The 529,227-nt window shown below is 37.3% G+C and overlaps 1 protein-coding gene across 1 annotated transcript; it reads right to left on the bottom strand.

Moving 5' to 3' along the window:
• Nucleotides 1–77,297: 77,297 nt before the first annotated feature.
• On the bottom strand, nucleotides 77,298–417,268 carry TLL1 (tolloid like 1). Its single transcript, XM_019978057.2, has 21 exons — nucleotides 416,190–417,268; nucleotides 245,385–245,495; nucleotides 240,879–240,959; nucleotides 239,223–239,375; nucleotides 238,589–238,706; nucleotides 224,962–225,140; nucleotides 217,902–218,007; nucleotides 212,731–212,855; nucleotides 201,368–201,483; nucleotides 156,446–156,548; nucleotides 152,581–152,697; nucleotides 151,242–151,387; nucleotides 139,752–139,947; nucleotides 137,753–137,878; nucleotides 135,631–135,791; nucleotides 132,385–132,565; nucleotides 124,581–124,706; nucleotides 121,619–121,746; nucleotides 97,479–97,692; nucleotides 83,032–83,282; nucleotides 77,298–81,875 (listed from the first exon to the last, which is right to left on the bottom strand). The coding sequence occupies exons 1-21, from the start codon at nucleotides 416,356–416,358 to the stop codon at nucleotides 81,741–81,743; spliced, it is 3,042 nt and encodes a 1,013-aa protein (XP_019833616.2). The 5' UTR covers nucleotides 416,359–417,268; the 3' UTR covers nucleotides 77,298–81,740.
• Nucleotides 417,269–529,227: the final 111,959 nt, after the last annotated feature.

Here is a 529,227-nt window from a genome sequence, read left to right as displayed (position 1 = left end):
ACCTCCTGACCATCTGAATATCTCTTTGGAGAAATATCTATTTATGTTTTCTGTTCTCTTATTGATTGTGTTGTTTGTTTTGATGCTTTAAGTATCATGAGCTGTTTGTAAATTTTGGAGACTAATCCCTTGTTGGTGATATCATCTGCAAATATTTTCTCCCAATCAGTGTGTTGTCTTTTCATTTTGTTTGTTTCCTTTGCTGTGCAAAAGCTTTTATGTTTAAGTAGGTCCCATTTGTCTTTGTTTTTATTTCCATTATTCTGCAACATGTATCAAAAAAAATATTGCTGCAATTTATGTCAGAGAGTGTTCTGTTTTCCTCTAGGAGTTTTATAATGTGCAGTCTCACATTTAGATCTTTAATCCTTTTTGAGTCTTTTTAAAAATATGGTATTAAATAATTATCTAATTTAATTTTTTTTCATACTAATATATATTCCTTTATTAAATTTTCTTAAATTACTAAAACATTTTAAAATGTCTTTTGTATCCTCTGCTGATGGTATGCTATAATTTATTTAGCGGGTTTCCCTGTGATGGACATTTAGGTTGTTTACATTTGTTTGCTCCTGAGAAATGTGTACAAGGCTTGTGGGGCAGACCTGCATAACAGAGATGGGGGTGCTCACCCAGTACCCCGGCAGTCCTAATCCAGAGACAGTTTGTCATGTTCACAGCACAGTTATATTCCCAGGGGCTCCAGAGAACTCATAAATGACTGAAATTGTCTTCTTTGATCACCCATCCCACTGCCAAGGGCAGAACATCCGGACCACTCTCTTAGCTTGCTGTTCTTATTGTTTAGTCACTAGGTCATGTCTGACTCTTTTGTGACCTCATGGACTCTAGCCCGCCAGGCTCCTCTGTCCATGGGATTTCCCAGGCAAGAATACTGGAATGAGTTGCCATTTTTATTTCCTTCTCCAGGGGATTTTCCTAACCCAGGGATTGAAATCACATCTCCTGCTTTGCAAGTGGATTTTTTACCGCTGAGCCACCCTCTTAGCTCAGTTCAATCCAGTTGCTCAGTCATGTCCTACTCTTTGAAACCCCATGGACTGCAGCACACCAGGCTTCCCTGTCCACCACCAAATAGCTGTACAGATTTCCCAACACCATTTGTTGAAGAGACTGTCTTTCCAACATTGAATAATCTTGCCTTCTTTACCTTAGATTAATTGACCATAGGACTGTAGGTTTATTTCTGGGGTTTCTATCGTGTTCTATATCTTTATTTTTGTACCAGTATCATACCATTTAAATGACTATAGCATTGCAATATAGTCTGAGGTTAGGAAGCCTAATTCCCCCAGCTAGTTTTTTTTTTTTTTTTTCCCCCCTAAAGTTTGCTTTGGCTAGTCAGGATATTTTGTGTCTCTATACACATTTTAAGATTTTTTTGTTGTTGTTCCTCTGTGAAAAATACCATTGGTAATTTGATAGGGATTGCATTGAATCTGTAGATTGCTTTGAGTAGTGTAGTAGTCATTTTGACAATATTGATTCTTCCAATCCACAAAGTGATATATCTTTTCATCTCTTTATGTCTTCCTCAATTTCTTTCATCAGCATCTTATATTTTTCAGAGTACAGGTCTTTTGCCTCCTTAGGTAAGATTATTCCTAGGTATTTTATTCTTTTTGATGTGACAGTAAATGGAATTTACTTAAATTCTCTTAAATTTTTCTTCCTGATCATTCATTGTTAGTGTATAGAAATGCAGCAGATTTCTGTGTATTAATTTTTTAACCTGCAACTTTACCAAATAAATTGATGAGTTCTAGTAGTTTTCTCATTGCATCTTTAGGATCTTATATGTACAGTATCATGTCATCTGCAAATAGTGACAGTTTAAATTCTTTTCCAATTTGGATTCCATTTATTTCTTTTCTTCTCTGATGACTATAGCTAGGACTTCTAAAATTATGCTGAATAAAAGTTGTGAGAGTGGACATCTATGGCTTGTTCCTGATCTTAGAGCAAATACTTTCAGCATTTCACCATTGAGTATGATGTTAGCTTTACTTTTGTTATATAGGGCTTTATTATATTGAAGTATGTTCCTTATATGCCCAGTTTCTGGAGCGTTTTAATCATAAAAGGGTGCTGGATTTTGTTAAAAAAGCTTTTTCTGCTTATATTGAGATGATCATATGGTTTTTATTCTTCAATTTCTTGATGTGGTGTATCACATTATTTGATTTGTGGATATTGAAAAATCCCTGAATCCCTGAGATGAGTCCCACTTGATCATGGTGTATGATCTTTTTAATGTATTGAATTTGGATTGCTAGTATTTTGTTGAGAATTTTTGCATCTATGTTCCTCAGTGATATTGGCCAGTACTTGTCTTCTTCTTCTTTTTTGTTTTTGTGGTATCTTTGTCTGGTTTTAGCATCTGAGTGATGGTGGCTTCATTTAATGAGTTTGAAAGTTTTCATTCCTCTGAAATTTTTTGGAACGTTTCCAAAAGGAAAGGTCTTCTCCAAATAGTTGGTAAAATTTACCTGTGAAGCCATCAGGTCTGGGACTTTTGCTTGTTGTTAAACCCAGTTTCAATTTCAGTGCTTGTGTTTCATCTGTTCATATTTTCTATTTCTCCCTGGTTCAGCCTTTGGAGATTGTACCTTTCTAAGAATTATCCATTTCTTCTATGCTGTTTATTGACATACATTTGCTCATAGTAGTCTCCTGATCCTTTGTATTTCTGTGGAGTCAGTTGTAACTTCTTTTTCATTTCTAATTTTATTGATTTCAGTCCTTTCTCTTTCTTCTATTGATGAGTCTGGCTAAAGGTTTATCAATTTTGTTTATCTTTTCAGAGATCCAACTTTTAATTTCTTTGATCTTTTCAGTTGTTTTCTTTGTATCTATTTCATTTATTTCTGCTCTTTCTGAATTCTTTCCTTCTACTAACTTTAGGTCTTGTTTTTCCTTCTTTTCTAGCTATTTTTAATGTAAGATTAGGTTGTCTACTTGAGATTTGAGTGACTGAACTGACTTTGTCTCTTATAATAGTCTTTATTTTGAAGTCTACTTTGTCTGATATGGGTATTTCTACTCCAGCTTTCTTTTGATTTCCATTGACGTGTAATACCTTCTTCCGTATTCTTACTTTCAGTCTGTAAGTGTTCCTAGGTCTGAGATGGATGTCTTGTAAACAATGTATATTTGGGTCTTATTTTTGTATCCGCCCAGCCAGTCTATGTCTTTTGATTTGTGCACTTAATCCGTTTACATTTAAGGTAATTATTGATGTGCATGATCCTATTACTGTTTTCTTAATTGGTTTGTTTTGTAGGTCGTTTCCTTCTCTTGTATTTCCTGCCTAGAGAAGTTTCTTTAGCATTGGATGTAAAACCAATTTGGTGGTGATGAATTCTCTTAACTTTTGCTTGTCTATAAAGCTTTTGATTTCTCCATCAGATCTGAATGATAGTCTTGCTAAATAGAGTATTCTTGATTGTAGGTTATTCTTTCTCATCACTTTAGTGCCATTCCATTCTTTGGGCTTCCCTGGTGGCTCAGCTGGTAAAGAGTCTACCTGCACTGCAGGAGACCTGGGTTTGATCCTTGGGTTGGGAAGATCCCCTAGAGAAGGGAACAACTACCTATTCCAGTATTCTGGCCTGGAGAATTCCATGGACTTTATAGTCCATGGGGTCACAAAGTCAGACACAACTGAATAACTTTCACTGGGCTTCCCTGATGACTCAGCTGGTAAAGAATCTGCCTGTAATACCGTTGATCTGGGTTCAATCCCTGGGTTGGGAAATCCCCTGGAGAAGGGAAAGGATACCCACTCCAGTATTCTGGCTTGGAGAATTCCATGGACCATGTAGTCCATTGGATCACAAAGAGTTGGACATGACTGAGTGACTTTTACTTCACTTCCCTTCTGGATTGTAGAGTTTCTGTTGAGAAATCAGCTGATAACCTTATAGGAGTTGTCTTGTATGTTGTCATTTTTTCCTTGTTGCTTTTAATATTTTATCTTTGTTTTTAGTTTTTGTCAGTTTGTTTACTATGTGTGCTCTTCCTTGAATTTAGCCTACCTGGGACTTTCTGTGCTTCCTGGATTTGGTAAACTGTTTCTTTACTTTATGTGATGGACATTTTCAGCTATTATCTCTTTAAATATTTTCTTGGATCCTTTCTCTCTCTCTTCTCCTTCTGAGACCCTTATAATGAGAATGTTTGTGCATTTAATGGTGTCCTAGATGTTTCTTAGGCTGTCTTCATTTCTTTTCATTCTTTTTTCTATTGTTTTGCAGCAGTGATTTTCACCATGTTTTCTACCAGGTCACTTATCCATTCCTTTGCCTCAGTTATTTTGCTGTTGATCCCTTCTAGTGTATTGTTCATCTCTGTTTATTTGTTATTTAGTTCTTCTAGGTCTTTGGTAAACATTTCTTACATTGTCTCCATTCTTTTTCCAAGATCTTGGATCATCTTCACTATCATTATACTGATTTACATCTGGAGATTTGCCTATCTCTACTGCATTTAGTTGCTTTTTTCTGGGGTTTTATTTTGTTCCTTTAGGCTATAACTCTGCTTTTTCATTTTGATTAACATCTGTAATTGTGGTTTTTGTTCTGGAGACTATGGAGTTGTACTTCTGGCTTCTCTTGTCCACCCTCCAGTGGATGAGACTGAGGCTTGTGCAAGTTTACTGATAAGAGGGACTGTTGGTGGGGAAAACTGGCTCTTTCTCATGTGGGCAGGCCACACACAGTAAAATTTTAATCCAGTTGTCTACTGTGAGTTGCTTGGCCTGTGCAGGCTTGGAGTCTCTATAGGCTGTATGGTAGGGCTAATGGTGACCTCCAAGAAGACTCACACCAAGGGGTACCTCCCTAGACTGCTACCACCTGTGCCCCCATCCATGTAACAGGCCACTGCTGACCCATACCTCCATAGGGGACCCTACCACACAAGCAGGTAGGTCTGATTCAGTCCCCTGTGGAGTCACTGCTCCTTTCCCCTGGGTCTTGGTGCACACAACATTTTGTTTGTGCCTTCTAAAAATGGAGTTTCTGTTTCCCCTAGTCCTGTGGAAATCCTGTAATCAAATCCCACTAACCTTCAAAGTCAGATTCCCTGGAGATTCCTAGTCTCTTTGCTGGACCTCCATGCTGGGAAGCTGACATGGGGCTCAGTACCTTCACACCAGTGGGAGAACTTCTTGGCATTACTGTTCTCCAGCTTGTGGGTCACCCACTCAGCGCGTATGGGATTTGATTTTAGCATGATTACACCCCTCCTACTATCTCACTGTGGCTTTTCCTTTGTCTTTAGATGTGGAGTATCTTTTTTTGGTGGGTTCCAGCATCCTCCTGTTGATGGTCATTCAACAACTAGTTGTGATTTTGGTGCTCTTGCAGGAGGAGATGCGCAATGTCCTAGTACACGACCTTGAACCAATCTTCTGATGTTTTCAAAAATTTTTAAGTGAATGTCTGCATCGGAGAGTTTCATTTACCACTTACTGTTAACTTCCTGACCCATATAAGTTATTAACCAACAAATATGATTTCATCATAGTACCTATATCCACAATGAGAGGACCATGTCCACATTTTCCTTATATATGAAATACTAATTTGCTTATGTTGAAATATATTCATTCAAAAACACTCATTTTTTTCATCTATTTGGTTAATATAGTTTGTACTTAGATTTGGTTTAAAAAATAAAATTCAAAAAAATTAAAGAGCCTTTAAGGAAAGAGAGTATCTTTTTTACAAACCCACTAGATTTATATTTTCAACTTAATTCAAAATAATTAATGCAGGATATCAAGTCTATGCCATACATAGCTACAATAAACAAGACAGTTAACCTGAACTAGCTAAGTTCTTCATAAGCCCTAATGCACAGTGGATTTCACTATTATCTTAAGCAGCAGAATATTATGTACTTTATTAATACTTTCAGGTAACCAGTATAATAATATGTTAATAACAGCATTATATAAACCTGAATTAATATTGGGTTGGCCAAAAGAACCCAAATGAACTTTTTAGCCAATGAACTGATAGTATGATGTTGTTTAATGTACAGTTTGCAATAAATAACTTTTGAATGAATGAAATCAAGAATAAACAAAAAGCATTTTAAGTTGAAAAATAATTGTTGAAACACTCCTAAAAGAGCTTATAGATACTCAAAATGAAACACTCCAACACGCAAAATTTCAGTAGCTTATTTAACATTTTCTCTATATTTTATTTTTCTAATATGCATTTGATCACAGCAAACTTCTTTAGAGTTCAGTACTCTTTCCATTTCTGAACTTTGCCTTTGTTCATTCAATAAGTAAATAAGTATACCTATAACATTCTGTGTCAAATTTGGTGAGTTCCAAGGTAAAGCAGACTAAGTTCCTGTTTGGGGATCATATACAATAGAGAGAGCTAGGAGACTGGGTAAACAAATAATGACTATACATTGTGAGAATTTCTCTATCAGAGTACATAGTAAGAAACTCTCAAGAGAGAAAAATTCATCCTGGAGGTCCTAAAAAATTATTCAGAGAAAGTGAATTTGAGTTGATTAATGAGTTTAGGAGATAAGGAAGGATCAGTAGTCTATTTTAAGCAGAGGAAATGGTCTATGAATATGGAGGCTCACACTGTGCTGTTTGCTGAGCAAGGAAGGGAGTAAGAAGGCCATTTCCAGATCAAGAAGCAACTGAGAAGTGATTCTTCTACAAAAGATCCTTGCTTCACCTGAGTAGGCAAATTATTATATTCTGTGACTGGCAGCATGAGTTAGAGACAAAGGATCTTGTACTCAAAGATCCTTGCACTCATTGCTGGTTGAAAACACAAAGCACCCATCTAACATTTTGAGAGGTGTACTACAAAAGCAATTCCGTATGGGTGTCAATTGATAAAGATTATACTTACATTAAACACTGAATGCCCATGTTGGCAGAGAATAGGAAAAAGCACCCAGATTCAAGTGCATTTGCCAATCAATACTTGTGGCTTATAGAAGGCTTATAGAAACAAGAGGCTTATAGAAGGGAAATATTAGAATCTTGGGAAAGACAACCATGACCAGCTACATTAGATAAAGTGTTTATCAGTTTCTTATGAGTCATGGAAAACTGGCCATTGTTAGTCAAATATTCCAGTATATATTCTTTTGAGCTGTTATGTAGAAATACATGAGGTATTATGCAGCAAGAGAAATATGATTCCTCATCATTCCAGCTCAGAACTTGTCATTCTGAACATATTAATTTTGTTATTAGGATAATGTCCTTAATTAAATACCCCCTACAGATATTGTTCTAGACAAAGATAAATGATCTGAGTGAATATCATTTTTACTACTTGTATGTTACTAACTGTCCTATACTTTACTTGTATCACTTCATTTATTCCTTATAAAGCTGGGTGAAATTGGTGCTTTTTATATCTACATTTTATAGATGAAAATGGAAGACACGAAAACCATTTTTCCCCAAGATATTATGGCTAATAATTGATAGGAGAAGGATTTGGATTTAGGCAGGATAACCTAGAGCCAGTGCTCTTAACAATGTTCTTGTTGGCGGGGAGGAATGTCCCTCCAAAATCAATGTCCTAATCACCAGAGCATGTCAAAAGGGACTCTGCAGAATGATTTAGTTAAAAATTTTAATGTGAAGAGATTATCCTGGATTATCTGGGTGGGCTCAACATAATTACAAGGGTCTTTATAAAGAGAATCAGGCAAAGTAAGAGTCAGAGAGAGGATGTAATGACAATGGAAGTGGAGATTGGAGTGATTTGGGGCCAGCCATCAGAAAATGTGGGCAGCCTCTTAGAAGCTGGAAAAGACTAGGAGACAGATTCTCCACTAAATTCTTCAAAGGATTTAACCCTTTTTCTCATTTTAGATTTCTGCCCTCATAAGTATAAAGCAATAAATGTGTGTTGTAAGTCACTGTTTGTAGTAATTTGCTATGACAGCAATAGGAAATTAATACAAGAATTGTGCCAAATTTTCATATTAATGATATTTTCAGTCAACTTCCTGCTACTCAGAATGGGAAAAACTGGGCAATATTTATCTATTTCTATGTTAATATGTCTTATTTCTTTTTCTGCTCCACATTACAAGGAAGCAGGGCCAATCATGGTCTATCCAGGAGCTAAAAGCTAGTGTTAGTCTGGTACATGGCTCCCTAGGACACTGACTAGGGAGTTAGTACGATGCCTTAAACTAATTGAAATTAATATTTTGCTGGAAAAAAAAACTAGAAAATATTTGAAAGATGACTTGAAGGTTAAAGAAACTGGAAAGAAACTAAAAGAAAGATATTGTTATTGAACTTAGGTTTGGCTGCTTGCCCCTTGAAAGCCAATACTGGCAAGTTGGAAAGGAAAGCTTGCATTGTGCAGGAAGTCAGCAATCTGGGGAGAAGGTGGATGCATATGCAAAAGCCAACTCCCAGCTGCCAATCAGGGAGCAAGAGCTTTTCAAGGGGTGTCTCAGTAGTGTGTAGGTGGAAGGAGGGCACTACATGCAGAACAGCAGTCAGCTCTTACAGTCCTCTTGGAATTGGTAATGCAGTGGTCTGATCAGCGTCTTCTTGATTATTTTAGGTATAGTTTATCTTCAGCTCCAGGGTCAGTTTGTTCCCATCTCCTTGAGTCTTCTTAAAATGGTGCAAAATGGAGCATCTTATGTCACGGGCACTGTCTGGGCCCTATGCAGAGGATGTAGGGTGGGACACAGGCTGTCAGAGGGTTTTGCTCAGTTACAGTGTCACCCACAAAGCTCAGGAGAGCTGTGACATGGCCATGGAATTGCAGTGAAGCTAGAAAGGAATGGATAGATTTTAAAGTATTTTAAATAATATGACTAGAAATTTAGTGAAAAATGTGTGCTCGGGAAGTAACAGGGTAAAAGGAGACAATATGATGTTAGGTTTGGACTTGCTGTGTTTGAGGAGCCTGAAATATATGGCAGTGGGTGAGAGGCTGGGAAAATAAGGAGTGGAAATGGAAGGGAGTAGGGAACTTCAACCTGGGTGTGAGCAGGGGCTACGGGAAGCCCAAGAAGGGAAGTGACTGCCAGAGACATTGAGGGAAACCAAAGGAGAACGTCCACAAATAAGGGAGTGCCAATGCTTCTGAATCGTCACACAGAGGCAGCAATTGAGAGTTTGATTTTGTCCCTTAGGAGGCCCCTGGGATTTGCACAGTACCCAGGTGAGGACAGTTACAGTAGAAAAGTCAGAGATGTGTTAGAGGTGCTGGTACCTGCAGGAATCCGTTGTGCACATCCTGTTCCAACCCTGCATCCAGCAGCATCAAGCTAGTGGCTTGAAATCAGTCATGGTGGAGTATCCAAGTACCACAGTGTTACAAATCGGGATATTTATTCTCCCTTCCCCCAGATTAAACACTTACCTGCATTCAAATGGGTGAGAAAGAAGGCGAAGCATAATTACATTACATCTAGCAGTTAATGGGAGGTGAGAAAAAGTGGGATGGAGAGACACAGGTATTGTTTCCAGAAGTTAGTGGGGCAAGGATTCTTTCTTATGGTATGGTATGTGTGTATGTATGTATATATGGCATATATGGTATATAAGGTATGAGAACATCTCGAGACACAGGTAGGTTTGAAAACTATTTTTGTCTGTGAAATGTCCCAGACAAGACTGATTTGCTACACAGACTTCATTATATAATTACAGGTTTCATAAATTTTCACTACTAATAAAACTTCGTACATAAAAACTCATATTATTCCTCAGGAGTTGACCTAATGTTCTCTCTTTCCTACTGTAGTGGCAGGTGGGGCATAATGTATTTCTGCTCTTTCTTCCACGTGTAGCTCCCCCTTTTGTTTGTCTTTTTGAAATTACTTGGTGCCTTCCTGCTTTGTCTTTTTAGCACAAATCTGATTTGAGGATAGAGAAGAAACATCACTGATTTACATGGTTTTACATAAGAACTTTATGAATTTCTGGGGAAAGGCATCACAGAGTGGGAAGTCTCCTTATAACAGATCATCCCTTTCAGAATTTTCAAGGAAAGACAGGCCAGAGCCTGGTGATAAGTGATGAAAACAAAACAAAATCTTCAACACCAGGCACAGAAGCTAATTCGGTTTAGCATTGTACTGCAATTATTCCTTCTTTTTCTCTTAGGAAAGTTTTTTTTTTTTTTTCTCCCTGAAGGGGAAAGAAATCCTATGGATGCATTAGTAACCAAATTCCAGAAGATGGCAGCAAAGAATTTAAACAGAATATAGAAGGAACATAATCACTAATATTTTGGGGATATTGTAGTTTGCTTTGAGTGTTAAAAATTACACTGGGCTTCCCAGGTGGTGCTAGTGGTAAAGAACCTGCCTGCCAAAGCAGAAGACATAAGAGACACGGGTTCAATCCCTGGGTTGGGAAGATACCCTGGCTAGGGATTGGCAACCCACACCAGTACTTTTGCCTGGAGAATCCCATGGAGAGAGGAACCTGGCGGGCGATGCTCCATGGGGTCACACAGATTCAGACAGAACTAAAGCGATTTAGCAGGCATGCAAACTATTTTAAAATAATTTATAAAGATTTAATGATCAACTTTTTCTGTATCAGATCAGATCAGTCGCTCAGTCGTGTCCGACTCTTTGCGACCCCATGAATCGCAGCGTGCCAGGCCTCCCTGTCCATCACCAACTCCTGGAGTTGACTGAGACTCAACGTCCATCGAGTCAGTGATGCCATCCAGCCATCTCATCCTCTGTCGTCCCCTTCTCCTCTTGCCCTGAATCCCTTCCAGCATCAGAGTTTTTTCCAATGAGTCCACTCTTCTCATGAGGAGGCCAAAGTATTGGAATTCTAGCTTTAGCATCATTCCTTCCAAAGAAATCCCAGGGCTGATATCCTTCAGAATGGACTGGTTGGATCTCCTTGCAATCCCAGGCACTCTCAAGAGTCTTCTCCAACACCACAGTTCAAAAGCATCAATTCTTTGTCACTCAGCCTTCTTCACAGTCCAACTCTCACATCCATACATGACCACAGGAAAAACCATAGCCTTGACTAGACAAACCTTTGTTGACAAAGTAATGTCTCTGCTTTTGAATATGCTATCTAGGTTAGTCATAACTTTCCTTCCAAGGAGTAAGCGTCTTAATTTCATGGCTGCAGTTACCATCTGTAGTGATTTTGGAGCCCAGAAAAATAAAGTCTGACACTGTTTCCCCTGTTTCCCCATCTATTTCCCATGAAGTGGTGGGACCAGATGCCATGATGTTCGTTTTCTGAATGTTGAGCTTTAAGCCAACTTTTTCACTCTCCACTTTCACTTTCATCAAGAGGCTTTTTAGTTCCTCTTCACTTTCTGCCATAAGGGTGGTGTCTTCTCCATATATGAGGTTATTGATATTTCTCCTGGCAATCTTGATTCCAGCTTATGTTTCCTCCAGTACAGCATTTCTCATGATGTACTCTGCATAGAAGTTAAATAAACAGGGTGACAATATACAGCCTTGACGAACTCCTTTTCCTATTTGGAACCAGTCTGTTGTTCCATGTCCAGTTCTAACTGTTGCTTCCTGACCTGCATACAAATTTCTCAAGAGGCAGATCAGGTGGTTTGGTATTCCCATCTCTTTCAGAATTTTCCACAGTTTATTGTGATCCACATAGTCAAAGGCTTTGGCATAGTCAATAAAGCAGAAATAGATGTTTTTCTGGAACTCTCTTGCTTTTTCTATGATCCAGCGGATGTTGGCAATTTAATCTCTGCTTCCTCTGCCTTTTCTAAAACCAGCTTGAACATCTGGAAGTTCACGGTTCACCTATTGCTGAAGCCTGGCTTGGAGAATTTTGAGCATTACTTTACTAGCATGTGAGATGAGTGCAATTGTGTGGTAGTTTGAGCATTCTTTGGCATTGGCTTTCTTTGGGATTGGAATGAAAACTGACCTTTTCCAGTCCTGTGGCCACTGCTGAGTTTTCCAAATTTGCTGGCATATTGAGTGCAGCACTTTCACAGCATCATCTTTCAGGATTTGAAATAGCTCAACTGTAATTCCATCACCTCCACTAGCTTTGTTCGTAGAGATGCTTTCTAAGGCCCACTTGACGTCACATTCCAGGATGTCTGGCTCTAGGTCAGTGATCACACCATTGTGATTATCTGGGCTGTGAAGATATTTTTTGTACAGTTCTTCTGTGTATTCTTGCCACCTCCTCTTAATATCTTCTGCTTCTGTTAGGTCCATACCATTTCTGTCCTTGATCGAGCTCATCTTTGCATGAAATGTTCCTTTGGTATCTCTGATTTTCTTGAAGAGATCTCTAGTCTTTCCCATTCTGTTGTTTTCCTCTATTTCTTTGCACTGATCGCTGAAGAAGGCTTTCTTATCTCTTCTTTCTATTCTTTGGAACTCTGCATTCAGATGTTTATATCTTTCCTTTTCTCCTTTGCTTTTCAATTCTCTTCTTTTCACAGCTATTTGTAAGGCCTCCCCTGACAGCCATTTTGCTTTTTTGCATTTCTTTTCTATGGAATGGTCTTGATCCCTGTCTCCTGTACAATGTCACAAACCTCATTCCATAGTTCATCAGGCATTCTATCTATCAGATCTAGTCCCTTAAATCTATTTCTCACTTCCACTGTATAATCATAAGGGATTTGATTTAGGTCATACCTGAATGGTCTAGTGGTTTTCCCTACTTTCTTTAATTTTAGTCTGAATTTGGCAATAAGGAGTTCATGGTCTGAGCCACAGTCAGCTCCTGGTCTTGTTTTTGTTGACTGTATAGAGCTCCATCTTTGGCTGCAAAGAATATAATCAATATGATTTTAGTGTTGACCATCTGGTGATGTCCATGTATAGAGTCTTCTCTTGTGTTGTTGGAAGAGGGTGTTTGTTATGACCAGTGCATTTTCTTGGCAAAACTCTATCAGTCTTTGCCCTGCTTCATTCTGTATTCCAAGGCCAAATTTGCCTGTTACTCCAGGTGTTTCTTGACTTCCTACTTTTGCATTCCAGTCCCCTATAATGAAAAGGACATCTTTTTTGGGTGTTAGTTCTAAAAGGTCTTGTAGGTCTTCATAGAACCATTCAACTTCAGCTTCTTCAGCGTTACTGGTTGGGGCATAGGCTTGGATTACTGTGATATTGAATGGTTTGCCTTGGAAACGAACAGAGATCATTCTGTGGTTTTTGAGATTGCATCCAAGTACTGCATTTCGGACTCTTTAGTTGACTATGATGGCCCTTCCATTTCTTCTGAGGGATTCCTGCCTGCAGTAGTAGATATAATGGTCATCTGAGTTAAATCCACCCATTCCAGTCCACTTCAGTTAAAGAAATGTGATTAATATGATAAGAAAACAGTTTTTAATAAATATTTTTAAAAGACTTCATGTAAGATGTTCATCAGCCAGTCCATTCCCTACTCCTACAAACTCAGCCATAATCATTGTTAATAGTTAGTACTCTTTTCTATACTATTTTTTCTATGTACATAAAAATGTTTATATTGTATGTGTTCTTCTATTACCTGGTCTCTTTATTTGACTGTCATTTCATGTTAATAAAAAGCTGAATTGTGCATTATTCTATGATTATAGAAATGGATTATAGAGTGTCAGTGACAAATAGATTCAAGAGACTAGATCTGATAGACAGAATGCCTGAAGAACTAGGGACGGAAGTTCATGACATTGTACAGGAGGCAGTGATCAAGACCCACCCAAGAAAAACAAATGCAAAGAGGCAAAATGTTTGTCTGAGGAGGCCTTACAAGTAGCTGAGAAAAGAAGAGAAGTGAAAGGAAAAGGGGAAAAGGAAAGGTATACCCATATGAATGCAGAGTTCCAAAGAAGAGCAAGAAGAGATAAGAAAGCCTTCCTCAGTGATCAATGCAAAGAAATAGAGGAAAACAATAGAATGGGAAAGACTAGAGATCTCTTCAATTAGAGGGACCAAGGGAACATTTAGTGCAAAGATGGGCACAATAAAGGACAGAAATGGTATGGACCTACAAGAAGAGGTGGAAAAACTACACAGAATAACTATACAAAAAAGATCTTCATGACCCAGGTAATCATGATGGTGTGATCACTCACCTAGAGCCAGACATTCTGGAATGTGATGTCAAGTGGGCTTAGGAAGCAACACTACTAACAAAGCTGGTGGAGTTGATGGAATTCTAGCTGAGCTATTTCAAATCCTAAAAGATGATGCTGTGAAAGTGCTGCATTCAATATGCCAGCAAATTTGGAAAACTCAGCAGTGGCCACAGGACTGGAAAAAGTCAGTTTACATTTGAATCCCAAAGAAAAGCAATGTGAAAGAATGCTCAGACTACCCCACAATTGCACTTATCTCATATGCTAGCAAAATAATGCTCAACATTCTCCAAATCAGGCTTCAACAGTACGTGAACTATGAAATTCCAGATGTTCAAGCTGGATTTAGGAAAGGCAGAGGAAGCAGAGATCAAATTGCCAACATCGATTGGATCATAGAAAAAGGAAGAGAGTTCCAGAAAAAAAACATCTATTTCTGGTTTATTGACTATGCCAAACCCTTTGACTGTGTAGGTCACAGCAAACTGCAGAAATTCTTCAAGAGATGGGAATACCAGACAACCTTACCTGTCTCCTGAGAAATCTGTATGCAGGTCAAGAAGCAACAGTTAAAACCAGACATGGAACAATGGACTTGTTCCAAATGGGGAAAAGAGTACGTCAAGATTACATATTGACACTCTACTTGTTTATCTTATGCAGAGTATATCATGCGGAATACCAGATTGGATGAAGCACAAACTGGACTCAAGATTGCCAGGAGAAATATCAATAACCACAGATACGCAGATGACACCACCTTTATGGCAGAAAGCAAAGAAGAACTAAAGAGGCTCTAGATGGAAGTGAAAAAGGAGAGCAAAAATTTGGCTTAAAACTCGACATTCAGAAATCTAAGATCATGGCATCCAGTCCCATCACTTAATGGTGAATAGATGGGGAAACAATGGTAACAGTGAGAGACTTTATTTTTTGGGGCTCCAAAATCACTTCAGATGGTGACTGCAGCCATGAAATTAAAAGGTGCTTGCTCCTTGGGAGGAAAGCTATTCCAACCTAGACAGCATATTAAAAATTGGAGACATTACTTTGCCGATAAGTGTTCATCTAGTCAAAGCTGTGGTTTTCCAGAAGTCATGTATGGAGGCGAGAGTTGCAGTATAAAGAAAGCTGAGCACCAAAAAAATTGATGCTTTTGAACTGTGATGTTGGGGAAGATCCTTGAGAGTCCCTTGGACTGCAAGGAGATCAAACCAGGCAATCCTAAAGGAAATCAGTCCTGAATACTCATTGGAAGGACTGATGCTGAAGCTGAAACTCCAATACTTTGGCCACCTGATGTGAGGAACTGACTCATTTGAAAAGACCCTGATGCTGGGAAAGATTGAAGGCAGGAGAAGGGGATGATAGAGGATGAGATGGTTAGACAGCATCACCGACTGGACGGATGTGAGTTTGAGCAAGCTCTGGGAATTGGTGATGGACAGGGAAGCCTGGCATGCTTCAGTCCATGGGGCTGCAAAGAGTGGGACATGAATGAGTGACGGAACTGAACTGAACTGAAACAGTAACTAACCCATATGTACATTAATTGTCTTGCTACTTATTCCCAAAATCTTTTTCAAGAGATTTACAACATACATTCCAATGTAATACATTATAAGATTTTTTAAGTTGTAATGATTATTATATTTTGTATTGGGGTATAGATGATTAAAATGTGATAATTTCAGTGACTTGGCCATGCATATATAAGTATCCTTTCTCCCTCAAACTTTCCTCCCATCCAGGCTGCCACATAGCATTTTTGAGCAGAGTTCCATGTGCTATGCAGTAGGTATTTGTTGGTTACTCATTTCCAATATAATAGAAATATAACAAATATCCCAGACTCCCTAACTATTCTTTCCTCTCAGCAATCATAAGATTATTTTCTCTGTCCATAGTCTCTTTCTGTTTTTTAAGGAAGTTCATTTGTATCATTTCTTTTTAGAGTCCACATGTAAGAATGTCATATGATATTTCCCCTTCTCTGTCTGACTTACTTCACTCAGTATGACGTTCTCTAGGCCCATCCATGTTGCTACAAATGGCATTAGTTCATTCTTTTTTAATGGCTGAGTAATATTCCATTGTGTATATATGTACAACATCTTCTTTATCCATTCCTCTGTTGATGGACATTTAGGTTGCTTCCATGTCTTGGTTATTGTAAATAGTGCTGCAATAAAAATTGTGATGCAAATACATAAGATTTTTAATTGAAATTTATTCATTAGACATCCTTATTGCACCCTTTTAATATGCCCTTTGCTTTGTTAAAATTTTCTTCTTATTTTATTCTATGTAACACTATTTTGTGTCTCCTTTAAATAAAATTGAATGTATGGCCACAGAATTTTAAAAAAACAGATAGCAAATAAAGGCATAAACATAAAATATTTTCTTCAGCCTTTTAAAGGAATATTAAGGGCTAAAGGAAGGAATTATTAAAATATAACTGGAAAATATTTTACTGTGGGTAAAAACAAAATTTTTCAAATTTTCTTAATTCTGTAACTATTATTCCTAGCATTAGGAAGATTCTATTTAGTACAGTTCTCTTAAGGAACCTCATTTTGCCACAAGAACTAATAATAGCATAAATCAAAGCTCTTTATTTTTAAAACAGACAATGACGAATGCTAAAACATGGCTAAATATTTTATGTAACTTCAAACGTACTGCATTTGGCCAATTATGGATTTAATTTTAGGCATTTTATATACATGTACTATAGCCAAACTTAGAGTAAACATTGATGAAACCTCGTATTGTGCCAGCTTCTTAACCTTTAGATGAACTTTTTTCATTCTCTGAGTAAATATATAAGATGATGCTTTTATTCCTTGGCCTGGATCCAGATTTCAACTTTCTGTTTTATAACAGCATGTTCATGCAACCCGTAGCCACTGATTTCTTGTCCTATTATGGAGAAAGAATAACGAATCTGCCTGGAAAAAATCTGACAGTCTTCTTTTTCTGAAACTTATATCTTTTTTCCTACTTCAATTAAAGCTCCCCAAATATTTCCTTTAAAAAGGCAATACTGTACCTATTAGACAAGACAGATTTCCTCTGTTAGCTGCCAGTGAATCTGTTTTGCTTCTGTTTTTATTATTTTGTTTTTATTTTATTAATAATAATTAATAACAATAATAATAATTTTATTATTATGTTTTTAAATTTTGGTGTGTTCTCTCTGGGGTTGGTTGTGGGGTGAAAATTAGTGTTGTCTGTAAATTTATATATAGTACAGACTATTTTGAGAGGGCTTTTATTGCAAAATCCAAATTTTTGGAAAGCTTAGGCTCACATTTTTGAAAAATGCTTATTCACTGTTTTAGATGAAGTGAGACAGTAGTGTAATGAGAGGTGACTTTGCACCTGCCTTACAAAAATCAGGTTGAGTTTATATTTAAGTGAGTTTTAGACTATTTCTTTGGACAAAGCAATTCAGGAACTTTATATCTCAGTTAGAAGTCCACTATATAGTTGACACTATGCCACACTTGTGACAAGACAGTTGGAATCCAAGAACACCATAGAAATTACAACATGAATCCTTACATGAATCTATTTGACAGTCTTATGGGAAAACACCTGCTTGAATACTTCCAATATACATGGACTAAATATATCAGTACACAGTGCATAATTCCGGAGAAGGCAATGGCAATCCACTCCAGTACTCTTGCCTGGAAAATCCCATGGATGGAGGAGCCTGGTAGGCTGCAGTCCATGAGGTCTCTAAGAGTCGGATACGGCTGAGCGATTTCACTTTCACTTTTCACTTTCTTGCATTGGACAAAGAAATGGCAACCCATTCCAGTGTTCTTGCCTGGAGAATCCCAGGGATGGGGGAGCCCGGTGGGCTGCCGTCTATGGGGTCACACAGAGTCAGACACGACTGAAGCGACTTAGAAGCAGCAGCAGCAGCAGTGCATAGTTCCTTGTTGGGCAGCTTTAATTATCACAATTTTTTTCTTCATATTAATTCAAATAGATTTCTTCACTTTGTGTACCTTGATCCTAGTTCTATTCTGAAGAGTTTTAGAAAATAATTCTAATATTCCTTTTACTGAATAAAACATAACTCTCAACTTTTAGGTTGTGAAAAATTTGTAAGTCCACAGGAGCACTAACTGGTGAGTGAGAGATGAGAGATGTGGAAGTTCCCATAAGTTGTCCAATTGGATTTCTTCTTCATCAGAAAACACTTACTGCAGCATTCTTGGAGTGAAAAGAAACAGCCTCTATGTAATTTATCAACCTTATTTTTTTCAAATGTCATAATTTTTATATTAAAATATAAATATTAAGTGATAAAATTTTTCTAACCATATTTACCTGCATATCAAAAGATGCTATCTTTTTTTAATGCAAATCAAAACCACTATGAGGTACCATTTCACACCAGTCAGAATGGCTGTGATCCAAAAATCTACAAATAATAAATGCTGGAGAGGGTGTGGAGAAAAGGGAACCCTCTTACACTGTTGGTGGGAATGCAAACTAGTACAGCCACTATGGAGAACAGTGTGGAGATTCCTTAAAAAACTGGAAATAGAACTGCCTTATGATCCAGCAATCCCACTGCTGGGCATACACACTGAGGAAACCAGAAGGGAAAGAGACACGTGTACCCCAATGTTCATCACAGCACTGTTTATAATAGCCAGGACATGGAAGCAACCTAGATGTCCATCAGCAGATGAATGGATAAGAAAGCTGTGGTATATATACACAATGGAGTATTACTCAGCCATTAAAAAGAATACATTTGAATCAGTTCTAATGAGGTGGATGAAACTGGAGCCTATTATACAGAGTGAAGTAAGCCAGAAAGAAAAACACCAATACAGTATACTAACGCATATATGTGGAATTTAGAAAGATGGTAACAATAACCTGGTGTACAAGACAGCAAATGGGACACTGATGTATAGAACAGTCTTATGGACTCTGCGGGAGAGTGAGAGGGTGGAAAGATTTGGGAGAATGGCATCGAAACATGTAAAATATCATGTAAGAAACGAGTTGCCAATCCAGGTTCGATGCATGATACTGGATGCTTGGGGCTAGTGCACTGGGACGACCCAGAGGGATGGTATGGGGAGGGAGGAGGGAGGGTTCAGGATGGGGAACACATGTATACCTGTGGCGGATTCATCTTGATATTTGGCAAAACTAATACAATTATGTAAAGTTTAAAAATAAAATAAAATTAAAAAAAAAGATAATCCATACTCAGACAAAATTTCTTTGACTTACACTTATGACTACTGGGCGTTTAACTCTAGAAAAAGTATTGCTATTGCCAACTAAAAGTCTATATTGATAAACTGCATATATTTTCAAATTACAATGAAATATTTGTATGGAGAGTAATATACATGCAGTTAGTTCACTTTTAAGATTAGTCTATAATAGTTACCAAAACTGTCCTAAGAAATGTGACTTAATGACGATTCAAATGGAGTAAAAGATTAGTCTCTTAAGTATAACATTTATTTTACCACTCATGAGAGAACACAAGCATTCCATGACTATAGAGGGAGTCCCACATTTCTTGGTGTGCTCTCAGAGTCCAGTACATTTTAGACAGGAAAAATTGACTGTGGAGGAGCTAACTGCTGTGTTCAACATGTAAAGTTGGAGGAGCTGTAGCCCAATGAGGTGTTGACTGGAAAAAAAACACAATCTAAAAGTTGAGAGTTATGTTTTACTCAGCAGATATTCAAACCTGGGAGGCAGACTTCAAGTCCCAGAGATAACATTTCAAATAACCCTGAAAAAATTCTCTGAGGAGGCAAGGGGCATAGCCAGGGTATATAGGAGTTTTGCAATAAGAGCAGGTATCTGAAATTCAAAAGATAAATCTTTAAATAAATATTTAATTAAAGAAAACCAGATAGCTCAAGTTAAGGAATTTAGAGCTTTTCTATGTATGGGAAGATGTGAGACTTGAGGCTTGCTGAAATTATTCTTTGGGTATATATCTCAGGTATCTGGGGTCAGCCTCCTGTGCTTTCTCATTCTGAATTTCCTCAGGGTGTACCCCTGGGGATGGCTGCAGTCTGGCTGCAGCTAGATGACTGGTATTCTTCCTTACTGAGTTCCCTCAGGGCTCACAGTTGAGGGAGGGAATAGGAAAGGTTACAGTTATTGATAACTGTGACATCCTTTAGTTATTGACATGGAAGACAATATTTTATTTCTCAATCCCTCCTCTTTGACCAAAATTTGATCAATATTTGGGAGACATTTCATGACTAATTTTTGTTCCATGGTGCTGGGAGACTCATCCAAGCTCTGGCCAATGTTCTTGTTGCTGTGCCACTCCAGGTGCTAATTTCTGGATTAGGCACTGTTGATAATTAAAGATTCTCTGTATCCTTTGTATCACTAGTAATACGTGTTTACATATTTTATTATTATCCAAGAAATATTTCCCTTGTTATTGCTCCCCATACCTAGAATCACACTATTATGATTGTTCTATAAGCATAATAAATGTGATCTATTTCCTCGAGATGCTTAGCCATCGATTTTGCTGAAGGCTCTGTTGCTCATTGGATACTATAACAGACAATAATCTCATAAATAGGCAGCATATAAGTAATACAATTAGTAACATTGACAAAGTCATAGGGCAGCAGGGAGACCCAAGCATAAGTAATTTGGAAACAAAGGAAAATAAAAACAATGATAAGTATAACAAGCTGTAATCAAGTTGCAATAAACCATCAATTCCACAAGAGAGTTGGAGAAACCAAATTCAGGATCAAATATAGCGAAAAAGAAAAATGTTTCATCTTTGTTTACAAAGGTATACTTTATCAACTTGTTGTATTCCATAACATAAGAGGAAAGGTTTTCTCTGGAAAGAAAAGATTAAAGCTAGTATATTTATCAAAAAATCATAAAGTTTCATCAGTTCATTCAGTCCCATGTATTATTCCTGTTGATCTGGATGAAGTCATCGGGTTTTCCATTAGACTTTTGTTATTTATTCCCAACTACAGTGGTTTTATCTAAAGACTTTCAGAAACTTAGATATTTGTTTTACAAAGTACTTTTTGTATGTTTTCTTGAAGATCTTTATTTTGTAAATGCATCAATGTAAAATAATGATTGTCTTTAAAGGACAAAATAAATAATATGATTAAAATTTTACATATAATGCAATTGGCAAGAGACTTGGATATTTCCATAACATATAACATTTTAGATAATAACTAGAATTATGACTGATAACATTATTTCAGGGTATATCAGATGTTAAGAATTTCATGTAAATTTTGGGATATCTCTATTAATGAAATTTATCCATACACTATAACCTGAGGTTCATGTCCAATCATGTGAAAATTTTTCTCAAGTAATTTAACATACCAGATAAACATAATTAGATTAATATTCTTCTCTGAGATATCTCAGGATTCCTTTGAAGTACCCCAGAGTCAGCTGGAGGCTAAAAGAACTTTAGATTTTGATAATGGGGAATTTTGTTTAAAATATCAAAAAGGTTTTTAAAAACAGGTCACTGTGAAACAATACTTTTTCATTTAACCAAAATCACAAAACATTTTAAAAATACAGATCACAGAAACTCACACAATCTGTTATCAAAAAGAAGCACTCTAAAAAACTTCATTTTCTTAGTAAAGAAATCAAATTCCAGTCTGTACTAGCTTACTTTTAACAATAAAATTTACTTACTTAATTAACTTAAGTCAAAATTTGCTTAATATTAACCATACTTAAAACTTGTTTTCTTCTCAAGGTTCCTTTCCACAACCTTTTGTCATTTTCTGTATCCATAATAATTTTAATTCCTTATTTTTCATTCCAAAAATAACCAGCTCTAAGACATACTTTCTTTTTTCTCAATAAAATGTAATTTATTCCTCATATCTTTACTGAAAACATGCAATCTAATTTCCTACTATATACATAAATAGTTCTTTACTATTTCTATTGGCTTTAATAACATGTTGAAATTAGAATTCTCAACTCTTAAAAACCTTAATTTCTAATGAAAACAAAGAAGTAAGCAATGATGAACTGCCTTTTAATTAGCATTCTGTAGGTCAATGAACATAAATACCTGTGATAATTTCTAAAAAAACATTTGTTTTCTTGTAGAGAACATCTCAGAGTGACACCAAACATATTTATTAAATACCTTTAATATTTAATAAAGGTTTAGTAATTCATGTTTCAGTAATGTCTCAGTATCTTGTTTTAATGGGGATGATCCAGCTATTCAATAAATTTCTATCACTCAAATTATCACAACTCTAGAATTTTAAGTTACCAAATATCTGGAGATATAAGTATTAGAAGACACCTCTAAGATAATCAGTTTTAAAGCATTTACCCAAAAGCTCTTATCTCATTTACATTTAATTTAAAATTTCATCATGTCAAATTATTTCCTTGCTGACAAATTTGTACTGGATACAATAAGGTCATATTTGACTTCTATTAAACCTAGGTATGATAGAAGTATGACACATAATGCTGATGACTCTAAAGACATGTCTTTGTTAATTAGATCAAACTTAAATGTTAATGTCAGAAAGCAACTTAATATTGAATATTTTTCAGTTCACATAAAACTGAAAGTCATTTTGGCCAATGTCTTTTATATTTAATTTGTAAGAGCTTACTTTTAAATTGAGCTCTTGGAGAGACCTTCAAGATAGCAGAGGGGTAAGATGTGGAGATCAACTTCTTACTCACAAATCTATCAAAACTCTATCTACACACAAGGAACAACTCTTATAGAACATCTATTGAATGCTGGCAGAAAATGTTAGTGTTCCAAAAAAGATTTCCAAAAAGGCATTCTGCTTTCCGCATAATGGGATAGGGAAAAGGAAATAATACTAAAAAAAAAAAAAATAGAGAGAGAGAGAAAGGAATTGGAATTGGGATGGGACCTTCATCTCAGGAGGGAGCTGTGAAGGAGGGAAAGTTTCCACACATTAGGAAACCCCTCACTGTGGAGACGGGGGGACCTTTGGAGCCTCAGAGGAGAGCACAATAAGAGGTGTGTGAAGAGCAAAATGGAGAGAAATCTACACACAGATCTGTGCCAACTAGTACCCCTAAGTTCGAGATGCTTGTCTGCATGCCTGCCACAGAGGATGAGGACTGGTTGCTGAGCCTGAGGCTTTGGTGGTTACCCAGAGAGAGGATGGGAGTTGGCTCTGTGAGGACAGCCTGAGGAAGCTAGCACAACACAGCTAAGGGAGTCCAGGACAAAGCCTGGGCTTGCCAGAGAGGCAATAGATCATTGTATGTGGGCAGTAGATCATACCCACTCTTGGGTATGCAAAGAAAGGCTGGGACAGACAAGGAGCATCTAACTCTGCATTCACACAGGTCAGGGCACATCTGTCTGAGCTCCAGAGGTAATGTGAGCAGTGGCTGCTGTATCTAATCTCAGACATGGGTGGGACAGCTGCTCCCACTTCTACCAAACTTTGAGTGGCAGTAGGTCACTGCTCGTACCTTCCTGGAAACTTGTGCAGCCTGGCGCTGCTGAGGGTCTTGCAATCCTGGGTCAGTTTCCTGGGAGACACTTATCCTGCTTCAGTCTGTAGTAAATTTGTGCTAACCTCTGCCACTTCAGGCACTCCCCATACAGCCCATTTGCAGCTGCCCTATTCCTCCCTCTTTCTGGCATGAGTGAGCAAGTGAACCCTAATCAGCTCTGCCTTTGCCCCCTCTTGTCTGAGCAGGTAACAGACACTGGAGGGTCACATACAAACAGAGGTGGGGCTAGAACCAAAGCTGAGTTCCAGAGGCTACATAACTAAAGAAGATTCTCTTGTGCAGCTGGTGGAGAGTGGAATGAATTGCCACTGTTGGCTCGGTAACCCTGCATCTGTGGAATATATGAATAGACAACAAGTGTTCCCACATTTGAAGCTGTGGACTTTGGGAGAAACTATGGATTTTTGAAGCACGTACAAGCTGAAGTAAGGCCAAATCAGAGTCTGCTGAGCTAGACCTACAGCGTCCATTGGAGTTTCAGGGACCTTCCTATACATATTGAAGGACTTCCTGGGTAGGGAGATTGGCTGGAGATACCCTGACCGTGGGGGTCAGGATACTGACAGTTGAGGCCACAGAAAAATAATATTTTTACTACTACTTGCTCATTTATTTTTTCTTTTCTTTTTTGCTCTGTTCTATTTCTATTGCTGTTCCTTTTTTATAGTCTTTTATTTTTATTTACATTTAAATGCTTTTAATTCCCAATGTATTTTTTTTTCTATTTTTACTGAACTTTTTTGTTATTTTTTATTTTTCCATGCTTTTGCCTTTTCCTTTGTTTTGCCTGTTTTTATTTTATTTTAAACTGTATTCTGTGTTCTCCTATTTTATACTTTACTTCTTTGTTACTTTGTAGTTTTCCCCTTTGTTTTCATCTCTATTATTTTTCCTTTTAATCATATCATTATGTTTGCTTTATGTTTTCTTTGCCTCTTTTAGTTTGCTTTCTGTATTTGAATCTCTCTTGATTTTGTGTTTTTCTAGTTTAGTTTTTAGTGTTTGTTTTCATTTATGGGATTTTTCATTGATTTGATTTCTCTCTTTTTGGTTTTCTCTCTCTCTCTCTCTCTTTCTTTTTTTTTTTGGCTTCTTTCCTTCTTGTGAGTCTGATGGAGTCAGTTTCTTTGTGTTTTTTTTTTTTCTGTTTAGTTTTGCTTTTACTATTTGTTTGGGTTTTGTCTGTTTTCTTTTTTTCCTATTCTCTTCTGTGCCTTATGGCTGGCAGAATATTGGTTCTCCAACCAGAAGTTACCACTGGAGAACCCCCAACTACATGGAATATTAATTAGTGAGACCTCTCCAAAAGGCCTTGATCTCAGCACTAAGACCTGGCTTCACTCAAAGGCCAGCAAGCCCCAGTGCTGGAGGCCTCAAAACAAAAACCAAACAAAACAGGATCACAACCCTACCCATTAGCATATAGGCTACCTAAAGATATACTAAGCTCACAGAAACCCCAAAACACATCACAAGGTACAGCACTACCCATCAGAGGGAGAAGATCTAGCTCTATGCACAAGAACATAGGCACCAGTACCTCTAATCAGGAAACCTACACAAGGCACTGGTCCTACCCCATACTCTGTGTGAAGACATCACAAGTAAGATAGAAACAATGAGCCTGCAGTCTGCAGAAAGGGGACACCAAGTACAGTAAGTTAAACAAAATTAGAAGACAGAGAAATATTCAGCATGTGAATGAGAAAGGTAAAAACCCTTAAAACCAAACAAATAAAGAGGAAATAGTCTATCTGAAAAAGAATTCAGAGTAATGATAGTAAACATGATACAAAATCTTGGAAATAGAAAGGAGGCACAGATAAATAGAATGAAGGCACAGATCAAGAAGCTACAAAGACATAGAAGAACTAAAGAACAAACAATCAATGAATAACAGTACAATAACTAAAATAAAAATACACTAGAAGGAATCAATAGCAGAATAACTGAGGCAGAGAAACAGATGAATGAGCTGGAAGAGAATGGTGGAAATAACTGAAGCAGAGCAGAATAAAAAAAAAAAAAGAATAAAAAGATGTGAAGACAGTTTAAGAGACCTCTGAAGTGACGTGAAAGTCACTCAGTCATGTCTGACTCTTTCCAACCCCATGAACTATACAGTCCATGGAATTCTCCAGAATGCTGTTCCCTTCTTCAGGGGATATTCCCAACCCAGGGATCAAACCCAGGTCTCCTGCACTGCAGGCAGATTCTTTACCAGCTGAGCCATCAGGGAACCCCAAGAATACTGGAGTGGGTAGCCTATCCCTTCTCCAAGGGATCTTCCTAACCCAAGAATCAAACCAGGGTCTCCTGCATGTTAGGCATATTCTTTACCAGCTGAGCTACCAGGGGAACCCTCAGAGATGTCTTAGATAACATTAAGCACATGAACATTCAAATTATAGAGATTACAGAAGAAGAGAAAAAAAAAACAAAACACGTAAGAAAATAGTTGAAGAGATTATAGTGAAGAAACGTCACTAACATGGGAAAGGAAGTAGTCACTCAAGTCCAGAACCACACAGATTAAACCAGGAGAAACACAACAAAACACATATTAATCAAACTAACAAAAATTGAACACAGAGAAAAAATACTAGCAACATCAAGGGAAAAGCAACAAAAAAAATCTATAAGGGAATCTTTATGAGGTTAATAGCTGATCTTTAATCAGAAGCTCTGCAGTTATGCATGAGGAGTGTCAGGATATACTTAAAGTGATGAAATGAAGAAATCTACAACCAAGATTACTATCCAGCAAGGATCTGATTCACGTCCGATGGAGAAGTCAAAAGCTTTGCAGATAAGCTAGAGTTAAGAGAATTTAGCACGACCAAACCAACTTTACAAAAAACTGCTGAAGGAACTTCTCTAGGCAGGAAACACAAGGTAAAGAAAAGACCTACAAAAACAAACCCAAAACAATAAATGTCAATTGCTGTTGTTCAGTCACCCAGTCATGTCAGACTCTTTGCGAGTCCATGGACTGCAGCATGACAGGCTTCCTTGTCCATCACCATCTCCCAGAGATTGCTCAAACTCATACCATCCAACCATCTTGTCCTCTGTCATCCCCTTCTCCTCCTGCCTTCAATCTTTCCCATATCAGGGCCTTTTCTAATGAGCTGTCTCTTTGCATCAGGTGGCCAAAATATTGGAGCTTCAGCATTAGTCCATCCAATGAATATTCAGGGTTGACCTCTCCTTTAGGATTGATTGGTTTGATCCCCTTACAGTACAAGGGACTCTTAAGAGTCTTCTTCAATGCCACAGGTCAAAAGCATCATTTCTTTGGTGTTTAGAGTTCTTTATGGTCCAACTTTCACATCCATAACATGACTACTGGAAAAACCATTACTTTGACTATATGGACCTTTGTCAGCAAAGTAATGTCTCTGCTTTTGATTATGCTGTTTAGGTTTTTCATAGTTTTTCTTCCAAGGAGCAAGTGTCTTTTAATTTCATGGCTGCAGTTACCATCTGCAGTGATTTTGGAGCCCAAGAAAATAAAGTCTGTCACTGTTTCCATTGTTTCTCCATCTATTTGCCATGAAGTGATGGGACTGGATGCCATGAATATTGTTCTTTGAATGTTGAGTTTTAAGCCAGATTTTTTACTCTCCTCTTTCACATTCATCAAGAGGCTGTTTAGTTTCTCTTCACTTTCTACCATAAGGGTGGTATCATCTGCATATCTGAGGTTATTGATATTTCTCCTGGCAATCTTGATTCCAGCTTTTGCTTCATCCACAGTACTGAAAATAGGATCATACATATCAGTAATTACTTTAAATGTAAATTAATTAAATGCTCCAACCAAAAGACACATACTGTCTGAATGGATACAAAAACAAGACCTATATATTTACTGTCTACAAGAGACCCACCTCAGACCTAGGGACACATTCAGACTGAAAGTGAGGGGATGCAAGGAGATATTCCATGCAAATGGAAATCAAAAGAAAGCTGGAATATTGATACTCAGATAAAATGGACTTTAATTTTTAAAATCATTTTATTTATTTATTTTATTCTTGGCTGTGCTGGGTCTTCATTGCTCCATAGACTTTACTCCAGTTGCAGTGGTGAGTGGTGGCTAGTCTTCATTGCAGTGTGCAGCCTTCTCATTGCAGTGACTTTTATTGTTGTGAAGCATGGACTTTAGAGTGTACAGGCTTCAGTAGTTGCAGGTTCTTTTCTGTAGAGTACAGGCTCAATAGTTGTGGAGAATGGACTTAGTTTTTCTGCAGCATGTGGGATATCCCTAGACCAGGGATTGAACCCTTGTCTCCTGCAAGGAGATCCAACCAGTCCATCCTAAGGGAGATCAGTCCTGAGTGTTCATTAGAAGGACTGATATTGAACCTGAAGTTCCTATACTTTGGCCACCTGATGTGAAGAGCTGACTCATTTGAAAAGACCCAGATGTTGGGAACGATTGAAGGCAGGAGGAGAAGGGGACGACAGAGGATGAAATGGTTGGGTGGCATCACCTACTCAATGGACATGAGTTTGGGTAAACTCTGGAAGTCTGTGATGGACAGAGAGGCCTGGCATGCTGCGGTCCATGGGGTCTCAAAGAATCAGACAGGACTGCGTGACTGAACTGAACTTGAGAAGATAAGGGGAAAAAAAAAAAACCTGACAAACCATTAACCACATTCATCATGAAAAAATATAATAAAATTAATAAAATAATGAAAAGGGAGAGGTTACAATAGACAACATAGAAATACATAGGATCATAATAGACTACTATGAACAATTATACTAATATGAGTATATGAGATAGTATGACAATAAAATAGACAACTTGGAATAAATGGACAAATTCTTAGAAAAGTATCTATCTGAGTCTGAACTAGGAAGAAATACAAAATATGAGCAGGCCAATCACAAGCCTTGAAATAAAAACTGTCATCAAAATTCTTCCAAGAAACAAAATCCCAGGGCCACATTCTTTCACAAGTGAATTCTATCAAATGATTAGAGAAGAGCTCACACATGTCTGCTCATACTGTTCAAAAAATTACAGAGGGAAGAACATTCCCACTGAGGGAATGTTTTTCTGAGGCCACCATTACCCTGACACCAAAACCAGACAAAGATATCACAAAAAAAGAAAATCCCAGGCCAGTATCACTAATGATCATAAATGCAAAAATCCTCAACTAAATACTAGCAAACAGAATAAAACAGCAAATTGAAAGGATCACCATTATAAGTGGGATTTATCCCAGGGATGCAAGGATCCTTCAATATACACAAATCAATTAATGTGATACATGACATTAACAATTTGAAAGATAAAAAAACCCATATGATAATCTAGATAGACATAGAAACAGTTTTCAAAAATCTTCAACACCCATTTAGGATTAAAAAACAAACAAACAAACAAAAAACCTTTCCAGAGAAAATTCTTAGTGGTGAAAAACTGAAAGTATTCTTGTCTAAGATCAGGAAGAAGATGAAGGCACCCACTCTTATCACTATTATTCAATATAATTTGTAAGCACTAGCCATGGCAATCAGAGAAGAAAAATAAATGAAAGGAATCCAGATTGAAAAGAATTAAAACACTCACTGTTTGCAGATGACATAAACTATACATCATAAAGATGTCACTAGAAAATTACTAAAGCTTATCAATGACTTTAGTAAATTTGTAGGATACAAAATTAATACACAGAAATCCCTTGGATTCTTATACACTAACATAAAAAATCAGAAACAAAAATTAAGGAAGCAATCTAATTCACCATTGCAGAAAAAAGAATAAAATACCTAGGAATAAGGCTACCTAAAGAGATGAAAGATCTGTATGCAGAAAACTATAATACATTGATGAAAGAAATCAAACATAACACAAACAGATGAACAGATATACCATATTCTTGAATTGGGAGAATCAGTATTGTGATAAAGACTATAATACCCAAAACAATCAACAGATTCAGTGCAATTCATATCAAATTACAAATATATTTTTAGCAGAACTAGAAAAAATAATATCACAATTTTTATGGAAATGCAAAGACCCCAAAAGCCCAATGCAATCTTGAGAAGGAAAAATGGATTGGAGGAATCAAGCTTCCTGATTTCAGACTATACTACAAAGCTACAGTCATCAAGACAGTATGTTATTGGCACAAAAGCAAAAATATAGGCCAATGGAACAAGATAGAAAGCCTCACAGATAAACCCAAGCACCTATGGGTTTTGACAAAAGAGGCAAGAGTGGAAAAAGACAGCCTCTTTACACAGAAACGGGACAGATACATGTAAAAAAATTAAATTAGGGCACTTCCCAACACCATACATAAAAATGAGCTCAAAGCGGATTAAAGAGTTAAATGTAAGACCAGAAACTATAAAAATCTTAGAGAAAAACATAGAGAAAAAATGCCTTGACATAAATTGCAGCAAGATTCTTTTTGACCCACCTCGTAGAGTAATGGAAATAAAAATAGAAGGAAACAAATGATACCTAATTAAACTTGAAAGCTTTTGTAGAGCAAAATAAACAGTAGACAAGATTAAAAGACAACTCTCAGAATGGGAGATAATTGCAAACAAAGCAACTGACAAAGGATTAATCTCCATAATATATAAGCCACTCATACAACTCAAAATCAGGAAAACAAATAGCCCAATAAAAAATGGGCAGAAAACCTAAACAGACATTTCTAAAAAGAAGACATACAGATGGCCAATAAACACATGAAAGATGCTTCACATCACTAATTACTAGTGAAATGCATACTGAAACTACAGGGAAGTATCACCTCAAACCAGTCAGAATAACCATCATGAAAGAAACCCTACAAATAATAAATGCTGGAGAGGATGTGGAGAAAGGGGAACCCTGGTACACTGTTGGTGGGAATGTGAACTGATATAGCCACTGTAGAGAACAGCAAGGAGACTCCTTAAGAAACCAGGAATAAAACTACAACATGAATCAGCAATCCCACTACTGTGCACATACCCTGAGAAAACCATAATCCAAAAGACACATGTACTCCAGTGTCCATAGCAGTTCTGTTTACAATAGCCAAGACATAGAAGGAACCTAGATGTCTACTGACAGATAAATGTATAAAGAAGTTGTGGTATACATATATAATAGAATATTACTCAACTGTATAGAAGAATGAATCTGCCAATTAAATTTAGATGGATGAACCTAGAACCTGTTATACAAATTAAAATATGTCAGAAAGACAAAAACAAATATTGTATATTAACACATATATATGGACTCTAGAAAAACGGTATTGATGATCCTGTTTGCAGGACAGGGATAGAGATTACAGATGTAGGAAATGGACTTGTGAACACAATGGAGGAAGTAAAGGGTGGAACAAGTTGAAAGAGCAATGACATATATATATATACTACCATATGTAATAGAAGCTGCTATATAACAGCTCAGTCTGGTACTCTGTGAGAACCTAGACAGGTGGCATGGTGGTGGGTGGGAGGCAGGCTCAAGAAGGAGGGGATATATATAGACTTATGTCTGATTTGCATTTTTGTATGGCATTTTGTATGACAGAAAACACCACAACATTATAAAGCAATTATCCTCCAATTAAAAATAATAAATAAATAAATTGAGTTGTTTATAAATTCAATTTAGATTAGTACTTTCCATAGAGATATCTCACACACACACACACACACACACACACACACACACACACACACACATATTTAATGTGTACACAGGCAAAACTAGAGATCTCATGGCTTCTCTTAAAAAAAAAGAAAAACATAAGTGACTTCATTGGTTTCCCAGTGGCTAAGACTCTGAGCTCCCAATGCAGGGGGCTTAGGTTTGATCCCTGGTCAAGGGAGCTAGATCCCACATGCCACAACTAAGATGTCACATGCCACAACTGAGAGTTTTCATGCTGCTACTAATGATCCTTCATGGCATATCTAAAGATCTCTCATGCCTCAGGTAAGACCTGTCACAGTCAAATAAATATAAAAAAACCTAGTTATGAATCAGGTATTTCAATATAAACTTACTAGTTTATGAAGAACAGTTGGAATACATTAAAGTTGCTTGCTCAGATGACTAATGTTTTACTATTAGTAACCCAATTCGTTTCTTTTATTAGGTTCAACTAATATTTCCTGAAGGGCAGATTCATATGCCTTGTCTTATAATACCATGAGGGGAAGCATTCCTTAGTGAAACAGGCCTACCCGGCAATATAATTAAATTGTTACTGGGTCCAAGCTCTCTCTGCTTGCCACATGAGAGGACAATAATTCCTAGGGAGAAGGTGTCAAGGCAAGGAATATGACTTATTCAGAAAGCTGCTGACTGAGAAGACAGCAGACTAATGCCTCAAAATAACCATCTTGTGGTCTGGATGCCAGTTTCTTTTATGGATCAGAGATGGGGGAGGTTAGGAAACAAAGTAAAAACTCCATTTAATCTTGCAACTAACTCCTAGAATGGCAGGGAAATGTGTTTATTTCTTCCTTCTTGCCATCTACAGGTGGACAGGGTTCTGAATAAAGGCATTTCAGCTTAACAGCAGGGAGAGGGGCAGGATTCTCTGAGGCAAACCATCATGTATGATTATAATAACAAAAGTGGCCAAAGAAACAGATCTAGCGTGGAAAAGTCAACGTTAACTCTTTGTTATCAAAAGAGATATCTTTTATAAAGCCCAACTGAAATATCATTTTTTACACTTTCATCTCAATTCTTTCAACATTTACCCTCAGCTTTATTAGAATCAATAAACTTTGATCTTACAGGAGGGGTTCTAGAAGCTTTTCTTTCTTTTTATTCCCTTTCCATTTTACCTATTTTTACATAAAAGGCTCTGGGATCCCCAGAGGGGATTTGAGCCAAGGGATTCAGAAATTTTGGCCGAAGTGTTGCCCCCAGTTTTGACCAGATATCACAATATAAGTATTTTTAGTTCTTTAAATACATATATTTTTTTAAAGTGGAATAAATGGAGTGGACTATTTTTGACTTTAATAATGAAGACCATCATGGGGTCCCTTGTGGCCAATTTAACATTAGGTAGTATAATATCAAAACCTTGTGTTTTAATTACCTAAATGTCTATTTTATTTATTTCATTTTGTATAACCATCTAAAGATTTCTTTATTAATTTGAGATAAGTTCTTTTAAATTTTCTACCTTGTTGTAAAAAGTATCTAGACTTTTCTCACAGGTTTTTTTCCCTATTAATATTAGTTATTCTAATGTTTTTCTGAGAGAAGCAGAGGCCACAAATAAGGCTTCCCAAACACGTTTTTCTTTGATTTAAACTAAGGAAGTTCTTAGATTTTTGTTGTTGTTGTTCAGGTGCTAAGTCATGTCTGACTCAGATTGACCACTAGGTGTATTTCTTTTTTCCACATTTAATTTAATTTTTGTTTTTTATAGGTACCAATAAAACAGCTATTTGTAATAATAATACTCAAGAAATTGTCCAATTTATTTATTTCTTCAATTTCAGTTCAGTCCCTCAGTCGTGTCTGATTCTTCACGATCCCATGGACAGCAGCATGCCAGGCCTCTCTGTCCATCACCAACTCCTGGAGTTTACTCAAACTCATGTCCATTGAGTCAGTGATGCCATCCAACCATCTTATCCTCTGTCATCCCCTTCTCCTCCTGCCCTCAATCTTTCCCAGCATCAGGGTCTTTTTCGATGAGTCAGCCCTTTGCATCAGGTGGCCAAGGTATTGGAGTTTCAGCTTCAACATCAGTCCTTCCAATGAATATTCAGGACTGATCTCCTTTACGATTGACTGGTTTGATCTCCTTGCAGCCCAAAGTACTCTCAAGAGTCTTCTCCAACACCACAGTTCAAAAGCATAAATTCTTCGGTGCTCAGCTTTCTTTATAGTCCGACTCTCACATCTATACATGACTACTGGAAAAACCATAGCCTTGACTAGACGGACCATTGTTGGCAAAGTAATGTCTCTACTTTTTAATACCCTGTCTAGGTCATGACTTCTCTTCCAAGGAGTAAGCATCTTTTAATTTCATGGCTGCAGTCACCATCTGCAATGATTTTGGAGCCCCCTGAAAATAAAGTCTGCTACTGTTTCCACTGTTTCTCCATCTATTTGCCATGAAGTGATGGGACCAGATGCCATGATCTTATTTTTCTGAATGTTGAGCTTTAAGCCATTTTTTTCACTCTCTTCTTTCACTGTTATCAAGATAGCCTCTCGATGACAGTGTTCTTCTTCACTTTCTGCCATAAGGGTGGTGTCATCTGCATATCTGAGGTTATTGATATTTCCCCTGGCAATCTTGATTCCAGATTGTGCTTCAATTTACAAGATACATCATTTGGCCATTAATGAAATATATTAATAATGAATCAAATCAGAAAGATGCAAGGGGATTCCCCATAAGAGAATGGGAGGGGATGACACCTAAATAAGATCCAGGGAATTTACTCTCAAAAATAGCATGGTAGAGATCAAGTTTTTAAAACACACACACACTCTCAGAATACCTTAAAATGAACATGTAGACCATACATCTCAAAGGCATAGGAAGACAAAAGCAAGTTCCCCCCAAAAATGCTTTACTTAATGTCAGAATTCTGAAAAGATATGTTTATCAAGCCAGCTTTTGAGACTTAACTACCTGTGTAATAAAAGAATCGCCTCATTTCTAGGGTGAGATTTCTTTTAATTCCCAATTAAATCAGTATTTTAAGTTTTGTACATATATAAAACTGGCTGGGTTATTAGTTGGAGGCTGATAGTCTGTCATTCCTTTTTTCTTTTGTTCTGAAAGCTTTATTTTCCAATTTGAGTTTAGTTTGTTGAAATAAAAATTGCTAGTGATGATTTTGTGGTGGGTCAATGTATTTTTTGAGACTGTAATTCATCAAGGTTTTGCTCCAAAGTTGTTTTAGTTCCATATTACATGTCTTTGTTTTTTCAGGTTGCATATAAGGCTCACACTGCAGAATAGCCAGTTCTCATTTACATCCCCAGTTGAGCAAGTTTTAAAGTAAAATGAGTGGGTTTCCCTATAGGGACAGCTGCATGGTAGAGGTCTTTGACTGTAAGTTTCTCCGCTGCCTGAGAAAGTTGTTGAGAGCCAGGAGGAGAGAATTCAATCAGCTCCACTAGCTTTGTTCATAGTGATGCTTCCTAAGGCCCACTTGACTTCACACTCCAAGAGGTCTGCCTCTAGGTGAGTGACCCCACCATCCTGGTTATCTGAGTCATTAAGATCTTTTTTGTACAGTTATTCTGTGTATTCTTGCCACCTCTTCTTAATATCTTCTTCTATTAGGTCCATACAATTTCTGTCCTTTACTGTGCCCATCTTTGCATCAAATGTTTCCTTGGTATCTCTAATTTTCTCAAAGAGATCTCTAGTCTTTCCCATTCTATTGTTTTCCTCTATTTCTTTGCACTGATCATTGAGGAAGGATTTTTTCTTTTTTTAATTTTTTTTTACTTTACAATATTGTATTGGTTCTGCCACACATCAACATGAATCCGCCACGGGTGTATGTGTGTTCCCCATCCTGAACCCCCCCTCCCACCTCCTCCCTCCCCATACCATCCCTCCGAGTCATTCCAGTGCACCAGCCCTAAGCATCCTTTCTTATCTCTCCTTGCTATTCTTTGGAATTCTGCATTCAGATGGGTATATCTTTCTTTTTCTCCTTTGCTTTTTGCTTCTCTTCTTTTCTCAGCTATCTGTAAAGCCTCCTTAGACAAACATTTTGCCTTTTTGAATTTGTTTTTCTTGGAGATGGTCTTGATCACCGCTTCCTGTCAATGTCATGATCCTCTGTCCATAGTTCTTCAGGTACTCTGTTTATCAAATCTAATCCCTTGAATCTATTTGACACTCCTGCTGTATAATCATAAGGGATTTGACTTAGGTCATACCTGAATAGTCTATGGATTTCCCTAGTTTCTTCAACTTAAGTCTGAATTTTGCAATAAGGAGTTTTGATCCTAGCCACAGTCAGCTACTGGTCTTGTTCTTGCTGACTGTATAGAGCTTCTCCATCTTCAACTACAAACAATATGGTCAAACTGATTTCGGTATTGACCATCTGGTGATATCCATGTGTAGAGCCTTTTCTTATGTTGTTGGAAGTGGGTGTTTGCTATGACCAGAGTCTTCTCTTGAAAATTCTGTTAACTTTTGCCCTTCTTCATTTTGTACTCCAAAGCCAAGTTTCCTGTTACTCCAGATATCTCTTATGTCCTACTTTTGCATTTCAATCCCATATGATCAAAAAGGCATACTTTTGGGTAGACATCTTTTTTGATTCTAGTTATTTCAAATCCTAAAAGATGATGCTGTTAAAGTGCTGCACTCAATATGCCAGCAAATTTGGAAAACTCAGCAGTGGCCACAGGACTGGAAAAGGTCAGTTTTCATTCCAGTCCCAAACATTCTTTGGGAATGTTCAAAGAATGTTCAAACTACTGCACACTTGCACTCATCTCACACGCTAGCAAAGTAATGCTCAAAATTCTCCAAGCTAGGCTTCAACAGCACATGAACTGTGGACTTCCAAAAGTTCAAGCATGATTTATAAAAGGCAGAGGAACTAGAGATCAAATTGCCAACATCTGTTGGATCAACAAAAAAGCTTTCTTTGTTGATCTACTTCTGCTTTATTGACTACATGAAAGCCTTTGACTGTGTGGGTCACAACAAACAGTGGAAAATTCTTAAAGAGATGGGAATACCAGACCACCTGACTTGCCTTTGAGAAATCTGTACACAGGTCAGGAAGCAACAGTTAGAACTGGACATGGAACAATAGAATGGTTCCAAATTGGGGAAGGAATACTTCAAGCCTGTATATTGTCACCCTGCTTATTTAACTTATATGTGGAGTACGTAATGAGAAATGTTGGGCTGGATGAAGCACAAGCTGGAATCAAGATTGCCAGAAGAAATATCAATAACCTCAGATATGCAGATGATACCACCCTTATGGCAGAATGTGAAGAGGAACTAAAGAGCCTCTTGATGAAAGTGAAAGAGAGAGTGAAAAAATCGGTTTAAAACTCAACATTCCAAAAACAAAGATCATGGCATCCGGTCCCATCACTTCATGGCAAATAGATAGGGAAACAATGGAAACAGTGACAGATTTTATTTTCTTGGGCTCCAAAATCACTGCAGATGGTGACTGCAGCCATGAAATTAAAAGACACTTGCTCCTCGGAAATAAAGCTATGACCAAGCTAGACAGCATAATCAAAACCAGAGACATTACTTTCCCAATAAAGGTCCGTCTAGTCAAAGCTATGGTTTTTCCAGTAGTCATGTATGGATGTGAGATTGGGACTATAAAGAAAGCTGAGTACTGAAGAATTGATGCTTTTGAACAGTGGTGTTGGAGAAGACTCTTGTTGAGAATCCCCTGGACTACAAGGAGATCAAACCAGGCAATCCTAAAGGAAATCAGTCCTGAATATTTATTGGAAATACTGATGCTGAAGCTGAAAGTCCAATACTTTGGCCACCTGATGCAAAGAAATGACTCATTGGAAAAGACCCTGACGCTGGGAAAGATTGCAGGCAGGAGGAGAAGGGGATGACAGAGGATGAGATGGTTGGATGGCATCACTGACTGGATGGACATGAGTTTGAGCAGGCTCTGGGAGCTGGTGATAGGGAAGCCTGGCGTGCTGCTGTCCATGGGGTGACACAGAGACGGACTGAAGCGACTCAGCATGCTTGCATGCATTGGAGAAGGAAATGGCAACCCACTCCAGAATTCTTGCCTGGAGAATCCAAGGGATGGAGGAGCCTGGTGGGCTTGCTGTCTATGGGGTCTCACAGAGTCGGACACAACTGAAGTGACTTAGCAGCAGCAGCAGCAGCCTGGTTGAGACCCTGAGCCATGAAACATGAAATCCTAAGCTAAAAAAATAAGAGTCAAAGATAAACTTAGATTCGTAACTTTATCTATATAAGTAAGTCCAATGCAGATGAGACTGAATTGTAAAGTCAATGTACTTAGAGGCACTCTTAAAGAGATGAAATCAGGATGTCCCTTTAGTTTTATATAGGATATTATATGAATTTCACTGGGAAGCTGACTCAGACTCTTTTTTTTTACCATGTCCTGTAAACTATACAAAGATAGTACACTAAGCAGTGCTTTAGTAGCCTAGACACTGGTAAAGAATAGGAGCTACCAGAAAGATAAACCTAATGTAAACTGGCTACTAGGAGTTGTCACAACTGACAATAGAAAAGCTTCTGAGAGCTCCTTCATGATTCAGTAGTTGTTGGCAGTGAGATAAAAGCAACAGCTAATATTTGAAACAGTTGTGAAAAAATATTCTTCCAACTAGAAGCTCTCAAAGATGTTAGATATCAGGGTCAATTGAATCAATATTACCCAGTAATGAATGGAGACATGATACCATGGAGAGAGTTTGAATTTTTTTTCTAAATTCCTGTTATTCTGGAGAAATAATATTTCCTCCAAGAAATGTGATGGATTTCAAAGCTTTTAACTCTGGATATGGTGTTAATTCAATTACAGAGATCTTGATTTTGAATTCATCTATATACCCTAATAACAACAGAGTCTAGGAAAATAAAGTCACTTGAAAATAAAGAGTTCCATTGCAGAAGCCTGCAAATTGTCATGGAGTCTCTCCATGTCAGTGTGAGATGGACTTTGGAAGGTAATACTGTTTCCTCAGTTTTTAAAACAGATGTCAACACTGCCACCTGTGCGTTTATAATTTAAATGACACGGATTCATCTATAATCAATGAGGGATGAGAGCTGCATTTCAGGCACTTGTCAAAGGATTCCACTGTGAATGGACTGTAGGGCAACACTTGCTGAAGGTTTACTTGAGATAGCTGATATAGGACAGACATAGTCTGAGAGCATACTGAATCTTTATTCCTCAAGTTTCTCCAAATTCCTTTTCTGTGTTGAACAAAAAGCTAGGGTTTATTAGGGAAATGATGCTGACCACATTATCTTAATTCCCTGTAGAAAGAGATTTAGTGGGCTAAGATTTCAATGTTATATTCATCATCTTGCTTAGATTCATAGTTGAAAGAATTTCATTATGAAAAAGAATTACTTTCCATTTTACTTTTACTTTTTTTCAAGGGTTGAATTAAAGATAATGATAATTTTAATTAAAACATTCACAAACCATTTTTCTTAGGACTCAAGAAAAATAGAATATTTGTTTCTGTAGATCAGATTCTACAGTGTTGCATGCAAAGGCATGCTCAGGAAACTGATAGACTTGGTTCAAATTCCAGCTCTTCCACTTTCTGGTTGTGTGGTTAAATAAAATTACCTCTAAATTAAATCAGAATAATCATAGTACTGGTTTCATAGAATAAGAAGGGCTAAATAAGTTAATATATGTAAAGAGCTTAAGTGATTGGCATATATTGAGCTATGACAAAAGAAATGAGAAGACATGGAAAGCACTTGCACTAGGTTGGTAGCAATAGAAAGGAAGAGAAATAGGGAGATTTAGGAGATAATACTGACAAGGTTTTGTACTGAACTGGACATGAAATGAAAAGTAGAAGGATTTCTAAATATTATACCTCTGTTTAAGGGTTGATACAACTAGAGGAGAAATTATATCATTCATGAAAACAGAGACCATCGCATTTTGACTTCAGTTTAGACCTGATAGTTCAAAATTTGAACATTGACTGTATAAAGTAAGAACACTGTATCAATATTAAATATTCTGAATGATATAATTTGTTATAATTATAGGAGAATGCTTTTGTTAATGGAGATAAAAGTAGTATATAGGAATAAAGCATTATGATGTTTGCAAAGTACTCTTGATTTACATGTACACATACATGTATAAACACACAAAGAAAGAGAACACTAAGAGAAATTCAACTAAATACATTGGATCATATGTTAACATGATTTCTCCTCAGTATACATATTTAATATTTAATGGTGATATGCATATATATTTATTTTTTATCATATTTTAAAAATCATTTTTGTTGAGCTATATTTAATTTACAATATTATATATGCTTCAGGTGTAAAACATAGTAATTCACAATTTTTAAGGATTATACTCCATGTATAGATTTTATTAAATATTGGTGATTTTCCCTGAGCTGTATGATATATCCTTGCAGCTTATTTATTTTATACACAAAAATTCATACTTCATAATTCCCTATCTCTATCTTGCCCCTCCCCTGTCCCATCTCCCTAAATCACTGACTTGTTCTCTATATCTGAACCTGTTGGTCCGTTATCCTTTCCAGCCACCACTTAAACTAGCTTCTCAATAGTAGCTCATTGTTAAAATGAGGAAACAAAGGTGATAGAAGTAGGTGATAATGAGTGAATGGACTAACTAAAGAATATCATTTGAGCATTTAAAGAATCACTTCACTGAGTTCAGTATTACACCCATTAGTTCATGTACACTTCAAACTAAGTGGCTCATTTTTTTGACTGAAGTGTAGTTTACTTACAATATTTGTCAGTTTCAAGTATGATTCAGTTAGATTATTTCAGACTGTAATGCTAGTATGTGATCTATTATATTTCAGATTATAACCCTAGTATATGATCTATCCTACTGAACATTTCAAGTGCACTTGGAATATGTATTCTGCTGCTTTTGAATGGAATGTTCTGAGGATATCTTTTAAGTTTGATAGGTCTTTTAGGTCATTTAAGACTTCTATTGTTTTATTGATTTTCTGTCTGGAACATCTGTCCATTCACATAACAGGAGTGTTAAAATCCCATATAATTAACATTTTGCTGTTAATTTCTCCCTTTATGTATGTTAGAGCTTATCTATTTTGTTGTTGTTCAGTTGCTCATTTGTGTCTGATTCTTTGTAACTCCATGGATTGTACTACACCAGGCTTCCCTTTCCTTTACCATCTCCTGGAACTTGCTCAAACTCATGTCCATTGAGCTGGTGATGCCATCCAACCATCTTGTGCTCTGTTGTTCCCTTCTCCTCCTACCCCCAATCCCTCCCAGCATCAGGATCTTTTACAATGACTCAGTTCTTCGCATTAGGTGGCCAAAGTATTGGAGTTTCAGCTTCAGCATCAGTTCTTCCAATGAATATTCAGGACTGATTTCCTTTAGGATTGATTGGTTTTATCTCCTTGCAGTCCAAGGGACTCTCAAAAATATTCTCCAGCACCATAATTAGAAAGCATCAATTCTTTGGTTCTCAGCATTTTTTGGGGTCCAACTCTCACATCCATGCATGACTCCTGGAAAAACCATAGTGTTGACTATATGGACTTTTGTTGGCAAAGTGATGTCTCTGCTTTTTAATATGCTGTCTAGGTTTCAATTCAGTTCATTCGCTCAGTCGTGTCTGATTCTTTGCGACCCCATGAATCGCAACACGCCATGCCTCCCTGTCCATCACCAACTCCCAGAGTCCACCCAAACCCATGTCCATTGAGTTGGTGATGCCATCCAACCATCTCATCCTCTGTTGTCCCCTTCTCTTCCTGCCCTCAATCTTTTCCAGCATCAGGGTTTTTTCAAATGAGTCAGCCCTTCGCATCAGGTGGCTAAAGTATTGGAGTTTTAACCTCAACATCAGTCCTTCCAATGAACACCCAGGACTGATCTCCTTTAGGATGGACTGTTTGGATCTCCTTGCAGTCCAAGGGACTCTCAAGAGTCTTCTCCAGCACCACAGTTCAAAAGCATCAGTTCTTTGGCATTCAGCCTTCTTTATAGTCCAACTCTCACATCCATACATGACCACTGGAAAAACCATAGCCTTGACTAGATGGACCTTTGTTGCCAAAGTAATGCCTCTGCTTTTTAATATGCTGTCTAGGTTGGTCATAACTTTCCTTCCAAGGAGTAAGCTTATCATAGCTTTACTTCCAAGGAGCAAATGTCTTTTAATTTCATGGCTGCAGTCACCATCTGCAGTGATTTTGAAGCCCAACCAAATAAAATTTGTCACAGTTTTCACTGTTTCCCCACTGTTTTGCCATGAAGTGATGGGACTGGATGCCATGATCTTCTTTTTTTGAATGTTGAGTTTTAAGCCAGCTTGTTCACTCTCCTCTTTCACTTTCATCAAGAAGCTCTTTAGTTCCTCTTTGCTTTCTGCTGATAGGGTGGTGTCATCTGCATAACTGAGGTTATTGATATTTCTCTTAGCAGTCTTGATTCCTGCTTGTGATTCATCCAGCCTGGCATTTCATTGTGCATGATGCATGGTGTAGCCTGCATATAAGTTAAACAGGGTGACAATATACAGTCTTGACATACTCCTTTCCCAATTTTGAACCAGATCATTGTTCCATGTCTGGTTTTAACGGTGACTTCTTGACCTGCACCCATGTTTCACAGGAGGAACATAAGGTGGTCTGGTATTCCCATCTCTTTAAGAATTTTTCCACAGTTAGGTGTGATCCACACAGTCAAAGGCTTTAGTGTAGTCAATGAAGCAGAAGTAGATGTTTTTCTGGAATTCTCTTGCTTTTTCTATGATCCAAAGGATGTCAGCAATTTGATCTCTGGTTCCTCTGCCTTTTCTAAATCCAGCTTGTACATCTGGAAGTTCATGGTTCACATACTGTTGAAGCCTAGCTTGGAGGATTTTGAGCATTACTTTGCTATCATGTGAAGTGAGTGCAATTGTGAAGTAGTTTGAACATTATTTGGCATTGTTCTTGGGACTGAAATGAAAACTTTCCTGTGGCCACTACTGAGTTTTCCAAATTTGCTGGCATATTGATTGCAGCACTTTATCAGCATCATCATTTAGGATTTGAAATAGCCCAGCTGGAATTCCATCACCTCCACTAGCTCTGTTTGTAGTGATGCTTCCTAAAGCCCACTTGATTTCACACTCCAAGATGACTGGCTGTAGGTGACAGATCACACCATTGTGGTTATCTGAGTCATTAAGATCTTTTTTGGATAGTTCATTTGTATAATCTTGCCACCTCTTATTAATATCTTCTGCTTCTGTTAGTTCATACCATTTCTGTCCTTTATTGTGCCCATCTTTACATAAAATGCTCCCTTGGTTTGTCTAATTTTGTTGAAGACTTCTCTAGTCTTTCCCATTCTATTGTTTTCCTCTATTTCTTTGCAGTATTCACTTAGGAAGGCTTTCTTATCTCTCCTTGTTATTCGTTGGAACTCTGCATTCAGATGATTGTGTATTTCCTTTTCTCCTTAGGTGCTCCTAATTGGCTGCATGAACATCAATGAGTTGTAGTGTTTTCTTGTATTCATTCTTTAATCACTATATAGGGGCCTTCTTTGGGCTTCCCTGGTGGCTCAGTCAGTAAAGAATCTGCTTGCAATGCAGGAGACCTGGCTTGAATCCCTGTGTTGTGAAGATCCCCTGGAGGAGGGCATGGCAACACACTCCAGTATTCTTGCCTGGAGAATCCCCATGGACAGAGGATCCTGGTGGGCTACAGTCCATGGGGTCATAAAAGTCGGACAAGACTGAGCTAGTAAGTAGAGTACAGCACAGGGTCCTTCTTCATCTTTCTTTACAGCCTTTATTGTCTCTTTTGCCTAATAAAAGTATTGCTACTATTGTTTTATTGTTTCTATTTACATTAAATATGCTTTAATCTCCTCTCACTTTCAATATGTGAGCATCTTTCACCATAAAGTTTTATTTTGCAGACAAAATACTGTAAGTTCTTGTTTTTCTACCCAATCTGCAAGTCTGTGTCTTTTTGTTGACACACTTACTCCATTGACATTTAAAATAATTAATGATAGATATGTACATGTTTCCATTTCGAACCTGTTTTCCATTTGACTATGTAGTATTTGTTCATTTCATCTTTTTTGTTGATTTTACTTTTGTAGTTCGATGGTTTTCCTTTGTATTATGCTTGAATTCCTTTATTTTTGTTTTCATGTACCTATTGTATGTCTTTGATTTATGATTACCCTGAGTTTCAAGTATGTTTACCCATAACTATATCTATTTGCATTGGGTTGATAGCCACATAAGTTCAAATATGTTCTAAAAGATCTACATTTCCCTCCTCCCCAATATTCTGTGTTTTGATATCCTATTGTACATCTTCATGTATATCTTTTTAACTGTTAATTGTAGTTATAATCACTTTTTACAAATTTTTGTGTTTATTCATCTATATACTTGGCTTATTCAAGTTCATCTATATACTTGGCTTATTCAAGTTCATCTATATGCTTAGCTTATTTACTCAATCCTTTTATATGCTTGCCTTTCCTATTGTGTTTTTCTCTTGCCTATAGATTCCTTGTTTGTTTGTTTTTTAATTTAGAGAATATCTTTCAATATTTAATTTTTTTGCTTGTCGGAGAAATTCTTTATCTCTCTCTCTATTGTAAATAATAATTTTACTGAGTAGAACATACTAGATTGCAGGTTTTGTTTCTCTAGAACTTCATATATATTGTGCTTCTTTCTAGACTTCACACTTTCTGCAGAGAAATCAACTGATAGCCTTATGGGGTTTCCACTGTAGCTTTTTTTTTTTTTTTTTTCTCTTGCAGCCTTTAGAATTTGTTCTTTAACTTTTGCTATTCTAATTATATCCTGCTGTGGGTGTGTTTGGTTCATCTTGTTTGGAAGCCTCTGTGCTTCCTATACTGAATATATGTTTCCTTTCTTAGGTTTGAGTTTTCAGTCATGATTTCTTCATATGTGTTTTTAATCCCCCCCCATCTATTGACATCAATATCAATAATCTCAGATACACAGATGACACCACCCTTATGGCAGTAAGCAAAGATCTAAAGAGCCTCTTGGTGAAAGTGAAAGAGGAGAGTGAAAGAGTTGGCTTTACTTTGAATGGAAATACAAAATCCTCGAATAGCCAAAGCAATCTTGAGAAAGAACAATGGAACTGGAGGAATCAACCTGCCTGACTTCAGACTATACTACAAAGCTACAGTCATCAAGACAGTATGGTACTGGCACAAAGACAGAAATACAGATCAATGGAACAAAATAGAAAACCCAGAGATAAATTTGTGCACCTATGGACATGTTATCTTTGACAAAGGAGGCAAGAATATACAGTGGAGAAAAGACAATCTCTTTAACAAGTGGTTCTGGGAAAACTCGTCAACCACTTATAAAAGAATGAAACTAGAACACTTTCTAACACCATACACAAAGATAAACTCAAAATGGATTTAAGATCTAAGTGTAAGACCAGAAACTATAAAACTCCTAAAGGAAAACATAGGCAATACACTCTTTGACATAAATCACAGCAGGATCCTCTACGACCCACCTCCCAGAGTAACAGAAATAAAAGCAAAAATAAACAAATGGGACCTAATTAAACTTAAAAGCTTTTGCACAACAAAGGAAACTATAAGCAAGGTGAAAAGACAACCTTCAGAATGGGAGAAAATAATAGCAAATGAAGCAACTGACAAAGAGTTAATCTCAAGAATATGCAAACAGCTCCTGCAGCTCAATTCCAGAAAAATAAACAACCCAATCAAAAAATGGGCCAAAGAACTAAACAGACATTTTTCCAAAGAAGACATACAGATGTCCAGTAAACACATGAAAAAATGCTCAACATCACTCGTTAATAGAGAAATGCAAATCAAAACCACAATGAGCTACCATCTCATGCCAGGCAGAATGGCTGCTATCAAAAAGTCTACAAACAATAAATGCTGGAGAGAGTGCAGAGAAAAGGGAACCCTCTTACACTGTCAGTGGGACTGCAAACTAGTACAGCCACTATGGAGAACAGTGTGGAGATTCCTTAAAAAACTGGAAATAGAACTGCCATATGGCCCAGCAATCTTACTGCTGGACATACACAGTGAGGAAAACAGAATTGAAAGAGACACATGTATCCCAATGTTCACTGCAGCATTGTTTATAATAGCCAGGACATGGAAGCAACCTAGATGTCCATCAGCAGACGAATGGATAAGAAAGTTGTGGTACATATATACAATGGGATATTACTCAGCTATTAAAAATAATGTATTTGAATCAGTTCTAATGAGATGGATGAAACTGGAGCCTATTATACAGAGTGAAGTAAGTCAGAAAGAAAAACACCAATACTGTATATTAATGCATATACAAGGAATTTAAAAAGACAGTACTGGCAGTCCTACATGCAGGACAGCAAAGGAGACACAGATGTAAAGAACAGACTTTTGAACTCAGTGGGAAATGGCGACGGTGGGATGATTTGAGATAATAGCATTGAAACATGTACATTATCATATGTGAAATAGATAACCAGTCCAGGTTTGATGCACAAGACAGGGTGCTCAAGGCTGGCGCACTGGGATGACCCTGAGGGATGGGATGGGGAAGGAGGTGGGAGGGGGGCGGTTCAGGATGTGGAAACATGTACACCCATGGCTGATTAATGTGAATGTATGGCAAAAACCACCACAATATTGTAAAGTAATTAGCCTTCAGTTAAAATAAATTAATTCATTTTTTTTTTAAAAGCTCAACATTCAAAAAACTAAAATCATGGCATCTAGTCCCATCACTTTGTGGCAAATAGATGGGGAAACAAGGGAAATAGTGTGAGACTTTCTTTTCTTGGGCTCCAGAATCACTGCAGACGGTGACTGCAGCCATGAAATTAAGACACTTGCTCCTTGGAAGAAAAGTTATGATCAGCCTAGACAGCATATTAAAAAGCAGAGACATTACTTTGCCAACATAGATCCATCTAGTCAAAGCTATGGTTTTTCCAGTTGAGAGAGTTGGAATATAAACAAAGCTGAGCACTGAAAAATTTATGTTTTTGAACTGTGTTGTTGGAAAAGACTCTTGAGAGTCCCTTGGACTGCAAGGAGATCAAACAAGTCCATCCTATAGGAAGTCAGTCCTGAAAATTCATTGGAAGGACTGATGCTAAAGCTAACCTCCATTACTTTGACCACCTGATGCAAAGAACTGACTCATTGGAAAAGACCCTGATGCTGGGAAAGATTGAAGGCAGGAGGAGAAGAGGATGACAGAGGATGAGATGGTTGGATGGTATCAAAGACTGACTCAATGGATATGAGTTTGAGCAAGTTCTGGGAGTTGGTGATGTACAGGGCAGCCTGGCATGCTGCAGTCCATGGGGTTGTAGAGTCAGACCCGACTGAGCAACTGAACAGAACTGAACTCTCTCTCTTCTTCTTTCACCCCTATTATGCATAGGTTTATTATTATACCATTTATACCATCCCACAGATCTTGTATGTTGCTTTCACCTTTAAAAAATCTGTCTTTCTTCCTGTTGTTCTGATTGGTGATTTCCATTATTCTAATTTCCAGATCATTTCTTTGTCCTGCATTATTTGGTCAGTTATTCACTACTGTTTGGTTGATTTTTATCATGGCAATTGAATTAACTCTAAATGATTCCTCTATAGTTTTTAGTTACATGTTACAGCTATACATACTTGTACTAAGAATTTTTATTAATCCCTTTAGCATTTTTATTATCTCCTAGTAAACTGGAAGTCTGTTTCATTATTAGTTCTTTCAGGGAATTTTTCTCTTGTTCTCCTAATTGAGAGTATTTCCTCTACCATTTCCTTTTACTTTACTTTCTCTCTCTATGAATTTAGGAGAAAGAGAAACAGCTATCTATTGTGGTCCTGAAGGGATGTTTTGATGTGGGATTGTCCCTGTGTTCACTGTATGAGTCCAGTGTTTTTGGTGAGAGGGCTCTTTTCGGTATGAACGCCAGCCATTTTTTTCCTCAGAGTGTGCTGGCCATTATCCCCTTGGTAGACAGTGTGATTGGTATTCTGTCCAGAACCTGCACTGGATGTTGAGTGAGCAGGGCTTCCTCTTTATTCTTTGGTTGTCACAGCTTTGTTTGAGGTGGGGCCTGTTCTCCAGTTTTTCAGCAGAAGCCTTGAGTCATGTTGATAAAGCTTCATTGACCTTGAGGCTTACTGAAGTATGTAAAACCTGTGCAGCCACAGCAAACCTATATATTACCATGCAGGAGTTTGCAGTTTTGCCCAGAAATAGCCCAATTTATGTCTTTGTCTTTGTTACGTTCATCCCAGTTTTAGTTCTAGGCTAGTGCCAGGGATGGGGCTTTGTAGCTGCAGAAATTGAGGTGGTTGTGCTGCCACTTGGGACCAGGGCTTCCTCTGTTCCTGGCCTCTCCAGGACCTGATTGCCCAGATTCAGCTCCAAGCTTCAGTGAAGGATGGGCAGAATGGAGCACTTCCACTAGGAAGAGAATCACTGTGTATTTCTCCTTAGGGACTGTCAACCCAAGATTTGCATTTCTGTGGTTCCACCTAATATGTGTCCCAAAAAATTCTACTGTGATCTTTATCAACCTGCCCTGTGAGTGTAACTATGAGCTCCAATGTCAGATTTATGCCCTGTCATGCACATGCTGACAATTGACTCTGATAATGAACCTATACACATGGTGTATGTGCCAACAGTGGCTCTAAGATTCAGCCCATACAACACTCTGAGTCTTCTGAGGTGTCTCCATGCAGCTAGCCTGAGTTATTTCCTGAGATTCAGCACCTGGCCGCTGTGTGTACCAGCAGCCTTACCCAACAAGCATTTTGCACTGGTAAATTGTGGTGAGGTGCCAGCTGTCAGAGCTGGCCTCTCTCTATCCTATTTTCTAAGAAGCCGGCTCACACACTCCCTGTGAGCAGAGCCCAGGCCCATCCAGTTCTTCTGTCTGCCCCATCAGACCTCCCACAAGGTGCGGGGGCTCCCCCAGCCAAGGGCCTGCTCCTGTGCATATTCTCTCCTTCACAGATTCCTCCTAGGGGCGCTGGATCCATCGTGATGCCTCCTTTGTTGTTGTACTTGGTTATGTGGAGATTTTCCTGCAGCTTTGGTTATGTAAAAGATCTTTCGCCAGTTTTCAGTTGGTTTTCTGTGAGAATTGTTTCACATAGAGATGTATTTTTGATGTAGTTGTAGAGAGAGGTGAGCTCCACATCCTCCTACTCTGCCATCTTGTTCCTCTTCCCTGCATTTCTTAATGCAAAATGACTCAGAATTGAAAAGCTTGTCATAAATGAGTCATTTTTGGAAACATACTATTTATACCATTAGTGTTTTTGAATAATGTTTACCATGATAAAAACAGCAAATTAAAAATAAGAAGGTAATTTAATATTTGCTCTTTACAACAAAAATAAAATATGACATGAAAAATAGGTAAAGAATGCAATCCCATGAATCAAGGACATAAGATGTTGTGGTAAAGAGGATCTAAGTTTTCTTCCAATTATTTATGCCTGTGTGGTCCCTTCCTCCATAAGCTGGACCTAGTGAATAACTTTTAATAATGAAATATAGCAAAAGTGATGGAATTTCACTAATGGGATTAGATTTTTAAAAAGTCTATAGTTTATGTCTTCATTGTGTTCTTTACACTCTTTCTTGCTCTAAAAGAAGTCAGCCCACATGTTATCCAGATACTTGCGGCTAAAGCTGAGAGAGGGAGAAGCCTGGCCAACCCCAGTGAGTAACTGAATCCTGCCAACAGCCACATGAAAGTGGCTTCTTCCCCATCAAGCTTTCAGATGAAGCCACAGGTCCAGTTGACACCTTGATTGAAGTCTTGTGAGAGACTTTGAGGCACAGGCACCCAAGATAACCTCAGCTGATTTCTGATCAACTATGAAATAACAAATATTTGTTGTTTAAGCCATCTCATTTTATGTTACCTTGTTAGACAGCAATAGACAACTAATACAGATAACAGCTGCAAATAGACTAGATGTGTTAGTAGATGTTCATAATCTATTCCCATATTTTTCATAAATTACTAAATGACCAGGGCTATAAAGTTTAAAGCTATATATACTAAGGATCCATACATACTTGGGTTTTGAAGGTAATTACTTTGCTATTTAGAAACAGTTGAGTGAACTTTAAAGAGAAATTAGGTGGAAGCTATCTTTCTGCTACTGTTTTGAACTTAGCAACTTGATGATGGCTGTTTGATGAGTCTCTGCAGTCTAGTCTCCAGTTTCGGAGGGGTCCCAAGTTGTACTAGTGGCTGTTGATACTGCACCAGCAAAGGCCAAGTTCTCTTACACTCAAAAGTTCAACAGGTGGGTTCCTACCCTCTGTATTGCAGAACAGACAGCAGTTCCCTTGGGAAGTCAGTTTTGTGATATTCAGAGAGAGAATACTGGCAGCCCAGATAGGAGCCCATACTTGCATTTCTCATAATTACACAATTACTTCTTTTTCTGTTTAAAATCTCCAACACAGTTTTCCCTTCCTGCACTAAACCCAGACTCATGCTTGACTGTATACTTATTGCTGTTGTTGTACAGTTGCTCAGTCATGTCCGACTCTTTGTGACACCATGGACTGCAGCACGCCAGGCTTCCCTGTCCTTCACCATCTCCCAGAACTTGCTCAAACTCATGTCCATTGAGTTAGTGATGCCATCCAACTATTTTATCCTCTGTCATCCCCTTCTCCTTCTGCCTTCCATCTTTCCCAGCATCAGAGTCTTTTCCAGTGAGTTGGCTCTTCACATCAGGTTGTCAAAGTATTGGATCTTCAGCTTTGGCATCAGTCTTTCCAATAAATAATCAGGGTTCATTTCCTCTAGGATTCACTGGCTTGATTTCCTTATGTTCCAAGGAAACCCCAAGAGTCTTTTCCAACAACACAGTTGAAATGTATGAATTCTTTGATCCTCAGCCTCCTTTATGGTCCAACTCTCACATCCATACATGACTACTGGAAAAACCATAGCTTTGACTAGAAAATTCCTTGTTGGCAAAGTCAAGTCTCTCTTTTTTAATGTGTTGTCTAGGTTGGTCATAGCTTTCCTTCCAAGGAACAAACGTCTTTTAATTTTGTGGCTGCGATCAACCATCTGTGGTGATTTTGGAGCCCAAGCAAATAAAGTTTGTCACTGTTTCCATTTTTTCCCCATCTATTTGCCATGAAGTGATGGGACAAGATGCCATGAATTTCATTTTTTGAATGTTGAGTTTTAAGCCAGCTTTTTCACTCTCTTCTATCACCTTCATCAAGAGGCTCATTGGCTCAAAAGGCTTCTTCACTTTCTGCCATTAGGGTGGTATCATCTGCATACCTGGGGTTATTGATACTTCTCCTGGCAATTTTGATTCCAGCTTGTGCTTCATCCACCCTGGCATTTTGCATGATGTACTCTGTTAAATAAGCAGGGTGACAATATACGGCCTTAACACACTCCTGTCCCAATTTGGAACCAGTCCATTGTTCCATGTCTGGTTCTAACTGTTGCTTCTTGACCTGCAAACAGGTTTCTTAAGAGGTACGTGACATTATATGGTATTCCCATCTCTTTAAGAATTTTCCACAGTTTGTGGTGATCCACAGAGTCAAAGGCTTTAGTGTAGTCATGAAACAGGGTAGACAGTTTTCTGGAAGTCTCTTGTTTTTTCTATGAGCAATGGATATTAGCAATTTGATCCCTAATTCCTCTGCCTTTTCTAAATCCAGCTTGTATATCTGGACATTCTTGGTTCACATACAGTTGAAGCCTAGCTTGGATGATTTTGAGCTTTACTTTGCTAGCATGTGAAGTAAGTACAATTGTGAATTAGTTTGAACATTCTTTGGCATTATCCTGCTTTGGGATTGGAATGAAAACTCACATTTTCCTATCCTGTGGCCACTGCTGAGTTTTCCAAATTTGCTGGCATATTGAGTGCAGCACGTTCACAGCATCACATTTGAGGATTTGAAACAGCTCAGTTGGAATTCCATCACCTCCACTAGCTTTGTTTTGTAGTGATTCCTGAAGCACACTTGATTTCACATTTCAGGTGTCTGGCTCTAGGTGAGTGATCCCACTATTGTGTTTACTTGGGTCATTAAGATCTTTTTTTGTATAGTTCTTCAGTGTATTCTTGCCACCTCTTCTTAATGTCTTCTGCTTTTGTTAGGTCCATACTGTTTCTGCCCTTTATTGTACCCATCTTTGCATGAAATATTCCCTTGGTATCTCTAATTTCCTTGTATAGATCTCTAATCCTTCACATTCTATGCTTTTCTCTATTTCTTTGCAGTTTTCACTTAGGGAGGCTTTCTCATCTCTCCTTGCTATTCTTTGGAACTTCACATTCAGAAGAATATACCTTTCTTTTTCTCCTTTGCCTTTCCCTTCTCCTCCTTTCTCAGCTATATGTAAGACCGCCTCACACAACCATTTTGCCTTTGAATTTCTTTTTCTTGGGGATGGTTTTGATCTCCACCTCCCATAAAATGTTACATACTTCCATTCTTAAGACACTCTCTCAAATGCAAATCAAAACCACAATGAGATACCATTTCACGCCAGTCAGAATGGCTGCAATCGAAAAGTCTACAAGCAATAAATGCTGGAGAGGGTGTGGAGAAAAGGGAACCCTCCTACACTGTTGGTGGGAATGCAAACTAGTACAGCCACTATGGAGAACAGTGTGGAGATTCCTTAAAAAACTGGAAATAGAACTGCCTTATGACCCAGCAATCCCACTGCTGGGCATACACACTGAGGAAACCAGAATTGAAAGAGACACATGTACCCCAATGCTCATCACACCACTGTTTATAATAGCCAGGACATGGAAGCAACCTAGATGTCCATCAGCAGATGAATGGATAAGAAAACTGTGGTACATATACACAATGGAGCCATTAAAAAGAATGCATTTGAATCAGTTCTAATGAGATGGATGAAACTGGAGGCTATTATACAGAGTGAAGTAAGCCAGAAAGAAAAACACCAATACAGTATACTAATGCATATATATGGAATTTAGAAAGATGGTAACTATAACCCTGTGTGCAAGACAGCAAAAGAGACACAGATGTATAAAACAGTCTTCTGGACTCTGGGAGAGGGAGTGGGTGGGATGATTTGGGAGAATGGCATTGAAACATGTATAATATTATATAAGAAATGAATTGCCAGTCCAGGTTTGATGCAGGATACAGGATGCTTGGGGCTATTGCGCTGGGATGACCCAGAGGGAAGGTATGGGGACGGAGGTGGGAGGGGGGGTTCACGATGTGGAACCCGTGTACATCCGTGGTGGATTCATGTTGATGTATGGCAAAACCAATACAATATTGTAAAGTAATTAGCCTCCAACTAAAATAAATAAATTTAAATTAAAAAAAAAAAAAAAAAGACATTCTCTCTGTCAGATCTAATCCCTTGAATCTATTTGTTACTTCCATTGTATAATCACAAGGGATTTGATATAGGTCATACATGAATGGTCTAATGGTTTTCCCTACTTTCTTCAATTTCAGTCTGAATTTGGCAATAAGGAGTTCATGATCTGAGCCACAGTCAGCTCCCAGTCTTGTTTTTGCTGACTGTATAGAGCTTCTCCATCTTTGGCTGCAAAGCATATAATCAATCTGATTTCAGTATTAACTATCAGGTGATGTCCATGTTTAGAATCTTCTCTTTTTTTGTTGGTAGAGAGTGTTTGCTATGACCAGTGGGTTCTCTTGGCAAAATACTTTTAACTTTGTCCTGTTGCATTTTGTTCTCCAAGGCCAAACTTGTCTGTTACTGCAGGTATCTCTTGACTTCCCACTTTTGCATTCCTGTTTCCTATAATGTAAAGGACATCTTTTGTTGATGTTAGTTCTAGAAGGTCTTGTAAGTCCTCATAGAACCATTCAACTTCAGCTTCTTCAGCATTAGAGGTTGGGGCATAGGCTTGGATTACTGAGATATTGAATGGTTTGCCTTGTAAAGGAACAGAGATCATTCTGTCATTTTTGAAATTGCACCCAAGTATTGCATTTTGTGCACTTTTGTTGACTATGATGGCTATTCCTTTTCTTCTAAGGAATTCTAGCCCACAGTAGCAGAGATAATGGTCATTTAAATTAAATTCACTCATTCCAGTTCATTTTAGTTCACTGATTCCTAAAATGTCAATGTTCACTCTTGCCATCTCCTGTTTGACCACTTCCAGTTTGCCTTGATTCATGGACCTAACATTCTAGGTTCTTATGCAATATTGTTCTTTACAGCACTGGACTTTACTTTCACCACCAGACACATCCACTACTGGGCATTGTTTCCACTTTGGGTCAGCCTCTTCATTCCTTCCAGAGCTATTGTTTCACTCTTCTCCAGTAGCACATCGGGCACCTACTGACCTGGGGAGTTCATCTTACAGTGTCACATCCTTTTGCCTTTTCACATTATTCATGGGGTTCTCAAGGAAAGACTTCCCTGGTGTCTCAGATTGTAAAGCGTCTGCCTACAATGTGGGAAACCTGGCTTCAATCCCTGGGTCAGGAAGATCTCCTGGAGAAGGAAATGGCAACTCATTCCAGTATTCTTGCCTGGAAAATCCCATGGATGGAGGAGCCTGGTAGGCTACAGTCCATGGGGTTGCAGAGAGTTGGACACAACTGAGCGACTTCACTTCAAGGAAGAATGCTGAAGTGGTTTGCCATTCCCTTGTCCGTTGGACCATATTTTGTCAGAACTCTCCACCATGGCCCATCCATCTTGGGTGGCCCTACATGGCATGGCTCATGGTTTCATTGAGTTAAACAAGACTGTGATCCGTGTGATCAGTTTGGTTAGTTTTTTGTGATTGTGGTTTTCATTTTGTCTGCCCTCTGATGGATGAGGATAAGAGGCTTGTGGAAACCTCCTGATGAGAGGAATGGAGGGGCTAGCTGTCGGGGAAGTTGCTCTGGTGGGCAGGGCCATGCTCAGTAAATCTTTAATCCAATTTTCTGCTGATGGGTGGGGCTGTGTTCCTTATTGGTAGGGATAATGGTGGTAATGGTGACATCCTTCACAAGGACATATGCCAGCTTGCTGCCGCTCCCAGGACTTGTAAAAAACAGGTAATATATCAATTGTGGCTTTTATCCAAACTATATTTTATTTTATAATATACTTATGCATGGCTACCTCTCTGTGAAACCTTAATAGAGAGTTCATTTATTAATTTAATAAGACTTGGTCTCAAAAATTGTATTGATTGCCACCTTTTATTATGAAGATATTTTTTTTCTAGTCATAGTTCTCTACCTCCATATACTGTTTCAATTCTTAGTCTTCTCTCTTCATTTTGAGCTCCCCACCCCTGCATTGCATTCAGTGCAATTCAGTACAAATAGACAAATACAATTCATAGATTTTTATAACTATGTCTATATATTTGTATATATATTTGTATTGAGTTGAATTGTATTATATTTGTATTGAATTATATTGAATTTGTTTAGAACAAAGTAGTTTCAGGTTTGCTGAAGGTTAAGTTTGAATAGAAATGGGGAGTGCATTTTTAGAATTCTTTGTCCGAGTTCTGTGAAAACAGTCTTTGACACTGTCTTAGGGATTATATCAAATCTATATGTTGTCATGGGGAGCATGATCATTTTAACAATATTAATTATTTCAATCAGTGAGCACAATATATACCTCAACTTGTTTAGGTCATCTTCAATTTTTCAGTTTGGCACAGTTTTCCAAGTACAAGTCATTTATCTTCTTGATTAGTCATTCCTAGGTATTTTATTCTTTTTCATGCTAATGTAAATAACATTATTTTCTTAATTTCTCTTTTGATAGTTTGTTGTCAGTATATATAGATTTCTATATGTTAATTTTGTAACCTACAACTTCACTGAATTCATGAGTTTTAATACTTTTTATTGAAGCCACTTTAAGATTATATATATATATATATATATATATATATATATATAAAATGCCATTTCTAAAAAGTGATGGTTTAACTTCTTTCTTTTACATTTGGATTGCTTTACTTTCTTTCTTTTTGTGTCTCATTGCTGTGGCTAGGACTTTCAATACTATACTGAACTAAACTATTTAGAGCGGGCATCCTTGTCTTGTTTCTGATATTAGAGAAAACGCTTTCAGAGTCCCACGATTGAATAGGAATTAAGCTGTGGTTTTGTCACATATGGCCCTTATTATATTGAGGTATGTTCTCTCTGGGCTTACCAGATGGCGCCAGTGGTAAAGAACCCACCTGCCAATGCAGGAGTAATAAGAAACACAGGCTTGATCCCTGGGTTGGGAAGATCCCCTGGAGATCATGGCAACCCAGTCCAGTAGTCTAGCCTGGAGAATCCCAGGGACAGAGGAGACTGGCAGGCTACAGTCTATAGGGTCATAAAGAGTTGCACACGACTGAAGTGACTTAGCATGCATGCACACACGTGTTCTCTCTATGCCCTCATTTGGGAGAGTTTTTATTATTAATAGATATTGAGTTTTTCTAAAGCCTTTTCTACATCTTTTGAGTAGATCATACAGTTTTCATTCTTCATTTTGTTAATGTGGTGTACCACATTGCCTGGTCTGTGGATATTGAACCATTCTTGCAGTCCTGGTAGGAATCCCACTTAATTATAGTGTCCAATCTGTATTAATACCTTATTCAGTTTGGACGTTGATATTTGTTCAGGATTTTTGCATCTATGTACTTCAAGGATATGGACTCATACTTTTCTTTTCTTATGTTTTTGTCTGGTTTTGATACCAGTTCAGTGTTGGTCTTGTAGAATTAGTTTAGTAAAAATCTTTACTGTTAGATATTTTGGACTAGTTTGAAAAGGATATGTTACCTCTCCTGTAAATAATGTTCAAATTCATCTATAAAGGTGTATAATCCTGGACTTCTGTTTATTGGGAGATTTTAAAATTACTGGTTCAATTTCATTACTTATAATTGTTCTAATCATATTTTCTAGTTCTTCCTGATTCAGTCTTGATGGATGATAAGTTTCTAGTAATTTATCAATTTCTTCTAGCTTGTCTGTTTTTTTTTTGGCATATAATTGTATTGCTCTTATGATAATTTGTGTGTTTGTGTTGGTTGTAACTTAATATCTTTAATTTTTTTTTTAATTTTCTGATTTTATTTGGTCCCTCTCTCTTTCTTCCTTGATGGGTCTGGCTAAAGGTTTATCTTTTTTTTTTTTTTTTTAACTTTTCAGAAAACCAGCTTTTATTTTCATTGATCTTTACTATTTTTCATCTCCATTTCATTTATTTCTTCTGTGATTTTTATGATTTATTTCCTCTACCAATTTTGCATTTTGTTTGCTCTCTTTCTAGTTCCTTTTGGGGAAGATTAGATTGTGCATATTTGAGATATAGACTTTGGTTTCTAATGTTGCCATTTGTATCCGTTTCTGTGTAATTTTATTTCCCTTTTGATTTCTCTATTGATCTATTGGTTATTTAGTAGCATATTGTTTAGCCTTCAGTGTTTCACCTTTTTTCTTTCAGCTTTTCTCTAGTAGTTTATTTCTAGTCAAGTATTGTATTTGGGAAAGAATTTTGTTAAGATTTCAATCTACTTCAAATTATTGAGACGTATTTTGTGGGCTAGCCTATGATTTATTCTAGATAATGTTCCATGTGAACTTCAAAAGAATGTATATTCTGATTTTAGTAAAGTTGTTCTTTGTATATTTAATAATTCTATCTGATCTAACGTGTCATTTTAAGATCAATATTTCTTTATTTTCTGTCTAATTATCTGTTCATTAATGTAAGTGAACTTTTAAAATTTCCTATTATTGCTACTGCCAATTTTGCTCTGTATATCTGTTAATATTTGTATTACTTATTTAGGTGTTCCTATGTTGGGTACTTTGCCAACAAAGGTCCATCTAGTCCAGGCTATGGTTTTTCCTGTGGTCATGTATGGATGTGAGAGTTGGACTGTGAAGAAGGCTGAGCGCCAAAGAATTGATGCTTTTGAACTGTGGTGTTGGAGAAGACTCTTGAGAGTGCCTTGGACTGCAAGGAGATCCAACCAGTCCATTCTGAAGGAGATCAGCCCTGGGATTTCTTTGGAAGGAATGATGCTAAAGATGAAACTCCAGTCCTTTGGCCACCTCATGCAAAGAGTTGACTCATTGGAAAAGACTCTGATGCTGGGAGGGATTGGGGACAGGAGGAGAAGGGGACGACAGAGGATGAGATGGCTGGGTGGCATCACTGACTCGATGGCCGTGAGTCTCAGTCAACTCCAGGAGTTGGTGATGGACAGGGAGGCCTGGTGTGCTGCGATTAATGGGGTCACAAAGAGTCGGACACAACTGAGCGACTGATCTGATCTGATGTTTGGTGTATATACATTTACAGTTGCTATGTCTTCTGGTTAAATTGAACCCTGATTTTTAGGGGATACCTTTCTTTGTCTTTTGTTATAGTCTTTAGTTTTTATTTATTTTTTATTGGAGGGTAATTATTTTACAATATTGTGTCACGATACACCAACATAAATTAGCCTTAGGTATACATATGCCCCATTCTTCTTGAACCTCCCTGCCAGCTCCCACCCTTTGAGCTTGACACAAAGCGCTGGATTTGAGCTCCCTGAATCACACAGCAAATTTCCACTGGCTATCAGATTTTCATACAGTAATGTATATATTACAGTGCTACTCTCTCAATTTGTCCCACGCTCTTCACCCCTGATTCGTGAGTCTGTTCTCTATGTCTGCATCTCCATTGCTGTCCTGCAGATAGGTTCATCAGTACCATCTTTCTAGATTCCATATATATGCATTAACATACAATATTTGTTTTTCCTTGTATGACTAACTTTACTCTGTATAGTAGGCTCTAGGTTCATCCACCTTGTAAGAATAGACTCAAATGCAATCCTATTTATGGCTGAGTAATACACTATTTTGTATATATACCACAGCTGCTTCATCCATTCATCTGTTGATAGACATCTAGGTTGCTTCCATATCCAAGCTATTGTAAATAATGCTGACGGGAACATTAAGGTACATGTGTCTTTTTCAGTTATGTTTTCCTCAGGGTATATGCAATAGTGTGGTTGCTTGGTCTTGTGGTAATTTTAGTCCTAGTTTTTAAAGGAATCTTCGTGCTGTCTTCCATAGTGGCTGTATCAATTTGCATTCCCACCAGCAGTGCAAGAGAGTTCCATTTGCTCAACACCCTCTCTATCAGTTATTGTTTACATATTTCTTAATGATGGCCATTGTGACTGGTATGTGACTCTTTGTAGTTTGATTTGCATTTCTCTATAATGAGTGATGCTGAGCATCTTTTCAAGTGTTTTTTAGCCATCTGTATTATCTTCTTTGGAGAAATGTCTATGACTTCTGCCCACTTTTACTGGGTTGTTTGTTTTTCTGGTACTGAGCTACATGAGCTACTTGTAAATTTTGGAGATTAATCCTCTGTCTTTTGTTTTGTTTGCTATTATTTTCTCTCATTCTGAGGGTTGTCTTCTCATCTTGTTTATAGTTTCCTTCACAGTGCAAAAGTTTTTAAGTTTTATTACAGAGGTATTCTTTCTGCCCCCTTCTGATGCCTATGTCAGAAGCTTTCTCTATCTCCTTTATACTTTAATAAAACTTTATTACACAAAGGCTCTGAGCGATCAAGCCTCGTCTCTGGCCCCGGATTGAATTCTTCTCCTCCGGGGGCCAAGAATCCCGGTGTCTTCGCGTGATTCAACAACAACCTTTCATCTTGGGGGCTCGTCCGGGATCCTTCAGGACAAGATGGGATCTAACAATTCCAGCCTCACTCCTTTGAACTGTATCCTGAAAAACTGGGATAGATTTGATCCCCAGGGCTTAAAGAAGACACACCTGGTCTTCCTATGTGATACTGCACGGCCATGTTATCCATTGGAGGATACTGGTGAACGGTGGCCAGTTGGAGGGTCTCTTAAGTATAATACTGTTCTACAATTAGACCGGTTCTGTAAGGAACAAGGGAAATGGGTAGAAGTAGCATGTGTTGCCCTTTTTCTCTCTGTGAAATATGCCAGACCTATGTCCTAAGGGTATAGATTTGGGTGTGAAACCTTCAGCTCCCTCCTGTCCTCTTACTTTGCCCCTGTACCTGGACTCCAAACTGGGATTCAAACTGCCCACACGGAGATCCAAACAACGCCTGTCTCAGTACGACCTCAGAACTACTCTGGTTTCAGTAGAAACTCAGACCATCGAAGTAAGAGATGAGATGGAGGACAGGAGACAAAGAGAAGAGGAAAAACAGGTTTCTCCAATCTGTCCCTGGGATCATATGTGCAGAGCAGCCAGAGAGACTGAGGAACAGCCACACAAGCTGTTGCCTCTTTATGAAACACCCATCGGGAGAAATAATCAGTCTGTGAGAGTTAATAAGCCTTTCTCTTATCAAGAAATACAAAGAATCAAGGAGGATCTGGGAGACCACTTGGAAGGATATGATGTATATCTTGGGACAAACGCTGACTCCTGAGTCAAAGACTCGAGTTTTGGGAAAAGCGGTTGCTTATGGAGATGAATGGCTTGGTAATGAATCAGTAGGGAAGAGGGAGAATGAGATAGCGGCCCTCCCCACTGACTGGGACTACAACACAGCTAAAGGAAGATGGGATCAGAGTCATTTTGTAGATGTATTCTTGAAGGACTTAGGCAGGCCTTTAAACTATGTCAAATTGGCAGACATAGAACAGGAGGAAAAGGAAGCTCCTGGTAAATTCCTAGATACACTGAGAGAAGCCCTTCGCAGATTCACTGAGATTGATCCCGAAAGTGAAGAGGGAAAAGTGATTTTAAAGGATAGATTTCTCACTCAGTCGGCTCCAGATATCCACCGTAAGCTATTAAAACAGGCATATGGACCAAATCAGTCTTTAGATACTCTGTTACAACTGGCTCAGACAGTCTATTATGGTAGGGAATATGAGGAAAAGAAAGAAAAGCAAAAAAAGACAAAGGAAAAGGCGGAAGCCTTCGCCACGGCTATGAAAAACGTTCTTAAACAGCCTGAGAAAAATGCCCAGAGGGGCCCAGGTGAAAAGGGATGGGCTTGCTATTACTGTGGAAAGGAGGGGCACCTCAAGCGGGATTGCCCTCAGGCATCTAAGCCGCCCCCGGCTCCATGTCCAGTCTGCAAAGGACCACACTGGAAGAGAGACTGCCCCCAGAGGCGTAGGTCTCCGGGGTCGGACTCTCAAGACAATCAGGACTGAAGGTGCCCAGGGGTCCCCACACAAGCTCCCATCCTAATTACACCTGAGGAACCCCGGGTATTAATAATTGAGGGGGGCCAATCCGTCGATTTCCTTTTAGATACTGGGGCAACTTATTCTGTGCTTACTGAAGCCCCTGGCCCACTTTCTTCCCGATCCGCTTCAGTAATGGGACTGTCTGGATGAGCCAAAAGGTATTATTTCAGTTATTCTTTATCTTGCAACTAGGATTCTGTGCTGTTTTCACACAAGTTTCTGATTGTGCCAGAATCTCCCTCACCCCTTTTGGGAAGGGATATACTGAGCAAGGTCCATGCCTCTGTTTTCATGAATATGGAGCCCTTCCTTTCTCTCCCTTTGGTTGAACAAAATGTAAATCCTAGAGTATGGGCTGATGGGAAATCTGTGGGTCGAGCACAAAATGCTATTCCTGTAGTTGTTAAGCTCAAAGACCCACACGTATTTCCACATAAGAAGCAGTATCCACTGAAACCTGAAGTTAAGGAAGGGTTAAAACCCATCATCGAAAATTTAAAGGAGCAGGGACTATTAATTCCCTGTAACAGTCCTTGCAACACTCCTATTTTGGGTATAAAGAAATCGAATGGTAAATGGAGACTAGTTCAAGATTTACAAATAATAAATGAGGCTGTAGTTCCTTTACACCCCGTGGTGCCTAATCCTTATACTCTATTGTCTGAAATTCCTGAATGGGCCAAATATTTCTCAGTAATTGATTTAAAGGATGCCTTCTATTCAGTGCCTTTGGCAGAAGAAAGTCAATTTCTATTTGCCTTTGAAGACCCTACGCAGCCAGCTTCTCAGTTAACCTGGACAGTTTTACCCCAGGGATTTTGTGACAGTCCTCACTTATTCGGACAAAGTTTGTCACGGGATCTACAAAACTTTAATAGCTCTGAAGCAGTGGTGTTACAATATGTAGATGATATTTTGCTCTGTGCTGAGACAGAGGAAGCTTGTTCATGAGCCTCAGAAGATTTCTTAAACTTTCTGGCAGACTGTGGTTACAAGGCATCAAGAGAAAAGGCTCACCTTTGTCAACAATAGGTTACATATCTGGGCCTAATCATATCAGAAGGGACTAGGGCCATAGGCCCTGAGAGAATTAAACCTATACTAAATCATCCCCTACCTATGACTTTAAGACAATTGAGAAGATTTTTGGGAATCACAGGTTACTGTCACATTTGGATTCCGCTTTACAGGGAACTTGCCTGGCCTTTATATAAACTTATAGCTGAAACTCAGCAGGCCCAAACAAACTGGTTTGGTCTCCAGAAACTCAAAAGGCTTTTAAGGTTCTTCAGACTGCTCTCCTGCAAGCTCCAGCTCTGAGCTTGCCCACTGGGTCAGAATTTAATTTGTTTGTCACTGAAAGAAAAGGTGTGGCATTGGGAGTTTTGACACAACCCCGAGGGCCTCACCAGCAACCTATTGTTTATCTAAGCAGAGAATTAGATGTAGTTTCACGTGGGTGGCCCCACTGCCTAAGAGTAATTGGGGCAGCAGCTTTATTAGCACCTGAAGCTTTAAAAATAATTAATGGACGAAACCTTACTGTACTGACTTCTCATGATGTGAGTGGAATCTTAAATTCTAAGGTTATTATTTGGATGACAGACAGTAGGCTTCTTAAGTATCAGTCATTGTTGTTAGAAGGGCCAGTAACTAAGCTTAAAGTTTGTGGAAATCTAAATCCTGCCACTTTCCTTCCTGAGAAGGAAAATGAAACACCTGATCACGATTGTTCTCAATTCCTAACTTTAAACTATGCAGCTCAGGAGGATCTAAAGGATACCCCACTAGACAATCCTGAATGGAAATATTTACAGATGGCAGTTCTTTTGTTCAGGATGGAAAGCATAAAGCAGGTTATGCCGTGGTGACTGCTGAACAGGTTTTGGAAGCAAAATCTCTCCCCCAAGGAACCAGTGCTCAGTTAGCGGAGCTTGTGGCTCTGACCCGAGCTCTAGAGTTAAGCAAAGGGCAGCGGATGGGCCTGATAACCTATGTGAGCTTACTTCTGCTGACTCCAAATATCCTGAGTCTGCCGTTGGATCCTCAAGACAATGTCTTCCTGTCCTGGGCTCACTCCTATGCTGCATTCCACAATTGGTCTAACTGCTGGGTCTGTGGAGCACTCCCCTCTTCATCAGTGGAAGGCTTCCCATGGTGGACATCCCCACTTCAAGGAAAAGACTTTCTCCAAGTCTGTGAATACCTTTGACAACAATCACATGTGATGCCTCTTCTTCATCTGATGACATCTACCAACCCTAAAATGGACTGGTGCAACACTTTGTACTCTAACTATGGACATAATGTGACTTTTAATTTTGATTATACATTGTCTCAGTTCAATGACTATTTTGCTACATATAAGGTAAATAGGTCTAGATCTAATGGTTTTTTACCTGACGTTTATCAAATATGGGATGAGGTTACATGGCTAACTCCTGAAAAAGGACGTTTAATATCTACTGCCTCTATATGCTGGGAACAAACAGGGCCATCCCCAAAAGTTAGCCAACAACTTAATTACAATAATTCTTATTGTTTTGTTCTTGCTGTTTGCTCCCTGCATCTGTAACTGTATAACTGGATTTGTTTCTAGCCACATGAAAGCTTTTAAGTTACAAATGGTTGCTCAAACTCCTGCTACTGCTGTAGCTTCCTCCAGCTACTATTTGGGGCCCTGGATCAGATATCCTCAATATGAGGATTAGGAGAATATGTTGCCTCACCAATTTAGGGGACAATGTCCCTTGTCAGCTCGGAAGTAGTTATGGAATGAGAACAATGCCCCTTTTCCCTAGGCAACATAATTCTCCTAAAAGAAAAGGGGGGAATGAGAGAGTCAGTTCCTAGGCAGGTTGATAGGGAGTTTAGGGGTCCCCAAGGAGAGAGGGGTCTGGAATTCTCAAGGAGGAAGAAAGGACAAACTTTTTTCTTTCTCCACATTACTTAGGATTATATAACAATAATGTATCCTGCCTAAGGACAGTCTTTGGATTCAACCTTCTGTTATCTTAAAATGTAAATTATGGGAGTAGACCTGGTCTTTACAAGGATGTATCTTGCCTGAGGACAGTGTTATCTTAAAATGTAAACTATGGGAGTAGGTCTGATGAGGTCTTTACAACCTCCAGATATTCTTTGGATTATATAACTTCATTGTTAACACTAGTAAGCGGATATTCTTTCTGCCCCCTTCTGATGCCTATGTCAGAAGCTTTCTCTATCTCCTTTATACTTTAATAAAACTTTATTACACACACACAAAGAAGGTTTAATTACATCCCATTTGTTTATTTTTGTTTTTATTTCCATTATTCTAGGCAATGGGTCATAGAGTATCTTGCTGTGGTTTATGGCAAAAAGTATTCTGTGTTTTCCTCTAAGAGTTTTATAATTTATGGTCTTACATTTGGGTCTTCAATCCACTTGAGTTTATATTTGTGTATGGTATTAGGCCTTACAAATAACCGAGAAAAGAAGAAAAGTGAAAGGCAAAGAAAAAAAGAAAAGATATACACATCTGAATGCAGAGTTCCAGTGAACAGCAAGGAGAGATTAGAAAGTCTTCCTAAGTGATCAATGCACAGAAATAGAGGAAAACAATAGAATGGGAATGAGTAGAGATCTGTTCAAGAAAATTGAAGATACCAAGGGAACATATCATGCAAAGAATGGCACAACAAAGGGCAGAAACTGTATGGACCTAACCGAAGCAGAATATATTAAGAAAAGGTGGCAAGAATACACAGAAAAATTATGGAAAAAAAATTTAATGACCCAGTTAACAATGATAGTGTGATCACTCACCTAGAGGAAGGCATCTTGGAATGTGAAGTCAAGTAGGCCTTAAGAAGAATCACTATGAACAAAGCTGGTGGAGGTGATGGAACTCCAGCTAAGCTATTTCAAATCCTAAAAGATGATGCTGTTAAAGTGCTGCACTCAATATGCCAGCAAATTTGGAAAATTCAGCAATGGCTACAAGACTGGAAAAGGTCAGTTTTCATTCCAATCCCAAAGGAAAGCAGTGTCAAAGAATGTTCAAACTATTGCACATGTGCACTCATCTCACATGCTAACAAAGTAATGCTCAAAATCCACTAAGCTAGGCTTCAGTAGTATGTGAACCGAGAACGTCCAGATGTTCAGGCTGAATTTAGTAAAGGCAGAGGAACAAGAGATCAAATTGCCAACATCCGTTGGATCATAAAAAAAGCAAGAGAATTCCAGAGAAATATCTACTTTGTTTCACTAAAGCCTTTGACTGTGTGGATCACAACTAATTGTGGGAAATTCTTAAAGAGATGGGAATACCAAACCATCTTACCTGCCTCCTGCAAAATCTGTATGCAGGTCAAGAAGGCAACAGTTAAAATTGGACATGGAATTCTCTGTGTCTACTGGGATGATCATATGGTTTTTATCTCTCAATTTTTGATATGGTGTATCACATTGATTGATCTGCATATGTTGAAGAATCTCTGCATCCCTGTGATACAGTCTACTTGATCATGATGTATGATTCTTTTAATGTTGGATTCTGTTTGCTAGAATTTTGTTGAGGATTTTTGGATCTATGGTCATCAGTGATATTGATCTGCCATTTCTTTTCTTTTCTGGCATTTTTGTCTAGTTTTTGTATCAGGGTGATGGTGGTTTGGTAGAAGGAGTTTGGGAGTTTTTCTTCCTTTGCAGTTTTTGGAAGAGTTTGAGCAGGATAGATGTTAATTTTTCTCTAAACTTTTGTTAGAATTTGCCTGTGTAACCATCTGTCCATGGGGGTTTTGGTTGTTAGAAAATTTTGATTTCTGTGCTTATGATTGGTCTGTTCGTATTTTCTATTTCTTCATCATTCTGTTTTGGAAAGTTATACTTTTCTAAGAATTTGTCAATTTCTTCCAGGTTGTCCATTTTATTTTCATATAATTGCTGATGCTGTGCTGATGTGCTCAGTCATGGCTGACTCTTTGCAATCCCATGGACTGTAGCTCATGAGATTCCTCTGTCCATGGAATTTTCCAGGCAAGAATACTGGAGAGGGTTGTCATTTCCTTCTCCAGGACAGTTGCTGATAGTACTTTCTTATGATCATTTGTATTTCTGTATTATCTGTTGTAACTTCTCCTTTTTCATTTCTAATTTTATTGATTAGGATCTTCTCCCCAAATTTTATTTTTCTTTCTTTCTTTTTTTTTAAAATGAATCTGGCTAGTGCTTTCTCAATGGTTTATCTTCTCAAAGCACCAGCTTAGTTTTATTGATATTTGCTACTGCAACAGACTGGTTCCAAATAGGAAAAGGAGTACATCAAGGCTGTGTATTGTCACCCTGCTTATTTAACTTATATGCAGAGTACATCATGAGAAACGCTGAGCTAGAAGAAGCACAAGCTGGAATCAAGATTGCTGGGAGAAATATCAATAACCTCAGATATGACGATGACACTACCCTTATGTCAGAAAGTGAAGAGGAACTAAAAAGCCTCTTGATGAAAGTGAAAGAGGAGCGTAAAAAAGTTGGCTTAAAGCTCAACATTCAGAAAACTAAGATCATGGTATCTGGTCCCATCACTTCATGGAAAATAGATGGGGAAACAGTGGAAACAGTGTCAGACTTTATTTTGGGGGTCTCCAAAATCACTGCAGATGGTGATTGCAGCCGTAAAATTAAAAGATGCTTACTCCTTGGAAGGAAAGTTATGACCAACCTAGATAACATATTCAAAAGCAGAGACATTACTTTGCCAACAAAGGTTCGTCTAGTCAAGGCTATGGTTTTTCCAGTAGTCATGTATGGATGTGAGAGTTGGACTGTGAAGAAAGCTGAGCACTGAAGAATTGATGCTTTTGAACTGTGGTGTTGGAGAAGACTCTTGAGAGTCCCTTGGACTGCAAGGAGATCCAACAAGTCCATTCTAAAGAAGATCGGTCCTGGGTGTTCTTCGGAAGGAATGATGCTAAAGCTGAAACTCCAGTACTCGGGCCACCTCATGTGAAGAGTTGACTCACTGGAAAAGACTCTGATGCTTGGAGGAATTGGGGGCAGGCGGAGAAGGGGACGACAGAGGATGAGATGACTGGATGGCATCACGGACTCGATGGGTGTGAGTTTGAGTGAACACCAGGACTTGGTGATGGACAGGAAGGCCTGGCGTGCTGCAATTCATGGGGTCACAAAGAGTTGGACACGACTGAGCGACTGTATAGAACTGAACCGATTGTCTCTTTAATTTTTTTTTCCCATTTATTTCTGCTCTTGTATTTATGATTTCTTTCCTTCTACTAACTTTGTGGTATTTTTTGTCCTATTTTTCTAGTTGTTTAAGGTGTAAGGTTTGGTTTTTTATTTGATGTTTCTCTTGTTTTTTTGCAATAGACTTGTATTGCTATAAACTTACTTCCTGGCATTGCTTTTATTGATCCCATAGGTTTTTAGTTGTTGTGTTTTCATTGTCATTTGTTTCTAGGTATATTTTGATTTCTTTTTTTTCCCCTTCTTCAGTGATCTATTGTTTATTCAGAAATGTATTGTTTATAGCTTCCATGTGTTAGTGTTTTTTGTAGTTTTTTTTCCCCCTGTGAAAGTGAAATTCACTCAGTCGTGTCTGGCTCTTTGTTACCCCATGGACTATGGTCCATGGAATTCCCAAGGCCAGAATACTACAGTGGGTAGCCTTTCCCTCTTCTAGGAGAACTTCCCAACCCAGGGATCAAACCCTGGTCTCTCGCATTGCAAGCGGATTCTTCACCAGCTGAACCACCAGAGAAGCCCAAGTTAGCATCTCATCTTATAGCATTGTGGTCAGAAAGGATGCTGGAAATGATTTCAATTAAAAAAAAAAAAAGTTTCAAGACTTGATTTGTGAGCCAGTATGCGATCTGTCTCAGAGAGTATTCCATGTGCACATGAGAAAAATTGAAATCTGCTCTTTTTCATGGAATGCCCGGTAGATATCAATTATGTCCAAATGGTCCAATGTATCATTTAAAGTTTGTGCTTCCTTAGTAATTTTCTGTCTGGATTATCTGTCTTTTGGCATGATTGAAGAATTAAAGTCCCCCACTATTATTGGGTTACTATCAATTTTCACTTTTGCCTTATGTATTGAGGTGCTCCTATGCTGTGTGCATATGTATTATAATTGTTATAGCTTCTTCTTGGATTGATCCTTGATCATTTTGTAGTGTCCTTCCTTGTCCCTTGTAATGCTATTTATTTTAAAGTCTATTTTATCTGAGTATTGCTACTCCCACTTTCTTTTGATTTCTGATTCCTCAGAATATCTTTTTCAAGCCCCTCACTTTCAGTCTGTACGTGTCCCAAAGTCTGAGGTGAGTGTCTTATAGACAGCATATATAGGTTTTGCATTTGTATCCATTCAGCCAATCTGTGTCTTTTGGTGGCAGCATTTATTCCATTCATGTTGAAGGTAATTATTGATATGTATGATCCTATTACCATTTACTTATTGTTTTGGGTTTGTTTTTGTAGGCCTCTTCTTTCTCTTTTGTTTCCTGTCTAGAGAAATTCCTTTAGTATTTGTTGTGAAACAGTTTGGTGATGCTAAATTCTCTTAATTTTTGCTTGTTCATAAATCTTTTGACTTATGGACAAATCTGAGTCCATATTGAGTCTTAAAATCTGAATGAAATCCTTGGTGGACAGAATAGTCTTGGTTGAAATTTGTTTTTGTTTTTGTTTTTTTTTTCCTTTCATCACTTTAATTATACCCTACCCCTCCTTTCTGGCCTGCAGAATTTCTATTGAAAGGACAGCTGTTTGCCTTATGGAGATCCCCTTGTATGTTATTTATTGCTTTTGCCTTTCTGCTTTTAATATTTGTTCTTTGTGTTTAATTTTCATTAGTTTAATTAATATGTGTCTTGGCATGTTTCTCCTTGGGTTTATCTTGTATGGGACTCTCTGGGCTTCCTTGACTTGGGTGACTATTTCCTTTCCCACTTTACAGAAGTTTTTGACTATAATCTCAAATATTTTCTCAAACTCTTTCTTTTTTCTTCTTCTTCTGGGATCCCTATATTTCTCAAGATGGTATGCTCAGTATTGTCCCAGAAGCCTCTGGGACTGTCCTCATTTCTTTTTATTCTTTTTTCTTTATTCTGCTCTGCTTCAATCATTTCAATCAGTCTATCTTCCAGATCACTTATCCATTCCTCTGTCTCAGATAGTCTGCTGTTGGTTCCCTTTAGTGTCTTTGTAATCTCAGTTATTGTGCTGTTCATTGCTGATTGTCTATTATTTAATTCTTCTAGGTTTTTTCAAACATGTCTTGAGTCTTCTAGATCTGTGCTTTCAGTTTCTTTATCTGTTGGTCCATTTTATTTCCTAAGTTTTGCTTCACTATTACTATAATTAATTCTGAATTCTTTTTCATGTGGACTGCTTATTTTCTCTTCATTTGTTTGTTCTTATGGGTTTACACCATGTTTCTTCATCTGCTGTATTCATCTGTTGCATGTTTCTTTGTCTTTTCATTTTGTTTAATTTACTGTGTTTGGGGTCTCTTTTCTGCAGGCTGAAGGTTTGTAGTCCCTCTTAATTGTGGAGTCTGCCCCCCTCCATGGGTGGGGTTGGACCAGTGCTTTGTGAAGTTTTTCTGTTTGGGAAGATTTGTGTTTGAGATCTGATGGGTAGTGCAATGTTCAGTAGTGTGTTTTAGGGTGTCTATGGACTTTTTATTACTTTGAGTAGTAATAAAAACTTTTTATTACTTTTTATTACTTTTTGCTAAAGGCAGGGCTGTGTTTCTGTTTTGCTAAAAGTTTGGCATGAGGATTCCAGCACTGGAGCTTTCTGGACTTTGGGTGGGGCTTGGTCCTACTGTTGAGTTGGAGACCTTTCAGTGAGCTCTTGTCAATTGATGTTCCACATGATCACGAGTTCTCTGGTGGTCCAAAGTCTTGTACTTGTGTCTCCCACCTCAAGGGTTCAGGCCTGACTCTGTACTGTAGCACCAGGATTTCACAGGTCTCCCAGCACAGAAGATAAAACCCCAAGACTAAAGATGAAAGCAACAGTCAGTAGCCAAGAACACCCAAATAATCCCATACACTTACAAAGAGAGAGGAAGAGAGAAAAAAGACAAAAATAACAGTGAAAACAGGAGTCAAAAAATAAGAGATCAAAACAATAAATGAACCCATAGTAAAATGAATACTAAAAACAAGATCAGCAAAAATACAAAATCAAAAACATGGGGAGAATGCTATATAATTAAATAGTACTGTAAAAATAGGGAAAATAATAAAACGAGTTAATTTAAAAAGAAGATGTTCTAAAAATTGAAAAAGTAGGTTATAAAATAAAATTAAAGAAATAGTGAAGAACATGAGAACAACATAAAAAAGAAAAGACAGTTTTAAAAAAGATTTTTTAAAAAAAGGAGAAAAATGTATATAAAGTCATAGTTCAATCTCTGCCTCTCTAAGAGGCCCTCTAATACTGGACTGTTCTCTGGACCTGCTGTGGGGACAGCTCAGACTCTCATCTAGCCCTAGTCCTGTATGTACTTGCCTCCGGTATCCACGGTTGCCAGAGCTAGGGATTTTACTTTTGTGTGAATATTCTGTCCTTTTATGCATTTCATGGACACAGAGTCTACCTAGTTGGTCATGTGGATTTAATCTGCAGTTTATACAGATGGTGGAAGAGTTTTAGATCCTATTCTTTAACCACTCTGTCCTATAATTCAATTGTGTTTTATTTACACCTCTGCATGTGGGTCATCCACAGGAATTTACTCCTGAGTCTCCCCAGAGGACTTGAGACTGCCCCATTGAGGAGCAGGTGTGGAGGCAGCACAGATGCTTGGATTAACAGGTCATTAGCAGAGTCAGGTGGAGAAGGCCATGGCACCCCACTCCGGTACTCTTGTCTGGAAAATCCCATGGACAGAGGAACCTGGTAGGCTGCAGTCCATGGAGTCGCGAAGAGTCGGACACGACTGAGCGACTTCACTTTCACTTTTCACTTTCCTGCATTGGAGAAGGAAATGGCAACCCACTCCAGTGTTCTTGCCTGGAGAATCCCAGGCACAGGGGAGTCCAGTGGGCTGCCATCTATGGGGTCGCACAGAGTCAGACATGACTGAAGTGACTTAGCAGCAGCAGCAGCAGAGCCAGGTGTGCAGGGAAGCTGACAGCCATAGGCAGAGGGGATATGGTTCCATTAGAGTTTTCCCTAGCCTCTGTCCATTCTGCCCTAGTGAGGAATGAGCATGAAGGTGGTGCAACTGCTTGGATCACAGGGAACCTAGTGTTGCCAGGTACACAGGGGAGCCAGTGACCACAGACACAGGAGATAAGATGCTATATGAGCCTTTTTCTAGCTTCTGGCAGCAGTGTTCAAAAGGCTTCCCTGGCTGGTCCTTCTTTGTTGCTTGGTGCGGCAGGCACTCAAAGGGACCATCCTGGCTGGGGTCCTTCTCTATTGTTCATCACAGCAGGCACTCAAAGGGCCACCCTCTCTGGGGTCTTTCTCTATTTATCAGCTGCCAGTGCCAATGTGTGGAGAGAGAGAGAGGCTACAGTGATGGCTCCACCCTGTGCCTGACTCAGCAGTATTGCCTTGCCTCCATGGCTGTCCAATTTCCTCCAAGGGCATTCCCTGCAGTAATCTCCTCCCTCACATCCTGTTGGGCCATCTTCCTGCAGTCAAAAGCCATCCTTGTCCTGGGTTTTCTCTCCAGTCCCTATGCCCCAGCTTCCAGCCACTGTGTGTACTGGGGGACCTGCATCCCTGTCTGCAGTACGTAGGGCTGCAATACAGATTGTCTATGTGGTTCTCACTCTATTCAGACCATCACAGATCAGCTGCTTCACTTCCTAGTCCTTTCAAATGCCTCCCGTCTGTCCCAAACTATTGCTCTGATGTGGGGAATCTTACCCCCGCTTCAGTTCCTCCATTCCCCAGAGGCAGATCCAGTCCATACATTTTCCTACTCTTTTTCTCTTCCTTCCTTCATCCTACTTAGTTTTGCTTGAGTTTATATATTCCTTTCCAGTGGTCAGGGACTCTTGCCATCTCTCAGCTGGTGCTCTGTGAGATACTAGTCTTTGTTTTAAAGTCTATTTTGTCTAATATAGATATTGCCACCAAGTTTACTTTCAGTTCCATTTACATGGAATACCTGTTTTCATCTCTTCATTTTCAGTCAATCCAAAGTGAGTCTCTTGTAGGCAGCATATATGTGGATATTTTTTAAAAATTCATTAAGTCACTCTGTGATTTTTTGATTGGAGCATTTAGTCTATTTACATTTAAAGTAATTATTTGTAGTTATGTACTTAGTGTCATCTTGCTAATTGTTTTCAGGCTTGTTTTTCTTTTTTTAGTTTTTATTCCTTTCTGCTCTATTCCCTTGTGATTTGATGACTATCTGTACTTAGCATTGCCTTTGGATTCTTTCTTCTTTTATTCATGTGTATGTGTTATCCATTATAATTTGGATGTGGTCACCATAAGGTCATATATAACCCTATATGTGCTGTGAGCTGTGCTAAGTCACTTCAGCCGAATCCAACTTTTTGTGACCCTATGGACTGTAGCTAGGCTCCTCTGGAATCCATGAGTAATAACACTGGAGTGATTGCATATCCTCCTCCAGGCAATCCTCCTGATCCAGGGGTTGAACCCACATTTCTTATGTCTCCTGCACTGGCCAGTGGGTTCTTTACCACTAGCCCAACTGGGAAGCCCTGTAGTCCGATATATGGTTACATATATGATTATTTTAATATATTAGTTTGATACTTACTATGATAGTTTGATGTGATAATCTGTGTGATCTGGTGGTAGGGTGAAGCTTGGTGAGTAGGGCTGGGTTCATGACCTTAATAAAAGCAAAGGAGGATTCCCAAATTGTGCTTTCAGTGTCAATGTTTTACCATTAGAATGAGCTCACACATCTGTTTCAGTTTTCAGGTTCCCAGGAGAGTTCCATTTGCCTCCTAACCCTGTGGGAAACTTTCCAAGATCAGGAAATTGGTTTAACCAAGGCTTCTTTCAAACTTCTGCTTCTGCACTGGGTCTCATACCATGTGAGATTTTGTGTGTGCCCTTTATGATTGGAGCTCTATTTCCTACAGCCATCTGGCTCTCCTGAACATAAACTCCATTGATTTTCATAAACAGATAATCTGGGGGCCCATGTTTCTGGCATAGGACCCGCCAGGCAGGGTGATTTGATGTGAGTCTTAGAGTTTTGCTCTAAATGTAAGTAAAAAGATAGTGGAAAAAAATAAGGAAAAGAAAAGGATACTTATGTTAATACTTATCTCAAAATCCAAACCATGCTGTTTGGAAAAATGTTCTCAAAACGGTAAAATGCACATGTATTTTTGGTTTTTTGGCTGTACCACAGGGGCATGTGGGATGTAAGCTCTCCAACAAGGAATCAAACCCATGCCCCTGCAGTGAAAGCGTGAAGTCCTAATCACTGGACTGCCAGGGAATTCTGCACATGGATATTTTATATTGCAATTATGCCTTTCTGTTATTTACCTTTAATTAATATTAATATTTATCTCTGCAACTAGAATTTAACTTGCAAGAAAAAAAAAGATGGTGAGTTATTCCTTTTAAAATCTCATTAAAGTCTTAATATTTGACATTGTGCTAGTATTATAGGTGCTAAACAAATATTTGTTTAATAAATAAATGTCTATGAATCAAGGCAAATTGGAAGTGGTCAAACAGCAGATGTCAAGAGTGAACATCGACATTTTAGGAATTGGCAAACTAAAATGGACTGGAATGGGTGAATTTAATTTAGATGTATCTACTACTGTGTGTAAGAACCCCTTAGAAGAAATGGAGTAGCCATCATAATCAAGAAAAGAGTCCAAACTGGAATACTTTGATGCAATCTCAAAAATGACAGAATGATCTGTGTTAATATCCAAGGCAAACCGTTCAATATCACAGTAATCCAAATCTATGCCCCAAGAAGTAATACTGAAGAAGCTGAAGTTGAATGGGTCTATGAAGACCTATAAGGCATTCTAGAACTAACACCCAAAAAAGATGTCCTTTTCATTATAGGGGACTGGAATGCAAAAGTAGGAACTCAAGAAACACCTGGAGTAACAGGCAAATTTGGCCTTGGAGTACAAAACTAAGCAGGTCAAAGGCTAACAGAGTTTTGCCAAGAGAATCCATAGCAAATACCCTCTTCCAACAACACAAGAGAAGACTCTACACGTGGACATCACCAGATGCTCAACACCGAAATCAGATTGATTATATTCTTTGCAGCTGAAGATGGAGAAGCTCTATACAGTCAGTAAAAACAAGACCAGGAGCTGACTGTGGCTCAGATCATGAAATCCTTATTGACAAATTCAGACTGAAATTGAAGAAAGTAGGAAAAACCACTAGACCATTCTGGTATGACCTAAATAAAATTCCTTACAATTATACAGTAGAAGTGACAAATAGATTCAAGGGATTAGATCTGATAGAGTGCCTGAAGAGCTATGGACAGAGGTTCATGACATTGTACAGGAGGCAGTGATCAAGATCATCCCAAAGAAAAAGAAATGCAAAAAGGCAAAATGGTTGTCTGAGGAGGCTTTACAAATAGCTGAGAAAAGAAGAGAAGTGAAAGGCAAAGGAGAAAAGGAAAGATATAACCATTTGAGTGCAGAGTTCCAAAGAATAGCAGGAGAGATAAGAAGGCCTTCCTCGTTTCATATATGATATAATACATGTTTCAATGCCATTCTCCCAATACAGTATTGTAAAGTAATTAACCTCCAATTAAAATAAATAAATTTATATTAAAAAAAGAAAGCCTTCCTCAATGATCAATGCAAAGAAACAGAAGAAAACAATAGAATGGGAAAGAGTAAAGATCTCTTCAAGAAAATTAGAGATATCAAGGGAACATTTCATGCAAAGATGGGCACTATAAAGGACAGACATGGTATGGAACTAAGAGAAGCAGAAGATATTAAGAAGAGGTGGCAAGAATACACAGAAGAACTATACAAAAAACATCTTCATGACCCAGATAACCATGATGGTGTGATCACTTACCTAGAGCCGGACATCCTGGAATCCAAAGTTAAGATGTCTTATCAAGCATCACTACAAACAAAGCTAGTGAAAGTGATGGAATTCCAGTTAAGCTATTTCAAATCCTAAAAGATAATGCTGTTAAAGTTCTGCACTCAATATGCCAGCAAGTTTGGAAAACTCAGCAGTGGCCACAGGACTGGAATGGGTCAAGTTTCATTCCAATCCCAAAGAAAGGCAATGCCAAAGAATGTTTTACCACTGCACAATTTCACTCATCTCACATGCTAGCAAGCAATGCTCAAAATTCTTCAAGACAGGTTTCAATAATATGTGAACTTCCAGATGTTCAAGCTGAATTTAGACAAGGCAGAGGAACCAGAGATCAAACTGCCAACATCTACTGGATCATAAATAAAGCAAGAGAGTTCCAGAAAAACACCTACTTCTTCTTTACTGATTATGGCAAAGCCTTTGACTATGTGGATCACAACAAACTGCAGAAAATTCTTCAAGAGATGGGAATACCAGACCACCTTACCTGCCTCCTGATAAATCTGTATTCAGGTTAAGAAGCAACAATTAGAACTGGGCAGGATATAATAGACTGGTCCCAAATCGGGAAAGGAGTATATCAAGACTGTATATTGTCACTCTGCTTATTTAACTTATATGCAGAATACATCATGAGAAATGTTGGACTGGATGAAGCACAAGCCAGAATCAAGATTGCTGGGTGAAATATCAACGACCTCAGATATGCAGATGACACCACTCTTATGGCAGAAAGTGAAGAAGCGCTAAAGAACCTCTTTTTTTTTTATATTATACATGTCTCAATGCCATTCTCCCAAATCATCCCACCCTCTCCCTCTCCCTCTCCCACAGACTCCAAAAGACTGTTCTATACATCAGTGTCTCTTTTGCTGTCTCGTATACAGGGTTATTGTTACCATCTTTCTAAATTCCATATATATGCATTAGTATACTGTATTGGTGTTTTTCCTTCTGGCTTACTTCACTCTGTATAATAGGCTCCAGTTTCATCCACCTCATAGAACTGATTCAAATGTATTCTTTTTAATGGCTGAGTAATACTCCATTGTGTATATGTACCACAGCTTTCTTATCCATTCATCTGCTGATGGACATCTAGGTTGCTTCCATGTCCTGGCTATTATAAACAGTGCTGCGATGAACATTGGGGTACACGTGTCTCTTTCAGTTCTGGTTTCCTCAGTGTGTATGCCCAGCAGTGGGATTGCTAGATCATAAGGCAGTTCTATTTCCAGTTTTTTAAGGAATCTCCACACTGTTCTCCATAGTGGCTGTACTCGTTTGCATTCCCACTAACAGTGTAAGAGGAAGAACCTCTTGATGAAAGTGAAAGTGGAGAGTGAAAAAGTTGCCATAAAACTCAACACTCAGAAAACTAAGATGATGGCATCTGTTCCCATCATTTCATGGCAAACAGATGGGGAAACAATGGAAACAGTGACAGACTTTATTTTCTTGGTCTCCAAAATCAATGCAGATGTTGATTCCAGCCATGAAATTAAGAGATGCTTGCTTCTTGGAAGAAAAGTTATGACCAACTTTGCACATTAAAAAGCAGAGACATTTTCGGCTATGATTTGGGAGAATGGCATTGAAACATGTATAATATATATGAAACAAGTCGCCAGCTCAGGTTCGATGCACGATACTGGATGCTTGGGGCTGGTGCACTGGGACAGCCCAGAGGGATGGTACGGGGAGGGAGGAGGGAGGAGGGTTCAGGATGGGGAACACGTGCATACCTGTGGTCGATTCATGTTGATATATGGCAAAACCTATACAATATTGTAAAGTTAAAAATAAAATAAAATAAAAAGCAGAGACATTATTTTTCCAGCAAAGGTCCATCTAGTCAAAGCTATGGTTTTTTCAGTAGTCATGTATGGATGTGAGAGTTGGACTACAATGAAATCTGAGCACTGAATAATTGATGCTTTTGAACTGTGGTGTTGGAGAGGATTCTTGAAAGTCCTCGGACTGCAAGGAGATCCAACCAGTCCATCCTAAAGTTAATCAGTCCTGAATATTCATTGGAAGGACTGATGCTGAAGCTGAAACTCCAATACTTTGGCCACCTGATGCGAAGAACTGACTGATTGGTAAAGACCCTGATGCTGGGAAAAAGTGAAGGCAGGAGGAGAGGGGGACGACAGAGGATGAGTTGATTGGATGGCATTACTGACTGGATATACATGAGTTTTGAGTAAGCTCTGGAGTTGGTAATGGCCAGGGAAGCCTGGCCTGTTGCAGTCCATGGGATCATAAAGTGTCAGACATTACCGAACGACTGTATTGAACTGAAATAAATATCTATGTCTTTTGGTATACAAATCACAAAAAAATATTAGGAGACTCTTTATTCCCATGAAATTCAAGCACAACTAATAGGCATGGAGTGGTATAAAAGTGATTTTAACAAATTTGTTATATTCCTTTGAGAAATCTTTCTGTAATTTAATTTTTAATTATACCCCTCTAAGTAATGTCCACTAAATATTGTTTTAGGATAGATTGACTTATTGAAGCCTCATTATCTATAATCCTTTCACTCTATTTGTCCTTTTCAGGTGTTCTCATGTTTAAATAATTTTAATGGCACTCCTTTAAGTAGATCCCTCCTGCCACTCCAGTAAAAGCAAGAGAAGACCCAGCTGCCATTTCCTTCTAGCTACATATCTCATGATGCATATTTAGTGCTTGCTTCTGTTTTCATAGCCTTTAACCAAAGTATATTTCTACCTACACGTCTTCCAAAGTTAGAAGTTGAGATTTATTGCATTGACTTTTTATTCAAAATATTGGATAAGAGGGGGATTATATATATGAGACAGGGTCAGGGTCTTAAACAGTGTTTGGAATCACCATGTATTGACCTCTGCACCAGGTAGATGTCATGGTATTGACTAGAATATATGGTAAGCCTGAATTCAGTTTGAGTACACTTGCAGGGAGTGAAAAGAACGTAGGTTCAAAGCTGGACAATTTAAAAAGTACATGTCAAAACAAAGTTTGGAGACTAATAATATTTTACCATGTATAGCAGCCAGGCTTTTCATTTCCTAAGCTAATGACAAAATTTGTCAATTTTATAACAATAAAAATAAAAGACTAAGAAGAAAATATTTATAACCATTCACTATGCACCGATGTAAAAATGCATTCATAAAACACCTTTTCTTTCTCTATGATAAGCTCATGCTACCTATTTTTTCTTATCAAACAAAAAGCATCACTGCAGTTCAAGTTACAGATCTTTACATGGTAATTTATTTTTCCTGTTTTCTTCCTCCCATGGTAGATTTAATAAATGGCATTATATGTTTTCCTGTATCCAAAATATTCTTGCTAAATAAAAGTATAGTTAAATAAAATTTCCAAACATTTTGATAATTGTTTTAATTGAAAGTTCTTTCTAATTTGCACATGGCTGTAGTTTACCATTTTAAACAAACTGACAATTCAATGCTTCTTTTTAAAAAATTTACCCTTGTGAAGAATAATAAATGCTTTCAGATATTTTCTACATATGAGAATAAAATTTCATTATTTGAGGCTTATTATCAAAAATAGAAAAAATAATAATCAAATGAAAGACTAACATATTTAAAACATAATTGAACAGAATTTGAATCTGATATTGTGGTATACTGAAACTAATCCAAGGTAGCAAAAATTCAGTCAGTACAAGCAGAGGACATCTAGGGATTTTGGAAATAGAGCTGCTGTTTCTCATATATTTCTTTAAAAATATTGTTTGTGCAGTTATGTTAAGTCATGATCTTCTAAATAACTAGAGTAATATTCAAAATTGACTTTTAAAAATAATTTAATAAAATCATATTAAGTGGGAGCAGTTTTTTTATATGTAGAGTCAGTGAGGATTGTATAGGAGTTAGAACTTCAGCAAATAGACAGTATTAATACAACAAAGACTAATGTAGAAGTTGATGCAAAGGTTGAAAATAAATTTACAAAAGCTAATAAAATGCCTAGAACAGTAACTAACCATTATTACCACAATAACAATGAAGCTGTTTGTGTTTGAATTTAACAATACACCTAAGCCAAAGTTGAATTAATATAAAAATAATATGCAGTGAGCAGATATCATACATAAGGTACAATTTAAAAAATTAATGTTCCCATTGAAGACCTAAGTTATGACAACCTCTTTGAATGTGCCTTCTAAATACTTTACTTCCCAGTTGTGTGAGGGAAGCTCATTGAGGCCTTATAAGATATCAACCAGAAGAATATTCACAGTATTTCTTAAAAACACTACATTTTCCCTATCATATCAGGTAAAATAATTTAATGTACTTATTTTAACAAAACGCCCATAGTTACTAACTCCAAACTATATAGTAGCTTTTTTTGTTTCTTAAATTTCTAGCATTAACTGTGGTTCTTAAAGATATCTACAGTTGATATTTTAATTGTCATGCTATTACTGAAAGTAACCAAGTTTATTCTGAAAGTTCTACTGTAATTCACCTCTAAAACTGACTTTATGTGGAAAGTTTCAGTATAAAAATATATCTACTATATATATATATATGTCAAGATTGATTCTACTACATTTTTAGAATAAGCACAGAGTTTTATATCAGACAATTTGAGTTTTAACATCTAACTTTACACTGTAACCCTGGGAACATTATATTCTTTCTTTATCAGACAATTTGAGTTTTAACATCTAACTTTACACTGTAACCCTGGGAACATTATATTCTTTCTTTGAGCCTCAGTTCCTAAACCATAAAATGAGACCATCACCACAGTTCTCAAAGGGTGGCATGAAGTTAAAAGAGCTCGTGTATGTGCTTACTACTGGGCTGGGCACAGCATAGTATACCAGGTTTAAATGTTTCTTCTTTTCTCCTCTCTTTCCTATTCCTAATACTTTGGCTCACTGGAGATTGGTGAAAAAAATATAGAAGAAGTTACTGGAATAAATCAGCTCCACTAAAAAGCTCCTTATATTGCAGGCAATATTTATACATTTCCAAAGTAATGTTCCATGAGATCAAAAGATTGTTTTTAAAAATGTATTTACATAATACAGTTCATACACAAGAAAAGATTTTCAAGGCAACAATGGAAAAAAAACAAGCTAAATCTATGTGTATAGTTTAATTTTGTAAAATGAAGAAAGATTTTTAATTTTATTAAATATTGAATGTTCATGGACAGACAACAGAACCAAAGCTACTTCATACAGCAATCTATATCAACATAAAAAAATATCAAAATAGAGTTTCTCTGAAGGAAGGAGCCTTTTTTAAAATGGGATTGATAATAATGAGAAATTCCAATTATTTGTCCATGAAACAGCTTATTAAAGTTGCTACTTCAAACAGGATTCTAGCAGAACTTGGCATGTAAATTTAAACTTATCAGCCACCCACTACTTTTCACCTTCTTGTAGCTTCACTCATTCAGACAATCTCACATATACATACATTAATATTTTAAAAAATCCTGGCTTCAAAGCAGAAAATTAATTTTCTACAATAAAAGTAGGTCACCATATTTATAGGTAAAGATCTCAGTCACAGAAATTAATTTTCCTCATAGAGATGCTAACTAACATATACTACTATACTCAACTTTTCAAAAAAGGTGTGTCTCTTAGGAGGATCTGCTCAATCATTCACAATAATTCTAAGGCATTATAAGCAGTTGTTCCACAGGACAAGAGCTACCCTTGCAATGACATACTTTTGATACATTTAGCAAGTCTTTAGTCTTCAAGTGCTACCAGCCAGACAGAGACATTTGTAGTCTACAGGTGGTTGGCTCAAAGGTCAAAAACTTTGTTTAAAAAAAATGTTTATGGAATAGCACCATAGAAAGTCTTTCAGAAACATGTCTTTTTTTTTTTTTTTTCAACATACATTTTAAAAACCTGAATTCTAGGAAGAAAAAGAAAAATTTCAGTTCTAACAAGGCTTACCCACTTCATTTCATTAAAAAAAGAAATTAACCTTGACAACATCAACATTAACAGCTACAACAGATCAACAACAAAAGGGAGAATAGCAGCAGTAGAACTTGAGCATGAGCCATCTAGGCAGTCACTTTAAAATGATCCGGTTCACACCTGTTGGGAATTATCTCACCAAGTTCATAAGACATCATGAGGTCTCTTAAATTTGGTGTGAAAAGGCAGCATTTCTCACTGAAAGAATTAAGTTTACCGATAAACTGGGCATTTTCCAGCACTTAAATAAAATTATGTCTAGAATTAACTAAATGATAGACAATACTGACATTTCAAACTTGTCAAAGGTCAGGAAAATGAAATGGTTTCAAGATCGTTTATGTTTCAAAGAGGTAAATTTAGCCTGCAAGTGAAAATAATGAAGCTGAAATATTCCAGTTTCCAAACACTGGTCATACCCATATTTAAAGTATAAACCACCCTTAAAAGACTTCCACTTCACAAAAACTTATATGGATCTGGTTTACATTGTCTTTAAGATGCACAGTCAAAGCAATTATCCTAAGATTCAAGGAGAGAGTTTTCCAGTTTATAACCTGTAAGATCATTTTATTTCTCCCATATATTGAGAAATTGTCAAAAAGAACATTCTGCAGGGTCACAGACCCTGAAAGGAACTATTTGAAGTGTGAAGCATCTGTGTTGTGCTGTGAACAAATTGTGAAGTCTTCTTTGAATCATGATGCTCTTTCACCAACTTTATTTCTATTTATACTGTCAAGAATGGAGTTCAAATATCCTGGTAATGCTCATCAGGATTAGCTGGAAACTTCTCTTGTAGTGCAGAGATAATTCTGGTCTTGCAGTTTTCTTTTGCTCAAACTCATATGAAACGTTTGTGCTAAAATCTTCATTTAAAAAAGAAGTACATCTTCTCTGCATTACACACATTCCTTTATGTTCTGATGGAGGTTTTGGTTATTTTTTGGTATGTGTGGAATCTGGATATCTGATGCTTTTGTATCTTATATGAAATCCTTTCTTGCTGATTGTGTCATCAGTGTGAAAATGAATTAAAACTGTATCACCAATTGAATAGATTTCTTCTGGTGGCTGAAGACAAAGACAAACAAAGACACACAAACAAAAAACAATAAAATGAATTATTTTTTCTTCAATGTCATTCATATTTGGAAATTTGGTATAAAATTGAATCCTCCTAACAACCTTGAAAAGTAAATGAGTGACTTTATTTTACAGGTGAGAAAGCTTGAGTTTCAGAGAACAGATGATGTGCTCAAGATCACAAAGTTGATCAGTGATATAGCTGAGCTTTGAACATAATTAATTCTGCTTCCAAGTTCTGGAACTTGGTGTTTTCCCCCAAAATTTTAAACCAAGTCCCTTTGATTTACAAATAATTAAAGTGAAGCTCAGAGAGAAAAAAGAGACATTAAAATTATTTCAGAAGCTGCTCTAAGGCAGAGCCACTTCCTGAATCCAAATTGTCCATTCCTTCTTGTTTTAGTAATCTAAGTACTGAGAAGCACTTTCGTTTCATTTCAGTAGTAATTTGGACAGGAGTTCAATATTATTCAAATTCAGTATTATTTAAGTAACAGTTATTGGTAGACATTTGAAAAATTGAACTAAAGCTTTAGAACAAAATATGTATTCAGAAGAACATTTGATATTAATGTGCTGAATCCTGGGGGAAAGCATTGAGAAAACCTTAAGCTTTCCTTTTTCTTATTTATCATGTTGATGCCCTCTAACCTATTTTTGGTACTGTGTCCTGTGCACACTGCAGTGGAGCAACATTCAATAGGCTAAACCTCCACGCTGGTGGCAGATCCTGCCACCTATCAGATATATGTTGAGGGGGGATCTCAATTTGAATTGTGCATATTCTTTTTCTTCTATGCTTTAATTTAAAAGTTTGCAAAACTGTCATGGTGTGTGTTAAGGTATATTGCTTTTAGATAATTAAATATTTTGTGCAAAATTAAAAGCATGAATTAAAAAAGTTAGAATGTGGACAGTAACAAGAATTATAGTTACTGAATTCATCTGTCTTGTTCGATGTTATTGAGCAATTCACTAGCAATAGAGAAGGGAAGAGACATGTTGTAACTTATCAAGCCATTAATAATATAATGTCACATTTTTTTGTAAAAGCATTGCTGACTTACACATCTTACATATATTGATTCACCAATTTATAGGTATTTTTATCATGTCTATGGTACCCTGTTGGTACTGTATTTACCCCTGATCCACAGAATCGACCAAGCCCCACTGCTGTTGAATCAAGACCATCAAAGAGCTCAACGTAGTCATAGCCACAGTCAGCTTCTTCTTCCACTTCAAAAATCTGGAAGGATAATTCGAGTCGAGAGCCCCGTTCTGACACTAAGAGCCATTCACAATCAACTTGTCCTGGGTAGTTGTTATCACCAAACTGAGCATGTGAGTACAGATCTCTGGGTTTTGATTCCACTTTCAGTCTGCCACCACACTCTGCCCAAGGAATAAAAATGAGATAAGTGAGCTCAATGAGCTTTAACAACTCCAATTTCTCTTTTAGTGTAGTATAACCACTCTCTAACTTCTGTATTCATTACCATGGTCAGTTATGCTTCCCATATTTGAAGATTCCAATGATGTAGTGGATACTGATAGGCCCTAGGTTTGGTAGGCTGGGTTTGGTATTTCAGCTTCACACTTACTAGTTCAGTGACTTTGGATAAGTGACATCGCTTCTCTGATACATAAGGTAAAGTGCAGATGACAACAATAGTACCAATCTTAGCAGGCTTTAAGGATTTAATTAGCACATGAAAATCGCTTAAAACAGTACCTGCCATATAGTAACCAGTCAGTCCTAAAGGAAATCAACCCTGAATGCTGAAGTTGAAACTCCAGTGCTTTGGCCACGTAATGTGAAGAGCCGTCTCATTGGAAAAGACTCTGATGTTGGACAAGACTGAAGGCAGGAGAAAAAGTGGGCAGCAGAGGATGAGATGGTTGGATGGCATCACCAACTCAATGGACATTTCTTGTTGTTCATTCTCTCGTCATGTCTGACTTTGCAAACCCATGGATTGCAACATGCCAGTCTTCCCTGTCCTTCACTACCTTCTGGAGTTTGCTTAAACTCACATCCATCAAATCAATGATGCCATCCAATCATCTCATCCACTGTCACCCCTCTCTCCTCCTACCTTCAGTCTTTCCCAGCATCAGGGTCTTTTCCAATGAGTCGGGTCTTCCCATCAGATGGCCAAAGTATTGGAGCTTCAGTTTTAGCATCAGTAGTTCCAATGAATATTCAGGGTTGACTTCCTTCAGGATTTACTGGTTTGATCTCCTTGCTGCCAAGGGACTCTCAAGAGTCTTCTCTAGCACCACAATTCAAAAACATTAATTTCTCACTGCTCAGACTTCTTTATGGTCCAACTCTGACATCTGTACATGACTACTGGAAAAACCATAACTTTGACTACACAAAACTTTGTTAGCAAAGTGATGTCTGTTTATTAATACACTGTCTAGGTTGGTCATAGCTTTTCTTCCAAGGAGCAAGCATCTTTTAATTTCATCCCTGCTGTCACCATCTGCAGTTATCTTAGAGTCCAAGAAAATAAAACCTGTCACTTTCCATTTTTTTCCCCATCTATGTGCATGAAATGATGGAATTGGATGCCATGATCTTAGTTTTATGAATGCTGGATTTTCAAGCCAGCTTTTTCACTCTCCTCTTTTACCTTCATCAAGAAGCTTTTTAGTTCCCCTTTGCTTTCTGCCATAAGGGTGGTGTCATCTGCATATCTGAGGTTATTGATATTTCTCCTGGCAATCTTGATTCCAGCTTGTGCTTCATCCAGTCTGGCATTTTGCATGATGTACTCTGCATATAAGTTAAATAAGCAGGGTGACAATATACAGTTTTGACTGATTTCCAAATTTGAACCAAACTGTTGTTCCATGTCTGGTTCCAACTGCTGCTTCTCAACCTGCATACAGGTTTTTCAGGAGGAAGGTAAGGTGGTCTGATATTCCCATCTCTTTAAGAACTTTCCACAGTTTGTTGTGATTCATGCAAAGACTTTATCATAATCAATGAAGCAGATGTTTTTCTGGAATTCCCTTTCTTTTTCTATGATCCAATGGATGTCAGCAATTTGACCTCTGTTCCTCTGCCTTTTCTAAATCCAGTTTATACATCTGGAATTTCTTGGTTCACGTACTGTTAAAGCCTAGCTTGGAGGATTTTGAGTGTTACTTTGCTAGCATGTAAAGTGAGTGCAATTGTGAGGTAGTTTGAACATTTCTTTGGCATGGCCCTTCTTTGGGATTGAAATGAAAACTGACCTTTTCTTGTCCTGAGCCCATTGCTGAGTTTCCCAAATTTGCTGACATACTGAGTGCAGCACTTTTACAGCATCATCTTTTAGGATTTGAAATAGCCTAGATGGAATTCCATCACCTCCACTAGTTTTGTTTGTAGTAATGCTTCCTAAAGGCCACTTAACTTTACACTCTAGGATTTCTGGCTCTAGGTGAGTGATCACGCCATAATGGCTGTCCAGGTCATGAAGACCTTTTTTCTATAGTTCTTCTGTGTATTCTTGCCACCTCTTCTTAATATCTTCTGCTTCTGTTGGGATCATATTGTTTCTGTTCTTTATTGAGCCTATCTTTGCATGAAATGTTCCCTTGGGATCTCTAATTTTCTTCAAGTAGTCTCTAGTCATTCCCATTCTATTATTTTCCTCTATTTCTTTGCATTGTTCACTTAAGAAGGCTTTCTTATCTGTCCTTGTTATTCTTTGGAACTCTGCATTCACATACATGGGTGTATCTTTCAATGGATGTGAGTTAGGGCAAACTCTGGGAGATAGTGAAAGACAAGGAAGCCTGGTGTGCTGCAGTCCATGGGGTCACAGAGTCAGACACGATTGAGTGACTGAAAAACAACTTATAGTAGCTCTCAATGAATATTTGTTATTGTTATACATTATACTGTTTTCACTCTTAAATAACTGTTTTCAAGGACAAGAAGGTCAGTGTTCAAGTTAAATCTTAATATTTTAAGAACCCAGAAGCCAAAGTAATAAGAAATAACTGAAAAAATGAACAATATAAAAATCCTGTATGTGTATATGTGCCGTATAGAATTCTTTACATAGAATATACAGACCAGTATTACTTTACTTAGGTTGAATTACTTATCTAACTTGATTTGGAATAACATACACCCCTCATAAATTGTAGTTTATCTTGTAGTTCTAGAACATTATGAATCATATTTTTTGTGTTTAACAAACAAAAAATGCTCTTTCATAGCTTTTTCAGAGAGATATTAATAAACATATGATTTACCAGTTATTACTTCTGTCATTAGAGGTAAATATAACAAATATAATATATACCTGCATAAAATTTACAGTTAATGTATTTTAGAGAATAAAAGTTTTCAAAAATTACTCTTTGTAGCCTGGGCCCCCAAATTTTACAATGACTAGAGAGGAAATGAATGTTCAAACTACTGTAAACTTGTGCTCATGTCATATACCAGCAAGGTTATGCTCAAAATTCTTAAGTTAGGTTTCAGGAGTACATGAACTGAGACTTTTCAGATGTACAAGTGGGTTTAGAAAACACATAGAGGAACCAGAGATCAAATTGTCAACCTTCTTTGGATCATGGAGAAAGCAAGGGAGTTCCAGAAAAACATCTACTTCTGCTTAATTGACTACACTAAAGCCTTTGGATGTGTGGATCACAACAAACTGTGGTAAATTCTTAAAGAAATGGGAGTAACAGACCACCTTACCTGTCTCCTGAGAAACCTGTATGCAGATCAAGAAGCAACAGTTGGAATCAGACATGGAACAATAGACTGGTTCAAAATTAGGAAAGGAATACGTCAAGGCTGTATATTATCACCCTGCTTATTTAATTTATAGGCAGAGTACATCATGTGAAATCCTGGGCTGGATGAGTCACAAGCTGGTATCAAGACTTCTGGCAGAAACAGCAACAATTTCAGCTATGCAGATGAAACAACTCTTACGGCAGAAAGCAAAGGAGAACTAAAGAGCCTCTTGATGAAAGTGAAAGAGGAGAGTGGAAAAAGTTGGCTTAAAACTCAACATTCAGAAAACTAAGATCATGGCATCTGGTCCCATTACTTCATGGCAAATAGATGGGGAAACAATGGAAACAGAGACTTTATTTTTTCGAGCTCCAAAATCACTGCAGATGGTGACTGCAGCCATGAAATGAAAAGATGCTTGCACCTTGGAAGAAAAGCTATGACCAAAGTAGATAGCGTATTAAAAAGCAGAGACATTACTTTGCTGACAAAGGTCCATCTAGTCAAAGCTATGGTTTTTCCAGTAGTCCTGTATGGATGGGAGAGTTGGAATATAAAGAAAATTGAGCACTGAAGAATTGATGCTTTTGAACTGTGGTGTTGGAGAAGACTCTTGAGAGTCCCTTGTACAGCAAGGAGATCCAGCCAGTCTATCCTAAAGAAAATCAGTCCTGATTATTCATTGGAAGGACTTATGCTGAAGCTGAAACTCCAATATTTGGCCACCTGATGTGAAGAACTGACTCATTGGAAAAAACCCTGATGCTGGGAAAGTTTGAAGGTGGGAGGAAAAGGGGACGATGGAGGATGAGATGGTTGGATGGCATCACTGACTCGATGGAAATGGGTTTGAGTAAACTCCGGGAGTTTGTGATGGCTAGGGAACCCTGGCCTGCTGCAGTCCATGAGGTCGCAAAGAGTTGTACACAACTGAATGACTGAACTGAACTGAAAGGGTACTAAAGAATCTCTTAATGAGAGTGAAAGAGGAAAGTGAAAAGCTGGCTTGAAAATCAACATTCAAAAAACTAAGATCATGGCATGTGGTCCCATCACTTCATGGCAAATAGATGGGGGAAAAAATGGAAACAGTGACAGATTTTATTTTCTTGGACTCCAAAATAACTGCAGATGGTGACTGCAGCCATGAAATGAAAAGACACTTGCTCCTTGGAAGAAAAGCTATGGCCAAGCTAGACAGCATATTAAAAAGCAGAGACATTACTTTGCCAACAAAGGTCCTTATAGTCAAACCTATGGTTTTCCAGTAGTCATGTACAGATGTGAGAATTGAACCATAAAGAAGGCCAAAGGATTGATGTTTTCAAACTGTGGTGTTGGAGAAGACTCTTGAGTGTCCCTTGGACAGCAAGGAGATCAAACCAATCTATCTAATTGAAATCAGCCCATATATTCATTGGAAGTGATGATGCTGAAGCTGAAGCTACAGTACTTTGGCCACATGATGTGAAAAGCTGACTCATTGGAAAAGACCATGATGCTGGAAAAGAATGCAGGCAAAAAAAGACGAGGGTGGCAGAGGATGAGATAGTTAGATAACATCACTCACTCAGTGAACATCAGTTTGAGCAAACTCCAGGAGATGGTGGAGAACAGAAGAGCCTAGCATGCTGCAGCCCATGGGTTCACAGAGTCAGACATGACTTAGTGACTGAACAACAACAGAGAGTAGATAAAAGTAGAGGATGCCTACAGTCTCCTCCAACCAACATATAAGCATGACTGGGCCTAGGGAGAAAAAGGAAATGATATGAAAAGTGCCATGAGAAATTAGAGTTTCATTCTGCCCTTATTTGCAATGACTGAGAGGTTACTGGGAAGCAGAAATTTCATTATGAAACCAGGGAAGTCCCCAGAAAAGTGGGATGAGTCGGGAGAGAACAGGAACAAAAATACAATGTGGAAAGATTTGGACAGATAAACCAATGGTTATTGAAACACAATTTTAACCCTGATGTGGTCTTCTGTGACCAGACAGTCCTTGGCAGCACCATGTGAGGGTGAATTAGGATAGCTAAAACTCTTACTTAGATTTTTTCAGATTGGTATATGGTTTACCCACATTGTGGCTTGGTGATTTTAACTAACAAAATATTTCTGAATCCCCCAAGATGGAACCCTATTCAGATGTGTCTGAATACAAGTAGGCTCAGCCAAAACTCTGGGCATTGCTACATACAACTGCACATTCAGAGACCTTGGTGTGACTATAGATGCAAAAAAATTCCAACTAGTGTTTCAGTCATGAGAATGCCTTCCGCATCATGTTAAATGATAACAACTATGTATAAAAGAATGAAATTAGAACACTTCCTAACACCATACACAAAAATAAATTCAAAATGGGTTAAAGACCTAAATGTAAGACCAGAAATTATAAAACTCTTAGAGGAAAATATAGGCAGAATACTCTTTGACATAAATCACAGCAAGATCCTCTATGACCATATCTTACAGTAATGGAAGCAAAAACAAAAATAAATAAATGAAATTCAATTAACCTTAAAAGCTTTTGCACAGTGAAGGAATCTATAAACAAGGCGAAAAGACCACCCTCAGAATGGGAGAAAAAACAGCAAACAAAACAACTGACAGGGAATTAATCTCCAAAGTTTATAAGCAGCTCATTCAGCTCAATACCAGAAAAACAAACAACCCAGTCAAAAGTGAGCAGAAGACCTAAACAGATATTTCTCCAAAGAAGACATACAGATGGCTAAAAACACATGAAAAGATGCTCAACATGGCTCATTATTAGAGAAATACAAATCAAAATTGCCATGAGGTATCATCTCACACTGGTCAGAATGACAATCATGAAAATATCTATAAACAATAAATGCTGGAGAAGGTGTGCAGAAAAGGGAACCTTCTTGCACTGCTGGTGGGAATGCAAACTGATCTATAACCACTATGGAGAATATTGTAGAAATTTCTTTAACAAACTAGGAATCAAACTACCACATGATCCAACAATCCCACTACTGGGCATATATACTCAGAGGAAACCATAATTGAAAAAGACACATGTACCCTACTGTTCATTGCAGCACTATTTACAATAGCTAGGACATGGAACAACCTAGATGTCCACTGGCAGATGAATGGATAAAGAAGCTGTGGTACTATTAATACACAATGAAATATTACTTAGCCATAATAAGGAACACATTTGACTCAGTTCTAATAATGCGGATGAACCTAGGGCTTACTATAGAGAGTGAAGTCATAAAGAGAAAAACAAATATTGTATGCTAACGCATATATATAGAATCTAGAAAGATAGTACTGATGAAACTGTCTGCAGGGCAGCAATGGAGATGCAGACATAGAAAACTGACTGGTGGACACAGTGGAGGAAGGGGAGTTTAGGACGAATTGAGAGAAACATTGAAATATATACATTACTATATATAAAATTAGATAGCCAGTGGAACTTTGCTGTATGATGCAGAGAGTCCTAAACTGGTACACTGTGACAACCTAGAGGGTAGGATGGGGTGGGAGATGGGGGGAAGTTCGAGAGGGAGGGGACTTAGTATACATACCTATGGCTGATTCATATTGATATATGGCAGAAACCAACACAACATTGTAAAGTAATTATACTCCAATTAAAAATAATTAAATTTAAATAAAAATAAATAAATAAATGTCCCTTTGTCTTCCAGTTTGTAGGACGAGTGTCTTGCACAATCTATTGATATAGGTCCCATGTGTGCTTATAATCACTCTCTCTGGAAAGCTGAAAATCTTATCAGTCTTGGAAACTATCTCTTAAGTCCCACAGACTGGAAACTAAGCATCCTTCCTTTTCCACAATGGTGGGTCTCTTATCCCTAACTCCAAGAATTATTGTCCTCTCCCTGTGACAGAACTCTACAGCCAAATGGCCTGGATACAAATCTGAATTCCACTAGTCATCAGCTGTGGGATTTTGTTCCCCAGTTCATTTCTAAAGTAGGGATCATACACAGTACTCAAGTGATAGGATCTAGATGAAGAGCTATAGGCAGCCGCTACTGCTAAGTCACTTCAGTCGTGTCCGACTCTGTGCGACCCCATAGACTGCAGCCCACCAGGCTTCCCCATCCCTGGGATTCTCCAGGCAAGAACACTGGAGTGGGTTGCCATTTCCTTCTCCAATGCATGAAAGTGAAAAGTGAAAGTGAAGTCGCTCAGTCGTGTCTGACCCTCAGCGACCCCATGGACTGCGGCCTTCCAGGCTCCTCCATCCATGGAATTTTCCAGGCAAGAGTACTGGAGTAGGGTGCCATTGCCTTCTCTGGAGCTGTAGGCTAATACATGTGAAATTATTGAAATATATATGAAATTATTGAAAGATACCTGGCACGCAGGAAAAGCCACCTAAGAATACACTACCATCATTTTATTATTTTCCAGCGAGAACATCTAAATGGCATCATCTGTACTTCTAGGGATCCACTCAGGTATGAAAAGAAAAACCAGAAAAATTAAAAAACAATTTAAAGCACCATTAATCTGTTTTCAGAAAGGAAGAATTATCTTTTTGAAGGCCAGTAAAATATTTTGTGACAATATTTCTGAACTCATTATATAAATGTATAAATCAATGTAATTCCATTTACAAATACTTAATAAATTTGCTTTATTCTCAAAGTTTGATATAATTGAGTGATTTGCTTTGTTTACAATTGTCAGTACTTGCATTACTTTTATTCCACAGTGCAGGAAGAGGTGAACTGTGGGAGAGGTGCTGGCTTCTGTATGCCTACTTTGGAGAAACAAGGTGGCAAAACAAACCAGGATCCAGAGGAAACAATTCTCTGAGGGACCTAGTTCAGAACAGAAGTCAAGAAGGAAATGAAGTATTTGAACAAAATGGGGAAAAGAGACTTAACAAAGCCCTTGTGAATCTGAAATGTGAGGCTTCATTATTTGATTTTACTGAAAACGTCTAGAAAATGACAATACTCAAATGACTTAAACTACAATTAAGACTGACTTGAATTGTTTCAGAAAAGGTGACCATCATTTTAATTTGGAAAGACATTTGTTTATTTCCTGGTAAAGTTCCTATGAGGGCCTGTAATCTGACCAATAAATGCTTTTAGTAGGCATGGAACTATAATTTAATTTAGTTTTATCAACATAATTTCAAAGGTGCTGAATAGTATATTATTTGATTTTTAAATGTCATTGACAATTATGATGATGCTTTACGCTGCAGAAAAATGTCCTGCCAGACATGCAGTGTTTTAAAATATTTTCTTCCACACTTTTCCTCTTTTCCTGTATTATAGCCTTATCTTCTGAGAGAATACACAGGATACTTTTTTTAATTAAAAATTTTTTTTCTTCAATAGTTTATTTAATAATACCATTTCTTTTACCTGATTAAAATAAATTTGGACTTAGAATTCGAACCCACCTTCAGAGGAAAATGGCACCTTTTTCAATAAAGTCCATTTCCCACGGATTTGGAATGTATTACTTGTAAAAAGAAAAAAAAAAGGAAAACCATAAAGCAACATTAATATTTATATTCACCTAATTTCAAAATTCATAGTGTTAGAAACTTTCCTTGTGGATATAATTAAAATTGTATATAGAAATATAAATTTGTTCAAGCAAATTAAAATGTATACTTCAGGGCCCATTAATAATAATTACATGCATTCTAGAAAGCAGTAAATAATGAATAAATGCCTTATACATTTAGCAAATTTGACACATGTAGTATTGGACTTCACCCCACTCCAGTACTCTTCTTGCCTGGAAAATCCCATGCATGGAGGAGCCTGGTGGGCTGCAGTCTGTGGGGTCGCTAGGAGTCGGACATGACTGAGCACTTCACTTTCACTTTTCACTTTCATGCATTGGAGAAGGAAATGGCTACCCACTCCAGTGTTCTTGCCTGGAGAATTCCAGGGACGGGGGAGCCTGGTGGGTTGCCGTCTCTGGGGTCGCACAGAGTCGGACACGTCTGAAGCGACTTAGCAGCAGCAGCAGTATTAGACTTCACTGTCTTAACAAAAACCCACCGCAAATCTCAAATTTAACTTCTCAGTCTATAGCTGTCAAAAGGTAGATATTGCTTCTATTTTCTCATTGTCATTATTCATGTTGTTTAGTTGCTAAATTGTGTCCAACTCTTTGCCACCCCATGGACTATAGTACACCAGGTTCCTCTGTCCATGGGATTCTCCAGGCAAGAATACTGGAGTGGGTTGCCATTTCCTTCTCCAGGGTATATTTCTGACCCAGGGATCAAACTTGCATCTCCTGCATTGGCAGGCAGATTCTTTATGCTGATCCACCAGGGAAGCCCCTATTTTCTCATGAAGTGAAGTGAAAGTCGCTCAGTCGTGTCTGACTCTTTCAACCCTGGACTACATGGTCCATGGAATTCTCCAGGCCAGAATACTGGAGTGGGTAGTCTTTCCCTTCTCCAGGAGATCTTCCCAACCCAGGGATCAAACCCAGGTCTCCTACATTGCAGGCAGATTCTTTACCAGCTGAGCCACAAGGGAAGCCCCAAAATACTGGAGTGCAAAGCCTATTCCTTCTCTGGTGGATCTTCCCAACCCAGGAATCGAACCGGGGTCTCTTATTATTTTCTCATAAGTTCTCATAAAATTCCCATTTGTTTTGCTATGAATTATTAATACTCTACAGTGTCTATTTAAAGTACCAAATAAATATCTGATGAAAGACTGTGGAATAAATAAACTTGTTAAAGAGAAGGCTTTCAAAGAAATAAATAATAAGCAGTACATAATATTTCAGTATGTATAACTACTTGAGAGTACCAGTAAAAAATAAATCTACCCCAAAAATTCAAAGATAACTAGTTAAGTGAGAGTAACAATTTACACATGAAGAAGAGAAAGAAACAGATAATGCCAAAAATTTTGACAAGAGCACAAGTAAGTAGAAGTTGGGAGAGGATTCTAGTTCCAGCTGTTATTTTTTTGTGCTACTTTGGTAGTCATTAAGTTTTAGCCTCAGAAGCCTCATTTCTGAGATGACAGGACTGAATCAAACAATATCCAAGGCATGTTTTGCCTACAAAGTAATAGTGAGGCTGCTTACATGGGTATTTGAATGGATATGGAATGAACAGTAAAGTAAAATGAAACTAGTCTGTTGGTTACTTTGGACAGAGGACTTGTATAAGGAAGCATTCAATCTCTATATATTGTTTCAATTAACAGTTATCCAGTTTTGTATTGGTTTTCTTCCTAGTCCCAAATGGTTATGTTTAGAGAAAATATACCATAGTAGAAAGTACATGAGCTTTGGACACAATCAGAATTAGGATGAAATCCCAGGTTTGAATTTTAGAAATTGTTGCACATTAATGTCTCAGATTTTAAATTTCTTTATCTGAAGATAAAGATAATTCCTACATCATATAGCTCTTTTGAGAGCTCAATGTATGTAGTTGTTAAGTGTATGTATGTGCCTGAAATATCAAGTGCATGCTACATATACCGTTGGATTTCAATATATGATCTCTGTGATGATGTAATTAGAGCTTACCAATGAATTCTTAATGGTAATACATACACAGAAATAGCGTCTATAGCAGAAGCCATGTAAATTAAGGAGTCGTGGAGTTTTATAGTTGCAAGAAAACTTGAAGTTTAAGGTAAAGGCAAAGATAAAAAGAGAAACTATAAAAGTAAGTGACTGATGCTAAAGCTGAAACTCCAATACTTTGGCCACCCCATGCGAAGAGTTGACTCATTGGAAAAGACTCTGATGCTGGGAGGGATTGGGGGCAGGAGGAGAAGGGGACGACAGAGGATGAGATGGCTGGATGGCATCACTGACTCGATGGACAAGAGTTTTGGTGAACCCCGGGAGTTGGTGATGGACAGGGAGGCCTGGCGTGATGCAATTCATGGGGTCGCAAAGAGTTGGACACGACTGAGCGACTAAACTGAACTGAAGAGGAATTTATAGGTGAGTAAACTGAAGGTACTATATCAGCTGTTTCAAGAGTTTTGAAGCATATTTTTACATTCCATTCTTAGAAACTGTGACAGCCAGGATTATTTTAAAAATTATGCCATTAACACTATGATGTCAGAAAAATATTGATCAAGTAATGAGATTTCAATTTTTCTATTCCTTCAACATGTGATAAGTTATCAGGAAAGTATTTAAAGAATAAATGTCAAAGGCATAAAAAGTTCATTAATATGGAATATTTTTAATCCATGAAAGATTTTTCTCAAACCAGAATATTTATATTAATGATGAGAAATAATGACATTGTATTATTTTTGAGTCCAGTCATTACTAGCACGAATCAGATAAAATCCACTTTCTCACAAATAGACTTCAATATAAATCTGCTCATAGCAGAATATACTAGAGTGGAAAATAAAATTGAACAATAGAATAAAGTTATTATTTCTAAAATAGAATAAAAGTGAAAGAAAACAATAATCAAGAGAGCATGACAAACATTACTGCACGAAATTTTTTTTATGGATTAATTTGTAGACTGTTTTTTTTTACACCAAGAGGTAGCGCTCCTGGTAAAGAACCTGCCTGCCAAAGCAGTAGATGTCAGAGACTGGGGTTCAATCCCTGGGTTGAGAAGATCCCGTGGAGGAGGGCACGGAAACCCACTTCAGTATTCTTGCCTGGAGAATCCCCTGGCTACGGTGCTGCTGCTGCTAAGTCGCTTCAGTCGTGTCCGACTCTGTGCGACCCCATAGACGGCAGCCCACCAGGTTCCACCGTCCCTGGGATCCTCCAAGCAAGAACACTGGAGTGGGTTGCCATTTCCTTCTCCAATGCATGAAAGTGAAAAGTGAAAGTGAAGTCGCTCAGTCATGTCTGACTCTTAGCGACCCCATGGACTGTAGCCCACCAGGCTCCTCCATCCATGGGATTTTCCAGGCAAGAGTACTGGAGTGGAGTGCTGTGGCAAAGCGCTGGACACGACAGAAGCGGCAGATCTCTCCTGGGGTCTCAGCAGTGAACGCACTGAGCCTGGCACCAGGTGTCGCTATAAGCTGAGCGACTTCAGTGAGTGTATATTTCAACTGAAGGATTTTAAAGGACACTCACTGCACTTTATGTAATATATTGTTAAATTTGCTCCAAATTAAAAGTTATTTTACATTTTTGCCTAAAATTTTTCATATTTGTCTAAATTATATTTTATTTCTTAAAAACTTCCATTATAGTTGTAACCTGTAAGGGTCAAATTAGAGATTAGGGTTAGGAAAAAGATGTATTGCATACCAAATAAAAGGGGAAAAGGTAGGCTCTATAAACAGAGAGTTGAATTCAAAATTTGAATCACAAAAATATATTAATGTGAAAGTTAGCTAATAGGTAAAGCAAAAACTTTTAGTCACTCAGGATTTTAGCAATAACAAAATTTTTGAATTTCTAGCTATAGATTTCTATCTGTTAAATATAACATATAAATTGAATTTCTAAAGTTAGCATAGAATATACCATATAAATATTCAAGGTAGTTCTTCTTATCATACCACAATGATAAAAATATTAATATGAAAGTTAGCTAATCATGTAGGATTTTAGCAAAAACAAAAATTTTCAATTTCAAGCTACAGATTCTATCTATTAAATACATAAATCAAATTGCCAAAATTAACATGGAATACACCTTATAAATATTAAGAGATAGTTTTCTTGATCTTTGGGGCTTCCCTGACAGCTCAGTTTTTGATTATGAATCAGATCAAATTACTGTGTTTCTTTTAATTAGTGCAACAGCTACAAAGATCCAGTTTCAGTTTCAGTTCAGTAGCTCAGTTGTGTACGACTCTTTGCAATATCACGGACTGCAGCACTCCAGGCTTCCCTGTCCTTCACCAACTCCTGGAGCTTGCTCAAACTCATGTCCATTGAGTCAGTGATTCAGTCCAACCTTCTCATCCTCTGTCGTCCCCTTCTCCTCCTGCCTTCAATCTTTCCTAGCATCAGGGTCTTTTCCATTGAATCAGTTCTTCCCGTAAGGTGGCCACAGTATTGGAGCGTCTGCTTCAGCATCAGTCCTTCCAATAAATATTCAGAACTGATTTCCTTTAGGATTGACTGGTTTGATCTCCTTGGAGACCAGGGGACTCTCAAGAGTCTTCTCCAGCACCACAGTTCAAAAGCATCAATTCTTCAGTGCTCAGCTTTCTTTACAATCCAACTCTCACAACCATACATGACTACTAGAAAAACCATAGCTTTGACTAGATGGACCTTTGTTGGCAAAATAATGTCTCTGCTTTTTAATATGCTATATAGGTTGGTCATAGCTCTTCTTCCAAGGTGCAAGCATCTTTTCATTTCATGGCTGCAGTCACCATCTGCAGTGATTTTGGAGCCCAAGAAGATAAAGTCTGTCACTGTTTCCATTGTTTCCCCATCTATTTGCCATGAAGTAATGGGACCAGATGCCATGATCTTAGTTTTCTGAATATTGAGCTACAAAGATAGGACTTCCCTTTTGGCTCAGCAGTAAAGAAGCTGTCTTCCAAGGCAGGAGATGCGGGTTCCATCCCTGGGGTGAGAATATCCCCTGGAGAAGAAAATGGCAACCCACTCCAGTATTCTTGCCTGGAAAATCCCATGGACAGAGGAGACCATGGGGTCACAAAGAGTAGGGCACAACTTAGTGACTAAACAACAACTACAAAGATGTTTAGGTAGGTTGCTACATGGTTCTCAAATATCTCATACAATGTTTCAGTGGGATTTCTTTTAATCCTGTTAGAAATACCCTGCCTTCACTAGAAGAGAAACTTGGTACTTACTCAGAAAAGAGAAGCATCACCTAATTTACTCACCTGTAGAATGTGCGGCTTGAAAACCTTTTCTTTGAACAGATGCATCAGAGACAAACCGAACAAACATGTTATTTCCAGTAGCCACAAGGGGCTCTGGTATCTTGTTCCCACACAGTCGTCCAAGAACTGGTGATTTTTCTGTTTCTCCATCAAATACTTCCAAGTGATCATAAGCACATTCTTGATGCTGCTCAATCTCAAATTCAGTAAAGGCCTATTAAGAAAGAAAAAAAAGAAAATTTATAAAGCCACATATCACTCAAAATGGGTTCTTTTCTTCGCAGCAGAAAGAGAAAGACAAATATTGTATATTAATGCATATACAAGGAATTTAAAAAGACAGTACTGATAATCCTACATGCAGGACAGCAAAGGAGACACAGATGTAAAGAACAGACTTTTGAACTAAGTGGGAAATGGCGAGGGTGGGATGATTTGAGAGAATAGCATTGAAACATGCATATTACCATATGTAAAATAGATGACCAGTGTAACTTTCGTGCATGAAGCAGGGCACCCAAAGCTGGTGCTCTGGGACAACCTAGAGGGATAGGGTAGGGAGGGAGGTGGGAAGGGGCCTCAGGATGGGGGGGACACATATATACCTGTGACCAATTCATGTTGATGTATGGCAAAAACTAACAAAGTATTGAAAAGTAATTATCTTCCAATTAAAATTAATTAATTAATTGAAAAAATATGTTCAGGGTTTGCAAATGATTTAATCCATCTAGCACATTACTGAAAAGGGGTGTGAAATCAGTAGAATATTAAGTCTAGGAAGACATAATGAGGAAAACAATGCAATAATATCACGTGAAATTCTATTTGACTATTGCAACTAATTCTACTATTGCAATTAAGTCTACTCCAGAAATTAGACAGATTATAATAGCAAAATGATATTTTATTCTGAATTTATTCTTAATGTATTAGAAAATTTTATTTTATTTTATTTTTTATTTTTTTTAAGTTATATTTAAAATGTGATTCCTTCTGGTGTTGATGATCATAAACTGTTGAACATCATCATACCATTGAGCATTTAAAATAAAAAGAAAATCTCATAATTTTAAAAGTAAGTATTTTCACAAAAATTAAATACAGTAAACCTTAATAGAATACATAAAGGGGTTTTTCAGCATATCTTTATTTAGATTTTACAACCCATATTATTAGAAAATAACAATATGTCTTCAAGATAGATTATTTTTAATTAACTTTTCAGAGACTTACTACACTTATTTTAATATTTGGAGTGTTACAAATTTTAGTATGCTTTTTTATGTGTAAATGTTACAAATTCTTAAAAGTTTATTAAATATTTATATTAAATTCAACAACAAAGAGTTTAATTGAGATGGGCTAAAAATAATAATTGTCCAAACTATTAATAATTCTAGGAATTCTAGGTTATTTGTGACTGCCAATTAAAGCTTTTTCATTTCCTCTTCATGTGTTCAAGAAATAAACCATTAGTCCTACCTAAGTGCAAAGAGCAAACCTAAAAAATAATTTGGAGAAAATATGAAATGAGCTTGAAAATGTATTAATTTTGCTACAATCCCTACAGCATAAAATTTTGCACATAAATGTTTTATATGAATATTTTAAAATGCAATATTGTGAAGGGATCATAATTCTCGATTGAAAACACAATTTTATATTTTTCAAAGAAAAAAGTGACTTAAACTTGGGTCTCCCTCAGTGATGACCACATTTATCTATTCTGTTCCACACTACCACTTGATCTCACTTCTATCTTTAGAAGAGTAAGGTAAGAAATGAAGGAAGCAATTTATATAATTAGGGAGTAGGAGAAAAGAGTGAAGAGACAAAAGAAAAGGAAGATAGCTGATCTTTTATGTCTCATCCAACTGTGCCCTACTTAAAAATATAAATTAAAAAGTTATAACCAATAAGTGTTAGTGAATCTCTATTTGTTATTATGAGTAAAAGGAATAATCATTTCATTCATCCAATAACACCAGATAGTACACAAAGGATTAAATACAGCATAGAGAATCTCACTGGAAACAAACAATGCAGAAAAATATAGTGAACAAGAAGACTTTAGCCATTTATTTAATTTGAAGCACAACATTCAAAGTGTGCACCACTGAAGGATTTGTCACATATTAATCTCTGTAATCTAGTTGCAGAGAATGAAACAGAGTAGAAACACAGTGCTTGGAAAATAGAAAACCCTGAATGGACTGTTGGCTGGATGTCTGGATAAATCTGTTCAATCATCTATCTAACTACCTAAACCATGTTTATGGGCAATCCAATGAGTGGAAACACCAAGGATATGGCAAACCAAAACTTTTGGTTTTCTGCCTCTCATAAGAGGGTAGTCAGTCAGTTTCTATTATCTTTGTGTATATATAAATAGTCTCAATATCAGTTTGTAACTCTTAATAAAACAATAAGAGAAAATCAGCTTAACTTCATCCAGAGGGTTGTTTATTTATTTTTTTAGCTAAATATGAAACCAAACTTCTAAATACTAAGAAAAATATTGTATGAAGAGAAATAACATCTGAAAACTGTTGCATGTTGAATAATTGTCTCTTTGGAATGGACTTTAGAAGCATTCATCTATAAATATAAAGAGCAGAGAAACCCACTGTGTAGAAGAGAAAACTTTAAGAATGATGGAAGTAATGACATTCTAAAGCTTATCCTATAAGTAAAAGTTAACAATAGGATCAGAATCTACAGATCACACGAGTTTAATCCATTGATTGGTCCATTGAACATGAAGTGAATGAGATAACTAATGGGCTACTTCAATCTCTAATGAAATGCAGGATGTCTGGAGTAAATCATAACATCTGTTTTACAGAACAGAGCAATACCACAGAAGGTGGCATTGAGCTAGTGGGCTAGGGACTACGCTGACACTTGATCTGGAACCAACTGACTCCAGGTTTTTATCAAATTACTAACAGAATCAGACTGATTTTGTAAGAGTCACATCAAGCAGTTTGTGTAGCTGATACATTTTCAGTAATGCAAATAACTCTCATTCATTAAAGTATTGATTAATTTTCCCCTTGGAATTAATAGCAGCTTGTAAGGTCAGTTGCAAAGATTGGGTGGTCCTTTTGTAGAAGCCAGCTTAACCCAAATGCTCTACCACACACAAGCAAAATGTGACTAATTCACATGCTGAGATCTCATAAATCTGCCCTGTAATATGTTAGAGACATACATGTAGAGACATCTCCATATATAGTGAAAAAGTGAAAGTGAAAGTAAGTCGCTCAGTCGTGTCTGACTCTTTGCAACCCTGTGGACTGTAGCCCACCAGGCTTCTCTGTCCATGGGATTCTCCAGGCAAGAATACTGGAGTGGGTTGCCATTTTCTTCTCCAGGGTATCTTCCTGACCCAGGGATTGAACCCAGGTCTCCCGCATTGCAGGCAGATGCTTTAACCTCTGAGCCACCTGTACATGCCATATATAGTGACTACCTTAATATGAAATATTTCTAGGCCATAGAATGGTATTATAAGAGTCCAAGGAAAAATGGAAAATCTTTAAAAACTGACTTTAGAGTTCCCAAAGGTAAAGTAAGATACAGAATTTATTGTTTTATTCTATCACACATTCTGAGGCATGGATCTCTATGTCTAAATGATGCAGAATGTGAACATTTCCAGTCACCAGGAATCAATCCCATGGAAGTGTGCCTCCCGAAGTCTCTCAAAAAATCTCCCGAAGATTCTCAAAAAAAAAAATTCCCCCAAAGTCTTCAAATTTACAATGAAGACAGGATAGAAAATTTGATGTGTGGAGCTATAAGGAACTCTGATTGCTGCTGAAACACTGCCCTCATTTTGGGGGAATTTTAAATACCTTTCTTAAGCATCTGCACTCAGACTTTACAAGACAGTTTGGTATTCAAACATTTAAACCTTATTCACTCCATTATTATACTTCTATGGTTTTAAGGTTAATGATCCATGTTTTAGAGAGATCAAAATGAGTGAATGACAGTACATTCTAGTAAGAAATTCTAAATCATTTAAAGAGAATCATTCAAAAGAAACAAAATTAACCTTTCATTTTAAGCTCTGGAAAGAATAACTGTGCTTTTTTGGAACATTCAAGCAAGCCTAATCTACCTTCCTAGCTTCCAGCCAAGCTTCATATACAGCCCTTTCACATGCACATTATTTTGCCAACAAATGTCCGTATAATCAAAACTATGGTTTTTTCCAATAGTCCTGTATAAATGTGAGAGTTGGACCATAAAGAAGGCTAAGCATGGGAGAACTGGTGCTTTTGAATTGTGGTGTTGGAGAAGACTCTTGAGAGTCCCTTGGACTGCAAGGAGAACAAACCAGGCAATCCTAAAGGAAATCAATCCTGAATATTCATTAGAAGGACTGATGCTGAAGCTCCCATACTTTAGCCACCTGATACAAAGCTAACTCATTAGAAAAGACCCTGATGCTGGGAAAGATTGAAGGCAGGAGGAGAAGGGGATGACTGAGGATGAGATGGTTGGATGCCATCACCAACTCAATGGACATGAGTTTGGGTAAACTCTAGGAGTTAGTGATGGACAGGGAGGCCTGGTGTGCTGCAGTCCATGGGGTCACAAAGAGTTGGAATAAATGAGTGATTGAACAACAACAACAACAAACAGGTACTTTTGCCTGAAAAAGTATTCTTGTCTGAAAAATCTCTTGGACAGAGGAGCCTGGCGGGCTTCAGTCCATGGGGTAGCAAGAGTTGGACACAACCTAGAGACTAAACTACCACCAGAGGTACTTTTACTGAAAATAAAAGCACTAGCTAAAAGATAAGGCCATTCAAAGTCTCTACATACACTCAGAGAGGACAGGATAATAAAATAATAGTGCTTAATGTGGAAATAAAATTTAGCCAGGGTGACTACAAACTTAGAGAATTAAAGAGACTGATACAATGTGAGCAGCTGTGAGATGAGATTCAGACCTCCCTGGTTCTATCCATCCTTTGCGTTTTCCTGCCTTTGATGAGACCTATCATTTGGTTTTCCTCAAGATATTGGAAGGATTAAAGGCCACTGGAAAACAATGGCACAACTGAATTAAAACTCCGGTCTTCTGACAACAGTGATCAAATACACTTATAACAGATTTATGGTGGAGAATGATATATCACTGCGAGTGTTTTGTTTTCCAAATATCCCACATATGAAGCTGTAAACTACAACTATATAACTTAGCAAAGCTAGGATACAATACATAAAATTAAAATGGTATATTAGCCTATTGCTATGTGATCCTATGCCTAGATCTTTTTTCAGCTGTTTAAAAAATTTTTTTAAATGTAGAGTAATTTGGAATATGAAAAGTACCAAAAATTTAATGATCAGTAGAGAGACACTTTCAGAACAAAGACATGGTAAAGCCAGGAATGATAGAACACTATCCCTTTATTCATTCAGAACTTTATCCCTTTTTTAATAGGGAGACTTTTTCCAAGTATCTTTCAGCCAAGGTTTCTTTTACATTTTTTTTAATATAAATGTATTTATTTTAACTTTAAAACTATTATGATGCAGTTAGCATTTAATGATTAACACACACACACAAATACAAACTCCAAAAACAAGGCAAATATATTCGTTTCCTCCAGCAAATTTGCTCCAAGAAATTATGGCACACTTAGGGGCTCAATGCAATACACTTTTATTGTTCTAGAACTGTGGAAGTCAGTAGTCTAAAGTGGGTGAGGAAGCACTGTGCTGCTTCTAGGGGTCCTTGGTGTGAATCTGTTTCCTTTGATTTTCCTCAGCATCTAAAGGCTTCCCTCATTTCTTGGCTCATGTTTGCTTCCTCCATGTTCAGATCCAACAGTATAACACTTGACTCCCTCTTGTAAGGACCCTTAAGATTACTTCAAGCCCATCTAGATATTCTAGGATAATCTTTTCATTTGAAGACCCTTGATTTAACCACAGTGCCTTTTGGCATATAAGATAATGTATGCAAAGGTTCTGAGAATTAGGAGATGGTGATCTTTGGAGGATGGGGAACATCATTCTGCCTACCATAGAAAGTAAAGCCAAATTCTTTCACCCTCTGTGATTTTCAGGGGAAATGAGGACAAAAACTTATAATTTCATTTCAAACTTTTTTATATGTGAATTTCTTAACTCAGGTCAGCAAACTAAGTCCCACAGAAGAACTCTGACTTGAAGCCTGATTTTTTATAATTAAACTTTTACTGGGACACAACTATGTCCATTAACATGTTGACTGGCTCCACCCATCAGCACACAGGGTACTTAAAGACTTCCTGAACCCACAGCCACCTCTGCACACAGCCCTGCCCAGCAGAGGGCCAGGGCCCAGCTCTACCTATCAGAGAGCATAGATGCCAGAAACTCACAATCCTATAACCTGTGGTCCTAATCTGTCACAGTAGGTCAAACCCTGCCCTGGGATCAGCTGGACCCCAGCCCACTAGCAGGCCAGTGCAAACTCCGGGACATCCCAAGAGCCTGTATCCACCTGTTTCAGGAACTGCCCCTTATCCTCCTACCAGTGACCTGATATCAACTCTGGGATTCCTGGATCCTGGAACCAGAGTCCAGGGTCTGACTCTGCCTGCCAGTAATCCTGCACTAACACCAGGACCAGGTTTCACCCACCAGTGGGTGGGCCTCAGCCCCAAAGTCTTATGGACTCTAACTCTTTCCATCAGTGAGCCGGCACTAGCCTTGGGACACCCTGGATTCTGCAGCTGGCCACCTCATGACCAGGCCCCTGTGTGGAACAGCCAGCAGCCTCCATACAAGGCAGGCCCAAGCAATCAACCAGACCCGGGGTCAACCAAGCCTAACAGGCCACCCGCATGTTCAGCCTGCCACAATTAGAAGACTTACACAGTCCTAATAGGGAGATACCCCAGAGCATACAGTTTGGGTGATGAGAAGGGAGTGCACTGCTGGGACACATAGGACACCTCCTGCAAATGGTCACTTCTCCAAGAACAGGAAACATAACCAAACTATTAGATACATAAAAATAAAGACAGCAACTTAGACAAAATGAAGCAACAGATGAACATATTCCAGATGAAGGAACAAGATAAAAATCCCAGAAGAACTAAATGAAGTGGAGCTAGGCAATCTACCTGAGAAAAGGTTCAAGGTACAGATTGTAAAGATGATCAAAGAATTTGGGAGGAGAACGATGCACAAAAAAAGTTAGAAGTTTTTAATAAGTTAGAAAATAATAAATGATAGTCAGACAGAGATGAAAAATATAGCTGAAATGAAAACCCACTAGAAAGAATCAAGTGTAGACTAAACAACAGAGAAGCAGAACAGAAAGCTGGAAGAAAGAGTAGTAGAAATCACTGGTAATGAACAGAGAAAAAAAAAAAAAAAGAATGAAAAGCAATGAGTACAGTTGAAGAAACCTCTGGGACAACATCAAATGCACTAATATTAGCATTACCATCTCAGAAGGAGAAGACAAAGAGAAAGGGGCTGATAATATATTTGAAGATATAATAGCTGAAAACTTTCCTAACATGGAAAAGGAAATAGTCCAGAGAGTCCAGGAAGTATGGAAAGTCACATATAGGATTAACCCAAAGAGGAATGCACCAAAACACACTGTAATTAAAATGACAAAAAGAAAAACAGAAAATATAAAAAGCAGCATGGAAAGGCAACAAATAACATACACAGGCCATGAAATTAAAAGATACTTGCTCCTTGGAAGGAAAGCTATGACAAACCTAAACAGCATATTAAAAAAAAGAGACATTACTTTGCTGACAAAGGTCTGTATAGTCAAACTATGGTTTTTCCAGTAGTCATGTACAGATGCGAGAGTTGGACCATAAAGAAGGCTGAGTGCTGAAAAATTGATGCTTTTGAATTGTGGTGCTGGAGAAAACTCTTGAGAGTTCCTTGGACTGCAAGGAGATCCAATGAGTCCATCCTAAAGGAAATCAGTCCTGAATATTCATTGGAAGGACTGATGCTGAAGTTGAAGCTCCATACTTTGGCCACCTGATGCAAAGAGCTGACTCGATGGAAAAGACCTTGATGCTGGGAAAGACTGAAGGCAAAAGGATAAGAGGACAGCAGAGGATGAGATGGTTAGATAGCATCACCAACTCAACAGACATGAATTTGAGCAAACTCTGGGAGATAGTGGAGGACAGAAGAGCCTGCTTGCTACAGTCCATGGACTTGCAAAGAATTGAACATGACTTATCAACTGAATGACAACAAACATAGAAGAGAACTCTCATAAGACTATCAGCTGATTTTTCAGCAGAAACTCTACAGGCCAGAAGGGAGTGGCATGATTTATTTAAAGTGATGAAAGAGAAGAAAAATCTATAGCCAAGAATACTCTACCCAGAAAAGTTTTTTTCCAACTTAATAGATAAATTGAAAGCTTTACAGAAAAGCAAAATTAAAAGAATTCAGCACCACCAAACCAGTTTTACAAAAAGTGTTAAAGGAAACAGTCTAGGTGAAAAAGACAAGGCCAATGCCATTGGCGGATTCATGTTGATATATGGCAAAACCAAAACAATATTGTAAAGTTAAAAAATAAAATAAAAAAAAAAAGACAAGGCCATAACTAGAAACAATAAAATTACAAAATGAAAAAATTTGATTAGAAGATAGAATGGTAGAAATAAATGAATCAGAGAGGATAAAAGAAAAATGAATTAAAAGAAATGAGGACAATCTCAGAGACCTCTAGGACAATATTAAACGCTACAACATTCGAATCATAGGGGTTCCAGAAGAAGAAGACAAAAAGAAAGACCATGAGAAAATACTTGAGGAGATAATAGTGGAAAACTTCCCTAAAATGGGGAAGGAAATAATCACCCAAGTCCAAGAAACCCAGAGAGTCCCAAACAGGATAAACCCAAGGAGAAACACCCCAAGACACATATTAATCAAATTAACAAAGATCAAACACAAAGAACAAATATTAAAAGCAGCAAGGGAAAAACAACAAATAACACATAAGGGAATTCCCATAAGGATAACAGCTGATCTTTCAATAGAAACTCTTCAAGCCAGGAGGGAATGGCAAGACATACTTAAAATGATGAAAGAAAATAACCTACAGCCCAGATTATTGTACCCAGCAAGGATCTCATTCAAGTATGAAGGAGAAATCAAAAGCTTTTCAGACAAGCAAAAGCTGAGAGAATTTTGCACCACCAAACCAGCTCTCCAACAAATACTAAAGGATATTCTCTAGACAGGAAACACAAAAACAGTGTATAAACTCGAACCCAAAACAATAAAGTAAATGGCAACGGGATCATACTTATCAGTAATTACCTTAAACGTAAATGGGTTGAATGCCCCAACCAAAAGACAAAGACTGGCTGAATGGATACAAAAACAAGACCCCTACATATGTTGTCTACAAGAGACCCACCTCAAAACAGGGGACACATACAGACTGAAAGTGAAGGGCTGGAAAAAGATTTTCCATGCAAATAGGGACCAAAAGAAAGCAGGAGTAGCAATACTCATATCAGATAAAATAGACTTTAAAACAAAGGCTGTGAAAAGAGACAAAGAAGGTCACTACATAATGATCAAAGGATCAATCCAAGAAAAAGATATAACAATTATAAATATATATGCACCCAACATGGGAGCACCACAGTACGTAAGACAAATGCTAACAAGTATGAAAGGAGAAATTAACAATAACACAATAATAGTGGAGACTTTAATACCCCACTCACACCTATGGATAGATCAACTAAACAGAAAATTAACAAGGAAACACAAACTTTAAATGATACAATAGACCAGTTAGACCTAATTGATATCTATAGGACATTTCATCCCAAAACAATGAATTTCACCTTTTTCTCAAGCGCACATGGAACCTTCTCCAGGATAGATCACATCCTGGGCCATAAAGCTAGCCTTGGTAAATTCAAAAAAAATAGAAATCATTCCAAGCATTTTTTCGGACCACAATGCAGTAAGATTAGATCTCAATTACAGGAGAAAAACGATTAAAAATTCCAAAATATGGAGGCTGAACAACACGCTGCTGAATAACCAACAAACCACAGAAGAAATCAAAATTTGCATAGAAACGAATGAAAATGAAAACACAACAACCCAAAACCTGTGGGACACCGTAAAAGCAGTCCTAAGGGGAAAGTTCATAGCAATACAGGCACACCTCAAGAAACAAGAAAAAAGTCAAATAAATAACCTAACTCTACACCTAAAGCAACTAGAAAAGGAAGAAATGAAGAACCCCAGGGTTAGTAGAAGGAAAGAAATCTTAAAAATTAGAGCAGAAATAAATGCAAAAGAAACAAAAGAGACCATAGCAAAAATCAACAAAACCAAAAGCTGGTTCTTTGAAAGGATAAATAAAATTGACAAACCATTAGCCAGACTCATCAAGAAACAAAGGGAGAAAAATCAAATCAATAAAATTAGAAATGAAAATGGAGAGATCACAACAGACAACACAGAAATACAAAGGATCATAAGAGACTACTATCAACAATTATATGCCAATAAAATGGACAACGTGGAAGAAATGGACAAATTCTTAGAAAAGTACAACTTTCCAAAACTGGACCAGGAAGAAATAGAAAATCTTAACAGACCCATCACAAGCACGGAAATTGAAACTGTAATCAAAAATCTTCCAGCAAACAAAAGCCCCCGTCCAGATGGCTTCACAGCTGAATTCTACCAAAAATTTAGAGAAGAGCTAACACCTATCCTGCTCAAACTCTTCCAAAAAGTTGCAGAGGAAGGTAAACTTCCAAACTCATTCTATGAGGCCACCATCACCCTAATACCAAAACCTGACAAAGATCCCACAAAAAAAGAAAACTACAGGCCAATATCACTGATGAACATAGATGCAAAAATCCTTAACAAAATTCTAGCAATCAGAATCCAACAACACATTAAAAAGATCATACACCATGATCAAGTGGGCTTTATCCCAGGGATGCAAGGATTCTTCAATATCCACAAATCAATCAATGTAATACACCACATTAACAAATTGAAAAATAAAAACCATATGATTATCTCAATAGATGCAGAGAAAGCCTTTGACAAAATTCAACATCCATTTATGATAAAAACTCTCCAGAAAGCAGGAATAGAAGGAACATACCTCAACATAATAAAAGCTATATATGACAAACCCACAGCTAACATTATCCTCAATGGTGAAAAATTGAAAGCATTTCCTCTAAAGTCAGGCACAAGACAAGGGTGCCCACTTTCACCATTACTATTCAACATAGTTTTGGAAGTTTTGGCCACAGCAATCAGAGCAGAAAAAGAAATAAAAGGAATCCAAATTGGAAAAGAAGAAGTAAAACTCTCACTATTTGCAGATGACATGATCCTCTACATAGAAAACCCTAAAGACTCCACCAGAAAATTACTAGAAATAATCAATGACTATAGTAAAGTTGCAGGATATAAAATCAACACACAGAAATCCCTTACATTCCTATACACTAATAATGAGAAAACAGAAAGAGAAATTAAGGAAACAATTCCATTCACCATTGCAACGGAAAGAATAAAATACTTAGGAATATATCTACCTAAAGAAACTAAAGACCTATATATAGAAAACTATAAAACACTGGTGAAAGAAATCAAAGAGGACACTAATAGATGGAGAAATATACCATGTTCATGGATTGGAAGAATCAATATAGTAAAAATGAGTATACTACCCAAAGCAATTTATAAATTCAATGCAATCCCTATCAAGCTACCAACAGCTACAAATAATTTCACAAATTGTATGGAATTTCACAATTTCACAAATAAGCTACAAATAATTTCACAATTTGTATGGAAATACAAAAAACCTCGAATAGCCAAAGCGATCTTGAGAAAGAAGAATGGAACTGGAGGAATCAACCTACCTGACTTCAGGCTCTACTACAAAGCCACAGTTATCAAGACAGTATGGTACTGGCACAAAGACAGAAATATTGATCAATGGAATAAAATAGAAAGCCCAGAGATAAATCCACGCACATATGGACACCTTATCTTTGACAAAGGAGGCAAGAATATACAATGGATTAAAGACAATCTCTTTAACAAGTGGTACTGGGAAATCTGGTCAACCACTTGTAAAAGAATGAAACTAGACCACTTTCTAACACCATACACAAAAATAAACTCAAAATGGATTAAAGATCTAAACGTAAGACCAGAAACTATAAAACTCCTAGAGGAGAACATAGGCAAAGCACTCCCTGACATACATCACAGCAGGATCCTCTATGACCCACCTCCCAGAATATTGGAAATAAAATCAAAAATAAACAAATGGGACCTAATTAACCTTAAAAGCTTCTGCACATCAAAGGAAACTATTAGCAAGGTGAAAAGACAGCCTTCAGAATGGGAGAAAATAATAGCAAATGAAGCAACGGACAAACAACTAATCTCAAAAATATACAAGCAACTCCTACAGCTCAACTCCAGAAAAATAAACGACCCAATCAAAAAATGGGCCAAAGAACTAAATAGACATTTCTCCAAAGAAGACATACAGATAGCTAACAAACACATGAAAAGATGCTCAACATCACTCATTATCAGAGAAATGCAAATCAAAACCACTATGAGGTACCATTTCACACCAGTCAGAATGGCTGCAATCCAAAAGTCTACAAATAATAAATGCTGGAGAGGGTGTGGAGAAAAGGGAACCCTCTTACACTGTTGGTGGGAATGCAAACTAGTACAGCCACTATGGAGAACAGTGTGGAGATTCCTTAAAATACTGGAAATAGAACTGCCTTATGATCTAGCAATCCCACTGCTGGGCATACACACCAAGGAAACCAGAAGGGAAAGAGACACGTGTACCCCAGTGTTCATTGCAGCACTGTTTATAATAGCCAGGACATGGAAGCAACCTAGATGTCCATCAGCAGATGAATGGATAAGAAAGCTTTGGTACATATACACAATGGAGTATTACTCAGCCATTAAAAAGAATACATTTGAATCAGTTCTAATGAGGTGGATGAAACTGGAGCCTATTATACAGAGTGAAGTAAGCCAGAAGGAAAAACATAAATACAGTATACTAACGCATATATATGGAATTTAGAAAGATGGTAACAATAACCCTGTGTACGAGACAGCAAAAGAGACAGTGATGTATAGAACAGTCTTATGGACTCTGAGGGAGAGGGAGAGGGTGGGAAGATTTGGGAGAATGACATTGAAACATGTAAAATATCATGTAAGAAACGAGTTGCCAGTCCAGGTTCGATGCACGATACTGGATGCTTGGGGCTAGTGCACTGGGATGACCCAGAGGGATGGTATGGGGAGGGAGGAGGGAGGAGGGTTCAGGATGGGGAACACATGTATACCTGTGATGGATTCATTTTGATATTTGGTAAAACTAATACAATTATGTAAAATTTAAAAATAAAATAAAATTTTTAAAAAAATGAAAAAAAATAAAAAAAAAAAAAGAAAAAATTTGTCAGTAACACAATAATAGTAACACCTTACTTACATCAATGGACAGATGATCCAGATGAAAAATCTGTCTGGAAACATTGCCCTTAAATGGCCCATTAGACCAGATCCATCTGAAAGCATTTTTAAGTGCACATGGAATATTCCCCAGGATAGGTCACATGCTGGCTACAAAACAGGTCTTAGTAAATTTAAGAAAATTGAAATCACATCAAGCATCTTTTCGGACCGCAATACTTTGAGACTAGAAATCAACTACAAAGAAAAAAACTACAAAAAAACACAAACACATGTAGACTAAACAATATGTGACTAAACAATTAGTGGATCTCTAAGTACTGAATTTCAAACTGATAAGGGTACACACACACTTGAATATGGTTGAATTTTTAATAAAAATTTAAAAATTAAATTATTGTCATATTATTGTATCATATATCATTGTTTATTGGCACTTAATAAAGTACTATGCCAAATACTTTGTGTACAAGTTCCTGTCTATATACACAAAATCTGAGTAAGCAGCAGCTTCAATTTTCAGATGAAGAAATTAAGGTTTTAAAATGGTAAATATCTTCCAAGATAACACAACTCATGAGTAGAAGTGCTAGGATCTAGACACAAGTCTTTGGCAACCAAACTATATGTTTCTAATCCCTCCATATTTCCCTGATGTATACATTTGCTTAATAATTTATTTAATCACTGTAAATTTGTTAGGATTTTATTCTACTAAATGTTCCTAATCATAATAAGAAACATTATTTTATATTTAAATTATTACATAAGTGTACATAGCAATTATGGATCTCTTTCTTCTCTGATGTAAGATGTTATAAGGAAGAATAAGATTTTTTTGTAGAGACAGAATGGCTGTGCTTGAAGGTAATTAGGCTGTCTGAGGAGGCCTTACAAATAGCTGTGAAAATGAGGGAAGCTAAAAGCAAAGGTATGACCTAAATCAAATCCCTTATGATTATACAGTGGAAGTGAGAAATAGATTTCGGGCCTAGATCTGATAGATAGAGTGCCTGATGAACTATGGAATGAGGTTCGTGACATTGTACAGGAGACAGGGATCAAGACCGTCCCCATGGAAAAGAAATGCAAAAAAGCAAAATGGCTGTCTGGGGAGGCCTTACAAATAGTTGTGAAAAAAAGAGAAGCAAAAAGCAAGGGAGAGAAGGAAAGATATAGGCATCTGAATGCAGAGTTTCAAAGAATAGCAAGAAGAGATAAGAAAGCCTTCTTCAGCGATCAATGCAAAGAAATAGAGGAAAACAACAGAATGGGAAAGACTAGAGATCTCTTCAAGAAAATTAGAGATACCAAGGGGACGTTTCATGCAAAGATGAGCTCGATAAAGGACAGAAATGGTATGGACCTAACAGAAGCAGAAGATATTCAGAAGAGAATACACAGAAGAACTGTACAAAAAAGATCTTCACAACCCAGATAATCACGATGGTGTGATCACTCATCTAGAGCCAGACATCCTGGAATGTGAAGCCAAGTGGGCCTTAGGAAGCATCACTACAAAGAAAGCTAGTGGAGGTGATGGAATTCCAGTTGAGCTATTTCAAATGCTGAAAGATGATGCTGTGAAAGTGCTGCACTCAATATGGCAGCAAATTTGGAAAACTCAGCAGTGGCCACAGGACTGGAAAAGGTCAGTTTTCATTCCAATCCCAAAGAAAGGCAATGCCAAAGAATGCTCAAACTACCACACAATTGCACTCATCTCACACGCTAGTAAAGTAATGCTCAAAATTCTCCAAGCCAGGCTTCAGCAATATGTGAACTGTGAACTTCCACATGTTCAAGCTGGTTTTAGAAAAGGCAGAGGAACCAGAGATCAAATTGCTAACATCCGCTGGATCATGGAAAAAGCAAGAAAGTTCCAGAAAAACATCTATTTCTGCTTTATTGACTATGCCTAAGCCTTTGACTGTGTGGATCACAATAAACTGTGGAAAATTCTGAAAGAGATGGGAATACCACACCTCCTGACCTGCCTCTTGATAAATCTGTATGCAGGTCAGGAAGTAACAGTTAAAACTGCACATGGAACAACAGACTGGTTCCAAATAGGAAAAGGAGTATGTCAAGGCTGTATATTATCACCCTGCTTTTTTAACTTATATGCAGAGTACATCATGAGAAACGCTGGACTGGAAGAAGCACAAGCTGGAATCAAGATTGTCAGGAGAAATATCAATAACCTCAGATATGCAGATGACACCACCCTTATGGCAGAAAGTGAAGAGGAACTAAAAAGCCTTTTGATGAAAGTGAAAGTGGAGAGTGAAAAAGTTGGCTTAAAGCTCAACATTCAGATAACGAAGATCATGGCATCCAGTCCCACCACTTCATGGGAAATAGATGGGGAAACAGTGGAAACAGTGTCAGACTTTATTTTTCTGGGCTCCAAAGTCACTGCAGATGGTGACTGCAGCCATGAAATTAAAAGACGCTTTCTCCTTGGAAGGAAAGTTATGACCAACCTAGATAGCATATTCAAAAGCAGAGACATTACTTTGCCAACAAAAGTTTGTCTAGTCAAGGCTACGGTTTTTCCAGTGGTCATGTATGTAAGTGAGAGTTGGACTATAAAGAAAGCTGAGTGCTGAAGAATTGATGCTTTTGAACTGTGGTTTTGCAGAAGACTCTTGAGAGTCCCTTGGCATGCAAGGAGATCCAACCAGTCCATCCCAAAGGCGATCAGTCCTGGGTGTTCATTGGAAGGACTGTGTTGAAGCTGAAACTCCAATACTTTGGCCACCTGATGTGTAGAGCTGACTCATTGGAAAAGATCCTGATGCTGGGAAAGATTGAGGGCAGGAGGTGAAGGGGACAACAGAGGATGAGATGGTTGGATGGAGTCAATGGACATGGGTTTGGGTGGATTTCGGGAGTTGGTGATGGACAGGGAGGCCTGGCGTGCTGCGGTTCATGGCGTCACAAGGAGTCGGACATAACTGAGTGACTGAATTGAACTGAACCATCTTTATAAACTTTCCAAGTTATCTAAAATGCCTGGGACTGCTTCCTTATTGATGTGTCATTTATGACATCAACTTCAGGTAAAATACAAGATACCACTACAAAACTATTGGGAACTATACACACAGTCTTAGACCAGATACATTTTTAGGAGGTACAAATGTGCCTGGTCAAGCTACATTTTACTATTTGGAGAGCACTTTCAAGGAATGGAAAACCTAAGAATAGTCATATTTTTATTTGTAGAATTTCATATGAGAGAGGGACTATTTTAGAATTTTTTTAAATGACACTCTTAGGCTCTTTGGATCCCAGTTATCTAGTTTACTGCATTTAAATGAAGATAATATTCCAGGGTCTTATAAGAGAAAGTATGTGCAAGAATACAAGAAATCCTCAAGAACTGATATAATCACTCATACACACAATTCTACTTAATTTTCATATTCTGCTTTATAACAGAAAAATCATTATTATTATTTTTTAATATAAATTTATTTATTTTAATTGGAGATAAATTCTTTACAGTATTGTATTGGTTTTGCCACACATCAACATGAATCCGCCACAGGTGTACAAATGTTCCCCATCCTGAACCCCCCCTCCCTCTTCCCTCCCCATAAAGACAAAATTTAATGAATATGTCCATGGGATTTCCCAGGCAAGAACACTGGAGTGGGTTGACATTTCCTTCTCCAAGAAAGAAGACTAAACCTCTCAAAATTGTTTCAGCCATGAAATTAAAAGACACTTACTCCTTGGAAGGAAAGTTATGATCAACCTAGATAGCATATTCAAAAGCAGAGACATTACTTTGCCAACAAATGTTCGTCTAGTCAAGGCTATGGTTTTTCCTGTAGTCATGTATGGATGTGAGAGTTGGACTGTGAAGAAGGCTGAGCGCCAAAGAATTGATGCTTTTGAACTGTGGTGTTGGAGAAGACTCTTGAGAGTCCCTTGGACTGCAAGGAGATCCAACCAGTCCATTTTTTTTTTCTTTTTTTTCCTTTCTTTTTTTTAAAATTTTATTTTATTTTTAAACTTTACAATATTGTATTGGTTTTGCCAAATATCAAAATGAATCCACCACAGGTATACATGTGTTCCCCATCCTGAACCCTCCTCCCTCCTCCCTCCCCATACCATCCCTCTGGGTCGTCCCAGTGCACCAGCCCCAAGCATCCAGTATCGTGCATCGAACCTGGACTGGCAACTCGTTCCATATATATTATACGTATTTCAATGCCATTCTCCCAAATCATCCCACCCTCTCCCTCTCCCACAGAGTCCAAAAGACTGTTCTATACATTCTGAAGGAGATCAGCCCTGGGATTTCTTTGGAAGGAATGATGCTAAAGCTGAAACTCCAGTACTTTGGCCACCTCATGCGAAGAGTTGACTCATTGGAAAAGACTCTGATGCTTCGAGGGATTGGGGGCAAGAGGAGAAGGGGAAGACAGAGGATGAGATGGCTGGATGGCATCACTGACTCAATGGACATGAGTCTGAGTGAACTTTGGGAGTTGGTGATGGACAGGGAGGCCTGGCATGCTGGGATTCATGGGGTCACAAAGAGTCAGACACGACTGAGCGACTGATCTGATCTGATCTGATCTGATGGAATTGTTTTCAGGGAAAACTTCCTTTTCTTTGCTTTTATATAATAAAATACGTATAAATGATTTCTTATTTTTCCATGCAGCCTAACATAAGAGGAATAACTGTGAGTTGTAAAGAAAGCTCCATGGCACACATGGGGCTACCACAGCTCTCTTTGTTGTTGTTGTTTTTTGCCTGGTCTATAAAGACACTGGAGAAGGCAATGGCACCCCACTCCAGTACTCTTGCCTGGAAAATCCCGTGGACGGAGGAGCCTGGTAGGCTGCAGTCCATGGGGTCGCTAAGAGTCGGGCACGACTGAATGACTTCACTTTCACTTTTCACTTTCCTGCATTGGAGAAGGAAATGGCAACCCACTCCAGTGTTCTTGCCTGGAGAACCCCAGGGATGGGGGAGCCTGGTGGGCTGCCATCTATGGGGTCACAGTGACTTAACAGCAGCAGCAGCATAAAGAGACTAATTTGGAACTGAATATCTATCGGCAGCTCTTGAAATAATAGGATTAAGATATTTTAGAATTTTCCAAGTTTCACTGGAATCTATTTTCCAGATTTAGTTTGGGTTCAAGTTCCTCCATTAAAATGAAGGATCTTAAAGAAATTAAGCAAAATGTATTTATTTTAAACTTGTATTTTATTGATCAAATCTCCTATATAATAAATGTCAAAGCATATAGATAGGTGGTTGGTGGTTTGAATCTTATAACCAGGGTTAGCCAAATGTACATTGGCTGATATCTGCAAGAGATAGTGATTTCAGTTATAAAGTAGATAAGATTTGTTAAAAATTATATTATAAACAAGGAGACAATAATAGCAAACATAAGGAACAATAATGCCAAAATGGCAAGAGTTAGATGGTACAGCTGGAGAAGGCAATGGCAACCCACTCCAGTTCTCTCACCTTGAAAAATCCCATGGAGAGAGGAGCCTGGGAGGCTGCAGTCCATGGGGACACGACTGAGCGACATCCCTTTCACTTTTCCTTTCATGCACTGGAGAAGGCAATGCAACCCTCTCCAGTATTCTTGCCTGGAAAATCCCATGGACAGAAGAGCCTGGTAGGCTGCAGTCCATGGGGTTGCTAAGCGTCGGACATGACTGAGCGACTTCACTCTCACTTTTCACTTTCATGCATTGGAGAAGGAAATGGCAACCCACTCCAGTGTTCTTGCCTGGAGAATCCCAGGGACAGGGGGCCTGGTAGGCTACCATCTATGGGGTCGCACAGAGTCGGACACGACTGAAGCGACTTAGCAGCAGCAGCAGAAGGTATAGCATTAAAATAACACTTGTTGGTAGCAAATCTGTTACATACTTTCTGCTGATACTGATTGTTGAAGTGATACTGTGGGTCAGATTTTATATGAACATGATTAATGATGTAAGGGAGTAGAATCAATATTATGCTCTGATTCAGAAATCTCAGAATGGCAAAAATGTGTTTTAGCAAATCTTTCAGGTAACTCTGATGCATGTTAATGTTGACAAAATCTGGCTTAGACTGCAACTACTTCTACAAAATCACAAAGTCAAATACTTAAAAAGAGATAAGTAGTTGCATTAAAGCTCTTATTTTCCTTCTAAAAATTATCTTCTTAGCATACTAGCAGGTGTAATCATTGTTGACCAGACTGTTTCCTGATCTTCATGTGGAATATTTGCCTGTAATTTGTGAAGAAGCAGACTGTCCTAGAGTTGAAAGGGATGCTCAATAAGCTGACAGGTATATAATTATGTACAAATAAAGTTATTGACATATTTTCAAGTTGATGTATATTAGAAGTTCTATTTCTTCTTGGATATATCATAGAATGCTGGGACTAGTGTTATTCTACCCTACCTGTGCAAAGAGCCAACTCATTAGAAAAGACCCTGATTTGGGGAAAGATTGAAGAGGAGAAGGGGATGACAGAGGATGAGATGGTTGGATGGCATCACTAACTCAATGGACATGGGTTTGAACAAGCTCTTAGAGACAGTGAAGGACAGGGTAGCCTGGTGTGCTGCAGTCCATGGGGTTGCAAACAGTCAGACATGACTGAACAACAACCTTACAAAAAAACCTATGTAAACAAAATCACAACTTTGCTGAACATATCAAAGAGCCAAAGTCACTAGCAATCCACTCACTCGCAGGCCCTGTCAAGCAAAGATGAGACACATACATCTGCTCACCAGTGACAGAAGACAGTTAGGGTGCCATATAATTAAGTTAGATGCATTTAGCTACAATTGTGATGTACTGTCAAGGTCAGGTGTGGAGTCAGATACAGCATCCTAAGATCTATAGACACAGGAGTTTTTACACACGTGCAGGCTCTTCCCCATGGACCTCAATCTCCTGCTCATGAGAAAGATGTGGGAAGAGCAGGAGATAGACAAGTACCTTCCTTCCTATTGTAGGCTTGGATGGGAAAGTGGTCACTTCTGGGAGAAAAGCATGAAGTTCTATTGCAACCCTTCTGTGGAAAATGAAATAAGCTTCTGGGGGAGGAGTAGAAACCTGTCACCACCAGGGCAAACATGTAGACTCCCTGTAGCAAGGTGAAAAACAAATGAACAAATAAAACTGGGAAAGTCTTGGACCCAGGAGCCTACTCCAATAATACCAGAGACCTTCTAACACATGGGAGAGGTAAAAAACAAAGAAAAAGACTCTCCCATGGAAGATCAGCCAGAGATACGAGATGCCGTTTGGCTGTCAGGAAGAGAAGAGGCAAGATCACTGGGAAAGGATATTTCTAACACCTAAAAACAGATCCTGTCTGAGGTGGAGAACCCCTTTCTCTCACCACCAGAGTACCAAGTACCAAGAAGCATGAAACTGCAGTCTTTCACTGGTTGACTGAAAAAAGTCTGAAGAGGTATACAGTTGTGGTAGACATGAATGAGGAAGCTAAAGCTAAAGCTAAAGATGAAATATTGAGAAAATGCATCTGAAATTTCAGCCTCCAAGCTAAAACAAAGGAATTAAAAGCCAATGGTCCACCGAAGGCAATCATAGGATAAAGACAATCCAAACTCAGCTGATTACTGACTATATTCACTCAGCAATATCCCTTCCCATGTACACATATTCACTAACAGCCTAACACAGCCTGAGCTGTGTCCATTTCCAGATGTAAAGTCTCTACTGTTAAATATATAATACATACTTGGTTGCTCAGTCATGTCTGACTCTTTGTGACCCCGTGGACAGTAGCCTGCCAGGCTTCTCTGTCCATGGTATTTCCAGACAAGAATACTGGAGTGGGTTGCCATTTTCCTCCTCATGGGATCTTTCCAACCCAGGAAGGGAAACCACGTCTCCTGTGTTTCCTGCTTTGCAGGTTGATTCTTACCTGCTGAACCATCAGGGAAGCCCCTTAAACACACATTATCTGATGATTAATAAAAAATTACATGACACACAAAAAGCCAAGGAAAAAAACACAGTGTTAAGAGAGAATATAATCATCAGAACAGACTCAAACATGACTGCTATGTTTAATCTATCAAATGAGAAATTTCAGGAGAGAAAGTATTAAAAATTGAATTGTGCCTCCTTGCCAAGTTTGTACACTGAAGCCCTAATCCCAATGAGGTCATAAGGGTGAGGCCTAATCCCACAGAGGTAATGTTCTTATAAGAAGATGAACAGACACAAGAGCCCACTTTCTTTCTCTGTCTCTCTTTTTCTTTCTCCACACACACACACACACACACACACACACACACAGGAAATGCTATGTGAGGGTGATGAAGCAACCATCTACAAGTGAAGAACAGAGGCCCCAGCAGACACCAATCCTCACAGCACTTTGATATCGAAGGCCTAGCCTCCAGATCTGTGAGAAAATACTTTTTGTTGTTTTAGACATTCAGTTTGTGATATTTTGTTATGGCAACCTAAGCAGACCAACACACATTGCAATTCTACTAATGAATCAAATGGAAATGCTAGAAATAAAAAAAGATAGATAAAGTTCACCTTTGACAAACTCATCAATAGACTGAAGACAGTTGAATAACAATCACTGAAATTTAAGATTGGTCTCTAGAAATTACTCAAATTCGAAAAGGGTGGCAAAAAATAACAGAATTCAAGAGTTATGGGATAATATGAAACAATATCACATATGTGTAAATGAGTTGCAGAAGAAGAGATAATAATGCAGGAGAATTGTGAAATAATGGGCAAGAGTTTTCAAAAATTCATGACAGATATCACAATGCTGATGCAAGAAATTTAGACTTCTCAGAAGGGCAATTACTACACAGACAGACAACACTCCTAGATACATTATATTCAAAGTGCTGATAAAAAAAATTGTGAAAAAATTAGAGAAAAAAACCATAGAAATAAAATAAAGATTTACCACAGACATTAAAACCCATCATGAATGGTAAATAAAAGAGTCGGGAATCTAACATGCAGGTGGCGCTAGTGGTGAAGCATGGCCGGGAAGATCCATGGGAGGAAGAGATGCCCACCCACTGCAGCGTTCCTGCCTGAGGAGCCCCATGGACAGAGGAGCCTGGCGGGCTGTGGTCCATGGGGTCACAGGGAGTCGGGTATGACTGAGTGACTGAGCATACATATTTAACATGCCATCTTAGAACTTTATACCCAAAGAAAATATCTTCAAAAAATGAAAATGTATAGACATACTCTATATAAAATATAAAAGAAATTCTTCAGGGAAAATAAATATGATATGAATCAAAACTTGGATCTACATATACACACACAAAAATCTTCAGGAAAATCCATTTTCCCAACTCCCTTAGCTACTGCACTGATGAATGCAGCTTCTGTATCTCAGTCCATAGGCATCAGAGAGTGTTCCTCTCAACCAGGGCTTTGAACAGGACTGGAAAGCAATCAAGTTCCTACAGTGCTGTTATTTTAGCACCTAGGATCATTCCAAAGAATGGTTGAAATTAATTGATATCTCTGTCTAGGAAGTCGTTTATTGAGGTTTTACAAGTATGGTGATTGGAAAGAACTCCATAGTAGGAATATGAATGTCTCAATGACAGTCTCTAATAATATTATTCTTAGGCTGAATGTGAATAAGATACCTTTACTGGAAAAACAAAAACAAAAAAAACCAATCCTCACTGAAGAAAAGGATTCAAACAGAACTTTAAAATTAAGTTTATGGCTGGATTGGCCCAATAAGCTACTATGGACTTGTAGCCTCATTCCTAACACAATTTCTTTGTCTTTGTTATGGTTCTTGTTAGACTGTCCTAAGCCTTGCTACTTGGCATTCTTTCCTGCTTTTGACAATAGCATAGTGCAGAAAATTGTCAAAATTTCTATATTCTATGATTCTGTTTCTTTAAATTGTACTCTTCAAGTATTCTGTAGTCTATTATGAAATATAAAATGTACTATTAGATGACCAGGACAGAAAGCAAGACTCAAAGAATACAAGAGAGAGGATGAACATTATATTCATTTTTGAATTTGGAAGAAGTCTAATGATATCAGTACTCATCTAAACAGGACAGCTACATTATGCAAAAATAACACTCCAGAAAGCACAAGACAAAATTAGTTTTCTATTAAAAAGCACATATGCTTTGCATGTAGACATAGAATTGACGCTATAGAATTTACTATGGTAAGTTGAAGTGAATACTTATAGTTTTCTTCTTGAATTTTTTTGTTTACATCTCCATTTCAAAACATTATTTTCAATAACATATTAGGAAGTAAAACTTATTGTTTTGCAGTAACTTTGGCAATGCCTTTTAAAATTTCCCATCCAGGATAAGAAGACTGTATGAGAACTACACAGCTACCATTACTATCACTTTAATTAGGGAATCAGGAATTTAATCAACGTTAGTAGGAAAACATAAGAAAGTCTTTTCCATCTGTCTACTAATTCAATTCAATTAAATAAACATTCATTTTATTATTTTATTTCCACATACTAGCTGTGCATGTGCAAGACATTAGCAAGCAGCTTAACAGAAAAAGAGAATAACGTGCTCACTTACTAATTTGACCCGATGACCAGGAGTGGCACTGATTTCCCATGTGCATTCTTTTCTGCTTGGGTACTTGTCTGGCCAGTTGGGACTAGTGATGAAGCCACTTGGACTGTGAATCTTCTGTTCACACTCAGCTGTGCCAATAACGATAGTATCAATTAGTGTGTAAATCTAGCCCAGGATTGGGCCATCAAGGAGGCAGCTTACTTGCACACTATCTTGCTGAAAAATTTTCCTGAATAACTAATCATCACTCTACCACTTATCATATTCATCTGCTTTGGCAAACATTTTGCCGCACATAATCGTAATTAGACAGTGACTGTTTTTGAGTTCACATGAAATTAAGTATTTATAATGAATTAGATAAATGCAATGAGAAAATGAATTATTTTTAACTGCTGGATTTATAAGCTCAAAATTTAACAGAGTAATGTTATTGATAATCAAAGGTATCAACTCTTGGTATGTACAAAACATTTAATGTAATGTCACAACAAAAATCAATGGACTATGTCATTTTCAATTATTTTTCCTATTAACATAAACATCATTTATAGTTAACTAGGATCACTAAGCCACTTTATGAATCATATCTTTATATTTTTTCTCTCCCTTTGTTAAAGTATATGCTTGAATATCTAAATCATAATTTTAGCTGCTAGAGTAAATTCTTTGTAATTTCATCAAAGTAAAATGAAGCCCTGAGGGGAAAACAGCTACTAGCTTCAGAACTAATTTAGAAAACATGTCATTCAATTAATATGAAATTTCTTTTAGATATTACACAGTTTAAATAACTTCATCTTGGGGGAGGGCATCCAATATTGCTAATGCATGCGTGCACTGTTGCTTCAGCTTTGTATGACTCTTGTGGCCCTATGGATTATAGCCTGCCAAGGCTCCTCTGTCCATGGGATTCTTCAGGCAAGAATGCTAGAGTAGGTTGCCATTTCCTTTTCCAGGGCAGCTTCCTGACTCAGAGACTGAAACTGCATCTCCTGCAGCTCTGGCATTGCGGGAGGATTCTTTACTGCTGAGCCACTGGGGAAGACACAATATTTCTAATATCAAACTTCAAAACATGTAATACTGTGTCCTCAAACTGTGTTCTAACTACATAATTTATGAAGCATTATGCTGTGTATCCTGTGTAGACTGGAAATTATTTGTTGTATATTATGTCACCCATTCTAAAATATAATTAATTCTCTGAAAATTTCTAAGAAATCTCAGGGGAAACACTTTACTATATGAACAAAACACTTGTTAAATAGTAGTGCTGCACAATAAGGGTAAAATGACTGGCACTACTGTGCTGTTGGTGCCTGCCTTCTTTCTAAACCCTTGCTTTAACTGTGCCAGCTTTCCACAGGGAATTGGATTTGTAACCAAGAAATGCAAAAAAAAAAAAAAAAAAAGATTGAAGTTTAGCTCGTTTTAAACAGCATAGGTTCATACAGCAAAACTTAAAAGTCTGAGTGCTGTCTTGATAAGGGTTTTCTAAGTTCCATTATCCCTGTCCTTGCCTTGCTCATATGAAATGTGGAATCTTCCAGATCCGGCAAATAGCCTATAAGACAAAGCCAAGAGGCTTGCTGCTGAAGTGTATAAGGTACAGAGTATCATAGCAGCAGTGAAACAAAATCCAGCCGCTTTACTGACAGAAAAGAGGAGTGTCATTAGAGGTGCCTGGATATACTTCTACATAAAAGAAGTTTTCTAGAAAGTCCTTTCTTGAAAATATTTATTATAAAGAGAAACTTTGGATATCTAAATTTATTTGCTACCTGTGAGTCACTACATGCACACTCTGTAAACACTTTTTTTCCCCTAAATCATCTTCCATATCTCAAAATAACTGGGCCTATTCCCCAGCCTATTGATTTACTAGAATACCAAGTTTCACACATCAGAATCTCATTGGTTTATACATGAAAGTAAAAAGAGAAAAAAAAATCTTGCATATAATTCTGTGCAACGTCATTAATTTAGTGAAATAGAGGGGAAAAATATGATGTGACCATATTTGAATGAAACTAATGGAATGAGGGTCAATTCAGGGTATTCTGTAGGATTCAAATGTGCATACAAAGAATTACTATGTAATTGTGATTCTAGTCAGGCACCTACCACTCTACCTGTACTAATGACTTGTACTAATACACTTGTCTTAGTAATAAATCCAAGTTAAATAGAAAGCTTTATTTTCTTTTTAAACAAAATAGAAACAAGGAAGAAATAAAGGAAGAAAGAAATAAGATCTGAGTAACTATATCTTTTCCCCATGTAGCTCACACTGGCTGAGGAGATGAAGATAAATGTCTTTATAAAACCTTGGAATATAGTGAGAACGTAGGACCAAAAGCTGATAGGCTAATACTGCGCTACTAAGATGCTGTGTGTGTGTGTGTGTGTGTGTGTGTGTGCGCGCGTTTGTGTGTGTGTGTGTTGGGGAGTGGGGTGGGAAACCATGACTTAAAACTCTAAATGGCACAGTATTTTCAAATGTCTTTTTTATGGTAGGCATTTGAGTTTGAGATGCCTGGTATTTAAAATGACAGCATTCATGCATCACATATATAAGATATGTTGGGGAGGGAAATTAAACCAAATGCAAAGCATTTAGCAGCGGTTTAAATATGGAGACGGGTATGAGGCCTGTTATATGAAGACTGGCGGATAATGCAGTGCTTTCCTGGCTGCCAGATGGCATCATGGCAGCTCTTGCATCTGTTATACAGTTGTTCTAATGCCACCTATGCATGATGTGCAGAACCTTGAGGTAATACAAAGTTTCCAATAGTGTGATTTGGATCTTTGAACACTGGGTGTATTTTTATTTTTGACATTTGAACAGTTAACAATTTCTACTCACTGATATGATTAACTGTACCTGGAAGCAGTGCTTTACCCAAACTGCATGAAGTTCTAGATATCATCAGAAAAAATGACCTTTCTTTCATACCTTCCTTGCAATCATGCTTATTTTCGTGCAGCACAAATCCATTTCGGCACTGACACAGGTAGCTTCCCATTGTGTTGACACACTCATGTTGACACCCGCCATTATCCTTAGAACACTCATCTTTGTCTAGCAAAGAGATAACCACATAGATTAATAAGTAACTTTAAAAATGAAGGATATCAAAGGAGAGTCATTTAGTTGTAGTTAATATTGGCAAAGGGTAAGCTAAGTCACAGCTTTCCCTGTTCCCAAAATAAAGCCAAACAAAAAAATTATAGTGACTTAATTCTACCTAGTCCTTGTTTAGCTTGGAGCCTTGTGCCATGAATTGAATTTCCGAGATCACTTACACAAGGATGACAACATGTAGTCCTCTTTCATTCCTCTATTGGAGAAGTTTTGAGTAGGGCAGAGGAAATAAACGAATCTTTTTCCAAATAATCCTAAAAATTTATTGTCAACTTTTAAAATCAATTAAAAATTGTGAATAATTTGATTAAATGCAAATAAGGGCATATAAATGGAGTGAAATCCTTCACTATGGCATGTAGACAGAGGCTAAACAAGGTTCCAAGATTTGTGTGCATTCATTTTTAAAAATCACTTGTTATAACTACTGTAGCTGATTTTTTCCATTAACTTTGCAGTTATGCTTAGCATTAATAAATCTGGATATTTTATAAGATTCCAAGACAGAAAAAGGCATCATTAGATTATCCTGAAGGAAAAACAATTAATATGTTTTAAATTAATCTACTCAAGCAAACCAGTTAATTAATAAGTAATTCCATAAAAGAGCTTTTAGTGTGCTAGAAGTAAAGGTTGCTGCTAAGTCGCTTCAGTTGTGTCCAACTCTGTGCGACCCCAGAGACAGCAGCCCACTAGGCTCCTCGGTCCCTGGGATTCTCCAGGCAAGAACACTGGAGTGGGTTGCCATTTCCTTCTCCAATGCATGAAAGTGAAAAGTGAAAGTGAAGTCGCTCAGTCGTGCCCGACTCTTAGTGACCCCATGGACTGCAGCCTACCAGGCTCCTCCGTCCATGGGATTCTCCAGGCAAGAGCACTGGAGTGGGGTGCCGTTGCCTTCTCCGTGAAGTAAAGGTTAGGATACGAAATATGAGCTCTATGAAATAACCAACAAATTCACTACAGGGAAAAAATCCCAACTCTATTAGCAGGCAGTCAATTCAGTGAGAGGCATCAGCCACCACATTACATTGCTTAGCAGTCATTCCATGAATGGCTTGTCCATTAAAGTCAAAACTGGCCTCTGCTCCTGACACATAGATATGATAATTCTTCACTCAGACCTTCCCCACTCCCATAGTACAGCGAACAAAAAGCCACATGACAGTCACATCAGAGATTAGGCTGAATTCAAAAGTTACACCATCAATTGATTTTTTCTAGGGAGAGTTTGTGAGCTCATGGTGGCACACAAATAGCAAATACTATTTTTGCTTGTTTTATTTTATTTTATTTTTTTTTTGCTTGTCTTAATCAAATCAGTATTCCCCCTATGGATATGGGTGTAGGAAAGCCATTTTATCCAAGAATCTGATACTAATATTTGTGAATACATTTATTTTTTCCCATTTTGGTGACTGATAACATGATATACCACATGCATGCTTCTGGGATATATTCATGCATTGGCAATATAGAATATACATATAGACAGTCTTGAAATTTTTAATAACATATCAGGATCAATATAGCTGCAGTTTAAGTGTTCTTTACTTGTCCTTAAGACTTCCATAACACTTTTAATACTTAATATTGAAGCTAAGCAAATAAGAAAAAAAAATAAAATAAAATTTATCTCTAAAAGAGCATCAAATATTAAATAAAGTGTATAAGAAATCAGAAATTAATAGAAAGTAGCCTTGCAAGATTAATTTTCAAGAAGTCCATAATTTGGAAGTACTTTTACCTTAACTGTGAAAACTACAGATGATGTTTATAAATGGCCCATGTGGAAAGGATGAGTGGAGAACTAGACTCCCTGCTCGCATGCTGTCACTACCCGTATTTCCTAGTTCAGACAATCAGGAGATGATTTATGTTTCTTATTTTAATATGCCTGTCCAGGGGCTGTTTACCTAAGATGGTTTGGAAAAATACTTCTTTATGAGTTGATGTCAAATACACTGCATCACTGTAAATGGGAAGAGCCAATTAAAAATTTTCTGGTGCTAGAATTACTCTGAAATAGATACATATTTCTTATAAAATATTTATCCAATGATTGTTTGGTAATCTTAAAATCTGATATAGTGAACTATGGCTGTATTCTAGGTCAACCAGATTTTTGAGAGTTAGTTGGATATCTAACAATTGTATTTTACATTTAAGAAATTAGTTTACATTTGCAATTGCCTGGTAAACAGGTTACTCAGTGAGAAACCTATCAGAGCAGGGACCACCTGAGTCATCCCTTCATTTGGATCTGTTAGACGCCATGCATGAGAGACAAAAAATGTTAAAAAAGAACACGGGTTAATATGCTAAATTTTTCAACCCATAGTCATTTTACAATGAAAATAATTCCAAAACATAGAATATTTCTAACATTTAAAGTTCCTTGTAGTATAAATATCATGTTGCTACATGATATTTCTAAGGAGAGTTATTTTCTTTAGATTTGATAGAACATAATCTGATTTGTAGTAATGGTAAGTACAGGGAAATAAAGTTGAAAGTGAAATAATTCATATTGGAATAATAGTTTTTGTAGCCAGATTTTCATATTTCTGTTGTGCTGGAAAAATAATAATAATTTAAAAATAATTTTTAGAGGAGGAATAAGAAAATGAGGAACAAGAGGGAGAATATTTTATATATCATACTGTCTAAGTATCCTATTATTTTTCAGTGTCCCAATTAATTAATGTTTCCTTCTTCCCTACATCAAACATTGCTTAATATAATCAATGTCACATGAAATTAAAAGTTACCAAATATATTGCTAGAATATATGTGTAAGCTAATCTAAACTAAGCTAAAATTCAAACCTGGGCAAAAAAGCAGCATATAAAAGTCATCATGCCCAACAAAGCAGTGTACAAAACTGCCCACACATGCCAAATAGTCAATATGAAAAGAGAAAATTTCAGTAAACATTGGAATACTTGAAGTTATCCAGACTTCCTACATCACACAAAGAAAGCTATTTATTTAACTTAATGTCATTAAAGATGAGTTACACAAACATATTCTGAATTTTTTATAAAAATCATCAAATTTGAGGGAAAAACATTAGCAAATATAATTCTGTTTTCATTTTCTTTCCTTTTAATCTTCTTAGGACACAAACTACAAATATTTTGAACAATGAAAATCCCAAGGAAGAGAGAAGGAAGGAGGATATGGAGTTTTAAAAATTTCTCAGACTGTCTGCGGAATGAGTTCAATAATTGATAATTCTGTCAATGACTCATTTGAAATTTTCTAGCATTTTCATACTGTCAGCATGGGATTTTAAGAACTGTTTTTATTAAAGAGAAATAAATGTTTTATTGAGTAGAAATCAAAACATTTAATTTTTAGGTGGAAATTAGCCTCCTTCTTTGGAATGGACATATCTGATTTCCATTCCTTCATGTTAGATAAAGGAAACGTCCATTATTAGGGAAAAAGGAGGTGGCATTTCCCCATCAGAGGCCTGCAGAGTATCTCTGAGACTATCAGAGACCATCAGTCTATGAATAATACATACTGGATGGAACTGAAGTGGCAACCTATATCAAGTTCTTGCAAGATTCAAAAATAAAAACTTTCTCTTTGCAGAACACTTCCATGTCTGTAGGAAAAAGAAGTAAAGGGTCCACACACCAGATCAGAACAATATATGAGCAGATACACTTACAATAAATGCTCAGATATAAAACAAATATTGTCCACACTCATGCATACACACATACACAATACCTCTCATGCGTGTGTGCATGCATACAGACACACAGTTTTCAACACAAAACTGTTGAAAAAATAATCACCTTCAAATGAGCTCTGATAAGCTCTATTGAGAGCAACAATTCAGACAATTTCCTCTTTCTAAAATATGCAAGTATTTAAATATCATTAATCATGAAACTTGGAACTAGATTCAGAATCATAGAAGAGCTTTAATTGTGTTACTACTTGAAATTAATCACACTAATATTTAAAGTTTTGTTAGGATAATATCAGGTTGAATTTATTCTAAAAATATCTATGATCTTCCCATGAGAAAACAAAAAAAAAGTTGTGTAGGAGAAACAGTGTAAAGAAATATCTATAAACACTGAAAGGTGGATAAGATGAGAATCAGGGCAGTTGAAATCACTTGAATATAGAGGAAGAAAAATCACACAAATCATTTTATCTGACTTCTCTATTTGTAACAGACATAAAGGAACTCAGAGTCAAGAAATCCAGGCTTTAATGAGCTTATCCTTTAAGCCATCATTGCATCTTTTTACCACTACAGGGTTGCCTAAAGAAGGTGGAAGGTCTATGTGCAGCTCTCATTGCCTGAAGTTATTTGTTATATTATTTCCAAATAACAAACACTGTGATTAAAGTAAAACTCAAGCTTCCCAAATGTAATTTTTACATGCACAAAATCCTACTAACATTTCCTTTAAGTTTAACCTATTTAATGAAAAATAATTTTGTTCTTAGAATACAGTTAATTTTGCTTAATCCCTTAAAGTAAGTAAACTATATCAAGTACACCTATGCAGATTTGCATAATTGTATTCAAATACAATATCATATAAAATTAAGTTAGGCTTTACTTCATATAAAGTAATTATTGTTATTTAGAAACAAACCTCATTCATTCATGGAAAATAATGGTAATATATTGTTGAACCAATGATAATATATTGTTGAATCAGCTATCTTCTAGAAAATGTCTATATTATTAGACATTTTGTCTATTATATTCCAAAATACATAAAAATTTAATAGATATGTAATTCAATATCATTTTCAAATAACCTTAGTTTTATAGTCATAATTTCCTTATTTACTTGTACTATTTCATTATATAGCTTTATAACACACCCTTAATATCAGAAGTAAATAACACTAATTTTTGTAGAGGAGCTTATGGATATTTTGCTGTATAAAACAATAACTTCTAGATTTTCAAACTATAGCATGACTATTTTAAGACATTAAGAATTTATGCAATGATTTCTTACTTTGCTGAACATGAAAGTGACAGAAATCTGTATTATTTTGCTAATAAACTCTTAGAGTCATTCTTCTAATTCCATTTCTTAAAGTGCTTATTGAAAATCAAAGTTATGTGTAAACATTAGTAAAATCTCAATATGATTATTTCATTAGATATTAATAATTGTATTTTAAAAATAATGCTATAGTTTAATTTCATTTTATTCATTAAAAATCTAAGTATATATCCTTGTGTTTTTTCTCTCTTGATGCATCACTTAGTTGCAATAAAGCTAGAACATATTTTTAAATAGTTTTCCTTTCTATATAATATGAATTCACTTATAATAAATACTGTTTCTTTTTAAATTGAATTTCTTGATAAATTTCTGGGGAAAGTAATGTGGAAAAATAGCTAAACACTTCTCATTATGTTTTCATAAATCATAACCACTTCTGAACTTTTTAGAGAACTGGTTATAAATAGAACTACTTAAGATTATGTCTCCATAAAAAATTTCTGGATTAACATACACAATGCAGCAAATATTTATTCAATTGTCTATAAAATGTTACAAACTAACTATAAAAATAAAAATTAGAAAATTTAACTCAATAAAAAACACATACTAATAGTATTAATTTGTATTAATACTTATAAACTAATCAATAGATGGATTTAAAGTTTCACAAGTTTCAGAATAATGTTTTTAAGAGGAATAATTTTGAAATTGGGAAATTTAGGGAATTTCACTGATGTTTACTTATTTTCTTAAAATGTAGGGGCTTTTAATCAAATTTCACCTCTTTAAGAGGGAATTTTTAATGTGAATTGGTTCAGTGTAAGTCAGTCATGTCCAACTCTTTGAGACCCCATGTACTGTAACCCACCAGGTTCCTCTGTCCATGGGATTTTCCAGGCAAGAATACTGGAGTAGGTTGCCATTTCCTCCTCCAGATCATTAACCTTATCCACTTCCAAAGTCTCTGTATGAAAATATTGCCAAAATAATTTTGTGTTGTTTTTACTAGGCTTTGATATATCTGATTAGAATGTATACAAAATCTAAGTCAGCAAACTTGGAAAACTCAGCAGTGGCCACAGGACTGGAAAAGGTCAGTTTTCATTCCAATCCCCAAGAATGTTCAAACTACCGCACAATTGCACTCATCTCACACGCTAGTAAAGTAATGCTCAAAATTCTTCAAGCCAGGCTTCAGCAATGCGTTAACCGTGAACTTCTTGATGTTCAAGCTGGTTTTAGAAAAGGAAGAGGAACCAGAGATCAAATTACCAACATTCACTGGATCATGGAAAAAGGAAGAGAATTCCAGAAAAACATATTTCTGCTTTATTGACTATGCCATAGCCTTTGACTATGTGGATCACAATAAACAGTGGAAAATTCTGAAAGAGATGGGAATATCAGACCACCTGACCTGCCTCTTGAGAAACCTATATGCAGGTCAGGAAGCAACAGTTAGAACTGGACATGGAACAACAGACTGGTTCCAAATAGGAAAAGGAGTATGTCAAGGCTTATTGTCACCCTGCTTATTTAACTTATATGCAGAGTACATCATGAGAAATCCTGGGCTGGAGGAAGCACAAGCTGGAATCAAGATTGCCGGGAGAAATATCAATAACCTCAGATATGCAGATGACACCACCCTTATGGCAGAAAGTGAAGAAGAACTGAAGAGCCTCTTCATGAAAGTGAAAGAAGAGAGTGAAAAAGTTGGCTTAAAGCTCAACATTCAGAAAACTAAGATCATGGCATCCGGTCCCATCATTTCATGGCAAACAGATGGGGAAACAGTGGCTAACTGTATTTTTGGGGGGCTCCAAAATCACTGCAGATGGTGACTGAAGCCATGAAATTAAAAGACGCTTACTCCTTGGAAGGAAAGTTATGACCAACCTAGACAGCATATTAAAAAGCAGAGACATTACTTTGTCAACAAAGGTCCGTCTAGTCAAGGCTATAGTTTTTCCAGTGGTCATGTATGGATGTGAGAGTTGGACTATAAAGAAAGCTGAGCACTGAAAAATTAATGCTTTTGAACTGTGGTGTTGGATAAGACTCTTGAGAGTCCCTTGGCCTGGAAGGAGATCCAACCAGTCCATCCTAAAGGCGATCAGTCCTGGGTGTTCATTGGAGGGACTGATGTTGAAGATGAAACTCCAATACTTTGGCCACCTGATGCAAAGAGCTGACTCATTGGAAAAGACCCTGATGCTGGGAAAGATTGAGGGCAGGAGGAGAAGGGGATGACAGAGGATGAGATGGTTGGATGGCATCACTGACTCAATGTACATGGGCTTGGGTGGACTCTGGGAGTTGGTGATGGATGGGGAGGCATGGCGGGCTATGGTTCATGGGGTCGCAAAGAGTGGGACATGACTGAGCAACTGGAATGAACTGAAGATCTAAGTATTTGACAATTGCATTTCATAGGGCCATTATTATTAATATCCTAACTTTAAGTAAAAAATTATTAAACTAGGATAAATGTTCATGGGTTCAGTGTACCTCCAAGCTCATTTGTAGAAAACTATGAAGAATGGATAGCATACAATTTAAGCCAATCCACCTTGAAAGTCTGTAATACACATGCAACATGAGAATACTGATACCTGAGAAGAAATGTGCTTTGAAGCCCTTCTTGGATACAGTATTGTCAGATTTGAATTCTATTCTCATATTGTTGAAATGGGATGTGATCACTTCAGGCACTTCAGCACCACAATATTTGCCATGCAATTTAGACTCAGAAGAGAGACCACTCCAAATCTCCACATAATCATACTTGCATACCTAGAAATAAACAGGTTACTGTAATCACCAAATCTGAAAGCATCAGATAATTGACAGCTGTTTTTTAAAAATTTATTATGTTTTTCCCTTTTCACTCCTGTGGGTCAAACTGGATTAATAGGTCCAAATATACAGACTTCAAGAAAGCTGAGATAGGTGACGAGTATTTGTTTAACAATGCGTATGATTTGACCTCTCCACATAATGTGTGCCTTGTAATATGTCAACCTAAATTACTGGTTTTTTGTGATATTAATTAGGTAATGAATAAGCAAAATGTTGCTAGGAAAAGTGAAATAAATTTTCTATCTATTTTGCTACCACTGCAACTTTTATTTAGAGAGGGCTCTGACACAAAAATAGAATAATGTTACTGAGGTTAAAGCTGTTTCCTATTGGTTTTCCTTTTAGATATCAATATAATGAATGAAACAATGAAGTGATAACATAACCCAGTATTCTATAAGTCAAGATTTTGCTCATGCCTTTATTTTAAATAGCCAATAATTTAAACTATGAAAATGCACAGAATTTTTTAACAACATTCCACAAAGTAACCTCATCATAAATTTGAGATTTCCAGGATATGTTAGAGTCTGTAAAGCCTCCTTCCATGAATAAAGACTGCTACCATGAGAAAAATGTCTTCAACCACAATGCACCATTTATTTTAAAACCATCTACCTATCTTCCTTCTAAACATAAACTTCTATCCTTTGGAACTTTTACCAACTAGTGAATCAAAACGCCATTTCTGCCATAATTAACAGCTTTAGGGAAACTCAGAAAGTAGAAGCCACTCAATACTAAGCTCACATGACATTGCAGAACTGGTAGGAAGAGTCCCATTTTCAAAACAGTGCTGCTCATGTGAAAGCTTTTCTAAGATTACTGTAAAAATACTTTTTTTAATTTTAATATTTCTCTAAATTTCAGATAATTATTAAAGAAAAATGATGTTTCATGTGGATAAAGTATGTGAGAAAAATAAATTGCAGTAGTTTTTCCATCATAAAACTTATACATGTTATGAAGAAGACCTCAAAAGGTCCCTAGAGGTCTAAAATTGTACAATTCTCTGAAACATCAGTTCATTGCATTTCAGACTTTAATTTCCTTAAGGGAAACACAAAAGTCTGCACTTCTTTTCACCTCAAAGCCAGCTATTGTTTGTTTAGTTGTGAAGTCATGTCCAACTCTTTTTGTGACACCATGGACTATAGCCACTCCAAGCCCCTCTGTCCCTGAGATTTCTCAGGCAAGAGTACTGGAGTGGGTTGCCATTTCCTTCTTCAGGGAATCTTCTAACTCAGGGATCAGACAGGTTTCTCCTTCATTGTCGGGTGGAGTCTTTACTGCTGAGCCTCTTGGGAAGTCCCATCTCAAAGCCATTAATAACAGACTAAAAATGCACACAAATGCCTTCACTACTATAAATAAAATTTTTTTTAAATGATTAAAAAAGTAGGAAAAGTGGGAGGGGTAAAGAAGAAGCAAAGATACATATATAATACAAAATTATAGCATAAAACCCACAATTATTACCAATAATATTACCCAGGAGTACAGATACATTGGGCTTCCCTGGTGGCTCAGTTGGTAAGGAGTCTGCCTGCAATGTGGGAGACCCAGGTTCAATCCCTGGGTAGGGAGGATCCCCTGGAGAAGGAAATGACAATGCATTTCAGTATTCTTGCCTGGGAAATCCCAAGGACAGAGGAGCCTTATGGCCTATAGTCCATGGAGTCACAAAGAGTCGGACACACCTGAACCACTAAAGCACCACAGATACATTATATTTCTGTTCTCCACTTATTTGCAATCATTCAACAAATATACATCAAAGACAAAAATACATTTTATGAGTGAATTTATCGTACTTTTTAATCTTAATTCATTATAAATTGGGCTTCCCTGGTAGCTCAGCTGCAATTCAGGAGATCCTGGTTCAATTCCTGGGTTGGGAAGATCCCCTGGAGAAGGGATAGGCTATCCACTCCAGTATTCTTGGGCTTCCCTGGTGGCTCAACTGGTAAAGAATCTGCCTGTGATGTGGGAGACCTGAGTTTGATCCCTGGATTACAAATATCCCCTGGAGAAAGGAAACAGCTATCCACTCCAGTATTTCGACATGGAGAATTCCATGGACTGTATAGTTCATGCAGTGGCAAAGAGTGGGCACAACTGAGCAACTTTCACTTTTACTTTTTCATTTTAAAATAAACAAAGAAAAAAAGTTTCTGGGATACAAGATGTGAAAGTTAGAAAGAGAAAAGGAAGCAAAGTACAAAAGCTCAAACAAACAAAAAAAAACTTTTGTTACATTTTCTCCGGACTTAAAACAATATTGACCAGTCATACAAGACACAGTTCTAAAAGTTGTCATTTCTAGGGTCGACATTCTGTTTGAATTTGGTGCTTGTGTACTAGCACATAGGAATTTTCAAATAAATGATTTCACTTGTTTAAAAGTGATCACCTAACAGAAAACTGGACTTTTACTATGGTAAACTATAAAGGTAAAGAAAGGAAAGATAGTGTCAACCAGATTCATCTTTTATTGAGGTTAAAAATTAATCTTTGTGAATCATAAGCATATTCATAATGCAAAACTAGTTATATAATGAAAATATACCCATTTCCACTAGTGAAATATACCAGGTTCTTCCAAAAAGGAATTTTTGCTACGATTCAACAAGTGAATTTTGGTTTGTTTTTCTAGAAAAGTCTATGTGACATGACCCTAATGTTTTAATAGTACTTCAGAAAATGAGGAAAATGCTGGGGAGTCATTTTCAATCTCCTAGAGACAGTCTAAATCATCCAGTGCCAGCAGGAATTATAAGCAGTTGCAGAAATGAGAAATAGAGCAAAGGAAAACTAGAGTATCTATACTATCATACTTGTTTCTTGTCTTCTTCTCTCCCTCTTTCCTGCCTCCCTGCTTCCCTCCCTCCCTCCTTCCATTCCTTCTTTCTTTCCTTTTGCCTTTCTTTTTTAGCTTTCCAGATCACCACTGGGGATTCCTAAAACGGTTTATAAAAACATATTTATTATTCACTTACTTCATTGCCTTCCAATTCAAAAAACTCAAACTTCACAGAAATTCTGTACTGTGTTGGTGCAACCACTTGCCATATACAGTGTTTGTTGGGAGGGTACTCCTTGGGCCATCCTGGAGTGGTTATGGTGCCATTCAGCTTCGTAAGAAGTCCGCCACAAGCCGCTGGAAAGAAAGAAAAAGGAAAGTTTCCCCTAATAAATCTCTCCCCTTCTTAGCACCTTTCCACTAATAATTAAATATCTCAGCGTTAAATTTCAACCATCTTCTGAATTTTTCAAAATCTAGAAAATTGTAGTCTTTAGTACAACAATTTGAATCATCTAATCCCATTTGTAAGTGTTATTTTGCAGGTTTGGAGCCAAGAAAGTGATTGCTGAACTACAAGAAAGTGATGGCTGAACTACAACATTTTAGGTCCTTTTAAAGTTGTCTGAGCAATATAAAAAAAACTGGGTGTCAGTTTTCTTATCTTTTTTTTTTTTAAATATAAGTTTATTTATTTTAATTGGAGGTTAATTACTTTACAATATTGTATTGGTTTTGCCATACATCAACATGAATCCACCACAGGTATACATGTGTTCCCCATCCTGAACCCCCCTCCCTCCTCCCTCCCCGTACCATCCCTCTGGATATTCTCAGATATAATATCTATACCATATGATTGCTGTAAGAATTCATAAAAATATGTATAAAGAACAATACAGCCTATTGTAGTAAGACCAAAATCAATTGCTTATTTCTCCAAACTCTTTCATTTTTTTTTTCCAAGACAAGAAACTCTTAGGAAGAATTAGTTGAGCTAGAAGGCAAGGTAAACTATAGTAAATAGAGCATATTTGTTACTCCCAAAACTCCATTTAAACTGGTTTTCTTTCCCTTTTGGGTGATCTATTTAAAAGAGGTACTACAAGGAGATCAAGCCAGTCAATTATAAAGGAAATCAACCCTGAATTTTGGCCATCTGATGCGAAGAGCTGACTCATTGGAAAAGCCCCTGATGATGTGAAAAACTGAAGGCAAGAGGAGAAGAGGGTGACAGAAGATGAGGTGGTTGGATGGCATCACCGACTCAATGGACATGAGTTTGAGCAAACTCCAGGAGATAGTGAAGGACAGGGAAGCCTGGTGTGTTGCAGTCCATGGGGTTGCAAGGAGTCCGACATGACTGAGCAACTGAACAACAACAACAGCTATTTATGTTACCTCTAATTCTTATTGATAGTGAGATTAGGAAAATTAGAGTATTTAAAAACAAGTTAAGTGAAAGGAAGGACTTCCTTCATAGGTCCGTCGGTGAAGAATCTGCCTGCAATGCAGGAGACCCAGTTTCGATTCCTGGGTTGGGAAGATCCTCTGGAGAAGGAAATGGCAACCCACTCCAGTGTTCTCGCTTGGAGAATCCCGTGGACAGAGGAGCCTGGCGGCTACAGTCCATGGGATCGCAAGAGTCAGACACAACACAGTGACTAAACCACCACCATCAGTGAAAGGAGTGTATTATACACAGTTCCTAATTAATTCCTAAGGAGTCAAGAGTTAGCTAAAGTAATTGGTCTCTTTACTTGCCTTTGTGTATGTATGCATATATATGTGTATCTGTGTATGCAAGTCAACTAATATGATACTGGATGCTTGGGGCTAGTGCACTGGGATGACCCAGAGGGGTGGTATGGGGAGGGAGGAGGGAGAAGGGTTCAGGATGGGGAACACATGTATACCTGTGGCGGATTCATTTTGATATTTGGCAAAACCAATACAATTTTGTAAAGTTTAAAAAAAAAAAAAATAAAGATGTGGACCTAACCTAGAAAAAAAAAAGATTATCATATTTATACATATATTTTTAAAGCTACCTGTACTTTCAGGTTTACCATATTTGGCATATTTCTAAAGTGTAAAAATATTTATGTTAGGAGTCACATAGAAATAGCTACATAACTTTCTTTTTATCTTGTATGCAATATCCTCTGTTTTAAAGATACTATATTTTCTTTGTAACTGTGTCTATTTTATTCTTGCTTAAGAGGGAGGCAGAAAGAGAGAAAGAGAATGAGATTGCATGAGAGAAAGGCATGGGTAGGGTTTCAGGCAGGGAACACCATGTGCAAATCCAGCCCCACCTTCGCAGGTCCTTCTGTCGGGTCCCAGTTCATAGCCAGGCTCACAGGCGCACTGGTAGCTGCCCAGCGTGTTCAGACAGTGCTGCTCACAGCCGCCACGGTCAGGCTTGGCACACTCATCTTCCTCTATAAAAGTGGCAACAATTAGAGACCAGCTATTTTGTTTTTATATACTAATGTGCAAAATTTTTTGAAAATGTGACGTTTAATAGTTTTTTTTTTTATAAGAAAATCTCTCATTGTGGTTTATTTATTTATTTATTTTTCCTAGGGAGATGAAGTAATTTTTTATTTTTTTTATTTTTATTTTTTAAATTTTATTTTATTTTTAAACTTTAATAGTTTTGAATGAAACTGAAACAATTGATTTCTTCAACAAAATAACAGGAAACACTTGCAAGCCTTTGATGGATGACATATAAGAATCCATGTCACTGCAACCTAAAAATTGTGTGAGAATCAGAAGGACTGAGCCAACTGATGATCACCTTATCTCAGACACAGCATGTGTTTTTTTCTGAATTTAAAGTTAAAGGAGATTACTACGACGTAGAGATTTTTCAGAATTAAATAGAAAACTTACTGAAAGAACATGAATTCATCTGTTCATTTCATAGTATAGTTTGCTAGGTAGCCTGAAAAATGCTTTTAGGAAATAGCATTATTAATAAATAAATTATGGTGGCAAACAATTAAAAAGGAAAAAAAACTAAGAAAATTTCTAGACCTCTTTAAATTAAAACATTCAGTATTTTTTATATAGCAATGTTGATTCAGAAAATACATAATTCCATATTTTATAAACATTAATTATTTAAATTGTATGTGGTAACATAAAAAATATACAAAATAGACATGTGAAACATATATATTATTCTAAAAAAAACACATGTGACAAGGTACTTCATAATCTCACTCTTTAGGAATAACCTACTCTGAATTAAGAAAACAGTAAAAAATATTCTCTGGAGAAACTGTGTATCACCCAACACTAAGCATTTTGATAACCAAATACAAACATCACATGAGAGACTCTTATAGTATGTTTCTTCTACTATAAAATATAACATGTGGGGAAGATTTAAAGTATGTAAATGAATATTTTAATTAATACTTTGGATACATATACCCTAAGTGCCAAGGTTCTCTGCTTTTCAATTCAAATGGTGAATAATACCCAGGGGAAATCAATTTGCTCTTCAAATAAGAAAAATGTCTAGATATTCTTCACACTTTGACATACACAACTGAATTCATCACTTATTCTTTAAAAGGTATCACAGAGGAAATTTATTTTCTCTATTAAAAGAATTTTATTCTACAATAACACAGTTAACCTAAATGTCTTTGAATTTTCAAGAAGCAAATCTGATACTATTATTTACACTGAAACAGCTTTCTTTTTATCCTACAGATATACATCATGCAAAGGACATGAAAATAAAATAAAATGTGATTATACAATTCAAAATTAAAGATAATTAGTAATAATTCTTTGTCAAAAAGACATTTTAAGGGATCAGAATATCCTACTAAGGAGGCCATACATTATTTGTAATGTGGTAGAATGCTACTCGCTAAGGGATGGCATAAAAGTGCTGTCACCTGGAAATAAATTGATGAAATATATGTTAGTAATCCCCTTCTGGTTATAAACTTTTTGTTGATTATATTGCAAATATTTCCTCTTATCTGAATATCCCTTTCTGGATTTTGCTATTTTGACTGTTTCCTAAAAAACAGACGATAGAAAATCCTAATGGATTTCCTGTCCTGTGCTACAAATCTCCAGATTCTAGTTTTCTTTATTTTTTTAACCAGTAAACTTTTCCATCAAAAACCATAAAAATATTGATATATTTATGAAGACTGCATACTTCACCCTTCAGTATTACATTACTCTATTTCTTCCCTGCCTCAAAGCTAAATACATTTACTACATAATACTATATTTATTGTTGACAAAGTGAAGCTTACATTTTAAATGATTCTAAGTTACCTTTAAAAAAATTGGCAGCAAACCCTGCCTTGTTCACGGTTCCATCAGAAACAAACTTCATCCACAAGGTATTGGAGGTAGATCTGATATCTTCAGGTTTATCATAACCGCAAAAACGTCCTATCAAAGGACTACTTTCATTGGTTCCATCTCGAACTTCTAGGTAGTCATAGGCACAATTGTCATGTCTTTCAATCTGTAATAATAAAAATATGTGATCTATCTCATTAACAGACAAAACAATTTCTATAAGAAGAGCATTATGTATTCTCAGTGCCATGGTACTAACATGGCCATATAACAAATTATTTACACAAAAGAGAGCATTTCTGATGAATTGTGCATGGTAATATCATACTGTCCATGAATAAACGGTGTATTAATCTGGTAAAGACAGAGAAAATATCTATGAAAAAGTGCATCCACATGCATTAGGATCATAGAAGCTACTGCCTTTTAAAATGGAATAAAAACACAAGTAGTAATTCTTTGGAAAACAGAATTTTTAAAATTCCAGTTTTAAAATTATCATTAGAAATCTGGGCTAGATATCCTATAAGCAATGCATAATTTGTTCTGAAACATAACCAATAATTATAATAATTGCTCATAGCTGATCAACAAAAGCATTATTTTATCAATATGTTGCATAGTTTCAGGTTATACATATCTTTCTGAAGAAAAATCTGATAATATGAGACTACAATTCTTCTTAGTCTATGAATCCTTTATCCACAGTTAGCATAGCTGTGAGTGAGATGACTCCACTATGGAACTAGCACTAGCTGCCCTCTCAGAGTCACAGGGGTTGCTAAATGAGCCCTTTTACCCCGAATCTTTCCTTGCAACCTGTGCATCCTGGTTGAGCTTAATCTCTTTCCTAAACAACTAAATGCAAATATTAGCTCAGACTATTGGCCTATAAGGGGCTCCCCAGGTGGCTCAGTATTAACGAATCTGCCTGCCAAAGCAGGAGATGCAGGTTCAGTTAATAGGTAGGGAGGATCCCCAGGAGAAGGAAATGGCAACCCACTCCAGTATTCTCGCCCGGGACAACCATGGACAGAGGAGCCTGGTGGACTACAGACCATGGGGTCACAAAGAGTCAGACACAACTTAGTGACTAAACAGCAGCACCTCCAGCAGCAGCAGCATTGGCCTTTATAAAGGAGTGACGTTTGTTTTAGCCCTAAAATACTAAACAAATCTGCAAATTGTTTTATAAATTATAAGACAATTTTAAATAAATTCTTGCTTCTATATTTTATACAGAGTGAAGTACGCCAGAAAGAAAAACACCAATACTAACACATATATATGGAATTTAGAAAGATGGTAACGATAACCTTGTATATGAGACAGCAAAAAAGACACAGATGTATAGAACAGTCTTTTGGACTCTGTGGGAGAGGGAGGGGGGATGATTTGGGAGAATGGCATTGAAACATGTATAATATCATACAAGAAATGAATTGCCAGTCCAGGTTTGATGCAGGATACAGGATGCTTGGGGCTGGTGCACTGGGATGACCTAGAGGGATGGTATGGGGAGGGAGGTGGGAGGGGGGTTCAGGATTGGGAACACGTGTACACCCATGGTGGATTCATGTTGATGTATGGCAAAAGCAATACAATATTGTAAAGTAATTAGCCTCTAATTAAAATAAATACATTAAAAATATATATATATATAAATCCCCCCCCCAAAAAATGACTAACCCTAAAATCTTAGTAGAGTCAACTACTTATTAAATATTTGAAGCTGGAAAGCATAGTCATCTACAGTTAATAAACCATGAAAAGTATCACATCTTTTCAACCATCATTCAACATACATTTCACTAATTTATGGAATTCTCCTATCACAAAACAAATGTCAGGGAACATGTTCATTCCATGAACTACAATCTGTATGCATGAAACTGGTGGCAGAGTTGGTTGAAGAAGTCATTTCCTGATTTGTCAGTACATTAGCAATGATAGTCTTCACATTAGGCAGCATGAAGACAAACAGAATATATTTTGAAGCAGATTTGGTTAGAACTAAGTACTGCATTTGCTGCTGTCCTTTTCCCAATCACAAATCAGGGTCATTCATTTCTTCATTGAATGTTCACTGCCTGGTTCTACGCTGGGCACTCTTCTCACTCAGTATGCATAGTGTGCTTAGTATACTTCTCACTGCTCAGCATGCATCATTTGTCAAAGTAATAGAGACTTGCAGTCCTGGAAATTATCCTGGCATGTAGAGAGCAAAGGAACAATAAACAAGGTAAATCATAATCATAAAATATTAGAAAGTAATATATTCTATAGAAAAACACAAAGTGAAAGAAGACAGGAAGCATGAAAATTGGGGGTGGGGTGAGTGAAAGTTGTGATTTTAAATTATACTATCAGTAGGAGTTCACTAGGATTCATAATTCCGGATTTTTCCATAAAAATGTACTCTCTTTGTATGTGGAATTATGGGAAAGAATTGGAAAGTATTTAACGTTAAAAATGTCTCACTTTTAAAGCATACTTCTGCGACAGTAGCTATTAAATAGGAAGGTGAGGGAGAGCTAGGAGTTGCACGAGGAGTGAATTCGTCACCAGGGGTGACAAGGCTATCTGACCAGGTAGAACATATCTTCTCTCAGTCTTTAACACACTCTCTTCAAAATCAGAATTCTCTATAAATATGAGGACATTTCCAGATGGCCAAAGGCTATTCTTTGGCTAAGGGGACATATAAAATAATATCTGAAACTTTCAAGGTATACAGCTTGATAGAAGAATAAGTGAAACTGAGCAGTAACAAAACTGTAGGGAAAATAACCAAAGTCTCAGCAAGCCAGCCTATCTTTACCTGCTTGAGCAACACAGAATGAACTGCTTGCAACTCATGAATCATGTTGGAAGTGGAGGAAAAGGTTATATCAGAAGAGGAAAGGGAGTGAGAACACACAGTGAGGAAAGAAGCTGCCTGCCAGAGAAGGTCAATTAATAGAAAAAAATCACATTGTTTCATATTAGAAGTCATACCAGAAGTAAAAAAAAAAAAAAAAAAAAAAGAAGGTTAATTTAAAAGGCTTTGGGCTTTTAAATACAGTATGAAGAAAATGAGATAGACAATATTGAAAACAAATTACACTTCATCAATGATTACAAAGAAACAGGATAATGCATATTTCCCTGTATATAACACTCACTTTGTTCCTTTAACAGTTACACAAAAGTTCTCTTTAAATTTACAGCATATTCACTAGTTATACTTAGCAAAAATTTTAAATATTTTATATGATGTGAAGTGAAGTTGCTCAGTTCTGTCTCTTTGCGATCCCATGGATTTTAGCCTATCAGGCTCCTCCATCCACGGAATTTTCCAGGCAAGAGTACTGGAGTGGGTTGCCACTTCTCCAGGGGATCTTCCCAACCCTGGTCTCCTACATTGCAGGCAGACTCTTTACCATCTGAGCCACCAGAAAAGTCCATTTTTATATGATACACAAAGTGTAAATATCTCATGGGTAAAATGTATAAAAGTGATCAATTTTAAGATTGATTCTACCAGTACTTATTTATGAATTACATGTTACTTACATATCAAGTATCATGCAGTTGGTATCTTGGGTTAAACAATAGAAATATAAAACTATAGTCTCACATAGCCAATGCCACAGTTGTTGACCCAGATAGCTCACCTGTGACCTCCATGATTCCTGTTTACATATTTTTCTAGGTTAATTACATAAATCCTAATGCAATATCAGCACAATAAATCTGCTCTATTGGTGTTAATTACAATTAATATCTCTTTAGCTATATCTGCATAGCAGTAATGATGGTGAGCACAAATGAGAGTTTGAGTTATTTCATTTATGTTATTTGTGTGACAGTTTTAGAGAATGATGGTGGTAGTTTAGTCACTAAATTGTGTCCTGACTCTTGTGACCCTGTGTACTGCAGCCCTCCAGGCTCCTTTGTCCATGGGGTTCTCCAGGCAAGAATACTGGAGCGGGTTGCCATTTCCTTCTCCAGTATACAGCATAGATAGAAATAGATATGTTCAAAGCTAAAAAGTGGATAAATTCCTTGATGTTACGTTACATTAGGGATAATGGGGAAAAGAACAGAAAAGTCAATAATTCATAAAGACAAAAAAAGAAAAAGTTTCTTCTTGCTTTGAAGCATGGACATAGTTCACAGATCTGGAACCTGAATGCAATGTTACGTACAATTACACATGTAGCAAATGTGATGATGATACGGACCTATTACAGACTTTAAGGTAATCAGAGCACAAACCGTATAGGAGGGTGGCAAGTTTATCTTAAAGTAAACAGACCTAATATGTATATATATAAAAAACAATAAAAGTGATATTAAGCTCTGAATATTTTTTTAGGAAACTGACATATAAATGGTACTGGAAGTAGATCCAATACACAAAGAAGGAAAAACAAGTACAAAGCTTAGGCAGAAGAGATGGATATTACATTTCATTATTAAGTGCAGGGTCCATATCTTGACTGGTATGTTAGAGAAGAAGCATTGAAAAGCTAAGTCCTTTTATTCAGCAAGATCTGAAATCAATTAAACATAATTTAAAGTAGCCAGCCTCTCATTCTAACACTGCCAGCCAGTACAGAGCTCTGTGGTCAGTGATGCAGGGAGCACTAAGACTGAAGGAATGCTAACCCTGGAGCAAGATATCAGGCCCGGGCTTCAGGGCCATTCACACACTGTGCTTTCATTTTATAATCAAATTTCCAAATAAATTTGACATTCCAAAAACATCTACTGCAATATCTAGTTATTTGTAAAAACCTCTGACATGTCCAAATTTCCTAGGGAATAGTTTTAGTGAAAGCTTTCCCATACTGCTTGAAAAATTTAAAATAAAATTACCATATGATTCATCAGTTCCACTTTCAGGTATACATTTGGAAAACTGAAAGCAGGGTCTTGGAGAGATATTTGTGCATCCATGTTAATAGCAGCATTATCCATAATAGCCAAGGGGTGAACACAGTCCAAACATCCATCAGAGGATGAATGGAAAAGCAAACTGTGGACTATACATACAATGGGATATTAGCCTTAAAAAGAAAGGGAATCCTTTCATGTGCTATGGCATAGATGAACCTTGAGGATATTACAGTTAGTGAAATTTAAAAAGTCACACGAAATTCAAATAGTGTATGATTTCACTTACACGAGGTACCTAGAGTAGTCAAATTCACAGAGACATAAAGCAACAGTGATTGCCCTGGTCTGGGGGGAGCATGAATGGGGAATTGTTGCTTGCTGGGTAAACAGCTGCAGTTTTGCAGCATGAACAGAGTTCTAGAGGTTGATTACACAATGCGAATGTACTTAACACTACTGTGCGTACATATGTTATATCTATTTTACCGTGATAAGTCTTCAGTGAGTGGTAGGACATAATTTCAAAATATAATTAATACTATAACTACATAAATGATTAAACTTTTATAGTTAGTATAACTCAAAATTCTATACACTTGGAACAATTTTAAGTCATTAATGTTGCTTTAGGGGAAGATGTTAAAGAAAAGTATGACTAACAAAAACAATCAAGATTAGCATGTGTTATTAAAAATAAATTAATTTTAATAATGTGAAAAATAAAGTAAAGTCGTGATAAAGCTATAACAAAAGGAATTTTAAATAAAAAGGAAAAAATGTTTAATAGGATGGTTATTTTAAAATGTACTGTCATGTTTAATATTTTATTAATTAATATTATTTTTATTAGTACATCTCCAGGGTATCTTCCTGACCAACACTGAAGGATTGAACCTGGGTCCCCTGCATTGCAGGCAGATTCTTTACCACCTGAACCATCAGAGAATCCCTTATTATTACTATTTGTACTATTAAGTACTATTAGTACTTAATGAATATTGCCAACTAAAAATTGTCACTTGCTATTGGCACTTGCCATCTACCTCTACAAGGATTAAATCATATGCTTCTGCAGCTTCTTATTTTCAATACTCTCTGAAAGGAGTTCAGGGTGGAGAGTAGAAACAAGTTACTCTGTACTTGAGGTGGGGGTAGGATGGTGGAGAACTAGCAAAGACAGGTCTTCAAATAGATGTTTTCAGGAACTGATTTTACAAGCCCAATTCTGGTATCTCCCCATATCTAGAAAAGCACTAAAATCCTTCATGGTGATGACTATTGCTCCTGACTAGCAAAAGCTTCATGAGACTAGTAGAAACCTTTTGGAAAATTGTGTGCTTGATTGCATGCATTCTCCCTTCACCAAAATAACATCTATGCTGACCTTTCCCCCTTGCCTCTTTGGAGCAGTCTCTCTCAGAGTCTGCAGTCCTAATTTTGCCCCCAATAAAACTAACTCACAACTCTCACACTGTGCATATTTTAAGTAGACAATTTTGACACTAGAGTGGAGAAAAAACAAACATGATTAAATATGTGGAAATCAAAACCATAAGGTGTGGTTAGGTTTAATTTCATATGATTCAGGTTTTTCAATGCTGCCATTTGAGTTTTTTTCTTCATGACACAATATTTTTTAACTCACTCATAAATTTAGTAAAGAGTCATTGAAAATCTATAATGGCCAGATAATAAATATACACTTGATAGTATATAAACAGTGATAAACAAACAGACATGTCCCTGACTGATTGGCATTTATTGATTAAATAATACAAATGTACAAATGACAATAGCTATGAAGGGAAAGAATTTAATGCTATGAGAGAATATATATGCTTCATTTTGCTAGCAAGACAAAATGGGTGCGTGAGTGGCAGGCCATGGAATTGCACTGTTAATCTCAGTGCTACTAATTGAGATTTGTGTGACCTTGGGCAGGTTTATTTAATCTAATCTTTCAGAATAGACTGATAGCCTAAAGTATTCAATAAAATTATGGAGAGGTACTTAATTCTCTTTTATAGTTATTAACCAAAACAATGGTTAGGGAAGGCTAGTATCTACTCCAGTATTCTGGCCTGGAGAATGCCAGGGACTGCCTAGGCCATAGGGTTGCAAAGAGTCAGACATGACTAAAAGACTTTCACTTTCACCAATACATTAATGTATTATTAGCCAAATATCCAAAGAAATAGTGCAGGGCAAGCATAAAAATGTTAACTAATTAAGATCTCCTTGTCTTGGCTTCCTAGTTCACTCACAAAGATGAACCTACTTAATTTAAACTAATATAAAATATTTAAAGAATTAAAGGATTACTTTTAACTGAGTAATTTATAAAATACAGTTAACCCTTGCACAGTGTAGGAGTTAGGGGTGTCAGCCTAGTGCAGTTGAAAAACTGGAACGGCAATCTCTGCCTCAAAAATAAAGGAACTAATAAATGACACATTGAAGGGAAAGAGGCTGAAGCAGTTTGGAGATATTAGCCATTTATACCCTAGTTTTTTGACTTTATATATTGTGATCTCTAATCAAACACAAATTGCATATAAGTCGATAACTGTAGTTCAGACCTGTGTTGTTCAAGGTCAACTGTGCCACAAAAAACAAAAAACAAAAAACTTTTGTATGTGGTTTAGAAAGTTGCTAGTAAAGATGAGGAAAACTATTCCACACTATGGTTTTCAGAAGCAAGGTATAACCAAATCAGAATGTATAGAAAAACTGACAAGTGCCTCAAGTGTCATCCCACATAAATAAATGTATGTAGGGATTTTAATTAAACATAAGTAAGCTCTGGATTTGTTTCATTCACTTTCTGCTTTAGTGACATTTCTTTGAAGTTGTATTTATAGCCTCCCCAACTTTTTCTCTTATGTATTTCTGCATATTGAAAGTGCTCAAGTGAAACAGTAGTACCGAGCCTGCTTTACCAACACTACTGTTGAAAAGAAGACATGTTCTTCAAAATGATTTTAGACACTATTTACATTCATGTACAAATTCATTTCAGTACTGGTCTTAGGATCAATGTATTAGTAACTACTAGAGAAGAAAATTGTCCCAAAAGGTATGATTATAGATATATTAGGACTCTTATTACCACCCATATAGCGTCCTTTCCTGCTCAAACATACCTGAAATTCATTAACAAAAGCACTTGTTCAGATTTCTTTTGTATTACAATTAAAATCTAAGTAGCATTAGTAAAGGTGAATATTCATGACATAGATTCACAGAAAGGCATAAATAATAAACAGCGAGAAAGTTCTTTATAGTAGATTTCAGTAGAACTAGCTTATCTTAAGGGCCCTTTTATCTGAAAGGGGAGAGAGTAACACAGGGAATTAAAAAGTTATAAAAATAGAAAGTGTTTGAAAAACATCAAAGACTGATATCAGTAAATAAAAATGGTTTTGTCAGAAAAAGACATGAAACACTGAGAAACAGTAAAGACCATTTTTAAATTATACATTTTCAATATAAAATGTATAAACGGTATATTGAAAATATAATATGTAAACAAAATAAATTGATTTAAACAGATAACTGACTAACTGATACAAACCATCTAATGACCATTAGACCAAATTAAAAACATATACAGCCAATTCTCAGTATTCACCATAGTTGAGTTCAACTAATTCACTAAAAACACCGAGTTAGCGAATATTGATTTGTAGCTCCTGGGGAAATACAGGGTTATGTTCTTGAGAGGTTCTGGTCACAAAATTTTTGTAAACAAATCAACATTTAGCCTTGCTTTATGTGTGTTTCTGTTCAAAGTTACCTTCGCAGATATTCCAATTCATTAACCCTGAACTCAGGACCAGCAGTGCTATAACACGTGCCTTAAAATCTAACACAAAGATTTTCTCCATGAGGCATATGGACAGTAGTGTTTGATGAAACTTTAAGCAGAGTAGTGCTTGATATAACTCATGGTGTGAGAGCATCATCCTGGCTGTTGTGTGGGTGTCAGGATATGTAAGGCAAAAGTAGAGATGTGAAGAACTCACCAAGTTACGAAGCAAGCGGCTGTGATCAGAGCAGTGGTGGCAAGAAAGTAAATGTAAAGTGATCATATGTATAGGATATCTTGAATACAAAGCAAATGGAATATGTTGATGAACTGGCCTTGGGGTTTAAGAGAAAGAGTGGAATTAGAAATATTCCTTGAGGAAATAGTGACATGGGGAGTCCTCAGTGGCTCAGTGGTAAAGTATCTACCTGCAATCAAGGAAATGTGGGGTCAATCCCTGGGTGAGAAAGATCCCCTGGAGAAGGAAACGGCAATCCACTCCAGTATTCTTGTCTAGGAAGTCCCAGGGACAGAGGAGTCCATGGGGTTGCAAAAGAGTTAAACATGACTTGGTGACTAAATGACAATAGCAAAAGAGTGACATGCAGAAACATTAAATACTGAAATAGGAAGATGATTGGGTTAGTGTGAGTAAGACTAAACAATCAAAGACGGTGTTAGTGTTAGTCAAAGATAAGAGACCTACTAGACAATCAAATATGTCCAGTGTATAAATAAAGGAGGAAAAACATAAGGAAATAAAGCAAAATGAAGAAAGGACAGGGAACTGGAGATAATAAATAAAATATACTATCAATTGAACTATTATATGACATGACCTTACTTCAGTTTCAAAGCGTAGTAACAACTTATTCATCCACTTAATCAAGAAGTGTATATTAAATGACTACCATGTGTCAAGCATGGTTCTAAGTGCCTGAGGTATAAATATTTCCTATTTGTCCTTACATTATCCTATTCTTGAAGAATGCAACTCTTACTATATTGGTATATCGAAACAAAAGAAGAAACAAAACCAAAAAACTGCAAACCAGCTAAGCCAGCAATTTCTGCATCTCAGTTTTAGATGCCTCAAATGAATGCATTTGCTAACATCACTTCTGTAATAGAATTTTATAAAACACTGGAGTATTGTTGGAAGACAGTTCTTCTCAATGTTTTCAATAGCTCAAAATACATGTAATGTGGTCATTAGATAATTTTTCAGCGAACCAGTTGTTTTGGTCTAAAACGTGGGTGAATCCTAAAAAATTTTAGTACTCTTTACAATAAAATGGCTATTTCAATAATGTCTTCAATCCAATAAAAATTTAAAATTTAAATGTGAATCAAATAATCTCAGAACCAAGGCTTCCAAAAATGCAAAGTGGTCAGGGGCATAAACATCTTGATCATAGGAGAAAAGAGAATTTTTTTCATGATTAAAAAGAAATGAAAATTAAAGGTACAAGCAAAGGGGTAGAGAAGAACCAAAAAATATATTACAGAGATTACAGGTGAGGGAACAACATTTCTGGGCTTTCAAGTGACTCCTATATTCCCCTGGGGTTCCTGCTTTGGGGACTGAGACACCTCACATCACCAATTCAGTGGCAAGTACATCTTGACAGTAAGTGGGGTTCTCGGGAGACTTCTGATCACTCGGACAGTAAGTAGTACCTTTGCTGCAGCTAAGTCGCTTCAGTTGTGTCCGACTCTGTGTGACCCCATAGACGGCAGCCCACCAGGCTCCCCCATCCCTGGGATTCTCCAGGCAAGAACACTGGAGTGCGTTGCCATTTCCTTCTCCAATTCATGAAAGTGAAAAGTGAAAGTGAAGTTGCTCAGTCCTATCTGACTTTCAGTGACCCCATGGACTGCAGCCTACCAGGCTCCTCCATCCATGGGATTTTCCAGGCAAGAGTACTGGAGTGGGGTGCCATTGCCTTCTCCAGTAGTACCTCTAATCAGTAAGAAATAATCTCCGATAATGGCATCTTGATCTCTTCCTGGACCTACTGCCAACACCTCATCACTCCTACCTACTCTGCTTTGGGCTCTCAATTTCTAGCCTGATTCTATAATTTAAGCATACTCAGGAGTTCCGAACAAATTCTCATGTCTCTTGGCTTCTCACCTCTTACTCAGTTCTCCCCATCACACAAAAATGACTCATTAGCTAGCATAGTAGTTTGGATGCGGATTTTGCTCCAGGATTCTGATTGGCCTTTGGTTTATTCTGTCCTCATCTAATAATGCAATTTTGGTGCTGGTTTCTTCCTCAATAAATATTTTTGATGCAGTAAAAATCTCCTAAGAATATTTAAATCCCTGTTTTTGATATAATCAATTTTCTGCATAATAATAAAAAAGGTGTAAAATGGATTTTCCCCCTAAAGACAACAAAAAAAGATGAGCTACCTTTAGCCTCCTTCCTAGTTTAGAGGAGAAATAAGAGTTTTTTTTTTTTTTTTTTAATGGACTCTTCAAGCATTCTTGTGAAACAAGCCTGGCCATTTTTCAAAAGAAAGTATTGTCAGTACTTCAAACATTTTAATTCAAAAGCACAGATAATGTAAGCTCACTTTAATCTTCTTGAAAATGTCTGCAATGAGAGGAACAAAGGAAAAAAAAAAGCTCTCTTGCTCTTGATGTTGCATTTTATAGGCAATCTTTCTCTTCTTCACCGATTCCATAGTTCTTGCTTCCTTAAATGCACTGTCATTTATGGAGGATGTGCCCCACAAAGGCTGCCTGAAGGACTTTACCTCAAAGGCCTGAAAGATCAGGCCGACGTAGCAGTCTTCTGACACTGCTATTTTCCACACACATTCCTTCATTGGCCTGTAGTCATCAGGATAATTAGGAGACTGAATCTGTCCTTCATTTTTATGTATCTCACCTCCACAGATAGCTGAGAAAAGCAAAAAAATAAATAAATAAACCTAGACATGCCATTTCATTTCCATTTTCTTCTAAGATAGCATTTTAGTTCAGTGCCTATAGCTGAACATATAAAGACCAGGTTATGAAAATCAAGGTTGGCTGGTCACCAATACTTTTATCAACCAAGTATTTCATTGATTAAAAACAAAACAAAACAAAACTAGCCACTTAGCTATAAATATTAGATAACAGTCAGCAAAGGAAAATAAGATTTTTTAACCACTGTTAATTCACACCTTTACAAAAACAAGCCTCTCTGTTAGACTTTAAAAACTTTTTGAGATTTCAAAATTTATTCTATGTGAGTTTGCTCTGTGATTCCCTGAATGGCTTCTTTAGGTTTTTTGACCTCAGTCAGTGGAAGAGCTCATCAGGAGAGAAGCCCCACAGCACTCCCTGGGCCCCTGCTGTGAGCAGGCCTCTTGCGCAACATCTGTGGCTCCACCCAAGCCAAACCCTTCATGACCACACAGCTAATCTCTGAAACAAATGCTCCTGTTCTCTTAAAAGTCTAAGAGAAGCACAGACTGTCTCTCTTGTAAACTGCCTAAATTTCTGTGCTGTCAGAGGCAGGAGCAAAAAGGGTCATCTCCACCCATGGTCTGACAAGAAGAAGCACAATGCCGGTTTACTCTTTTAGAGACCTTATAGAACAAAGCATCTGGTAAATTCTTCTTGAGTTCTGACTCTCTCGTTTAGACAAAGCAATCTCCAGAACTGTGCACAATTATTTTCTATGCAGTTTCCTTTAACAGGACATTTCTGCAGTATAGGCATAAAATACACACAAACTCAGTACAAAGAGAAGTGGAAATTTCTTCATAATATTTTATATTATTATGAAAAAACAATCAAAGTTTAAGAATCCTGTGCCATTTGATGTTATTGTTGTTTTCCACACATCTCTAATGAGTTATTTTTTCCCCACACATCCCTGATGAGAACATTTATATATTACCACATTACTGGTACCAGAAAACAGGTTATTTTTGCATTTAAACTTAATGAGTAGTTTTATTAAAATCATCCCATGGACATCATGATGCAGTTTAGAAAGTTTCATAATTAAAATAAAATTACAATACTATTCAAATGAAATTGAAAGTACATTTCTGTTAAGAGGTCTAAGGAAAAGCCATCTCTAAGCACAAAGTTACTTGCCTTCATAGACTGCTGCAAAGCCCTTTCCCACCCAATTGCTGCTGCTGCGAAACTCAATCCACATTCTGCTTTCGGTAGAGGTAAGAACTTCAGGCAATTTGTCTCCACAGAATCTACCTAAAAGAAATAAAAGAATAAAGACAGACTTCTAAGTATGACTTTATTTTCTAACTGGTTTTCATACTACCTACAAATTACATACATAAAACCAGATTTGGTTCCTATCACCATGCCTAGTAACTAGAGCCATAGCTATGAATCCTTAATATTTACTTAATAAAGGTGTATAAGTAAAACTATTTCTTCTTATTTATTTATAGAATATCGGAACGTATCGCCCTTAGATTAAATGATTGATACCACTACCACTATCTGTGGAATTAGGAAACAGGTAGCTCAGAACATCTATTTGTACATGATACATGAGGGTAGGGAATATTATTCCACAGAGAAGAGAAAAGACCTCAAGTGATCCTGAAAAAATACTTTAACTGTCAGTCTGGTCATTAGTTGGGAAGTGACAGCTCAAGTGTAGTTCTTTGTTTAGCCAAGTTCAGTGGCCATTTGTCACAGAAACCTCCAGGCTGCCTAAGGATCTTAATTACTACATACATTCCATCCCATCTATAAAGCTATAACACGTAGTGTAGTACGCAGAATGGCAAACAGTATTAGAAGACTTGAGTATGAGTTCTGATATTTTTCTGATTGTGTACCCAAAGGCAAGTATAATACTGAATGAATATAATAATATCTGTCATTCCTTCTTCCCTCCCTCAACCCTCTACAAATATTCATTGCTTACTGTATGTTTGCTATTGTGCTCAAAGGTTTCATATTAATGGTAAAAAGGTAAATATGATAATACACATGAAATAATTCTACAAATAATAATATATTGTCATTCATTTTTGTGTATCCTTGTTAATGATTTCATATATAGTTTTAGTATATGAAAAAAGTCAAAACACATTTATACTAACAGCTAGCAGGCAAAAAAGAAAAAAAAAATGTCTTCCTAAATGGTATTAGGGGCATGTATTAAAAACTTAGGGCCATGTAAAAGAGAGTAATGTCTCTTATACTGCAATGTGTAGGAAAGGGAGGGGGAGAAGGATAAATTAGGAGTATGAGATTAACAGATGTGGATGCATGCTAAATTGCTTCAGTTGTGTCCGACTCCTTGTGACCTTATGGACTGTAGCCTGCCAGGCTCCTCTGACCATGGAAATTCTCCAGGCGAGAATACTGGAGTGGGTTGCCATGCCCTCCTCCAGAGTATCTGTCCCATCCAGGGATCGAACCTGTGTCTCCTGCATTGAAGGCAGATTCTTTTCCACTGAGCCACTGGGGAAGCCCATGAGGCTAACAGATACACACTATTATAACATAAAATAGATAAACAACAAAGATTTACTGTATAGCACAGGGAACTATATTCAATATTTTGCAACAACCCATAATGGAACATAATCTGTAAAAATAATATATGTGTGTGTAGACAGATAGATAGCCAGATATGGGCTTCGCAGCTGGTGCTAGTGGTAAAGAATCTGCCTACCAATGCAGGAGATGTAAGAGATGCAGCTTCGAACCCTTGTTTGGGAAGATCCCCTGGAATAGGAAATGGCAACCTGCTCCAGAAAATGCCAGTGACAGAGGAGCCTGACAAGCTACAGTCCATGGGGGCTCAAAGAGTTGAACACAACTGAATGAGTTAGCATACATATATGTATATGGGCTTCCCTGGTGGCTCAGTGGTAAAGAGTCTGCCTCCAATACAGGAATTGGAGGAGATGCGGGTTTGATCCCTGGGTTGGGAAGATCCGCTGGAGGAGGAAATGGCAACTCACTCCAGTATCCTTGCCACTGGAGAAACCAATGGACAGAGGAGCCTGGTGGGCTGCAGTCCATGGGGTCACAAAGAGTCAGTCAAGCAACTTAGTGTGTGTGTATATATACATATGAATCACTTTGCTATACACCTGAAACTAATACAATACTGCAAATCAACTGTACTTCAATTTTATTTCAATTCTGAATAAAAGGAAACTGGAAGACAGAAACCTGACTAAAAGAAAAAACTGTAATTCATATGAATTGCCAGGGTGTCTGTTAAAATGCCAGAGAAGGCAATGGCACCCCACTCCAGTACTTCTGCCTGGAAAATCCCATGGACAGAGGAGCCTGGTAGGCTGCAGTCCATGGGGTCGTTGAGGGTCAGACACGACTGAGCGACTTCACTTTCACTTTTTACTTTCATGCATTGGAGAAGGAAATGGCAACCCACTCCAGTGTTCTTGCCTGGAGAATCCCAGGGACGAAGGAGCCTGGTGGGCTGCCGTCTATGGGGTCACACAGAGTCGGACACAACTGAAGTGACTTAGCAGCAGCAGCTGTTAAAATGCAGTCTGTTTCAGAAGGTGTGGAGTGGAACCTGCATTTCTACATTTCTAACACCCAAGTACTCTGGTCTGCCAGTGTGGTGGCTACACTCTGAGGAGTGAGGTGTCAGAGGAAATAGTGGGGAAGGCTTTCCATATGAACACTGTGGTCAGACTGAACCAGTGTATTAGGCTATTATACCCTGCAGTATGTAATGCTGATGTTGCTGTAAAAAAGTGTTCTCGGTATTTCAGCTTTAGATTTGATTTTTAAATATGAATTTAATGAAATGTTTTATTAGGCTCACACGTACATATCAATATATTATAAACAGCTTCATCTAGGCTAAGAAACTGGGGTTTCCCAGGTGGCCGTGTGGTAAAGAATCCACTGTTGCCCGTGCAGGTGACATGAGTTTGATCCCTGGATGGGGACGGTCTCTTGCAGAAGGAAATGGCAACCCGCTCCAGTATTCTTGCCCTGGAAATCCCATGGACAGAGGAGCCTGGCAGTGGGATCACAGAGTCAGAGAGGACTTTTTAACTAAAGAACAACAACTACTACAAGGCTAAGAAGCTAAATGTTCAAGACAAGGTTTTCCTCAACCTGTCATCGAATTAGTTCAAATCTTTATGTTTGCTTATTTTTAAGCATTTCTACAGATGTATTGGATCTACTAAGGCTGCTATCACTTTTAATACAAATATGTTAATTCAGCAGGTTTTAGATGTTAAGAAGAAAAGATCTGTAGGCACTCAAAAACAACTGAGCAAAGCTACTTCTAAAAATAGAAGAGAAAGTTACAATTTCAAAAAAAAAAAAAAAAATCAATAGAGTAGATACTCACATGCTCACAGCAGCTCTCACCTTTAGCTGAAACAGAGGGCAACAGAAAGTGCCTCATGTAAGTTAATGTGTGGTCTGTGGTTAAAGGTTGGTAGGATACTTTGATGTGCACCAAATTTGAGCTACAATTTATGACACAAACTACATACACACCTTCTAAGCCACAAAAACCTGAGAGGCAAAACTGTGATGTCTACAGTAAGAACCAACATTTTTGGTGCAGAAAGCCAGCAGTTGAATGTGTACCTAACACCTCATGCTCTACTGCCTTAGCAAAGAAAGAAAAACAAAACATATACACATATACACACAAACACACAATTTATCTGGTTTACCCATTAAAACTCTGATTTTAAAATTAAAAATATAGAATATGTGATGAGTATCCACTATAAGCTATTCTAAATCATCATGTTCAGATCCAAGCACCATCTCATAGTTGAAGCTGGTTTAAATTAATCTGTTGTCTATGTGTAAGTATTTTTGCTATGATTGAAAAAAGTATAATAAAAATTAAAATATTGGTCTCATGTACCTTAAACCCTAAGATGACTCTTGAAAGAACTGTCTCTGGATAAGACAGACTATATATATAGACACATAAAAAGCAAAATAAGAAAAAAAAATCTCTTACCAAGGAGAGGTGACTTCCTCCAGTACCCATCTCTTACTTCAATATAATCATACCAGCACAAACTACTTTTGTATAGGTCCATTGTAGTAAAATTTAAAACAATCTGCAAAATGGAAAAAAAGAATACACAAATTAAAAAGGATTATAATTTCATATGGCTAGGAACCCAGATTTACTGTGCAAACAGGCTAATAGCAAATTCTTTTTTTTCTTCCTATATTAGTATCCAATATTTTTTATTTAATAAAACCTAAAAAAAAATCCATTTTCCCAACTTAATGTCTAACAATTTAGAAGCCCAATGCCAATAAATAAACTATACATTTCAGCAATTAAACCAAACTTCTATAAAGTTAATTGAACAATTGTGAGATGAGAAATCTTTATTTAAACATTTTATTCTGAATTTTCTTAGATAAACATGACAACTATGAAAAGTTCTGATTTTGTTATGACTGTGTTTTAATAATTTATTTCAGACATCTATAATTATGTTAAAATAACCACCATGAGCCATATTCCAGGCATATAATATCATTGTGTACTTGAAATGTTTTAAATACAGCTTTAGAATTAAAATTTCTCCATATAACTATAATCAAAGACAGATGTCACTATGCTTCTCTAAATTCAAGAACATATATTCAAAGACCTTTTAAGTTAGAAGATCTTGTACATGACCTTTTATTTTGTACTTTGCTTTGAAATGCTACTTTTCAAGATAATTCAAGGATAACTTAAGGAAAGACAGTTTTCTTACTGCTTTATAAAAAGACTTTACTTTTCAGATAATTAACATTTTTTCAGTTGATTACACCAAAAAGTAGAGGAAAAATGACATAAGAAATGTATATACCTAATGAGGTAAAATTCACTTGAACAACACTTTTTACATTGAAAAACTCATTCTAACTCTATTCTGCTAATAATATCTAAGATGCTTAGGGTGTATAGTGAATGCATTTTTTACGCTAGAAATCAAAATGGACTTTGGCTAAAAGTAAAAAATTATGAATGTTTGAAATACTTCTAATATAAAAATATAGTTTGTAACTGCATAACCAGAATGTTTTTGTGACAATACAAAATCTGAATATAGGAAGACTCTTAAGCATATGAAAAAAATAATGAGTCTTGAATTCCTATTTGCAAAAGTACTACAATTTTTGTGTCAGAAAGCATATACTTCTTTCTTGGCACACTATTTAACAGAAAGGTAAGTACAAACTGTTTCAAGCAATCCTCAACTAATTTACTTCTTCCTATAATGAAGATGGAAACAGTGAGAGACTTTATTTTCTTGGCATCCAAAATCACTGCAGATGGTGATTGCAGCCATGAAATTGAAAGACATTTGCTCCTTGGAAGAAAAGGTATGACAAACCCTGACAGCATATTAAAAAACAGACATTAACTAGCTGTCAAAGGTCCGTCTAGTCAAAGCTATGGTTTTTCTAGTAGTCATGTATGAATGTGAGAGTTGGACCATAAAGAAAGCTGAGAGCCAAAGAAATGATGCTTTTGAACTGTGGTGTTGGAGAAGACTCTTGGGAGTCCCTTGGACTGCAAGGAGATCAAACCAGTCAGTCCTGAATATTCATTGGAAGGACTCACTCATTAAAAAAGACCCTGATCCTGGGATTTGATTAAGGTCATACTTGAATGGTGTAGTGGTTTCCCATACTTTCTTCAATTTAAGTCTGAATTTTGCAATAAGGAGTTCATAATCTGAGCCAGAGTCATCTCCTGGTCTTGTAATTAAATTGAAGAAAGCAGGGAAAACCTTACTACTTACATGAGGAGGCCTTATAAATAGCTGAGAAAAAAGAAGCTAAAGGCAAAGGAGAAAAGGAAAGATATACCCATTTGAATGCAGAATTCCAAAGAAGAGCAAGGAGAGATAAGAAAGCCTTCCTCACTGATCAATTGAAAGAAATGGAGGAAAACAATAGAATGGGAAAGACTAGAGATCTCTTCAAGATAATTAGAGATACCAAAGAAATGTTTCTTTACAAGATGGGCACAACAAAGGACAGAAAAGGTATGGACCTAAAGCAGAAGATATTAAGAAAAGGTGGCAAGAATACACAGAAGAACTGTACAAAAAAGATCTTCATGACCCAGATAATCATGATGGTGTGATCACTCACCTAGAGCCAGACATCCTAAAATGCAAAGTCAAGTGGGCCTCATGAAACATCACTACTAACAAAGCTAGTGGAGGTGATGGAATTCCAGTTGAGCTTTCAAAATCCTAAAAGATGATGCTGTGAAAGTGCTGCACTCAATATGCCAGTAAATTTGGAAAACCCAGCAGTGGTCACAGGACTGGAAAAGGTCAGTTTTCATTTCAATCCCAAAGAAAGGCAATGCCAAAAATGTTCAAACTACCACACAATTTCACACATATCACATGCTAGCCAAGTAATGCTCAATATTTTCCAAGCCAGGCTTCAACAGTATGTGAACCATGAACTTCCAGATGTTCAAGATGGATTTAGAAAAGGCAGAGGAACCAGAAATCAAATTGCTAACATCTGCTGGATCATCGAAAAAGCAAGAGAGTTCCAGAAAAACATCTACTTCTGCTTTATCGACTACACCAAAGCCTTTGACTGTGTGGATCACAAATTGTGGAGAATTCTTAAAGTGATGGGAATGCCAGACCACCTTACCTACCTCCTGAGAAATGTGTATTCAGGCTAAGAAGCAACAATTAGAACTGGACGTGAAACAACAGACTGGTTCCAAATTGGGAAGGGGTATGTCAAGGCTGTAAATTGTCACCCTGTTTATTTAACTTCTATGCAGAGTACATCATGTGAAATGCTGGGCTGGATGAATCACAACCTAGAATCAAGATTGCCAGGAGAAATATCAATAACCTCAGATATGCAGATGACACCACCCTTATGGCAGAAAGCGAAGAAGCACTAAAGAGCCTCTTGATGAAAGTGAAAGATGAGAGAGAGAAAGTAGGTTGAAAACTCAACATTCAGAAAACTAAAATCATGGCATCTAGTCCTATCACTTCATGGCAAATAGAAGAGGAAACAATGGAAACAGTGACATACGTTATTTTCTGGGGCTCCAAAATCACTGCAGATGGTGACTGCAGCCATGAAGTGAAAAGCCCTTGGATCTATGACTAACCTAGACAGCATATTGAAAAGCTGAGACATTTTGCTGACAAAGGTCTGTCTAGTCAAAGCTATGGTTTTTCCCGTACTTATGTATGGATGTGATAGTTGGACTATAAATAAAGCTGAGTGCCAAATAATTGATGCTTTTGAACTGTGGTGTTAGATGAGACTCTTGAAAGTCCCTTGGACTGCAAGGAGATCATACCAGTCAATCCTAAAGGAAACCAATCCTGAATATTCATTGGAAAGACTGATGCTGAAGCTGAAATTCCCAGTTTGGCCACCTGATGCGAAGAACTGTCTCTTTGGAAAAGACTTTAATGCTGGGAAAGACTGAAGGCAGTAGGGGGAGGTGACAATAGAGGATAAGATTGGATGGCATCACCGACTTGATGGACATGAGTTTGAGCAAGCTCCGGGAGTTGGTGATAGACAGGGAGGCCTGGCGTGCTGCTGACTGAACTGAACTGACTGAACTGATGCTTGGAAAGATTGAAGGCAGGAGGTGAAGGGGACAACAGAGGATTAGAAGGTTGGATGGCATCACCGACTCGATGGACATGATTTTGAGCAAGCTCTTGGAGTTGGTGATGGACAGGAAAGCCTTTTGTGCTGCAGTCCATGGGGTCACAAAGAGTCGGACATGACTGCACAACTGAACTGAACTGAGAATGAAGAAACAACATAAACATAAATATTTTTATGGTATTTTATATCTTTGGAGAAGGAAACATAACCCACTACAGTATTGTTGCCTGGAAAATCTCATGGACAGAGGAGCCTAGCAGGCTACAGTCCATGGAGTTGCAAGAGTCGGAGATGAATTAGCAACTAAAGAGACAGAGATTTTATATCTTAGCACCCCAATGATTATTGATGAAATTGTATGTCACAGTTGGTTTTAATTGCCAAATAAATAATCATTTCACAGTGGTAGAAAGTAAGAATTTGTCTAACTATAATGAAAATCGATTGCACCTTACAGTGGTATTAACATTTTACCATTAAATTCAACATTTATCAGTTTTTTTGAACATGTACTTTCTTGATTCCAAGTAGCGAAATCTATCAAGGGTGTGAAAATAGAGACATGATGTTGTTTAAATATAATAGAGTAGGCATGGCATAATTTGGTGTGTTTTAATAAAACTTTTCATTTATTTATTTCTATTTTAGTTATAGTTTTTCCTTTTCCTTTGTTTTTTTCTCTGATGTTATTATTCTAAATATTCTAAAAGAATATTTACAAGAATTTCCTAAATATCAAAGGACAAAAGACTTTTTTTCACTCTCTTTTTCAATAATTCTCAATACTTGATTACTAAAATGCATATTTTCCTGAAATATGTTTGTAATATGTTTGCTCTCCCAACTCTGAATACTAATTCAACATTAGGTTATTCTTAGGATTTAACTGGAAAATAATTCATGGTTTTCCCCCTTAACTTTGTATTTAAGTTTGTTACAAATGTGGAATAATACCACTTTCTGATACGAAGTTTCATTCTCCATTTGTATTCTCCCTATAACAATGAGCAGGTTTCAACTATAATTGATGAGAACTTATTCATTATAGTAGAGATGGAAAACTAGAATACAGATACAAATGGTAGATCTCAAGGTTCTTTTGTGGCTTCCCTCTGGGATATAAAGGAGAGTTTTATAATGGCATGCAAAGAGTTTCAACTTCCTCCTTGGTGAGGAAAAATTCAGCTAAATTGGAGAGATGTGTATGATCAGAATTTACTCAAAATTGAAACAATGTGGTTGGATTGCTTACGATAGTTAATTTTTGAAGCCTGCAACACACACACACACACTGTTGGAAGGGGGGCTAACTCTAAACAGAACAGTTTCCTATCTTGTTTTTAGTCTTCTATTTTAAACTCCAAGTACTGTGAAGGAACAAAACTGGCCTACTTAAATGTAAAGCACAGAGTCCTTTAGAAGCAGAAAATGTAATAATGACAAGTTTTCTAAAGTCAAATCTTAGGGTTCTGATGCAGAAGTAAAACACTGGCCTTTGACTATGGTTACTAGCAGAAGCTATACTTGAATTACAAATCAAAAACACTTGAAAAATATTTGAGTGTTTTAAATTGTGCTATTTTATATAAATATGTTGCATCTTTTTTCAAACAATGATGAAATAAAAACTACCTAGCACAATTACATATATGTTTTATATGTATCTAGTTACCATTTATAATTTATAATTAATCATAGTTCCCTTGGAACGTGGGATTGAGGGAAATACAGGGGACAATTCTAAGATTTCCTGTGATCTATTTGGAGTCTTAGTTGGTATTCTACAAAGTTAAATGGATTCAACTGCTGTGGAGTTTGCTTATTAAGACTTTGTTTTACAGTCTTAGAGAGTGAACTGTCTTGAAGAAAGGCAGATCAACAGTCAAGGGACCAGATGTCTGGAAGTCTCTAGAGAAAGATATAATCAGTGAACTGTTGTCAGCACAATTAAGATATTATTGACTACCTAAACAAATTCCATAAGCAGCATAAAAAGACCAATCAAAAAAAGATTTATACTTTATAGTGCTGAGGATGCTCCCCATTTTCAGCACTATAGAAATCTTGTCAATTAGACTATTATTAAATAGTTCTTTATAAAGAAACATTAGAATCAAAGCAGTAAAATAAAATTGATTTCTGGGCTCCATCCAAAAACAGCTTGGACAAGTCTAATAAACTCTCTAGGGGAGATAACTGTTTTCTACTCAGATATGAGACTAGGGGCAAAAGCAGTAAACTATACCCATGGGCCAAATCCAGCTTGCAGCCAGTTTTTGTAAAAAAAATTTTGTTGTACACATTGTTTATGACTGCTTTTATATAATAGTAGAATTAAGTATTTCAACAAACTGTATAGCTGACAAAGCAAAAATATCATTTTTTACTGTATGTACTCTCTAAAAGATTAACCAAATTCTGAAATAATTAATAATTAAGGTTTTGTTCAGAGCTGAACTATATCATACTAAAGGGAAAATTTACATTTATTTTTATACTAGAAGTTGTTTGCAACTGGGATTCATAAAGCTGAGGTTCAAATTCTAGGTTCTCATTTTGCTAGTTTACTTAAGCTTTCTGAGTTTGAATGAATTCTTGTTATAAAATGGAGATCATCATATAAGACTGATCTCAGCAGAATTAAATCAGAAAAATTTAATTAAATAATGTGTAGAAAAACACTAAGGTAATCTAAATACGTTGTTAAGATTCTCACAGATTATTATTTTCATGGCACATATTTGAACATCTCTCACAATATAACTCCTAAACAGTTCAGTTCAGTTGGTTCAATTGCTCAGTCGTGTCCAACTCTCTGTAGTCGCCATGGACTGTAGCATGCCAGGCCTCCCTGTCTATCACCAACTCCTGGAGTTTAACCAAACACTTACTAAATAAATAAAAGTATTAGGAAACAGTTAGGAAATAAATAAAAACATTAATCTAATTTACCTAATTCAATTATGCTGGAAGACATAAAAACATTAATTTTAAAGTTTTGCAGGAAACTCTACATCTTAAAGTAAGGGATTCTTAATCTAAAATCTAAAGAAGAATAGATAGGAGAATTTGAGGCCTTGGTTTAAGCCCCTGTTTTACAACAAACTAGTTGTATAACTCAGGCAGATGCTAATTCCATCAGGGATTCATTATATGACAGGTGAAAACCAGGAACTGGATTAGGCTATGAAAATAATTTTTTGCTTAAATGTATATGATAATATATATACATTTTGACATTATGATTTGTCATCACCAGCTGTTCATCAGAACATTTATTATACTTGCCTTTCCTTAATCCCCACTCCACCCCTGTACCTAATCAGTTGCCAATTTCTATAGATACTCTGCAATGCATTTGAAAATATTCTCCTACTTCTTTATCACTGTCAGTGCTCTCCATGCTTCTGTGAGTTAATCAATAGCTTCATAAGATATGTTTTGTTTTTCAGCTGTGCTCTTTTGCAATTTATCCTGTACTCTATTACCATTTTAATCCAGGTAAAGTTGAGTTCCCATCATGGTACTGGTGTTGGTGTTTGCATCCAGCCTTACAAATTTTTAAGCCTGGGCTCAAAGTTCTAGGTCATAATCTACTTTTGCTACCTCACTTTCACTATCTCAGAATCTTCATTCCACTCACCCCTGACTCTTGCTATTGGGTCCTGCCAAAGTACCCTGATTTGAGTATTCCTTTATTCAAGGTATACTTAATTCTACTTGGGATTCTGCTTCCCACTTTCCTATTTCTGGAAACTCTTCAAATCTCTCAAACTCTGAATTAAATAATATCCTCTCTTCAGTTGTGTCTGGATCTTCCAACAAGTTTTATCCCTGCAAATCCATGACAAGTTGAGTCTTGCTTTCCTTGGTTAGATTTTAGTTTGCCTATTAAGTTACTAGGCCTTTTTCTTGCTCTATGTTTATAAGATTCTTGATGGCAAAGATTTCTTTCACAAGCCAGAAGATGCATTTATTTTAATAAGATCAAAGATTTTTTCTATACCTAATAATTGCTAAATTTAAGCATTAGCCTTTGGCAATATAAATTTTATATTGTAAATTGACCATATATGTGTAAATCATTAGATTCTGTAAAGAGAGAGTTCTGCAAAATGAGAAGTCAAATGATAGTTTTTAAATAGGCTATACAGGGAAAGAAAAAAAAATTAACTCTAGTTAAGACAAAAGCAATATGCCCTTGTTGAAATGTCAATTGGTTCTAAGGGATGAAAGAATTGATGCTGTGTGTTTCTGTCAGCTCAATATAACTATGTTCCCAGAGGCACATTCTGGGCTACCTCTAGTATTTCCTGTACAGCATCAAGGACAGCCTGGGATTGGATAGGAACTTCTCAGGGGCTATCCAGGTGGCACTAGTAGTAAAGAATCTGCCTGCCAATACAGGAGATGTGGTTAGGTCCCTGGGTCAGAAAGATTCCCTGGAGTAGGAAATGGCAACCCACTCCAGTATTCTTGCCTGGGAAATTCCATGGACAGAGGAGCCTGGTAGGCTATAGTCCATGGGGTCATAAAAGAGTCAGACATGACTGAGTATACACACATGCACATCTTATCTCAGGAGGCTCAGCCCTAGCAAGACATATATGTACATCAACAATCTTATTAGTTTTTACTATGGAAAATAAACATAAAACTTAACATTTTAACTCATTTAAGTATACAGTTCTGTGGCATTAAGTACATTATTCACATTTTTGTGTAACAAAATTCTTATATAAAAATATTTCCCCTGCATATAATAATATATATTTATTGCAGAAATGAAAGGAAGAAGAAATAAAAACCTATCTATAAAACCAACAGGGAGAAATAAGCATTGTGTCAGTATATACTCATCTATAATTTTGTCTCTAATATATATAATTAAAAATAACATATTTTTAAACTGTATACTGAAAACTATAAGACACTGATGAACTAAATTAAAGATGACACAAACAGATGGAGAGATATTCCATATTCATGGGTTGGAAGTATCAGTACTGTGAAAATGCTACCAAATGCAACCTACAGATTCAAAGCAATCCCTATCAAATTATCAATGGCATTTTTCACAGAACTAGAACAAATAATTTCACAATTCATATAGAAATGCAAAAGACCCTGAATAGTCAAAGCAATCTTGAGAAAGAAGAATTTAGCTGGAGGAATCAACTTTCTTGACTTCAGACAATACAACAAAGCTACAGTCATCAAGACAGTAACAGTTCAATTCAGTTTAGTCGTTCAGTCGTGTCCAGCTCTTTGCAACCCCATGAATTGCAGCACGACAGGCCTCCCTGTCCATCACCAACTCCTGGAGTTCACTCAAACTCACGTCCATCAAGTCGGTGATGCCGTCCAGCCATCTCATCCTCTGTCATCCCCTTTCCTCCTGCCCACAATCCCTCCCAGCATCAGAGTCTTTTCCAATGAGTCAACTCTTCACATGAGGTGGCCAAAGTATTGGAGTTTCAGCATCATTCCTTCCAAAGAACACCCAGGGCTGATCTCCTTCAGAATGGACTGGTTGGATCTCCTTGCAGTCCAAGGGACTCTCAAGAGTCTTCTCCAACACCAGAGTTGAAAAGCATCAATTTTCGGAGCTTAGCTTTCTTCACAGTCCAACTCTCACATCAATACATGACTACTGGAAAAACCATAGCCTTGACTAGACGGACCTTTGTTGGCAAAGTAATGTTCGCTTTTCAATATGCTATTAGGTTGGTCATAACTTTCCTTCCAAAGAGTAAGCATCTTTTAATTTCATGGCTGCAGTCACCATCTGCAGGGATTTTGGAGCCCAGAAAAATAAAGTCTGACACTGTTTCCACTGTTTCCCCATCTATTTCCCATGAAATAGATGGGGACCAGGTGCCATGATCTTCGTTTTCTGAATGTTGAGCTTTAAGCCAACTTTTTCACTCTCCACTTTCACTTTCATCAAGAGACTTTTTAGTTCCGCTTCACTTTCTGCCAAAAGAGTGGTGTCATCTGCATATCTGAGGTGATTGATATTTCTCCCGGCAATCTTGATTCCAGCTTGTGCTTCTTCCAGCCCAGCATTTCTCATGATGTACTCTGCATATAATGTAAATAAGCAGGGTGACAATATACAGCCTTGATGTACTCCTTTTCCTATTTGGAGCCAGTCTGTTGTTCCATGTTCACTTCTAACTGTTGCTTCCTGACCTGCATATAGGTTTCTCAAGAGGCAGGTCAGGTGGTCTGGTATTCCCATCTCTTGAAGACTTTTCCACAGTTTACTGTGATCCACATAGTTAAAGTCTTTGGCATAGTCAATAAAGCAGAAATAGATGTTTTTTTGGAACTCTTCCTTTTTTGATGATCCAGCGGATGTTGGCAATTTGATCTCTGGTTCCTCTGCCTTTTCTAAAACCAGCTTGAACATCTGGAATTTCACAGTTCACATATTGCTGAAGCCTGACTTGGAGAATTTTGAGCATTACTTTACTAGCATGTGAGATGAGTGCAATTGTGTGGTAGTTTGAGCATTCTTTGGCATTGCCTTTCTTTGGGATTGTAATGAAAACTGACCTTGTCGGGTCCTGTGGCCACTGCTGAGTTTTCCAAATTTTCTGGCATATTGCGTGCAGCACTTTCACAGCATCATCTTTCAGGATTTGAAAGCTCATCTGGAATTCCATCACTAGCTTTGTTCATAGTGATGCTTTCTAAGGCTCACTTGACTTCACATTCCAGGATGTCTGGTTCTAGGTGCATGAACACACCGTTGTGATTATCTTGGTCGTGAAGATCTTTTTTGTACAGTTCTTCTGTGTATTCCTGCCACCTCTTCTTAACATCTGCTTCTGTCCTTTATCAAGCCCATCTTTGCATGAAATGTTCCCTTGGTATCTCTAATTTTCTTGAAGAGATCTCTAGTCTTTCCCATTCTGTTGTTTTCCTCTATTTCTTTGTATTGATCGCTCAGGAAGGCTTTCTTATCTCCTCTTGCTATTCTTTGGAACTCTGCACTCACATGCTTATACCTTTCCTTTTCTCTTTTGCTTTTCACTTCTCTTCTTTTCACAGCTATTTGTAAGGCCTCCCCAGACAGCCATTTTGCTTTTTTGAATTTCTTTTCCATGGGGATGGTCTTGATCCTGGTCCCCTGTACAATGTCACAAACCTCTGTCCATACTTCATCAGGCACTCTCTATCAGATCTAGTCCCTTAAATATATTTCTCACTTCCACTGTATAATCATAAGGGATTTGATTTAGGTCATACCTGAATGCTCTAGTGGTTTTCCCTACTTCAATTTCAGTCTGAATTTGGCAATAAGGAGTTCATGATTTGAGCCACAGTCAGCTCCCAGTCTTGTTTTTGCTGACTGTATAGAGCTTATCCATCTTTGGCTACAAAGAATATAATCAATCTGATTTCGGTGTTGATCATCTGGTGGTGTCCATATGTAGTCTTCTTTTGTCTTGTTGGAAGAGGGTGTTTGCTATGAGCAGTGCGTTCTCTTGGCAAAATTCTATTAGCCTTTGCCCTGTTTCATTCCATACTCAAAGGCCAAATTTGCCTGGTACTCCAGGTGTTTCTTGACTTCCAACTTTTTCATTCCAGTACCCTATAATTAAAAGGACATCTTTTTTGGGTGTTAGTTCTAAAAGGTCTTGTAGATCTTCATAGAACCATTCAGCTTCTTCAGCATTACTGGTTGGGGCATAGACTTGGACTACTGTGGTATTGAATGGTTTGCCTTGGAAATGAATAGAGATCATTCTGTCGTTTTTGAGATTGCATCCAAGAACTGCTTTCGGACTTTTTTGTTGACCATGTTGGCTACTCCATTTCTTCTATGGGATTCCTGCCCACAGTAGTAGATAAAATGGTCATCTGAGTTAAATTCATCCATTCCAGTCCATTTAGCTCACTGATTCCTAGAATGTCGACCTTCACTCTTGCCATCTCCTGTTTGACCACTTCCAATTTGCCTTGATTCATGGACCTAGCATTCAAGGTTCGTATGCAATATTGGTCTTTACAGCATCAGATCTTGCTTCTATCACCAGTCACATCCACAAATGAGTACTGTTTTTGCTTTGGCTCCTTCCCTTCATTCTTTCGGGAGTTATTTCTCCACTGATCTCCAGTAGCATATTGGGCACCTACCGACCTGGGGAGTTCCTCTTTCAGTATCCTATCATTTGGCCTTTTAATACTGTTCATGGTGTTCTCAAGGCAAGAATACTGTAGTGGTTTGCCATTCCCTTCTCCAGTGGACCACATTCCGTCAGACCTCTCCACCATGCCTGCCCATTTTGGGTGGCCCCACAGGGCATGGCTTAGTTTCATTGAGTTAGACAAGGCTGTGATCCTAGTGTGATTAGATTGACTAGTTTTCTGTGATTATGGTTTCAAGACAGTATGGTACTGGCAAAAAAAATTCCAGAAATATAGACCAATGAACAAGATAGAAAGCCCAGAGATAAACCCACACACCTACAGGAGGAGCATGGTAGACTGCAGTCCCTGGGGTCATGAAGAGTTGGACACGCCTGAGCAACTTCACTTTAACTTTTCACTTTTCACTTTTCACTTTCATGCATTGGAGAAGGAAATGGCAACCCACTCCAGTGTTCTTGCCTGGAGAATCCCAGGGACAGGGGAGCCTGGTGGGCTGCCGTCTTTGGGGTCGCACAGAGTCGGATACGACTGAAGCAACTTAGCAGCAGCAGCAGCGTAGGTACCTTATTTTTGAAAAAGGTAGCAAAAATATACAATGGGGCAAAGATAGCCTCTGCAATAGTGGTGCTGGAAAAACTGGATAGCAACCTGTAAAAGAATGAAATTAGAGCATTTTCTAACACCATTCACAAAGATAAACTCAAAATGGGCTAAAGATTTAAAAGATCAGAAAGTATAAAACTCAGAGGAAAATATAGGCAGAAGACTATGACATAAATCACAGCAAGATCCTCTCTGACTCACCTCCTAGAGTAACTGAAATAAGAACAAAAATAAACAAATGAAACCTAAGCAAACTTAAAAGCTTTTGCACAGCAAAGGAAACTTAAAAAAAAAAAAAAAAAAAAGTAGAAAAACACTGAGGAAACCAGAAGGAAAAGAGACAGGTGTACCCCAATGTTCATCGCAGCACTGTTTATAATAGCCAAGACATGGAAGCAAACTAGATGTCCATCAGCAGATGAATGGATAAGAAAGCTGTGGTACATATACACAATGGAGTATTACTCAGCCATTAAAAAGATTCATTTGAATCAGTTCTAATGAGGTGGATGAAACTGGAGCCTATTATACAGAGTGAAGTAAGCCAGAAGGAAAAACACCAATACAGTATACTAATGCATATATATGGAATTTAGAAAGATGATAACAATAACCCTGTGTATGAGACAGCAAAAGAGACACTGATGTATGGAACAATCTTATGGACTCTGTGGGAGAGGGAGAGGGTGGGAAGATTTGGGAGAATGGCATTGAAACATGTAAAATATCATGTATGAAACGAGAAACCAGTCCAGGTTCAATGCACGATACTGGATGCTTGGGGCTAGTGCACTGAGACGACCCAGAGGGATGGTATGGGGAGGGAGGAGGGAGGAGGGTTCAGGATGGGGAGCACATGTATACCTGTGATGGATTCATTTTGATATTTGGCAAAACTAATACAATTATGTAAAGTTTAAAAATAAAATAAAATTATTAAAAAAATAAATTAAAAAAAAAAAAGAAAAGAAAAAACAACCCTCAGATTGGGAGAAAATAATAGCAAATGAAACAACTGACAAAAGATTAATTTCAAAAATACACAAGTAGCCCATACAAGTCACTACCTGAGAAACAAATAACACAATCAAAAAGTGTGAAAAAGACCTAAACAGACATTTCTTCAAAGAAGATATACAGATGGCTAACAAACACATGAAAAGATGCTCAACATTGCTCATTATTAATCAAATCAAAACTAAAATCAGATATTGCCTCACACCTGTCAGAATGGCCATCATCAAAAAATCTACAAACATTAAATGCTGGAGAGGGTATGCAGAAAAGTAAATCCTCCTGCACTGTTGGTGGAAATGTAAATTGATACAGCTACTATGGAAGACAGTATGATGATTTCTTAAAAAGCTAGGACTAAAACCACTATATGATCCAGAAATCCCACTAATAGGCATATACCCCAAGGAAACCAAAATTGAAAAAGATGCATGTATCCCAATGTTCATTGTAGTACTATTCATAATAGCTAGGGCATGGAAACAATCTAGATGTCCACTGACAGATAAATGGATAAAGAAGCTGTGGTACATATATGCAATGGAATATTACTCAGCCAAAAAAAGGAATGCATTTAGGTCAGTTCTAATGAGGTAGATGAACCTAGAGGCTATTATACAGAGTGAAGTAAGTAAGAAAGAAAAACAAGTATCATATACTAATGCATATATACAGAATCTAGAAAGATGGTACTATGAAGTTATTTGCAGGGCAGCAAAGGAGACACAGACATAGAGAATAGATTTATGGACATGGTAGGGGGAGAAAGGAGAGGCTGGGATGCGTGGGGACAGTAACATGGAAATTTACATTACCATATGCAAAATACCAAAAGGAATAGCCAAAAGGAATTTGCTGTATGACTCAGGGAACTCAAACTGAGGCTCTGTAACAACCTAGAGGGGTGGGATGGGAAGGGTGATGGGACGGGGATTCAAGAGGGAAGGGACATATGCATATCTATGATTGATTCATGTTGATGTTGGCAGAAACCAACAAAATTCTGTAAAGTGATTATTCTTCATTTAAAAAATAAATAAATTAAAATTTTTTTAAATTAGATCTTTTCATGCCCATAATTTTTAACCTGTTATTAAATTTACCAATAATTTGAAAACATAACCCTTTAATTCAAGGAAATGAAGTCAATTAAAAAAAATAATGTTTGTAATAAGGGTGTCACAATATTTTAAAATAATAACTCTTGTTCATATTCAGAGAGATAAATTTAGTGACAGTCTTCTAATTTATACCATGTATTATTCCTTCCTCATAAAATAACTTGATAAGGAAATTATCAAATAAACATTTCACTTTTACATTGGCCAATATGTATTTTTTTGTAAAATAGAACATTTAGTCCTTAGAAACTCAATCACTGCTCTCTTTTGCTTTCAAATTTTATTTTGTTTTCAATCTTTCATTGTTGTAAGTAGCTATACCTGCACATAACCAGATAATTGCTATAGGATAAATTTCTAGGATAAAGTGTAGCCATGTTTTGCAAAATGTGATACAGGTTACCAAAGTTCTACAGAAAGGTTATTTAAATGTTTAGTTCTAGGAGTTGGGTGCTCTTACAATCATTTGATATTGTAATTTTATCTCTTCTTTGAAAATTTGATAAATGAAATACAGCATATCATTTTTGGCTCAATTAGCATTGCTTTGATAAAGAATGACAGTAAACAGTTTAATACATTGATTAAATATCTATTTACCCTGATACAATAAATATTCTACATTCTTAGTCATTGTCTAATATAGTATAAATCTTAATTTATAATAGCTCTTTACATATGTGTAGGATTAATGTTCTCTCATCCATTTGTTTTATAACATTCTTCATTTTGATTTTAATATGTATGTTTTCAGTTTTGTAAAAAATTTAGTTGATGTAAGTAGCTCAAAATATTTTACAGTTTCTTATTTTCAATTATGTACTCAAGACATCTTTTTCAAAATAAAAAACAAATCACTTATGCTTTCTTGAGAAAAAAAATATACAGTATAAAATGTTTGTTTTTTCAAAAATATTAAAATTATTTTATTCCATATTAAAATTATTTATGGAAATTTCAATCCCAAAGAAGGGCAATGCCAAAGAATATTCAAATTACCACACAACTGCACTTATTTCACATGCTAGGAAGGTTATGCTCAAAATCCTTGAAGATAGGCTTAAAAGTATGTGAAGTGAGAACGTCCAGATAGATGTGCAAGCTGGATTTAGAAAAGGCAGAGGAACGAGAGATCAAATTGCCAATATCTGTTGGATGATGAAAAAAGCAAGGGAATTCCAGAAAAACATCTACTTCTGCTTCATTGACTACACTAAAGCCTTTGATTGTAGAGATCACAACAAACTGTGGAAAATCCTTAAAGAGATGGGCCACCTTAACTGCCTCCTGAGAAACCAGCATGCAGGTCAAGAAGCAACAGAACCAGACATGGAGCAACGGACTGGTTCCAAATTGGGAAAGGAGTACATCAAAGCTGTATATTGTCATCCTGCCTTTTAACATTTATGCAGAGTACATCATGCAAAATGCCAGGCTGGATGAACCTCAAGCTGGAATCAAGATTGCCAGGAGAAATATCAATAACCTCAGATATGCAGATGCCACCACCCTTATGGAAGAAAATAAAGAGGAACTAAAGAGCTTCTTGAAGAAGGCAAAAGAGGAGAGTGAAAAATCAGACTTTAAAAAGCATTAGAAAAAATAAGATCATGTTATCCAGTCCCATCACTTCATGGGAAATAGATGGGGAAACAGTAGAAACAGTGACAGACTTTATTTTCTCGGGCTCCAAAATCACTGCAGATGGTGTTTGCAGCCATGAAATTAAAAGACGTTTGCTCCTTGGAAGTAAAGCTATGAGAAACCTAGACAGCATATTAAAAATTAGAGATATCGTTTTGCTGACAAACGCATGTATAGTCCAGTAGTCATATATGGACTTGAAAGTTGGACCATAAAGAAGGCTGACAGCTGAAGAAGATGCTTTCAATCTGTGGTGCGGAGAAGACTCTTGAGAGGCCCTTGGACAACAAGGAGATAAAACCTAAAGGAGATCAGTCCTGAATATTCATTGGAAGGACTGTAGCTGAAGCTGAAGCTCCAATACTCTGGCCACCTGATGTGAAGAACTGACTCATTGGCAAAGACCCTATGCTGGGAAAGGATGAAGGCAGAGGGAGAAGGATGCCACAGAGGATGAAATGGTTGGATGGCATCATCAACTAAATAGACTTGAGTCTGAGCAAACTCTAGGAGATAGTGAAGATCAGAGAAGCCTGCTATGCTGCAGTCCATGGGGTCTCAAAGAGTTGGACATTACTGAGCAACTAAATAACAACAGCAAAATTTATTGAAAAATTATTTCCCCAAATTCTTTCAGAAATCATCTCTTTAAATGTGTAAATTACAAATCTATTCCCAGAGGCATAATTCTGAGCTTTTTAGGTTAATTCCAGAAGCTTATTTTGACATTACCACAGAATTTGAAATATGAAACAGTTTTCTACGATCTTATAGTGTAATTTACTTCCTTTCATCAATTATTTTCCAACTTGCCTTGGTTATTCCATACCTTTTATTTTGTAAATAAACTCTAGAAAAATTTGGTCTGGGTATGAAACAAAATTCTATTGGAGAGTTATTTGGAATTACCTTAAAATTCTACATTAGTTTTGGAAAAACTGACAATTGTAATACATCCTACTATACAGTATATAGTTGTGTGTTAGTCCCACAGTAAAGTTTTCTGCTTTCTAAAATCTATTACATTTTAATATATCTGTTTTTATTTGTTCACCTCTATACCTGTTTTCTAGTTCATTCTCCTTAATTTTTGAAATAGGAAAACTGGTATTCTTTATAAGTAAAAACATGTAATAATTAGCTCTGCCAAATGCAGTCTATATAATATTAGGCAGATTATTCAATCTTTTCTTAGGCTTAATTTTCTTTGTATGTAAAATGGAGATTGCTGCTGCTAAGTCACTTCAGTCGTGTCTGACTCTGTGCGACTCCATAGACCACAGCCCACTAGGCTCCTCTGTCCCTGGGATTCTCCAGGCAAAAATACTGGAATGGGTTGCCATTTGCTTCTCCAATGCATGAAAGTGAAAAGTGAAAGTAAAGTTGCTCAGTCATGCCCGACTCTTAGCGACCCCATGGACTGCAGCCTACCAGGCTCCTCCATCCATGGGATTTTCCAGGCAAGAGTACTGGAGTGGGTTGACATTGTCTGCTCTGAAAATGGAGATTACTGTCATACTAAGCTCACTGAGGTATGAATAGTTTAGAGATTTGGCATAGCACCTAAAAGCACTTAATAAAGATTAAGTCTATTTATTGTATTAAAAACAAAACATTCTAGTCCTAAACCATCTTTTCATTGTTAAATATATATTAAATTCTAGTGTTACCAGCATTATGGAAAAACTTTTCTTTTCCATTTTGAAATTATTGTGTGCTAAGTCGCTTCAATCATGCCCAACTCTTTGCGACTCTTTGGACTGTAGCCAGGCTCCTCTGTCCATGGATTCTCTAGGTAAGAATACTGGAGTGGGTTGCTGTGCCATCCTTCAGGCGATCTTCCCAACCCAGGGACTGAAGCCATGTCTTGTTTCTCCTGCGCTGGCAGGCAGGTTCTTTCCCACTAGTGCCACCTGGAAAGCCCTTTAATATTACTATTTGATGAACTAACTGACTTTATAAAAATGAATTACTCTGAAATTACTAAATAAAAACATTTGCAATTTTATAAACTATAGAGATTGACCCGATGATATATATATAATAAATATATATAATCATATATATATATTATATATAGCAATAACGTGTTTATATTTGTATGTGAAGCATTTCATAATTTTTTCATATGTGATATATGACTGCACCTATCAAAAACATGTATAATATCATATATGAAATGAATCACAAGTCCAAATTTGATGCATGATACTGGTTGCTTGAGGCTGGTGCACTGGGACGACCCAGAGGGATGGTATGGGGATGGAGGAGGGAGGGGGGTTCAGGGTGGGGAACACGTGTATACCTGTGGCGGATTCATGTTAATATATGGCAAAACCAATACAATATTGTAAAGTAATTAACCTTCAACTAAAATAAAATAAATTTATATAAAAAAAATTTGACTAGCTTTGTCAAACCAATGAAAAGGTTACACACTGTTTCTACAAATAAATTTTATTATATTAGAAGTATCTGAAATTTTACAATTTGAAAAAATTTCATCAGTGATTAGCATCACTCTAAACAAGTTGTTAGCTTATTTTTATATTGTTATTAACTTATTAAATTTCTTGCACTCATTAAATCAGTTTTGATAACTTGAATTTCCAGGATTCTACCCTAAGAAATACTATTTGCAGGGCAGGAATAGAAGTGCGGACATAGAGAACGGACTTGTGGATGCAGTGGGGGAAGGCGAAGGCATGAGGGACTGTGAGCAGCACTGACATATACACACTGCTGTGTGTAAAATAGATAGCCAGCAGGAAGCTACTGTACAGCGCAGGGGACTCAGCTCGGTTCTCTGTGGCCACCTAGAACAGAGGGTGGAGGTGGGAGGGAGACTCAAGATTGAGGGGGTGTATATATATATATATATATATATATACACATACATATGGCTGATTCATGTTATACAGCAGAAACTAACACAACATTGTAAAGCAATTGTATTCCAATTAAAAAATAAAAAGTATTCCTGCAAATTTTGATTTCTAAGTTGAATATATAGCTAATTATATCTAATGAAATTATATTATCATGAATTCAAGTAGAATTTTTAAAATGGAATATAATATATATATAAAAATTGTAGAAGTGAATGACAATCCACTCCAGTATTCTTGCCTGGAGATTCCTGTGGACCTCTAGAAGAGCCTGGCAGGCCACACAGTCCATGGGGTCGCAAAGAGTCAGGTTCAACTGAGGGACTAACACTATAATATATAAAAATACTGAATCACTGTTGTACTTCTGAAACATATAATACTGTAAATCAACTATAATTCTTTAAAATTCACATTTCAAACAGGAAAAATATCACTAAAACAAGCTAAACTGAAAAATTGAATCTAAAATATAAACTATAGGTTAGACAAAATGAGATTTGATGGAAGTCTGAGATGCGAGAAGGAATACTGGATAAAAATATTTGGTAAATCTTCAATAAATGTTGTTGGGAAAAATAGATCTTTATATGTAAGAGTGGAGAAGGAAATGGCAACCCACTCTAGTATTCTTGCCTGGAAAATCCTAGGGACAGAGAAGCCTGGCAGGCTACATAGGATCACAAAGAGTTGGACACAACTGAAGCGACTGAACACACACACACACATACGTGTAAGAGAATGAACTAAGACTACCATCTTAAGCCATACACAAAAGTTAGCTTGACAATGGATTAAAGACCTATACATAAAAGTCATAATACTAAACCTCCTAGAAGGAAACACAGGGGAAAATCTTCATTAAATTGGATTTGACAATGATTTTTTTGGTTATGACTCCAAAAGAATAGGAAACAAGCAAAAAATAGATAATCAGTACTACATTAACTAAAAAGCTTTTGTGAAGCAAAGGAAAAAAATCAGCATTGTCAAAAGGCAACTACAGAAAACGACATAATATTTGCAGGTCATATATGTGGGGTAAATACATATAAAGAATATATGAAGTACTCATACAGCACAACAAGAAAATTTAAATAATCCAGTTTAAAAAATAGGCAAAAGACTTGAAGAGGCATTTCTCCAAAGATGATGTACAAGTGTTGAATAAACAAAGATAAAGCTTCCAATCATCAGAGAAATGAAAATCAAAACCATAAGGATGGTGACTCACATCCATTAGGGTGGTGACTGTCAAAAGATATGAAAATAATACCTGTTGGTAAAGATTTGGAGAAACTGGACCCCAAGTGCACTGTTGGAGAGATTCTAAAATAGCGCAGCCACTATGAAAAACAATATGAAAGTTCCTCAAAAAATTAAAAATAGAACTGTCAAATGATCCATCAATCCCTGAGAACTTAATATGCATGCTACGGAGAGAGGCTGGAACCTGGACACTTTGCTGTAGTACTGAAATGCTTGTACCTGGACACATTTCTCCTTGAGCAACAAAATACAAAGAACCAATATAGGGCTCAAAATAACTGCATAAAAGTTCAATTAGGGCAATTTCTGGGCAAAGCATAAAAAGAGACCAAAAAGCCCAACTGCCACTTCTGAAGAGCCTAGAGCAAAAGCAGGGTACTGCATATGCCCCCTGCACTCAACACCACCAGAAGTGGGGGGCAAACCACTTAAGCCACCCCTCAGGTCTGACCCCTGGACACACTCCTACTTTCACTCCATATAAGTAACAAGCTCACATCCCCTTGGGGAATGAGCAAGCAAAGGAAGCTGTTGTTTTGTCTTGCTTACCTCTGCTGCAACAGGGGCCCATAAAGCCTTGCTTGAATTACTTATCTGGCCTCTAGTAGATTTCTACTTATGGAGGAAAGCCAGGAACTGTGTTAAGTATCACTACAACATGAATAAGATTTGAGGCCATTATGCAAAGTAAAATAAGCCCTCTACAAAAGAATAAACACGGTGTGACTTACTTATATGAGGTATATAAAGTAGTCAGATTCATGAGAAACAGAAAGTAAATCGTGCTTATCCTATCTGAGGGAAAGAAAATTGTTAAAGATGTTTCAGTTTTGTAAGATGAAAAAGTTCTGGAGATATGTTTCACAAAGGGTGTATGTACTTACCACGGCTTAATTGTATGTTTAAAAATGATTAAGGCAGCAATTCACATTGTATGTTTTTTTTATCACAAAAAATGTTAGGCAAATATCTGCATATAGTTAAATGTTAATCACAGAAAAAAAACAATAGCATTTCATTTATTTCAAGAAGAAAAGAAGCTTGAAAACAAAACAAAACAATAGGATGTAACAATGTGAATCATAATCTTATTTTTAGAATCATTTAATGGCTTGGGAGAAGGATAAAGATACTAATTATATATGACTCCATTAAAAGAGTAGGCTAGTAGGAAAAGATACTAAATAACAGAATACACATGTAAAACTTCCAAACCAGTACAGAAAAGAAAAATATAATGAGGGAATTTAAACCATAATTCAATACATAAGAAGGCAAAACAGAAAAACAAACAAACAAACAAACAAAAAACAAAACAGCTGGGACACAGAGAATGAAAAAAGGAAGCCATAATACATCAATAACCATAATAGATATAACTACAATAAGCACTCTATTTAAAAACAAAACTTGCTCTCTTAGATTCAAATAAAAAAATAAAATCAAACTATTTTCTGTCTAAAAGTGACATACCTGAGAAATATATCTTGAAAGACTAAATGTGTAAAGTAAGATAAAGATATACCAGGTGAAACATTAATCAAAAGAAAGATTTATTAATATCATAAAAACCAGAGCTTTAACTAAAACATGATTAATGATAGTTTCCTTATATAATGATACATTTTATCAGAAAACCAATATTCTAAACTTTAAGTATACAGTATATAATATAGTGTAAAATATTTTAGAACTGTTGTTCCTCAGTCACTAAGTCATATCCAACTTTTTGAATGCCAGTCTCCTCTGTCCTACTCTATCTCAGATTCGCTAAACTTCATGTCCATTGAGTTGGTTATACTCTGCTGCTCCCTTCTCCTTTTGCCTTCAATCTTTCCCAGCATCAGGTCTTTTTCAAGGAGTCACCTCTTTGCATCAGGTGGCCAAAGCATTGGGGCTTCAACTTCAGCATCAGTCCTTCAATGAATATTCAAGGTTGATTTCCTTTAGGAGTGATTGGTTTGATCTACTCCAGTTCAAAGGACTCTCAAGAGTCTTCTCTGACACCACAATTCAAAAGCATCAATTCTTTGGTGCTAAGCCTTCTTTAAGGACCAACTATCACATCCATACACGACTATTGGAAAAACCATAGTTTTGACTCTACCAACATCTGTGGCAAAGTAATGTCTCTGATTTTTGATATGCTGTCTAGGTTTCTGATAGCATTCCTTCCAAAACAAATTAAAATGTGTTTTAATTTCATGGCTGCAGGCACCATTCACAGTGATTATGGAGAATAAGAAAGTAAAATCTGTCACCATTTCCACTTTTTCCCCTTCTATTTGTCATGAAGGAATGGGACTAGATGCCAAGATCTTAGTTTTTTAAATGTTGATTTTCAATACAACTTTCTCACTCTCCTCTTTTACCTTCATCAAGATGATCTTCGGTTCCTCTTCACTTTCTGCCATTAGTGTAACATCTGACTATCTGAGGTTGTTGATATCTCTGTCAGTAATCTTGATCCCAGTCTGTGAGTAATCTAGTCCAGCACTTTGCATGATGTATTCTGCACAGAAGTTAAACAAGGAGAGCAACAATATACAGCCTTGTATATTGTACTCCTTTCCCACTTTTGAAACAGTCCATCGTTCCACATCCAGGTCTAACTGTTGCAGTTTCTTGACCCTCATACAGGTTTCTCAGGAGACAAGTAAGGGGGTCTGATACTCCTATCTCTTTAAGAATTTTTCAAAGTTTCTTGCAACCCATTTAGTTAAAGGCTTTAGCATCATCAATGAAGCAGAAGTTGATGTTTTTTTTGAACTCTCTTGTCTTCTCCATCATCCAAAAAGTATTGGTAATTTGATAATTGGTTCCTCTGCCTCTTCAAAATCCAGCTTGTACATCTGGAAGTTCTTAGTTCACATTCTGCTGAAGCCTTCTTGTTGTTCAGTCACTAAGTCATGTCTGACTCTTTGTAACTCCATGAATTACAACACCACAAGCTTCTCTGTCCTTCACTATCTCCCAGAGTTTGCTCAAATCCGTGGCTATTGAGTCAGTGATGCTGTCTAACTATCTCATCCTCTGCCACCCTCTTCTCCTTTTGCCTTCAATCTTTCCCAGCATCAAGATTTTTTTCCAGTGAGTTGTCTCTTCCCGTCAGATGGCTAAAGTATTGGAGCTTCAATTCAGCATAAGCCCTTCCAAGCAATATTCAGGGTTGATTTCCCTTAGGATTGACTGGTTTGATCTCCTTCAGTCCAAGGGTCTCTCAAGAGTCTTCTCCAGCACCACAGTTTGAAAGCATCTTCTTTGGTGCTCAGTCTGCTTTATGGTCCAAATGTCACATGTGTACATGACTACTGGAAAAACCAGAGCTTTGACTACACGGACTTTGTTGGCAAAGTGAAGTCTTAGCTTTTTAATATGTTGTCTAGTTTTGTCATAGCTTTCCTTCCAAAGAACAAGCATCTTTTAATTTCATGGCTGCCATCAACATCCACAGTGATTTTGGAGCCACAGAAAATAAAACTGATCTCTGTTTCCACCCTTTCCATTAGCTAGGAAGTAATGGGAACAGATGCCATCATCTGAGTTTTTTTGAATGCTGACTTTCAAGTCAGCTTTTTCACTCTCCTCTTTCACTCTCATCAAGAGGATCTTTAGTTCCTCTTCACTTTCTGCCACTAGAGTAGTATCATCTGTGTACCTGAGGTTGCTGATATTTCTGCCAGCAATCTTGATTCATCAAGCCCAGCATTTCATACGATGTACCTGATGTGAAGAGTTGACTCATTAGAAAAGACCATAATTCTAAGAAAGACTGAAAGCAGGAGAAGAGGACAACAGATGACAAAATGGTTGAAAGGCATCACCAACTCAATGGACATGAGTTTGAGAAAGCTCCAGGAGATGGTGAAGGACAGGGAAGCCTGATGTGCTGCAGTCCATGGGGTCACAGAGTCTGACACGACTGAACAACTGAACAACAACTCTGCATAGAAGTTAAATAAGCAGGGTGACAATATATACACCCTTGTTGTATTCCTTTCCCAATTTGGAACCAGTCTGTTGTTCTGTGTATGGCTTTAATATTGCTTCTTGTCCTGGATGTAGGTTTCTCAGGAGGCAGGTAAGGTGGTCTGGTATTTCCATCTCTTTATGAATTTTCCACAGTTTGTTATGATCCCCATAGTCAAAGGCTTTAGAGTAGTCAATGAAGCAGAAATAGATATTTTTCTGCAATTCCTTTACTTTTCCTATGAACCAATGTATGTTGGCAAGTTGATCTCTGGTTCCTCTGCCTTTTCTATATCCAGCTTGTACATCTGGAAGTTATCAGGTCACATACTATTGAAACCTAGCTTGAAGGATTTTGAGCATAATCTTGCTAGCATGTGAAATACAGGCAATAGCATTGTAGTCTGAACATTCTTTGGCACTGGGCTTCTTTGGGATTGGAATGAAAACTGACCTTTTCCAGTCTGTGGATACTGCTGAGTTTTCCAAATTTGCTGACATATTGAACGCAGAATTTAAACAGCATCGTCTTTTAGGACTAAAAATAGTTCAGCTAGAACTCTGTCATCCCAACTAGCTCTGTACTAATGCTCCCTAAGGTGAGTGACCACATTATGTGGTTACCGAGTCATTAAGACATTTCTTATAGAGCTCTTCTGTCCCTGTCACGTCCTCACTATTTCTGTTATCATGCCCATCTTTGCATGAAATAGTCCCTTGATATCTCCAATTGTCTTGAAGAGATCTTAGTGTTTTCCATTCCATTGTTTTCTTCTATTTCTATGCATTGTTCTTTTAAGAAGGCCTTCTTACCTTTCCTTGCTATTTTCTGGAACCCTGCATTCAGTTTAGGGTATCTTTCCTTTTCTCCCTTGCCTTTTGCTTCTCTTCCTTTCTCAGCTACTTACAAATGCAAAGCCTTCTCAGACCATTTTGCCCTCATTCATTTTTCTTTTGGTGGTTTAGGTCACTACCTCCTGTACAATGTTACCAATCTCTGTCCTTAGTTCTTCAGACACTCTCTTCCAGATCTAATCTTTTGAAACTATTCATCACCTGTGCTGTATAATATAAGGGATTTGATTAGGATACCTAAATGGTCTAGTGGCTTTCCCTACTTTCTCAGATGGTAAAGAATCCACCTGCAGTGGAGGTGACTCAGGTTCAATCCCTGGGTCAGGAAGATCCCCTGGAGAAGAGAATGGCAAACCCACTCCAGTATTCTTGCTTGGAAAATCCCAGGGACAGAGGAGCCTGGTGGGCTATGGTCCATGGGGCCACAAAGAGTTGGACACAACTGAATGACTGATCCTTTGCAATAAGGAGCTTATCATCTGAACAATGGTCAGCTCCAGGTCTTATTTTCACTCTCTGTATAGAGTTTCTCCATCTTTGGCTACAAAGAACATAATCAATCTGATTTCAATGTTTACCATCTGGTAATGTCTAAACAAATGGAGATTACACTGTTGTTTTTAAGGTTGCATCCAAGAACTGCATTTTGGACTCTTTTGTTGACCATGAGGGTTCTTCCATTTCTTCTAATGGATTCTTGCCCAAAGTAGTAGATATAACGGTCATCTGAATTAAATTCGCCAAATTCCCATCAATTTAAGCTCACTGATTCCTAAGAGGATAGTGCCTCTCCTTCTTGACCATGTCTAATTTATCTTGATTCAAAGACCTAACATTCCAGGTTCCTATGCAATATTGTTTTTTACAGCACTTGACTTCACTTTCACCACCAGACACATCCACACCTGAATGCTATTTGCGTTTGGTCCAGCTGCTTCATTCTTATTGGAGCTATTTTTAATGGCCTTCTGCTCTTCCCCAGTAGCATACTGGATACCTTCTGACCTGGGGGGCTCATCTTGTGGAGTCATATCTTTTTGCCATTTCATACTGTCCATGAGGTTCTCCAGGCAATACTACTAAAGTGGGCTGCCATTTCCTTCTCTAGTGGACAATGTTTTGTCAGAGCCTTCATTATTATCCATCCATTTCAGGTGGCCCCACACGGAATGGCCAATAGCTTCACTGAGTTACATAAGCCCCTTCACCATGACAAGACTGTAATCCGTGGAGAGGAAAATTCTAAATTGTATTTGACACATTTGTGGTCCCAATGACTGTAACCCATCTCCTCTGTTCATGGGATTTTCCATCAAGAATACAGGAATGGGCTTCTCTTTCCTTCTCCAGGGTATCTTCCTGACCCGGGGATTGAGTCCATGTCTGCATTGCAGACATCCTGCATTACAGGTGGATAGTTTACCACTGTGCCACCCAAGCTTCCCATTAAATCCGTAAAGACCAATTAATAAATCTAGTAAAAGTGGCAAATAATATTTTAATATGTTAAAACGTATCTTTCTACTATTTGATAGTTGAAGCAGTCAAAAGCAATACTATAGAGAATATAAAAATAGAATAAAAAGATTAATGTGACTGTAGAAAAGATCGTACTGAACCATTGCACAAAACACATTTTCAAGCAAAGATTTTTTGTGTTTTAATTATTATTGGTCAATTCCAATTTTATACTGTCAGCCTCAATATATTTCAAACACTGACTTCATACAGACTACAGTCTTTCTTCAAAAAGTGACTAAAGAGAAATTGATAAGAAAAGGAAGACTGGGAAACAACTTATGTTTGTGAATAAAAAATATGTTACTAAAAATATGTGAGTTTAGAAAAAATGTTAAAAGATGAAGCAGATTATTAAAATTGAAAACTAAAAATACTATATGTCAAGCTGATGAAATTCAGACAAAGTAGCTCATAAAAGAAAAATTTATATCCTTAAATATTTGTATCATAAAAGAAAAGGTGCTTGAAATTAAAACATTAAGCTTACAACCAAAGAAGTAAAAGTGATCCATTAATCTCTAGATTTAATGCAGTCTCTATCAAACATCCATGACGTGTTCCCAGAGAAGTAGAACAAATAATCCCGTAATTATATCGAACCACAAAAGACCCTGAATTACCAAAGCAATCTTGAGAAAAACAACAAAGTTAAATATTTCACAATCCCAGACTAGACACAAAGCTACAGTAATCAAAACTAGTATCTGTTGCATTGGCACAACAGATATATAGAACAATGCAACAGAATGGAGAGCCCAGAAATAAACCCACATAAAGGTCAATTCGTCTCATAAAGGTCAACTTGTCAAAAACAAAGGAAGTGTGAATATGCAATGGAGAAAAAACAGCCTTTTCAATAAATGGTGCTAAGAAAACAAGACAGCTACATTTAAAAGAATGAATTTAGAACACTTCCTCACACCATATACAAAAAGAAGTTCAAAATGTATTAAAAATCTAAATGAGAGGCCTGAAATCATAAAAATCCTAGAGGAAAACATGGGCCAAGCACTCTTTGACATATATAATAGCATTATTTTTTTGTCTGTTTCCTAAGGCAAAGGAAATAAAACAAAAGTAAACAGATGAGACCTAATTAAACTTAAAAGCTTTGCCACAGGAAAGGAAATAATTAAGAAAGCAGTCAATGTACTGAATAAATGTTTGCAAGTCGTACTGCCAGCAAGGGGTTAATATTCAAAATATATAAACAGATCAATACAAAAAGGCAATACAATCCAAAAATGGACAGAATCTTTTGACATATTTTTGCAAAAAAGAAACATAGATGGCACACAAGCACATGAAAGGATGCTCAATATCACTAATTGAGAAATGAAAATCAAAATTGAGATATCACCTCACACCAGTGAAAACGGCTATAGTCAGAAAGCCTATAAATAGCAAATGTTGGAGAGGATGTGAGAATAGAGAATCTTCTTACACTGTTATGTGCGTGCACGCATGCTCAGTTGCTACAGTCATGACAGACTCTCTGTGACAAGGGACCATAGCCCTCCAGGCTCCTCTGTTCATGGGATTCTACAGGCGAGAAGACTAGAGTGTGTTGCCATGCCGTCCTCCAGGGGATTTTCCCCCACCCAGGGATAGAAACTGCATCTCCTGCACCGCAAGGGGATTGAGCCAGCAGGAAAGCAACCTACACTGTGGGTGGGAATGTAAATTGGTGCAGCCATTCTATTAAACACTAGGGAGTTTCCTCAAAAAACTAAAAATAGAACTATCATATGGTCCAACATTCCATCCCTGGGTATATATCTGGAAAAAATGAAAACACTAATTTGAAAGGACACATGCACCTCAATGTTCATAACAGCACTAATTATAATAGCCAAGATACAGCAGCAAGCCAAAGTGGTAATCAACAGATGGATGGATATAGAAGATGTGCCATATATATGAATATTACTCAGCCATAAAAAGGATGAAATTCTTCCACTCGTAGCAACATGGATGGACATAGAGAATGCTATGCTTAGTGAAGCAAAGTCAGAGAGAAAGACAAATATTGTATGAAATCACTTCTTCATGGAATCTAAAAAATAATACAAATTAATGTGTACACAAAAACAGAAGCATACTCACAGATGAGGAACATAAACTTGTGCTTACCAAAGGAGAGAGGGAAAGAAGGAAAGACAAATTAGGGGTGTGGGATATAAAGGTAAAATCTATCATGTATAAAAGGAAGCAGAAATGGTACACTGTACAGGACAGAGAACGGTAGCCGTTATAGTTTAATGATTTTAAGGCAGTGTGATCTGCAAAAATACTGTACGCTGTACACCTGAAACTAATATAAAATTGTAAGTTAACAATAACTCAATACATAAATAAAAAGCAAAGACGTAAAGAAAACCAGAATGAGCATAAATGTTAAATGAAAGAAAATAAAAATATAAGAAAGAAAGATGAGTATGTTTCATTCACCATTTGTAACAATAAATTTGCTTATCATTGTAAACAATATTAAAAAATATAGTAGAAAACTGATAGTTTATTTTTTCCTACTTTTCAACATTTTGGAAAATACCATTTTATTAGTAATCCTGCATATAAGAAAAGTAAATAAACTTTGAATGCTGATGTTATGGGTACTGCAATTAGATACAAGAAACTTTTTCCAGATATTATCTTGCTCGTACTAACTGATTTAATTTGATTGATCTCATTCCAAAGCTTTCCATATTCTATAATGCTTTGTTTTAAAAAAAATACGTATATTGCAGAAACATGGATGGATCTAGAGATTGTCATACTGAGTGAAGTAAGTCAGACAGAGACAGACAAATATCATATAACGTGGCTGATATGTGGAATCTAATCTGAATATAATTTATTTAAATTTAAATCAGATGATCATTATTTCTACTACTGTGGACAAGAATCCCCTAGAAGAAATGGAGAAGCCCTCATAGTCAACAAAAGTTTTGGTGCAATACTTGGTTCAGTACTTGGTGCAATCTCAAAAATGACAGAATGATCTTGGTTCATTTCCAAGGCAAACCATTCAACATGACAGTAATCCAAGACTAGGACTCAATCATTAACGTCAAAGAAACCAACATTGACCAGTTCTATGAAGACCTACAAGACCTTCTAGAGCAAACACCAACAAAAGATGTCCTTTTCATCATAGGGGACTAGAATGCAAAAGTAGGAAGTCAAGAGATACCTGGAAGTTTGGCCTTGAAGTACAAAATAAAGCAACACAGAGGCTAACAGAGTTTTGTCAAGAGAACACACTGGTCACAGCAGACACACTTTTCCAACAAGACAAGAGACAACTCTACACATGGACATCATCAGATGGTCAATACTGAAATCAGATTGATTATATTGTTTGCAACCAAAGATGGAGAAGCTCTATAGAGTCAGCAAAAACAAGACTTGGAGCTGACTATGTCTCAGATCATGAGGTCCTTATTACAAAATTCAGGCTTAAATTGAAAAAAGTAGGGAAAACTGTTAGGCCATTCAGGTATGACCTAAATCAAACCCCTTATGATTATAAAGTGGAGGTGATGAATAGATTTAAAGGATTAGATCTGGTAGACAGAGTGCCTGAAGAACTATAGGTGGAGGTTCATAACATTGTAAAGGAGTTGGTGATCAAAACCATCCCAAAGAAGAAGAAATGCAAGAAGGAAAAGTGATATGAGGAGGCTTTACACATAACTGAGGAAAGAAAAGTGAAAGGCAAGGGAGAAAGGGAAAGATACACCCAGTTGAATGCAGAGTTTAAGAGAATAGCAAGGAGAGATAAGAAAGCCTTCTTAAATGAACAATGAAAAGAAATAGAGGAAAACAATAGAATGGGAATGACTAGAAATCTCTTCAAGAAAATTGGAGATATCAAGGGAATATTTCATGCAAGGATGGACAGAAGCAGTAGGGACTGAACTGAAGTAGAAGAGATTAAGAAGAAGTGGCAAGAATATACAGAAGAACTATACCAAAAGAGTCTTACTGACCCAATAACCATGATGCTGCAGTCATTCACCCAGAGCCAACTATCCTGGTGTATGAATTCAAGTGGGATTTAGGAAGGATGTTAAAGCTGAAACTCCAGTACTTTGGGCACCTGATGCGAAGAGTTGACTCACTGGAAAACACTCTGATGCAGGGAGGGATTGGGGGCAGGAGGAGAAGGAGACGACAGAGGATGAGATGGCTGGATGGCATCACTGACTCGATGGACGTGAGTATGAGTGAACTCCGGGAGTTGGTGATGGACAGGGAGGCCTGGCGTGCTGCGATTCATGGGGTCTCAAAGAGTCAGACACGACTGAGTGACTGAACTGACTGACTGACTGACTGACTACAAACAAAGCTAACAGAGGTGATGGAATCCCAGCTGAGATATTTCAAATCCTAAAAGATGGTTAATTCAGTTAAAGTGTTGCACTCAATATGTCAGCAAATTTGGAAAACTCAGTGGCCACAGGACTGGAAAAGGTCACTTTTCATTTCAGTCTCAAAGAAGGGAAATGCCAAAGAATGTTCACTACTGTACAACTGGGCTCATTGCACATGCTAGCAAGGTTAAGGTCAAAATCTTTCAAACTAGGCTTCAGCAGTACCTGAACTGAGAACTTCCAGATGTATAATTTGGGTTTAGAAAAGGCAGAGGAAACAGATCAAATTGTCAACACTCTCTGGATCATAGAGAAAGCAAGGGAATTCCAGAAAAACATCTACTTCTACTTCATTGACTACTCTAAAGCCTATGATTGAGTGGATCACAACAAACTGTGGGAAATTTTAAAGGGATGGGGAATACCAGGCCACCTTACTGGTCTGCTGAGAAACTTGTATGTAGGCCAAGTTCATATTCATTGAGTCAGTGATGCTATCTAACCATTTCACCGTATGCCACCCTCCTCTCCTTTTACTTTCAATCTTTCCTAGCATAAGGGTCTTTTCCAATGAGGGAGTTTTTCCCATCAGGTAGCCAAAGTATTAGAACTTCAGCTTCAACAACAGTCCTTTCAATGAACATTTAGGGTTGATTTCTTTTAGGATTGACCAGTTTGATCTACACGAAATCCAAGGAACTCTCAAGAGTCTTCTCCAGCACCACAATTTGAAAGTATCAATTCTTCAGCCTTCAGCCTTCTTTTCTTTGTTTCTTTGGTCCAATTCTCACATCCATTCATGACTACTGGAAAAACCATAGCTTTCACTATATGGACCTTTGTCAGCAAATTGATGTCTTTGTTTTTTAATATGCTATCTAGGTTTGTCATAGCCTTTCGTCCAAGCAGCAAGTGTCTTTTAATTTCATGGTTGCAGTCACCATGACCAGTGATTTTGAAGCCCAATAAAATATGCAGAGTACATCATGTATAATACCACACTGGATGAATCACAAGCTGCAATCAAGATTGCTGGGAGAAATATCAACAACTTCAGATATACAAATAATACCACTATAATGGCAGAAAGGAAGAGGAATTAAAGATCCTCTTGATGAGAATGAAAGAGGAAAGTGAAAAGGTTGGCTTAAAATTCAACATTCAAAAACGTTGGATCATGGCATCCAGTGCCATCACTTCCACGCAAATAGAAGGGGAAAACAGTGATAGATTTTATTTGTCTGAGCTCCAAAATCACTGCGGGCAGTGATGACAGCAGCCATGAAATCAAAAGACACTGAAATCAAAAGGACTGATGCTGAAGCTCCAATACTTTGGCCACCTGATGCGAAGAATTAACTCATTGGAAAAGACCCCGATGCTGGGAAAGATTTAAGGCAGGAGGAGAGGGGATGACAGAGGATGAGATGGTTGGATGGCATCACTGACTCAATGGACATGAGTTTGAGCAGGCTCTGGGAGTTTGTGATGGATAGGAAAGCCTGGCGTGCTGCAGTCCATTGGGTCACAAAGAGCTGGGCATGAGTGAGTGACTGAAGTGAGTCTGAGAGGCAAGGGAGGAGGGATAAATTGGAATATTAGGATTGACATACTGAAGTGATTTAGCAGCAGCAGCACACATACTTCTATGTATAAATAAATAACTAGTATGGACCTACTGTACTGCACAGGAAACTCAATACTCTGTAATGGCCTATTAGGGAAAAAACCTAAAATAGAGTGGTGGAGATAACTCTGTGGAGTTATATAATAACTCTGTGGAGATATATATATATATATATATATACACACACACACACACACACACACACAGAGTGTATATACAGTATATATATATACAGTGTATATACAGTGTGTGTGTATATATATATATATACACACAGTATATATATATATACAGAGTGTATATACAGAGTGTACATATATATATATATATATATACACACACACAGAGTGTATATATACAGAGTGTATATACAGAGTATATACAGTGTATATACTGTATATATATATATATATATACAGAGTGTATATACAGAGTGTTTTATATATATATATATAACAGATTCACTTTGCTATATACCTAAAACTAACACAACATTAGTTGTGAACTGAACTAAACTGAACTGAATGATTTTCACAATATATTTTCCAGGGCTTATTCAAAGACTATAAGTAGAAATTGATCAACATCTATAACTTATGTTACAACATAGACTCATAATTCTTAAATTAAAAATAACTATATAAAGAATAACATATGCATTCATGTATTACATGTCTTTTGTAACTTTTTATGTGTAAAATCTATTTATGCTACACAAAAGTTTCATTTAATTTTCATTGTAAGAACAAACTTGTTGTTATCAAAGGGGAGAGAGAAGGGAGAATGAACAAAATTATGGTATGGGATTAAAATATAAAAACTACTATGTATAAAGTTTAATAAACAAATAGGCATATTGTATAACACAGAGAATGAGAGTAATATCCTGCACAACTCCATACCCATCATACTCATAACACCACTCAATTATCAGGGATACGAATTTTTCTGTAACTGCATTTTCATTTTCACCAAAACTAAAATGCATTTGAGTCATTCCAGATGAACTAGTGAAAAACAAAGGACAAAAATAATTTAACAACTTATAGAAAGGAATCATTACAATCTTGGTCTGGAAAGATGTTTAAGAAAGAATCTAGAAATTAACATTTATTTATTTCACTTCTCAATAATTTAAAATTCTGTAACAAACAATCTGATAAAGGGAAGTTTACATCTTCCTTTTTAATCATTATATGTGTAATTTCATTTTCTTGCCTTAATGTGCTACTACTTCTACCAAAACTTTTTTTAAAAGGGTGGGGAAACTGGTGGACACACTTGATTTTTTACCTATTTCAAAAGAAATATTTTCAGAATGTCACCAATAATAATGGTGAAAGTGAAAGTGAAAGTCAATCAGCCCTGTCCAACTTTTTGTTATCCAAGGACTGTAGTCTGCCAGACTCCTCTGTCCATGGAATTCTCTAGGCAAGAATACTGGGGTGAGTAGCCCTTTCCTTCTCCATGGGATCTTCCGAATCCAGGGATCAAACCCAGGTCTCCTGCATTGCAGGCAGATTCTTTACCATCTGAACCACCAGGAAAGCCCAATGATAATGGTACTTGGATTAGCTTTTGTTGATTTTCTTCATAAAATTAATGAAATATTTTTATTTTCCTAATTTGCTCAGGGTTTGTTGTTGCTGTTAAATCATTAATAGATCTTTTTCTTGATTTAACTGAGATATTCATTTAACTGTGCTTGTATGTATGTACATATACATATAAACACAAACATATATATATTATATATAATACATATATATACATATCCATGCATATATTTGCTTTTGAAATATATAATAATACTAATATATTTTATATGGTACTTATATATTTATAGATAGATACATATATACATATACATGCATAGATATTTGCACTTGTTTTGGTAATGTGGGGAGGATTTTATATACATATTCAAATGTGAGTCTGGGTTAAAATTTTCCTTTCTTACACTGTTTTTGTCATCAGAATGGCTATCAGGTTTTGCTAACTATATAAATTGTTGTTGGTGTTGGGAGAGTCATTTCCTAGGGAGGTTGATAAGAAGTTTAAGGGTCCCCAAGGAGAGAGGGGTCTGGAATTCTCAAGGAGGAAGAAAGGACAAACTTTTTTTCTTCTACATTCCTTAGGATTATATAACAATAATGTATCCTGCTTGAGGACAGTCTCTGGAAAAAGCCTTCTGGCTAATCCTATTATCTTAAAATGTAAATTATGGGGGTAGGTCTAGCGAAGTCTTTACAACCTCCAGACATTCTTTTGATTCACTGTAATAACTAATTAGAGAGTATATAACTCCATGGCTAACACTAGCAAGTGGGTACTCTTTCTGCCGCCTCCTGATGCTTATGTCAGAAGCTTTCTCTATCTCCTTTATACTTTAATAAAACTTTATTACACAAAAGCTCTGAGCACTCAAGCCTCTTCTCTGGCTGCGGATTGAATTCTTCTCCTCCGGAGGCCAAGAATCCTGGCGCCTTTGCATCGTTCAGCAACAACCTTTCATCTTGGGGGCTCATCTGTAATTCTTCAGGACAAGGTAAGGATGTTTGGAGCTCAAATTCTTTGTTCTCCTAGTGAACACGTTTTCTGCTGTACTTTACTAAGTCTGCGGTGTGCTTGCATGAATGAATGAAATGCCCTGCACGAAGCAAGTGAGGAGCCCTGCTCTGCGGTTCTGTGGCAACCTCACACGGCTTATGGCAAAAGCCTGTCGGGGGTTCATACTGACCTGCCAATGCCAAGAGGCACCCAACGTCTCTTTCAGGGACTGCCCAGAAATGGGCAAAGTGTGTGGATTGAATTTTCCTTTCTCGGTCAAACTTTTCAGTCTCTTTGACGATTTCATAACTCCTTGGAATTTAGAAGTATGAACCTAACCTGTCAGATCATAGACTTGTGATCTATGCTGTTACTGTGTACTGCTACTTAGGTCACAAACTTGGATTGGTAGTCAGGAAGCACCTAGCCTTGTTAAGCATGGAAAGGTTGGAAGCTAGATGGAGCTCTATCTCCAAGAGCATCTCTGAGGCTAAAGTTTACTCAGATTGGAACTACAATGGAGGTTTTTTTTTTTTTTTTCCTTTGGTAACGCTGGCTCTTAGTGGACCAGAGGAGACTCTTATACTGGTGTGGTGATGCTTAGGAGGCTCGCATACTGGTGTGGTGACACTTGGAAGGAACATCTCAATTTTATGTTCCAACCGGTCTTATTGTGGTCAGGAATATACTCAGGGTCATGCACAGGCACTCAGGTGACGAATGTTTCCCCCAGCGGTTTAGCCTGGGAGGCATTCTGGAAGGATGCTCTGATTGCACCCCGGGTGGCATCAGAGGCAAGCAAGGTTTTAATGGTGAGGAGCTGGACGTCAGAGATGCCATCAGGTCTACCCCCTGGTGCATTCTGACCCCGTCTTGGTGGTAGAACTGGGAGGGACGAGTATGTCACCTGCATGGGTAAGGGACAGACTAAGTCTAACCGGGAAAGAAAAACTTTGGTGTAAAGTCTGTTTACACCCCCATCTAGAGCAGGGAGGGATGCCTCCAGTAGAAAGAGGGTGCTGGTCGCTTTTTTTCTCTCTTACAGATGGGAGCTAACAATTCCAGCCTCACTCTTTTGAACTGTATCCTGAAAAACTGGGATAGATTTGATCCCTAGGGCTTAAAGAAGACATACCTGGTCTCCCTATGTGATACTGCATGGACACGGTACCCACTGGAGGATGGCAAGTGGTGGCCAGTTGGAGGGTCTCTTAAGTATAATACTGTTTTACAATTAGATCGGTTCTGTAGAAAACAAGGGAAATGGGTAGAAGTAGCCTATGTGTTGCCCTTTTTCTCTCTACAAAATATGCCAGACTTAAGTCCTAAGGGTATAGATTTGGGTATGACTCCTTCAGCTCCCTCCTGTCCTCCAACTTTGCTAGATGAGATGGAGGACAGGAGACAAAGAGTTAAAGAAAAGCAGGTTTCTCCTAGGATAATATGCACAGAACAGCCAGAGAGACTGAGGAATAGCCACACAAGCTTTTACTTCTTCATGAAGCACTCACCAGGAAAAATAATCAGTCTATGAGAGTTAATAAGCCTTTTTCTTATCAAGAAATACAAAGAATCAAGGGGGATCTGGGAGACTATTTAGAGGACCCAGAAAAATATATTAGAGCTTTTAAAGGTGTTACTCTGCTTTATGACCTTACTTGGAAGGATGTGATGTATATCTTGGGACAAACACTGACTCCCAACTCAAAGACTTGAGTTTTGGGGAAAGTGCTTGCTTATGGAGATGAACAGTTTGGTAATGAATCAGTAGGGAAGAGGGAGGACGAGATAGCCACCCTCCCCACTGGGAGTCAGGTGGTCCCAACTACAGAACCAGATTGGGACTACAACACAGCTAAAGGAAGATGGGATCAGAGTCATTTTGTCAGATGTATTCTTGAAGGACTGAGGCAGGCGCATGCTAAGCCTTTAAACTATGGCAAATTGGCAGACATAGAATAGGAGGAGAAGGAAGCTCCTGGTAAATTCCTAGATAGACTGAGAGAAGCCCTTCACAGATTCACTGAGATTGATCCTGAAAGTGAAGAGGGAAAAGTGATCTTAAAAGATAGATTTCTCACTTAGTCGGCTCCAGATATCCGCCATACGCTATTAAAATAGGACGAAATCAGTCTTTGGATAGTCCGTTACAACTGGCTCAGACAGTCTATTATGGTAGGGAATATGAGGAAAAGAAAGGCAGAAAAAGACAAAGGAACAGGCAGAAGCCCTCGCAATGGATATGAGAACTATTCTTAAACAGCCTGAGAAAAATGCCCAGAGGGACCCAGGGGAAAAGGGATGGGCTTGCTATTACTGGGGAAAAGATGGGCACCTCAACCGGGATTGCCCTCAGGCATCTAAGCCGCCCCCGGCTCCATGTCTGGTCTGCAAGGACCACACTGGAAGAGAGACTGCCCTCACAGGCGTAGGTTTCAGGGGTCGGACTCTCAAGACAATCAGGACTGAAGATGCCCTGGGGTCCCCAAACAAGCTCCCATCCTAATTACACCTGAGGAACCCCAGGTATTAATAACTGTGGGGGGGGGGGGCAATCAGTCAATTTCCTTTTAGATACTGGGGCAACTTACTCCGTGCTTACTGAAGCCCCTGACCCACCTTCTTCCCGATCCACTTCCATAATGGGACTGTCTGGATGAGCCAAAGGGTATTACTTCAGTTGTTCTTTAAGCTGTAACTGAGACTCTGCTATTTTCACACAAGTTTCTGATCATGCCAGAGTCTCCCTCACCCCTTTTGGAAAGGGATATACTGAGCAAAAGAGAAGGCAATGGCAACCCACTCCAGTACTCTTGCCTGGAAAATCCCATGGATGGAGGATCCTGGTAGGCTGCAGTCCATGGGGTCACACAGAGTCGGACACGACTGAAGCGACTTAGCATACTGAGCAAGGTCCATTCCTCTGTTTTCATGAATAAGGAGCCTTCCCTTTCTCTCCCTTTAATTGAACAAAATGTAAATCCTAGAGTATGGGCTGATGGAAAATCTGTGGGTTGAGCACAAAATGTTATTCCTGTAGTTGTCAAGCTCAAAGACCCACACTTATTTCCACATAAGAAGCAGTATCCACTGAAACCTGAAGTGAAGGAAGGGTTAAAACCCATCATTGAGAATTTAAAGGAGCAGGGACTATTAATTCCCTGTAACAGTCCCTGCAACATTCCTATTTTGGGTAAAAAGAAATCAAATGGTAAATGGAGACTAGCTCAAGATTTATGAATAATAAATGAAGCTGTAGTTCTTTTACACCCCATGGTGCCTAATCCTTACACTCTATTGTCTGAAATTCCTGAATGAGCCAAATATTTCTCAGTAATTGATTTAAAAGATACCTTCTATTCAGTGCCTTCGGGGAGGAAAGTCAATTTCTATTTGCCTTTGAGGACCCTACGCAGCTAGGTTCTCAGGTAACCTGGACAGTTTTGCCCCAGGAATTTCGTGACAGTCCTCACTTATTTAGATAAAGTTTGTCATGGGATCTACAAAACTTTAATAGCTCCGAAGCAGTCGTGTTACAATATGATATTTTGCTCAGTGCTGAGACAGAGGAAGCTTGTTCATGAGCCTCAGAAGACTTCTTAAACTTTCTGGCAGGCTGCGGTTACAAGGCATCAAGAAAAAAGGCTCAGCTTTGTCAACAATCTGCTACATATCTGGCCTAATCATATCAGAAGGGACTAGGGCCATGGAAAAACAGACTGGTTCCGAATAGGAAAAGGAGTATGTCAAGGCTGTATATTGTCACCCTGCTTATTTAACTTATATGCAGAGTACATCATGAGAAATGCTGGGCTGGAAGAAGCACAAGCTGGAATCAAGATTGCTGGGAGAAATATCAATAACCTCAGATATGCAGATGACACCACCCTTATGGCAGAAAGTGAAGAGGAACTAAAAAGCCTCTTGATGAAAGTGAAAGAGGAGAGTGAAAAAGTTGGCTTAAAGCTCAACATTCAGAAAACTAAGATCATGGCATCCGGTCCCATCACTTCATGGAAAATAGATGGGGAAACAGTGGAAACAGTGTCAGACTTTATTTTTTTGGGCTCCAAAATCACTGCAGATGGTGACTGCAGCCACGGAATTAAAAGACGCTTACTCCTTGGAAGGAAAGTTATGTCCAACCTAGATAGCATATTCAAAAGCAGAGACATTACTTTGCCAACAAAGGTCCATCTAGTCAAGGCTATGGTTTTTCCTGTGGTCATGTATGGATGTGAGAGTTGGACTGTGAAGAAGGCTGAGCGCCGAAGAATTGATGCTTTTAAAGTGTGGTGTTGGAGAAGACTCTTGAGAGTCCCTTGGACTGCAAGGAGATCCAACCAGTCCATTCTGAAGGAGATCAGCCCTGGGATTTCTTTGGAAGGAATGATGCTGAAGCTGAAACTCCAATACTTTGGCCACCTCATGTGAAGAGTTGACTCATTGGAAAAGACTCTGATGCTGGGAGGGATTGGGGGCAGAAGGAGAAGGGGACAACAGAGGATGAGGTGGCTGGATGGCATCACTGACTCAATGGACATGAGTCTGAGTGAACTCCGGGTGTTGGTGATGGACAGGGAGGCCTGGCGTGCTGCCATTCATGGGGTCGCACAGAGTCGGACATGACTGAGCGACTGAACTGAACTGAACTGAACTGAAATCATTCCCTATCTATGACTTTAAGACAATTGAGAGGATTTTTGAGACTCACAGGCTACTGTGATTCCAGGTTATGGGGAACTTGCCCAGCCTTTATATAAACTTATAGCTGAAACTCAGCAGGCCCAAACAGACAAACTGATTTGGTCTCTAGATACTCAAAAAGCTTTTAAGGTTCTTCAGACTGCTCTCCTGCAAGCTCCTGCTCTGAGCTTGCCCACAGGGTCAGAATTTAATTTGTTTGTCACTGAAAGAAAAGGTATGGCCTTGGGAGTTTTGACACAACCCTGAGGGCCTCACCAGCAACCTATTGCTTATCTAAGCAGAGAATTAGATGTAACTTCACGTGGGTGGCTCCAGTGCCTAAGAGTAATTGGGGCAGCAGCTTTATTAGCACCTGAAGCTTTAAAAATAATTAATGGATGAAACCTTACTGTACTGACTTCTCATGATGTGAGTGGAATCTTAAATTCTAAGTTTAATATTTGGATGACAGACAGTAGGCTTCTTAAATATCAGTCATTGTTGTTAGAAAGACCAGTAACTAAGCTTAAAGTTTGTGGAAATTTAAATCCTGCCACTTTCCTTTCTGAGAAGGAAAATGAAACACCTGATCACGATTGTTCCCAATTTCTAACTTTAAACTATGCAGTTCAAGAAGATCTAATGGATACCCCATTAGACAATCCTGACATGGAAATATTTACAGATGGCAGTTCTTTTGTTCGGGATGGAAAGCGTAAAACAGGTTACGCCATGGTTACTGCTGAACAGGTTTTAGAAGCAAAATCTCTCCCCCAGGGAACCAGTACTCAGCACAGCTTGTGGCTCTGACTTGAGCTATAGAGTTAAGCAAAGGGCAGCGGGTAAATATCTACACTGATTCTAAGTATGCTTGTTTGACTTTACATGCTCATGCTGCAATATGGAAAGAGAGACAGTTTATAACAGCGACAGGAGAACCTATTAAACATTTCAGAGAGATCAAGAGACTTTTAACTGCTATATGTTGTCCTAAAGAAGTAGCTGTTATGCATTGCAAAGGGCACAGCAGGGATGGGAGTAAAGTAGCCAATGGTAATCAGTTGGCTGACTGTCAAGCCAGAAAAGCAGCACTTTAGGAAAGCCCTTCACTACAGACGCCTTTGATCTGAACAGGTCCTGTGGAACAGGAAAAACCACAATATATTGAGGAAGAATTAGGAAGATACGAGAAAAGAGGAGCAAAGATTACTGATAAAGGATGGTTACATCTGAGGATGGACAATTAATAATTCCTGAAAGTGCTCAATAGAAAATTCTTAAGGGTTTACACCAGAGTTTTCATTAGGGTGGACAGAGTACTTACCAGATGGCTTCTCGTTTGTTTGAAGGTAAAAATGTAATGAAAACTTTAAAGAATATTATCAAAAGGTGTGAGGTTTGTCAGAAAAATAACCTAAGGACTGAAAAGCTAGCAAAATCTGGGTTACAATGAAATGGAAAGTATCCTGGAGAGGACTGGGAAATTGATTTTACTCATATGCCAAAAGCTAATGGATATTCTTGCTTACAAGTTTGGGTGGATACTTTTACTGGATGGATTGAGGCTTTTCCCTGTAGTAGTGAGCAGGCTAAGGAGGTTATAAAGGTTTTAATCCATGAAATTATCCCCAGGTTTGGGCTGCCACAGAGGCTTCAGAGTGACAATGGCTCCGCCTTTAAAGCTGCTATAAATCAGGGGGTGTCTAAGGCTCTAGGAATAGAATATCACTTACACTGTTCCTGGAGACCCCAATCCTCAGGAAAGGTTGAAAAACCTAATGACATTATCAAAAGACATATGTGCAAATTAACTCAAGAAACGCAGGACAATTGGATTAAAGTCCTACCCATAGCTTTAATGAGGGCTCGAACTGCCCCCAAAAAGGAGGGATTGTCCCCCTTTGAATGTATTTATGGAAGGCCTTTCTTATGCACAGACATTGTTATAGACCCCAAAGCCTTGGAATTAACTAATTATGTAACTCAGCTCTCAGCTTTTCAACAGGCATTAACAGAACTCTGGTAGATGGCTCCTGATCCAGCCTCTTGAATCAAGCAAGCCTCTATTTGAGCCAGGAATTGAGGTCCTCATAAAAACATTGGGGTTTGGGGGCCCATCCCTTGAGCCCCTCTGGGAAGGCCCTTACCAGGTTATTCTTTCTTCTCCTACAGCTGTCAAAGTGTGAGGAATTGATTCGTGGGTACATCACACTCGAGTTAAGAGGTGGCACCCTGACCAGAGCTACGTGACTTCATTTTATGTCTTTACTTTCTATGCTTTGACTTTGCACTTTTTAAATGGGCCTGATAATCTATGTGAGCCTATGTATGCTGACTCCAAAAATCCCGAGTCTGCCGTTTGAGCCTCAAGACAATGCCTTCCTGTCCTGGACTCAGTCCTACGCAGCATTTCACAATCAGTCTAACTGCTGGGTGTGTGGAGCACTCCCCTTTTCATCAGTGGAAGGCTTCCCGTGGTGGACATCTCCACTTCAAGGAAAGACTTTCTCCAAGTCTGTAAATACTTTTAACAACAATCGCATGTGATGCCTCTTCTTAAACTGATGACATCTAACAATCCTAAGATGGACTGATGTAACTCTGGACATAATATGACTTTTAATTTGATTTTAACTTGTTTTAAGGACTATTTTGCCTTGCATCTATAACTGTGTAATTGGATTTGTTTCTAGTCGCATGAAGGCTTTTAAGTTACAAATGGTTGTCCAACCTCCTAAGAGTGCCACAGCCTCTTCCAAATATTACTTAGGGCCCCTGGATCAGAGACCCTTAATATGAGGGTTAGGAGAATATATTGCCTCAACAATTTAGGGACCACACCCCTAAATAGCAGGAAGTAGTTATGGAATGGAAATGACGCCCCTTTCCCTTAGCAACATAATTCTCCTAAAGGAAAAGAGGGGAATGAGAGAGTCATTTCCTAGAGAGGTTGATAAGAAGTCTAGGGGTCCCCAAGGAGAGAGGGGTCTGGAATTCTCAAGGAGGAAGAAAGGACAAACTTTTTTTCCTCTACATTCCTTAGGATTATATAACAATAATGTATCCTGCTTGAAGACAGTCTCTGGAAAAAACCTTCTGGCTAATCCTATTATCTTAAAATGTAAATTATGGGGGTAGGTCTAGCGAGGTCTTTACAACCTCCAGACATTCTTTTGATTCACTGTAATAACTAATTAGAGAGTATATAACTCCATGGCTAACACTAGCCAGGGGGTACTCTTTCTGCCCCCTTCTGATGCCTATGTCAGAAGCTTTCTCTATCTCCTTTATACTTTAATAAAACTTTATTACACAAAAGCTCTGAGAGATCAAGCATCCTCTCTGGCCCCAGATTGAATTCTTCTCATCTGGAAGCCAAGAATCCCGGCATCTTTGCATTGTTCAGCAACAACCTTTCAGTGTTTAGTGACTAAGTCATGCCCGACTTTCGTAAACCCATGAATTGTAGCCCTCCAGGCTCCTCTGCCCATGGGATTTTCCAGGCAAGAATATTGGAGTGGGTTGCTATTTCCTTCTCCAAGGGATCTTCCTTACCCAAGAATCAAACCCACATCTTCTTCATTACAGGTGGATTCTTTACCACTGAGCCACCTAAGAAGCCCTAAGCATATAAAGAGTAGAGTGTATTTTTTATTTGATTCTCTGGAAGACTTTATGCAAGACTATATTTATTTCTTACTGGGTTGTTGGGTAGAACTTATTCATGAAGCCATCTAGCCTGGGTTTTCATTGTCAAGAACTTTTTGACTAATAATTCAAATAAACAGTAATTTGATTTCTCTAGTGGTTATAGAAATATTCAAAATTTTAATTTCTTCTTGAATAAGAGCTTACTAAGTAATATTTTGTAGTGATTTTCCCATTTCATTTACATTTTCAAAGTTATTGGCATAATGTTCAAAATGTTCTTTTGGTGTCTAAAGCATCTATGGTTATAGTAATCATTTTATGCTAATTACTGGATAATTGTACTTTCTCTGTTAATCTTTTTTTCTTGATCTTTTTCATCCATTTCTCTAAATTGTTTTCTAAATCTATTTTCTAAATTGTTTCAAAGTACCAACTTTGTCCATACTTTGTACATATAGTTTCATGTTTTTAAATTTATTTTTTATTTCTTCCTTTATGTACTATTCCGTTTATTTTATTGCTCCTTTTTCTAGTGTCTTTATATGGATGTCTATCTCTTTAGTTTGGAGTATTTTTTATTTCCTAATATGAGTATATAAGTTTGTGAATTTCCTTCTAAATACACTTTAGATATATCTTGATGCTAAGTCACTTCAGTCGTGTCCGACTCTGTGCGACCCCATAGACAGCAGACAACTAGGCTCCACCATCCCTGGGATTCTCCAGGCAAGAACACTGGAGTGGGTTGCTCTTTCCTTCTCCAATGCATGAAAGTGAAAAGTGAAAGTGAAGTCGCTCAGTCGTGTCCAACTCTCAGCGACCCCATGGACTGCAGCCTTCCAGGCTCCTCCAACCATGGGAGTTTCCAGGCAAGAGTACTAGAGTGGGGTGCCAGGGCTTCTCCGTTGGATGTATCTTACAGACTTGCAATTCTCAGTACTTTTGTTATAATTGAAAATAATTTCTAATTTTTATCATAATTTCTTTGTGAATGAATGGGATAGTTGATATATATTTTTCAATTTTAATATGTGTGGGATTTTTCTAGTTATCTTTCCGATACTGATTTTTAACTTAATTCCATTGTGTCTGAGAATATAATTTGTATTATGTCAACCCTTTTAGATCATTTACTATTTTTTTCAAAATTATATCTTTCAAAAAACTCCTGGAGCTTGAATAATACCCATCATAAATTTTCTGAGCTATTCAATTAATCAAATAAGAATAGAAAACAAAGTAAAATATATTTGAAAGAAGATGAACCTTTGCATCTGAGACTAAAAGAGAACAGTTGATGGGATAAACTACCTTCTCTCCTGGGGTCACAGAGACTCTCCAGATGCAGTGTGTATAAGATGGATAGCCATTTGGAAATCCTGGGGAGGAAAGATTGCCATTGGATTCTTGTAGGGTTTCTCCACATGCTGAAAGAAAGAAAAAAACAACATATGTTTGATTTTTTTTAATGAAAAAGATAAAATTATTCATTATTTTTTATAAGAGACATTTGCATCACTAATGAATCTTGAGCCTTTTGGTGTTAGAGAAGGATATATATTTGTATAACACTTCCTTTATAAGTAATTTTTAAAATGTCTTTCTTACTAGAATTTCAGTATACTTAAAGGGATTGCTATAGCTAACCATATAACAAGATTATGAGATAAATAACCTGATGAAACACAAAATTCTTCCTTATGGAGACATTTCTCATTCATTCCCAAGGAGCAAATAGCCAACTTATACATCACCCATACTCAGATTCAAGCCAGTGGGTACCTATTTGATGTGATTCTGGGACCTCATAAAACATTTTATTATTATATTTGGTGTACAGTGAAGTTAATTTTAATAATGAATACTGTATCAAAGTTGGGAAAAATAAAATTTAAATAATAATGAATAAATATGCAGTAAAAGTGGTGCCAAAATGACACACAATGAAATATTTTTTTCAAAATAAACTGGAATAAATTGAAACATAAAACATTATGGAAGACAAATTTTCCAATGAGATATAGATATTTATCTATTCTCTGTTTTCTCCCTATTATAAGTAGAAATGACTGGGAAAGCAATTTTATTTTCCTTTTACTACCCTTATCTACTGAAGAATCCCATGGAGAGGAGCCTGGCAGGCTACAGTCCATGGGGTCACAAGAGTTGGACACGACTTCGTGACTAAACAACCAACCAACAACCCTTATCTAACTTCTTGGTAGTAATTATCAGTCATCTGATGTAGCAAACAGTCAGCTGTACGGCCTCAAGATCAATATGACTAATATCTATAGGCCAATTCAACAAAGGCAAGGTCAGAGGATAATTAGCTCACTGGTTCAGCTAAGGTTTGTAGTCAGAAGCATTCTACAATGGACTGTCTTGTTGCTTTTGCAAGACATGATCTGAGTCAAATGAATCTAAGCTGATTTAAGTATCCTTAATTCATGAACAATTCCTATACACCAGTTAGTTTATATAAATATTTATATAAAGCTGTTTATAACTTTCATTCAACAGTTTGAAAGAATAACTCCTTCCTTCTGAAGAAGACTGAAATAGAACCTGATATATTACCATATTATAGAGCCAGCAGGTGAACTCTTGTCTCATCAAAACAATACATTATAAATGGTTCTGCATATCCTGATTTAAATGAAGAAACAAAAATAATGGCTTGGAAGACATAAAATAGAGATGTAAAAAGAGTTTGATATGATATAAATATTTATGCAGCCATGAAATTAAGACACTTGCTCCCTGGAAGAAAAGCAGTGACAAACCTAGACAGTTTTTTAAAAAACAGAGACATAAACTACAAAGGTCCGCATAGTCAAAGCTCTGGTGTTTCCCATAGTCATGTATGGATGTGAGAGCTGGAACAATAAAAAAGGCTGAGCACTTAAGAACTGATGCCTTTGAACTGTCATGAGGGAGAAGACACATAAGAGTCCCTTGGACAGAAAGGTGATCCAACTAGTCAATCCTAAAGGAAATCACCCTGAATACTCATTGGAAGGACTGATGCTGAAGCTGAAGCGCCAATAGTTTGGCCACCTGATACAAAGAACTGACTCATTGGAAAAGAGCCTGATGCTGGGAAAGATTGAAGGCAGAAGGAAAAGGATAACAGAGGATGAGATGGTTGGATGGCCTCACAGACTCAATGGACATGAGTTTGAGCAAACTCCGGGAGATGGTTTAGGACAAGGGAAGCCTGGTATGCTGCAGTTCATGTGGTCACAAAGAGTAGGACATGACTGAGAGGCTGAAGAACAACAACAAATAGTGTTTGTACAACAAAATAAATTTAAAATAAGAGCAAGCAATATTTATTCTGATTAACAGGTAGATAAAAGCAACTTGAGAATAAAAGAAAAATGCTCAAGGTAAAAAATATGTAATCAGCACTTTTCATGAATCATCTAAGGATACTTGATAAATGTGACATTATAAAAACCTTTAGAAAAATGAAAATTTGTTAAGATTTATTAATGCAACCAATGTGCTTCTAATTATGATCAGTTTAGGTGCTAAATAGCCATTGGGGGATTTAGTGTGTTTCAATGAAAAAAGCTACAATCTACAGCAATTTAAAAATAAATTCTGTAATTCTAAGCCTCATAGAATGTTGGTACTGGATTTCCTCAAGTGGAATTAAAACAATTAACTCACACTTGTAAACAAACATTATTATACTGATAAAATGATAAAACAGAAAGCTCTCTGAAATGCAAAAAAAAAATGAATATAGTTCAAAAATCTAACAAATGTATTATATAACACTTACTTATAATGCAAGAAGTGTGGACAACAATTGCCAAGTTGTAATCATTTATGCATTTCCCTCAGTACATGTGGCTATCCCAGGCTACCTGATCCCTATTTCAGAAGATTCTCATAAATTTTCCTGGGCATTTGTTCATTCATGTTCAGGTATAAAAAATAATTTTATAACTAAAACAACTAAAGGAAAATTAGCAAGGCAAAGATGGCACTACTAAGTTAAATACATAGTCTCTTCATCTACACAGTGATTTATTTAGTATATGGATGAGAATTGAGAAGTTTGACTCATGGCATAATCCCTTGTTATGTCATACAAGCAAGTCTCAAAACCTTCAACCTCAGTTTTCTGTTCTTTAAAGTGGCTATCTCATTAATATGTACTTCATAAAGTTGTTTTGTAGGGGTCAAGTATTGTGATGCTCAAAGTCCTCTATTTAACACTTAGATACCTCTGACACAGGTAGGGAAACTGTGGGCTTAATTTTTATAATGTATCTTTGAGCTATAAAAACCCAGTCTTATGTAAGAGAAAAAAAAAACATAAAGATACAAAGAAAAATTATCATCAGTCTCCCAATAAAAATCATTTTAAAAACAATATACAAATTGAATTTTCATCTCTGTAGGCTGATGACATGATCTTATATGTACAAAACCATAAGGATTCCACAGACAAAAAAAAAAAAAAACTGTTAGAAGTAATAAAAACAATTATACAAAATTGTAGAATACAAAATCAATACACAAAATTCAGTTGCATATCCATTAACTATCAATAAACAATATGAAAATGAAATTAAGAAAATAACTCTTTTTATAAGAAACCCCCCTCAGTAATAAAATATTTAGGAATGAAAGAGGCAAAATAAACTTGAGGCAAAAGACATGAACATTGAAGACTACAAAACATTGATAAAAGAAATTTAAGAGGACACAAAGATGTGTTCATGGATTGGAAAACTTAATATTGTTAAAATATTATCCATCCTAGTCAAAGCATGGATAAATTTCTAAAATTCAATGCAATCCCTATCAAATTCCCAGTGGCATATTTTTGTAGAAATGGGAGAAAAAGTCTTAAAATTCATGTAGAATCACAAATCCTAAATAGCCAAAACAATGTTGAGGGAAAAACAAAAACAAAAACACAGAGCTGGAAGCTTCATTGTTCTTAACCTCAAAACATACTACGAATCGAAGCTTCATTGTTTTTAACCTCAAAACATACTACGAGTCGAACTAATACAATATTGTAAAGAAAAAAAAAATTTTTAAAAAAGTATGATACTGGCATAAGAGAGGCATATAGACCAATGGGACAGAATAAAGAGCCAAAAATAAACCCACACCTAAACAGTAAAATGGGATCTTTGATAAAGGTGCCAAGATCCTCAATGGTGAAAAGATAATCTCTTCTATAAATGGTGTTAGGGAAACTAGATACATACATACAAGAGAATAAAATCAAACCCCTTTTTCCACTATCCACAAAAATCAACTCAAAGTGGATGAAAGATCTAAAAGTAAGACCCCAAATTGTAAAATTCCCAGAAGAAAAACATAGGTGAAAAACATCATAACAGAGGTCTTGGCAATGATTGCTTAGATATGAAACCAAAAGCACAGATAATAAGAGTGAAAATAGACAAGGGGACAACAGCAAGCTAAACAACTATGTAGCAAAGGGAAGAATTGATAACATGAAAAGAAATCTTTGGAATGGAACATTTGCAAATCATGCATCTGATAAGGGGTTAGTATCCAAAACACAGAAGGAACTTACCAAACAAACAACAAAACAAACCCCAAGTAACCAAATTTTAAAATGGGCAGAGGACTTGAATAGACATTTCTCCACAGAACACACACAAATGGCCAATAGATACATGAAAAAAGTGCTCAGTGTCACTAATAATCAGAGAAGTGAAAATCAAAACCACAATGAGCTATCACCTCACAATGGCTGGTTGGCCATTATTAAAAAAAAAAAACAGAAATAGCGAGTGTTGGTGAGGATGTAGAGAAACCACTTTACACTACTGTTAGGAATGTAAAATGGTGCGGCCACTGTGGAAAACAATGTGGAGTTTCCTCAGAAATAATAAATAGAACTACCAAATTATACAGCAACTTTACTTCTGGTAATTGATGCAAAAGAATTGAAAATAAAGTGTTGAAGAAATATGTATACTCACATATTCATTTAAAGTATTACTGAGAGTAGCCATAGAAACAAACTGCCTTATCATTAGATGAATGAATAAATAAAACATGGTGTATGCATACAATGAAATATTATTCGACCTTAAAACAGAAAGAAATCTGTCATGTGCTACAACAGGGATGAACCTTGAGGACCTAATTCTAGTGAAATAGGCTAGGCATACACAAAAAGACAAATATCACATGAGATTTCTAAAGAGATCTGCTGTTTAACAATGTGTACATAATTGACAGCACTGTACTGTACAATAAAATTTTGTTAATAGGACATATGTTATATGTGTTTCATCAAAATTTAAAATTATTAATAATAAAAAGTAAACCTAAATATTGTATGATCCATCTCACTTGTGCAACAGATGGTTCTCATGTGTGCTTTACCTTCCAAGATAGAAAATTGTTTTTGAATTATATAAATGCTTCTTGGATTGGGTGTGGCTGAGAAATTATTACAAATTCATATGTTATAATAACATGATTAAATTTATAGTTGTTTGTATTCACATCTACAGATATTTTTTGTAGCAAATGTCTATAATATCCACCAGATATCAGGATTGAGAATAACTTTTCCATATTCTAAAAGAATATCTTTATAATGTTACTAACTCAAAAAAAGTACAATAACTTGTAGTAGACAAATCTCTTCCCTCAAAATCTTGATAAACTATAGAGTAGGGAAAGAAATAAAACTATATCTAAACAACTTAGCACTACCTAATTAACTTCATACATCCATTGCTCTCTCAAACTTCTAAATGTAATAAATAAAATATAGATTTAAAGTGATTTTAAGGTAAGAAATGTTAAAATGAAATACTGTCATCTGAGCCATAATGGTGAAATTAATTACTGAAATATTTTAAAATATATTTCAACAGTAACTCCCTAGCCAAGTCCGATACCAGTTCCAAGAAGTCTTCCTCATTCCATGGTGCAGCTCAGTTCAGGTACCCCTCTCAGAACTGCTTTAGCATCCTTTTACTGATGAGATTTACTTCCTTGACAAGTAACATTGTCTGGAGAATTGTACAGATGATTGGCTATTTGTGTGCATAATCTGTGCTTCCTTCTACCTAGCCATAATATCTGGTGTAGTACCTTTCACATATTAAAGCAACTATTTCATTCATACAGCAACTACTTACTGAGCACTTAATTAATATTTAATTGATATGTAGATGCTGCTGCTGCTACTGCTGCTAAGTCGCTTCAGTCGTGTTTGACTCTGTGTGACCCCATAGACGGCAGCCCACCAGGCTCCCCCGACCTTGGGATTCTCCAGGCAAGAACACTGGAGTGGGTTGCCATTTCCTTCTCCAATGCATGAAAGTGAAAAGTGAAAGGGAAGTTGCTCAGTTGTGTCCAGCTCTTTGCGACCCCATGGACTGCGGCCCACCAGGCTCCTCTGTCCATGGGATTTTGGCAAAAAGTGAAGAGGAACTAAAAAGCCTCTTGATTAGGGTGAAAGAAGAGAGTGAAAAAGCTGGCTTGAAACATAACATTAAAAAAACCAAGATCATGGCAACTTTGGGATGCCCCTGGGGCTCTCCTGATAGCTCAGCTGGTAAAGAGTCCGCCTGCAATGCAGTATACTGACCCGACTCAATTCCTGGGTCAGGAAGATCCACTGGAGAAGGGATAGGCTACCCACCCCAGAATTCTTGGGCTTCCCTTGTGGCTCAGCTGGTAAAGAATCCTCCAGCAATGCAGGAGACCTGGGTTCGATCCCTGGGTTGGGAAAAAACCCTGGAGAAGGAAAAGGGTATCCACTCCAGTATTCTGGCCTGGAGAGTTCCATGGACTGTACTTGGGGTCACAAAGAGTCAGACATGACTGAGTGACTTTCACTTTCACTTTCATGGCATCTGGTCCTATCACTTCATGGCAAATAGAAGGGGAAAATGGGAAAGCAGTGACATATTTTATTTTATCGGGTTCCAAAATCACTGCTAACAGTGATTGCTGCCATGAAATTAAAAGATTCTTGCTCCTTGGAAGGAAAGCTATGACAAACCTAGACAGCATATTAAAAACCAGAGATATCATTTTGCTGACAAAGGTCCGTACAGTCAAAGATATGGTTTTTTCAGTAGTATTGTACAAATGTGAGAGTTCGGCCAGAAAGAAGGCCGAGAGTTGAAGAATTGATGTTTTTGAATGATGGTGCTAAAGAAGACTCTTGAGAGTCCCTTGGACTGCAAAGAGATCAAACCAGTCCATCCTAAAGGAAATCAATCCTGAATATTCATTAGAAGGACTGACGCAGAAGCTGAAGCTCCATTATTTTGGTCACCTAATGTGAACAGCTATCTCATTGGAAAAGACTCATGCTGGAAAGATTGAGGACGGGAGGAGAAGGGGGCAACAGGGAATGAGATGGTTGGATAGCATCACTGACTCAATGGACATGAGTTTGAGCAAACTCCAGGAGATAGTGAAAGATGGGGAAGCCTGGTTACTGCAGTCCATTGGGTTGCAAAGATCTGGACACATAGTGACTAAACAACTACAAAATACCCTGAGGGAAAAGTCTACTTCCAGTCCTAAAGATTACACTCTAATTGGGAAATGACAAGTGAATTGATGGTTTTAGGAATTAGACATGAAGGCCAGAGCAAATAGGGCATTTACTACCATGGGAATCCTGGGAGATCAGTTAGTTTTTAAGTAGGAGGTTACATAGAAGCTAAACCCTGAATATTAATTAGGACTTGGCCAGGAGTCAGTAGGAGTTTTCTGGATTGAAGAAGAAGCAGGAGGTAAGCACACTGTAGTGTCAGGTGCTGGATGAAGTAGAAGGGAGAAACTAGGCTGTAAGTAAAACACCTAGCAAAGAGGCTGGGAAGAGACAGGGGAAAGAAAACCAGTCTTTATGCTGAGAGAAGCAAAGTAGGATCTGCGTATTGAAGTGCCACTTGAACAGCAGTATGGCCAGAGAACTAAAGAGATGTAAGAATAGAGGGAAGAGGTTAATTAGGAAGCACTGTAGTAATCCAGACAAAAGGTGAGGATCCCTAGGATAGGGGATTCACTTCAAGAATGTGAGATATGTACCATAGCTTTCTTATCCATTCATCTGCTGATGGACATCTAGGTTGCTTCCATGTCCTGGCTATTATAAACAGTGCTGCGATGAACATTGGGGTACACGTGTCTCTTTCCCTTCTGGTTTCCTCAGTGTGTATGCCCAGCAGTGGGATTGCTGGATCATAAGGCAGTTCTATTTCCAGTTTTTTAAGGAATCTCCACACTGTTCTCCATAGTGGCTGTACTAGTTTGCATTCCCACCAACAGTGTAAGAGGGTTCCCTTTTCTCCACACCCTCTCCAGCATTTATGATTTGTAGACTTTTGGATCGCAGCCATTCTGACTGGTGTGAAATGGTACCTCATAGTGGTTTTGATTTGCATTTCTCTGATAATGAGTGATGTTGAGCATCTTTTCATGTGTTTGTTAGCCATCTGTATATCTTCTTTGGAGAAATGTCTATTTAGTTCTTTGGCCCATTTTTTGATTGGGTCATTTATTTTTCTGGAGTTGAGCTGTAGGAGTTGCTTGTATATTTTTGAGATTAGTTGTTTGTCAGTTGCTTCATTTGCTATTATTTTCTCCCATTCTGAAGGCTGTCTTTTCACCTTGCTAATAGTTTCCTTTGATGTGCAGAAGCTTTTAAGGTTAATTAGGTCCCATTTGTTTATTTTTGCTTTTATTTCCAATATTCTGGGAGGTGGGTCATAGAGGATCCTGCCGTGATGTATGTCAGAGAGTGTTTTGCCTATGTTCTCCTCTAGGAGTTTTATAGTTTCTGGTCTTACGTTTAGATCTTTAATCCATTAAAAAGAATACATTTGAATCAGTTCTAATGAGGGGGATGAAACTAGAGCCTATTATACAGAGTGAAGTAAGCCAGAAGGAAAAACATAAATACAGTATACTAACGCATATATATGGAATTTAGAAAGATGGTAACAATAACCTGGTGTACGAGACAGCAAAAGAGACACTGATGTATAGAACAGTCTTATGGACTCTGTGGGAGAGGGAGAGGGTGGGGAGATTTGGGAGAGTGACATTGAAACATGTAGAATATCATGTAAGAAACGAGTTGCCAGTCCAGGTTCGATGCGCGATACTGGATGCTTGGGGCTGGTGCACTGGGACGACCCAGAGGGATGGTATGGGGAGGGAGGAGGGAGGAGGGTTCAGAATGGGGAACACATGTATGCCTGTGGCGGATTCATTTTGATATTTGGCAAAACTAATACAATTATGTAAAGTTTAAAAATAAAATAAAATTAAAAAAAAAAAAAAGAATGTGAGATAGATACCAAGAAGGCAGCAGGACTGATTAGTTGTAGGAAGTGTGGCAGAAAAAGGGGTGAAGAGAGAATGCCCTCCACAGTTTTGGCTTGGAACGATCTGTGTGTAGTACTGTCAACTGAACTAAGAAATGTTTTATGAACAAATGGGTCTGTATGAATAAATAAGAAAGTGACTATTTTTTTTTTGCATGTTGGCAACATATTTGAGCCAAGAATTATATATAAACACATATAAGTGATATTCTCTTTGAAATTTCAGAGAATTACATCAGGAATTACAGATTTTCTGTAACTAAAAAGAACCTCATATTAATTTAAAAAATAAATTTAATGTTCAAGTGTTTAAAAAATTGCCAGTATTTAAATTCCCTGCACAATGAAACTGGTCTTCCATCCCTACAACCTCTACACAGATGTACATCCAATAGATGTAGATATTCTGTATATACACTGTATGTTTAACACCACTTTTAAATTTGTAAACGTCTATTGTGACTACATCTATGAGTGACTACACATACACTTTTACATAACATGATTCTAATCTTCAAAAGTCTCTTTATTTTTAGATATTTATTTTTTCTTAATTTCATTATGTTACTTTACATTTAATTGATGAAGATTTACTAAGAGAATATTAGGGTTGACAGTTGTATAGGTATGAAATATAAGGCAAAAGGTTATGGGACTATAGAAAAACTATCTTAAGAGAAAATGCAAATAAAGATCAGAAACTATATTAGAAGAGCTCAGTATCAGGAGTTTAGAAATAAAAAAAAAGGGAAGTAATCTTAAAATTAGATCAAATAATTGGAGAATATATTTAGAAAATGGGAGTCACAAGGAAAAAAAGGCCCCCAAAAAAAGAGAGACCAAGAGAACAAATGACTTATTTATAAAGACACACCACCACTCACACATCCCAGTGAGTATCTCTTTCACCAGCAGACTGCTGACTACTGGGATAAAGGGAAGATGAGACCATTTTCTGCCCCACGTGGACATTTCTATATGTCAATGAGCAAATATTACATTTTGTGAATGAATCAGCTACCCAATCAGAAAGTTTCCTAGACTGGTACCACAGTAAACTTAATTAATATAACTTCCCAATAATTAAATATATATAAATAAAATTTAAACATGAGAATCTATTTAAACTTCAATGATTAATTTACCCATCTTATCCTGAATGCCTGTATAAATTATTGGAAAAGCAGACAACTAAAACTTTTAGAACTATTTTACTATTTATGATATTAGTATCTGGAACAAAAACTGAATTTCACAGGTATTAGTTTCCCATAAATAACAACAACAAAAAAAATGAAAATGCTGTGTTAAGCAAAATTAAGCATGTATCTTTGATATAGGCTATTTCAAAGCATGTTGCACATACAGGAGGTACTAGGATATGAAGAAATTCCAATTTGAAAGCAGAATCTTTTTTTTTTTTTTTTCCCATTGGAGTATAATTGCTTTATCTTTTCTTTCTTAGACCAGTAAGGCATTAGTGATCCCTTGGAACATTAAGACCTGTCTTTAATCTTTTTTCACAAACGTATCTAATAGGAAACATATTAACAAACTAGCAAACAAACATAAAAACAAACTAGTAGTTCACTAGTAACATGATTAGAACTTTGTTTTTTGCAACGAAGTTATAAATTCCACCTAATGAAATTTAAATTTATATACTGTTAATGATCAGTTCAGTCGCTTAGTCGTGTCAGACTCTTTGCGACCCCATGAATCACAGCACGCCAGGCCTCCCTGTCCATCACAAACTCCCAGAGTTCACTCAGACTCATGTCCATCGAGTCACTGATGCCATCCAGCCATCTCATCCTCCGTTGTCCCCTTCTCCTCCTGCTCCCAATCCCTCCCAGCATCAGAGTCTTTTCCAATGAGTCAGCTCTTCGCATGAGGTGGCCAAAGTACTAGTACTTGCTATAAAAGATCATTCAGGATCGAATTCTGAAGTTGAAATAAAGGATATTTTTGTTATGTTGGCAAGGAAACTCATAATTTGACTATGAAATCATGCAACTATTTAATAACAACTATATTTTCTTTATTCATTAAATTAAAAGAAATAAAGCTTACTATCCCTGCTTTTGAAATTTGATTTCTAGCAATTTGTTTTTAATTATACCAATGGGTATTCCAGAGTTCTCTTCTATTTCATTTTATGATTAGTAACTTTGAACTGAGCATCTCAGTTACTCGTGAGCATGAAAAGAGACAAGTAAAGAGCTGAGTTAATTGTGGCTCATTCATCTGGAAACGCACTATCAGACTCAATTATGCTTCTGACTTTGGGTGGTGCAGTACCTGGACATCTATACAGCTTTCTTGCCTGTGCAATATCTCCTTTGCTTAAGCGGGTTCGCTGACCAATTGCTGGACGAATGCCATTATCATCACGTGAGGGGAGAATGGTATCCAGAAACATCCCCCTGAAAAAAAAAATCAGAAACAAGTCACACATAAGTCATCAAATTAAGACACATATGCCTTACAAATATATATATTTTTCAAACTCAAACCAATCAAAGGAGAAATATATCAGTGTTTAGATTTAAACTGTGTGTCCGTCTTTTAAAATACTTTAATCAAAGTAGAAAAAAATTGTGTGCTAAATGTATATGATGAACTTGGATTGGCGATCTATTTCACATATGGTAATATACATGTTTCAGTGCTATTCTTTCAAATTATCCCTCCCTACCTTCTCCCATAGAGCCCAAAAGTCTGTTCTTTACACCTCTGTCTTTTTTGATGTCTTGCATGTAGGGTTGTCATTACCACCTTTCTAAATTCCATATATATGCATTAACATACCGTATTGGTGTTTTTCTTTCTGTCTTACTTCACTCTGTATAAGCTGGTACACTGGGATGACCCTGAGGGATGGGATGGGGAGGGAGGTGGGAGGGAGGTTCAGGATGGGGGACACATGTACACCATGGCTGATTCATGTCAATGTATGGCAAAAAACCACCACAATATTGTAAAGTAATTAGCTTCCCATTAAAATAAAATAATTTTAAAAATGCATATGGTGAGTATAAAGTTAGTGGTGGCATTCAAATTTTCCCTAGAAAAAGTATATATTTTTTTCAAAATCTAAAATTCATTTTTTAAATTTATTTTTAATTGGAGAATACTTACTTTATGATACTGTGTTGGTTTCTGCCATATACCAACATGAATTAGCCATACCTATTTTTGAATCTCCCTCCCACTTCCCACCCCATCCTACACCTCTAGGTTGTCACAGAGAATTAGATTTGAGTTGTGTGTGTCATAAAGCAAATTCCCATTATTTTAAATATGGTAATATATATATTTCAAAGCTATTTTCTCAATTTTGCCACCCTCTCCTCCCTCAGTTTCTACAATCTGTTCTTTATGTCTGCATCTCCCTTGCTGTGCTGCAAATAGGTTCATCAGTATCATCCTTTCTAGATTACATATATATGCTTTAATATATATTTGTCTTTCTAACTTACTTCATTACTTCACTTTGTATAATAAGCTCTATTATTATAATATGCTCTATAGTGAGGCTCCATCTCATTAGATCTGACTCAAATGCACTAGTTTTATAGGTGAGTAATATTCCACTGTACCACAACTTCTTTATCCATTCATCTGTAGATGGACATCTAGGTTGCAGCCATATCCTACCTATTGTAAATAGTGATGAGATGACCACTGGGATTCATGTGTCTTTTTCAAATATTTTTTCCTCAGTATATGCCCAGTAGTGAGATTGTTAGGTCATATGGTAGACTTATTCCTAGTTTTTTTTAAGGAATCTCCGAGCGGTTCTCCGTAGTGGCTGCATCAATTTACATTCCCACCAACAGTACAAGAGAGTTCCCTTTTCTCCACACCCTGTCTAACATTTATTGTTTGTAGATTTTTTTAATGATGGTTATTCTGACCAGTGTGAGATGGTACTTCATTTAGTTCTGATTTGCATTTCTCTAATAATGAGGGATATTGAGCATCATCTTTTCATGTGTTTATTCTCCATCTGCATGTCTTCTTTGGAGAAATGTTCACTTTTTGATTGGTTTGTTTGTTTTTCTGGTTTTGAGCTGCATGAATAGGTTGCATATTTTAGAGACTAATCATTTGTCAGTTGTTTCATTTGCTATTATTTTCTCCAATTGAGGATTTTCATTTCACCTTATTTACAGTTACCTTCACTGTGGAAAAACATTTAGCTTAATTAGGTCTCATTTGTTTATTTTTGTTTTTACTTCCATTACTCTAGGAGGTGGGTCAGAGAGGATCTTGCTGTGATTTATGTTAAAGTGTGTTCGGCCTATGTTTTCCTCTAAGAGTTTTATAGACTTTGGTTTTATATTTAGATATTTAATCCATTTGGAGTTTATTTTTGTTAGGAAATGTTCTAATTTCATTCTTTTACATGTATCTGTCCAGTTTTCCCAGCATCACGTATTGAAGAGACTATCTTTTATACATCATATATTCTTGCCTCCTTTGTCAAAGATAAAGTGCCTATGGCTGTGTGGGTTTGTCTCTGGGCTTTCTACCTTTTCCATTGTTCTATATTTCTGTTTTTGTGCCAGTACCATATTATCTTGGTGACTACAGCTTTGTAGTATATTCTGAAGTTGGGAAGGTTGATTCCATTTTTCTTTCTCAAGAATGATCTGGCTATGTGGGGTCTTTTGTGTTTCCATACAAATTGTGAAATTTTTTGGTCTAGTTCTGTGTAATATACTAAAGGTAGTTTGATAAGGATTGCATTGAATCTGTAGATTGCTTTGGGTAGTATAGTCATTTTCACAATATTGATTCTTCCAATCCAAAAACATGGTATATCTCTCCACCTGCTTGTGTCACCTTTGATTTCTTTCATTAGTGTCTTATTGTTTTCTGCATATAGGTCTTTTGTCTCTTTAGGTAGGTTTATTCCTAGATATTTTATCCTTTTTGTTGCAATGTGAATATAGCAATGATTTCTTGGATATGATACCCAAAGCATAGGAAACAAAAGCAAAAATAGGTAAATGGGATTGCATTTTTAATTAAGAGGCTTGTGCATAGCAAAGCAAACAATAAAAAGAGTGAAAAGGAGATAAAATATTTCCAACATATATATATATATATATATATATATATATATATATATTTCAGTCGCTCAGTTGTGTCTGACTCTTTGCAATGACATGGACTGCAGCACGCCAGGCTTCCCTGTCCATCACCAATTCCTGGAGTTTACTCAAACTCATGTCCATTGAGTCAGTGATGCCATCCAACTATATATATATATATATATATATATATATATATATATATATATCTGATAAGAGACCAGAATACACAAAGAAATCCTACAACTCAACAACAGAAAAATGAAGTAATCTGATGAAAAAATAGGCAGAAGATTTGAATATATATTTTTTCAAAGATGATATACAAATTGTCAAGCATAGAAAAATATTCTCAACATGACTAATCATGCAAATCAAAACCATAATGAGATATTATCTCATACCCATTAGGGTGGCTACTATCAAAACTTGAAAAAATAGAAAAGAAAACATGTTGGTGAGGATATGGAGAAACTGGAACCCTTATACACTGTTGATAGATTGCAAAATAGTGCAGCATCTATGAAAAAATTGAGGTTCTTCAAAAAACAATCATAGAACTACCATACATTCCAGCAATCTCACTTCTCTGTATATATCCAAAAGAAAGGAAAACAGGCTCTTGAAGAGATATTCACATACACATGTTCATGGTAGCACTATTCACAGTAGCCAAGAGGTGAAAGCAACTCGGATATCCATGAACAAATGAATGAATAAACAAAGTGTCAATATATATCCAATGGAATATTATTCAGCCTTAAAATGGAAGGAAATTTTGCTGCATGCTACAACATAGATGAACCTTAAGGATTTTATGCTAGGTGGGGAAAAAACAACAGTCACAGAATGATAAATATTGTGCAATTTTACTTGGTACCTAAACTAGCCAAATTCATAGAAACAGAAAGTAGACAAGTGGTTATCAAAGGTTGGGGTAGGGGTGCGGAGAGTGGAGAGTTTAATGAATGGATATAGGGTTTCAGCTTTGCAAGATGAAAAGTTTCTGGAGATCTGTTTCATAACAATGTGAATGAACTTAATACTATCAAATTGTACATTTAAAAATAGATAATATGGTACATTTGATATTGTGTGTGTGTGTGTTAGTCACTCAGTTGTATCCGACTCTTTGTGACCCCATGGACTGTAGCCCACCAGGCTCCTTTTTCCATGGGATTCTCCAGGCAAGAATATTGGAGTGGGTTGCCATTGATATTGAGATTTCTTTATTATAATAAAAAAAACTTTCAAATACTTTGAAGGTGGTGCCTGAGAACTGTGCCAAATATTTCCTCTCCTGTAATTTTTATTTCACTGTATGTGTGAGTTAATAATCATCTTTAAAATCAGGAAAAAAAATGTGAATTGGATCAGTTCTTCTCACAGATACATACAGTTTCTTTCACTATAGGAATATAAGTTTATTTAGGAAAAGTGACTACCCAAATTTTGAAACAATAAGAAAACTGATATGTCAAGGCTAGTTGCCATGCAACACCAAGGTAGGTGTAGGGGGTGATAAACTGCATGAACCTTGTGGTTTATGGAAAAGCAACCATTTAAAGACACAAAAGGAGTACAGAATAAGGGAAAATGTGTGTTTCAGATTGAAACATTGCCTTTAAACATAAACATTAATGAGTTGTGAAATGCACATCATGATAAAAAAAGAATGAGTGGAATGGACATATGAGTGTAAAATGGGTATAAAATGGGAAAAAAAGAGATGACTTAAACAGCTTCATATTACTTACCTGGAAACTATTGCCTTGATGATAACTTCTTTAGAGTGAAATAGATCAAAACTCAAATTTATTACACTCTTAAAATTAGCATTCAGTCACTAACAAAATAATTCTAAGATTAGGAAATGGCAGAATTCTAAATTATATGAAGCAAAATATCTTTCTAAAATGTTTTCTGAGAATTATTTTACTATAGCTATTTTCAAGTATAATTAGTACTTGAGCAACAGAAAATATACAATAAAAACACAAATCACAAAAAGAATATAACATTCCAATTCAACAACTGAGCTCTGTATTTGCAATGCCTAATTTCTATTAACAGTGCTTGCCAATTTAACATGCTGATTGGTTTGGTAATCATTTCAATTGAACTTTTGTATGATTAGTAATATTAAATAATTTATACCATTAAAATTTTTACTTTGAATATATTTTGATAAGAAATGTGTTTTTAAAATCTCAAATGCCTGGTATTGGCTATAAATACCAAGCAAGTATTTTTTGTACTCTACAGCAGCAATATTTAAAAGTTGTTCTAGTTCTATGCTAAGCCTACTTTGTAAGGAACCACACAGAGGAAAGGAATTAAAAGTCAAGAGGTATAACCTGAGACTCCAACCTTGAGAAGGTGTTCCTAGCATAATGCATGATGCTGTCAAAATCATAGCTTTCTCCGAGTGAGTTCACTTCCGCAGGCTCCATCTTCAGAAAATTGTACTCTTGACCTAGGAATCAGGCACAGGAAATGTTTCAGAAACCTCTTAACAGACAGAAAAGAGAACAGAAGAACCCTCCCAGTCCTCTAACTCCTCTCTACCGAAAGCTAATCACTGAGCTTCATGACGCTGCATTTACAAACAAACACCCAAGTACACGCAAAAGAGGACATCCCCACTCCAGTACTCTTGTCTGGAAAATCCCATGGACAGAGGAGCCTGATAGGCTGCAGTCCATGGGGTCGCTAAAAGTTGGACAAGACTGAGCGACTTCACTTTCACTTTTCACTTTCATGCATTGGAGAAGGAAATGGCAAACCACTCCAGTGTTCTTGCCAGGGACAGGGGAGCCTGGTGGGCTGCCATCTATGGGGTCACACAGAGTCGGACACGACTTAAGTGACTTAGCAGCAGCAGCAGCAGCGCCACTATGTACACTTGAATATCAGCCTAAAAGAATATTAGTGAATTTCATTAAGAAGTTAATTTTCACACTGTTCATGCAGTTCTTGAGGCAAGAATACTGAAGTGGGTTGCCATTCCTTTCTCTAGTGGACCACGTTTTGACTATGCCAAAGCCTTTGATTATGTGGATCACAACAGACTGTGGAAAATTCTTCCAGAGATGGGAATACCAGACCACCTTACTTGCTTCCTGAGAAATCTGTATGCAGGTCAAGAAGCACCAGTTAGAACCAGACGTGGAACAACAGACTGGTTCCAAATTGGGAAAGGAGTAACTCAAGGTGTAAATTGCCACCCTGCTTCTATAACTTATATGCAGAGTACATCATGGGAAATACCAGGCTAGATAAGCACTAGCTGGAATCAAGACTGCCAGGAAAAAATATCAATAACCTCAGATATGCAGATGACACCACCCTTATGGCAGAAAGCGAAGAAGAACTAAAGAGCTTCTTAAAGAAAGTGAAGAGAAGAGTGAAAAAGTTGGCTTAAAACTCAACATTCCAAAAACTAAGATCATGGCAACTGGTGACATCACTTTATGGCAAATAGATGGGGAAACAGTGAGAGACTATTTTTTCTGGGCTCCAAAATCACTGCATATAGTGATTGCAGCGATGAAATTAAAAGACACTTACTCCTTGGAAGAAAAGCTATGACCAACCTAGACAGCACATTAAAACGCAGAGACATTACTTGGCCAACAAAGGTTCATCTAGTCAAAGCTATGGTTTTTTTCAGTAGTCATGTATGGATGTGAGAGTTGGACTATAAAGAAAGCTGAGTGCCAAAGAATTGATGCTTTTGAACTGTGGTGTTGGAGAAGACTCTTGAGAGTCCCTTGGACTGCAAGGAGGTCAAGCCAGGCAATCCTAAAGGAAATCAGTCCTGATTATTCATTGGAAAGACTAATGCTGAAACTGAAACTTCAATACTTTGGCCACCTGATGTGAAGAACTGACTCATTGGAAAAGACCCTGATGCTGGGAAAGATTGAAGGCAGGAGGAGAAGGGGATGACAGAAGATGGTATGGTTGGATGGCATCACCGCCTCAATGGACATGAGTTTGAGCAAGCTCCAGGAGTTGGTGATGGACTTGGAAGCCTGGCATGCTGCAGTCCATGGGATCGCAAAGAGTTGGACATGACTGAGCAACTGAACTGAACTGAATAAGTTAATTTTGGCAAAAAGGTAGATTACCAAAAGCATACTTTGGATTTTTCTTTGTATAGTCTTTCACTTTCTCTTAATATTGTTTTTTAAAAAAAATGACTATTTTTTTTCAATATTGTGATTATAAAAGCTATGCTTTTTACCAAATGAGTTTCCCACTCTCTCTTATGACTCTATTGGCTTAGATAAATAAATCTTCCTATTTGTATTAAATTATTTCTATGAAACAATGGGAAATATTATATGTTGTATATACACACATTTCAAATGTTTGCTATGTGAATTTGTCACTAAAGATGAAATAACAACAGAATGTTTCACTCAAAACTGAAACAAGATTCTCTTTGATGAAAAGGAAGCTCTAATCAGAAGGCTTTTTAGAAGAATATGCTTCCGGATTTAATTTTTCTTTTTTTACTTTTCATGACTGCCATTTTAACTTATGGACATCTTCACATTAATAGATTTCTCAATTGCCTCTTTGTATCTGTATTGTAATATTATTTCTTGAAATCTGAAAAGAACATAGTGTTAAATGTGTAGATCTACATTAGTGGTTCAAGAAATGTTTCCTCAGATAGAGTTTAGGTTTCACTGATCCATTTTTCACAATTTCAGCAGCCAAAGAAGGCTGTTTTTATGGCTCATTCTGAAACATCTAAATGTAAAGTTGAGGTATTAAGATTCCAAATTCAAGGTTGGAGTCCAGAACAGAACTATTACAATGTTTATGCAACTATTTAAATTTTATTCCAATTGTTATATTATTACTAAATCTGAAAATATCACATTAAAAAGTTTCCCAAAAGCTAATAAAGAGAGTGAGTGATGTACAGAGCATAATATCTTTGGTACGGGTGATAAGAAGACTGACATACTCAGTTCAGTCGCTCAGTCCTGTCCAACTCTTTGCGACCCCATGGACTGCAGCACTCCAGGCTTCCCTGTCCATCACCAACTCCTGGAGCTTACTCAAACTCATGTCCATTGAGTCGGGGATGCCATCCAACCATCCCATCCTCTGTCATCCCCTTCTCCTCCCACCTTCAATCTTTCCCAACATCAGGGTCTTTTCAATGAGTCAGTTTTTTGCATCAGGTGGCCAAAGTATTGGAGTTTCAGCTTTAGCATCAGTCTTTCCAGTGAATATTCAGGACTGATTTCCTTTAGGATAGATTAGTTCGATCTCCTTGCAGTCCAAAGGACTCTCAAGAGTTTTCTCCAACACCACAGTTCAAAAGCATCAGTTATTCTGTGCTCAGCTTTCTTTATAGTCCAACTCTCACATCCATTCATGACTATTGGAAAAAACATGGCTTTGACCAGACGGACCTTTGTCGGCAAAGTAATGTCTCTGCTTTTTAATGTGCTGTCTAGGCTGGTCACAGCTTTTCTTCCAAGGAGTAAGTGTCTTTTAATTTCATGGCTGCAGTCACCATCTGCAGTGATTTTGGAGCCCCCCCCCAAATCACTTAAGCATTAAAGATGAAACAATCAGCCTTAAGTTGTAGAACCTGTAGCCCAGAGTAAAGTGTTTTGTGCTTAGTCACTTCAGTCATGTCCAATTCTCTCTGACCCTGTGGACCATGGTCTGCCAGGCTCTTCTGTGCACGGGATTCTCCAGGCAAGAATACTGGAGTTGGTTGCCATTTCCTTCTCTAAAAGTGTTTTAGTTCACCTTTACAATGAATTCACACATTAAATAGTTTTCAGTGAACTAACAGACCAAATAATAAGATACATGTTCTACAAATCTCTGTGGCCATTATTACTCTTCTCAGGAAATACTTCACATTGTCTTTAACCTCTGATAGAAGCAAGTGTTATAACTCTACCCTTCATTAAAAAATAGTAAGTATATTTTAGTATATCCAATTCTAAGTGTGATGTTTATAAAGCTATGGAGCTGATTTTATTAATATTAACCTATAATCTACTGGATATTTCAACTTCTAAGCACAATATGTGAATATACTCCTTAAGTAAAGCAAAATGTTTCATAAAAATTTCTGAAAGTGGAACATGAAGCAACTTTAGTAATACCTTCTGAAGCATATAATTGAGCATTTACCACGTATGTGACATAGTGGTCAAAAAGAACACAGCCATATATGGACTCCGTAAAGAAAATTAGACTTATTTTAGGAAAGAAGGGAAAAGAAAATCAGAGATACAAAGCACCAGAGAACTCATCCTAAACAATTTTTTTTAAAAAAATGAAAAGCCTCATTCTTGAAGGCCTCTTCTAAAATGGCTTAAAACTAATCTAAAAGTAATCCAATCCTTGTACAAAACTGGCTCCTATCGTACATACTCACTAATTTTGCATATGAATGCAAAGCTAAAGTTGACACTTACCAGACATTGCCCTAGAATAACACTTGATCTTAAGTTTCTGAGTAAGTCACAGATCTGTTGAAAGTTATTCTCCAACATGAATTCTTTCATATTAGAATTACAATCAGCCTTCAGTATCTGCATTAGATTGGTTCTAGGAACCTCTTGGATACCAAAATTTGTGGATGCTTAAGTCCTTTATATAAAATGGTTTAGTACAATGAATAAATTTTGATTCAAAGGTTGGTTGAATCTATGGATGCAAAACCCTACAAATATAGAGGGCCAACAGTTCATACATACAAATTATTGCAAGTGAATGAGAAAAGTGAGAATAGTCACATGTTGAGAATATTGCTGAATCCAAAAATGGGTGACAAAATGTGCACAGAGTTCCAAATACTCAGAACATCTCACTAAATAAATTACTCTTTTCTGTTGACCTGAATAGTGACTCAACGACAACAAAAAAGAAAAGCCATAATTAGTTTAGCACTATGTTAAGTATTATATATTTACATGCTTTTTTATACATTTCTTGCTTGTTGTAGGTATGTAAATTTATGTTGAACCAGAGTCCTAATTTTAAGAGCAAGAAACATTCTTGGAAGTTACTTCCTTTATAAGTTACTTTGTCAACATAATAGAGGAAACTTAATAACTGTAGTTAACAGAAAACTTTTTCTCATTTAATTGGTAGTTGGAGTAATCATCAGAAATACTATTTCCTCTTTGTCTCCCAGTGATAAAAAAGTATTAGATGAACCTTGATAGCTGCTCAGGAGTTAGTCTTCCATACTCAGAGTACAGATTTTATTTACTTCTCTTTCAACACTACAGAATACTTCTTTATTCTTGAAATGATCTCTTCCCTGTAACATTACACTCATAAAATTTTCTCCTACCCCTTAGACCAAACTTAATCTTTTGAGAGATTTTCTCCAACTGTAACTTAAATGCTGCTATTCCCCGTATTCTACCTGAAATCTTATTTCCTTCTTTCTCCAACATTTTCCCAAACAGTCAAATCCTGTATCAAATTCCTTTCTAGATATGTCCTAAAGTCTAGAGTCACCTTTCTTTTGTCTGCTAAATATCTCTACTTCATTCATCTAAAGGCTTCTCAAATTCAAACATATGCTAAATGAAATTATTGTCTTTTCCCTCTTAAAAGTATTTTGCTTTTTGTTTTATCCATATTTCTTAGCTTACTTCATTTAATGGTGCCGCCACTCACCCTGTTGCCTAAAATAAAACTTTGAAGATCTTCCTTCACATCCTTCATATAGTGCTTCTCTTAAAATATTTTTGAAATGTTATTTCCTCATCTTCTTGGTCTACACCACCCTAACTGAGGACTCAGTCACCTCTTATAGACTACTTATTTAAGCTTCTAATAGGTTCATTCTCCCTACTCCCATAACCCCATTCTCAGTTAATAATACCTACAAGCTGAAAGAAATCTTTTTCTCTTTTACATCTGAACTTGTTCTGCTTTCAATCCTTTGTTTATTCTCCAGTAGCTAGAGGATAAAATCTCTAGGATAAAAGCCAGGATAAATTTCCTGGCTTCTTATAGAAAATCCTTATGATCTAATCCCCTTTGGTAATTACCAACTAATCTCCCACTTGTAACTTACTATGCAGCCCTATGAGCAGATGAAAATAATCTAATTATCTGTAATTGTAGCTTTGATCATGATCCTTTTTTTTTTTTTTTCCCAGTTAGATATTCCATCAGTCTTTTCTGAACTTAGAAACCCTTTACTTCTAAATTTCAGTTCTTTTGTGACATCTTCCGGCTTGCTAAAGCACATTTTGTCACACCTTGCTTGGACTGACAGTATTCTCAACATATGACTATTCTCATTTTCTCACTTGTTTACAATGTTTATATATATATATAGGCATAGCTACACTAAGCTCTGTAATTTTTATGAAGTATCTCCAATATCTAATAGTGCCTCAATAAATAATTGGTACAAATATGTTGTGAGCGACTAAATAGGTCAATGCTGTTAATCACAGGAAATTCTTAGGAATTCAATGTTTGTATTAATAACTTAAAACTGGCTATGAATAAGGAAATAACACATGGCCTGCAATGCAGGAGATGCAGGTTTGATCACTGGGTTAGGAAGATACCCTGGAGAGGAAATGACAACTCACTCCAATATTCTTGCCTGAGAAATCCCAAGGACAGAGGAGCCTGGCGAGCTATAATTCATGGGGTTGCAAAAACAGTCAGAAACGACTTAGCGACTAAACAACAATGCTTGAAATACACACAATCTTATAAAACAATTCTAAACAATAGGGGTTTTCTTTTGGCAATTGAAATGTGCTTATCTTTATGAATTTATGAAAGGTAAAACAAATGCAAAACTATAAATGAGGTTATTATTGCACATTAACTGTCAGAGGAAATTAAATTTAAATACATATTAACTACTGAACTACTGACACTTGAAACATTCTTAAGAATTTGTCTTTAGGGTAGTCAAGATTGAGAGAAAATCTCAAGAAAATATTTGGGCTATCCTGGAAATGTCTCACTTTACTGGAATTTTCTCATGGAACTATCTGTGATATAATATAGATTTTTATGGTAGCAGCACATTTTGTGACAAACCCTGGACCCTTTTTAAATCCCAACAACATAAATTATAGAACTAAGGCTAGAAAATGCTTTTTGAAAATTTAACAATATTAATTTATGGTTCACCATTTTTTTGAAAGAACCGAAGATATAAAACAGATAAATCTTAAAAAAAAAAAAAAAAAAGCAAATCTAAAAATAGCATAAGATCATTTGATTTCCAGGAACAAATCAGCACCATAATAGGTATTTTTTAATCAAGGAAAATGTTGAGCCACAATATCAACAAAACCATTCATATTTTGTAAGAAATTAAAATGTAAACAGTACAGTTCTATTAAAAGATGTTTAGTCAACCTCAAATCTGACTCCCTGTACAGCCCCTCACCTGGCTGGATGTTTTCCCGTATGATAGTCACATGGTTATCTCTGTCTGGCCGCGTGTGCTCATGCCAAAAGCCTATCACATGGCCCAGTTCATGAACGACGATTCCAAATTTATCACAGTTCTTGCCAATAGAGATCGCCTGAGGCCCATTTCCACGCCGACCTACATAGGAGCAGCATCTGGAATAAAGTAGAAAATGTGAATGGTGGTAAACAGGCTGATGACAAGTTAATTATAATAGGGTGAAAATTTGTTAAAATTTCTGGTGAAATATAAAGTGCAGCACAGTCAGAGGTAGAACAGTTTTTCATTAATGAACATAGCCAATTTCTAGTAACCCTGGTAAATTTATATGCCAGTCTCTAAATAATCAATTGCAGTGCATTTGTATTAATTTATATATTAGAAGATGTTGGATATGTGCCTTAAATCATTTTTAGGAGTATTTAGAAGATAATAAGATAATAAAATACTTATGGTGATTAATGGCTATTATGCATATAGTTAAACTCAAGACTTCAATTCACATTTATTTCTAATATAATTTTCGGTCCCCACAACCCATGTAAATCACTTAGGTTGGTTATCTAGCAATAATACATTATTTCACTATTAAGCATAAAAACAAACTTTATTTTTCTACTTTGAGAAAAACAATTAAATTTGTGAAAGATGTTGGTTAATTAAAAAATGAATTATTTCTCCTCCTTACTGGAGAATTTTTTAAAAAGGAAAACTTTTAAAAGAAGTCAATACAGGAAAGTTAATTTCAAGAGGCAAATTATCTAGGGTTAATGGTTGACTGGTGAAGAAAAATCAATAACTGCCAAATGGTCAGGTGTGATTAGTCCATTTCACCTTCTGAAAGAATATCTTGGACTGTCAGAGTGTGAACTATCCAGAGTATCCTCCTGAAAACTTTCCTCAATTTACTGATATTTATACATATTCAATGATACTTTTCTACCCAAAACGTAGAAATTTCATTTTGTGTGTGTGCATACATGAAACGTGTCAGTGTGCATGAAAGAGTGTGTACACACATGCAAGCTTGGACACATAAGCACATTGACTCCAAAATAAGTTTTAAATGTACAATAATACAGTAACTACAACTAGAGCTATCAATAAAATTACACTTAAAACTTCAACAATTAGGGTTTACATTAAAATAGCTTATCTAAGAGCCACCCTTCTGGAGAGCCATACAGGACGTAAATAATTGGTCTTGAATAGATGGGGATTATGATGTGCCAGACACCAAAACCTTTTTCTAATTTTTTAAGTTAAAAGAGGAAATTGTTCAAAATTAATTTGCCAAAATATTATAAAATGCACGTCATTAAGTTCACTTTTCAGAGAAAGAACATTTCGTAGTCTTTTTGAGTGGTGTCATTCCTATTATTTCTGTAGGCTTTAAATGATTAAATGTCTTACCTTATTCCTTAGTTGCTGTTCAGTCACTAAGTCATGTCCAGTTCTTTGCGATCCCATGGACTGTAGCACACCAATCTCCTCTGTCCTCCACTATCTCCTGGAGTTTGCTCAAATTCATGCTCATTGATGTTATCTAAACATCTTATCCTCTGAAGCACCTTCTTCTTTTGCCTTCATTCTTTTCCAGCGTTAGGTCTTTTTCAATGCTTCAGTTTTTCGCATCACTGGCCAAAGTATTAGAGCTTCAACTTCAGCATCAGTCTTTCCAATGAATATTCAGGGTTGGTTTTCTTTAGGATTGACTTGTTTGATCTCCTTGCAGTCCAATGGACTCTCAAGAGTTTTCTCCAGCACCACAATTCAGTTTTTGGCACTCAGCATTCTTTTTGGCCCAACTATCACATTTGTTCATAGAAAAACCTTAGTTTTGACTCTACAGACCTTTGTTGGCAAAGTGAAGTCTCTACTTTTTATTATACTATCTAGGTTTGCCATAGCTTTCCGTCCAAGGAGCAAATGTCTTCTGATTTCATGGCTGCGGTCACCATCCATAGTGATTTGGGAGCCACAGAAAATAAAATCTGTCACTGCATCCAGTTTTTCCCCTTCTATTTGCCATGATCTTAGTTTTTTCAAGTTGAGTTTCAAGCCAGCTTTTCCACTTTCCTTTTTCACCCTCATCAAGAGGCTCTTTAGTTCCTCAAAACTTTCTGCCATTAGAGTGATATCATCTGCATATCTGAGGTTGTTGATATTTCTCCCAGCAATCTTGATTCCAGCTTGTGATTCATACACCCTGGCATTTCACATGATGTATTCTGAAAATAAGTTAAATAAGCAGGGAGACAATATACAGACTTGCTGTACTTCTTTACCAATTTTGAGTGGGCCAGTTGTTCAGTCCAATTCTAAGTGTTGCATCTTACCTGCATACAGGTTTCTCAGGAGACAGGTAAGATGGTCTGGTCTTACCTCATCTCTTTAAAAATTTTCTGTAGTTTGTTGTGATCCCCATGATCAAAGGCTTTAACATAGCCAATGAAGCAGAAATAGATGTTTTTCTGGAACTCCCTTGCTTTCTTCAGGATCCAATGAATGTTGGCAATTTGATCTCTGTTTCCTCTGTCCCTTTGAAAACCCGGCTTGTAGATCTGGAAGTTATTGGTTCACATACTGCTGAAGCCTAGCTTGAAGGATTTTGAGGGTAACCTTGCTAGCATGTAAAATGAGTCTAATTGTATGGTAGTTGGAACATTCTTTGGCACTTCCCTTCTTTGACATTGGAACGAAAATTGTCCTTTTCAGGTCCAGTGACCACTGTGGAGCTTTCCATATTTGCTGACATACTGAGTGCAGCACTTTAACAGAATCATCTTAACAGCATCATTTTTAGGACTTTAAAGAGTTCAGCTAGAATTCTGTCACTTGCACTACCTGTAATGCTTCCTAAGGCCTACTTGAATTCACATTCCACAAATCTAACTCTATGGGAATAACCATATCATCGTGGTTATCCAGGTCATTAAGAAATTTCTTGTATAGTTCTATGTATTCTTGTCATCTCTTCTTAATCTCTTCTGCTTCTCTTAGGTCCTTAACATTTCTCTATTTCATTGTGCCCATCCCTGCATGGAATATTCTTTTCAGTTCAGTTCAGTTGGCTCAGTCATGTCTGACTTTTTATGACCCCATGAACTGCAGCACGCCAGGCCTCCCTGTCCAACACCAACTCCCAGAGTCCACCCAAACCCATGTCCATCAAGTCGGTGATGCCATCCAACCATCTTATCTTCTGTCATCCCCTTCTGTTCCTGCCCTCAATCTTTCCCGGCATCAAGGTCTTTTCCAATGAGTCAGCTCTCCGCATCAGGGGGCCAAAGTATTGGAGTTTCAGCTTCAACATCAGACCTTTCAATGAACACCCAGGACTGATTTCCTTTAGGATGGACTGTTGCAGTCCAAGGGACTCTCAAGTCTTCTCCAACACCACAGTTCAAAAACATCAATTCTTCGGCGCTCAGCTTTCTTTATAGTCCAACTCTCACATCCATACATGACCACTGGAAAAACCATATCCTTGAAGAGACGGACTTTTGATGGCAAAGTAATGTCTCTGCTTTTCAATATGCTGTCTAGGTTGGTCATAACTTTCCTTTCAAGGAGTAAGCGTCTTTTAATTTCATGGGTGCAAATCACCATCTGCAGTGATTTTGGAGCCCAGAAAAATAAAGTCAACCACTGTTTCCCCATCTGTTTGCCATGAAGTGATGGGACCGGATGCCACGATCTTAATTTTCTGAATGTTGAGCTTTAAGCCAACTTTTTCACTCTCCACTTTCACTTTCATCAAGAGGCTCTTTAGCTCTTCTTCACTTTCTTCCATAAGGGTGGTGTTATCTGCATATCTGAGGTTATTGATATTTCTCCCGGCAATCTGTACTCTGCATATAAGTTAAATAAACAGGGAGACAATATACAGCCTTGATGTACTCCTTTTCCTATTTGGAACCAGTCTGTTGTTCCATGTCCAGCTCTAACTGTTGCTTCCTGACCTGCATACAGATTTCTCAGGAGGCAGGTCAGGTGGTCTGGTATTCCCATCTCCTTCAGAATTTTCCACAGTTTATTATGGTCCACACAGTCAAAGACTTTGGCATAGTCAATAAAGCAGAAATAGATGTTTTTCTGGAACTCTTGCTTTTTTGATGATCAAGCAGATGTTGGCAATTTGATCTCTGGTTCCTCTGCCTTTTCTAAAACCAGCTTGAACATCTGGAAGTTCACGGTTCATGTATTACTGAAGCCTGGCTTGGAGAATTTTGAGCATTACTTTACTAGCACGTGAGATGAGGGCAATTGTGCAGTAGTTTGAGCATTCTTTGGCTTTGCCTTTCTTTGGGATTGGAATGAAAACTGACTTTTTCCAGTCCTGTGGCCACTGCTGAGTTTTCCAAATTTGCTGGCATATTGAGTGCAGCACTTTCACAGCATCATCTTTCAGGATTTGAAATAGCTCAATTGAAATTCCATCACCTCCACTAGCTTTGTTCATAGTGATGGTTCCCAAGGCCCACTTGACTTCACATTCCAAGATGTCTGGCTCTAGGTGAGTGATCACACCATCGTGATTATCTTGGTCGTGAAGATCTTTTTTGTATAGTTCTTCTGTGTATTCTTTTAACATCTCCAATTTTCTTAAAGAGATCTCTAGTCTGTCCCATTCTATTATTTGTCTCTATTTCTTTGCATTGTTCATTTAAGAAGACCTTCCTATCTCTCCTTGCTATTCTCTGGCACTCTGCATTTAGTTGGGTATGTTTTTTCCTTTTTTCCTTGCCAGTTAGAAGTAGTATTTCAACTTATTATTTATGGATCTATTATAACAGCTAATTATATATACTAAATCGATAATAGAAAGAAAAGTGAGGTAAGTGGTAGGGAAAAAAATCAAGGAATTGTATTTTTGCTCCCAGTTAGATTTTTTAGTAGCACATTTTAATTTATACCTACATAGGCAGCTCAGATGGTAAGGAATCTGCCTGCAATGCAGGAGACCAGGGTTTGATCCCTGGGTCAGGAACATCAGCTGAAGAAGGGAATGGCAATCCATCTTAGTATTCCTGCCTGGAGAATCTCATGAACAGAGAGTTACTTGGTAGGCAACAGTCAATGGGGTTGCAAAGAGTTGGACATGACTGAGTGACTAAGCATATATACATAGTTATTATTACGTACTGATATAGTAAAATATTAGATGTATCAAAATTTGCAAATTTTAGGAAGATTTAAACTGAAACATTTGGTACCATAAAACAATGATAATGAAACTGAAATATCTGAGGATCATACAGCAACTAAATTACCTACATTGAGTCATTCTTGCTGGTTAAAGTCAGAGAAGAAAATACTTTGCAATTCAAAATCCAGGAGACAGATAGACAAGCAATGAAGTTGATTTTTTAAATCTAAAATGGTCAATTCTTTTAATCTGAAACATCTTTTATTAGCATAACTTTACCCATAAAATTTCTAATAAATAAAATGAGGTTTCATAATAGAAAGCAAAAATACATTTCACACTGGCTTTTACAATGGTCCTATGAAGAATGGGAAATGCATTGGTTTAGGAACAGAAGAAATCTAGATTCTCAAATGACTAAATAGCTAAATATATGCATATACAATTATGTACGACACTACAGGTTTATAAAAACATGGCTTTAACTTGTCTTACTTTCTTTCTAATGTCATCCAGATTTGATGCTGTTTTCTTGTACATAGCTTTTGATTTTTTTATTTCAAATTTCAGTCTTCCTTTTAAAGCTTAGCCATTATAAGATCTACTTACCCTCTCAGAAAACTTTCACCACCTTTAGAAAAACCCACTAAGCTATAGAGAGTAAGAAGGTAACTCAAAACCCACTATTCTCTACTTTGACCTCAGACTAGTGGAGCAAAGTCAGTAAGTACAAAGGAAGTTCTCTATAAGCTTTATGCCTTCCTCACAGCAGTCTCTTCTTGGCATAGATACAATTTTTAAATGTCCAGTCAGATTACTTCTGTGCTGAATATTATCCAATGAGTGTATTATAAATTGTGTCAACATTTAAAAATTATTGATTATTACCCCTCTCTAGGAGATAATTATACATCTCTACCCTGCTGACTGGGCTTAGTCATGTGACTTACTCTGGACAATGTCACATGAGCACAAACTGTGTTTTTGTGTCTATCTCTAGAGATAATTTTTAAGAGCAAATATGGTTGATTAAATTGCTTCTATTCTTTCTGCTATGATTGCAATGTTCCAAAAAAAGGCTTCTCCATCAGACTGGATACTGTATTAAACCCTCTTAAGTGAGCTACAGGCAAACAATGGCAGACATACAATAAGAGTAAAGAGTAAGTGTTTTTTGCTCTAGTCACCGAGATTTGGGAGCTGTTAACTCATCATAAGGGCTTACCTGGTGGCTCAGAAAGTTCAGAATCCGCCTGTCAATGCAGGAGACTCAGGCTCAATCCTTGACTCAGGAAGATCCCCTGGAGAAGGGAATGGCAACACACTCCAGTATTTTTGCCTGGAGAATTCCAGGGACAGAGGAGCCTGGTGAGCTGCAGTCCATGGTGTCACAAAGAGTTGGATACAACTGAGCCTCTAACACTTTCAGTTTTCAGTTTTATCACATCATAAATTGCCTAAGCTGACTGATATAGGCTCTCTGTTTTGCTCAGAGGGAAATCTAAAGTACTTATATATATATTCATATATATATATGTATATATATATATATAAAGCCTATAAGATAATACAAAATCTTCACACATAAATATCTTACTATATATGTTGTTGTTTAGTTACTCAGAAGTATCCTACTCTTTGCAACCCCATGGAATGAAGCATACCAGGCTTCCCTGTCCTTCACCATCTCCCGGAGCTTGCTCAAACTCATGTCAGTTGAGTTGGTGATGCCATCCAACAATCTCATCCTCAGTCATCTCCTTCTCCTCCTGTCTTCAATCTTTCCCAGCATCAGGGTCTTTTCTAATGAGTCAGTTCTTCCCATCAGGTGGACAAAATATTGGAGCTTCAGCTGCCTCATCAGTCCCTCCAATGAATATTCTGGATTGATTTCCTTTAGGATTGACTGGTTTGATCTCCTTGCTGTCCAAGGGACTCTCAAGAGTTTTCTTATTCTCTATATCTCATCTCATGTTAGCATTCCTGTCACTCCACTTGAGCCATGAAGCTTCCTTGCTGTGTCCTGAGCATGCAGATTTACTCTTACTTCATAGTCTTTTTACAGTCTTTTTCTTTTGTCAGGAACTCTGTTTCTCAGATATCCACATGGCTTGTTTCACTTTTTCAAATTCTATACAAATACCTTTCCATCCCACTTTCACTACTTTTCTTTTGGTCCTAGAATTTATTGTCTATTAATATATTTCATATTCCATTTATGTTCATAGGTTTTTTTGCCTGTGTACAAAAAATGTAAGCTTTTTGTGGGCAGAAAACCTATTTTGTTCACTGTTTTGGTCACTGCCAAAATGCCAGCTCCTAGAATACAGCCTGGCACATAATAGAGCTCAATAGATACAGAGAACAGTTGTTGGTTGCCAGAGGCAAGAGCTGAGGGTGGGTGAAATGGGTAAAATGTGGTCAGAGGTACATACTTCAGTTATTCCTGAGGAGGTAATACGCAGCGTGGTGACTAAAGGTGACGACAGCAAAAGAGACACTGATGTATAGAACAGTCTTATGGACTCTGTGGGAGAGGGAGAGGGTGGGAAGATTTGGGAGAATGACATTGAAACATGTAAAATATCATGTAAGAAACGAGTTGCCAGTCCAGGTTCGATGCACGATACTGGATGCTTGGGGCAGTGCACTGAGACGACCCAGAGGGATGGTATGGGGAGGGAGGAGGGAGGAGGGTTCAGGATGGGGAACACATGTATACCTGTGGCGGATTCATTTTGATATTTGGCAAAAATAATACAATTATGTAAAGTTTTAAAATAAAATAAAATTAAAAAAAAGAAAAATAAAATTAAAAAAAAAATACCATATTTTATATTTAAAAGTTGCTAAGAGAGTGGATCTTAAAAGTTCTCATCACAACAATAACAACAACAAAATGTGTAAGCTATATATAGTGGTGGATGTTAATTAAATATTGTGATGATCATTTCACAATATACACAAATCTAAACGCATGTTATACACTTAAAACAATATGTTATATGTCAATGATTAACATATCTCAATACAACTGGAAAAAATAAAAAGTCAAAAAAATAATAAATAAATATTTATTGAAAGAACAGAGCCCCAGAGTGCACGACAGAGCTTAGACTCTAGTAGTTAGGAGCAAGCATCCTTAGAAGTCATGGAAATGCTCAAGGTGAATAATTCAACATGCTCTTGCTGAGATTCCTCCTTCAGTTTGTCTCTTCACTTTTTCTATTAGTCTAATTCTATAAATTCCTTGCAAAACTTTTAAAAAATAATTTCCTTATATAAATAATAATAAATTTGCTCCTATTGTTTTCTGTTTAAGTTAGCCAGTCTTCATTGTTTGAGAACAAGAATCATGGCTAGCACACTTCCTCTGCCTAACTATAACTTCCTAGCATAGAGAACCCCTTAAGTGTCTGGTAAGTTGCTCCAGTCGTGTCCAACTCTCTGAGACCCCAGACTGTAGCCTGACTAGCTCCTCTGTCTATGGAATTATCCTGGAAAGAATATTGGTGTGGGTTGCATTTTCCTCCTTTAAGGGATCTTCCCAACCAGGGATCAAACCCTTGTTTTCTGCGGCTCCTTCATTGGTAGACAGATTCTTTACCTCTAAGCCACCTGGGAAACCCAAGAAAACACCTTACACTCAATATTATAGGCCCCAAAGTTAGGATAAGTGACATGAAATGAGAATTCAATAGAAAAGGATGGGTAAGTGACTACTGTCATAATCTGAATAAACAAAATTACCAAAGAGAAATGCAATTAAAACACATAAAATCTAGAAAATAAGAAAATAAGTTAATTCTAAGTCTGATTGTTTTTTGTTTTTTAAAAAATTATTATGATGATGATTTTATTTATTTATTTTTTTTACTTTACAATATTGTATTGGTTTTGCCATACATCAACATGCATCTGCCATGGGTGTACACGTGTTCCCCATCCTGAGCCCCCCTCCCACCTCCCTCCCCATACCATCTCTCTGGGTCATTCGGAAATCATTAAAAATTAGCATATAATAATTAAAGATAAAAATTCAGTTACATAAATCTCTGACTTACAAAGAATAAAATCAAATAACTTCTGTTTTAAAATGGTCTCACTTTTTTCTGATAATAATTAGTAATATTGTAAAATAGATAAACACCAAAGAAGGTAATAGATATTCACTGAAAAATATTTATTGCTCAGGTTAAACCTTTTGCCAATATAGAGATTAAAGCCTATGACCACTGTAGATGAAGCAAAGATATCATATATCTAGAAACATGCATATGAATATATATATGTATACACAGATATGCAGAACATAATGTATAGTTATAATTCAACTTAAAAATAGGAAATACACTAGAGTTAAATAGCAAAAAGTTATGATTTCTACATTTTTCTTTTAAAAATTTTATTTCCACACTTAATAGCTTGATATGGAATTAGACACCCAATAAATATTTATTGAATAAAAATTGACTGTAGCAGAATACTAAGGGAACTTTATGCTCTAAATTATATAGTCAATTCCATATTTAATAATGGGCTTCCTTGATGGCTCAGTGGGTAAAGAATATGCGTGCAATGCAGAAGACACAGGAGATGTGGGTTCAAGCCCTGGGTCAGGATGATACCCTGGAGGAGGAAATGGCAACCCATTCCAGTATTCTTGCCTCGAAAATCCCATGGACAGAGGAGCCTAGTGGGCTACAGTCCAAAGTGTTGCAGAGTCAGACATGAATGAGTGCAAGCACAGACAGATAATTTAATAACTCCTCAACTCCTAACTTCCCTGGTTGGGAAGATCCCCTAGAGGAGGAAATGGCAACCCACTCCAGTATGGAGATTATTTCAGGTTTTATTTTTAAAATTTGCAAGAGTTACAAGTTGTCTGACTTAATAGGTAAACTCAGTCAAAGTGATGATAATAAGAAGTAATAAGATGCATTTACCTTCCAAATTAAAGCTAGAAACAGAGCAGACAAATGTTGCCTTTCATATCAATGGCACCACCTTACAGGTTCTTCATATTCAACAATACTAGGTATTGTTAAATGTGATATATTATATGTCACATCTCTTATAAGGAAAAAAAACCCATTACTGAGTCCAGTAGAGCATTAAGTGTTTGACTCAAAATATATCTTATTTTAGATGTTTTTCACTATATTGTGCAATATTAACTGTCAAACTCTGATAATTTAAATTAACTTTTATGAGCTATAAATGCAGCAGCATCATGGCAAAATATCACTATTTCATGAAATTTTGGCCAATAATGGCAATTTGAAATAAAATTTAGAAATCACAAAATGATTAGAATGATTAGTAGGCCGATTAACTTCAATAAAAAGTATCATCCATCCTATCATTGAAAAAAATAATACGGGGCAAACTTTGATCTGGAAAATTAGCACCAAAACTAACCACCAAAGTGCAACTTACTATTATAACAGTAACAAGTAAACTCAAGGGTCTAATTTCAGGAATGTAACTACAGATTTAAGTATCCTGGGGAAAGTCAACCTCAGTTTTCAAATCCCTAAATTATTGAATACATGTTTTTCAAAACCCCTTTAAATTCTTACATTGTTTTATTTTAGGATTATACACAATGAACTTCAGCTGACACGTGAATTGCTGACACTCGCCTGATAGCCACCTCTAAAGCAGTGTGCTGGGTGTCATGAGGAACACAGATAAGCTCCCTGCCCTCATCATTGACGAAGGCAGACATTTGAGCCAACAGTGGAACTGGAGTTATGATAGCTGTTGTACAGCAAAGTATCACTGTGGATAGCTCAAAAATGGGTGAGAATGAAATCTATGAAATAAAATAGCTTAGCAGGGCAAAACAAGTGAAATGGAAAACTTTGAAAAGAGCCAAATTAATAAAACGAAATGAGTATATATATATATATATGAATTTGTTACAAACAGAAATTGATCAATAAAATAATTAAGTGGCACTTTGAATGTATTTATTTTACAAAATTAAAGGGTGGGTAAAGAAAAGATGTACTGATCTGAATATGTTGTATATTTAGAAATATGTAACCTGAGCTATCGGAGAAGGCAATGGCACCCCACTCCAGTACTCTTGCCTGGAAAATTCCATGGATGGAGGAGCCTGGTGGGCTGCAGTCCATGGGGTCGCTAAGAGTTGGACACGACTGAGCGACTTCACTTTCACTTTTCACTTTCATGCATTGGAGAAGGAAATGGTAACCCACTCCAGTGTTCTTGCCTGGAGAATCCCAGGGACGGGGGAGCCTGGTGGGTTTCTGTCTATGGGGTCACACACTAAGTCGGACTGAAGCGACTTAGCAGCAGCAGCAGCAACCTGAGCTATATCCACTCCTATTAGATAACCAGAAGGAAGGAAGGATAGTCTAGATTTAGACCTTTATTCCCTTGTAGCTCAGTCAGTAAAGAATCTGTCTGCAATGCAGGAGACCAGGGATCAATCCCCGGGTTGGGAGGATCCACTGGAGAAGAAAATGGCCACCCACTCCAGTATTCTTGCCTGGAGAATCCCCATGGACAGAGGAGCCTGGCAGACTACAATCCATGGGGTTGCAAGAATCCGACACGACTTAGCGACTAAACCATTATATATAAAGAATTAGAAGAGACTTCAAACATAATCAAAACTTATCAAGAATAAATAAAGTAAGTTAGAAGAAAACACTGTAAATAATTCGTAGGTAAAACATTAAGGCATAATCCAAAATAAATAGAAAAATAAAAATGTATCTTTTTCCTTAATGTCAATTAATAGGACCAAAATTAAACTCATTACTTTTTAGGTTAATTTAAATGTTCTAAGAAAATATGATGGGACAAAGCCAGATGATGTAGTGCCCCCAGTACCTAGTGAAATATATATTTTTCCCAACTCAAGAATATATGTCATTAGGGCAAGAATTATTTCCTCCAAAGGATTTAAGCATTTTATTTAAATTCCCCATATGAACAATAATAGAAGGTATCAAATAGCTATAGCTGATTAGAGATAATTCCTCTTTATAGAAGAATTTCAGCTAAATGTAGAAAGAATAAAAGAAAACAACAACATGAGAAAATGACTATTTTCCAGTGATGGGGACTTAAAATTGAGGGATGTGGCTGTCACCACTTGAATCCACTGATAAATCTTCGCATCACTAAAGTGGTAGGTGAAGGAACATGTGCCTCTTGATGTGATGTGGTATAAAGTAGACAGTGTGCCCTATCAACTAATTTCAGCAAACAAACAAAAATGGAAACAATTTAAATACTCAAATATTTAAATATAAGTTCCAATTAACTGGAAATACAGGGGGAAAGGGTTTCCCTGGTGGCTCAGACAGTAAAAGCATCTGGCTGCAATGCAGGAAACCCAGGTTAAATCCCTGGGTCAGGAAGATCCCCTGAAGAAGGAAATGGCAACTCACTCCAGTATTCTTGCCTGGGAAATCCCATGGATGGAGGAGCCTGGTGGGCTATAGTCCATGGGGTCGCAGAGAGTCGGACTCGACTGAGTGACATCACTTTCACTTTTCACAATGAAAAGTCTTTCTTACACTATACAGAATTGCTTGGAGGACTGCTATTACTGTAACTTGGCTAGATTATGGGATTTGTGAAGAGATGTGGTGGCAGAAGAAACAGTAAATGCAATTTGTGGTAAATGTTATATCCAAGAATCTAGATTTTATTCTCAGGCTGGCATTTCCCAAAATGTGCTCTGGGATACTGATCACATTCTTCACTATTAGAAGGATGAGACGGCTGTTCCCATTTTAAAATAAGTTTAAGGGACACTGTATTCTATATTCCTTTAAATTGGCTGAATAGTAGCAAGGTATAGCACCCTACTTGTAGGAATACTCACTGAAATTTAACACAGCATTTTCACAACTTACAGGACAGTTGTGAAGAGTATTGTTATCACCCTATAAGAAGCAAATCTATGAAACACCACTGTAGGTTGTTAAAAACACTGAGGAATCTCAAAAAGTGGAGCATTTTGCTCTAACTGGTATTTTTTGAAGTTAATTCTAATGGCAGTGAATTGATAAGACAGGAGAGCAGTTGAAATAGACCAGGTGTGAGAAGACAAAGGCATGAATAGACAAGAGGACTGACACGGAATAAAAGTGGAAACAAAAAGATACAGTGGATATCAACAGAAACAATGTGTTGAAAACTGAAAATCACTGAAAACAAAACTGAGGTTTCTAACTCAGGTTAGTGGGCAATGCTATCATGTATTTGGAACAGAAGGAAGGGCAGCTGCCATGGTGGAGGATGCACAGAGGTCTGTGATCAAAGAATACATTTCTTTAAAACATAGTATTCATTTATTCATACGTTTTTATGGGCAAAAGACTAAGCAAATATTTAAAAAGTGAATCTTACCTATGGATTTTTTCCCTCCTATGTTTATTTAACTCATTCCCTGGTTCTACTTACCCACAAGGCCTATACGTGAATACAATGTAACTCTCTTCATCCCCTCTTTCAATGAAAGTCACACATGTGTGTTTTTCCCAGTGCCTCATGGCCTGCTTGAACATGGCTCGCTGGCTGCCTGGAAAAATGGCATGACATTAATAAAACAGTGCCTGTTCCAAAGAGAAGTCTGCATGTGGCTCTTCTGTCCCGAGTCTGGCTGCACAGATTAGATGCCACCACTATAATCAAACCAAAGAATACTAGCTCCAGGCACCACAGTGAGCCGTTGTTGAGAGTGGACACTGTCTTCAGAATCAGTAGGCATGAGCTTACTGTCTCGACAAGTATGTGTGTACAAGGCTCCATGAACAAAGATATGTATTGTTCTTGTCAACTGAAAAGAGCTTCTAGATTTAATGGGCACATTTGAAACTCCTTTTAAAAACCAGAATAGTTCTTTAGATTCTTAGAATTAAAGACTATATCTATGTTTTTAAATTTCAAGATATGCTGACAACTGAGGTGAATGGAATCTTTCTCATATTTGAGTTAATACTACATTTTATGTATTAGTATTCTATAAAAATATATACCTAATCTATGTAATAATCGTTATTTCATTATCAAAATAGACCCTCTGGGGATATCTTACCAGTGAAGTTGCCTCCTATGACGTAAGGAATAACACCTCCAGGCCACACTCTTTCAGTCCTTGATGTAGCAGCCCTGGGAACTCTATTTTTCTCACTTTGCCCTGAGAATTTTAGTGGTAATTTTTCCTTAACTGTGTTGTTTTGCTCCAAGCCTGCAGTGACATTTAAAACATTCTGTGAAACAGAAGTCCTTGGTCAGAGAATCATTTACCTCTTAAAGGACAAGTTAAAATGTCTTATTTACATATTTATATAAATATGCCTGAAATCAAAATGTATTAAAGAAAAACTTCATTTATATTATATACTTGAGTAAAGTGTTAAAATATTTAAGTAGTTTAAAAAATACTATTTCCTAATGCTCTCTCTATAAGCAAATTTTGATGACTTTCCATACAACAGCTTACAGTGGATAGAAGCCAAGTAGACTCTGTAAGGTGCAGAAAAATTATTTTATGTATTCTACTTTACTAGAAAACTAAGAAAGTCACCAATAGAATTAAAAAGACATTTTAAAAAAGTCTTACTTTGTTCAAAACCTTTCTTAGTCCTGCGAAACCTCAAATCCTTTAAATCAGAATTGATATTCTATAGTACAGATAAAAACTGAATATTACACAATAGAGATAGTAAATGAAATAAGGATAATACAGATATGGTCTCAGATTCTGGGACAATGGGCTACATCTATTTCAATTTCCTAGGGATTCATATCCAGACAACAGTATGATTTAGAGAGCAGCACACAAGGTGAGCAGGCCCACATAAAATGCAGTCTGCTGTGGAGCAGCTTTCAGGTCTGCAGTCACGAACTTTTCTCGGTAGCCTTTCACAATTTTTTGTTATGGTGTTATTTTTCCTACACTTTCGTATTTACTTTTCTTATTGATATATCATTGTTGATACAAATGGCTTACAGCTTCCATACACTTCAAACACAATGAACATTGAATGTATGCCCCTGATATTTGTGTCCCTAACATATCTAATTTTTTAATATCCTAGAGCAAAGCATCTTCACTTGGAAAAATTAATTCTTGGCATAATTAATTAGTATCAATCAACTGAAGGAAAGTTAGGATATGAACTTTGAACAGGAGACTTTAAAAAGAAACTCTAAAATCCACAAATAGTGATTAATAAATTCAATATTAAAATATTTAATATTTTAAATATTAACTAATCATTAATCCAGAAAGCAGGTTCCCTGAATCTTTTCCTATACATAGTTTTGGAAGAGTTAAAAGTATTTTTAATTGTTTTTTAATCTAATTTATCAGTTTGCCAATTTATTTTAAGTGGATTTTGTTTCAAAATAAGCATTCATATTTTTTCATTTGACGAAAACTGATGTAGCTCCATGCTTGATAAAATCACCTTACTGTGATACCAATTTTTTGGAAATAAATATCAACAGTAAAATAAACACCTAATGCATTTCTTATTAAGGAGGAGCTGAAAATAAGTTAAAATAAATGTCCCCAACTAAGTTCCAAAATCTTCCATCACATATCAACTAAATAAAAATGAATAAAGGACTCTCCCTTAGCATATATCTTTCCATACTTCGAATCTTAATGGCTAACTGAACTGCTATGAGTATAATATTCACTGTATAGCAACTCAAGAGTCTGCAACTTTAAACATTGATATACCAGAGCCAATTCTTCTTATTCTGTCTATAAGTTGGTAGAGGGCCCCTCGTTTCTTTGACATACCATGGTCTCCAAATCCACCTTAAAGAGTAAAGGAAAATAGTTAAGTTAAATTCACTGTAAATTAAAGTTCTTGTAAATAAGCAATAGTAACATGTTACATTGATTTCTCCTTGGACATCTCTTTTTATGTGGTCTTATGTAATTGCATTAAAGTAATAATATCCATTAATCTTGGAAGAGGGTAAAAATTTTGCAATATGTTCGGTAGGAACCAATGAAATACTGTAAAGCAATTATCCGTCAATTAAAAAATTTGCAACTAAAACTAAAGAGGTAAGAGAAAATCAGAGAGCAATCTAAATGACTTTATTTGGACATCGTAGCAATTGAGTCATCTATTGACAATTTAAAACATTTTTTTTCACTGTGAACTTTACAACACATAGTATTATATAGGAAGAGAACCAAATTGTTCTGCCATGTTGATTGCATTCCAGCTATTTTCCCAATGCAAACTAAATACTTTCAGATGGCAAATCAGCAAATGAAATAAAAACACTAAAAGAGCATGAGGTATGTCATTTTTTTTTCAATGAAACTGGAAAAAGAAAAAAGCAAGTATATAGTGTAAATTTTGCTCCAAAGCTTGGAGCAAGTTTGAGACATTTCTAATAGCATATGTAATGAATATAATGCATTCAAATAAATTTTGAAAATTAGTTTCTATAATTTATAAAAACCAATAACATAGCTTTTAAAAAAGTCACAAGGTGAGAATCTGTAAGGATGCCCAGCTGCAAAATACATTCTATTATGTTGGTGCAATTTACAATCTTTATAAAAAAAGATATAAAGAATTTTATAGCTCACAATGTAGAGGAGGGGTTTGGGGATAAAAAAATATATTTTCTTGCAGCTTTAAGAACAAAGTCATAATCATAAAGCAGAACATTTGATGAAAATCCAAGTCTTCTGATCCTCATTCCAGGTCTTTAACAAAATGCTTTCTTAATTTTATCACCTAGTTTGCCTTCTCCTTGAATTCTGATAGACAAATACAAAGAGTTATTACTGAGCAAACAACTAATATGATCACTAAAGATATCAGAACAAGAGGTTCATGAGCCTGTGGACAAAGCCAATGAAAGAGTACCAGAAATTCATGCAAACAACAATATGTTCTTGCATTTTGAACTATTTCCTTTCAGTATCTCCTTTCCCTTTGAAATTAATTCTAAAATGTAATTACCTAGATTGAAGCTAATAAAAAGTAATAAATATTGTTAACATATAAGCATCTTTTAGGAAATATCAATTAAGTCCGTATAAGGCAGATAAGTTAAAATGCTTGTTTATTGAGTAACAGTCTGCTTAATTATTTGAATTACATGGTCACATTCTTGCTATGCTCCTTGAGAAAAATTTTTGAAATATTTTTCATTGACTATTTTAGAAAGATGAAGTAGTACTTAAATGTATTCATTCCTAAGCAGTTATAGCAAATATTTTTAAAGGATGATAAAAATGTATTTGAAATGACCATTGCATAACAATTATATGGTATATTAGATAGGCCTGAAACACATAGCTATAGATATAGAAGGAGGCTAATTATGAGGAAAAAATAAATGTCTTAGTTAATATTAAGGTAAATTATAAGCATAAGAATATTATAGACTAGAAAAAACATTTCAAGACTATCAAAGTCAATAATATTTTAATATTTTAGCAAGTTTGAAAATTTTTATAGCAATATAAATAAAATTATGCATAGATAGTTTATTGAAATAAGAAAATTCATAATATGTATTTATTTCTCATATTTTAAAAATTCTAAAGTGGATATATATAAAACAAATATTTATGAAAAAGACAATATATTTTCAAATAAGCAAATAAGAAATATAGTCAATGCAGCACAAACTAACAAGAAAGGGAAAAGACAGTAAGAAAAAACTATAGAATTCTTTTATGATGTCAGAAATTCAGCTGAATAGTGCAAATTACTTTGAAGCATGTACTTTTCACATACATATTTAGAATATGTCTTTATGACAGTATGATTCTGTTTTATGCTTTTCTTTTTTTTTTTTTTTTAATTCTCCTGGGGGCGGGGGCTCCATGTGCTGCCCCACCGCCCCCCAGGCCCGGGCTCCCTGTTTTATGCTTTTCTGTAAATAATAATTTACTTTCAAATATTAGCATTTCAGATCTTAACTATAAATGAAATGACAAAATTATATGCTGGGTTGACCAATATATAAAATTGAAAAACCTGAATGAACCCCTGCAAAACATGAACAAACTTTCTGGCCAACCCAATAGTATTAATTTTCTAAATCACAGAAAATTAACACCTCTAGTGCAAAGAGAGGACAATGGGCTAAAGAAATCACTTTAATAAAGCATAAATCTAACAAAATGTTTAATCAAACCTGAGAATGTAATGTGATAAATTTAAGATTCTGCTGAGTTGTCTCATTGCTGTCTTTTTTGAAATCCACTGTTGCAGGGGACAGCGACAGTGTTAAGTGTGAGATAGTGTCTGCAGTGTGTCAATAAACATATCCTATAGGAATGTACTATCTGTGACTACACTGCAAAGCAGTTTCCTCATATATTTGGTGTATGTTTCAGAAAAGACTCACTATATATAACAAAGACTAAAGGTTATTATTTTTAAGTACCATATTCATTTAAATAAATTCCTTAAGTTTTATTACCTTACATAAATTTCTCATATGTAATATTTGCATTTTGATTATGTACAATAATGTCTTTATTCTTAAAAGGGCATACTAACCTACTTAACATTGAAAAGCTATTTTGTGTTCATGTGTGCATATGTGGTCAGTTAGTCGTGTCCTACTCTTTGCAGTCCTATGGACTGTACTCCGCCAGGTTCCTCAGTCTATGGAATTTTCCAGGAAGAACACTTGCCATTTCCTACTCCAGGAGATCTTCCTGATTCAGGGATCGAACCTGCATCACCTGGGGCTCCTGCATTGGCAAATGGATTCTTTACCACTGGTGCTACCTGAGAAACCTATGTTGTCTGCAATTAACTTCAAAATATTTTATACATACTTATGCATGCATACACACACACACACATACACAGAATATGGTAAACTGAACAACTGTTGAATCTTTGAGGTGATGGGTGTTGCCTGCATCATCCCATCAACTTTACTATATTTTTGAAGCTTGTCAAAATAATCTCTGGGAGTTGGTGATGGACAGGGAGGCCTGGCGTGATGCAATTCATGGGGTCACAAAGAGTCAGACACGACTGAACAAATGAACTGAACTGAACTGTCATAATAAAAAGTTGTGGGAAAGAAAATTGGGAAAAAAGATTTGTTAATTCACAGTAAAGAGTCTTAAGACTAAAATATATTTGTCTTCTAGATACCACAAAGGGACTATATATTTTCCATGGAATACAAGAAGGAAATAAAAATAGCATTAGCAGGAGGAGAGATCAATGAAATCAAAAAGCATAACTGAATAAATGCTTTAGCTATAACTACAAAAAGAAATTTTACATTTTTAACCTTTCAATTTTTCTCCAAAGTAAAATACAGAATAAAAATTGTATCAAAATAATATAAAATAATTTTCAAATTTTAATTAAAGTATTTTAATATGAAAACCCAAATATCTTTGAAATATTGCAAGTCACATATAGGCATAATTCAAACATGTGCAAACAGCTAAAATTGAAACTGTCTTCCAGGTTTTCATAAAAGTTATAAAAATAGATATACAATTTTTTCTAAATATATTTGTGTATAATCAGTCAAGAATACTTTACCTTCTGCATCTCAGTATTCAAATGGGAGGCAATTGAGTATAATGTTTGAGAGTATGAAATTTAACCTTCCTCAGAAGTGAATTTTGGTCCTGACTCAGTCATTTCCTGCTGTGTGACAATAAGAAACTGTGTATGCATGCTCAGTCACTTCCATCACGTTTGACCCTTTGCGACCCTATGGGCTGTAGGCCACCAGGCTCCTCTGTCCTTGGCATTCTCCAGTCAAGAATACTGGAATGGGTTGCTATGCCTTCCTCCAGGGGATCTTCTTGACCCAGGGATTGAACCTCCATCTCCTGCACTGCAGGCAGAGTCTTTACCACTGAACCACAGGGGAAGCCCCAAGAAAAGTACATAACCTTATAAATCTCCTCCTCGTAAATCACAATAACATCAGCAGCTACTCATTATGTGGTCATTATGAGTATTCAAAGAGTTAACACCTGCAAAGTGCTTAAGCCAGGCCTTGTAGATGGTGAACACTACATCTTTCTTAAATACATTACATAATAAAGTTAAAATTATGAATTTATGAATAAAACTTAAATTTATAAATAGACTAATCTGTATCAAGGAAATCAAATTTGATCACCAGAACATTAAAAATGATCCAAATTGTATTTTAGCATTTCAAGAGTATATTTTCTTCTAAATAAATGCAAACCAAATCAAATAATCAAACGTACCTGTGATGTGTCCAAATTTTCCAAAGGGGTTCTGTGTAAGGTCAATTGTCCTATCAATTTGAAAGATATTTAAATCTTCATCATCTAAGGCAATGTCACCCCAAAACACAGCTAAAAAAGAAAATTTCAATTAAAATACAAATTATTTAAGAGCAAAAAGCAATGTGAACAAAGCTAATAAGAAAAAAATACTGCTAAAAATATGGAAATTTGGTCCTTATAACTATAGAGATATTTCAGAAAATAAGTGTACCTGAACGTACTGGGCCTGTTTGGGTGTAATGTGAGCCACATGTGAAAGGATGGATCCGCTTTTCTCACTTTGATGTTTTAGACGAAAGGGAGAAAGTCATTTTTCGAGTGAAATGATCTAAGGTTTATTGGGGCTGGGGTGGGGCTGATTCTTAAGGGTGTTGGTGATGGACAGGGAAGCATGGAGTGCTGTAGTTCATAGGGTCACAAAGAGTCAGACATAACTAAGTGAATGAACTGAATTGACCTTCAGGGAAGAGAATTCAGCGACCATGGCTAATTTGCAAACAAGTGAAAAAGAATGCTGGCATTTACAGCAGATGCCTGAGATAAGCAATTCCTCACCAACAGGTGGAAGAAGACGTAGTAGCAATTAAACCATGTGCTACTTTATAATTTTATAAAGTGAGGTGCAATTGAGTCAAAAGAATCAGATCAGATCAGATCAGTCGCTCAGTCGTGTCCGACTCTTTGCGACCCCATGAATTGCAGCACGCCAAGCCTCCCTGTCCATCACCAACTCCCAGAGTTTACTGAGATTCACGTCCATCAAGTCAATAATGCCATGCAGCCATCTCATCCTGTCATCCCCTTCTCCTCCTGCCCCCAATCCCTCCCAGCATCAGAGTCTTTTCCAATGAGTCAACTCTTCACATGAGGTGGCCAAAGTACTGGAGTTTCAGCTTTTGCATCATTCCTTCCAAAGAAATTCCAGGGCTGATCTCCTTCAGAATGGACTGGTTGGATCTCCTTGCAGTCCAAGGGACTCTCAAGAGTCTTCTCCAACACCACACTTCAAAAGCATCAATTCTTCGACGCTCAGCTTTCTTCACAGTCCAACTCTCACATCCATACATGATCACAGGAAAAACCATAGCCTTAACTAGACGAACCTTTGTTGGCAAAGTAATGCCTCTGCTTTTGAATATGCTGTCTAGGTTAGTCATAACTTTCCTTCCAAGGAGTAAGCGTCTTTTAATTTCATGGCTGCAGTCACCATCTGCAGTGATTTTGGAGCCCAGAAAAATAAAGTCTGACACTGTTTCCACTGTTTCCCCATTTATTTCCCATGAAGTGATGGGACCGGATGCCATGATCTTTGTTTTCTGAATGTTGAGCTTTAAGCCAACTTTTTCACTCTCCTCTTTCACTTTCATCAAGAGGCTTTTTAGTTCCTCTTCACTTTCTGCCATAAGGGTGGTGTCATCTGCATATCTGAGGTTATTGAGATTTCTCCCGGCAATCTTGATTCCAGCTTGTGCTTCTTCCAGTCCAGCGTTTCTCATGATGTACTCTGCATATAAGTTAAATAAACAGGGTGACAATATACAGCTTTGACGTACTCCTTTTCCTATTTGGAACCAGTCTGTTGTTCCATGTCCAGTTCTAACTGTTGCTTCCTGACCTGCATACACGTTTCTCAAGAGGCAGATCAGGTGGTCTGGTATTCCCATCTCTTTCAGAATTTTCCACAGTTTATTGTGATCCACACAGTCAAAGGCTTTGGCCTAGTCAATAAAGCAGAAATAGATGTTTTTCTGGAACTCTCTTGCTTTTTCGATGATCCAGCGGATTTTGGCAATTTGATCTCTGGTTCCTCTGCCTTTTCTAAACCCGGCTTGAACATCAGGAAGTTCACGATTCACATATTGCTGAAGCCTGGCTTGGAGAATTTTGAGCATTACTTTACTAGCATGTGAGAAGAGTGCAATTGTGCAGTAGTTTGAGCATTCTTTGGCATTGCCTTTCTTTGGGATTGGAATGAAAACTGACCTTTTCCAGTCCTGTGGCCACTGCTGAGTTTTCCAAATTCGCTGGCATATTGAGTGCAGCACTTTCACAGCACAAAGAATATACTGCTAAATAGCAACTCATTCAATACATTTTGATAAAGTGGTAAAGTACCTTCTCTGAAGATGGTATTGCTTAAGTATCTATAAAATATATAGATTAACTCAACATTTATTAGGCAATGGCTAGGTGCTGGCCTTTCATCATTAATAAAAAATAAGACATTTGTTTGTATTTTCAGGAGCTTCAAAAACTTTACCCTAATCCCAGAAATACCCTTTTATACTCAGAAGTTTAGGCTACTTAATAAAGGAAAGCTCTATAAACCATTGTGAATGAATTTACAACTAGTAAGCAAATTATTATTTTTTAAGGTCAGAAATATACATTTGCATAACGAAAAGCAGCCTCCTTGTTTATTTGAGCCCCAAAGTAGATTAATCAATTCTTTTGTACTATCAGATATCAAAATATAATAACTTTAGGAAATGTAGCAAATTTATGAGAGGATAAATTAATCATGAAATAGTAAAGAATTGACAAATGCCTTGGAAATTCTGGGATATTTAAAATTTTTTCTTCAGATTTTTCTTCTACAACACCAAAAAGGAAAGAAGGAAATTACATTAAAAATTATAGAAGGAGTCCTAATCAATATTTTGTAATAACCTATAAGGGAAATGAATATGAAAATATATATATATCTGATTCACCATGATTTACACCTGAATTTAACACAATATTGCAAATCAACCATATTTTAATTTTAAAAATTAATAATTTAGAAAATGACAAAATCCATTTCAAATCACTTTTATTAAATTCAAACCTAAATATATATGAATTTTAGCTATAAAAGCTATTTAATAAAATTAATTAATTCATAAAATTAAACTTCAGTCCTGAAAGCTATATATTGCTTCCGCCTTTGATCAAAGGTTTATGATATAAAATTCTGTACTTAGTTTAGTTCACTTATACAAATCTGACATGAGATAAGGGGTTTCTTTATTTGTAAATCTAGAAAGAAAGAAAATAGAAATTAGTTCAAGGTGGGTAATCAGTTCCATATATGAAAAAAACCTTTATTAGAATTAGAATTCTGTCATCAACATGAATCAGCTACCGGTATATGTGTGATTCATGTTAATGTATGGCAGAAACCATCACAATATTGTAAAGTAATAGTTCTTCAATTAAAATTAATTAATTAATTTAAAAAATAATTCTCTCATCAAACTCTGTCTTCTTTCATCATGGCCCTACTATCAATGAAATGGCAGTTTGCAGAAGGAAAGGGATGCTTGCCTGTGTGCGTGCTAATTTGCTTCAGTCATGTCCGAGTCTTTATGACCCTATGGATTGTAGCCTGCCAGGTTCCTCTGTCCATGGGATACTCCAGGTAAGAATACTGGCGTCGGTTGTCATGCCCTCATCCAGGGCCTCTTCCCCCACCCAGGGATCGAACCACTATCTCTTACTTCCCAGGCATTAGAAAGTGGGTTCTTTACTACTAGTGCCAAATGGGAAGCCCAAAGGGATGCTTACTGTCTTTTAACATCAAAGAGACAAAGCAGTCTGTAGAAGACTTAATAGCGCTAAGAAGTTGGTCTTGATGCCTGAAATTGAATACAGATTCATACACATGAAGCATGAATGTCTGAGTCTTCATCATCATCCCTAAAGCCAGACATCCTAACAAAGAGATGGCTTACCTAAATAAAATATTTTGGAGTTATATAAAAGACTTGTTCTTTTAAAAAAATAAAATTTGCACTTTTAGTTTCGAGATTTTTTGCTATTCTAAGTAAATAAAAGCTTGCTAGTTATTTAAATCTTCATCATGTGTATTTACTAGGCACATAGTTGGGGACACTGAATGGTGCTCTCAGTCTGCCTATTTCTTTCCAAGTGCTAGCAGACAACTAGAGACACTAAAAAAGTGCTTCTCTAACATTTTGTTTTGCCCAGGAATCACAGAAAATCTGGTTAAAATGCAGGGTCTGATTTAGTACCTCTGTGGAGTGATCTTCAGTTCAGTTCAGTTCAGTTGCTCAGTTGTGTCCGACTCTCTGTGACCCGAAGGACTAGAGCACGCCAGGCTTCCCTGTCCATCAAAACTCCTGGAGCTTGCTCAAACTCATGTACATAAGTCAGTGATGCCATCCAGCCTTCTCATCCTCTGTTGTCCCCTTCTCCTCCTGCCTTCAATCATTCCCAGCATCAGGGTCTTTTCCAATGAGTCATTTCTTCACATCAGGTGGCCAAACTATTGGAGATTCAGCTTCAGCATGTCCTTCCAAAGAATAATCAGGACTGATTTCCTTTAGGATTGCCTGGCTTGATCTCCTTGCAGTCCAAGGGACTCTCTAGAGTCTTCTCCAACACCACAGTTCAAAAGCATCAATTCCTTGGCACTCAGCTTTCTTTTCAGTCCAACTCTCACATCCATATGTGACTACTGGGAAAACTATAGCTTTGACTAGATGGACATTTGTCTGCAAAGTAATGTCTCTGCTTTTTAAGATGCTGTCTAGGTTGGTCATAGCTTTTATTCTAAGGACCAAGTGTCTTTTAATTTCATGGCTGCAGTCACCATCTGTAGTGATTTTAGAGCAGAAGAAAATAAAGTCTGTCATTGTTTCCCCATCTATTTGCCATGAAGTGACAGGACCAGATGTCATCATCTTAGTGTTTTGTTTTTTGTTTTGTTTTGTTTTTAAAATTTATTAAAAAAATTTTTTTAATTTAAATTTATTTATTTTAATTAGAGGTTTGATGCAGGATCCAGGAAGCTTGGGGCATCTTAGTTTTTTGAATGCTGAGTTTTAAGCCAAAAATTTCTCAATAAATTTTCTCAATTTATATCAAGAGGCTCTTTAGTTCCTCTTCACTTTCTGTCATAAGGGAGGTGTCATCTGTGTATCTGAGGGTATTGATATTTTTCCCAGCAATTTTGATTCCAGCTTGTGCTTCATCCAGTCTGGCATTTCGCATGATGTACTCTGGACAGAAGTTAAATAAGCAGGGTGACAATGGCCTTGACATATTCTTTTCCATATTTGGAACCAGTCTGTTATTCCACATCCAGTTCTATCTGTTACTTCTTAACCTGCATACAGATTTCTCAGGAGGCAGGTAAAGTGGTCTGATATTCCCATCTCTTGAAGAATTTTCCACAGTTTGTTGTGATATACACAGTCAAAGGCTTTGGTGTAATCAATAAAGCTGAAGTAGATGTTTTTCTGGAACTCTCTTGCTTTTTCTATGATCCAACAGATGTTGGCAACTTGATCTCTGGTTCCTCTGCCTTTTCTAAATCCAGCTTGAACACTTGAAAGTTCCAGATTGACATACTTTTGAAGCTCTGGCTTGGAAAATTTTGAGCATTACTTTGCTAGCATGTGAGATGAGTGCAATTGTGCAGTAGTTTGAACATTCTTTGGCATTGTTTTTCTTTGGGATTGGAATGAAAACTGACCTTTTCCTGTCCTGTGGCCACTGCTGAGTTTTTCAAATTTGCTGGCATATTGAGTGTGGCACTTTCACAGCATCATCTTTCAGGATTTGAAATAGATGAACTGGAATTCCATCACCTCCACAAGTTTTATTCATAGTGATGCTTCCTAAGGCCCACTTGACTTCACATTTCAGGGTGTCTAGGTGAGTGATCACACCATCGTGGTTATCTGGGTCATGAAGACCATTTTTGTACAGTTCTTCTGTATATACTTGCTACCTCTTCTTAATATTTTTTGCTTCTGTTAGGTCCATACCATTTCTGTCATTTATTGTGCTTATCTTTGCATGAAATGTTCCCTTTGTGTCTCTGATTTTCTTGAAGAGATCTCTAATCTTTCCCATTCTATTGTTTTCCTCTATTTCTTTGCATTGATCATTGAAGAAGGCTTTCTTATCTCTCGTTGCTATTCTTTTGAACTCTACATTCAAATGGGTATATCTTTCCTTTTCTCCTTTGCCTTTCACTTCTCTTCTTTTCTCAGCTATTTGTAAGGCTTCCTCAAACAATCATTTTGCCTTTTTGCATTTGTTTTTCTTGGGGATGATCTTGATCACTGCCTCCTGTACAATGTTACGAACAATGTACAATGTCCATAGTTATTCAGGCAATCTGTCTATCATATCTAATCCCTTGAATCTATTTGCCAGTTCCACTGTGTAATCATAAGGGATTTGATTTAGGTCATACCTGAATGGTCTAGTGATTTTCCCAACTTCTTCAATTTAAGTCTGAATTTGGCAATAAGAAGTGCATGATCTGAGCCACAGTCTGCTCCTGGTCTTGTTTTTGCTGACTGTATAGAGCTTCTCCATTTTGGCTGCAAAGAATATAATCAATCTGATTTGGTATTGACGATCTGGTGATGTCCATGTGTAGCATCTTCTCTCGTGTTGTTGGAAGAGGGTGTTTGCTATGACCAGTGCATTCTTTCAGCAAAACTCTGTTGGCCTTTGCCCTGCTTCATTTTGTACTTCAAGGCCATATTTGCCTGTTACTCCAGGTATCTCTTGATTTCCTACTTTTGTATTCCAGCCCCCTATAATGAGAAGGACATCTTTTTTGGGTGTTAGTTCTAGAAGGTCTTATAGAACCATTCAACTTCAGCTTCTTCAGCATAGACTGGGGCATAGGCTTGGATTACTGTGATATTGAATGGTTTGCCTTGGAAACGAACACAGATTCTGTCATTCTGTCATTTTTGAGATTGCATCCAAGTACTGCATTTCAGACTCTTGTTGACTATGAGGGCTACTCCATTTCTTCTTATATCTATATTTTTAACAAGCTCCCATTATCACAAATAATTATCACCTTCTTTTCATCTATTACTTTTACTTTTTCCTGCAAGTATAAATTTTGTTCCTCTGAATAAACTGGTAAACATTCAACCAAGTAAAAGGCATTTTGTCTGTAGCACATTTATATTATATGAGTAATAATAAAATAAAACTCAAATGTTTTAGATTTTTATTTTCTTGTAATGACTTTTCACATGCAATAGGATTCATGTCTTGATGGATTATATAAAACAAAGATCAGCAGTCCAAGTTGATATAACACCTCAGAGAAGAAAAAACTCAGTCGGTAAAGAATCTTCCTGCAATGCAGGAGACCCAGGTTTGATTCCTGGGTCAGGAAGGTCCCCTGGAGAAGGAAACGGCTACCCACTTCAGTATTCTTCCCAGGAGAATGCAACGGATAAAGGAGCCTGATGGGTTACAGTCCACAGGGTCGCAAAGGGTCAGACAGGACTGAACGACTGAACCCCGGCCACGGTGGAGGAAGTGGCGTAAGACCAGATGATTTTCACAAAGAGACGAAACTGCTCTGGAATACATAAGCCCATCTTTTATTGACTGCTTTTTTTCCTGAACTGATGTCTTCCGTAGCTTTGCAGTTATGAATATGCAGTGAACTGATTCAGCAGCAAACAAATATTTCTTTGAGAACAATCAATAGTGAGTGACTAAGCCTATTCACTTCTGTGTAGCCTTGATATACTATAGACCTTATAACCGTATATATCTTTATATCTTGATGTTATCAACAGCAACAAAATTGGACATCTTAGAATTTTCAACGTATCACATAGTTTAAAATGCACAATTTCTTCCTTTTTTGGCACACATTTGAACATTTCTTTAATTCACCTTCCACTTCAGTCTATGTCTTGTGCAAGCGTGAGTGCTAAGTCAATTCAGTCATATCTGACTCTTTGCAACCCTATGGACTGTAACCTGCCAGGCTCCTCTGTCCATGGGATTCTGAAGGCAAGAATACGAGAATGGGTTGCCATGCCCTCTTCCAGGAGAATCTTCCAGACTCAGGAATCAAACCCACACATCTTTTATGTTTCCTGCTCTCACAGGTGGGTTCAGTTACCACTAGCACCACCTGGGAAGCCCGTGTCTTATTTCATGTTAAACATTTACTTATGCATTGGCATAGTGAAATAAATGATGAAAATTTATATTAATGACAATAACATTACAATTTGCATTGTAATCAAACATATTTTTATATAGATTCCAAGATATTTGTAATTATCAGGTATATGTTGGAGCCTTTTGTTTTTCTTTCTATGATATTTTCTGTTTATTTTACATAAAAAAACACAAAAATTGAAGAGAAATATTTTTAAATTATAAATCATCAATCATTAGCCCATTTAATACAGTGATTTGTGTTCAGTGATATCAGATGCAGAAATTAATACAAAAAAACTTATTATAGATTATGATATTAGGGAAATAGTACAATTAGAATATTTATTATCTGGAATTCTGCTCAGATTCTTACAAAAAATTGGGTTGTAGCTAACGAATAGGCCAAAATAAAATGTCAAAAAGTACAATTTTGACATTACATGGAAAACCACAGATTTTGTTTTTCCCCTGAAGGCTATTTGCATTCATTGTACTACAAACATTTTTTAAATCAGAGACCAAAAAAAAAAAAAAAGAGAGAGAGAGCTTTTACTGCAGTACACAGAGTAAATACATTTTATAAAGGAATATATAGTGAGAATAAACAATCCAATGTTGCGATTCCCTATACTCTAATTTTAAGTGATGTCTCTTTCACCAACTTTCTGATTCTGCAGCGAGCTACAGTCCTTCAATTCTGAAGCTGAGGTCCAGGGACCAGCTTTAAGGAGACTTTAAGTCTGTGATTTCCTAAAAGCTGTATGCAAAAAAAAAAAAAAAAAAAGATGTAAGAGTTTATAAACACAGTCACCACATGTTTTTCAGAGAAGAGGTCCACAGCAGATTGTCAAAAGGGATCACACAAGGTAAAGAACCACTTGTTGCTGTTGTTTAAGAGCCAGTACTTTAGACAAACGCAAAGCCTTTCCATGCACTTGGGAGAAAATACTCCCAAGTGCGCTGAACAGCCTAAAGAAAATTAATATATTTTCTTGACAGCTGATTACTACTTGGGAGTGCACTGTAGTAGACAAGATGATAGAGTATCCTCAGACATTACTTACAGAAAGTTCTAGAAATCCCCTCTCCTTACCTAACCCCATTAGGTGTTTCATCTGCTTCCATGTCCTGCTTGTCTTGCCAACACACAAGATTTCATAACATGCTTTCAATTGTCAGATTCTTCCATTTAATTTTGAAAATACCACAGGAAGCATTGTTGCTTAATACTCATTGCCAACCTGACATAAAGTAGGTTCTCAGTATATGTTTTGAGGCACAAAAGATGTGAATAAGTAAGTGAATTGGGGTATAGTTTTATATAACAAAAATGAGGCTAGGAATGTGGTAGAACTCACAAATTTGCCTTATGACCCAAAATACTAGATTTCAATCATTCCAAAGAATATTTCAAATCCTTTCAATCCAGAGTGAATTACTATTTTATACTTTAAAGAAAGAAAAAAAAAAAAAAAGGCAGCTGTCTTTCTTTTTTATTCCAGTAGTATATATTATTAAATGTAGTTATGGGAAATGTATCCTTTTTTTTTCAAAACACCACACTTGCATGTTCAGGAAATACATGACTGAACTAACAGATCAGTTATCTTGAGACATATAGGATTTGGAGAGATTGTTTAAAGATTCAACAATAGCCAAGAGGATTGCTTATTATGTTTTATCAGTTTAAACTTTATGTTGTTATTGATATTGGATTTAGGGAGGAAGAATGATATCATGTGAAAACTGGCAAAACAAAACTGCTTGACAAAACTGCTCTGGCTGCTCTAGGCTAAAATAAAAGCCTAGTGAAAATTTCCTCAGACAAGGGCAACAGTGAAGGCTTAAAGTCAACTATTTTTACATGATTGACAACCATTAAGCATATTCCCAAGGAAAAGGAAGACTTGGCAAAAGCTCCAACGTATACATTTTGGAGACAATGTTACATTACTCAAAAAAGAAAATAACTTTCTGGTGGCATTTCATATACACAGAATAAAAATGTTCCCCAAAATGACAAACATGAAATTTAAGTTCCAATTTGGGAAGCAATTATTTAATATTTTAAAAAGCTCTTGATACAATATAAATATAAAGATATACTTTTATGTAGACTTAGAAATTATCTTCAAAAAATAAGAAAAAGAAAAATTTTCACATGGTACATTTCTTTCTTAAATTTCTAATAATAAGAAAGTATTTATAGTCCAATTACTTTAGTGACTATTTATTTTTAAAAAAATCATATACATTACTTTATTTAAAATATAAGGGTTATTTCCCAAATCTGCATTTTAAATTATATCATATACTATCACATAAGCTGAAAAAAGTCATCCAATCTACAAAAAGGGTGATGTAATGAAGTACAAATGCTGAGTCATATAAAATGGTTTACTCGTCCTTCTCTGATAAACTGGATTTAAAGGTGCTTTTGTATAACATAACTCTAATTTGCCACCTTAAAACAAGATACCTCAATGGACCAAAAACAGATTTTTTGGAGGGAGAGGGTGTGGTGCAATATAAAAATCTAACTGTTTGGGTCATTATTTAAACAAAAAAAAGTTGTCCAAACATACTCCTAATTTAGATATTACTTTAAAGAACACAAAACTGCTGCTACAGTTAAACACAAAGTTTGATTGTTTCTTGAATCAGGAAACAAACTACAATCTAAGCACAAAATCAAATAAAATCTAAGCACAAAATCTGAAATGTAAAACAAATAAGTGTATATATACATATATATATATCTGTATATATATATATACATATATATATAAACACACACACACGCACATACCATGCAAAGAATATTCCTCCAGAATATGGAGAAATTTGTTAATAATGTCACTTTTCAAGATATTAATGATTTTCAGAATGAATCTAGATTAATCAATATAATCTGAATACAGAAAAGAAACAGCAACTAATCTTTTTAATATATTTTTCTTTTTAAAACTATTTTAAAAATTGTTTACATGCAATTTTACAATATGGATATGATTAGTGCTAAACTTGAAAATAAATATATCTTCTTTTTTAAGTCAGAAAGCAAAATTTTTCCCACAGCAAAAGATCCATCAAAATACTATGTCGATCTTTGTTTATAGCCCACAATGCCCAGGGATAGGGTTTCTCAGGAAATTTTTTAAATGTCACCCACACCACAAATACTCATTCTGAAGTTTTTGACTCAAAAGAAAAAACACTGACAGAAGAGTACTTTGATCAAGAAATGTAAAAAAAAATGTTGAAACTATTGTATGGCCTAATGTCTTCTGTCATGAGCTTTAAAAATGGATTATTATAGCTCATATTTTTTTTAAAAACCATCATTATCATACTGTACATATAATGATTATATTTATAATCAACCATTACCAAGATTTGGTTGATTTCTATTTTCCAAGTCCTCCATCTTATAACAATAGGGCTAAAATCTGTGTTTTCTTACCTTAGGCTTATAATTGTCTACATTTGTGGTAGTCTAGGAGTCACTCTGATGCTTCTTTTTAAGTTCATTTAAATTTTTAAGTTAATTTTGTTTATTTTCCAAATGTTGACCTTAGTTCTTTGAATAAATTTTGATGCCTTCCTGCTAGTAAGACCATTCATGAAAATGCTATTTTCTATGTTCTAACTATGTTTTATTCACTGGCTGGTCACTTTTTCACAAAAATAGAATGTTTTTTTTTTCTCACTTTTCCCAATTTTGTTAGTGGTAGACTTCCCTTGTGGCTCAGCTGGTAAAGAATTGGCCTGCAATGCAGGAGACCTGGGTTCAATCCCTGGGTTGGGAAGATTCCCTGGAGAAGGGAAAGACTACCCACTCCAGTATTCTGGCCTGGAGAATTCTCAGAGTCAGACACAACTTTCACTTTCAATTTTCACTTTCACCATTATAATAGGTTAAGAGAGAAAAATGTTGCATTGCAACCTTTCCAGTTATTATTCATCTTTGTAAAAGATATCCTCCAGGGCACAAGTTAAAGGTTGGAGTCTTTTTTCTTTGCTTAATTTATGTCATCGCACAGCCCTCAAGTCAACATGGGCTCAGTGAAAAACCTTTACAAAATTTAAAAGCTCATTGACATCCTAAATACTTGACTCCACATACTGATTTCTATTTCTTCTCTTCATAATCTCAGAGACCTTCAACAATTGAAAGAATAATTAAGGAGAACTTTATTCACACCAAAACAAGCAAAAGCTTGAACTCTCTGTGAAATATCCCTCAGTTCAGTTCAGTTCAGTTCAGTCACTCAGTCATGTCCGACTCTTAGCGACCCCATGAATCACAGCATGGCAGACCTCCCTGTCCATCACCATCTCCTGGAGTTCACTCAAACTCACGTCCATCGAGTCGGTGATGCCATCAAGCCATCTCATCCTCTGTTGTCCTCTTTTCCTTCAGCCCCCAATCCCTCCCAGAATCAGAGTCTTTTTCAATGAGTCAACTCTTCACACGCTGTGGCCAAAGTACTGGAGTTTCAGCTTTAGCATCATTCCTTCCAAAAAACACCCAGGACTGATCTCCTTTAGAATGGACTGGTTGGATCTCCTTGCAGTCCAAGGGACTCTCAAGAGTCTTCTCAACACCACAGTTCAAAAGCATCAATTCTTCAGGGCTCAGCTTTCTTCACAGTCCAACTCTCACATCCACACATGACCACTGGAAAAACCATAACCTTGACTAGATGGACCTTTGTTGGCAAAGTAATGTCTCTGCTTTTGAATATGCTATCTAGGTTGGTCATAACTTTCCTTCCAAGAAGTAAGCGTCTTTTAATTTCATGGCTGCAGTCACCATCTGCAGTGATTTTGGAGCCCCCAAAAATAAAGTCTGACACTGTTTCCACTGTTTCGCTACCTATTTCCTGTGAAGTGATGGGACCAGATGCCATGATCTTCGTTTTCTGAATGTTGAGCTTTAAGCCAAATTTTTCCCTCTCCTCTTTCACTTTCATCAAGAGACATTTTAGTTCCTCTTCACTTTCTGCCATAAGGGTGGTGTCATCTACATATCTGAGGTTACTGATATTTCTCCCAGCAATCTTGATTCCATCTTGTGCTTCTTCCAGCTCAGCGTTTCTCATGATGTACCCTGCATATAAGTTAAATAAGCAGGGTGACAATATACAGCCTTGATGTATTCCTTTTCCTATTTGGAACCAGTCTGTTGTTCCATGTCCAGTTCTAACTGTTGTTTCCTGACCTGCATACACGTTTCTCAAGAGGCAGATCAGGTGGTCTGGTATTCCCATCTCTTTCACAATTTTCCACAGTTTATTGGGATCCACACAGTCAAAGGCTTTGGTATAGTCAATAAAACAGAAATAGATGCTTTTCTGGAACTCTCTTGCTTTTTTAGATGATCCAGCGGATGTTGGCAATTTGATCTCTGGTTCCTCTGCTTTTTCTAAAACCAGCTTGAACATCTGGAAGTTCACGGTTCACATATTGCTGAAGCCTGGCTTGGAGAATTTTGAGCATTACTTTACTAGCATGTGAGATGAGTCAATTCTGGGTAGATTGAGCATTCTTTGGCATTGCCTTTCTTTGGGATTGGAATGAAAACTGACCTTTTCCAGTCCTGTGGCCACTGCTGAGTTTTCCAAATTTGCTAGCATATTGAGTGCAGCACTTTCACAGCATCATCTTTCAGGATTTGAAATAGCTCAACTGGAATTCCATCATCTCCACTAGCTTTGTTCATAGTGACGCTTTCTAAGGCCCACTTGACTTCACATTCCAGGATGTCTGGCTCTAGGTGAGTGATCATACTATTGTGATTTTCTTGGTCATGAAGATCTTTTTTGTACAGTTCTTCTGTGTATTCTTGCCACCTCGTATTAAGTTCTTCTGCTTCTGTTAGGTCCATACCATTTCTGTCCTTTATCAAGCCCATCTTTGCATGAAATGTTCCTTCGGTATCTCTAAGTTTTTTGAAGAGATCTCTAGTCTTTCCCATTCTGTTGTTTTCCTCTATTTCTCTAGTCAATATTATTTCTAACATTATAAAGTTTCCATAATGTATCATCAACTTATATTTATATTAAATGTACGGTGCTTAATGTTAATAAAGCACCCTCATAAACACTATTCCAGTTGAGCCTTAGAATATTCTAGGATATAGATTCATATTACTAGCCTGCCAATAAAAGTTACATTTTTTAAAAAAGCTTACCATTTCTTATTGTCCATCATTTTATACTATCTCTCTTTACCTCATTTGGGAGTTATTGGCATTAACTTTAGGTAATATTTTAGAAATAAAAGGTTCTAAGTGAGAAGCAGTGTCTGTCTAAAAATTTCAATTTGAGGTGATGCTGATGTCGTTCACCCGCATGTGAACCACATCACAGTCTCTTATAGCAAACAAAGAAATGGGCAAGGTTTTTCTTTTCAGATATAGAGAAACAAGGATGGGCTGAATTGTCATAGGAGATGGTATGCTTTATTCACAAATGGAAGTGATCTACACAAGAAGTAGTATAAAACTACTGGGGGAAAAAAGGAGTTAATTATAGCTTGCATGTTGGAAGGAAAAAACCACCCCAGACTCTGCTTAATATCTAATGGTAACTTTGTTATTACTGAATAATCTGTCTGTAATGTTTCAAGTCTTATTTTGGATAAAAAATTAGAAGGAAATAGATGATGAAATGTAAAACAAAATACATGCATATTAGATAAATAAAATCTTTATCAAGGCCAAAAGAAATAATTATTTAAATCTAAATGTTAAATAACTTAAATAAATAGCTAAATTATTTCAATTTAAATATTTGGAAATGGCATAAGTCTTAGCTAATAGATATAAACTGGGAAACTGGCCATTAAATCCTTCAATTTCTCTTTTTATTAAGAGAATAACTTAGAATTTAAATAAACTACAATTGTGTAACATGAGCAGAAATTATATATTTAATTTTGAGAAAAAGAATTCAGTTGAAAAACATTAATTAACTTTCATAAAGTCATTACAATCTTATAAAACAAACAACTGTCTGAAAAACGCAAAGGAAGTTCATAAATAAATCTGCATTTTTACTATCCCCACATGATATATTTCTTTGACATCATATTTTACATCATTCTGTTTGTGTATCCCTAAACTGCTTATTGTGGATATAAGTGATTTCACTAACTTTGCCTTTAATCTTCCCTTTAGCTTTAAAAGTAGATAATATACTATATTTGCCATATATTTATTTCAATGAGATTTTTCTTTTTTGTAATGTTCATAATTTATTTCATCAACATAAAATAAGCACATACATGATTACATGGAGACTAAATAACATGTTGCTCTAAAAACAAAAATGGGTCAATGACAAAATCAAAGAGGAAATTTAAAAATACCTTGAGACAAATAACAAAGAACAGAAAACCATACAAAATCCATGGAATAAACAAAGGCAGTTATTTCAGAGAAGTTCATAGCAATACAGGCCTTCTTCAAAAAACAAGAAAAATCTCAGATAAATAATCTAATCTGCCACTTAAAATCATTAGAAAAAGAACAAACAAAACCTACAGTGAGTAAAAAGAAGGAAATAAAAGATCACAGGAGATATAAATAAAATAGAGACTAAATAAAATAGAGAAAAAATCAATACAGACTTTCCAAAATAGTAGAGGGGCAGGAGAACATGGAGTTCATTTCTCCCCACAGATACATCAAGAATACCTCAAAAACAGAAAGATTCTCACAGAGTACCTGCTGAATACTAGCAGAAGACTTCAAACACATAAAGGAAAATGAATGATTGCCATATAACCAGGCAGGATGAAAGACAGAAGGGAAAAGGAAGAGGAGAGGAGGCAGGATGAAGTCTTGACTTCTGGAAGGAAGCTGAAGTAAGAGAGGATTTTTACATCTGGAGAAGTCCCTTCACCAGTAAGGAGATCATCTGAGACAGAAGGGGTGTTTCAGGGGCTTGGGAAAGAGCACAGCACCTGGGCCTGGGGCTGACAGAGTGAGATATGCACAGACGGTCCGTGCTACCGCCCCGTGCGCCCCAGCCTGAGATGGGCATCTGCGGGTGCACACAGGGTCTGGGTGCTGGGATCTGCAGCTTGGAGAGCCAGCCCAGGAAGCAGACTGATATTGGCAGCGAAAAGACAGCATGAGGTGACAGGACTGAGGAGCTCTGTAGCAGGGGATTCTAGGAGGGAAGCATGGACCACTGCAGAGGCAAAGTCCAGAGGCAAAGTGACATGCAAAGGGTGGGGCTGCCGTCACAGCCTCTCTTAGTGCTCTGGCCCTTGTCTCCGCAGGCACTAAGGAGGGCTCCCACTGAAGCCAGGTGTGGGCCCTTGCTCTTGCCTCCTCCCCTCCCTACTTGGGTACCTCAGCACTCCCTCAGCACTGCCTAAGAAGTTCAAATGTTCCGATTGCTACTCCAGGACCCTCTCACCTGGGTGGCCTGCTTGCCCTGTTCTTCACCTTGTCTCCCTCCTGCCTGATGGGACAGGATGCTCGGCAACTCTAGAGCAGACTCCACTGGGAGGAACACATGCAGAGGTGGGGCTGAAACCATAGCTATGCCCTAGGGGTTATGTAACTAGGGAAGAAGAGCTGAAATCTCTCCTAGAAGGTGTGTGAGCTGCAGAGTTACGACTCTGCAGATGGCTTCCTAAATTCATCACCTGCAAAATAGCAAAAGAACAGCAAATGCTCCTGCAGCTGGGATGGGTCTGCTTTAGCAGCTGTGGGCCTGTGGGTACATATTCACAGAGGCTGAGCCAGGCCAAACTCTGAGCTGGCTATAGCTCCCACAGCAGGTCCAGGTGCATGACTACTGCAGTCCTGAGACCTGAAGTCAGTGCGTATGAGCTAGTGGCCCGGTGAAAACGACACCTGAGAGTCACCGGGCCAACAGACAGCACACCCACAGTTACACTGGGGCCGAGACCAGTGCCAGTAGTGAAGGACTGTGTACTTTGTGAGCCCACACCATAGGCTAAAGGGGACACAACAGAGCATGTTTACAGGTGAAGAACTCCAGTTGAGGAATACTCAGTGAGTTCTCTCCCACTGGGAGCGTTCCAATCCTGCCTAGCTCACACTACACATCAGAAATACAGTTAAGAAAAAAATGGAGGGACCTATACTCACAGATGGTGACTGCAGCCGTGATATTAAAAGACACTTGTTCCTTGGAAGAAAAGCAACGACAAACCTAGACAGCATATTAAAAAGCAGCAACACCATTTTGCTGACAAAGGTCCATCTAGTCAAAGCTATGGTTTTTCCAGTAGTCATGTATGGATGTGAGAGTAGGACCATAAAGAAGACTGAGCTTTGATGAACTGATGCTTTGGAACTGTGGTGCTGGAGAAGGCTCTTGAGAGTCCCTTGGACTACAAGGAGATCAAACCAGTCAATCTTAAGGAAATCAACTCTGAATGTTCATTGAAAGGACCTAACCTGAAGCTGAAGCTCTGATACTTTGGGCACCTTGTGTGAAGATCCATGAAGAGGTGACTCATTGGAAAAGACTCTGATACTGGGAAAGATTGAGGGCAAGAGGAGAAGGGGATGACAAAGGATGAGATGGTCGGATGGCATCACCAACTCAATGAGCATGAATTTGAGCAAATTCCAGGAAATGGTGAAGGACAGAGCAGCCTGGCATGCTGCAGCTCTTAGGGTCCCAAAGAGCTGGACATGACTTAGTGACTGAACAACAATAATAATACTCAAACAAGTAGGAAGCAGATCCTGTTGCTCGTGGGGAAGTGACAAGCACAGAGCAAAGGGGGAGACCCTGGTCAATATTCAAAGCAGTTTCTGGTCACCACAACAGCGGTAAACCCACTACCAAGGGGACAATGGCAAAAGCCGCTGGACCAACCTCACTCCCTGGAGGCAAACAACAGAATAAAGAGGAACAACTATCCTGCAACCTGCAGAAAAAATATTCTTGTTGTTCAGTCACTCAGTCATGTCTGACTCTAGGTGACCCCATGGACTGTAGCACACCAGACTTCCCTGTCCTTCACAACCTCCTGGAGCTTGCTCAAACTCATGTCCATTGAGTCAGTGGCATGTGTCATCCAGCCATCTAGTCCTCTGTCATCTCCCTCTGCTCTTGCCCTCAGTCTTTCCCAGTAACAGGGTCATTTCCAATGAGTCGGCTCTTTTCATCAGGTGGCCAAAGTATAGGAGCTTCAGTTTCAGCATCAGTTCTTCCAATGAATATTTGGGATTGATTTCCTTTAGGATTAACTGGTTTGATTTCCTTGCAGCCCAAGGGACTCTAAAGAGTCTTCTCCAACACCACAGTTTTAAAGCATCAATTCTTCAGTGCTCAGCCTTCTTTATGTATATCACATCCATTCATGACTACTGGAAAAACCATAACTTTGACTGGACGGACCTTTGTTGGCAAAGTGATGTCTCTGCTTTTTAATATGCTAGGTTTGTCATAGCTTTTCTTCCATCTATTAATTTCATGGCTGCAGTCACCATCTGCAGTGATTTTGGAGCCAAAGAAAGTAAAATCTTTCACTGTTTCCATTGTTTCCCCATCTATTTGCCATGATGGGACCAGATGCCATGGTCTTAGTTTTTTGAATGTTGAGTTTTAGGCCAATTTTTTCACTCTTCTCTTTCACCTTCATCAAGAGTAAAAATTAAATACAATGAAGCAATAGGAAAAGTAAAAGCAACGAGAAAAGCAACAAATAACATACAAGGGAATCCCCATGAGGTTATGAGCTGATTTTTCAGCAGAAACTCTGACATGACATACTTAAAGTGATGGAAGAAAAGAATACTCTAACCAGCAAGAATACTCTAAGCAGCAAGGCTTTCATTCAGATTTGATAAGGACAACAAAAGTTTTGTATACAAGCAAAAGCTAACAGAATTCACTATCATCAAACCAGCTTTACAACAAATACTAAAGGAACTTTTCAAGGTAGGGAGAAAAAAAGAGATCACATCCTACAACTAGAAACAAGAAAATCACAAATGGAAAAGCCCATTGATAAAGGCAAAGATACAGTAAATGCCGGAAATCATCCATACACAAATGATATCAACACCAGCAACAGTGAGGAGGATACAAATGCGGGAAACAGAAGTTGCATTCGAAATTAAGAGACCAGCAATTTAAAACAGCCTCATATACATATACATCCACATACATATATACATATACATGGGCTTCCAGGTGGCACTGGTGTTAAAGAACCCACCTGTCAAAGCAGGAAACATAAGAGACTTGGGTTTGATCCTTGGGTTGAAAGATCCCCTGGGGAAGGGCATGGCAACCCACTCTAGTAGTCTAGCATGGAGAATCCTGTGGACAGAGGAGTCTGGCAGGTTACAGTCCATGGAGTTGCAAAGAGTCAGACATGATTGAGTGATTTAGCTCATACATACATACTAATGGGCATCTTAGGTGACTCCATGCTAAAGAATCTGACTGCCAGTGCACAAGATGCAGGTTTGACTGATGAATCAGGAAGATCCCCTGGAGAAGGAAATGGCAACCCAATAACACAGTTCAAAAGCATCAATTCTTCGGCGCTCAGCTTTCTTCACAGTCCAACTCTCACATCCATACATGACCACTGGAAAAACCACAGCCATGACTACACTGACCTTTGTTGGCAAAGTAATGTCTCTGCTTTTTAATATGCTATCTAGGTTGGTCATAACTTTTCTTCCAAGGAGTAAGCATCTTTTAATTTCATGGCTGCAGTCACCATCTGCAGTGATTTTGGAGCCCCCAAAAATAAAGTCTGACACTGTTTCCACTGTTTCCCCATCTATTTCCCATGAAGTGATGGGACCAGATGCCATGATCGTTTTCTGAATGTTGAGCTGTAAGCCAACTTTTTCACTCTCCTCTTTCACTTTTATCAAGAGACGTTTTAGTTCCTTTTCACTTTCTGTCATAAGGGTGGTGTCATCTGCATATCTGAGGTTACTGATATTTCTCCCGGCAATCTTGATTCCAGCTTGTGCTTCTTCCAGCCCAGCATTTTTCATGATGTACTCTTCATATAAGTTAAATAAGCAGGGTGACAATATACAGCCTTGACGTATTCCTTTTCCTATTTGGAACCAGTCTGTTGTTCCATGTCCAGTTCTAACTGTTGCTTCCTGACCTGCATATAGGTTTAGCCATACTCATTAAGAAAAAAAAGGAGAGGACTCAAATCAATAAAATTAGAAATAAAAAAGTAGAAGTTACAATGGACACCAAAGAAAAACTAAGGATAATATAAGTCTATTACAAGTAACTGTATGCCAATAAAATGGACAACTTGGAAGATATGGACAAATTCTTAGAAAGATAAAACCTTCCAAGACTGAACCAGGAAGAAACAGAAAGTATAAACAGACCAATCACAAGTACTGAAATTGAAATGTGATTTAAAAACTTTCAACTAACAAAAGGCCAGGACCAAATGGCTTCATAGCAATTTCTATCAAACATTTAGAGAACAGTTAAAACCTATACTTCTGAAACTCTTCCAAAAATTTCACAGGAAGGAACATTCCCCAAACTCATTCTATGATACCATCATCATCTTGTTATCAAAACCAGACTAAGAAATTACAAAAAAAGAAAATTAAAGACCAATATCACTCATGAATGTAGATACAAAAATCCTGAATAAAATACTAACAAACCAAATGCAACACTGTATCAAAATGGGATTTTAATATAGGCAATATATACTATATTCTTCAATATAGACAAATTAATTCATGTGATACACCACATTAACCAATTGAAGAATAGAACCATATAATCATTGCAATAGATGCAGAAAAAGCTTTTGGCATCATTTAACACCCATTTATGGTACAAACTCTCCAGAAACTCTTTGTAACTCCATGGACTATAGCACACTAGGCTCACACTAGGCTCCTCTGTCCTCCTCTATCTCCTGGAATTTGCTCAAATTTATGTCCACTGAATTGGTGATATTATCTAACCATCTCATCCTCTGCCACCCTCTTCTCCTGCTGCACTCAATCTTTCCCAGTATCAGGGTCTTTTCCAATGAGTCAGTTATTTGCATCAGGTGGCCAAAGTATTGGAGCTTCAGCTTCAGCATCAGTCCTTCCAACAGCTGTTCATGGTTGATTTCCTTTAGGATTGATTGGTTTGGTCTCCTTGCCAAGAGTCTTCTGCAGCATCACAATTTGAAAGCATCAGTTCTTTGATGCTCAACCTTTATGGTCCAACTCTCACATCTGTACATGACTACTGGAAAAATCATATACAGTGACAATACAGACTTGTCAGAAAAGTGATGTCTCTATGTTTGAATATGCTGTCTAGATTTGTAACAGCTTTTCTTCCAACGAGCAAGCGTCTTTTAATTTAATGGCTGTAGCCACCATCTGCAGTCATTTTGGAGCCCCAAAATTAAAATCTCTCACTGTTTCCATTGTTTCCCCATCTATTTTTCTTAAAGTGATGGGACCAAATGCCATGACCTTAAAAATTAGTATACAAATAAATTTGACAGAAATAGAGTTACATATGTAGAACTCAAACTTATGATTACCAGAGGGAAAAGGGGAGAGGAAGAACTTGGGAGATTGGGACTGACACACACACTACCGTATAGTGATTAGAATGAGCACGCCTGTCAGGCAGGGAGGAGCCGAGGCTGAGATCAAAGAGATCAAGTCACCCAGATGGGAGGTGGCTGGCAGAGGAGGCGACTATAAGGACATGCAAGTGAGACTGCATGGACATGCAAGGACTGCTCCAAGTGAGAGTTCCTCTCTAGGGCTGTGGAAGCAGGGTCTGGTATGTGAGGAGAGATGACATGCAACAATGGCACTTTGCTTCTATGATGGTCTGGGTTTCCTCCATGAGCATTTCCCATTGCAGAGGCCCTCACTCCTGTCCCCTCATGTTGTCCCCTCACAGCCAACAGCAGTCCCCTCTGTGGGTCTGCTCTCCACACCCCATATTCTAGCATCCAGCCCCTGTGCAAATCAGCGGACACCCTTCTCAGGCTGGGGCATGCATGACTGTGGCATGGATCATCTCTGTAGATCTCACTTTGTTGCATCTACTACAGACTGGTTGCTCCACTCTCCTCCAAGCCCCCGAACCTCCTCTTCTGTCCCAGCTGATCACCCTAATAGTGAGGGGATTTCACCAGATATGCTTATGAAATATCACTTATTTGTTGTTGCTCAATAGCTAAGTCATATCCAACTCTTTGCAGCCCCAAAGTAGGAACCTCTCATCTCCTTCAGCTCCTCACCAATGTTACAGGCCCCATCTTGCTTCCTATCCTCTTCCTTTTTCCTTCTTTCTTTTATCCTACCCAATTAAAACCCCTAAAAAGGATCTTTCTTGTCCTTTTAGATGTCTGAGGTTCCCTGCTAGTATTCAGCAGATGCTCTGTGAGAATTGTCCCATTTGTAGATATATTGTGGATGTGTTTGTGAGGAGAGATGAACTCTACTTCCTTCTACTCCTCTGCCATCTTAAGAATTTCTAAAGAGAAGACTTGGAAATGGCAACCCACTCCAGTGCTCTTGCCTGGAGAATTCCATGGACAGAGGAGCCTGGTGCACTACAGTCCATGGTGTTGCCAAGAGTCAGACACCACTGAACGACTATCACTCACTCACTCCTAGGCGGTGCTAGTGGTAGAGAACCTCCCTGTCAATGCAGGAGATATAAGAGGTGCGGCTGGATCCCTGGGTTGAGAAGATCCCCTGGAGGAGAACATGGCAACGCATTCTGGTTATTCATGCATGAAGAATCCCATGGACAGAGGAGCCTGGTGGGCTGTGGTCCATAGGGCCGCAAAGAGGCAGACACAACTGAAGCTGTTTAACACACTGCTGCTAAGTCACGTCAGTTGTGTCTGACTCTGTGTGACCCCATAGACGGTAGCCCACCAGGCTCCCCTGTCCCTGGGATTCTCCAGGCAAGAACAATGGAGTGGGTTGTCATTTCCTTCTCCAATGCAGGAAAGTGAAAAGTGAAAGTGAAGTCGTTCAGTCGTGTTCAACTTTTAGCGACCCCATGGACTGCAGCCTACCAGGCTCCTCCGTCGGTGGGATTTTCCAGGCAAGAGTACTGGAGTGGGGTGCCATTGCCTTCTCCCGTTTAACACACATACACACACTTTTAGCTAAAGGATTATGGTAGATATTTTATTATGTCAAAGCATCCTCTTATGTTCCTATTTTGAAATTTAGCATTTTGATTTATAAAAGAATTTGGCCTGTAACATTTTCCTCTTATTTTTGTTGTTTAGCTTTAAAAATCAAAGTAGTAGTAACCTCATAAAGTGAGTTGGCAGACACCATTTCTTTTCAAGTTACTCAGACAACTTGTATAAAAGTGGGATTATTTATTCCTTAAATAGTTGGCAGAAATGATTTCTACCTGTGACTGAGCATAAATAATACATTTAAGATATATATATATATATCTCAACAGTAGCCTAGATGTTGCCTGGCTCCATGGCCCCTATAAATATGGAGTGGGATGGGAGTTGGGTACCACTTCTAGAGTCTTTTCCATGTTTTTTAAATAATATATTGACATGTTACTTTCAGATATACAACATAGTAATTTGAAATTTTCATAAATTACACCCAAAATTACTATAAAATATTAACTGTATTCTGTGCTTATATCACATCCCAGTGACTTATGTATTTTGTAAGTAGTAGACTGTACTTCTTGATCATTTCATCTGTTTAGTTCCTCCTCCCATCTCTCTCCAGTAGTTTGTTCTGTATCTGTCAGCCTGTTTCCATTTTGTTCATTTGTTCGCATTTTAGATTCCACATATAATTGAAAATATACAGTATTCATCTTTTTCTGTCTGACATTCATTAAGCATAATGGTCTCCAGGTCCATCCGTATTGTTGCAAATGGCAGAATTTTATTCTTTTTATTTTCCTGTGTGTGTGTCACACACACACAGACATACACACATATGTAATATCTTCTTTATCCAATCATCTGCTGATAAACACTTAGGTTTTGTTCCCCATATCTTGGCTATTGTAAATAATGCTGCTATGCCTATGGTGTTGCTTAGAGGATGCTTTGTTGAGCTGCTGGGATCCGACCTCCTGTTTGAAGAGTTCATTTCCCAACCCTGGAAAGGTTTTTGACTTAAATACTTCAGCTACCTGTCCTGTTGACTGAAGACTTGCCCCATCCATAGCCAAACTCACTTTGTGTCGGTAGCCAGCATCAGAGAACTGATAGAGCAGAGTACATAATGGTGTAGCCCCACTCTGGCCCAACTTGGGACATCTCTGATGAGTCTTCCTAGATTTGTCTGGGACTTCCACTGGACTCCATTATAGTCCAATACCTTCCTTTACCCATCTATCTTTCTTCCCTTTCTTTCCACAGGTGATACACCCCACTGGGATTATCCCTGATAAACCCCTGCATGTTAATGTCCATCACCAAGTCTGCTTCCTGAGCAACTCAACCTGTGGCACTAGTACCAATACTGGTACACATAAGGAGCCGCTATGATGAGGTCTGGCCGTGGAAAGTTTTGGCTGACAATGAGAGCTTCGGAATGGATTGTAGGTAGAACACAAGTACCTAGCATAAAATAATAGTTAATTGTTAGACCTTTCTCCTGCAGTGATGAGGGAATGCTAGTGCAGTGTATCATGTTTTATGCAGTATAGGGGAAATAGTAATTCTAAGGACAACAAATTAGGTTTTTAACGCTAAACACCCCTGATGTTTGTTAACATTTAACAGAAGACTGAGAACAATTAATTAGTAATTGCAAGTGATGGTGATAGCCAGAAAGTTTTCTTAGTAGCATATAAATATGCTCTTGTCTCATAGGCTGAGGGCACAGAAAATTAAAGATGAGGTCCAGGACCAAGTACCAAGAGTTATAAAGCTGTAAGGAAGGGCTATCCTCCTATTCTCAACAAGTCAGCTATAACAAAGTCAGGTTCTTCTTGGGCAAAAAAATGGTACCCTGGCACAAAATGAAGAATTAGAAGTTGATGCACCTAAAAATCTTGAGCCTGTCTGAAACATTTGAGTCTGAAGAAGTAAGCTATTGATTCTAAGAAGTATTCGTGTTCTCCCCATATTTAAAGATGATACAGTGTCTCTACTTTGAAAGATAAAATACACCCCTCAAGATCTGCCCTCACCTCCCTTTCTGGCTACTAAACTAATAATAACTGTGGTTAAATCACAAAATAACCAGGATGAGTTGGACCTAAAATGAAAGGCAAGATACTATATCCAAAAGGATCTCCAGAACATAGCTGACTTGTAACTGGAGGAGCTAAGAGTACAGAAATACTCGTATCTAAGGATGGAACACGAAATCATATACGGGAGTTTATGCATTTGGAAGTGCTCTCTGGGGATATAGGTTTTAATACCTTTGAAAGGATACCAGAAGATGATATTATTTTGTGATATTATGGTATTATTATGTGTTATTTTGTGATTTAACCACAGTTATTATTAGTTTAGTAGCCGGAAAGGGAGATGAGGGCAGATCTTGAGGGGTGTATTTTATCTTTCGAAAATGCTATTAGCACTGACCTACATTAAGTAAAACAGAAATGGCAGAATTGTAGTGCCAGAGGGATTAAAAGGCTCAGAGAAATAAGTATGCATGAATGGGCATACTATGTTCAGCCATAAAACCCATCAGATGACTGTACTGGACCCTGTAAGGGTCCTTACAGATGACTGTAAGGACCCTGAAGACACATTATTTACCAAAGCTATAAGGAACATAGTGGTGAAAGGGCCAACATCAGTAAGAAATGATAATGCGCTGAAATCCAAGACAGAAGGCAGAAGATGGTATTGACAGGCTGGGGTTTCTGATAATAATGGATATAATAGAATCCCCCAAAATAGTCATAGGATAAAACTAAATTAATATAACAATTACTATAAGCCAGATGGAAGCAATTATCATAATTCTTGGCAAGGTTGTAGTCGTACCTATACATGATTACTGGAAAAACCGTAGCTTTGTCTCTATGGGCCTTTGTTGGCAACTCTGCTTTATAATATGCTGTCTAAGTTTGTCATAGCTTTTCTTCCAAGGCACAGACAACTAGCCAATCAGATCACGAGGACCACAGCCTCATCTAACTTAATGAAACTAAGCCAGAACATGCGGGGCCACCCAAGACAGATGGGTCATGGTGGAGAGATCTGACAGAATGTGGTCCACTGGAGAAGGGAATGGCAAACCACTTCAGTGTTCTTGCCTTGAGAACCCCATGAACAGTATGAAAAGGCAAAAAGTTAGGACACTGAAAGTCAAAGATGGAGTAGCTCTATACAGTCAGCAAAAACAAGACCAGGAGTTGACTGTGGCTCAGATCATGAACTCCTTATTGCCAAATTTAGACTTAAATTGAAGAAAGTGGGGAAAACCACTAGACCATTCAGGTATGACCTAAATCAAATCCCTTATGATTATACAGTGGAAGTGAGAAATAGATTTAAGGGCCTAGATCTGACAGACAGAGTGCCTGATGAACTATGGACTGAGGTTTGTGATGTTGTACAGGAGACAGGGATCAAGATCATTCCCAAGAAAAATAAATGCAAAAAAGCAAATTGGCTCTCTGAGGAGGGCTTACAAATAGCTGTGAAAGAAGGGAAGTGAAAAGCAAAGGAGAAAAGGAAAGATATAACTATTTGAATGCAGAGTTCCAAAGAATAGCAAGGAGAGATAAGAAAGGCTTCCTCAGTGATCAGTGCAAAGAAATAGAGGAAAACAAGAGAAAGGGAAAGACTACAGATCTCTTCAAGAAAATTAGAGATGCCAAGGAACATTTCATGCAGAGATGGGCTCGATAAGGGACAGAAATGGTATGGACCTAACAGAGGCAGAAAATATTAAGAAGAGGTGGCAAGAATACACAGAACTGTACAAAAAAGATCTTTAAGACAAGGATAATCATGATGGTTTGATCACTCACCTAGAGACAGACATCCTGGAATGTGAAGTCAAGTGGGCCTTAGGAAGCATCACTATGAACAAAGCTAGTCTAGGTGACAGAATTCCAGTTGAACTATTTCAAATCCTAAAAGATGATGCTGTGAAAGTGCTATACTCAATATGCCAGCAAATTTGGAAAACTCAGCAGTGGCCACAGGACTGGAAAAGGTCAGTTTTCATTCCAATCCCAAAGAAAGGCAATGCCAAAGAATGCTCAAACTACCACACAATTGCACTCATCTCACACGCTAGTAAAGTAATGCTCAAAATTCTCCAAGCCAGGCTTCAGCAATACATGAACCATGAACTTCCAGAAGTTCAAGCTGGTTTTAGAAAAGGCAAAGGAACCAGAGATCAAAATTGCCAACATCCACTGGATCATCGAAAAAGAGAGTTCCAGAAAAACATCTATTTCTGCTTTATTGACTATGCCAAAGCCTTTGACTGTGTGGATCCCAATAAACTGTGGAAAATTGTGAAAGAGATGGGAATAACAGACCACCTGACCTGCCTCTTGAGAAATGTGTATGCAGGTCAGGAAGCAACAATTAGAACTGGACATGGAACAACAGACTCATTCCAAATAGGAAAAGGAGTACGTCAAATCTGTGTATTGTCACCTTGCTTATTTAACTTATATTCAGAGTACATCATGAGAAATGCTGGGCTGGAAGAAGCACAAGCTGGAATCAAGATTGCCGGGAGAAATATCAATAACCTCAGATATGCAGATGACACCACCCTTATGGCAGAAAGTAAAGAAGAACTAAAGAGCCTCTTGATGAAAGTGAAAGAGGAGAGGGAAAAAGTTGGCTTAAAGCTCAACATTCAGAAAACTAAGATCATGGCATCCAGTCCTGTTACTTCATGGCAAATAGATGGGGAAACAGTGAAAATAGTGGCTGACTTTATTTTTGGGGGGCTCCGAAATCACTGCAGATGGTGACTGCAGCCATGAAATTAAAAGATGCTTACTCCTTGGAAGGAAAGTTATGACCAATCTAGATAGCATATTAAAAAGCAGAGACATGAATAGGAGTGATCTGCAAGCGAAGCAGGAAAAATTCATCCAAACAGAAGATTGGCATGTGCAAAACCCAACAATAAGAGTATAGTGTAGTCTTCCAGGATTTCTTGATGCAAATGTACAAAGACATGTAAACTTCTTGTTTCCTCAAAAGGTAGCAACATGTGCACATCATTCTCACCCTTCCTTTGTTAAATTAACCATATATTCTGGACATCTGCCTGTACAGGTTCATTAATTTCCAACTTCTTAGGAGCCCACTGTGTGGATACAGCTGAATCTAAGTAGCTAACTACCCCGATTGATCACTTGCATGATTTCGGATTTTTGCTATTGCAAACATGTTACTCTGAATAAAATAACAATGCTTTCCCAGTTAAAAAAAAAAAAAAAAAAAGCAGAGACATTACCCTGTCAACAAAGGTAAGTCTAGTCAAGGCTATGATTTTTCCAGTGGTCATGTATGGATGTGAGAGTTGGACTATAAAGAAAGCTGAGTGCTGAAGAATTGATGCTTTTGAACTGTGGTGTTGGAGAAGACTCTTGAGAGTCCCTTGGACTGCAAGGAGATCCAACCAGTCCATCCTAAAGGTGATCAATCCCGGGTGTTCATTGGAAGGACTGATGTTGAAGCTGAAACACCAATACTTTGGCTCCATGATGAGAAGAGTTGATTCATTTTAAAAGACCCTGATTCTGGGAAAGATTGAGGGCAGGAAGATAAAGGGATGACAGAGGATGAGATGGTTGGATGGCATCACCGACTTAATGGACATGAGTTTGGGTAAACTCCGGGAGTTTGTGATGGACAGGGAGGCCTGGCCTGCTGTGGTTCATGGAGTAGCAAAGAGTCAGACATGACTGAGAAACTGAACTGAACTGAACTTTCTTCCAAGGAGCAAGCGTCTTTTAATTTTGTGGCTGAAGTCACTGTCCACAGTGATTTGGAGCCCAAGAAAATAAAATCTACCATTATTTCCATTATTTCTACATATCATCCATGCAGTGATGGGACTGAATGCCATGTTCTAAGTTTTTTGAATGTTGAGTTTTAAGCCAGCTTTTTCTCTCTCCTTTTTCACCTTCATCAAGAGGTGCTTTAGTTCCTCTTTGCTTACTGTGATTAGGGTGGTGTCATCTGGATATCTGAGGCTGATCATATTTCCCCTGGATATCTTTTGTTTTTTATAATTAAATATTTTTACTTTTAATTGAATGACAATTGCTTTACAGTATTGTGTTGATTTCTGCCAAACATTCTTCTGGCAACCTTGATTCTAGCTTATGATTCATCCAGCCTGGCATTTCCCATGATATATGCTGCATAGAAATTAATCAAGGAGAGTGACAATATATAGCCTTGACATACTCCTTTCCCTATATGAACTCATTTGTTGTTCCACGTGCAGTTCAAACCATTGCTTCTTGACCTGCATAGAGGTTTTTCAGGAGGCAGATAAGGTGGTCTGGTATTCCCATCTCTTTCAGAATTTTCCACAGTTTGTTGTGATCCACACAGTCAAAGGCTTTAGCATAGTCAATGAAACAGATGTTTTTCTGGAATTCCTTTGCTTTTTCTATGATCCAATGAAAGAAAGTGAAAGTGTTAGTCACGCAGTCATGTCAGATTCTTTGTGGCCCCATGGACAGAGGAGCCTGGCGGGCTACAATCCATGGAATTCCCTAGGCAAGAATACTGGAGCGGGTTCCCATCCCCTTCTCCAGGGCTTCTTCCCAACCCAGGGATGAGCCCAGGTCTCCCACATTTCAGACCAATTCTTTACCATTTGAGCTACCCAGGATGTTGGCGATTTGATCTCTGGTTCCTTTGCCTTTTCTAAATCCAGCTTGTACATCTGGAAATTCTCAGGTTATGTACTGTTGAAGCTTAGCTTGAAAGGTTTTGAGCATTACTTTGCTAGTAAGTGAAAGGAGCACAGCTGTACAGTGGTTTGAACATTCTTTGGTATTATCCTCCTTTGGGATTGGAATGAAAACTGGCTTTTTCCAGTCCTGTGGCCATTGCTGAGCTTTCCATATTTGCTGGCATATTGAGTGCAGCACTCCAACAGGATCATTTTTAGGATTTGAAATAGCTCAGCTGGGATTATATCATCTCCACCAGCTGCATAGTAATGCTTCCTTAGGTCCACAGACTCCAAGAGGTCTGGCTCTAGGTGAGTGACCATACCATTGTGGTTATCCAAGTCATTAAGACTTTTTTTGTACAGTTCTTCTGTGTGTTCTTGCCACCTGTTCTTAAGCTCTTCTGCTTCTTTTAGGTCCTTGCCTTTTCTCTTCTTTATTGTGCTTATCTTTGCATAAAGTTTTTGCTTGGTATATCTACTTTTCTTTAATAGATCTTTAATCTTTCCCATTGTATTGTTTTCCTCTATTTCTTTTCTTTGTTCACTTAAGGCTTTCTTATCTCTCCTTGTTATTCTCTGGACCTTGGCATTTAGTTGGGTATATCTTTCCATTTGTCCTTTGTCTTTCACTTTTCTTATTTTCTCAGCTATTTGTAAAGCCTCCCTAGACAACTTAGCAGAATGGCTATCATCAAAACGTCTACAAATAACAAATGCTGGACTCTGTTGATGGGAATGTAAACTAGTGCAGCCATTATGGAAGACAGTATGGAGGTTCTTCAAGAAACTAAAAACAGAGAGCCACCATATGGTCCAGTAATCCTACTCCTAGGTATATATCTAAAAATATAAAAACACTAATTCAAAAAGATACTTGCACTCCCATGTCCATAGCAGCATTGTTTACAATAGCTAAGACATGGAAGCTACCTAAGAGTCCAACAACAGGTCTCTGGCTTAAGAAGATGTCACACACACACACACACACACACACACACACACTGTGGAATGTTGCACGCATGCCTGCTCAGTTGTATCCAACTCTTTGCAACCCCATGGAGTGTAGCAACAAAGTTATATCCTATATCAGGGGTTTCCAACCCTGGACCACACACTAGTGTTGGTCTGTGGACTGTTGGGAACTGGGCCACACAGCAGAAGGTGAGTTGCAGGCCAGCCAGTGAGATATTCTCTGTATTTACAGCCACTCCCCATCACTCCCATTACTGCCTGAGTTTCACCTCCTGTCAGATCAGTGGCAGCATTAGATTCTCACAGGAGCATGAACCCTACTGTGAACAGCAAATGAAAGGGATATAAGTTGTGAATTCCTTATGAGAATCTAATGCCTGGTGATCTGAGGAGATGCTGAGATGGTGACGCTAGCACTGGGGAGCAACTACAAATGCACATTAGCATTAGCAGAGAGGTTTGACAGCAGAAACAATAATAAATCAACTGCAGATTCATATCAAAACCCTGTCAGTGAGTGGCAAGTGACAATCAAGCTGCATCTGGTGGCAGGCTTTAAGACAGAATCCAGTGCTTTTAGTCTGCATGCAGCCCACTCATTATGTTATTTACCATTTCCATCTATGCCTCTTTCCTGCATTGCTCACTTGTTTCAGTCACAGTTTGGTAAGCTCACAAGCTAACACAAGCCAAAATGAGTAAAAAGAAAATGTTGCTGGAGAGCTTCTTTGAAAAAGAGAAAAGACTCAATGACGAGAGAACAGAAGCCTGTAAGACTACCAACAAAAGAAAATATCAAGAGTCCTAGTTAAATTACAGGTTCATTACAACATATGATTCACATTCTCCAAGCCTGCTTTGTTATAATACGTGGTGACTAGATATCCAGCAAAGCCATGAAACCTTCAAAACTGCTCCACCACATGAAGACCACACACCCTGCATTAAAAGATAAGCCTTTGGAGTTTTTAAAAGAAAAAACATGAAGGCAAAAAACAGAAGAAATTATTGAAGGTCATCCCTTCATCAAATGTGTCTGCACTGACAGCACACCATGCTTAGTGGCTAACCACATTGCTAAAGCTAAGAAGCCCTTTGCTATTGGTGAGGAGTTGATCCTGCCTGCTGCTAAGGACCTTTGTCATGAACTTTTAGGAGAGGCTGCAGTTCAAGAGGTGGCACATGTTCCTCTTTCAGGTAGCACTATAACTAGATAAATTGATGAAATAGCAGAGGATATTGAGGCACAATTGTTAAGATTAATGAGTCACCATGGTATGAAAATCCAGGCTGACAGGTCTACTGAGGTTGACAACAAGGCAACAATACTTGTTTGTGTGCAATACATTTTTGAGAGGATGTGCATGAGGATGTATTATGTGCAGTTTTGTTGCCAACCAACACGACAGCTGCAGAACTATTCAAGTCTTTGAATGATTACATATCAGGAAAAGTGAATTGATCATTTTATGTCAGTATATGGATGGACAGAGTGGCTGTCATGACTCAGTGGTTTTCTGGTTTTACTACTTGGGTCGAAGAGGTCACTTCTGAATGTGAGTCTATGTACTGTGTCATCCATGGAGAAATGCTGGCTAGCTGAAAAATGTCGCCTGAACTTACGACTATTTTGCAGGATGTGATTAAAACTATCAACCACATTAAAGTACATGCCCTTAACTCATATTTGTTATTGCTCCTCTGTGAGGAAATGGACGCAGAGCATACATGTCTTCTCTTTTACAGAGAAGTGAGATGTCTTTCTAAAGCTAGACACCTGGCCAGAGTTTTTGAATTACAAGAGACTCTCCAGAGATTTCTTTTAGAAAAAGTCACCACTGGCAGCACATTTCAGTGACACAGAATGGGTCACAAAAATATTCAACCTTCTCAACAAACCCAATCAGTCACTTCATGGGAAATGACAACTGTGTTCCAGTCAACAGATAAAGTGGTTGCCTTCAAAGCCAAACTGGAATTATGGGGATGATGAGTGAACCCTGGGATTTTTGACATGTTTGAAACATTAGCAGAGATTTTGAAAGAGACTGAGCCAGGGCCTTCTTGCTCCCAGCTGGTGTATGATCAGCTTTCTCATTTTTTCTAAAGAGTTTGAGCATTACTTCCCAACCACAAAAGACCCCCAAACTGGGAAGGAATGGATCTGCAACTCATTTGTGAATGAGCCAGGTGAATCAACTTTGTCTATGCTAGAAGAGAATCAAATGCTTGAGATTGCAAATGATGGTAGCTTTAAAAGTATGAGACAACTTCAAACCTCCATACTTTTGGTTAAAATCAATGAGAAATATCCTGAGATTGTCACAAAAGTACAAAAAAGCCTCCTTCCATTTCTGACATCCTGTCTTTGAGAAACACAGCTTTCTGCAGTGATAGCAACCAAAATGAAATAATGGAGTGGACTGGACATAAGCAGTACACTTCAGGTGTCACTGCTTTTCATCACCCCCAGATGGGACCGTCTAGTTGCAGGAAAACAAGCTCAGGGCTCCCACTGATTATGAATTATGGTGAATTGTATAACTCTTTCACTAAATATCACAATGCAATACTAATAGAAATAAAGTTCACAATAAATGTGTTTGAATTATCCCAAAATACACACCCCCACCCTGGTCCATGGAAAAACTGTCTTCTATGAAACCCAAAATTGTACACAACATTACATAGAGTAAAACTCTAGGAATAAAAACTTTTCACAAGCAAACAAAATCCTTTAAAGGATGTTAGTGCTTTCAACCTTTTAATATGAAAAAGTCCTTGTAAGTACAGTGATTAATAATTCTGAATCTGTGTCTATCATTTATTTTCACAACAGCAAGAATGCCACATGTTCATGAAAGGAAGAGAAAAGCAGACCCTGAGTAAATTCTGTTAGGTCATCTCTAAAATAATGATAAAAAACTATCAATTTAGAGTACTCTCTGCTATCATAAGTTGTGTTCATTTGAGGATATTTTCTATATATTTTTCTCAGAATTTTGTTTAGAGCTAGAATTTGCAGCCCATTTGAAACCACACAGCATATATACACATTTTAAAAAAAATGTGTGTACATAAGACTATTTGCATGTTATATACCCCAACTCTAGTAAATAAAGTTATAGATAATCTTGGTGCTTAATGGCTTAGGGTCCTGAACCCTTTCGAAATGAATGTCTGCTGAACATATTAATAAAGGTAAAACTACATATACAGTGATAGGCTAGACTAACTAAGCATTTCAATATAATTAGATACAAACATACTGGGAATGACTGAAGCCATCTGGCCAACCATCAAGGCACAGATTAAAATTTTAAATTGAACTCAGTCTAGAATATAATTTGACATTAACAAGATAAAATGTCCAGGTTCAAATAAGAAGGCCCCACGGTTAACAGAAATTTCTCATAAAATATTAGAAATAAATTAGAAACTAAAATAATGCCTAAAATGTCCAGTTATAAACTCTTAAAAAGAAAGCAATTCTCAAAAATGTTTTGTTTTGCTAAACATAAAACATCTTAATGTGAACTTTAATTTTGCCAAGTTCAAAACATTTCCAGGTGCTTCAAAGATCAACATATATACATTTATATTCTTTCTTCTGGAAAGTAGCTTTCTAAAACAACAGCTGATATTTCTTTGACCCGAGGTGTCACAGCTCCTGATGTGGCTAATTCTAACTATTGCTACACTCATATGGAAGGAAAAGTTCTGACTTTTAATTTAAAAGATGAACTACTAAAACAATTCTGATCTCAAGGGTTGAAAAAAATAATATTTTGGTAGAAAATATTACAGATTGAATCTTTTTCTTTTTTTAATGTAAATTTATTTATTTTAATTGGAGGCTAGAAATATCTACAAAAACTCATTTCTCTTTTTAAGGCTATTAATGTGTCTAAACTGGTTTCTATTTTCTCTGAGAGAAGGCCAACATCTCCATGTTTATTTTAATAATCATGTATTTAATACAACTATTTTGAGAAATAATGGTCTTCTAACATATATCCCAAAAGAGTAAGAGCTGAGCCTGAGACTGATAATCTCTTCCCTAAACAGCAGTGACAGGGCAATGTTTCACAATTTACTTACTTCTCTATCTTCCCAGGCAAAGAACTGACAGAGCAACTGGCAGTAAGAATTCAGAATTGAAAATGGGCGCAAAAAAAAAGTCTGCTTTGAAATCCTTTGGCCTAGAAGTAGTTTGTTTACTATTAGAATCATATGAGTCTTTTAGGCATACTATATGATGGCTATTAATGTAATATTTCTTCAAAAACAGCCCCCAAAACTCAGAAATTTAGATACACATTTCTTGTTTACAAGTCCTGTGTTGTGAAAGAAAACATGATGTGTACAAATAAAATTCTTGCTCTGCAGAGTTTTGAGTGAGACCAAAAACAAGTAAAGTACTCATAGATAGCTCTTCCCTGATGTTCACAAATTAGAGAAGGGATGCAAAAATGCTATGTGCTCAGTCATGTGTGACTCTTTGCGACCCAACGGACTATACCCCGCCAGGCTCCTCTGTCCATGGGGTTTTTCAGCCAGAAATACTGGAGTGGGTTGCCATCTCCCTATGCAGGCACCTAAATACTTCTAATAACAACTCTGTGAAGTTAGTACTCTTACAGATAAGACAACTGAAATTCAATTAAGTGAAGTAAACAAATGACTACAGAGTAGAATTCAAACTCAGGCATATTATTGCTATGTTATACTAACTTACAAACAAATTGAAGCCGGGTTAATTATAGTTGTATAGAGGATAAACCCAACAATTGCTTTTAAAATAGTTTTCCTTCCTAGTGATAGAGCATTGCTTTGTTAATTGCCTCTCTGTCTTGTCTACCCTGTATTGAATATGGATCACCACATTCTGTTGACCTCACCCTCTATAAACCCCCTAGTGACTTTTCTGTCTTTTCTAAAGTTTCAGGTTAGAAATGCTGGTTAGACTAACCAGCATGCCATCTGGTTAGTCTCATCATCTTCAGGCTGAACTAATTAGACACCTTCATATTGGCTTCTGGCATACCACTTTACCAGATTAATCTTTCTAGAACATTTTCAACATTGCTTTCTTGTGCAAAACCTTCAGTGGATGGCTCCATCTTTCCTGGTACCATTTCTCAGTGTGAGCTTCGGATTGTGCACATTAGAATTAGTGAGGAGTCAAAATTAAAAAACAAACAAACAAAAAACTGGAATATATTATCTGAAGATAGGACCCTAAATGTGCACTAAACTAGCACATTTAGGTCTTATAAGCACTCAAGTTGAGCGCCCCCACTCCTCAGAGTCTGGTTCCATCCTTTGCTCCAGGCTGTTCAGCCTCCCCATTGATTCATGACTTCAGACTTTGTTCTGCCTCTTTGTCTTCATTCACACTGTTTTCTATCACTCCTTCTCCTCTCAGCCTTGTACTTCCTAATTTTGAATCCATGGCTTTCATTCTGCCCCTCTAAATGTTGTAATGCATCTTAATATTCTCAGCAAGTGGACATTCCACATCAAATTCTTAAATGGCCATATAATAAAATATAATACATATATACCTATCTTTTATGAAGAGCTGACAATCTTTTCAGTGACTCATGGTAGGCATTGTGCTTATGGGTTATTGGGAACTGTAAAAATATAACTTCATGCTGACATTAAGGTCGTTGAGTCCTCCCCAGCTATTGGTATTCTTATTTCCAAAAGCTTTGCTCTGTACTCTTTGAGTTCTCAGATTCAATATAATGTGGTTCAGTAAGCTGATAAGTAAGCCTATTAAATTAAGAAGGCTCTGGTAAAAATTTCATAAAATAAAGTGTTCAACTAACAAAGAGTTTTGTGTCAGAGTTGTCTTACATGTTGGAGTCCTCATCTACTACTAGATTCAAAGGTCTGCTCTCTAAGATTGAAAAAAGATCTAAATCTGACTTTAGAATAAATAGGTGTCGATAAAATCTTTTGTAATTGGCTTTAATATGAAAAATGTCTTAAAGTAAATATAATCTGATGAAAATTATCCAAACATTTCTACAAAGAAACATTTTAAGCCTTTTGTGAGGCTGTATACCAACATGATACATTTGTATTATGATTTTCATTATTTTAATTTAACACAGTAATAAAGTAAAGGAAAGAGTAAAATATAATTTTAGACACCTTTTGATCTGAACATAACAACTAAGTAATATCAATTAAGACAGTTTCACAAATTAAAAATGCCACAAATTATGCAATAATAATTGAGATGGACGGATTTATTTATATTTGATTAAACTTTCAGAGCACCTCTTAAATACCCACACCACAAGCTTTTGAGGCAGGAATTGCAACATATGAGAGACTAAAGATAAGAGAGGTGTAATGAATCATCAGCATAGCAGCATAAAGGTGAGAACCAGAGTTTATATCTGTGTGACAACTTTACAGCCAGAGCTCCCAGGAGCAACTTGCCAAACAACACAAACTCACAGACATTCTCAGACATACAGAGTTTTTTGATGCTCCATAGCATTTTATTCATAATTATTCTTTAACTAACTGACTTTGTATAACAAGCACTAAAGATAGCATATTGCAATTTTGATATACTATAACTTATCAGGTGGGCTTCTCTGGTGTCTCAGACAGTAAAGAATTCACCTACAATGCGAGGGACGTGGGTTTGATCCCCGGTTTGGGACTATCCCTTGGAGGAGGGCATGGCAACCCACTTCAATATTCTTGCCTGGAGAATCCCTGACAGAGGAACCTGATGGGCTACAGTCCATGGGGTCTCAAAGAGTCAAACAAGACCGAGTGACTAAGCACACACTTATCAAGTAGTCCAATTTTCCTCAGATCTTAAAACAACTGGTGAAGAAACTAAGCCTTAGAGAAATCCAGCCAGCAAATCATCATAAAGGTTCAAACCCAGACAGCCTGGTTCCAAAGCCCAAAGATTCAACTACAGTTATGTTTCTGCTATCTTTCTTTTATAGCACCTAATTCATTTAAATATATATGCCAAGATATGTCTCCCCAGTAGGTTATAAAATCTTAATGGGACTCCACCATATTTAGCTTAAAACCTTGAAATTCTGGCATATAGAAGTTTCTCATTAAGTGTCAATGATAACACAATTATAGCAAAGATATCACATAACACATGTTATTTGATTAATCAAGGATAGGTTCTACTGCACTGGTATCTCCTCCCATTTCTCCCAACCTTACTTTTTCACTAAATCCATTTTCATGCTGATTTCACAGCAGCTGTGAACTCACAAACCTCAGAGTTATCACCATGGAGACTCATCCTCTTCTACCAGATGAAGATAGAGACTCTTATCTATTGAGTTTTCATCCGTGCTCCACACAGTTTATGAAAAATTGTAGACAATTGCAATCCTTCCAGTCTTCCAGTAATATTACGTATTTTTCTCTTCTTCTGAATTATCTTTTGCTTAATATTCTTCAATCCTCACTATAAAAACCTTACAACTACAGAATCAAAATGCAGCCCTCCCTCCCTGAGCTTCAAGGAGATTTATCCAAAGAAAGAAAATATGATATATGACAAATACAAAATAGTGATAAGACCATCATGAAAAGAAATTAACCCAAATATGTGCTTATTTAAACATCTTTGCAATATTAAATCCTAAAAACTTATGGTCTCAGAATTCTGTCTTTCTTTTGTTATCATATTGCAATACTCTGCTTGGCTAACTATCTATTTTTTCCCCTCAGTACTATTATTAACTTTGTGGTCAAATATTTTTCCATTTATTTTTTATAAGTCCACTAATATTTTCCAAATTTTTAAAATACCTTCCTTTTGAAGAATCCACATGCTCCCTCTAAATGATTTATCTCTTCCACTTGTCTCAAGTATTTAGGTATTCTGAGTATTTCAGACAAGTCAATAGATAATCAATCTTACTCAGACATCCTTAAAATCCTTCTCTCCCCATACACTTGGCACCTCCCACTGTTTTGGGGTAATATTGTATGGCCCTTTGCAATTATGCAAATCTAATTAATGAATATTGGAAAGAAGCTAGCAATCATTTGAAGGGTTAAAGTAATAATGATCCAAAGTGAGATACAATAAAAATAAATTTTGAGTTTAAAAGTAAAAACTTCAAGATAGAATTAAGAATTAGAATTAAGAATTCTAACCATCAGTTTAAAATAGATAAATTAGGTGAGCATATGTGTTTAATTACAAAAATCAGTTCAAGGAAAGTGAAAATTCAAGGAAATATTATAATTATTATAAGTGATTCTGCCACAATAGCCTTTCTTAGACCTAGAACCTCATAAAGATTTTCATTCCAATTCAAAAACACCTTCTCTCTAATTAAGTTATTAAAAAGAGATTTAAAGGAAAATATACTCTATGGTTAAATAAAGCTAAAGGCATTGTGCCCTTGAATAAATTGGGTGAAATTCACTCTCTTCATTTGTACAAAAAATATGACAAAGAAGGAATGGATAATCTATCTCAAAAGTGTTTTTAATGATAAATAAACACCATTGCAGTTAATGTCTCTGCAAATGGAAAGCAGCAACAACAAAACCAGCTGGGTGCTGCAGCATGAGGTGATATATAAATAGACGCTGCATAGAGAGAACACAGCAGTGGAAAGGCAGGTAGAAGTTAGCTCCTGGGGCTGTAGCACTGGCACAGTTAATCAGACTCCAGATGGAGAAGGGAAGCTTGGGGGAGGCAGGTACTAGAGAAGCACCGGTTGCCCATCTGGCAGCTCCTCACGGTTCATGAAAACTGCAGGTTGAGTGAGAACTTAAGCAATGACAATAAAAAAAAAAAAAAACAAAGGACAAGTACCAAACACACTCACTTGGGTTTGTCTTTATTACTCAAAGCCATGGTTATTGTCAAAATGTAGAAGTACTCATTGTTTCAGCATGACACTGGTAGTCATGATGTCAAACCAAATACTTGTACGACTATGCCTTGACAAGCCAGCAACTGTTTTAACGTCTACTTTTGACCTTCATTTTGACTTGAAATCTTTAGACATGTCAAAGTCTGTTTGGAAGATTGGCAGAAAAAGAGAATGTACCAGGATTACAATTTTATACATAAGCTGGAAATTAAGCAATAAAATCTACATAACCTTTCATATTTCCTTTCTCATTTTGAGCTCATTCTTGCTCTTTAGCCTAGGATTTTTCCAGTATAATTTTGAAGACAAAAAAGACCCATTTCCTTTAAACTATTGGACCTATTTGTCTTTGAAAATATTGATCTTTTTTGTCCCCACTCATATGAATTGGGAAATTAACATAGGTATTTTGGCAGACAGCTGACTCTATTGTGCCTTTCACTGATTATTAATATATTAGAACCATGAAAACAGTAATTCTGTATGTTCTTAGAAGGAACTCAACATCCTGTACATTCTATAATCCTATTATATATATATATATAATATATAATATATATATTATATATATAATATACTATAATCCTATTATTATTATCCTAAGATTATTCTATAATCCTTTATTTACCATGTTTTCAAGTACAAGTAAATCCACTTATTCTCATCAATCTTTATAAGAAATCTACAAGATGAAAAAGCAGCAATTAAGTAAAGGGTCCCAGGTCACAAAATAAGGAGCAAAATCTAACTCATGCTTTTAATTCCTTGCCCAAGTGATCTCCCCACTTCACTTTATCATTATTCAAATATCTGTTTAAAATATTCAAGGAAATGCACAATTCATAATTCACCCTGAAACAAGTTTTCTTCAAAACCGGAATAAAGAATCATTCAAAGGTCTCAAATGTTTTCTCAAGATTGTAGAAAAATATTATGTTATATCTGATTCACAAGATTTCATAATTTTAATAAGGTACAGTATGAATCCTCTTAAGGTACAGGACTGGAAAAAGTCAGTTTTCATTCCAATCCCAAAGAAAGGCAGTGGCAAAGAATGTTCAAACTACTGCACAATTGTACTCATTTCATATGCTAAAAAGGTAATGCTCAAAATGCTTCAAACTAGGCTTCAACAGTACATGAACTGAGAACTTCCAGATGTAAAACCTGGATTTAGGAAAAGCAGAGGAACCAGAGATCAAATTGCCAAATGCTGTTTGGTCATAGAATAAACAAGGGAATTCCAGAAAAACATCTACTTCTCCTTCATTGACTATGGTAAAGCCTTTGACTGTGTGGATCATGACAAACTATAGAAATCCTTAAAGAGAAGGGAATGCCAGACCACCTTACTTGCCTCCTGAGAAATCTGTATGCAGATGAAGAAGCACCAGTTAGAACTAGACATGGAATGATGACTGGTTCAAAATTGGGAAAGGAGTACATCAAGGCTGTATGTTGTCACCCTGCATATTTAAGTTATATGCAGAGTACATCATGGGAAATGCCAGGCTCGATAAAGCACAAGCTTGAATCAAGATTGCTGGGAGAAATATCAATAACCTCAGATATGCAGATGATACCACCCTTGTAGCAAAAATCAAAGACGAACCAAGGAGCCTCTTGATGAAAATGAAAAAGGAGAGTGAAAAAGCTGGCTTAAAACTCAACTTTCATAAAACTAAGATGATGGCATCTGGGCCCATTGCTTCATGGCAAATAGATGTGGAAAAAATGGAAACAGTGACAGACTACTTTCTTGGACCTCAAAAGCACTGTGGATGATGATTGTAACCATGAAATTAAGATGCTTGCTCCTTGGAAGAAAAGCTATGACAAACTTAGACAGCATATTAAAAAGCAGAGACACTATCTGTTGACAAAGATCTGTCTAGCCAAAGCTATGGTTTTTAGAGCAGTCATGTACAGATGTGAGAGTAGGACCATAGAGAGGGCTGAGTACTGAAACACTGATGCTTTCAAACTGTGGTGCTGGAGAAGACTCTTGAGAGTCCCTTGGATATCAAGGAGATCAAACCAGTCAATCCTAAAGGAAATCAACCCTGAATATTCATTGGAAGGACTGATATTGAAGCTGAAGCTCCAATACTTTGGCCACCTGATGTGAACAGTTGAGAAAGACTGAGGGCAGGAGGAGAAGCGGGAGACAGAGGATGAAATGACTGGTGGTATCACCAACGCAACAGACATGAGTTTGAGCAAACTCTGGGAGATAGTGATGGACAGGGAAGCCTGGCATGCTGCAGTCCATGGGGTCACAAAGAGTTGGGCACAACTGAGTGACTAAACAACAACAACAACAACCATATGAACAAACTAACAAGGAAACATTATAGAAATTTAGTATAATCTTTTGTTATGTTTCGTAATTAGAAGAGCATCATTTCAATTTTCCTTGACTTGGCCAAAATCGTAGAGTTTTTTGGAATAATTTAATGAGCAAGAAATTCTCCATTTTGAACAATGTGAGAAATATTTTATAATAGGTACTATTTGTACCTGTAAAAAGTCAACCTTTTATTTCCACCAGTTCATAAAATACAATGGAGTAGATGTTTAGATTTATTTTAAAAAAAGTATAAAATAAGCAAACTGCTACACAAAATATTACAAAATAGATTAGCAGTGTTCTAACATTGCACTCTTTAAGATCAACCACACTGCCTAAAAAGAATGAAAATTCGTGAGCCCCTGAAACTAAACAGACTTGATGGAAATGAACCAATGACTAACAATGTAATTAAAACACTTTCTGGAGTATTGCAAAGTGTTTGTATTTGTCAACTAAGGAAACTTTACTTCAGTGCACAACTCAATGGCTGAATAGGGAGCTTACAGAAGTACCCAATGCTAAAAGAAAAACTATCTTTGCTACCAGTACCACCAGAACAGAATTAAGTCAAAATTCTTTGCATATCCACAGTATCACTAGGGTAGTGAACATAATTAGTCCTTCATTTTTTAATGTGACACGTTCCTTTTGAGATTTCTCTCCTTCAAAGACCACCTAGACCCTTTTGAATGTAGGTAGCTACTGAAGCTCTGAGTCAGTTGTGTCCAAGGCAGTTCTTAAGTTAGTGGCTCATTCCTGCTATCAGGCTAGGTCTGGGATTTCCCCTTGGTGCAGTAAATCTGTTTGGTTACTGTACCATAGCTTGATTTGCACATTGTTGTGTTTGTCCCACTATTTTGTCCTAAATTCTAGCCCTCCTGTAGCTGAAATTTTCTCTCCTGGAAGGATCATAACTGGAATTTGATTTCTATAATAGACACAGGCTTCTTGGGTTACCACTTCTTCTTGGATGATATTTAATTGTCTGCGTCTTTCAATGAATCAGTCCATTTCATCTAAGCTGTCAAATTTATGTGCATACATTTTTTGTGGCTGTCAATTTCAATAATTCTAGAATGAGTAGTTATATCCCCTCTTTCATTCCTAATGTTTGTAACTTGTGTGTTCTCTTTTTAATTGGTCAAACTGGCTATAAGTTTATGTTTTAAAATTTTTTACATTAATTTTTCTTAGAATCTAGATGCTTTACAATGTTGTTAGTTTCCACTGTATAGCAAAGTGAATCAGCTATACATACACATATATTCCCTCTTTTTTGGATCTCCTTCCCATTTAGGTCACCACAGAGTTCCCTGACTTATACAGTAGTTTATCAATATTATTTTTTTCCAAAGAATCAGCTTTTGTTTCTTTGCTGTTTCTCTAATGTCTGTCTCTTTCCAATTTAACAGACTTGTGCCCTGGTATTTATGATTTCTTTCCTTTTGCTTGCTTTACGTTTTTTCTCCTCCTTTTCTAAATTCTGGAAAATAGAAGTTCAAGTTATTGTTCTGAGAAGATATTTTCCTTAATGAAAGCATTTAGTGCTATAAATTTCCCCCTAAAAACTGCTTTAGCAGCATCATAGATATTTTGATACAATGTAAACACATTATTTCAGTTCATACATTTCTAATTTGTTTTGATATTGTTCCTTTGATACCTGGGAGAAGGCAATGGCACCCCACTCTAGTAGTCTTGCCTGGAAAATCCCATGGACGGAGGAGCCTGGTGGGCTACAGTCCATGGGGTCGCGAAGAGTCGGATACGACTGAGCGACTTCAGTTTCACTTCTCACTTTCATGCATTGGAGAAGGAAATGGCAACCCACTCCAGTGTTCTTGCCTGGAGAATCCCAGGGACAGCAGAGCCTGGTGGGCTGCCGTCTATGGGGTCGCACCGAGTTGGATATGACTGACGTGACTTAGCAGCACCAGCTTTGATACCTGAAGGCTAGTTATTGGTCTGTTACTTACATTGTTTAGTATTTCCAAATATTTAGAAATTTTCCACCTATTAGTCTGTTATCTGTTTCTACTTTAATTTCATTATAGTAAAAAACAGCTTTAATAATTTCATTTTTCAATTTAATAAGGCTTATTTGTGACCCACAATATGGTCTACCTTTGTAAATATTCCATCTACACTGTAAAATAATGTATATTCCTCTGCTGTTACATATTAATAGAATTTTCCACAAATGTCAGGTCAGGTTGATTTATTATGTTGTTCAAGTTTTCTGTATATATTAATATTTGCTCACTTTCTTTTTATTACATCAACTAGTGAGAAAGCAATGTTGAAGTCTCTAAATATAATTGTAGATACCTCTCTTTCCATTTCTTTAGTTTTTTCTTCACATGTTCTGAAGCTTTATGGTAAAAGATCTACATAAATTTTTATGCCTTAGTGGGTTGACCCTTTATCATTACATAATATTCCTCTTTGTTCCTGATACATTTCCTTGTTCTGAAGCCCTCATTGACTGATATTCTCTAGCCACTCTAGCTTTTGTTTTTATTTGTGATTGTATTATATATCTTTTTATATCCTATTATTTTTAACCCAATAATTTCATCATGTTTCAAGTGAGTTTCCTGGTAGACAGCATATGGTTGGGCCTTGTTTTTACATCTAATCTCATAATCTCTGTCTTTTAATGCTATGGTTAGACTGTTTAGTTTTAAAATAATTGATTTGGTTGGATTTATGTCTGCCATTTTAGTGTTACTTTTCTATTCATTTCTTATGCTTTGTTGTATTGGTTTTCTACTACTGCTGTAGCAAATTAGAATAAATAGAGAGGTTTAAAATAACTCTCATTAATTATACCAGAGTTTCCATAGGCCACCAGTCCAGGTACATTGTGGTTCAAATGGTTCCTCTGCTTAGAGCTTCACCAGGTTGAAACTTAATAATGCTTTGGGAAAGAATGAGCTTCCAACCTCTTTCAGGGGTTGGAAGAATTCACTTCCTTGCAGCAATAGAGATGAGGTTCCAATTTCTTGGCTGACTATTGTTTTTGACTGGGAGTCTCTCAGCTCCTTAATGTTACTTGCATCCCTCATCACGTTGCCCTTCAAAGTCAGAACTTCTCACTTTAAATCTCTCTGGCTTCTATTTTTGTGGAATCTCTCACTTTTTTACCTTTCTCTTGTGCTTTTAAGGGCTCATGTGATTATACTGAGCCAATCTAGATAAAACAGTATGATAAAATAGGAAAATGGATAATAAAACAGGATAACTCTCAATCTTAAGATCAGCTGGTTACAGCTTAATTACAACTGCAATACCCCTTCATAGCAGTAGTTAGATTAACTTGATTGAATAACCATGAGAGTAGAATCATGGGAAAACATCTTATATCTGCCACAGTTTGCTTTCAGGCTCTAAAAGTTTCAAGTCTTTCCCAAAGGCAAAAGACACTCAAACTTTCCCCAAAGTTACCAATGGTTTCATTCCATTATAACATCAACTCAAAGCTTAAAAATCTCATATAAATCTCATCTGCTCAAAAGTCCAAAAATCTCTCATGTAAACAAGTGCAGGTGAGTAATCCATTAAATAGAACTCATGGGAATAATCTCTCTCTGTCTGTGAACCTGTGAAATTAAAGACAAATGCTATTTACCACCAGTATACACAAGTGAGACAGACACATGGTGTCAGTTACGAATGTGGAAGCTCCAAGAGGAGGAAGATGGGAGGTCAAAGCTAACCACAGTTTCAAGCAGTTTTGATATGTAGATAGGAAAAGTACATTAGATTTCAAGAGTTGGGAAAATTCTGTTTGGATCTTGATTCTGCCTCTTAAGATCTCAACCCCAACCTTTGGACTTGGTACACCTCTGTTTTCTTTGAAAGGTAACACCAATTTGAAATTGAGTAGTTTTATCTACCATTAGAATTTTTTAAATCTACCATTAGATACCATTTTATCTACCATTTATCTACCGTTAGAATTTGGGGGATCAAGTAGCAAGCCTTACATATTTTCATACTCTCTGTCCTTCTTTGTCCAAACTGGCAGGGTTTTTACCATATAAAATTCTCAAAACCCATGTGGGCTTTCTGTGAATTTTACAGGGTTTTACTCTACTGACAAGACTTCCCTTTATAGATCTCTTCTAGATAATGCCTCCTCTAGCTTTGGTTTCTGCTGAGACTACTGAGGAATGACATTCTTAAGATTCATAGAAGCCCCTGGTTTAAATGAGGGGATCTCTTAATTAGACCCTTAATTTTTTCAAAGACTCTTCTATGTACCTGAAAATTTGATCTTTTGTAGAACCACATCCTTAGTCTTTTATCCAAAACACATTTTACTGGCAATAAGCTTTTCATGGCATGCATGAAATTAAAAGACACTTACTCCTTGGAAGGAAAGTTATGACCAACCTAGATAGGATATTCAAAAGCAGAGACATTACTTTGCCAACAAAGGTTTGTCTAGTCAAGGCTATGGTTTTTCCAGTGGTCATGTATGGATGTGAATGTTGGACTGTGAAGAAAGTTGACAGCTGAAGAATTGATGCTTTTGAACTGTGGTGTTGGAGAAGACTCTTGAGAGTCCCTTGGACTGCAAGGAGATCCAACCAGTCCATTCTAAAGGAGATCAGTCCTGGGTGTTCATTGGAAGGACTGATGCTAAAGCTGAAACTCCAACAATTTGGCCACCTCATGTGAAGAGTTGACTCATTGGAAAAGACTCTGATGCTGGGAGGGATTGGGAACAGGAAGAGGAGATGACAGAGGATGAGATGGCTGGATGGCATCACCGACTCGATGGACATGAGTTTGGGTGAACTCCGGGAGTTGGTGATGGACAGGGAGGCCTGGCGTGCTACAATTCATGGGGTTGCAAAGAGTTGGACATGACTGAGTGACTGAACTGAACTTAACTGATGCACTTATCATATGCTATCTCAATTCTCATAATTATCCTATGAGGGTGGATATAGTACTGAAGCCATTTGTACCACTGAAGAAGCAAAAGCCTAAAGAAGTAACATTCAATTATATCAACTTATAATTTAAAAGATTATATTCTTCTCTCAATTGCTCTTTGATACTGAAAAATACTCAGACTCAGTAATATTAATAGTAATAGGATGTAATTTTTGCCTCAGCCTGATTATGGTGGTAGACAAATATAGCAGTAAGTGTAAAGCAAAGTGAAAAGATAAAACAAAGAGTTCCTTGGGAGCCCAGTATCACTTTTTACACACAGCCATAGGTAAACAGAGGGCTTCCCTGGTAGCTCAGAGGGTTAAGAATTTGCCTGCAATGCAGGAGTCAGTCAGTTCAGTTGCTCAGTCATGTCTGACTCTTTGTGACCCAATTGACTGCTGCATGCCAGGCTTCCCTGTCCATCACCAACTCCCAGAGCTTGCTTAAACCCATGTCCATCGTGTTGGTGAAGCCATCTAACCATCTCATCCTCTGTGGTCCCCTTCTCCTCCTGCCTTTGATCTTTCCCAGCCTCAGTGTCTTTTCCAATGAGTCAGTTCTTCGCATCAGGTGGCCAAAGTATTGGAGTTTGAGCTTCCAATGAATATTCAGGACTGATTTCCTTTAGGATTGACTGGTTTGATGTCCTTGCAGGCCAAGGGACTGTCAAGAGTCTTCTCCAACACCACCCAGGTTCAATCCCTGGGTTGGGAAGATGCCCTAGAGAAGTAAATAGCTTCCCACTCTAGTATTCTTGCCTGGAGAATTCCACGGACACAGGAGCTTGACATCACAAAGAGTCAGACAAAACAGAGTGACTAACACATAGGTAGTCAGAGAAGGAAGATTTTCTTCTGGAAGTGAAGTGAATGCTGAAACTGAGTCTTGGAGGAGGATGAAGAGTTATTCAGAAAGAGAAATGGGCAGAGAGGTGGGAAGAATCTTGGAGATAAGTGCATTACAAAGTCAAACATATGTGCAATGGCAATTGCAAATGCCAATGGTGTTGGAAGTGCAGGCTTGGGTAGAGAAATGGCCAAAAATGTAACTGGTAAAAAAAAATCAGCAGAAGTCCCTGATAAAGAAACTATGAATTATATTTTCTTGGAAAATCTACTTAGTTGTTCTCCATGCTCCCATCTCCTCCATGATACCTTCAATTTTTGTGAGAATTAAATGGGTTAATAATCAAAATGTAAAAGAATGACCAGAACACAGTACATATTCAAATTTTTGCTATTATTAGCTAACAGAAGAAAATTAGCTGGGTCTAGATCATATAGCTAGTAAGTATCTTGTGTGTGTGTGTGCGCTTAGTCCCTTGAGTCATGTCTGACTTTGTGAGATCCTATGTACTAGAGCCCACCAGGCTCCTCTGTCCATGGGATCCTCCAGGCAAGAATACTGGAGTGGGTTGCTACGCCTCCTCCAGGGTCTCTTCCCCACACCCAGGGACCAAACCCATGTATCTCACTACTCCTGCATTGGCAGGTGGGTTCTTTATGACTAGAACCACCTGGGAAGCCCAGTAAGTATCCTAGCTAACACCTAAATTCAAATTGGAGGAATGCTAAAGCTATTGATTCTAACCCTAACTGAAGTCAACACAATTTAAACATGCTGTTTTTTCTCATTTTTAAATTACGAGCTCCCAAATATTTAAAATCCCAGAATTTACTTAAAGAAAGTCAAGGTGACAAGGAAAGAGAAAAACAATAGGAACGAGAACCTGAATAAGAACTGTGTTTTATGATATAGAAAAATTTTTCAAAAATATAAAAATAAATGAGAGAGAGAGAAAGGAAGGAAGAAATAATGATAGGAAGAAAGGAAAGAAAGAAAAAAAGCTAATAAAAATTTGCTATTGGTAACAGCATTTACTCCTTATATGTGGAAGTACTTTGGACAATTATTTTCTATTTTCAACTAAATTTTAGGTCCTTTTTTCAAATAAATGTACTTCAAACTTAAATACATTTTCATGTTGGTATTGGGCCATTGGAGGGACTGAGTTGAAGCTGAAACTCCAATACTTTGGCCACCTGATGCGGAGAGCTGACTCATTTGAAAAGACCCTGATGCTGGGAAAGATTGAGGAGAGGAGGAAAAGGGGACAACAGAGGATGGGATGGCATCACCGACACAATGGACATGGGTTTGGGTGGACTCCAGGAGTTGGTAATGGACAGGGAGGCCTGGTGTGCAGCAATTCATGGGGTCAGAAAGAGTCGGACCCGACTGAGTGACTGAACTGAACTGAACTGAATTGGGCCATAAAATTCTCAATCTTCATTAAGGTATAATGCTAAGTTATATTAACTGATGTATTTCATCAACAATGAATTATTAAAAATATGTCTTAGCCTCATCATTCATTAAACATTGTATCCTCTATTTCCCACCTCATAAATTATCAGCTATGCTAAAATGGTTTGCACTTTGTTTCATTCATACACACACAGTATACATTCTTTTTATATTTTAAAACAATTTCTTTTCTTCAATTTATCTGTACTTTTCTCCTAAGATTTAATTCTTACCTCATCATTAGAACAGGCTTAATTTGTTCTGCAGGCCTTAAGAGGAATCGTCTCTCCTCAAGCCCTCTCTTCTATAAACTAGTAAAGTAATTCAGTAAAGTCAATGTTCAGAAGTAAAGACAGTAGAACAAAAGTTACAGAAAATCAAATCACGTCTTTGAAACTTATGTACTGAGAAGGCATTCATTTAAAATTTTTATATAACCTGGACTCAATTACAAAGCTCTGAAGATATAGAAAATATATCTTATTTTCAGATCTAAATGATATAAAGTGATCATGAAATCTCTGATACAACAAAATCATGCTAAATTTTGAGTTATTCTATATATATATATAATGCAGTAAGCAATTCTAAGAGATAGAGTTGAGCAAATGTATTACATTTCCAGCTAAGCAGCAGGATATAGATCACCAAGAAGAAATAACCCAATACATGGTGAATGCTTACACAATGCAAGCAACTCTGGTGCAGTCCAACACTCTACTCAGTTGGGAAATTCTATAACAAAGGTTTCCATGTGCATTCTGCTCTTTAATAAAACAGATGATATATAATAAAAGTCATATCCTCTTTCATGTCTTTCTTAAAATAACAGGAATGTTCAAGACAGCAAAAAAAAATCTCATAGTATTTTGCTTGGAACAATATCTACTCTGCACATGTGCATATAATTGAAAAATCTTATTTTTTTAAACAAAGCAAGAAGTAAATTTCTCCTCTCCATACAAATTTGTTCATGATAAAATTACCAATTTCTTTGGATATTTTTATGCCTTGTGTATGTGTGTGTATATAAAAAGAGAGCTATTTTGTGCAGTTTTTAGGAATTTCAACTTCCTTACATCAGTTTGATGAAATTTACACTGAGCAGATTTCTTTAGTTATGCAAATGGATAATGTATATCTCAGAATAAAAGAAAAAATAGCTCAAATTGGATTCAAGCAGCAGCAATGGAAATAAAATGTTGAATGCAATTACATAAAACTAAAGCAAATCAAATGAATTGATTTAATTTGCAATTATAAATGCAGGCTATATTTAAAGGTACTTCTAAAATGTCAAGCCTGATTACATAGCAAAACTATTGTGTACTGGAGTAGGAAACAGAAGAGAAGCTCGTTTAGTTAGAAAGATATCTTTAATTTTATTACTTGACTTTCACTAAGATGGATATAACGGAGAAATAAAAATACTTAGTAAGAAGGAGGATATACAGAATTGCAGTCTGGTTAAATCTGGATATGATCACCCAAGTGATCACTGATGTAAAGACAAAAGAGTGATAATTATAAATATTATGGATGAGTGGCATCATAAGAATATACAAAGCAAGGAAGATACAAGAGAATCAAGTAATGAAAACCATGAAATTCACATAACCTATAATGGAGTATAATCTAAAAAATACTGAATCAGTGTGTTGTACACCTGAAACTAATACAACAGTTGTAAATCAACCATACTTCAATATAAAATGAGTAATATATTAGTTGTATCAAATGCTATAAAACACTGCAGTTTGTGAGAAGTCCATAGCTATACTTAAGGATATACTGTAGACTTCTTATTTCAAGATGGATTTTTAAAGACATCTCCATACTTCTCTATTCTGAAAAACATCTCATAAATAATAAATAGAACAAGAAAGCAAAGTTGAAACATGATCTTAAATGAAATTAAGAATTATCTTAAACCTAAATAGTAAGTAGATAGAGGATGTATAAGTGACTTAGCAAAATGGAAGAAAAAAAAAACACACAAAAAATAATGACGAGGAAGCAAGCCAATTCACCCTCTAGAACCCTAGAAAGGTGCAAGTATGGAGAGGTCCAAGGAGTCCGAGATGACACAGGGGCTGAACACAGGTGAGTCATTTGAAAATCTGGTAAAAGCACAGTTGGATACCCAAATCCTACCCCATCCAGATCTGTCAGGCTATCCAGAAAAAAATATTTTATAGATTCTGGAAAAACTAAGCCAACTGTATGCCAGATTTTGGAACACCAAACAAAGAATAAACCCCAGATGAGATATGGCATTCAAAGCAAAATGATTAAATGATATTTTCATGTCTTTTCCTGCCCCTAATTTATAAGATCAGTATAGTAAGAAAGGACATGACAGGTTCATTCTTTGGAGATAGAAAAACACACCAAATAAAACATTTACAAATAATTTTGGAGTTAAGAGTGAATACACTCACTCTGCAGTAAAGCCCCCTCAAACCCTGCAAGACCCACCCAAACACACAGAGCTTTCTATCAGCTTTTAAGTGCATATGTGCTAAGTTACTTCAATCATGTCTGATTCTGCATGACCCTATGGACTGTAACCTGCCAGGCTCCTCTGTCTGGGGGATTCTAGGCAAGATATTGGAGTGGGTTGCCATGCCCTCCTCCAGGGGATCTTCCTGATATAGGGGATCTTAGTTCCCCAGCCAGGAATTGAACTGCTAGCCCCTACATTGGAAGGATAGAGTCTTAACGACTGGACCACCAGGGAAATCCCATCAGCTTTTCAGTACTTCACACTTAATATGATTGGATAGTTAAGAACCATCAGACATCTGAGGAATATATCCAACTTGGGGAAAAAAAAAAGAAGAACAAAATCAATAGGAAAAGGAAACTCTGAGGAAATGAAGAAAAGTCTTTCAAGAAACCTTAATATCCACAGAGAGAGAAAATGACATTGCAGCCATAAAATAAGAACAAGATGATAAGAAAACTTTAAAGTATACCTTAACTTAAAATTCTTATTAGAAGGGAAGTTAGAAAAACTATAAGTTCAGGAAATTCACAAGAAAATAGAACAAAAAGACAGAGATTTTAAGGGGAAACTCCAAGAATAGAAAACAGAGAAGTGGTTGCCAGGAGATTAGAACAGGGAAAGGGAATCAATGACAAAGGAACAAAGGGGAAGTTGGGATATCATGGTGGCAACTGAATGACTGCATGCATTTGTCTACACATGAAACTTAAACTTGAAAAGGGTGACTTTTATTGTATGTAAATTATGAATTTATTAAATTATGTTGCCTTACTTCTTTTGGGCTGCTAAAACAGATTATTACACTCTGAGTGGTTTATAAATGACTGTTGTTTATAAGTGACACTCATTTATAAGTGGTTTATAATTGACAGACATTTATTTTTCATGGTTTTAGAGGCTGGGAAGTCCAAAATCAAGGTGCTGGCTGATGAGAGCCTGTTTTGTGGTTTGCAGGCAGTAATCTTTTTGCTGTGTCATCACACAGCAGAAGATGCAAGGGAGTTCTCTGGGTCCTATTTTATAAGGGCACTAATCTCCTTCATGAGGGCTGTACCTTCATGACATAATCACCTCTCACATGCCCTACCTCTAAATATCATCACATTGGGGATTAGGATTTCAATATATTAATATGAATTTTGTGAGAACACAGAGTCAGAATATAGCAGGTGAAAACTTGAAAAACAAAAGGAAAATAATTAGAAATGCAGGAAGCCAAGCACTCAACTAATAATTATAAAATAAAATAATTAAGAAAGGGAGGAGAGAAAAATTAAAGAAATAATAGAAGACACTAATCATCAGGGAAATGCAAATCAAAACCACAATGAGATATCACCTCACACCTGTCAAAGTGGCTATCATCAAATACACAAGAAATAAGAAGTGTTAGTGAGAATGTGGAGAAAAGGGAACCCTCATGCACTGTCGGCAGGATTGTAAATTGGTGCAGCCACTATGTATAAATTATGGAAGTTTCTCAAACAATTAAAAATAGAACTGCAATATGATCCAGCAATTTCACTTCTGGATTGTTACCTGAAGAAAATGAAAACACTAATTTTAGAAGATATATGTATACCTATGTTCACCACAGTGTTGTTTATTCACAATAGATGAGATATAGAAGTAACCTAAGTGTCCATTGATAAATGAGTGGATAAAGAAGCTGTGGTAAAAATCTACAATGGAATATTACTCAGCCATATAAAAGGAAATTAAATCTTGCCAGGTAGACAGAGTACCTGAGGAACTATGGATTGAGGTTCATAATATTGTATAGGAGTCAGTTACCAAAACCATCCCAAAGAAGAAGAAATGCAAGAAGGAAAAGTAGTGGTCTGAGGACGCCTTACAAATAGCTGAGGAAAGAAGAGAAGTGAAAAGAAAGGAGAAAGGGAAAGATATACCCAACTGAAAGCAGAGTTCCAGAGAACAGCAAGGAGAGAAAAGAAGGCATTCTTCAACAAACAATGCCAATGAATGGAGAAACAATAGAACAGGAAAGAATAGAGATCTCTTCAAGAAAATCAGAGATATCAAAGAAACATTTCATGCAAGAATGGGCATGATAAATGGACAAAAATGGTAAAGACTTAACAGAGACAAAAGAGATTAAGAGGAGGTGGAAAGAATACATAGAAGAACTGCACAAAAAAAGTCTTGATGACCTGGATAACCATGATGGTGTGGTCACTCACCCAGAGCCAGACATCCTGGAGTGTGAAGTCAAGTGGGTCTTAGGAAGCATTACTACCAAAAATCTAGTGGAAGTGGTGGAATTCCAGGTGAAAAATTTAAAATACTGAAAGATAATGACATTAAAGTGCTACACTCCATATGTCAGCAAATTTGGAAAGTCCAGTAGTAGCCACAGGACTGGAAAAGGTCAATTTTCATCTCAGTTCCAAGAAGGGTAGTGCTAAAGAATGTTGAAACTACCTGACAATTGCCCTCACTTCCCATCCTAGTAACGTTTTACTCAAAATCCTTCAAGCAAGGCTTGAGCAGTATATGAATTGAGAACTTCCAGGTGTACAAGCTGGGTTGAGAAAAGCAGAAGAACCAGAAATCAAATTGTCAACACTTGATGGAACATAGAGAGAGCAAGGGAATTCCAGAAAAACATCTACTTCTGTTTCATTGAAAGGTGTTGACTGTATTGATCACAACAAACAGTGGAAAATTCTTAAACAGATGGGGATACCAGACCTTCTTACTTGTCACCTGAGAAACCTGTACACATGTCAAGAAATAACAGTTACAACCTTCCATGGAACAACTGACTGTTTCAAACAATGCTGTATATTGTCACCCTGTTTATTTAACTTATATGCAGAATATATCATGCATAATGCCTGGCTTGATGACTCACAAGCTGGAATCAAGATTGCTGGGAGAAAGAGCAACAACCTCAGATAAGAAGATGGTATCTCTGTAATGGCAGAAAGTGAAGAGGAACTAAAGAGCCTCTTGATGAGGGTAATGGAGGAGAGTGAAAAAGCTGGCTTAAAACCAGCTTCAAAACATTCAAAAAACTAAGATCGTGGCATCTGACCTCATTACTTCATGTCAAATTGAAGAGAAAAAGTAGAAGCAATGACAGGTTTTTTCTTCTTGGTTTCCAAAATCACTTGAGATGGTGACTATAGCCATGAAATTGTAGACTCTTGTTCTGGGAAGGAAGGCTGTGGCAAACCTAGACAGTGTATTGAAAAGCAAAGACATCACTTTGCCAACAAAGGTCTGCCTAGTATGGGTGTGATAGTTGGACCATAAAGAAGGCTGAACATGGAAGAATTCAAGCTTTTGTACTGTGGTGCTGGAGAACACTCTTCAGAGTCCCTCGGACAGCAAGGAAATCAAACCAGGCAATCCTAAAGGAAATCAATCTTGAATATTCATTGGAAGGACTGATGTTGAAGCTCCAAACCTTTGGCCACCGGATGTGAAGAGCCTGCTACTGCTGCTGCTAAGTCACTTCAGTCATGTCTGACTCTGTGTGACCCCATAGACATCAGCCCACCAGACTCTCTTGCTCCTGGGATTCTCCAGGCAAGAACACTGGAGTGGGTTGCCATTTCCTTCTCCAATGCATGAAAGAGAAAAAGTGAAAGTGAAGTCGCTCAGTCATGTCCAACTCTTAGTGACCCCATGGACTGCAGCCTACCAGGCTCCTCCGCCCATGGGATTTTCCAGTCAAGGGTACTGGAGTGGGGTGCCATTGCCTTCCTACTCATTGTAAAAGACCTTGATGCTGGGAAAGATTGAAGGGGAAGAGGAGAAGAGGGCAGTAGAGGATGAGATGGTTGGATGGTATCACTGATTCAGTGGAGATGAACTTGGGAGAATTCTGGGAGATGGTGACGGACAGGGAGGCCGGGATGATACAGGCGTGGGATCTCAAAGAGTTGGACATGACTGAGTGAATGAACAACAACTATAATAATGTTATAACAACTAAATACAGTTAAAAAAAAAAGTCTCAGTAAGAAGTTCAGATTTTTCAATAAGAGCAAAAATAAGAATACAGTAATGGAGAAAATAGTAGACTGAGTAAAGCTGGTTTTAGAAAAGGCAGAGGAACCAGAGATCAAATTGCCAACAATCGCTGGATCATGGAAAAAGCAAGAGAGAGGTCCAGAAAAACATCTATTTCTACTTGATTGACTATGCCAAAACCTTTGACTGTGTGGATCACAATAAACTGTGGAAAATTCTGAAAGAGATGGAAATACCAGACCACCTGACCTACCTCTTGAGAAACCTAAATGCAGGTTAGGAAGCAACAGTTAGAACTGGACATGGAACAACAGACTGGTCCCATGTAGGAAAAGGAGTACGTCATGGCTGTATATTGTCACCCTGCTTATTTAAATTCTATTCAGAGTATATCATGAGAAACGCTGGGCTGGAGGAAGCACAAGCTGGAATCAAGATTGCCAGGAGAAATATCAATAACCTCAGATATGCAGATGACACTATGCTTATGGCAGAAAGTGAAGAGGAACTAAAAAGCCTCTTGATGAAAGTGAAAGAGGAGAGGGAAAATGTTGGCTTAAAGCTCAACATTCAGAAAACTAAGATCATGGCATCTGGTCCCATCACTTCATGGGAATTAGATGGGGAAACAGTGGAAACAATGTCAGACTTTGTTTTTTTGGGCTCCTAAATCACTGCAAATGGTGATTGCATCCATGAAATTAAAAGACACTTACTCCTTGGAAGGAAAATTATGACCAACCTAGATAGCATATTCAGAGAAGGCAATGGCACCCTACTCCAGTACTCTTGCCTGGAAAATCCATGGATGGAGGAGCCTGGTAGGCTGCAGTCCATGGGGTCGCTAAGAGTTGGATACGACTGAGCGACTTCACTTTCACGTTTTACTTTCATGCATTGGAGAAGGAAATGGCAACACTCAAGTGTTCTTGCCTGGAGAATCCCAGGGATGGGGGAGCCTGGTGGGCTGCCTTGTATGGGGTGGCACACGACTGAAGCGACTTAGCAGTAGCAGCAGATAGCATATTAAAAAGCAGAGATATTACTTTGCCAACAAAGGTCCGTCTAGTCAAGGCTATGGTTTTTCCTGTGGTCATGTATGGATGTGAAAGTTGAACTGTGAAGAAAGCTGAGCACCCAAGAATTGATGCTCTTGAACTGTGGTGTTGGAGAAGACTCTTGAGAGTCCCTTGGACTGCAAGGAGACTTTCAGTCCATTCTAAAGGAGATCAGCCCTGGGATTTCTTTGGAAGGAATGATGCTAAAGCTGAAACTACAATACTTTGACCACCTCATGCGAAGAGTTGACTCATTGGAAAAGACACTGATGCTGGGAGAGATTGGGGGCAGGAGGAGAAGGGGACGACAGAGGATGAGATGGCTGGATGGCATCACCGACTCAATGGACATGAGTTTGAGTGAACTCTGGGAGATGGTGATGGACAGGGAGGCCTGACGTGCTGTGGTTCATAGGGTCGCAAAGAGTCGGACATGACTGAGCCACTGAACTGAACCGAACTGAAGAGTAAAGAAGCACTTGGGTCTCAAACTTTGCAATGGTGCTGATTGCTGTATCCATGTCATTCAGAATTCTTTGTTGTATGAGGGCAGCAACATTGCCTTATTCACCATTAAATCATTAATCAATAAATGTTTATTGCTTAACTGAAAAATAAAGTCAATTCACTAAGTAGTACACCTGAAACTACTAAAGTTCAACTAAAAAATTGAAATTAAAGAAGAAAAATTTCCTGAACTGATGCTTTTATGTGGAAAATCTGAAGAACTAGACGTTCAACATAAAAAAAAGAAAAAAATGTTTAACCTAGTGCCTCGCTTAGTGAAAGAATAAAAACTAACACTAAGGCAAGTGCTTGAGAAATTTCAGAATACTGGGGATGAAAAGAGTCAGGAAAGAGTGAGAAAAAGGAAAAACACACAGTAAAACAAGAATCACAATGGCTTCTGAAGTTGTACATACTATTAGATGCTAAAAAGTAGTGAAGCAGTACTATCGACATAATTAAAGGAAATTATAACCACTCTATTATTTTATATTTAGTCCCTGAAGGGAATGAAACAAATAACTAAAATTATAATAAAAAATCCTTAGATAAAAATGTTTTTAATTATACATTAAGAAAGCACATAATGTACCTTAGAGCATCAACCCATAACTACAATATCAACGGATAGTCTAGTAAAATCCTGGACTTGAAAGAAAATAATCCTGTTGACACTGAGATAAAAGGAGTATATGACATGCAAGGAAAGAAAAATTATATTTGAGAGTAGTGCTTTATTCCAGAAATAAACGAAGAATATGATTAAGATGTTCAAAGAAAATGAGAATGTGAGCCACAGATTCTTCCTAACAAAACTGACTTTTAGCGTAAACTGTTATCAATAGAAAAGAACTCACAAAAGGTGGTTTCTGTGAGCCCTTCTCAGGAATCTATCAGAGAACAAATTTCAGACAATCAAAATGACTAGAGAACTATCAGCAGAAGAACTTGTTGGAGCATTTTCATTGTAGAACAAAGAAAACTGATGAAGCTTAGAAGGAACAAAATACATGTTATGGCTATAAGCTCTGACAAAAAAAATTGAGGTTCATAGGTGTATCATAGGCATAGACATTTTGACTGATTATTTTCAGTAATCAGAATTGACAACAGTAGTCTTAGTATTGTTATTCTGAAAATGTTGTATGTGACATGAGGGATAGTTAATCATGGAATACTCTAACAGCCTCTGTGTCCTTAAGAACCAAAATGAAATAAGGAGAGAAGTGAAAATCCCAAGATTCAACATTTCAATTGGCAATATCTTAATGAAATCATCAAGTATTTAATCTTTAAAACCATATGATATTTCCTAGTTTTTCCAGTGAATAGACCAAGAAAAAATGATAAATGATAGATGCAAGGGTCTTGGAGCATGAGGAAGGTAGGAAGAACAAGAGAAGGAGCAGAACTTGAGGGTATACACAGTAAAATCTCTTTCTCATGAGTTTTATAAATCATATTTGATGATTAAATGAAAATTACAATATTATCTGTTACTCAAAACAGTGATATTTATTTTCCCAGATTTATTGAGATAAAATTAACATTTGATATTGTGTAAATTTAAGGTATACAACATGTTGATTTGGAACCCTCATATACTGCAAAATGATGGCCACCATAGCTTTAGCCAACACCTCTATCATGTCATGTAATTACTATTTCTTTTTTGTGGTGAGAACATTTAAGAGTTACTTTCTCATTATCTTTCAAGTGTTTGATTGACTTTAATCAGCACGTTGTACATTAAATCCTGAGAACTTATTCATCTTAAAGCTGGAAGTTTGTACTAGTGGACCAATGTTCCCTGTATCCCCCACCCATCAGGCCAGGTGATCAGCATTCTCCTGTGTATTTTTATGAGTTCAGCTTTGTTGTTGTTGATTTGCCAAGCTGTGTCTGACTCAGCTTTTTAGATCCCAAATATAAGTGATATCATGCATTATTTAAGACAATGATATTCAAATTTAAATACTTAAATTTGTGGGAGGGAAAGAGACCTAAATGGAGAGGCCTTCACGTTTCTTTTTAAGAAGTAAAATGCCGATACCACTTGATGATGTCACGTATGTATATTGTAATACCCAGAGCGAACCACGTGGGCTTTCCTGGTGGCTCAGAGGTAAAGAATCTGCCTGCAATGCAAGAGATACTGGTTCAATCCCTGGCTCAGGAAGATCCCTTGGAGAAGGAAATGGGAACCCAATCCAGTATTCTTGCCTGCGAAATCCTATGGACAAGGTGGTAGGTGGGCTACAGTCCATGGGGTTGTAAAAGCGTTAGACACAACTTAAAAATAGTACCCAGAGCAACCACTAAAAAAACTGTACCAAAAATCACAGTCAAAACCACTATAAATAAAGTAAGACAGATTTCTAATTTTATATAATCACAGTGGACTAAAACATATCAACTATGTTTGAATTAGTTCATAATGGTCTTTATAAGCACTACTTGTTTGTATTTAGACGATGGATGACAGGGAATGAAATTGTTGCCTTTAAAATTATGTAAATAAAGGGAAGGAATCAAACATTTATCTTGCCTTTCCTGTACGAACTAATTCCTCCCTCTGGGTAAACAAAAAATAGAATAGTGGAAGGATTTTTTATAAAATTATATAAATAAAAAAAGAATATCATTTTGTAATTCTCAAGGAATTGATAATCATTATAAGCATTAAGTATCGACAGCTGCTAATATTTTGAAAAAGTTAAAACCAGACACGATGTGCACGCTGATGAAAGAACATACCATCTAACTTCAGTCTGATTACACATCTAGATTCAACTGCCAATAGAGAAATATCAAAGACAGAGGACCAGGTTGAATGCACCATGCACCTCCAAACCAACAAAATCACAGTCTTATTATGAGCTGTACCAGTTAAAGGGTGTAAATTCTTCCTCAGGTAGATGATAAGGAAAAGAAAGAAACTGAGTGGGAACCTGTAGACTAAAAGAGACTTAAAAGATATATCACATATTTAAATGGGCCTGACTAATGTCAAGGAATGCACTCTTAGCTGATATAACGATAAGGAAAAGTCATTTTTATAAAAATCAAGGTGGTGATTAAATATGAGGAATGAGACAGGCCTATGACAGGTGTTAGGCACAGGGATAGCTTCTGAGGCCAGTGGAAATGTCTTGTTTTTTGATGTGGATAGTGCTTACAAAGTTATTCAGCTTACAATTCACTAACCTATATGTTTATTTTCTCTGGTTTACTACATCTGAGTTTTATTTATAATCTAAGTTCTAAAATGATTAAACTTTATTAATAGAGCATGTGCATTAAGTTAGTACCATTGTAGATTAACTTTATGTACAGTTACAGCAAAAGAGACTGATGTCAGACAGGTAATACTGACTCTTTCAGCATAACTTGCTCAGAGTGTTCTGCTGATAACTAAGCACTAAACCTTGGTTGTCATAAGACTTATTTTTTTTTCACAGAAGTATTGCTAACATGATCTATGTACTGAACCCTAATGACTTGACAAGTCATGGGTTCCAAATTCAGACAGACCTAAATTTCAATCCAAAACCCATTACTTTTTAGTTTTGTGACTTATCCTTTCTGATTTTCAGTTTCCTTATTTGCACAATGGGAATAACTACTGATATTGAAGCTTTTAAAGATACTAAAGAAATACTATCTTTTGATTATAGAAATTCCTTTTATAATTCCAATATTTACTTTAACAAAATAACAAGGTTCCAGATACTGACTGTTCCATAACAAAACACAGAATTTTGGTTATAATTTAATTAATATTAATAACTCTAGCTTCCACATACTTTGAACCAATAAGAAATATCACAGCTTTTTATTAAACTATTTTTATTATTACATCTTTTTATCATGAGATCTTGTGGCCATGGTGACAAACACATTAAAATGTAACAGATGCCTGGAGGCCCCTAATAAGAATGAGACCACAAGGAGACTGGCTAGAGGTGACCTGGAATAGTTGGAATGAGCTCTACCGAAGACTAAAGAGGCACATGGTGCCAGAGCTGGGGAATTTATTCCTGTGCCTGTTGCTTTTTCTTTTCAAGTGCGTTTCTCACTGCCTTCACCTCTCTGGGTCATTTCTCTAAAGCTGGATGCAAGATTTTTTGTTTCTGATTTGTAAGCACAAGTGTGTGTGCTTGTTTTCCATTTGCATGGAACAAAGCTTGAAAAATAGGACAGAAAAAAGAAAAATGCTCTGGTTTTATCTTTTTTTTTTTTTTGGTTTGTCTTGGGGATTTGAGGGGCATTTATAGTACAGTAAAAACATGACATTTTATACAAGAATTTTTTTGAAGAAGTTTTTGTAATTAACCTGCTTTAACATTCTAATCAGAAGTGGTACCCATACCCAGATTATGTATTATGCTGTACAGCTGATAAGAGCAATAGTGTATCTGACTAACATTTACACTGTAGGTTCACAGATCTTTTCCATACACAAAACAGCTCAAGTCATAATTCATTCCACAGTGTAGCCAACATCATCTCAGAGGAAATTTAAATTTTCAAATCAATGTAAAGAAAATAGCTTCATTAACAGAGTCAAAAGAATAAGGAATACACTCCTGATATTAATGTCTTAAAATATATGGTGAATATATTAATAATTTAATGATTATATAAAAAATATATAATTATAGTTGACATACAAAGTACATAAATACATTTAATTATAGAAGTATTATTAATGTATTAAAATAAAATTAATGTTTTCCTGACAAATAATTCTAAATCTGTGCAGTAACAACATATTATAAATAAACTCTAAAGAACAGGAAGGAATCTGAATCATGAATGTCAGAATATCCAGCTACATGGTCTTCATGTTGAACTCAGCGGCTGAACTCCATCTCCTCAGTTAATATGTGGATATTGCATACATGGAAGAGTATCCCTAATTCGAAAGGTTTGTAAATTATCTCTGACATGAATCTGCCATTTATCTAGAGGTAAACAGCTATCAAGATAGAACTTTATAAAGATAGGAATAAGGGATAAAAAATAACTTTGTTAGGAACATTAATTTTCTACCCACAAAAATATTTCAAATGAGAATCTCCCAGTATAAATAAACAATCTAGAAGAGATGGTGGCAGAAGGAACAACTTAAATAACATTTTCAGAGTTAAAAGCGTATGGCAACATGCTAAACAGCTGCAACAACTGTGCAAAGGATTCAAGAAAAAGAGATATGGCACATGTTCTCAAATAGGGGATTTTCTCATCTCAATTGTCTTTGTCTTTTCACTATATTTTTTTGTGCTTCTCCAGACAAGTTCCAGGGTTCATAGAGATAAGTGGGATGAAATACTGGAGTGAAAACATCTCACTACCTATTCCACGGTATATAATCCTTGTCTGACTTTCGTGCAAGTTAAGTACCTTTTGGTGTTTCCACTTGTGTTTAAATTCTTAACAGTCACTCCTCTGACATGCTTAATGATCAATTTAGGATAGCTTCTGATTTACTACTAAATGATACACAGGAAATCATACCCTTTGCTTCTCATTTATCGAGCCACAAGCTAAGAACCTGTCTTAGCCTCAAGTCACTTCCTCTTTGAGTAATGTAGTATCTCAGAATGAACTGATGCGTGGAGAACTCTCCCCTCCAGAGTATGAAGCCAGTCATATGAAGCAGACTCCAACATGCACTCATTTGAATGTGTTAACTTGGAAGGAATAGAAAAATAAACCCAACAGAAACTTAACTGTATAAAACAGTAAATTTAGAAGTTAAAAAAAAATTAAGCTCAGAACCAAACTACCAAATTACTATTCAATTTGCCCATGTTATTAAAACTATTCTCCAACATTCTTAATATTTTTGTCATGGAATACTGTCAGTGCCTTGGCTTTAGAGTCTCACAGAAATTTAACTATTCTTTGTAACAATAAACTCATGAAATATATTATAAATGATATTTTATTTGTTGTCTTTCTTATAAGTTAAATTATTCAATTGTATTCATGACTAAACAATGTCATCTATACAATAAGGGTAATAATTATCCTATTTCAAAGGGTTACTGAAGAAAGAAATTTAAAATTACTTATAACAGTATCTAACACAGAATAAACACATTATAAATATTTGTTATTACTATTTATTCAATTTCTTAATATAACTCTACTTGAGGTAACAGGTTACTAGAGATCACATATGTTTTTTTCTGGTGCCAACTACAAATTGGCACTTGCCATCTACCTCTACAAAGGTTAAATCATGTGCTGCTGCAGCTCCTGATTTTCAACACCCTGGAAAGGATTTTAGGACAGAGAGCAGAAATGAGGCAATCTGTGCTTAGGGCAGTAGGAGAACTGGCAGAACAGGCCTTCAGACAGTTAAATATTTTCAGGAGCTAATTTTATGAGCTCCAATTTTTGTATCTCCTCATATCTAGAAAAGCATTATCATCCTTAATGGTAACATCTGCTCCTCATGACTAGCAGTAAACTGCAAAAAATAAGTGCTTGATGGTATGCATTGCCCCTTCACCAAAATCACATAAATCTGACCTTCTTCCCTGCCTCTTTGGAGCAGTTTCTCAGGGCTGTCTGAAATAATGTCTCCCCAGCTATAGTCTTCATTTTGCCCCAAATAAAATTTGACTCAAAACTCTCACATTGCACACTTTTTAAGTCAAAAATTTTATGGTGACCACAAAGAAGGGACCCAGAGCAGACTTCTCTCCTTTGCCTGAGCTCTACAAGGAACAGGATCCTTGGTACCAGCAGAGGATCCTTCTACCTATCCACATCCCAGGAAAGTCCAGACAAATTTGGTCTCTCTTGGTTTTGGGATCTCCCATATTTAATAATGCTGAGTTTTATTGGGCAGTATATACCAGGTACTTGAGGGTCCTTCCTGGTGGCCCAGTGGTAAAGAATCTTCCTGCAATGCAGAAGACCCAGGTTCAATCCCTGAGTTGGGAAGCTCTCCTGGAGGAGGGCATGGCAACCCACTTTAGTATTCTTATCTAGAGAATCCCATAGACAGGGGAGCCGTGTTGCAGAGTCAAACACAACTGCAGCGACTAAGCAGCAGCAGCAACAGGTACCTGAGAGGAAGGCATGGCAACCCACACCAGGATTCTTTCCTGGAGAGTCCTATGGGGAGAGGAGCCTTGCAGGCTACAGTCTATGGGGTTGCAAAGAGTTGGACACAACTAAAGCAGCTTAGCATGTATGCATAAGCATGCACCTGTCCCCTCCTAGTTGAAAGATACTGTGTGGAACTCAGTTGAAAGATACCAGGGAATACCCACTTCATTGAAAGATACTTGGGTGAGTGACTTAGTTGCAAGATACTGGGGAAACCATCCAACTCAAAGATACTAGGGGAGATCTGGTTGAAAGATACTAGGTCTTTTTCAGTTGTAGGAGACTGAGAGGCCTGTGATGAGTGGTTAGGCAAGAGGCTCATTTGATGTTTTTCCTCAGTTCAGCTGTCTTAATAGAATCTGGGATAAAAAGTGAAGACATTACATATGAACTTTGTTCCAAAGAAAGGGACAAGAGTCCTCCTGGCCAATTATGGCTTTCTCAGACAACTGGGAAATTTATGGGAGTGGTGAAAACAGTTTTCAAATTGTGCAGGGTTCTCATTAAGAAATCCCACTCCTTAATTGAAACTCTTGTCCCAGAGTCATGAATAAGAATTGGTCATTCAGCAGTCTCAGCACCTGTGGTGGTCTTAGACTACCAAAGACAGAAACTCAGACATGTAAGAGGCTGAAATGACTGTGGAGTGATGCCTAGAGGATTTAAGCTCACAAGTAGCACACTGGTCCACCGCACAATTTCATTAGTGAACTTTATCCCTGACAAAGTCAACTTTAAAATGGAAAACAGAGCCTCTCAAACACACAGTCAAAGGGCATCAGAAAGTCAGCCAGTAATTAACACTCCAGCCAGGGCTATGTGCAAGCACAAAACTCATACTTGCAAGTACCTACTTACTAGGAAAATCATACTAAAGGAGATCTCAACCTAAAATGGCCAAAATGGGGTTCTTCTGATATTCCAAAATTAATATTTTTGTGCCCACCATTAGAAAATTTCAGCCATAAGATCAAACAGACTGAACGGAATGCTTCCTTTGATTGATATCCAGAGGAAATGATATAGAATCTTCTTTGGAGGAAACCAACAATTAATTGCTTGAAACTAAAATCAAGAGAGTTCCAGAAAAACATCTATTTCTGTTTTATTGACTATGCCAAAACCTTTGACTGTGTGGATCACAATAAACTGTGGAAAATTCTGAAAGAGATGGGAATACCAGACCACTTGACCTGCCTCTTCACAAACCTGTATGCAGGTCAAGAAGCAACAATTAGAACTGGACATGGAACAACAGACTGGTTCCAAATAGGAAAAGGAGTATGTCATGGCTGTATAATGTCACCCTGCTTATTTAACTTATATGCATAGTACATCATGATTAATGCTGGGCTGGATGAAGCACAAACTGGAATCAAGATTGCCAGGAGAAATATCAATAACCTCAGATATGCAGATGACACCACCTTTATGGCAGAAAGTGAAGAAGAACTAAAGAGCCTCTTGATGAAAATGAAAGAGGAGAGGGAAAATGTTGGCTTAAAGCTCAACATTCAGAAAACGAAGATCATGGCATCTGGTCCCATAACCTCATGGCAAATAGATGGGGAAACAGTGGAAACCGTGGCTGACTTTATTTTTTGGGGCTCCAAAATCACTGTAGATCGTGATTGCAGCCATGAAACTAAAAGACGCTTACTCCTTGGAAGGAAAGTTATGACCAACCTAGACAGCATATTCAAAAGCAGAGACATTACTTTGCCAACAAAGGTCCATCCAGTCAAGGCTATGGTTTTTCCAGTGGTCATGTATGGATGTGAGAGTTCGACTGTGAAGAAAGCTGACCACAGAAGAATTGACGTTTTGAACTGTGGTGTTGGAGAAGACTCTTGAGAGTCTCTTGGACTGCAAGGAGATCCAACCAGTCCATTGTAAAGACTGATGTTGAAGCTGAAACTCCAATACTTTGGTCACCTGATGCGAAGAGCTGACTCATTAGAAAAGACCCTGATGCTGGGAAAGATTGAGGGCAGGAGGAGAAGGGGACAACAGAGGATTAGATGGTTGGATGGCATCACCGACTCGATGGACATGGGTTTGGGTGGACTCCGGGAGCTGGTGATGGACAGGGAGGCCTGGCGTGCTGCTATTCATGGGGTCGCAAAGAGTCGGACACAATTGAACGACTGAACTGAACTGAACTGAAGCTCTAATCTAACTGGCCTAAAGAAAAGTAAGCCCTTACAAGTCAAACAATTTAAATGTGATAAAAATTAAGCTAGATGAATTTCAGGTTCATATGAACTGAGAAATATTTGATATTAAATTAATACCTGGTATTAATGTTTAAGTTTGTTGATCTAATTAATATGGACATGTTTTTGTAGTCATCAGCATTAAGTATAATACTTTTATTGCATCTAGGTTTAATATAAGTTAAATAAAATCTTGTTATATACATTGTAAATTTGTCCACAAGGAAAGTAACAATGTGAAGAAGTTTTTAAGAAAAGAAAATATAAATGAGACAATAGCTTTTAGATAAACTCTATTAAGAATAATTATTCTTTAGGAATGTCTGTCTAAAATAGTTTTTTCAGATTCTGGTAACTTGAATTTCTAGAGTTGTGCTAAATTAAGAGATGGAAGTTTAATGAATAGGTGATTTCCAAATAAAATAAAATACCAAAACATTAATTACTGAACAATGACTTTCTTTTACAGAGGAAACAAAAGGTTTAGAACTATTAGTAAATAGGTTTGGTGCCACACTGAAATATTTTCTATACAAAAGTACATTTTTCAAAAAATAAATATTTGGATTCATGTTTACCAATCTATAGAGTGCTGATATAAAGGACAGTTCATGGTTATTTCAGGAAAGTAGGATGTGATTTCAGTTCAGAAGACATGAGGAATAGAGTTACATTTTCCTAAGAGAGAGGAAATGGGTCTGTCTTACACTTGGCAGTTTCTAAATGGAAAAAAATAAAGTGATGGTACAGAAAGTGGCAAAAGGTTTGTGGAAAGTGGACCCAAAGAAGAAAGTTTTGTGCATGGTCAGGACTGAGAAAGTTTAAAATAAATTTAATTGAGTAAATGAATTTTAAACATAAGCTGGTAAAAACTGAATTTGGCTTTTCTCTGTTAAGAGAACAATTTTTATTAAGATGTTGAACTGCTTTTGATAACAGATTTTAAGTTCTTTACCTTTTTTAAGTGATCTGTTCTGCATTTGCCTTTGAAATCTTTTAATATTTCTTTGGCTAAGTGAATTACTGATGTTTCACAGTGACCTATGATCCTATCTGACTGTCTAGACTCTTTTTTTTTGAATTAGATTTTATTTTATTTATTTTTTAAATATAAATTTATTTCTTTTAATTGGAGGCTAATTACTTTACAGTATTGTGTTGGTTTTGCCATACATCAACATGAATCCGCCATGGCTGTACATGTGTTCCCCGTCCTGAACACCGCTCCTACCTCCCTCCCCATACCATCCCTCTGGGTCATCCCAGTGCACCAGCCCCAAGCATCCTGTATCCTGCATCTAACCTGGACTGGCGATTCATTTCTTATATAATATTATACATGTTTCAATGCCATTCTCCCAAATCATCCCACCCTCTTCCTCTCCCACAGAGTCCAAAAGACTGTTCTATACATCTGTGTCTCTTTTGCTGTCTTGCATACAGGGTTATTGTTACCATCTTTCTCAATTCCATATATATGTGTTAGTATACTGTATTAGTGTTTTTCTTTCTGGCTTACTTCACTCTGACTCTTTTAATATTATTGACAAAATTTCCTGAATCAAAACTTAGTTGAATCCTTTGACTTCTAGATAACTTTAGGTTGCTTCACAGGGCCCCTGAAACATCTCACAGAGAGATATTAAAACAATAACGTGGGGAGGAGCCAAGATGGCGGAGGAGTAGGACGGGGAGAACACTGTCTCCCCCACAAATTCATCAAAAGAGCATTTAAACGTAGAGCAAATTCCACAAAACAACTTCTGAATGCCGGCAGAGGACATCAGGCACCCAGAAACACAACCCAACTCTTCGAAAGGAGGTAGGAAAAAATATTAAAGACAAATAAAAAGAGACAAAAGAGGGAGGGACGGAGTTCCGTCCCGGGAAGGGAATCTTAAAAAGAGAGAAGTTTCCAAACACCAGGAAACCTTCTCACTGCCGAATCTGTGCCGACCTTTGGAAGCACAGAAGGCAACATAACAGGGAGTAAAAATAAATAAACAATTAAAACTCGCAGATTGCGAGCCCTACGGTAACTCCCCCAGCGGAGAAGCAGCGCAGACGCCTGCATCCGCCATTAGCAAGCAGGGGTTGGGCAGGGAGGCGCGGCGTGGGCTGCATCCCTGAGAGTAAGAATCTGGCCTGAATACCCTGAGTGCTATCTGAGCGAAATAATTTGGGCTAGCAAACCAGACTGTGGGATATCTACCACGCGAAAAGCCAGCTCTAACCTAAGACCGCCAGGCCTGCGCACGGAACAAAGGACTGAACAGAGATAGCCGGCTGCAGACCTTCCCCCTCCGGTGACAGGCAGCCAGAGCCGGAAGGGGGCAATCGCAGCCCCAGAGAGACATTATCTATAAAACTGTAAGCAGGCTTCTTTGCTAACTAAAACTTCTTGGGGGTCTGGACGGTCAACATCTGCCTGAGAAGGTGCGCCGGTTTTACACCCAGATAACCGAGTGGCGGGGAGGCGATAAGTCGCAGCATTGGCGCTCGCCAAACTCCTCATCACCTGAGCTGCTCGGACCTGGGAAGAGCACAAAACGCAGGCCCAACTGAGTCTGCGCCTCTGAGGACTACTCGAGTGCCTGAACCTGAGCGGCTTGGACCTGGGAGGTACATGCAGCCCAGGGCCGGCCTCGGATTGTTCCCGGTGGAACAACCTAGAGTCCGAGCAGTGTGGACAGGGAGGCTACACGCGCCGTGAGCAGGGGCAGACCCAGGGTGGCTGAGGTATTGCGAGCCCACGCCAGTGTTATTTGTTTGCAGCATCCCTCCCTCCCTCCCCACAGCGCTACTGAACAAGTAAGCCTAAAAAAAAAAAAAAAAAAGTGCCCTCCACCGTGCCCTTTGTGTCAGGGCGGAAACCAGATACTGAAGAGACCAGCAAACAGAAGAAGTTATAACAGAGGGAAACGCCTTGGAAGATACAGGCAATAGATCAAAACCCTGTGGTTACTACGGACTACATAGGAAGGGGCCTATAGATTTTGAGAAATATAAATCTGACCAAGGAACTAGACAAAAATGAACTGAACCCACAACACCCACACACACAAAAAAAAGTCCTAGATATATTTTTATTATTTTTACGATCATTCTTTCTTTTTTTTTTTTAATTAAAAAAAAATTTTTAAGTCCTCTATTGTCCCTTTAATTTTCACTTTTATAACCTATTACTTTGCAAAAAAAAAAAAAAGACCCTATTTTTTTTCTTCTTCAGCAAACTTCATATATATATATTTTATAATTTTTTGACCTTGTTTTTTTTTTTTTTCTTTCTTCTTTTCTTTAACATTGCATTGTTGAAATTCCAAACTCTACTCTAGATTTTTAATTTTCGCTTTTTGGTATATGTTATCAATTTTGTACCTATAGTTTTTTTTATATAATTTCTGTGACTTTTTTTTTTTTCTTCTTCTTCTTTCTTTCTCTTCTTCTTTTATATAACATTGTATATCTGAAATTCCAAACTTTACTCTAGATTTTTAATTTATGCTTTTTGGTATTTGACATCAATTTTGTACCTGTATTTTCTTTATAATTTTTGTGACATTGTTTGTATTTGTTTGTTTGTTTTCTCTATTTTTCTTCTTCTTCTTCTTTTTTTTTTTAACATTGTATTTTTGAAATTCCAAACTCTACTCTAGATTTTTAATTTTTGCTTTCTGGTATTAGTTATCAATTTTGTACCTGTACTTTCTTCATAATTTTCGCGACCTTGTTTGTTTTTGTTTGTTCGTTTTTTCTCTCGTTCTTTTCCTTCTTCTTTTCTTTAACATCGTATTTTTGAAATTCCAAACTCTACTCTAGATTTTTAATTTTTGCTTTCTGGTATTAGTTATCAATTTTGTACCTGTACTTTCTTTATAATTTTCGTGACCTTGTTTGTTTTTGTTTGTTTGTTTTTTCTCTCGTTCTTTTCCTTCTTCTTTTCTTTAACATTGTATTTTTGAAATTCCAAACTCTACTCTAGATTTTTAATTTTTGCTTTTATGTATTTGTTACCAATTTTGTACCTTTAAGGACCCAATCTTCAGGACCCATTTTTCACTAGGGAGCGAGATTACTGGCTTGACTGCTCTCTCTCCCTTTGGACTCTCCTTTTTCTCCACCAGGTCGCCTGTGTCTCCTCCCTAACCCCTCTCTACTCTACCCAACTCTGTGAATTTCTGTGTGTTCCAGACGGTGGAGAACACTTAGGGAACTGATTACTGGCTGGATCTGTCTCCCTCCTTTTCATTCCCCCCTTTTGTCCTTCTGACCACCTCTGTTACCTTCCTCCTTCTTCTCTTCTCTGTATAACCCCGAGAACATCTCTGAGTGGTCCAGTTGTGGAGTGCACATAAGGAAGTGACTACAGGCTAGCCCACTCTCTCCACTATTGATTCACCTCATCTCATTTGGGTCACCTCTAACTCCCTCCTCCCTCTTCTCTTCTCCATGTAACCCTGTGAACCTTTCTAAGTGACCCTCACCGTAGAGAAACTTTTCATCTTTAATGTAGATGTTTTATCAATGGTGCTGTATAGAAGGAGAAGTTTTGAAACTACTGTAAAAATAAGACCGATAACTGGAAGCAGGAGACTTAAGTCCAAACCCTGACTCCAGGGAACTCCTGACTCCAAGGAACATTAATTGACAGGAGCTCATCAAATGCCTCCATACCAACACTGAAACCAAGCACCACACAAGGGCCAATAAGTTCCAGGGCAAGACATACCAAGCAAATTCTCCAGCAACAAAGGAACACAGCCCTGAGCTTCAAGATACAGGCTGCCCAAAGTCACCCCAAAACTATAGACATCTCATAACTCATTACTGGACATTTCATTGCACTCCAGAGAGAAGAAATACAGCTCCACCCACCAGAACACCGACACAAGCTTCCCTAACCAGGAAACCTTGACAAGCCACCTGTACAAACCCACACACAGTGAGGAAATGCCACAATAAAGAGAACTCCACAAACTGCCAGAATACAGAAAGGACACCCCAAACTCAGCAATTTAAACAAGATGAAGAGACAGAGGAATACCCAGCAGATAAAGGAACAGGATAAAGGCCCACCAAACCAAACAAAAGAGGAAGAGATAGGGAATCTACCTGATAAAGAATTCCGAATAATGATAGTGAAATTGATCCAAAATCTTGAAACTAAAATGGAATCACAGATAAATAGCCTGGAAACAAGGATTGAGAAGATGCAAGAAAGGTTTAACAAGGACCTAGAAGAAATAAAAAAGAGTCAATATATAATGAATAATGCAATAAATGAAATTAAAAACACTCTGGAGGCAACAAATAATAGAATAACAGAGGCAGAAGATAGGATTAGTGAATTAGAAGATAGAATGGTAGAAATAAATGAATCAGAGAGGATAAAAGAAAAACGAATTAAAAGAAATGAGGACAATCTCAGAGACCTCCAGGACAATATTAAATGCTACAACATTCGAATCATAGGGGTTCCAGAAGAAGAAGACAAAAAGAAAGACCATGAGAAAATACTGGAGGAGATAATAGTGGAAAACTTCCCTAAAATGGGGAAGGAAATAATCACCCAAGTCCAAGAAACCCAGAGAGTCCCAAACAGGATAAACCCAAGGAGAAACACCCCAAGACACATATTAATCAAATTAACAAAGATCAAACACAAAGAACAAATATTAAAAGCAGCAAGGGAAAAACAATAAATAACACACAAGGGAATCCTCATAAGGATAACAGCTGATCTTTCAATAGAAACTCTTCAAGCCAGGAGGGAATGGCAAGACATACTTAAAATGATGAAAGAAAATAACCTACAGCCCAGATTATTGTACCCAGCAAGGATCTCATTCAAGTATGAAGGAGAAATCAAAAGCTTTTCAGACGAGCAAAAGCTGAGAGAATTCTGCACCACCAAACCAGCTCTCCAACAAATACTAAAGGATATTCTCTAGACAGGAAACACAAAAACGGTGTATAAACTCGAACCCAAAACAATAAAGTAAATGGCAACAGGATCATACTTATCAGTAATTACCTTAAACGTAAATGGGTTGAATGCCCCAACCAAAAGACAAAGACTGGCTGAATGGATACAAAAACAAGACCCCTACATATGTTGTCTACAAGAGACCCACCTCAAAACAGGGGACACAGACAGACTGAAAGTGAAGGGCTGGAAAAAGATTTTCCATGCAAATAGGGACCAAAAGAAAGCAGGAGTAGCAATACTCATATCAGATAAAATAGACTTTAAAACAAAGGCTGTGAAAAGAGACAAAGAAGGTTACTACATAATGATCAAAGGATCAATCCAAGAAGATATAACAATTATAAATATATATGCACCCAACATGGGAGCACCACAGTACATAAGACAAATGCTAACAAGTATGAAAGGAGAAATTAACAATAACACAATAATAGTGGGAGACTTTAATACCCCACTTACACCTATGGATAGATCAACTAAACAGAAAATTAACAAGGAAACACAAACTTTAAATGATACAATAGACCAGTTAGACCTAATTGATATCTATAGGACATTTCATCCCAAAACAATGAATTTCACCTTTTTCTCAAGCGCACATGGAACCTTCTCCAGGATAGATCACATCCTGGGCCATAAAGCTAGCCTTGGTAAATTAAAAAAAAATAGAAATCATTCCAAGCATTTTTTCTGACCACAATGCAGTAAGATTAGATCTCAATTACAGGAGAAAAACTATTAAAAATTCCAACATATGGAGGCTGAACAACACACTGCTGAATAACCAACAAATCACAGAAAAAATCAAAAAAGAAATCAAAATTTGCATAGAAACGAATGAAAATGAAAACACAACAACCCAAAACCTGTGGGACACTGTAAAAGCAGTCCTAAGGGGAAAGTTCATAGCAATACAGGCACATCTCAAGAAACAAGAAAAAAGTCAAATAAATAACCTAACTCTACACCTAAAGCAACTAGAAAAGGAAGAAATGAAGAACCCCAGGGTTAGTACAAGGAAAGAAATCTTAAAAATTAGAGCAGAAATAAATGCAAAAGAAACAAAAGAGACCATAGCAAAAATCAACAAAACCAAAAGCTGGTTCTTTGAAAGGATAAATAAAATTGACAAACCATTAGCCAGACTCATCAAGAAACAAAAGGAGAAAAATCAAATCAACAAAATTAGAAACGAAAATGGAGAGATCACAACAGACAACACAGAAATACAAAGGATCATAAGAGACTACTATCAACAATTATATGCCAATAAAATGGACAATGTGGAAGAAATGGACAAATTCTTAGAAAAGTACAACTTTCCAAAACTGGACCAGGAAGAAATAGAAAATCTTAACAGACCCATCACAAGCACGGAAATTGAAACTGTAATCAAAAATCTTCCAGCAAACCAAAGCCCCGGTCCAGACGGCTACACAGCTGAATTCTAGCAAAAATTTAGAGAAGAGCTAACACCTATCCTGCTCAAACTCTTCCAGAAAATTGCAGAGGAAGGTAAACTTCCAAACTCATTCTATGAGGCCACCATCACCCTAATACCAAAACCTGACAAAGATACCACAAAAAAAGAATACTACAGGCCAATACACTGATGAACATAGATGCAAAAATCCTTAACAAAATTCTAGCAATCAGAATCCAACAACACATTAAAAAGATCATACACCATGATCAAGTGGGCTTTATCCCAAGGATGCAAGGATTCTTCAATATCCACAAATCAATCAATGTAATACACCACATTAACAAATTGAAAAATAAAAACCATATGATTATCTCAATAGATGCAGAGAAAGCCTTTGACAAAATTCAACATCCATTTATGATAAAAACTCTCCAGAAAGCAGGAATAGAAGGAACATACCTCAACATAATAAAAGCTATATATGACAAACCCACAGCAAACATTATCCTCAATGGTGAAAAATTGAAAGCATTTCCTCTAAAGTCAGGCACAAGACAAGGGTGCCCACTTTCACCATTACTATTCAACATAGTTTTGGAAGTTTTGGCCATAGCAATCAGAGCAGAAAAAGAAATAAAAGGAATCCAAATTGGAAAAGAAGAAGTAAAACTCTCACTATTTGCAGATGACATGATCCTCTACATAGAAAACCCTAAAGACTCCACCAGAAAATTACTAGAACTAATCAATGACTATAGTAAAGTTGCAGGATATAAAATCAACACACAGAAATCCCTTGCATTCCTATACACTAATAATGAAAAAACAAAAAGAGAAATTAAGGAAACAATTCCATTCACCATTGCAACGGAAAGAATAAAATACTTAGGAATATATCTACCTAAAGAAACTAAAGACCTATATATAGAAAACTATAAAACACTGGTGAAAGAAATCAAAGAGGACACTAATAGATGGAGAAATATACCATGTTCATGGATTGGAAGAATCAATATAGTGAAAATGAGTATACTACCCAAAGCAATTTATAGATTCAACGCAATCCCTATCAAACTACCAACAGTATTCTTCACAGAGCTAGAACAAATAATTTCACAATTTGTATGGAAATACAAAAAACCTCGAATAGCCAAAGCGATCTTGAGAAAGAAGAATGGAACTGGAGGAATCAACCTACCTGACTTCAGGCTCTACTACAAAGCCACAGTTATCAAGACAGTATGGTACTGGCACAAAGACAGAAATATTGATCAATGGAATAAAATAGAAAGCCCAGAGATAAATCCAGGCACATATGGACACCTTATCTTTGACAAAGGAGGCAAGAATATACAATGGATTAAAGACAATCTCTTTAACAAGTGGTGCTGGGAAATCTGGTCAACCACTTGTAAAAGAATGAAACTAGACCACTTTCTAAAACCGTACACAAAAATAAATTCAAAATGGATTAAAGATCTAAACGTAAGACCAGAAACTATAAAACTCCTAGAGGAAAACATAGGCAAAACAGTCTCCGACATACATCACAGCAGGATCCTCTATGACCCACCTCCCAGAATATTGGAAATAAAAGCAAAAATAAACAAATGGGACCTAATTAACCTTAAAAGCTTCTGCACATCAAAGGAAACAATTAGCAAGGTGAAAAGACAGACTTCAGAATGGGAGAAAATAATAGCAAATGAAGCAACCAACAAACAACTAATCTCAAAAATATACAAGCAACTCCTACAGCTCAACTCCAGAAAAATAAACGACCCAATCAAAAAATGGGCCAAAGAACTAAATAGACATTTCTCCAAAGAAGACATACAGATGGCTAACAAACACATGAAAAGATGCTCAACATCACTCATTATCAGAGAAATGCAAATCAAAACCACTATGAGGTACCATTTCACACCAGTCAGAATGGCTGCGATCCAAAGTCTACAAATAATAAATGCTGGAGAGGGTGTGGAGAAAGGGAACCCTCTTACACTGTTGGTGGGAATGCAAACTAGTACAGCCACTATGGAGAACAGTGTGGAGATTCCTTTAAAAACTGGAAATAGAACTGCCTTATGATCCAGCAATCCCACTGCTGGGCATACACACTGAGGAAACCAGAAGGGAAAGAGACACGTGTACCCCAATGTTCATCGCAGCACTGTTTATAATAGCCAGGACATGGAAGCAACCTAGATGTCCATCAGCAGATGAATGGATAAGAAAGCAGTGGTACATATACACAATGGAGTATTACTCAGCCATTAAAAAGAATACATTTGAATCAGTTCTAGTGAGATGGATGAAACTGGAGCCTATTATACAGAGTGAAGTAAGCCAGAAGGAAAAACATAAATACAGTATACTAACGCATATATATGGAATTTAGAAAGATGGTAACAATAACCCGGTGTACGAGACAGCAAAAGAGACACTGATGTATAGAACAGTCTTATGGACTCTGTGGGAGAGGGAGAGGGTGGGAAGATTTGGGAGAGTGGCATTGAAACATGTAAAATATCATGTAGGAAACGAGTTGCCAGTCCAGGTTCGATGCACGATGCTGGATGCTTGGGGCTGGTGCACTGGGACGGCCCAGAGGGAAGGTATGGGGAGGGAGGAGGGAGGAGGGTTCGGGATGGGGAACACATGTATACCTGTGGCAGATTCATTTTGATATTTGGCAAAACTAATACAATTATGTAAAGTTTAAAAATAAAATAAAATTAGAAAAAAAAATAAAACAATAACGTTTATTTCATATATTAAATTACATAGAAAGTATTGCCAAATGATTAATAAATCTTAGATTATACTGTAGGTTGTTGTTGAAATGCTACTGATATAGATATTCTAGAAATTATATTAACTTGCTAAAAATCTGGTGTGTGTATGTGCTAATGGACTATAGCCCTCCAGGCTCCTCTGTCCATGGGATTTTCCAGGCAAGAATACTGGAGTGGGTTGCCATTTCCTCCTCCTGACCCAGGGATCAAACCCACAGTTCTTACCTCTCCTGCATTGACAGCCAGACTCTTTATCACTAGTACCACCTGGGAAGCCCCAAAACTCTATGTCCTGGTCAAAATATTTTTCATAATTCTAGTTGTTATCTTAAAGAGTTGTATGTCACAAAATTAACCAAGTTTATTTGTCAATTGCACTGTAATCATATTTTAAATGTGTCTTAAGTCTTTTGTCATAAACAGTTATGGTTTTATTCTGATGCTTTTGTTAAGATGCTTCTACTTCAGGAAGATTTATAGAAAGGGCTTTTCAATAAATACAAGTTTCTGACTTTCAGATCAGACCATAATAGTAAACTGGGCAAAAAATTAAAGAATTCTAGTGGGAAACCTGATGGCTTCATAAAAATGTTAGCAAAACGGATTGGTTACATAAGACTGAGTGAGCTGGTGGTGAACATGGATGGCTACCTCACTAACAGATACAGAAAGCCCAAGGAATTTGGGGGACATTAAAAAGGGAGGGATTCACTTAGATCTGTTAGGCAAAATCTGTAATAAGCTCTTGGCATGACTTTCCTAGCCCTCAGAGGTCTTTTAAAAGTTCAGTCTGAGACTCATTATAAAAATTTCAACAAAGCAGAGAAAAAAGTCTATAGGATCATTTACAGTTATATAAAATCAACAGGCCAAGTTTATTGAGACCAGAACTTATTTTGCAGCAAATTAACCTTAATTTGATTATATTGTGTAAAAATGAGGGTAATTTTAGAGAGAGAAAGATTGTCTTTAATGAATACTTTTTAATTTTTTTAAGCCATCAGGATATGTCTTTATTCTGGCCACTGTGTTTTTTTTTTTCTTTTATTTATTTACTTTAATTGGAGGCTAGTTATTTTACAATATTGTGGATTTTGCCATACATTGACATGAATCGATGGCAGTTTTGCTAAAGGGGGTTTGTATTTACAAAGACCCATTTCCTGGGTCTGAATTAATGTAAGGTTTAATTGAATTATTAGAAAGACACTCATTTGTTTCTGAAGCTTATCTCAAAATATATCTTTGGATGAAAATCAGATGCCCCATGACCTACAACCAGGGGATTATGCATACTGGAAAGGTGGTGGGGCTTCCCAGGTTGCACTAGTGGTAAAGAGCCCACCTGCCAATGCGAGAGACCTAAGTGATTCAGGTTTGATCCCTGTATAGGGAAGCTCTCCTGGAGAAGGGAATGGCAACCCACTCCAGTATTCTTGCTAGGAGAATCCCATGGACAGAGGAGCCTGGTGGGCTATAATCCATAGGGTTCCAAAGAGTCACACATGACTGAAGCAACTCAACACACACAGCACACAACCCTGATAGAAAGGCTCTCACTAGGTATTCTTAACTAGTTCACGTGCAGCAAAACTAAAGGGAATTGACTCTTGAATTCAAGAGTCAGTTCATATTTCCCACTTAAAAAGGGGCCCTGCACCAGACTAGTCTGTAGAGAGGACTGCTGACCGCAAATTCACTTTAAAATGACACCCAAACAGAGGAAACTATACTTACGCCAAGAGAAAAAGAAGATGATCTCGGAAGTAGACAGCTTACCCAAGATGTTGGATCTGATTCTTATGATCAGTCATGATGTTTTCTTAACTTCTTGGACCTCTGCATATGAGTCAAATGTATTCTATCACCTACAAGATCCAATGCTAGCTTTAAAAATCAATCCAATTGTTGAGCTTGTGGCCAATTACCTATATCTAGGCAATGGCACCCCACTCCAGTACTCTTGCCTGGAAAATCCCATGGATGGAGGAGCCTGGTGGGCTGCAGTCCATGGGGTCGCTAAGAGTCGGGCACGAGTGAGCGACTTCACTTTCACTTTTCACTTTCATGCATTGGAGAAGGAAATGGCAACCCACTCCAGTGTTCTTGCCTGGAGAATCCCAGGGACGGGGGAGCCTCGTGGGCTGCTGTCTATGGGGTCGCACAGAGTCAGACAAGACTGAAGTGACTTAGCAGTAGCAGTAGCAGCATTACTTCTAGATTAGCTTGGTGGAGTTTTATACTCCAAGGCTTTAATTGGATGGCTCTTAGGAGATTTATTTTAGAATAAAGAAAGTTGAGTCCTGTTCAGGCTACTCCTGATATTACTAGCTGGGATCCTCTCACCTGGCCAATTAACAATACCTGCTCTGTCCTTGGCCATAATTAAGAATTTTCTTTCAAAGTTACTCAAGCTCAGTCAGAGAAACAAGGAAAAATTCAGCCTTAGAATAAAACCTCCCATAATTATGGAATAATTTATGTAGTTAATACCAGGTTGTTGTCATTAAAGCCCCCACCCCTCGTCCTTTATCTTGGGAATAATTAAATTGGACTAAGAATAACCAGCCTAGTAACACTAGGAAATTGGACGGTGAGCTTTATGTGCCAATATGTAATTTTGTACCAATATGTAATTTTGTATCAAGCCTTATGTACCAATATTTAATTTTTCTGAAAGATAAAAATTGGTACAGGATACACTAAGCCAGATGACCTGAGGATATATTGGACTGCACCTAATGTAAGTTCTTAGCTTAATTCTTACTTATGACTTTAATAATACTGCTAGCCATGTTATTTGTACTTTGCCTCTTTTATAAGATTGCTGTTTCTTGCATTACCAAATGTGACAGTGCCGCCATAAAATTATATAGTTTTATATGAGATCAATGATTGTAATGGTATAACTATAGATATGGGAAGATACAACAAGAAGGAATTTCTCTTGGACATAACAGATGAAGTAATACAGGGGGTCCTTGGCCCTTTCATTACTGTTGATGACACATAGTCCAGTAACAACACATTAAGTGGTCTATCAATAAAATATTATAATCTCAAATCTCACATATCTCTTCATATCCAGAAAACACTAAAAACCTTTCACATGGGACTTCCCTGGTGATCCATTGGTTAAGACTAATCAAACTGATCAAAATGTCTAACTCAATGAAAGTGAGAGCCACACAAGATGGATGGGTCACATGGGAGAATTCTGACAGTATGTAGTTACCTGGGGAGGGAATGGCAAACCACTTTTGTATACTTACTTGAGAACCCTGTTAACAGTATGAAAAGGCAAAAAGATATGACACTGAAAGATGAACTCCCCAGGTGGGTAGATGCAAAATATGCTACTGGAGAAGAGCAAAGAAATAGCTCAGGTAAAAAAAAAAAAAAAAAAAAAGAGGCTGAGACAAAGCAAAATCAATACCCAGTTGTGGATGTGACTAGTGATGGAGGCAAAGTTAGATGCTGCAAGAACAATATTGCATAGGAACCTGAAATATTAGGAAGATTAACCAAAGTAAGTTGGAATTAGTCAAACAGGAGATGGCAAGAGTGAACATTGACATTTTAGGAATCAGAGAACTAAAAAGGATCAGAATGGGTGAATTTAACTCAGATGACCATCACATCTACTACTGGGGCAAGATTCCCATAGAAGAAATGTAGTGCTCATAGTCAACAAAAGAGTCTGAAATGCAGTACTTGGATCCAAGCTCAAAAATGACAGAATGATCTCTGTTCGTTTCCAAGTCAAACCATTCAACACCACAGTAATTAAGTCGATGCCCCAACCTCTAATGTAGAAGAAACTTAAGTTGAACGGTTCTGTGAAAACTAACAAAACCTTCTAGAATTAACACCAAAAAAGATGTTCTTTTCATCATAGGGAACTGGAATGTAAAAGTAGAAAGTCAAGAGATACCTGGAGTAACAGGCAACTTTGGCCTTGGAGAACAAAATGAGGAAGGGCAAAGGCTAACAGAGTGTTGACAAGAAAAAACACTGGTTATAGCAAACACCCTCTTCCAACAGCACGAGATGACTCCATACATGGACATCACCAGATGGTCAACACGAAAATCAGATTGATTATATTCTTTGCAGCCAAAGATGGAGAAGCTCTACATAGAGAAAACAAGTACTGGAGCTGACTTTGGCTCTGATCATGCACTTCTTATTGCCAAATTCAGACTTAAATTGAAGAATGCAGGAAACCACTAGACCATTCAAGTATGACCTAAATAAAATTCCTTCTGATTATACTGTGGAGTGACAAACATATTCAAGTGATTAGATCTGACAGAAAGAGTGCCTGAAGAACTATGGACAATATTCATAATATTGTATGGGAGGATGTGATCAAGATCATGCCCAATAAGAAGAATGGCAATAAAGCAAAATGGTTGTTTGAGGAAGCTTTACAAATAAGTGAGACAAAAATACAAGCAAAAGACAAAGGAAAAAGGAAAGATATCCATCTGAATGCAGAGTTCCAAAGAATAGCAAATAAAATAAAATAAAATATAAAAGAAAATGAAATAAAAACAGGTAGAACTACATACATACCCCACCCCACCCCACCCCACCCCCACAAAAAAAAGAAAGCCTTCCTCAGTGATCAATGCAAAGAAATGGGAAAACAATAGACTGGGAAATTCTAGAGATCTCTTCAAGAAAACTCAAGATACCAAAGGAACATTTCATGCAAAGATGGGCACAATGAAAGATAGACACGGTATGGACCTAACAGAAGCAGAAGATATTAAGAAGAGGTGGCAAGAATACACAGAAGAACTGTACAAAAATGATTTTAATGACCCAGATAATCATGATAGTGTGATCACTCACCTAGAGCCAGACATCCTGGAGTCTAAAGTCATGTGGGCCTTAGGAAGCGTCACTATGAAGAAAGCTAGTGGAGGTGATGGAATTCCAGTTGAGCTATTTCAAATCCTAGAAGATGATGCTGTGAAAGTGCTGCACTCAATATGCCAGCAAATTTGGAAAACTCAGCAGTGGTCACAGGGCTGGAAAAGGTCAGTTTACATTCCAATCCCAAAGAAAGGCAATGCCAAAGAATGTTCAAACTACCACACAATTGCTCTCATCTTACAAGCTAGTGAAGTAATGCTCAAAATTCTCTAAGCCAGGCTTCAACAGTATGTGAACTAAGAACTTTCAGATGTTCAAGCTGGATTTAGAAAAGGCAGAGGAACCAGAGATCACATTGCTAACATCTGTTGGATCATCGAAAAAGCAAGAGAGTTCCAGAAAAAACATTTACTTCTGCTTTATTGACTACTCAATAGACTTTGACTGTGTCGCTCACAACAAACTGTGGAAAATTCTTCAAGAGATGGGAATACCAGACCACCTTACCTGCCTCCTGAAAAATCTGTATGCTGGTCAAGAAGCAACCGTTAGAACTGAACATGGACAAATGGACTGGTTCCAAATTAGCAAAGGTGTAAGTAAAGGCTGTATATTATCACACTAATTATTTAATTTAGATGCAGAGTAAGTCAGGCAAAATGCTGGGTTGGATGAAGCACAAGCTGTAAATCCAGATTGCCAGGAGAAATATCAAAAACCTCTGATTCACAGATGATATCACCCATGTGGGAGAAAGCACAGAGGAACAAAAGAACCTCTTGATGAAAGTGGAAGAGGAGAGTGAAAATGTTGGCTTAAAATTCAACATTCAAAAAACCAAGATCATGGCATCCAGTCCCATCATTTCATGGCAAATAGATGGGGAAACAATGGAAACAGTGACAGACTTTATTTTCTTGGGCTCCAAAATCACTGTAGATGGTGACTGCAGCCATGAAATTAAAAGACACTTGCTCCAGAAAAGCTATGACAAACCTAGACAGCATATTAAAAAGCAGAGACATTACTTTGCAAACAAAGGTTCGTCGAGTGAACTCTATGGTTTTTCCAGTGGTCATGAGATGAGTACCGAAGAAAGTTGGGTTTTTTTGTTTTGTTTTGTTTTATTTTTAAACTTTACAATATTGTATTGGTTTTGCCAAATATCAAAATGAATCCGCCACAGGTATTCATGTGTTCCCCATCCTGAACCCTCCTCCCTCCCCATACCATCCCTCTGGGTCATCCCAGTGCACCAGCCCCAAGCATCCAGTATCGTGCATCAAACCTGGACTGGTGACTCATTTCATACATGATAGTATACATGTTTCAATGCCATTCTCCCAAATCTTCCCACCCTCTTCCTCTCCCACAGAGTCCATAAGACTGTTCTATACATCAGTGTCTCTTTTGCTGTCTCGTATACAGGGTTATCATTACTTGTGGTGTTGGAGAACACTCTTGAGAGTTCCAGGCAACCCGAAAGGAAGTCCATCCTGACTATTCATTGGAAGGACTGATGCTGAAGCTGAAACTCCAATACTTTGGCCACCACAGAAGAACTGACTCAATGGAAAAGACCCTGATGTTGGGAAAGATTGAAGGCAAGAAGAGGACGACAGAGGATGAGATGGTTGGATGGTATCACTGACTCGATGGAAAAGTTTGATCATACTCTGGTAGTTGGTGATGGACAGGGAAGCCTGGAGTGCTGTAGTCCACGGCATCATAAAGATTCAGAGGAGTGACAGAACTGAACTGAAGTGAAAATCCTTCATGGTGATTATTGCTCTTTGTGACAGCAAAAACTTCACCAAACTAACAGAAACCTTCTGCAAAAATATGTGTTGGACTGTATGTACTCCCACTTCAACAAAACCACATGTATACTGACCTTACACCTTGCCTCTTCAGAGCAGTTTCTCAGAAATATCTGAAATGCCATCTCTCAGGCTACAGTCCATATTGCCTCAAATTAAAGTTGATTCACAACTCTTCTTTGTGCATTTTTTAAGTCAACATTTGGATGCTTATAGACCATAAGAAACAAATTTCCATTATATATCATTTCAATATTTGCATTTTAAAACAATTTTTTCAAGTATTCTAGGCAAATGACATGAAAAAATGTTTTGGGGTTGCCACTTATTCAAAAGAAAAGCACTTCATTTTTTTAGGTGAATAGGACCCTAGGAGAATTTATCTATAGTTTTTGTTTACAAAAAAATTTCTTGAAAACAAGGGTCAGCATACATTTTCTATAAAGAGATAGATCATAAATATTTTACTTTAGTCTTTATGGGCCCTAAATTCTCTGTTGCAAAGATTGGGTTGGCCAAACAGTTCTAGTGGTTTTTTTCTATAAGATATTATTGAAAAACTGGAACCAAATTTATGGCCAACCCAATATTTGATCTTCACTGTAATAGCTTACATATAAATGAATGTGTGTGACTATCTCTTAAGCACGCAGCAGATGATTTAGTTCAGTTCAGTCACTCAGTTATGTCCAACTCTTTGAGACCCCATGTCTGCAGCATGCCAGGCTTCCCTGTCCATCACCAACTCTTGGAGCTTGCTCAAACTAATGTCCAGTGAGTCAGTGATGTTATCCAACCACCTCATCCTGTGTTGATCCTCTTCTCCTCAAGCCTTCAATCTTGCTCAGCATCAGGGTCTTTTCAAATGAATTAGTTGGCCAAAGTATTGGAGCTTCAGCTTCAGCATCAGTTCTTCCAAAGAATATTCAAGACTGATTTCTTTTAGGATTGACTGGTTTGATCTCCTTGCAGTCCAAAGGACTCTCAAAAGTTCTCCAACACCACAGCTCAAAAGCATCAATTCTTTGGCACTCAGCTTTCTTTACGGTCCACTTGTCAAATCCATACATGACTACTGGGAAAACCATAGCTTTGACTAGACAGAACTTCATCAGCAAAGTAATGTCTCTGCTTTTAAATATGCTAAGTTTGTCTAGCTTTGTCATAGCTTTTCTTCCAAGGAGCAAATGTCTTTGGATTTCAAGGCTGCAGTCACCATCTGCAATGATTTTTGGAGCCAAAGAAAATAAAGTCTGGCACTGTTTCCATTATTTCTTCTTGTATTTGCCATGAATTGATGAGACTGGATGCCATGATTTGGTTTTTTGAATGTTGAGTTTTAAGCCAGCATTTTCACTCTCCTCTTTCACTTTCATCAAGAGGCTTTTCAGTTCCTTTTAGCTTTCTGCCATTAGGATGGTGTCATCTGCATATCTGAGGTTATTGATATGTCTCCCAGCAATCTTGACTCCAGCCTGTGCTTCCTGCATCCTTCAATTTTGCATGATGTACTCTGCATATAAGTTAAATAAGCAGGGTAACAGTATACAGTCTAGATGTAGTCCTTTCCCAAGTTGGAAACAGTCTGTTCTTCCATGTCCAATTCTAACTGTTGTTCCTTGACCTGCATACAGATTTCTCAGGAGGCAGGTAAGGTAGTCTGGCATTCCCACCTCTTGAAGAATTTTCCACAGTTTGTTGTGAGCCACACAGTCAAAGTCTATCGCGTAGTCAATAAAGCAGAAGTAAATGTTTTTTTCTGGAACTCTCTTGCTTTTTCGACGATCCAACAGATGTTGGCAATGTGATCTCTGGTTCCTCTGCCTTTTCTAAATTCAGCTTGAATGAAGCCTGGCTTAGAGAATTTTGAGCATTAGTTCACTAGCGTGTAAGATGAGAGCAATGTGTGGTAGTTTGAACATTCTTTGGCATTGCCTTTCTTTGGGATTACAATGAAAACTGACCTTTTCCAGTCCTGTGGCCACTGCTGAGTTTTTCAAATTTGCTGGCATATTCGGTGCAGCACTTTAACAGCATCATCGTCTAGGATTTGAAATAGTTCAATTGGATTTCCATTACCTCCACTAGTTTTGTTTGTAGTGATGTTTCCTAAGGCCCACTTGACTTCACATTCCAGGATGTCTGACTCTAGGTGAGCGATCACACCATCATGGTTATCTGGATCATTAAAATCCTTTTTGTATAGTTCTTCTCTGCATTCCTGCCACCTCTTTTTATTATCTTCTGCTTCTGTTAGGTCCATACCATTTCTGTCCTTTATTGTGCCCATCTTTGTCTGAAATGTTCCCTCAGTGTATCCAATTTTCTTGAAGAGATCTCTAGACTTTCCCATTCTATTGTTTACCTCTGTTTCTTTGCATTGATCACTGAGGAAGACTTTCTTATCTCTCCTTGCTATTCTTTGGAACTTCGCATTCAGATGGATATATCTTTCCTTTTCTCCTTTGCCTTTTGCTTGTCTTTTTTCCTCAGGTATTTGTAAGCCTTCCTCAGACAACCATTTTGCCTTTCTGCATTTTTTTTTTTTTTTAATTGAGGATGGTCTTTATCAATGGCTCCTGTTACAATGTCACAAACCTCTGTATATAGTTCTTCAGGCACTCTCAGATGATCTAATTCCTTTAATCTTTTTGTCACTCCCACTGTATATTTGTAAGGAATTTTATTTAGGTCATACTTGAATGGTCTAGTGGTTTCCCCTACTTTCTTCAGTTTAAGTCTGAATTTTGCAGTAAGCAGTTCATGATCTGAGCCACAGCAAGCTCCTGGCCTTGTTTTTGCTGACCGTATAGAGTTTCTCCATCTTTGGCTGCAAGGAATGTGATCAATCTGATTTTGGTATTGGCCATTGATGATGTCCATGTGTAGATGTCCTTTTCATTATAGGGGACTGGAAGGCAAAAGTAGGAAGTCAAGAGATACCTGGAGTACAGGAAAGTTTGGCATTGGCGTACAAAATGAAGCAGGACAAAGGCTAACAGAGTTTTGCCAAGAGAATGCACTGGTCATAGCAAACACCCTCTTCCAACTACACAAGAGACAACTCTACATATGGACATCACCAGATGGTCAACACCAAAATCAGATTGATGATATTCTTTGCAGCCAAAGATGGAGAAGCTCTATACAGTCAGCAAAAACAAGAGCAGGAGCTGACTGTGGCTCAGATCATGAACTCCTTATTGCCAAATTCAGACTTAAATTGAAGAAAGTAGGGAAAACCACTAGACCACTCAGGTTTGACCTGAATCAAATCCCTTATGATTATACAGTGGAAGTGACAAATAGATTCAAGGGATTAGATCTGATAGACAGAGTACATGAGGAACTATGGCCAGAGGTTCGTGACTTGGTGATGGGCAGGAAAGCCTGGTGTGCTGCAGTCCTTGTGGTCACAAAGAATTGGACACAACTGAGCAAGAGAAACTTTCTCAGATTTCAATGCAAAGAAATAGAGGAAAACAACAGAACGGCAAAGACTAGAGATCTCTTCAAGAAAATTATAAATATCAAGGGAATATTTCATGCAAAAATGGGCTCAATAAAGGATAGAAATGGTATGGGCCTAACAGAAGCAGGAGATATTAAGAAGAGGTGGCAAGAATACACAGAAGAACTGTAAAAAAAAAGATCTTCATGACAAAGATAATCACGATGATGTGACCACTCACCTAGAGCCAGACATCCTGGAATGTGAAGTCAAGTGGGCCTTAGACAGCATCACTATGAACAAAGCTAGTGGAGGTGATGGAATTCCAGTTGAGCTATTTCAAATCCTAAAAGATGATGCTGAGAAAGTGCTGCACTCAATATGCCAGCAAATTTGGAAAACTCAGCAGTGGCCACAGGACTGGAAAAGGTCAGTTTTCATTCCAATCCCAAAGAAAGGCAATGCCAAAGAATGTTCAAACTACCACACAATTGCACTCATCTCACACGCTAGTAAAGTAATGCTCAAAATTCTCCAAGCCAGGCTTCAGCAATATGTGAACCGTGAACTTCCAGATGTTCAAGCTGGTTTTAGAAAAGGCAGAGGAACCAGAGATCAAATTGCCAACATCTGCTGGATCATCAAGAAAGCAAGAGAGTTCCAGAAAAACATCTATTTCTGCTTTATTGACTATGCCAAAGCCTCTGACTGTGTGGATCACAATAAACTGTGGAAAATTCTGAAAGATATGGGAATACCAGACCACCTGATCTGCCTCTTGAGAAATCTATATGCAGGTCAGGAAGCCACAGTTAGAACTGGACATGGAACAGCAGACTGGTTCCATGTAGGAAAAGGAGGACATCAAGGCTGTATATTGTCAACCTGCTTATTTAACTTATATGCAGAGTACATCATGAGAAATGCTGGGCTGGAAGAAGCATAAGCTGGAATCAAGATTGCCGGGAGAAATATCAATAACCTCAGATATGCAGATGTTATCACTCTTATGGCAGAAAGTGAAGAGGAACTAAAAAGCCTCTTGATGAAAGTGAAAGAGGAGAGTGAAAAAGTTGGCTTAAAGCTCAACATCCAGAAAACTAAGATTATGGCATCTGGTCCCATCACTTCACAGGGAATAGATGGGGAAACAGTGGAAACAGTGTCAGACTTCATTTTGGGGGGCTCCAAAATCACTGCAGATGGTGATTGCAGCCATGAAATTAAAGGACACTTACTCCTTGGAAGGAAATTATGACTAACTTATATAGCATATTCAAAAGCACAGACATTACTTTGCCAACAAAGGTCCATCTAGTCAAGGCTATGGTTTTTCCAGTGGTCATGTATGGATGTGAGAGTTGGACTGTGAAGAAAGCTGAGCGCCAAATAATTGATGCTTTTGAACTATGGAGAAGACTCTTGAGAGTCCCTTGGACTGCAGGGAGATCCAACCAGTCCATTCTAAAAAACACATGTATAATATCATATAAGAAATGAATCGCCAGTCCAGGTTCGATGGACGATACAGGAAGCTTGGGGCTGGTGCACTGGGATGACCCAGAGGGATGATATGGGGAGGGAGGTGGGAGGGGGGTTCAGGATGGGGAACACATGTATACTCGTGGTGGATGCATGTTGATGTATGGCAAAACCAATACAATATTGTAAAGTAAAAAATAAATAAATAAAGAAATGAATAAATAAAATAAAATAAAGGAGATCAGTCCTGGGTGTTCTTTGGAAGGAATGATGCTAAAGCTGAAACTCCAGTACTTTGGCCACTTTATGCGAAGTGTTGACTCATTGTAAAAGACCCTGATGCTGGGAGGGATTCGAGGGAGGAGGAGAAGGGGACGACAGAGGATGAGATGGCTGGATGGCATCACTGACTTGATGGACGTGAGTTTGAGTGTCTTCATTTTGTACTCCAAGGCCAAACTTTCCTGTTACTCCATGTATCTCTTGAATTTCTACTTTTGCATTCCAGTCCTATGTGATGAAATGGACATCTTTTGTGGTGTTTGTTTCAGAAGTTTATATTATCTATTATTAAGTATTTATAATTTATTATTTTAAAAATCTAATAAAATCCATATAAAAGATGCATATATGGCATCATAATAATCTTTAGGAACTCAAAATGTTTGAAATCTCAGAAGACACACAGGATGGTTTGCCTACTTCTTCAGTATAATCCCTCTGCTATTACCACTACTGGTCCTGGTCTGTACATATCAATGGAGGACATGTTGACCCTCTTCTGCATACCTCCTCCTTCTTTAATCAACCTGATTTACAGCTGAACTGCATTGATTCTGGTAGAATGTACCCAGGCCTTGCCTTTTGCACCTTCTCACTTAGATCAATACAGATTTAGAAGTATTGATCTAATTTAGTGGCCCAGTTAGTGAAGTTACTGATTCATTTCTTCCTTTTCTAGTTGCTTTAGGTGTAAAGTTAGGTTACTTATTTGACTTTTTTCTTTTTCTTGAGGTATGCCTGTATTGCTATGAACTTTCCCCTTAGCACTGCTTTTACAGTGTCCCATAGGTTTTGGGTTGTTGTGTTTTCATTTTCATTCATTTCTATGCAAATTTTGATTTCTTTTTTGATTTCTTCTGTGATTTGTTGGTTATTCAGCAGCGTGTTGTTCAGCTTCCATATGTTGGAATTTTTAATAGTTTTTCTTCTGTATTTGAGATCTAATCTTACTGCATTGTGGTCAGAAAAGTTGCTTGAAATGATTTCAATTTTTTTGAATTTACCAAAGCTAGATTTATGGCCCAGGATGTGATCTATCCTGGAGAAGGTTCCATGTGCGCTTGATAAAAAGGTGAAATTCATTGTTTTGGGATGAAATATCCTATAGATATCAATTTGGTCTAACTGGTCTATTGTATCATTTAAAGTTTGTGTTTCCTTGTTAATTTTCTGTTTAGTTGATCTATCCATAGGTGTGAGTGGGGTATTAAAGTCTCCCACTATTATTGTGTCATTGTTGATTTCTCCTTTCATTCTTGTTAGCATTTGTCTTACATATTGTGGTGCTCCCATGTTGGGTGCATATATATTTATAGTTGTTATATCTTCTTCTTGGATTGATCCTTTGATCCTTATATAGTGACCTTCTTTGTCTCTTTTCACAGACTTTGTTTTAAAGTCTATTTTATCTGATATGAGTATTGCTACTCCTGCTTTCTTTTGGTCTCTATTTGCATGGAAAATCTTTTTCCAGCCCTTCACTTTCAGTCTGTATGTGTCCCCTGTTTTGAGGTGGGTCTCTTGTAGACAACATATGTAGGGGTCTTGTTTTTGTATCCATTCAGCCAGTCTTTGTCTTTTGGTTGGGGCATTCAACCCATTTACGTTTAAGGTAATTATTGATAAGTATGATCCTGTTGCCATTTACTTTATTGTTTTGGGTTCGAATTTATACACCCTTTTTGTGTCTAGAGAATATCCTTTAGTATTTGTTGGAGAGCTGGTTTGGTGGTGCTGAATTCTCTCAGCTTCTGCTTGTCTGTAAAGCTTTTGATTTCTCCTTCATATTTGAATGAGATCCTTGCTGATTCAACTTTATCCAAGTCAACTCTTTTCTGGGATATTTATTAGTTTAAGTGAAGTTGTAACATTCATAATGAGCAGCTAATCATGAATTTACATTCTCATAAGGAACAAAAAAAGAGGTTGCCAAATGTCATACTACTTAAAATTTAATCAAATTGGTAACTAACTGATATCAAGTGTGAAAAAATACTTATTTGTAAAGTAGAATCTTGTTCTTATCAAATACTCTATAGACGTTTCTTCTAAAATACTCCTGAGCTATGAACATCATGTATTATAACATTTATTTCTAGGAGAAGTTTAGATATCAAGAAGTTAAGTGTAACAGAATGTCAGCTACTTGACTGGAAAGAGAAGACAGTTTCCCTGAACTCTCCAGTCACTGCTATATCTATTACATAACTTCTTTTTATATCTGAATATTTACAAAGTAAAGTAGCAAAATGAGTTATTCAACTCAAGCTCCTTTCTCCCAAGAAAAGTCATATTTGCTGAGTGAAAACTCATGCAAAAATTGTCTACTTTCTTATAGCCAATAAAAGATCAATTTCTCTCAGAATACTCTCATTTTCTTTTATGACATACTATAAGGGAAGACACTGATTTTCACAGCTGCAAAAGAAAATTGAATGTGTGGTGGCTTAGACCAAGCTGAGAACCACTGGCTCAGCACTGCTGATCAGTGTTTTGTTATCACACCAAAAACTAGTGCTGATTATGGTCCATGTGTGGCAGAAACCTTGGCACTATTTCTGTCATCATATTCTCTGTTTTAGGAGAGTTGAATGGGCTGACAGGGCATTTGGCTTGCCTGCATTTATGAATTAAATCAGCTGTTTTCATTACCCAAGTCCATTGCCCCAAAGGAGTTATTAAAATTCTAAATTATTTCCAAAGTAACTTGATGAGTTTTCCCAGCACCACTTGTTAAAGAGATTGTCTTTAATCCATTGTATATTCTTGCCTCCTTTGTCAAAGATAAGGTGTCCATATGTGCGTGGATTTATCTCTGGGCTTTCTATTTTGTTCCATTGATCAATATTTCTGTCTTTGTGCCAGTACCATACTGTCTTGATAAGTGTGGCTTTGTAATAGAGCCTGAAGTCAGGTAGGTTGATTCCTCCAGTTACATTCTTTTTTCTCAAGATAGCTTTGGCTATTCGAAGCTTTTTGTATTTCCATACAAATTGTGAAATTATTTGTTCTAGCTCTGTGAAGAATACCGTTGGTAACTTGATAGGGATTGCATTGAATCTATAAATTGCTTTGGGTAGTATACTCATTTTCACTATATTGATTCTTCCAACTGGAAATAGAATTGCCTTATGATCCAGCAATCCCACTTCTGGGCATACACACTGAGGAAACCAGAAGGGAAAGAGACACGTGTACCCCAATGTTCATCGCAGCACTGTTTATAATAGCCAGGACATGGAAGCAACCTAGATGCCCATCAGCAGAGGAATGGATAAGAAAGCTGTGGTACATATACACAATGGAGTATTACTCAGCCATTAAAAAGAAAACATTTGAGTCAGTTCTAGTGAGATGGATGAAACTGGAACCTATTATACAGAGTGAAGTAAGCCAGAAAGAAAAACACCAATACAGTATACTAACGCATATATATGGAATTTAGAAAGATGGTAACAATAACGCTGTGTACAAGACAGCAAAAGAGACACTGATGTATAGATCAGTCTTATGGACTCTGTGGGAGAGGGAGAGGGTGGGGAGATTTGGGAGAATGGCATTGAAACATGTATAATATCATGTATGAAATGAGTCGCCAGTCCAGGTTCGATGCACGATCTGGATGCTTGGGGCTGGTGCAATGGGACGATGCAGAGGGAGGGTATGGGGAGGGAGGAGGGAGGAGGGTTCAGGATGGGGAACACAGGTATACCTGTGGCGGATTCATTTCGATATTTGGCAAAACTAATACAATATTGTAAAGTTTAATAATAAAATAAAATTTAAAAAAAATAAAATGCAATTCAGAAGAAAAAAAACAACAAACAAAGTAACTTGATGGAGGGAGAAGGGTCTCCTCTCTCCGACTATACTTGCCTTAATTTGTGCCTGATCTTCTGTTTCATTGTTAAAGTTGTGAATTGTGATGCAGAAGAACCAGAAACAACACACCCAAAATTTTTAAAACGTGTCTGCTTCCCTTCTCCAGAAACTATATCTTCTGCTCTTCTGTATCGGTTCATTCACAGCACTTAGGGCTCCATTTGACACAAGGCGGTGCTTATGTGAGGTTGAATAAATGATTTAGTCAAACTATTTGGACTTTGTTGGGCTAGAAGAAACCTTAGATCTCATTCAGTTCTAACTGTTAAAGAAATGAAAGAATGTAGGTGACATGTCCAAGTTCACACAACCAAGTACAGATCTCCTGACCCCCTTTTCACTCTGTACAAGCCACAACTTAGGAAATAATTATTAGAAGATTACATTTAGTACAACACAGACAGACACTTACCATTCTCCACCAAGCTACAAATACCTATTTAAGTAAAAGGAATGGAAAAAGAAATAAGGAAAAGGAAAAAGGAAAGCAATGAGGAAAGAGACAAAGTATAAACACTCCTAGATTCATGTTTCTCAACCTTGACACTGTTGAAACTTTGGACTTGTTATTCCTTTGTTGAGGGCTGTCCTATGCATGGTACAATAGTTAGCAGCAACTCTGCCTTCTATTCCTTAGATGCCTATAGCAACCCACCTCTCAAACTGTGACAACCAAAAATATTTCCAGATATTGTCAAATTCCCCTGGGAACAAAATTGCTCTTTGACTGAGAATGATTGCCCCAGTTGAACAATCTCAGAGGAGGTAATCTTCTACATTACTTTAAGCAAAGTGCCAATAAATTAGCATGTATTGGCTTCAAACCAATACTTTTATATTAAACATAGAAGCCAGAATCTAAAATGCTTAATCCTCTTACATTTTATTAGTTCATTTTATTAAAAATGATGATGTTGTCACTTAGTCTAAGACTACCAATGCAATAGCTACAGCAAAGGAAAAAAAAAAAGCTAGCTAGTTTCCAGTTTTAAAGGGAATTAAACACAGCTAACACATGCTAGAGATAATCTTCATCATTTTAATTTTAGTTTTACTTTAAACTTGCTTAAAGGTCCTTGCTCGGTTAAGAAACACATATTCACTATTTCTATAAAACACAGTCTAAGGAATAAAAGGAGTGTAAAAATTTGTGAAAGAGTAAGCAAATATCCTTCATTTGATTTTAATATCTACTTACCAAAAAACCATGGCTTTCTTCATAGTAGCAAAAGTTTACAATTGAGATTTTTGAATACTTGTTTTTTTATTTTTTTAACTTTTAAAGGTGTGTGTGCTTAGTTGCTTAGTCATGTCTGATTCTTTGTGACTCTATGGACTGTAGACCCCCAAGCTCCTCTGTCCATGGGGTTCTCCATGCAAAAATACAGGAGTGGGTACCCATTCCCTCTTCCAAGGGATCTTGCCAACCCAGAGATAGAACCCAGGTCTCCTGGATTGCAGGCAGATTCTTTATCATCTGAGCCACCATTCTAAAAGAGTAATATAACATCAAATTTACATTTCAAAACTGTAATGTCAAACATGAATAGTCAATGGTCAGAGCTATGACTTTTTATTTTGATAAAGAATCTGGAATTGATTTTAAAAAAAATAGCATGAACCTAGTATTCTCCATTCATCTAATGCAATAAAGCCTTATACGATTTAATAAGAGTTCAAAACTGTAGCTGCTCAATGGTATAAGCCATAAGGTTCCAATATTGCAAAGTTAGTGCAATAACAGAGTCAGTCAGTTCAGCGATCTGGCTGGGGGTTCTTGGGGTCTGGCTTCCAGTTCCTGACTCTGTCATGGCACCATGGGTAGTCACACTTGAAAGCAAAGGTCTCTTTGTGTAATTATTCTGCTCAGAAGATACCCTTCTTCGTAATTTATTCAAAGACAAGTTAGCTGATGATATTCCTACCTGAGAGACAGAGGTACACTACAGTAGCTAGAGAATTTTTCAAATGAAGAAAATCAGGCAAAAGAAGGAATGTCAATTGAATGTCAGTTAACCAGAGGTCAGTCCTCAAATCCTGTGCTGGCTACCCTTAGAGAAGAGCAGCCTCTGTCTAAAGATAACATTCCACAATTTCCAGTTTTTACATAGATATAAATTCTGAAAATCATAAGACAATACTAACAAATAGCCCAGATTAGTGAAGTAATGCTCTGCTTCCTAAACTGTTTTGTCTTTGTCAACATTAATTTCTTTATGCAACAGGAAACATTGAAAAATTCACTGTGACACAGTAATCTCCTTTGAGTTTATAGTGCCCCTGATGACTTTAGCAGTAAAGAATCTACCTGCAATGTAGGAGATGCAGGTTTCATCCCTGGGTCAGGAAGATCCTCTGAAAAAGAAATGGCAATGCACTCCAGTATTCTTGCCTGGGAAATTCCATGGGCAGAGAAGCCTGGTGAGCTACAGTCCACGGGGTTGCAAGAGTTGGACTCGACTTAGCAACTAAGCCACCACCACCATGGTTGATTAGGTTTGAGAAAAATACTTGTGAGATGGCCCATTGTCCAATGATGACTTACAAATCTAAAGAAATCGTTCTAGGGGCTTCCCTGGTAGTCTGGTGGTTAAGAATTCCCCTTGCAATGCAATGCAATGCAAGAGACATGAGTTCAACCCCCCAGTCCAGGAAGAACCCATATGCCATGGAGCAACTGGTCTATGCACCATGACTACTAAGCCAGCACTCTAGAGCCCTCAGGCTACAACTACTGAGCCCGCATCCTGCAAATACAGAAGCCTGCACACCCTAGAGCCTGTACTTCACAACAAGAGGAGCATCATAATGCGAAGCCCCTGCAACTCGAGAGCAGACCCCACTCGCCACAACTAAAGAAAGCCTGTGTGCAGCAACAAAGACCCAGCACAGCCAAAAATAAGACAGATATGTAAATCTTGTAAAAAAGAAATTATTCTAAAATCTTGGGGTGGGAGAACTGAAGCAGAAACAATGGAAGAAAGAGGAAGATCAAGACAGGGAAAGAAAAGGATGACTATAGGAAATGAAGAAAAGAGAACAAGGGAGAAAAAGCAATCTGATTTTCTGCTTCAAGGTAATTACAGAATGGTAAACAATGTTCATGCAAATATTGAGCTTTTTAAACTATCCTTTCAGTTGCAGGCTTCAGAAACAGCCAATAACAAAGAATCACAAGAATATTTGATGGTAATAAGTTTAAATAGTTTTAAAACAGATACTCTTCTTAAATTTATAATGTTTAAACTATAAATGCCAAGATAAATGAGTTCCTTACCTCCTGCTACCCATTCATTTTTGGCTTTTGTGGGGAGAGAGCAAACTGGCTAAAATGTTGTGTTCAGGCTCTCTCGCCCCATGTTTTGTAATTGTAAATAATGTAACAGCTGAGATTGTTTATAGCAAGCATGCCACAAGGTACTCACTTGGTCAAGGACTATGTGAGGTACACGTATATAAGAGTTCCACCTAAGAAAGCGGTGGCATTATTGCTGTGTCATGGCTATACCCATTGAGTCAGCCATGAGAGGGAATATAGCATGAATACTGCCTTGGCTGCAGTGTCAGCCAGGAGAGAATACTGTTATGGCTGCTGCTCACCCAGGACAGAGGTGGTGTGGAGTTACGTTCTGTTATGCTTATGTCTGCTGTTACAGCTGCTGTGCCAGCCAGAAGAGAATAAATGTGTCTGCAGTTCCTATGGCTCCTCTCCTCTGTTTCCAGCCTCTTAGCTTGTGCCTTGCCTATCCTGGATTCAGTGAACAGTGCAGACAGTGTGAACAGCCAGACAACTGGTGCTGTGAACAGGATGAAGAGTGATACAACTGGTGTAGTCAGCAGGATACCCAGCGGGTGGAGGAGCCTGAGGCTCTACTGGATGGAGGAAGCCAGTGGCCAACATATAGCATGTGGTACAACGTGGCCACGATCATCTTAGTGTGGGCTCTGATGGGAAACTGGGAGGTAGTGGACAGGTCACTGGATAGCATGAAAGGGCATTACAGGCCATGAGTTACCATTTGCCAAATGAGGAGGCATGGACTGCCCCTGGCACCATGGGGCCCTGACTGTCTTGAAGGTGAATATGGATAGTGCTCTCTGTGATGCAGCACAGTGTTCAATGGGCAGAGACACTTGGAAGAACCAGAACAATGTATATTGGCATTAGAACAAGAGCCCTGTGACCCTGATGAACCCAGCATCTCTGACAGCAAGGCAGTGAGTGATGGAAATGATGAACGTTATGAGACTGTGGGTTCCTGCTTGGCAGTGAGGTCCATTGTGCAGCAGAAAGTGAAGCATCAACAGTTTGTGGCCTGGGGGGGGGGCATCCTCAAGGGGCCCCCAATGTGAGATCAAAACATATTGACCACATACTCAGGCAGAGTTGGTCAACTTTGTAAGCAGTTTGGGCAAACAAATGGAGAACCGTTGGCAGCTTGGTTTTTGTGACTTTGGGACACAGGGGTGGACCCGGTGCCTGTGGAGGTTTTGCAAGTCTTTACGGAGAGAAGTAGAGGGACAGCATGTGAGATGCTATTTTGGAAGTGTGAAGATCCAAAAGGGGGCCTGAGCTGGTAAAGGCCCCATCCAGGTGACACAGACGCAAATGTGGGGTGACTTGTGAGGTGTCCTATGATGTAGATCTAGTAGAACAGTGTACTGTAAAGCCTGCCCTATGATGGAGACAGTGTACTGTAAAGGCTGTGTCCTCAGATTTAGAAAAGTGTAAACATGTCGATGAACTGTGAATGCCACAAAGTCTCCTTCCTGAAGGGGTGGGCCCAGAGATTGTGAGGGGTTTTGAGGGTCCTTAATAAAATTCTGCAGGAGTGGAGTTGCCCCTGTGGAGGCTTTCCTGCAATCTCACAAGGACAGATGATGGACTGGACTTGGCCATGGAAGACAAAGGCACTCCACATGCCGTGGGTGGCTCTTCTAGCTCTGTGAGGGCAAGGACTGCAAGATGAGTTCCACATGATACCTGGTGCTGAGTTTTGCTGTGTATTGGGAATGGAACTGTTTGGAACAGTTTGTTGTTGTAGCTACTGCTGTTGCAAGATGTAAATCCAAGGGTCAGTGTTACTTGCCAAGGGAATATCTCAGAAGATGGACTGAGCATAAAATGTGAGGTGAGAGACCCTGAAGGGGTGGAGTGTGAGGAGAGAGCAAATTGGCCAAGATGGCGTGTTCAGGCTCTCTTGCCCCACATTTTGTAAATAATGACTATGTAACAGCTGAGATCTTTATAGCAGTGCACATGTGCATCGTGAGGTACTCACTTGGTCATGGGTTGTGTGAGGTACACATATATATGAGCTCGTACATCATGGCTGTGTCTGTGGGATTAGTCATGTGAGGAGAGAATACAGCACGAATACTGCTATGGCTGGTGTGTCAGCCAGGAGAGAGGTTATGTGCATTTATGTTGTATTATGTCTGCTGCTACAGCTACCGTGCCAGCCAGAAGAAAATAGATCTTCCTGCAGTTCCTATGGCTCGTTGCGCTTCTTCAGGCCTCTTAGCTTGTGCCTTGCCTACCCTGGGTTCAGCCAAGAGGACAGTGTGAACAGCAAGATCATCATGAACAGGATGAAGAGCAATACAGCTTTTTTCTCCCTTTCAGTGTTCTTGGTGTGCACTGTCCCCAGCTTTCAGATCTCCAGTCAGCTTTCCTGAAATCAGCCCTGACAAACCACAGCAACCCTGGTATAATTGATAAGCTCTCTGTCTTTCTCTAATCCAAGAGTCTTCAGAACTCATCACCAACTGAAAAATTCACCTTTGACTGCTATCCTGTTTATACAATTCAGGTTTCTCTGTAATTTTCCCCATATTCGGCTTACTTTATTTTTTATGCATTACCTTTCTGGTTCTGTGCTTCTCTGAGTGTTCATTCTAAACCTGGTGTGATTCAGTAAATTTTTCTTTAGCTGTAAATGGTAGTGACAGATACAACTAAAGAGTTTCAAAGCACAGAACTGTCTCAGTTGATGCAAGGCTGACTGGTTTTGTTACTCATAGGAACCAAAGACTTCTGTCTTTTCTATGGTTCAGAGCTGAGAACTCCATCTTGTATTACTTGTGGTTGCTGTTGTTCAGTTGCTCAGTCGTGTCCGACTCTTTGTGACCCCATGGGTGGCAGCACGCCAGGCTTCCCTGTCCTTCTGATCTCCCAGAGTTTGCTCAAACTCGTGTCCATTGAGTCAATGATGCCATCCAACCATCTTGTCCTCTGTCATCAACAGAACACCAAAGGAAAGGTGCTCAAAGGCTTTCTACAAAACCTACCAGGATGTCTACACCACGTCATACTGACAAAGAGGGTCCACAGAGTATAAAACTTGAGATCAAGAGACAAGGAGGAAAGTACCAACTTTGGAAATTAGGAGAGAAAACAGTGGAGAAATAAAGAGATGGAAGTGGAGCAGTTAAAACAGGGGAGAGAGAGAATGGAGGGCTGACAAAGGCAGTCTGATTCTAGGATATGCCATGGCAGCTAAAGCTGCTTTTTGTAAATATTTTGATGTTGTTATTCTATGTATTTCAGCCCACTATATATTAATTACTGTGTGATTTACTACTTTTTTCATAGTTTTATTTCTTAGGCATATTGCATGGCATAGGAGATCTTAGTTCCCAAACCAGAGATGGAACTTGCACCTCCTGAACTGGAAATGCAGAGTCTTAACCAATAGACCACCAGGGAAGTCTCTTCTACTGCTTTTTAAATAAAAGTTGTATAAGGAAGACAACCTTCTCTAAAGTTGCTAGATAAAATACCCAAATTATTTTAAATATTTTGCTCTAAATCTTGCCCAAAGAGTAACAGATTTTCTACAGTCTTTTACAGTTAACAAAGTACTTTTACATATTTAATCTCATTTGTTCCTTACAATAAGCTAGGAGGGTCGGTAGGGCAGGGAATCAGATCTGATGCTCACAGAACTTAAATGATTCTATTAACCTGATTATGGGAAACTTAAGATACACCTGGGTCTTTTTGATATACGTACCATGCCTTTCCAGTTCTCACTATTTTAATATGTTATAGATTGGATTCAATGAAGGAAAGTAGCAATACATATAACATTAATTTTTGATATCAGTTCGAATGTGTTTATCAGACTTAGATGTAAGCATTCAGACAGAAAACTAGAAAACAATTTGAACCTTTACTTACCATAGAACTTTGTTGTCTCTTCTATATAATGAGGGGGTACCCACGTAGTGTCTGGCTGGGCGCATGCATGCCTGCCACCTCCTGCCTGCTTGCCTGCAAGGGTTCCTCACTCAGTTTGAGGGGTGAGTATGCACTTATCCATCAGAGGGTAGACAGAATGAAAAACCACAATCACAGAAAACTAATCAAACTGATCACATGAACCAGAGCCTTGTCTAACACAATGAAACTATGAGCCATGCCATGTAGGGCCACCCAAGGTGGACTGGTCATGGTGGAGAGTTCTGACAGAACGTGGTCCATTAGAGAAGCAATGGAAAACCACTTCAGTATTCTTGCCTGGAGAGCCCCATGAACAGTATGAAAAGGCAAAAGCATATGACACTGAAAGATGAACTCTCCAGGTCAGTAGGTGCCCAATATTCTATTGGAGAAGAGAGAAGAAATAACTCCAGAAAGAATGAAGAGATGGAGCCAAAGCAAAATCAATGTGCAGTGGTGGATGTGACTGGTGATGGAAGTAAAGTCCAACGCTGTAAACAACAATATGGCATAGGAACTTGGAATGTTAGGTCCATGAACCAAGGTAAATTTGAAGTGGTCAAACAGGAGATGTCAAGACAGAACATCAATGATTTAGGAAATAGTAATCTAAAATGGACTGGACTGGGCTAACTTAATTCAGATGACCACCATATCTACTACTGTGGGCAAGAATCCCTTAGAAGAAATTGAGTAGCCCTCATAGTAAACAAAAGAGTCCAAAATGCAGTACTTGGGTGCAATCTCAAAATGACAGAATGATCTCTGTTTGTTCCCAGGGCAAACCATTCAATATCAGAGTAATCCAAGTTTATGACCCAACCAATAATGCTGAAGAATCTGAAGTTGAACAGTTCTATGAACACCTATAAGACCTTCTAGAACTAAAACCAAAAATATGTCCTTTACATTATAGGAGACTGGAATGAAAAGTAGGAAGTCAAGAGATACCTGGAGTAACAGGCAAATTGGGCCTTGGAATACAAAATGAAGGAGGGCAAAGGCTAACAAAATTTTGCCAAGAAAACACACTGGTTATAGCAAACATCCTCTTCCAACAACACAAGAAAAGATTCTACACATGGACATCACCAGATGGTCAATATCAAAACCAGATTGATTATATTCTTTGCAGCCGATGATGGAGAAGCTCCATACAGTCAGCCAAAACAAGACAAGGAGCTGACTGTGGTTCAGATCATGAAATCCTTACTGCAAAATTCAGACTTAAACTGAAGAAAGAAGAGAAAACCACTAGGCAATTCAGGTATGACCTAAATCAAATCCCTTACGATTATACAGTGGAAGTGAGAAATAGATTCTAGGGATTAGATCTAATAGAGTGCCTGAAGAACTATGGACAGAGGTTCCTACCATCATACAGGAGATAATGATCAAGACTGTCCCAAAGAAAAACAAATGAAAAAGGCAAAATGATTGTCTGAGGAAGTCTTACAAATACCTGAGGAAAGAAGAGAAGCTAAAGGCAAAGGAGAAATGGAAAGATATACCGATTTGAATGCAGAGTTCAAAAAAAAATAGTAAGGAGAGATAAAAAAAGCCTTCCTCGGTGATCAACAGAAAGAAAGAGGAAAACAATAGAATGGGAAAGACTAGAGATCTCTTCAAGAAAATTAGAGCTACCAAGGGAACATTTCATGCAAAGCTGGGCACAATAAAGGACAGAAACAGTATGGATCAACAGAATCAGAAGATAAGAAGAGGTGGCCAGAATACACAGAAGAGCTATACAAAAATGATCATAATGACACAGATAACGACAATGGTGTGATTACTCACCTAGAGCCAGACATCCTTGTGTCCGAAGTCAAGTGGGCCTTAGGAAGCATTACTATGAACAAACCTAGTGGAGGTGATGGAATTCCAGTTGAGCTATCAAATCCTAGAAGATGATGCCTTGAAAGTGCTGCACTCAATATGCCAGCAAATTTGGAAAACTCAGCAGTGGCCACAGGAGTGGAAATGGTCAGTTTTCATTCCAATCCCAAAGAAATGCAATGCCAAAGAATGTTCAAACTACCACACAATTGCATCTTACATGCTAGCAAAGTAATATTCAAAATTCAAAAAGTCAGGCTTCAACAGTACATGAATCATGAACTTCCAGATGTTCAATCTGGATTTAGAAAAGACAGAGAAAGCAGAGATCAAATTGCCAACATCTGATGGATCATAGAACAAGCAAGAGAGTTCCAGAAAAGCATCTACTTTTGCTTTATTGACTACACCAAAGCCTTTGACTGTGTGGATCACAACAAACTGTGGAAAATTCTTAAAGTGATGGGAATACCAGACCACCTTACCTACCTCTTGAGAAAACTGTATGCAGATCAGGAAGCAACAGTTAGAACCAGACATAGGACAACAGACTGTTTCCAACTGGGAAAGGAGAATGTCAAGGCTGTATATTGTCACTCTGCTTATTTAATTTCTATAAAGAATACATCATGCAAAATGCTAGGCACAAGCTGGAATCAAGATTGCCAGGAGAAATATCAGTAACCTCAGATACACAAATGACACCACCCTAATCACAGAAAATTTGAAGAACTAGAAAGGCTGTTGCTAAAAGTGAAAGAGGAGAGTGAAAAAGTTGGCTTAAAACTCAACACTTTAAAATCTAAGGTCATGGCATCTGGTCCCATCACTTCATTGCAAATAGATGGGGAAACAATGGAAACAGTGGGAGACTTTATTTTCCTGGGCTCTAAAATCACTGCAGATGATGACTGCAGCAATGAATTAAAAGATGCTTGCTCCTTGGAAGAAAAGCTGTGGCAAACCTAGATAGTGTATTAAAAAGCAAAGACACTGCTTTGCTGACATTGATCCATCTAGTCAAAGCGATGGTTTTTCCAGTAGTCATGTATGGATGTGAGACTTGGACCATAAAGAAGGCTTAATGCTGAAGAATTGATATTTTTGAACTGTGGTGTTGAAGAAAACTCTTGAGAGTGCCTTGGACTGCAAGGAGATCAAGCCTATCAATTCTAAAGGAAATCAGTCCTGAATATTCATTAGAAGGACTGATGCTGAAGCTGAAGCTCCAATATTTTGGCCAACTAATGCAAAGACTCAATTCATTAGAAAAGACTCTGATGCTGGGCAAGATTGAAGGCAGGAGGAGAAGAGATGACAGAGGATGCTATGGTTGGATGAGATTGCTGACTTAATGGATGAGTTTGTGTAAGCTCTGGGAGATGGTGAAGGTCCGGGAAGCCTGGTGTACTCCATGCAGTCCATGGGGTCACATAGATTCTGACATGGCTGAGTGACTGAATAATAAAACAAAGAAGCATCATAATACAACTTCTTTATTTTGTCCTAAATGTAAAATCCAATCCAGGTCTCCTGTAATTTATCAAAAATGAACAGTATTTTTACTATTCATATTACCCATTTGTACACATCAAGTGTTTTCTGATACACTTTACTCAGATATCTTTGGGAATCCCTACATGGTTGATATTTCATGAAGTTCAGTTGAGTTCTGTCTCTCAGTCATGTCCGACTCTTTGCGACTCCATGAACTGCAGCACGCCAGGCCTCCCTGTCCATCACCAACTCCTGGAGTCTACCCAAACCCATGTCCATCAAATAACATCACTTAGATGTCTCTCCTGAACAACAATGCTCAACAATAATGTTCAAATTACAAGAAAATTAAAACTTTTCTCAAAGACAGAAATTTTCCAGGTTTGACCATTAAAATAGAAGAGATTAGAAAAGGTGACAAGAATACACAGAAGAACTATATAAAAAAGGCCTTAGTGACCCAGATAATCAATGATGCAGTCCCTCACCTAGATCCAGACAACCTGGAGTGCAAATTTAAGTGAGCCTTAGGAAGTATTACTACAAACAAAGCTAGTGGAAGTGATGGAATTCTAGCTGAGCTATTTCAAATCCTAAAAGATGATGTTGTTAAATTGCTGCACCAAATATGCCAGCAAATTTGGAAAAGTCAGCAGTGGCCACACGACTGGTAAAGGTCACTTTTCATTCCTATCCCACGCAGGACAATGCCAAAGAATGTTCACCGCCAAAGTGCATTCATTTAACATGTTAGCAAGGAAATGCTCAAAATCTTTCAAGCTAGGCTTCAACATTAAGTGAACCAAGAACTTCCAAATGTAAAAGCTGGATTTAGAAAAGACAGAGGAACAAATTGACAATGATCAAATTACCAACATCTGTCTGATCATAGAAACAGCAATGGAATTTAAAAAAAAAATCTACTTCTGTTTCATTGACTATGTGGAAAATTCTTAAAAAAATGGAAATACCAGACCACTTTACTTGTCTTCTGAGAAACCTGTAACCTGTATGCAGGACAAGAAGCAATAGTTAGAAGCAGACATACAACAACAGACCGGTTCAAAATTGGGAAAGGAGTACATCAAGTCCATATATTTTAATTCAGCTTATTCAACTTGTATGCAGAGTACATCATGTGAAACCTGGGCTGGATGACCCACAAGCTGGAATCAAGATTGACAGTAGAAATATCAATATCAATAACCTCAGATATGCAGATAACACCACCCTAGTGGCAGAAAGGAGAAGGCAATGGCACCCCATTCCAGTACTCTTGCCTGGAAAATCCCATGGACAGAGGAGCCTGGTAGGCTGCAGTCCATGGGTCATGAAGAGTCGGACATGACTGAGCGACTTCAGTTTCACTTTTCACTTTCATGCATTGGAGAAGGAAATGGCAACCCACTCCAGTGTTCTTGCCTGGAGAATCCCAGGGACAGGGGAACCTGGTGGGCTGCCATCTATGGGGTCACACACAGTCAGACATGACTGAAGCAACTTAGCAGCAGCAGCAATGGCAGAAAGCAAAGAGAAACTAAAGAGCCTCTTAATGAAGGTGAAAGAGGAGAGTGAAAAAGTGGGCTTAGAACTCAACATTCAAAAAATGAAGCTCACAGCATCCAGTCCCATCATTCCATGGCTAATAGATGGGGGAAAAGTGGAAACAGTGACAGACTTTATATACTTGGGCTCCAAAAACCACCATGGACGGTGACTGCAGCTACAATAGTAAAATATGCTTGCTCCTTGGAAGAAAACTGTGACAAACTTAGACATCATATTAAAAAGAAGAGACATCACTTTGGCACCAAAGTTCCGTATAGTGAAAGTAATGGCTTTTCCAGTAGTCATGTATGGATGTGACAGTTGGACAATACAGAAGGCTGAGCACTGAAGAACTGATGCTTTCAATTGTGCTGGAGAGTTCCTTGGACAGCAAGGAGATCAAACCAGTCAATCCTAAAGGAAACCAATCCGAATATTTACTGGAGGGACAGATCTGAAACTGAATTTCCAATACTTTGGCCATGTGATGTGAAGAGACGACTCACTGGAAAAGGCCTTGATGCTGGGAAAGACTGAGGGCAAGCAGAGAAGGTGGCACCAGAGGATGAGAAGTTTAGATAGCATCACTGACTCAGTGGACATGGGTTTAACCAAACTCTAGGCAATAGTGAAGGATAGGGTAGCCTAGCATCCTGCAGTCCATGGGGTCACAGAGTTGGACACAGCTTCATGACTAAACAAAATAAGCACTTATGTATTTATGAGTACATTTATTATCAGCTTTAAAGACCACAAAAAATTTTACTTTCTAAGTTTCTCTAAACTACCAATGATGGACATTTTCAAAGTAACTCCAGTTTCCTTAAAGTAGTGTTTTCATGAAATGAAAAATATCAATGGATGATCCAAGGGAAAAAAAAAAAAAAAACAAACAATTAAACACATTATATCTTTCTATAATGCTTTCAGCAAAAAGACATAAGAATTAATACTTGAGAAACACTTCTAAAGTTTTATTTCAGGTCAAAGGCAAGATTTTGAGGTATGATGATGACAAACACCACCCACTGGAAATAATCTTTTATATGGCTGACTTCATACAGACCAAAATCACTGAAGTGATTTAGCTGTCTCTGTTAGGAAGTCACTGACTCTGACCTCCCATCATGAGAATTCCAAGTGATTCTTGGAATTCTTCAAGGGGTCGAGCAGCTGAGGCATTGCCCCAACACTGCTTAGAGGAATGGTCAGTCTGGAAGTAAAGAAGCACAATAGTATCCCAGAGTGTTTTAAACAAGGCCTTCATAGGCACTATCCCTGCATCCATGTTGGGTCACATGTCACTTAAGACTGTACCATTCTACCACAGCAAAAAATAGTGATGAAAACCTAGAATAAACTATATTTTTCCAAAGAATATATCATAAAAGGTTTATAAACAGATTTTCTACATTGTGATTCATTTGGAAAGTAGCTTTAATGGCATGACTATATTGTAACTTCATATTTTAAAAAATTCTGAAATACATAGAAAGCCAATTAACTGTGGATAGTATATGAATTATCATCTATAAATAAGAAGACAATCATAAGAATTAATATATAATATGTACAATTATTTTAAACATTTATTTTTATTGTACCATCTTTAAACTTATTATATGTCCCATAATTAAAACTAGTCTATTACACATAAAGTACATTATTACTGAATAAAATCAAACATAGTATAATAAACATGTAGTTCATAAAATTTAGAGTAACCAACTTAAAGTGCACTGCACTTTTTCCTAGCCACAGATATTTCTATTTATGGAGCAGCTTGACCAACTCAGTTCAGGTATATAGAGGCTAAGCTAATACCTTCACTCACTCCCCAGTGCTGCAGAAAATACAAATGCATAATACCTGTGAGACTCATCTATCAAGGCAAGGCCCAACTACACATGATAGGTCTCTGCCAAGGGTTTGGGGACCACACAAACTCATTAAGAAAAACAACCTAGAGTAACCAAAGGGAAGTAATGTGGGGGAGTGGGAAAAGAGCTTGTTTAAGAGGAGACCAAGATTCTTTTTGAATTCTGAAGGCCAATAGCTCTATGACTTCACCAAGATCTAGAGCACTTCTGTTTCCTTTCTAAATGTTGCCAAAAGCCAAAACACAAAAACAGATGGATGATTCTGACACTGACATCTTGGTTGAATCACCAGGGGAGCTTTTGAAAACTACGACTATTCATGCCAAATACACAGAGATTCTAATTTAATGCATCTGGAGTCTGACATTAGTAATTTTGTAAAACTCCCTGAAAAATAAAGATAAAAAACACTAATTTAGAATTTCAGAAGATCTCAAAGCTTCCTCCCATTGCTCCAAATTTTATGACTTTATACCATAAACTGATTTTGTCACCTTGAAAACTATGAAATATCATGTGTTAAAAAAAGAATTTGAAATGATACACAAAGAAAGCATTATACAACTGGTGAACTGAAGTAAATATAACTATGACATTTGTTTCTCCTTCAAGTGATATACTATTATCTTATATGTATGCTGGGATGAATACTTTACATTTTAGAATAAAATTTATTTATATATTCTAGCCAACATTTTCATTAGTCTGAAATGGTGCTTACTACAATTAAGAACATTTTTATCCACTTAAAATGAAAAAAGTAGCACCTTTACACTGCAATTTTTAAAAGTTATACTAATGATTGAAATTTTAATTTCTCTTTTAAAATTTTATATTCTTTACATTTTGAGTTGTATAAATTTATAATTCCTACATTTTGAAATTTTAAGTGGAAAAATAGAAAGCAGTAATTAACACTAAAATCTAAGAAACAAACAAAAAAAATCTTTTACAGGAGAATAGAGTTAGGGAATAAGTAAACCCAATCTTAATGTGCTTTATAGGTGACTCATGTTTCTGTGTAAAGAGCTATAAGAATTACAGAGTGCAAGTTTTATTGACATGACAAGTAAAGATTTAAATACTGTAAACACTCAGAAGAACAATCTCTTATGAAAGTGAATGTCAGCTATAAATAAAAAGTAAAATAAAACAAAATAAAAACATAAAATGTTAAGAATAAGTTATTTACCAGAAAATTCTAGGATTACTACCAATAAAAGTTGTAATAATAGATTTGATTAAATAGCATAATCTGTAGGGTATAATTATCCCTATTTTATACCTGAGGGAAAAAAGTCAGAAATTTTGACTAACTTTCCTACCATCTCACATTTTAAAATGTCACAATGAAAATTAAGCTAGTGTTGACTTCAGAGATTCTTACCTCTAAATGTTCTAGTAAAGTATGAGTAAAGGAGAAGTCATTTTTAAGCAAGTCCATCATTATGATTTGTATCAGTCAACCACCAGAGGCAAAGCAATTTTTTTTCTCCAAAAGGGACATTAGGAGAATCTATGTACTGTTCATGAAGCTTTTCTAAAGAAATTTGAATCGGTTCTAATGAGGTGGATGAAACTGGAGCCTATTATACAGAGTGAAGTAAGCCAGAAAGAAAAACACCAATACAGTATACTAATGCATATATATGGAATTTAGAAAGATGGTAACAATAACCCTGTATACGAGACAGCAAGAGATACTGATGTATAGAACAGTCTTTTGGACTGTGGGAGAGGGAGAGGGTGGGATGATTTGGGAGAATTGCATTGAAATATGTATAATATCATATATGGAACGAGTCGCCAGTCCAGGTTCGATGCACGATACTGGATGCTTGGGGCTGGTGCACTGGGATGACCCAGAGGGATGGTGTGGGGAGGGAGGAGGGAGGAGGGTTCAGGATGGGGAACACATGTATACCTGTGGCAGATTCATTTTGATGTATGGCAAAACCAATACAATATTGTAAAGTTAAATAAAATAAAATTAAAAAAAAAATTTGCTTTCACTTCTATACCTTTAAAGGAATACATTGATCAAGAAATGCCATCTGCATTCATTTGTATGTGAATATAAAATAGAATGGAAAACCGGCCCATAAATACCATAGAATATATAAATTCACAATTGATTCTAATGTACTAGACTAAAAGAAGCACACAAATTACTTTAATGCTACCTGAATGAAAAATAAAAAAGGAGAGAGAAGGGATATTTTCTCCATGTTAGGAGTCTCAGTAATCCCATAGAAATGTCCTTTTTCCATCTTTTATAACACTCATGATTTTTTTCTGACATTTAAATAAAGAAATCTTGGGGTAAATGCTCAAATTTGATTGTAAAGACAAGCTGCAGAAGCAGTTTTTGAGGACTTTTTGGTTCTAATTGCTGCTCTGTCAATGATTCAATTTCCTTTTCCCTAAGCCTCACTTCCCTCATTTAAAATATGAGAGAGTCAAACTATATTGGGGAGTTTTCTACATGTACAGTAAAATTCAAATATATCTTCCATCTATATTCTACCATTAACATGCAACTATATTTTCTTCATTGTATATCCATCCTATATCAACCCATCAATCTACCTTATTTTTGATGTATTTCTAAGTAAATCACAGACATCAGTATATTTCCTCGTAAATACTTCAGCATGCTCTGATTGAGATTAATAACTGCTTATAGTACTTTACATAAAATTCAAATGTGATAAAACACCCAAGTGCATGCATCCAACTGCTATCAAGTTATGAAATATTCTCAAACTGTCCCAAAAATATTGAAGATGAAACACTCCCAAATTCATTGTACGGGGCCATCATTACCCTCATACCAAAAACAGACAAAGGCACTACAATAAGGAAAATCACAGGCCAATATCTTTGATAAACATTGATGCAAAAATTTTCAACAAAATATTAAGAAACTGAATCTAGCAATACATATAAAGAATCAAATACCACGGTGGAGTGAAATTTATTTCAAGGTTGCAAAGATGGCTCAATATTCACAAACCAATCAGTGTGCTATGCCACATTAACAAAATGTAGGATAAAAATCACATGATCATTTCAATAGACACAGAAAAATCATTTGGCAAAATTCAACATCCATTCATGATTAAAAAAAAAACAACTAGGCAAAGTTGGTATCTCAACATTATAAAGGTCATTTATGACAAAGTCATAGCTGACATCATGCTCAATGATAAGAAGCTGAAAATCTTTCCTTTCCTCTAAAATCAAGAACAAGACAAGGAGCCTCACTCTGGGCACTTCTATTTAACATAATAATAGAAGTCCTAGCCACAATAATCAGAAAAGGAAAAGGAATCCCAATTGTGAAGGAAGAAGTAAAACTGTCACTATTTGCAGATGACATGATACTTTATATATAAAACCCTAAAGTCTCTCCCCCAACAACAACAACAAAAAATCTTGAGTACATGAATTCAGAAAGGTTGTAGAATATAAGATTAATATACAGATATCTGTTGCTTTTCTATACACTAATAATGAACTGTCAGAAAGAAAAGGAAAAATAAAAATCTATTTAAAATCGTATCAAAAACAGTAAAATTCCTAGGAATAAATGTAATCTACAAGGTAAAAGACTTACATTCTGAAAATCATAAAACACTGATGAAGTAAATTGAAAATAATACAAAGAATCTTTTAAAGGAGAACAGAGTTAGTGTGAGTTGTTTTAGTTTGTTTTCTAAATAACAGGAGCCAAGATGTGAAACAGGTAAAAGTAGAGTGTCTCTATTAGAAATAAGTAGAGAGGAAGATCTTCACCCTCAATAGATCTCTCTGTCCTGCCTCAGAGTTCCAAGAGCTTAGGACTCCTCAAAGGGAAGAAAATCATCCCAACAGATGGAAGATTCCTTCCAGCTCAGTATGGCCAATGCCTCTGACTACACACGAAAGTAGTTAAACTGCTCTGACATTCTCTGCCTTTCGCCAAATATCTCAACGCTTGAAAGTTTTACTGGTAAATTATAATGGATTTAATTGTTTGTTTATTGTGCTTAAGACAATCCTGCATTTGTGTCTCAGACAATCACCTTTTAAAAATTACTCTGAATAGAAAATTAATATTTTCCAAACCAGGGCCAAGCTCTAATCATAAACTGAAATGTACCTTCATACATTTTGGCAAGTTCCCAAATACAGTACTAATTTGAGTAGTTATTTACCGTGAGAAGTGAAGTTTTCTATACATAGAGGATTGAAGTCAGGCTGAGATCAGTCTCCATCTCTCTGTCTCACTTATTTTTGACCTGAACATAATGTGCTACTGTTGAACAAACAATCGACCTCCAGGAAGGCATGCCTCCAGGAAGGTTACCCTCTTGAGTATCTTTAAGCAAGTCTCCCAGAGTCCCTGGGTCTCAATTCTAGTTGGTAATATTGATCTGAGACGGGCAGACTAATTAATCTGCAACATTAAGAACGTCAATCATATGATTAGTTAACACAAAAATTCACTTTGAAAGAGCCATCTTCCTGCAGGCAATTAAGTATCTGGCCAAAAAAAAAAAAAAAAGGATAGCCTGTAATTCATCACTTCACTGCATCTCCCTAAACTCTCAATTCTATCTACATACTTTAACTCCAACTGCAGAAAGAGGTTGTTTCAATAGTCCTGTCTTAATAGCTGGTCCTTATTTCTCTGACATGTTTTCTTATTTCCTTTTTTGTCTCTCAGAGTACCTTCTTTAATAGGCAGTTCTAGTGTGGGCTGGTGTTAACATTTTACATGTTTCCTAGACTTTTCTTTCCCAGAGTTCATTTTTATCAAAGGGGCTGGTCTAGGATGAGCTACTTTTCCCTCTGTGCTTGTAGGCATTATCCTCCAGCCACAATGTTAACCTTCAATATTGTCTATGATACAGGTGATATAAAAAGATACACCTCAAGGTAAACTCAGGTAACCCAAGTTAGTAGAATGGGTAAACAGTTCTTATAGGAATAGTTTAAATCACAAGCGTAATCATTGCTCAGGACTGCTGAGAGAAAATTCTCCAAAGTTCTTTTATGGGAACATCTGATGTACTGATGCCTTCATTCTAGACTATCATTTCAAAGAAGTTTTATAGAGGACAGCCTAGGCAGATAGGGTAGAGGGCTGATTTATTTTCTGAACAGTATAACATCTCGTTCTACGGCAAAGTTTGAAGGGGCTTGGCTGAAGTCCATTTCAGGTCCCTAAGCTCGGGGTGCCTGGTTGTGGCTCAGTTTTTCTGTGTTAATACCATTCACCCACCCCCTCCACCACATCCCCACAGAATCTGGGGTTCATAAATATCTCCTTCCACAAACATGAAGTCCATACTGTTTGCTATACTAGATATTATCTGTCTCTGAAACAAAAGCTTCTGCCAGCATCTGTGAAACTGTGGCCCACTAACCCCTCAGCCTGCAACTAGCCTGCAGGAATCTCAAGACCTTCACAGTTCTCACAAGGGCATCAGCGCTGTCTGTGCTCTCATCCGGTGCATCCTTCTGTTCCAACTGAGGGTCACTGAATTTCTCCTCAGGTAACATTGAACTGGCTTGAACATCAAGCCTTTAATAAAATTCTGCTGAACTCAGAGTACTCTGAGTTTGAATAGCAGTACAAATTACATTTCATGGAATGAAAAATTATAAGTGTTTATTTAGATAAGAAAATCTGAGGAAAAAACATGAAAAAGTTTAAGACACCTCCAAATCTGAAACAATACAAAATTTTTTTCCAGGGAATGTTGTTTTACCAGAGGCAGCAATGGAAAAACAAACCTATGAACATTTTGCACATGGTGAAAAATGAAAGCTATATACAAAATACTATCAAATGAAGGTAATGCTGGATGCTTGGGGCTGGTGCACTGGGATGGCCCAGAGGGATGGTATGGGGAGGGAGGAGGGAGGAGGGTTCAGGATGGAGAACACATGTATACCTGTGGCAGATTCATTTTGAAATTTGGCAAAACTAATACATTTATGTAAAGTTTAAAAATAAAATAAAATTAGAAAAAGAAAAAAAAAAACAAATGAAGGTAATGAATATATAAAAAAATAAAAATTCCTGTAAAGAGTTTAAACATTGTCTCTCACTAGTTCTATAAGCAACTTAAAAAGGTAAAGAATGAGAGAATTATGAAGATTTACACATCAACTTCTCATAGCTTTGGAACGTCCCTAGTGTATGCTGTAAAAAGTTAGAAAGTTAAATGTATTTTCCATAGCACCTTAGTTTAAGTGGTACTGTGAGACAGCTATTGTTTTGCACAACTGCAAATTAAGGGTCAAATTCAGAAGACAAGACTCAATAACTTGGAATTCTGTTTTGGAAAGACAGTATTAACATAGTTTCAACTAGACTTCCATGTTTATGCATGCAGGGCTTTGCCCTGAATTTCTCAGGTGAATAAATTATATATCATTTTATTTGCTTTAAACAGTTCTTTGTAATTAAACTGTAGTTCAAAAGTAATCTGCCTGTGATGTCTCAGAGAAAAGAAACATGATGTGTCAAACAAGAACACTGGGACTCTGCTCCATAAAGTTTCATATCATACAACAAAAATAGACAATAGTTGGCAAAATGAGGATAAAAACTGTGTTTCTCTCTAGTAACTAATAAGACTGTTTGCATTTAGTAGACATTTATTAAATATTCACTAAAGTAAATGAACATAAATAACTTTATTCCACTGACTATTTTGATCACAGAAGACTTGTATTATAAGGGATTTAAATCATCAGTAATTTGGAATTGCTATTCAAATAAGATGTTTTTCTGGACTCTCTTCCTTTTTCCATGATCCAGGGGATGTTGGCAATTTGATCTCTGGTTCCTCTGCCTTTTCTAAAACCAGCTTAAACATCCAGAAGTTCATGGTTGACATATTGCTGAAGACTGGCTTGCAGAATTTTGAGCATTACTTTACTAGCGTGTGAGATGAGTGCAACTGTGCGGTAGTTTGAGCATTTTGGGGGATTGCCTGTTTTGGGGACTGGAATGAAAATGGACCTTTTCTAGTCCAGTAGCCACTGCTGAGTTTTCCAAATTTGCTGGCATATCGAGTGCAACACTTTCACAGCATCATCTTTCAGGATTTGAAATAGCTCAACTGGAATTCCATCACCTCCTCTAGCTTTGTTCGTAGTGATGCTTTGGCGTTGTCTTTCTTTGGGATTGGAATGTAAACTGACCTTTTCCAGTCCAGTGGCCACTGCTGAGTTTTCCAAATTTGCTGGCATACCGAGTGCAACACTTTCACAGCATCATCTTTCAGGATTTGAAATAGCTCAACTGAAATTCCATCACCTCCACTAGCTTTGTTCATAGTGATGCTTTCTAAGGCCCACTTGACTTCACATTCCAGGATGTCTGGCTCTAGGTGAGTGATTACACCATCGTGATTATCTGGGTCATGAAGATCTTTTTTGTACAGTTCTTCTATATATTCTTACCACGTCTTCATAATATCTCCTGCTTCTGTTAGGTCCATACCATTTCTGTCCTTTATCGAGACCATCTTTGCATGAAATGTTCCCTTGGTATCTCCAATTTTCTTGAAGAGATCTCTAGTCTTTCCTATTCTGTTGTTTTCCTCTGTTTCTTTGCATTGATTGCTGAGGAAGGCTTTCTTATCTCTTCTTGCTATTCTTTGGAACTCTGCATTCAGATGCTTATATCTTTCCTTTTCTCCTTTACTTTTTGCTTCTCTTATTTTCACAGCTATTTGTAAGGCCTCCCCAGACAGCCATTTTGCTTTTTTGCATTTCTTTTCAATGGGGATGGTCTTGATCCCTGTGTAATGTACAATGTCATGAACCTCCATCCAAAGTTCATCAGGACCTCTATCTATAAGATCTAGCCCCTTAAATCTATTTCTCACTTCCACTGTATAATCATAAGGGATTTGATTTAGGTCATACCTGAATGGTCTAGTGGTTTTCCCTACTTTCTTAAATTTAAGTCTGAATTTGGCAATGAGGTGTTCATGATCTGAGCCACAGTCAGCTCCCGGTCTTGTTTTTGCAGACTGTATAGAGCTTCTCCTGGAGAAGGCAATGGCACCCCACTCCAGTACTCTTGCCTGGAAAATCCCATGGACGGAGGAGCCTGGTAGGCTGCAGTCCATGGGTCGCTGGAAGTCGGACATGACTTAGCAACTTCACTTTCACTTTTCCCTTTCATGCATTGGAGAAGGAAATGGCAATCCACTCCAGTGTTCTTGCCTGGAGAATCCCAGGGATGGCGGAGCCTGGTGGGCTGCCGTCTATGGGGTCGCACAGAGTCGGACACGGCTGAAGCGATGTAGCAGCTGCAGCAGCAGCATAGAGCTTCTCCATCTTTGACTGCGAAGAATATAATCAATCTGATTTCAGAGTTGACCATCTGGTGATGTCCATGTGGAGAGTCTTCTCTTGTGTTGTTGGAAGAAGGTGTTTGCTAGGACCTGTGTGTTCTCTTGGCAAAACTATGAGACATTGCCCTGCTTCATTCTGTATTTCAAGGCCAAATTTGCCTGTTACCCCAGGTGTTTCTTGACTTCCTACTTTCCCATTCCAGTCCCCTATAATGAAAAGGACATCTTTTGGGGATATTAGTTCTAAAAGGTCTGGTAGGTCTTCATAGAACCGTTCAACTTCAGCTTCTTCAGCGTTACTGGTTGGGGCATAAGCTTGGACTACTGTGATATTGAATGCTTTGCCTTGGAAACGAACAGAGATCATTCTGTTGTATTTGAGACTGCATCCAAGTACTGCATTTCAGACTCTTTTGTTGATCATGATGGCTACTCCATTTCTTCTGAGGGATTCCTACCCACAGTAGTAGATATAATGGTCATCTGAGTTAAATTCACCCATTCTAGTCCATTTTAGTTCGCTGATTCCTAGAATGTCGATGTTCACTCTTGCCATCTCCTGTTTGACCACTTCCAATTTGCTTTGATTCATGGACCTAACATTCCAGGTTCCTATGCAATATTGCTCTTTATAGCATTGGACCTTGCTTCTATCACCAGTCACATCCACAGCTGGGTATTGTTTTTGCTTTGGCTCTATCCCTTCATTCTTTCCGGAGTTATTTCTCCACAGATCTCTAGTAGCATATTGGGCACCTACCGACTTGAGGAGTTCCTCTTTTAGTATCCTATCATTTTGCCTTTTCATACTGTTCATTGGGTTCTCAAGGCAAAAATACTGCAGTGGTTTGCCATTCCCCTTTCCAGTGGACTACATTCTATCAGACCTTTCCACCATGACCCACCCATCTTGGGTGGCCCCACAAGGCATGGCTTAGTTTCATTGAGTTAGATAAGGCTGTGGTCCATGTGATTAGATTGACTAGTTTTCTGTGATTATGGTTTCATTGTGTCTGCCCTCTGATGCCCTCTCGCAATACCTACAGTCTTGCCAACATCCACTGGATCATGGAAAAAGGAAAAGAATTCCAGAAAAACATCTATTTCTGCTTTATTGACTATGCCAAAACCTTTGACTGTGTGGATCACAATAAACTGTGGAAAATTCTGAAAGAGATGGGAATACCAGACCACCTGCCCTGCCTCTTGAGAAATCTGTATGCAGGTCAGGAAGCAACAGTTAGAACTGGACATGGAACAACAGACTTGTTCCAAATAGGAAAAGGAGTACGTCAAGACTGTATATTGTCACCCTGCTTATTTAACGTATATGCAGAATACATCATGAGAAAAGCTGGGCTGGAAGAAGCACAAGCTGGAATCAAAATTGCCGGGAGAAATATCAATAACCTCAGATATGCAGATGACACCACCCTTATGGCAGAAAGTGAGAAACTAAAAAGCCTCTTGATGAAAGTGAAAGAGGAGAGTGAAAAAGTTGATTTAAAGCTCAACATTCAGAAAATGAAGATCATGGCATCTGGTCCCATCACTTCATGGCGAATAGATGGGGAAACAGTGGAAACAGTGGCTGACTTAATTTTGGGGGCTCCAAAATCACTGTAGATTGTGATTGCAGCCATGAAATTAAAAGACACTTACTCCTTGGAGAAAAGTTATGACCAACCTAGATAGCATATTCAAAAGCAGAGACATTACTTTGCCAACAAAGGTCTGTCTAGTCAGGCTATGGTTTTTCCAGTGTTCATGCATGGATGTGAGAGTTGGACTGTGAAGAAAGCTGAGCACCAAATAATTGATGCTTTTGACCTGTGGTGTTGGAGAAGACTCTTGAGAGTCACTTGGACTGCAAGGAGATCCAACCAGTTCATTCTAAAGGAGATCAATCCTGGGTGTTTTTTGGAAGGACTGATGCTAAAGCTGAAACTCCAATATTTTGGCCACCTCATGCGAAGTATTGACTCATTGGAAATGACTCTGATGCTGGGAGGGATTGGGGGCAGGAGGAGAAGGGGACAAGACGAGATGGCTGGATGGCATCACCGACTCGATGGACATGAGTTTGTGTGAACTCCGGGAGTTGGTGATGGACAGGGAGTCCTGGGGTGCTGCAATTCATGGGGTTTTAAAGAGTTGGACATGACTGAGCGACTGAACTGAACTGATTCAAATAAGGAAAATATCCATTGAAATAAACACGTTGTAGTCTCACAGTTTATATGGTATGATGATGATTTTTAAAGAAAATTTTACTTGTAAACTCCAAAGCATAAAGTGTTTTATATTTCATTAAAGGAAATAAAAAAGAAAAAAATAATTTAATCTAAATAGTTTTGTTTTTATTTTTTGGTAAAATGAACACTTCTATAGGGAATATAATTCTAAAAATAATTATTTTTCTAATCTCCAGAAAAATGCTTACACAACATTTTTCTGGAGATTAGAATGCCTTCTTATTATAATTCTCAAATATAAAGTTTCTAAGTAAGGTGCCATGACAGAATGATAGCTAATTCTTTAAGTTCCCATACCTAGTGAAAAACTAGGAGAAAACTGGCATGGACACCTGCTTCAGGTAAAGATATCACATGGGGAGGAATTCCTGGTTTGGCTATGCATGAAAGCAACCCTTTTCAATATAAATTTCTAGCTCCGAACTCAAGTCTATCAAAACTAGTGGTACACACTTCAGAAGCCATAATTTAAAAACTTTTTTGGGTGATTATGGTGCTCAGGTAGGTTTGAGAACTGTTCACACACATCACAGAAAACAGAGCAGGAAACCAGAAGAGTAGACAAACCAAATCAAGCTTTGGAATGAGAATTAGAAAGCAGCAGAGAAATGAGTCAGATCTGGGAGGGCTCTATGTCTGACAGTTAAGAGAGAAATTAAGTCACAGACTCAAACAGGACAGTGTTTTAGGATCAAGAAGACAGTCAATGGGATGTGTGGGCCCCTAGGCTGTTGAAAGAGGGAGCAGCGCTGCCAATATAAGATCTATTATCTCATGTTCTAAATCCAGAGACAATATTATTTTAAAGAAAATCTTTGACCTTAATTTTTCTCCAGAAAAAATACTGTCACATTAATCAGACCCATAAATTTTAGGGCTTTGTATTTCAGAAACACAATTAAAATTTGGGCATTACAATTTATGACTGAAGAATGAGAGTAAAGTTATGAAGTGTTAAGCAAATGAAGGAAATGTAAGTGGTTAACTGAGTTAACTTGAAAAATTAACTTGAAAGAAAGGGACTTCAGAAATGAGGCACTCAACAAAAATTAAGCTAACTAGTTTTCCCATTCTGTAAATGAAATAAATCATTACTTCCCCATTAATGAAAGGTGTACACCCTCTAAAAAACTGAGATCAGACAGTTTCATAGTTAAGATCTCAGTTGTAGGATTTAGGCTTGTGTTTCATCACTTAGCTCTGTGGTCATGAGCATGTCGTCAGTCTTGATGAGCCTCAATGTCCTCATATGTAAAATTAGATGATAGGTGATAATAACTAACTTTTTCAAGTGATCATTATGATTATGTGAAATAATGTGTTATTTTACTAAATTACTTAGTACTGATCCATATTACGAATTCAGCATCTCAGTGAGCCAGTGCCTTTGGTTACCTGATTTCATGAATATATTAATTCAAAGTTTCCCTTTTATGTAGTAGTGAGGAAAGGGCCTCACATGTTAAAATTTGTGACTTTCCATAGGATCCCAGGATGACAGAGTTGGAATTGATTTTCAAGATTTTAGTCAAATTCCTTAAGTTTACAGGAGAAATTTAGAGGTCAAATGGGTGTGAGCTACATCTTTCTACTGATGCCTAGAAATTGCTTAACTAAATTTTCTCTTACAGTTTTTTTTATTTTTATTTTTTGATGGAACTTAAGGTGGTGCCTCCCTGGTGGCTTAGATGGTAAAGAATCCACCTGCAATGTGGAAGACCTGGGTTCTGTCCCTGGGTTGGGAAGATCCCCTGGAGGAGGGCATGGCAACCCACTCCAGTATTCTTGTCTGGAGAATCCCCATGGACAGAGGAGCCTGGTGGGCTACAGTCCATAGGATTGCACAGAGTCGAACACAACAAGAGACTTAGCACAGCACACAAGTAATATATATTCATTGTAAACAAATCAGACAGTACTGTTTGTGGCCCCTCCAAGCCCACTCATCTCCCCAGAAGTAACTCCTAGATATGTGTGTCCTCCCAGACCTTTTTAATGTGACTACAAATCACTTCCTACATGGAAGTCAGGCCTTCAGCAACATACAGAACCCTCAGAAATTGGTTTCAAGGTTTTCAGGACTGGTCTCCAAATTTCCTGATTCTCAGCCTAGTGCTTTCTCACCACACCATGATTCTTCATGTCCTTGTAGATCATGTCGTCTTGTTCTAAATGTTCTTCAGTTATTTTCTGTAACATCAATCACTTTTCTCTACTATGCTCTGGTCTCTGATTGATTCCTTCTTATAAAACATACCACTCTAGAATATTAGCAAGGTCTTTGGCAGTAGGAGCTATAACAGGTATTGAAAACTGACTTAACTTTAATAATCAAAAAATGTTCTATTAATAATTGTAAAACCACAAGTAACTCATCTTCTCTGATATAGTTTGTTCATGATAAAAATGAATAATAGGGAATCATTATTCTTATTACTTACTTATTCTTTTATTGTGACAACAAAATAAACATTGTTTCATAAAACAAATAAAAATATTTAATCAATATAGCATTTCAGGATGGACTTTTCTTGAAGCATTCATTGTCTGACATTATCATTAGGCCCATAGCATGACCTAGAAAAAATTTTCTACAAGTTGCTCTTAAGTTACAGATAAACATACCTACACAGATTCTTCTCAAAACCAGCAGCTTTGTTTCTGCTTTTACTATTGTTATTCCAAAGCAACTGTACTAGTCTCAAACTCCAAATTGATTTCTCCTTATCTCCAAAAATTCAGAATGTTGTAGCACCTGAGTACTAAGTTCTCAGATCTCTTCTCTTATCTCAATCATTCCCCTAGTGATGTCACCCAGTCTCACCACTATAAACACCATATACATTCTGATGGCTTTGTATCTCCAGTCTCAACTTTCCAACAAACTCCAGATTCAATTGTTGCAACTGCCTATTTGACACCATTACTTCAACATCTAATTGGCTTCTCTATTCCACACTTCCACATGTCTAAAATTCAACTGAGAGTTTTACTCTTCTTTTCCAAATTGGAAAAGAAGAAGTAAAACTCTCACTATTTGCAGATGACATGATCCTCTACATAGAAAACCCTAAAGACTCCACCAGAAAATTACTAGAACTAATTAATGATTATAGTGAAGTTGCAGGATATAAAATCAACACACAGAAATCCCTTGCATTCCTATACATTAATAATGAGAAAACAGAAAGAGAAATTAAGGAAACAATTCCATTCACCATTGCAACGGAAAGAATTAAATATTTAGGAATATATCTACCTAAAGAAACTAAAGACCTATATATAGAAAACTATAAAACACTGGTGAAAGAAATCAAAGAGGACACTAATAGATGGAGAAATATACCATGTTCATGGATTGGAAGAATCAATATAGTGAAAATGAGTATACTACCCAAAGCAATTTATAGATTCAATGCAATCCCTATCAAGCTACCAACGGTATTCTTCACAAAGCTAGAACAAATAATTTCACAATTTGTATGGAAATACAAAAAACCTCGAATAGCCAAAGCTATCTTGAGAAAGAAGAATGGAACTGGAGGAATCAACCTACCTGACTTCAGGCTCTATTACAAAGCCACACTTATCAAGACAGTATGGTACTGACACAAAGACAGAAATATTGATCAATGAAACAAAATAGAAAGCCCAGAGATAAATCCATGCACATATGGACACCTTATTTTTGACAAAGGGGGCAAGAATATACAATGGATTAAAGACAATCTCTTTAACAAGTGGTGCTGGGAAAACTGGTCAACCACTTGTAAAAGAATGAAACTAGAACACTTTCTAACACCATACACAAAAATAAATTCAAAATGGATTAAAGATCTAAGCGTAAGACCAGAAACTATAAAACTCCTAGAGGAGAACACAGGCAAAACACTCTCCAACATACATCACAGCAGGATCCTCTATGACCCACCTCCCAGAATATTGGAAATAACAGCAAAAATAAACAAATGGGACCTAATTAAATTTAAAAGCTTCTGCACATCAAAGGAAACTATTAGCAAGGTGAAAAGACAGCCTTCAGAATGGGAGAAAATAATAGCAAATGAAGCAACTGACAAACAACTAATCACAAAAATATACAAGCAACTCCTACAGCTCAATTCCAGAAAAATAAATGACCCAATCAAAAAATGGGCCAAAGAACTAAATAGACATTTCTCCAAAGAAGACATACAGATGGCTAACAAACACATGAAAAGATGCTCAACATCACTCATTATCAGAGAAATGCAAATCAAAACCACTATGAGGTACCATTTCACGCCAGTCAGAATGGCTGCGATCCAAAAGTCTACAAGCAATAAATGCTGGAGAGGGTGTGGAGAAAAGGGAACCCTCTTACACTGTTGGTGGGAATGCAAACTAGTACAGCCACTATGGAGAACAGTGTGGAGATTCCTTTAAAAACTGGGAATAGAACTGCCTTATGATCCAGCAATCTCACTGCTGGGCATACACACTGAGGAAACCAGAAGGGAAAGAGACACGTGTACCCCAATGTTCATCGCAGCACTGTTTATAATAGCCAGGACATGGAAGCAACCTAGATGCCCATCAGCAGAGGAATGGATAAGAAAGCTATGGTACATATACACAATGGAGTATTACTCAGCCATTAAAAAGAATACATTTGAATCAGTTCTAATGAGGTGGATGAAACTGGAACCTATTATACAGAGTGAAGTAAGCCAGAAAGAAAAACACCAATACAGTATACTAACGCATATATATGGAATTTAGAAAGATGGTAACAATAACCCTGTATACGAGACAGCAAAAGAGACACTGATGTATAGATCAGTCTTGTGGACTTTGTGGGAGAGGGAGAGGGTGGGGAGATTTGGGAGAATGGCATTGAAACATGTATAATATCATGTATGAAATGAGTCGCCAGTCCAGGTTCGATGCACGATACTGGATGCTTGGGGCTGGTGCACTGGGACGACCCAGAGGGATGGTATGGGGAGGGAGGAGGGAGGAGGGTTCAGGATGGGGAACACATGTATACCTGTGGCAGATTCATTTCGATATTTGGCAAAACTAATACAATATTGTAAAGTTAAAAAAAAAAAAAAAAAAAAAGAAATCCAGAAAAAAAAATAAAATAAAATTCAACTGACCCACTCATTTCTCAGTGTTCTCCATAATTGTATTCTTCTGGTTGCTCAAGTTTTAAACAAACTTTGGAATCACTTTTGACTCTCTCTTCTCAAGATCCCACATATCCAGTTGGCTCTATCTTCAAAATGTACCCAGAATCTAAACACTTCCCTCCAACTTCATTACTAATACCCTGGTCTATGCCACAATCATGTCTGACCTGGATTGTTGCAATGTTTCATTTATCTTCTCTTTCCCTGCTCCCACCTCAAATCTGTCCTCAAATATTTAAGGAGGTTCAGAATCTAGACCCTCGCTACCTTCCAGTCTATCTTCCAACCAATTGTCCCTGAATTCCAGGCAGGTTGACTCTAGCTCTGTGCTTTCCACTCTTCTCTTAAAGGGGTGGTACAATACAAAGCTTAGAGGATTCAGAGCTGGAAGGCGTTAAAGGATTTAGGGTGTGGATAGTACCTCTGCCACATACCAGCTGTGTACACACAAACCATTGAATCCCTCTTAGTTGAAAATTACTTTAAAAATTACAAATAGCAATAGTATTTTTTCTGTTGAGAGTGTTAGCCATTCAGTCATGTCCGACTCTTTGTCACCCCATGGACTGTAGCCCACAAGGCTCCTATGTCCATGGAATTCTCCAGCCAAGAATACTGGAGTGGGTTGCCTTTTCCTTCTCCAGGGGATCATCCCAAGCCAGGGATTGAACACTGCTCTCCCACACTGCAGGGAGACACTTTACCCTGAGCTGACAGAGAAGCCCTTACTTTTTCTATTAGGTTGCCATAAAATCAGATTAGATACAATGGTGTTTAAAACATTAACTGCTATAGAAATACTTAGTATTCTTAAAATCGAATCCTTCCTATCTACTTATAACTCAGGCTCACCTCTTTACTTCTAAGTCATTTCAAGGCAAACAACTAAACATCACAGTAATCCAAGTCTATGTCCCAACAATTAGTGCCAAAAAATATGAATTTGAAAAGTTCTATGAAGACCAATGAGACCTGCTAGAACTACCACCAAAAAAGATGTCCTTTTTATCATAGGGACTGAAATGCAAAAGTAGGAAGTCAAGAGATACCTGGAGTAACAGGTAAGTTTGTCCATGGAGTACAAAATGAAGCAGGGCAAAAGCTTCATCTTGGTCTGCGAAGTCAAATGGGCCTTAGGAAGCATTACTATGAACAAAGTTAGTGGAGGAAATGGAATTCCAGTTGAGCTATTTCAAATCCTAAAAGATGATTCTAGTTAAAGTGCTGCAATCAATATGCCAGTAAATTTGCAAAACAGGGCAGTGGCCACAAGACTGGAAAAGATCAGTTTTCATTAAAATCCCAAAGAAATGCAGTGCCAGTTTTTTAGGAATCTCCACACTGTTCTCCATAGTGGCTGTACTAGTTTGCATTCCCACCAACAGTGTAAGAGAGTTCCCTTTTCTCCACATCCTCTCCAGCATTTATTGCTTGTAGACTTTTGGATTGCAGCCATTGTGACTGGTGTGAAATGGTACCTCATTGTGGTTTTGATTTGCATTTCTCTGATAATGAGTGATGTTGAGCATCTTTTCATGTGTTTGTTAGCCATCTGTATGTCTTCTTTGGAGAAATGTCTATTTAGTTCTTTGGCCCATTTTTTGATTGGGTCGTTTATTTTTCTGGAATTGAGCTGCAGGAGTTGCTTGTATATTTTTTGAGGGATGGTATGGGGAGGGAGGTGGGAGGAGGGTTCAGGATGGGGAACACGTGTACACCCATGGTGGATTCATGTTGATGTATGGCAAAACCAATACAACATTGTAAAGTAAAATAATAATAATAATAATAAAAATTTAAAAAAAAGAAAGAAATGCAGTGCCAAAGAATGTTCTAACTACCACATAAGTGACTCATTCACATGCTGTCAAGGTAATGCTCAAAATCCTTCAAGCTAGACTTCAACAATATGTGAACTGAGAACTTTCAAATGTGCAGAAGACAGAGGAACCAGAGATCAAACTGCCAGAAAAACATCTACTTCTGCCTCATTGACTACGTGAAAGTCTTTGATTCTGTGTGAATCACAACAAACTGTGGAAAATCCTTAAAGAGATGTGAATACTAGACCACCTTCAGTTCGTTCAGTTCAGTCGCTCAGTCGTGTCCGACTCTTTGCAACCCCATGAATCGCAGCATGCCAGGACTCCCTGTGCATCACCAACTCCCGGAGTTTACCCAAATGCATGTCCATCAAGTCGGTGATGCCATCCAGCCATCTCATCCTCTGTCATCCCCTTCTCCTCCTGCCACCAATCCCTCCCAGCATCAGAGTCTTTTCCAATGAGTCAACTCTTCACATGAGGTGGCCAAAGTATTGGAGTTTCAGCTTCAGCATCAGTCATTCCGATGAACACCCAGAACTGATCTCCTTTAGGATGGACAGTTGTATCTCCTTACAGTCCAAGGAACTCTCAAGAGTCTTCAACACCACAGTTCAAAAGCATCGATTTTTTGGCACTCAGCTTCCTTCACAGTCCAACTCTCACATCCATACATGACCACTGGAAAAACCATAGCCTTGACTAGACAGACCTTTGTTGGCAAAGTAATGTCTCTGCTTTTGAATATGCTAGCTAGGTTGGTCATAACTTTCCTCCCAAGGAGTAAGCGTCTTTTAATTTCATGGCTGCAGTCACCATCTGCAGTGATTTTGGAGCCCCCCAAAATAAAGTCTGACACTGTTTACACTGTTTCCCCATCTATTTGCCATGAAGTGATGGGACCAGATGCCATGATCTTAGTTTTCTGAATGTTGAGCTTTAAACCACCTTTTTCACTCTCCTCTTTCACTTTCATCAAGAGGCTTTTTAGTTCCTCTTCAACTTTCTGCCATAAGGGTGGTGTCATCTGCGAATCTGAGGTTATTGATATTTTTCCTGGCAATCTTGATTCTAGCTTGTGCTTCTTCCAGCCCACCTTACCTGCTGCCTGAGAAACCTGTATGCAAGTCAAGAACCAACAGTTAAAATCAGACATGGAACGATGGAATGGGTTAAAATTGGGAAAGGAGTTCATCAAGGCTGTTTATTGTCACCTTGCTGATTTAACTTATTTGCAGAGTATCATGCAAAATGTCGGGCTGGATGAAGAACAATCAAGATTGCTGGGAGAAACATCAATAACCTCAGATATGCAGATGACACTATCCTAATGGCATAAAGCGAAGAGGAACTAAGGAACCTCTTGAAGAAGGTGAAAGAAGAGATTGAAAAAGCTGGCTTAAAACTCAACATTCAAAAAACTAAGATCATGGCATCTGGTCTAATCACTTCAAGCAAATAGATGGGGAAAAAATAGAAACAGTAACAGATTTTATTTTGGGGGGGCTCCAAAATCACTGTGGGCAGTGACTGTAGCCATGAATTAATAACCCTTGTTCCTTGAAAGGAAAGCTATGAAAAACCTAGACAGTGTATTAAAAAGCACAGACATCACTTTGCCAACAAAGGTCCATCTAGTCAAACTTATGGTTTTTCCAGTAGTCATGTACGGATGTGAGAGTTGGACCATACAGAAGGCTGAACACTGAAGAACTGATGCTTCTGAACTGTGATGTTGGAGAAGACTCTTTGGAGTCCCTTGGCCAGCAAGGAGATCTAACCAGTCAATCCTGAAGATTGTTTGGAAGACCTGATGCTGAAGTTGAAGCTCCAGTACTTTGGCCACCTGATGAGAAGAGCTGACTCATTGGAAAAGACCCTGATGCTGGGAAAGATTGAGGGGAAGGAGAAGAAGGGGGCAACAGAGGATGAGATGATTGGATGGCATCACCGACTCAATGGACACTAGTTTGAGCAAACTCTGGGAGATAGTGAAGGACAGGAAAACCTAGCGTGCTGCCACTAATGGGGTCGAAAAGAGTCAAGGATAGGGAATACTGGTGAGCTTCCATTCGTGGGGTCACAAAGAGTCAGACACTATTGACGGACTGAATGAAAACAACAACCTCTTTCTAGTTCAAAGGCAAACTAGTAAAAAAAAAAAAAATTCTTCCTTTTCAAGTCCTATTGCACTATTTGTTTCAAAGATTTGTTATATTTTATATCAACATATATTTTTTGTCCTGAACAAGTATTTCAATAATTTAATTCTAACTTGTCACAAGTTTATAGTTCCTTATGTGAAGTTGACCTTACTTCTGAATTTATTACAATCATATGCATACTTTTTCTACTATTCCCAGCCAGACTATTGTTTCTTTGTAGGACATGATGCTCTCTACAAAATACTTTTTAATGCCTCACATATTCCACAGGTAAAAGGAAATTAATACATTTTTGTAGCTGATGTGGCTATTTGACAGAATAAACAGAATCACTTTAACAACTCATGATGAACAAAACTCATGCTTCCCATATTGAAAGAAATATCTTTTATGATCCTCTAATGGAAATGGCATTATGGCTTGAGATTAAAAATAGATTAAGCTGTGGCATAATGGTCTTTTAATAAAAATGTAACTCTAAACTCTGATCACAGGCATAATCTCCATAAGGAGAAACAGTTACTAAATTGTATATTTATAATTTTTAAATTTTTTTGAGGCCACTGTGTCAAGAACCCAAACTCAAATAGTTTCAAGAAAAATAAACAAGCTGTCAGAATCTCTTCAGCCTATTTTGTTTCACATGTTTTAGTTGCAAACAATTACTGGAATAAATTCTTACTGATGCAGAAGATCTAAAACAGATTTAAAGAAAACTCAAATTTAGGAAATTAAATTTTGGAAACTATTTTGATTCCTTGGTGGAACAGTTCCGTAGATATGACACTGATCAAAAAAAAAAAAAAAAAAACACGACAAAATAGAGAAATGAAGAAGCTGACAAGGAGCACCTGAGTCTACCGTCCTATGAAATTATTATACTGAGATACAGGCCTAATTTGAAAAGTAACTTACAATTTTTAAAAACTGGCTTCTCACAGTTATTCTTCCATAGATAATCCTGAACTGCAATAATTAATCCAACACTAATTAAATATAATCTTATTTTCTTTCTTATAATTTAATTTCCTACTTTTGATTTAAATTGTCTGGCTGTACTCTGGAGGCAACAAATAGTAGAATAACAAGGCAGAAGACAGCATTAGTGAATTAGGAGATAGAATGGTAGAGATAAATGAATCAAAGAGGAAAAAAGAAAAACGAATTAAAAGAAATGAGGACAATCTCAGAGGCCTCCAGGACAATATTAAATGCTACAACATTCGAATTATAGGAGTCCCAGAAGAAGAAGACATAAAGAAAGACCATGAGAAAATACTTGAGGAGATAATAGTTGAAAACTTCCCTAAAATGGGGAAGGAAATAATCACTCAAGTCCAAGAAACCCAGAGAGTCCCAAACAGGATAAACCCAAGGCGAAACACCCAAGACACATATTAATCAAATTAACAAAGATCAAACACAAAGAACAAATATTAAAAGCAGCAAGGGAAAAACAAGAAACAACACACAAGGGGATTCCCATAAGGATAACAGATGATCTTTCAATAGAAACTCTTCAAGCCAGGAGGGAATGGCAAGACATACTTAAAGTGATGAAAGAAAATAACCTACAGCCCAGATTATTGTACCCAGCAAGGGTCTCATTCAAATATGAAGGAGAAATCAAAAGCTTTACGGACAAGCAAAAGCTGAGAGAATTCAGCACCACCAAACCAGCTCTCCAACAAATACTAAAGGATATTCTCCAGACAGGAAACACAAAAAGCGTGTATAAATTTGAACCCAAAACAATAAAGCAAATGGCAACGGGATCATATTTATCAATAATTACCTTAAATGTAAATGGGTTGAATGCCCCAACCAAAAGATAAAGACTGGCTGAATGGATACAAAAACAAGACCCCTACATATGTTGTCTACAAAAGACCCACCTCAAAACGGGACACATACAGACTGAAAGTGAAGGGCTGGAAAAAGATTTTCCATGCAAATAGGGAACAAAAGAAAGCAGGAGTAGCAGTACTCATATCAGATAAAATAGACTTTAAAACAAAGGCTGTGAAAAGAGACAAAGAAGGTCACTACATAATGATCAAAGGATCAATCCAAGAAGAAGATATAACAATTATAAATATATACACACACAACACGGGAGCACCGCAGTATGTAAGGCATATGCTAACAAGTATGAAAGGAGAAATTAACAATAACACAATAATAGTGGGAGACTTTAATACCCCACTCACACCTATGGATAGATAAACTAAACAGAAAATTAACAAGGAAACACAAACTTTAAACGATACAATAGACCAGTTAGACCTAATTGATATCTATAGGACATTTCCTCCCAAAACAATGAATTTCACCTTTTTCTCAAGCACACATGGAACCTTCTCCAGGATAGATCACATCCTGGGCCATAAATCTAGCCTTGGTAAATTCAAAAAAATTGAAATCATTCCAAGCATCTTTTCTGACCATAATGCAGTAAGATTAGATCTCAATTATAGGAGAAAAACTATTAAAAATTCCAACATATGGAGGCTAAACAACACGCTGCTGAATAACCAACAATTCACAGAAGGAATCAAAAAAGAAATCAAAATTTGCATAGAAATCAATGAAAATGAAAACACAACAAGCCAAAACCTGTGGGACACTGTAAAAGCAGTCCTAAGGGGAAAGTTCATAGCAATATAGGCATACCTCAAGAAACAAGAAAAAAGTCAAATAAATAACCTAACTCTACAACCAAAGCAACTAGAAAAGGAAGAACCCCACGGTCAGTAGAAGGAAAGAAATCTTAAAAATTAGGGCAGAAATAAATGCAAAAGAAACAAAAGAGACCATAGCAAAAATCAACAAAGCCAAAAGCTGGTTCTTTGAAAGGATAAATAAAATTGACAAACCATTAGCCAGACTCATCAAGAAACAAAGGGAGAAAAATCAAATCAATAAAATTAGAAATGAAAATGGAGAGATCACAACAGACAACACAGAAATACAAAGGATCCTAAGAGACTACTATCAGCAATTATATGCCAATAAAATGGACAACGTGGAAGAAATGGACAAATTCTTAGAAAAGTACAACTTTCCAAAACTGGACCAGGAAGAAATAGAAAATCTTAACAGACCCATCATGAGCACGGAAATTGAAACTGTAATCAGAAATCTTCCAGCAAACAAAAGCCAAGGTTCAGACGGCTTCACAGATGAATTCTACCAAAAATTTAGAGAAGAGCTAACACCTATCCTACTCAAACTCTTCCAGAAAATTGCAGAGGAAGGTAAACTTCCAAACTCATTCTATGAGGCCACCATCACCCTAATACCAAAACCTGACAAAGATGCCACGAAAAAAGAAAACCACAGGCCAATATCACTGATGAACATAGGTGCAAAAATCCTTAACAAAATTCTAGCAATCAGAATCCAACAACACATTAAAAAGATCATACACCATGACCAAGTGGGCTTTATCCCAGGGATGCAAGGATTCTTCAATAACCAGAAATCAATCAGTATAATACACCACATTAACAAATAGAAAAATAAAAACCATATGTTTATCTCAATAGATGCAGAGAAAGCCTTTGACAAAATTCAACATCCATTTATGATAAAAACTCTCCAGAAAGCAGAAATAGAAGGAACATACCTCAACATAATAAAAGCTATATATGACAAACTCACAGCAAACATTATCCTCAATGGTGAAAAATTGAAAGCATTTCCTCTAAAGTCAGGCACAAGACAACGGTGCCCACTTTCACCATTACTATTCAACATAGTTTTGGAGGTTTTGGCCAAAGCAATCAGATCAGAAAAAGAAATAAAAGGAATCCAAATTGGAAAAGAAGTAAAACTTTCACTATTTGCAGATGACATGATCCTCTACACAGAAAACCCTAAAGACTCCACCAGAAAATTACTAGAACTCATTAATGATTATAGTGAAGTTGCAGGATATAAAATCAACACACAGAAATCCCTTCCATTCCTATACACTAATAATGAGAAAACAGAAAGAGAAATTAAGGAAACAATTCCATTCACCATTGCAACGGAAAGAATTAAATACTTAGGAATATATCTACCTAAAGAAACTAAAGACCTATATATAGAAAACTATAAAACACTGGTGAAAGAAATCAAAGAGGACACTAATAGATGGAGAAATATACCATGTTCATGGATTGGAAGAATCAATATAGTGAAAATGAGTATACCACCCAAAGCAATTTATAGATTCAATGCAATCCCTATCAAGCTACCAACGGGTATTCTTCACAGAGCTAGAACAAATAATTTCACAATTTGTATGGAAATACAAAAAATCTCAAATAGCCAAAGCGATCTTGAGAAACAACAATGGAACTGGAGGAATCAACCTGCCTGACTTCAGACTCTACTGCAAAGGCACAGTCATCAAGACAGTATGGTACTGGCACAAAGACAGAAATATAGATCAATGGAACAAAATAGAAAGCCCAGAGATAAATCCACGCACATATGGACATCTTATCTTTGACAAAGGAGGCAAGAATATACAATGGATTAAAGACAATCTCTTTAACAAGTGGTGCTGGGAAAACTGGTCAACCACTTGTAAAAGAATGAAACTAGAACACTTTCTAACACCATACACAAAAATAAATTCAAAATGGATTAAAGATCTAAGCGTAAGAGCAGAAACTATAAAACTCCTAGAGGAGAACATAGGCAAAACACTCTCCGACATACATCACAGCAGGATCCTCTATGACACACCTCCCAGAATATTGGAAATAAAAGCAAAAATAAACAAATGGGACCTAATTAAACTTAAAAGCTTCTGCACAACAAAAGAAACTATTAGCAAGGTGAAAAGACAGCCTTCAGAATGGGAGAAAATAATAGCAAATGAAGCAACTGACAAACAACTAATCACAAAAAATACAAGCAACTCCTACAGCTCAATTCCAGAAAAATAAATGACCCAATCAAAAAATGGGCCAAAGAACTAAATAGACATTTCTCCAAAGAAGACATACAGATGGCTAACAAACACATGAAAAGATGCTCAACATCACTCATTATCAGAGAAATGCAAATCAAAACCACTATAAGGTACCATTTCACGCCAGTCAGAATGGCTGCGATCCAAAAGTCTGCAAGCAACAAATGCTGGAGAGGGTGTAGAGAAAAGGGAATGCAAACTAGTAAAGCCACTATGGAAAACAGTGTGGAGATTCCTTAAAAACTAGAAATAGAACTGCCTTATGATCCAGCAATCCCACTGCTGGGCACACACACTGAGGAAACCAGAATTGAAAGAGACACGTGTACCCCAATGTTCATCGCAGCACTGTTTATAATAGCCAGGACATGGAAGCAACCTAAATGTCCATCAGCAGTTGAATGAATAATAAAGCTGTGGTACATATACACAATGGAGTATTACTCAGCCATTAAAAAGAATACATTTGAATCAGTTCTAATGAGGTGGATGAAACTGGAGCTTATTATACAGAGTGAAGTAAGACAGAAAGAAAAACACCAATACAGTATACTAACGCATATATATGGAATTTAGAAAGAAGGTAATAATAACCCTGTATACGAGACAGCAAAAGAGACACTGGTGTATAGAACAGTCTTATGGACTCTGTGGGAGAGGGAGAGGGTGGGATGATTTGGGAGAATGGCATTGAAACATGTATAATATCATGTATGAAACGAGTCACCAGTCCAGGTTCAATGCACGATACTGGATGCTTGGGGCTGGTGCACTGGGACGACCCAGTGGGATGGTATGGGGAGGGAGGAGAGAGGAGGTTTCAGGATGGGGAACACATGTATACCTGTGGTGGATTCATTTTGCTATATGGCAAAACCAATACAATATTGTAAAGTTAAAAAATAAAATTAAATATATATATATATATATATATACATATATATATATATACATTAAAAAAATAAATTGGCTGGCTGTCCATGATAAATTCACCATGTATTCCGCATGCTGGATTTTGAAAAAATTCTATATTTCCTTATTTTTTCAATTGGAACAGCAATATAAGATAAACTGTTAAAAGCCCAGACTTTGGAGTCAAGCCACCTTCGTTCTAATCCTAGCCCTACTACTTGTTAGCTTTGTGACTAAGGAAAATTATGTAACCGCTTTGTGCCTCAGTTTTGTCAGTTAAATAAGTATTGTAATAGTGCCTATCTCATATGATTTTTAAGTATATTGGAGTTAATATTTTATTAGTATATTAAATAACCTAACGCAATGTGTTGTGTTTGCTGTTATTAATTTTAATTAACTATAGGGGTCAAGAAACATCTTCTTAAAGAAAGTACATAATATAGATTGTAGGAAGGCTTGCAACTCTAGTGGCTGCAGCTACTCAACTTTGCTGTTGTAGTTTGAAAGCAGCCATAAAAAAGACATAAAAGAACAGGCATGGCTTATGTTCTAATAAAACATTTTTTTTCTTAAACCTTTTATTTATCAAAATATGTCAGGAGTTTTCTGATTCCTAAACCATACTGTTTAGAAAACGTCTCCTATCTTAGGAATGGACTGTGGCATTATTACTCTAAAAATATAAGCATTCTATTGTTAGAATGTAACGTGGGTACCTGCCTTACTGGACACCTGCAGGATCTCATTGGTGAATGACTGAAGAATGAGTCATAAAAGCAACCGATGATGCTTTTACAAAACAGATTAGGAAGCATAATATTGGTTTTAATACATTTGGATACTCTCTTCAACTCCTAATCCTAAACATATCTAATATTTATCACTTATAATTATTCCATAACTCCTTCCAAGTTGTATTTGATGCTAATGTTAACCTCCTTTCATCTCTATTAAAGTAGGTGTGTGTGTGTGTGTGTGTGTGTTTAATAAAGTGAGGGAGACGGTGCACACAGAATGTGTCAGTGAACAGGAAAACAACAGGGAGAAGATGGCAATGTGTATATGACCCAGAAGCTAAGAACTAAATGAAATATGAAAAGTCACAATAAATAGAAGAATTTAGTACACCAAAGCCTTTGTGAAATGAGACATATAATACAGGACAGAAGGAAAGATTTAAATAATGAAAAAAAGTCTTCGTTTACCTATGTAGTTACCATTCCATGTTCTTTATTCTTTTTTTTTTTTCTAATTTTATTTTTAAACTTTACATAATTGTATTAGTTTTGCCAAATATCAAAATGAATCCGCCACAGGTATACATGTGTTCCCCATCCAGAACCCTCCTCCCTCCTCTTTATTCTTTTGAATAGATTAAGAGCTTCTCTGTTGTCATTTGCTATCTACTTGAGGGACTTTTATTTTCACCCAGTTTTATTGAGGTACAATTGACACATAACACCGTATAAGTTTGAGGTGTGCGGTAAATGATCCAACTTACATGTATCAAATGTTTACCACAATATGAATATCCATCATCTCATATAGATAGAAAATTAAAGAAATAGAAAAAATATATTTTTCCTTGTGACGAGACCTTTTTATAGCTCTCTTCTGTTAACAATTTTCACATATAATATACAGCAATATTAATTACACTTACTTATTGTACATTGCATCCTAGTACTACTTATAACTTATAACTGGAAATTTCTAACATTTTTGGTCTTTTGTGTCTAGTTTATTTAAGTATACTATTTGTGGAAATCATCCATATTTTTGCATGTGGTTGTAAGGCATTTCTTCTCATCAATGTATGAATATATTACAATTTATCATTCTTCTTATAATGTCATTTGTTTTGTTTCTAGTTTGAAGTATCACAAATCATGCTTTTATGAAATGAACTTTATTGTATACACCTTTTGGTATATATACATGAGCATTTCTGTTGGACATACACCTAGGAGTAGTATTGCTGAGTTATGGGATATGTCTATGGGTCACCCTTAAGATATTGTTAAGCAGGTCCCAGTTCAGTTCAGTTCAGTCACTCTTTGTGACTCTATGGACTGCAGCACACCAGGCCTTCGTGGTCATCACCAACTCCCAGAGCTTGCTCAAACTCATGTCCATTGAGTTGGTGATGCCTCCAACCATCTCATCCTCTGTGTCCCCTTGTCCTCCTGCCTTCAATCTTTCCCAGCATCAGGGTCTTTTCAAATGAGTCAGTTCTTCACCTCAGGTGGCCAAAGTATTGGAGCTTCAGCTTCAACATCGTGGTTCGAATGAACAGCCAGGACTGACCTGCTTTAGGATGAACTGGTTGGATCTCCTTTGAGTCCAAAGGATTCTCAAGAATCTTTCCCAACACCACACTTCAAACACATCAATTCTTCAGCACTCAGCTTTCCTTATATTCCAACTCTCACATCCATACATGACTACTGGAAAAACCATAGCCTTGACTAGACATTACTTTGTTGGCAAAGTAATGTCTCTGCTTTTTAATATGTTGTCTAGGTTGGTCATAACTTTCCTTCCAAGGAGTAAGCCTCTTAATTTCATGGCTGCAGTCACCATCTGTAGTGATTTTGGAGCCCCAAAAAATAAACTCAGCCACTGTTTCACTGTTTCCCCATCTATTTGCCATGAAGTGATGGGACAAGATGCCATGATCTTATTTTTCTGAATGTTGAGCTTTAAGTCAACTTTTTCACTCTCCTTTCACTTTCATCAAGAGGCTCTTTAGTGCTTCTTCACTTTCTGTCATAAGTGTGGCATCATCTGCATATTTGAGGTTATTGATTCTCCCAGAAATCTTGATTCCAGCTTGTGCTCCATCCAGCCCAGTGTTTCTCATGATGTACCCTGCGTATAAGTTAAATAAACAGGGTGACAATATACAGCCTTGACGTACTCCTTTTCATGTTTAGAACCAGTTGACTTCCTGGCCTGCATACAGATTTCTCAGGAGGCAGGTCAGGTGGTCTGGTATTCCCATCTCTTTCAGAATTTCCCACAGTTTATTGTGATCCACACAGTCAAAGGCTTTGGCATAGTCAATAAAGCAGAAATAGATGTTTTTCTGGAACTCTCTTGCTTTTTCAATGATCCAATGATGTTGGCAATTTGATCTCTAGTTCCTCTACCTTTTATAAAACCAGCTTGAACATCCAGAAGTTTATGGTTCACATATTGCTGAAGTTTGGCTTGGGGAATTTTGAGCATTACTTTGCTAGCATGTGAGATGAGTGCAATTGTTGCGGTAGTTTGAGCATTCATTGGCATTGCCCTTCTTTGGGATTGGAATGAAAACTGAATTTTTCCAGTTCTGTGGTCACTGCTGAGTTTTCCATATTTTCTAGCACATTGAGTGCAGCACTTTCACAGCATCATCTTTCAGGATTTGAAATAGCTCAACTGGAATTCCATCACCTCCACTAGCTTTGTTCGTAGTGATGCATCCTAAGGCACACTTGACTTCACATTCCAAGATGTCTGGCTCTAGGTGAGTGATCACACCATCGTGATTATCTGGGGCATGAAGATCTTTTTTGTACAGTTATTCTGTGTATTCTTGCCACCTCTTCTTAATATCTTCTGCTTCTGTTCAGTTCAGTTCAGTTCAATCGCTCAGTCGTGTCTGACTCTTTGCGACCCCATGAATCGCAGCAGGCCAGGCCTCCCTGTCCATCACCATCTCCCGGAGTTCACTCAGACTCACGTCCATTGAGTCAGTGATGCCATCCAGCCATCTCATCCTCTGTCATCCCCTTTTCCTCCTGCCCCCAATCCCTCCCAGCATCAGAGTCTTTTCCAATGAGTCAACTCTTCGCATGAGGTGGCCAAAGTACTGGAGTTTCAGTTTTAGCATCATTCCTTCCAAAGAAATCCCAGGGCTGATCTCCTTCAGAATGGACTGGTTGGATCTCCTTGCAGTCCAAGGGACTCTCAAGAGTCTTCTCCAACACCACAGTTCAAAAGCATCAATTCTTCGGTGCTCAGCCTTCTTCACAGTCCAACTCTCACATCCATTAGGTCCATACAATTTCTGTCCGTTATTGAGCCCATCTTTGCCTGAAAAGTTCCGTTGGTATCTCTAATTTTCTTGAAGAGATCGCTAGTCTTTCCCATTCTGTTGTTTTCCTCTATTTCTTTGCATTGATCACTGAAGAAGGCTTTCTTATCTCTCCTTGCTATTCTTTGGAGCCCTTCATTCAAATGGGTATATCTTTCCTTTTCTCCTTTGCTTTTCACTTCTCTTGTTTTCACGGCTATTTGTAAGGCCTCCTCAGACAGCGATTTTGCCTTTTTGCATTTCTTTTTCTTGGTGATGGTCTTGATCCCTGTGTCCTGTACAATGTCACGAACCTCTGTCCATAATTCATCAGGTACTCTATCAGATCTAGTCCCTTAAATCTATTTCTAGTTCTGATATATAATTGTAAGGGATTTTATTTAGGTCATACCTGAATGGTCTAGTGGTTTTCCAAAGTGAAATCAATTAATCACAATTAACCAGAGAGTGGATAATCAGTTCCCACTGTATAAGAATTTCAGTTGCTCCATATTGTCCTAGGATTGTTTTTTTCTTTTTAGTCATTCTAGTGAATGTGGTTTTATTTCACATTTTCTTAGCTACTAATGACATTGTATGTTTATATCTTCCCTTTTAATAACTTGTGTCTTTTATTTATTCCCCTTGCTCTGGTATACTAGCCAAGACCTCCAGTACAATTTGAATAGAAGTGATTATAGTGGGTATCCTTGACTCATTCCCAATGCTAGAGGAGAAGCATTCAACATTTCCCCATTGGGTATGATATTTGCTATAAATGTTGTGTGTGTGTGTGTATTCAGTCTCTCAGTCATGTCTGACTCTTTGCAACCCCACAGACTATAGACCACCAGACTCCTCTGTCCATGGAGTTTTCTAGGCAAGGATACTGGGGCAGGTTGCCACTTCCTACTCCAGGGATCTTCCTGACTTAGGGATGGAACCCATGTCTCTTGTGTCTCCTATATTGGCAGGCAGATTCTTCACCACTGTGCCACTTGGAAAGCCATAGATTTTTTGTAGGTAATATATATCAAATTATATTTATATAATTTGATGTTTTTAGGAAACTTAAATTTGCTAAGTTTTTGTCATGATTATTTTTTTCACCTATTGAAATGATCATATAATTTTTCTTCAATTCCTTTGAAAATTTTGTGTAAAATTTGTGGACTTTCTTTCCTTAAATATTTTATAGAATTAAATGTACCTTTGACTGCCTTCATCCTATTACCCTTCCCCCTACACTTTGCCTCTGATAACCACAAATCTGCTCTCTTTCTGTAAGGTTTTTTTTTTTTTTTTTTCTGGCTGTGTTGTTGTTATTGTTTTGTAACATTTTATTTTGTATTGGGGTATACCTGATTAACAATGCTGTGATAGTTTCAGGTGAACAGCAAAGAGTCAGCCATATGTATATATGCATCAATTCTCCCCAATCCCACTCCCATCCAGGCTGCAACATAACATAGAGCAGAGTTCCTTATGCTACACAGTAGGTTTTTGTTGGCTATCCATTCTAAATTCAGCAGTATGTACACATTCATCCCAAATTCACTAACTATACATTTGTTTGTTTTTGAAGTATAAGGTATAACTTACCTATAATATTATTTTCATTCCTGGTATACAACACAGTGATTGCTGTATGTTTCAAATTAACCACTAAATAAGTCTGCTTACAAGTTATCACTATACAAAGATATTATGTAGTCATTGAATATAGATCTCACACTGTACATTTCATATCCATGACTCATTTATTTTGTAAATGGAAGTGTGTACCTCTTAATTTCCCTAACCTATTTGTTTCCTCCCCTCACACCTACTTCCCTCTGGCAATCACCTGTTTGTTCTCTGTATCTATAACCATACTTCTATCTTACTGTTTGTTCATTGTTTTGTTTTTTTAGATTCCACATATAAGTGAAATCGTACATCATTTGTCTGTCATTGTCTGACACTTCACTTAGCATAATGCCTTCAAGGTTCATCCTTGTCACAAATGGCAAGATTTCATTCCGTTTTATGGCTAACATTCCATTGTATGTGAAGGACTTCTTTTAACATTTCTTGTATGGTCAGTTGGATAAGGATGAATTCTTTCAGCTTTTGTAGGTTTGAAAAAGCATTTCACCTTCATTTCTTGACAGATATTTTTACTAGGTAAAGAATTCAATACTAATTACACTGCTTTCTTTTCAGTATTTTGAAGATGTTTTTCTACTGTCTAGTAGTTTATGTAGCTTAAAATAAGAGGTCTGCTATCATTCTTATCTTTGTTCCTCATATATATATATATATACAGTTGACCCTTTGACAGCACAGGTTTGAACTGTCAGGGTCCACTCAAGCATAGATTTTTTTTCAATAAACACTGTACTTGTATTTTTATTTTATAGATCTTTAACTAAGTGTGGGGGAAAGTTTCTGTTCAATATATGGAATCCCAAAAAACTAGGATCTGAGTCCTGATTCTATCCAAAGATTCACCTTTCTTCCCTTGGGTGATTTATTTGTCAAACAATTCCTTTGTTTTTGAGGCAGAGATAGAATACTCAGATGTTCAACTATTTGGGGTCAGTGCCCCACCCTCAAGTTGTTCAAGGATCAACTGTGATTCTTTTGTATGTTCCTCTATCATGTGTTTTTTCCTCCAGCTTCTTTCATATTTTCTCTCTACAACTTGATTTAAGAAGTATTGTATGACATAGTACAATTTTCATCACACTTCTTATACTTGGGATTTATGGAAATTATTGCATTTACACATTTATTGTTTTAGTCAGATTTAGAACTTTTCAGCTGGTATTTCTTCCAATAGTTTTCTAGGCTTTGTTCTCCCTCACCCCATCCTTATTTATCTCCTCTACTTCAGCAACTTCATATTTGCACATTAAGTCACTTAAAGTGGTTCCACAGCTCACTGACACTTTATTGCACTTTAAATTTTTTTTCCTTTGTGTTCCATTTTCCATATTTTCTTCAACTGTGTTCAAGTTAACTAATCTTTCTCCTGCAATGTATAATCCGTTAGCAATACCATTCAGTATACTTTAAATTTCATATATTAAATATGTGATGTCTAAAAGCTTGATTTGTATCTTTTTTATATTCTTCATGTCCACATAATACACTTAAAATTTTTTTCTAGCTTATTGAACATAGGAGGTAACATTATACTAATTATTTCATTGTATTTTTTCTACTAGTTTCATCATCTATATAATTTCTGAGGCAGTTTTGATTGATTTTCCTTTCCATCATGAATTATATTTTTGTAGTCCTTTGCAACCCAAGTTGGATTTTTATTTACTTTTTTTTTTTTTTATAAAGGCAGTACAATATTACATAAAGTTTGGGGAAAGTGAAAAAGCAAAGTAATTAAAAAAACCCTCCACGCTAATATCTTTCATTTTTATATTTTCTCATCTACACTTTGTCTGCATCAATCTATATTTTACATGCTTTACATAAGAGAACTATTATTGTTATTGCCCACAAACATTCAGACATAACAAAGAGGTGAAGTATACATAAATTTAGCATTCTTTAAAAAAGCCTCTGAAGTTCTTACTAGTCTTTATTCACATGAATATCTCATTTTTACAGTTGTACTCAAAACATATAGTCAAACTAATATTTTCCTACTGTCATTTTGTATTATAAAAATATTTAATATCCCTCTATAATCTGTCATTAATTTTTTCTATTAAATATTTTAAGACTTGAGAAACTACAAGGTAAATTATGCTTATTTTATAAATAAAACCATTCAATTATATGAAAGAAAAAACCTATCGTCTGTACAACCTACTCAAATTACATTTCCGCAGGCAACAAATATTAACAATCTGCTATATATTCTTCCATTTCTTTTTCTATTTTTCTCAATTTTTCATAAGTAAACAATATATAGACAAAATACATCATTTTTATTTTGTCTGGTGGCTCAGACAGTAAAGAATTTGTTTGCAATGCAGGAGACCTAGGTTCCATCCCTGGGTTAGGAAGAATCCATGGAAGAGGGATTCTAGCCTGGAGAGTTCATTGGACAGAAGAGCCTGGCAGGCTACATTCTATGGCGTCACAAAGAGTCGGACAAAACTGAGCAATTAACACTTTTACTTTCTAGTTTCTCTGAAACTTGCTTTTATTTTCCATTCATTAAATCATGAATATCTCTCTAGATGAATACATATATGCTTAACTAATTCTTTCCAATATCTTCATTTTATTTTTTCCTAAGGATATAACATATTCTAGTCAGCCATTTTCCTAATGTATGTATTACATCGTTTCCAACTTTTTTACCTCTCAACGCTGAAACACTGATTTGGTGCCAGAGGCAATGCTGATTAAATGTTAAATTGTTGGTGCTGGATATCTTTATATTCCTATAAATACTCTTGAGTTTTATTCTTGGAAGCAGTTAAATTACTTAGATCCTTTCTGATATTTTTTCAAGCTGTGTTAGGTAAGACTAGAGCAGTGTTTAGGCTTGAGCTATTCCGAATATTGTGGAAACTCTCCTAAATTCCTGATGCCCAGCAAATTATGAGGCTTTTCCATTCTGGTGGGTGAGAACAAAACAATCTTACCAACTTTGTGTGAGTTTCAAGGCCTTTTCCCTCTTATTCTTTTGGTTAGTTTTATTTCCTGAACTCAGTTCAGTTCAGTCATGTCCGACTCTTTGTGACCGTATGGATTGCAGCACAAAGGCATCCCTGTCCATCACCAGCTCTCGGAATTGCTCAAACTCTCATCCATAGAGTTAGTGATGCCATCCAACCATCTCATCCTCTGCCATCCCCTTCTCCTCCTGCCTTCAATCTTTTCCAGCATCAGGATCTTTTCCAATGAATAAGTTCTTTGCATTAGGTGGCCAAAGTATTGGAGTTTCAGCTTCAATATCCGTCCTTCCAATGAATATTCAGGACTGATCTCCTTTAGGATGGACTGGTTTGAACTCTTTGCAGTCCAAAGGACTCTCAAGAGTCTTCTCCAATACCATAGTTCAAAAGTATCAATTCTTCAGTGCTCAGCTTTCTTTATAGTCCAACACTCAGATCCAAACATGACTACTGGAAAAACTAGCTTTGACTAGATGGACCTTTGTCAGCAAAGTAATGTCTCTGCTTTACAACATGCTATCTAAGTTGGTCATAACTTTTCTTCCAAGGAGCAAGTGTCTTTTCATTTCGTGGCTGCAGTCACCATCTGCAGTGATTTTGGAGCCCCCCAAAATAAAGCGTGTCACTGTTTCCATTGTTTCCCCATCTATTTGCCATAAGTGATGGGACTGATGCCATGATATTAGTTTTCTGAATGTTGTTGTTTTTTTGTTTTGTTTTTTTTTGTATTTTTTTTAAATTTTATTTTATTTTTAAACTTTACAAATTGTATTAGTTTTGCCAAGAGTCTCTTTAGTTCCTCCTCATTTTCTGCCATAAAGGTGGTATCATCTGCATGTCTAAGGTTATTGCTATTTCTCCCGGCAATCTTGATTCCACCTTGTGCTTCATCCAGCCTGGCATTTCATATGATGTACTCTGCACAGAAGTTAAATAAGCATGAATGACATGAATGATAATATACAGCCTTGATGTACTCCTTTTCCAATTTGTAACCAATCTGTTGTTCCATGTCTGGTTCTAACTGTTGTTTCTTGATCTCCATACAGATTTCTCAGGAGGCAGTTAAGGTGGTCTGATATTCTCATCTCTTGAAGACTTGTTCATAGTTTGTTGTAATCTACACAGTCAAAGGCTTTGGCATAATCAATAAAGCAGAAGTAGATGCTTCTCTGGAACTCTTGCTTTTTTTGATAATCCAACGGACGTCTGCAATTTGATCTCTGCTTCCTCTGCCTTTTCTAAATCCAGCTTGAACATCTGGAAGTTCACAGTTCACATACTGTTGAAGCCTGGCTTGGAGAATTTTGAGCATTACTTTGCTGGCGTGTGAGATGAGTGCAATTGTGCAGTAGTTTGAACATTTTTTGGCATTGCCCTTCGTTGGGATTGGAATGAAAACTGACCTTTTCCAGTCCTGTGGTCACTTCTGAGTTTTCCAAATTTGCTGGCCTACTGACTGCTGCACTTTCACAGCATCATCTTTTAGGATTTGAAATAGCTCAACTGGAATTCCATCACCTCCACTAGCTTTATTCATAGTGATGCTTCCCAAGACCCATTTGACTTCGCATTCCAGGATGTCTGGCTCTACGTGAGTGATCACACCATTGTGGCTACCTGGGTCATGAAGATCTTTTTTGTATAGTTCTTCTGTGTATTCTTACCATCTCTTCTTAATATCTTCTGCTTGTGTTAGGTCCATACCATTTCTGTCCTTTATTGTGCCCATCTTTGCATGAAATATTCCCTTGGTATCTCTAATTTTCTTGAAGAGATCTATAGCCTTTCTCATTTTATTGTTTTCCTCTTTTTCTTTGCACTGATAACTGATGAAGACTTTCTTATCTCTCCTTGCTATTCTTTGGAACTCTGCATTCAAATGGGTATATCTTTCCTTTTCTCCTTTACTTTCTCTTCCACAATGTGAAAGACCTGCTTTGGATCCCTGGGTTGGGGAAGATCTCCTGGAGAAGGGAAAGGCTACCCAGTCCAGTATTCTGGTCTACAGAATTCCATGGATTAGAGTCCATGAGTTTTCAAAGAGTTGGACACGACTGAGCCATCTTCCCAACCTTGCCAATTAATTTCCTGAACTGCCCAAAAGGAAAGTCTTCTTAAATTTATACAGTAATCACTAGTCTGCTGAGCATATGTATTGGACACTGCTGGGAATTCGCTGCAGGTTTCCAAAGTTCTTTCTCTGAGCAGCTTCTTCTTTCTGGTACTTTGTCCCATAAAATCTACCTGTGTTGTATTCTAGACCCCCATCTCATTCTCTTCAACAGGGACACTGCTGGTCTCTGCCTGGATTCTCCAACCCCACTGTATAAATATTAAAGTGGAGCAGTCATATGGCTCACTCCATTGTCTCCTATTTCCCAAAGGCCAATGTCATTTCTTGCCTGATGCCCAATGTCTTGGGAACTATTATTCCTTATATTTTGTATAGATTTAGGTGCAATAATAATCTAGCTCCTGTTACTCTGCTTCTGGCTAGAATCAGAAGTTCACATAGCTTGAATTTATTAAGATTTTATTCAGTCTCATATCAAGAAATATGATCATTTGGATCAAATTTTCATTAAGTAGTGAAGACTCATTTAGAAAACCTTACTAAAAAACAGTTTAAAAATTATCATTTCATGGAAATCTGTAATGTAAGCTATGAAGTGATGTCTGTGTATGTTCAGTTATATGTCATGTCCAGCTCTTTGAGACCCCACGGACTGCAACACACCAGGCTTCCTACCTTCACTGTCTCCTGGAGTTTGCACAAATTCATGTCTATTAAGTTGCTGATGATATCGTACAGTCTCATCATCGGCCACCCTCTTCTCCTTTTGCCTTCAATCTTTCCCAGATCAGGATATTTTCCAGTAAGTAGATTCTTTGCATCAGGTAGCCAAAGTATTGGAGCTTTAGCTTCAGTATCAGTCATTCCAATGAATATTCAGTGTTGATTTCCTTTAAGATTGACTGGTTTGATCTTGCAGACCAAGGGACTCTCAAGAGTCTTCTTCAGCACAATTCAAAACCATCAATTCTTTGATGCTTAGCCTTTTTTTTTTTTTTCATGGCCCAACTCTCATATCCATACATGACTACTGGAAAACCATAGTTTTGACTATACAGACTTGTGTCAGCAAAGTGATGTCTCTGCTTTTTATTACACTGTCTAGATTTTCCATAGCTTTCCTTCAAAGAAGGAAGTGTCTTTTAATTTCATGGCTGCAGTCACTATCCAAGTGATTTTGGAGACAAGAAAATAAAATTTATCACTGCTTCCACTTCATTTCAGTTCTGTCGCTCAGTCATGTCCGACTTTTTGTGACCCCATGAACTGCAGCACGCCAGGCCTCCCTGTCCATCACCAAATCCCGGAGTCCATTGAGTCGGTGATGCCATCCAATCATCCCATCCTTTGTCATCCCCTTCACCTCCTGCCCTCAATCTTTTCCAGCATCAGGGACTTTTCAAGTGAGTCAGCTCTTCACATCAGGTGGCCAAAGTATTGGCATTTCGCTTCAGCATCAGTCCTTACAATGAGTATTCAGGAGTGATCTCCTTTAGGATGGACTGGTTGGATCTCCTTGCAGTCCAAGGGACTCTCAAGAGTCTTCTCCAACACCACAGTTCAAAAGCATCAATTCTTCGGTGCTCAGCCTTCTTCACAGTCCAACTCTCACATCCATACATGGCCACTGGAAAAACCATAGCCTTGACTAGACAGACTTTTGTTGGCAAAGTAATGTCTCTGCTTTTCAATATGCTGTCTAGGTTGGTCATAACTTTCCTCCCAAGGAGTAAGTGTCTTTTAATTTCATGGCTGCAGTCACCATCTGTAGTGATTTTGGAGCCCAGAAAAATAAAGTCAGCCACGGTTTCCACTGTTTCCCCATCTATTTGCCATGAAGTGATGGGACCGGATGCCATGATCTTAGTTTTCTGAATGTTGAGTTTAAAGCCAACTTTTTCACTCTCCTCTTTCACTTTCCTCAAGAGGTTCTTTAGTTCCTCTTCACTTTCTGCCATTAGAGTGGTATCATCTGCATATCTGAGGTTGTTGATATTTCTTCCAGCAACACTTGATTCCAGCTTGTGATTCATTCATCCCAGCATTTCTTGTGATATACTCCACTTATACATTAAATAAAGCAACAAGACCTTCTAGAACTAAAAACAAAAAAGATGTCCTCTTCATCATGGGTGATTTGAATAAAAAATTAGGAAGTCAAGAGATACCTGGAGTTACAGACAAGTTTGGCCTTGGAGTACAAAATGAAGCAGGGCAAAGGCTAATAGAGTTTTGTCAAGAGAACACAGTGTTCATAGTAAACACCATTTTCTAACAACATAAAGAGATACTTCTACATATATAATCAAATTGAATATATTCTTTGGAGTTGAAGATGGAGAAGCTCTATATAGTCAGCAAAAACAAGACTAGGAGCTGACTGTGGCTCAGATCATCAACTCCTTATTGTAAAATTCAGACTTAAATTGAAGAAAGTAGGGAAAACCACTAGACCATTCAGGTATGACCTAAATCAAATTCCTTATGATTATACAGTGGAGATGATGAATAGATTAAAGAGAATAGATCTAATAGAGTGTCTGAAGAACTATGGAGAGAGGTTCATAACAATGTATAGGAGGTGATGACCAAAACCATCCCCAAGAAAAAGAAATGCAAGAAGGCAAAATGGTTGTCTAAGGAGGCTTTACAAATGACTGAGGAAAGAAGAGAGGGAAAAAGCAAATGAAGAAGGGAAAGGTATACCCAACTGAATGCAGAGTTCCAGAGAATAGAAAGGACATAAGAAGGCCTTCTTCAATGAACAATGCAAGGAAGTAGAGAAAAACAATAGAATGGGAAAGACTAGAGATCACTTCAAGAAAGTTACAGATATCAAGGGAACATTTCATGCAAAGAAGGGCATGATAAAGGACAGAAACTGTAAGGACCTAATAGAAGAGATTAAGAAGAGGTGGCAAGAATATACAGAAAAAGGAAAGGAAAGTGAAGTCTCTCACTTGTGTCTGACTCTTTGTGACCCCATGGACTGTAACCTACCAGCCTCCCCTGCTCATGGGATTTTTCCAGGCAAGAGCACTGGAGTGCATTGCCATTTTCTTCTCCAAGGGATCTTCCCAACCCAGGGATCGAAGCCGGGTCTCCCGCATTGCAAGCACAGACGCTTTACCGTCTGAGCCACCAGGGAAACAATAAGAAGAATATACAGAAGAACTATACAAAAAAGGTCTTAATGACCCAGATAACCACAATGGTATGGTCACTCACCTAGAGCCAGACATCCTGGAGTGTGAAGTCAACTGGGCCTTAGGAAGCATTACTAGGAACAAAGCTACTGGAGGTGATACAATTCCAGCTGAGCTATTTCAAATCTTCAAAGATGATGCTGTTCAAGTGCTGCACTCAATATGCCACAAATTTGATAACTCAGCAGTGCCCATAGGACTGGAAATGGGCAGATTTCATTCCAATCCCTAAGAAGGGCAGTGCCAAAGAATGCTCAAACTACAGGACAGTTGCACTCATTTTGCATGCTAGTAATATACTCAAGATCCTTCTAGCTATGCTTCAGCAGTACATGAACCAAGAACTTCCAGATGTACAAGCTAGGTTTTAAAAAGGCAGAGGAACCAGAGATCAAATTGAAAACATTCATTGGATCATAGGGAAAGGAAGGGAATTCCAAAAAACATCTACTTCTGCTTCATTGCACAAAAGCCTTTGGCTATGTGGATCACAACAAACTGTGGGAAGTTCTTAAAGAGATAAAACCATCAGATCACCTTACATGTTTCCTGAGAAACCTGTATGTGGGTCAAGAAAGGAACAGTTAGAACCTTATATGGAACAACTGACTGGTTCAAAATTGGGAAAGGAGTATGACAAGGATATATATTGTCACCCTGTTTATTCAAGTGATAGTCCCATTCAAAAGCTTAGTATGAGCATACATACTCACTAATGATTCAAACTGACAAATACAATTTGGAGTTATTAGCAAGAATGAAATTGAAGGAAATGGCTACTGTTTTAAAGATGTAATCTCCTAAAGTGAGGTGGAAAATTTTCTTTTAGAAAAGTCTCTACAACCATAGCCCAGATCAAGGCTGACTAAGAAGGACTGAACATAACATAATGCAGAGACACCAATTTAAGGAAAGCAAATTTCAACAGCAAGAGAGTCACTGGAGTCCTAGACTAGGAGTTAGCCAAAGCTAACTGATGAAATAGGCTAGGGTTGTCCTCAGAGTTACTTTCTCCTTCTTCTTACTTTCTATGTTCCTAGTACGTTTATGAAACAGGCCTGATCACTCACGTTAATAATTTTCACGTCAATGACTTAATATTTACCCATCAAAGAGTATTTTTGTTTTAAAAGAGGCATAGAGAGAGCAATGCTTAATTCAAAGAAGTCATTAGGGCATATTTTCAGGAAACTATAATGAATCAGTGAATGACACACTGTATGGTAGTGACCTTTCTAATCCACCTCTATTCATATACACAAGTCACCACCACTAACTCCATCTCTTTACATAATCTGCTCCAAAAATAAGGAGAAGGCACTGGCGATCCACTCCAGTACTCTTTCCTGGAAACTTCCATGGATGGAGGAGCCTGGGAGGTTGCAGTCCATGGGATCGCTAAGTTGGACACGACTGAGCGACTTCACTTTCACTTTTCACTTTCATGCATTGGAGAAGGAAATGGCAACCCACTCCAGTGTTCTTGTCTGGAGAATCCCAGGGACGGGAAAGCCTGGTGGGCTCCTGTCTATGGGGTCACACAGAGTTGGACACGACTGAAGTGACTTAGCAGCAGCAGCAGCAGCTCCAAAATAAATTGAGTATAATAATTGGGATTGTTTAGGACTTCAAAATATCCTTATAGTGCCTCAAATATTAGGAATTTAGGATTATAGCATCTAAAAGCACATTTAGAGTTATATTTCTATAACTTAAAGAATAAGATTTCCTTTGAAGTCCTGTTACTGAAAGGTAATATAGAAACTTTTGGCTAAATGTAAAAGTTAATTGAAGTTAAAATGGCATTATTACAAGTTTGAATAGTCATGTGAGAAGAGGTTAAATAAATTATTCTTATTATAATAAATAAGGAAAAAAGAAAAACAATGAAAAAATTGAAGATATTGAATGATAGTGGGTTGCTTCTCTATTGTTTCAAAATTAATAAAACACATGCATTAAATGTCAAAAGATGTAGAAACATATTCCCAGTCTACCTTCTTGGAAAGTTTAAGAAAAACATAATCCTAGCTCTTTATACAAGGTTAGAGTAATCAAATTTGCCTAAAGGCAACAAGTCAGTACAGGTACTTGTATTCTGCTTCATTCAAGCAGTGTATTTTTCCCTTACAAATCACAACAGCTAGTTTGAGTTACACATGAATGTTCTTCTCCCTATCAAATCTGAGTTGAATCCTTTCAAGTGAAGAGTATAAAAATGTTTCCATTTACAATAAAGTCTTCACACAAAATTCATGGAGCTTCTGGAGTTCTTGTGCATAGCTATCCTGAAAAGTCAGCTAAAACAAATGTGGCTCATATAAAACTACCAAAATTAGGCATATCTTATATTCTAATAGAAGACCTATGTTTATACTTAATAAATGATGATAAATGTTTTAAATAAAGTCATTTAATCATAATTTTTAAGATCTAGAAGGAAATGACCTGATGACACTTAACACTTTATAGTTCTTTTTAACATTTAGAGTCTATTTTAAAGACTACTCATTCTGCCAAAATGACAAACTAGGTACTGTAGGACTGAGCTTCCTACATAACTAAACATTCTAGATAAAATGCGATTCAAAATCTCCCTAAACTTGTGAAAGCATGAGTAAAGCATTTTCACTGCCAAGCAAAGGCGGGAATCTAGACAGATAAGCAGGAGTCTAAATAAAACCAGTCTTCAATTTAGGGCATGTGCCAAGCTTGGTTGACATGGCTACTGAAATTTGTTGTCAAGCAGAGCTCAGAGAACAGAAGACCCAATCCAAAGTTTAGGCAAACTGGAAAGTAGAATAACTCCTCAAAAATCTGAGATTCCCAAATTTGGGATTCATACCACCACAGGTAATTTCACAAAAACTGATTTTCAGAAAGCTTGAACCTAAGTAGAAGGGAAAAAAGTTAATATCCTCTGAAGTCTCATAAGCAAAAATTTTCTCTAAAGTATCTCTGAATTATAAATTTATATTACCATGGTGGTCCAATAAACTTAAGCAGAAAATTTAGTTTAAACTTGTTCAGAACTGTTACTACTCCAAGACACTCAACAGAAACAAAGAAAAAATCTTTGATTCATTAAAGGAACAAATAATGCCAATCTTCCACAAATTATTCCAGTGTGTTTATAAGGCAAAAAAACAAACAAGAACAATAAAAGAAGAAAATTTGAAGCCAACTTAACTATTGAGCATAAAAACAAACATTTCAAACTACTTATCGATAAACTGAATATAAGGATATAATAATAATAATAGATTGTGTTCAAATTGGGTTCATCCCAAAAATACAAAGTCAGTTAATATTAGTAGACCAGTTATTCTAATGTAGGGACCTAACAGAAGCAGAAGATATTAAGAACAGGTGGCAAGAATACACAGAATAGCTGTGCAAAAAAGATCTTCACGTCCCAGATAATCATGATGGTGTGATCACTCACCTAGAGCCAGATGTCCTGGAATATGAAGTCAAATGGGCCTTAGGAAGCATCAATACGAACAAAGCTAGTGGAGGTGATGGAATCCAGTTGAGCTATTTCAAATCCTGAAAGATGATGCTGTGAAAGTGCTGCACTCAATATGCCAGCAAATGTGGAAAACTCAGCAGTGGCCACAGGACTGGAAAAGGTCAGTTTTCATTCCAATCCCAAAGAAGGGCAATGCCAAAGAATGCTCAAACTACTGTACAATTGCACTCATTTCACATGCTAGTAAAGTAATGCTCAAAATTCTCCAAGCCAGGCTTCAGCAATACGTGAACCATAAACTTCCAGATGTTCAAGCTGGTTTTAGAAAAGATCAGAGATCAAATTGCCAACATCCTCTGGATCACTGAAAAAGCAAAAGAGTTCCAGAAAAACATCTATTTCTGCTTTATTGACTATACCAAAACCTTTGACAGTGTGGATCACAATAAACTGTGGAAAATTCTGAAAGAGATGGGAATACTAGATCACCTGACCTGCCTCCTGAGAAACCTGTATGCAGGTCAGGAAGCAAGAGTTAGAACTGGACATGGAACAACAGACTGGTTCCAAATAGGAAAAGGAGTACGTCAAGGCTGTATATTATCACCCTGCTTATTTAACTTATATGCAGTGAACAACATGAGAAACACTGGGCTGGAGGAAGCACAAGCTGGAATCCAGATTGCCGGGAGAAATATCAATAACCTCAGATATGCAGATGACACCACCCTTATGGCAGAAAGTGAAGAGGAACTAAAAAGCCTCTTGATGAAAGTGAAAGAGGAGAGTGAAAATTGGCTTAAACTCACCATTCAGAAAAGAAAACTAAGATCATGGCATGCAGTCCCATCACTTCATGGCAAATAGATGGAGAAACAGTGGAAACCGTAACTGACGTTATTTTTCTGGGCTCCAAAATCACTGCAGATGGTGATTACAGCCATGAAATTAAAAGACACTTACTCCTTGGGAGGAAAGTTATGACCAGCCTAGACAGCATATTGAAAAGCAGAGACATTACTTTGTCAACAAAGGCCTGTCTAGTCGAGGCTATGGTTTTTCCAGTGGTCATGTATGGATGTGAGAGTTGGACTATAAAGAAATCTGAGCACCGAAGAATTGATGCTTTTGAACTGTGGTGTTGGAAAAGATTCTTGAGAGTCCCTTGGACTGCAAGGAGATCCAACCAGTCCATCCTAAAGGAGATTAGTCCTGAATATTCATTGTAAGGACTGATGCCGAAGCTGAAACTCCAATACTTTGGGCACCTAATGCGAAGAGCTGACTCATTTGAAAAGACCCTGATTCTGGGAAAGATTGCGGGCAGGAGGTGAAAGGAACAACAGAGGATGAGATGGTTGGATGGCATGACCGACCTCATGGACATAGGTTTGGGTGGACTCCGGGATTTGGTGATGGGCAGGGAGGCCTGGCTTGCTGTGGTTCATGGGGTCGCAAAGAGTCAGACATGACTGAGTGACTGAACTGAACTGAAAAGGTGAAATAAAGATAATTATATCATCTCAGGAAAGGCAGAATTCCTTAATCTGATTAAACAGCATCTATTCTGTAAAATAGACACCAAGTAGCATAATTGATCAGAGAAGGCAATGGCAACTCACTCCAGTACTCTTGCCTGGAAAATCCCATGGACGGAGGAGCCTGCTGGGCTGCAGTCCATGGAGTCGCTAAGAGTTGGACACGACTGAGCGACTTAACTTTCACTTTTTACTTTCATGCATTGGAGAAGGAAATGGCAACCCACTCCAGTGTTCTTGCCTGGAGAATCACAGGGATGGGGAGCCTGGTGGGCTTTCGTCTATGGGGTCGCACAGTGTTGGACATGACTGAAGCGACTTAGCAGCAGTAGCAGCAGTAGCATAATTGATAAATAATTGAAAACATTCTCTTGAAAACTGAGAACAGAGTAAGCCAGTCCTCAGTTATCACTTCTATGAACCACTGGAAGATATCAGCACATAAGACAAGATAAAAGTAAAAGCATAGGAATTATACATGAAAAAACAAAATTATATTTTTATTGCAGATGGTTTAATTACTTATGTGAAAAATATACAATAAATTATTACAATTAATGAGAGATTGGAAAAGATGTTGAATATAAAGTAACTACATCAAAGATCAAATACATTTCTACACAACAACATCAAATGACTTAAAAGAGAAATTTTATAAAATGGTACATCAAAATGTCATCAGAAATAGAAAATATATACAAGTAAATCTGTCAAAACATGCAGAAAAATCTTTAGAGATAAAAAAAATATTAAAACAGTTTTAAAGAAGGCCCCAAAATTCAGATCCATACCATGTTCATGGGTTAGAAGACTCAATATCATAAAATAATTCTCTATAAAGTAACCTATAGATTCAATGAAATTCTAACTTAAATTTATACAGTGGGACATGATGAGTTGATTTCAAAGTTAATATAGATTACAAAAGCCCAATGTACTCCTGAAGAACAAAACCATGCCAAGACTTGCATAACATCCAATATTTTGTGCAACTCAGAGATTCAAACTTGTTTTGCTTTACAAAAAACAAAACGTACTTTTCATCCTGTTTCATCCTTGGTTTATCTGTACCAGTTTCTCACACCACTCAGTAGCCAGCCATGGAGACATCATCTAGAACTCTTCCTTTTCTTCTGTATCTCCCGACCTCCACCCCAAGGCCCTGCAGTTACTGACTGGTCTTTTAAATAGAACTCCTCTTTTTTACAACTGCTGACACTGTGCAGATGCAAGCACATATCCTTCTACTCTTTTGTTTAATTTAAATTGGAGGATAATTACTTTACAGTATTGTGATGGCCTCTGCCATACACCAATATGGATTGGCCATAGGCATACATGTGACTCCTTCCTCCTGCACCCCCCTTACACCTTCCTCCCCACCCCATCCCTCCAGGTTGTCACCAGCTTTGGGTTCCCTGTGTCACATATCAAACTCCAACTGGCTATCTGTTTTACATATACATACATATATGTATATGTATGTGTGTGTGTGTGTATATATATATATATATATATATATGTTTCAATGTTATTCTCTCAAATCATCCCACCCTCTCCTTATTCCACTGTGTCCAAAAATCTGTTCTTTGTATCTATGTCTCCTTTGCTGCCCTGCATGTAGGATTGTCAGTAGTATCTTTCTAGATTCCATATAGATGCATTAATATACTATATTTGTCTTTCTCTTTCTACTTACTTCACTCTGTATAATAGGCTCTAGATCCATCCACCCCATGAGAACTGACTCAAATGCATTCCTTTTTATAGCTGAGTAATATTCCATTGTGTATATGTACCACAACTTCCTTATGCATTCATCTGCCTCTACTTTTCCTCTAACAAGTTTCCTTGCTCCTATTTGCTTCTTACTTTCTACAGCAAATATATCGGACAATCTTTCACATCCTCACTTTTCTTTATAAAATATGGCTGTTATCAACCCAATGATCTGTTTTAAACTTCAGTAAGTCCCCTTCCCACTGCCAAGAGGATCAAATAAATTCACACCCTCAGCTAGGCATTAAACATTGCACCTGACAGAATCATTTCTTGTCAAAGCCCAAACCCTTACATACCTTGTCATCTGCCCACAGTAGATTATTTACAATTTCCTGTACTTTCATAAAAGTCAATGAATCTTCAGAATTTGTTTTTATCTTAGTTATTTCACTCTAAAGTTTTGCACCACATATTCTCCAGGAAAAATACTATGACACTTCAAGATTCAGCTCAAATGCCACCTTCCCTTACAAGCTTTCTCTATTCCAAACATAATTCTATCCTCTGTGTTACCACAGAGTAACAGAATACCACACAGTATTTTGTTTGCAGTATTTTGTTTTATCACACTTCCATATTGATAACTGAAACATATGTTGCTTTTTTCCTGGAAGATAATGAAACCCTTAGAGTACAGGAAAACATCTTATGTATGTACCTCAAGCATCTTCTTAGAACATATCAGGTGCAAAATACTCGTGTTAACTTACATCTGTGTAGGGCATCAGAGCTTACCAAGACCTTGTGTGTTTTATCCTATCATGTTTTATGGACTAAGTATCACTACCCCCATGTTATAATTGAGAGAATTTAAGTTCAGAGATATTCAGTAAGTAGACCGAGATAACATACTTAAACACAGAAGAGCTAAGACTTACGTCTAGGTCTCCTGACACAATATCCAGTGCTCTTTAAACATCATTATCTAGATTCATGTTATTAATTTCTATCATATCTCACTATTTACTATTATGAAAGTTCAAGAATGAAAACTTCCTTTGGTAAAGACTTGGTTGAGAATTTGAAACCCTTTATTGCAGTGGCGGGGCGGGGGGAGGGGAGGGAGGGGAGACTATAAACAGGGACCTCTTTGATTGTCCAGTAGTAAAGAATCCACCTGCCACTGCAGGGGATATGGATTCAATCCTTGGCCTGGGAAGATTGCACATGTCATGAGGAAACAGCCTGTGAGCCACAACTGCTGAAGCCCACATGCACTGGAGCCCATGCTCTGTAAGAACAGAAGCCACCGCAAGGAGAAGCCATGCACAACTACAGAGTCGCCCCCACAGCAATGAAGGCCCATCACAGTCAAAAATAAATGAACTATGCATAAAATAAGTTAACTTATGATGAAGAGAATAGTTCCTTACTAGACAATTCAGTAAATTGGAAGTTTATGAAGTTTGATTTTGCAAAGATAATTATCATCATGTTCTTATGCCAAGCAGAATGTTTTCAAGGATAGACATGTGATTAATAGAATGTATATTTTGATGTGTCATGTATTCAGTAAAATGCTTAAAGCCATAAAAACTTTTCTGACATTTCCTTGCCTAAATTTCTTGTTCTTTCAATTATTAATACTGACCTCAAACTTGAAAGAATTGGACTTTTCCCATCCGGTGACCTTGTTCCACTCATCCAACATACAAAATCTGACTGAACAACACTCAATTCTGATGCTTATGTGAGATTAACATGCTCTGATAAGTATGTATGTGATGCCCATATAACTTGTCACTGTTTTGGCAGACTTTTACTGATTGATTGAGATTGGAAAAGAGGGAGGGGAAATTATTAATAAATTGATTCCAACACTAATTTTGGCAAAGTCAAGTCAAAGTCAGTGAACTGCACAGGCCATCACAGCTGCAACCTGGTGGCTGCCATGATTTGATTGGAACCATGAGAAACCTCAGGCTTTATCAAGACTGACCACTGAAGAGGTGCAAAATTTTTTCCCTTCCTCTCCATGTACAGTGTAGGTCATTGCCTCTGTGACTTCCTGGAATAAAAAGGAGCTCTTGCTCTGATGTCAAAGACACCAGGGTTCTGTAAGCTCTTGGACTTGAACAGGCTCGGAGTTTCTGTCTCAGAGACTGAGGGCAAGGAAAATCAAGGGATGTCTTCAAATTTACACAGAAATACAACAGCAAAGCCAGTAATAGAAATTACATTTCTTGTCTACCAGTCCATTTGTTTTCCAGTTGCCATACCACTAGGAATGAAGTGAAGTCGCTCAGTAGTGTCTGACTCTTTGCAATCCCATGGACTGTAGTCTACCAGGCTTCTCTGTCCATGGGATTTTCCAGGCAAGAGTACTGGAGTGGGTTGCCATTTCCTTCTCCAGGGGATCTTCCTGACCCAGGGATCGAACCCAGGTCTCTTGCATTGCAGGCAGACAATTTACCCTCTGAACCACCAGGGAAAGGCCATACCACTACCCACATATAATTAAATAAGGAAAGTAAAACTTACATTTGCTTTTTGAAATCACAGTAGAATAGTGTAAGTAAAAAGACTATGTATTTATCTATTTTATCATTTGTTTTTGCTTCTCCTAATTTGTAAACAAAGTTAACTACATACATTTCAATGTATTTAAGAATAAGGTTATAGTGTGGGGGAGAGAAATGTACTCTGGTAGCTAATGTGGGAAAATATGACCAAAAAAAGTTGAAAATCCTAAATCAAGATATTTGAGAAAAGAATAAATGGAAAGCATGATTGTCTCCTAATAATATTAGGTTGGTGTAAAAGTAATTGTGGTTTTACATTATTGAATTTTGCCATTTGATTGCAGGATATAGTCTTAAATAAACGTGGTTATGTTATACATCATTTTAATGTGCATTTCTCACTTTGTGTTTTTTTGTTAATGACTTATTATTTGCTGTTTATTTTATATTTATATTAGACTGTAGAAATGATATTAGACAAAAAGAAAATTCAAGCAATTTTTTAATTCAAATTCAAATGTATCATAAAGCAATGAAGACAACTCACAACATCAACAACGCATTTGGCCCAGGAACTGCTAATGAACGTACAGTGCAGTGGTGGTTCAAGAAGTTCTGCAAAGAAGATGAGACCCTTGAAGATAAGGAGCTTAGTAGTTGGCCATTCAAAATTGACAATGACCAACTGAGAGCCATCATCAAAGCTGATCTTCTTACAACTACTTGAGAAGTTGCAGAAGAACTGAACATTGACCATTCTATGATCATTTGGCATTTGAACCAACTTGGAAAGGTGAAGAAGCTCGATAAGTGCTTGCCTCATGAGCTGATCACAAATCAAAAAACTGTCATTTTGAAATGTCCTATTCTCTTACTTTATGCAATAACAACAAATCATTTCTCAATCTGATTGTGATGTGCGACAAAAAGTGGATTTTATACGACCACCAGCGATGACCATCTCAGGGGTTGGACCGAGAAGGAACTCCAAAGTGTGCTAGTCACTCAGTTTTGTCTGACTCTGTCACCATGGACTGTAGATAGCCAGGCTCCTCTGTCTGTGGAATTCTCCAGGCAAGAATACTGGAGTGGGTGACCATTCTTTTCTTCAGGGGATCTTCCCAACCCAGGGATCGAACTCCGGTCAGGAAGCCCTGGGTCAGGAAGATCCCTGGAGAAGGGAATGGCTACCTACTCCAGTATTCTTGCCTGGAGAATTCCACAGACAGAGGAGCCTGGCAGACTACAGACCACAGGGTTGCATAGAGTTGGACATGACTGAGCGACTATGTTTTTTATTTTTTTAATTTTCTTTGCTTCCCTGGTGGATTAAATGGTAAAGAAGCTCCAAAGCACTTCCTAAAACCAAACTTGCACCAAAAAAAAAGGTCATGGTTACTGGTTGGTGGTCTGCTGCCCCCTGATCCACTACAGCTTTCTGAATCCTGGTAAGACCATTACATCTGAGAAGTATGAACAGCAAGTCAATGAGATGCACCAAAAACTGTAATGCCTGGAGCTGGCACTGGTCAACAGAATAAGCCCAATTTTTCTCCATAACAACTGATCAGATGTTTTACAACCAATGCTTCCAAAGTTGAACAAATTGTGCTACAAAGTTTTGCCTCATCCACCATATTCACCTGACCTCTCACCAACTGAATATCACTTCGTCAAGCATCTTGACAACTTTTTGTAGGTAAAAAGCTTCCACAACCAGCAGGAGGCAGAACATGCCTTCCAAGAGTTCGCCAAATCCTGAAGCATGGATTCTTATGCTACAGGAATAAACAAACACATTTTTCATTGGCAAAAATGTGTTGATTGTAATTGTTCCTATTTCAATTAATAAAGATGTGTTTGAGCATCAGTTCAGTTCAGCTGCTCAGTCGTGTCTGATTCTTTGGGACCCCATGGACTGCAGCACACCAGGCTTCCCTGTCCATTACCAACTCCTGGAACTTGCTCAAACCCATGTCCATCAAGTCAATGATGCCATCCAACCATCTAATCCTCTGGTGTCCCCTTCTCTCCCTGCCTTCAATCTTTCCCAGCATCATGGTCTTTTTCAGTGATTCAGTTCTTCACATCAGGTGACCAAAATATTGGAGTTTCAGCTTTGGCATCAGTCCTTCGAATGAATATTCAGGACTGATTTCCTTTAGAATTGACTGATTGGATCTCCTTGCAGTCCAAGGGACTCTCAAGAATCTTCTCTAACACCACAGTTCAAAAGCATCAATTCTTTGGTGTCCAACTCTCACATCGATACATGACTATGGAAAAACCATAGCTTTGACTAGATGGAGCTTTGTCAGCAAAGTAATGTCTCTGCTTTTTAATATGCTGTCTAGGTTGGTCATAGCTTTTTTTCCAAGGAGCAAGCATCTTTTAATTTCATGGCTGCAGTCACCATCTGTAGTGATTTTGGAGCCCCCCCCAAAATAGTCTCTCACTGTTTCCATTGTTTTCCCATCTATTTGCCATGAAGTGATGGGACTGGATGCCATGATCTTAGTTTTTTGAATGTAGAGTTTTAAGCCAACTTTTCACTCTCCTCTTTCACTTTCATCAAGAGGGCTCTTTTTTGTTTGTTTGTTTGAACTTAGAGTGATTTAAAATTCATGTTCTGAAACCGCAATTATTTTTGTGCTGTGTGTGTTGTGCTAAATTGCTTCAGATGTGCTCGACTCTGCATGATCCTGTGGACTCTAGCTCACTAGGCTCCTCTGTCCATAGGATTCTTCAGGCAAGAAACCTGGAGTGGTTGCCGTGCCGTACTCCAGCGGATTTTCCTGACCTAGGGATCAAATCCGTGTCTCTAAAGCCAATTACTTTTGTACCAACCTAATAGCTTATATTTCATCCTAGCACATTGGAAAATAACAAAGTCTACAAACTACTTAAAAGTTGTTATGCTTTCCACAAAGCTTTATCCTCATATATCATGAGTAAAGAAAATTTCAGGAAAAATTTACAAGAATATATATTCTGATTATCATAATTTACAATAGTATCCATTTTCAAATGGTAAATTAAAATTACTTTGACATACAAACATATGATTAATAAACATAAAAACTGAGGAAACCAGAAGGGAAAGAGACACGTGTACCCCAATGTTCATCGCAGCACTGTTTATAATAGCCAGGACATGGAAGCAACCTAGATGCCCATCAGCAGAGGAATGGATAAGAAAGCTGTGGTACATATGCACAATGGAGTATTACTCAGCCATTAAAAAGAATACATTTGAATCAGTTCTAATGAGATGGATGAAACTGGAACCTATTATACAGAGTGAAGTAAGACAGAAAGAAAAACACCAATACAGTATACTAACGCATATATATGGAATTTAGAAAGATGGTAACAATAACCCTGTGTACGAGACAGCGAAAGAGACACTGATGTATAGAACAGTCTTATGGACTCTGTGGGAGAGGGAGAAGGTGAGGAGATTTGGCAGAACGGCATTGAAACATGTATAATATCATGTATGAAACGAATCGCCAGTCCAGGTTTGATGCACGATACTGGATGCTTGGGGCTGGTGCACTGGGACAACGCAGAGGGAGGGTATGGGGAGGGAGGAGAGAGGAGGGTTCAGGATGGGGAACACAGGTATACCTGTGGTGGATTCATTTCGATATTTGGCAAAATTAATACAATATTGTAAAGTTTAAAAATAAAATAAAATTAAAAAACAAAACAAAACAAAAAACTATACATTAACTATCATTTACTTACAAATGATAAAATTAAGACTACACTAGGTCAGTCAGTCATTGTATCATTTTTCATATTTCTATAAGTATGTATTCACAGTAACTGTTCAATAAAGTTTTGGTGAATTGATGAATATTTGTAGCTTAGAATCATCTGTAAACTTAGCTCTGTGTAAACATAGGGTTGTGAGTATGTAAGCTCTTTAAGTTAATTCACATGACAAATGAAACCTGAACTAGAAATTACTGAAGGACTAGTCAGGATTCTCTTCACACATTAGGCAAAAAGAATTTAAAATTATCAATAGATTAAGTGTTTTAAGCATCTGAGCAAATAGCCAGGAGAACAAAGCATGAAGGATGTTTCTATTGCTTATCTCTGATACCTTACCAAAGAAAAATGTCTGTCTGGGGTATTAACCTCTCAATTTTACATTTAGAGGACTTGAGATATGAATACATTTTTCATATATGACAAGAAAAAAGAACTTTATCCCACAAATGTTTTTTATAGATTGTTTTATTACATGTAAGCAGCTGCAATTTTTTAAAAAATTCTCTACTCCTACATATTTATGCTACTATGAATAAAAATTACACAGTTTACTATGTTCCAGAGTGGTTTTCACTTCACATTCATTTAATTCTAACCATGAGAATCATAATGTCATTCCCATTTTATAGATCAGAAAACTGAAACATAAAGCTGTTAAATAACTTGCCAAAAGCCACAAACAGTTACTATGTGGTGGGTACAATATCAGAATTCATGTCCATGTCACTCCAAAGTCTAAGTTTTTAATAGATGCACTATTCTGGCTGCCCTGAAATCTTTTAAAGAATATAATTTTTGAAGCTTAGCCCCAAGTTGCAAAAACGTACTCATACCAAAAGAAGAAGGAGGAGGAAGAAAGGAAGAGATAGAAGAAGAGATAGAAGAAAAAGGAAGAAACATCATGGCAACACATGGAATTCAGAATTCTAGATTCAAAATCTGATTCTATTACTGTGTGACAGAACACATGTTATTATAATGCCCTAAGCTACAGGTACCATTCAACACAGAAATAAGGGTATTAAGGGGTACTTGTTTATGAAGCATATGGTTTTGTTTAAGATGCTCCATTCCACCCTCACATACTCTAGAAATCTTTTCTTTTTGTAAACATTTAAATCCTGCAACACACTGGATATTTAGTCTATAATCAGTATCTTCTTTCTGTATTTAACTCTTGTTCCCTTATATCCCTAGTAAACTGCTCACAATCTTTTTACCCATAGAAACATAATGCAACATGAGGCCCTTGATTTTTAGGTCATTACTTCTGTTACCCATTCCAGATGGCAAATCCTAATTATTCTTCCCTTGATGACTGCCTGTGGGCCACACTCCATTCTTCTCTTGGGACTAAAAACTAAACATGAAAGGAGAACTTCCCCTCATTCTTAGGTTTAAAACAAGTTTTATCAGTGTTGTTCTCACTCCTTCGTTAGAGAAAAGGTACAAGCAGAAAATCTTCTTCCTAGAAAACATGATAATTTGCTAACAGCAATCTATTTTCTTATAAGAATTATTATGTAGTCAATATTACACATAGTATGTATTTTAAATGTGACTGACTTCCTACTCTTAGTAAACCAGACTGGAGTCAAGTTTAGTTAACCCTATGAGCCTTCAAAGCTTTCAGGTTTTTGACCTGAGGGCTTTTAGCCAAGTTGGGATTGAAAAGATAAAGTTCTTTCTCACAGCATGTTTGTTTTCTCAAAAGCATTCACACATCATTTACATACATAATGTACACTGTAAACCACTTTCCTGAACAACCTGCATTTGAAAGGATGTTCTTCACATTCTTTATGGGGTCATAAGCAAGAGTTCAATGAATACTCAGAAAACAATCTAAATCGTGAAACAATTTAATGGTACCACACAAAATGCAGGTCCTGTGCCAAGAACCAGACATTAACGACTGAATTCTACTCAAATCCAACTCCTCCCTTAAACAACATGGAAAGCCTGCTATCACAATTTATATACCTGGGGCAACATATAGTAGTTTTTCCCCTACAATACTTTGCACTCAAATATATCTCTATTAGAATTAGTCATATTCATTTTCATTTGTCTTTTACACAGTTGGGGTATTTCATTTGTGACTCTACACTTAGAAAATACTCTCTTGAAAGGGAGTAGCATCTGCCCAATACTCCACACGATTGAAAGTATTGGCCTGACTTTAACAATATAGAAGGGCACCCCACTCCAGTACTTTTGCCTAGAAAATCCCATGGATGGAGGAGCCTGGTAGGCTGCAGTCCATGGGGTTGCGAAGAGTCGGACACACTGAGTAACTTCACTTTCACTTTTCACTTTCATGCATTGGAGAAGGAAATGGCAACCCGCTCCAGTGTTCTTGCCTGGGAAAATCCCAGGGATGGGGAAGTCTGGTGGGCTGCCGTCTATGGGGTCGCAGAGTCGGACACGACTGAAGTGACTTAGCAGCAGTAGCAGCAGCAGTATGTGGCTTATAGTTGTTTAATGGACTTCCATGGTGGCTCAGACGGTAAAGTGTCTGCCTACAATGAGGAAGACGGGGTTCAGTCCCTGGGTTGGGAAGATCCTCTGGAGAAGGAAATGGCAACTCACTCCAGTACTCTTGCCTGGAAAATCCCCTGGACAGAGGAGTGTGGTAGGCTACAGTCCATGGGGTCGCAAAAAGTTGGACATGACTGAGCGACATCACTCACTCATGTGGCTTATCAAATGCAAGAATGTTGAAGGCAAGATGTATTCTCACTGAAAAAAAACTACTATGATGAACAATCATGACACAAATACTATCATTTCAATTGTCAGTCTTAATACTTTTGTGCTGATGGGAGAGCCAGTGAAGGCGATTCTTAAGACGAAAGGCATCAAATATCAAACCTAGGGTCAAGTTCTCACTACTTATCAACTGGGATGACAGCCCAGCCACTGGATCCTTCTGTGTTTCAGTTTCTTCATGTGTCCAAAAGGGTTAAAAATCATGTTAATTGATAGGGATATAGTGAAGAGAAGAGACATTTTACAATGTAAAAATATGAGCTGTGTTACTTTGACATGAGTCATGAAGGCAATTCCTAGATATGTGAGGTATAATAGGGTCCAAATATTTATTGGGAGAAGGCAATGGCACCCCACTCCAGTACTGTTGCCCAGAAAATCCCATGGATGGAGGAGTCTGATAGGCTGCAGTCCATGGGGTCGCTAAGAGTCAGACACGACTGAGCGACTTCACTTTCACTTTCCACTTTCATGCATTGGAGAAGGAAATGGCAACCCACTCCAGAGTTCTTGCCTGGAGAATCCCATGGACGGAGAAGCCTGGTAGGCTGCAGTCCATGGGGTCGCACAGAGTTGGACACAACTGAAGTGACTTAGCAGCAGCAGCAGCAGCAATTTATTATCTAGCAAAAGAACAATCTAGCTCTTTTCTAATTATGTTTGATGCTTTTCCCTGGGGTATCTTAAAGGTTTAACTTTTATGCAATGAAAGATACTTAGTAACACAATAACCTGAGTGCAAAACACAAACTATAAACTTCAACTAGAGGCACTTGGGTCAGATAGATCATGGGAAGAGGGATGGAGCTCCATCCTTTCAGAATAGTCTGTCCAGTGAACTGATGTCAAGGTAATTCTAATGCTGCTTAATAAACATTTTAAATACATTCATGGTCAAAGAGAATTCTGAGCTTGCTCATAACAGCTGCCAAGCCAGGGTCCGCTCGAGTTGCTGCTGTGGCGCACAATCCAAGTGCTGACAATTTAACATAAGTGAGAAATGTAAGGAATACAAAAACTATTCTACCTCTTCCCCACCCATCACACAAACTAAACATAGGAAGTTCGTCAACACAGAAGAACACCAGGTGATGATAGTAAATATAAGGTTTGTGTCTCCACCTCCTTAATAACTCCCTGATTTGTAAAATGGTGCAATGTGTTAGAAATTGTTGAAATGTCATTCTTAAACATTAAGATGAATGCTTTAGTAGCATATTAATACATAAAATTAGATTTTGTTTTGAAAAAAATACTATATTTGGAAGCACTTCTGATCATCATGGTTTCAACTTTTTAGAACTACTACCATTTGAGAAATTTTGTTTTGTTTTGTTTTAATATGGTCAATGGCAAATATTTTAGGTTAAACTATAAATATAAATTTCAGGAGAAGAGCTGATTAAGACAAACACCTCAGTGGCTCACTTTCTGAATCTCAATTAACACTTAATTTACCATACTTCTTAATACAAATGTAGCCTGACTGGATTAGCATGCATTTTGTAAGGAGCTGACAAAAGAAGTATTCCATTAGCCAGCTCATAATATCTCAAAATTTAGTAGTCAATATCCCATTTTCAGGGCTAATGATAACAAGAACTAAATAAATAAACAAGGAGGCCTGTTTCTGATTTCTGAGAAAGAAGACATTTTATGCAATTCATTCCATAGCTTTGACACTGTATTTTTTTAAAATGTTCCTCTCATATCATTTTTTAATAGATAACTAAAGGAAATAAACCACTGAAATCACATTGCTAAATCACTCTATTGTATCCAGGGTTGGGGAAAGGACTCTTTCTCCTTAATTTAGGAATGATAAGTCCACAATTAATTAATTCCATATCTTGGAATATGAAAGAAGTGTAAGAATCCTCAAAATTTCCCTAGTATAGGAAATGTCACATCCCTAGGAATCTTGCCAGGCACCTGAGCCCCAGCCTACCCCAGGCATATCTCATGGGCTCAAAATGCTGTGGCAGGAGAGGGTGTCCCTACAGTTCGGGGGAGAACAACCCCCTTCTTCCACGTCCCCAGAATGGTCCCAGCATGGTCCCAGATGTTCCCAGCAGGATGTGCAAGGTTGCATTTTAAATGGATTATTCCCTTCTATCTTTTCTAAGCATTCTTAGAAAAGCTTAGGGAAGGTCCTAGTTTTAAATATTTTAAGCATATGTGCTGATATGCTATTAGAAACAATAGGTAACAGTTTAAAAAGAAAAAATATATATATTAATGATAGTAAATCACTAGCATTTGATACTATCTACCTGAGTTCTAGGAACATTTAAGGATTAATCTCTGTCCAGTACATTCACTGATTGAGAGACCTAAAGGATCATTAATGTGACTAATCTCCTTAAAGTATACAAAGAATATGGTGGTGGAATTACAGGCAAAGTAGTCTAAATTTTAAATCAGGGAAAGTTGCTAAAACATACAAAATAGTACTCATACATATACAATGGGGGGTTATATGGTTTTTGTAGAAGAAATTATACATGGTATATATTAGACATTTGTAGAAAAATGTGCCATTATGAGGGCAAGAGTAAAAGTTATGGACCCTACACACTTTTAAATATTCCACTATGGTCTAAGGAGGCCCAAACAGAGAAAGGAAGCCTCAAAGACCATCTACTTGAATGGAAACCATAAAGGTTCCATGAATTATTACACAAACTACCTCAGAGAATGGATGCAAGTTAAATTTTAAGTTTGCAAAGCACACTACCCTCTTCAGAGATAAAAAGTGGGAAGATCTCAGGAGACTGTAAAATGCAAGCAAAAAGGAGCTTTAGAGCTGTATTAGTCTGAGAGGACATATTTAAGAATAAAACAATCTATCTTATTCCTAACTATTATCAGTAACTGCCAGTGGTGGGCCGAAAGAAAAAGAAAAAGAAAAAAATCAGTGTGGCCCTCAGGACAAGAGCTAAAGAACTACTACTGGCAAATGATGAATAGAATTCAACTATATAGAATTCTTATCTATCCCTTTTGCAAACACTGTATTTTGATCATTTCTGAGTGGGCAGCAGAGGCAGGAGGAGAAAAACAATCAAGACCTGGGGAATGAAAACTAAAACAGAAGAGATTGTTTAAGAGAAGCAGCTCTATAAAATGCATTTTTAACATGAGAGTTTGGCCACCTAAAGTGATGCCAAGCAATAAATACATGTTTGGATATTTAATATTATATTAAGGCATAGAGTTGAACATCAAATTCTAAAATGCCATACTTAGGAGGCTGCCAAGGAAGCTGGAAAGTATAATATTAAGAGCCAAAAAGTGATAAGATCTTACTGAGAGATGATAAATTTCTGAAAATTTCCCTTAGAATTAGTATACTAGAACACTGGTTATGAAGAAAAGCAAAAAAGAATAACCCTTTACAATGCCAAATGCCAAATGCCTATTTCTAATAAACAAGCCACTCTAAGGACAAATTCAGCCTTGCAAGTCACTGACCTTTAATCATGCTCGGATTTTTTCAAGAAAAAGAAACCATTTACTCAGAAGATTAAAGGTAGGAAAGTCTTGTTTTCAGGGTATTCACATTTGTTTAAGAGGATAAAGATAACCTTGCTAATTAGTCTTATCAGCCTCCACTCATCATTCAAAATTCTAATTTCTTCAGTCTCCCTCTTTAGATATTATATTTTCAATTGTCTGTGATTTCCTGACATCTCCTTAAATACAAAAAGAGAAAAGGGAGGAAAGGATGGAGGGGGTAGGGGAGGGAGGGAGGAAGGAAGGAAGGAAGAGGGTAGAGAGAGAATACAGAGTTGGTTTCGCACGTAATCTTTTCCAGGTAATCTCTGGACAAATATGAGAGATTAATTTGCACCCCAGATTTGCCCAGACTCTTCACAGATATTCACAGACACTCAGATTAACACCTATTGGTACAGCACAACCATGAAACAGGACACCTTAGTCTCTGTTCTGGAATGACTTCCTGCAGTATCAGCTTTCCAGCATCTCTCAGGACCCTTCTGAACTAGAGAAAGTAAGATAAATCTGATTGCAAATTTAGATAACTATGTATTGTGCTGACATCTTAATGTGAAAGATAGACATTCTTTTGAATTATCTGCATCTTTGTGTCTGTTTATATAGAGAGGTAAATTATCTATTTTCTGGACTAACAGATTTGGCTATACAAATACATCTGAGGTTGTGCTACACTGACTTACCTAATTCTGTTATGTAATCCCTACATCGAGTCCAACCCTTTTGGGACCCCATGGACTGTAGCCTCCTCTATCTATGGGATTTCCCAGGCAAGAAAACCAGTACAATATTGTAAAGTAATTAACCTTCAATTAAAATAAATAAATTTATATTAAAAAAAAAAAAAAGAATACCAGAGTATGTTGCCATTTACTTCTCCTTGGGATCTTCCAGATCCAGGGATTAAACCAGTTTTTCCTGCATTGGCAGGCAGATTCTTTACCACTGAGCCACCAAGGAAGCCCCTATCTACTTTTACTTATATCAAAAATATATTTCTAAATCAAAGTTAAATTAACAAAAGTCTTCCTTTCTGTCCTATAGTTTCATGAACTTGAAATCAGAGTTCTGAAAGGTATACAAGTTATATTGCTTCACAAATATACTAAGAATGGCACAACTCTAACAAGTTATAGTGGAGAATATTTCTTCTTAGATACCACTTGATCTTGTTAGAATGAGATGTAGATGAGGGATGAAGATCAATATTAATAGTCTATAGATATGAGGAGGTATTGAGAATTTTACAGATATCTAACAATGTTAATCCATTCCTGTGATAAACATTAAAAATCAGTTATGATCTCTGTCCTCAAGGACTTTATATTCTCACTATATTTAGCAAAGTGAAACTGTTCTTAGTCATTTCATTAATGTCAGATAAAGCAAATGCATTTCTATTAGTCTAGACTCAGATAAACCTGGACAAAGTTCTACTCTTCACATTTCAAGGAAGTTCTCCAAAAGGCCAATTAAGAATGGAGTGTAATTGTTTAAAACAAGTGAACTTTACAGCCAGGAGTCTTGAAATCAAGTTCTGGGTAATCTTAACAAATTGTTTGACTTCATGGAGCATCTGTTTTTCTATCTGGGTAATGGTGGCATTAACAAATTCCACCATTTGGAGTGTTGTATTGAGCTGAAATAATGTACTCAAGTGCTCTGAAACTATAAAGCTATGCTATCACTATGACATCAAACCACCACATAGTTTCAGGAAACTTAGGACCCTTGTTTCTTTCTAAAGAGAAGGGCACTTATTTTTCAATGGGCCATAACCTCCACTCACCTCTTGGGGAAGGGCAGATCAAAGGTACCCTGGTATCTGGAGAGCATCCTCTCTTGCTTTTTGGTTATCTTTCACATATTTGTCTTCATCTTTCTTATTTTAGTGGCCTTCTTTGACTGGGATTTCAATGTACTATGAATTTTCCCTGTTATTACTTTTATTTCTCTTATATAGTACCAAAAGGTGGCACTAAGATTTTGCTACACTTTAGCCAAGATAATAAATTAAAGCCTGTCACTTCACCAAGTTAAAAAAGCAATGATAATCATTTGAAAGTATCTCAGTTTGTGGCTGTGCTTCTCAATCTTCCACTTGGACCATTCTTATTTCTCTTTTACTGCACACATGTATAGGTTTAGCTCTTGTACACAAAAATAGGGAAGAAATAAAGTTAGAGTAATAATCCATTCAAATTTAGTTTTATTTTTGTTTTATCTTCAATAGCTCTGTTCAAAAACAAACCATTAGTAAAGGAACAATGGATTGGTTCAAATTGGGAAAGGAATATGTCAAGGCTGTATATTGTGACCCTGCTTATTTAACTTATATGCAGAGTACATCATGCAAAATGACAGGCTGGATGACTCACAAACTGAAATTAAGATTGCCAGGAGAAAAATCAACAACCTCAGATATGCAGATGACGCCACTCTAACGGAAGAAAGTGAAGAGGAACTAAAGAGCATCTTGCTGAGGGTGAAAGAAGAGAGTGAAAAAGCTGGCCTAAAACTCAATACTCAAAGAACTAAGATCATGGCAACCGGTCTCATTACTCCATGGCTAATAGATGGTGAAAAAGTGGAAACAGTGACAAATTTTATTTTCTTGGGCTCCAAAATCACTGCAAACAGTGACTGCAGCCATGAAATTAAAAATACTTGCTCCTGGAAAGGAAAGCTATGACAAACCTGGAGAGCGTATTAAAAAGCAGAGACCTCACTTTGCAGAAAAAGGTCTGTAGAGGCTAAGCTATGGTTTTTCCAGTAGTCATGTACAAATATGAGAGTTGGACCATAGAGAAGGCTGAGTGCAGAATAATTGATGCTTTCGAGTTGTGGTGTTGGAGAAGACTCTTGAGTTCCTTGGACTCCAAGGAGCTCAAAACAGTCAGTCTCAACTCTGAATATTCATTGGAAGGAGTGATGTTGAAGCTGACGCTCCAATATTTTGGCCACCTGATGCAAAGAGCCCAACTCACTGGAAAAGACCCTGATGCTGGGAAGGATTGAAGGCAGGAGGAGAAGGAGCAACAGAGGATGAGATGACTGGATGGCATTATCGACTCAGTAGACATGAGTTTGAGCAAACTCCAGAAGACAGTGAAGAACAGGGAAGTCTGGCATGCTGCAGTCCAAGTGGTTGCAAAGAGTTGGACACGACTTAGCAACTGAACAGCAACAGCAAAGGAAAAATAAAAGTAAATACTCTTAAAGTTGTTTTTTTTTTTTTTTTTCTTGCCTGAATGTTTATGTGCTGAGGAAAATGTACATTTATGCTTGAGATGTGTTTCAATATACTTAGTACAAGTAAACTGTAAAACTTCAAACACTCTTTAGACAAAAAGAACACAGGTTCACAGACTCTTTTGAGCAATTTCTAAAGTTAAGTCTGAAACAATGGAACTTCTGAAAATGAATTAGTTAACTTTTGACATGTCTTATATTCATATTTCGGAGAAGGAAATGGCAATCCACTCCAGCGTTCTTGCCTGGAGAATCCTGTGGACAGAGGAATCTGGAGGGCTGCTGTCCATAGGGTCGCACAGAGTTGGACATGACTGAAGTGACTTAGCAGCAGCAGCAGCATATTCATATTTTAAGTTAATGATTTTTAAAAGCATAAGCTTTTACTTTAACATTCAGAGAAAACTATATTTATTTTCCTGAAATAAGACCAAAATTGGCTGAATCTTTCACACAACCGAGCATCAGCGAATAGATGTTTTCCTAGACAAGTTTGAGAAATAATATACTTCACTTTTACCTTACCTAAAACAAGAAAATTTTCAATTTTCACCCAGTCGCAAACATTATTCAAAACAAATTTCTCAATAAAAGGTAGGTTTAGGGAGATGTATAGTACTGAGTTCTGGCAGCCCAGCCTCTAGCAATCCACCACAGCCGAAAGGTGTCTTGGTCCTCTAAACCATCAAGGAAGGCCCAGGAAACTTCTGGTGGGATAGGCTGAGGGTTAAAGGTGATGAGGAAACATAAGCAAAATTGAATTAAATCAGAACTCGAAATTCCAGACTGACATGTTTCTGCTAAGCTACTCCAAGTTTTGAAGAAGTACGTGAAGTAAGAGTGAACTGAGAAAGATCTGATAACCTGAACCCATATACTGCTTGTCATTAACATACTCTCCTTGTTAGGACAATGTGTCATCAAAGGTGCAAATTAACAGGGGAATTTCCAGCATTTTCCTTCATTTGCGTACATCTTTCTTAACTTCAGGCTCAAGAGAGGTCAAAAGAGGTGTGGAGTCACATGCAGACCACCCGCATAGAATCTACTTTGGGGATTTTGCCTCCCCCTTCCTCTTGAGATGGGGCAAAACGTGCTGTCTGCTCACAGACTTTCACTGAATCGGGCCCAGCAACCTCGTGACCACTTTCCTCGCAAGAGAATGGTTGGTCCACCAACCCCTGGTCACCTTGGCCTCAACTCAGCAGATCAGGGCCCGGGAACAGGGCATGTGTCTCAGACTTTAGGCTGCAGGAGCAGGGCCGGGCGGAGTGTCCGGGTCCCACCGCAGGACCGGGATTGAGGGAGAGAGAAACAAGCTTGAATGGGACGGCAACTTGGAAGTGTTTTTTAAGGTTTCCTGAAATGGGCAAACGCGCGGTTAAATCCATCCAGCTGGGGAGCTTTCGAGGGCATCCCATGCCTTCTGTTCCTGGAACGCCCACAGGACCCTGGCCGAGAGGGGGCGAAGGTGTCCCGACTCTAAGCCCGCCCGCCCGGGCACCAGGGCGGCGCCGCCCGCGGAGCGCAGGGCCGCAGGCGCCGGGCTCTGAGCCCTAGCGGCTGCGTCCGCAGCTCGTCACGCCGCGCCGGGGCGGGGGTGGGGCGGAGGAACTACCGGAGGTTCCAAACTTGGAGACCACGCTCCGCACCCAGTCCCGCCGGTGCAGACCTGCGGCTGCGGGGGCCGCGCGGCCCCTCGGGGTGGGGAGGGGGTAGGAAGGAGACAGGTGAGACCCGGCGCCCTCCCAGCGCCAGTGCCCCCGCCGTCCTGCCCTGAGAGGGCACTCACCGGCTTTGCACGGGTCCTTGTAGTCCAGCGCCTCCGCTTCATCCTCTCCGTAGCCACCAAAAGTGTAGTCATAGTCGAGGCCAGCGCAGACCCGTAGTTCCGCGCAGAGGACAGCCCCGGTGGCCGCCAGCCACGCGAGCATCCCCGGGGAAAGCCTCTCCAGCCCCATCTTCCTCTCGAGGAAGGGCACCGGTTCCTGTCCCCGCGGAAGGCTCCTCGGCGCGGCCCGGCGCTCAGGTGTCCGGGGACATGGGGCGCCGCCGGGCGGAGAGAGGGCAGGGCGACCTGTCCCCCGGCGCGGGCGAGGTGGCGGGCGGGGGCAGGTAGGGAGCGGGTCCGGGCGGGCGCGCGGCCAGGCTGTCTCCCGGCGGCCGTCCTTTCAGCTACTCAACGGCTCGGCTGCCCCAGGCTCAGGTTCTCGGGCTCAGATCCCGCGTGTACCCCGCACCCGGACCCGATGCCGCTCTGGAAAGACAAGACCAGTCTTCACATCAGCGCGTCTGAGCTGAAAGTGGGGGACCGTGGTCGCGGGTGGGGAGCAGACATTCCTTTGCCGCCAGACCTTAAAAGCCGCAGAAGCAGCAAAGCAAGACTGCGAGAAGAGCTAAAGTGGGAGGATTTGGGGATGCACTGTTTGTCTTTCCCCCCAAGGCTGTCTCTTTACCCTCTTCCTAACTTGAAAAAAAAAAAAAAAAAAATCTTCACGGCATCTAACCCAATCACTTGCATCCTGCTTACTTATTCATACAATCAGGGTCAGGATCCGGGCCACAGCCTCCTCTCCGCCTCCTTTCGGTAGCCCTGTAGGAGCAGACAGACACGAGTGCGCCGAGAATTCCATTTGTAATTTACTAAAGATAAAAATGAATATATCATGCACTGCGTCCACGAACAGCAGTTAATAGATGATGTACGTGCCAGCCGAGAGCGCCAGACCGGGGGTGGGCCAGGGATGCTGACAACTTGGCTCAAACCTCCACTTCCTCCCCAACACAAGCAGTTTGCGTCTCCCCTTTGCCGCCTTTGCCTCGGTACAGCCCGAGGGGAGGAAAAATGGGCCTCCGCGACCGAGGTAAAGAAACTGACTGCTTTCAAAGTCCCACAACCAGCAAAGTTTTCCTAAGAACTGAGATCCTCAGAACTGCAGTTTAAAAAAAAATCCAAAATCCAGTTACAGATTGCAGCAGCAGGAAACGCGAAGACCTAGCCAAGGGCTGCGCTGTGGCTCACGCGGGCTCAGGAAGGGAAGTTGGAAGGAACACTTGGGAAGCAAATTTTCTGTGACAGCTCTGGCGCCCATGCCCAGAGTTGCTCAGTATCCTCTGGCTTCAGTTTTACTTCGGAGGAGAGTGTGTAAAACCTGGCAGCAGGATTAGCGAGGTAAACCACATGTCAGCCTAGCAGACATAGGACAAACACAGGCTGTGGGAAATTGGGGAGAAAAAAAAAATCAGAGGAAATCTCTGCAAAGCCCCTGTTGTGAGCAATCCCTACATCTGCAAGTAGTTTCCAAAATAGGTGAGAGGACTTCTTCCCCAAATTTCCAAAGGACTCATGATTGGGAACCTTGCCTTCTCCAACTAAATCTTGAATTTTTACTTTCTCAGGGATTTATAAAAAATCTTCTGTTGCCTTTATATCTTAAGATTTAAATGTCCCCCCTTTTCTGAGTTACCATCAACATACACGCTCCTCTAGAGGAAAATATGAAGAAAACCACACCCATGTGCACACACACACATACACACACACACACTTTTGACAGGTAGACCCAGTCTTTGGTTAGGAGATTGGACTCTGTTTTATGCTTATTAAAGAAAAATTAGAGGCTAAACTTAGAAAAGCTATCAGTTACTTTCAACTTAGAGTAAAAATGATGGGAAGATTGGGTAGAACTGAATGAGTCCATGTTCCTGGCAAAACTGGGGTTTTCTCAAAAGCTGCTACAGTGATGGAACCTCTCCTCCGTAGATCTCAATCTTCTCACCCCAGGTCATAGAACAGAGAACAGTTCTGGAAAGAACATGTTCGATAAGCAAGTAGAAGTATTTGGTTTTGAAATCTCTTGCTGAGTCATTCTCAAATTCTTTTACATCAAAAAATGTTTGCATAATTAATAGTGGTATTCCTCTAGTGCAAGGCTAAAGAAGAATGCATTTTGCTTAGCCTATTTGAAAGCCTAGGAAATACAACTTTCCTTTAGAGGATCCTCTTAAACTGCTGACTCCCTCCTCCCTACTGCCAGACCTTTAAAATGTCCCTTGTTAATCTAAATGACTTACAAACATCTCCCTAGACTATTTAATCATATGTGAATTTGTAAAAGTTTCTACCTGGAGTTCGACTAAACATCACTTACTTTGCAGTAATAACTGTTTCATTCATTTGTCCTGAATAAAATATTATCAGATAGGGACATCTGCCTATTATGTTTTCTGTACAGAATATATCATTGCTCAGTTTTACAATTTTATAAATTTGTAATCTGGAATTACAATGAATGACATAGTAGAAGCTCAAATCAAAATATAGAAGTGTTTCTTTATAGCTAAAATACTTGCAGAGAATTCTTACTTACACCACTATATCCTAGACCTCAAACCCCTGATTTATTTTTAAATATGTATTAAATCTAATTCTGTTTTTCATAATAAAATACCTACTTTAAGTTTTATTTCTACTGTTACTATGATTGTAAACAAAAATAGATTTTGCCTTGCCCCTGAAAAATATAAACTGGTAAGAATTTCTAAGAAAACATAAAAAAAAAAAGAATATGCATGTGAGAAAGGAGTTGAGTGTTCTGTCAGAAGCACTAGCCATATATATGTGCCTTATATGAATCCAGTCTCCTGGGAAGATAAAAGAGGAGATTGATCCTTTAGTAAGACATCCTAAAGAAACCTTGGCTTCTAATTGGCAGGTGCCTCTGACCACCCTTGCCACTTGCAGCAGAATCCCATTGGCCCCAGCAATCCTAGGGAGGAAGCCACCCAAAATAACTGAAGTAAGAGGTGTTCTCTGGGAGAAGGCAATGGCACCCCACTCCAGTACTCTTGCCTGGAAAATCCCATGGATGGAGGAGCCTGGTAGGCTGCAGTCCATGGGGTCGCTGAGAGTCGGACACGACTGAGCAACTTCACTTTCACTTTTCACTTTCATGCATTGGAGAAGGAAATGGCAACCCACTCCAGTATTCTTGCCTGGAGAATCCCAGGGATGGGGGAGCCTGGTGGACTGCCGTCTGTGGGGTCGCACAGAGTTGGACACGACTGAAGCGACTTAGCAGCAGCAGCAGCAAGAGGTATTCTCTATGCTGCTTGTCTATTTTGTTTGATATCACAGTAGTTAAACTTGTCTTGTAGACAACTTCGGTTAGAAATGTCTATTTTCTAATCAAGTCAATTTATTATTAGCTAGTTGTGATTGTTGTTTGCTATGAAACCAAGTAATACCTGAATATTTCCCTTCATGTTCCTTGTCAAAAAGATAACTCAGACATATATGGAAGAAAATGTGTCTCCCTCTCTCCCTTGGTTTCACCCCTGGGAACTGTGTCAACCTTCTAACTAAATAGTGTGCATATATTTTGGCTCCATGAAATTGGGAGACACTGTTTTTTATGGCTTTTAGCTACTCTAGACCTTTTAACTCTCCTTTTCACCCCATTCTTATGGGACCCTCTCCAGCACATGTAAGACTTATTTTACCTTCTTTCTTCTAAGGTTCTCTCTCTCAGCCTTGAGCAATTCTTCAAAGCATCTCTAATTTTTAATTCAGAGTCCCAAATGCAATTGATGCTATGTGAAATCATTTTGGATGATAAAACATTTTTAAGATTTACACATGTGTGTATAATAGAAAAAATTACCAACAAATTTGTGGGGGCATATGCGTGTCTTATAGGCTTGCCCAGTGGCTCAGCAGTAAAGAATCCACCTGCAATGCAGGAGATGTAGTGTTCGATTCCTGGGTGGGGAAGATACCCTGGAGGATGAAATGGCAACCTGCTCCTGTATTGTTGCTGGGAAAATTCCATGGACAGAGGAGCCTGTTGGGCCACAGTCTGTAGGGTCTCAAAGAGCCAGCAACTGCACACACACATGCTGCTTAGATTTTAAAAGTTAGCTGCTTTATGAAATTAAGTGAATGATATAGGCAGCCCATGAAAGTTAGCTGATCTAATTCAGTTCCTGTGTCTGCCAGCTGGATGCTGTTTATGGATAGGGGTACATAGGAGCTAAATTAATTGCACCTGAACTGCAGTTTATTCCTTCTCTTACCTGTTTATCATGTGTGTGTGTTAAGAGGCTTCAGTCATGTCCAACTCTGTGACCCAATGGACTGTAGCCTGCCAGGGTCCTCCGTCCATGGGATTCTCCAGGAAAGAATACTGGAGTGCGTTGCCATGCCCTCCTCCAGGGGATCTTCCTGACCCAGGGAGCGAACTAGCATCCGTACATCTCCTGCACTGGCACGTGGGTTCTTTACCACTGGTGCCCGGAGGAAGCCCTGCTTATGGCTCATTCTCATTTCTGGTAACACATTGCAATAAGATTATGTTTGGCCACAGCAGTGGCATATATTTGCTGTCAGCACTTTTGGTTTGTTCTCATATTTAGGCATTATTTGCTGTAGAAATCTCAAGAAGAGCCACTAACTTGTATGTGCAGAAACCATGTATTATCACCTAATGAGATCTAGAAATTATTGTATTCTTTATTCAGGCATCCACTTTGCCAAAAGGAAATAGAGGGAATGGAATGGAGTAAGAAGGGGTCATATCACTTCCTACCTCGTGAGACTGATCGGTTTGTCAACCATGCATATTCAGTTGGTAAAATCTGTGCCTGTACTGCATCTTCACTGTGTCCCCTGAGCACCCAGCTGGGGAGGTACAAGAGTGTCACTTAGAATTAGTCTCTCAATCTAAATTCCAGTTTTCTTCTTAACAGCTTGATAACCTTGGACCCATATTTTTAATCTCATGTGCCTTCAGTTTCCTCATGATAAAATGGATAATCTTATTATTTCATAATATTTCACAAAGTTGTTATAAGGATTATTAGTTTATGTATGTGCTGTGCTAACTACTATAGAGTGCACTTCTGGTATATGTTTACTATAGTCATTGTACATAAGTTGTAGAAAAGTCAAACTATTTCTAGCTCTTCTAAACATATTATTTGTAAAGACAAAGTGACCCGTTGACAGTTATGTTGGAGAGAAGCAGTGGACTAGCTGATTAAAAACATAAGCTTCATTAACAGAAGTTCTAAGTCTGACTTTGCCACTGAGGAGCTGTTTGGCCTTGGGCAAGTTCCTTCTCTAGCTTCACTTTCCTGATTTTTGACACAAGAATGAGATACCCAAAAGCTTTGAACTAAAGAATTAAGGAAGATTATACATATAATGTACTTTCTAGTAGGGGTAAATACATTATAAAGAGTGGTTATAACTATTAGTTAGCCCTTTCCTAGTGATTTATGGGGAAGAAGATCATTTCCTCTGTCAGACAAGAAATTCAGCACACACACAAACCTGGTTACAAATTAAATAAACTAGGACAGTTTTATTTGAAAAATTCCAATAATATAAAACCTATCAAATTGAAATAAAAATTTAGGTGATGTTGCTGGTGTTGCTTGTAAGTCTCTCAGTCAATATATTTACTTCTGTGACTGAATGCTTTTCATCTAGCCATTTTCTGTCCCCTTGATTTAGCATACATGCTAATGGTCTAATATGCATATAGCATATAGCATATAGCATATGGTCTAATATGTTTGTATCTTGATATTGTGAGCATTATTTGAAGTACAAATAAAATTCGTACATTTCATCTTACTTTTCTCATGAAGATTAGAAACCACACATTGAAGTTTTCCATAAAACATACTATATACTGTCAACTCACTGAGAATAACTTAAAAATAAAATAATGAAGTAGTACCAGCCTCTTGTGAGAAAGAAACTGTAAGGCATATTATCTGGATCAATCACTTACAAACTTTTTTCTGATCCTCTGCTCCTTTGAAGATAGGGAATAATAGTTAGAATGTCTGAGTGAATATATTACTGTCACCTCATAACCCCTGTGGCTGAGCTGGTAAAGAATCCTCCTGCAATGCCGGAGACCTGGGTTCAATCCCTGGGTTGGGAAGATCCCCTGGAGAAGGGAAAGGCTACCCGCTCCAGTATTCTGGGCTGGAGAATTCCATTGTCCATGGAGTCTTAAAGAGCTGGACACGACTGAATGACTTTCACATAACCTCTGACCCTCCAGTGAGTCTTTAACTGGCAGTTCTTTGGGGGCCTGAAGTTCTGCTGATCCAGTGGACTAGTGCTGGGCAGTGGAGAGCTGCATGTGTGACAGAAGCCAAGAGCCAAGAGCCTCTAGCCCCTGGGAGAGCCCATTATTCTTTTGGCCTTTGGTGAAACCTCACTTTACAACGTTCCTTCATGACTCCCCAGACTATATCCTAGACGAAAGTGCCAACTCTACCTGCATCCAAGTCAGTGTTTCTCATTGAGACCACATCGTCTCTAGGCATGAATCCCATAAAGCATATGTTGTGCATGTACATATGTACTAGTGCAAAATAAATTTTTAGCTGAGAAAGAGATTTGAGTCTATCCAATTAATATAGCAATCCAAGTGATATAGGTCATCACTGGAAATATTTAACACTGAAATAAATGTGAAAATTAATTTTAAAAATCTATACATTTAATATAAAAACAAAATTTAGGATTAGAAAGTGTCATTAAATCCTTGCTCTACTTGTTAAATATCTTTGGACACATTCTTAGCTTGATTTTTCTCACCTTTAAAATGAAGTGATTACCTGATGTCATTATCTTGTGGTGCAGACACATCCTGTATAATTACTTAGGCATGGAGCATGGTATTTGACAGGACATCCATGGCTGCTCCAAGAACAGAATAGGCACTTGGGTCCTCACCTTCCCCCACCCACAAAGAACAAATATCTGTGAGATCACAGTCAAATCAGACACCCTGAAAAGAAACTTGCAATAAGTATTTACAAAATGGTTGGGAAATACAAGATATTCCTACAGAGGTAAAAAGAGAATCCAAAGGGAGTCTGGAAAGGAAGAATGCATATATTCATAACAGCACTCAGGGGCTTTAGGCTTTATCTCTCCTTTCATCTCTATCTGTAAGCAACTAAATGTCTAAATAGCAGTAATATCCCACAACTAACTTGATTAAATTACCTTCTCACAAAAAATTTCTGACAGCCTAGATTTATCAAAGCAAACATCTTTGAGTAAAATTGGAAAAATCATTTCTGGGTAGTTGATTGGTATACACCAAGACTTGTTTGACATCAGTTTTTACGATGCATTGTAAAATCACCAAGTTATTTTATAACTTAACTCTATTCACAACTTGCAGCTGCACTTGAACACTGGTTTTTCCTGTGAACATTTCTAAACTCTCCATCATGCTCTGGGTCTGGTTTTGAGGCCAGGCCAGATATATTTTTTAAGCTGCACTGCTCAGGTGGCAATAATTAATGATCTTGGCCTTCAGCTTCAAGCATGATAACTCACTTTGGATCACTTTTCCAACCACTAAAGCAATAGTTTTGCGCTGTAAAACCAACCCCCAATCAATATGAAGCATCTGAGGTGTGTTTATTTATATATTTATTGCTTTTCATCGTTGAAGCCCTTTAACGACATTTACTGATGGTCCTTAAAATAAGTGATCATGGTTTGTTTGAAACTAGCAGCACCAACTCTACAACCAGAACATGCTCAAGTGGCTACAACTCAGAGGGGACAACGTCCTTCAAGTTTTAGCTCTTCCTCACTTTCCAGAAAAAGTTTTTATTCAGACTTACACTATATCTGACAACCAAAACTAAAAAGAAAAAAAAATTTTTTCAATAGAGCAGAGCACAGCTGGGCCAAAAATATCAAATGTCTGCACCATGGACTCTAGTTTCTTCAGGTCAGTAGAGCACTGAATTAATCACATTGCTTTCCCAGGGTATTGAGGAGAGATGAGTTATCGAAAGCTAATCACTCAGACAAGGTTTTTTGAAAGCACCCCTTACCCTCAATTATCTAGCTATTTCAGATGAAAATGGGTGTGGTGCTTTCATTTTTTGCTACTGGAAAAGTGCTGACATTTCTGCATAATTTCCTCCTTCTTCTACTTTAGTTGGAGTGTATTTGATAGAAGGTTATACTTAGTGCTTTCCAAATTACTATGAGTGCTCTAAAAACACCATTGGTGACTGAGGTCACAGTTCATTTGTAAGGCTGTGCTTAGTATTGAATCCTTTTAAGTACTCTGCAGTAATAAATATAGTGGATTGCTATCCATTTTCTCTTCTTCACTTTTATTCAGAAGGACAAGGAAAGTCTCCTCATCCATATAGGTTCCAACATCAAAATAAAAGTAATTAAAATGCTTTAATAATTTCAAAAACAAATAAGTAATTACACTGCTTTAATAATTTTAAAATAACAACAGATTTAAACATTTCTTAAAACAGTAAAAATGAGCTATTCTCCTTTATTTTCTTAATATCTGAAAACAATTGCTATGAAAAATGGAAATTTCCACGTGTTTGACTTTAAAATCAGTGTAAAGCGTATGACTTTCTCTGTTGAAATCATCAGGCCACATGCAGAGAACCTGAACTGTTTGCTCTTAATTATTAGTAAAACCAGAAAACAATTAGAAGAGCAATTAATTCAATATGTAGTAAGATCTTTTATTAGCCATTTTATTCTAATAACCCAGTATATAAATGCCTCAGTTCACAGGACATGCTCTCAAAGAATAAATAAAATGATCATAAAACAATAGCTCTTTGTATTTTTCTTTCAGTTGATGATCTTTATTATACAAAAACAATGTCAGAGCAAACCAGTTACTAAATTGTGTTCTTCTTACCCACAAAACTTACTTGCCCCTAGCTAAATCTACATTTACTGTTTTGACCTGTTATTTGAGTTACTTTTAAAAAATACTTTCCCCAAATAATAAACATTAAAGTGCATAATGTGATGATAAGTTTTCATTTAGCTCAAAAGAACTAATCTTATTGCATAATTAGTTGTTTCTTTCACATGTCAAGTTAGTACTATAGGCTGAAGTGATGACTTTTTTGATCTGAAAGATTTTCTGTAGCTTTTTAATTTTTAATTTTTTAAATTGCTAATTTTGAATTTCAAACATGAAATCTGCTTTTCTCCAGTTGTCATGATGTGTTTTCCAGAAGATCAATCCTTCAACCATGTCACTCATTTCTGTGTGCATTATTTGAATGATTTCTCCATTTAAAAGTTCTCCTGAGGATTTATAATTTATATTTTTGTACCACAATTGTGAGATATTTTTGTATATATTTTAAACATTTTTTAAAAAATTAGTGTTCTAGTTAATACAATGGGCAAAAAATCAAAACTATAAGCTCTGCATCAGAATTTGAATATTGAAAGTACTCTATATGATGAAATTTGAAAATTAAGATCACAAGAGGAACTGTGTTGAGTAAAGGACACGATGATATCACATTCTTTCCTAGCAACATGACTAAAACTCTTAAAGAATTACTGAGTTTGTAAGAGTCAAATTTATAACAATGATTATGATTTAATTAAATGTGTCTGGCACCTCATAAAAGAAAGAAAATACAATAATAATCTAAGTCATCAGATAGCCTTAACTATATTGATGTATTGCTCTGAAGAATGTAATACCAGTCCTTCAGATCTTGTTTTTCTGCCAAGTGTTCAAATGCCACATAACATTGAAATTCTTAGTTTCAAAGACAGAAACAGTACAGGAGTCAGGCACTAATTGCCTTAATGTGTTTTAGTGTATGGTGTTCTAATTGGCATGCTGTGCGAAGCATTACCCAGATTGTACAAAGAGGAGGCCTTATGCAGGCTACATTTAGCAACTGTATCCCTGTTGGCTGGTCAGTTAATTTGACATCTGGCAACCTCTAGTGAGAACCAAAAGCTGTTAGCCAACATAAATTTCCTTGTCCAATTGCAGTCCCTATAGAAACTACGGAAAAAGACAGAAAAGAACCTCAGTAAGAATAGAATGTTTTTTTCTTTTTTTCAGATCACAGCATAAATTCAAGCTTGAGAGGATGAAAATATTAAATATATATACATATATATATATATATATATATATATATATATATCTTTAGAAAAATGACCTCAATTTTTTTAGAAGTTTCATTGCAGTCAATTACTACTCTAAGAAAATTAAAATTTATACAAACAACAGGAAAAGTGTGAAAAGCTTAATGATAACATAAGTTAAGTATCAAACAAAAAAAAGAAAGTAAAATGACTTTTCTATATATTACAAGTAAAACTGGACAGTTATTTGTTTTCAACAACTTTTTTTAGAAAATATATATTCAAAGTTTAGAATGATACAACTTTACTATATTTTGAATTAACTCTATAAAGCGTAGTGTTAGTTCCTGAAATTAAGATATTAAATAATTAAGTGTATTTCAATGCCAAATGTAAATGTATAAATAAATACGTAGGGCATGAATGAGAATATCATGGCCTTAACTCTCAAAGCACATAGCACAGCCCTTGATATTCTGATAAATTTAGTTGTAACATCTATAACTTTTATAATGATGTCTAGTTGATTAAGATTATTATATATTAATGGGATAACATAGGCATAGAAGGATGAGTGACATATGGTCACACTCTGAATGAGTGGATGTCTCATCTAGTAGAGTGGATGTCAGGAATAATGATCAAATATGATAAATACCTTGCATAATAAACAAATGAAAGCTTATAGATATTCCATTAAAAGTGATCATTTTGCTTTTGCACAGCAAAGGAAACTATAAATAAGGTAAAAAGACAACCTTCAGAATGGGAGAAAATAATAGCAAATGAAACAATTGACAAAGGATTAATTTCCAAAACATATAAACAGCTCATACAACTCAATACCAGAAAAATGAACAATCCAATCCACAAGCAGGCAAAATAACTAAATAGGCATTTTTCCAAAGAAGACATACAGATGGCTAACAAACACATGAAGAAATACCCAACATCACTTATTATTAGAGAAATGCAAATCAAAACTACAATGAGGTACCACCTCACACCAGTCAGAATGACCAGCATCCAAAAATCCACAGATAACTAGTGCTGGAGAGGATGTGGAGAAAAGGCAACACGCTTGCACTGCTGGTGGGAATGTAAATTGATACAGTCACTATGGAAGACAGTGTGGAGGTTCCTTACAAAATTAAGAATAAAACCACCGTAAGACCCAGCAATACCACTTCTAGGCATTTACCCCAAGGAAACCAAAACTGAAAAAGACACATGTACCCTGATGTTCATTGCAGCACTGTTTATAATATCTTGGATATGGAAGCAACCTAGATATCCATCAACAGATGAATGGATAAAGAAGCTGTGGTACATATATGCAATAGAATACTTAGTTCAGTTTCAGTTCAGTCACTCAGTCATGTCCGACTCTTTGCAACCCCATGAACTGCAGCACGCCAGGCTTCCCTGTCCATCACCAACTCCAGGAGTCCACCCAAACCCATGTCCATCGAGTCAGTGATGCAATCTAACCATCTTATCCTCTATCGTCCCCTTCTCCTCCTGCTCTCAATTTTTCCCAGGGTCAGGGTCTTTTCCAATGAGTCAGCTCGTCCCTTCAGGTGGCCAAAGTATTGGAGTTTCAGCTTCAACATCAGTCCTTCCAATGAACACTCAGGACTGATCTCCTTTAGAATGGACTGGTTGGATCTCCTTGCAGTCCAAGGGACTCTCAAGAGTCTTCTCCAACACCACAGTTCAAAAGCATCAATTCTTTGGCACTCAGCCTTCTTTATAGTCCAACTCTCACATCCATACATGACTACTGGAAAAACCATATTGTTGACTAGATGGACCTTTGTTGGCAAAGTAATGTCTCTGCTTTTGAATATGCTATCAAGGTTGGTCATAACTTTCCTTCCAAAGAGTAAGCATCTTTTAATTTCATGGCTGCAATCACCATCTACTCAACCATAAAAAGGAACACATTTGAGTCAGTCCTAATGAGGTGGATGACCTAAAGCCTAATATAAAAAGTGAAGTAAGTCAGAAAGAGAAAAACAAATATCATTTACTAATGCATATATATGGGATCTAGAAAGATGATACTGATAAACTTATTCACAGGGAAGCAATGAAGATGCAGACATAGAAAATAGACTTATGGACAAGGGCAGGGGATAGGAAGGAGAGGATGAGAATAGAGACAGTAGTATGGAAGCATATACACTAACATATATAAAATAGTTAGCCAATGGAAATTTTCTGTATGACTCAGTGAACTCAAACTGAGGCTCTGTAATAACCCAGAGGAATGAGAAAGAGTAAGAGGTGGGAGGGAGTTTCAAGAGGGAGCAGACATATGTACACCTATGGTTAATTCTTGTTTATGTATAACAGAAATTAAACCAACATTGTAAATCAATCATCAATCAATTAAAGATAAATAAATATAATTATTAAAGAAAAAGTGATTGCTTTCACTTTAGGGAATGAAGGGAGAGTGTTCATGGGGGTGTTTGACCTTAATAGAGAATATGAGGGAGAATGAAAGAGGAAAAATCAAGCACCTCTCTGCTTTCTTTGGTGCTAAATCCTGTTTATCTTACTTGGCCTTATTTATAAAAATATTATCTCTTTATATCTTACATTGGGTAATAACCTTCTATTTTTTTAAATATTTCACATATATGTTATAACTTTGTATATTTTAATCTTTCTGTTATTAATAACAGTGAATATATTAATGCATTGTTTACACCAGAGTATTTGGTATAAACAAAACACATTTCAAATGGGTTTTACACTTAACATTTATATGTTATTCAATGTTTTGGGACTATAGTTGTTTTGGAAATTATAAAATTCATCCTCATTTAGAAAAACTGGAGTGCTCTGTACCTCCTTAGTGCTCTAACATTTAAAAATGTTTCAAGAAATGTAAATTACATCAAAAATCCTTTTTCAAAAAAAGAGCAAGTTTCTGTGATCAAATAAATATTTTCTTGGTATATATTTTATATATTTATGTTTTACCCATTTTATAAATTTGTATGCTGTAGACTAAATAAGTATATTATTTGGACCCAAACTTTTTGGACAGTCTCTTAAGACTTAGAGTTATTCTTTCACGTGTAAGTTTGCTGAGATTTGAGTGTAAGAATGATTCTCATTATGTCCCAAAGATTCCATTGGATAAACTCTACCCAGAAAATAATGATGTATTTTATTTTTAAAACATTTAAAATGCTTTTTATTTTCTTCCCAGCTTTATTGAGTCATAATTGACATGCAGCACTGTGTAAGTTTGAAATGTGCAGCATACTGATTTGACTTACATATCATGAAATGATGACCACAATAAGTTTAGGGAACAGTGATCACTCACACGGATATAAACTTAAAGAAATAGAAAAGAACATTTCTCCCTAGTGATGAGAACTCTTAGGATTTACTCTCTTGGCAACTTTAATATACAACATAAAGCAGTGTTAATTATATTAATCATGTTGTAAGTTATATCCCTAGTATTTACTTATCTTACAACTAGAAGTTTGTGCCTTTAGATTACCTTATCCAATTTACCCTACCCCACAACTGGCTGTGGTAACCACAAATCTGATCTCTTTTTCTATCTGTTTGTTTATTTGTTATTGTGGTATAATTGACCTGTAACACTATATTAGTTCCTGTTACACAATACAGTGATTTGATATTTCTATACATTTCAAAATGATTGTCATGATAAATCTAGTTACCATCTGTTATTATACAAAAATATTGGATAATTGACTATAAAATATTTTCTCATTTAATCAATCGAGCACAAAATTGATTATATTTGGCCATATTGTGTGTTTGCTATGATTATTTTTTCTCTTCTTTTCTTTTAGGAAATAGCTGTTTAATTATGTTAGTCTAACTAGTTCTAGATCTATTCTTATGAATCTAGCTTCCTAAAATTCTTATAAATTGGTTTACAAATTAAAAAACATCATAAGAAAAAATAGGAGGCTTACATGATATTTTCCCACATCATAATTGGTAATACTGGGGTAGTTTCAAGTTTTGTGATTGCTAACTTAGAAAACGTAATTTTGAGGATGTAATTCAATTAATTAATCAATGTATTGATAATTAAACTAAACAAATGTATGGAATGAGGTGAAAGTCAGAAACTTTATTTTAATTTTTAAGACATCAGCTCTTAGAATCTTTTAATGAAGTTTTGTTGTTATGGATTGTCAAATCATAGCAATTAAAATGATCATAGGTCATGTACAACTTTTTCATTTTTAAAATAATTGAAGTTCTTGTTATCTTGGAGATATGATGAGTATCAGGTAGCCAGTAAGATTCTTTGCTGTTATTGTGCTTAGCTGCTCAGTTGTGTCCCAATCTTTCTGACCCTGTGGACTGTAGCCCGCCAGGATCCTCTGTCCATGGGGATTCTTCAGACAAGAATAATGGAGTGCGTTGCCGTGTCCTCCTCCAGGCAATCTTCCCAACCTAGGCATCGAACCCAGGTTTCCTGCATTGCAAGCAGATTTTTTGCCATTTGAGTCACCAGGGAAACCCAGTGAGACTCTTGGCTCTATTCATTTAATTTGGGTTTAGTCTGAATTATTTCTTTCAGTTTCTGATTTAGGCTTTGAGTCAGATGATTGAGTTTTCAGTTGGCTCACATTCTTTGAAGTGTTTGTGAGTGTCTGTGCTTTAGAAAGTACCTGAGGTTCTTTTAAGTCAGCCATTGGGAGCAGCATTGCTTAGCTATGTCTACACAGTCAAAAGGATATGGATAAAGGCAATTTCTTCCATTGGGTTGGCCAGATGATTCCTTCAGTTTTCAAGTAAAAATAAAATATCCATTTTCATTTTCACAAAGAACTTTATTGAGCAACATACTCACTGTTTTGTTCCACTAACATTTTCTACCTTGTTTTTCAAAAAACTTCATAATTCCATCTTCCCCAAACTTTTAATATTTTGAGCAAAAAAGGCACTGTTCCAGGTGCCTTTTACAGTCTTCCACAGAATTGAATTTTTTTTTTTTCATTAAGAGGATTTTATAAGAGGATCCCCTTTTCTTCACACCCTTTCCAGCTTTTATTGCTTGTAGACTTTTGGATCACAGCCATTCTGACTGGCATGAAATAGTACCTCATTGTGGTTTTGATTTGCATTTCTCTGATAATGAGTGCTGTTGAGCATCTTTTCATGTGTTTGTTAGCCATCTGTATGCTTTCTTTGGAGAAATGTCTATTTATTTCTTTGGCCCATTTTTTGATTGGGTCGTTTATTTTTTCTGGAATTGAGCTGCAGGAGTTGCTTGTATATTTTTGAGATTAGTTACGCTGTTGGTGGGAATGCAAACTAGTACAGCCACTATGGAGAACAGTGTGGAGATTCCTTAAAAAACTGGACATAGAACTGCCTTATGATCCAGCAATTCCACTGCTGGGCATACACACCGAGGAAACCAGAATTGAAAGAGACACGTGTACCCCAGTGTTCATCACAGCACTGTTTATAATAGTCAGGACATGGAAGCAACCTAGATGTCCACCAGCAGATGAATGGATAAGAAAGCTGTGGTACATATACACAATGGAGTATTATTCAGCCATTAAAAAGAATACATTTGAATCAGTTCTAATGAGGTGGATAAAACTGGAACCTATTATATATAGTGAAGTAAGCCAGAAAGAAAAATACCAATACAGTATACTAACACTTATATATGGAATTTAGAAAGATGGTAACAATAACCCTGTATGCGAGACAGCAAAAGAGACACAGGTGTAAAGAACAGTCTTTTGGACTCTGTGGGAGAGGGAGAGGGTGGGATGATTTGGGAGAATGGCATTGAAGCATGTATAATGTCATATATGAAATGAATCACCAGTCCAGGTTTGATGCATGATACTGGATGCTTGGGGCTGGTGCACTGGGACGACCCAGAGGGATGGTACAGAGAGGGACAAGGGAGGGGGGTTCAGGATGAGGAACACGTGTATACCTGTGGTGGATTCATGTTGATGTATGGCAAAACCAATACAATATTGTAAAGTAATTAACCTACAATTAAAATAAATAAATTTATATTAAAAAAATAAAAATAAACTAAAAAAAAAAAGAGAATTTTATGAAGATCAAAATAAATAGGAATTCAAAGGTTCCATGTCTAGTGAATATGGCAGATGAATCAACTTCCCGCTCAAACTGGTTGCCTGGTCATCAATGAAACATGCTGTCTTGTATTATCCTGATGTAAGATTATGCATTTTCTGCTGACTAATTCCAGACACTTTTTGTCAAGTGCTGGTTTCAGTTGGTTAAACTGGGAGCAGTAATTTCCCAGAAGGAGCTCATAAATAGAGGACTCCCTTCCAATCCCACCATATACACATCACCTTCTTTGGATAAAAAACAACCAAGCCTTCTTTGCTCAAAAAGATTAAAAGTTTGGGGAAGATGGAATTATGAAGTTTGGTGTTGTGGGTAGCGGTTCATTTCACTTGCTCCATGATCTCAAACACTCCACATTATTGTACAGTATCCACTTTTCATCACCTGTCACAACTTGTTTTAAAAGTCAAATGTTTTCATTACATTTAAGTAGAGAATTGCATGTGGAAATATGGTCAAGAAGGTTTTTTTCCTTTACTTTATATGGAACCCAAACATCAAAGCAATTAACATAACCAAGATAGTACAAATTAGTTTCAGTACTTTGGATATTTTGAGTATGTCAGTTATCTTCTGCATGGTATAACATTGATTGTTCTCAATTAATGTCTTGATTTGATCACTGTCAGCTTCAACTGGTCTACCCAAACATGGGGCATCATCCAGCGAGAAATCTCCAGCATAAAACTTCACAAATAATTTTTGGCATGCTCAATTAGTCCCAGTGCCTTCGCCATACACTGCATAAATCTTTATTTTTGGTTTTAGTTTCATTTTTACCTTTCTTGAAAACATTTGGATCACTCTTCTTATACTCTCTTGGCCATTATCTTACACCATCCACAGGTGGGGGCACTCAGAAGCTCTCTAAATTACTCAGAGATAAATTAGTAATGAGTTAATTGAATATTCAAAGAATATATATGTTAGAATTTGTTGCTGATGGTGTTGAGTAAAACATTAATTTTTAATTTATAAGCTACATGCTAGATAGCCTATCTATCTTTGTGATATTTTTATCATTTACTTTGTTGGTTAGCTGAATTAAAAGGTGCACTCATTTTGACGATGGCAGTTAAGTTGGAGGAAGATTTGCTTCTTTCTTGGGAAAGGTGTATGTCAAGGATGTATATTGTCACCCTGTTTATTTAACTTATATGCACAGTACATCATGCAAAATGCCAGGTTAGAAGACACACACGCTGGAATCAAGATTGCCAGGAGAAATATCAGTAACCTCAGATACGCAGATGACTCCACACTTATGGCAGAAAGTGAAGAAGAACTGAAGAGACTCCTGATGAAAGCAAAAGAGAAGAGTGAAAAAGTAGGCTTAAAACTCAAAATTCAGAAAACTAAGATCATGGCATTTGGTCCCATCACTTCATGGCAAATAGATGGGACAATGGAAACAGCATGAGACTTTATTTTTTCTGGGCTCCAAAGTCACTGCAGATGGTGACTGCAGCCATGAAATTAAAAGATGCTTTCTTCTTGGAAGAAAAGCTATGACCAAACTAGACAGCATATAAAAAGCAGAGACATTACTTTGCTGACAAAAGTCCATCTAGTCAAAGTTATGGTTTTTTCCATAGTCATGTATGGATGTGAGAGTTGGACTATAAAGAAAGCTGAGCTCTGAAGAATTAATGGTTTTGAACTGTGCTGTTGGAGAAGACTCTTAAAAGATCATACACCATGACCAAGTGGGCTTTATCCCAGGGATGCAAGGATTCTTCAATATCTGCAAATCAATCAATGTAATACACCACATTAACAAATTGAAAAATAAAAACCATATGATTATCTCAATAGATGCAGAGAAAGCCTTTGACAAAATTCAACACCCATTTATGATAAAAAACTCTCCAGAAAGCAGGAATAGAAGGAACATACCTCAACATAATAAAAGCTATATATGATAAACCCACAGCAAACATTATCCTTAATGGTGAAAAATTGAAAGCATTTCCTCTAAAGTCAGGAACAAGACAAGGGTGCCCACTTTCACCATTATTGTTCAACATAGTTTTGGCCACAGCAATCAGAGCAGAAAAAGAAATAAAAGGAATCCAAATTGGAAAAGAAGAAGTAAAACTCTCACTATTTGCAGATGACATGATCCTCTACATAGAAAACCCTAAAGACTCCACCAGAAAATTACTAGAACTAATCAACGACTATAGTAAAGTTGCAGGATATAAAATCAACACACAGAAATCCCTTGCATTCCTATACACTAATAATGAGAAAACAGAAAGAGAAATTAAGGAAACAATTCCATTCACCATTGCAACAGAAAGAATAAAATACTTAGGAATATATCTACCTAAAGAAACTTAAGACCTATATATAGAAAACTATAAAACACTGGTGAAAGAAATCAAAGAGGACACTAATAGATGGAAGAATATACCATATTCATGGATTGGAAGAATCAATATAGTGAAAATGAGTACACTACCCAAAGCAATTTATAGATTCAATGCAATCCCTATCAAGCTACCAACGGGTATTCTTCACAGAGCTAGAACAAATAATTTCACAATTTGTATGGAAATACAAAAAACCTCGAATAGCCAAAGCGATCCTGAGAAAGAAGAATGGAACTGGAGGAATCAACCTACCTGACTTCAGGCTCTACTACAAATCCACAGTCATCAAGACAGTGTGGTACTGGCACAAAGACAGAAATATAGATCAATGGAACAAAATAGAAAGCCCAGAGATAAATCCACGCACATATGGACACCTTATCTTTGACAAAGGAAGCAAGAATATACAATGGATTAAAGACAATCTCTTTAACAAGTGGTGCTGGGAAAACTGGTCAACCACTTGTAAAAGAATGAAACTAGAACACTTTCTAACACCATACACAAAAATAAACTCAAAATGGATTAAAGATCTAAACGTAAGAGCAGAAACTATAAAACTCCTAGAGGAGAACATAGGCAAAACACTCTCTGACATACATCACAGCAGGATCCTCTATGACCCACCTCCCAGAATATTGGAAATAACAGCAAAAATAAACAAATGGGACCTAATTAACCTTAAAAGCTTCTGCACATCAAAGGAAACTATTAGCAAGGTGAAAAGACAGCCTTCAGAATGGGAGAAAATAATAGCAAATGAAGCAACTGACAAACAACTAATCTCAAAAATATACAAGCAACTCCTACAGCTCAACTCCAGAAAAATAAATGACCCAATCAAAAAATGGGCCAAAGAACTAAATAGACATTTCTCCAAAGAAGACATACAGATGGCTAACAAACATATGAAAAGATGCTCAACATCACTCATTATCAGAGAAATGCAAATCAAAACCACTATGAGGTACCATCTCACACCAGTCAGAATGGCTGCGATCCAAAAGTCTACAAATAATAAATGCTGGAGAGGGTGTGGAGAAAAGGGAACCCTCTTACACTGTTGGTGGGAATGCAAACTAGTACAGCCACTATGGAGAACAGTGTGGAGATTCCTTAAAAAACTGGAAATAGAACTGCCTTATGATCCAGCAATCCCACTGCTGGGCATACACACTGAGGAAACCAGAAGGGAAAGAGACACGTGTACCCCAATGTTCATCGCAGCACTGTTTATAATAGCCAGGACATGGAAGCAACCTAGATGTCCATCAGCAGATGAATGGATAAGAAAGCTGTGGTACATATACACAATGGAGTATTACTCAGCCATTAAAAAGAATACATTTGAATCAGTTCTAGTGAGATGGATGAAACTGGAACCTATTATACAGAGTGAAGTAAGCCAGAAGGAAAAACACCAATACAGTATACTAATGCATATATATGGAATTTAGAAAGATGGTAACAATAACCCCGTGTACGAGACAGCAAAAGAGACAGTGATGTATAGAACAGTCTTATGGACTCTGAGGGAGAGGGAGAGGGTGGGAAGATTTGGGAGAATAGCATTGAAACATGTAAAGTATCATGTCTGAAACGAGATGCCAGTCCAGGTTCAATGCACGATACTGGATGCTTGGGGCTGGTGCACTGGGACGACCCAGAGGGATGGTATGGGGAGGGAGGAGGGAGGAGGGTTCAGGATGGGGAACACATGTATACCTGTGGTGGATTCATTTTGATATTTGGTAAAACTAATACAATTATGTAAAGTTTAAAAATAAAATAAAATTTAAAAAAATAAATAAAAAAGCTTAAAAAAAAAAAAAAGAGTCCCTTGGACTGTGAGGAGACTCAATCAGTCAATTCTAAAGGAAATCAGTCCTGAATATTCACTGGAAGGACTGATGATGAAGCTCCAATACTTTGGCCACCTGAAAGAACTGAATCATTTGAAAAGACCATGATGCTGGGAAAGATTGAACGTGGGAAGAGAAGGGGATGACAGAGGATGAGATGGTTGGATGGCACTACTGACTCAATGGACATGAGTTTGAGCAAGCTCCGGGAGTTGGTGATGGACAAGGAAAGTCTGGGGTGCTGCAGTCCATGGGGTAGCAAAGAGTTGGACATGACCGAGCAACTGAACTGAAACTGTCATCCATTGCAATAAGCATTGACTGTGTTTTCTGTATCAATACTCAGTCTGCTGTAAGATAAATCATATGTTCAGACCTTCCCCACTAGCATTTAAGAATATTTCTGAGTGCTGCATGCTCTAAACTTTGGAGCATACAAACTAAAAAATATAGATTCTACTCAGCTGACTTTTTCATTTTTTAAAAAAATTTCCAACTGGTGCATTGGTACAAAGATGAGAGTGACTTTTCCATTAATAGTTCCTTTTTAGAAAGATGATATTCGATCTTCTGAGATACTTGATTCTTTCATGGATACTCAGATTTTTACTGTATCTTCAATCAAATTTGACAATTTCATTATTCTTAGAACATTATGACCTCCATTTCATTTGTTTAAGATTTTAAAATTTATAAACACCTATATAAACAATGTTTTATTATGATTTTCTAGATTTTTATTATATAGTTTTCATGTTAGTGTTCTTTTCATTTTCAATTTTATACTTTTCCAGTTTAGATTTTATTTATTTATTAGATTGATCAAAAATATTTTTTAATGCCATTCTCCCAAATCATCCTCCCCCTCCCTCTCCCACAGAGTCCAAAAGACTGTTCTATACATCTGTGTCTCTTTTGCTGTCTCGCATACAGGGTTATCGTTACCATCTTTCTAAATTCCATATATATGCATTATTATACTGTATTGGCGGAGAAGGCAATGGCACCCCACTCCGGTACTCTTGCCTGGAAAATCCTATGGACAGAGGAGCCTGGTAGGCTGCAGTCCATGGGGTCGCTAGGAGTTGGACAGGACTGAGCGACTTCACTTTCACTTTCCACTTTCATACATTGGAGAAGGAAATGGCAAGTCACTCCAGTGTTCTTGCCAGGAGAATCCCAGGGATGGGGAAGCCTGGTGGCCTGCCATCTATGGGGTCTCACAGAGTTGGACACGACTGAAGCGACTTAGCAGCAGCAGCAGCATACTGTATTGGTGTTTTTCTTTCTGGCTTACTTCACTCTGTATAATCGGCTCCAGTTTCATCCACCTCATTAGAACTGATTCAAATGTATTCTTTTTAATGGCTGAGTAATATTCCATTCTGTATATGTACCAAAGCTTTTTTATCCATTCATCTGCTGATGGACATCTAGGTTGTTTCCATGTCCTGGCTATTATAAACAGTGCTGTGATGAACATTGGGGTACACGTGTCTCTTTCAATTCTGGTTTCCTCGGTTGTATAATATCATATAAGAAATGAATCGCCAGTCCAGGTTTGGTGCAGAATACAGGAAGCTTGGGGCTGGTGCACTGGAATGACCCAGAGGGATGGTATGGGGAGGGAGGTGGGAGGGGGGTTCAGGATTGAGAACACGTGTACATCCGTGGTGGATTCATGTTGATGTATGGCAAAACCAATACATATTGTAAAGTAATTACCCTCTAATTAAAATAAATAAATTTAAATTAAAAAAAGTTTTTTAGTTAATTTATGTTTTTCTTATTGATTTCTTTTACACTTCATACTCATTATATTGAAGTTGATTTTTCTATTTTAAGCAAAATTGTGTGTGTGTCCAAAATTCTGTTTTAAGCAAAAATAAATTTGATGGAATTGCACACTTAGGGAGATCTTGGAAGTTTGAAAAAGCAAGCTTGTTTCTGATCCATCAGGAATGACCCAACAAAACCATAGAACCAGCCTGTAGGGGAGGTTTCATATTTGATACAATCAGAAAGAGAAAAATTGGGATGGATGTCATTGCTAGAAATGTTGACTTCATGAATGCACTCCTTAACTTTGATCTAGGAATCAGCAAGTCACCACCACTGCATCTATTTCTGATGCAGAAAACCCAGCTTCTCTACCACAGTGTCTACCAGAAAAAAACTGTAATAGGAAACTTCTTCTCCCCATTTTCACCATTTAGAGCTCTGCTATCCAACATGGCAGTTATTAGATAATTCTGTTGCTAAATATTTGACGCATAGTTAATTCACATGGAAATGTGCTCTAAGTTTAAAATACAAACAAGATTTCAAAGACTAAATGGGAAAACTAAATGGGAAGACTAAAATGGGATCTTGCACATTTTTACAATGTAAAACATTGTAGCTTTTAAATATTGATTATATGTTGCAAAAACAATATTTTGAATATATTGGATAAAGTCAAATGCATTACTAAAAATTAACTTCATTTGTTTCTTTTTACTTTTTGTGATGTGCCTACTAGAAGAGTTAGCAAAGTATATGTGTCTCAGATTAAATTTCTTTTGAAAACAAACTCACAAGAGTGTGCTCTTGGAGGAACCAATCTCAAATCCAAAATTCTAGTTGTGAGGAAGTCATGTAAAAGTAGGTTTTAGCTTCTCAGTTCCTGTCATTCTCAAAGCCACCCTGACTGAAAGTTGAAATGTATATTCAGCAAGTTAAGGCATTATATCTTTCACATGAAGTATTTTTAGTGAAGAACTTAGGCAATATCTCATAGTTTAAAATTTATTTTTCTCACTGTAATGCTTTTAGATACTATGTAGCTTTATTCTAATTTCATTAAATTTCACTTGAAAATTAATTAGAAAATTTATGTCTTTAATTTCCAGTTTATTTTTATTTCCTTTTATTTTTTAATATTGTGATCCAAGAAAGTGATCTTGCACATTTTTTTTTTGCTGTTTGTTGTTCAGTTGCCCAGTCTTGTCCTACTCTTTGCAACCCCATGGACAGCCAGGCCTCTCTGTCCCTCACCATCTCCCAGGTTTGCCCAAGTTCACGGCCATTGCACCGGAGGTGCCATCCAGCCATCTCATCCTGTGATGCCTTCTTCTCCTTCTGCCCTCAATCTTTTCCAGCATCAGGGTCTTTTCCAATGAGTCAGCTGTTTGCATCAGCTTCTGCATCAGTCCTTCCAATGAGTGTTCAGGATTGACTTCCTTTAAGATGACTAGTTTTATCTCCTTGCTGTCTAAGGGACTCTCAGGAGTTTTCTCCAGTACCACAGTTTGAAGGTATCAAATCTTCAGTGCTCAACCTTCTTTATGGTCTTTTTGGTGTTAGGAATGTGTTAAGGTTTTTTTGTGTGTGGCCAAAATAAAACTGCTTTGCAAAAGCCCCATAGACTTGGAAAAGGATCAGGTTTTCTCTTTTGTAACATGACACTAATTAGGATGTGTTAATCTCTTTATTTGCATTAGTTAAAATGTCACTCCCTTGATTTTGTTTTATTATTGTTGTTGTATTTTGTTTTAAGCCCAGATATTGTAAAACAGGAATGTTTAAAAGTCCCCAATTTTGCTAAAACTGACAGAATTAATAGATGAAGTAAAACATTTAACAAAAGAGAAAAACATAGGCTAGTACAAGATATGTGTAATCTAAAAGGTAAAAACAGGAACCATGGAAAGTTCAGTGTGAGTAAACATTTTGCCTGGGGCTTTGAAGAAAGATATAATATAGAATAAGACACTTTATGTGACTCTTTACATATGAATAGGACTGGGATTATAGAAGAGAGACAGAGATTACATCCCATGGAAACAAACTACCTGGGGTTGGTTGTGTGATGATACAGTAAATGTTTGTTAAAGCTAATGGGAGACTGTTAACATTATAAGCAATGAGGAAACATTCAAGATTTTGAGAAACAGAGAGACATAATAAAGTTTATGTTTTTGTTAGAGATGTGGAGGAATATATTGCCACAGTTTGTGTCAGTCATGAGAGAGAAAATGTTAGCCCACTAAATGGAATATAAATTACTCCATTAAGTAAATGTATTAATATGAAGGAAATATTCATAGAACTTGGTGAAGGAGATGAAATTTTCTCAGGAGAAAAAGACAGTGTAAGGAAAAGGAGAGTCAATCCCTACACAAAGAGTTTTACCAGAATGATCAGAGATGTTAGAAACAGGGAAAGATGTGTTAACTCCCCAGTTTATATCAAGGGATTAGATTTGATAGATTGCCTGAAGAACTATGGATGGAGGTTTGTAACATTGTATAAGAGGTGGTGATCAAAATCATCCCCAAGAAAAAGAAATGCAAAAAGGTAAAATGGTTGTCTGAGTAGGCCTTACAAATAGCTGAGAAAAGAAGAGAAATGAAAGGCAAAGGAGAAAAGGAAAAATATATCAGTAGTGAATGCAGGGTTTCAAAGAATAGAAAGGAGAGATAAGAAAGCCTTCCTCAGGGATCAATGCAGAGAAACAGAGGAAAAGAGTAGAATGGGGAAACTAGAGATCTCTTCAAGAAAATCAGAGATACCAAGGGAACATTTCATGCAAAGATGGGCAAAATAAAGGACAGAAACTGTATGAACCTAACAGAAGTAGAAGATATTAAGAAGAGGTGGCAAGAATACAGAGAAGAACTACACCAAAAACAAACAAAAAAAGACTTAAAGATCTGGATAACCATGAGGTGTAATAACTCACCTAGACCAGGCATCCTGGAGAGAAAAGTCACGTGGGCCTTAGGAAGCATCACTAGCTAGTGGAGGTGATGATATTCGAGCTGAGCTATTTCGAATCCCAAAATATGATGCTGTGAAAGTGCTACACTCAGTACACCAGCAAATTTGGAAAACTCCACAGTGGTCACAGGACTGGAAAGGTCAGTTTTCATTCAAATCCCAAAGAAGGGTAATGCCAAAGAATGTTCAAACTACCACATAATTGCACTCATTTCACATGCTAGCAAGGTAATATTCAAACCCTTCAAGCTACGCTTCAACAACACATGAACTGAGAACTTCCAGATGTACAAGCTGGATTTAGAAAAGGCAGAGGAACCACATATCAAATTGTCAATATTCATTGGATCATAGATGAAGCAAGAGAGTTCCAGAGAAAAACATTTGTTTCATTGCTGATGCCTTTAATGCGTTCACTGCTAAAGTCGTTGACTGTGGATCACAACAAATTGGAAAATTCTTCAAGAGATGGGAATACCAGACCACCTTACCTGTCTCCTGAAAAAACTATGCAGGTCGGGAAGCAACAGAATCAAGCATGGAACTAACTGCCTCAAAATCGGGAAAGGAGCACATCAAGGCTGATATCATCACCCTGCTTATTTAACTCATATGCAGAGTACATCATGCGAAATGCCAGGCTGGATGAAGCACAGGCATAAGCTGGAGTCAAGATTTCCAGGAAAAATATCAATAACCTCGGATATGAAGATGACACCACCTAACGGCAGAAAGTGAAGAGGAAATAAACAGTCCCTTGAGGAAAGTGAAAGAGTGAAAAAGGTGGCTTAAAATTTAACATACAAAAAACTAAGATCATGGCATCTGGTCCCATCACTTCATGGGATGGGGAAGCAATGGCAGCAATGAGTCAGTCAGTTTAGTAGCTCAGTCGTGTCTGACTCTTTGTGACCCCATGGACTGCAGCACAGAGACTTCCCTGTCCATCACCAACTCCCAGAGCTTGCTCAAACTCATCTCCATGGAGTCAGTGATGCCATCCAACCATCTCATCCTCTGGCATCTCCTTCTCCTCCTGCCTTCAATCTTTCCCAGCATCAGGGTCTTTTCAAATCAGTCAGTTCTTCCCATCAGCTGGCCAAAGTATTGGAGTTTCAGCTTCAGCATCAGTCCCTCCAATGAGTATTCAGGACTGGTTTCCTTTAGGATTGACTGATCGGATCTCCTTGCATCCAAGGGATTCTCAAGAGTCTTCTCCAATACCACAGTTCAAAACCATTAATTCTTCAGCGTTCACCTATCTTTAAAGTCCCTCACATCCATACATGACTACTGGAAAAACCATAGTTTTGACTAGATGGACCATTGTTGGCAAAGTGATGTCTCTGCTTTTTAATATGCTGTCTAGGTTGGTCATAACTTTTCTTCCAAGGAGCAAGCATGTTTTAATTTCAAGGCTGCTGTCACCATGTGCAGTGATTTTGGAGCCCAGAAAAAATAAAGTCTCTCACTGTTTTCATTGTTTCCACATCTATTTGCCATGAGTGATGGGACCAGATGCCATGATCTTAGTTTTCTGAGTGTTGAGTTTTAAGCCTACTTTTTCACACTCTTCTTTCACTTTCATCAAGAGGCTTTTTAGTTTTTCTTCACTTTCTGCCATAAGTGTGGTGTCATCTGTGTATCTGAGGTTATTGATATTTCTCCCGGCAATCTTGATTCCAGCTTTTGCTTCATCTAGCCCGGCATGAAGGAAAGATATACCCATTTGAATGCAGAGTTCCAAACAATAGCAAGGAGAGATAAGAAACCTTCCTTAGATATCAATGCAAAGAAATAGAAGAAAATAATAGAATGGGAAAGACTAGAGATCTCTTCAAGAAAATTAGAGATACCAAGGGAAATTTTCATACAAAGATGGACACAATAAAAACAGAAATAGTATGGACCTAACAGAAGTAGAAAATATTAAGAACAGGTGGCAAGAAAACACAGAAGAACTATACAAAAAAGATCCTCACGACCCAGATAATCATGATGGTGTGATCACTCACCTAAAGCCAGACATGTGGGAATGAAAAGTCAAGTGGGCCTTAGGAAACATCATTATGAGCAAAGCTAGTGAAGGTGATGGAATTCCAGTTGAGCTATTTCAAATCCTAAAAGATGATGCTGTGAAAGTGCTACACTCAATATACTAACAAATTTGGAAAACTCAACAGTGGCCACAGGACTGGAAGTGGCATTTTCATTCCAATCCCAAAGAAAGGTAATGCCAAAGAATGCTCAAACTACTACACAGTTGCACTCATCTCACATGCTAGCAAGGTAATGCTCAAAATTCTCCAAGCCAGGCTTCAACAGTATGTGAACCATGAAATGCCAGATGTTCAAGCTGGATTTAGAAAAGGCAGACGAACCAGAGATCAAATTGCCAACATCTGCTGGATCATTCAAAAAGCAAGAGAGTTCCAGAAAATCATCTGCTTCTGCTTTATTGACTGCCAAAGTCTTTGACTGTGTGCATCACAACAAACTGTAGAAAGTTCTGAAAGATATGGGAACACCAGACCACCTGACCTGCCTCCAGAGAAATCTGTATACAAGTCAAGAAGTAACAGCTGGAACTGGACATGGGAAAAAAAAAAAAAAGACTGTTTCCAAATCAGGAAAGGAGTGTGTTAAGGCTGTATATTGTCACACTGATTATTTAACTTATATACAGAGTACATCATGAGAAACACTGGACTGTATGAAGCACAAGGTGGAATCAAGATTGCCAGTCAAAATATCAATAACCTCAGAAATGCAGATGACACTACACTTATGGCAGGAAACAAAGAAGAACTAAAGAGGCTCTTGATGAAAGTGAAAGAGGAGTGTGAAAAAGTAGGCTTAAATCATATATGAAATGAATTGCAAGTCTAGGTTCCATGCATGATACAGGATACTTGGGGCTGGTACACTGGGATGACCCAGAGGGATGGTATGGGGAGGGAGGTGGGAGGGGGGTTCAGGATGGGGAACACGTGTACACCCATGGTAGATTCATGTTGATGTATGGCAAAACCAATGCAATATTGTAAAGTATTTAGCCTCAAATTAAAATAAAGAAATTTATATTTAAAAAAAGAAAAAAAAAAAACAAACTAAACATTCACAAAACTAAGATCATTGCACCTGGTCCCATCAGTTTATGGTATATACATGGGGAAATAGTGGTTGACTTTATTTTTCTGGGCTCAAAATCACTGCAGATGGTGACTGCACCCATGAAATTAAATGATGCTTGTTCCTTGGAATAAAACTTATGACCAAACTAGACAGCGTATTAAAAATAAGAGACATTACTTTGCCAACAAAAGTCTGTCTATTCAAGGCTATAGTTTTTCAATTGTCATGTATGCATGTGAGAGTTGGACTATAAAGAAAGCTGAGCACTGAAGAATTGATGCTTTTGAACTGTGGTGTTGGAGAAGACTCTTGAGAGTCTCTTGGACAGTAAGAAGATCCAACCAGTCCATCCTAAAGGAAATCAGTCCTGGGTGTTCATTGGAAGGACTGATGCTGAAGCTGAAACTCCAATACTTTGGCCACCTGATGGGAAGAACTGACTGATTTGAAAAGACCCTGATGCTGGAAAGATCGAAGGAAGGAGGAGAAGGGGATGACAGAGGATGAGATGGTTGGATGGCATCACTTACTCAATGGGCATGAGTTTGAGTAAACTCCAGGAGTTGGTGATGGACAGGGAGGCCCTTGCATGCTCCAATCCATGGGATCACAAAGAGTCAGACATGACTGAGCGACTGAACAGAACTGAACATATAAGATAAATAGGCAGGTTGACAATGCACAGCCTTGATATACTCTTTTCCCAATTTGGAACCAGTCTGTTTTTTCATGTTCATTTCTAACTGTTGCTTCTTGACCAGCATATACATTTCTCCAGAGGCAAGTTAGGTGGTCTGGTGTTTTCAACTCTTTAAGAATTTTCCACAGTCTGTTGTGATGCACACGGTCAAAGGCTCTGGCATAGCCAATAAAGCAGAAATAGATGTTTTTCTGAAACTCTCTTGTGCTTTCAGTTGTCCATGTATGTTGGCAATTTGATTTCTCATTCTGACTTTTCTAAATCCAACTTGAACATCTGGAAGTTCACCATTCACATACTGTTGAAGCCAGGCTTGAGAATTTTGAGCATTACTTTGCTAGCCTGTGAGATGAGTGCAATTGTGCAGTAATTTGAACATTCTTTGGCATTGCTTTTCTTTTGGGATTGGAATGAAAATGGACTTTCTCCAGTCCTGTGGCCACTGCTGAGCTTTCCAAATTTGCTGGCATATTGAGTGTAGCACTTTCACAGCATCATCTTTTAGGTTTTGAAAAATAGCTCAACTGAAATTCCATCACTTCCACTAGCTTTGTTTGTAATGATGCTTCCTAAGGCTCACTTGACTTCAATTCCAGGATTCTGGCTCTAGGTGAGTGATCACACCATTGTGGTTATTGAGTTATGAAGACCATTTTTGTATAGTTCTTCTGTACTCTTGCATGAGACCTTTTGAAGGAGGTCACCAATATCTTCATTACCTCCACCATAGTTTGGCCTCAGGTAAAAGGAGAGGGAACACAGCCCTGTCCATCAACGGAAAATTGAATTAAAGATTTACTCAGTATGGCCTCACCCATCAGAACAAGATCCAGTTTCCTCCACAGTCAGTCTCTTCCATCAGGAAGCTTCCATAAGCTTCTTATCCTTATCCCTCAGAGGGCAGACCAAATGAAAACCACAATCACAGAAAACAAATGAAACTGATCACAGGGACCACAGCCTTGTCTAACTCAATTAAACTGTGAATTATGCCATGTAGGGCCACCCAAGGTTGATGGGTCATCGTGGAGTCTGACAAAACGTGGTCCAGTGGAGAAGGGAATTACAAACCACTTCAGCACTCTTACCTTGGGAACCCCATAAACAGTATGAAAAAGCAAAAAGATATGACAAATCTAGACAGAGTATTAAAAAGCAGAGACATTCCTTTGCTGACAAAGGTCCATCTAGTCAAAGCTATGGTTTTTTTCAAGTAGTCATGTACAGATGTGAGAATTGGACCATCAAGAAGGCTGAGAACTGAAGAATAGATGGTTTCAAACCATGATGTTGCAGAAAATTTTGGAGAGTACCTTGGACTGTAAGGAGATCAAACCAGTCAATCCTAAAGGAAATGAATCCTGAATATTCACTGGAAGGACTGATGCTGAAGCTGAAGCTCCAACACTTAGGCCATCTGATGCAAAAAGCCAACTCATTGGAAAAGACCTTGATGTTGGGAAAAATTGAAGTCAGGAGAAGATGGGGACAACAGAGGACAAGATGATTGAATGGCATCACCGACTCAATGGACATGAATTTGAGCAAACTCCAGGACATGGTGAAGAACAGGCAAACCTGGATGCTTCAGTCCATGGAGTTGCAAAGAATTGGACATGACTGAGTGACTCAACAACAACAACAATAACAACAACAACAACAGCAACATCTCCTCTGTGCTCGAGTCTCATGTATTCAATTGCCATTCTTTGTCTGGCTACTTCTTATTCAGTTGAAATTCAACACATCCAAGTTAATTTCTTCACTCAAATTGATCTTTCCATCCTGACTTTACCCCACACGATAGCCATATTTCTTATCTTGGTGAATTTTCTTTCTTATATATTAAAATTTCTTTGAAAATATTTTCTTAATAGCTACATAATATTCTATCTCATGGAAGTAGCAAAATCACCTTCCTGATTTCTCTTTTTTAATTATTATTATTTTTTTTTACTTTACAATATTGTATTGGTTTTGCCATACATCAACATGCATCCACCATGGTTGTACACGTGTTCTCCTCAATTGTTGAACATTTAGACAATGCCCAATTTTGTGTTGCTTCAGTAAATGTACTAATGTATTAATATCTTAGGCTACTTTTGTAATTTTCTTAGAATATGTTTCTTAGCATAATTCCATAAGATAAAAGCATATAGTGAAATTAATGTCAAAAAGTATGATAATTAATCTCATCCATTATGTTTTCAGAGGGATTTACTATGTTAATAGTCTATCAGCAATATATGAGACTGTGTATTTTTAACATATACACTCTCATATACCTACTCAATACTGACTCAGTACTGAATATAATCTATTTTCATCTTTCACAACTTTAATTTCCAAAAAACTATAACATTAACTAGAATTTATCTGATTATATACTAGTGATGTTGAACAATTTTTCTTTTATCTATTAAATATTTGTATTATTTTTTTTGAAAATGACCTTTTTATAATCCTTGCCTAGTTTTCAATTGGCCATTTTGTATTTTCCTTATAGGTTTTTGTTTTTTTTTATAATCACTGTAAACCTTTTGCTAAATTTTGATATTTTCTTTTTAATATATATGGCATATATGATACATAGAAATTTCCACTTTAGGTGGGGGCTTAATTCAATCACTCTTTACTTTTTAATTTCATTTTGTTTTATAATATTATCATTCATATCTAATGATAGCTCAGAGGTAAAGGATCTTCTTGCAATCATGGATACACAGGAGCCACAGACTGGCTTAGGAAGATCCCTTGGAGAAGGAAATGGCAACCCACTCAGGTATTCTTGCCTAAAAAATTCCATGGAAAGAGGAGCCTGTTGAACTATAGTCCATGGGGTCACAAATAGTAGGATGCAACTGAGCATATGGCACACACATTCATATATAAAGATAAGATGATACCTGCAATTTAGGTTCTGCATTTTTATCTGTATTTTCCCTGGTTTAATATACTAGGAAATCAATTTTAACACCATTTTACTGACTGATTCTTCCTTTCACAATAGTTTGTGATATGGGAATCTACTCACAAACTATAGATTCTATTCTTTTTAAGTGTCTGCCTATATAGTGCTACATTATTCTAATTATTATTTTCAATTCATGTGGTCCATTGGAGAAGGGAATGGCAAACCACTTCAGTATTCTTGCGTTGAGAACCCCATGAAGAGTATGAAAAGGCAAAATGATAGGATACTGAAAGAGAAACTCCCCAGGTAGGTAAGTGTCAAATATGCTACTGGAGATCAGTGGAGAAATAACTCCAGAAAGAATGAAGAGATGGAGCCAAAGCAAAAACAGTACCCAGCTGTGGATGTGACTGGTGATAGCAGCAAGGTCCAATGCTGTAAAGAGCAATATTGCATAGGAACATGGAATGTCAGGTCCATGAATCAAGGTAAATTGGAAGTGGGAAACAGGAGATGGCAAGAATGATTGTCGACATTCTAGGAATCAGTGAACTAAAATGGACTGGAATGGGTGAATTTAACTCAGATGACCATTATATAGACTACTGTGGGCAGGAATCCCTCAGAAGAAATGGAGTAGCCATCATGGCCAACAAAAGAGTCTGAAATGCAGTACTTGGATGCAATCTCAAAAATGACAGAATGATCTCTGTTCGTTTCCAAGGCAAACCATTCAATAGCACGGTAATCCAAGCCTATGCCAAAACCAGTAACGCTGAAGAAGCTGGAGTTGAATGGTTCTATGAAGACTTACAAGACCTTTTAGAACTAACACTCAAAAAAGATGTCCTTTTCATTATAGGGGACTGGAATGCAAAAGTAGGAAATCAAGAAACACCTGGAGTAACAGGCAAATTTGGCCTTGGAATACAGAATGAAGCAGGGCAAAGGCTAATAGTTTTGCCAAGAGAACACACAGGTCTTAGCAAACATCCTCTTTCAACAACACAAGAGAAGACTCTACATATGGACATCACCAGATGGTCAACTCCGAAATCAGATTGATTATATTCTTTGCAGCCAAAGATGGAGAAGCTCTATACAGTATGCAAAAACAAGACCGGGAGCTGACTGTGGCTCAGATCATGAACTCCTTATTGCAAAAATCAGACTTAAGTTGAAGAAAGTAGGGAAAACCACTAGACCATTCAGGTATGCCCTAAGTCAAATCCCTTATGATTATACAGTGGAAGTGAGAAATAGATTTAAAGGACTAGATCTGATAGACAGAGTGCTTGATAAACTATGGTCTGAGGTTCATGACATTGTAGAGGAGACAGGGATAAAACCATCCCCATGGAAAAGAAATGAAAAAGAGCAAAATGGCTGTCTGAGGAGGTCTTACAAATAGCTGTGAAAAGAAGAGAAGCAAAAAGCAAAGGAGAAAAGGAAAGATATAAGCATTTGAATGCAGAGTTTCAAAGAATAGCAAGGAGAGATAAGAAATCCTTCCTCTTTGATCAATGCAAGGAAACAGAGGAAAACAACAGAATGGGAAAGACTGGAGTCTCTTCAAGAAAATTAGACATACCAAGGGAATATTTCATGCAAAGATGGGCACAATAAAGAACAGAAATGGTATGGTCCTAACAGAAGCAGAAGATATTAAGAAAAGGTGGCAAGCATACACAGAAGAATTGTACAAAAAAGATCTTCACCACCCAGATAATCACAATGGTATGATCACTCACCTAGAGCCAGACATCCTGGAATGTGAAGTCAAGTGGGCCTTAGAAACCATCATTACGAACAAAGCTAGTGGAGGTGAGGGAATTCCAGTTGAGCTATTTCAAATCCTGAAAGATGATGTTGTGAAAGTGCTGCACTCAATATGCCAGCAAATTTGGAAACTCAGCAGTGGCCACAGGACTGGAAAAGGTCAGTTTTCATTCCAATCCCAAAGAAAGGTAATGCCAAAGAATGCTTGACCTACTGCACAATTGCACTCATCTCACACGCTAGTAAAGTAATGCTCAAAGTTCTCCAAGCCAGGCTTTAGCAATACATGAACCGTGAACTTCCAGATGTTCAAGCTGGTTTTAGAAAAGGCAGAGGAACCAGAGATCAAATTGCCAACATCCGCTGGATCATGGAAAAAGCAAGAGAGTTCCAGAAAAACATCTATTTCTGCTTTATTGACCTTGGTAAAGCCTTTGACTGTGTGGATCACAATAAACTGTGGAAAATTCTGAAAGAGATGGGAATACCAGACCACCTGCCCTGCCTCTTGAGAAATCTATATGCAGGTCAGGAAGCAACAGTTAAAACTGGACATCGAACAACAGACTAGTTCCAAATAGGAAAAAGTACATCAAGGCTGTATATTGTCATCCTGCTTATTTAACTTCTATGCAGAGTACATCATGAGAAACGCTGGCCTGGAAGAACCACAAGGTGGAATTAAGATTGCCGGGAGAAATATCAATAACCTCAGATATGCAGATGAAACCACCCTTATGGCAGAAAGTGAGGAGGAACTAAAAAGCCTCTTGATGAAAGTGAAAGAGGAGAGTGAAAAAGTTGGCTTAAAGCTCAACATTCAGAAAACTATATCATGGCATCTGGTCTCATCACTTCATGGCAAATAGATGGGGAAACAGTGGTAACAGTGTCAGGCTTTATTTTTGGGGGCTCCAAAATCACTGCAAATGGTGATTGTAGCCATAAAATTCAAAGATGCTTACTCCTTGGAAGCAAAATTATGACCAACCTAGACAGCATATTAAAAAGCAGAGACATTACTTTGACAACAAGTGTCTGTCTAGTCAAGGCTATGGTTTTTCCAGTGGTCATGTATGGATGTGAGAGATGGACTGTGAAGAAAGCTGAGCACTGAAGAATTGATGCTTTTGAACTGTGGCGTTGGAGAAAACTCTTGAGAGTCCTTTCAACTGTAAGCAGATCCACCCAGTCCATCCTAAAGGAGATCAGTCCTGGGTGTTCATTGGAAGGACTGATGCTGAAACTCCAATACTTTGGCCACCTCATGAGAAGTGTTGACTCATTGGAAAAGACCCTGATGCTGGGGTGGATTGAGGGCCAGAGGAGAAGCGAACAACAGAGGATGAGATGACTGGATGGCATCACTGACTCGATGGACATGAGTTGGGTAACTCCTGGAGTTGGTGATGGACAGGGAGGCCTGGCGTGCTGAGATTCATGGGGTTGCAAAGATCGCACATGACTGAGCAACTGAACTGACTGATATTTATTATGATATATAATTTATATTATGGAATACACATTTCTTTAGGCATATAATTATTTGCTAACAGTGTCCTGAGTCTTTGTTAGCAAAATTCTCTTTGCTAGTTTTACCCACGAACTTCTGTAGTGGCTAATCTTATGGACTGGACCATAGTCTGGGTGTATTTGTGAGATTATTTCTGAATAAGATAAACATCTGAATCAACAGACTGAGTAAGGAATTTGCTTTCCCCAATGTGGGTGGGCCCCAGAGATTTATGTATATGTCTCCTATTAGTTTGGCTTCTCTGGAAAACCCTGATTTCCACCATTTCTAACAGATCTAAGCAAATAAAACTCCACCAAAATTTTTTTTATAATTACATAAAATCTACAAATTAATTAAGAGGTAATTGACATCTCTATACTAATCTAAGTTTTCAGGAACATGTTTCTCACATTCATTTAAGTCAACTTTATTGTCTCTCAATAAAGTTTTCTACATTTTCTTTATAAAGCTGCTGGACTTTCATTAAAAAAAATCATTTTTTGTTGTTTTTATTGCAAATAAATAGGACATTATCTATCAGAGTAGCTAGTTGGATATTGAGCTTTAAATGAGAATCAGTGGACTCTGATTAGTCATCACTCTTCAGTTCAGTTCAGTTTAGTAGCTCAATTGTGTCTGACTCTCTGCAACCCCATGAACTGCAGTACACCAGGCCTCGCCATCACCAACTCCTGGAGTTCACCCAAACCCTTGTCCATTGTATCAGTGATGCCATCCAACCATCTCATCCTCTGTCATCCCCTTCTGCTCCTGCCCCCAATCTTTCCCAGCATCAAGGTCTTTTCAAATGAGTTAGCTCTTTGCATCAGGTGACCAAAGTATTGGAGTTTCAGCTTCAACATCAGTCCCTCCAATGAACACAGAGGACTTATCTCCTTTAGGATGGAGTGGTTGGATCTCCTTGCAGTCCAAGGGACTCTCAAGAGTCTTCTCCAACACCACAGTTCAAAAGAATCAATTCTTCTGTGCTCAGCTTTGTTTATAGTCCAACTCTCACATACATACATGACCACTGGAAAAACAATAACCTTGACTAGACGGACCTTTGTTGGCAAAGTAATGTCTCTTCTTTTTAACATGCTGTCCAGTTGCTCATAACTTTCCTTCTGAGGAGCAAGCGTCTTTTAATTTCATAGCTGCAGTCACCATCTGCAGTGATTTTGGAGCCCAGAAAAATGAAGTCAGCCACTGTTTCCACTTTTTCCCCATCTATTTGCCATGAAGTGATAGGACCAGATGCTATGATCTTAGTTTTCTGAATGTTGAACTTTAAGCCAACTTTTTCACTTTCCTCTTTCACTTTCATCAAGAGGCTCTTTCGTTCTTCTTCACTTTCTGCCGTAAGGGTGGTGTCATATGCATATCTGAGGTATTTCTCCTGGCAATCTTGATTCCAACTTGTGCTTCCTCCAGCCCACTCTAGGAGCCTGATTTTTTCCCCAAGACAAGTAGGCTTTCAAATATTTGTTTAATAAAGAATTTGTTATTTTGCCTTCCTTTCATTAATGCTCATTAAAGAAAGTAGTGAGTTTTGTTTACATAAAAAAAAAAGTATTCTTTGGATTGACTTCATATGTGCTTTAATTTGTGGGGACTAGTTCTACAACACAGAATTGAAGGGCTGATAGAAAAAATATTGGATAAAGGTAGTTTATACTTCTCCCTGGCCTCCAGCAATAGATTTGGAAACATCCTGTCTTAATTCTCCCAGAAAGAGGAAACTAGCTCTCCTCCCGCCTAGAAATACTACACAAAATGCAGGAGGAAAAAGAATAAACATGTTTATTTATTTTTCACTGTGAGTATATTTCACACAGGTCATCAGCTGACATCAGCAGATGGACCCACAGCAATGAGGCAGGTAAGATAAATTGCACCTTTGACTGTTAAAATAACCAAATCATTTCGATTTGACACTCAAATAATAATGTTTAAACAATTAGGTTTCTTGAACAGACAATAAAATATCCTTTTAATTTAAATCAAATATCCTTTTTAAAGGCAACAATCAAACTTAAGATGTTTCATTTTTGCATATCAGGATAACTGGAATTCAAAGTATTAATACCAGTCAATGAAGTACACAGCAATTAAACCTGGATATTTGCATACATTCTCTGTAGGTGTCAGCATTGCTTTATAACAGTTACACATACAGAACTGTGTTTTCATCATGTCACAGGATATAATTTTTATGTTCAATTCAGACCTAAAAACTCAGAAGAGTCAATCCAAGGCTTTAGAACATCTCCCAAACTATTCTTTATTTTTTAACATAATGAATTGTGACTGAATGATTAAATTCCAGGTAGTTTGTTTTTTTTTTTTTTTAAAGTATGTTTATGTTTCTGCTTTAGGCAAGAATGAGTATTTTCAAAGTTTTGAATGGCATTCTCTGAATTTAAAAAAATGCTTTGAAAATATATTCTGTAATATTCTTAGAACCTAATTGTATTTGGAATACTTAGAAATAATTTACTGTGAAATATATAATTTATTTATAAGTAATTTATTATCATGATACTTTATAAATAATTTATAAGTAATTTATTAGCACAATAATTTATTGTGAAATATTTTATTAGAAATAACTATTCCATTATTTATTGTGGAGAGAACAGTTAATGTAGCATTCTTCAGAGTGATTCAAATGGCAGATATGACTGCATCATTATGTACATTTCGTTTTCCTTAAGTTTCCAGAAAAAAAAAAGATCTTAGAATATGATGCAGAAGATGCTATAACAAGCAAAGCCCTTTCCATTAGTAGTATAAAAATAGCCACAACTAAAGAAAATATATATAAAATTATATAGCAGGAAATAATGTGGACCAATTATGTTAAGATTTTTTCACTGGATTGGGTTATTAGAATTCAGTCTAAAGAGGACTTACTTTATTTATTTTTTAAAATATTTTTCTTTATTCTTGTAATTCAAGGTTTTTTTTCAAAAATGTACCTCTTGACTAGTCTTTCATGAAATGCAATAATTCAATGTGTTTAAACAAACTTTTTTATATAGCTCAGAAACGTTTTCTAATTTATTTTGAATATTTTTGTTGTTACGTTTAAAAATAGGAAGAAAATTGCTTTATAGTATTTTGTTAGTTTCTGCCGTATGTCACATGAATCAGTCATAGGTATACATATGTCCCCTCCCTCCTGAACCTCCAACTCACCTCCCACTCCATCCCACCCGTCTAGGTTGTCACAGAGCACCAAGTTTGAGTTCCCTGTATCATGCAGCAAATTTTCACTGGCTGCCTCGTTTGCACATGTCTCAGTATTACTCTTTCAATTTGTCCTTCCCTCTCCTTCCTCTACTGTGTCCACAAATCCGTTCTCTACGTCTGCATCTCCACTGCTGTCCTGCAGATAGGTTCATCAGGACCACCTTTCTAGATTCCATACAAATGCATTAATATACAATATCTGTTTTTCTCTTTCTGACTTACTTACTTTGTATAATAGACTCACGTACCCCAATGTTCATTGAACCCGTCTACAATAGCTAGAACATGGAAGCCACCTAGATGTCTATCAACAGATGAATGGATAAAGAACTGTGATACATATATATTAATACAATGGAATATTAATATTACTCAGCCATAAAAAGCAATGTGTTTGAGTAATTTCTAATGAGGTCGACAATCCAAGAGCAATTATTTTTAAAAGGAGAGATGTACACATTCACACCAAGAGGGTATCTATTCTAGAGGCAGTTCTCATTATCTATGCTTCTATCTATCTATCTATACTTTGTTAATGCTTACTATATTCAAAGCTTTGAAAATTCAGTAACATCTTGAAGTGATGGAATCTGGTTTAATAAATGCTTTGTATATCTGAACTTGCACCCACAAGCAGTCCTGCTACACATAGCCTCTCTCAGTAGGGACTTATTTAGTGTCTACACAGTTCTCATTCTCTATTGCATTGTTAATGTTACTAAGGAGAGTGTAACACTTAAAAGAGACCAAATCACTTGAATTATGTTCAAGTTTGTGATCACAAATCCGAGATTACACTTATAATTGTAAGTGATTGCATATTGTAAACCGTAATGTATTCCAGAGAAAACTCAGGATCTTAGAAAGTACATAGCCAGGTGTGGAAGTCAGTGTGGAAGTCATTTCAAGCAAGAAAAAGACAAATCTTTCTATTCATTCATTGCTTGCTTTATTTATTTATTGCAGGTTTATTTTTCTTAAATTTAACTATACATTAATTTAAAACATTTCATTTGTACAGCAAAGTAATATCTTATAATAACCTTTTTATTTTTCATTGAAATATATGTTACTTACAGTATTATATTAGTCAGGTGTACAACATAGTGATTCAATATTATTTTATTAATAATATTCCATACATAGTTATAAAATATTGATTATATTCCCTGTGCTGTACAATATATTCCTTTTAATTTATTTATTATATATATAGTAATTTGTACCTCTTAATCCTGTTTATGTATTTAATCCCTCTCCCCACTGCTCTCCCTTCTGGTAACCACTAATGTGTTCTCTGTAAGTCTATTTCTGTCATGGTGTATTTGTTTTATTTTCTTTAGATTCTAAAATCAGTTGCTTTAAATGATATTCTAGTAACTAGCAATTTTGCAAGTTTTTTTTAATATATGCACATGTTAATGTTAGTCAATGTTATACATTTTTCTCCAGTAAATAATACCAAAATAATTTTATAATCATTTTTCAGCTCCTTTTTAGGCAGACATTTTTTAGAACATCTCAAATAGGACAGTTCGGTTGTTAAAAAGAATCAAAAGCAGTTTCTCTTTAAATTCTACACAACATATAGAATCTCACTTGTAGCTTTAGAAAAATATCAGAAATATCAGAAATTTCCTCCAAATCTCTCCAGAAAGTAAATCCTTATGAACCAACGTTGATTATTTTATCATGTAAAAGTGAAATAAAGTCCATCTGAAACACACTACCTAGAGAGCACCACTATCAGAAATATCAGAAATTTCCTCCAAATCTCTCCAGAAAGTAAATCCTTATGAACCAACGTTGATTATTTTATCATGTAAAAGTGAAATAAAGTCCATCTGAAACACACTACCTAGAGAGCACCACTATGTGCAGCTTATTGCCAACATGAAGCTATTTAGAGGGAAACCAATAGAAAAGTATACCTCTTAGAGATTAAACATCCAAAGTAATTTTTCCTGTCATTATTCATTTAAATAAAGTTAATTTTTTATGGATTTCAGTGGAAATCATTCCCATACATACTTACAAAGTTAGTAAAATTAATAACCAAATGATAGCAAAATTGGTTTTGATGGTTTGAGTATATGGGACAAAAGTTCAAAATGCTGGAGCTGGAAAGGAATATATGTGCAATCTAATCCAGTTGTTTCATTATTATAGATGAGAAAACTGAGGTTCAGGAAGGTTTCATCATTCACCCAGTCACTCAGGACCAGTCCCACCAAGCCAAAGTTCCTCATTGTGATCTCAGCATTCTTTCTTTGGTCCATGAAACCTACAGATTGATTTTGCACTTGTAATGTCTAAACAGAATCTGATTGTGCCACAGCTTGTTCAAGTTTTTAAATGAACTTATTTAATTATAATTCAAAATAAATATATTTGTTTATTATATAAATATAGTTGTCCTAGGTAAAATAAGCTGACTTTGGAAAATTTTACATTTAATTCAAATACCATGCTGCTGCTGCTAAATCACTTCAGTCGTGTCCGACTCTATGCGACCCCATAGATGGCAGCCCACCAGGCTCTCCCATCCCCGGGGGTCTCCAGGCAAGAACAGTGGAGTGGGTTGCCATTTCCTTCTCCAATGCATGAAAGTGAAAAGTGAAAGTGAAGTCGCTCAGTCAAATACCATAATTTCACATAAAAGCAGGCTTAAAAAATTAAGGTGGTCAGTTGAAAGTGAAGTCGCTCAGTCAAATACCATAATTTCACATAAAAGCAGGCTTAAAAAATTAAGGTGGTCAGTTGAAAGGACGGGTGCCCCATAGCAGGAGAGCTGAGGGTGGCTCATCCTGTGGAGCCAAGCAGTGTTGCTAGAGGGCCAGAGTCCCCTTTGGGCCACTGAGGTGTGCACTTTAAAATGACTGGAATGGCAGGTTTTTATCCTCCGTGTACTTTGTCACTACTTTACTATGGGCTAATGCAGAAGACTCACAATCTCCAAAATGAAAACCCCAATCCCAGAAATATAACCAAAATGATAACATGTATCACAGCCTTCTGTAACTCAATGGAGCTATGAGCCATGCTGTGGAGAGCCACCCAAGACAGATGAGTCATGGTGGAGAGTTCTGACAAAATGTGGTCCACTGGATAAGAGAATGGCAAACCACTTCAATATTCTTGCCTTGAAAACCTCATGAACAGTATGAAAGGGCGAAAAGATATGTCAATGGAAGATGAACCCCCAGGGTCAGTAGGTGTTCAATATGCCACTGAAGACAAGTGAGAAATAACTCCAGAAAGAATAAAAAGCCTGGGACAAAGTAGAAACAATGCTTAGTTGTGAATGTGCCTGGTAATCAAGGTAAAGTCCAATGCTTTAAAGAGCAATATTGCATAGAAACTTGGAATGTTAGGTCCATGAATCAGGGTAAGTTGACGTGGTTAAGCGGGAGACGGCAAGAGTGAACATCAACATTTTAGGAATCAGTGAACTAAAATGTATGAGAATGGGAGAATTTAATTCAGGTGACCATTATATCTACTACTGTGGGCAAGAATCCCTTAGAAGAAATGGACTAGAGTCAACAAAAGAGTTTGAAATGCATAACTTGGATGTAATCTCAAAACCAGCAGAATGATCTGTTTGTTTCCAAGGCAAACCATTCAATATGACAGTAATCCAAGCCTACGCCCCCACCACTAATGCTGAAGAAGTTAAAATTGAACAATTTTATGATGACCTTCTAGAACTAATACCAAAAAAAGATTTCCTTTTCATCATAGGGGATTGGAATGCAAAACTAGGAAGTCAAAAGATACCTGGAGTAACAGGCAAGTTTGACCTTGGAGTACAAAATTAAACAGGGCAAAAGCTAACAGAGTTTTGCTAAGAGAGCACACTGGTCATGGCAGACACCCTCTTCCAACAACACAAGAGACAAGTATACACATGGACATCACCATATGGTCAATATCGAAATCAGGTTGATTAATATTTGCAGCTGAAGATGGAGAGGCTCTACACAGTCAGCAAAAACAAGACCAGAGCTGACTTTAGCTTAGATCATGAACTTCTTATTACCAAATTCAGACTTAAATTGAACAAAGTAGGGAACACTACTGGACCATTTAAGCATGGCCTAAATAAAATCCCTTATGATTATACAGTGGAAGTGACCAATAGATTCAAGGGATTAGATCTAGTAGACAGAGTGCCTGAAGAACTATGGACAGAGGTTTGCAACATTGTACAGGAGGCAATAATCAAAACCATCCCCAAGAAAAATAAATGAAACAAGGTAAAATGATTATCTGAGGAGGTCTTACTGAGTAAAGAAAAGAAGTGAAAGGCAAAGGAGAAAAGGAAAGATACACCCATCCGAATGGAGAGTTTCAGAGAATAGCAAGGAGAGATAAGAAAGCCTTCTTAAGTGAACAATGCAAAGAAATAGAGGAAAACAATAGCATGGGGAAACTAGAGATCTCTGCAAGAAAATTGGAGATACCAAGGGAATATTTGATATAAAGATGGGCATAATAAAGGACAGAAACAGCAGGGACCTAACAGAAGCAGAAGAGGTTAAGAAGAGCTGGCAAGAATATACGGAAGAACTATACAAAAAAAAAAAAAAGATCTTAATGACTCAGATAACCACAGTTGTGTGATCACTCACCTAGACCCAGACATTCTGGAATGTGAAGTCAAGTGGATCTTAAGAAGCATTACTAGGAATAAAGCTAGTGGAGGTGATGGAATTCTAGCTGAGCTATTTCAAATCCTAAAACATGATGCCATTAAAGGGCTGTACTCCATATGTCAGCAGATTTGGGAAACTCAGAAGTGGCCACAAGATGGTAAAAGGTCAGTTTTCACTCCATCCCAAAGAAAGACAATGCCAAAGAATATTCAAACAGTGGATAATTGAACTCATTTCTCATGCTAGTAAGGTTATGCTCAAAATCCTTTTGGCTAGGCTTTAGCAGAATATGACTGAGACCCTCCAGATGTACAAGCTGTGTTTAGAAAAGGCAGAGGAGCCAGAAATTAAATTGCCAACATCTACTGGATCATTGAAAAAGCAAGGTAATTAGAAAAAAAAAGAAAAAAGCTACTTCTGTTTCACTGACTATGCTAAAGCCTTTGACTGTGTGTGTGTGTGTGTGTGTGTGTGTGTGTGCATAAATGCTCAGTCATGTCCAACTCTTTGAGACCCCATGGACCAGGCTTCTCTGTCCATAGGATTTTCTAGGCAAGGATACTGGAGCAGGCTATCTTTTCCTTCTTTAGGGAATCTTCCCAACCCAGGGTTCAAACCTGTGGTCTCTTGTGTCTCCTGCATTGGCACGTGGATTCTCCACCAGCTGATACACCAGGGAAGTCCTAGGATCACAAGAAACATTGGAAAATTCTTAAAGAGATGGAAATTCCAGACCACCCTACCTGTCTTCTGAGAAACCTATATGCAGGCCAAGAAGCAACAATTAGAAATGGACATGGAACAACTGACTGGTTCCAAATTGAGAAAGGACTACATCTAGGCAGTATATTGTCACCTGCTTATTTAACTTATATACAAAGTACATAGTGTGAAAAGCCTGGCTAGATGAATTACAAGCTGGAATCAAGATTGCTGGGAGAAATACCAACAACCTCAGTTATGCAGATGATACTACTCTAGTGGCAGAAAGAGAGGAGGAGCTAAAGAGCCTCTTGATGAAGGTGAAAAGAGAGAGTGAAAAAGGGAGGGGGTTCAGGATTGGGAACACGTGTACACTCGTGGCAGATTCATGTTGATGTATGGCAAAACCAATACAATATTGTAAAGTAATCAGCTTCTAATTAAAATAAATAAATTTAAATTTAAAAAAATAAAAAGACTTAAAAACAAAACAAAACAAAACTCAACATTCCAAAAACAAAGATCATGGCATCTGATCCCATCATTTCATGGCAAATAGATGAGTAAAAAGTGGAAACAGTGACAGATTTTATTTTCTTGGGCTGCAAAATCACTGTGGACGTGATTACAACCACAGAATCAGAAGATGCTTGCTCCTTGGAAGAAAGCTATGACAAACCTAAACAGTGTGTTAAAAATTAGAGACACCAGTTTGCCAACAAAGGTCCATATAGTTAAAGCTATGATTTTTTCAGTAGTCATGTACAGATGTGAGAGTTGGACCATCAAGAAGCCTGAGCGCCAAAGAACTGATGCTTTTGAATTGTGGTTCCAGAGAAAACACTTGAGAGTCCCTTGGACAGCAAGGAGACCAAACCAGTCAATCCTAAAGGAAATCAACTCTGAATATTCATTGGAAGGACTAATGCTGAAGCTGAATTTCCAATACTTTGGCCACCTGATGCGAAGAGCCAACTCATTGGAAAAGACCCTGATACTGGGAAAGATTGAGGGCAAGAGAGATGAGGTCAGAAGTGGATGAGATGGTTAGATATGAGACACCAGAGATGGTCAGAGATGAGACATCACTGACTCAATGGACATGAATTTGAGCAAACTCTGGGAGATAGTGAAGGACAGGGAAGCCTAGTGTGCTGCAGTTCCTGGAGTTTTAAAGAGTTGGACATGACTTAGTGTCTAAACACCACCACCATTGAGGGAAATAAATAGTCTAATCCTTTGTACTACGTGTATTGTCATACTATGAACTTCTCAGTATTATTAGTTGTGACTACTCCAGTCTGTAGACTAGATGTTAAATATAAACATCCTTTCATAAAACAGAGCATAATGGAATTTCTGTCTGATAAGCCATACATGTATTTTTATTTGTATTTCCCTATTATTCTACAGGTAGTTAAATCTAAAACTATATTTTAGGAATATTCCATTGAAAGAACAACTTATAACAACATTATCATATTTGCAACTCATTCATTGGGCTCTATTTCTGATATTTACTAGTCCATAATATTATAGTGTTTTGAATGCATCTTTTAAAGTGTTGTGTTTAAAACTTAGGTGAAACTCTATCACTTTTTCTTTCTGCTAATAAATCTCATTGCTGACCAAATTTCACAAGTTGAATTACTTTCTTTTTAGATTGTGTCACAAATAATTAGAAGCTACTATCAAGTTTCTAAAAGGTGCACATAGTGCATATTCTTTGACAATTAAAATCTCTTCATCACAAATATATTCCTAGGGTGACCATGTATTCTCATTTCCTTCTTTCTCCCACTCAGTCCTAGTTTTTGCCTGTAGCTCCAAAAGACTAATAGTATTCCTGTCACTTCCAAAACTATCTTAGTTTAGGTGACAATTTTTTATGCTTACTATAGCAATGATACAAGCAAAATAACTACAGTAAAACTGTCCTCCTAGTATACAAAAAATGATAAAATATTGGGGAAACTGCTTAGAGTTTGGTATGTGAACCTGAATTTACTGCTATAATTAAAACTAAATCCCTCATGTCCTCTGTCCAATTGCTCCATATTTTTCATGGTCACAAGAAGCCGTTTTGAGGGTTAGCATGTTATTTGCTCCACAAGGCCTCAATTTTGCCTTAACAACTCTCATATTTGGAAGGTCAATGTTGCTAAGAATCCTTATCTTTTCTCTCTAAAAAGTTGTAACTCTATCTAAAAATCTATATGCCATGATTTCTAACCTTCTTTAATCACACAAAACATAGTTGTCCTCCTTCCTCCTTTTTCTTGTCATAAAAGAGCATCTAAGGAGGTTTGGAGCTGAAAGAGCTTTCAAACTTTGGCCAGAGCCTTCAGACAGTACAGAGGTAGAATACTTTGTCTTCATTAGCCTCTGTGTCAAGAATATTTAAAAATTAATAAATTTTAATTTTACATAACCAATTCCTTGAGCTTATAATCAATCTTGAATTATTTAACATGTAGTTTTGAGATAATCAAGGTTGATGGTTAAAAATAATTTATATCACTTACACAATCATAAACTGGCTTATTCTCAATTTAAGAGAGAAAAAATGAAATCTTTATTGCTCCTGTATATTATATGACTTCTGGTAATATTTCTGATACTCTTATTAACTTGCTGAGTTCTGGCAAAGAGGCATTGCACATTTTAGCACTTACAGTAGTCCTGGCACAAAAGATCATGAATAAAAATTCATTTTTCTATGGGCAAAACAAATACTTTTATACTGAGAATTCCCTTGAATTATTACAGATTAATAGTGTTTTTCTGTGTGTGTGTGATGTGTGGTGGGTGTGTTTAGTTTGTGGCTGTGTGTGGTTATATGCATATGGGAAAGGGAGAGAAAGAAAAAGCAGTTTTTAACCACATTCATCTCTCTGGAATGGTTCTTGCTAACTTAACCACCATGGCAGCTCACAGGCAAAAATGATTTAAAAGGAAAAAAAAAAAATCCCTTTGAAACGGGAAGACACAAAGCTTATGACAGAGGAAATTAATCCAGTTCAATTGTTAAAGTAACATATAGCAATACTTGGGTATATATCCTTAGCTAAGAAAAAAAATCAAAGAGTAATTTTTTATGTTAAGAAAATTCAAAAATTAAAACATTTCATTTGACTGGAATGCCAAAGAATGCTCAAACTACCGCACAATTGCACTCATCTCACATGCTAGTAAACTAATGCTCAAAGTTCTCCAAGCCAGGCTTCAGCAATATGTGAACCGTGAACTTCCTGATGTTCAATCTGGTTTTGGAAAAGGCAGAGGAACCAGAGATCAAATTGCCAACATCCGCTGGATCATCAAAAAAGCAAGAGAGTTCCAGAAAAACATCTATTTCTGCTTTATTGACTATGCCAAAGCCTTTGACTGTGTGGATCACAATAAACTGTGGAAAATTCTGAAAGAGATGTACCAGACCACCTGACCTGCCTCTTAAGAAATCTGTGTGCAGGTCAGGAAGCAACAGTTAGAACTGGACATGGACAACAGATTGGTTTCAAATAGGAAAAGGAGTACGTCAAGGCTGTATATTGTCACCCTGCTTATTTAACTTCTATGCAGAGTACATCATGAGAAATGCTGGGCTGGAAGAAGCACAAGCCAGAATCAAGATTGCCAGGAAAAATATCAATAACCTCAGATATGCAGATGACACCACCCTTATGGCAGAAAGTGAAGAGGAACTAAAAAGCCTCTTGATGAAAGTGAAAATGGAGAGTGAAAAAGTTGGCTTAAAGGTCAACATTCAGAAAACGAAGATCATGGCATCCGGTCCCATCACTTCATGGGAAATAGATGGGTAAACAGTGGAAACAGGGTCAGACTTTATTTTGGGGGGCTCCAAAATCACTACAGATGGTGACTGCAGCCATGAAATTAAAAGACGCTTACTCCTTGAAAGGAAAGTTATGACCAACCTAGATAGCATATTCAAAAGCAGAGACATTACTTTGCCAACAAAGGTCTGTCTAGTCAAGGCTATGGTTTTCCCTGTGGTCATGTATGGGTGTGAGAGTTGGACTGTGAAGAAGGCTGAGCACTGAAGAATTGATGCTTTTGAAGTGTGGTGTTGGAGAAGACTCTTGAGAGTCCCTTGGACTGCAAGGAGATCCAACCAGTCCATTCTGAAGGAGATCAGCCCTGGGATTTCTTTGGAAGGAATGATGCTAAAGCTGAAACTCCAGTCCTTTGGCCACCTCATGCGAAGAGTCGACTCATTGGAAAAGACTCATGCTGGGAGGGATTGGGGGCAAGAGGAGAAGGGGATGACAGAGGATATGATGGCTGGATGGCATCACTGACTCAATGGACGTGAGTCTAAGTGAACTCCAGGAGTTGGTGATGGACAGGGGGGCCTGGCATGCTGTGATTCATGGGGTTGCAAAGAGTCAGACATGACTGAGCTACTGAACTGAACTGAATTGAAGTTAATTCAACCCAAAAGGATTATTTAGAGGCCCACAGCTTCCAGAGTTCAATTGGAAATATAATAAAATTAAATTCCTCGTAATTAAAACTGTGTTATAAGCAAAATACCAACTCTTTGTCCAGTTAGAGCAAATGTCAAACACTAGAGACCACATGAATAAGTGAAAATTAGAGATGAAATGAGGATATGAGCCTGTTAGATTTCACAGCTTAACACGTGTATACCTGTGGTGGATTCATGTTGATATATGGCAAAACCAATACAATATTGTAAAGTTAAAAAATAAAATAAAATTAAAAAATGACACCAGAAAAAAAAATAATAATGTTGAGATCCAGCCTCCTTAAGTTCAAAGATGAAAATGAGAAGATTAAAAAAGAAACAGACAGACAAAATGGCAGAGGAGTAGGTGGAAGTGGAATACATATCTCCATGGATGCATCAGGAATACAACTTCAGATGCAGAAGATCTCACAGAACATTGGCTGAGAGTGGGCAGGAGTCTGACCATCAGAAAAGAAATATATAGATCCACACGATATTCAGTAGGATGAGGGAAGGAAGGGAAAAAGAGGAGAGTGAGCAGGACAGGAGCTGCTACTGAACCAAGGGCTAGACCCCTACATTGGGGCAATTATTTGGACAGAGGGGAAACATTTGAGGCTATTGGAGCATGCAGCAGCTGATCTTTGAGAGTCTGAATTGAGTGAGAGCCACACAGACCATCCTTGCCACAGGCCTATGTACTCTGCATAGGGACACAAGTCCCCTGGAACATGAAGTGCCTGGGAGCTGGAGCAAAGGGATTAGAAAGCAATCCCAAGGTGAGGTCTGCTGTTGACTATGGGGAGATGGCACATGGAGATGTGAGGGAGGAGACTGCAGTGGGGAATACCTTTGGAGAAAAGCTTGGCAGCCATGGAAGCAAGGTGACACTATTGAGTCATGTGTTGGGGGTGGAGCCATCGATGTAGCCTCTCTAACCACACAGTGGCACAGGCAATAGATCAATAGTGAGACTCCAGAGACAGTGGCCCTTTAAGTGCATGATGCCTGGAGCAATAAAGACCCCAGCTGAAGGTGCCTTTGAATGCCTGCTACCCAGAGCAAGTGAGAAGGACCAGTCAGGGAAGCCCTTTCAATGTCAATTGCCAGAGGATAGAAAAAGACTGAGATTCCCTGATAGTTCAGCTGGTAAAGAATCCACTTGCAATGCAGGACTCTAGCAGTGCCAGTTTTCTTGTGCCTGAGGCTGCCAACATCCCTTCACACTTGATGCCACCAGGGTGCCTGTGATCCAAATAGCAGTGCCAACTCCACACATGATCCTCACTAAAGCAGAAATGCCAGAGGCTAGAAAAAACCCTAATAGCATCATATCTCCTGTGGCCATGACAGCTGGTTCCTCTATGTACCTGACTCTCCAATCCAATCCCATAATCCAAGCAGTTGTGCCACTTCCATGCATGATCCCCGCTGGGGCAGAACTGCCAGAGGCTAGGAAAAATCCATAAGAGCATCATATCTCCTGCTCCAGTGGCCACCGATTCCCCTGCATATCCGATGCTACCAGGGTCCCTGTGATCCAAGGAACTGTACCACCTCTGTACATGGTCCTTGCTGGAGCAGACCCAAGTCCTAAAGGACAGCCTCAGGAGCAAATTCCTGTGGATGACATACATGAAGAGGTGGGGATAAAACCACAATTGAAACCCAGGGACAATATGGCTAAGGAAGAGGATCAAAAAACTTCCCACCAGCTCTATAAGCTGCAGATTAAATTCACACATCTAGAAAGATTCTGTGTGTATTAAATATATCAAAGGACAATGAGAATTCCCACAAAAGGTACTAGCTCAGGCAGCTGTGTGCATCGGAGGCAAGAACATTCAGGATTAGGGCCAGATCAGAGTCTGACCTGTCCTCACAGAAAGTCCAGAGACCAACCCAGTATTTGAGGGCATCCTAGGGAATCAGAGGTGGACCACGACTCTCAGCTAGGGAAAGGAAGATGACAGCTGAGACCTGAGAAAAATATTTATTATTATTCTTATATTTTGACTTGTTCTGTAGTTGGTTCTGGATTTTTATTTTTTATTTTTTGTTACTGCAGTTGTTGATTTTATTATTACTATTAACTAAGCTTTTGAGAAATTTTTTTATCATAGTTTTTATTTCCTTTATATATTTATACATCTACATTGGCTTTTTGTGGTTCTGTGTGGTTTTCCTTTTAATTTGATTTTCTGATTTTTGTTTTGTTTTTCTTTTTGTTCTTATCCTACTGTAGTTATCATTTAACGTATATAATTTTTAATATGCTTCTATGTAACTTTGCTTTTCTATTTTATTTTTCTTTGCTTCCTTTTCTTTCTTTATTTCACCATGTTTGCTAGTTTGTTTTGTTTTCTTTTCTTTATTCCCCTGTTGGCACTCTGTGATGATTTTCTTTAACTGTTTGTGTTTTAGTTAGCTTTGTTTTTAATTGATCAGTATCATTTTTGGCCTCCTTTGCTTTCTGGGTCACTGTCTTGTACTTTGTTTTCTTTGGGGTATTTTGGTCATTAGTGTGCATATTTGTGTATACTCTTTTTTGTTGTTATTATTTGTCTGATTTTGTATTTACCATTTGTCTGGGGTTTGCCTTTTGTTACTTATTCTGTTTTATACTTTTGTATGTTGTTGTTGTTATTTTTTAATCCCCTTTAATGCCAAAATAAATAGGTTGTGGAATCTCAGATACCTGGCCAGAGATTGGGCCTGAGCCTTTGGAGTGGGAGTGCTGAGTCCAGGACACTAGAGTCCCAGAGAATTCCTGACCACAGGGAATATTAATTAGTGAGAACTCCCATGAAGTCTTCAACTTACATGCAAGACCCAGCATCACCCAATTGCTGGCAGTACACTAAGGAGGATTCCTGACCCAAACAATGTGCTGTGCTTAGTCACTCAGTTATGTCTGACTCTTTATAACCCCATGGACTGTAGCCTGCCAGGCTCCTCTGTCCATGGGGATTCTCCAGACAAGAATATTCGAGTGGGTTGCCATGTCCTACTCCAGGGCATCTTCCCAACTCAGGGATCAAACCTAGGTCTCCCACATTGCAAACAGATTTTTTACTGTCTGAGCCACGAAGGAAGCCCAAACAATACGCAAGAAAAAACACAAACTCATTCATCAGCAAAAAAGCTTCCCATTGACACCCCAAAACATACCACTTCATGGAACACTGCCCATCAGAGGGGGGAAAAAAAACTCTTCCTCCCACCAGAATTCAGGCACAAGCCCCTCCCAACACAAAGCCTACACAAGCCACAGAACCAACCTCACCCACAGAGGGCAGAAACCAAAAGGAAGAAGGGATATGACCCTAAAGCCTGGGAAAAGGAGATTTCAAAAACAGTAAGTTAGAAAAAAAAGAGAGAGAGAGAGAGAAATATTGTGCAAATGAAAAAAGAAGGTAAAAACTCACAAAACCAAATAAATGAAGAGGAATAGGCAAATAGTAAAGATGATACAAAACCTTGAAAATAGAATGGAGAAAATACAAGAATCAATTAATACATTTAACAAAGACCAAGAGAAATAAAGAATAAATAAGCAAGAGATGAATAACAAAATAACTGAAATTAAAAATACTGTGTGCTTTGGTAAATCACTTCAGTCATGTCTGACTCTTTGTGACCCTATGGACTATAGCCCACCAGGCTCCTCTGTCCATGGGATTCTCCAAGCAAGAATACTGGAGTGGGTAGCCATGCCCTTCTCCAGGCGATCTTCCCAACCCAGGGACTGAATCTTTATCTCTTATATCTCCTGCAGGAATCAATTACAGAATAACTTAGGCAGAAGAACAAATAACTAAGCTGGAAGATAGAATAGTGGAAATAACTGCTGAAGAGCAGAATAAACAAAAAAGAATGAAAAATATTGAGAATAGTCTCAGAGACTTCTGGGACAACATTAAACACACCAATATAAAAATTGTAGGGGTCTCAGAAGAAGAAGAAAATAAGAAAATTTTTGAAGAGGTTATAGTTGAAAACTTCCCTAACATGGGAGAGGAAACAGTCAATCAAGTCCAAGAAGCACAGAGAGTCCTATAAAGGATAAACCCAAGGAGAAACACACCTAGACAATAGTAATCAAGCTAACAAAGGTTAAAAACAAAGAAAAAACTATTACAGGAGCACCAGAAAAGCGACAAGTAACACAAGGGAAACCCCGTAACAGTTGATCTTTCACAGAATCTCTACAGGCCAAAACGGAATGACAGGATATATTTAAAGAATTGAAAGGAAAAATCTATAATCAAGATTACTCTACCACACAAGGATCTCATTCAAAATTGATGGAAAAATCAAAAGCTTTACAGACAAGCAAAAGTTAAGAGAATTTAGCACCACCAAACCACTTTTGTGACAAATATTAAAGGGACTTTGATAGGCAGGAAACACAAGAGAAGAAAAGACCTACACAACAAACACAAAACAAATAAGAAAATACAAATAAGAATATATATGCTAACAATTACTTTAAATGAATTAACCAAAAAACACAGACTGGCTGAATGTATACAAAAACAAGACCCATATATGCCCTGTCTGTAGGAGACCAAATTTAGATTTCAAAACACACACTGACCTAAAGTGAGAGGATGGGAAAAGATATTCCATGCAAATGAAAATCAAAATAAAGCTGGAGTAGTAATTCTTATATCAGACAAAATAGACCTTAAAATAAAGAATATTATAAGAGATAAGGAAGAAAGCTACATGATGATCAAGTGATCAATCCAAGAAGACATAATGATAATAAATAATTATGCATCCAACATAGGAACACCTCAATACATAAGGCAAACACAACATAAAAGGGTAAATTGACAGTACCACAATAATAGTGTGGAACTTTAACACCCACTTATACCAATGAACAGATCATTAAAACAGAAAGATAATAAGGAAACAAGAGCCTTACATGACACACTATACCAAATTAACCTAATTGATATCTTCAGGATTTTCCATCAAAATTCAGAATACATTTTCTTCTCAAGTGCATATGGGGCATTCTCTAGGACAGACAACATCTTGGATCACAAATCAAGCCTCAATAAATTTAAGAAAATTGAAATCATATCAAGCATCTTTTTTGACCACAATGCTATGAGAGTTGTGGGAAAAAACTGTAAAAACCATAAACACATGGAGATCAAACAGCACATTTCTAAATAATGAACAGGTTACTGAATAAATCAAATGGGAAATCAAAAAAATTCCTAGAACAAATGATAATGAAGACACAATGACTCAAAACCTGTGAGATGCAGCAGAAGCATATCTAAGGTGAAAATTTATAGCAATACAATCTTACCTCAGGAAACAAGAAAAACATCAAACCTAAATTTACACATAAAACAGATGTAAAAAGAAAAACAAAAACCCCAAAGTTAGCTGAAGAAAAAAAATAATAAAAATCAGAGCAGAAATAAATGAATAAAAACTGAAGTAAACAATAGTAAAGATTTATAAAACTAAAAGCTGGTTCTTTGAGAAAATTGACAAACTATTAGCCAAACACATCAAGAAAAAATGAGAGAGGAAACAAATCAACAAAATTGGAAATGAAGGAGAGGTTAAAGTAAATAATGCAGAAATAAAAATGATCATAAGAGATTATTACAAGCAACTGTATGCTAATAAATTGAAAAAATCTGGAAGAAATGGACAGATTCTTTAAAAAGTTCAACCTTTTGAGACTGAACCAGGAAGAAATAAAAACTATGAATAAGCCAATCACAAGCACAGAAATCACAATCAAAAATCTTGCAAAAAAACAAATCCCAGGGCCAGATGGCTTTGCAGGTAAATTCTATAAAACATTTAGAGAAGACAAAATGCCTATCCTTCTGAAACTTTTCCCCAAAAAATGCAGCGGAAGAGATACTCCCAAATTCTAATTATGAGGCCACCATCACCCCGATACCAAAACCAAATGAAGCCATCACAAGAAAAGAAAGTTACTGACCAAGATAACTGATGAGGATAGATGCAAAAATCCTCAACAAAATTCTAGCAAACAGAATTCAACAACACATTACACCATGATAAAATTGGTTTTATCCCAGGAATGCAAGGCTTTTTTGATATATGCAAATCAATCAATGTGATACACCATACTAAAAAATTGAAAGACTGAAAGTCATATAATAATCTCAATATTGTAAAGAAAGCTTTTTACAAAATTCAGCATCCATTTAAAATAAAAACTTTTCAAAAAATGAGCATAGAAGGAAACTACTTTAACATAATAAAGGCCATACGTAATAAACCCATCAGATCAGATTAGATCAGATCAGTCCCTCAGTCGTGTCCGACTCTTTTCCACCCCATGAATCGCAGCCCGCCAGGCCTCCCTGTCCATCACCAACTCCTGGAGTTCACTCAGACTCACGTCCATCAGTCCAGACTCAGTCCAATGTCCATAGTTGCTGGATGGCATTTCATGCCATCCAGCCATCTCATCCTTTGTCGTGCCCTTCTCCTCTTGCCCCCAATCCCTCCCAGCATCAGAGTCTTTTCCAATGAGTCAACTCTTCGCATGAAGTGGCCAAAGGACTGGAGTTTCAGCTTTAGCATCATTCCTTCCAAAGAAATCCCAGGGCTGATCTCCTTCAGAATGGACTGGTTGGATCTCCTTGCAGTCCAAGGGACTCTCAAGAGTCTTCTCCAACACCACACTTCAAAAGCATCAATTCTTCGGCGCTCAGCCTTATTCACAATCCAACATTCACATCCATACATGACAAGAAAAACCACAGCCTTGACTAGACGAACCTTTGTTGGCAAAGTAATGTCTCTGCTTTTGAATATGCTATCTAGGTTGGTCATAACTTTCCTTCCAAGGAGTAAGTGTCTTTTAATTTCATGGCTGCAGTCACCAACTGCAGTGATTTTGGAGCCCAGAAAAATAAAGTCTGACACTGATTCCACTATTTCCCCATCTATTTCCCATGAAGTGATGGCACCGGATGCCATGATCTTCATTTTCTGAATATTGCGCTTTAAGCCAACTTTTTCACTCTCCACTTTCACTTTCATCAAGAGGCTTTTGAGTTCCTCTTCACTTTCTGCCATAAGGGTGGTGTCATCTGCATATCTGAGGTTATTGATATTTCTCCCAGCAATCTTGATTCCAGCTTGTGTTTCTTCCAGTCCAGCGTTTCTCATGATGTACTCTGCATATAACATATAAACAGGGTGACAATATACAGCCTTGACAAACTCCTTTTCCTATTTGGAACCAGTCTGTGGTTCCATGTCCAGTTCTAACTGTTGCTTCCTGACCTGCATACAGGTCAGGTGGTCTGGTATTCCCATGTCTTTCAGAATTTTCCACAGTTTATTGTGATCCATACAGTCAAAGGCTTTGACATAGTCAATAAAGCAGAAATAGATGTTTTTCTGGAACTCCCTTGCTTTTTCCATGATCCAGCAGATGTTGGCAATTTGATCTCTGGTTCCTCTTCCTTTTCTAAAACCAGCTTGAACATCTGGAAGTTCATGGTTCACATATTGCTGAAGCCTGGCTTGGAGAATTTTGAGCATTACTTTACTAGCGTGTAAGATGAGTGCAATTGTGCAGTACTTTGAGCATTCTTTGGCATTGCCTTTCTTTGGGATTGGAATGAAAACTGACCTTTTCCAGTCCTGTGGCCACTGCTGAGTTTTCCAAATTTGCTGGCATATTGAGTGCAGCAATTTCACAACATCATCTTTCAGGACTTGGAATAGCTCAACTGGAGTGCTGTCACCTCCACTAGCTTTGTTCATAGTGATGCTTTCTAAGGCCCACTTGACGTCACATTCCAGGATGTCTGGCTCTAGGTGAGTGATCACACCATCGTGATTATCTGGGTCGTGAAGATCTTTTTTTGTACAGTTCTTCTGTGTATTCTTGCCATCTCGTCTTAATATCTTCTGCTTCTGTTAGTTAGGTCCATACCATTTCTGTCCTTTATCGAGCCCATCTTTGCATGAAATGTTCCTTTGGTATCTCTGATTTCCTTGAAGAGATCTCTAGTCTTTCCCATTCTGTTGTTTTCCTCTATTTCTTTGCATTGATCACTGAAGAAGGCTTTCTTATCTCTTCTTGATATTCTTTGGAACTCTGCATTCAGATGTTTATATCTTTCCTTTTCTCCTTTGCTTTTCACTTCTCTTCTTTTCACAGCCTTTTGTAAGGCCTCCTCAGACAGCCAATTTTGCTTTTTTGTATTTCTTTTCCATGGGGATGGCATTGATCCCTGTCTCCTGTACAATGTCACGAACCTCAGTCCATAGTTCATCAGGCACTCTATCTATCAGATCTAGGCCCTTAAATCTATTTCTCACTTCCACTGTATAATCATAAGGGATTTGATTTAGGTCATACCTGAATGGCCTAGTAGTTTTCCCTACTTTCTTCAATTTCAGTCTGAATTTGGCAATAAGGAGTTCATGGTCTGAGCCACAGTCAGCTCCTGGTCTTGTTTTTGCTGACTGTATAGAGCTTCTCCATCTTTGGCTGCAAAGAATATAATCAATCTGATTTCGATGTTGACCATCTGGTGATGTCCATGTATAGAGTCTTCTCTTGTGTTGTTGGAAGAGGGTGTTTGTTATGACCAGTGCATTTTCTTGACAAAACTCTGTTAGTCTTTGCCCTGCTTCATTCCGTATTCCAAGGCCAAATTTGCCTGTTACTCCAGGTGTTTCTTGACTTCCTATTTTTGCATTCCAGTCCCCTATAATGAAAAGAACATCTTTTTTGGGTGTTAGTTCTAAAAGGTCTGCTAGGTCTTCATAGAACCGTTCAACTTCAGCTTCTTCAGCATTACTGGTTGGGGCATGGACTTAGATTACTGTCCTATTGAATGGTTTGCCTTGGAAACGAACAGAGATCATTCTGTCATTTTTGAGATTGCATCCAAGTACTGCATTTTGGACTCTTTTGTGGACCATGATGGCTACTCCATTTCTTCTGAGGGATTCCTGCCCTCAGTAGTAGATATAATGGTCATCTGAATTAAATTCACACATTCCAGTCCATTTTAATTTGCTGATTCCTAGAATATTGACATTCACTCTTGCCATCTCTTGTTTGACCACTTCCAATAGCAAACATTATTCTCAATGATGAAAAACTGTAAGCATTTCCCTGAATATCAGGAACAAGAAAAGGGTGCCCACTCTTGTCACCATTATTCAACGTAATTTTTAAAGTCTTAGCTATAGCAATCAGAGAAGAAAAAAAAAAAAGAAAAAGAAAAGGAATTGGTAAAGAAGTAGTAAAACTCTCACTATTTGCAAATGACATGATACTATACATAGAAAACCCTAAAGATACTTCAATATATGCAGTATCAGAATTTTCTATCAGAAAATTACTAGAGCTTATCAGTAAAGTTAGTAAAGTACAGGATCGACAATCAATACACAGAAACCACTTGCTTTCCTGTACACTAGCAATGAAAAATCAATAACAGAAATTAAGAAATCAATCCCATTTACCATTGCAACAAAAAGAATAAAATATCTAGGAATAAATCTACCTAAGGACACAAAAGAGCTATATATAGAAAACTGTAAGACACTAATGAAAAAAATCAAAGATGACATAAACAGATGGATACATATTCCATGTTTCTGGGTTGGTAGAATCAATATTGTGAAAATGTCTGCACTACCAAATGCAATCTACAGATTCAGTGTAATCCCTAACAAATTACCAATGGTAATTTTCAGAGAACTAGAAGAAAGCATTTCACAATTTTATGGCAACACAAAGGACCCTGAATAGCCAAAACAATCTTCAGAAAGAAGAATAGAGCTGGAGCAATCAGCCTTCCTGATTTTAGAATATACTACAAAGCTACAGTCACCAAGAGAGAATATAGTACTGGCACAAAACAGAAATATACACCAATGGAACAAGATATAAAGCCCAGAGATAAACTCACACATCTATGTGCACTTATTTTTGACAAAAAAGTTAAGAATATACAGTGGAGAAAAGACAGCCTCTTCAAAAAGTGATACTGGGAAAATTAGACAGCTACATGTAAAAGAATGAAATTAGAACACGTCCTAACACCATACACAATCATAAACTCAAAATGGATTATAGACCAAAATGTAAGATCAGAGACTATAAAAGTTTTAGAGGAATACATAGGAAGAACCCTCTAAGACATAAATCACAGCAAGATCCTCTATGACAAACCTTTTACAGTGATGGAAATAGAAGCAAAAATAAATAAGTGGTACCTAATTAAACTTAAAAGCTTTTGCACAGCGATGAAAACTATAAACAGGCAATTCTCCCCAAGAATGGGTGAAAGTAATAGGAAATGAAACAATTGACAAAAGATTAAATTGCAAATATACAAGCAACACATGCAACTCAATATCAGATAAGCAAAGAATCCAGTCAAAAAGTGGGTAGAAAACCTTAACAGATATTGCTCCAAAGAAGACATCGAGATGGCTGAAAAACACATGAAAAAGATGTTCAAGGTCACTCATTATTAGAGAAATGCAAATCAAACTACAATGAGATATCACCTCACACCAGGCAGAATTGCCAGCATCAAAAAAATCTACAAACAATAAATGCTGGAGAAAGTGTAGACATAAGAGAACCCACTTGCTTTGTCAGTGGGAATGTAAATTGATACAGCTAACATGGTAGACAGCATGGAGATTCCTCAACAAACTAGGAAGAAAACTACCATATATCCCAACAATCCCACTACTGGGCATATACTCTGATAAAACAATAGTTGAAAATGACACATATATTGCAGTCTTCATTGCAGCACTCTTTACAATAGCTAGGAGATGGAAGCAACTTAAATATCCATTGACAGATGAATGAATAAAGAAGCTATGGTACATATATGCAGTGGAATATTACACAGCCATAAAAAAGAATGCATTTGAGTCAGTTCTAATGAGGTGAATGAACCAGAGTCTATCATACAGAGGGAAGTAAGTTAGAAAAAGAAAAACAAATATCGTATAGAGAGATTACTTTGCCAACTAAGTTTCGTCTAGTCAAGGCTATGGTTTTTCCTGTGGTCATGTATGGATGTGAGAGTTGGACTGTGAAGAAGGCTGAGCACCGAAGAATTGATGCTTTTGAAGTGTGGTGTTGGAGAAGACTCTTGAGAGTCCCTTGGACTGCAAGGAGATCCAACCAGTCCATTCTGAAGATCAGCCCTGGGATTTCTTTGGAAGGAATGATGCTAAAGCTGAAACTCCAGTCCTTTGGCCACCTCATGAGAAGAGTTGACTCATTGGAAAAGACTCTGATGCCGGGAGGGATTGGGGGCAGGAGGAGAAGGGGACGACAGAGGATGAGATGGCTGGATAGAATCACTGACTTGATGGACGTGAGTCTGAGTGAACTGCAGGAGTTGGTGATGGACAGGGAGGCCTGGCGTGCTGCGATTCATGGGGTCGCAAAGAGTTGGACACGACTGAGTGACTGATCTGATCTGATCTTATCTGAATGTGCATATATGGAATCTAGAAAGATGATACTGATGAACTTATTTGCAGGGCCACAGTGGAGATGCAGACATAGAGAACAGACTTGTGGACTAGGGGTGAGAAGGGAGTGAGCCAAATGGGGAGAATAGTGTGGAAACATATACATTACCATATGTAAAATAGGTAGCCAGTGGCAATTTGTTGTATGATGCAGGGAACTCAAACCAGGGCTCTGTGATAACCTAGAGGGGTGGGAGGTGGAAGGAGGTTCAAGAGGGAAGGGCCATATGTATACCTATGGCTGATTCATGATGATGTATGTCAGAAACCAACACAATAGTGTAAATAAATTATCTTTCAATTAAAAATAAATAAACTTATAAAAAGTAAATGAAAATAAAATAAACAAGCAAAAATATGGTCTGTGATATTACCTTCACTGTTTGGCCCAGAAATTACGGCAACAGAAAAATGACCTGGCATCTTGCTAGTGTAGCCTATTTTGAAATTATTGCCCAGTTTTGGGCTTACACTATGTTCATTATTCTTAAAATCTGATGAAGTTTTTAAATTTTAATCCAAATCATAAAAATGAATATTAATATTAAAAAGCAAAATATGGTCTGGTTACATCCAGATTAAATAAAGTACAAAAACAATTAAGATAACATTATTCTGACACTAAAATTTTATTGAGTAGTAGCTATATTAAAACTATCTTGATAATATAATTAATATCATTATTATTCTTTTAAAATATTTTAAAAACACATACACATTTGGTCTCCTTTGGATGTAGGGAGTCTTGACACACCAGAGATCAGGCAAAATCAGCCTTCATCTTGAGTTACTGAGTTTCACACAAGTGAAGCTTCACACAAGTAAAGCTTCCTCTTCTAGTCTGGGTGCTAGACCTTTCAACAGTGGGCCTCAGGCTCTCACTAGGCCATAGATAGAAAGCATGTCATCATTTTTACCTTTTTTCTGGGCCTCTTAAAGAGTGACATCCTCTGATTATCTGGAGCTGTTGAGAACAAGTCATTGCTTAGCTCAGAAGTAAATACTATGGGAAGGACCTAGAGAAGCAGAAGAGATTAAGAAGACATGGAAAGAATACACAGAATAAGTATAAAATGAAGGTCTTAATGACAGATAATGATGATGGTGTGGTCACTCACCTAGAGACAGACATCCTGGAGTGTGAAGTCAAGTGGGCCTTAGCAGGGACTAATATGAACAAAACTAGTGGAGATGACAGAATTTGAGTTGACCTATCTCAAATCCTAAAAGATGATTCTGTTAAAATGTTGCATTAAATATATCAGGAAATTTGGAAAACTCAGCAGTAGCTACAGGATTGGAAAAAGTCAGTTTTCATTCTAATCCCAAAGAAGGATAATGTCAAAGAAAGTTCCAACTACTATATGATTGCATTCATTCTGAATGCTAGCAAGGCTATGCTCAAAATCCTTCAAGCTAGACTTCAACAGTATTTGAACTGAGAATGTCCAGATGTAAAAGCTGAGTTTACCAAAAGGCAGAGGAACGAGAGATCAAATTGCCAAAATTTGCTGGATCATGGAGAAAGCAAAGGAATTCCAGAAAAACATCTACTTCTGCTTCATTGACTATGCTAAAGCCTTTGATTATACGGATCACAACAAACTGTGGAAAAATTGTAAAGAGGTGGGAGTACCAGACCCCCTTGACTATCACCTGAGAAACCTGTACCCAGGTTAATAATCAACAGTTAGACCTGGACATGGAACAACTGACTGGTTCAAAATTGGGAAAGGAGTATGGCAAGGCTATATATTGTCACCCGGCTTATTTAACTTCTATGCAGAGTGGGTTTCCCAGGTGGCACAGTGGTAAAGAATTCACTTGATAATGCAGGAGACACAGGGGATGTAGGTTCAATCCCTTGGTTGAGACTATACTCTGAAGTAAGAAATGACAACCAGATCCAAGATTCTTGCTGAAAAATTCCAACAGAGGATCCTGGCAGGCTACAGTCCATGATTGCAAAAGAGTCAGATATGACTGAGAGCACACACACACACACATCATGTGAAATGGGCTGGATGAATCACAAGATGGAATCAGAATTGTCAGGAGAAATATCAATATCCTCAAATGTGTAGATAATACCACTCTAATGACAGAGAATGAAGAGGAACAAAAGAGCCTCTTGATGACAGTGAAAGAGAAGAGTGAAAAAGCTGGCTTAAAGCAAAACATTAAAGAAAAAAAAAACAACTAAGATCACTAAATGTCCCATCGATTCATGACAAATATAAGGTGGAAGCAGTGGAAGATTTTATTTTCTTGAGCTCCCAAATCACTGAAGACAGTGAAATTAAAAGATGCTTGCTCCTTGGAAGAAAAGCTATGACAAACCTGGACTGTTTTAAAAAGCAGAGACATCACTTTGTCGACAAAAATCTGTATAGTCAAAACTATGGTTTTTCCAGTAGTCATGTCCAGATGTGAGAGTTGGACAGTAAAAAAAGTCTGAATTTAAAAGAATTGACACAATTGAATTGTGGTGCTGGAGAGGAATCTTGAGAGTGAGTCCCTTGGATTGCAAGTTCAAACCAGTCAATCCTAAGGGAAATCAACTCTGAATATTCATTGGAAGCATTGAAGCTGAAACTCAAATACTTTGATGTGAAGAGCCAACTCATTGGAAAAGACCCTGATGTTGACAGATTGAAGGCAAAACTAGAAGGCGGTGATAGAGGATGACATGGCTAGATAGTATCACCGACTAAATGGACATGAATTTGAGCAAATTTAAGGAGATAGTACAGAACAGAGGAAACTTTTGTACTGAAGTCCATGGGCTTGCAAAGAATTGGAGAGGACTCAACAATGACAACAAAATACTAGGAACTTGGGAGTTGAGGTGACTCTTTTTAGAATTCTCCCCTAAGTGAGTGCTTTAAGCCTAAATTTTCTAGACAATTAGGCAATTATTGGTGAATATATTCCATATGTCTTTTGCATTAAACTACTATGCTGCAAATAAGTTGAATAGTATACTAAAATAGAATTTTATGGTGAAAGTGCTGCACTCACTATGCCAGCAAATTAGGAAAACTCAGCAGTGGCCATAGGGCCAGAAAAGGTCAGTTTTCATTCCAATCCCAAAGAAAGGCAATGCCAAAGAATGAACAGACTACTACACAATTACACTCATCTCACAAACTAACAAAGTAATGCCCCAAATTCTCCAAGCTAGAATTCAATCGTGTGTGAACCAAGAAATTCCAGTTGTTCAAGCTGGATTTAGAAAAATCAGAGGAACCAGAGATCAAATTGCCAACATCCGTTGGATGACAGAAAAAGCATGAGAATTCCAGAAAAACATCTATTTCTGATTCATTGACTACACTAAAGTCCTTGATTGTGTGTATCACAACAAACTGTGGAAAATTCTTTGAGAGATGGGACTACCAGACCAACTTACCTGTCTCCTGAGAAACGTGTATGTAGGTCAAGAAGCAAATTGTTCCTTGTATGGAACAACTGACTGGTTCAGGGTTGAGAATGGAGTATGACAAAGCTGTTTATTGTCACCCTGTTTATTTAACTTATATGCAGAGCACATCATGAGAAATGCTGGGCTGCATGAGTTACAGGCAGAATCAAGATTTCCTGCAGAACTATCAACAACCTCACATAAGCAGAGGATATCACTCTAATGGCAGAAAATTAAGAGGAACTAATTGAACCTCTTGTTGAGGGTGAAGGAAAAGAGTGAAAAAGCCAGCTTAAAATTAAATATTAAAAAAACTAAAATCATGGAATCCAATCCCATCACTTCATGGCCAATAAAGGGGAAAAGTTGGAAGCACTGACAGATTTCCTCTTCTTAGGCTCTAAAATCACTGTGGATGTTGACTGCATTCATAAAATTAGAAGATGACTGCTTCTTGGCAGGAAAGCTATGACAAATTAGACATTGTGTTAAAAAACAAAGACATCACTTTGATGACAAAGGTCCATGTAGTCAAGCCTGCTGCTGCTGCTAAGTCGCTTCAGTCATGTCCGACTTTGTGCGACCCCGTAGACAGCAGCCCATAAGGCTCCCCCGTCCCTGGGATTCTCCACGCAAGAATACTGGAGTGGGTTGCCACTTCCTTCTCCAATGCATGAAAGTGAAAAGTGAAAGTGGAGTCGCTCAGTCGTGTCCGACTCTTGGCAACCCCATGGACTGCAGCCCACTAGGCTCCTCCATCCATGGGATTTTCCAGGCAAGAGTACTGGAGTGGGGTGCCATTGCCTTCTCTGAAATCTCTATAACAGTTAATCTATATGACAGGTGGGTACTAAGATGTTTCCATTCTCTAGATATGAAAATGGAGGATTAATAGTCTAGTCATATAGCTATAAATGATTGAATCATTATCCCATCTTATCCATCCCAGAGCCTGCACTCATTACCACAACCCTATATTGTGTATTATCCTCACTGTAAGAAGATTTTAAATTAACCTACAGTTCAAAATTATTCTTAAAAAATAAAACCAAAAACATCTGGATAAGTGAGAGAAGACATACTGAGAGTGGTTAGTCTCGCCTATGATCAGGCATGGAAGCTCAAGAGAAATTAAACAAGTTTTGTGTTTAAATATAATTTAAAGGGAAGGATTTGAAGAGCGACAAGAAGAAATTTCCATTTGCAATGAAACTGTTCTAGAAGGATCACTTTTAACTCACATTTTCTGATGCTGTTAGCTGAGTGAGTCAGTGTGTACATGGGTGTGTATGAGCAACTTCATGAACAACCAAGGCTACCCAGTAAGCAACCAAACTTAGAAATTTGACTCTGATTCCCCCTGGGGCACTGATAGAAACCTAGTAGGAAAGCAAACTTCATTAATTTCAGTACAGGATCAAACATGGTTTTATTCAGAGTTTGTTTGTTTGTTTTTCCTACATTCCTTTGTCTTTGTCACTTAAGACATTTTTTTTTTCTTAAGCTCTGAGTTGTTATGGAAACAATCTATTTCTTCTAAGACTAACTTTCTTTAAGCCCAGAGCTAATGATTACACACACACAAAAAAAACAAGGCATCTTGCTCAAATGAATGTTTTTCCTTAAACTCTGTACTAATGATTATATAACAACAATATGTCCTGCTGAAGGACATGTTTCTCCTTCTTAAGGACCTTCTGACTAATTCTGTTATCTTAAAATATATGTTGTGAGAGTGGGTCTGGTACATTTCTATTGTTAGTAACCAATGGAAAAAGTATATAAGGCCTTGATAAGACTAGTGAGCAGGGCACTCTCTGCCCCCTTGTGATGCGCATGTCAGACACTTTCTCTCACTTTTTCACTGTAACAAAACTTTTGCTGCACAAGCTCCGAGTGACTGAAGCTGCATCTTTGGTCCTGAAGCGAAATTGTCTCCTTTGGAGATCACGAATCCGACACCATTAACTGTAGGCTGTCACTAGTATTGTGTGATCCAGACAATACAGGTAAGGGAACACGGAGGATACAGAATGTCCTGGATGATAGCAGACATGCTGTAAGTGGCACAGATATCATGTTACGAGGAGGGCTCTCCTTCTAATGCTTACAAAGACAACATGCATTATTCAGGGACAAGATTTCTTATTCACAAAGAAAGTTGAAAAAGTGTCCATTGATTTCAGAATTGTCTGGAGAAACAATCTAAGTATTTATTCAGCACAAAGTTAGCTGGGTATTCAGATCAGATCAGATCAGATCAGTTGCTCAGTCGTGTCCGACTCTTTACGGCCCCATGAATCGCAGCACGCCAGGCCTCCCTGTCCATCACCAGCTCCCGGAGTTCACTCAGACTCACTTCCATCCAGTCAGTGATGCCATCCAGCCATCTCATCCTCTGCGTCCCCTTCTCCTCCTGCCCCCAATCCCTCCCAGCATCAGAGTCTTTTCCAATGAGTCAACTCTTCACATGAGGTGGCCAAAGGACTGGAGTTTCAGCTTTAGCATCATTTCTTCCAAAGAAATCCCAGGGCTGATCTCCTTCAGAATGGACTGGTTGGATCCCCTTGCAGTTCAAGGGATTCTCAAGAGTCTTCTCCAACACCACCATTCAAAAGCATCAATTCTTCAGTGCTCAGCCTTCTTCACAGTCCAACTCTCACATCCATACAGGAAAAACCATAGCCTTGACTAGACGAACCTTTGTTGGCAAAGTAATGTCTCTGCTTTTGAATATGCTGTCTAGGTTGGTCATAACTTTCCTTCCAAGGAGTAAGCGTCTTTTAATTTCATGGCTGCAGTCACCATCTGCAGTGATTTTGGAGCCCAGAAAAATAAAGTCTGACACTGTTTCCACTGTTTCCCTATTTCCCATGAAGTGATGGGACCGGATGCCATGATCTTTGTTTTCTGAATGTTGAGCTTTAAGCCAACTTTTTTACTCTCCACTATCACTTTCATCAAGAGGCTTTTGAGTTCCTCTTCACTTTCTGCCATAAGGGTGGTGTCATCTGCATATCTGAGGTTATTGATATTTCTCCCGGCAATCTTGATTCCAGCTTGTGTTTCTTCCAGTCCAGTGTTTCTCATGATGTACTCTGCATAGAAGTTAAATAAACAGGGTGACAATATACAGCCTTGACGAACTCCTTTTCCTATTTAGAACCAGTCTGTGGTTCCATGTCCAGTTCTAACTGTTGCTTCCTGACCTGCATACAAATTTCTCAGGAGGCTGGGTATTAGGCAGCTAATTTTTTCTATTAGCAGAAAAAATTAAATTACCTTAAAAATTGAGATAAACTTCTCCAGCCCAAATTTACTAGTTAACTCAATTTCCTGTCTTCTGAATTATGTTTTCCTCCCTAAGGTATGTTGTTGTTCAGTCACTCAGTTGTGTCTGACTCTTTGCGACCCCATGGACTGCAGCACCCCGGGCTTCCTTGTCCTTCACCATCTTCCAGAGCTTGTTCAAACTCATGCCCATTGAGTCAGTGATGCCATCCAACCACCTCATCCTTTATCATTCCCTTCTCCTCTTGCCTTCAATCTTACCCAGCATCAGGGTCTTTTCTAATGAGTTGGCTCTTCACATCAGGTGACCAAAGTATAGGAGCTACAGCTTCAGCATCAGTCCTATCAATGAATATTCAGGACTGATTTCCTGTAGGATAAAAATGAGTATCAATTATTAGACTAGACAGGCAAGTGTAAAGAAAACTTATACTTAAGTACATCTTATGTATATCAGCATTGTGATACATGTTTCCCATATCTTAATTATTTGATCCACAAAAAAGAAAGCTATGAGGATTATAATCTCCATTTTATAGTCAAATAATCTAAGGCTTATTATAGAAAAGGTTAAGTTGTTTGTACTGTGTCACACTGTTTTAAATTAAAAATTTTTCTATGAAAATCCACCTGATGAATTTCAAAGATTTTCTCCACTGTGTCATATTGTACAAGCCCATAGACATAAATGTTTGCTGTTTACAGGCCACCATGAAGTGACATGCTCTAATTATGACTCAACAGAATAAGTGTTAAGTATGTGAAGAAAGTTTTATACATTCTAATGCTAGGTGGAAGCTAAATATCTGACTTAAATGGATGATTTCAATATTTTTGGCTAAATGGTTATTTAAATAAGGTTGATTGGATAAGACTGTTTTTAACTTATCAAGTAATTTTGCTAGATTAATAAGCAGAACTAAAATATCACTGCAAAACTACTGTTTTGTAAATGTCTATTTCAGCCGCTGACATTGTGTAAATTAAAAATCAGATTCTTCCAAGGTTTTGTCTTTTTTTATATACATTTTGTGTTTCTTCACTTTTTAAATGAAATCAATTGCAACTACTTTTAATATATTGTGATTCCAGCTTCTTCCAGAATCTATGTCATGCTTAAATGATCCATTATACCTTTCAGCCCCAGGTCTGAGCCCTGAACACTCCAAAAGGCTCCTTGGGTCCTTGTAGACCCAAGCACTGTACCCTAATGCCTCCACTGCTCGCACAGGTCCCAGCTAGCTGACTGCAACCCACCTCCAAAGCCACTTCCAATTGTGCCCACCCTTGTGGACACACCCATGGAAGCCTGCACTCCAGTTGGTATACATGAGCATGTGAGCTCTGCGTCAACATCAAAAGCACATGTTGGTAAAAGCAACACATGCAGAGGTGGGGCTGACATGGAAGATCAAAAGACCTATGTTCAGTTCAGATCAGTTCAGTTGCTCAGTCGTGTCTGAATCTTTGCAATCCCATGGATTGCAGCCACCAGGCCTCTCTGTCCATCACTAACTCCCAGAGTTTATCCAACTCATGTCCACTGAGTCAGTGATGCCATCCAACCGTCTCATCCTCTGTCATCCCCTTCTCCTCCTGCCTTCAATCTTTCCAGCATCAGGGTCTTTTCAAATGAGTCAGTTCTTCACATCGGGTGGCCAAAGTATTGAAGTTTCAGCTTCAACATCTGTCCTTCCAATGAACACTCAGGACTCATCTCCTTTAGGATGGACTGGTTGGATCTCCTTCCAGTCCAAGGGACTCTCAAGAGTCTTCTCCAACACCACAATTCAAAAGCATCAATTATTTAGTGCTCAGCTTTCTTTATAACCCAACTCCCACATCCATACATGACTACTGGAAAAACAATAGCCTTTACTAGATGGACCTTAGTTGACAAAGTAATGTCTCTGCTTTTAATATGCTGTCTAGGTTGGTCATAACTTTCCTGCCAAGAACTAAGTGTCTTAATTTCATGGCTGCAGTCACCATCTGCAGTGATTTGGAAGCCCCCCAAAATAAAGTCTGCTACTGTTTCCACTGTTTCCCCATCTATTTGCCATTAAGTGATGGGACCAGGTGCCATGCTCTTACTTTTCTGAATGTTGAGCTTTAAGCCAACTTTTCACTCTTCTCTTTTACTTTCATCAAGAGCCTCTTTAGTTCTTCACTTTATGCCATAAAAGTAGTGGCATCTGCATATCTGAGGTTATTGGTATTTCTCCCAGTAATCTTGATTCCAGCTTGTGCTTCTTCCAGCCCAGTGTTTCTCATAATGTACTCAAAATATAAGTTAAGTAAGTAGGGTGACAATATACAGCCTTGATGTACTCCTTTTCCTATTTGTAACCAGTCTGTTCTATGTCCAGTTTTAACTGTTGCTTCCTGACCTGCATACAGATTTCTCAGTGGGCAGGTCAGCAGTCTGGCATTCCCATTGCTTTCAGATTTTTCCACAGTTTATTGTGATCCATACAGACAAAGTCTTTGGCATAGTCAATAAAGCAGAAATAGATGTTTTTCTGGAACTCTCTTGCTTTTTTGATGATCCAGCAGATGTTGGCAATTTGATCTCTGGCTCCTCTGCCTTTTCTAAATCCAGCTTGAACATCTGGAAGTTCACGGTCCACATATTGTTGAAGCCTGGGTTGGAGAATTTTGAGCATTACTTAACTAGTGTGTGAGATGAGTGCAATTGTGTGATAGTTTGAGCATTCCTTGTCATTGCCTTTCTTTGGGATTGGAATGAAAACCAACCTTTTCCAGGCCTGTGGCTATTGCTGAGTTTTCCAAATTTACTGGCATATTGAGTGCATCACTTTCACAGCATCATCTTTTAGGATTTGAAATAGCTCAACTGGAATTCCATCACCTCCACTAGCTTTGTTTGTGGTGATGCTTCCTAAGGCCCACTTGACTTCACATTCCAGTATGTCTGGCTCTAGGTAAGTCATCACACCATCATGATTATCTGGGTCATGAAGATCTTTTTTGTACAGTTCTTCTATGTATTCTTGCCACTTCTTCTTAATATCTTCTGCTTCTGTTAGGTCCATACAATTTCTGCCTTTTATTAAGCATATCTTTGCATGAAATGTTCCCTTGCCATCTCTAATTTTCTTGAAGAGATGTCTAGTCTTATGTAGACCTATGTAGATGCCCCTAAAGAGGCAGCAGATGGCTGTAGCTCAATAATGGAGAAAGGACACTAATAGCAGAGGCACCAGGGAATTATTATTTTTGTTTTATTTTTACTTTTATCTTTAATTTATTCTATTTATTTTTTGCTGCTGCTGTTTGCTTTTTTTGTTTCACTTTTCAAATATATTTTTTATTTCTATAATTTTATTTTATTTTTATTAGTTGTTACTATTCTATTCTTTTTTGTTGTTATTGTTAGTTTATTATTTTTGCTTTCTACTTATTTTGTTTTGTTTATTCCTTCTTTTATTTATTATTATTTTTTATTATTTTTCAGTGTTTGTCCTTTGTTCTCTTAGGGTTTCTTTCAGTCTTTTTTTTTTTTTAAGTTTAATTTTTTGTTTCATGTTTAGGTACTTTGTTTTTTATTGGTTTTGGTTTTTGGGGTCTTCTGTTTGTTTGGGTATCTTCTGTTTTTGCTTTCTTTGTTTTCTCCTTGTTGGTTTGTTTTTTATTTGCTTATCTGTTATTTCTCCTGGGTTTTATTCATCTGTTTCCTTTTATATTATTATTTTACATTTGTGTGCTTGTTTTTAATTTTTTGTCATGGGCTTTGTTTATTTTTTGCTTTTTGTTTTGTTTTTCCACTGTGCACATCTTCATGGGTCTTGGGTCCCAGGCTGGGGGTTGAGCCTAGGCCACTGTAGTGGGAGTGCCAGGTCCAAGCTTCAGGGCAATCAAAGGACTTCAGGCCCCATGTAATATTAATCAATGTGAGCTTTCCCCACTGGTCGTTATCTTGGCACCAAGACCTAACTCCACCCAACTGCCTGCAAGATCCAGTGCTGTATGGCTCAGGCCAAGCAACCAGCAAGACAGAAACACAGTTTCCACTATCAATGAAAATGAGATGATAGAGAAATATGTTATAGATTAAAGAACAAGGTAAAAACCTAAAGACCATATAAATGAGGAGTAAACAGACAATCTTTCTGAAAAAAAAAAAATTCAGAGAAATGATAGTAAAGATGATCCAATATTTCAGAACTAGAATGAATGCACACAGATCAAGGAAAGAAGTTTAACAAGGACCTAGAAGTACTAAAGAAAAAACAAATAGTGAGGGCAAGCATAATAAGTGAAATGAGAAATACATTGCAAGGAATCAATAGCAGAATAACAGAGGAAGAAGAATAAGTCAGTTGAAAGATAGAATGGTGAAAGTAATTGCCACAGAACAGAATAAAGAAAACAAGAATAAAAAGAAATGAGGACAGGCTCAAGCACCTCTTTGACAACATTAAATGCAGCAGCATTTGTACTATAGGAGTATTAGAGAAAGAAAATGGGAATAATCTGAGAAAATATTTCAAGAGATTCTGCTGCAAACTTCCCTACTATGGGAAATGATGCAGCCACTCATGTCCAGGGAGCACAGAGAATCCCATACAGGATAAACCCAAGAAGAAATGCAGAGTTCAGTTCAGTTCAGTCGCCCAGTCATGCCCCAATCTTTGCGACTCCATGAATCGCAGCACGCCAGGCCTCCCTGTCCATCACCAACTCCCGGAGTTCACTCAGACTCACGCCCATCGAGTCAGTGATGCCATCCAGCCATCTCATCCTCTGTCGTCCCCTTCTCCTCCTGCCCCCAATCCCTCCCAGCATCAGAGTCTTTTCCAATGAGTCAACTCTTCACATGTGGTGGCCAAAGGACTGGAGTTTCAGCTTTAGCATCATTACCTCCAAAGAAATCCCAGGGCTGATCTCCTTCTGAATGGACTGGTTGGATCTCCTTGCAGTCCAAGGGACTCTCAAGAGTCTTCTCCAACACCACACTTCAAAAGCATCAATTCTTCGGTGCTCAGCCTTCTTCACAGTCCAACTCTCACATCCATACATGACCACAGGAAAAACCATAGCCTTGACTAGACAGACTTTTGTTGGCAAAGTAATGTCTCTGCTTTTGAATATGCTATCTAGGGTGGACATAACTTTCCTTCCAAGGAGTAAGTGTCTTTTAATTTCATGGTTGCAGTCACTATGTGCAGTGATTTTGGAGCCCCAAAAAATAAAATCTGACACTGTTTCAACTGTTTCCCCATCTATTTCCCATGAAGTGATGGGACTGAATGCCATGATCCTCATTTTCTGAATGTTGAACTTTAAGCCAACTTTTTCACTCTCCTCTTTCACTTTCATCAAGAGGCTTTTGAGTTCCTCTTCACTTTCTGCCATAAGGGTGGTGTCATCTGCATATCTGAGGTTATTGATATTTCTCCCAGCAATCTTGATTGCAGCTTGTGTACAGAGACATACATTAATCAATCTAAGAAAAATTAAATGCAAATAAAAATATTAATAGCAGCAAAGAAAAAGCAAAAACTAACAAACATGGGAGGTCTCATAAGGTTATAAATGGATTTTTCAGCAGAAAACCTGAAGGTAGCAGGAAGTGTTAGGATATATTTAAAGTGATGAAAGTAGAAAAAAAAAATAAAGTGATGAAAGGGAAAAACCTATAAACAAGATTAGTCTACCCAGCAAGTATCAAATTCAGGTTCAATGGAGAATTTAAATGCTGTACACTCCAGGTTTGATGCAGGATACAGGAAGCTTGGGGCTGGTGCACTGGGATGACCCAGAGGGATGGTATGGGGAGGGAGGTGGGAGGGGGGTTCAAGATGTGGGAACGTGTGTACACCAGTGGCAGATGCATGTTGATGTATGGCAAAACCAATACTATGTTGTAAAGTAAAAACAATAATAATAATAAAGAAAGAAAGAAAATAAAAATGGGACTGATAAAAAAAGAAATGTGATCCATTTCAAATTTATTCTTATATGTGTGTAAAAGAAGAATATAAATTCATCTTTTTAAAATGGCAAAAAAATAAATAAATTCTGTACAGACAAGCAAAAGCTCAGAGAATTCAATACAATCAAACTAGTTTTACAACAAATGCTAGAGGACTTCTCTAGGCAGAAAACATGAGAAAAGAAAAAGACCTACAAAACACATCTAAAAATACAACAAAGAAAATGGTAACAGGAACTACCTTAAATGAAGATGGATTAAATGTTCCAATCAGAAGAAACAAACTGGCTGAATGGATATGAAATCAAAACCCATGTATATCTTGTCTACAAGAGATCCACTTCAGACCTAGAGACAAAGACTGAAAAAGAGGGTGGTAAGAAAAGACATTACATGCAAATGGAAATTAAAGGAAATCTGGAGTAGTAATCCTCATATCAGACAAAATAGACTTTAAAATAAAGACTTATAAGAGGCAAAGAAGGATACTATCTAATGATCAAGGGAATAATCCAAGAAGAAGATATAACAATTATAAATAGTTATAGAACCACCATAGAAACACATCAATACATAAAGCAAATCCTAACAGCCATAAAAGGGTAAATCAACAGTAACACAATAAAAGTGGAAGACATTAACATCCCACTATGCAAATGGACAGATCATCCAGAAAGAAAATTAAGAAGGAAGCAAGCTTTAAATGACAATTTTGACCAGAAAGACTTATTGATATTTATAGGATATTGCATCCCAAAGGAGCAGAATATACTTTCTTCTCAAGTGCACACTGAACATTCTCAAGGATAAATCACATCTTGGGTCACAAATCAAGGTTTAATAAATTAAAGAAAATTGAAATAATATCAATCACCTTTTCTGACAACAATGTTAGAGATTAGAATCAAATACAACAAAAACTGTAAAAAACACAAACATGTGGAAATTAAACAATATGTCACTTAATAACCAAAAAGTCACTGAAGAAATCAAAGGGAAAATAAAAAAATACACAGAAAACTTAGGGAATGTAGGAAAAGCAGTACTAAGAGGGACGTTTCTAGCAATACAGTCCTACTCAAGAAACAAGGAAAATCTAAAATAAACAACCTAACCTCACATCTAAAGCAGCTAGAGGTAAAAAGAACAACAAAACCCCAAAGTTTGCAGAAAGGAAAAAAATCACAAAGATCATAGAAGAAATGAGTGAAAGATAAATGAAGGAAACAATTGCAATGATTAGAGAAACTAAAAGCTATTTCTTTGAAAAGATAAATAAACTTGATAAGCCTTTTGCCAAACTCATCAAGAAACAAAAAAGAGGAGTTAATAAAATTAGAAATGAAAAAGAATTTAAGGCTGACACTACAGAAATACAGAGGATCATAAGAGACTAGTAAAAGCAACCTCATTCCAATAAAAAAGACAACCTGGAAGAAATGGACAACTTCTTAATAAAGAATAACCTAATCCACTGAGCCACCACGGAAGCCCTACAAGACTAAACTAAGAAGAAATAAAAAATATGAACAAACCAATAACACATAATGAAATTGAAACTCTGATTCAACATCTTCAAACAAAAGTCCAGGACCAGATGGCTTGACAGGTAAATTCTGTCAAGCATCTAGTAAAGAGCTACCACCAATCCTTCTCAAACTCTTCCAAAATATTACAGAAGAAGGAACACTCCCAAACTCATTCTATGAGGTCATCATAACACTGAAACCAAAACCAAAGATATCACAAAAAAATAATATTTCTGGCCTATACCAATAATGAACACAGAAGCAAAAATCCTGAACAAATTGCAAGCGATCCTAATCCAACAACACATTAAAAAGACCATAGATCATGATCTAGTGGGATTTATCCCAGGGGTGCAAGGATTTTTTTCACTATACACAAAATCTAAAATAAACAACCTAACCTCACATCTAAATCAACTAGAGAAAAAAAGAACAACCCAAACCCAGAGTTTACAGAAAGAAAAAAAAAAAAATCAAAAAGATCATAGGAGAAATAAATGAAAGAGAAATGAAGGAAACAATTGCAATGATACACATTAACTGAAGAACAAAAACCACATGATCCCCTCAACAGAAGCAGAAAAAGCATTTCACAAAATTCAACACCTATTTATGACAAAAACTCTCAAAAAACTGAGCATAGAGGAACCTGCTGCTACTGCTGCTGCTAAGTCACTTCAGTCATGCCCGACTCTGTGCGACCCCATAGACGGCAGCCCACCAGGCTCCCCCATCCCTGGGATTCTCCAGGCAAGAACATTGGAGTGGGTTGCCATTTCCTTCTGCTGAGGAACCTACCCCAGCATAATAAAGACCATATAAAACAAATACTCAACAAACATCATTCTCAATGGTGAAACACTGAAAGCATTTCTTCCAAGATCAGGAACATCAAGAATGTTCACTCTAACCAGTATTATTGAACGAAGTTTTGTAAGTCCTACTTATGGCAGTCAGAGAAGAAAAGAAATAAAAAAAGAAATCCAAATTGGAAAAGAAGTAAAACTGTCACTGTTTGCAGATGACACGTGATTGTTCATTTAGTCATTCATGTCTGACTTTTTACCACCTCATGGACTGAGCATGACAGACTTCCCTGTTCTTCAACATCATGGAGACTCCTCAAACTTAAGTCCATTAAGTCAGTGATGCCTTGCAACCATCTCATCCTCTGTCGTCCACTTCTCCCCCTGCTTTCAATCTTTCCCAGCATCAGGGTCTTTTCCAATGAGTCAGTTCTTTACATCAGGTGCCAAAATATTGAAGCTTCAGCGTCAGTCCTTCCAATGAATATTCAAGACTGCTTTCCTTTAGGATTGAATGGTTGGATCTCCTTGCAGTCCAAGGGACTCTCAAGTTCTAATACCACAGTTCAAAAAAATAAATTCTTTGGCACTTAGCCTTCTTTATGTTCCAACTCTCATATCCATACATAACTACTGAAAAAAACATAGCTTTGACTATATGGACTATGTTGGCAGAGTAATATCTCTGCTTTTTAACATGCTATCTAGGTTTGTCATAAATTTTCTTCCAAAAGCATCTTTTAATTTCATGGCTGCAGTCACCATCAGCATTGATTTTGGAGCCCAAGAAAATAAAGTCTGTCACTGTTTCCATTGTTTCCTCATCTACTTGCCATGAAGTGATGGGGCCAGATGCCATGATCCTCATTTTTTTAATGATGAGTTTTAAGCTAACTTTCTCAATCTCCTTTCACTTTCATCAAGAGGCTCTTTAGATCCTCTTTGCTTACTGCTACAAAGGTGGTGTTATCTACATATCTGAAGTTATTGATATTTCTCCTGGCAATCTTGATGCCAACTTGTCATTCACCCAGCCCAACATTTCACATGATGTACTCTGCATATAAGTTATATAAGACAGGGCAACAATATACAGCCTTGATGCACTCATTTCCCAATTTTAAATCAGTCTGTTGTTCTATGTTTGGTTCTAATTGTAGCTTCTTAATCTGCATACAGATTTCTTAGGAGGCAGGTCAGGTGGTCAAGTATTCCAATCTCTTGAAGAATTTTCCAGTTTGTTGTGATCCACACAGTCAAAGGCTTTAGCATAGTCAATGAAGCAGAAATAGATGTTGTACTTTTTTTCCCCAGAATTCTTTTGCCTTTTCAATGATCCAGTGAATGTTGGCAATTTGATCTCTGGTTCCTCTGCCTTATCTAAATCCAGCTTGAAAATCTGGTAGTTCTTGGTTCACGTACTGTTGAAGCCTATCTTGGAGGATTTTGATTATGATCTTGCTCACATGTGAAATGAGTGCAATTGTGCAGTAGTTTGATCTTTCTTTGGTGTTGCCTTTCTTTGGGATTGGAATAAAAGCCTACTGTTTCCAGTCCTCTGGCCACTCCTGGGCTTTCCAATTTGTTTGGCATATTGAGTGCAGCACTATAAAAGTATCATCATTTAGAATTTTCTTTTATTTTTTGAAAATTTATTTATTTTAATTAGAGGCTAATTACTTTAAATATTATATTGGTTTTGCCATACATCAACATGAATCCACCACGAGTGTACACGTGTTCCCAATCCTGAACCCCTCTCCCACCTCCCTCCCCATACCATCTCTCTGGGTCATCCCAGTGCACCAGCCCCAAGCTTCCTGTATCCTGCATCGAACCTAGACTGGCGATTCATTCCTTATATGATATTATACATGTTTCAATGTCATTCTCCCAAATCATTCCCCCCCCCACAGAGTCCAAAAGACTGTTCTATACAGAGCGAAGTAAGCCAGAAAGAAAAACACCAATATAGTATACTAATGCATTTAGAGTTTTAAATAGCTCAGCTGGAATTAAGATTTCAGCAGAAAATTACTGGTCCTAATGAATGAATTTGATAAAGGTGCAGAATTTAAAATGTATACACAAAAATCTCTTGTATACACTAATGATCATTGCAACAGAAAGTATAAAATACCTATGAATAAAACTTCTTAAGGAGGGATAATACCAGTACTAAGAAAACAATAAGATACAAATGAAAGAAATCAAAACAAGACAGAATGGATGGAGAGATAGACCCATGTTCTTGGATTGGCAATCCATTCAATATCAGAGTAATCCAAATCTAGGCCCTAACCAGTAATGCTGAAGAAGCTGAAGTTGAAGGGTTCTGTGAAGACCTAAAACACCTTCTAGAACTAACAGCCCCAAAATATGTCCTCTTCATTATAGGGGACTAGAATGCAAAAGTAGGAAATCAAGAAACACCTGGAGTAACAGGCAAATTTGCTCTTGGAGTACAAAACAAAGCAGGTCAAAGGATAACAGAGTTTTGCCAAGAGAACATGCTGGTCATAGCAAACACTCTCTTCCAACAACACAAGAGAAAACTGTATACATGGACATCACCAGATGGTTAATACTGATATCAGATTGAATGTATTCTTTGCAGCCAAAGATGCAGAAGCTCAACACAGTCAGCAAAAACAAGACTGGAAACTGACTGTGGCTCAGATCATGAACACTTTATTACCAAATTCAGACTTAAATTGAAGAAAGTAGGGAAAACCACTAGACCATTCAGGTATGACCTAAAACAAATCCCTTATGGCTAGACAGTGGAAGTGACAGATTCAGGGGATTAGATCTGATAGAGTGCCTGAAGATCTATGGATGGAGGTTCATGACATTGTATCAAGTGATCAAGACCATCACAAAGAAAAAGAAAGGCAAAAAGGAAAAAGTGTTGGCTGAGGAGGCCTTAAAATTGCTGAGAAAATAAGAGAAACTAAAGTCAAAGCAGAAAAGGAGAGATATACCCATTTAATGCAGAGTTCCAAAGAATTGCAAAGAGAGATAAGAAAGCCTTTCTCAGCGATCGATGCAAGGAAAAAGTGGAAAACAATAGAATGAGAAAGACTAGAGATCTCTTCAAGAAAATTAGAGATACCAAGGGAATATTTCAAGCAAAGATGATCACAATAAAGGACAGAAAATGTATAGACTTAACAGAAGCAGAAAATATTAAGAGATGGCAAGAATACAAAGAAGAACTATACAAAAAAGACCTTCATGACCCAGATAACCATGATGGTGTGATAACCTACCTAGAGCCAGAAATCCTGGAATTTGAAATCAAGTAGGCCTTAGGAAGCATCACTACAAACAAAGCTAATGGAGGTGATGGAATTCCAGTTGAGCTATTTCAAATCCTAAAAGATGATGCTGTGAAAGTGCTGCACTCAATATGCCAGCAAATTTGGAAAACTCAGCAGTGGCCACAGGGCTGAGAAAGTTCTGCTTTCATCCCAATCCCAAAGAAAGGCAATGCCAAAGAATATTCAAAGTATCACACAATTGCACTCATCTCACACACTAGCAAAGTAATACTCAAAATTTTCCAAGTCAAGCTTCAACAGTATGTGAACCATGTACTTCCAGATTTTTAAGGTGGATTTAGAAAAGGCAGAGGAACCAGAGATCAAATTGCCAACATCTGCTGGGTCATTGAAAAAGCAAGAGTGTGCCAAAAAAACATCTACTTCTGCTTTATTGACTACATCAAAGCTTTTGACTGTGTGGATGATAATAAACTGTGGAAAATTCATAAAGAGATAGGAACACCAGAACTCCTGACCTGCCTCCTAAGAAATCTGTAGGCAGGTCAAGAAGCAACAGTTAGAACTGGACATGAAACAATAGACTGGTTCCATCTCAGGACAGGAGTTTGTCATGGCTGTATATTGTCACCCTGCTTATTTAACTTATATGCAGAGTACATATTGTGAAATGCTGTATTGTATGAAGCACAAGGTGGAATAAAGATTGCCAGGATAAATATCCATAACCTCAAATACGCAGATGACACTGCACTTATGGCATAAAGTGAAGAAGACTAAGGAGCATCTTGATAAAAGTGAAAAAGAAGAGTGAAAAAGTTGACTTAAAGCTCAACATTCAGAAAACTAAGATTATGGCATCTGGCCACATCATTTCATGGCAAATAGATGGGGAAATAATGGAAATAGTGAGAGACTTTATATTTGGGGGCTCCAAAATCAATGATGATGGTGACTGCAGCCATGAAATTAAAAGATGCTTTCTCCTTGGAAGAAAAGCTATGACCAAACTAAACAGCTATTTAAAAGCAAAGACATTATCAACAAAGTTCCAACTTGTCAAAGTTGTGGTTTTTCCAGTACTCATGTATGGATGTGAGAGTTGGACTATAAAGAAAGCTGAACACTGAAGAATTGATGCTTTTGAACTGTGGTGTTGAAGAAGACTTTTGAAAGTCTCTTGGACTGCAAGGAGATGCAACCAGTCCATCCTAAAGGAAATCAGTCCTGAATATTCCCTGGAAGGGCTGATGCTGCAGCTGAAACTCCAATACTTGGCCAGTTGATGCTAAGCACTGACACATTGGAAAAGACCCTGATACTGGAAAATATTGAAGGCAGGAGGAGGTGATGACAGAGGATGAGATGGTTGGATGGCATCACCATTGTGATGGACAGGATTTTCAGTAGGCTCCAGGAGTTGGTGTTGGATGCCACAGTCCATGGGGTCACAAAGAGTTGGCCACGACTGAAGGACTGAACTGAACTTTATTGAAAGAATCAATACTGTAACAATGACTGTACTACCCAAAGCAATCTACAGATTCAGTGCAATCCCTATAAAATTACCAATGACATTCTTTACAGTATTAGAAATCTTACAACTTTTATGAAATCTCAAAAGACCACAAATAGCCAGAGCAACCTTGAGAAAGAAAAGTGGAGCCAGAGGAATCATGTTCCATGATTTTTGACTCCACTACAAAGTAACAGTAATCAAGTCAGTATGGTACTTGCACATAAAAACAAATATAGATTAATGGAACAGGTTACAAAGTCCAGAGACAAATCTAGTCACCAACTGTCACCTAATCTATGACAAAGGAGGCATGGATATACAATGGATAAAAGATAATCCTTAAATGAATGATGCTGAGACAATTAGAAAACTACATGTAAAAGAAATTAAAACACTCTCTAACACTTTACACAAAAATAAACTTAAAATGGATTAAAGAAGTAAATATAAGGCTAGATACTATAAAACTCTTAGAGGGAAACATAGAGAGAACACCTTTGACATGAATCACAGCAAGATCTTTTTTTTTTTTAACCTATAGTAATGAAAATAAAAACAAAAGTAAACAATTTAGATTCAAACAAACCTAAAAGATTTTGCACAGCAAAGGAAACCATAAGCAAGATGAAAAGACAACATTTAGAATGGGAAGAAATATTTTCAAGTGAAAGGACAAAAAAGGTAAATTGATTTCCAAAATATATAAACCGCTTCTGCAACTAAATATCAAAACAAAACAAAAAGAAAAACAAAAAAACCTAATCACAAATTGGGCAGAAGTCCTAAATAGATATTTCTTGAAAGAAGACATGTATATGGCCAAATAGCACATGAAAAGATAGTCAACATCACCAATTACTAGAGAAATGCAGATAAAACTACAATGAGGTATCAATTCACACCAGTCAAAATAGCCTTCATCAAAAATCAATAAACAATAAATTATGGACAGGGTATGGAGAAAATTTAATTCTCTTACGCTGTTGGTAGGAAAGTAAATTGATGTAGCCACTGTGGAAAACAATATGGAAGTTCCTTGCAAAACAAAAATAGAATTACTATATGACCTAGCAATCCCACTCCTGGGCATATAACTGGAAGAAACCATATCAAAATATACATGCAACTCATTGTTCATTGCAGGACTATTTACAATAGCCAGGACATGGAAGCAACCTAAATATCCATCATCTGAGGAATGGATAATGATGATGTGGTACATATATACAATCAAATATTAGTCAGCCATAAAAAAGAATGAAACTGAGCGATTTGCAGAGATATAGATGGACTTAGAGAGACTTTCATACAGAGTGAAGTAAGTCAGATAACAAACATTGTATTTTGATGCCTATTTTTAGATTCTAGAGACATGGTACAGATGAACCTATTTGCAAAGCAGAAATACAGACAGCGAGAATAGATTTATGAACACCAAGGGGGAAAAGGAAGCATGGGATGAATTGAGAAATTAGGATTGACATATATATACTACTATTTATAAAATAGATAACTAATGAGAAACTTTTGTAGAGCTCAGGGAACTTTACTGTGGTTATCTAAATAGGAAGGAAGTACCAAAAAGAGGGGATATTTGTTTACATAAAACTGATTCACTTTGCTGTACAGCAGAAACTAAGAGAACATTGTAAAGAAACTATACTCCAAAAAAAATTTTTTTTTAAACAAAAACATGTTAAATAATACACAAATATACTAACAAACAAAGAGATTTTCTCACTAAGAATTACTCTGTCACCAATTATTTAAATAGCTTTTTTCTTCCTTCTGTCACAGTGTTCTGGGTTTTCTTTTTATTTCCTTTTCTGTTTCTCTCTCCCTTTCTTCCTCCTTCCCCTTCTCTCTACCTTTTCCTCCTCTTTCTTCTTCTCCCTCCCACCGCCACTTCTTCATCTCTCTACTCTCCCTTTCACATCTATGTCTATTTCTCTATCTCCCCCATTTCCCTCTTTTTCCTCTCTCAGTCTCTCCAGTGAGTTAGTTTTTTTACAGCCCTGCCTTTTCCCATTTAACACCTACAATGAACCAGACATTGTCCTAGGTGCTAAGCACACAAACTATTGACTCAAGCCATGCTTCCATCTTTCCTATTCTAGTAAACCTCATCACTTCTTGAATCCTGAGCTAAAAGCACTCTGTGAGAGCTTTCCTAATTTCTCCAAACAGAAATAATCCCTCTGTACTTTGTTTGAAGGGGTACAATAATTATAGCATTTAGTTACAATGAAGTAATAGTGATGTTCAGTTGCTAAGTTGTGCCTGACTCTTTACAGCCCCATGGCCTGCAGCACTTCAGGTTTCCCCCGTTCTTCACTCTCTCCCGAAGTTTGTTCAAACTCATGTCCATTGAGTTAGTGATACCATCCAACCATCTCATCCTCTGTTGGCCCTTATTTTGCTTTCAATTTTTCCCAGCATCAGAGTCTTTTCCAGTGAGTCAGCTCTTTGCAGCAGGTGGCCAAAGTATTGGAGCTTCAGCTTCAGCATCAGTCCTTCCAATGAATAATCAGGATTGACTTCCTTTAGGATTGACTGGCTTGATCTCCTTGCTATCCAAGAGACTCTCAAGAGTCTTCTCCAGCACCGCAAATTGAAAGCATCAATTCTTCGGTGCTCAGGCTTTTTTATGGACCAACTCGCACATCTGGAGTTGGTCCATACTGGAAAGAGTATGGATTACTGGAAAAAGTACTACTATGAAAAAGTTGGACTACTGGAAAAAGTACTTTGTCAGGAACTTTGACTCTTTGGACCTTTGTCGTCAAACTTATGTCTCTACTTTTTAATATGATGTCTAGGTTTGTCACAGCTTTTCTTTCAAGGAGCAAGCACAGTTTAATTTTGTGGCTTCAGTCACTAGCCACAGTGGTTTTGGAGCCCAAGAAAATAAAATCTGCCACTGTTTTTACTTCTTCCCTCTCTGTTAACCATGAAATAACGGAACCAGATGCCATGATCTTAAATTTTTGAATGTTGAGTTTTAAGCCAGCTTTTTCACTCTCCTCTTTCATCCTTTTCAAGAGGCTCATTATTTTGAAAGTTTTGAAATAATATTATAATAAAATACTAATAATATATTATTATTTGCATACTAATATCATATATTGTCTTTACTGTCTCAGCCACCAAGGCAGGAAAGCTATGACAAACCTAGAGAGTGAGTTGAAAAGAAGAGACATTATTCTGTCAATAAAAGTCAGTATATTCAAGGCTATGGGTTTTCCCAGTTGTCATGTGTGGTTGTGAGAGATGGACCATAAAGAAAGTGGAGCACCAAAGAACTGATGCCTTCAAACTGTCTCTTATTAGCTATTTCACACCAAGTAATGAGTTTATTCCTTTTGATTTTGAACTTTTGTATATCTGTATTTTGAATATCTGTAAAACTGGAACAAAAGGGAGGGGATATATGTATACCTATGGCTGATTCATGTTGAGGTTTGACAGAAAACAACAAAATTCTGTAAAACAATTATTCTTTCAATAAAAACATCCTTCAAAAAGAAATATCTTTCAAAAAAAAAAAAAAAACTGGTAAATTGTCTATGAATTAAACAGCCCCCAATGTCCTTTCCACTTATAAATTCTATGATTTCAAGAATTTTAAAGGCCCTCAAGAGAGTAAATCTTGGTATTTTACCCACTCCTACACTATAAACTAACTTATATCCAAATATCACTAATTTTTAGTCTACCCAATTTTGTAAAGTTATTTTCTCTAACTTATTAGCTGCCTGGCTACGTTAGGTAAGAATTTGTTTTGCTTGAATTTTTTTTCCTGTTGCCTCATACTGAGCCTTGAAAACAATACAGTAGTTTGAATGAAGTGAGATGAAGATAAATATTGTCCTAAAAGCAATGGTAGCCAAAGTTCAGCAAGTAGAGAGTGGGATAATGGCTCACTTCCTCTTTTGTGTAAGCATGGGTGGTAGCCAAAGGTACTCTGTTGAATGTTGTTTCCTGTATACACTGTGTATCATTCTATGTGCTACTCAGGCCAAATTTTAGAAAGTATGCCAAGTGGAATTTCACATCAGATTTAAAGAGAAATTTAGCAAAGTGAATATATTTCCCCTCTCTTCACCTCATTCCCATTCTTTGTCAAACAGAGAAGACTCATATATAACAAACGTTTTTAATGGAATAAAATTTTGGTTTGCCAAGCAGATAAATCAAATATCACGTTATTATTTTTTGTTATGTATCCCAGTAAGAACTCCAGACAATTATCGTGAAAATGCTAATATACATGACTGAGGGAGTATGTGTTCCTGCCCTCTACTAACAAAAACACTCATTATGACTAATCTCCTAACTCCCAGTTATATTTTCATCTAAGAGCAAACCTGTAACAAGGGCCTTGTGTACTCTCCGATTTACTCCTGACTCTCAGATAATGCTTAGGGAATTACGAGGTGAAAAAGGCCTCACAATTTAAATGAAATGATTGGGAAAGAACCAAGTCCAAATATAGAATCATATCAGGAAAAGTCAGTGCAAGAAAAATGTAGAAGGGAGCCAGCAAAAGAAAAGGAAATGCTGAAGGCTGCAGAGGTTAAGAATCACTGTTTAAAAGAAAACTTTGACACTAATCTAATCAATGAATGGATGAACTAGAGAGCAGCTGAAAATATGGAGTGGATTACTTGTTCTTGATGCCTCAGTTTTCTCATCTTCAAAATGTTACCCACATGAAAGTGTTGTTAATAAGATCTAATAAACTAACTTCAAAGCATTTAGCATTATACCTATTAAATATTCCAGAAATATAAATTGTTGCTATTAATGTGATAATATTAAAGGGTTAGTGATTATTTCATGAGCAATTTAAGAAAAAGCCTATATTGGGGACAAAAAAAGTGGCAGAATTTGGAAATCAGAAATAAAATCATCTTAAACTACAGAAGACTGTATGAGGATAAATCCTAAGTTGATAATGAAATAGACTTCATAAATACAGTGAACTATAATTGTAATTTGACAGAGAGAAGTGAATAGAAGCAAATCTATCAATCTAATATTTTTAAACTGAGAATTTAAAAATAAACTTTAAAAGAAATCTAAGCAGGTGTCAGAGCAACAAAAGAAAAATAAATATGGAGGTTTACGCCAAACAAAGAGAACAGGGAAATCCTGAAAACTTCTATTAACCTGCGTAACTTCCTTCCCAATTATACTCATGGAAGATGTATTAGTAGAACAATTTGTAAACAGCTTGATATAGTCCAAATCTGACTGATCATTGATAGCATTTTTTAAAGGCCAGGTCATCACTGTCCTCACTAGAGATACTAGTACCACTATGTGAGAAATTTCCAATGACTGTAGAGATAGAATTCTCTGGCAGAATCAACTGGCTGCCTGCCATTACAGTACATCCTCTCCAGCCTGAGTAAAGCAATTTTCTCATTTAAAGGAACTGAAAGTGGGTTTCATATGTGATGGTTCTCCATTGTACAGTAAATAGTAAGTTGTTAATCAGATTTTGTTTTCTGGAGAGTTTTAGATGTCTATTGAGAAAGAGGGCAAGAAACACACACACACACACACAAACTGAGTAGAAGCACCCTAGAACATTGTGCATGTGTTGGGGGTATGTGTGTATAGGCGCACATACACATATATATCAATATATTACACTATACTGGGCTTCCCTGGTGGTTCAGTGCTAAAGAATCAGCCTGCTAATTCAGGAAACAGGGAGACACAGGTCTGATCCCTGGATTGGGAAAATCCCCTGGAGATGGAAATGGCAACCCACTCCAGTGGGCAGTATTTTTGCCTCAAAAACCAAATGGAGACAGGAGCCTGGTGGGCTACAGTCCATGGTGTGCCAAAGAGTCAGACATGACTTCACAACTGAATAACAGCAACCACAATACTACACAATACTTTGTGTACAACCACAATACAACCACAGTACTTTGCTGGAAAGATGGAAGTTGAAGAATAGGCTGAACATAAATTGCTGAAAATAGGACTTTGGAAATAGTGCCATGCCATATCTGCAGATATGGATAATTAGGAGTGAGCTGATGATGAAATTCAGGTAATCTTTCTACTTGAAAGACAGCTTACATGTGAGATTGAATAGGAAAGTGAACTTCAGTCCATATCTTTATGAAGTTATGGTGTACTGAATGATCCTAGATGTCATCTAGAATGTTATTTTAAATACTACGTGCTTTCTAGGTAGATTTAATTACTGAATATGTAGACATCTCTATGTTTAGTTCATGTTTGATTAGATTCTGTGTTGTTTGATAACTGAGATTCTTCAGTTTGTTGTTTTCCAATGTAGAAATTGTCCTGATATAAAATCCTATATATATTTTTATATTCCATTCATATGAAATAAGTAACAAACATGCTCACAGGCTTTCCATGCAATTATGTAACTCTTATAGAGAAAAGGAATCATGATATTAGGAAAGAAATTCTTCTCATTTAGGGAATTCTAGGAAAATGTCATGTGTATGTATAAATTTATTTGAAGATAATTAAAAATGTTTGAAATACTCTCCATTCAATCATGAATGTGCATGAAAAGCTAAGCAAGTGTTTCATTTATTAGCATGCCTGTTACCATTCTCTGTATTTACTGGAAAAAAAAAATTGTTAAATCTAAGCAGTTATGCCCATCACAGACCCCAACTATTAGAAACTGAGTGGCCTTGAACACACTTCATGAGACACTAAAACAGTTCAATGGGTCAGCCAGATACAGGAACGATAGTTGTACCTAAAAGATTTCCTCTCCTTTTCTCTTTATATACAATGCTCATCCACACACACAAAGTATCTGCAAAAGAAAAGTTAGCAGCTAATAGAAACTTAAAATATTTAAAATATTTTAATACTTGTGATCATTTTACTTTAAAAATATTCTACAGAGGCATAAGTCTTTTGCTCTGGTATTATAGACACAAAATATCTCTAACATGTATTTGTTTCTAGGTTTTTTCACATTCAGAATCATTTTCTATTGTGAATAGAATTATATAAATTATAATAACAAACTGGAAGACTGGAGATTAGCATTAATTATTTAAAATTACACTTAATGAAAAGATGAAGAGACTTGGGAAAAAATGAAGGCAAATTATTTAGAATATCAATGATGGGATAAAACCAGAATGAAACACTTAGGGGAAGGAATGAAGCATGAAACATGATTAGGTGTGGCCAGAGGAATAAGAATAACCTAATTTTACTTAAATCTAGCTTAAAAGATACACAACATAATAATAGTCATAAATAATACTTAAGTAAGAAGTGTTGAAATTCTCAAGGTTTGCTGCTACTTTACCTTTCCAAATCTTGCTGCAGACAGATTAAAGGGGCTATTTTAATCATTCATATTTGACTCAACATATTTCTAAAAACTGAGAAACTTTTATTCCCACTACATTCTCAATTCTGTAGATTTACTCACCCATATCTCTAATAGATCTTGGGAATTCATCCCATTATGTAGAAATAGCCAATCAGAATACTATGGAAAAACAAACACAAGAGACAGCAAAAGAGACACTGATGTATAGAATAGTCTTATGGACTCTGTGGGAGAGGGAGAGGGTGGGAAGATTTGGGAGAATGGCAATGAAACATGTAAAATATCATGTAGGAAACGAGTTGCCAGTCCAGGTTCGATGCACGATGCTGGATGCTTGGGGCTGGTGCACTGGGATGGCCCAGAGGGATGGTATGGGGAGGGAGGAGGGAGGAGGGTTCGGGATGGGGAACACATGTATACCTGTGGCGGATTCATTTTGATATTTGGCAAAACTAATACAATTATGTAAAGTTTAAAAATAAAATAAAATTAGAAAAAAAAATAAAACAAAGGAAGATACAAAAATTTATCTAAGTTAAACCCAACTATAGATAGAAATTTTGATTCATTCAGAAAGATATATATTATACCTGGCTGTAGGCTGTAATCTAAATTATGTGTAAACATCTATACAGTAATGGAACTTTTATTAGTTACTTATTAGCCTAAGTTTAAATTTACATAAGACATTAAAAAGAGAGTCAACATCATCTATAAACCCAAAACAACCATCTAATGCTGATTACATTGAAAAGGCCTCTCAGGTGGAATAATTATGTATTTAGATAGGTGCTGCTGGAAGTTTATTCCTATTCTTAGCTGTGTCACATTCCCAAACAACAAAATAAACAGCATGCCATCTGAGAGGACTTTAAAATATTTCACAAGAAAATCTTCAGAAGCTCAATTTTCCCCAAACCTAAGATATTCATTATTCATATAATATAGTTATAAAATCAAGATGAGCTCAGTCAGAGTGGTTCCCAATACATTTTAAATATCTCACATACTTGTATCTGGTTGGCCAAAATCTAGTGATGCTTATTCTACCAAATCAATATATTTAGCAAAAGAGTTGAATTCCAAATAAATATTGAAGAAAATTCTTATTTTGAAGCAGAGATTTCATTATTTCCCTAATGCTCACAACCAATACAGCGTTTTTGATTAATTATAATATTTTCATTTCTTGAAGACAAACTTCACCATACATAAAACAAAAAATGTGATTAAATCTCAATTATCTAAAAATCTTTACATTCCTAACATGCTTACCATCATCTAAGTCATTTCTAGGCTTAAGGAATAATGGGTTTTTCTCAACTCATCTTGGGCTTGTGAGAATTGCCATTGAGCAATAAAATAAATTAATCCCCCACCAAAACTTGCAAGCTTTAGTACAGAAGGTCTTTACCAAGAAGTATTGGAGAAAAACATTTTTTAAATTGTTGGCAGACGCAGTCACTGGTAACTCTGAAAAACAATTGGCTTCTATTTCCTCCTAGAGGCAGCTTTACTCCCTAGGAGTCCTATTCATTCATGCTATCTCTGGTTTCTAGAAACTTTCAATCTTCCAACAACTTTTCTGATCATTTAACCTTTTTCAAAATTAACCAAACCTTCCCCATTTCTTTAAGGATCTTCTCTCTACATTTCCAGGAGATAACTAGTTAATTCAATAAGCAGATCTGTACTGAACAGATATATTTGCATGTTTATAGTAGATTTGGTAGGCAATGTTTTAACTCAAAAGGATGGTATCTGCAGCCAGCTCTCTGGGGTTGCGATATTTTTCAAATTTTTCAATATTTTTCAAATTCTAACATTTAGTCTGCCTATCCAGCATATTCTAAAGCAAAATGCCATTGAAATATGTTATAATAGAGGTAAGTTTTGTTCCTACTACATGCACTAATAGAATCAATACCACGTATCCGGATGAATTTCATATGATCGAGGGAGTGTTTTCCCTGGATAATTAAAAACAAATAAGCAAACAAAAGCCCTTTCTAGTTAAAAAAAAATTTTAATCTTTATTCCTTTTTGAAAATGAAAGTGTTAGTTGCTCTCACTTTCAAAAAGGAATAAGGATTAATTTTTTTTTTTTTAACAAGAAAGGGCTTTTGTTTGCTTATTTGTTTTTAATTATCCAGGGAAATAACTCCCTCAATCATGTGAAATCCATTCCTTTTTAACATGCTGCAAATTTGCTCTTCCCTGTCTCTCCAGCCTCTCTCTCTGTCAGCATTGGCACCCTGGCTATTTTCATGCTGCTTTACATAATTGGTCTCTGAAGCTGCCACCTGTTCACAAATATACAAATCACTCTCCTTTGAGAATATGATTTAACCAGATCATGATGGAATAATGAACCTGGACATCAGTTTCACATCTGTAAACACATAGATTCACCTCTTACACTGAGTCTAATAGTTTCTCATAATAGAATAAAAGTTATGTTTAAATGAAAACAATGTAATTATTATCTTGATCTTATTTGATTTTGAGTTATTCCTCCACTTTACCCTTTCCACTTTTCTACTCTACTCACTTTATCCCTTTTACTGAGAATGTGCTGTGTCCAGATTATCCCATCAAAAGTAAGCATAGTTTTTCCCAAAGACATCCCCTAGTAGAGGATCAAATGTTCAGGATATCACATTTCTGGACTTTAGTTCTTCATCTTACCTGGCCCAAAGAATACAGACCTCACAAAAGAGTATTTTACTCATTTTTACATAATGGAGTCATCTAAAAGTTTTGAACAACAGGGATAATCAGCATTAGTACATAGCTGGAAATACACTGACTTTTCATTAGTGCTTTAAAAGATTTAAAAGGATTAACTGTCATTATATTATGCAGTCAGATTTAATTGGTTAAAGAACATCTCATTGCTGCAAAGCTGTTTCTAACCATGTTCATGGTAGTCACTATTTTCTGTAAAAGGGCATCTGAAGAAAATTTATAATTTCCTCAGATTGAAGACTTGGTTGCATATGTAACTAAAATACATGATTTAAGAACTAATTCATCCAGACCCCTTTATGTAAAGAATATTGCCATATTTTCTATTGGAAATATTTCCAGGGCTACTTGTAAAATACATATTAGAAAAGGTGAGAATTTAGTATGGATAAATTTGATATGCAGAAAGGTTACAAATAACAGCAAAAAAATATATATAATTACAAATATGCATGTCTCCTAACATCATCTTAATTCCTGATTCCTAAAATGAGGAAGGACAATATTTTTATCTAAAATCTCAAAAATTTAGAGGAATTATCAGATAACTTCTTTGATTATCACATCTAATTAGCAAGTGAAACAATTAGTAGAAATAATTAGTTTTCTACCTCCCCCAAATCCAACATTTCATAATATGACTATCATGTTTTTATGACATAGGATCTATGAAAAAAATATGGATTCTATTTATAAATATATAATGCATGTTTGTTCATGTTTCTAAAGTAGATATTTAATCTTATAAAATATATAGTGCATATACATAAAAAATAAAATGCCATTTGCAGCAATATGGATGGACCTAGAGATTATCATACTAAGTGAAGTAATTAGAGAAAGACAAATATCATATGATATCACTTACATGTGGAATCTAAAACAATGATACCAGTCAATTTATTTACAAAGCAGACACAGACTCACAGACTTTGAAAACAAACTTATTGTTACCAGAGGCAAAAGGTGTGGGGTGTAGAGGATAAATTAGGCATTTGGGATTGACATATACATACTACTATATATAAAATATATAATCAATAAGAACCTAATGTATAGCACAGGGAACTCTACTCAATATATTGTAATAAATTAAATTGGGAAAAAATCCAAAAAAGAGTGGATATTTACTGAATCACTTTGCTGTACACCTGAAATAACACAACATTGTAAATCAACTGTACAACAATATAAAATAAAAATTTAAAAATTACATGCATATTCTGCTTATAAATCTTCATAGTTTTAAATTTGGAAGGAGGTTATGAGATTATATGGGGCTTCCCAATGGCTCAGTGGTAAAGAATCCACCCGCAGTGCAGAAGACACAGGAGACATGGGTTCCATCCCTGTTGGAAAGAGTCTCTGGAGGAGTAAAATGGCAACCCACTCCAGTATTCTTGCCCGGAAAAAATCCCATAGACAGAGGAGCCTGGTGGCCTACAGTCTGTAGGGTCCCAAAGAGTCAGACATGACTGAATGACTAAACAACACCCCCCCACACACACACATACACACACACAAACCTTTCATTTTAGAAATAAGAAAGTTAAAATCTCATAAACACCATAAAATCAGAGAGTGACTCATGAGAGATAAATCACCTCTCTGTTTTGTTACTTCTTACATCCATACCACTTTACAAAGTGGCAGACAGGCACTAGATACACACTTATTAGATGAATACTTGAGTAAAAACCAGGATAAGAAACAACCAGGACTACTCTATACAACTTTAGAATTTAGATCTTCATTAAGCAACATCTTTTTGGCATATACCAAATTCAATTCAGTAGTTATTAAGTACTTTCAGAGAGTATGAAAGATAATTTGGAGAAAATGGTTTGTTAAGATGAATGACATAGCTTCTGCTTTAATGTAATTAGTTATGTATAGTTTTCATTAATATCATTAAAATAAGATGTTTGTTAAAAGATAGTTACAAAATGCTGAGAAGAGAGAAATTATTTCTTACTGGTTGTATCTAGAAAGTCTTCATGAATGAGGAGACATTTGGCCCAGGGATTTTGAAAAATGGGTAGAAAATCAATTAATAGAACGATAGAAAGTTTCCAAAAATGTTCTTGGAAGAACAAATTTGAACAAAAACACAAAGCCAGGAAAAGGTGTGATTTGGTACAATAATAGTGGGTGGTTGGATGAAGGGAAGTATATGAAAAAAATCAAGAAAAAAAAGAATAAAAGAAATAGAAGCCAAGTTGTGAAGGTCTTTGAATGTCTGTACTTCCTCAGGCAGGCAGTTGGCAAGGAAGTCTCTGACCAAGGTGTCATATACTGGAGTGATATCAAGCCTGTTTTGGCTGTAGCATCCAGAAGAAAGTAAAGATCAGACTTTTCCTTTACAGTCCTTAAGTAAGGGGTGAAACTGTGTGTTAGATTATACAGACAATAAATATTTCCTTTAAAATACCCAATGTGTTTTTTTTTTCTGGACATAATTTCTTTACTATGTGTAACATGGAGAAAAGAGAATAACATGTGGGTGGATGTGAGCAGGAAAAGGAAAGAAATGGAAAAGTAGCTTTTGTATCTTTGGACATAAGCTGTTTTAAGAAAATAAAATGTTACATTTTGTATAAATGTTTTGGTTTCAATGTTAAAGATTTTTTGAGTTATAATTATTGTCTATCTGGAAGATCAGGAGAAATTACAGGAAACTGAAGTAGACATGATACAAAAACTCTAATATATTTATAGATATGAATGACCTTTCTTCTTTTGAGTACCTATAACAACTGGTCAACTGGTTATCTTCAGCTGTATTATAGTCCAGTTTAGTTAGCACCAATTGCCAACATCTCCTGGGTTGTTTTCAAAAATGCAAAGAAAGAAAGAAAGTAAAGAAAGTGAAGTTGCTCATTCGTGTCTGATTCTTTGCGACCCGGTGGACTGTAGCCTACCAGGCTTCTCCGTCCACGGGATTCTCCAGACAAGAATACTGGAGTGGGTTACCATTTCCTTCTCCAGGGGATCTTCCTGACTCAGGGATCGAACCTGGGCCTCCTGCATTGGAGACAGACGTTTTAACCTCTGAGCCACCAGGGAAGCCCTTCAAACATGCAAGCATACATCTAAAAGTATGCTTGTTTTGTTTCTTCTCAATACTATAGCAACTTCAACCTGAAGTAAACTTTTAATTTACTGTATTTCCAGAATTAGATAAAAATACAGGATTATATTTGATGAAACTTTTAAATACTTCTAAATTTCATCAGCCAACTCCAATTTAAGCAATGTTGAAATCCAACAGCATTAATGATTAGACAAACCAAACAACAGGTAATATTGTTGACAACTTTTTTATTTGTATCATATGTCCCAAGCATTATAAGCTAAAATTGAAATATATAGGGTAAGTGGAAAAGGATTTTGATTTTTTATTTGATGGTAGTCACTATAATATTAATGTATGGGTGAAATGCTATCCCTTCTCAACAACAAATATATGCAAAATCATTATTTCATTGGAATAAGTAAGGAACAATTTACAAATTACCTTTCTGTTTCCCCTGATATCCTTCAATAGTCTCCCACTGAGATTTAAACTCAGAACCTCCAGGGAACAGACGATGGGGACCTTCTCTTCTTGCGGATGACAGCACAGCAGTGTAACTTGGTCTGATAATCCAGTCACTTGAAATAGAGTGCTCTTTTTAGTCTTCCATTTGCCTCTGCTTTTCAGATAAAACACTTTATTATTATTACCAATAAATATTTCATTTCTGTTTTGTCTGCCCTCACAAACTGACCTGGAACAAAGAATACCAACAGAAACAATCACTTATATTGTTAGATTTAGGTTTGGCCAATAGTATCTAATCAGTAATTCAAATTTCTTTCTTCTGGTATTTTTTTGTCAAACAAATTGACTTCAAGTTGCATGTATGAATTTTGCCTGGACAAAGTAAACTAAGTAAAGCCAATGAAGAAGGACAAAGATAGGTGATAATTACTCATTTTTAGTAAGTAAATACTCATTTTTAACAAGTAAATAGAGATTCTGTTAAAACATTATAATATATTATTTTTCTTCTCATTTTTATTTCAGACTTATTAGGGTGTCTTGTATTGATTTAATTCAAAGAGTGAGTATTTAAATGCTATTAGCATTTCTCTTCATTTCTTTCTCAAGCACATATATCTACTCATATATATTCATACATATTGTAAACTTTGTAATAGAATCTACTTATAAAGGCAAGGGATTTCAAAACACACAAAAAAGAACTATAATAATAATGATCATACTACCTTATTATCACTGGGTGTTATTAAAACTTGGCCAAATTTTCAGCATATTCATAGTTTGCTTGGAAGAAAGTTTTAAGATATAATAAGGTAAGAAAGAAAAGAAAGTGTTTGGAGCTGCACCACTTGATTAAGCTGCACCAACCTTAAACAGCATTGAACATCAGATTCAGTTCAGTCATTCAGTGTGTCCGACTCTTTGTGACCCCCATGGACTGCAGCACACCAGGCTTCCCTGTCCATCACCAATTCCCAGAGCTTGCTCAAACTCATGTCCATCGAGTTGGTGATGCCATCCAACCATCTCATCCTCTGGTGTCCCCTTCTCCTTCTGCCTTCAATCTTTTCCAGCATCAAGGTCTTTTCGAAGGAGTCAGTTCTTCCAATCAGGTGGCCAAACTATTGGAGTTTCAGCTGCAGTATCAGTCCTTCCAAAGAATATTTAGGACTGATTTCCTTTACGATGAACTGGTTGGATCTCCTTGCAGTCCAAGGGACTCTCAAGAGTCTTCAACACCACAATTCAAAATCATCAGTTCTTTGGCACTCAGCTTTCTCTATAGTCCAACTTTCACATCCATACGTGACTACTGGAAAAACCATAGCTTTGACTAGATGGACCGTTGTCTGCAAAGTAATGTCTCTGCTTTTTAATATACTGTCTAGGTTGATCATAGATTTTCTTCCAAGGAGCAAGCATCTTTTAATTTCATGGCTGCAGTCACCATCTGCAGTGATTTTGGAGTCCAAGAAAATAAAGTCTGTCACTGTTTCCATTAAACATAGTATGTGAAAAAATCATAATTGTACCAGAAATCACATGATTTTTCACTCATGGTCTAGTGAACAATATGTTGTGACTGCTCTATCAAAGAAAAGAAAGTGAGCATTTAAACAATAATTCTAATTAATTCAACTCAAAAGAATTGATAGCTCTGAAAGCATTTTCAAATGCTTTGTCAGAGGATGCCAAATAATGTGGTACTTGGCCAGAATATTTGCTGGAGAAATATTATTCACAATAAGAGTCAGGCGAGTAGATTAATTGACATACAAAGAAGAAGAAGGTGGAGAATAGGCAGAAATAGACAGATGGTATGAATAACAAAACATTACCTATGATTTATTTATTCTTAAAACATATGAAGAGACTACCTAATTTCTATCAGCTGTTTCTGAAAGAAGCAATTGAGGCAATACCTTCCTACTTCCAGAAAGGAAATGTGTTTGTACTTGCCTTAATGTGAGGTGAAGTGAAGTTGCTCAGTCGTGTCTGACTCTTTGCGGCTCCATGGACTGTAGCCTACCAGGCTCCTCTGTCCATGGGATTTTCCAGGCAAGAATACTGGAATGGGTTGCCATTTCCTTCTCCAGGGCATCTTCCCGACCCAGGAATTGAACACTGGTCTCCTGCATCACAGGCAGATCCTTTACCCTCTAAGCCACCAGGGAAGCTCTGCCTGATTGTGTATTGTGGTAAATCCTAGTCAAGTGGCCCTTGTAACACATGTTTCATTCATGATGCATTAGAAATGATTTATAGATCCCATCCAGAGAAAATAATTATTATAGGAGAGCTACATCTCTCTTGTATTCTTTTTTTTTTAATTTATTTATATTAATTTTTACATATACACAATGGAATGTTACTAAGCCATTAAAAAGAATACATTTGTATTATTTTTCAGCTTCACTTTTTGGTAATGAAAATAATCAAATCTACATATTACACACTGTTCTTCAAAGGGCTATTTGACCCTCCTCAAATCAGAAACTTTCTAAATTAATAACAACTCTTTATAGATACCATCATATAATAAAGAATTCTGTGTTTCACAGTAAGTGACTTTTTGCCAGACATGATATTTAAGGCTTTTTTTGGTGTTAAATTCCACTGTGCTACTTTTATCAGTTTAAATCATAATTGAATTAATAATTTAATACTTTAACAGTAACCACAATGAAAAGTTGCTATTTCTGTTTGATTCATATAAGAGTTAAATTTCCCTACTCTTAAAATCTGGTTTCACAAAACTTTCAACATTGCCTTAAGATTCATATATCATATCAGAATATCACAAGTAAAAATTCTAGTTTCAAAAGTGGTCTATTAAAATTACACTGGAATTTTAACATAATAAAAAATATAAACATTGATGACATCATAATAGGAAATGAGTGTAAAATAGATAATTTTCTTTAAGAAGTAACACAGATTAAAGTGACTTATTGCTATTGCTAAGTCACTTCAGTCGTGTCCGACTCTGTGTGACCCCATAGATGGCAGCCCACCAGGCTTCCTCATTCCTGGGATTCTCCAGGCAAGAACACTGGAGTGGGTTGCCATTTCCTTCTCCAATGCATGAAAGTGAAAAGTGAAAGTGAAGTTGCTCAGTCATGTTCGACCCTCAGCGACCACATGGACTGCAGCCTTCCAGGCTCCTCCATCCATGGGATTTTTCAGGCAAGACTACTGGAGTGGGGTGCCATTGCCTTCTCTGAAAATGACTTAAACAGATAGCATAAAACAGATAACAATAAAAACATAAGTCCTATATAAAACAAATACCTACTGTTGTCACAGCTGGGAGAGGGACCTCTTCAACTTTTTGTGGCTCTACCTTTGTGAATTATTGGCAATTTCCTCACTATTAGGAAAGCATCCCCTTCTTCAGTCCATGTTTTTTCTTATTCTTTCTATATCTATACACACAGTAACTGAATATAAACAGGATTATTAGCTAGTTGAATGTTTTCGAAAATCAGAGTTTTTCTTTTTTTTTTTAATCTAGAATCATTAAGTGGCAATTGTCACACAAGGGTATCTTCTGGGAAGTGCTCTGAAAATGTTCTTGTCACATTGTGCTTGTTAGAGGGCCATCTTGGACAATCATGGGAAAAGAATGGAGAAAAAGACATTAAATGGCACTATTTCATTTGTTGAAGAATAAATAGTAGTCATTCCTTTGTTTTTACCATTTTTAGGAATTAACTCAAACTTATTCAGCCTAACATTTCCAGTTCACCAGAAAAGTCAACAATAACAACAACAACAAACAAAAACAAGGGAGACTGGAAGCACTGGAGACTGCTGAGGGGAACTATTGCCCTAGCAAAGTTCCCAGTTACTCTAGTGCTAGTCAAATTCTTCAGGTTCCTACAGTGACTTACATAATTCAAGGACAATGAAGCTGGAAAAAGAATAGTCTCAAGGTGAGACAGGAAAGAAAGGGACAGGACACAAATATTAAAAGAGTCAGATCAGATCAGATCAGTCACTCAGTGGTGTCTGACTCTTTGCGACCCCATGAATCCCAGCAGGCCAGGCCTCCCTGTCCATCACCAACTCCCAGAGTTCACTCAGACTCACGTCCATCCAGTCAGCGATGCCATCCAGCCTTCTCATCCTCTGTCGTCCCCTTCTACTCCTGCCCCCAATCCCTCCCAGCATCAGAGTCTTTTCCAATGAGTCAACTCTTTGCATGAGGTGGCCAAAGGACTGGAGTTTCAGCTTTAGCATCATTCCTTCCAAAGAATACCCAGGACTGATCTCCTTCAGAATGGACTGGTTGGAACTCTTTGCAGTCCAAGGGACTCTCAAGAGTCTTCTCCAACACCACAGTTCAAAAGCATCAATTCTTCGGTGCTCAGCCTTCTTCACAGTCCAACTCTCATATCCATACATGACCACAGGAAAAACCATAGCCTTGACTAGACGAACCTTTGTTGGCAAAGTAATGTCTCTGCTTTTGAATATGCTATCTAGGTTGGTCATAACTTTCCTTCCAAGGAGTAAGCATCTTTTAATTTCATGGCTGTAGTCACCATCTGTAGTGATTTTGGAGCCCAGAAAAATAAAGTCTGACACTGTTTTCACTGTTTCCCCATATATTTCCCATGAAGTGATGGGACCAGATGTCACGATCTTCGTTTTCTGAATGTTGAGCTTTAAGCCAACTTTTTCACTCTCCACTTTCACTTTCATCAAGAGGCTTTTGAGTTCCTCTTCACTTTCTGCCATAAGGGTGGTGTCATCTGCATATCTGAGGTTATTGATATTTCTCCCAGCAATCTTGATTCCAGTTTGTGTTTCTTCCAGTGACACAACCTTAATGAATAGGATATGACAAATATCATTTAGAAACTACATAGCTCAGTTGATAAAGAATCTCCCTGCAATGCAGGAGACCCCGGTTCGATTCCTGGGTCAGGAAGATCCACTGGATAACGGATAGGCTACTGACTCCAGTATTCTTGGGCTTCCCTTGTGGCTTAGCTGGTAAAGAATCTGCCTGCAATGAGGGAGAACTGGGTTTGATCCCTGGGTTGGGAAGATTACTGGAGAAGGAATAGGCTACCCGCTCCAGTATTCTGGCCTGGAGAATTCCGTGGACTGTATGGGTCCATGGGGTCACAAAGAATCGGACACAATTGAGCAGCTTTCACTTTCAGGCCCAAAATGATGAAAGATTTGACTTCCATTTGACCTTGAGCCTCATTATATGCTCATTGTAATACAGCAGCTTGCTAAGTGACACACCCACAGGCCCTATGACAGTTCCAAGGCTGACCCTAAAAAAACAAAAAGTGGGCTGTGTCCCAATTCCTGAAAATCTCAACCACTTCTCCATTTCTTCCACTTGTAAGCCTATAAAATTATGCAGCCCATAAAAACTAATTAGCCTCACACCTCAGGGCACTCTTACCTTTTGAGACAGTCTTCATTCTATCTGTATTTTCCTGGGTAGCTCAAACAGTAAAGAATCTGCCTGCAATGTGGGAGACTTGGGTTCCATCCCTAAGTCAGGAAGACCCCTGGAGAAGGGCATGGCAACCCAGTCCACTATTATTGCCTGGAGAATTCCATGGACAGAGGAGCCTGGTGGGCTACAGTCCATGGGGTCACAGAGTCAGACACAACTGACCTTTTTATTCTGTCTCTTTAATGTTTATCTCTCTAGTAAACCTGCTTTCACTTTACTATAGCTCACTCTTAAATTTTCTCCTGTGCCAAGCCAAGGATCCACATTTGGCAGCCTGTCCCAGGAACTCACTGCAGACCTGGCACACAACCACCTTATGCCCTACATTTTCCTACAACAAAGGGATCCCACTTACAGTTCTAACAAATTTTGCATGTCTGTGTCACTTTTCCCCTGCCCAGTGTGCTGTTAATCTATTTTTTTGTTTGTTTGTTTGCTCCCTATAACAACTCTGTGATACAAATGAAGAAACAAAGGTAAACTGATTTTTAACTTTCTCTGCTTCTTAGCCCACTGTTTTTGTCATTATACAGTTCTGCCTCCTCAGAACTCCCAACTGGTTTCAGGGCATTCTTGTTTCTAATGGGAAACTCAGATATACAGTAAGACTTCCATAGAACTGGACCTATCATGGGCTTTTCTAAGTCATGATCAACTGCCAAGTAATTAGAAAAAATGCCAAGTTAAATTGTTTGAATCAGTGTTTTCAGGAGTGATATCTTTATTATTTGCCAACTGCTAGGCTCCTTGTATGGAGAAGGCAATGGCACCTCACTCCAGTAATCTTGCCTGGAGAATCCCATGGATGAAGGAGCCTGGTGGGCTGCAGTCCATGGGGTCGTGAAGAGTCAGACACGACTCAGTGACTTCACTTTCACTTTTCACTTTCATGCATTGCAGAAGGAAATGGCAACCCACTCCAGTACTCTTGCCTGGAGAATCCTAGGGAAAGAGGAGCCTAGTGGGCTGGTGTCTATGGGGTCGCACAGAGTCGGAAACGACTGAAGCAACTTAGCAGCAGCAGCAGCAGGCTCCTTGTAATATAAATCGTTTATCAAAACCACATTTCGGGGAGGCAATTCTTTAGGGAGATCAAAACTGTTACTTTGAGAAAAACTTAGAAGAGACCTTTGATTTTCACAATAGGCAGAATTAGAGTTTCTGCAAATCTTGTCAGCAAAACACCTAAAATTAATACATAGAATTTTTTAAAGGAATAAATATGGTTCATATATTTGTTAAAGGGTACATGCTAAGTCACTTCAGTTGTGTCCAACTCTTTGCGACCCCATGGGCTGTAGCCCACCTAGCTCCTCTGTCTATGAGATCTTCCAGGCAAGAATACTGGAGTGGGTTGCCATTCCCTTCTCCAGGGAATCTCCCTGATGTCCAGGGATCAAACCAGTTCTCTTATGTCTCCTGCATTGGCAGGTGGGTTCTCTACCACTAGTGCCACCTGGGAAGCCATTTGTTAAACAGTACATAGCTATATAAATAAAACTGAGAAAAGAAGTATAGAGGTAATGTAAACTGGTACAGATGTCACTGTATTCCTTTCTTATTTCATTATAAATTGCAACTACAAAGTTATAAAACATCATAAGAAACAGAAACAAAGACTGTGATAGATTTTTTTGTTTGTTTGTTTTTTTTATTTTTTTTTTATTTTTTTTTCCTCTAATTTTATTTTATTTTTAAACTTTACATAATTGTATTAGTTTTGCCAAATATCAAAATGAATCCGCCACAGGTATACATGTGTTCCCCATCCTGAACCCTCCTCCCTCCTCCCTCCCCATACCATCCCTCTGGGCCGTCCCAGTGCACCAGCCCCAAGCATCCAGCATCATGCATCGAACCTGGACTGGCAACTCGTTTCCTACATGATATTTTACATGTTTCATTGCCATTCTCCCAAATCTTCCCACCCTCTCCCTCTCCCACAGAGTCCATAAGACTGTTCTATACATCAGTGTCTCTTTTGCTGTCTCGTACACCGGGTTATTGTTACCATCTTTCTAAATTCCATATATATGCGTTAGTATACTGTATTTATGTTTTTCCTTCTGGCTTACTTCACTCTGTATAATAGGCTCCAGTTTCATCCACCTCATCAGAACTGATTCAAATGTATTCTTTTTAATGGCTGAGTAATACTCCATTGTGTATATGTACCACAGCTTTCTTATCCATTCATCTGCTGATGGACATCTAGGTTGCCTCCATGTCTTGGCTATTATAAACAGTGCTGCGATGAACATTGGGGTACACGTGTCTCTTTCCCTTCTGGTTTCCTCAGTGTGTATGCCCAGCAGTGGGGTTGCTGGATCATAAGGACCACTTTCTAACACCATACACAAAAATAAACTCAAAATGGATTAAAGATCTAAACGTAAGACCAGAAACTATAAAACTCCTAGAGGAGAACATAGGCAAAACACTCTCCGACATACATCACAGCAGGATCCTCTATGACCCACCTCCCAGAATATTGGAAATAAAAGCAAAAATAAACAAATGGGACCTAATTAACCTTAAAAGCTTCTGCACATCAAAGGAAACTATTAGCAAGGTGAAAAGACAGCCTTCAGAATGGGAGAAAATAATAGCAAATGAAGCAACCGACAAACAACCAATCTCAAAAATATACAAGCAACTCCTACAGCTCAACTCCAGAAAAATAAGTGACCCAATCAAAAAATGGGCCAAAGAACTAAATAGACATTTCTCCAAAAAAGACATACAGATGGCTAACAAACACATGAAAAGATGCTCAACATCACTCATTATCAGAGAAATGCAAATCAAAACCACTATGAGGTACCATTTCACACCAGTCAGAATGGCTGCGATCCAAAAGTCTACAAATAATAAATGCTGGAGAGGGTGTGGAGAAAAGGGAACCCTTTTACACTGTTTCTTTGTTTGTTTTAAGCAGCCTGTATTCTTCCAGCTGGATTAGATCTGGTAAAATGGGTTTAAATTGAAATCTAGGCAAGAGAGTAATTCCTGGAGCTACACATCTGAAAGTATATGGGGTGAGGGTAGGCAAGAGAAGATTAAAGTTATAAACACAGTACAGAGGCTTAAAACTTCCATGAAATGTTTTCTCCTGTATTAGCATCTCCATCTCCACCCCTACCCTCACCATCCTTCCTCTACCTTGGCAGATCCAATGGTACATGGCTGACTAGGTAGGTGGGAATGGTGGGGTAGTAGAAGGGATACAGGCTTTGTCATGGCTCCTAGAGATGTGTCCCAGGTACAAGTAGGAAAGCAGTGACAGATAACCAAGTGGTATCGGTGGAAAAAAAGAATGTTAGGAGAAGCAGATCAATGCCACCCTTATGAAGAATATTCCTTGACTGTGAAGTGGGACAGATTACAGAACACAAGAACTGAGATGCCATAGGTAAAGTCATAGTAATGGTAACCAAACACATTTTCTTTCCTTCAGTACTTTCTCATTTTCCTTCTCTGGATAAATTCTTCTTTGGAATGGAAATTTGCCTCTAGTATTTCCCTTTTATTTTCTTTCTTCTTTTTTTTCTTGTTTAAGTTAGGCTTGCTATTAATTACATTTAAATGTTTTAAATTCATTGTGGAGCTAACAGAAAGAAATTTAAGAGGACAAAAACACAATAAAAGCAGAAATCCAGAGAGGTAAGTTAGTACTGAAGGTAGCTTCTAACATGAGGGCATTCACCAAATTTTCAATTTTTTTCAGTCAGTTGAATATGTCAGAAGCTAAGAAAGCAAAATCTACGGGCTTTCCCGGGTGGCAGGAAGGCCAATAGAAACACTTAACAAAAGTGAGGAATGTAAAAATTCATGCATTTAGTATAAAGAAAACCCCAAAATAAAGCTAAGAACAGAAATATACAGCAAGAATATATGCCTGTGTTGTCTGAATAAAAAGAAAAAAGTATTCTGATAGTTAAAAGCTATAAACTGAGTTTTGCCTGCGTTTGAGGCCAGAAATCAGTAGCAAGTCTTCAAAACTTCAATTTGAGAATTTTCTCAGACTTGAGTTGAAAGTGACCTCAAATGCCTGGTATAAATAAATACAATCTTCTCAGAAAAAACTTGTGTGAAATGGAGAGGCAAAGAATTATGAAATATGAAATGTGGATTAAAAAGCCACAAAGTGAAAAGAGAAGAGAAAAAATAAGAGAAAAGTGATTTGGGGGATAACAATGTTGTGCTAATTTAGATATACAGAAAATTGATTTAGTTATACATAGACATATATCCACTACTGTGTTATACAGTAGGCTGTCAGTCCTTATTAGTTGTCTATTTTATATATAATAGTGTGAATATGTCAATCCCAATATCCCAGTTTATCCTCTCTCTCCCTTTTCCCCATATTAATTATAAGACTATTTTCTAGATCTATAACCTTTCTGTTTTATAAACAATATCATTTGTACCTCTTTTTTATATTCCACATATAAGCAATATCATATGACATCTTCCATTCTCTATCTGACTTCACTTAGTATGGCAATCTCTAGATCCATCCATGTTGCTGCATATGGAATTATTTCATTCTTTTTAATGGCTGAATGATATTTCTCTATCACTGAAATGGATATTCCTTTATCCATTCCTCTATTGATGGACATCGTGATTGCTTACATGTCCTGGCTATTGTAAATAGTGCCACAGTGAACACTGAGGTGCATGTATCTTTTAGAATTATGCTTTTCCTTCAGATATATGCCCAAGAGAAGAATTGCTGGGACATATATATGTTAATTCTATTTTTGGTATTTTTTTTAAAGGAACATTCATACTGTCCTCCATAGTGTCTGTACTAATTTACATTCCCACCAACAGTATAGAAGGGTTCCATTTTCTCCACACCCTATCCAATATTTATTGCTTGTAGATTTTTTAAATTAAGTTTATTTAATTTTAATTAAATGATAATTGCTTTACAATATTGTGTTGCTGCTACTGCTAAGTCGCTTCAGTCGTGTCCGACTCTGTGTGACCCCATAGACGGAAGCCCACCAGGCTCCCCTGTCCCTGGGATTCTCCAGGCAAGAACACTGGAGTGGGTTGCCATTTCCTTCTCTAATGCATAAAAGTGAAAAGTGAAAGTGAAGTCACTCAGTCATGTCAGACTCTTAGCGACCCCATGGACTACAGCTTACCAGGCTCCTCCACCATGGGATTTTCCAGGCAAGAGTACTGGAGTGGGGTGCCATTGCCTTCTCCACAATATTGTGTTGGTTTCTACCAAATATCAACATGAATCAGCCATAGGTATACCTAATTCCTCTCCTTTAGTGATGGTCATTCTGAATCACATGAGGTGATAACTCACTGTAGATTTGATTTGTATTTCACTAATAATTAGTGGTGCTGAACACCTTTTCATGTGCTTTATAGCCATCTGTATGGTTTCTTCAGTGAAATATCTATTTAGACAATCTGCTCATTTATTGATTGGGTTTTTAATTGGTTGTTGTTCTTGAGTTGCATGAGCTGCTTGTATATTTTGGAAATTAATTCCTTGTTAGTTGCTTCATTTGCAAATATTTTCTCTCATTCTGTGGCTTCTTTTTTTGTTTTGTTATGATTTCCTTTGCTGTGCAAAAGCTTTAAGTTTAATTAGTTCTCATTTGCTTATTGTTTTTATTTTCATTGCTCTACGGGGTGAGTCAGAAAATATTTTGCTGTGATTTATGTCAGAAAATGTTCTTCATATGTTTTCCCCTAAGAGTTTTATAGTGTCTGGCCTTACATGTAGGTCTTTAATCTATTTTTAGTTTATTTTTGTGTATAGTGTTAGGGAGTGTTCCAATTTGGTTCTTTTACATGTAGCTGTCCAGTTTTCCAAGCACCACTTATTTATTTCTTCCATTGTATATTCTTGCCTCCTTTGTCATAGAGTAGGTGACAGTAGTTGTGTGGATTTATCTCTGGGCTTCTATCCTATTCTATTTATCTATATTTCTGTTTTTTGTGTCAGTACTATACTGTCCTGATTACTGTAGCTTTGTAGTGTAGTCTGAAGTTAGGGAAATTGATTTCTCCAACTCTGTTTTTCTTTCTCAAGATTGCATTGGCTATTTGTGGTTTTTAGTGTTTCCATACAAATTGTGATTTTTTTTTTCTAATTTTGTGAACAATACCACTGGTAATTTGATAGGAATTTCATTGAAACTGTAGATTGCATTGCATAGTATAGTCGTTTTGATAATATTGATTCTTCCAATCTAAGAACATGATATAGCTCTCTATCTGTTTGTGTCATCTTTGGTTCTGTTCATCAGCATCTTAAAGTTTTCTAAGCGCAGGCATTTCCCCCTTAGGTAGGGGTTTATTCCTAGGTATTTTATTATTTTTGATGTGGTTGTAATGTGATTGTTTCCTTAATCTGTCTTTCTGATCTTTTGTTGTTAGTGTATGGGAATGCAAGATATTTCTGTGTATTAATTTTGTATCCTGAAACTTTACTAGATTAATTCATAAACTCTAGTATTGAATAGTTTTCTGGTAGAGTCTTTAGAATTTTCAATGTATACTGCCATTTGCAAGCAGAGAGTTTTACTTCTTATTTTCAAATTTGGATTTCTTTTTCTTTTCTGAGTGCCATGGATAGGACTTCCAAAACTATGTTGAATAAAAGTTATAATGAGGTGGATGAAACTGAAGCCTATTATACAGAGTAAAGCAAGCCAGAAAGAAAAACACCAATACAGTATACTAATGCATATATATGGAATTTAGAAAGATGGTAACAATAACCCTGTATACGAGACAGCAAAAGAGACACTGATGTATAGAACAGTCTTTTGGACTCTATGGGAGAGGGAGAGGGTGGGATGATTTGGGAGAATGGCATTGAAACATGTATAATATCATATATGAAATGAGTCGCCAGTCCAGGTTCGATGCACGATACTGGATGCTTGAGGCTGGTGCACTGGGACGACCCAGGGGGGATGGCATGGGGAGGGAAGAGGGAGGAGGGTTCAGGATGGGGAACACATGTATACCTGTGGCGGATTCATTTTGATGTATGGCAAAACCAATACAATATTGTAAAGTTAAAAAATAAAATAAAATAAAAATAATAAAAGTGGTAAGAGTGGAAATCATTGTCTTGTTCCTGATTTTAAAGGAAATATTTTCAGTTTTCCAGCATTGAGAATGATCTTAGCTGTTGGTTTGTCATATATAGTCTTTGTTATGTTGAGGTTGCTGCACTCTACACCCATTTTATGGAGAATTATCATAAATTGGTGTTCAATTTTGTTAAAAGCTTTTTCTGCATCTATTGAGCTGATCATATTATTTTTCTTCTTCAACTTGTTAGTATCATGTATCACGTTGATTGACTTGCTTATATGGAAGAATTTACTGGGATGAACCCCACTTGATCATGGTGTGCGATTCTTTTAATGAGTTATTATCTTTGGTTTGCTAGTATTTTGTTAAGGATTTTTGCATCTGTGTGCGTCAGCAATATTGATCTATAATTTTCTCTTTTTGTAATATCTTTGTCTGGTTTTGTTATCAGTGTGATGATGGCCTTTTAGAATGAACTTTGAAGTGTTTCTTCCTCTGAAATTTTCTGGAAAGTTTCAGAAAGACTATTCTTAACTGTTCTCTAAATATTTGATGGAATTCACCTGTGAATCCATCTGGTCCTGGACTTTGTTTGCTGAAAGATGTTTAATCAGAGTTTAGATTTCATTACTTGTGATTGCTCTGTTAGTATTTTCTATTTCTTCCTGGTTTAGTCTTGGAAGCTTGTATTATTCAAACAATCTTTCCATTTCTTCTAGGTTTTCCTTTTAATTGGTGTGTAGTTTCTTAGTAGCATCTTATGATCCTTTGTATTACTGTGGAGCCCATTGTAACCTCTCCTCTTTTAGTTTGTAATTTCATTGATTTGAGCTCAGTCCCTCTTTTTTTTCTTGCTGAGTCTGGCTGAAGATTTATCAATTTTGTTCATGCTCACAAAGAACCAGCTTTTAGTTTCATTAACTTTTGCTATAATTTTCTTTGCCTCTGTTTCATTTATTTCTGCTTTGATCTTTCTGATTTTTTTTCTTTTACTAACTTTGAGTTTTGTTTGTTCTTTCTCTAATTGTTTTATTTATAAGGATAGTCTTTTAATTTGAGATTCTCCTGTTTGTTTTCTAAGTTCATATTGCTATAAACTTTTAGAATTATTTTCAGTGAATCTTATGGGTTGTGAACTGTTTTTTGTTGTTGTTGTTGTTGTTTTCCTCTATGTTTTTAACTTTTTAAAATTTCTTCTTTTATTTCTTCAGTGATCCCTGGTCTTTTAATAACATATTCTTTAGCATCTATATGTTTGTGTTTTTTTCTTTTTTTTTAACAGGATTTCCCCAGTAATTGATTTCTAATCTGATAATGTTGTAGTAAGAAAAGTTTGCTTGTTATCATTTAAATTTTCTTAAACGTATTGAGGCTTGATTTATGACCCAAGAAGTCATCTCTCCTTGATGATATCCTGTATGCACTTGAGAAGAAGTGTATTCTGCTGCTTTTGGATGGAATGCTTTATGAATATCAATTAAGTCTATCTGGTCTGATGTGTCATTTAAGCCTTGTGTTTCTGTATTGATTTTCTATCTGTATGATCTGTCTATTGGAGTACATGGGATGTTTAACACCTCCAATACTTCTGTGTTACTGTTGATTTCCTCTTTTATGGCTGTTAGCAGTTGTGTTATATATGTAGTATTCCTGTGTTGGGTGCATTATATTTCCAGTTTTGAATTGATCCATTGATCATCATCATTATGTAGTGTTCTTCCTTCACTCTTGTAAGCCTTTATTTTAACTTTTATTTTTTCTTATTTTTCTTTTTCTGGTTTGAGTATTGCTACTCCAGCTTTATTTTAGATTCCATTCACATAGAATAGCTTTTTCCATTCTGTTACGTTCAGTACATGTACCTAGATCTGAAGTGGGTCTCTTGTAGATAGCATATATTTGGGTATTATTTTTATATTCATTCAAGCAGTTTATTTCTTTTGGTTTGAGCATTAAATCCATTTATATTTAAGGTTATTATTGGTATGTATGTTCCTATGGACATTTTTAAAAATTGTTTTGGATTTGCTTTTGAATTTTTTTTTTAATCTACTTTTCTTCTCTTGTAATTTGATGACTATCTTTGGTGTTGTGTTTGAGCTGTTTTATCTGTTTGTGTGTGTGTGTATATATTGTAGTTTTTTGGTTTGTATTTCCAATGAAATAGTAGTCTATATCAACTACTTGAGGTCTATACCCACTAGTAGTCTATATCAACAAAAGAGTCTGAAATGCAATACTTGGGTGCAATCTCCAAAATGATAGAATGATCTTGGTTTCCAAAGCAAACCACTCAGTATCACAATAATCCAAGTCTATGACCCAACCTCTAAAGCCAAAGAAACTGAAGTTGAACAGTTTTATGATGACTTACATGACCTCCTAGAACTAACACCAAAAGAAAAGAAGTCCTTTTCATCATAGGGGATTGGAATACAAAAGTGAGATGTCGACAGATAGCTGGAGTATCAGGCAAGTTTGGCCTTGAAACAGGGCAAAGGCTAACACAGTTTTGCCAATGAATCACACTGGTCATAGCAAACAACCTCTTCTAACAACACAAGAGAAGATTCTACACATGGACATCGCCAGATAGTCAATACCAAATGAAATCACACTGATTATATACTTTGCAGCCAAAAATTAAGAAGCTCTATACAGTGAGCAAAAACAAGACCGGGAGTGACAGTGGCTCAGATCATGAACGTCTCATGGCAAAATTCAGACTTAAATTGAAGAAAGTAGGGAAAACCAATAGACCTTTCAGGTATGACCTAAATTAAATCCCTTATGATTATACAGTGGAAGTGACAAATAGATCCAAGGGATTAGATCCGATAGACAGATTGCCTTAAGAACTATGGATGGAAGTTCAAGAAATTGAACAAAGGTAGTGATCAAGAACATTCTTAAGAAAAAGAAATGCTAAAAGCCAAAATAGTTGTCTGAGGAGGGCTTACAAAAAGCTAAGAAAAGAAGAGAATTGAAAGGCAAAAGGGAAAAGGAAAGATATACCCATCTGAAAGCAGAGATCCAAGATTACCAAGGAAAGATAAGAAAGCCTTCCTCAGTGATCAATGCAAAGAAATTGAAGAAAACAACAGAATGGGAAAGACTAGAGATCTCTTCAAGAAAATTACAGATGTCAAGGGAACATTAAATGCAAAGATGTGCACAATAAAGGACAAAACCAGTATGGACCAACGAAAGAAGAATATATTAAGAAGACGTGGCAAGAATATACAGAACTATACAAGAAAGATCTTAATGACCCAGACAACCATGATGATGTGATTACTAAACTAGAGTCAGACATCCTGGAGTCCGAAGTCAGGTGGGCCTTAGAAAGCATCACTACAAACAAAACTAATAGAGGTGACGGAATTCCAGCTGAGCTATTTCAAATCCTAAAAGATGATGCTGTGAAACCACTACGCTCAATATGCCAACAAATTTGGGAAACTCAGCAGTGGCCACAGGACTGGAAAAGGTCAGTTTTCATTCCAATCCCAAAGATTGGCAATACCAAAGAATGTTCAAACTACTTCATATTTGCATTCATCTCACAGGCTAGCAAAGCAATGTTCAAAATTCTTCAAGTGAGGTTTCAACAGTACATTAACCGAGACCTTCCAGATGTTCAAGCTGGATTTAGAAAAGGCAGAGGAGCCAGAGATTAAATTGCCAACATCCGCTGGATCATCAAAAAAGCAAGAGACTTCCAGAAAAACATCTACTTCCACTTTATTGACTACTCCAAAGCCTTTGACTGTGTGGATGACAATGTATTGTGGAAAATTTGTCAAGAGATGAGAATACCAGACCACCTTACCTGCCTCATGAGAAATCTGTATGCAGGTCAAGAAGCAACAGTAAGAACTGGACATGAAACAACAGACTGGTTCCAAATTGGGAAAGGAGTATGTCAAGGCTGTATATTGTCACCTTGCTTATTTAATTTATATGCAGGATATGTCATGTGAAATGCTGGGCTGGATGAAGCACAAGGTGGAGTCAAGATTGCCAGGAGAATTATCAGTAACCTCAGATATGCAGATGACATCACCCTTATGGCAGAAGGCAAGGAGAAACTAAAGAGCCTCTTTATGCAACAGAAAGAGGAGACTGAAAAAGCTGGCTTAAAACTCAACATTCAAAAAACTAAGATCATGGCATCTGGTCCCATCACTTCATGACAAATAGATGGGGAAACAATGGAAACAGTGACACAGTTTATTTTGTGGGGCTCTAAAATAACTGAAAATGGTGACTGCAGCCATGAAATGAAAAGATGCATGCTCCTTGGAAGAAAAGCTATGATCAACCTAGATAACATATTAAAAAGCAGAGACATCACTTTGCCAACAAAGGCCCATCTAGTCAAAGCTATGGTTTTTCCAATAGTTATGTATGGGAATTGGAGCATAGAGTTGGACCATAAAGAGAGTTGGAGCATAAAGAAAACTGAGGGTCAAAGAATTGATGTTTTTGAACTGCGTTGTTGGAGAAGACTCTTGAGAGTCCCTTGGACTGCAAGGAGATCCAACCAGGCAATCCTAAAGGAAATCAGTCCTGAATATTCATGGGAAGGATGGTTGCTGAAGCTGAGGCTCCAATACTTTGGCCATCTGATGCTAAGGACTGACTTATTGGAAAATACCCTGATGCTGGGTAAGATTGAAGGCAGGGATAGAAGGGGACGACAGAGGATGAGATGGTTGGATTGCATCCCTGACTTGATGGACATGAGTCTGAGCAAGTTCCAGGAGTTTGTGATGGACAGGGAAGCCTGGAGTGCTGCAATCCACTGGCTTGCAAAGAGTCAGACACTACTGAGCAACTAAACTGAACTAAGTAGTCTATATGTGTACAACATTGTTTTCACTTGCTGGTTTTTTCTCTCCCATGCAAGTTCCTTTAACATTTCATGTAAATCTGGTTTCCTGATACTGAATTCTCTTAGCTTTTATATGTCTTAAAGCTTTTGACATCTCCCTAGCATCTCTATTAGAGCCTTTCTGTGTATTCTTGATTGTAGATTTTTCCCTTTCATCACTTTAAATATATCATGCACTCACGTGGCCTGCAGAATTTCTGCTGAAAAATCAATTGATAACCTTATGAGTTGCCTGTATATATTTCTTGTTGCTTTTTCCCTTAATGTTTTTAATATTTTTTCTTTGTATTTAGTTTTTGTTAGTTTGATTAGTATTAGTCTCTGCATATTCCTCCTTGTGTTCAATCTTCTGTGGAATTCTCTGCACTTCCTGTACTTGAGTGACTGTTTTATTTCTCAAGTTAGAAATGTTTTTGGTTTTTTCTTTTTTCCTGTTTTTCTTCTTTTTTTCTGGACTCCTCATAATTCAAATGTTTGTGCATTTAATGTTGTCCCCAGATGGCTCTGAAACTGTCCTCATTTCTTTTGTTTCTTTTTTCCTTATTCTGTTCTGTGGCAATGATTTTCACCACTCTTTCTTCCAGGTCAGTTATTTGCTCCTCTGCTTCAGTTCTTCTACTACTGCTTGTTTCTAGTGTATTTTTCATTTCAATTATTTCATTGTTCAACTCTGTTTGTTCTTTAAATCTTCCAGCTCCTTGTTAAACATTTCTTATATCTTCTCAATCTTTGCCTCTATTCATTTTCTGAGATTTTAGATCATCTTTACTATCATTACTCTGAATTCTTTTTCAGATAGATTGCCTATCTCCACTTCATTTAGTTGTTCTTGTACTTTTTTATATTGTTCCTTCATGTATAACATATTTCTCTATCATTTCTTCTTGTCTACCTTTGTGTATTTTTGGTCTTCTTTCCACAGGCTGCAAGATTGTAGGTCCTTTTGCCTACACGATGTCTGCCCTAGTGTGAGTGATTGATCTTGGGGTTCTTGCAGGCTTCCTTGTGGGAGGGTCCCTACCGTCTGGTAGGTGTAGGTGGGTCTTGTCCCTCTAATATCAAAAGATGTGTTTTGAGGAAACAGTGAGTACAATACAACTTTAGGTAGCTTGTCTGCTGAAGAGTGGGGCTATATTCCTAGCTTGCTGGTTGTTCTTCCTATATGTTCCAACTCTGGTGACTGTACACTTTTGGGTGAGGCCAGGTCTAGGTGCTGAAATAGGGAGCCTCCAGGAGAGCTCACACTGATCAATATTCTATGGGTCCTTTGTCACCAGTGCTCTTGCCCATACAGTGAGCTACAGCTAACCTCTGCCTCCCCAGAAGACTCTCCCAAACTCCAAGTTGTTTTTATGGAGGTCAGCTTTGTTCTGGGTCCCAAAGCATGTGATGTCTTTTATGCACCTTCCAAAAGTGGAGTCTCTTTTTCTCCATGCCTTGTGGAGACTCTGCACTTAGGCCCCACTGGACTTTAAAGCCAAATGCTCTAAGGATTCTTCCTCCCAATGACTGACCCTCAGACTGTCTTGAAAGACTATTTTTATGTGGGAATGTCCCTGTGTAATTTCTGTATGTTTAATGTTTTTTTTTGTGCAAGGATGTTTTTAGCATGAATATCTGCCACCTCTTTCCTCAATGTATGCTGGTTGTTATCTTCTTGATAGGGAAATTGATTGGTATTGTGATAACATGCACATGCCTGGATATTGAGTAGGGTCTCCCCTTTGCTCTGTGCTTCTTATTGCCCTGTCAGGGGCAGGGTTTTCTCCCTAGTTGTTTGGAGTAGACACTTCTGAATCTGTTTCTGAGCTGTGAGATAGGCAGGATTGGATCATTCCCACTAGGAGAGAAGCCATGGCCTTTTCTACTTCTGGAATTGTTCACCTGTAAGTGTAATTTGCTGTGTCACTTTTTACCCATCATGCTGGCTCACAAATTACACCCTTCTTGGAAATGCACTCAGCACCCACCACCTTAATAATGGGTATGCCAGCAGTAGGCCCTGGTATCACCCAAGCACTGTTTTCACAAGGCTACCAGCACAGATCCAACAAAGTCAAGTCTTAGGACTGCAGTAATCATATACTGCACCTACTGTGGTAACT

This window comes from Bos indicus, chromosome 17, assembly GCF_029378745.1.
Source record: "Bos indicus isolate NIAB-ARS_2022 breed Sahiwal x Tharparkar chromosome 17, NIAB-ARS_B.indTharparkar_mat_pri_1.0, whole genome shotgun sequence".
NCBI classification, from domain to species: Eukaryota; Metazoa; Chordata; class Mammalia; order Artiodactyla; family Bovidae; genus Bos; species Bos indicus.
Note: the sequence above shows the minus strand (reverse complement) of the source record. Positions and strands in the feature narration are given on the sequence as shown.

Bases quoted from the DNA above. Each gene is read 5' to 3' on its own strand.
- TLL1 (XM_019978057.2), bottom strand. From the start codon at position 416,358: ATGGGGCTGGAGAGGCTTTCCCCGGGGATGCTCGCGTGGCTGGCGGCC. The intron at 239,376-240,878 runs GTATATCAATGT...ATGTCACTGCAG, and splicing joins AATAAGAAGAATTGGCTCTG to GCTTGGAGCAAAACAACACA. The intron at 135,792-137,752 runs GTGGGGCTGGAT...CTTTCTTTCCAG, and splicing joins CGACAGAAGGACCTGCGAAG to CGGCTTGTGGCGGACTTCTT.